Genomic DNA, 576716 nt, shown 5'->3' on the forward strand with positions numbered 1-576716 from the left:
TGCATGTGCCCTTTTGAATCACTATTTTTGCATCCTTTGGGTAAATACATAGTAGTGCAATTGCTGGGTCATAGGGTAGTTTTATTTTTAACGTTTTGGGGAACCTCCAAACTGTTTTCCAGAGTAGCTTCACCAGTTTGCATTCCCACCAACGGAGTAATTCCCCTTTCTACACATCCTCCCCAACATCTGTTGTTTCCTGAGTTGTTAATTTTAGCTGTACTGACCAGTGTGAGGTGGTATCTCATGGTGGTTTTGATTTGTATTTCCCTGATGATGAGTGAGAACCCAAATGTCCATTGACTGATGAATGGATAAAGAAGATGTGGTACACACACACACACACACACACAGACACAATGGAATATTACTCAGCCATCAAAAAGAATGAAATCTTGCCATTTGCAATGACGTGGTTGGAACTAGGGTGTATTATGCTAAGCGAAATAAGTCAGTCAGAGAAAGACAAATACCGTATGATTTCACTCATTTGTGGAAATAAGGATACAAAACAGATGAATATAGAGGAAAGGAAGGAAAAGTCAGACGAAAACAGAGAGAGAAACGAACCATAGGAGAGGAGACTTTTAACTATAGGGAACAAATGGCAGGTTGCTGGAGGTGAAGTGGGGGGATGGGGTAAATGGGTTATGGGCATTAAGAAGGGCCCTTGTTGTAATGAGCATGCGTGTTACATGCAACTGTTGAATCACTAAATTCTCTCCTGAAACTAATACTATATAATATGTTAACTAACTTGAATTTAAATAAAATCTTGAAAGAAAAAAATAGGAAAATATTTAATAAAATATTCTACATTCAATTAAATGGAATACACATAGTTTTTTGTTTTATTCTATTTTATTTTATTTTCATCATGATAAGTGTACTCTTTAATCCCCATCACCTATTTAACCCATCCCCCCACCCATCTTCCCTCTGGTAAATATCTATAATTTTCTATAGTTAAGAGTCTGTTTCTTGATTTCTCTCTCTTTCTTTTTTCCTTTGCTTCTTTGTTTCGTTTCTTAAATTCCACATATGAGTAAAATCATATGGTATTTGTCTTTCTCTGACTGATTTATTTCACTTAGCATTATACTTTAGCTCCACCCAGGTAGCTGCAAATGGCAAGATTTCATTCTTTTTTTATGACTGAATAATATTCCATTGTGTATATATACCACACCTCCTTTATCCATTCATCCATTGATGGACACTTGGGCTGCTTCCATAGTTTGGCTATTGTAAATACTCCTGCAAAAAACATGGGGTTACAAATATTCCTTTGAATTAGTGTTTTTGTATTTTGAGGTAAATACCCAGTAATTCAATTATTGAATCATAGGGTAGTTCTATTTTTAATTTTTTGAGGAACCCCCATACTGTTTTCCACAGTAGCTGAAGCACTTTGCATTCCCACTAATAGTGCAAGAGGGTTCCTTTTTTCCACATCTTAGCCAACATCTGTTGTTTCTTGTGTTGTTGATTTTAGCCATTCTGACATGTATGAGGTGATATCTCATTGTAGTTTTGACTTATATTTCCCTAATGATCAGTGATGTTGAACATCTTTTCATGTGTCTGTTGACCATCTGTATATCTTCATTGGAAAAATGTCTGTTCATGTCTACTGCACACCTTTTATTTGGATTATTTGGTTTTGTGGTGGTAAGTTTTGTAAGTTGCTATGACTGATGTCACAGAAATTACTACCTTTGCTCTCCTCAAGGATTTGCATGGTTCCAGGGCTCACATTTAGGTCTTTAATCCATTTTGAATTTATTTTGGTGTATGGTGAAAAAAGTGGTCCAGTTTCATTCTTTTGCATATAGTTGTCCAGTTTTCCCAACACCTTTTGTTGAAGAGACTGTCTTTTTTCCATTAGATATTTATTCCTGCTCTGTCAAAAATTAACTGACCATTTACTTGTGGCTTCATTTCTGAGTTTTCTATTCTGTTCCACCCATCTGTCTCTACTTCTGTGCCAGTACCATACTATTTGTTTTGTTTCTTTACTACAGCTTTGTATTATAACTTGAAGTCCAGAATTGTTATGCCTCCAACTTCACTTTCCTTTTTCTTTTTTTCAAGACTTACTTATTTTACAGAGAAAAAACACACACATCCAAGCGGGGGAGGGGCAGAGATAGAGGGAGAGAGAGAATCTCCAGCAGATTCCTCACTGAGCACAGAGCCTGAGGTAGGGCTCAATTTCATGTCCCTGAGATGATGACCTGAGCCAAAATCAAAAGTTGGACATTTAACCGACAGAGCCACCCAGGTTCCCCTGCTTTATTTTTTTCAAGATTGCTTTGGTTCTTCAGGGTCTCTTGTGGTTCCATACAAATTTTAGGATTGCTTGTTTTAGTTCTGTGAAAAATGCAGTTGGTACTTTGATAGGGATTGCATTAAATGTGTAGATTGCTTTGGGTAGCACAGACATTTTAACAATATTTGATCTTCCAGTCCATGAGCATGGAAAGTTTTCAATTTCTTTGTGTCTTTCTTTCATCTTTTTTTAATAGTATCTACTATAGTACCTATAGTACCTATAGATTGTTTCTTTTACTGTGCAGAAGCTTTTTATTTTGATGAAGTCCCAATAGTTTATTTTTGCTTTTCTTTCCCTTGCCTCAGGAGACATATCTAGAATGAAGTTGCTATGGCTGAAGTTGTTACTGTCTGTGTTCTCCTCTAAGATTTTAATGGTTTCCTGTCTCACATTTAGGTCTTCCATCCATTTTGAATTTGTTTTTGTGTATGGTGGAAGAAAGTGGTCCCATTTCATTCTTTTGCACATGGCTGTCCAGTTTTCCCATTTGTTGTAGAGACTGTCTTTTTCCCATTGGAAATTCTTTCTTGCTTTGTTGAAGAATAATTGACCATAGAGTTGTGAGTTTATTTCTGGGTTTTCTATTCTGTTCCAATGATCTATGTGTCTATTTTTGTGCCAGTACCATAATGTCCTGATCACTACAGCTTTGTAATATAACTTGAAGTCTGGAATTGTGATGTCTCCAGCTTTGCTTTTCTTTTTCAAGATCACTTTGGCTATTCAGGGTCTATGATGGCTCCATACAAATTTTAGGATTGTTTGTTCTATTCTGTGGAAAATGCTGGTGGCATTTTGATAGGGATTGCATTAAATGTGTATATTGCTTTGGGTAGTATAGACATTTTAAAATATTCTTTTCTTCCAATCTATGAGCATGGAATGTTTATCTATTTCTTTGTGTCCTCTTCAATTTCTTTCATCATGTTTTATAGTTTTCAGAGTACAGGTATTTTACCCTTTGTTTAGGTTTATTCCTAGGTATCTTATGGTTTTGGTGCATTTATAAATGGGATTGATTCCTTAATGGAAGACTGTGTTAATTAGCTAGATTGTGGCAAACATTTCACAATGTATACATGTATCAAAATGTCACATTGTACAACTTAAGTGTATATAATTTTTATTTATCATTCATACCTCAATAATGCTAGGGGTGTGGGGAAATAGAGACAGGGGAGGAGTTTCACAAATGACACTGAAGAATAAAAAAGAACCAGTATGAAAACAAGGAGAGGACAGTGCCCTAAAAGACAAAGGGTAGAAAAATCTCTTAAGGTCTACAGTACCCTGGAGCTAGCTTTCCTTTGATCTACATACCAAAAAAAGCAGCCTGTGGTTGTAGTAGCTTTTTTTAAAAGCCATGTCATAATTTTAGCTCATAACTGAGTTTTCTGTCAATTGCTGTTACAGAACCTGGACTGGATCGCCTGAAGGTAGAACCAAGTGGCACTTGGATATCTTGGAGGATAGGAGGTTTATTTAACGCTGGCAGGCTCAGAGGAGAGTGATCTCCAAAGGTCTGAGCCCCGAGCACAAACAAAAGGGGCAGTTTATACACTTCTACTTCCGCATACTTGGCACTTTTGGTGTGTGTGCGAAGTGGGGCAGGGAGAAGAACCCAGATTGGTGCGAGCGGGAAGCAGAGCAGGGAGAAGAACCCGGAAAGCCCTGGGGCAACAGCTGAGACTCTCTCGCTGGCTTGGTCAGTCATCTTAGGACACAAATTTTCCTTATCATTCCCCCCTTTGATGCCCCTTTTAATACCTTGTTTAGAGGGCATCATTTTCATCTTCTAAGGGGCGATAGTGAGTAAGGAGCAACTGGAGTCCAATTTTAGCAATTTGAGTAGTGATAAACCTAGTAAGGGCATTAAGAATACAAGGACCAAATGCTACTATGAGGAGAAGCAATAGGAAGGGGCAAACCAGGGGTGCAAACCAAGGGACCCATTGTGAGAGGGTATCCCACCAAGTTGTCCACTGGAGTGATTCCCACCAGTGATGTACTCATTCTTGTAATTGGGTCAGAGTTTCTTGGACCACCCCCAACTCATTAGCATAGAAACAACATTCCTCCTATAAGAAGAGGCAGAGCCCCCTGCCTTGCGCGGCCCTGAGTAAGTACAGCCTGCACTTGTTTTGGAGGACCACTGAGGCCAGTGAATCAAATTGGCGCTGCAGGGCCAGGGCCGACTGAGTGAGAACGGAAAAATCCACCATGAGTTGTTGAGTTAACCCCTGGTACTGAACCTGAGACATCCCGACGCCAGTGGCACTGAGGGCAACACCTGATGCGGCCAGCAGGCTCATGATAAGAAGGATGGCCACGGGGGAGCATCGAGGGCGGCTAGGAGGTCTCCATATGAGTGGGGCATTGTTCCCAGGGAGGACTGAAAGATCAGGTAAGAAACTGACAAGTATGCATGATTGATCACGCAGGGTGATGCTGATGTATACACCTTGATCACAAGCCAAAATGTTGTTAGGTGCATAGACCCAGCTGTGGCCGGTAATGGGAGAGGATGAGTTGTCATACAGCAGTACTAGAGCCAGAAAGGGATAATCTGAGGCCTCAGGTGCTGAGGTGGGAGGTGACATGGTAGATGGGTTGAGGATGACACCTAGGTATTGGACGGGACCGGACTTCATACAGATCCAGCCGACAGACACTAGGGGTGGATTTGAGTGGTTAAGCGCTTGGTGGGAGGCGCTGATCATACCTAACAGTTGCGCTATAGATGTTTGCTTCATGTGGATGGGGGACCCATGGATGTGCCAGGGAGAGTTATTTTCTGTCTGACTCTGGGGGTTAACTGTAAGGCTTGGAGTGAACATGGACTTAATCATAAATTTGGCCATGGGGTCAGTCCCCATAGGGTGATATTGGCCCAACAGGAGAATGATTCCTGTAGCCCATGATGTGGCATTGAGTTCTAAGACTGAGAGTGTGAGTGGTATACAGTGATTGTTAGGGCAAGAGGATGGGGTGGCATTGCGTGACAAGGAAATCCAGATGTCACTGTGCTGTTTGAGGTGCCACCACCTGGTGGACCATCATTTCATTCCCTGCCAAGTTGCCACCCATGACTCACAACCCCAGGTTTGCGAGCAGAACTGAGGGCAGGTGTTTGGCTGTTGAAGTGTAGGGCCCCCACAGATGTAGATATCTACCAGCCAGTTACCTGAGTGAGGGCCATGGTAGGAACACTGTCTATGAGATTCCCAGGAGGTATCAAGAAGCTGGCATCCATCAAAAGGGAGGTTAACCTTTGGTGTGTGCCCATCCCAGGTGGAAGAATTCAGTGGGGGTGCTGGTGCGGGATTGAGGGGGATAAGCTGAAAAGTCCATTTGCTAGTAATGGTGATACGAGAGTTTGCCACCCTTGCCTGGCTGGGCAAGCTAGAAGCAGTGAGAAGGAACAGCGCACCAGGTAGCAGAAGACCGGGACTGACTGGGGCCAGGAAAACCATGGTGAAATGCCCTCAGGAGTAGACAGCAGAGGGCCAGTAAAAGTGGGATCTATGATCTTAGGTAGAGGGAGCCATCGTGGCTAACCCGTCAGCAGATGAAACCCGTGGACAAGTAAGTGCAATAATACACCCTAGGGACACCCAATAAGCAATGACAATAGTAAGCCTCTGGGGGAAAGTCCAGTCAGGAGGGGCAACAGTGTAGAGTCCGACTCCCAATATGAGGGAAATCATGCCGACGACAGCCAGGGACCATGGTGAGCAAGTGTCCATTGGTTGTTGGGGTCTTGTCGAAGGTGCAGCTGGAGTGGGTTCGTGAAGTCTGGCTGGACTCTCCACTGTGCGGCTCCTTGTCTGAATGATGAGTTTTCTTCACTCTGGAGTGGTGGACCCATGGGGTGACACCTGAGACCTTTGAGGGTAGTAGGGGTGGTTAGAACAACAGTGTGGGGCCCTGCCCACTATGGTTTGAGGGGGTCTTTCTTCCAATCTTTGACCCAAACTGAGTCCCCTGTCTGGAAGGAGTGTACCTGAGACCCTAAGGAGATTGGGGCCCTCTCAAAGGTGTACTTTTGTAATTTATTCAGGGTGGCCCCCAGGGCCCGAAGCTGCCCTGTATCCCTTTATCTCCAACCTGATGCAAGTTTCCTGGAAGGCTTCCCAAGCACGGGGGAGGCCGTCCATATATAAATTCGAATGGGAAGAAACCTGATGTCCTGGCTGTGCAGCGAGCACACAAGAGAGCTAGGGGTAGCAGATCCCACCATGGGAGGTTAGTCTCCTGACAAAACTTTGCTAAGGTTCCCTTGAGGGTGCAATTCATTTGCTCTACTTTCCCTGAACTTTGGGGCCAGTAATCGGTGTGGAGTCTCCAGGTGATGTTGAGAGATTTGGTCAAGACCTGTACAATGTCTGCCACAAATGTGGGTCCACTGTCACTATGGATTGTTAATGGCAGGCCAAATGGGGGCATGATCTCCTTCAAGAGGACTTTAGCTACTTCCTAGGTCTGCTCTGTCCTAGTCAGGAAGGCTTCAACCTACCCAGAGTATGTGCATACTATTACTAGGAGATATCTGAACCCCCTGCTCAGTGGCACATCTGTGAAGTCTACCTCTAGATCTTTGAAGGGGGTTGCGCCCATCCTCTGGACACCTGGCAGGGGCCGTGGTGCAGACCGAGCATTATTTTTAGCACATGTTATGAATCTTTCACTCGTTGCTCAGCACAGTGCTGACAGCTGACTGATGTAGTAGTGCATCTTGAGAAGGGCCTCTAATGCAGTTTTTCCCAGATGAGTGAGTTGGTGGTATTCCTTGACTAGATGCCCTCCAGTTGCTGTTGGAACAAAGATGAGCCCATCTGGCATCATCCACCATCCCTTTTCAGTGAGGGTGTCTCCCTCAGCCATGGCCCATTCCTTTTCTTTTTTAGTGTAACTGGGTGGAGGGACTTCTTTTGGGGGTGTTAGGGCCATGGCGAGGGAAGGGGCTCTGTCCATGTCCTCACTGCCTGAGGTCTTGGCTTCCTCATCTACCAGATGATTTCCCTGCACTATAGGGTCGTCTCCTTTCTGGTGTCACTTACAGTGCAGGATTGCTACTCCTTTGGAAGCCAGATGGCTTCAAGGAGTCTCAGTATCTCCTCTTTGTTCTTGATAGCTTTTCCTGCTGTGGTTAGGAGGCCCCTTTCCTTGTAGATGGCTCCATGTACATGTACAGTAGTGAAGGCATACCGAGAGTCAGTACAGATGTTGTGTCGCTTACCTTCACCGAGGATGAGGGCTCGGACTAAGGCATATAATTCAGCCCCTTGAGCTGACCATCCAGCTGATAATGCCTTAGCTTCTAGGACTTCAGTGGTTGTGGTTATGGCATAACTTGCTTTCCAGGCACCCTCTTGTAGGTAACTGCTGCCATTGCTGAACAGCATGAGCTCTGGATTCTTTATGGCTTGATCCCGCAGATCTGGACAGCTCGCGTAGACTTCATCAGTCACCTCGGAGCAGTCATGGTCTGGTTCCCCCTCTTCCATGGGGAGAAAGTTTGCTGGATTTAATGTGCCTACTGTTTTGAGGGTGACCCGTGGGTTTTCACAGAGGAGCCCTTGTGTTGTGCTAGCCGAGAGTTGGAAAGGAAGTGGTGTCACTGTGCATTCATGAGGGACACAACTGCATGAGGGACCTTGATGTTAAGTTCTTGCCCCAGGGTAAGTTTGTCTGCCCCCTTGATGAGTAGGACTGTGGCTGCCAGTGCCCTGAGGCATGGTGGCCATCCCGCTGCCACAGGGTCCAACTTCTTTGATAGGTAAACAACTGGCTGTTTCCAAGGTCCAACAGTCTGGGTGAGTACCCTGAGCACTATTTTTTCCTTTTCATGCACAAAGAGATTGAAGGGTTTTTCTACATCTGATAGGCCCAGTTCTGGAGCCTGCCCCAGGGTGGTCTTTATCTCTGTGAAAGTGGCTTCTGCCTCCTCAGTCCAGGCAGGGGGTTCTCGATCTGGTCCCCCTAAGAGATCATAAAGGGGTCTTGCTATTGCTGAGAACCCAGGGATCAAGATGCAGCAGAATCCTGCAGCCCCCAGGAATTCTCATAGGCCCCTTTTTGTCTGGGGCTGTGGCAGGGAGATGATGACCCTTTTCCTCTCCAGCCCTAGTTCTCTTTTCCCTTGGGTCAGGAGGAAACCAAAGTATCAGACCTGTTGTTGGCAGATTTGTGCCTTCTGTATCCCGAGTCTGTCAGGAGCTGTAGGAGGGCCTTTGTGCCTTTGTGCAGTCTTCTTGTGTGTCACTGGCGAGGAGGAGGCCATCCACATACTGGAGGAGTGTGCATCATGTGGCCTTTCTTGGGAAGATGGTGAGGTCCGTGGCCAGTCCTTCCCCAAAGAGGGTTGGTGAGTTTTTAAACCCCTGTGGGAGGTGCATCCAACTCAGTTGCATCTGGCACCCTGTATCAGGTTCAGACCATTCAAAGGCAAATAGTGGCTGGCTCTGGGGAGCTAAGCAGAGGCAGAAGAAGACGTCCTTGAAATCTAGGCAAGTGAACCATCTGGCCAACCCTGGGATTTGGTCGAGGAGGGTGTATGGATTCGGGACCACTGGATGCAGAGAGATGCTCACCTTGTTGATGGCCCACTGGTCTTGAACTGGTCTGTATCCCCCTGCTGGCTTCTTGACTGGCAGGAGTGGTGTATTCCAGGCCGACTGGCACTCAACTAGAATACCTGCTTCTTTGAGTTTGGTCAGATGTTCTTGGATGCCAATCTTAGCTTCTTGTGGAAGGGGGTATTGCCTTTGCCTCTGAGGTTGGGGTCCTGGGGTCAGTTCAACAATGATAGGGGCCCAATTCCTGGCTAGTCCAGGTGGGTTGTTTTCAGCCCATACTGAAGGGAAGGTGATTCTGAAATCCGGCAGACTGCTTGGTTGGGCCTGGGCACATAATAGCCTCCATTCTTCTTCCCTTGGCATGGTAATTGCCATAATTAGAGACCCCGTCTCCTCTTGCCTTGGGTTTAATCGGAGGGTAGTGTGTCCAGTGGGCTCAAAGGTTATCTGAGCCCTAAGCTTGGAGAGTATATCTTGGCCCAGGAGAGAGATGGGGCAATTGAGCAAATAAAAGAATTCATGTCAGACCTTGTGGCCCCTGAGTTCACACTGGTGAGCCTGGCAAAAGTGCTGTTGTATCACCCACGTCCCAGTGGCCCCAAGGGAGGTCGCAGTCCTTTTGCTGAAAGGTGCCCCTGGGGAGGTGACAACAGAGTGCTTGGCCCCAGTATCAAACATAAAAGTCGCTGGTTGGCCCCCCACCTTCATTTTGACCATGGGCTCATGGAGCCAAGGAGGAAAGAACCTGGTCCCCCTCAGTCTGAGTCCATTCCTGCAAGGCCTATGAGGTCCTCCTCTTGGGGTTCTTCCTTATAGCAGCTGGGCTTTTGAGCCTTTCCCCGGTTGGGGCATTCATTTTTCCAATGCCCTTTTTCTTTATAGTAGGCACACTGATCCCTTGCCAAGGAGGTTCTGGGCTTCCCCCCTTTCGGTGGTTGGAGTCTCCCCATCTTTGTGTTGTCCTTTTCTTTCAGGGTGGTGGCAAGGAGACTGACTTTCTTTTTCATCTTTCTGTGGGCTTCCCCTTCGGCTGCAACCTCCCTGTTCACGTAGACCTTATTGGCAATCTCTATTAGTTGGGTGATGTTCATTCCAGCAAAACCCTCTATTTCTGAAGTTTTTTTTTCTGATGTCTGGGGCAGCCTGAGCCACGAAAGAGGTGTTTACCATCTGTTGACTTTCCTGTGCCTCGGGGTCAAATGGAGTGTATATCCTGTAGGCTTCACATAGTCTTTCATAGGAGTCCCTGGGGGACTCCCCTGGTTGTTGAGTGACCGAAGATACCTTAGTCATGTCCATGGGTTTCTTAGCTCCTGCCCAGATTTCCTGGAGGAGGGCCTCCTGGTACCGGTGGATGTGGGCCTGTCCCTCGGTTGTGGTGAAGTCCCATGCTGGGCCCTCTTCAGGTGTGGCCGTATTAGCCCAGGCAGCAGGGTCAATGACTCCCGCTGGTGCATGCTCTTCCAGGTACTGCCGTGCAACTTTAATTATTCTCCTCCTTTCCTCTGTGTTAAATAAGGTGTGGAGTAACTGTTGGCAGTCTTTCCAGGTTGGCTGATGAGTCTGGAAGAGGGATTCTATGAGGTCTACCATGGCCTGTGCTTTCTCAGAGTAGGATGGGGTGTTATGTTTCTAGTTGAGGAAATTGGTGGTGGAGAAGGGCTGATAATACATCATGGAATGGCCTGGTTGGACCGCCCCGTCTTCATTGTGCCTCTCGGGTTCCCGCATCTCTTGGACCAGCATTTGGAGGGCACTTGCACCCAGCCTGGGGCACAGCCTGGCTGCTGGTCCTGGAAAAAGTGGATCTTTTGGGCCTGGGGGCACCAGCGGATCCTCTGGACCTGGGGGCACCAGTGGATCCTCTAGGCCTGGGGGCACTGGTAAAACCAATGGCGGTGGAGTGTCTGGAGCTGAAGGGCCAGGTGTAGGTGGTCTTGGGGGTACATACGGTGGAGGCAGGGTCGGTTCATCCTCAGGATCTCTGGCTAGGATTTGTGGAGACTGGGGTTTTTGCTGATTTTCTTTAGGTCACTTGGATGGGGCAATTAGAGTTCAGGCCTGTCCCTGCCTATTGCAAGCGAATTGCACCCAGGGGGGAAGGGTCTGAGCAATTCCTAGCCAGGAGTCAATGTACAGAAACTGGTCAGGGTGTCCTGGTTCTCTTGTTACAACTCGCCATACTCGATGAATCATTGGGACATCCAATGTCCCTTCTGAAGGCCACCTGACATCAAAGGTGGGCCATTCCAATTCACATAGAGTTCTCAACTTGCCAGGGTTCATCCTGACTCCATAGTCTTCCAAAAACCCCTTCTTGAAATTTTTGATCATGGTCTCTAGAACAGAAGGTTTCCTCTGCCCTGACCCCATGGTGATGTCCCCATGTGCGGTGGCACAGAGACAGACAAAGGGGGGGTGCCTCCTGAGATGAGGAGACCAATCAGATGCCCATCTGGCCGTGTCCCAAAGGAGCTTAGGTGAGGCTTAGCCGTAGTAGTCTCAGCATTGTGACTTATGATCGGAAACTATTCTGATGCCACCCTAGACTGTATGCAGTTCACCATGGAATCACAGATGGGCCCACTCAGACTCCGTAGGTTTCTGGGGACCTTAAGGGTGCTCACCCGTGGAGTCACAGAATCAGTCTGCTTGAGCAAGCCAGGTCGGACTGCACTCACTCACATGTTCACACTCCAGAAGTTATTACATTCCTTCCCTGGGAATCCCTACTTGTGAGACCTCTAAGAGGTCTCTGGGAGAGGATCAGGCTCCCCTTCCACCCCAATTGGGGTGGGCCTGTCTGGGTACTGGGGCCCCAGGCCTTACCGGAATCCGACATCGGGACCAGGTCCTCACCTGCCAAGTCTCTTCGAGTCCAGCGGGAACAGCGGAGAGGGGCCAGCCTGAGGCGACCGGGGTGGGAGACTTTCAAAAATTAGGCAGGGTATGCCTCCTCCATTATGATCCCTCATTCTGTAACCACCCCGCTGTTGCCCCCAAACCTGTGGCAACAATGGGCCGGTGAGGTTGGGTTTCCCAGTCAGGAAACCAAATGTTATGGAACCTGGACTGGATTGCCCGAAGGAAGAACCAAGCGGCACTCAGAGATCTTGGAGGATAAGAGGTTTATTTAACGCCAGTGGGCCCAGAGGAGAGTGGTCTCCAAAGGTCTGAGCCCCAAGCACAAACAAAGGGGGCAATTTATACACTTCTGCTTCTGCATACTTAGCTCTTTTGGCACGTGCACAAAGTGGGACAGGGAGAAGGACCCGGATTGGTGCATTTGGGAAGCAAAACAGGGAGAAAAACCCGGAAGAGCCCTGAGGCAAGGACTGGGACTCTCTCGGTAGGCCATCTGAGGACACAGATTTTCCTTATCATTGCAACTCCAAGTCTTAGCCATAAGAATTGTAATCCAGTCAGATCTCCCTGTCCTAGACATTTGTAGTTGCAAAAGCAGGACCTATTTTGTTCATATTTAATGTCATTGTGTTTGTTTTGACATGTTATACTAGCCTATCCAAAACTTTTTTACATCTTGATTCTGACATTCAACATATTAGCACTTTCTCCCAGTTTTCTGTCAACTGCAATTTAATGATATCACTGTCTATATCTTCATCCATATCACTGATTAAAATGTTGTCTAGAAAAGGAACAAGTCCAGTGTAGAACTAGATATCTCCTTTAGGCTGTCATAAAACATCAATCAACCATTTTGGGGTTCAGATTATGGATCCTATGCTACTCCATCATTCAGCCCATGTTTCTTCATTCTGTCCACAAAGATGTCACAAAGAAAATTTACAGAAGCTAATATACACCATTACTAATGTATTCTCTTTGTCTAGAAGTCCAGTACCAATCCAAAGAAGAAATCAATTTCCTTTGGTAGGCTAGCTCCTACATGTTCACCTCTTCATTCCATGTAGCAAGCAAAGAACATTTATTCCATGCTCACTATATACTAGAAGCTGTATAGGTCCTTTACATATATTATTTCATCTAAAGTCCTCCCAACAATGCTGGAAGGTAGATACTATTACTCTTCCTATATAAAAAATGGTAAAACTAAGGCTCAGAAACAACAGCCACCTGGGTGGCTGTTGGTTAAGCATCTGCCTTTAGCTCAGGTCACAGTCCCGAAGTCCTGGGATCAAGCCCTGTGTCAGGCTCCCTACTGGGCAGGGAGTCTGCTTGTCTCTCTCCCTCTGCCTTTCCCCCTGGCTCATGCTCTCTCTCACTCTCTCTCACTCTCAAATAAATAAATAAAATCTTTAAAAAAGAAAGAAAGGAAGAAACATGGGATGACCTGTCTGAGATCACACTTCAAGCAAGTGGTCTAAGTAGAATTTGGACATTCGGATGCTAAAAGCTATGTTCTACTACACCAAAGTATCTGATATAAAACTGGCCCTTAATAAATGTTTGTTGAATCAATCACGATGGTCACACCAAACTCCCTTTATGCCACTGTCAGCTACTTCAAAGGACCATATGGCTTCCAGTTTAGGGTTACTCTTCATATGGCCTTTTGTGGCCATATGCACACTGCTCTCCTGCCTACCTTTTTGCTTCACCAGGTATTTGTCTCGAGCAGTACGGGCTTTTGCAGCCTAACACAGGCCAGTTCCAGTCTCCAGATAATCCTGTTGCTATAGTAAAGGATATTGTTTCAGAGACAACAGGCAAAAGCCACTGTTTAAAGCAAAGAAAAGAGTTAAATGATGGCTTGTGGGAGGAGTGCCCCAATCGTATTAGCCCAGTGCAAAGTAAGGTGAGGAGGAAGGAGTACAGGAATTATGATCTAGCCTAGGTTTTGTCATTGATGCATTGCATGACCTTGGGCAAGTCACTGCCCATTTTTCATTCTCACTGTTTACCATTGGTAGAACAAGGGGCTTGGGATAAATAAGGTTACTTTGAGAGCTGATATCTGTAAATCTATGACCTAAACATGCAAGCGCACACACACACACACACATACACACAGTGTTGAACAAGCCCTATCACTTGTGTGATTACCAGCCATTTACAGAACACATTTTCATAAGGGCCAAATTTAGTGCTTTCTCTCCGCTTGCCAAGGCTAAGTCATGTGATCATTTTTCTTGCAATCCACATCCACTCACAAGAAGAATGTTGTTTTTCATGATGTTACCTAAATTATATTTAAGTGAATGAGACTGGAAGTTAGGCATGAGGAGTCTGCTTAACTGTATTATTTTAGTATGTTAAGTTATCTTAGGTTCTCAAGTCTGACTGTGTTAAGAAAATCTGCCAGTGTTTGGGTTTTATCTCCTAGCACTGAGGGTGGTCTTAGAGTATCCTGGGCAATGAGGTGGATATTTTTTTAAATGTTCACATTCTTCCTATTAAGCTTTTGAGCCTATTAGTAAAGGCTCCAGCACTCACCTGGGTCTAAGATATCCTGGGTTGATATGACGAACCCAGGTAAAGTTCCCCAGACCCTCCAGATACCCCAGCTCCTCTAGCAAACCCCTCATCTTGCTCTTAACACTTCAAAATGCAACTGAAGAATACAAATACTTTAGTGCCATTCATAGAACTCCATTTCCCAGGGGAGCTGGATTCATGATCCTTACACTTATGGAGGAGCAAGCTTCATGTGCACTGGTGAGAACAATCAAGTGGGACTTAGGAAACCTGGCTTCTGGTCCAAATTCTGCCATCATGTATGTGGCCTTGAGAAATCCCTTTCTATTATTTGGGTTTTTACAATTCAACCTGGATGGCTCAGTTGGTTAAGCATCTGACTCTTGATCTCAGCTCAGGTTTTAATCTCATGGTCATGAGTTCAAGCCCTGTGTTGGGTTCCATGTTGGGTGTGGAAACCACTTTAAAAAATTCATCTGTAAAATCACATGATTGAACTATGTAATCTCTATGGACCCTTTTTGTCCTAATAATCATGATTTGTCCACACAAATACATCCATGTTAGAGCCCCAGAAGTTGGGTCTGTAAATCTAATTAACACCATGTTTAGTATCTCAGAGTCATACAACTCGAGGAGTACCATTCACATTGTGGTGGATATCACTCACCTGAGGCCCTGAGATCATCTGGCATTATATTTAAGAGAACCTGACAAATGCTTTCTGAGTATGTTTCCTGCCATGGCATATATGTCTTGGGCCATGCACGCTGGTTTGTTTATTTTCTCACTAACCCTTGGCACAGGAGCCGCCCACTCCAAAACCTCAGGTACCCACTTCACTGAGAAGGCATATATCTCTAGACATCTGCCTTGGTCTCCTCCCCCAAAATTCCATGAGGAGTGGCATCTCTGCTCAAAGGGAAGAAAGCTTGCATTATACGAAAGGAATAAAGAGGTTCAATTTGGTCAAAGATAGAACATCTGAAGAAAGCATCTTGGCCTGAATAAGATCAGCAGATCTTTTTCTCCCTACCATAAAAGCCCAGGTACATAGGGGAGAAGAAAGTCACAGAAAGGTAATATTAGGATGCTTTACGTTAAGGGGAAGATTTCAAAATTTTATTTGGGCCAAAACAAGAGTACGCTACCTATACCCAGTGAGGGTATGTATCAGAGGGTCATGAGGTATTAACCCAAGGGTATCTTTGGCAGAGGTGGGGAGTTTACACTTCTCCCAAGGATATGAACTGAAGAAGAGGAGCGCTATTAAAACATTAAATATGGTTATAAGTAGGACATGACCTATGTGCACATCTACATCCATTCACAAGAGGCTCCAGAGAACTATAGCTCTACTACATGCTCTGTACATGCACATGGACTTTAACCCTGCCAAACAGACTAAATGGCCTTTCCATCCATCTTTTATGCCCTTGAGCATTTTCCCTCACAGGATTCAGTTTCCCAGTATGTAAATGATGGAGCTGGAATGAAATCATAGTTTTCAAACTGTTCTGTGGAACCCTAGGCTTCAAACTCAAAGGCATGGCTTGAGCTCATGGCTCAACGGTTACCTCATAGATGAAAAAGTCAAGGAGAGGCCAAGAGAGCACAAATCCAAACCCCCTAACACATATTTCAACAGAGCAATTCGCCTTCTATCTGTGTTATAAATTGGCTTCCATGAAAGATTCTAGTTGAAAAAAAAATTGTTGCAATGTTAAAAATAGTTGGAAAGCTACTGACTTGCTTGCTTGCTAAATGCCCTATAAGCTCTAATGTTCTTTATGTCTATGAGGAAAGATTCATGAATTAAGAAGAACTTTTTCTTCTTGGGAGACTGGTACTCTGCTGGGAAGAAATAATACTAAAAATCTCAAGAAGTAGCAAACAGTCATCTTTTGCTGAGCTATGTAGATAGATCTCTGGTTAAGTTTTGCCTCCCAGTTGGGGCATGAGATAAAAATCTTCTGTACTTTAATTGCCTCCCTGTGGGTAAAATTCTAACTGAAGGAAAACTGATTTACCTCGAAAGGAGCTCTGGATGTATGAGTGTAAGGGGCCCCCTAGGTTTCAGGTGAAGCTCTGTTCAAGGAAATTAAATGGTGAGAAACATAACCCTCATCTGAACTTTCCAGAACAAATAGTTAATATGCCTACATTTATTTAGTTTATGGTTTTAAGGAAAATTTAGATATTTATCTTAAGAGGGAGAAACTGTACATTTTAGCACCATCTGCTGGTATTAAATTAGCTCTGGAAACCAAATACCAACTAGCTACCTTACTTAGAGGCTAAACAACTAGCACAAATTAGTCAAGGTGACTTACCTGTTTCAGTCATATAGCCACTTTGAATGATTTATGCGTAAAAGAGAGAGTTGTCATCAAAGTGTTTCATAGGAGCCCAGAACTACTGACTTCCCCCAAAAGATTGGCAGAAAACGTGACCACATGCCTAGTAGAATTTGAGGAGTCCCAGAAAGGTATTTCCTGCTCCCAATTTTTCCACTGCTAGTCAACCCTAGGATTGTCACAACTGTGTTATTTTAGATCCAAAGGCTCTTAGGTCACCTAAAGCCTCAAGTGAAAATATAATTCCTTCTAGAAAGAGATATATTGTAAGCTGCTAGCACTGACACTTCATAAGGAATTAATTGGGTATTCATTGGTAGTCACTTTCAAGAGGGCTATGATTAGGACTTGCTCCTGGACAGTTTCAGTTTATAACTATTGCCCTAATATGATTATTAATAGAACTCTCACTCTCAAATGTGTCCCAGTTTGGGAAATAAACTATATGTTCATCTCAGCCATAACATTTGTTATCACACTGTACATTTGGGTTTACCAAGTCCAACACTGTCAAGGCTGATTAGTTCTTTCTAGGCATTATGCCTACAATTCAGAAGACTCTCAGTAAGTATACAGTGTTGCCTATGTGTGGCTTTATGAGCAAACTTTTATGCAGGCTGGGGTTGGTAGATATAACATAGAACACAGATAATAATACTTGTGGTTTACTACTTGTTAAATTGAAAAGTTTAAATACTAGCTAATCACTCATTACTAACAGTTTTATAAGTTTAAAGGCTACAGTGAAGACTGAAGTAAAAAAAAAAAAAACTACTGGTATCAACTAGCTTACATCTCAACACTTACAACACATTACTGCATACTAAAAGCAGCAGGGTAACATTTTAAAATATCACTCAATAGGTTTTCCCTTCTTGGTCATTAATTGTGTAGGCCTAGACCAGGGTTTCTCAGCCTAAGCATTCTTGACAATGTAGGGGGTTGTCCAGTACATTGTAGGATGTTTAGCAGCATCCCTAGCCTCTACCCACTAGACACCTGCAACACCAACCTCCAGCTGTGACAAACAAAAATGTTTCCAGATTTTGTCAAATGTTCTCTAGAAAACAAAATCAACCCCAGTTGAGTACCATTGACCAAACCTTCTGTGGTTAAACCTAGATCCCAGAGATTATGACTTTTTATAAAGGAGAAAGACAGAAGGCCTATAACAAAAGTCATTGCTCAGCTTTAAGTTTCTAACTAGGCTTTTGAAAGTCCATATGAAGACATCAATCTTGAAACTCAGCCTTTTCAGGAAAAGAAAGGCTATTCTCACAGTCGTAAAGGCTGAGCTATTAAATTTCAATAACCAAAATTGGAGGACTCTTCATAAATTAAATCATAGAATAAGAATGCAAGTTATATTATATGGGAACTTCCCACCCCACAGGAAAAAGAGAAGCCTTCTGGAACTAGAGAAGAAAGGATGGGGTAAGAGGGAAAGCAAAGAATTGTGATTTGATTCTCTTGGTTTGACCCATTAGATTGAAATTTCCATGTGGAATTGCAGGGGAAGAACCCCAGGTAAGATTGGGGAATAAAGTGCTCAACATCACTCAGCATCAGGGAAATACAAATCAAAACCTCAATGAAATACCACCTCACACCAGTCAGAATGGCTAAAATTAACAAGTCAGGAAACCACAGATATTGGCGAGGATGCTGAGAAAGGGGAACCCTCCTACACTGTTGGTGGGAATGGAAGCTGGTGCAGCCACTCTGGAAAACTGTATGGAGGTTCCTCAAAAAGTTGAAAATAGAGCTACCCTGTGACCCAGCAATTACACTACTGGGTATTTACCCCAAGGATAAAAATGTAGTGATCCAAAGGGACACATGCACCCCAATGATTATAGCAGCAATGTCCATAATAGCCAAACTATAGAAAGAGCCTAGATGTCCATCAACAGATGAATGGATAAAGAAGAGATGGTATATATATACAATGGAATATTATGCAGTCATCAAAAAATGAAATCTTGCCATTGGCAATGATGTGGATGGAACTAGAGGGTATTATGCTAAGTGAAATAAGTCAATCAGAGAAAGACAAGTATCATATGATCTCACTGATATGAGGAATTTGAGAAACAAGACAGAGGATCATAGGGCAAGGGAGGGAAAAATGAAACAAGATGAAACCAGAGAGGGAGATAAACCATAAGAGACTCTTAATCTCAGGAAACAAACTGAGGGCTGCTGGAGTGGAGGGGGGTGAGAAGGATGGGGGGTCTGGGTGATGGACATTGGGGAGGGTAGGTACTATGGTGAGTGCTGTGAATTGTGTAAGACAGATGAATCACACACCTGTACCCCTGAAACAAATAATACATTATATGTTAATTAAAAAATTAAAAAAAATCTAAGCCTTGTGCCCTGCTTCCCCAGCCATAGCCTCAGGAGACTATAAGATGCACAGGGAAGCCCCTAAGCCCCTGGTTCTTTGCACAATATGGTGCGAAAGCAATGGAGTAGTTAAGACTAAAAGAAGAAGCAAGGAAAGTGGGCTTGAGGACATTCTTGCATAAGCTTACACACTTCTGCAAGATGTAGGGAAAGAAGCAGAGGGTTCCTAAGCCCCCATTAGGAGAAAGGGAACATAGAAATACTAAAAGAAGCATTAATGAGCCAGAAGAGGAGGTACCAAAGTATAGGGATCTAGAGAAGGGCCTGGCAATATCTATGGTCCTCAGCAGTAAGTGTACGCACAAGGCCCAAAAGACCAGGTGGTCTGATATAATAATAATTATAATAATTATAAATCACTGTATGAATGGTGTTGGGGAAACTGGACAGAAACATGCAAAAGAATGAAACAGGACCACTTTTTTACACCATACACAAAAATAAATTCAAAATGGATGAAAGACCTAAATGTGAGACAGGTAATCATCAAAATCCTAGAGAGGAACACAGGCAGCAACCTCTTTGACATCAGCCATAGCAACTTCTTACTAGATAGTCTCCTGAGGCAAGGGAAACAAAAGCAAAAATAAACTATTGGGACTTCATCAAAATAAAAATCCTCTGGGGCGCCTGGGTGGCTCGGTTGGTTGGGCGACTGCCTTCGGCTCAGGTCATGATCCTGGAGTCCCAGGATCAAGTCCCGCATCGGGCTCCCTGCTCAGCAGGGAGTCTGCTTCTCCCTCTCCCGCTCCGCCCTCTTGTGCTCTTTCTCTCTCTCACTCTCTCTCTCTCTCAAATAAATAAATAAAATCTTTTTAAAAAATAAATAAATAAATAAATAAATAAATAAATAAATAAATAAATAAAATTTAAAAATCCTCTGTATTAAGGAGGGCATGTATTACATGGAGCACTGGGTGTTATACACAAACAATGAATCATGGAACACTACATCAAAAACAAAATGATGTACTATATGGTGACTAACATAATATAATAAAAAAAATTTTTTTAAAGAAAATAGAATCTTTTCTAGCGAGCAAAATAATAAAAAGCCTCTGCACAGCAAAGGAAATAATAATGATTAAAAAAAAAAACCTAAAAGCAACCTGTGGAATGAGAGAAGATATTTGAAAGTGACATATCTGATAGAGGGTTAGTATCCAAAATATATAAAGAACTGATACTACTCAACACCCAAAAAACAAATAATCCAGTTTAAAAATGGGCAGAAGACACAAATAGACATTTTTCCAAAGAAGACTTACAGATGGCTAACAGACACATGAAAAGATACTCAACATCACTGATCATCAGGTAAATACAAATCAAAACTAAAATGAGATATCGCCTCACACCTGTCAGAATGATGAAAATCAACAACATAAGAAACGACAGGTTTTGGTGAGGATGTGGAAGGATGTGAAGGAAGGCACTGTTGGTGGGAATGCAAACTGGTGCAGCCACTGTGGAAAACAGTATGGAAGTTCCTCGAAAAAGTTTAAAATGGAACTACCCTATGTTCCAGCAATTGCAGTGCTAGGTATTTGCCCACAGAATACAAAAATACTAATTCAAAGGTATACATGCACCCTGATGTTTATAGCAGCATTATCTACATTTGCCAAATTATGGAAACAGCCCAAGTGTCCATTGACTGATGAATGGGTAAAGAAGATATGGTATATATATATATAGAGAGAGAGAGAGAGAGAATGGAATATTACTCAGCCATCAAAAAGAATGAAATATTGCCATTTGCAACAATATGGATGGAGCTAGAGAATATTAGTCTAAGTGAAATAAGTCAGTCAGAGAAAGACATACCATATTTCACTCATCTGTGGAATTTAAGAAACAAAATAAATGAACATAAAGAGGGAAAATAGAGGCAAACAAGAAACAGAATCAACTATAGAGAACAAACTGAGGGTTACTGGAGGAGAGGTGGGCAGGGGGATGGGTTACATAGGTGATGGGTATTAAGGAGTGCACTTGTGATGAGCATAGGATGTCATATGTAAGTGATGAATTACTAAATTCTACACCTGAAACTAATATTATACTGTATGTTAGCTAACTGGAATTTAAATAAAACTTGGATTAAAAATCACTGTATGAGTCTGAGCTGGGTTCAGAGCAAAGTTGAACTCTGTAATATAAAGGAAAAAATGTTAAATTTTTGCACCATATGCTTTGTGACTATTCAATTTCTATTGCTCCATATTCTTAGAAATTGTAAGAGAGAAAGTGGGGACCTTCTTAGTATGCTCCCATTTAGATTTCAGAACCTTCAAAATACTTGTCCTGCATCTTTTTTGCACAGAGGGAAAAAAAGCTTTCAGTGCCTTATGAGTCTTCTCTGCTGTGACCCTGTTTCAGTTGGATAAAGAAAATTTCCCCCACATTACAATGCCATATGTTTGCATAGGCTGTATGCTCCAGAATGTCTTTGAATGAAGCCCCATGATTTTGCATCCTTGTCAGGAGATCTCTCCACCTGTTTCCTCTCCTATCTAATTTCTCTGCTCTTTGGAGCACATGGCTGTGTAAAAGTTAATCTGCCTTAGGCTGCTCAAAATTTTCTCTTAAAGATCCTAGCAGTTTATCAGATTTCTGCTACAAACTTCTTGCAGAAGCCATGCCTTTCTTCTTCCCATTTCATACAATGAACAACAAACACATGCTTGAGTATGCACAGAACATTACTGGCCAGGTAGGAACTTTGTAACACCCTTAGGGAGCCTGGACTTGAGCTGAACAATCTTTCTATCTGCCAAGCCAAATAAATTCCCACAATGTTATCTTGCGAGGCAGAGGCTCTGAGGGGAACCAGTTGTGCTAGAAGTAAGGGAAGAAGAAAAGGGCAGGGGGTGGGGGTTAAATGTGGGGAAAACTCAAACACTGCAAGTTGAGGGCCCCTTGGTACATCCCTTAATGATCTCTTCGCAGTCACCAGAATCTACATAGCCCCATCAGCCTCTGGCTTTATTTAGATTGTATGCCCTGCCTGGAATGTCTTCCTTCCTCCTTTCTATCTAATAAATCCTTCAAGGCCCAGCTCAAGCATTAGGTTTTCTAGGAAGCCTGCCCTGCCTCCTTTAGCCTCACAGATCTCACCCTTCCCTGAACTTCTACACCACTTATTGTCACCTTGCACTTAGCATAGATTGTCTTCTAACATATCCTGTACTACCATCTTTGTCAGTTTTTTTAATCTTTCCTGAAAACTCCTTGAGAGAAAGGATAGTGTACAATTATTTTTCATATTCTCCACAGCAGGCCCACAGTAAATAATATGTAATAAAGACATGCTCCCCAACTAATCAAACAAGGGCCTCGGCATAGGAGCAAAATGTCAGGTGGCCATACTTCCTTATAAAAGCTTCATTTTTATACCCCTAACAGAGGATTTTGCACATGGTAAGGTCCTAATAAAGACTAATTTTTTTTTCCTTTTTTAATTTTTTTTATTTGAGTCTGTTGATACACAATGTTACATTAGTTTCAGGTGTACAACTCCGTGATTCCATAACTCTATAGGTTATGCTATCTCACCCTCTGTCACCATACAGTGCTATTACAATATCATTGACTATATTTCTTGTGCTGTGTCTTTTATCCCTGTGACTTATTCATTCCATAACTGAAAGCCTGTATCTCCCACTCCTCTTCACCCATTTTGCCCATCCTTCCACCCCCTTCCTCTCTGGTAACCATTAGTTTGTTCCCTGTATTTACAGATCTGATTCTGCTTTTTGTTTGTTTATTCATTTGTTTTGTTTTTTAGATTCCACATATGAGTGAAATCATATGGTATTTCTCTTTCTCAGTCTGACTTATTTCACCTAAGCATAATACCCTCTAGGTCCATCCATGTTGTCTCAAATGGCACAATCTCATCCTTTTTTGACTGAGTCATATTCCATTCTCTGTGTGTGTGTGTCTGTGTGTGTGTGTGTGTGTGTGTGCCACATCCTCTTCATCCATTCATCTATCTATGGATTCTTGAGCTGCTTCCATATCTTGGCTATTGTAAATAATGCTGCAATAAACATAGGGGTGCATATATCTTTTCAAATTAGTGTTTTCATTCTCATTGAGTAAATACCCAGGAGTGGAATTATTGGGTCATATGATATTTCTTTTTTTTTTTAAAGATTTTATTTATTTGATAGAGAGAGACACAGTGAGAGAAGGAACACAAGCAGGGGGAGTGAGAGAGGGAGAAGCAGGCTTCCCGCCGAGCAGGGAGCCCGATGCGGGGCTCGATCCCAGGACTCCGGGATCATGACCTGAGCTGAAGGCAGACACTTAACGACTGAGCCACCCAGGCGCCCCTCATATGATATTTCTACTTTTAAATTTGAGGAACCCTCCATACTGCTTTCCAGTATTTACCAATTCACATTCCTACCAACAGGGTACAAGGGTTCCTTTTCCTCCATATCCTCACCAACACTTATTTCTTGTCTTTTTTATTTTAGCCACAGGTGTGAGGTAATATCTCATTGTGGTTTTGATTTGCATTTCCCTGATGATGAGTAATGTTGAACATCTTTTCTTGTGTCCATTGGCCACCTGGATGTCTTCTTTAGAAAATTTTCCATTCAGCTCCTCTGCCCATTTTAAAATCAGATTGTTATTTTGGTGATGAGTTGTAGACGTTCTTTATATATTGCGGATATTAACCCCTTATCAGATATACCATTTACAAATATCTTCTCCCATTCAGTAGGTTGGCCTTTTGTTTTGTTGATGGTTTCCTTCACTGTGAAAAATCTTTTATTTTGATGTAGTCCCAATAGTTTATTTTTGCTTTTGTTTCCCTTATTTTAAGGGACATATCTAGAAAAATGTTGCTATAGTCAATGTTAGAGAAATTACTCTCTGTGTTCTCCTCTAGGATTTTTGATTTCAGGCCCCACACTTAGGGCTTCAATCAATTTTAAGTTTATTTTTAAGACTTAATTTTTTAAAGTTCTAAGAGAGGCCTGGCCTGACAAGAAGCTGCCTTCAGGGTCTGAGATGCTGTCCACATTATATAACAAAAGCTAATATTGTTTGAGAATATGTGGTAGGCACTATTATAAGTGCTTTATGTGAATCACATCATTTTAATCATCTCAGACTTAAGGGACAGATTATAATGCTGATTTTACAGATGAGGAAACTGAAGCACAATAAAGTTAAGTAACTAAACCAAAGTCACACAGCTAGTAAGTAGGAGAGCTGTGATAAAAACCCATTATGTCTACAAAAAACAAGCTGATGGTTGCCAGAATGGGGTGAGTGGGCAAAATGGGTGAAGGAGAATGGGAGATACAGGCTTCCAGTTATATAATGAATAAGTCACAGGGATAAAAGGCAAAGCATAAGAAATATAGTCAATGATATTATAATAGCATTGTACGGTGATAGATGGGAGCTATACTTGTGGTGAGTATAGCATAACCTATAGAGTTGCAGAATCATGAAGTCCTACACCTGAAACTAATGTAACATTGTGTGTCAACTATATGCAAATGACATTTTTTAAAGATTTATTTACTTATTTTAGAGAAACAGCACAGGGGGTAGCGGCAGAGAGAGATGGGGAGAGAATCTTAAGCAGACTCCATGCTAAGTGCAGAGCCTGACGCAAGGCTCAATCCCACAACCCTGAGATCAATCATGACCTGAGCTGAAACCAAGAGTTGGATGCTTAACCGATGGCACCACCCAGGTGCCCCTCAAATAAATTAAAAAAAAAAATTAAGTCTGACACCAGGGTGTGTTCTTTGAACCACTATGTTATAGTGCTGCCCTTACTTAAAAACAGAAAGATGGGATCTACAAATAATTATAACCAGAACTTTAAATGATGGTATCTAAAGGATGTAGGTTTAAAAAAAAAAAAAAAGGTTGACAAAAAACAAACAACGTTGTCATAAACACACCGTCAGTACCATACTGGCAAGTGTACATATGATACTGCCACATCTGGGCAAACATGTTGATACTAAGGAAAGTTGGAATTATCACCAGCTACATAGGAGAAAGGTTTTCAACAAGGAAGTTTCTTTAAAGTGGGGAGGGAGATTTAAAGAGATTTAAGTCAAATGGCTAATGAACTACAAAACAAATTAACAGACAGATGTTTTCAGAGTTCAAAAATGGAGATATCCTTTAGAAAGAGACATGTGTGAATGAGATGAGGGGTACTGAAAAGGGATGGTGATGCACCTTCAGGCTAGCTATAGCAAACAGCCATTACCACCTCTGGGTCTGAAGGTTGAAGGGAAGGCAGAAGTTTAACTAGAGTCCTGAGAGAATATCTGCATTGGAGAGGGTTACCAACAGGAGTTGTAGCCTTCTGTAGAAGCCATAGCTGACCCATATCACCTGGCTGGGAAAAAGCTGTGGAGATCAATGTCCTGACCTTCCTCGCCTCCCATCTCCAGAATGCCTACCAAGGCTTCCTATTAGCCAAACCCAGCCAGGCACCAGAGAGTAAGAGAGGGAGTTGATACACTCCATATGGGGCAGTCAGCTGGGGCACAGATCAGGATAGAGAAGGGTTGGGGGTACATCTAGAGCAGCAGAGTATATCCAGCCCATAAGCCATTGGAATTCTAATACATACTTTCATTTATTTATTAATTTTGTGAGGACCGAGGTTTTTATATTAGTTCTTTCTTTCCAGAAGCCTAGTATATATCTCCATATTTGTTTTATGTTCTTCATTAAATTTTGTAAATTTCTGCACATAGATCCTTCACCTTTCTTGGAAAATTTATTCTTACATATTTATAATTTTCATTGTCTGTTGGATAAGATTAACTTTCCATCCTATTAATAAGTGGCTCTCAGTGATATAAAGAAAAGGGAGACATCTTTAAAAACAACATTTCTTAGTTTCTAAAGAATGTAAAGTTTTGGTTCCTTCAAAGTATTTAATTACTCTTATCTGTACGTGTTCAGGTCCTAGCTGCATATTTACGGCAAGGCCGGTTTTAGCCAATGATCCATAACCTGTAACTCAAATTTATTGAAGCAATTATTTATTGCTTGCAAAAAAACACCTCAAAACTTAGTAGCAAAAAACAACCATTTTATTATGCTCACAAATGTTGGGAATCAGGAGTTTGGGCTGGACTAAGCTGGGTGCTTCTACTACTGGACTCTCTTGGGTCATTCATATGGCTGTAACTACCTGATAGTTCAGCTAGGGCTGGATGGTCTAGATGGCCTCACCCCTATGTGTGGCAGTTGGTGCTGTCAGCTGGGCCTCTCAGTGTCGTTTCTCATCCTCAAGATGGTCAGCCTGGTCTTTTTCATATGGTGGCAGGAGAAATCCCAGGAACAAGAGAAGGCAGCTACAAATCACAAGGGTTTTCCGAGCTTCTGTTTATGTCACATTTGCTACTATTCCAATAGCCAAAGCAAGTTACTTGGCCAAGCATCAGTGTGGGAGGGAACCATAAAAGTGCATAGATCCTGGGAGGCATGATTCATTAGGGACAATTACTTTAACAATCTACCACAGCTGTTATTCAGAAGTTAGCCAGACACACCAGTAGCTAGCACAATCGTCTGCTTATTTTCCCATCCTGTCTGGGTTCCTCATGAAAAACTATTCAAATGTCTTCCAAAAACAATGCATGGTAGAAATCCCAAGAGGGAGACCTTGAGGCTATAGTCTGGTCTACCTCTGACCTGCTTGTGCCACCAAATGCCAACAAAAGGAAAAATGAACCTTAATTACATATTGCAAGTTAAAGAAGCCAGTCTGGAAAGGCTATATACTGTATGATTCCAATTATATGACATTCTGGAAAAGGCAAAACTATGGAGACAATAAAAAGTTCAGTAATTGCCAGGGATTGAAAATGGAGGTAGAGATGAATAGGTGGATCACAAGAGTCTTAGAGCAGTGAAACTATTTGGTATGATATTATAATGTTAAATACAAGACATTGTGCATTTGTCAAAAACCTTAAATCTCTAGGGGCACCTGCGTAGCTCAGTCGGTTAAGTGTCTGCCTCAGGCTCAGGTCATGATCCTGGAATCCCAGGATCGAGCCCCACTTTGGGCTCCCTGCTCACTGGAGAGCCTGCTTCTCCCTCTCCCTCGGCCCCTCCCCCCGCTTGTGCTCTCTCTCTCACTCTATCTCAAATAAATAAATAAAATCTTTTTAAAAACCCATAAAACTCTATAACACAAAGTGTGAACCTTAATGTAAACTATGCATTTCAACTAATAAAATGTGTCAACATTGGTTCCTCAATTGTAACTAAGGTGCCACCCTAATGTAATGTAATTTTCAGCCTGTAAAAAGAAGAAAATCCTGCCATTTGTGACAACCTGGAAGACATTATACTAAGTGAAATAGGCTAGACACAGAAAGACAAATATCGGGCACCTAGGTGGCTCAGTTGGTTAAATGACTGCCTTCGGCTCAGGTCATGATCCTGGAGTCCCAGGATCGAGTCCCACGTCGGGCTCCCTGCTCAGCAGGGAGTCTGCTTCTCCCTCTGACCCTCCCCCCTCTCATGCTCTCTCTATCTCATTCTCTGTCTCAAATAAATAAAATCTTAAAAAAAAAAGACAAATATCACATGATTTCATTTACATGTAGAATCTTAAAAAATAAATCAAAATTATAGTGACAGAGTAGAATGGTGGTTACCAAAGGTTGAAGGTGGGAGAAAGGGGAGATATTGATCAAAGGGTACAAACTTTAGATATAAGATTAATAAATTCTGGAGACCTAATATACAACATGCTGATTATAGTTAGTAATAATGCATTGTACACTTGAAATTTGCTAAGAGAACAAATTTTTTATACAAAAAAATCATAACTAGGGGAGGCGATGGATACGTTAAGTAGTCTGATTGTGATCATCATTTCACAGTATATACATATATCAAAACATCACATTGCATATCTTAAATATATGCAATTTTTATTTGTTAAAAATAAACAAGAGCGCCTGGGTGGTTCAGTCAGTTAAGCATCTGCCTTTGGCTCAGGTCATGATCCCAGGATCCCGGAATTGAGCCCTACATGGGCTCCCTGCTTGGTGGGGAGCCTGCTTCTCCCTCTCCCTCTGCCACTCCCCCTGCTTGTGCTTGCTCTCTCTCTCTGTCAAATAAATGAATAAAATATTTAAATAAATAGATAGATAATAGATAAATAAATATTAAAAATAAGAAGAAGAGAAACTGTGAGGGGAAGAAGGTTTGAGAACTCCATACTATTTGTTCAATTTTTCTGTAAACCTAAAACTGCTCTAAAAAATAACCTATTGATTAAGGGGGAAAAAAGTGTAAAAAAAGAGAAAGGGAACTGTGGTAGACATATTGGTAGCTCCCAATGAATAACTCCTCCCAGTGTTTATGCCCTTGTGTAGTTCCCTCCCCCACTGACTCTGGGCTTGACCTTGTGACCTGTTTTGGCCAGTGAAATATTAGCAAGCATGATACAAATAGAGGCTTATTTTCTAGGAATGCTCCTTCTTGGAGCCCAGCTGCCATGCTCTAAGAAAGCCTGGGTTAGATCCTGCTGGAGAGGGGAAAAGGCTACTTAGGCCCTGAAAGACAAGATATCGTGCAGAGAGAAAACACATGGAGGAGAACCAAGGCACCCCAGCTCAGCCACCAGCTGAACTCAGACACAGACTGATCCCAACAAATATCCCTGAAACAAAAGAACCCATCAGCCAAACCCACAATGTCATGAGAAATAATAAATTGTTTTGCTTCAGGCCACTAAGCTTTGGGGTAGTTTGTTGTGCAGCAATAGATAATTGAAACAGGAAGCTTTCCTTTTAAAAAAAAAAAACTCTTGAAAAACAGCTATTGATAGCATTTACAAAATAATAGTATGGTGGGATGTGAGCACAGCTTTGTATTTTAGTTTCTTCCCTGTGTAAAACAAACTTTTCAGAATAAGAAACAAAGCAAGATATTGGCCTTGTTAGCACACAGTAGATATTAGAAGTCCCTTATTTTTCATAGTAATTCCTTACATTTATATAAATGATTTGTAGATAGCAAGGTATTTTCCTATGAACCCCATATTGTAATGGTGAAAACATGGAGGCCAGAATGAGAATTTGGGAATTGGTGCAATATTAGGCCATAACTTATTCCTAAGCAAGAATAATATGATGAAAATCATATTTGAGAATAATTCTTCTAGTATCCATACATGGGATCATTTAGAGCAAAGAATCTTGAAGTCCATGAAACAAGCCATGTTGTAAGGCAGGTGGAAAATATCAAGGGAAATGATAATAAGAATCTTAGAGGGACGCCTGGGTAGCTCAGTTGGTTAAGCATCTGCCTTTGGCTCGGGTCATGATCCCAGAGTCCTGGGAACCAGCCCCATGTTGGGCTCCCTGCTCAGCGGGGAGCCTGCTTCTCCCTCTCCCTCTGCTGCTCCCCCTGCTTGTGCGCTCTCTCTCTCTCTCACTCTCTCAAATAAATAAATAAAATTTTAAAAAAAGAATCTTAGAGATGTAGCTGATAAAGGATCCACAAGATTTACAATCTAATTAGATATGGTGAAAAAGAAAAGTCAAAATGGGCTTTGTATTGGTTTTCTATTGCTGCTCTGCCGAATTACAACACGCATTTATTATTTTTCAGTTCTGTAGGTAGAAGTCTGATATGGGTCTCACTGGGCTAAAATCAAGGTGTCAGCAAAGCTGTACTCCTTTTTGGAGATTCTAAGTGAGAATTATCTTCCTTACACTTTCCAGCTTCTAGAGGCCACCCACATTCCTTGCTTCATGACCCTCTTCCCCCATCTTCACAGCCAGAAGTATTGCATCTGTCTGAGACTTTCATTCCTAGTCACATCTGCCTGTGACTCTCCCTCTGCCTCCTTCTTCCACTTTTAAGGACCCTTGTGATTATACTGGGCTCACCTGGATAATCCAGGAGACTCTCCCCATTTCAAGGTCAGTTGATTAGCAACCCTAATTCCTTAATTCCTACAACCTTAATTCTCCTTTGTCAAGTAAGCTAATATAGTTACAGGTTCTGAGATTAGGACATGGACATCTTTTGGGGTTTGGGAGTACTATTCTGCCTGCCACAAGCTTCAGGAGTTAGAACTTAGGAGCTCAAAAGGATGGTAGTGCCACTGATGATGATGGAGAAAATGAAAGGAATTCATTTGGATGGGAAGACAACAAAGGTTTGCCAAGTGAGATGAAGTGTCCAAATGGCAATGATCCCCACAACCATTGATCTTGAGGATCTAGACCCCAGGAAACTCATCATGACTAGGGACAAGAACTTAGAGAGCTTTACACTTGGAGGTGAAGTCTTAAAGCCTTTGAGCCACTGATCTCACATAGTCATTTTAGAAAGGGAATAACACAAGGATAAGAAGCTGAAAAAGGAAGTGCCCACATCACCTCTTATCTAGACCCAACATGGGCAAACATCCATTCTTTGGAGAACTGAAAGAAACCAAAGGAAGGCCTAGAGGGCCCTGAAGATGGTGCAACAAAATTCCAAAGGGGACCATTTAGCTGGTCCTTTCAACCACATCTGTGGCCCAGATGTTCCATGTAACCAGAGCACGTGCCCACACCAAAAAGCCAACATTATATGCTCCATGAGGTCTGTGGCCAATGTAAAAGTGTGGAGGAACCTGTCCACATGGCAAACCAAGTTTGTTATTTGTGTCACATCAAAGCCAGAGCCTCAATGAATTACTGCCCTCTGAGGTCATTTAATTATGATTAAGTGAACTAAGAACCAGTGTAAATGGCATTTTATACTCCAGTGAATTAAGGTATGAGATGTAGCCGAAGTGAATAAGATTTATGGCCCAAACTCATGCAACCTTACAGTAATTTCATGACACTTTTACTATGAGGCAAGCGATGCCAGCTCTTGAAATAATTAAAAGTACATACCAACTCTAAGGCTGGGCTTCAGGCATTTATGGGAAACCAGGAGACAGAATGAGGAGCAGGTTTATTTGTGCCTAATTTACTCTGGATAGCAGCAGCTGTTTCTTTTACTTGCAGCAAAAGTCTTAATTAGGGTGGGAAGACTGACCCTGAGCAGGCCATGCTGGCTCCAGGAGGTCAGACCATACCACACATCTCCAGGAGCCAGTTCCTCCCCAAAAGAATTATTCCCTCCCCAAATGAGAAATGCTTCATATACAAGTAGCTTTTCAAATTCCTGCACTCATATGCCACTGTCCTCTGCAGATCCCTTTGTGCCCTCAAGATAACCATTCATAGATGCAAGGAATCACTGTCCACAGACCCCAAGGGAACTGGCAGAATGGGATATGGGTCAGCCAGAACGTGCCTCATTTACCTTTGTCACTTTGTTCCCCCACTGCCAGCTTTCGCTTGCCTTCTGGTACTTCTACTTCTTCAGATTTATGCACCAATTGGCATCTTCGTGGATTCAGATTTTGCCCTCCATCTCAGGGATTCTGATCTCATCTCTCCCATTCAATGTGGGAGGTCCCATGAACCAAACCCAGAGCCAATAAGGGAAGACCTCCATTACCTTCAGCTTCTCATATTTCCAAGTTAAGAAACTTCAAGTATGAGGATGAATCTTTGCCATTATAATCAGTTAAGTTCAAATATAGGACAGAATCTTTTCCTGGCAGCTCCTGACACTCATAACAGTGCCTGATTATATCAGGCATAAAGAAAACAAGGAGATGAAGAGAGTGTTGTTAACCTCTAATCACTGAATAAAACAATATATTTTTATTTATCAGGTCAGATGAGTTGAAGAGTTTGACTATTGCAATATTATCCTAACTAATCTCCCCATCTTTAATCTTGCCCCACTCTAAACGTGTCTCTCTCTCTAAACTGAATAATTTTTCTAAGCAACAAATCAGTTTAAGTCACTTTATAAAACCTTTCAGTGGACCCTCATTGCCTATTGGGCAAAGTCTACACTCCATATCATGGTCAACAGCAGAACTTCCCAACCAGTGTGCCCTAAATGGATTACAGATATACCCAGATATTGATCCCCTCAGCTCTATGGAGAAACCTGGGGTAGATGATCCCCAGAAACTTTGACCTTAGGAAGAGAAGTTTTTTGACTTACAAAGTTGGAAAGAGGGCTTTCAAAATTTTGGTGCTTCCCTCCCTCTCTAACCACTTATTTAGTTCCTAAATGCACACACACACACACATTCTTTTTCTTGACACATGAATGTATATATATGCTTAACATCTAGATTATATAGAACATTATAAAGCATCAGAATCACCAAGGGAACAAATTAAAATGCAGATTCACAGACTCCACTACAGATATACAGTAAGTCTGGAAATCTGAGTTTTAAAAAACAGTCTAATTCTGATGCAGATGGTTTGTAGACCACACCATCAGAATTACAGCCTACTCCAGCTATACTGGATCATACCATAATTCTTCAAATGCACATCCTCTCTCCCTGGTCTTTGCCCAAGCAGTTCTCTGTGCCTGGGATGCCTGTCCCCCATCTGATCACCTAGCTAATCCTTATTTATGCTTTAGGCCTATGCTTAGACCTTATTTCCACTGGATAGTTTTCCCAGACTCCAGAGACCATGTTAGGTTTCCCTCCTATTTTCTCTCTGAGGCTCCATACTTCTCTTGTGGGACTTAAATGATTATCTGCCATAGAGGCAGAGATCATGTCAATCTTGTTTACTATTTTATCCCTAACACACTCTAGTATATGATCTAGTTCACTATAGGCATGCAGTAAACATTTAAACTAATGCCTTAGCTTGAATAAAGGTCCCAAAGGAAATCTAACTTCAATCAGCCATTTGAGATCTAGGTGTGATGATAACCTCTGTCATCTTCAAAATAGAGCAAGCCACCAATCTAGCTCTAGATGCAGAGAACCAGGAACGTAACTCTTCCCTGTTTCCCAGTTTGTATAAACATTCTTCGTGCTTTGTAGTAAAACTGGAAAAGTGCTGCTGCCCCGCCCCCAATTTTGTCCTCTGTGGATGGCATCCTTTATCACTTCTAAGGCCCAAAGGTACACCAAAAGACCTTCTTTGTCATCTCTGACATAGTTTCTCATTTATCAGCATCTTGACAATGACTTTTATTACCCAGTATCACTCAGAATTTTTTTTCCTTCTGGCTTCTTTTCTGAATGGTTTTCTCCTATCCAAACAAGAGATGACATTTCACTTTCTTCTAAACCAGAGGGTTGTAAAGCATTCCTCAAGCCCTTTCATTCTCTTTGTTAATAGGGGTACCAGTTTTAGGGCAACCTGGTTTGTCCAGGACATTCCCACTTTTAACATTGAAACTCCCCTATCTCCGTATTTTCCCCATACCCCAGCCCCTGGCAACCACTGTTCTACTCTCTGGTTCTATGAGTTCAACTTTTTGTAATTCCACGTATAAGCGATATCATACAGTATTTGTCTTTCTGTGTCTGGCTTATTTCAGTCAGCATAATGTCCTCCAGGTTCATTTATGTTGTTACAAATGGAAGGATTTCTTTCTCATGGCTGAATAATATTCCATTGTATAAATATAACACATTTTCTTTATCTATTCATCCAATGATGGATACTTAGATTATTGGTCAACAACAAAAACTTTCCAGGTGCCTGGATGGCTTAGTCAGTTAAGCTTCTGCCTTCAGCTCAGGTCATGATCCCAGGGTCCTGGAATTGAGCCCTGCTCAGCAGGGAGCCTGCTTCTCCCTTCCTCTGCTACTCCCCCTGCTTGTACTCTCTGGCTCTATCTCTCTGCCAAATAAATAAATAAAATCTTTAAAAAAAAAAAACAAAGACAAAAACTTTCAGTTAAATGAGTAAGTTTGGGGAATCTAATGTACAGCATGGAGGTTATGGTTAATAATGCTATATTGTATACTTGAAATTTATGGAGAGTAGATCTTACATGTTTTCATCACAGACATAAAAGAAATGGTAACTGTGAGGTGATGGATGTATTAATTAACTTGATTTAGTAATCATTTCACAGCATATACATATATTAAATCATCATGTTGTATACCTTTAAAAATCACATTTTATAACCTAAATACATACAATTTTTATTTGGCAATCATACTTCACTAAAGCTGGAAAAAATAGTCTTTTAGAAAATAAAAAAGGAAAGAAAGATCCCCCTTTCAGGAAACCCCTTAGTTCTGGGCAAACCAGGATGGTTGGTCAACCTAAATTTGCATTTACAACAGTAACTGACTCCCCCAGCCCTCAGATAAGTAAATGTGGGCTACTCAACCTTGGAACAAATAGGGATCCTCCAGTTGAGATTTCCAAGAACTGTGCTGGGGCCATCATTTCCACACCCATTATCAATGCTATTCCATCTCCACTGGATCTGGGATGTACTGCTTTTAAATCTAAGTAGTCAGTCTCTCTTATACACACACCACCTGAAAGACTCCCTAACTCTCACAAGTATACAATTCACACAGTAAAAAGCAATGTTTGATTTACCTGTTCTGGGCCTGTTCTCACTGCTTTAAATCTAGGCTTCATTGCCCTCCATGACTTCTGGGCAGAGATTTTTTTTTTTTGTAATTTTAAAAATTGAAATAAAATTTGCCATTTTAAAGTGTTTGGGTAGGGGGCTCCTGAGTGGCTCAGTCATTAAGAGTCTGCCTTTGGCTCAGGTCATGATCCCAGGGTCCTGGGATCGAGCCCCACATTGGGCTCCCTGCTCCGCGGGAAGCCTGCTTCTCCCTCTCCCACCCCCCTGCTTGTGTTCCTGCTCTTGCAATCTATCAAATAAATAAATAAAATCTTTTTTAAAAAGTGTTTGGGTGGGTTTTTTAGTATATTTACAATGTTATGCAAACATCATCCCTCTAATTCCAGAACATTTCCAACACCCCCCAAATATACCCCTTTATCTTTAAGGTCAGAGATCTTTAAGGTCCCCTCCACTATTGAATACACCTGTTCTTCAAATGTGATGATGATAAAAACAATAGATTCTGCATTTCAATTTTTTATCTAATAAACAGAAATGAGATATACCAATCCAATATGTCTGGTCCCCTTTGCAACCAAAGACATCACATTTGAGGATAACATAATAAAAATAACAATTCCCTACATCACATAATATAATAATAATAAATGCTTCCATTTATATGCTACCATACAGCTTAAAAGGGGTTCTCATATTCTCTCTCTCATTTGATAATATATACATAACTCTCAGACTCATGGAGCCAATCTTTATTTTGATACACAGCTGACTAGCCTTTAATAAGGTTCTAACTCCTGAAGTTAGTTTTATTTGCCTACTCAAATTCCAACCAAGCAGAGAGGCAACTGAGGATGACATCCAAAAGGCAGTTATGGCCCAAACTGAAGGCCCAACTTAACACATCCACCCTGAGGACAAAGTGAACAGACACTTCAGAAAACAGATATCATTGGAAGAGCTTCACCTTCCCCAAACATGCATTTCTCCTCTTTAGAGGTCACCCAGACTAAAAGAGTCATTTGTATTTCCCCCTTGATCCTAGGATTTCCTTAATCTCTCCTAGAGGTGCTAATTAGGAAAAGCCAGAGGACCATGTGGTAGTAATGACATTAACCTTTCATATCTACACCAGGCTCTATGGTTTATAAGGCCTTTTCACATTTATTAGATCTATTTAATCCTCTCAACAATCTTGTGAGGTAGATAAGCATTATCCCCCTTAACATAAAAGGCAACTGAGACCCAGAGGGGTAACCAGACATGTTTTTTGTCCTACAGTTAGTAGGTGAAAGAGTCAAGAGTCAAAGACAGGTGCCTTGAGGGGCACCTGGGTGGCTCAGTTGGTTAAGCGACTGCCTTCGGCTCAGGTCATGATCCTGGAGTCCCTGGATCGAGTCCCGCATCGGGCTCCCTGCTCGGCAGGGAGTCTGCTTCTCCCTCTGACCCTCCCCCCTCTCATGTACTCGCTCTCTCTCATTCTCTCTCTCTCAAATAAATAAATAAAATCTTTAAAAAAAAAAAAGACAGGTGCCTTGATGAGGCCACATGTTATATATTCAACTCCCATCTGGGAGACTTGACTAGAGGGTTAGCCTTCTGGTACATTCTTGTCATGGTTAGCTGTGGGCTGTCCCTGGGCCCCAGGGAGTTATATCTCTTTAAGCTCCCAGCCCATAATTCCAAGGCTCCCAGTACCTACCTAATACCTCATATTGCCTACCTAATCCTTACCTCCACCCTCCCAAATCAGATCTTTCCCAGCAAGTTTTTCATAGACATAATGGGAGAATTAAAGTAGTAAAATTACTAAATACATCCTAAGTAGCACTTTTGGCCTCCCACTCTACCTTTGAATATACCTGCCATTCTATCCAGGGTCTTAATCATACTTCTTTCTGCTTGTTTATAAAGGGTAAGGGAGTCTCTCCAAGTTCCAAAGTCCTTATAAGAGGAGGCAGTCAGACTTGAAACCAATAACTGGTTCTGTTGCTTAGTTTATGACCAGACGCCTGGCTCTAACTCTGGCTCTTGGCTGGCCTCTGTGAACAGAAAGAAGAAAACTCGTTTTTCATCCTCTGTTTCCAAAGTCTGATCTAACTATCTGCATGCAAATTCCATGATGGAGTTAGGCGCTTTATGTGGCAGCAGGTGGAAAGTGTTTCATTCCTGATGGGAATTCCTGGGCCCAAGGAATTTCCTTCTCACAGCAGCTCACAGTCCCCTGCTCTCTGATTGCCCCACCATCTCCTAAGCAAAGCAAACAGAATCCCAGCTCAGTTTGGCCCAGCAACATCTTTCCTTCTCACAGCAGCTCACAGTCCCCTGCTCTCTGATTGCCCCACCATCTCCTAAGCAAAGCAAACAGAATCCCAGCTCAGTTTGGCCCAGCAACATCTCCCTTAAGTGCTAACTGCTTACTTGAATTAGGAACCAGGACCTCCAAGAATAGAGTTTAGTTGTGTGGGGAATTGGCAAGCGCCCGAGGCTGAAAACGAGCAGCCCAGTACTCCTAAGCCTACCTATCTCAAATCATTTCACAGAGTTTTCTCATCTAGAAGGCAAAGATAATAGTGGCTTCCCAGCCTGCCTCCATAAGGGTTTGCACAGAAAATGAAAAGCCGTATCCAAAAATAAATGACAAAGTATAGAATAAACTTGTTCAGCCCACTATCCCTCAGTCCCAGCCCTAAGGCACAGTTAGTCCTTGGTTAGTGGATAAGAGTGTTCAAAGGACAGCAAAGCAGTTAAAACACACACTGCCTTTCCAGGCCCCATCCTCTACTCTTTTCTCTGAGTCTGAAGGTTATCTAAATTGAGGCTGATGGGGGTGGCATGTAAAGAATGTGTGTGTGTAGGGGGGGTGCTTCCACAGCAGGCACAAGAAGGGTCTGGGCATGAGTCTACATATGTATGAGCAAGCATTGAAGTAAGGGTACTAGGGATGCCAAGAGGCATAATGGTTAATGTGCCCAAAGTATGTGAATCACACCCATGTACAAAGAACATCAGTGCCTACCCTCACCCAGCTCTCTTTTCTACCTGCTATTAATTCAATCCTGCAACAAGACCAACCTTTGCTGGGCTTATGCAAGGAGATGATCCCTTCTTTTCATTATGATCCCAACTTAGCTCCTATCTAAAGTTGGAAGAGAGCCGAGGATGAACTCCTAGACCCAATTACTTTGAGAAATGGGGCAAAAAATAGCAGAGAACTAAGGCCTGAGAGGTAAGGTTGCCAGAGCTAGTACTCAGATTTGAAAGTTTTGCAGGCCAATGACAAGATGTAGGAAGCAGTCAGATTCTTACATGAACAGCAATGTCAAGCAGAGAACTTTCAAGGAGAGGGATAGCTGAGTTTTCTGTCCTCCCTATTATTCTATCAAAGTCACCTTTGACCCCTTGGTCTCATTCTTGTCTTTTTCTGAGCCTAACCCACTTTGTACTTTGTCCTATCCTGTTTCTAATAGGCTATGATAAACTTGACTGAAGAAGTATAGAACAACTGCAGATACTTGCCCTCTCACCCCCCCCCCCACTGGGATCTGCCTACTACTTAACATATTTTCTAGTCATCTCATGTTCATTCTCCAAAGCAACAGTTTCAATTCTTGCCCACTTTCCTTAATGCACTGGCCTCCTCCCACTCTTTCTTAGCAGATGATCTTACCTCCTTCTATACCTACAAGATAGTCTTATCAGGCCCAAAAACCTTCCACTCTACCTTAAATATCTCAAACGCTATACCTAGCTCTCATTCCTCTCCCTCCTGTCTTTGAAGAAATTAACCAGTGCCTCAATCCATGCTTTCAATTCAGTTCCCACCAGTCCCCATCCAGAGCTCTACTCCCTCTTGGGTTGATTTAAATGTGTGCACTTTTTCTCCTCAGCAAGACCCTGTGACAGAGACTGTTACACTATTCCATAGCTTCCATGGCAAAACTTATAAAGAGCAACTGACCTGAGAAAGGAATCTGATTTCAAGTATTCAATACACTATAAATCCTTAGAAAATCAGCTTCTGAGAAGCAGTTTAGCATAGTTGTTAAGAGCACATGCTTTAGAGCCAGACTACTTGAATTAAAATTTAGCTCCACCATTGTTAGCTCTGTGATGTTGGATAATTCACTTTTTTCAAATTTCCAAACATATACAAAAGTTGAAGGAATTTTACAATGAACACCCATAAACCTACCACTAGATTCTACCATTAAAATTTTACTGTACTTGTTTTATCATATATATATACACACATACTTATTATCCATCCCTCTATCCATGCATCAGGCCATCCATTTGTTGTTGTATCTCATAGCACATTGCATACATCAGTACACTTCCCCCTAAACACTTCAGCATGCATGTTATTAACTAGAGTTTAGAATTATTTGCATTTAACTTCTCTGTGTCTCAGTTTCCTCATCTATAGAAGAGGGAAATGATAGTACCTACCTCAGAAGATTTGGGCAAGAGTTAATACATGTAAACACTTAGGGTTGCCTGGGTGGCTCAGTCAGTTAAGTGGCTGCCTTTGGCTCAGATCATGATCTCAGGGTCCTAGGATCAAGCCCTGCATCAGGCTCCCTGTTCAGCAAGGAGTCTGCTTCTCCTTCTCCCTCAGCCCCTCTCCATGCTTGTGTGCACTCATGCTCTCTCTCGCAAATAGACAAAATCTTTTTTAAAATACATGTAAACACTTAGAATAGTGCCTACATATAGAAAATAGTCCAAAAAACTCATCATTATTATTAGTACTATAGCAAATCCCACCCACTCCATTGCATCCCTTCCTTCCTCTCCTATCCCTCCTAACACACAAATTCATGAATTGTCTCCTAGGTTTTCTGAGGTCCCCACATCAATAGGAGTTTGTTCTTTCTCCCAAAAGAGACAATTTTCTCCAACCTTCACATCCCTTGACACCCAGTCACCCTAACGTGAAATTATAGAGCTTCCTTCATGGTCAGGTGACTCCTTTCTCATCTGTCTTTGTTGCACCATAATTTGGAGTACTTGGAGAGAGAACACTTGCAATGGGCTGAAAAGGTCTCTGTCAAAGGAAGTAACTTTCTTCTATACCACACTGCCCTTCTGTTTAAAATCACAGTCCAATCTACTTGAAAATCACAGGTGGGGGAAAAACTGACTGGAATATTTGCCCTGTAAGCCAAATAAGTAACGTAGGATAGCAAAGAGAGGGTGGCATATCCTTCCCCTCTCCAAGAGGAGCCAAGTTGCTGAAAAGATTTGCCTAACACTCCCTGTTATTATACATTACAAAGTAGGGGAAGCCCTAACCCAAACACAATCCACCCATAGCCTTGGACAATTTTCTTTCTGGGCCGCATCGCCATACTTCTTGACCAAGTTGTATATAGTAAGCAGAATTCTAAGATGTGCCCCCAAGATTTCCAGCCCCAGATGTATATATCTTCTCCCATTTATTCAAACACTAATTTAGGTGTTGTTGTGAAGGGATTTTGCAGATGTGATTAAAGTTCCTAATGAATTGACTTTATTTTAAAATTATTCTAGGTGGACCTGACCTAATCAAGTGTACACTTAAAATAAGTTAGAGATACTTAAGTCAGCAGAGGTTCTCCTATTGGCCTTGGAGAGGCAAACAAACCATGTTGTGAACTGCCTGTGGAGGGGGCCACATGGTAAGGATCTGAGGTTAAGAGTTGAGAGTGGTCCCCAGCCAACAGCGAGAAAGAAAATGAAGACCTCAGTCCTACAACCACAAGGAAATATATTCTGCCAAAAAATCAGTGAGCTTAGAAGAGGACTCAAGCCTCAGATGGAAGTGTAGCCTTGTGGAAACCTTGATTTTAGCCTGGTGAGACCCTGAGCAGAGAACCAGCTAATCTGTACTGTGACCCTGACCCATAGAAACTGAGAGATAATAAGTTTGTTTTGTTTTAAGTCACCGAATTTGTGGCAATTTGTTACACAGCAATAGAAATCTAATAGTGTGGGAAATCTCTCTTTTCCCTTAGTTCAATGAAGATAAGGTTGGGATTTGTCAAAAAGAGTTTTTACCAGGAAACCAAGGGAATGAGGAAAAAAACACGAACACAGAGCCAGCTAATTTTACTTAACATTGAATTCTAATCCTAAAGTAACTCAAGAAGTTCCACAGGTTGACCTGACACAGCTAATGGGATATCCCATCCCCATTCCTTCTTCATGGACAATTCACTTTTTTCAAATTTCCAAACATATTTGGATATTCCAAACACTTTAGCACCATCTGGGGTGAGAGAATCAATGCTAAAGCAAGCCACTAAGACATAGAACCCTAGGTTCTGGACTAGGCCCTGTTTTACCTCCAAAGCCTTCCTAACCTTCTAGAACAGAAAGGTCCCTTCCTTTCTTGTCCCAGAGATTAATCTTTGGGGTTGCATACCTTTTTGAACCAACCTTTCAGTCACTTCTCTAGCCAGTCAGAGAGATTTTCAGAACTCTGGCCACCGGAAATCCTACCTTCTCGCCTGGCCTAACCTGCCCTGTGGTCTTTGGACCACTAACTGAAGTTTGTAGATTTGTGCTCTTTAATTAGTAAAATGGAAAAAAAAAAAAACTGCTGATTGACGCTTCATGGATCTTCCTCTTTCTTCCCTGCTTATAAGAGCAAATGTGCCTCCAGAAGCTGTTTATTCTCTTAGAACAAGGTGACATTCTTCAACTCCAGTCTCCAAAAAAATTCATGATTTTGTCCCTCCAGGGGACATTTGATGTCTGGAGACATTTTAAATTGTCACAACTGGGTGAGAGTCTGCGACTGGGTAAGAGGATGTATTGGCATCTAGTAGGTAGATGCCAGGGATGCTACTAGACAACCTACAATGCACAAGACAGCATACACACACACACACACACACACATACACACAAAGAACTATGTGGCCCAAAATGTCAAGAGTGTCAAGGTTGAGCAAGTTTGACATAGGGTGTAGGAAATTGGCTGAAGATGAGGGACTATGCTTCTTTTAGCTATATATAGGGAATGAAATAGAAAATAAGGCAATGGAGGAATGCCAGGGCCCAGACATCACAATGTCTACCCCTGCCATAGAGATCTTTTGGTTAAGAGCCCTAAGAGCAATGCTCCAACTCTCCCCCGTCTGGAACTTTTGAAAGGGAACTTTACAACCACAGTTCCCATCACAATTCTAGAAGCACTATCCACACTACTATGAGTGAGAGTAACTTACGCTCACAAAGGAGAGAAGACTCAGCAGAAAGGAAGACAGAGAAAAAAAGCAGAGAAACAGAAACAGGGACATGGGCAGCATGCAAAAAAAAGAAGAATATGCACAGGAAATAGCCAAGTATCCATTTGGATACCCACAAAATAAATCATGTAACTGGGAAAAGTTAATCTCAAAGGCAAATATTTCTGAGATAGGGGGAAGCTGAAGAACATCAAAGCTGAAAGCTTTGGAACCCTGGCCCTACTAACCCATGAGCCAGAGGTTGGCCTTAACCTATGGTGAGTTGCAGAAGTCATTTTGGTCTGTCCCAGGGTCCAACTGAGGCACAGGGAAATCTGGCACCCTATCCAGGGTCCTGGTCATTAGGAAAAATACTCTAAGCTGAGCAAACTGCCAGCAGAGACCTAGAAAAGATCTTAAAATACGATACTGGAGAATCAGCAGGTATAATTGATTAAGACAGATGAAAGAAACTAAGTCTGGACTAGAGCAAACCTGAGGAGGGCACTAGCAATATGCATGTATTTGAACCATATAAACACAGCTAAAGGAAATAGTTGGGATAGCGGTAGGGGGATCATGGGCAAGAGGCTACTGAATCTCAGGGGAAACAAGAAACCAAAAAGATAATGCAGGACACACAAAAACCCCATCTCTATCTGCAGATCAAGTGTGTTTGGGCTGGCCCTGGACACCAATAACAACTTTTGCTTGGTTGGTGGAGAGGGTAATCATATTTTTTGTATCAGCCCCTACCACTCAAACTTCCTTTACCCAAAGTTGTGTCTTCCATATAGTCAACTTTCAAGGCAATATAGCGTCCTAGGGAAAGACAGATCCCTTCCAAATAAGGTGGGCAGAAAAGGCTTCACAAAGGTTTATTGGCTGACTCCATTTGTTGAACAAATCTTTACTAAGAACCAAAATTGTGCAGAAGATTGTGCTAGGGATCTTGAGAATACAAAGGAAATGCTGGACAAGGTCCCTGCCCTCCAATAGCATATAACGTCCTCCAGAAAAACATCAACAGAGCCATCAACGTTAGTTGTGTCACTGTTTCACTGTTTATCACTGATAAAGGCAGGCGGTACAAGCAAAGCCGTCCTAGGGTGCCCAGACAGTGGACTACAGAAAGACTCCTGAGATCTAATGTCCAAAAAGACTTCTGAGAAGAGCAAGGCCTTGAATGATAGGTAAGATTTAGCATGGCTTTACCAAAAAAGGAAGGTCTATCCAGGGGAATAGAACAACCAAGAGGATAGTTTGAGTGTAAAAAAAAAAAAAAAAATCTCATCAAGGAATAGGGGTGGGAGGACTTTCCCTGATGACCCTGAAAACATTGTACGTAGGTGACCACAGCATAGGTTCCTTACTGTTCTGCCTACACATGAGGTCAGCTTTCAAACACTCCTTTACTAAGGTGAATATGGCCTTCCCTGACTTGGCCCTAGGTCTCTTGCGACTTCCTTTCCACAATGGCCCGACCGGCTGGCTCTTCAATATGCCCTCTGATAGATGGATTACGCTCCATCACCTACCATCTGGGATTGCTAGATAAATATCTGTCTGGCCATGTTACGTCAGGATGCCTAGAAAGGCCTGAGTGACTTAATTTCAAAAAACCTGATGTAGAGATGTGCTCCAGGCCTTCTTCCTGGGGTATGTTAGCATTTATAAACCCCAAAAGGAGTTGTAGCCACATCTGAGAGCCCACATGGAGCCTCCAGTGGAAAGAAAGATGAAAACCCCATCCCCCTTCTAAATTTATATGGTATCTGCAGCCACCAGGTTATAGGAGCTGCTTTTGACTGTTTTCACTGTAAACAAAATGAAAGGATATGAAACTACTTAAGGGAAGATGCTATTTTACTTTGACATCTGAAATGCATCCTACTCTCAAAGGAAAATCCTCTCATTATACACGGAGTACAGTCAACTATAGGACAAGAGTTACTATAATGGAAAAAGGGAAGAGACCAATGGTCTCTCTTACCACAGTCTGCAACTTCCCTCCGTAATGACCTGCCTGGCTCCCTGCCCAGGTATTCCTCTGTGCCACATAGCTACAGGCACTTTGTTCACTCAGTCATTCATTCACTTCTTCAACAATTTTTACTAGATACTAGCTCCTAATATAGATACTAGCTCTATATTAGGCCCTGTATCAGTACTGGAGATCTAATCAAATGAAATAATCCTAGTCTCTGTCCTCCTGAAGCTTAAATGTTAGTGGAGAAGACAAACATTTAAAAATCACATGAATACCCACCATTTGCATTGACATGGATGGACCTGGAGGGGATTATGCTAAGTGAAATAAGTCAAGCAGAGAAAGACAATTATCATTATGGTTTCACTCATATGTGGAACATAAGGAATAGAGTGGAGGACCACAGGGGAAGGGAGGGAAAACTGAAGGGGGAGAAATCAGAGAGGGAGACAAACCATGAGAGACTCTGGACTCCGGGAAACAAAATGAGGGTTTCAGAGGGGAGGGGAGTGGGGGGATGGGATAGCTGGGTGATGGGTATTGAGGAGAACACATGTTGTGATGAGCACTGGGTGTTATACACAACTAATGAATCATTGAACACTACATCAAAAACTAATGATGTACTATACTGTATAGTATATATATAGTATATATATATATATGTGTACTATATATATATGATGTACTATACTGTATAGTACTATACTATACAAAACATAATAAAAAAATAAAAATAAATAAAAATAAAAATTACAGGAATAAATGTGTACCTACAACCTGTGACCAATGCTATGAAGGAAAAAACAAAGTACAGTTGATTCTCATTATTTGCAGTAGTGTAACTACTAAAGATCTTGAATCATTACTCCTAGGAAAATACAAGGTTAAGTTCCTGTGAGTCTCTGGGTCACAATATTTTCATCAACCAATCAATACATAAACTTGTTTTATGTGTGCCTCTGTTCAAAGGCACTTTATTTAATATATATTATTGATTCATTAATATTGAACTCACAGCCAACAGCATTATAACTCAGGCCTGAGTGAAGCTTATCTAACACACAAATTTTCTTTGTAAGACACATCACAGTCTTGTGCTTAGGAATGCTAGATAGCACTTCATCACTACACATGAGGGCCATTTTAAACAACAAAATACCAACAAAAAGAACAATAAAATTCAAAAAATGTGGCACTAAGTCGATCACAAAAAGGACTCTTGTTTATAGTATACGAGCTGAAATAAGAAAGCAGAGTATTACCCTGTTCAACCTCAGCAGAAACACATGCCTTAGATAACTCAAAGTTTTCCATTCTGTGCCTGTCATGAATAGCCAAAGAACCATGAGTAAATTTTAAACTTTTTATTCAACTAATTTAAACTAAAAAAAAAAAAAAACAGTTCACCTATTTCTCCCACCCCCAACCCCATCTCTTGAAACCACCATTCCCCCAACCTCTACCTCATGAAACCACCATTCAGTTCTCTGTATCTATGAGCTTGTTTTGTTTGAGGTGTGTGTGTGTGTGTGTGTGTGTGTGTTTTAGATTCCACATGTAAGAGAGATCATAAGGTATTTGTCTTTCTCTGTCTGACTTATTTCACTTTGCATAAAGCCCTCAAGATCCACCCATGTTGTTACAAATGGCAAGATTTCATTCTTAATGGCTGAATAATATTCCACTGTATACATACACCACAGTTTCTTTATCCATTCATCTATTGATGGCAACTTAGGTGGTTTCCATATCTCAGCTAATGTGCAGTGAACATGGGAGTGCATATATCTTTTTTTGAATTAGTGTTTAAGTTTTTATTTTAATTTCAGTTAGGCAACATACTGTGTTATACTAGTTTCAGGTGTACAATATAGTGATTCAACAGTTCCAAACATCACTTAGTGCTCATCATGACAAGTGCACTCCTTAATCTCCACCACCTATTTAATCCATCCCCCTGCTTGCCTCCCCTCTGACTGAATTAGTGTTTGCGATTTCTTCAAATAAATACCCAGAAGTGGGAATGCTGGATCATACGGTACTTACATTTTTAATTTTTTGAGGAACCTCCAAATTGTTTTCCATGGTGATTGTACATAATTACATTCCCACCAACAATGCACAAGCGTTCCCTTTTCTCCACGCCCTTGCCAATACTTGTTATTTTTTGTCATTTTGACAATAGCCATTCTAAGAGGTGTGAGGTGATATTTCACTGTGGTTTTGATTTGCATTTCCCTGATGATTAATGATGTCGACATCTTTTCATTTGCCTATTGGCCATCTGTATGTCTTCCTTGGAAAAAAAAATGTCTATTCAGATCTTCCGACCATTTTTTAAATCAGATTTTTCTTGCTTTTGGGTTGTATGAGTTCTTTATACACTTTAGATATTAGCCTCTTTCAGTTATATGGTTTGCAATTATATTCTCCCATTCAGTAGGTTACCTGCTCATTTTGTTGATGGTTTCCTTTACTGTGCAGAAGCTTTTTAGTTTGATGTAGTCCTACTTGTTTATTTTTGCTTTTGTTGCTTTTGCTTTTGGTATCAGATTCAAAGAATCATCACCAAGACCTATGTCAAGGAGTTTACTGCCAGGTGCCTGGGTGGCTCAGTTGATTAAGCGACTGCCTTCGGCTCAGGTCATGATGCTGGAATCCCAGAATTGAGTCCCAAACTGGGGTCCCTGCTCAGCAGGGAGTCTGCTTCTCCCTCTAACTGTCTCCCCTGTCGTGCTCATTCTTTCCCTCTCAAATAAATAAATAAAATCTTTTTTTTTTTAAGGTGCTCACTGCCTGTTTCCTTCTAGGAGTTTTATAGATTTAGGCCTTACGTTTATGTCTTTAATCCATTTTGAGTTAATTTTTGTATATGATATAAGATAGTGGACCAGTTTCATTCTTCTGCATGTAGCCGTCCAATTTTCCCAGCACCATTTATTGAAGAGGTCCTCTTTTCCCCATTATTTATTCTTGCCTTCTTTGTTGTAAATTAATTGAACATATATATGTGGGTTTATTTCTACACTCTCTATTTTGTTCTATTATTATTATAGCTTATTAATATAGTTTGAAATCAGGGGGGATGTGGTGCCTCCAGCTTTGTTCTTCCTTCTCAAGACTGCTTTGTCTATTTGAGATCTTTTAATGGTTCCATACAAATTTTAAGATTTTTTAATATTTCTGTGAAAAATACCATTAGAATTTTGATAGGAATTGCACTGAATCTGTAGATTGCTTTGGATAGTATGGACAATTTAACAATATTAATTCTTCCAGTGCATAAGCATAAAATATCTTCCCATTTATTTGTGTCTTCTTCAATTTCTTTCATCCATGTCTTATAGTTTCCAATATGCAGGTCTTTCACCTCCTTGGTTAAATTTATTCCTAGATATTTTATTACTTTGATGCAATTATAAATGAGATTGTTTTAATTTCTCCTTCTGATAGTTTGTTATTAAAGACACACAACAGATTTTTGTGTATTGGTTTTGTATCCTACAACTTTACTCAGTGAGTTTATTAGTTCTAACAGTTGTTTGATGGAGTCTCTAGGGTTTTCTATATATATCATGTCATCTGTAAATAGTGACAGTTTTACTTCTTCCTTTCCAATTTGGATGCCTTTTATTTCTTTTTCTTACCTAATTGCTGTGCCTAGAACTTCCAATATTATGTTGAATAAAGCGGTAAGAGTGGACATTCTTGTTTCTGATCTTGGAGAAAAAGCTACCAGCTTTTCACTGTTAGCTGTGGTTTGTACATGGCCCTTATTATTTTGAAATGCATTCACTCTATACCCACTTTTTTGAGAATTTTTATCATAAAAGGATTATTTTGTCAAATACTTTTTCTATATCTATTAAGATAATCATATTGTTTTTATCCTTCATTTTGTTAATGTGCTGTATCACACTGGGTGATCTATGGATGTTGAACAATCCTTGCATCCCTGGAATAAATCCCACTTCATCATGGTGACTGGTTTTGGTATCAAGGTAATGCTGGCCTTGTAAAATGTGTTTAGAAGAGATCCTCCCTCTTCTATTTTTTGGAAGACTTTGGAAAAGATTGGTATTAATTATTTGAATGTTTATTAGAATTGACCAATGAAGTCATCTGGTCCTGAACTTTTATGTGTTGGGAGAATTTTGACTATTTATTTAATCTCTTTATGAGTAAGTGGTCTGTTCACATTTTTTATTTCATCATGATTCAGTCTCTGTAGGTTGTATGTTTCTGGGAATTTATACATTTCTTCTATATTCTCCAATTTGTTGGCATATAATTATTCATAGTAATCTCATGATACTTTGTATCTCTCTGGTACCAGTTGTAACATCTCCTTCATTTCTGATTTTATTTATATAAGTCCTCTCTTTTTCTCTTGGTGAGTCAAGCTAAAGGTTTGTCAATTTGTTTACCTTTTCAAAGAACCAGCTCTTAATTTCATTGAATTTTCTTTTTTTTAATTGACACTGAATTTTTTTTATTTAAATTCAATTAGCCAAGGTATAGCACATCATTAGTTTTTGATATAAGGTTCAATGATTCAGGAAAAGATGTCAGAGGAGTAGGAGACCCTATTCCAACTGCTCCCCAGAACTGAGCTGGATATCTACCAGACCACTCTGAACACCCATAAAATCAGCCTGAGATGTAAGAAGGTAGATCTGGATCTCTACAAACAGAATATCGCAGGCAGTTGGTTTCAAGATATGAAGCAGGGAGCTGTGATTCTGCGGGCAGATATCATAAGATAAACGCAGGAGGAGGGAGCCGTAAGGATCCAACACAGCTGGTGAGCAACAGCCTCCCAGGCTGGGGACAGGGCACAAACTCACAGACCAGTAGTGGCTGGGAAAGGACTTTAGGGCAGCCCCAAGGACTAAAACCCAGAGCAGTGGGGCGGCCCATGTGAACTGGGGGCAGCTGGCAGTTTTAGAAACACAAAAGGCAGAGGTGTACCCCATCCTGGAGGTGAGGACTGGGAGCGCTGATGAGGGGCTCACAACCCAGGATGCTGCAGTTTATAGCAGCACAGACAGAAACGGAGACAGTGTGGCCTGGAGAGCTCACTGAAGAACAAACTGCAGTCTCTCTGCTCTGAGGCAGAGGGTTGGAAATTATCTCTTCTGCTCTGACTCTTGGAAGAGGCACGGAAAGCCAAAAGGTAAAGCAGCCAGAGAACAAAAGCCCGAAAAAACTGGTTTTCACTGAGCCCATCCCCTGCCACAGGGGGCAGGGCAACTCTGCCTAAACAGGGTTGCCTGAGTGACAGTGCAGCAGGCCCCTCCCCCAGAAGACAGGCTGGTAGAACAAGAGGTGGGCAACCCTAAGATCCCAACAAAACAGGTGCATCTTGCATGGGTTGTGGTCAATAATTTGGACTCTATGCATTCCCTCAACCACCCCTCAACAGAATGACTAAGGGGAGGAACCACCAAAAGAGGAAAGACTCAGAGACTGTGACTTCTGCCACAATTTACAAATGGATACAGACATAACCAAGATGTCGGAAATGGACTTCAGGGTAACAGTTATAAAGACGATAGCTAGAATGGAGGAATCGATTAATGACAACATAGAGTCTCTAAGGGCAGAAATGAAAGCTGAACTGGCAAAACTTAAAAATGCTATCAATGAGATCCAATCTAATCTAGATAATCTAATAGCTAGGGTAAGCAAGGCAGAAAAAATGAATAAGTGATCTAAAGACCAACCGATAAAAAAGAAGGAAAAAGAGGAGGCCTGGGAAAAACAGCATATAATCCATGAAAACAGAATTAGAGAAATAAATGACACCATGAAACCTTCCAGTGTCAGAATTATTGGGATCCCTGAAGGGGTGGAGAGAGAGGACTAGAAGGTATATTTGAGCAAATCATAGCTGAGAACTTCCCTAATCTGGAGAAGGAAACAAACATTCATGTCCTAGAGGCAGGGAGGACCCCTCCCAAGATCAAGGAAAACAGATCAACTCCCCGGCATGTAATAGTAAAACTCGCAAATCTTAGAACCAAGGAAAACATCTTAAGGACAGTTAGGGGGAAGAGATTCCTTACGTACAGAGGGAGGAACATCAGAATAATGTCAGACCTACCCACAGAGATCTGGCAAGCCAGAAAGGCCTGGCAAGACAATATTCAGGGTACAAGACAAGAAGAACATGCAGCTAAGAATACTTTATCCAGCAAGGCTGTCATTTAGAATGGATGGAGAGATGCAGAGCTTCCACGACCAGCAGAAACTGAAAGAATATGTGACCACTAAGCCTGCCCTGCAAGAAATATTAAGGGGGGGGGGGCTCCTGGGTGGCTCAGTTGTTAAGCTCTGCATTCGGCTCAAGTCATGGTCCCAGGGTCCTGGGATCGAGCCCCGCATCAGGCTCCCTGCTCAGCGGGAAGTCTGCTTCTCCCTCTCCCACTCTCCCTGCTTGTGTTTCTGCTCTCGCTAACTCTCTCTCTCTCTCTGTAAAATAAATAAATAAAATCTTAAAAAAAAAAAAGAAATAGTTAGGGGGTTCTATAAAAGGAGAAAGACCCCAAGAGTGACACAGAACAGAAATTAGAGACAAATTATAGAAACAAGGTCTTCACAGGCAACATGATGACAATAAATTCATATCTTTCAATAATCACTCTCAACGTGAACAGCCTAAATACTCCCATAAAATGGCACAGGGCTGCAGATTGGATACAAAGACAGGACCCATCCACATGCTGTCTACAAGAGACTCATTTTGAACCTAAAGATACATCCAGACTGAAAGTGAAGGGATGGAGATCCATCTTCCATGCCAGCGGACCTCCAAAGAAAGCTGGGGTAGCAATTCTTATATCAGACAAATGAGATTTTAAACTAAAGTCTATAATTAGAGACACAGAAGGACACTGTATCATTCTTAAATGGTCTATCCAACAAGAAGATCTAACAATTGTAAATATCTATGCCCCCAACATGGGAGCAGCCCTCTACATAAGCCAACTGTTAACCAAAATAAAGTCATATTGATAACAATACATTAATTGAAGGAGACCTCAGTACTCCACTCTCAGCAATAGACAGATCATCTAAGCAGAAAATCAACAAAGAAACAAGAGCTTTGAAGGACACACTGGACAAGATGGACCTCATAGATATTTACAGAACATTCCACCCTAAAACAACAGAACACTCATTCCTCTCGAGTGCACATGGAACTTTCTCCAGAATAGACCACATACTGGGTCACAAATCAGGTCTCAAATGATACCAAAAGACTGAAAGTATTCCCTGCATATTCTCAGACCATAATGCTTTAAAACTGGAACTCAATCACAAGAAAAAATTTGGAGGAAATTCAAACACTTGGAAGCTAAACACCACTCTGCTCAAGAATGTTTGGGTCAGGGACACCTGGGTGGCTCAGTCATTAAGCATCTGCCTTCCGCTCAGGTCATGATCCCAGGGTCCTGGGATCGAGTCCCACATCAGGCTCCCTGCTCCACAGGGAGCCTGCTTCTCCCTCTGCCTCTGCCTCTCCCTCCCTCTCTCTCTCTCTCTCTCATGAATAAATAAATAAAATCTTTTTTAAAAAAAGAATATTTGGGTCAACCAGGAAATCGAAGAAGAACTTAAACATTTCATGGAAACCAATGAGAATGAAAACACATTGGTCCAAAACCTATGGGATACTGCAAAGGCAGTCCTAAGAGGGACATACATAGCCATCCAAGCCTCACTCAAAAAAATAGAAAAATCCCGAATTCACCAACTAACTCTACACCTTAAAGAACTAGAGAAAAAGCAACAAACAATGACTAAGCCACACATTAGAAGAGAAAAAATTAAGATTAGAGCAGAGATCAATGAATTAGAAACCAGAAACACAGTAGATCAGATCATGAAACTAGAAGCTGGTTCTTTGATAGAATTAATAAGATAGATAAACCACTGGCCAGACTTACCCAAAAGAAAAGAGAAAGGACCCAAATTAATAAAATTATGAATGAAAGGGGAGAGATCACAACTAACACCAAGGAAATAGAAACAATTATTAGAAATTATTATCAACAAGTCTATGCCAATAAATTAAGCAACCTGGAAGAAATGGATGCCTTCCTGGAAACCTATAGACTCCCAAGACTGAAACAGTAAGAAATTGACAGCCTGAGTAGGCCAATAACCAGTAACGAGATTGAAGCAGTGATCAAAAACCTCCCAAAAAACAAGAGTCCAGGGCCTGATGGATTCTCTGGGGAATTCTACCAAACATTCAAAGAAAAAATAATACCTATTCTACTGAAGCTGTTTCAAAAAATAGAAACAGAAGGAAAACTTCCAGACTCATTCTATGAAGCCAGCATTACCTTCATCCCCAAACCAGGCAAAGACCCCATCAAAAAGGAGAATTTCAGACCGATATCATTGATGAATATGGATTCCAAAATTCTCAAAAAAAAAATCCTAGCTAATAGGATCCAACAATACATTAAAAGGATCATCCACCACGACCAAGTGGGACTTATCCCCGGGATGCAAGGGTGGTTCAACATTCGCAAATCAGTCAGTGTGATAGAACACGTTAATAAGATGAGAGAGAAAAACCATATGGTCCTCTCAATTGATGCAGAAAAAGCATTTGACAAAATACAACATCCTTTCCTGATTAAAACTCTTCAGAGTATAGGGATAGAGGGAACATTCCTCAAGTTCATAAAATCCATCTATGAAAAAAACCACAGCAAATATCATCTTTAATGGGGAAAAGCTGAGAGCCTTTCCCTTAAGATCAGGAACACGTCAAAGATGCCCACTCTCACCACTGTTGTTCAACATAGTACTAGAAGTCCTAGCAACAGCAATCACACAACAAAAAGAAATAAAAGGTATTCAAATTGGCAAAGAGGAAGTCAAACTCTCTCTCTTCACAGATGACATGATATGTTATGTGGAAAATCCAAAAGACTCCACCCCCAAATTACTAGAACTCATCCAGCAATTCAGTAATGTGGCAGGATACAAAATCAATGCACAGCAATCAGTTGCTTTCTTATACACTAACAATGCAAGTGTAGAAAGAGAAATTAGAGAAACTATTCCATTTACAATAGCACCAAAAACCATAAGATACCTCAGAATAAACCTAACCAAAGAGGTAAAGGCTCTATACTCTAAGAACTACAGAATACTCATGAAAGAAATTGAAGAAGTCACAAAAAGATGGAAAACCATTCCATGCTCATGGATCAGAAGAATAAACATTGTTAAAATGTCTATGCTACCCAGAGCAATCTATACCCTCAACGCCATCCCAATCAAAATTCCAATGACTTTTTCAAAGTGCTGGAACAAACCATCCTAAAATTTGTATGGAATCAGAAAAGACCCTGAATCACGAAGGAAATGTGGAAAAAGAAAAACAAAGCTGGGGGCATCACACTGTCGGATTTCAAGCTATATTACAGAGCTGTGATCACCAAGACAGCATGGTACCGGCACAAAAACAGACATATAGACCAATGGAACAGAATAAAGAACCCAGATATGGACCCTCAACTCTATGGTCAAATAATCTTTGACAAAGCAGGAAAAAGCATGCAATGGAAAAAAGACAGTGTCTTCAATAAATGGTGCTGGGAAAGATGGACAGCCACATGCAGAAGAATGAAACTCGAGCATTCTCTAACACCATACACAAAGATAAACTCAAAATGGATGAAAGACCTCAATGTGAGACAGGAGCCCATCAAAATCCTAGAGGAGAACACAAGCAGTAACCTCTTTGATGTCAGCCACAGCAACTTCTTTGAAGATACATCTCCAAAGGGTAGTGAAACAAAAGCAAATATGAACTTTTGGGACTTCATCAAGATAAAAAGCTTCTGCACACCAAAGGAAACAGTCAACCAAACAAAGAGGCAGCCCAGATAATGGGAGAAGATATTTGCAAATGACACTACAGACAAAGCCCTGATTTCCAAGCTCTATAAAGAACTTCTCAAGCTCAACACCCAAAAAACAAATAATCAAGTCAAAAAATGGGCAGAAGACATGAACAGACACTTCTCCAAAGAAGACATATAAATGGCTAACAGACACATGCAAACATGTTCATCAACATTAGCCATCAAGGAAATTCAAATCAAAACCACATTGAGATACCACCTTACACCAGTTAGAATGGCAAAAATTGACAAGGCAAGAAACAACAAATGTTGGAGAGGTTGTGGAGAAAGGGGAACCCTCTTACACTGTTGGTGGGAATGCAAGTTGGTACAGCCACTTTGGAAAACAATGAATCAGCAATTGCACTACTGGGTATTTACCTATAAACCAGCAATTGCACTACTGGGTATTTAACCCAAAGACACAGATGTAGTGAAAAGAAGGACCATATGCACCCCAATGTTCATAGCAACAATGTCCACAATAGCCAAACTGTGGAAAGAGCCGAGATGCCCTTCAACAGGTGAATGGATAAAAAAGATGTGGTCCAGATATACAATGGAATATTACTGAGCCAGCAGAAAGGATGAATACTCAACTTTTACATCAACATGAATGGGACTAGAGGAGTTTATGCTAAGTGAAATAAGTCAAGCAGAGAAAGTCAATTATCATATGGTTTCAATTACTTGTGGAACATAAGGAATAGCATGGAGGACATTCAGAGAAGGAAAGGAAAGATGAAGGGTGGGAAATAGGAGGGAGAGACGAACCATGAGAGACTATGGACTCCGAGAAACAAACTGAGGGTTTTAGAGGGGAGGGGGGAGGGGGATGGGCTAGCCTGATGATGGGTATTAAGGAGGGCACGTACTGCATGGAGCACTGGGTGTTTTACAAAAACAATGAATCATGGATCACTACATCAAAAACTAATGATGTATTGTATGGTGATTAACATAACATAATAATATTAAATTAAATTTAAAAAAATGTTCAGTGATTCATTAGCTGGGTGATAAAGTCATTGAATTTTCTATTGGTTGGTTTTTTGTTTTGTTTAGTCTCTATGTTATTTATTTCCGCTCTGATCTTTGTTATTTCCTTCCTCCTACTAACTTTGAACTTCTCTTGTTCTTCTTTTTCTAGTTCCTTGAGGTGTAAAATACTTGGGGTTTTTTTTTTTTTTCAGACTTTTCTTGTTTCTTGAAGTAGGCTTCCATTCCTATGAACTTCCCTCAGGACTGCTTTTGCTACATCCTATAAATTTTGGTATGTTACATCCATTTTTCATTTGTCTCAAGGTATTTTTTTATTTTTTTAATTTTTTCTTTGACCTATGGTTGTTCAGTAGCATTTTGTTTAATCTCCACATATTTAGGAATTTTCCAGGTTTTTTTCATATAATTAATTTCTAGTTTCATACCACTGTGGTTGGAAAAGATGCCTCATATGATTTCAATCCTCAAATTTATTAATGCTTGTTTTATGGTCTAACATATAATCTGTCTTGGAAAATGTCCCATGTGCACTTCAGGGGAATGTGTATTCTGTTGCTTTTGGATGGAATGATCTATAAATATCTGTTAAGTTCATCTGGTTTAACATGTTGTTTAAGGCTGATGTTTCCTTATTGATATTCTGTCTGGGTGATCTGTCCATTGATGTAAGTGGGATATTAAAGAGCCCTACTATTATTGTATTGCTCTCTATTTTTCCCTTTATATCTATTAATATTTGCTTTATATATTTAGGTGCTCTTTTGTATCATAAATACCTGCAAATGTTATATCCTCTTGTTGGATTGATCCCTTTATAATTATGTAACACTTTCCTTTGTCCTATTATAGTTTTTGTTTTAAAGTCCCCTTTTTCTGATGTAAGTATAGCTATTCCAGCTTTCTTTTGGTTTCTATTTGCATGGGGTATTTTCTTCCATCACTTCACTTTCAGTGTCTGTGTGTCCTTATATCTAAAGTGAGTCTCTTGTAGGCAGCTTATAGATGACGTTTATTTTTATCCATTCAGCCACTCTACGTCTTTTAATCAGAGAATTTAGTCCATTTACATTTAAAATAATTACTGATAGGAACATGCCTATTGCCATTTTGTTAATTAGTTTCTAGCTGTTTTGTAGTTTTTCTCTGTTCCTTTCTTTTTTACTTTCTCTCTTCCTTTGTGGTTTTAATGACTTTCTTTAGTGGTATGCTTATAATCCCCTTTCTTTAAATTTTGTGTATCTTCTATAGGTTTTTGCTTTGTGGTTACCATGTGGCTTATATATAATAACATATCCATAACAGTCTATTTTAAGTTAATAACAACTTACATTTGATCCCATTCTAAAGCTCATCATTTTTTACTCTCCCCCCCACAATGTTTTATGTTTTTGATGTCACATTTTACATCTTTTTATCTTGTGTGTCCCTTAACTAATATGTTGTTATCACAGTTATTTTTACTACTTTTGTCTTTTAATCTTCATATTAGCTTTATAAGTAATCCACTACTTTTATTATGTAATTACTTCTTCAGTGAGATTTATTCTTTCATACATATTGTCTTTTCAGCTTAAAGAAGTCCCTTTAACATTTCTTGTAAGGCCAGTTTAGTGGTGGTGAACTCCTTTAACTTTTGCTTGTCTGGAAAATGTTTTATCTCTCCTTCAGTTCTGAATAATAACTTTGCCAGGTAAGGTATCTTTAGTTAAAAGGTTGTTGTTGTTGTTTTCCCCCAGCACTTTTTTTTTTAAGTAAGCTCTATGCCCAACATGGGACTTGAACTCACTACCCCGAGATCAAGAGTTGCATGCTCTACTGACTGAGCCAGCCAGGCATCCCTCTTTCAGTACTTTGAATATATTGTGTCACTCCCTTATGGCTTGCAAAGTTTGTGCTGAAAATCTGCTGAGAGTTTTATGGGTGGTTCCCTGTACATAACAAGTTGTTTTTCTTTTGTTGCTTTTAAGATTATTTCCTTCTCTTTAAGTTTTGACATTTTAATTATGTCTTCATGTGGGTCTCTTTGAGTTCATCTTATGTGGAACTCTCTGGGCTTCCAGGATGGATGTCTATTCCCTTCCCCAAGTTAGAGAAATTTTCAACCATTATTTCTGCAAATAAGATTTCTTCCCCTTTCTCTCTCTCTTCTCCTTCTAGGACCCTAATAATGAGAATGTTAGTCTGTTTGATGTTGTCCCATAAGCCCCTTAAGTTATCTTCACTTTTTTCATTCTTTTTTTTCTACTCTGATTGGGTGAGTTCTACTGCCTTGTCTTTATGTTGAATGATTTTTTTTCTTTGTTTCTTCTAATCTGCTGCTGAAGCCCTCTAGTGTATTTTCAGTTCAGTTAATTTTATTCTTCAGCTTTGAGACTTCTGTTTGGTACCTTCTTATATTTTCCATCTCTTTGTTGAAATTCTAACTGTATTCATCCATTCTTCTCCCCAGTTCAGTGATCATCTTTATGACCATTACTTTGAACTCTTTATCATGTAAATTACTTATTTCCATTTCATTAATATTCTTTCCTGTGGTTTTATCTTGTTTTCTCATTTGAAACATATTCTTTTGTTTCTTCATTTTGCTTGACTCTCTGTTGGTTTCTCTATAGCAAATGAAACAACCACCTTTCCCAGTTTTGAAGGAGTAACCTTGTATAAGAGATGAACCTTTTCTTTCAGCCCTATCCCAGCTCTTGATCTGTGCTTGTCCAAGCAGCCTATTATGTTTTTAATAGCTCTCAGTAGTTGAGGATGAGCCAAGACCTGTCAGTGTCCTAAGGGAGAGGACCTCAGCACCTAGATTCAGACTGACAGGAAGCCTGACCCTTAGGCAGCAGCTTTTAAACATTTGCAAGTATATGCTGTCCTGAGGTGCTACAAGTGTAAGACCTTCTGTCCACCAGACTAGGCAATTTTGAGGTCTCCCTGGGTGGCAATCAGGAAACTTGGAGATCCAGGTGAGGGTATAAGCTTGATTCTGGGAGATACCAGCAAGCCAGAGCAAGGCAGAAGAACAGTGCCAAGATGGCTTCCACAGCCTGCATTCCTTGAGAGCTGCTCTATAGGTCACTAAATGTATGCCTGAAGATTCCCCCTCAGTCTGAAGCTCCAGGACAAGCAAAGTGGCCTTCTTCTCAGAAAGACTGGGGGTGTGCCTCAGTCTGCTCTCTGTGCAGTGCCTTGGGGGTGGTTACAGTCCTGTGGGACCCACAGACATTAGCCCCACTGGCCACCAAAGCCAAGCAATGTATAGGTGTCCCCTGGCAGCAGTCACAAAAACTGGGGCACTAGAGAGGGGTATGATTTCCTTTCTGAATGGCATTGATTATTACAGTCCAATGTGACTAGGAACACAAGCTCCCCTAGCCACCAGAGCCAGGTAATCAAGAGGTATCTCCTGGGAAGCAGCCACAAAAATCAAGGCACCAGACATGTGTAAAGAGAGCATGGCAAAGGGAGAGTACAAAGATGGTACACACCAGTCTCCATTCCTTGGAGAGTATTCTAGCAGACTCCTAGATGTTTGTGTTAAATTACATGCCTACCCCTCAGGTCAGTTTTAATATAAGCAGGTGAGCCTCCTTCACTTTAAGTCTGGGCACAATCTGTTGCCTCTGAGCTGGGCCCTGGGGCAAGTGAATCTGACTGTACAAACTTCAAGAAACATTTCTCAGATAGCTACCATCTTGTAGGTCTTGGTACACAAGCCCCATTGGTAAGGAGGGCACGTGATGTGATGAGCACTGGGTGTTATATGCAACTCATGAATCATTGAACACTAGATCTGAAACTAATGATATACTATATGTTGGCTAATTGAATTTAAATAAAAATAAATTAATTAATTAAATTAAAATTTTAAAAATTAAAATTAAAAAAACAAAATTAAATGTTTGGGGGGTTCATCTCTCAAGTGCACACCTTAAAAGGTGAGGGGCCCAATATGCAATTTGAGCCCTTTACTCCTCAGGGAGAAGTTCTGGGTTTTGAGTTCCCTCCCAGTTGTGCGTTGTTCTGCTAAGGGTGGGATTTATGGCAAGGTTGTGTCCCAGCATCTCCTACCCACTTTGATATGGTTTTCTTCTCATTTGCCCGATGTGTAGTCATCACTCAGCCAGACATTAGGATTTTCGAGAGCAAATTGTTCCATATGTAGCTATCAACTCAGTGTGTCCATGGGAGGTGAGTTCAGGATCTTCCTACACAGCAATCTTGAACCAGAACCCTGCCATGAGTACTGATTTTGAGGTTACAAACAAATTGTATTGAGTAGGCAAATTTCCAAATAAAGAACCTACAAATAATGAAGATCGACTATACTATGAGAGAGAATAATGGGGGAGAAGGGACATCTAAACCTACCTTGGCACATTTGAGCTAAGCTGGATTAGAGGGAAAGGTGAAAAAGAAGACTCCAGCATAGGAAAGAGCATGTGCACAGTCTCTAAGGCAGAGATAAGTTATGTGTGCTCTAGGGACAAAAACACCAGTATGGTTTGCGTGTAATGAACAGGGGGAAAAATGTTAGGTGATAAAGCTGGAGAGAAAGGTAGGAGCTCGTAAAAGACAAAATGCACTGGATAATTAAGGAGATGATTTTTTAAGATTATTTATTTATTTATTTGAGAGAGAGAGAGAGCACGAGTGGGCTGGGCAGAGGGAGAGGAAGAAGCAGACCCCCCCAATGAGCAGGGAGCCCAACGCGGGACTCCATCCCAGGATCCTGGGATCATGACCTGAGTCAAAGGCAGACGCTTAACTAACTGAGCCACCCAGGCTTCCCTAAGATGATTTTATTCATGCTATTACAATAGGGAACATGTTCTTTAATGAGAAACATTTCCAAAAAATGAAGGAAACACAAGGTTTTTATAAAACAAAGAAGTCCCTGAGGAAGGGTGGAGGTGGGTCTTAAAAGGATGGAAGATTTCTTATTCATCATTGCTTTCCAGGAGCACAGGGCTCAGATAAAATTCAACATCATCAGTTCCCCATTTTGTTCAAGATAAATATTATTCATCCCTGAACAACTCAGAGGCAACCACAAACCTCTTAAGTGGGGTACAGCAGAGTCTGAGAAATAGTCTGTCAAAGACTTTTGTTGGCATTGTTCTGCAAAACCATTAAACCATCTGTTGAGAAGTGGTGGCAAAGATTAGCTGCTTTAGGGTCCTAAGATTAGGCATTCTGAAAGAGGGATGTATAAAGTAAAATAGAAAAATATTAATATAAAAAGTTATATAAAAGTAAAGAGGCAGGAGCTGAACCCTGAGGGTAACCAGCTTGGTAGATTCCAAGAAGTCAGTGAGGGAAATTCTTGGTTATGTAGCACCACTTGAGTTTTTTGAAACTAAGATGCTACTACTCTTGGTGATGTTGCCCACTGTCTTGGTTACTTCTCGTAGAACAACATACATAACCCCAACATTTCACTCAACTTCCTAGTGGTCCAGGCAGCAGCTTGTCTAAGGAGAAAACTGATTGATGCATGGTCTGCTGCAGTGATGTGTTCTTCCAAGTTTGTATCAAGTCATTAAGCTTTAGCTTTCACAACTGTTTTGGAAGCTAGAGAAAAGGGCAAGCTACAAGGCAAGCTACAGTACGGATAGGAGTCTAGGCCATCAGGTTTTAGTTCTCCATGCAAGTCAAGAGGAGGGAGAAAAATTGGAAAGTTAATTTGCAGGGTTATAGTAAGACACTGAAGGAAACTGGAAGACGTGAAAATATGGTAAGGATTAGCAGTTTGGGCAAAGTAACAGGATCTAGTCCAATTTGCAGATAGGTATAAAAATTGCTTTTCCATAGTTGGGGAGGAAGTCCATTAAATCTCCACCAGACAAGACAGAGTTTATATACCCATCAGTTGCTTGCACTTTACAAAGAGATGCAAAGTAGCTCAAAGACAATGAACAGGACTATAAAGATGTTCTATAGTTTTCTATTGAAACATAAAATTTATCTCTACCATCTCCCCCTTTGGATGAAAGAGAATCTCAAAGAAGAATCATTCTTGATCACACAAATAGGCTGGTCTCATTAGATTTGACCTAATTATTTACATAGCTGCAGCAAGAATAAAAATAAATAATTATAGGCCTTCTTAAGTTTACTTTGCTGGAAGTTTTCATATAGAATCTCAGATTAGATTTTTGAAAGCTCCTGAGGCTGGGAAGCCAAATCAAGAACTCACCATCAGATTTCACCTTACTACCTATAAATCCGGACAATCTCTGCTCTTTTCAAGTTTCCCAAGATATCCTAGGGTCCCTGACCTGCCTAGAAGCAACTTTCCTTACTCACCTGGAAGACTGGGAACCCTGTAAACCAGGTACCAGGCAAGTTTTCCCAAGAGGGCTGTGTAAGCATTGGCTCCATAAAGTCAATCTAATTCCTGAAAAGCATCTGGTCGGATCTGATTCAATAAGCATCATTTTCAAATATGACATCTGGCAAGGCCTTAGCTGCATAACCAGTGTTTCCAATTATGTCCTGTTAACAAGGACAACAAATTCTTTTTTTCCAAATTTTTATTTAAATTCCAGTTAGTTAACATACAGTGTAATATCAGTTTCAGGTATAGAATTTAGTAATTCATCACTTACATACAACACCTAGTGCTCATCATAACAAGTGCCCTCCTAAATACCCATCACTTATTTAACCCATCCTCCTTGCTCACCTCCCCTTCAGTAACCCTCAGTTTGTTCTCTATAGTTAAGAGCCTGTTTCCTGGTTTGCCTCTCTTTTTTCCCCCCTGTTTTGTCATCTGTTTTGTTTCTTAAATTCTACATATGAATGAAATCATATGGAATGTGTCTTCTCTGACTGACTTATTTCACTTAGCATAATACTCTGTAGCTCCAACCACATCATTGCAAATGGCAAGATTTCATTTTTTGATGGCTGAGTAATATTTCACTGTGTGTGTGTGTGCACGTGTGTGTGTATAACATCTTCTTTATCCATCAGCCAGTGGACATCTGGGCTGTTTCCATAATTTTGACTATTGTTGATAATGCTACTGTAAACATCAGGGCTCATGGGGGTGCCTGGGTGATGCAGTCAGTTAAGTGGCTGGCTCTTGGTTTTGGCTGGGGTCATGATCTCAGGGTCATGAGATCAAGCCCCATGTGGAGCTCCATGCTCAGCATGTAGTCTGCTTGAGATGCTCTCTCCCCTCCCTCTTCCCCTCCCACTCGTGCTGTCTCTCTAAAACAAACAAATAAATATTATAAGAAACATCGAGGTTCATGTATCCCTTCAAATCAGTATTTTGTATTCTTTGGGTAAATACCTAGTACTGCAATTACTGGATCATAGGGTGGTTCTATTTTTCACTTTTTTTTTGAAAGATTTTATTTATTTATTCATGAGAGACAGAGAGAGAGAGAGGCAGAGGGAGAAGCAGGCTCCCAAGGAGCAGAGAGCCAGATGCGGGACTCGATCCCAGGACCCTGGGATCATGACCTGAGCCGAAGGCAGACGCTTAACCATCTGAGCCACCCATGCACCCTATTTTTCACTTTTTGAGGAACCTCCATACTGTTTTCCAGAGTGGCTGCTGGTGCATTCCCACCAACAGTGTCAGAGGATTTCCCCTTTCTCCACATCCTCGTCAACACCTATTCTTTCCTGTGTTGTTAATTTTAGCCATTCTGACCGGTGTGAGGTGATATCTTTGATTTGTATTTCCCTGATAATGAGTGATGTTGAGCATCTTTTCATATGTCTGTTAGCCATCTCTTTGTCTTCTTTGTAAAAATGTGAGAAAGACAACAAATTCTTATTGAACCTATATAAATAATCATATTGCCATGAAAATTAAAATACTCAATAAAAGTTTCAGAATTCTGGAGTGATTAAACAGGAAGAATAAGATATCATTTATAAATATTTCCTTTCTATTTATGAAAGCATAGTCTACTAAGTTGTCATGAGTTATAGATAACTTAAGACAAAAGAGAACAGGGTTCCTTACATACCAAGAAAATAAAACATTAAAACATTAGCAATACTCCAAACAAAACCCACAATCATCCTTCATCAGTTCATTCAGGTCTATATAATTAGTCCTTTTTCTATATAGTTTTGGCCTAGTGATCTCATGGACCCATCTGTTTCTTAATTAGAGTTCTGAAAATCCAAACTTGGGTCATTGGTATAGTCTCAAAGTTGTCTAAATGATGCCATCAGAACCCTATACCCAACAGTACTTGACATAGTCCTTTTCAAAGGAACTTTGAGCCCTTTTTTGGAAGATTGAGCACTCTGGCCTATAGCTAATTGCAATGCTTTCAAGGGAGCATCAAATCAAAACATAAAAAACTATCTGTAGATGATGAAAGACAATAGCTATGATTAACTTACTATTGATCATTTTCAAAAGTGAGAGATCTGATGAGAGTTCATTACATAAATAAAGTAACTGTCAAAATAAGACAATAAAGTCAATTCAAAATAAAGTTTTAAACAAAATATCTACAAACATAATAATTAACCTATTTTAAAGAAGAGTAAATATTACATCTAATTTATAAGAATGGATTAACATAATCTTTCCAAAGGAAAAAACCTTACGTATAACATAATAATCCTAATATAACATGTCATGAACATGTTAAGCAATCATTAGACTATATCAAGAATATATCAAGAATATCAACTAAAGGGGAGCCTGGGTGGCTCAGTCAGTTAAGCGTCCGACTCTTGGTTTCAGCTCAGGTCATGATCTCAGGGTTGTGAGATGGAGCTCCGCATTGGGCTTCTCGCTCAGTGGGGAGTCTGCTGGAGATTCTCTCTCCCTTTCTCACTGCCCTTCCCCCTCCCTCCCTCTCTCTCTCTCTCTCAAGTAAATAAATCTTTTTTAAAAAGTGAATATCAACTAAAGAGCTTCTACAAGTTTAAAGTAGGTCCTGAACAGTGTATATTAATCAAACTCCATATGAAAGTGATGTGAATACCCCAATTAAAAACCCCCGGCTTACATTTGTAACAACATGGATGGACCTAGAGGGCATTATGCTAAGTGAAATAAGTCAGACAGAGAAAGACAAATACCATATCATTTCACTTATATGTGGAATCCAAAAAACAAAACAAATGAACAAACAAACAGAAGCAGAAGCAGATCCATAAATACAGAGAACAAACTGGTGGTTGCCCGAGGGGAGGAGGTGGGGGGTTGGCCAAAATGGGTGAAGGGGAATGGGAGGTACAGGCTTCCAGTTATGGAATGAATAAGTCACAGAGATGAAAGGCACAGCATAGAAAATATAGTCTATGGTATTGTAGTAGCGTCGTATGGTGACAGATGGTAGCTACATTTGTGACAAGCATAGCACAACATACAGAGTTGTCAAATCATTATGTTGTACACCTGAAACTAATGTAACATTGTGTTTCAACTATAGTTCAATTAAAAAAAAAAAAACCACTAAAGGGGTGCCTAGATGGCTCAATCGGTTCAGAGTCCAGCTGTTGGTTTCTGCTCACGTCATGATCTCATGGGTAGTGGGATCGAGCCCTGAGTTGGGCTCCATGTTCAGCACAGAGTCTGCTTGTCCCTCTCCCTCTCCTCCTCCTCTCTCTCATAAATAAATAAAACGTTTTAAAACCCCACTGGCTTAGAAGAAGCTAGATTCAAACTAAATAAGCAAAGTTGTGACCAAGGTAACATTTAAAAAAATAACTGAAATCATGACATTATGACTGATAATACTATCTTTGAGTTCTATTATCTGGCAAAGCAACACTAGGACTCTGACAAAAAGAAACATTTCATGGACAGTGAGGGCATTGACAATTCTCTGGGAACTTCCCATACAGAAAATAATTTATGAAATATTTATATCAATAACATTTTACCTATACCACTTTAACCTAAGAAAGGCTGAGAATCTCCCCTCCTCTAATCACTCTACTCATGCAACTCTTCAAGAGTAATATATCAAACAAACCCAATTATCTCTAGCAGTTCTATTTTTACAAGGTAAAAGAACAAATTCTTTTTTTGTTTTTAATTTTCCACAAGCCCTCTGGGAAATCTGAAAGACAGTTGTAAGTGCAAAAGATATTTAGGAAGAAGAGAAGCCAAAATATCAAAATTTGTCAAGATATTTGAACACTTGATTAAGATAGGATCATGGATTACTGAAAAACAATACTTGACTGTCTATTTGACCAATTTAACAATACAAGATTTGAAAAGTACAGATAAGAGATAACATGATTATAAAGAATCATAGCTCTTTTCTAAGTAAGAAGACTTTCTTTTCTTAAATAATCAAGGATGTAAAGTCAACATAAACCATAGAAGGTTATTCTAGCAAGACACTGAAACTTTGTCTTCTAAGCAAATGACACAGAAAGTAAAGAATAACCTTTTACAAGCTCTTATTAAGAGCAGACCAATAATCCAAGAAAAATTTGTCATTTTAACAGAGAAAAAAAATCCAATTCTAGTTTTGCATCAGTATAATAGTTGATACTAAAGCTTTTTGAAAATCTTATAAATAAGCACATCAAGCCTTAACCAGCTTTGAACACAACAAATTAAACTCTCTTTCCACAAGCCTTCTACAACTTTCTATATCTGTATACAACCTTTAGAGTACAACTTTTTAAAATGGTAAAAATGAACACATTGATTAACAGACCTAACTATATATATAGCCTCTGTAGCACATAAAAATGAGATGCAAAGTATATAAACAAAATTATGCTTAATAATTAATGTTTCAGTATTCTATCTTGGAAATTATCTAAGACATATAATGAATATCCATTAATCAACTCAGTTTAGTATCACTCAAAGGTTTTAAGTTACCTAAATATTTTGGAAATTATCTTCAAGCTGACATGCTATAAAACATAATTATTCTTGAAATTAATGATTTTATGTGGTTAAACACAAATTTACATTTTTCATAATCTTAAACATTTAGTAGAAGTATTGCTAGCTCATTTGATCAGTAAACTTGTATAAATTTAGGAAGAACATACCCAAGTAGAATGAAAATGTATGCTTATAGTATATTCAACACTGATAAATCAAAAAAAGCATGGTTGTTTTATTAAATGAAAATATTAAACTACTGTCATTTGCTAGATTTTTCTAAATTATGTGAACTTGAATTCTTAAAATATTTGAATTGGTTTCCATAAGAACACTTTTGTTTAGCACATTATAAGTATCTAATACAATGCAATTTTCTTAATTTCTGGGAATTTTAAGAACATTCAATTTATACAAGCACTTATTTATTTCTAAGCCAATCAGAATAGAGCTCCTTTTAAAAGATTTTATAATCTAATTTGGTAATACCATCCAAAGGTAGAAAAATATTACATACTCACACAATGAAAGATAGAGGTCTTTCTGAATTATATATAAACATACAGACAGACACAGATAGAAAGACAGCTGTAGCTTTAATTCTAAAATTTAAGTATGAGTCAAATGTAAACACAGAATTTAAAAACTCACGATCCATATCAAAGAGCTGTTCTCTTCCTGATGGGCATGGAATTCTTAATTGATCTGAGCTCAAAATAGACAGAAAAGACTGATCAGATACTGTCTTCTTTCACCCAACAGAGACAAGATGTCCACAAACCATGACTCTATTTAACAGAGATCACTGAATGGTCAGATCATGAAACCAAAAGAAGCCAGCACCAGAAATCAAGCAAGTACTCAAAAATAATCAAATCCTTACAGTTCTAGCAGTGGACAAGAGTCTGGAACATAGAATCTGGAGCTGGACTCACTGTTGGGTCCACAGATCACAGGTCAGAAGAGGAACACAAAGGGTTTTGAGAGGCCTTGTTACCTCGGTGTAATAAATATGGATCTGAAGGTGAGGTCTGATCCTGAGTAGAGAACAAGATGGAGTCACTCATGTCAAGCAGTGACTTATGTCAAGCAGTGATGTAAGCAGCCAAGGGCATTGGAACTAAGACCAAATATTGCCAAAACCAGCACAGGCTGATAACGCCCTGAACGGACAAGCTGCAGAACCAGGGGGGTTCTGAAAAGGCCCAAGACTGATTAAACTCCTTTAAAAAGCGAGAATTTTTGCAGCAAACTGTCAGACTCTCCAGATGCTGACCCTTTCACATCTGACCACATCAAAAAGTCAAATGCCACCAAAGACTCTGCCCGATTGATCTCTGGACATAACAGAGATTCTCCACTGCTTAAACATAATAAGCAGCACCTGCCGAAAGCTGACCTAGACTGGACCAAAGCCTCATCTCAACTGCACACACAAGGACTAACTGACTTTGCATTAGGGTTGTTCACACCTTACCCCTCGTTGTGTCTTGTTTGTTGTGTGACTTTGTTTTGTGCTTTGCTTTGTGTACTGTATATGAAGCCAGGTTAAATGCATAATGAAATGTCATTGAGTTTGGAATTCTGAACCTGCTTTATAATTATGTTAACCTTGCTTTATGATTGAATAAAGCCGACATTATGGAAAGACACAACTCGTGTGTGTGCCTTCATAGCATGCTTGCAACAATGCCAAAACCATGAAGGACAAAATTCAACACACAATTAAGGACATGATTTTATTCAGGCTATTGCAATAGGGAGAGTGTTCATGAATAAGAAATGTATCAAAGAAGAGGGAGAAAACTTGGAGTGGGTTATATCTGAGTCATTCAGAAAGGGTGGAGATCTTATAATGATCCAAGATGGTCTTAGGGTAAGGATTTTTTTAGAAGCACAGGGCTCAAGATAAAGTTCAACATTGTCAGGCCAAACCATGCAGCATCTTGTTGACCATTGTAAAGCTGTTTGCCTTTATCCTAAGAACAATAGGAAGTCATTGAGGGTTTAAGTAGAACTATGGCAGGGTCACTTGACCTCAGACCATCTGGCTCTATCCTCCTCTGCCCTCCTTTAGAATATCCCTTCCCTCAATGCTTCCTGCCCAGGTCTTCACAGGATAGGTTCTCTATTGCTGTGATCCCTCTGCCTGACAGGATGCCCAATGGTGACCCCAGGCTGCCTCTTTCAGGCTTTTGGATTATTTCAGGCCCTACTATTCATCTCGTCTTCCATCCCTTGCAGCAGACTCTCCCCATAAGACCTATCCAACAATGATGAGTGTTAAAAGTCCAGGGATCACAAATTGGTCTATAGGAGCCAGATAGGTAGTCTAAATGAGAGAAGCACACAAGTAAGAAAATGGGGGAGTGTGGAAAACTAGAAAGTGCAGATCCTGCCCAAATGTAGCAGACACTACTCAATATAATTGTTATCAAGTAGGCACCTTACCCAGTGTTATATGATCCTATTATTTTCAGTTTCTAAATTTTTAAATGTGGGCAACCAATTCAAAATGTTTTAAAACACTGTTCAAGTCACATAAAATGTAAATGCTGGATTTAGCCTTCAAGATTCCCACTTGGCAACTTCTACTCTCATCCCCAAAGAGATTCTGCCCCTCTCAGCCTGCTCCCCACCCCATCAGCCAACAGATGTCCAAGCCCCTGTTCTGGTGCCCTTGGCCCAACAAAGAATTAACTTACAATCCCACTGCACTGAAAGTAAATCACCTGTCAATCACCTCTTGGCTCATGAACACATTTAGTATCCACATTTACATATTAAGCCAGCCCCATTAAGAGAAATAGATTCATCTGAGTCTGAGTTACAGAGAAAGGGTGGAATTCCAATACACATATGAGTGGAGGCTTCATCATTGCTCCTGGCAGGGTTTGAGGTGTAGGGCAACCTAGTGGCCACTAACCCCACAAAGGCTGGGAAACAAGATATTTTCCAACTGAAGGGAAGTGAGGTTCAGCTCTTTCCCTCTTCATTCCTCCTCTGGAGAAGTGGGCAAGAGGCAGAGGAGTAGAAATGGCAGACAAGCCCTATGATACCAGCCACAAGACAACCAGCCTCTGGCAAATTCAGGTCCTCTGGTCCAGCCTCTCCTGGATCACTTTCCCAAAATTTATGCAAGGTCTCCACATTCTGAGTAGAAAACTCTGAGACCCAGAGTGGCAACATATCATGCCCTCAGTATTTCAGATCTCAACACAATCAAGAATGATGCTTCGGGCGCCTGGGTGGCTCAGTTGGTTAAGCGACTGCCTTCAGCTCAGGTCATGATCCTGGAGTCCTGGGATCGAGTCCCACATCGGGCTCCCTGCTCGGCAGGGAGTCTGCTTCTCCCTCTCCCACTCCCCCTGCTTGTGTTCCCTCTCTCGCTGTGTCTTTCTCTGTCAAATAAATAAATAAAATCTTTAAAAAAAAAAAAAAGAATGATGCTTCAAGAAGCTTAGGTGTGGTTTACATGTAAAGCAGGAAGGAAGAAAAATTTCTTTTCATAGCCAAATCTTGCACTATAGAATACTGAAAAGAACAAAAGGACAAATTCATAGAATATGCATATAGGGCATGCACACTCAAAATACACACTCATGCCCACAGGCCATACAGGGACATCCTTACTCCAGCCCTGCCCATACCTGCAAACTCAAACTACCCTCAACCAGTAAACCCCTCACCTTCCCCTACTGGTCCTCAATACACATGAAATTGTTGGCATTGATATTTTAGGCACAAAATCTATTTCTGTTCAACATTAATAGCACCAGAGGAACTTTTAACTAAGAATTACATCTCTTTCCAAAGGAGTTTAACCCCGGACCCCAGCGAAGACCCCAGGCTATTCTGTGAGCATGTGAAAAGCCTCAGGAGCTGATTAGGGGGATTAGCAGAAATAATCTTTCCAGACTAATGGCTTTTCTGGAGCCCAGGTCTGATCTCCAAGCCTGGTACAGAGCTCATCAGGCCTCTTGAGTCAGTGTGACTCAAAACTCAGGGGAGGCACAGGTAAATCGCTAGAGATTGGTTCTGTGTGCTCTTGGAGGCCTCACAAGAGAGAATCCCCTGGGGCACCTAGGTGGCTCAGTCGGTTAAGCGCCTGCCTTTGGCTCAGGTCATGATCCTGGGGTCCTGGGATCAAGCCCTGCATAGGGCTCCCTGCTCAGCGGGGAGTCTGCTTATCCCTCTCCGTCTGTCCCCCCACCACCACCACCACCGCCCCGCTCATGAGCCCTTGTACTCTCCAGCTCGCACTCTCTCTCAAATAAATAAAATCTTAAAAAGAAAGAGAGAATCCCCCAGTGTGGCCCTAGAGGCCTCAGGCATTTTCTGCATGGGAAAACAGTGTAAACTGCAGCAGCAAGCCCTTTGTAGACAAAAAGTAGGTGGCTCCCTACCAGGGCAGTTTGAGAAATGGCTTAAAAGGCCCCCTAACAACAACAAAACCCAGCCCTCCCTTGCCCAAGCACCTGGAATCTACCATTACTCATTCCTCCTGAAGCAGGAAAAGCTCCCTGTTGAAATGTAAATATATCATACAATTAACACCCATTAACACATTAGCATTGATTTCTTTTCCAGATTTGGTGATTAAACAGCCTAGAGAACGGAAAATAGAGTCCTAAAGGGATGGTAAATAGGTTTAGATAAAGGTCAACAAGGCTAAGGGGTGGGAAGGGCCAAGAAAGAAGCCTGAAAGTGCTTGGGCCCCATAATAACCCTGGTAAGTTGTGGGGTTTTTTTAAGTTTTTATTTAAATTCCAGTTAGTTAACATACAGTGTAATATTAGTTTCAGGTGTACAATATAGCGATTCAACACTTCCACACAACACCCAGTGCTCATCACAATAACTGGTAAAAACCAGTTCCACCTAGGATGAAAGAACTCCTCAGGCATCTCTTGCACGATAAGTTATTCTTTTTAAAAGTTTTAATTTTAATTCTAGTTAGTTAACGTACAATGTTATGCTAGTTTCAAGTGTGAAATATACTGATTCAACAATTCCATATATTACCTGATGCTCATGACAAGTGCACTCTTCAATCTCCATCACCTATTTCACCCATCCCCCCCACCTCACCTCTAATAACCATCAGTTTGTTCTCCATAGGTTAGAAGCTGTTTCTTGGTTTGCCTCTGTCTCTCTCTTTCTCTCTCTCTCTCACCCTGGTAAGTTGTTTATCCACCTTCCTCTTATAGGCTTAAAGAGGTTAACTGACTTGCCCAAAGCTAATCAATGGCTAAATTCAACAGTACATCAGCTAATCATTTGAGTTGAGCTCCAAAACATTTTCTGCACATTTGCTCTACTCAGACAATATGCTCTTTGTCCAGGATACAGAGATGTCGAGACAGTGTCCTCATTCTCAAGGAGCTCAGTCTACTATAGATGACAGTCAAGAGGTAGTGACACAGCCTAACAGTATGATAAGGGAAATTGTAGGTACTGTGGAAACACAGAGAAGGGGCACCTGACCCATATAGGGATATGGGGGTACAACAAAGTTGAGGAAGGCTTCCTGCAAGAACTAAGACTTGAACTCAAATACTTTCATTCCAAACCCCATACTCTCTCCATACCTCTGATGATAAGTATCATGATGCTTGGACACTTTGGTTTTCCCAGTCCACAGATAAGGTATAGCATGCTCCAAGACCCCAGGCCACCACTCCCAAGTTCTAAATCAGATCCTTACAGCTGTGGCTGTCAGGTAAGCCAGGTTTCCAGGTCCTGCCCTCATAGTCAGGGCCTCTATAGGCTTCCCACAACATTCACTGTTCTTACCCTTTAACTTGCAGGCCAGTGGGAAAGCGGAAGACCTGAGGAGTCTGGGATATGGTTGAAGTTCAGGTTCTGCCTCATTGAAAAGCAATCATTTACTCCTCTTTGGGGTGAACAAATTGAAAACAAAAGTATTAAGTGTTTACTATATGCCAGACACTATGCTAAACTTTTTATAGACATTATCTCATTTCATCCTCCAACAGCCTTATGCAGTAGGTACTATTAACACCTCCAATTTACAGATGAGGAAATGGAGAGTTGGAGAAATCAATTGACTTGGCAGAGACTGGGATTCTAACTCAGGCTTGTGTAATGTAGTCCACTACACTATTGTTCCTGGATTGTTGTAAATTTCCCCTTCCCTGCTTCCCAGCTACTTTCTCTATTCATTCATTCATTGGTGTTTATTAACCACCTACTACCTTTAAGGTACTATACTTGAATATGCTGTAATTGAGATTTTAAGATACGTAAACGAAGGAATTTACCTTCCAGGATTTCACAGAACATAAACTTGCTGAAATTTAGAACTGAAAGGTCACATTCATCCTATAATGAGGAAAGAGAAGCCCGGAGGGGACAAGTGAGTCATCCAAAGTCACGCAGCTAGTTAGTGGCTGAGCCAGGACCAAGATGGGGCTCCCTAAATTACTGGCTCTCAAACTTTGCATATCAGAAGAATCTTCTTTCAAACAAAGATTCCAGAGCCCCATCCCAAACTACACATTCTGAATCTGTGGAGGTAATACCTGGGAATCTGCATTTAACAACGAGCTGCACATGTTCCTTAGGACACACAAAGAAACTGTATACTGTGTCCAGATGCATTATCTGTATCACTGAGTGAGTACAATCAAGTTCATTTTACCCTGAAGTGAGAAAGATCTAGACCTGATCAAAAGCAGGAAAGTATTGTGGATACAATCCACTTGGAGAGGTAAGACCAATGCAAAGAAAACATTTGGGAAGGAACACATAACAATACAGAAAGCATTAGCAAAATACATAGCAAAGACAATAAGGCTATAACAGCCAGAGAAGGAAAACATCTCTGTGGGCTGAAGTGATCAGGGAGGCCTTTCTGGAGGAAGTGGGACATGAGTCCAGCATTGCAGGATAAGAAAGATTGGGTGGACAGGGAAAAATACATTCCAGAGAGGGGAAATACTTTGAGCAAAGGTACAAAGTGAAGATACGCAGGGTGTGTTCAGGAGACAGAGAAGAGGTCTGCCTAATTCTGCCAGATTCTGGGGATATACGGTAGGAGATCAAACACAGCCAGCCCCTGCTCTCATGGAACATACATGGGACAGGGGGATGGAGAGGGAGCAATAAACAACCAAATAACCAAATGGCAATTTGAAGTAGTGATAGGTGTTGTGATGACAATAAACAGTGATTTGGCTGGGGTTGGAAGGAGCTATCTAACTAGCGAAGTGAAGGACAGCTTCTGAAGAGGTGCCATTTTTGCCACTAAATGAGGGTAGATGTAGGATAGCAGTGGAGAATGACAGGAAAGACAGTTGTTGAGACCATAATTGGGGACTCTCCACCCTAGTTTATCTGTTTTCCTCTAAACTCAGGTGAAAGACACATAAGGCAGCGTTGAGCCTGTGTTTTTGTTTTTGTTTTTGTTTTTGTTTTATTTAATCAAGATAGGGTGGGGTCTATCTCCCCAGGCCTCCAGTGGTACAATCACCTGTGACTTGGCTCTGGAAGCCATGAAGAAGCAGCCTTTTGGCCAGCCTGGCAAAGCCAATACCAGGCCCCAGTCCTGAGTGGCTACCACCAGCCACCAGGCTTCAGGAGGCGTTAGGCTCATCAGAGCCCATCTCTTCCCCTCCCCTGTGGATTGGGCAGACTGTAGCAAGCAGAAGCAATTGGGTTCTTTTATATCAAGACAGCAAAACACCAAAAAAGGCAGTTGAGAGAACTCTACTCTTTACTATCCAAGCCAAATATGAGCCTTCCTGACACCCTATAACTGTATGCCTTGCAGTAAGTGGAAAATAAACTCCAAGCAGCCAGTTAAAAAAAAAAAAAAAGATAAGGTGGGCTCTAGAAAAAGGCAAAATGTGTTTCTGGGTCACTGGGTAAAGTCAATTTGGGGGCCTAGCCTGACAGAATGGGTTCATCTAAGGGCACACTTTGCCCTAACATTGATGTCTTTCACTAAGTCGAGGCCGTCACACCTCTCCCTTTTCCCCTCAGATACCCAGCAGTTCCCAAACTGGTTCAGCTTTCTCAACTCTGTGGGAACCATGGGCTCTGGAGCCACGACCTGACCCACAAAAATTGCCCAGTGCCCACGGGCTCAGCCTAAAATGGCCCAAACACATAAGCAGACAGTTATCTCTCTCTTTTTTTGAGGCCTGAGTCTGTTGTTCTAGAGCCAGGGCCTGAGATCCATGCTAGGAAAATGGTTCATTTAAGTTAAGTGATCTTCCTTTTACCCCTCCCTTGCCTTCCCCCACAGTCACAAAACCCCAGCAGCAATAGCCATGACCTGTGTCTATGAAGAGTCCATGGAAAAAACAACAGGTTGATGATTTGTCTGCAGTGCCCCAACATCCCCTATCTATGCCCTTCTCTCCCCTTCAGGACAATCTCTCCCTGGCCAAATGTCCAGGACCCTCATGGTCTCTCCTTTAAAGCATCCCACCTCCTTCTCTCGGGAAACAAGAGTAAAAGTCCATTAATATTAAGACCAAAGTAAATAATGAGGCTTAAGGAGCATTTGATGCTGGGGCACTGCAGACAAAGCATCAACCTGTTGTTTTTTCCATGGACTCTTCATAGACACAGGTCATGGCTATTACTACAGGGGTTTTGTGTCTGTGGGGGAAGGAGCATTTGAATGTTTTTCACATGGAAGCCTCAAGTTTAATGCTGCCTGGGATAATCTCAATAAACTTTAAAGTAGAAACATAAAAAATAAAAACTAGTGATTCTTTTTCATTAATGTAGGCAAGTTTCCATATTTCTCTGGCTTGAAGGCAAATGTAGTTTGCAGCATAAAAGGGCTGCTTTGTTTGCATTTATCGTTTACCAAAAAATATATTTCACTTAGCACAAAACAAACAAGTAGAGAAAAAAATTAAGAGAATTTAGTAAATTGTATTTCTAGTCTTAATAAAGGGGGGAGGGGAGTATTCATAGTCCTCCACTACTTATTTTTATAATACCTATATTATACTTTGGCAATTATATGAACTAATAATACATATGACAAGCAATAGCATAAATATTGATATTAACTATGAAGTTTCTCCAAGATATGGCCCCACTTTCAAGTTGTTCACCATCATCTAACTTGAGTGATAGAAGCAGGAAATAATAATGTGCTAAATGGTGTGTTACAAATGATAAGAACAATAAAGACCAGAAAGGCGAGAGAGCAGTGTAACTCAAAAGGGTCTTGGGGCTTAAATAATATTTAGATAAATGTAGAATAGATAAGATGTAACACTCTTGGGGACTGGCCATTGGGGATAATACATCACACTGGTGATTGCCAAAATAGTAAAAACCAAAAACAGTGGAAACTGATACTAAAAATGGTGTTGGTCATATACAGTACAGCCAAGGCATCTTAAAGAACTATTTCAAGGGGAGGAGAATATAAACCAGAAAACTCAAAGGAATCACATTAAGTACTGACTTTCAGAAATGGAGTGATCTAGGGGTACCTGGGTGGCTCAGTTGTTAAGCGCCTGCCTTCGGCTCAGGTCATGGTCCCAGGGTCCTCGGACCGAGCCCCACATCGGGCTCCCTGCTCCGCGGGGAGCCTGCTTCTCCCTCTCCCACTCCCCCTGCTTGTGTTCCCTCTCTCACTGTCTCTCTCTCTCTGTCAAATAAATAATCTTAAAAAAAAAAAAAAAGAAAAGAAATGAAGTGAAGTGACCTAAAAAAAAAAAAAAAAAGACAAGTTAGTCCTGGAACCACCAAAAACTGTGTCAAAGGAGCCACTGCCCCCTAAAAGATCCTGAATGTGTACTTTCTTTGCTTCTCTTCCTCTATTCACAACTTAACAAGATCTCCTTATAACTCTGATCAGCAAGGCCATCTACAAGACAAATCCACAGTAGACACTAGCATGGCAGTTAACACTAAATACCTTCCCTAATAATTTTTTATACTTACACAGAAAACAGTAGCTGCCATGCTAAAAATATAATCACTGTGTACCAGGCATTGCATTAAGTGCTTGACCAACATTATCACATATCATCAACACAATCACATTTAATCCTAATTCATTTGATTATTGATTTCCTCATTTAAAAATAAATTGCAGGCATCAGCATATTTCAGCCATAAACATTTCAGCATGTATACCGTTAATGAGAGGTCAACATTATTTTCAGTTGTTTTTCTTTGGAGATAAACAATTCAATTTCCCTACAAGTACACCAGATTCTTTACTAAAACTAAATTTTGTTACTTGTGGTCCATTTAGGCAGTGGTACCATCTTTTCATATTGCTTAATTTGAGAAATTGGGACTTTAACTCCAGGTGGCTGTACATTCAGTGTAGGAAGGTACAGAAAAGTCACTCAGACTCCATTTGACCACTATTAAGCAGCACTGTGACCTTGAGCAAATTATTTAACCTGAAGTCTCCATTTTTTGACACGTAAAATTAAATAATGATGATTTCTTCAGAGGTTTGAAGGCTAGATGATATCATATATGTAGAATGCCTAGTTCAGGGCCTGGTATATCCTAAGTGCTTGATAAGTGCTAATTTTGTCACCCATTCAACCAGAGTTTCCTTGATGAGTACATTATGCATACAGAGCCTTGCAAAGTTTCCAGAAGAAAGAGAAAACAGATGCTTTGACCTCAGGCAAACTAGTGTGCTAGCAGCCCCCAGCCCTTGGTTTTCATAGGCTCCATAAGGGTGAGAGCCCCGGGGAGAGGGGGGGGCTGGAGGGGGTGTGTGTCTATTCTTAGTCTCTGAATAGACCTACTTTTGGTGTATTCTTTACTCTAAAAATGCATGTGATTCATTTTTAGTGATAATTATGCATGTTGAAAGCATAGTATGCCCTTTAAGGATAGGTATTTCCATTCCAAATATTTTGAATGAAATTTTCTGGATTTTTATAAAGAAAACTGGGCTGTACATTTGAATAAATAAGGGTTTCTGTGAAATTTTTTAAAAATCCACACACTCCAAGGGCAGGCAGAATAATCTATGGTAGAAAAAAATAATCACAATGGTTGTCTATGGGGTGAGTTGGGGATTGACTGAGAAGGAATATTTTGGGTGATGGTAATGATCTGTATTTTGATAGGGGTTTGGGTTTCACAGATGTAAACATTTGCCAAAACTCATTGACTTGTACACTTAAAATCTTTGTATCTAATTATATTTCAGTTTATCTTAAAAGAGTATTTGAATTTTGACACAATGAAATTGTAGATATCAGTTAATAGATGTGGAATTTTTTTTTAATTAGGTACTTTGCGTGCAATCCCAAAAAAATGATGTTAAAAAGGCAGTTGCCTATTCTGGAAATATGGAGTTAAACTCTGGTTCCCTAAGGCAGAAGCTAAAAGAAAGACAATGCAGGGGCAAGAAAGAGCCAAAACACAGATTTGTCATAACTGCAGGATGAGTTTATTTGTTTTTAACCATAATAATGATTAATATTATGGCAACACCCTGCATTGCGGGTATAAAAACACAATCCTCTCCCAAAATATGACTCAGCCTCTGTGCTCCCAGATACACTGAAATTCCTTGGAAGGCAGCTGTAGGCCTTCATAGAGGCTCCTGTTCTTACTTCTTTCACAGTTAGACAAACCAAAGCAGACCCACACCCCTGCTGCTAGGTGCCCAGTCATAAGGAAAGGAGGACTGGGCTCACAAATCGCCACACAGTACAGCCAAGTTATGTCCTGTTCAGACCAACAGTTCCCTCACCCCCAACCGCCACCTGGGAAATGGCCTGCTTCTAGGCCAAACTCCCTGTTTAACAGCAATCCAAACACTTCATCCTGGACTTTTGAGCAAAATGTCAGAGTGATAACTTTGTTTTTATTCCTATAAAATTCCTACACTTTCAGAACCTTACCCCTGCCCTCTTCTTGCTTAGGGACTCTTTGTGATTTTATATTTTGCACTAAGAAGTGAAAAATAACTCAGTCCTTCTACTCAGACCATACCCTTAGGTGTGGCTTTTCACTTAACTAACTGCTTCCTGGGAGGAAGAGAGGTAGGAAGGAAGGGGGTGGGGCAAGGTCTAAGAAGATCTTGGAAGCCCTAGTATTCTAATTAGCATCACTTTTGAGTGCAGGCTGCAAAGGTTTTCCTTTCCATTTATCATACTTATTGAAAGGGAAGCTAAGGCCCCAAAGAGAGCAGGAACTTGCCCAAGGTCACACCAAAAGTATAGAGTAGAGCTTGGGAACAGGAGCCAGGTCCTTTGCCTCCAGCCAAGTGCTCCATCCAAAAAGATGTGTGATTCTCCCTAGTGAGTCAAGGAAAAATGCGGAGAAACAGGGTTATCAGAGGAGAGGGTTGCAGTTCATGTGCTTTCATTCAGCCTCCCAAAATGAACAGGAAGGAGAGACACAAACAGAACCTAAATGTATGAATTGGAAATCCCTGAATTGTAGAGAAGGGCAGCAAAATGAGTCTCCTCTTTTAAAAGATGCTTCTCGGGCACCTGGGTGGCTCAGTCGGTTAAGTCTGCCTTCAGCTCAGGTCACGATCCCTGGGTCTTGGGATCGAGTCCCGCAATGGGCTCCTGTTCAGCAGGGAGTCTGCTTCTCTCTCTGCCCCTCCCCCTTGCTCGTTTTCTCTCTCTCTCTCTCTCTCCTTCTCGCAAAAATAAATAAATAAAATCTTTTTTTAAAAAAAAGATGCTTCTCCAGCATCAGGCCACTCCAACTCTCCAGATGTCCTTCACTATCCTGGAGAGAGAGAAGGAGAGGAGATGAAAGGAGGAATTGAGAAGGAAAGGAAAAAGTGAGGGAGAAAAGAAAGGAAAGAAGCTGGGAAAAGATTTGGAAGAAAAAAGGATGGCTGAATGAATGTTTGAAAAAGAACAACATGCAATCCCAGGAAGCTTTGGGGCCCTAAGTTATAGTACAAATTGATTCTCTTTCTCTTCTCCCCACCCCTCATTCTGCACTATCTTTGGCGCACACACACACACACACACACACACTCATTAGTCTCCCCTGGGCCAGCCCCTTTTTCTTCCCCAGACATGTTGGCTCAGGCTCAGGAGCCTTGGGCTTCAACTATTGTGAAGGAATTGCTGGGCCTGCCCAGCCTACTTGCTGCTTGACCTATATATTTCACAGATGTTAGTTCCCTCTGCCATTCCCCAAGGGGCCTGAGCAAAGATAGTTTAGCAGGAAAATATCTATTCCAAATGGTCTTATTATATTCAAGAGGAAAAATGTCACATTTCTTAACCCCCATTTACCACCAAAACAAAAAGGCCTCTTCTTGATGCCCCTAGAGACTACCCCCTTAAGGCAGGTCTACCTAGACAGTTGAACTGAGATGATATATACACCTCTATTACCTGACTGCTACCTTTGACTTATAGCAGTGGGTCTCACTGGCCCCAGAGGAGAAGGGGGCCCAAACCAACAGTAAAAGTGTTGAATCAAGATAAGAACCCCCCCTTCAGAATCCAAATGAATAACACCTCATTCATCCAGAGGTCACTTCTCTAGAAATCTCATATATCTGGAACAAAGAAGAAAATAAAAGGAAAGGGGGGGGAAAAAAGTCTCAAGGAAGTCAGAATAGATGTCACTGTCTATACAGTAAAGTTTGCAGGGTTTACTCAAAAGAATCTTTCTGGAGCCAATTTACTTTAGACTAAACCCTTACAAGTGTATTTATTGTTTTCATAGCCACAACAAATGAGGAACAGCAAATTATGAAGAGGCAAAAATACAGAAATTCTGGAAAGCAGAAGAGACAGTTGAATGTAGATATAGATCGTAAATCAAAGTCTTAAGGTTTTGTCCTCTTAATAATACACTAGTACTGACTCCTGATGTCAAACATGGAGCAACTTGCTGAGCAATGAGAAACCTGGCAAATCTTAGTGGCCAATCTTGCCTAAATAGCCCCATTAGTGCATTGTTATCTCTGGACTATCCTTTCAGCCTGACCATTTGCTTACGGGTGACAAGTTCTGATGGCAACAGCTCAGCTAAGTTTCCTTAAAAACAACAACAACAACAAAAACTCCTTAAGCCCAACTAAGGTAAACCATTGTCAAAAATGATGGAGCCAAGAACTTCTGGGGAAGATGGTGGAGTAAGAGGACCCTAAGCTCACCTTGTCCAACAGATACAGCTAGATAATACTCACATCAGTGTAAATAACCCAGAAAACAACCTGAAGACTGGCAGAACAAACTCTCCACAGCTAAATGTAGAGAAGAGGCCACATATAAGAGAGCATGAAGGGTAAAGACAAGGTTGGGAGTTAAATGAACCCATGGGTCTGTCCACAGGAGACCACTTCTCCAGGAAAAAAAACAGACCCTCATCCTGGGGAGCCCCTTCCAAGAAGATGAATCCCCATATTTGGCTTTGGAAACTAGAGGGTCCAAATTTCGTGAGTTCTTAAAACCAGTGGGACTTAAAGCCTAGAATTTTAAAAATCAGTGGAATCAGCTCTGGGAGAGCTCCGAGGGCAAGAGGAAGCTGAGTCCCCACCCTTAAAGAGACCGCACAACAGCCCCACAGAGATACAGCACAGAAGTAGCAGTTTGAAAAAAAAAAAAAAAAAGCCTGGGGCATATGGGAGCGAGAGTAGTTATTCAACTCAGAGCATGTCCCAGAAGGACAGAGATCACTGGGAGACTCTTCCAGGAACAAAGGAGCTGGCAGGTGCCATTTCCCTTCACCACCCCCAGCATAAACACATGGACACCTGTGGGAACAAGTGTGGCACAGACACTCATGACCTAACTTGCTAACCACCACCCTGCCCCCCTCAACACATTGCAGATCCATCCCATCCAATATGTTCATAGCTGGAGCCCAACCACAGTGGTGCTATAGGCCTGACAGTGTGCAAGGAGCCCCATGCTGAAGTAATTCTTGCCCTGGGGAGAAGGAAAGATAACCACACACACCAGTCAGACTGCCCCAGAAAATAGGCTGGGGGCAGACAGCTGGTCTCAACTGCAGGCCCTGCCCACTAATGAAAGCCTCTCAGGGGACAACACAGGGAATGCACCCAGCAGTTTGGTGCTACAGCATCTCTGACAAATGCCCGGCCAGACTCAACTCAAGCCCAAGGCATCCCCAGACTGGGCCACTAACATCACAGGGACCAAACACTGCCCACAACAAGCAGAGAGAGCCACTGCAGATTTTGAGACTGAAGGAAAAAGTGGCTCACGACAGCAGGGTGCACACAACACACATAGGAGGCACCCATGAAGCACCAGGTCTGGAGAACAGGGGACACTGCACTGAAGAGCACTATAGGGCCTCTTCTTCATAAGGCCATTACTCTCAAGTACAGGAGACATAAATTACTTTACTTTCCTAACACATAGAAACAGACACAGAGAGACAAAATGAGAAGGGAGAGGAATGTGTCCCAAATGAAAGAACATGACAAAATCACAGCAAGATACCGAAGTGACATGGAGATAAATAACATGCCTGAGAGATAATTTAAAGTAATGGTTGTAAAGATACTCACTGAACTTGAAAAAAGAGTGGAGGACATCAGTGAGACCCTTAACAAAGAGATAAAAAAGAACCAATCACAGAAGAACACAATAAATGAAATTAAAAATACACTAGATGGAATAAATAGTAGGCTAGATGAAGCAGAAGATTGAGATACCTGGAGGACAGAGTAATGAGAAGTAATCAAGCTGAGCAAGCAAGAGAAAAAAATATGCAAAATGAGAATAGATTTAGGGAACCCAGTGACACCATCAAGCATAAGAACATTTTCATTATAAGGATCCCAGAAAGAGGGAGAGAGAAAAGGGAGCAAAAAAAATTCTATTTGAAGAAATAATAACTGAAAACTTCCCAAATTTGGGGAAGGAAACAGATATCCAGCTCCAGGAAACACAGAGATCCCCCAACAAAATCAACCAAAGGAGGTCCACATTAAGACACATGGTAATTAAAATGGCAGTAAGTAGTGATAAAGAAAAAAAATTTAAAGCAGCAAGACAAGACAGTTACACACAAGGGAAACCCCATAAGGCTCTCAGTGACTTTTTCAGCAGAAACTCTGCAGGGCAAAAGAGAGTGGCATGGTATATTCAAAGTTCTGAACAGGAAAAATCTGCAGCCAAGAGTACCCTATTCAGCAAGGTTATCATTCAGAATAGGAGAGATTAAAAAGTTTCTCAAATAAAAACTAAAGGAGTTCATGACCACTACATGAAAGGGGCTCTGGAAAATAGTACAGAGGTTCCTCAGAAAGTTAAAAATAGAACTACCCTATGACCCAGCAATTGCACTACTAGGTATTTATCCAAAGGATACAAACATAGTGATTCAAAAAGGCCCTTGTATCCCAATGTTTATAGCAGCAATGTCTACAATAGCCAAAATATGGAAAGAGCCCAGATGTCCATCAACTGATGAATGGATTAAGATGTGGTATATATATACAATGGAGTATTAGTCATCAAAGAGAATGAAATCTTGCCATTTGTAACAACATGGATAGAACTAGATGGTATTATGCTAAGTGAAATAAGTCAGAGAAAGACAAATACCATATGATTTCACTCATATGTGGAATTTAAGAAACAAAACAGATAAACATAGGGGAAGGGAAGGAAAAATAAAATAAGATGAAAACAGAGAGGGAGGCAAACCATAAGAGACTCTTAATTCTAGGAGACAAACTGAGGGTTGCTGGAGGGGAAATGGGTGGGGGGATGGGGTAATTGAGGGATGGGCATTAACGAGGCCACTTGATGTAATGAGCACTGGGTGTTATATGCAACTGATGAATCACTAAAATTTACCCCTGAAACTAATAATGCACTATATGTTACCTAAATTAAATTTAAATTAAAAAAAATAAAATAAAATTGCCTGGGAAAACCCAGGCATAAATATTTAAAGCAGAACAAAACAGAAAACACTCTCACCAAACAAAAGTCCAGGACCAGATGGCTTCACAGATGAATCCTACCAAACATTTAAAGAAGAGTTAATACTTATTCTTCTCAAACTATTTCAAAAAATAGAAGAGGAAGGAAATCTTCCAAATTCATTCCATGAGGTGGCATTATCCTGACACCAAAACCAGGAAAAGACACTACAAAAAAAGAGAACTACAGGACAATATCTCTTATGAACATGCATGCATAATTCCTCAACAAAATACTAGCAAAGCCAATCTAACAATATATTAAAATAATCATTCCCCACACTCAAGTGGGATTTATTCACAGGATACAAGGGTGGTACAACATTTGCAAATCAACCAACACGATACATCACATTAATAAGAGAAAGGATAAGAACCATTTCAGTAGATGCAGAAAAAGCATTTGACAAAGTACAACATCCATTCATGATGAAAACCCTCAACAAAGTAGGTTTAGGGGGAACATACCTCAACATAAAAAAGGCCATATATGAAAAACCAACAGTTAATATTATACACAGTGGTGAGAAACTGAGAGCATTTCCCCTTAGGTCAGGAATAAGATAAGGATGTCCATTCTCACCATTTTTATTCAACATAGTACTGGAAGTCCTAAGCACAGCAATCAGATAAGAAAAAGGAATCAAAGGCATCCAAATTGGTAAGGAAGAAGTAAAATTTTCACTATTTGCAGATGACATAATACTATATAGAGAAAACCATAAATTCTACAAAAAAAAAAAAACCTGATAAATGAATTCAGTAAGGTCACAGGATACAGAATTGAGGTACAGAAATTTGTCACATTTCCATACACTAATAATAAAGCAGCAGAAAGAGAAATTGAGAAAATAATGCCATTTACATTTATAACAAAAATAATAAAATATTTAGGAATAAACTTAAAGATTAATTAACTATATAATAGTGGGTTTATTTCTGGGCTTTCTATACTGTTCAGCAGGGAGCTTGCTTCTCCCTCTCCTGCTTCCCCTGCTTGTGCTCTCTCTCTGACAAATAAGTAAATAAATAATTAAAAAAAAGAATCAGTCATACAGAGAAAGGGGAACCCTCTTGCACTGTTGGTGGGAATGCAAACTGGTGCAGCCACTGTGGCAAACAGAATGGAGATTCCTCAAAAAATTAAAAAGAGAACTACCCTATGACCCAGTAATCATGCAACTGGGTATCTACCAAAAAATCCAAAAACACTAATTCAAAGGGATACATGCACTCCTATGTTTATAGCAGCATTACTTAAAATAGCCAAATCATGGAAGCACCCTAAGCGTCCACTGATAAATGGATAAAGAAGATGTTGTATATATATACAATGGAATATTATTCAGCCATAAAGCTGAAAGAAATCTTGTCATTTGCAACAACATGGATGGAGCTAGAGGATATAATGCTAAGTGAAATAAGTCCGTCAGAAGAATATAAATACCGTATGATTTCACTCATATGTGGAATTTAAGAAACAAAACAAATGAGCAAAGGAAAAGAGAGAGAAACAAACCAAAAAACAGACTCTTAACTGTAGAGAACAAATTGATGGTTACCAGATGGGAAGTGGGTGAAATAGGTGATGGGGATTAAGGAGTGCACTTGTCATGATGAGCACGGGGTGATGTATGGAATTTTTGAATCAGTATATTGTACACCTGAAACTAATATAGCAGTGTATGTTAACTATACTGCAATTAAAATTTTAAAAAAGAGAAATCTACATTTGAAATCCTTGAAATCATGCAGTGTTAATAAGCCTTTCACAGCCTTAGCTAAGCCATACATCTTTAAAAATCTAAAATCTCTGAACAATGATTTGATAGAATAAAAACTCTCTGCATATTTAAGTGCCAGACATGTTACACGCATTATCTCTTTTAATTCATAAAAAAAAAACAAAACAAAACCCTTCAAGGAAAATAAAGCTCAGAGAAGTTACTGTGACTCATCTGGTGTTCTATGGCCTCTGAGTGACACACCTGGTGTTCGAACCCCATTTATCTGACTCTGCTCCATACCAGGCTGCCTCTCATCCTTTGAAAACATGATGGGTAGATAAAAGGGGAAAAGTCAACGAAGGAGCATGTATTCATAAAACAATCCTCTACTGCTGCAAAAATACTCTAACCCACGCCCCCACCTCTCAAAAACCACTGTAATAAGCAGTCATGGAAATGAAAAAGAATCACAAGACCCACTAATGTAGAACCACAAGGGTCCATGGCATACATAACACTGTGCAACTAACTAGTTACAGTTAGTAACAGTGTTACTAACTCAGTGACACCCTCATGGAAAATTTTATATATGTATATACACACATATATAAACCACATTTTAGTCTCACAATCACCTAAGGGGTAGGTTCAATTATGGTTTCAATTTTATAGTGGAAGAAACAGAATTGGAGAGAATTAAATGCCTTGTCTAAGTTCACACAGCCAGTGCTAGAGCCAGGAGTCAAACTCAGTTCTGATTCTACACCCAGTACACTCCACTGCATATCAGTTCTTTACCTGATATTTCATGCCTTCTACAAATTCACTGTTGGACTCAGAGACTAAGCCTGAGACTCACCTGTTATGGTATGTATCTAATTCCAAGGCTGTCAGCCCCCAGAACGGCCCAGCTCCAAACTGCTGGTGGAGGGCAAGTCATCCTGCCCCACACAAGCAGCCAGCTGGCCCCAGTTATGGTTTAGGCAGCTAAGCAATTCCTACTGGGACTTTCTCTCTCAATCTTACTATTTTTTTCCAGGTTCGGTCAGTAGGTTAAGCACCCTCTGCTTTGGAAATCTTCAAGGCCCTTGAAAAAAGACAAAGCGTTTTGTATCTGCAGAAGAGGAGACAGACCCCTGTCACATTTAGAGAACCCAGGAGTATTGGTCTCACCCTTGAGCCATCTGGGCCTTCCTTGCTTGCCTTCCCCAGCTCTCAGCTCTTCCTTCCCTAATACCACCATAAACCATTCGCTAACCCACACTGGGCTCAGGAGAAAGTCAGAATTTTACAAATAGCTTCATGTTATGGTCGTTGCTTTGAACTACCTAACCCCTTGGGTAAACTATGAAATTACAAAATTTAGCTTTTAAAGCAGTTGTTTTATGGCCAGCCAAGTCATGATACTGTCATCTCATCTCATACCGGGGTGACCTCATCCTCCATTATGGGCCTGAGATGCTAATCAAGAAAGGCCTGGATCTGGGGAGGTCCAGACAGTGAAAGCAATACCACGATAGAACAATTTTGTGCTCCTTTCTTTGGGCAGTGGGGAGGACCGAGGGTGCAGGAAATGAGGAAACAAACACCTCTGGACACTGCTGCAGGCATTTTGAGTGGTAATACGGTTATGTGAGCTTGTCTGGGTGACACTGTGATGACCTGTCCAGCTCCATGCCCCTTCTAACGCCACCTAACCCCCACTGATTGGTTTTTTTCCCCTCCATTTCAAGACTTGGACTCTGGGATTTATTCTATTCTGAATCAGGAGAAAATATAAGACATCTCCATCCACACCTCACCAGCTGAGGCTCAAGTAAGTAGTGTCTGGCCCTGCTCGGATCTCATAATTCCAGTTCCAGTAATTGGGCTCTTGTCCCTTCCCTAACGTCTAGGTTCCTGCCTTATACCCATTTCCTGTGATTGAGCTCCTATCTTATTCCCTCAATATCTGAGACCCTGTAGTTCCCTAGGAATCCAAATTCTTCTAGCACTGAGGGGAGAGGGGGCTTCCTTGCCAGTTCCTCCAATCCCTACCCAACCTGGGTCCTTTCTCACAATTGGAGTACTTTAAAAAAAAATTTTTAGGTAAACTCTACACCCAATGTGGGGCTCGACCTGATGACCCTGAGATCAAGAGTCACATGCTTTACAGACTGAGCCAGCTAGGTGCCCCTGGAGTACTTTAAAATTTACATATTTCAGTTTTAGATGTTATCATTTGATTCCCTGGTAGGAAAGAATAACAAATCAACACTCAGTTATGGTAAGTGAATAAGCCCTAGAGATCTACTGTACAGTATAGTACTTATGGTTAATAATATCATATTGTATACTTAAAATTTGGCTAAGAAAGTAGATCTTATGTTAAGTGTTCTTATCACCAAAAATAATAGTAATAATAATTAAAAAAAACAAACAGGATGAGATGAAACTTTTGCAGGTGATGGATATGTTTATGGCATAGATTGTGGTGATGGTTTCATGGGTATATATTTATCCCCAAACACATCAAGTTGTGTATATTAAATATGTACAGCTTTTTATATGTCATTATGCTTCAATAAAGTAGTTCAAAAAACCGTCACTTATTCATCTCTGCTTGTTATCTCTCCCATCACCTCCTTATTTTTGTGAGTCATATTAACATTTCTACTTTGTTTAGATTTCTAACCTATTGGTAATGAGTCCTTGCCACCCTCAACTGTACTTCCTTGACACCGGCTCACTACCTAGACCCTTATCTAAAGTCTGCTGCTAGGCTCCCTGGTCCTGACCGCCAACCCACAACCTAGTCGTCCCTGGGCTTGTTGTTAAAACCTCCCCTTGACACTGACTCTGCTCCTCTTGGGTGTGTCTCTCCTTAAGTTATGCTCTGAGGCAGTTCTGGTATCACCATCTCCAGTTACCAGCGGGTCATGGGTAGGTCCCTTCATTCTGGCTCACACACTCTGCTCTGAGGTGACATGGACAGATGCTTTGAACCCCCTTGTGCTCTAGGCTGTCCTGAACCATATGCACTGTGCAGGTACTATCCAGACTCCCTTGAAAGGAACCTTTACCAGTAAATTAAAGAAAACCAGAGGATATCCATCAATAGATGAATGGATAAAGAAGTGGTGTGTGTGTGTGTGCGTGTGCATGTGGAATATTACTCAGCCATCAGAAATAATGAAATCTTGCCCTTTGTGACAACATGTATGTATCTAGAGGGTATTATGCTAAGTGAAAGAAGTCAGACCAGAAAAAGACAAATACCATATGATTTCACTTTTGTGGAATCAAAAAAAAAAAAAAACCAAATGAACAAACAAAAGACAGAAACAGGCTCATAAATACAGAGAACAAACTCGTGTTTGCTGGAGGGGAAGGAGCAGGGGGATGAAATAAGTGAAGGGGAGTAAGAGGTACAAACTTCCAGTTATAAAATAAATAAGTCACAGGGATAAAAAGCACAGCATAGAGAATATAGTCAATAATATTGTAGTAATTTTGTATGTTGACAGATGGTAACTACACTTATCATGGTGAACATTTTGTAATGTATATAATTATTGAATCACTATGTTATATACCTGAAACTAATATAATATTGTATGTCTACTATACTTCAATTAAAAAAACCAGAAGAAATAACATGCACCCAAAAGACCAGAAATCTAATGGCTTACAGAATAAACCTACATCTAATCACAGATTGGATTGAATGACAGTGTATGAGGTCATTTGGATATTTTTTATGCTCCACTCTCTCTCCCAAATCCCTTTCTGAGGGTCATTTTGTTTTGTTCCAAAGATTTCTGACTCCTTGCAGAAGAGTGATTCAGCCCTAGTCACAGCCTCCTGTATTAAGAAAAAGAAAGAAAGGAAAAAAAAAAGGCAGTGGACTGGCAAGTAGCTAAAACTCATGCCCAGGGAGGAAATGACTCTACTTCAGCTGTCCATGCCTCCTGCCACTGAGCAAGACTCTAGCCTAGGCCTAAGCAGGCCACAATCCTGACAGCCTCCAGACCTTTACTCATGCCCTCCTCCTACCTATAATACCACTCTTCCTCCACTCCATTTATCTGAACCATGCTCATTCTTCAAAACCCCTCGCTAGCTCTATTACCTCTTCCAGGAACCACATCTGTGTCCTGCTTCTTAACCTCTACAGCACTTAAAATCTACACCACACAATTTAGTATTTAACTCATCAAACTCTTAACCTCTGTTGCTTCATGTAGGCTAGTTTATGCTCCACAATAGTACCCTAAGTATCCTTCTTGACCTCCCTCAGGACACTTTGCATAAGCCTGAGCCTGTAGTTGGGGCTCAGCAAAGACACACTGGAGATGCTTGGTCTAGAAACAAAATCAGGGTTTTCCATTATTTTTGCACAACTGGCTAGAAAACAGAGTGCTCAGATGCAGCCATAAAAAAAAAAAAGGCCAGCATCCTGGGGAGCAGCTATCAAAGACACCAAAAGTATTCCCAGGTCATTAGACCACAGAGTGTCAGAGCTCAAAGGAATCTTTACTCTCAAACTTTTAAACTGGGGCATGCACTCCTCTGGGGGGTCCATGGCAGTGTGCCAGGGGGTCCACAAAGCCACAGGATAAACATGGAATGCTTCCTTAGAGTGTCCATTTTACTAGAGTATAAGAAATTTAAGGGGCGCCCGGGTGGCTCAGTCGTTAAGTGTCTGCCTTCAGCTCAGGTCATGTCCCAGAGTCCTGGGATCGAGCCCCGCATCGGGCTCCCGGCTCAGTGGGAGGCCTGCTTCTCCCTCTCCCACTCCCCCTGCTTGTGTTCCCTCTCTCTGTCTCTCTCTGTCAAATAAATAAATAAAATCTTTAAAAAAAAAGAAATTTAAAATACTTCTATATTAAAACAAATATGGCTATATCGTGTAGGAAAATGCAAACTTTGCATACATTTTTAGGATAAAACATAAGACCTCAAAGATACTTGGAGCTTGCAGTAGGCTGCTTTGGGTTACCCCGTTCAACCCCTCTCCCCTACCCATGCTGGGGATTTCATTTTTCCTCTCCTCTGTCATTAGGGTTACTTCAGTTAAAAAAACAAACTGAGGGTTGCTGGAGAGGAGGGAGGGGAGGGGACGGGGTGGCTGGGTGATGGACATTGGGGAGGGTATGTGTTGTGGGGAGCGCTGTGTGTTCTGTAAGACTGATGAATCACAGACCTGTACCCCTGAAACAAATAATACTTTATTTGTTTAAAATAAATAAATAAATAAAAAGTTTGGGGAGGCTGATCTAGTCCAGCCCCCTCTTTCCACAGTTAGGAAAACTGAGGTCCGCAGATGAGAAATAATTTAGCCAAAGTCCCAGACAGTAGTTCAGCAAGAGCTAGGACCACAATCACCCCCATCAGAATGTACATTTCTTCCTGGTGACTTGCTCCAGTAACTCTTGGCCATGAACTACACTTGCTACTCCTTGCTAACTCTGTTCTTGCCCCTTGTAGCCTACAGCAATTTTTTTCTTTCCCTGGGTTATACAACCTATCCTTAGGGAAGCCTGTGGCACCAGCAGTTCCGAGAGCAGACCAGAACATTTAGTCTCTTTCTATAGCTTCAAACACAGCGAATAAAATGCCGAATATCCAGAAATCAGAGTGTAACTGATGAGATTTAGACCCCTCACAGAAAGGGAATGAAGTCCCCAGTTTTAGGGAGAGAGAAGCAAAGCAGAGAGGCAGTCCTCCTAATTGGAGGCCATAGCCAGGAAGCAAAGAGCTGATCTTAAGACCCTGCTTTTTCCCTTCCTTTATGTGTGAAGGAGATGCTAAAAGGCTACCTGGGCAAGGTTCCAAGGAAACTGGGACCTCAGAGAAGCCCCCCAGCTGGCTTCTCTATCTCCTGAGGTAAATGTGTCATCAGGCTGTGGGACTAAATCATCTCAGGTTAAAAAAAAAAAAAAGGAAGTGACTTTGGATTCAAATGAGTTTAGCTTCACAACCCTCATATATATTCTTTGGGCAAATAAGCAGGAGCTCTGTAGATTCACATACTTTCATCCACCTATTCACACCTTAAACACACAACTCTTGGGCGCCTGGGTGGCTCAGATGGTTAAGCATCTGCCTTCGGCTCAGGTCATGATCTCAGGGTCCTGGGATCGAGTCCCGCATCGGGCTCCCTGCTCCTTGGGAGCCTGCTTCTCCCTCTCCCTCTGCCTCTCTCTCTCTCTCTCTCTGTCTCTCATGAATAAATAAATAAAATCTTTAAAAATTAAAAAAAAAAACACACAACTCTTGCTATTACACAGACATAAGCAAATTCTTCTGCACAGTGTCACAAATACAAATATAAGCATGCATTTGTGTTGGGAAAACCAATACAATCATAGTCTCGGCCCACACTTCTCCCCCAACACTCAGCTCCGAACCTACACATCCACCATTGATACTCATATTCACAGTCACACACTCCAGGTTGAGAATTGACCCAGGTTTCCAGGGTTAGAGCCACATTCCACAGTGTCCCATTCCTCTCAAAGAACTAACAGATCATTTCACAAAGACGTCATCACCTGCCAACTAATGGCAAGTTACAGCCAGAATAAATGGTTCATTACCTATCCCCATTGCAAGTAGGCCCAAAGGAGACTTGAGACTTGAGTCTCACTGCAGGAGACTGACCAGACAGGTAAGATGGGGGCTTGTTCCAGCCAAAGAGACCACCTTTCCTCTTTGCGCCCTTGAGTTGGAGTGGGGAAATCGGAATGTAGTCTGACTTTTTGCAGACTTCTCAAACTCAGCTATAAACCCCCCTAGAGGAAAAAAAAGACTGGTCTTTTTACCTGGATTTTTTTTGTCCAGAAGAAGATTGGGTAACATCTCTTTTGAACCAGGTCCCAACACTTTTTCAGAGTAGTGTGGTGACCAACAGGATGGACTCTGAGGCCACTTTCCAGGGTCTGAATTTCAGCCCCAGCACCTATAATCTGTATCACCTTGAGCAAGTTACTTAATCTTTCTAGCCCTCAGTTTTGCCATCCGTTAGAAATCGGAGTAATAATAGCATCTACCTGGTGGTGGTGTGAAGTGATTTAAATGTAAGGCACTTAGATAATGCCAGGCACTTAGAATGTTCAGTATATGGAATTTACAAAAGAGCAATTTCCTGTTTTTCTCAGACCGCCACTCTGTCATTACCTGCCTGCCCACAGACAGGTGACAGTTTGGTCACCTCATTTCTGAGACAAGCCTCTAAAGCCCAGAGAGAACAAGACTGGCCCAATATCACAGAGAAGGAGTAATAGAATTGAAACTGATTGCTTTGGGATGACTCGGCCAGTGTTCTCATCTCTCCCTTAGGAAAAAATGAGCATGGCTTGAGGAAACCTGGGGAGGAAATCGGACTGGGGCCAGGCAGGATGTAAATACTACTAAGAACAATGACCACTTAACATGTGCCAGGCACAGGTTTAAGTACATTCTGTGTATTATTTCATTTAAACCTCACAGCAACCCTAGGAGGTCATGACTATCGTCATCGTCATCATCATCCAGAAAGAGGAAACTGAGGCTTCAACACCTAGAATGGCTTCAAGTTGGGATTTGAACCCAGGCAGTCTGACACCAGAGATGAAGTGTGCAACTGCTACACTATATACTTTTCCACAAGGAAAGCAGAAAGAAAGGAAAGGTAGGAACAAAGGATAAAGGAGCAATATAAGTTCTTTTTGAAGTAAATAGACCGAGGCGGTGTAATGCTAGGGTCAGGTCCTAACTTAAAATCAACAGTTTAAGTCCAACCTCTGCTACCAATTATTGAATATCTTTGTGCCTCAGCTTCCTCAGCTGTGAAATGGGAACAAAACTGTTTCTCAGAGTTGCGATAAGGCTTAGGAAGATAATGCACGTAAAGCACCTAGGGCAATGCTTAACCCAAGGTGAGCGCCCAGTAAATAGGAGCCATTGATGGTATTAACTACACCCCCTTCAGGATTTGCCTAGCAATACAGCTCCCCATGCCCCTTCTCGAGGAAACTAAGTTAGAAAGGAGAAAACATTTATAAGCTGTAGGGAAAATTAAGAACTAGGCTGAGCAACAATTCCAGACATCTTTCCCACCTCCTGGGTGTGTAGGGGGCAGTGAGTGGTGGGGGTGGGAAGTGAGTACCAGCATTATTAGCTTCACTGTCTCCTTCCTCAAGGAACAGATCCCAGCGGGCTGCCCCCAGTTTCTGGTCACTTACAGCCCGAGTCAGAACTCTCTTGTTTCTTAAGGAGGTTTTTTTTTTTTTTTTCCTATGTCTTTTTCACATAGGTTGCTTTATTTTTCATATCAACCCTATGAGATATTGGGAAAGAAGGATGGAATCTCAGATGTGTTGAGTGTCTTTTATGTACCAGACAGAATGCTGGACACTTTCCATCGGTGACTTCATTACATCCTCACAACACCACTGTGAAGTCATCTTCACTTTAAAAGTGTTGTCCTCAATCCAGTGTGGGTTGCTTCTTTTTTCATGTACATTTTCCTCTCATCCCATATATCCAACACAACCCTGGCCAGAGGTTGTGTCCTGCTGAGGGTTTTCTATTAAACAAAATATTCTGATATCTCACTGTCCTCAACACACTGATCTTTGCATAATCCCAAGACCCATAAATTGACAGTAATTTGCCCCCAGTGGATCTGAGATGAAATTACGACTCTGCTTATTAACTATATGATTCTGTGTTAGTCACCTAACCTCCCCTCTAAAATAGGGATATGGCACTTCCTAATCCATAATGTTGTGAAAATTAAATAACTCTCATAAAAGTGCTGTCAATTGGACCACTTCATGGAAACATTGTTTATAATAGAATCATCAGGGGGCACCTGGCTGGTTCAGTCAATTAAGTGTCCACCCTTGGTTTTGGCTCAGGTCTTGATCTCTCTGGGTTGTGAGATGGAGCCCACCTCAGCTCTGCATTCAGCACGGAGTTGTTGGCTTGGGATTCTCTCTCCCTCTCCCGCTGCCCCTCCCCCCACTCACTCTTCCCTCTCTCTTTCAAATCCATAAATAAGCAAAATCTTTAAAATAGAATCATCAGTCAGCTTAATCTCAGAAAAGCCCCAGAGGGGCGATAGAATGCTTATATCCCTGACCTTTGATCAGGTAGGACACCAGATCTGCAACTGTGGTTGGTGACTTTAGGAATGTTGGGGGACAAAGAATGCAGAAATTCCCTGATGTAATTGTTGAGGAAATGGCCTTTCACCTTTATATCATCACAGAGACATCTAAATCCTTTACAATCACATACTTCTCAAAGCAGTTTCATCTACATTGTTTCATGTGACATTAAAACTCCCAAGAATTAGTCTTTATCATTTAAATTGTCCCATTTGCTTTGTTACTCTTTTCCCCTTCCTGGAAGTGGCCCATCAAAATTTGCAAGACCCTTCCCATCTTCCCTTCATGGTCCATCCATTACAAAGGCCACACTTTGGCCCAGAATCTAGCCCTAAAGCCCCAGATCAGTCTTCTTTCTGCCTTCTGAATTCACACAGCACTGTGCACCTTATACTAGCTGGTATTCTAGACGTTTAAAGATTTTATTTATTCGAGAGAGAGACAGAGGGAGCACAAGCGGGGGGAGGGGCAGAGGGAGAGGGACAAGCAGATTCCCAGCTGAGTGCGAAGGGGGGGCTCCATCCCAGGACCCCGAGATCATGACCTGCGCTGAAGGCAGCCGCTTCACTGACTGAGCCACCCAGGCCCTCTAGTCTTTTATGTACTTGTCTTAACCTCCGCCCCTCTGCCCTACCTTCTCACTAAATTCACCTCTTCAAAGGGAAGAATGAAGAACGAAGGAATGATTTCCTCGTTTTATGTCAGTCCCACTTTCAAAAGCTTTTTATTATGAAAGAGTTCACGTGTGTATGTTTTTATATCAAGTAGAGGGAATTTAAATTGAACATCCATGTACCCATCACCCAGCCTCAACAATGAGTAACCTATGAACACTATCATTGCAACTATACCTCCACTCCCTCTGCCGTCTCACACTGGATTACAGTAAATCCCAGATAGCCTGTCCTTTCATCCATAAATACTCCAATAGGGACGCCATCGTTTGCATTTCTGTGTCCCTTACAATGGGAAGAGCATTTTCATCTGTGTCCCCGACTACTGGGAGCACATCAGAAGATGATTTCTGAGCACCTACTGTGTGCCGGATCTTGTGCTTGGCTCAGGAGGTTCTGTCTTAGGCTAAGGAGGCACACCAGAACCAAGCCACGATGTTCCAAACCGAGAATTGCTACAGTTCCGCAGAGTGAGCCTGCGGTGCACGTGGGTGCCCAGGAGCAGAAATCAAATTGCCCTAACTGAAGAGCTAAATCGGTTTTCTTCTCAGGGAGACCCTGAGTTCAAACTGGCCGTGAGACACGGGTTCTCCAGCAGGAGGCGCTGCAAAGGCGGGAGCGCGGCGGAGGTGGAGGTGCTCGCTCTGCTCAGCTTCTCCTGCGGGAGACCGTAACACAGCCAGAGCCCACTGCGGGTGCAAACCGCAGGCGACAACGCAGGTGAATAGGCGAGCGGGTCGCTGAGCGCCAGGGCCTGAGAGGGGCCCCAGGGTTCAGGTGTGGGGCAGAGGCGTGGGGGAGCTGGGCAGGCTGGGCACCTGCTCCCCAGGTCTTCTTGACGCTACGGGTTGCCCTTGACTGCCGCTAGTTCCTGCTCCAACTGCGGCTCTTCCTGATAGAATATCTCGGAGCAGGACACAGGACACAGCAAGGAAACACCTGTTTCCAACAAGAAAAGAGGTGGGGGGAAGCCCCCACCAGCCTTCCAATGGCCTCTCATCGGGTTTGCTCTCAAGAGCCTTGTAAAAGCGCGCCCAGAAAGCCAGTGGAGATCGGTTTTCAAAAAGATCACTTTCTATTTCTTACTCCCCCATACTTTTCCTAAGCTGTAAACGTCCCTTAAAAAAAAAAAAAAAAAAAAAAAAAAAGGCTTCTTTCCTCCGTGGGGTTTCCCGCTCCTCCCAGACCCCTTAAAGACCCCGCCTTGGTGCCGGCAGGGACCGCTACCACCCCCATTCCCAAATTTTGCAACTTCATTCGCCTCCGGATTTTTCACTTCCTCAGCCCCCACCGACCTACAGGTGGGGAGTGGGACTGGAGATGGGCAACAGAACAAAGAAACCAAGGAGCCCCAGTCCCGGGCCAGCTGGGGAACCAGAAGGGCTCAGGAACGCGTGAACCCCCACCCCTGGTCTCAAGCCACTTTCCGAACGCGAGGAGCCTGACGACGCGTGGGAGGTGGGAACTGCCCCCGCGCAGCCAACAGACCTCCACTCAACAGGCCTGAGTGGACGTGGGCGCCAACAGTCTCCACGCACTGGGCTCCGTTATTTCATCAGCAGTTTCAGAAAAACCTGCCAAAAGCAGTTATGCCTCACTGCAATGTGTAGCTTTTTCCTGCCATTTTTTTCATAATAAAAGAGGGAGTGAAGCTCGCTCGCTCTCTCCTCCCTCACCCCCTCCCTTCCAAAAAGAGCCAAATGGATACAAGGGGGGGGGGGACCCACACACCAATCTCCGAGGGGATGCCAGTGAGGTGTGGCTTGTATTTAAATATCCAATATGTCAATGTAAGGGGAGTGGGTACGTATATAAAGTGCCGTTTGCATCTGATAGCTCGACGAAGCCAGCTATGAGAGGCCTAGGGAGATGGACGCGTAAGGGAAGCGCCACTTTGACTGAGAGCAAGGTCAGGAGCTCGTTGCCCCGCCGCTGAGAAGTTCCTTGGACGCGAACAGACGTCGACTGCAGCTAGGCAGAGCGCGGAGCGAGCGAGGGAGCGAACAAGCGCCGCGGAGTCGCCTGCGCTCGCTGAGGGGAGAGGTAGTTGGCGCCCCGCGGCCCCAGCTCGGCCCCGCGCACCCCGCCATGGCGGAGGTGGGGGGGGTCTTCGCCTCCTTGGACTGGGATCTGCACGGCTTCTCCTCGTCTCTGGGGACCGTGCCCTTAGCTGACTCCCCGGGTTTCCTGAACGAGCGCCTAGGCCAGATCGAGGGGAAGCTGCAGCGCGGCTCGCCCACAGACTTCGCCCACCTGAAGGGGATCCTGCGGCGCCGCCAGCTCTACTGCCGCACCGGCTTCCACCTGGAGATCTTCCCCAACGGCACAGTGCACGGCACCCGCCACGACCACAGCCGTTTCGGTGAGGACGCGGCCGGGAGGGACGGGAAGCAAGCGGACGGCTCGCTGGGGAGCCAACGGCGCGGGGCTCCGGCTCCGGGCCCGCGCGGGCCGCCCCCAGCTCCGTGCCGTCCGGGCCCGTCGAGGCGGGAGACGGCCAGGGACGCGGGGCAGGCGGGATCGGATGGCGCAAACTTGAGCCTCGCGGCGTCAGGGCGCCTGGCACCCTCAGACGCTCTCGGGAGGAGGCGGGGGCGCCTTGAGGTGCGGCCTCGCATTCCCCCACTCCACCCTTCTTCCCTCCCCCGTAGCCGGGGGAGCATTCTGACACCCGACGCCGCGCTTAGGATGAAAAGCAGGTGGAGCTGGAGAAGGGTAGGAGCGCCCGCCACCCGCCGAGGAGGCCAGGGACCGTGGCTGTGGCGCGGCGTCTCGAGGGCAGCGGGGTTGTCGCGGCCGATTGTCTGCCGCAGAAGCCTTCCTGGGCTGTGGATGTGGTGGGCGCGCGGTCCGCGCCGGAATCGCTTTTGGCAGACGGGGACTCGGCAGCCGGCAGCCGTGGCACCTGCCTGCGTCTGGCTTGCTCTGCCCGGGGAGGAGGCCAGTCCGGGCAGCAAGGCGCGAGCTGGGTCTTGGAGAAACTGGGGCAGCCTCCCGCTGTCCACTCTGGAAGGGCACAGCCCTGGGTCTGCTTTTGCCTGGACATACGTCTGGACTCCTTGCCTCACAGGGAGGAAACGGTCCTGGGCCCACTCCCAGCCCCAGAAACAGGTGTCTCCTGGGCCCAGGACAGGAAATGTACAGGCTCCGAACAGGATTTTCTCTGCTCAACACCCGGCGGATTGTTGAAAGGGCACAGCTGCCTGTCTCACGTACAAAACATAATTAGTATAAACCTTGATGTGGGATGGAGATCATTAGGTTTCTAAACAAATGTGTTCATTCCTCAGTAATTTGGCCACTTTTATTTTCAATTTCCTATTCTCTACTAAACCATAATTCAGGTGCTGTGACAGCTACCTTTACTTGGGAACCCCATCCCCCAATGCCCTCCACTTCTTCCCAAGAACCCTGCGGCCCAAGGACACCTTCTATCCCTAAGCCAGTAAGAGGCTCTGCCAACCCGCCGGCATGATACCCGTTGCCTTCTTTATCCCACCCTCCCCCCCCTTCCCTCCCCCCCCCCAACCTCCCCATCCGCCTATTCCCCTGCCTTGCTAGAGCTGCATCTGGAGTGCACAGTAAAAGGCAGGGCGGGGGCAGGGGTGGGGGTCCCAGAGGCCAGTGCCTGGGCAAGGCCAAGTCTAGCAAACAACTTAAGGTCAGGGCTGGTCTTCCTTGCTGGGAGCAAGCAGGAACCCTAATGAGGTCTATGCCATCTTGGAAAAAGGCCCTCACAGATCTGGAGGACGTGGGTTGTGTGTGGGGTGGGAGTAATGGAGGGGTGCAGGTGTCTGTATGAATTTGCAGCGGGTCCTCCAAAGGGTGATAGGTGCGGTCAGGGAGGAGGGAGTATTAACTTGGCTCCTTCCCCTTCCATCACTCGTGACTTTGCAGTTCCCTTTTGTTCCTCTTCGGAAGGAATGGGACTCCCACCCCGGCCTCAGAACCTCCCAAAGTCTCCCAGAAATGGCCTGAAGATATTGGAGTAGCTCATTCCTGGTATATAAAAAGAAAAATCGCGAAATGAGGGAGAAATGTAGGGTGGGAGCAACAGAGGTGGAGGAACTATGAGCTTGGCTTCCAGCAGCTAGCGTTTGTCTGACTCCGTGCCTGAGCTGAGCCCAATAACCTACAAGGTCAACATAAATTAGTAATAGGCTCTTGGGATAAGTGGTCTTTAATTACCTCCCTAAGGACACATCTTGATTTCCTTTCATCTCTCAGGCCTGCTAAGGGTAAGTTTAAGGAGAAACCAAAGGAAATAAAACTGGCAGGAGGAAGGGATGTTTTCATTGCTGCTTCACTGACTGCTTCATTTTTGGTTTTGCCTTTTAAAATAACACTGCCTGAGACCACCTCTGCACCACCTTTTCCCTTTCCTCCTTCCCTGGCTTCCTGGCAGTTCCATGTATTTCCTGTAAAGGAAATGATAACTAGTCAAAGCTGTCTCTTTGTAACCTGCCCTGCCAACTTTCAAACACACATTTACTCTTTCTCAGTTTAGCTTTTGGCAAAGAAAGAGGTGGCGTTTGAGTTTGCTAACTCTCCTCCCTCCACATTTGAGTTAATCAGCCAGGGTATTCAATAAATCGAAACTTTAACATTCCATAAGTGCCTTAGCAGTCAACATTCCAGCAGGGTAAAGTAGGCCAGACTTAAGATATAAAATATTATAGATTTCTGCTTGGGGGGAGGAGGTAGTCTCCAAAGGCCATGTAAAGTAAATAGCTATTTGTTGTAATTGGAGAGCAGGGCCCCCAAGGATTACCCTGGAATCCATGTGTTCAGAACGAGTCAGGCTGAGCCCAAGAGCAGCCACGACTCCAAATAATAACCTGTTGGCATAGCCTACACTCCCCCCCCTCCCCCACTCCATTCTTCAATCAGTGGTTGGGAGTATTTCAATCTCTGCTTGGCTGGTGGCATTTACATGAGGTTCACGGGGTACTGACATTCCTGAGGGGGCACCTGTGGACTGGCAGAGCAGAGCCTGGGAGCCAGACTGGAGGAGAGGCCTCCCACCAGGTGTGAAGGGGCAGGCTAATGCAGCTGCTTTGGTTTTTGAGCAGTCTGCTCCTTAGTTGTCAGGATGCCAGAGCAGCACTGTCTTGGCCCCGAAGGCCCTGAAAGGATGATTGAGGGGGCTCAGGCAAATCATGGAGCCAGACTGATTCAAGGACACGTTAGCCAACGGTCTAGCGAGGTTCTGGAGCAGTGGAGCTCAGGACAGATCTGTTTTGACTGAGGCCATGGGGGGAAAGATGGAAGAAGAGTCTGGAAATTGTCAAGCGGAGGCCAGAGCCTGAGATGGACAGGTCAAGATGAGGCAGAGTAGAGGGAGGTCCTGGACCTCGAAGGGGGCGAGAGTACTGAAGACAAACATTGTCTGCTTGATACTTGGCCTCCACACTTCGCTGTTAATACCCCTCTCCAACTGTAACTGGGAAAATGTGAAAACAGCTTGTTTTCTCTCTCCCTTCATGCTGGCTGGGATTCAGGAGGTTTAGGAGTATCTGTTCCATCATCATGTGCCCCTGGGTTCCCACAGTTTGAATCCAGCTAATAGGAAAGTTGGCAAAGGAAAATGATGCCCCAAGACAGCTGGGCAGGGATGATTCCAGCTGTTGGAGACCCTTGTTACTGGACACAACCCAAGTGGCTTCCTGTATGATCTGTCCTTTGGCATCGGGGTTAACAGAGAGTTGGAGAAAAACTGTGGTGACTCAAATGGCCACACCTCTTGTGTTTCATGATTTGTTCTCACACCAGGTCTTGGCCAGTGAGATCACAAGCTGCCCTCTGCTACTTCATGAGCTCAGGGTGGTCAGAGACATGAGATACTTAGAGAATGAGGGAACTAAGATTTGAAGCTCAGAAGCAGTTTAAGCAGAGGAAAGAATTAACAAAGAGGAAAGAGTTAGCAAACTCGAAGGCTCCAGCAGGTTGGTGTCCCTCAAAGTTTAGCACACAGAACCGAACCGTGACCTGGTTTCTTGTTTGCCTGCCATCCTGGCCACTCTCCTTTGAACACACTCCTGTTTTTCCGTAGACCTCTTTAAACACAGTAGAACTAAAACCAGTGCTCAGGGTGCTCTAAGGCGGGACAGAGTGGGGCCGTCTCTTCCCTTTTGCCGGTTGCTAGGCCTCTGTCAGTGCAGCCTTCGGTCACATTAGCTTTTCTTTGTTTGTTTCACATTAGCTTTTCGATAAACTTTAATTTTTACATGACTAGTTCTACATCAGCTTTTTAATATCATGAATCACTCATACTGAGCTTACCTTGTTCAGTCAAATCTCTTGGTCATTGTCGTGTATGTGTTGCTAAGCCACATCTCCACATTCCAGAGGTGCGCTGACTTGTATTTAAAGCAAATGCATGGAAACACAAAAGAATATTACGTGTTTTCAAGAAAATATACATGGTTGCCTGAAGTGGGGAGGAGGATGAGAGCAGAATACAGAAATAAAAAGAAATGGATGAATAAAAAGCCCTTGCACAGACCAATTATGATACTAGGCCATAAGACAAGGAGCACGATTAACTCAACTGTCTGCACTTGAGGCTCACCATCCCCCAACAAAAACCCAAGCACAACACATCTTGAGTAATCCGTCTGGGGACCAAAGTGCAGGACTTTACATTTATTCTAATTAAAGCTTATTTTGTTGGAGTCAGCTCATTTTCCCATCCTCTTGAAATCTCTTTGGATTTTGATTGTGGTGTCACCTCCTCGGCTGTACATCTTCTGGAACTAGGGTAAGTGGTTCCTCTATGTCCTCTTACAAGTCATTTATTAAAATGTTAAACGAGGCAGAACCCAAATCGGACAACTTGCGCAATGCAACTAATGGGTTTGATCCATCACATCCCTTCCTGCTTAATCCCTACTTGACACCAGCCCTTCTCCTCCTACCATCATGTGTCAGTCTCTTTTCCCAAAATGCCTTCCTTGTACTGTAGAAGTTAAGAGCAACCTGACTGAGAATAAAACTTGAAGGATTTCAATGTCGGAGGCCATACGATGGCAACAGACCTTTGCATTCTTCAAAGAGATCCAAGTGGGTCGTGGAAACATGTGCCCTAAAGCTGCCACATCTGCACACCCATCCACCAGCCCAAATCACTGGGGCTTTTCAGGAGACTTCCCACTGGAGCTTTGAGTCCAATTTCAAAATTAACCACTTCATTTCTTAAGTAATCTTTAAGGAATCAGTTCCACTCCCTATGTAGATTACATAGAATACGATTACTCTTAAGAATTGCATTTTGGGGGGTAAGAAAAGCAGCCAGATGTGAGCTCATTTCATACCTTTGGATGCCTCTGTGAGTCAGTCATATCAAGCTTTGGTCTGTACGTTGGAAGACATGGTTAGAGACAGGAATATCAAAGAGGAATCTACTTGACCGCTATATCTGTATCCATAGAATAAAAGATGTGCTATCTTAGGACAAAACTGTAGTCTTCAGCACCACCAGGTTTTAAGTTCTGGGTCTTTTTTCCCCTCTTAGAAGTTGATTTTTTTTTTCTCCTGCTGCTGCTGGGTAAATGAAAACATTTCCAACTCCTCACCTCTATCCTTGTCAGCTAGAGGGATGTTTCTGAATGTCTTCCAAACTTTCCCCTTAAAGTTGCAACATCTCAAATCAGTATCAAGTCGAGTACTACCTGTCAACTCCTTGCCATGGATAAACTTAAAATTCTAAAGAGACAAGGGGAAAAACGACAGGCTTGTCAGCCTGGGTCTGCACTGGCTAAGAGCATATTTTAGGAGAAAGCTCTCACCAGGCCATGTTTTTTGCCTACTGCCATAGGCAGGACACACAGACTTAGTGAGTAGACTGTGTGGCCTTTGTTAGAGTCAGCTGCAGGCAGTTGACAGCCTCATGTGGCTTTGAGGACATGGGAGCTAAGAGGGTGCAAAACAAATTCAGCCTAGAGGACAAGAGGGTAATGCTGTGTGCTCTAGGGAGGAGGGAAGTGACTTTGCGAAGATACAGAAATCTAGCCACATTCTTCCATTTAGAAAGCTACCCTCCCATTTCTTGAAATGGTGGTATTTAACAGCAATGGTACCTTGTAATCATGGAGCTTTCGTAGCCAAAGCCTGCTCGTGGTCTCTTCCTCATAATATCTCTAAGAGTGTTGAGTAACAGATTGTTTCGCCCCTCTTACATGGGGAAAAACCGAGGCCCGGGGAGACTCAGTACATTTTCTGAGGTTCCATTCTTGCTGCAAAAGATGGTTTCATGAGGTAACTCACCAAAGGCATACAGGGCTGGCCTCCAGTTGAGGATAAATGACTAGTAGCTCATGTCACCTGAACAGCTCCCTCTTAGCTTGACATCAGTAATAGAAATGGCATTCACTTTTTTGCTCTAGGAATCCTGGAGTTTATCAGCCTGGCAGTGGGGTTGATCAGCATCCGGGGAGTGGACTCTGGCCTGTACTTAGGAATGAATGAGCGAGGAGAACTATATGGGTCGGTAAGTTGAAGGTTTTCTTTTCATCAGAGGTATTTGGACTACGTAAGGCAAAAACATAAAAACATTTATCTCACACTTGAAATACTTCTATCAACTGCGAAGGATTAGTGTCTTCTAGGTGCTTCTTGGCTGCCCAGGAGCTTGCTATATAATAACACTTTCACTCATCCAGTTCCCATCAAAACATCAGCTTTTCTATGGTACCTTTGCTTTCACCTCTTCCATTAGAGGCCCAGCCAGCCTGGTGATAACAGTAAATTGTGCTGGTTTGTCAACAGAGGGTAAGGGTTGGGGGCATTTGCACTCCCGAGGAGCACCTATGAATTTTACTGGGCACCTAGAAGAGTAGCAGACGAGCTGGCACAAAAATAGGCAGTGGAAGGGCTGGCCTTCAGATAGAGATTCTGAGACTGAAAACACAGTCCCTGATTTCCAGACTGCTTCAGCTGAATCCCAGAGGCCAAATGAAACAAACAAATGAAGAGTGAGGGCTCCAGGGTCTGGTGACAGCCCTAAGTCCCCAGCTAGGACTGGGTTGGCCGCAGTACACGTTCTCTATTCTGGAACCTAGCCCAGAGCTGGGGAATGGTGAGTGACTTCGCTGACCTTAACCCTTTCGGGGGAGCCCAACTCCTGGGTTTGCCTTTTGAGTCACAGAGCATGCTTTCTGGCTGCCTGCACCCCATGAACTCAGAGCACATTTTTCCCTGACACCTAAGAGATAGGCCTGTCCCCAGCACTCCATATCGGCAACCCCAGCAAGCAGTATGCCAGCTGGATCAAGTGTGAGAAGGCACAGAGGCAAGAGACCTGCCTCAGGAGCTGCTAGCTTGAAGTAGCCAGATTGGAGGCACTTTTCAAGGAGATCTTTTCTGAGCTTTCCAACTGACAGGCCTGAGACCCTTCATTAGGAGAGATCATAACTCACCTCCCATGGAGCTTTATATAGATCCAAGGCCTTTGCCTGTTAGGTGACATGGTTGACTGTAATCTCAATGGATTTGACATTATTTGCCCGAAGTAGGGAGAAAACTCAGGGGCCAGAGGAGCATTGGGAGGCCATAGCAGAAATTTTCAGGCTCAGAGAGCCAGGTGAGGCCATCTCCTTTGGTCTCCTGCCTTTGGGAAAGATCTCACCTAAAACATTTCTGTGTGGTTCATGAAAGAGGATGAAGGCCATACAGACAGGACTGTTTTGTGCTATTTGGAAAGAAGATGCCTCAGGAATACTGGGAAATAGGACTGAAATTTTCTAACATCAATGTGTTATTGCTATTTCTGCAAGCTGGGATGGGAGAAATAGTCATATAATAGGCTCTGCTTTATTTTCTCATCTTCACAGAAGAAACTCACACGTGAATGTGTGTTCCGGGAACAATTTGAAGAAAACTGGTACAACACCTATGCTTCCACCTTGTACAAACACTTGGACTCGGAGAGACAGTATTATGTGGCCTTGAATAAAGATGGCTCACCCCGGGAGGGATACAGGACTAAACGACACCAGAAATTTACTCACTTTTTGCCCAGGCCAGTAGATCCTTCTAAGTTGCCCTCCATGTCCAGAGACCTCTTCCGCTATAGGTAATGGACCCCTAGTGTGACCTCTGTGACCCCTGTACTCTAGGGCCACAATCGTCTCTGCAAGCACTATACTCATAGCTTTTCAATCCTCTTTCCTATCAATTTAGATAACAGAGGACCACTTCCTGTTCAACTCAACCCAGCTGTTCCTTTGTTCAAAGTGTATATCAAGGTTGGGTTATTTGGGGGAGGGAGATGGGTGGAGGGGGTGGGCTGGAGGGAATCCTGTATATACTTTTTTCTTTACTCATGTTCTTTCCCCTGAGGTGGCACAAGAAAGAAATGGGGCCCCTGCCAAGGGCCAGGGATATCTTGCCCCACAATCTACCCAAAAACTTTGACATTGGGTAAATGAAAAGCCAAGGAATCTCCATAGATGCCACATGCAGAGCTTTGGAAAAGTCTCATTAAAATCCTTGGGTCTATGACCTGGTGCAGGCCATCCCTGCATTGGCTCTAGAGATTTCCCACCTGTCCTGACATGCAGTTTTCCTGCCACTGGAAGTGGGAGATGGGGTAGGTTGTAAGAAAATGATATTAAAATGTAAGCATGGATACTGTGCATAAGAACAAACTATTTATGAAATGTATATGCTATTTATTTTATATATTTATTTATTTCAAAATAATTTTATTTTTAATGAGAGATGCTATGACTGGATTTTCATCAGAAAGAATAAGGTCCTACTGAAACGGGATAAATGAGTTATTAAAGGCTTTTATTGGCAATAAAATTTTATATTGTAACCATTGTCTAATTCCATTGAGTTGTACATTTAGTAGGATTAGAAGGTTGGTTAGCTTCTCTCTCTCCAACCTATTAGAATCTCCTGATGTCAGCATCACACTGCCTAGCCTAGATGACCCATCACCAACAACACTAGCATTATTTAGGGGCCTTATCTGAGGTCCTTTCTGGTTCTTTGACTTCATTTTGGGGGGGAGTTGCTTTTTCTTTATGATGTTCAGTTAGCCACCACATAGAACATCATTAGTTTTTGATGTAGTGTTCAGTGATTCATTAGTTGCATATAACACCCTGTGCTCATTACAACACATGCCCTTCTTAATACCCATCACCCGGCTACCTCATCCCCCCACTCCACCCTCCCCTCTGAAACCCTCAGATTGTTTCTCGGAGTCCATAGTCTCTCATGGTTCGTCTCCCCCTCTGATTCCCCCCTTCATTTTTCCCTTCCTTCTCCTAATGTCCTCCATGCTATTCCTTATGTTCCACAAATAAGTGAAACCATATGATAATTGACTTTCTCTGCTTGACTTATTTCACTCAGCATAATCCCTTCCAGTTCCATCCATGTCGATGCAAATGGTGGGTATTCATCCTTTCTGATGACTAATATTCCATTATATATATGAACCACATCTTCTTGACCCATTAATCTGTTGAAGGGCATCTCGGCTCCTTCCACAGTTTGGCTATTGTGGACATTGCTGCTATGACTTTAAACTTAGTGAGGAATCAAAGCTTCAGGAAGCCCTGGACCAATGGCTCTTACAGAAGCTCCTATTTGTGCTTAGGACAAGGCATAGAAGAACCCTCCTTTGGGATTTGATTAGGGATCAAAGCCTGATGGTCTTACGAAGATAGGAAGATGAAGGGATTCAAAATAAACAACAATCAGTAGGGGCACCTATTTTTTGAACCAGTCAACTTCCCTTCTGGAAGCATTCTCCCACTCCCTCTCCAACCCCTGATCCCCATCCCCTGCCAGTGCTTCTCCTAGAGAGTTCTGGGAAGCTGTTAACACACTTCCCTAAAGAAATAGTTCTCGGGGTGCCTGGGTGACTCAGTCGGTTAAGCATCTGCCTTCGGCTCCAGTCATGGTCTCAGGGTCCTGGGATCGAGCCCCGCATCGGGCTCCCTGCTCGGCGGGGAGCCTGCTTCTCCCTCTCCTTCTGCTGTTCCCTCTGCTTGTACTCTCTCTCTCTGTGTGTGAAATAGATAAATAAAACATCTTAAAAAAAAAAAAGTAGTTCTCAAAGTGTATGGTCTCTTGACCAGCAGCAGCAGCTGGGAACTTGTTAGAAATGTAGATTATTGGGGTGCCTGGGTGGCTCAGTTGGTTAAGCGACTGCCTTCGGCTCAGGTCATGATCCTGGAGTCCCAGGATCGAGTCCTGCCTCGGGCTCCCTGCTCGGCAGGGAGTCTGCTTCTCCCTCTGACGCTCCCCCCTCTCATGTGCTCTCTCTCATTCTCTCTCTCTCAAAATAAATAAATAAAATCTTTAAAAAAAGAAAAAAGAAATGTAGATTATCATGCCCCAACCTAAACCTGCCAAATCAGAAACTCTGGGAGGTGGGGCCCAACATGTTTACAAGCTTCCCAGAGGATTCCTGTGCAGGATAAATTTCGAAACCTAGTGCCCTAAAGGAATAGTTTTCAAAAAGAATTATTTTTGCAGATGAATGGCTTATAAATAAAGTTTTAGGATAACTTTGGTCCATAAAACAAAAATAGAGTTGCTCTAGTTCAGGTGGAGATGGCATTCCTGGAACTCCCTCTTCTCCAGAGGAGCCCCTGAGATATCTTGGTTTAAAATCCCTAGCCTCTTTACTGATATTTACTTAGATAAGAGCATAAGGTTATTTGAGTTTTCAAAGCATATGCTTTCAGGAAAAAACAGCCAAGGGAATAAAAGTCTCACTGAGTACTCAGACACCATACAGGACTGGTGGAAAAAGGTTTTAGGTTTAGGCTAGTTCCTTCTGATGCTCCTCAGTCACATCATGTAGGCATCCACTGTTTTTCTAACTGACTGTAGGGATGAAACAAATAGCTGAGGTAGCAGCTCACTTAAAAATCAAAATCAAAAAGTCTAAAAGCTCATCCAAATCTAAGTACCCAACAGAGAAACCACACGTAAGGGAATATATACACGAGATAGCAAATAAGATTATATGATAAAAAGTGCTAGGTTGCACAATTATGTATGATCATAGATTAGAGTGCTCACCAGTGGATCCACCAAGATGAAGATCTCACAGGGCTAGGGTGAGTAGGGACAGCTTCCTAAAAGGGGTAATGCCAGCTGTGAAGAGCCAACAGAATTTGGAGAGGCAAAGAGGCTGATGGCAAGGTCCGTGTTAAGCTGCAGGCTGAGACATGACATCTAGAGGTCTCTAGGATAAGTGCAAACATCAGGTGTGTGATATTTTTATCACATTTTTAATAAGCATCACATTTATTTTAAACTGAAATTTTACCTGTATTATCTATGGTCAGCTACCTGTAACTTTTTTTTTTAAGATTTTATTTATTTATTTGACAGAGAGAGACACAGTGAGAGCAGGATCACAAGCAGGGGGAGAGGGAGAGGGAGAAACAGGCTTCCCGCGGAGCAGGGAGCCCGATGTGGGGCTCGATCCCAGGACCCTGGGATCATGACCTGAGCCGAAGGCAGACGCTTAACGACTGAGCCACCCAGGCGCCCCTACCTGTAACTTTTGATACCCAGCCACAACTTCTGAGGATTTGTGAGATAAAGGAAATCTGTTTTAACCAATAGGAAGCTGGCACTTCCCTGTGAGTAAGGCCAGCGTTACTCTAGTAAGGCACTTGACATGACCCTGGCAAGGCCACAGCATGACACTCCAGGGCAAGATCTACAAGGAAAATGCCACTATAATGAAAAAGGGAAAGGCTCCAAGTCTTAGGGTTAGGCCTTACCTTTCTCTTCTCAGTGGAAGTACAGGGAAAAAGACTAGAATGGTGTAGGGCCCCAGGGTCCAGGAGTTCATAGGGGAAGCACTCTTGGTATTGAACTTTAGGAATAACAGTGAATGGGGCACATGGCCAGAAAATGTCAGTGGGCAACTGTTCTCATTTTCAAAAAGATGGGAAAGGTAAATTCTGGAAATGGAAATGTAAGATAGATGATCTAGCACCACTAGATCAGTTGACAGCTGATTGACACCACAGCTCTAAAGTGCAAAAGTAATTCTTTTGTGCCAACCTAGAGGGGATTTTGGAGTAGTAAACTCTAGACCTTTGGTTTTGGATGAAAATATGCTCCGAGACCATTTCTAATTCATCTTTGCATCCCCTCCCAGTGTTTAGGGTATTCCTGGAACAAAACAAACACTTAGGAAATGTTTGTTTGAATAGACATATGGTTGGTTGAAAGAACGAATGAGCAAATGAATGAATGGACAAAGACATAGACACCGTTTGTAAATATGTGTATGATACAAATACTGGGCTAGAGAGAGCAAATACATTATATAACAGAATCATCTGAACTGATGTTAGGTTCCAAGTATACTTAAATAGGCACTATGAAAAACTACAGTGTGTCTCAGGAAAGACAGTGAATTTCCTGTCACTGGAAGTGTTTAAGCAGAAGTTAAACAATCTCTTGACAAGGATATGGTATCATTTAGAAGGGTTGAGGTGAATACTAGATTAAAATGGCAGAATGTGGCATTAGTTTACTAATTCTATATTCTGTGGGACCCCCAGATTTCTCTTGAACACCAATAATGTTCTAAGAAAGAATATATAAGACCTAGCTATGAGTGCTACCCAACTGCTATTCCAGGCAAAAAACAAAACAAAACAAAACAAAACCCACACTTGGGGTTCACAAGGTCCTTAAAGATCCATGGAAGTTTCCCTGAGACTGAACTCCCAAAATAGTATGCCAATTTTTATGTATATGTACATTTAACCTTTCATTGGTTCTCAAAGATTCTCCCAAAATGTTAGGAACAACTACTCTAGGAGTTTCCACAGCCTCAAAGCATCTGGTATAAGAACTGGTGGCCCCATGGCCACTGTGATCCTATGCAAAAACCTTGACAGAGGCTTTAGGTTTTTTATTTCAAAGATGTAGATTTTATGTGTGAAAGCTTTGACTCCTATCCTCTAAGAGATAGCTTCAAGTTTGGTGACAGAGAGGTGGAAGTGAGGGGAAGAAAGAGCTGGGGTGGCTTAACTGTTCCCATGGTTCTGAAAAAAGCTCAACCCAGGGCCAGCCCCTACAACATTCCCAATAGCAACCAGACTCTCCTTCCCCTCCCTACACATCTCTCTTTCAACCCCACTGCCACAGCCGAATGTTGCTCATGCTCAAAAAACAAGCAGAGACTGAACCCACCAGGCCCAGACTCAAGGAGCTTATCAAAGCCACCAAAGCAGAGACTTCTTCCCAAAAGGAATTTAATCAAAGTCTTGAAATAATAAAAGAACTTGAATTTATCTATCTTCAAGCCACTGCAGTGCTCAGCCACCAAATCCTTGGCTGCATAGTCAGAAATCCATCAGGTTCAGGGTTCTAGTGGGACCATAGGTCCCATGGGCTTAGTCCAAGTTGCCTGGAGTACAGACCTAACCTTCCTCCTGCTAAAAAGGCCGGCCCTTGGGAACTGCTTTCCTTCTCTCTGGACTAGTTGGAGCTACACTGCTTTTCCCCAGGACTTCAAGAATAGGGATCTTTTGAGGAGGAATGTGGGAGGTTAGGGAGAAGGGGACCAGAGAGAAGAGATCCTCTCCTTTGGAACGACATGTTCCCCGTTTGTCATTTAATTCCCTTGCTCTACAGAAGAATCAGAACATAATTTAGTTTATCATTCCTAGAGCTCCCTCTGTTCTCAAGAGAAAATGGAAGACCTTTTTAATAGGTCTTTCTACACCAGGGCTCTGGTGGCAATTGCAGAGATAAGCAATTATCTCCTTAATCCTCAATAGTCTCTCTCCACCCCTTCATCCCAGCACAGGCTGTTTCCCCTCTGCATCTGTTTCCAATTCCCAGACAAGGTATGGGATCAGCCCTGTTCTTTATCACTGGCAATGAGGCAAAAGACACAGATAACATGTTCTTCAGATCCTGGAGTCAGATCAACCTGGTTTTACATCCACATTCCTTTACTTCCTAACTCTTTGACCCCAAATTCATCGTTCATTCATGTAACAGATATTTATTGAGCACTTATTATGTCTTTAAAGATATAGAACAAGACAAGCATTCCTCTCCTCATGACATAGTCTAGTCAGAAAGACAGGTTCCAGAAAGCAAGGTGGTACATGAGACAGTCATGCCATTCAAATGCTGGCCTCTTAGTAAGAACATATAATGGGAGCACCTACTTGGAAACTCCATCTTTGAATGAACCTGGTATGAAGTAAACCAACAGAATCTCTCAGCCCTCACCTAACTTCTGCTTTAGTTATATTTTAGCAGTGCATTCTAGGGTCCCAGGATCTTCCATTCTCTAGGCTCCCATAACCACACCATGAACAGTGTCACCCAAGTCCCACATATCCAGAACCCCTTATCTTCATTTCTCTTCCTTATAGTTGTGTCCTCTGAGCCCCCGCCCAGTCTCCTTTAACGTTCCACACACTAAATCCCTGTTGGCAGATGCATGCTTACTTTGTTGGTTTCTAATTTTCCCTTATCTCACCAGTTGCAAATGCTCTAAGTTTCTAAAACCCATAACACCATCCTAACCTCACCTAACACTGTATCCAATAGATTTCCCCAGGCATCCCCTATTGTACTATTATACCACACCTAATAGGTCCCACAACTCTCCTGCAGTATAAACCCAGAGTATAGCCTCCTCAATATAAAATCTGAATATACTCATATATCTAGCTAATTACAGAGTAACTTAGCCCCCACCCAAAGCCCCATCCATCTCTAGTTTAAAGTGCCTACTTTCTCTGCTTCTGCTCTGGAGTCCCAACATCGCTTAGGAAAATTACGAAAATTGGGTCATTAAATGGCTCCACTACAAATACAGCCTTGTCAACCTCAAATGGACCAGCCTTCTTCTGCTTGACAATCCTTTTACTCATTTAGTTTTGATTCTGTCTGGCATTCACCGTAGCTCATCATAAAAATCCTTAACACTTAAACACCTTTATATTGGCTCAGTGTTAACCAAACTCTGCTCAGCAACTGGTGTAATTATCTAAAAATACAGACTCCTGGGCTCTATTGGGACTTCCTAAATCAGAATTTCCAAAGATAGGCTTGATTATCTATATCAATGGTTCTCAAACTTTTTATTCTGAGGAATCCTTAAACACTTAGAAATTATTGAGGACCTCCAAGAGCTTTTGTTTATGTGGGTTATAGCTATTGGTATTTAACATATTAGAAACTCAAAATTTTTTTAATTTCAAAATTTTTATTATCTAATAATTCATTTATAATAATAAACCCATTAACATCAATATAAATCACATTTTAATGAAAAATAACCTTATTCTAAAAAATTTAGTGAATGATATTGTTTTCCAAACATCTTTGATATCTCCCTTAATAGAAGACAGCTGGATTCTTATATCTGCTTCTGCGTTCAATCTATTGCTATATGTTCTTTTGACTGAAGTATAAGAAGAAAATTTGGCTTCTCCTAGATCTGTAATTAGAAAAGGAGGGAACCCACAAACCACCCCCCAGAGTCCTTAGACCAAACTTTGAGACTCACTGATCTGTATATTTAAGAAGTCCCCAAGTAATTCTTGTCATGAGAATAGGTGGTAAACATTACATTAGTTCATGTGAGACAATATAAATCTCCATTTGTCTCCAGCTCTCAGCTCCAGGATGTTCTGGATCAGGCACTCTCTGGTCTCTGTAGATGAAACCTCCCTCAATGTTACTAAGACCCAAGCCATCTAATTGTGGCTTCCCATCAATCATTCTTTGGTATTTTTGGTTTTGTTTTTTTCTTTTAAAGAAAACATTTTTTGAATCTTTTATTGTGATATAATATATATAACAAAATTTGCCATTTTAACCATTTTTTAAAGATTTATGTATTTATTTTAGAGAGAGAGTGCATGTGAGCAGGAGGGGCAGAGGGAGAGGGAGAATTTCAAGCAGACTCCACGCTTAGCATGGAGCCTGATGCAAGGCTTGATATCATGACCCTGAGATCACAACCTGAGCTGAAACCAAGCGTCAGACGCTCAACTGACTATGCCACCCAGGTGCCTCACCATTTTAACCATTTTTACATGTACAATTCATTTAGCATTAATTACATTCACAATGTTATGCAACCATCACCACTATCTATTTCCAAAACTTTTCATCACCCCAAACAAAAACTCTGAAACCATTAAAGACAAACTTCCTATTACCTCCTCTTCTCAGTCCCTGGTAACGCTTAATCTACTTTGTCTCTATGGATTTTCCTTTTCTGAACATTTCATATAAATGCAATCATACAATATGTGGTCTTTTGTGACTGGCTTCTTTCATGTAGCATAATGTTTTGAAGGTTCATCCATATTGTAGCATGTGTCAATACTGCATTTCTTTTTATTGCTGAATAGTATTTCATTGTATGGATATACCATATTTTGTTTATCCATTCATCAGTTGATGGACATTTGGGTTGTTTTCACTTTGAGGCCATTATGAATAATGCTGCTATTAACATTTGTATACAAGTCTGTGTGAACACATGTTTTCATTTCTTTTGGATATATACCTAGGAGTAGAATTGCTGGGTTACATGGTACCTCTATGGTCAACCATTTAAGAAGCTACCAAACATTTTTTTCAAAGAGATTGTATCATTTTACATTCCCACCAGAAATATATGAGGGTTCCAACTTATGCACATCCTCATGATCACTTGTTATTTTCCAACTTTTTATGGTAGCCATCCTAGTGGGTGTGAAGTGTATCTCACTATAGCTTTGATTTGCATTTTCCTGATGACTAATGATGTTGAGCACCTTTTCATGTGCTTAGTGGCTGTTTGTGTATCTTCCTTGGAGAAATGTCTGTTCCAATTCATTGCCCATAATTGGGTTATATGTCTTTTTATTATTGAATTATAAGATTCCTTTATATGGTCTGGACACAATTATATGGTGTGAGGTAGAGTTCAACTTCATATTTTTGCATGTTGTATGCCCAGATGTTTTGGCATTACACCATTTGCTAAAAAAAAAACTATACTTTCCCCCATTGAATAGTCTTGGCACTCTTACTGATAATCATTTGACCATAGATGTATGGTTTACTTCTGCATCCTCAGCTCTAAACATTGATCTATATGTCTATCTTCATGATGGTACCACACAATCATGATTACTGTAGATTTGTAGTAAGTTTTGAATCAGGATGTGGGAGTCTCCAACTTTGTTCTTTTTCAAGACTGTTTTAGCTATTTTGGATCACTTTCAATTCTATATGAATTTTAGGATTAATTTGTCAATTTATACAAAGAAGCCTTCCAGGTTCTGATGGAGATTGCATTGAATCTTTTAGATCAATTTAGGGAGAATTACCATTTTAATAATATTAAGTCTTCCTGTCCCTGAACATAGGATGTCTTTCCATTTATTTAAGCCTCCTTTAATTTCTTTCTAGCAAGCTTTAGATTCATTTTTCCTTTCCTCCTTTTTCAGAGAGTGTTCCTCTTTCTCTGAAAACTATGTCCTTTCTTTGCACGTTTGATTCCAAGTCCTCCACACAGCCTTGTCTTTGCAACATGTCCAAATTTCTCTAATTCTTGAAGAACTTCCTAAACATACAAGTAAATGATGAAACTATTAAGGAAAGTATCAGGAAGTTTGTAAACTCCTAAATATAAACAATAATTAATAAAATTAAAAGGTAAAAAAACCCTAGGGAAGCACTTACCACAGACTACAAAAAGTTATTACCTTTAGGGGTGCCTGGGTGGCACAGTCAGTTAAGCATCTGACTCTTGGTTTTGGCTCAGTTTGTGATCTCAGGGTCATGAGATGGAGCTGCACGTAGGGCTCTGCACTCTGCACGGAGTCTGCTTGAGACTCTCTTTTCCTCTCCCCCTGCTCCGCATCCCCACCATTCTCTCTCCTTAAATAAATGAATAAATCTTTAAATATACTGATTATAAGATCCTCACAAATATATAATAAAAACACCAAGCCCCAATAGAATATGGCCCAAGAACATAGGTAATTCACAAAATAAGATATATAACTTGCAAAAAACATAAGCAATATACTTCAACCTCAAAAATAATTAATGAAATATAAAACAATGAAATATATTTTTCTTATCATATTGACAAAGTTTTTAAAAATATGATAATACTCAAAACCACAGTAAGAGTAGAGAACTAGGCCCAATCATATACTGCTATTGGGAGAATACTGATGTTGTAACCTGATAATATAAATCAAGAAATTTTAAAATGTCCATGACTTTTGATCCTGTAAATACACTTCTAATAATTCAATCAAAGACTTATACACAAAGATGCTCATTGCAACATTATGTATAAAGGCAAAAAACCCTGACTTTCCAACAATAGAAGAAAGACTATAAGTTATGGTACCTCACTATGATTATGCAATCCATTTAAAATGAGGTTGATAATGTCACTACTCATCAGGGAAATGCAAATCAAAACCACAATGAGATATCACAGTAAGCTATCACCTTACACCTGTCAGAATGACTAAAATCAAAACCACAAGAAACAACAAGTGTTGGTGAGAATGTGGAAAAAAAGGAACCCGCATGCACTATTGGTGGGAATGCAAACTGATGCAGCCACTATGGAAAACAGTATGGAGGTTCCTTTAAAAATTAAAAATGGAACTACCATATGATCCAGTAGTTGCACTACTGAGTATTTAGCCAAATAATATGAAAACACTAATTAAAAAGGATATATGCACCCCTATGTTTATTACAGCATTATTTATGATAGCCAAATTGTGGAAGCAGCCCAAGTGTTCATCAGTAGATGAATGGATAAAAAATATATGGTGTATATCTACAATGGAATATTATTCAGCCATAAAAAAGAATGAAATCTTGCCATTTGCAACAACATGGATGGATCCAGAAAATATAATGCTAAGCAAAATCAGTCAGTCACAGTAAGACAAATACCATATGATTTCACACATACCTGGAATCCAAGAAACAAAATAAATGAACAAAGAAAAAAAAGAGAAAAACAAGAAACAAACTCTTAACTATAGAGAACAAACTGATGGTTACCAGAGTGGAGGTGCATAGGGGAATGTGTAAAACAGGTGAAGGGGATTAAGAGTACACTTATCTTGATGAGCACTGAGTAATATATAGAATTGTTCAATCACTATATTGTATAACTGAAGTTATTTAACATTGTATGTTAACTATACTGGGAAAGAAAGAAGAAAGAAAGAAAAAAAGAAAGAAAGGAGAGAGGGAGAGAAGGAAGGAAGGAAGGAAGGATGGAAGGAAAAGGAAAGGAAAGGAAAGGAAAGAGGGAAGGAAGGGAGGGAGGAAGAAGATGTGGAATAGGGAAGATGGTGGAATAAGAGGACTCTAAGTTCACTGTGTCCCACATTTACAACTAGATATCCCTCACATCCATGTAAATAACCCAGAGAGTGATCTGAAGACTTGCAGAACAAACTCCACAACTAAATGTAAAGAAGTTGCATCTGAGAGGCTAGGAAAGGCAGAGTGTTCAGGAGTTGCCCACAGGAGGGAGGGAGCTGTGGGTGCAGAGAGGGGAAAGAAATGGTTCCTCTCACCAGGGAACCCACATGGGAGACAAATCTCCATAATATCTGGCTTTAAAAATCAGAGGAGTTGAATTTTGTGAGTTTGTATAACCAGCAGGACTTGGAGCCTAGAGCTTTAAAAATCAGCTGACTGGGGCGCCTGGGTGGCTCAGTTGGTTAAGCGACTGCCTTCGGCTCAGGTCATGATCCTGGAGTCCCGGGATCGAGTCCCGCGTCGGGCTCCCTGCCCTGCAGGGAGTCTGCTTCTCCCTCTCCCGCTCCTCCCTCTTGTGCTCTCTCTCTCTCTCACTCTCTCTCTCAAATAAATAAATAAAAATCTTAAAAAAAAAAAAATCAGCTGACTTAGCACTGTGAAAGCCTGGAGGGTGAGATAGCTGGGTCCCCACCCTTAAAGAGAATGATGGGCATTAAGGAGGGCACGTGATGTAATGAGCACTGGGTGTTATGCGCAACTGATAAAGTATTGAATACTACATCTGAAACTGATGATGTACTATAAGTTGGCTGACTGAATTTAAATTTAAAAAAGTGTTCTTTCATAGAAAAAATTTTAAAAAAGAGACAGCTGCCCTCAGAGAGGCAACAAAGAAATGGCAGTTTTCACAACACCTGGGACAAAAGGGAGGAAGATCTGTTTATACTGATTTCAGAGTGTATTGGGAGACTTCTCCAGGAGCAAAGGGGATGGCAGGCACCATTTTCATCCCCCACGCCCCAGATAAACACAGAACCACCAGTTGGAGGCAGCACTACACAGACACTTGCTATCTAACCTGCTAGCAGTGCACCCCACCCATGCATTCTCCCAAGGACTCACCCACTCCAAGGCTGCTGGCTTCAGCCCTGGGATAACCACAAATTTTGCTAACACCACGACCCTGCTCCCAGCCCTCCTGTGGTCATGTCACCTCACAGTCAGCCTGCCTGGGTCCCACTAACACCACAGAGAGCAAGCACAACTACAACAGTCAGAGAACCAGTGCAGACATCTAGATGGAAAGAAAAAGTGACTCAGACACAACAGCAGGATGCCAACAACACATATAGGAGACTCACCTGAAATGCCAGTATCTGGTGAACGGGGGACACCACACTGCAGGGCATGACAGAACTCTTCCTCTTAAAGCCACTACTTTTAAGAATAGAAGACCCAGCTGACTTTCCTAACACAGAAACAGACACAGAGAGGTAGACAAAATGAGGAGACAGGAGAAATACGTCCCAAATGAAAGAACAGGACAAAATCACAGCAGTACATCTAAGCAAATAAGAAATAATATGCCTCATAGAGATTTTAAAGTAATGATCATAAAGATGCTCATTGGACTTCAGAAAAGGGTGGAGGACATCAGTGAGACCCTTGGGAAAAAAAGATTTAAAATAACATTATAGGTGAAGAACTTAATAAATGAAATTAAAAATACAATATATGGAATACATAGTAGGCTATAGGAAGCAGAGGAATGTATCAGTGACCTGGATGATAGAGTAATGGAAAGCAATAAGATGAACAGGTGAGAGACAAATATGGCATAATGAGAATAGACTTAGAGAACTCAGTGACACCATCAAGTGTAACAACATTCATATTATTACAGGGATCCCAGAAGGAGAACAGAGAGAAAGGGGGGGTAGAAAATGTATTTGAAGAAATAATAGCTGGGGGATGGGTTAAAGAGGTGATGGGGTTTAAGGAGTGCACTTGTTGTGATGAGAACAGTATGATGTATGGAAGTGTTGAATTACTATATTGTACACGTGAAACTAAATAACACTGTATGTTAACTGGAATTAAAATAAAAACTTTAAAAATTAAAAAAATGTAAAAAAAAAAAAAAAGAACAGCTGAAAATGTTCCAAATCTGGGGAGGGAAACAGATCCAGATTCAGGAGCCACACAGATACCCCAACAAATTGAACCTAAGGAGGTCCATACCAAGACACATAGTAATTAAAATGGCAAAAAATAGTGATAGAGAATTTTAACGGTTACAACAGAAAAGAAGACAGTTACATACAAAGGAAACCACATAAGCCTGTCAGCTGATTTTTCAGCAGAAACTTTGCAGTCCAGACAAGCATGGCACAATATATTCAAATTGCTGAAAGGGAAAAATCTGCAGCCAAGAATATTCTGTCCAACAAGGCTAGCATTCAGAATAGAAAGAAAGATAGTTTCCCAGATAAACAAAAATTAAAAGAATTCATGATCACAAAACCAGCCCTACAAGAAATGTTAAAGGGGACTCTGAGTGGAAAACAAATATCATAAGTAAGAGTAAGAAAAATAGGAAGCACAATGGCAAAAAAATTAAGTATATCTGTAAAAACCAATAAAAAAACACAAAATAAAAGGATGTAAAATACAATACCAAATATCTAAAACATGGAAGGAGGAGTAAAGAATGAATTCAAAATTAAGTGACCATCAGCTTAGTATAGACTGCTATATGCACAAGATGTTCTATATAAACTAAATGGTAACCACAAGTCAAGAAACATAATAGAGGGGTGCCTGGGTGGCTCAGTCAGTTAAGTGTCTGATGCTTGGTTTGGGCTCAGGTTCTGATATCTTGGGTCATGAGATCCAGCCCATATCAGGCTCCATGTTCAGTGCAAGTTTGCTTGGATATTCTCTCCTCTGCCCCTTCCCCCACTCACTCTCTTTCTCTCTCAAGTAAATAAATAAAATCTTAAAAAAAACAATAGATATGCAAAAACTAAAGAGTAAGGAATCCAAGTATTTTGCTAAAGAAAGCCAACTAATCATGAGAGAAGAGAGTAAGAGAAAAAAGGAACAGAGAGGAACTAAAAAAACCCATAAAAATGGGGCACCTAGGTAGCTCAGTCAGTCAAGCATCTGCCTTTGTCTCAGGTCATGATCTCAGGGTCCTGGGATCGAGCCCCACATCGGGCTGCCTGTTCAGTGAGCAGTCTGCTTCTCCTTTTCCCTCCACCCTTCCCCACCCCCCTGTTTATGCTCTTTCTCTCTCTTTCTGTCTCTCTCTCTCAAATAAATAAATAAAGTCTTTAAAAAACAACCATAAAACAAGTAACAAAAGGCAATAAATACATATCAGTAATTACTTTGAATGTAAACGGACTAAATGCTCCAATCAAAAAACATAGGGTGACAGAATGGATAAAAAACAAGACCCACCTATATGCTGCCTACAAGAGACTCATTTCAGACCTAAAAACATGCAGATTGAAAGTGAGGGGATGGTGGGCACCTGGGTGGCTTGGTCGGTTGAACATCTGCCTTCAGCTCAGGTCATGATCCCAGTGTCCTGGGATCAAGTCCCACGTTGGGCTCCCTGCTCATTGGGGAGCCTGCTTCTCCCTCTCCTTCTGCTACTCCCCCCTGCTCATGCTCATTCTCTCTCTCTCTCTCAAAAATAAATAAATAAAAATACTTAAAAAAAAAAGAAAGTGAGGGGATGGAGAAACATTTATCATGTAAATGAATATGAAAAGAAAGCTGAAGTGGCAATACTTATATCAGACAAAATAGACTTTAAAACAAAGGTTGTAACAAGAGACAAAGATGGACACTATATATACATAAGCAGAACAATCCAACAAGAAGATATAACAGTTGTAAATATTTATGCACCCAACATGGGAGCACCCAAATACATAAAGCAATTAATAACAAACATAAAGGGAGGCGCCTGGGTGGCTCAGTTGGTTAAGTGTCTGCCTTGGGCTCAGGTCATGAAACTGGGGTCTTGGGATCAAGCCCTGCGTTGGGCTCCCTGATCAGCAGGGAGCATGCTTCTCCCTCTCCCTCTGTCACTCCCCCTGCTTGTGCTCTCTCTCTGTCAAATAAATAAATAAATAAAATCTTTAAAAAAAAAAACATAAAGGAAGTAATCAGCAGTAATACAATAATAGTAGGGGACTTTAACTCCCCACTTACATTATTGGATAGATCATCCAAATGGAAAACCAACAAGGAAACAGTGGCTTTGAATGGCACATTGGACCACATGACTCTAACAGATATATTCAGAACATTCTATCCTAAAACAGCAGAATACACATTCCTTTCAAGTGCACATGGCACATTCTCCAGAATAGATCACATATTAGGCCACAAAACAAGTCTCAATAAATTAAAAAAGATTGAAGTAATATCACGCATCTCTCCCAACCAACAATGCTATGAAACTAGAAATCAACCACAAGAAAAAACCTGAAAAGGACACAAACATATGGAGGCTAAATAACATGCTACTTAACAATGAATGGGTCAACAAAGAAACCAAAGAGGAAATCAAATAATACATGGAGACAAAGGAAAATGAAACACAATGGTCGAAAGTCTTTGGGATACAACAAAAGCTGTTCTCAAGAGGGAAGTTTGTAACAATACAGGCCTACCTCAAGAAACAATAAAAATCCCAAATATACAACCTGGCCTTACATCTAAAGGAACGAGGAAAAGAACAAACAATACCTAAAACCAGTAGAAGGAAGGAAATAATAAAGATTACAGCAGAAATAAACAAAATAGGAACTAAAAAACAATAGAACAGAGCAATGAAACAAGGAGCTGGTTCTTTCAAAAGATCAACAAAATCGATAAACCTTTAGCCAGGCTCATCAGAGAGAGAGAGGGAGAGGACTCAAATAAATAAAAATAAAATCAGAAATGAAAGAGGAGAAATAACAACCAGAACCATAGAAATACAAAAGATTGTAAGAAAAATTATATGCCATCAAATTGGACAACCTAAAAGAACTGAATAACTTCCTAGAAACATATAACATATAACATCCCAAAATTGAATCAGAAAGAAATAGAAAATTTAACAGATCAATTACCAGCAATGACATTGAATCAGTAATAAAAAAATTCCCAGCAAACAAAAATCCAGGACCAAATGGCTTCTCAGGTTAAGTTTACCAAACATTTAAAGAAGAGTTAATACCTATTCTTCTCAAAGTATTCCAAAAAGTAGAAGAGGACAGAAAACTTCCAAATTCCTTCTATGAAGCCAGCATTACACTGATACCAAAGCCAGATAAAGACACTACAAAAAAAGAGAACTAAAGGCCAATATCTCTGATGAATATACATGCAAAAATCCTCAACAAAATATTAACAAACCAAATCCAGTGATACAATTACAATCAAGTGGGATTTATCTCCAGGATGCAAGGATTGTTCAATATTCATAAGTCAATCAATGTGATACATCACATCAATAAAAGAAGGGATAAAAACCATATGATCATTTCAATACATGCAGAAAAGACATTCGACAAAGTACAACATCCATTTATGATAAAAACTCTGAACAAAGTAGGATTAGAGGAATCATACCTCAACATAATAAAGGCCATATAGGAAAAGCTCACAGCTAACGTCATACTCAATGGTGAAAAACTGAAAGCATTTCTGCTAAGGTCAGGAACAAAACAGGGATGCCCATTCTCACCACCTTTATTCAACATAGTACTGGAAGGCCTAGCGTCAGCAATCAGACAACAAAAGAAATAAAAAAGCATCCAAATTGGTAAGGAAGAAGTAAAACTTTCACTATTTGCAGACAACATGATACTTTATATAGAAAACCCTAAAGACTCCACCAAAACACTACTAGAACTGATAAATGAATTCAGTAAGGTCACAGGATACAAAATGAAAACTAATGTTCAGAAATCCGTGGCATTTTTTTATATTAATAATGAAGAAACAGAAAAAGAAATTAAGAAATCTATACCATTTACAATTGCACCAAAGACAATAAAGTACCTAGGAATAAACTTAACCAAGGAGGTGAAAGACCTGTATTCTGAAAACTATAAAACATTGATGAAAGAAATTGAAAATAACACAAAAAAAGTGGGAAGACATTCCATGCTCATGGAGTAGAGGAACAAATATTGTTAAAATGTCCATACTACACAAAGCATTCTATAAATTTAATGCAATCCATATCAAAATACCAACATTTTTCACCAAATTAGAACAAACAATCCTAAAATTTGTATGGGAACACAGAAGACCACAAATATCCAAAACAGTCTTGGGAAAAAGAAAAACAAAGCTGCAGGCATCAAAATTCCAGGCTTCAAGTTATACTACAAAGCTCTAGTAATGAAAACAGTATGGTACTGGCACAAAAATAAGCACATAGATTAATCGAATAGAATGGAAAGCCTAGAAATAAACTCATATTTATATGGTCAATTAATCTTTGACAAAGAAAGCAAGGATATGCAATGGGAAAAAGACAGTCTCTTCAACAAATGGTGTTGGGAAAACTGGACAGCTATATGCAAAAGAATGAAACTGGACCACTGGGTTACACCATACAGAAAGATATATGTGAGACCTGAAACTATAAAAATCCTACAAGTGAGCACAAGCAGTAATTTATCTGACATTGGATCTACCAACATTTTTCTAGATATGTCTCCTGAGGCAAGGGAAATGAAAGCAAAAAGAAACTATTGGGACTACACCAAAATAAAAAGCTTCTGCACAACAAAGGAAACAATAAACAAAACCAAAATACAACCTAGTGAATGGGAGAAGATATTTGCAAATGACATATTTGATAAGGGTTAGTATCCAAAATATATTAAGAACCATACAACTCAACACCAAAAAAAACACAAATAATCTAATTAAAAATGGGCAGAAGACATGAACAGACATTTCTCCAAAGAAAACATACAGATGGCCAACAGACACATGAAAAGATGTTCAACATCAGTCAGCATCAGGGAAATGCAAATCAAAACCACAATGAGATATCACTTCATACCTGTCAGAAAGGCTCAAATAAAAAATACAAGAAACAACACGTGTTGCTAAGGATGGAGAAAAAGAAACACTCGTGCACTATTGGTGGGAATGCAAACCAGTGCAGCCACTGTGTAAAACAGTATTGAGGATCCTCAAAAAATTAATAGGAATTAATTCAGGAATCACACTACTGGGTATTTATCCCTCAAAATCAAAAACACTAATTTAAAGGGATACATGCACCCTTATGTTTATAGTAGCATTATTTACAATAGCCAAATTTTGGAAATGGCACAAGTGTCTATCCATAGGTGAATGGATAAAGAAGTGGTATTTATACACAATGGAATATTACTCAGCCAAAAAAAAAAAAAAGAAATCTTGCCATTTGTGATAATATGGATGGAGGTAGAGAGTATAATGCTAAGTGAAATAGTCACAGAAAGACAAATATGAATTGATTTCTCTCATATTTAAGAAACAAAACCTAATAGCAAAGTAAAAGAGAGAGAGAGAGAGAGAAACCAAGAAACAGACTCTTAACTATAGAGAACAAACTGATGGTTATCAGAGGGGAGGTGGGGGGGGATGGGTGAAATAGGTGATGGGAATTAAAGAGTAAGTACATTTATCATGATGAGCACTGAGTAATGTATAGAGTTTTTGAATCACTGCATTGTATACCTGAAACTAATATAACTGTATGTTAACTATATTGGCATTAAAATAAAAACTTAAGGGGCGCCTGGGTGGCTCAATCCGTTAAGTGTCTGCTTTCAGCTCAGATCATGATCCCAGGGTCCTGGGATCAAGCTCTGCATCAGGCTTCCTGCTCAGCGGGGAGCCTGCTTCTCCCTCTCCCAATCCCCCTGTTTGTGAGCTCTCTATCTCTCAAATAAATAAATAAAATCTTTTAAAATTTTTTTAAAAAGTTAAAAATAAAAATTAAAAAAAGAAATAATATGTATATACAATGGAGTATTATTCAGCCATGAATAAAGAATTAAATCGTGTCATTTGCAACAACATGGATAGATCTAGAGGGTATAATGCTAAGTGAAATAAGTTAGTCAGAGAAAGGAATATTTCATACGATTTCTCTCATATGTGGAATTTAAGAAACCAAACAAATGAACAAAGGAAAAAAGAGACTGCCCTGCATCAGCCTCCCTGCTCAGTGGGGAGTCTGCTTCTCCCCCTCCCTCTCCCTCTGCCCCTCCCCACCACTTGTGATTCCTCTCTCTCTTTCCCTCAAATAAATAAATAAAATCTTTATTTAAAAAAAAGGGGGAAAAAAGAGACAAACCAAGAAACAGATTCTTTTTTTTTTTTAAAGATTTTATTTATTTATTTGACAGAGAGAGACACAGGGAGAGAGGGAACACAAGCAGGGGGAGTGGAGAGGGAGAAGCAGGCTTCCCGCCGAGCAGGGAGCCCGATGCAGGGCTCGATCCCAGGACCCTGGGATCATGACCTGAGCCGAAGGCAGATGCTTAACGACTGAGCCACCCAGGTACCCCCAAGAAACAGATTCTTAACTATAGAGAACAAATTGATGGTTACCAGAGGGGAGGTGGGTGGAGGGATGGGTGAAATAGGTTAAGGGGATTATGAGCATATTTATTGTGATCAGCACTGAATAAAGTATAGAATTGTTGAATCACTATATTGTACACTTGAAACTAATATAACACTATATGTTAACTATATTGGAATTAAAATTTAAAAAAATAAAAATAAAAAATGGGAGATTGATGCCCAAAGAGGGTAATATATTTAAGGGTACATACCTAATTAGTGGCAGAATCAAAACTGGCTCCAGAATTTACCAAACTTCCATCCTAGACTCTTCATATCACATCATTTTGTCTTTACCAGTACCACAAATTACCACCTGATCATATACTGCTCCAGTGTGCTGTCTTCATATCAAGAACACCAGCCCTATATTCTCAAACAGGTTGCAAGAAGTGCCACTTAAAAAAATAGAAGGGGCTTTGCAGGTGGCCGACTTGGATTTGAAACCCGGATGTTCCGTGTTCTGTGTGTGACCCTTTGGCAAGTCTCAGTTTTCTCATTTATAAAATGGAGCATAATACAAGACTAAATGACACAATGAGTTTGTAAATAACATAGGATAGTGGCTGGCACACAGAAGATAATTCATAAATAGGAGATATAAATACAGAAACTTCTTAATGCCAGAATCCAGACCATAGCAAGTTCTCTATAACTTCTTTATCATACCATTCACACTGCCAGGAACTCAGTAGGTGTTAACAACTATTCATTGACTTGACTTGAGGAGAAGCTTACAGTATAATAGAAGTTCCAAAAGCAGAGAGAAATCCTATTGCCCTGCAGCCTGCTGTCTTTTGCCCTGGAGTTTTTTTGCCCCCATGTACAGCGGTTGGCTGCACAGTAATGACTCAAACCCTGCAGCCAACTGACAGAGAAAACAACCACTAGTTCCTCCCACACTACTCTTCAAGGCACATCTGGGGAGCGGGGCACAGAAATCCGAGGCTAAAGAGGCCAAGCCCCCTTGCAGTTTTGATGACTTTTAGGAATTTAGTGAAGAATGTATCATTACATTCCCTGTTACATGAGCTGCCATATGGTGGGGAGCAACCTAAGGAAATGTAACATGATCAGATTTGCATTTTAATATCACTCTGGATTCAGCGTGAAAGATGGATTGGATGAAGGTGGGAAGACCAATAAAAAGCCCACTGTGGTTAACCAGTCAGGAAGAGCTCAGGATTGGGTAAATGGAGGTCGAAAGTGTAGGAGAGAGGGGGAGATGGATACAGTCAGATCTCTAAGGAGGGGGGAGGAGTTTGGCCCCATAGCACAGGCTGAGGAATTCATTTCTTACTGGAAGGGAGACACTGACTCTGAAACACAAGAGAAGGGAAAGGTGTGTTTGTGAAGGGGACTGGGAGGGAAAAGAGGTTGAGAGGTTCTGACCTGATGCTTTTGTCATTCTCAGTGAACTAGGAGGCAAGGCTGATTAAGGACACTTAGAAGGGTTTCTAAGGCAGCTGAGTTTAGAGATCATTATTTTGTTGTGACTCTAGTCCTCGGAGTTGTGGGATTTTCTCTGAGAAAAAGTCATAGGCTTTGGTGATTAGGATATCATGAGTTCCTGTCAAGAAAGTATCTTCTGTGGCAGAGTTGGAGCAGAAGGCATACTGTTGGGCCTGAGGAGTAAAGGGCAGGGTGAGGGGAATTGCAGGCAGCAAGTATAGACCACACTTTCAAAAGGTTTAGCAGAAAAGAGAAAGGGGAGATAGGGCTATGGCTTGAGGGAAAAGCAGAGAAAGGACTCTGCATTTGTTTTTAGGGTAGGATTGACTTTGAGGCCTAAAAAAGATGCTTTGTATGTACTCTAATGGAGGTAACATATAGTAGTGTTTTAGAGCACGTGCTCTAGAGTCATTAGTGCCTAGGCTCAAATTCTGGCTTTGCCACTTACCTTAAAATTAAATAAGTCACTTAAATCTCTCTGTGCCTCAGTTTTCCCAATGGCAAAATGGGGGAAATTAGAGTAACTACATCAGAATTTTTGCAAGTAATAAATAATATTTGTGAAACAGAATGATAACTGGCGTGTAGTAAGTGCTTGATGAGCGTTAGGTATTATTATCAGGATTCAAGCAAAAAGTACATGCAGGATCTGATTGGATTTGTTTTGATTTTGATGAGCTTTTTTCCTTACTGTTGTAGAAGTAATATATATGTCTTTTTAAAAAGTAGCTTTTGCAAAATTATACATTTTTTTCCAAAGAAAAATCAGAAAATACAGATCAGCAAAAAGAAGAAAACAAAAGCAGCCGTGTTTTCGTTCCCTATCATCTTTAACATTCTGGGGAATATCATTCAAGACTTTTTTCTATTCATTCAGTAATAGCTTTCAAATTGTGTTTTGGTCTCTGTGGCAGCTAGGGTTAAATTACCCTAATACACACCCAGGGAACTTCCCCACCCCTGGTTCTGGGGAACCCAACACATGAGAGACCTACCAGGAGGCCCTGTATCTCCCGGAGAGGAGAAGGAAGCTCAGATACCTTCTCTGAGGCTCTGGTTCTAGAAACGCCCACTTTTCAGTTCCCCTATGCAGAATACAGATACCCTATCTCTGACTGTCCTAGATCCATTATCCCCTTGCTCCTTGAAGTGTGGTCCCTGGACCAGCTGCATCAACATCACCCAGAAGCTTGCTGGAAATGCAAATTCTTAGGCCCCATCCCAGATCTACTCTATCAGAATCTAAAGTTTAATGAGTTTCCCAGGTGACTTGCATATACATTAAACTTGAGAAGCACTGAACTAGCCCATGTCCTTCCAATTCTAGGGATGAAGATTTCCCTAAATGTTCTTAATCACTAGAAACTTCAAGAACTTTCCCATCAAAAGTTTTACCTTTCATTAGGTCATTCTGTTTTGTGGAACAGGCTGAGCTTTGGAGGTGAACAATAGGTCCTATGCCTTCCCAGGATTCCAGTGTATCCCAATCAAACATTAAACATCTTTATGATAAAACTCAGTAGACAGAGGATGGAGCCAGGGAAAAGACTGAATAATTCTGGTCCTAATGGAGCATCTGATTTCTTCTGGATAAACAGTGTCAAACAATTTCCTCTCTTCTGAGAGGAAATTATGTTGTTTGGACAATGTGGACCATGCAATCAGGGAACAAGTTCCCACTAGCAGGTATAACAAGAAAGCTTCTGTGGGATGTTTCTGCCCCTGGGTTCTACACACATCCTGTCAGAAATGAGAAACTTCTATCAAGGATCACTTACCTACTGATATAAATTAAATAGGTAATAAATGAAGGGACCCCTGAGTATAAAGCATTTTTTTCAGTGCAATAAGCTGTATTACTTCTTCTTAAAAACTATGAACAGAAAATGTAAAACTTTATTCCATAAACATAAGGGAAAATTACAAGGTGTACTTCAGTCCTTTGTTATGGCCAATTAAGAAATAGGGACAGAAGTAAGGAAGAGAGAAGAGAAAATGAAGGGAAGGAGGAAGACATAGGGACCCAAAGTAAAAGAGAACAGACATACATATATATACATTTGGGCATACAGAAACAGACTTTGATGCTGTTGACATTGCCATAATGTTCTCAGGTAAGATATGACTGCCAAGACATTCACACATAAATTCATCAAACAAATTTTCTCACACTTTTTCTGTGTCAGGTGCCAAGGATATTAAAGTGAATATGGGTCCCTGCCCTTAAGCTCACATATCTAGCAGGAGACCAAGACATTGATCAAGTATTCACACAAATAACCCTTGTATTAGTTTCCTATTACTGTTGTAGCAAATAACCATGAACTTGATGGTTTACAACAACACCCATTTATCATCCTTCGGTTCTGTAGGTAGAAGTCTGATATGGGTCTCACTGGGCTAAAATCAAGGTGTCAGTGGAGCTGTACTCCTTTTTAGAGGCTCTAGGTGAGAATTACTTACATATTCTCTCTGCCTCCCTCTTCCAGTTTTAAGGACCCTTGTAATTACATTGGGCTCGCCTGGATAATCCAGGCGACTCCCCATTTCAAGGTCAGCTGATTAGCAACCTTAATTCCCACAACTTTAATTCTCTTTTGTCATGTAACCTAACACATTCACAGGTTCTGAGATTAGGACATGGACATCTTTGGGGCTCCATTATTCTGCCTACCACACCATTTATCTACAAATTGTGCATTACAGATGCTATTGCCTTAAACAGGGCTATAAACTCCCGTGCACAAGTACAGAAGCATGGCATTTTCTGGAATTATACTATTCTGAATTCTATTCTTTGCTGCCTACATACATTTGTTTGCTGTTTCCTTTGAGATGCCATCCTCCTCAATCCCTACATATCCAAATTCTAGCTATCTTTTAAGACTTTGCTCAAATGGTACTTAGACTTTATCGGGTGGAAAAACGAAAAATAAACTTTGTTCAGAACATTTCTACCTTTTAATATTCTCAATTGGTGTCTAATTGAACTTGTGATAGCACTTTCAAAATGAGTTGTGATATCTTAAAACTTACCTTACAGTATTCACACTGGATTTTTCAGACACTTCTGTTTGGATCACAGAATGAAATGAAAGGAGAAAGCCAAGCCCTCCAGGCACCAGTGAAGAGGGACAGAAGGAAGTGCCTTGAACACCAGTGAAGAGGGACAGAAGGAAGTGCCTTGAAAACACCACACCAGGAGGAATATTCTATTTAAGACCTTGCTTACAGTAAAATCAGACAAATGAGAGCTGATATGCAAAAGAACAAAATGATAAGTTACTCTAAGTGGTTTGCTAAAGGCTGAGATTAAATCATGGTTCTAGGAAGGGTTGCAAGCTTGTTCAATGGCAAAAACATAGAATGTGATACACGTTGTTGAATATCGCCTCTTCCAGTTAGTTGTGAGACACTGGGTGAATAATTTAATTATTTTAAACCTGTTTCCTCATCTGTAAAACAGGAATTACAGAAGTGACTAATGATAGTGCCTGACATATAGTAAGCGTTCAATAAAACTTTATTGCTTTGTGAGTGAAGATTCAGAGAGGTAAAGTAACTTGTCTAAATTTATGCAGATAGAACCAGGCCCCCAAATTCTAGTATATTAAAATCGTTTTGCTGGGGTTTTTTTTCAGTTCTTTGGAAATATGAAAAACTATTCATGGTCCTTATAGCACATCTCTGTAACTCAAGAGTAGTTGCCACTATCCTGAGATCATTACACTAAAACAGAGCTTTCTATCTTGTTCCTTGTGAATACAGCAGCATTTCTCATTTGAAATAGAAGATTTATTTTTTAGATTTTATTTATTTGAGAGAGAGGGAGAGAGCACAAGGAGGGGGAAGCCACAGAGGCAGAGGGAGAAACAGACTCCCCGCTGAGCAGGGAGCCCAATGCGGGACTTGATCCCAGGACCCTGAGATCATGACCTGAGCTGAAGGCAGCCACTTAACGGCTGAGCCACCCAGGCGCCCCTGAAATAGAAGATTTTAAAGTACTTGGTACATTAACCTGCCTCCTTTGAGGAAGGCTGAATGATTCCATCCTTGGCACTGAAGGACACTAAGATCTGGAAAGTAGAAGAGTGCTTCTAGATCTTATTGGTCTAAACTTTGCTGACTGTGGTGAAAGAACTGTTTAAACAAATTAAATATCCCTCTGAAACAAAGTCCTGAAGCCAACACCCTGGATACCAAATTAAAAGCTTGGGGTATATGTCAGGGGTCTTCCCATTTTCCCTTTCATTTTGGTTCACGTATTCCTCTACTTCCCATAAACATTTCCCATTCTAAAGCTTATTTCAATACGAGGTATTCTGAAAATTTACTTAATGTGGTCTGGCAGACTGAAGAAAATGAACTGGAATTCAAGTGTAACAGCAGGCATCTGAATGGAATGGAATGAGAAGTGGAAGAGAAGCTAGAAGACATTGGTACCCTTGAACTTCTTTCCCTTTCTGGGCCTTTGTTTTCCAGATTGTTAAGGGAGATGGCTGGGCTACAGGGTATCTAAGACCCCAACTATCTCTAGCATTCTATGATTCTATGAGTGCCCCCCTCGGAAGTATTAGAATATAAAGGGGTGCATGTATTTGATAGGGTGGGGGGAGATCATTTGAAGAAGTAAAGCAGGAAAAATTGCAGGCAGGCACTTCATTTGAGCCTACACATCCAGTAGTGTGTGCAAGTTAAGGGAAGAGAGGGTGGGAAAACTTGTTAACAAAAGGTTTACTTTACTAAGGATAGTATTCAAGCAAGCCTGCATCACTAAAGGCTCCATGCTGTATAGTTGAAAGCCTACCAAGAACTGGGAATGAACTAACAAGACCTCAGGTGATTTATATTAACCAGTTTCTTTTTTCTTAAGTTTGGTTTTGTTTCCACTAAAATGTATTCAGCGGGCTAGACATAGTCTTCTACCTGCTTTGCTACTGGCACGTAAGGACAAGCAGCTACAGAAAAAAAAAAATTATTACTATTTCACTCTTCTATTAGTTTTTTGGTTTTTTTTAAGATTTTATTTATTTGACAGAGAGAGACAGCGAGAGAGGGAACACATGCAGGGAGAGTGGGAGAGGGAGAAGCAGGCTTCCCGCGGAGCAGGGAGCCTGATGCGGGGCTTGATCCCAGGACCCTGGGATCATGACCTGAGCCGAAGGCAGACGCTTAACCGACTGAGCCACCCAGGCGCCCCTTCTATTAGTTTTTGTCACAAGATTTTTTAATAAAATCTACATCTCAAAAAGTATGCCGTATGTGTTGTGACATAAGACTCAATATAAACAAATATTGTCTTACTATAAACTTCATCCAGACCAGACAAGTTAAACATTGGCCTAATTTGGGCTTTATAGCTATGAATAGAATGGGAAGTTATCATTAAAAGCTGACTTTACAGAAGCTGACTTATATTTACCTTGATGTTTTGTCAATGTATATAAACCAATCAGGCAACAAGGATATAAGAATCATTCTTAAATATGGTTTTTCATTTTCTGAGTGCCAGAGGCAGTAAGAAATCAGCTCTGGGAGTGCCTCTGGGCAAAAGATAAAGAAGGTTACAGCTGTGGAAGTGGTAATTAGAGCCCATTACAACTCGACTTATCTGCTTTGTCATTAAAATGCCTGCCAGACCTCTCATTTTTCTAAACAGAGGAAAAGAAAAGGTATACCTTAGTCTGTGAGAGCGTTAACCAAAGGCAAGGGATTTCTAATTCTGTTCACAAACTTACCGTGTAACCTAAGACAAACCCATTGCCTTTTGGCTTCAAATTGTGCTTTGCTCACAGTTAAACCCTAACTCTTGAAGCTGAAAGGGACCTCAGGAAATCACCTGGTCCAGGCTCCTGCCTTCAGGAAAGTTATTATAGTCCTATTTTCCAAATGAGATATAAAGACCCAAGTAACTTAATGTTTTCTGCCTCCTGAGTGCAATGGATTTTATTTTCTTACTTTTATCTTAACTGTCACGCGGAGAATGTAATTATTCTCACTTTTTTCACAGATATGTTGTATACAGGTTAACACGTAATAACCACAAGGCACGTTGTATACAGGTTAACACGTAATAACCACAAGGCACTTCGAAAATGCCAAAGGAAACTTATATTAACAGATACTAGCACTTGGAATGGATGGGTCTTAAGAAAAACTAAAAGGAATGGATTTAGCCCTTTGAAGAATTAGCTTGAGGAAATAGAATTACACTCAGTTTAGTTAAATGGACCAAACTCACTTTCTGTATATACGTGTAAGGGTATAATCAGGAGTAATGAAAAATTAAGAACAGGAATGCCACTAACGGTTTTATCATTAGGCTTGAGAGGGTAATCAAAAAGAGTAAGTGAAATTCTGCACATAAAACCAGAAGTCCTGAAGAAAGTTGACTCCTTGGGTGAGGGGTAGGAAGTAACAGTTTTTTTCTTGCAATTTAAGAAGTTCAGTGTGATTTTTTTCCTTAAAGTTGTCTATAGTCTTGTCACTGAATGCCTGGATTCATTATCTTCCTGTCTCCCGTCTTTCTTCACTTTGCATCCTAAGCCAAATTATCTCTGCCCAAATCACCATCTTTATTGCTACTTTGAACACATCAACCACCTCACAAACCCTTGTTATCCTCTGTACTGAAATTATTCAGGATTTCAAGATCCTTCATTAATCCATTCCAATCTAGTCTCTTTCCCTATCCCTATCTTTATTCCTTTTAATACTACACTTCCTCTTCATGTACCTGAAACAAATTCCATCCTTGCATCTGATGTCATCTCTTCACCTTTCTTGAAAACTAACATGTATTTGATGTGAGGACTATACGGAGAGGGCGGAGTCTATAAACAGGTAGAAGTCTCTGATCTGATATGATTAACTAAAGGAGACTGGAGCCAAATTCCCTCCCTTATGTTTCTACCAGGGAGAAAGTGAGGACAGAATGAATGGTGAGGTGAATTTGGAGGAGTGCTGCAGGGTAGAAATTGCTTGGAATATGTGGTAGTTCTGAGTATTAAAGAGGGCCTGCCATATTTTAGGATTTGTCTCTTCCATTCCTTCAATTACAGCTTGATCTTCATTATCTTTAATTAAGGCCTCGATTTATACGCTGTCTTCCTTGGTGAACGTATGTAGTGGTCACTATCAGAAAGATCTCTCAAGTGAGGAGAGGAAGGGCGATTGCCTTAGTTAGCCAAGTAGGCACAATGGTGACAGGAAGGTTACTCCACAGAGAGAGTGGCAGTATATATTGTAAAGGAATTTTATGGTGGTACATACTCTGGGGAGTAAAACTCTTAGGTTGGGAGGGTGGGGCCATTCCATTATTGTATCCAACATGAGTAATGTGGGCAGAGTTTGGTTACCTAGCAGATATTGAGCTTAGAAACAATATATATTTTGGATTTTAAATTTTTATTCACCTCCATATAACAGCATATATAAAATGTTGCACAGACAAAAAGCATTTCTGAAATTTGGTAACTCCTTTGGGATTGGCACAGATTACAGACTTGAAAAAAAAATCCATGGTGGAGGAATTTTCATCTCTAAGGGTAGATTTGATGTGGAGATAGCTAAAAGTCACTTGAGACTAAGTCTGGTGAAGTAAGATGGGAATAATCTGAACATAATTTTTAGTGAAATGAGCATGTAAAAGAATGACCTAATTTACTGTTAGAATAAGTATCTATACCTTCACAACATGCCACCCTCAAAGGAAATAATGGTACTGAGATAGGTAAGTAATTATCTTAAAGTTTTGTTTGGGGCACAGATGTTAAGTATCTGATTTTGTGATAGAGGGAAAATGGGCATAGCTAAGGGAAGACTACAAAATATTCAGCTTCTTTGGAGGCCAGGTAATAAGGCTTCCATTAACCTGCTATGGCTTCAGGAGGGTAAGCAGCTTTTCTATCAAGTGTGGATTGGTAGTCCTGCTTGATTTAAATGAGTGATGCAGCTGTTGGGAAGCAGGAAATGGTGCTGGATTACAAAGAGACAACCAAAACTAACACAAACACACATAGGCTTCCTGGTATGTAAATTATTTTTGAGGTTAGAGATCTCCTTTTACAGAATTTAGTATATAACAGATTCAAAAACCAAACTTTTTGACCTCCCAATATTAAATAACTAAATGTGCAAAAGAATCACCATTAAATAGGACATCAAAAGCTATACATTTTCTATGAAACAATATGTGCACAGATCTTCAAAGCTGTGAAAATGCAATAAAGAGCACAACACATTTTGGTCACTTTATTAAATGACATTAAATAGTTTAAGTTTCAACTACTAAACAGCACTTTGAATGGTGAAAACACAGATAGTATTATTGTCATACTTGAATGCTTTTCTTTAAAAACACAATTCCAGTCCTTATATATATTACAAAACAGCCTTAAAGGAAGAAGTGACATCTTTTCTACAGTACTTAAGATACTCAATACGGAACTGAAAAGCAGTCTAACAGAAACAAAGGCAAGTCTTCACAGCTGTATGATTTCAGCAGCCAAAGCTGGATGATGGACTGAAACAGTACTATACAACTGGGACAAAACATATACAATATCACAATACTAAGCAAAAACGCTTTACACCCAAAGAAATAAAACAGGTTACAAAATATGGAGAATTTAGCAGGCAAAACTGTATTACAAGCAACATTTTAAATCGTCATTTTTTAAGCCATTGCAACTATTTAAAACATCTAAAACAAATATAAAAATGAGCCTTTTAGTATCTTATTGATGTGATTTTTTTCTTTAAATATTTGTTAAAGCTTGATGTTATACTCAAAGTACATATTATGTAGCTAAAATGTCAAGTGAGAAGAGTGTATGCAAAGTGGTCCAAGTTTTATTTCAAACTCTCTTAGTTCCAATTAATCCTTTCTATGTATTATTCCTTAAGTCATAGTTTCATCCATGGTGAAAAAGGTTTAGAAGGTTGCCTAAAATTTTTACATCCATGTCTTTGCACAAGTAATCAGACCACGTTGAAAATTCCCAGGTCTAGTAAATCAGGTTTAAGGTATTCTGGACTTACAGAAATACCAACTGACAACAGTTGGCCAGAGTGTACTGCCTTCAAATACTTATCTCATAAATCTTGTCTTTTTCATTTCTTCTGGAGTAAACACACATCCCCCCCCACCCTAATTAAGTAAATCTGATTATATGGCTGGCACAATATCCAAATATATGGAATTTGTTAGTGGTAACTCACCATGGTAAAGTGGGGGGGGGATGAAATGGAACCACCTAACCTCACAAATTCCGTATCACAAACCTAGTGCTCTTAGATGTTTACCACTAGTTCTTTCAAGATAAAAATGGAAATCTCTTAATCATCCAAATAACTCAAAACAGTTCTAGCTAATGTTAAACTCATTCTAATCCAGTGATACCTAGAGCAATTCCTCCACCCAACTTTCTTTTTTTATGAAATTCCTTAGCTATTTCCACTACCTGTTACAACACCATCTCAAAAATGGTTTTGCCATGTTGAGTTGACTCCCATAGTCTAACAATCTTTTTCTTCAAGAAATTCAAGCAACCAAATTGTACATGAATAAACTTACAGGTCATGTTTATAGGCCTGGATTAAAAAAACAATGCAATGATTTTCTAGTAAAACTTCAAAAAAGGGTATTAGATGAATTAACTTTGATCAGAAAATTGCCTCACAGATCTAAACTAAAAACAAAATCGAACTTTGAAATGTGATTTATTTAAAATAACAGGGAAGTTGGGGGAAAAGAACATGATGATGACAGAAAAGAGGAAGAGCAGAGAAGCCAGTGATCCTTATCTTTCAGAGGAATTATTTCACAATACTGACAGTACTGGGAATTATTAAAGCACATTCCTCATGTGAACTTAAAAAGTCAGCAATGGTTCTGCCATTTTGATATTGTTTATAAAACAGGGTGTGACCCTACAACCACACCATCATCCTTAACCTCCTAAAATGCTAGAACTTGATTTTGTTAGTCCACATCCCACTGCCAGCAACAGGATGAAGCACTAGCACTGGCACCAAGCAGTTAAGAGATGTGCTTTATATCAGTGCCAGGAGAGAGAAAACTCATGTGTGGAAGATAATCCACAACCCTGAAATTTTACCAGTAATTATTTCAGCACATATAACTGAAAATAAAAAATGGCAGAAAGACTAAAGAAGAAAAAGGAATTCTCTTCTTAGGCTATACTTAAGGCTGTTTATACAATGCTAAGATAACTGCAAGACTCCTCCAAGTTTTAGAGCAGTAGTATTTGAGAATATTGCACACAATTCTGTGTCGAAGATAACCCTTAGTTTCTAACTTTCAGTCACGGAGATGATACAGCAGGAGCCCAGTTGCAGACTTCAGTCAAAAGAACATTAAAACCATTTCCATCATTTTAATAAAGAAATGGATTAAGTACAAAAGTATTTCGGAACTTGAGGAATCAACTCTAAGAACTCAGCTGTGTGTTTTTATATGTAAAGAACGAATATATAAATCTGTATTCTTTCCTAAATTCATTAATTTTATGACAATTTTATGGTTGCTAAAAGCAGGCATAAAAATTTAGAGAGGAAATCTGTGGAGTTGTTACTGTTATGGAAGGACTTGTTTTCACTGAAAACAATTTGAAATATCTTCTGTACTCAATGTGTGTAAGAAGATTCTAGGCAACATCACTGACAAAAGTCAGGAAAAAATGGTATGCCCTATTAAAAAAATTAAAACTAATATGGAAGATTGGCATTTAAGGGGACCAAACTATTTATACAGTTGAGTTCTGTTAAGTCATTGATTCCTAAAAAAATAAAAGATCTTTCTATGATTTTAACAATCCTTTAAGCTTTTAGTGCAAAATCACATTGATTTCCCTTGGGAAGGTCCTGGATTTTTGCTTCTCATTGGGGGTGGTGCACGCTGTAAGGGTGGTGGCTGCATACCACCAGCTACTGACTGATACATTCCTCTCATATCAATTTGCTGGTAGTTAGAAGGATTCATGATTAAATTTGGAGGCTTTGGCATCATGAGGTGACCCAGTGTTGCTTGCTGATAAGTCATTTGTTGTTGTTGCTGCTGATTGTACTGCTGCTGGAGCCTTCGGTTCATAAGTATTCGCTGAACGCAGCTGATTAACTAAAGAGAGAAAAGGGAGCTGTTACAAGTGCATGACCTGTCTCAAAGAGGTAAGTATCAAGTTTTAAGTTAAAATCAATTTGTTAAGGGTGTACCATACCAAAAGGAAAACACATTATTGTTATCACCATTACTAATTTGAGGCATTCACAGGACCATTACTGTAGAAACCACTTAGTAACACCATTTAGGGCTAAATTCTCTTAATGACTTGACTATTGTATTGCAAGCAGCATTTAGTTTAGTTGCCATAGTAACCTGTCCCGCACAATGATTAGTTTCAAGTATTAGTTACAGCACTTTTTGTCAAATCTCATTTCTTCTTCATTCTTTTAAACATTTCACATAATGACAAACATTTGTAGTGACAAACACCAAAGGGAAAAAACACTTGTAGTGGGAATAATTCCTACCTGGAGTGTCTTAAATTTCCTAAGAGAATTTAAAATCAATAATTCTACAGTGCTAAGTAAAATTCATGCCACAGAAACTGATTCCCTGGAGTCAAGAGTTGAAATTTCCCAGTGAAAGGCAGATGGCTGGCAAACAACTATGATGGGAAAAATGGAATATGCTAGTCTTTTAAAGAATTATGTAATTAAGTAGGAACCTGTGACATATATAATCTATAGCTCCACTTTTTTTTACTCTCAAATTAAATATATTAAAAAGTATACTTAATTGTTTAAAAATGGTAAATACGGTAAAAGTCTGGCAAAAATTCCTTTTTAGATGTCCAGAATACACAAAAAAATAAAATTATGTGGACGAGATATGTTTTCTGACAAAATTTCTTCCAGGAAAAATGACCAGTCATCCATCCATATGAAGGAAAGATGATTATTGACACAGATGTCACACAAACCCATTATTATAAATTCAAGAAAATTGGACATAACTTAGAGATAGTCAAACTCTTACCATCTGTTGTTTTGTCAATACATCATTGTAGATTGCTTCTCTTCGTTTAACATCAAGCTCCTGGCTGGCTTGTCTACTTAATGCTAACGCCTGTACTTGGGCCTCTGAGAGATTCATGTTTTCCTTCCACTAAAAGAAAAAGGTTCCATTTACCTCTTATTGCAATAGAATTGAGGACAAATAATTAAGGTACTCAAAAATATTCAGGATTTTAAAAAGGTTTCCCCCCCCCCTTTCCTTTATTCTTTTCTAAAGAAAACAAGGATGTAAAAGCAGGGTACTGCGTTAACCACTGTCGTACAAGGTTTGGCTATCTCTGGAATGAAACTACTTGGATTTAATTTGTGTAACTGATAAAATATGTTTAAGTAAACAACACATACATTTCTCTGACTGACTGATTTCCCAATCATTTGGGATATTACCCATTTCTCTTTTGGGCCAACATTTAAGCAAAAATGCTGAATTACAGCTTAGCACTATTATCCAGTTTACTAGTATTTTACTATTGCAAATCAAGTTAGAAGAATTATGTGGTTTTCCCCACAGAAGGAGTGAGGCAAACAACAATTACAAATAAAAACAAAAGGGCTAGAGGGGGAACACGACAGAAATATCAAGTTGGAGTAAGATAACTGCCTATTAACTTACTACAGCTGAAATTATATCTTCAAGAGGCTGAATCCTCACTGCTGTCACACTGTTTGTTGCTTCCACAACTTTTTCTCTTCCTTGATTAATGAGGTCCTAGAAGAATGCAAGAAATGTTATATAGGACATATAAAACACACATGGTTATAAAGTATAGGGATCCTTCCTTTTGCCAATTTATAGCACTTGGTTTTAAAACTCTTCAAATAATTGAAAAGCAGCAAAATGCAGCATCAATAACGTGGGTAAAACTTATCAGTGAGGGTCTTGTTAGGAAGATAAAAGTTTGGGTTTGCACCAATAGTTTATCAATTTAAATGACTCCATAAGTACATTTTCAAAAGGAAACCACAGATTCAATTAAGTTACTACATAATTGGTATAATAAAACCTAATCTTTCTTATTTAATTCATAATTGATTCTAGTTTCAAATAACTTACTTCATAATACTGGACATTAGCATATATTTAATGCTGCACCTACATTGCATCAGAATATAAATGTATTTATCCTATTTTCAAACATTAAGCAAGTTAATTTGTTTATTCAAAATATTTTATAACTAAGAAAGTGCTATTTCCCTAGCCAGTCAACTGCCCTATTGTTCCTTAATTAAAATAATTCAAAGAACATTAATTCAAGGCCGAATTCTCTTGTGCTCTGAACAAACCATATTTTCCTATACTATGATGGTTCAAAAAGGTCAACAAATAAAAGAAAAATTTCTTGGTCTATTCAGAGGTAATCTTTTGGAGAATGTGATATTCCTGCATAGGGAACCCTCAACAACAGGGTATTTGAAATTGCCTTTAATTCAAGTTAAACTACTTTTGTACTTCACAACTTACCTCCAGCTGTTGATTACTCATTGCTGACAGGGCTCCCAAATTGAAAGGAATATAAGGAGTTTGAGAGTTGAAAGTGACAGGGGGTAAATTGGTCCCAGTTGGTATGTTGAAACGCATGGTCAGTCCCTAAAAACAAAAAATTATGCACTTTCCACATTGTGATTTAAAACTTGAAATTCTACATCACCTACTGGTTTAGAAAAGAATCCACATTCTCAGATCTAAGAAATTATTAACACTCTTCCACACACAAACAAAACATCCTTTTCACCCGAAACCAAGATCTTATTACATGGAAAGCTTTAACCCCTAAAGGTGTATTCTTTTTTCTGAAAATTCGCACAGAATGGGGCAACTCAGAGAATTCTAATGAGACTCCTAACATCACATTAACGTTAAAGAAGCTTGGTACAATGAGTTAAGAGTTTAAAAAGAATTCAGGTATTAGGATAAAGTTTCCCATGCTTAGGCACATTTTTGCTCAAGTGGGTTGGTGTTTAAAACAGACATGGAACTATTTTAAAGTTGCTGTTGGAGACTGACATTAAAGTCCAATAATGGAATATTTTTGTGTTCTGACATTCAGTCAAAATTTTGATTTCATGGTACACAAGTCAAAGAAACATTTCCTCCTACCTCCAAACTCTAAGCTCCTGTATGTCTGTTACTAGAGTGAGGGTGTTGACGGGAGTTAAGTGATGCTAAATATACAGCTTCCCACTAATATCTCAATTCAGCAAGTGCTAAGCAGAACTGGGCTTACTACTCTTTAAGTGGAAACTATTTTCTTCTTTCCCTTCTTCCCACTCTACCACCAAAGGTAACCAAAGCCTATAAACAGACTCGTATTTCGGACTCTGTTCCTAAAGACTCCCTATTATTATTACCTGTTCCAAATGTGACCCTTTTCTTACTCACTGCTCTTTCAAATGACTAACACAAAAACCAAAACCAAAAAGCATTCTGAATGAACTACTACCTTCTTCTCTGCTTCATACTCAGCCCAAGCTGCTTTTCTTTCTTCTTCAGTCAACTCTTCTTCTTCTTTGTGGTCCAAAAGAGAATCATGTTCATGATATCCTACAATGTGTTCTTTATGTATTTGAAGAAGTTCTGCAAGTATGGTGTCCTGTTTAGAGGGGTTGAAATAACAGAGAATTATTTTTTTCTCTCTGGATCCTATCTCCATAGTTCTTTGGTCTATTGTCAGACTAGAAACTAGACACTGGCTGCTACACATAATTCTGATATATATGATATAAATTACTTAGAAAACAGTCACAATACATGCAACACCAGCCTCTTCTGTAAGAACTTCCTATATAACAATGTTTATATAAGCATGTTTTAGGCGTTCACAATGTTTTAAATGTGGGGTTTTTTTTTGAGGTTTTTTCCTCTTTTTTTCTAATTTTTCATGTACATTTTGTTTTGTATTTGTTCTGAATTGATTATAAATGCTAATATAAGTCTGCTTAAATCAGAGATTGCATTGGATGCTTGTGCTAAAAATCATGGCTACTACTGTTTATACATATTTATCTTTCTTTCTTTCACAATCACTTTGGCCACCAGCCACTATACTAATGAAAAGCAAATCTAAATTAATCTAAACAGCTACAGGACAGTTTCACTAGAACATACAGTCCTTATATTTCAATTGTAGAAAGGTCAATTATAAATTACATTGTAAAGATGCATGGGTCAAATTTAAACTGATATATACTATCATTTTATTGTCACAGTGGGTTTTTTTTTAAGTCACAGTGTCTTAAGTGAGTCTTTTAAGGTTAAAAAAAATTTAAAAGCTAAAAATTGGGATCATTTATATACTTAGTAAGAACAACCAAACTCCTGCTCTGTGTAATTATGATTATGAGAGAGAGACAAAGAAAGATTGGGAGTAGGGGGTTAAAGTGAACCATAGATATGTTACTTGCTAATAAAAAATTAAAATACAAGTTGTTTATTAAGAAATCACAGATGAAAACCTGGATATATAAAAGGCAAATTAACTCACTTTATAAAAGGATTTTTCATAGCCTCTAACAGCAAGTTCTCTTAGAACACACTTTCTAAATTGAGTGTGAATCTAGTGAAGGAACATAAATAACAGAGCAAAGGAAAGGTTGCAGGGGTATAAGTACATTAAATTTAAATTTAATCTACATCTAGTAATGCTTAATGCCTTCCTAAGTTTTAGCATAGACAAATCCCACACTTGAAAATAATTCTGTCTTTACATCTTCATCCACCCCCAGAGTATTACAACACATGGTAGGAACTCAAATGTCTGTTAAATAACTCAAGATGAAAAATTCAAATCATGAGGCCCTATGATTTTTTCTGTACAATAGGAAATGCTGACACTAATTCCAAATAATCAGAATATTTGGTATCATTTAAACAACTTTTTATTTTGCTACCCTAATAAATATTTGAAATAATTATTTCATCATTCCATGAGATAAAAGGAATTGATTTCATTAATGAATACAACTGTAATTGAGATTTTATACTTCATTCTGACATGATACGTTATTTCTTTTGTTGAAAACCGAAAACATTAGAGGCCACACATAGGGGAGGGCTCAAGAAAGCCTAATGGTGGAATACATAAATGCTAACAGGTTTCGTTCTTTTGAAACACTAGCTAAACATTTCTCTTCTATACCAGTGTAGAAATCTGTCATCAAAGCTGACTTCCCATGCCTATGCCATATAAAAGAGGTTTATCATCAGTAGACAGATCTCCAAAGTTCACAGTTACTGACCAGGTAGGCAGGGAGATAGGCCAATATGAATTAAATTCTATTAAAAGATAATGCTTCTTCAGATGTATGTCTCCCATGCGCACCCCCCAAACTATGACTCAAGAGAGAGGTATATAATAAAACCAGATACACTGACTTATATTTTTAGCAAGTGATCATGCCAAATACAATTAGAAAAGTCAGCTATTCTACAGAATACCAAATAAATTACAAGGTAGAAATGTTCTATGGATAGTCCCTAATTTAACTTCTGCCTAGCAATAAGTGATGTTCTTAACCATAGTCAAAAATAATTTCATTTCTCTAAGAAAGCAACCTAAGGTGGGGGGTGGGAGGGACGGGGCGGCTGGGTGATAGACACTGGGGAGGGTATGTGCTATGGTGAGCGCTGTGAATTGTGTAAGACTGTTGAATCACAGACCTGTACCTCTGAAGCAAATAATACATTATATGTTTAAAAAAAGAAGAAGAAGAAGATAGTAGGAAGGGAAAAATGAAGGGGGGAAAACGGAGGGGGAGACAAACCATGAGAGACTATGGACTCTGAGAAACAAACTGAGGGTTCTAGAGGGCGGGGGGGGATGGGGGATGGGTTAGCCTGGTGATGGGTATTAAAGAGGGCACGTATTAAATGAAGCACTGGGTGTTATACGCAAACAATGAATCATGGAACACTACATCTAAAACTAATGATGTAATGTATGGTGATTAACATAATAAAATAAGGGGCGCCTGGGTGGCTCAGTTGGTTGGGCGACTGCCTTCGGCTCGGGTCATGATCCTGGAGTCCCGGGATCGAGTCCCGCATCGGGCTCCCTGCTCGGCGGGGAGTCTGCTTCTCCCTCTGACCCTCCTCCCTCTCATGCTCTCTGTCTCTCATTCTCTCTCTCTCAAATAAATAAATAAAAATAAAATCTTTAAAAAAAAAACATAATAAAATAAAATTAAAAAGAAAAAAAAAAAGAAAGCAACCTAAGGGAAAGACCAAGAGAATTGTGTGCTAGGAACTGATTTACTTTCAGCTGTGCCACTGATTCTCTCTGTAACAATGAATAATAATTTAGTCTAGCTATAACTGTCAGTTGAACAAAATGAAATCCTATCCATTCACATGTATAACAGGATGATATGAGAATAAGCAGAAATAGATGAAACACCCAAATCTTTGGAAATAAATCTTATGTCAATTAAGTGCAGTGTTTACTTCTCAATTATAAACACCAGAGTTCATATATTAATTACTCTTTTATGGTCAGAGAGAAAGCCTTTCCAGAGATTGCATGTATGCAATGTGCATGTGCAGGCACGCACACACACTCTCATTTATACCCTTTAAAATATGTCTGAACTATCAGGGAGTTTTATCAAGTCAGTCCTTATCATCCTATAATTTCAAAGTCCAAACTCATCACCTTGGAATTGGTAGAAACCCATGCCCAGAGAGGCAAAGTAACCTGTTCCAATCACACAGCTCAGACTAGCTGGGACTAGAAGCTGAATTTTCTGACTTCTTTCCAGTGATCATTCTATCACACTATAAAGAATGTTTTCTTGAGGCATAGTTCCTCCATCTCCCAGATCTGTTCTCAAATAAAAAACACTACCCTGAAGGATTTTGAGGTGGGAGAAACCTAAGTATGTCTATTTTTCCCCTCACTTTTAACACTTTTGTACTTTTTGAAGTTTTTTTAAAAATATGCTAATTTTTTAATAAAGGAAAATATAAAAACTGAAGCAAACACAATTCTCAGACACAAACCTGTAAAAAACCAGTTCATGCTTAGCCTAAACCTGACATGAACTATTTTACCATTTTCATCTTCAGGAGATATTCATTTTAGGAAACACCACTTCCAAAACATTTTAATGTCTTCTCCCCACCAATTTCAGATTTAAGATCTATCCTCTTAAGTTAAACATGATTGCTTTATTAAGGTCAGATTATGGTAGAGGCTCAGCCTCTATCCATGCAATAACTTTCCTTTGACCCACAGTCAACTAAAATGCCAACAAGTCAGAGGAAAAGTGCATGTGACTTTATTTTGTATCATTAAAAATTTTTGGACCCTTTTCCTAAAACATTAGCTCCCTCCTAACATCAAACCGAATAACCATTCAAATTGTTTCTACTGGCTACAGACGCTCCCTTCTTTTCAAAGAACTTTAAAAAAAAATTAAGGAAACAATGCTAATTTCCTATTATAAAACCTAGAGATAACTAATGGCACAATCTGTCATATATTTCTGCACACATTTACACTTTACACTCACACTCACACATGCTTTTACATAAAAATGGGATTGTACTATAGTCAAACTGTGGAAAGAGCTGAGATGCCCTTCAACAGATGAATGGATAAGGAAGATGTGGTCCATATATACACTGGAATATTCCTCAGCCATCCGAAAGGATGAATACCCAACTTTTACATCAACATGGATGGGACTGGAGGAGATTATGCTAAGTGAAATAAGTCAAGCAGAGAAAGTCAATTATCATACGGTTTCACTTATTTGTAGAACATAAGGAATAGCATGGAGGTCATTAGGAGAAGGAAGGGAAAAATGAAGGGGGGAAATCGGAGGGAGAGACGAATCATGAGAGACTATGGACTCCGAGAAACAAACTGAAGGTTTTAGAGGGGAGGTGGGTGGGGGGATGGGTTAGCCAGGTGATGGGTATTATGGAGGGCACATACTGCATGGAGCACTGCGTGTTATACGAAAATAATGAATCTTGGATCACTACATCAAAAAACTAATGATGTATGGTGACTGACAATAAAATAAAATTAAAAATTTTTTTAAATGGGATTGTACTATAGTTTTGAAACCACTTTTCTGAATTAGTATCTTTCCATGGACATCATTTTACATCAAATACAAATTATCATTTTTAATGGCTGTAAGGTGCTTACAAATTATACAGATAAATCTTATAATCTATTTAATTATTCTTCTATTTAAGGGTTTATTAATACTTAGGCCACTTCCAGTTCTTCATTATTACTAAATCTGCAACAAAACAGGTTAACGGACAAATTTTAGTGTATTTCAACTACTTGTTCATACAATAACTATGCCAATAATATTCAAGGACTTAAGTATGTTTACCACAATCTTCATTTTAACAAAGAAAAGACACTATATGTGTTAACTGACTTTTATAGGAACAAGATTCATTTACATAGTTCAGAAGCTGGAGGGCAAAAATCTTTCTTTCCTCTAGAGTGCTGTGTGAGACACAAATAAAAGAAAGAAGATACAGAATTTCTGATATATACTGTTTCTACATCCTTGTAAATTAATTGTAGCATACTGTTAATACAAGAAACAGATGATGAGATTAAGACAGCAAAAAAAACGTGTAACAGGATTCTCAGAATATTTCTTTGGGAAAAACAGTTTTGCAAAGTCTAGAGCAAATTATATAAGTTAATAAAGAAAAATTTCATCTCAATATACAACACAATCGGTGGAAAGGTTTTTTGTTTCTTCTCTTTGAAGCATGCATTTATTAGTTGCTATAGCAACACTATTATTGAAAACAATACTGGAACAGAATCTATAATCACTAGGCCAACAGTCGTGAAAATGAGGTTTAAATTATATCCAAATGTGTACCTTTTCTTTGTCTAAACTTTATTTTTCCTTCAGTAAGTGAAAAAGCTTACAAGCTGGGGAAAAGCATGGTCTATATTCTAGTTAAGAGCTACATTAGTTTAAGCTTTAAAAATGACTAGTTTAATTAATGAAACAAAATTAATGGTAAATTAAAAGTTTAAGTTCATTTACTTATAAGTTTAAAGTATTTGGCAAGCTGACAAAAATTCCCATCTAGTCAATCCTGAAATTCAACCCTGAAAATAAAATTTTTAAAAACAATCAAGTCTTTGCCTGAGGGTAGGGGTGCGGGTTTGCCATGTTTCAAAATATTTTGCTTGCCATCACTTTGAATTTGAATTCTATAATCTCTGGAAATAAAATGCCACTGGAATACTTAAGTGCCACAGGACCCACTCAAAAAGCTATGAAAAAATTCCTTTTATTACTTCAATAAGTCTAGATTTTTAGTAAAGAGACTTAATATTCCTGGTGAAAAAAAAAAAAGTTTTTACTTTCAAATTTGAAGGCTGTTTTTTCCCAAACCACACTGGAAAAAAAATAAAAGCAACATACTTGATAAGTAACTAGAGAGATACTGAATAAAGTTCACATACCACCTCATATCAGATTTTTAGATCAAGAGCACATACTTTTGCCAAAGAGCATTTATAAACATATCTAGATTCCCAAATTATAGGTAAAAGTAAGATAGTGGAAACTACAAAACTTGTCACTTTCACGGAAGGAAAAGGCAGGCCTACCACACTGACTTTGGTGGAAGGTAAGAGCCAAAGTCTCCTTTGATCAGAAGAATGTTTTCTACTCAATTTAACATTCAAGGAACTAGAAAGTATACTTAGCATTTAACCTTTAAAAATTTGTTATCCATTATAATTACTACATAAGCCACATATCATTCACTGTTGAGGTAAAGACTGTCAGTCAAGATTTTATATGACTAATGACTTTCTAGAGGTTGCAGCTTTCCAAGTAGAGCCTGAATTGGAACTGGATTCTCATGCTATACAATGTGGAGTTCATATTATCTCTTTATTTCATAAACACTGTTAACATCCTCTAACTCAACTATAGGTATGCTAATAAAAAGGATATAAACAGAAGACATATGAAATAGGAATGAAAGCAGATATTTAGCAGTTCAAATTACATTTTAAAGAAAGAAAACATTAAAAAGGTAAAGTAATAAGAACAAAATACATAAATAAGGCCATCTAGTGATTCTTATATTGACCAAATCTCTCATGCAATTTATATTCCTTTAAGGGTCCAAAGTAATGAATATGATGTAAAAATCTTGGTCATGAAAACATCAGTAACTGAAGAGACAGAAGGAGGCATTCACCTACTTAATTCACCCAGAAGTATCACAGCCTACATTTTCCACTATTCCTAAAATGTTACAAGACATTTCAATCAGCTAACCTAACCATTCAAGTAACATACTTTAGGATATTAACATACAGATACTGTGGCACTCAAGTACCTTATATTAATTCAGGATCACTGATCATTCCAACATGTTAGTTATGTCCTTCTGAACTCCCCTAAATGAAAATGGAAAACAGTGAAAGGACATATAGCCTTGCTTTCCAGGTTTCTCTCTACAACAGACAATTTCATGACCAGACTGTTTGAAATATAAACACCAATATAATTTTGCTGATCTGATAAAAAGACCTGTGTCAGCCTTTTGAATTTCAGAGGAAAATTTAATGGCAAGACTTAGTTTAAATTTCATTATATATATATATATATATATATATATATATATATATATATATATATATATATATAATGTAAATTGGGAGACTTTATGTATAGTGGTTAAGATCACAGGCTCTAGAGTACTGCTATCCAACAGAACTCTGGGCAATGATGGAAATGTTCTGTCTGTGCTGTCCAATGGGAGCTACATGTGACTTCTAAGCACCTGAAATGTTACTAGTGCGACTGAGGAACTAAAAGTTTAATTTAATACATTTAAATGCAAATGTAAATAACCACATGTAGCCAGCTCTTGTATTGGACAGTGCAGACCTACAGTCTTACTGGGTTTAAATCCTAGTTCTAACACTTATTGGCCCTATGTCCTTGAGTGAGTCATCTCTCTGAATCTCAGTCTCCTGGTCTGTAAAATCAGCCTAATAAGTATCTACTTCACAAGATCTACTGTGGAGATTAAATATTACACATGAAGTGCTTAAGCACTGTGCCAGGTTTATGATGACCTTTGCATTGCTAAATCTGATGGTCAATTCTCAGACCTGATCCTGTTGATCCCCCAGCAACATCTAATAGAATTTAATCCTTCTCTTGACCAAAATATTTTCTTCTCTTGGTCAGCTAACTGGAAGAATTCTACTGGTGTTCTTTACTACTTTCTCTTACTTCCAACACCTTTTCTAAAAGTCTAAAGCACCCCCCCCACTTTAAAAAACAATGTATTACTGTACAGAGAGAGAGAGTTTTACACTTTAACCAAGTTTTTCTAATGAAAAATTCAGATGTTTGATAGGAAAGATTGTTGGGTATCAGAATTGTCCTAGAAAATCCTAGATATATGGTTGTCATAGAAGGACCAGTGAGTTATTACCTGTTCTGTGAATGTATATATGTTAAAAAAATTTTTTGCTGATGTTTAAAGGATACCTCTCATTGCCTAAAATGAGAGCATGATAAGCCAGAGCATTTTATTTATGTTAAAGTCAAGTCAATTTGTGCTCTTATTTTACTAGAGATTGAGGCAGAGAGAGCAAGTGATTTGTTAGTAAATTTTTTTGTTTATGTAAAGATAAACGGCCTTGTTTGACTTTTTTCTTTCTCTTTTTGAATTCTAACTTTGCCATTTAAAGTTCGGTGATCTCTTGGAACCAATTCCCTTACTACAAAGAGATAATACCATCAGTAACTCATGGAGTTATTGTAAGAATTAAATAAGAGAGTGTATTTAAAGGAACATAGCACAAGCACTCAGTATGTATTACTCCTTTTGCTTCACACTTTGCCTTATCCTGTATTTTTAAAAAATATTAATGTCTTTTTATACATTATCTATAAAACATTCTTGCCAGAAATATCTGCCATGAATTTAATCAAGCCTTTGGGTCTAATTTCCAGTTTATAGAATATGTAAGAGATGGAAGTTCAAACACACCACCAGGAAATAAATCAAGAATGGAGAGAGGATGAGTGCACTAAATTAAAAGGAATAGAAAAATGAAATACAACAATCAAATACAGTGTGTGTACCTTGAACGGAACCTGATTTGAACAAAGAAGCTATAAAAGACATTTTCAAGACAACTGGAGTAATTTGAATACAGGTATGGTATTAGATGATGTTGGGAAATTAAGTTATTAATTTTATGGAATAGTGGTTATAGAAGGAATGTCTATTTTTTGAAATGTCTTTATATTTTAGAGATTTATACTGAAATATTTACAAGTGAAGTATAATCTTATAATTTAAATATATACATATAATTTGGGGCACCTGGGTGGCTCAGCTGATTAAGCATTTGACTCTTGATTTTGGCTGAGGTCATGATCTCAGGGTCATGAGATCGTGCCCTACATCGGGCTCTACACTCAGCAAGGAGCCTGCTTAAGATTCACTCTCTCTCCCTCTGCCCCTCTCCCCACCCCACTCACACTCTCTCTCTAAAAAATAAATACATAATTTATAAAAATAGAACTTAAAATATTTCAGAAAAATAGAGGAGGCAAATGTGGCAAAATATTAGCAATTACTAAAACTAGGTGATGGGCGTATGAGTATCCATTATATTTTTCTAGTTTGAAAATTTTCAAAATAGGAAAAAATTTTAAATTAACCATTTTTTCCTTATTTTCTTAGCAATAATGGAGACAGATAACACTAGACAATGTGACAGAATTCTGAGACAGCACAAAGTCTGAAAGATGTGTCAATATCCTTTTTACCCCTAGTTAGCTCTATATTTAACCTATCAAAAACAGTTTTCTAAAGCTGGGATCTGAATTCAAGTCACCTCTCCATAGTTTTTTTTTTAAAGCTAAACTGAATGCATAATTGCATGCTAACACTGTTCTAAGAACTTTACACAGAGTATCTAATTTTCATAGTAACTCTATGAAGTACATACTGTTATTATCACCATATAACTGATGAGATTTCTAAGACCATGAATCAGCATGGGCTGCTGGCTCCCCCCCACCACAATCAACCCACAGAAACTACAGAAAGGAAAAAGAAACATAAATTCCAGGAACTTACAGGCAAACACACATGCAAACACACACACACACACACCATCCCTAGGGTGACAACAAACTGGCACCATATGCCATTTGAAGCAGAGTTACTGAAAAAATGTACCAATAATTCAAAATAAGCATTTCAGGAAATAAGGAAAGGTATTGCAAATATGAAATTCAAACAAAAATTATCTAAAAAGAGCCAAAATGAAATATTAGAGATAAGAAATAATCACTAAAATAAATAACTCAATGGATAATATAAAAAGCAGAAGAGATATAGCTAAAAAATAGTGAGCTAGGAGATCAGAATGAGGCAAAATAAAAGCTATAAGATATGGAAGCTAAAAGCAGAAGGTCAGGCATTTACTAATAACAGTCTCAGAAGGAGATGAAAAAAATGAAGAAGATGAGATTTTTGAAGAACAACAGACATAAGTATCTTGGAATTATAGATCAAGAAACTGAGGCACAGAGAAGTCAAATAACTTGACGAAGGTCAAGATTCAAATCCAGGTGGTCTTTCTCAAGGGCTCTTATTCTTAGTAACTATGCTGTACTGACTTGGGGCTAGAGATAAGTTCAGCATCCAAGATACTTAAAGAGGACTAGGATCAGCTTTGCCACCCTAGGATTTTGCAGTAACTAAAGGATAAAATCTATATTCTCCAGTATTACACACCTTGGTAACACTGAAAATGCTTTTTCATAAACCCATAGTACTGATCAAGAAGTATGAGGATGTGAAGAAAAGGGGATACTTGTGCACTGTTGGTGGGAATAGAAATTGATACAACCATTATGGAAAATAGCCTGAAGGTTCCTCAAAAAAATTACAAATAAAACTACCATATGATCTAGTAATTTCACTTCTGGGTATTAATCAGAAGGAAAGAAAAACACTCAAAAAGATACCTGAACCCCACATTCATCACAGCATTATTTACAAGAGTCAAGACATGGAAACAACCTAAGTCCACTGATGGATGAATGGATAAAGAAAATGTGGTACATATGGACAATGGAGTATTATTTGGCCATAAAAAATAAGGAAATCCTGTCAATGCAATAACATGGAGGGACCTTGAGGGCATCATGCTAAGTGAAATAAGTCAGACTGAGAAAGACGAATACCTATGATCTCACTTACATGTGGAATCTAAAAAGCTGAATTCATAGAAACAGAGTAGAGTGGTGGTTACCAGGAGCTGCAACTGTGTGTGAAATGGGGAGATGTTTGTCAAAGGGTAAGATGAATAAATTCTGGTGATGTAATGTATAGCATGGCAACTATAGTTAATAATACTGTAGTGTATATTTCAAAGTTACTAAGAGAATTGATCTTAAAAGTTCTTATCACAAGAAAAAAAATTTGTTTAACTATGTGTGGTGATGGATGTTAACTAGACTTACTGTGGTGATCATTTAGCAATATATACATATACTGAATCATCATTTTGTACACCTAAAACTATTCTATGTCAATTATATATCAATGAAAAAGAAAGTGGGAAATTAAAAAAAGGAGTTGTGAAGTCATATCAAAGGAGAGTGCCTCAGTTTACTTTTTCCACAAGTTTAATCACGTAACAAATTAACGTCAGCACAGTAGAGTGTAGTGGTTGAAGGGTATGGGGTCTGGTTATGGCACTGAGATCAAATGCAGGTGTCACCACTTCTCTGTTATAATTTCATCATCTATAAGATAAAAACAAACTGTACCGGCTTTGTAAGGTGGCTATAAGAATTAAAAAACAGTAACAATAAATAAATGATTCAATACGAGTAAAGCCCTTAGTACAGTGTCTGGCATAAAAAGCACTCAAAAAATGTTAGCTACTGTTTATCTTATTCTTAATTCAAAGGTTTAGCTGATAATAACTATAAAGGCAAATCATACTACTACATACCTGATAGCTATAAAACAGTGGTGGACCTTGTTAAAAATACAGACTCCCAGGGCCCACTCCCAGAAACGGATTCAGTAGGTCTAAGAAGCAGCCAGGAATCTGCATTTTTATCAAGCTGCCAGGTGATTCTGATGCTATTCAGAATCTATTCTGATGCTATTACTCTTAGTCTAAGAACTACACACAAGAAAAAACACTATTTTATTTTATTTTCATTTTATTATGTTATGTTAGTCACCATACATCATTAGTTTTTGATGTCGTATTTTAAAGGCGTGTCAACCACTGCCTTACAACCGTCAGCTTGCAATTACAGGACAAAAACTCATTTGTTCACTTGTCACATTTTAAACAAATACTTGCTATGTGCTAGCTATTATGCCAGGTGCTAGGAATATAGTGATGAAGATTCACTGACACAATTCCTACCCTCACAAGCCAGTAGTAGGAAGCTTATAATCTAGAAAGAACAGACATATCATTTAATTTGTCTACAGAGCCAAAAAAAGTTCCTGCTTTTGAATTCCTAATGAATTTTGAATTCCTAATAAATGAATTAAAATTCGTTTAATCAGTGAGCATTTACTAAATATAAACCTATTTTAAATTTCAGAATTTCCATAATCTTGAGTAGCAGATCTTTCTAGTGTTTCAAAAGGAGACACTTCCTGAAGTCTACCTCACACATCCTCCCCAACAGAATCTTGAATTCCACCCCCAACTCTGCCAGTAAGGTGGCCTCATAGATGTTGATGTTTCCATTAGCAGTGATTTGCAAGGCATCCTGTCAGGGTTAGGGAGGCTGCTATTCAGGGGCATCACTGGCACCAAAGTCCATTTAATCCATATGTTTTCCCTAAAATACTTGGTAACCTTGGCTCCTTAATAATTTTTGTGTTATAAGGTGATATAATCAAAATAAGATACAAAGCAGCACTTTAGGGGTGCCTGGTTGGCTCTAAGCGTCTGCCTTCGGCTCAGGTCATGATCCCAGGGTCCCGGGATCAAGACCCTCATTGGGCTCCCTGCTCGGCGGGAAGCCTGCTTCTCCCTCTCCCACTCCCCCTGCTTGTGGTTCCCTCTCTCGCTGTGTCTCTCTCTCTCAAATAAATAAATAAAATCTTTAAAAACAAACAAACAAACAAACAAAGCAGCACTTTAAATAAAGCATGGACAGGGGGGCCTGAGTGCTTCAGTTGGTTCAGCTCAGGTCATGATCCCAGGGTCCTGGGATTGAGCCGCATGATGGCTCCCTGCTCAGCGGGGATCTTGCTTCTCCCTCTGTTCCTCCCTCCCCCCCCCCCCCCGCTTGTGCTCTCTCTCACTCACTCTCTCTCAAATAAATAAAAAATCTTGGAAGGAAGGAAGGACGAAGGAAGGAAGGAAAGCAAGCAAGCAAGCATGGTCAGTCTATTGTTTTTCTGGTTTGTGGAGGGACACTAGAAGCACCTCTTCACTTTAAAACTACAGAGGTATCAGCTGGCTATAAGGTAGACAATTCTTCTAAAGTCATATGTATTATTTAAGAAAAAATCCCTGAATGTTAGAAAGGGTAGTAGTTTATAGTCAAATGCATGCTAACATCATTAAAAGTGATTATCAATATCTAGTATTATTCACTCTTGATTATAATTGATCTCTCAAAGAATTCAAGCCTCAAATACCTGTCTCTTCTGCAGTCTAGCTGAGATTACTGCCTGCCTCTGGACCCTAAATGTTTTTAGTCTTCTACTAATCTGTCATATGTCAAGCTTAATCTCCTAAGGATCAGGACTTCCCGGCTTCTCTGAAATTCTAAAAATTTATGTCTATACTGGTTTCAGAGAGATGAACCAAGTATAATGGCAATATTAGTAACAATTATGGAAACAAAAAGAGCAGCTAATATTTGAGCACTTACTATGTGTTAGGCAGTGGCTTTATGTGGATTATCTCCTCTGTGAGAAAGGTACTACTATCTTACGTTCTTGAGGGAAGTGAAGCTTGGAAAGCTTATGTGGCTTGCCTAAGATTACATCCTAAAAAGAGCAGTTGGCAGGTGACTGGAAAAAGGAACAGGCTTAAACCATTTGCTCTTTTTACTAGGTATCAACCATCCTGGAAAACACTGGATATAATTATAACCTACAAAGAAGTTGTAAAATTAAAACAGTTTCTCTAGAGTACATTATGATTTCTGGTGCTCTATTCTTATTCAGGTGAATAATCATTTTTATGCCAGTGAATACAAAGAAACAATACTAGAACTTGTTTTATTAAATAATAAACATGTAACTTGTAATAAAAGAGGCAGAGAAGTAGGAAACAATGACATCAAACCTCATATATGCTTCAATTATGAGCATGGCTCCTTATAGGTACATGTCAACAAAAACTGGGTTCATGTGCCACCATGTGGTTAATATGCTATAGGTTACTGACACTTGCCCTATAATTAAATGGGTCCTTTTGAACTTTTATTCCTAAAAATAAATGTGTGAAAGTTCCCTAAATAAGTTGATTAGCTATTTTAGACTTCACATCAATTTTTTTAGTGAGTATATTTCTCTCTAATGTTAAAAAAGACTAAGATAAAACCCCTGCATTAACACTGCACAATAACATCTCTGTTCAGTAAACTATGCTCTGAGGTATTAAAACTTTAATAAAGGGTGAAGACAAAGGGAGAAAACTGTACACAAGATCAGGGTGGAGGAAGCAGACCTAAAGTCTCACTTTGGATACTTTAGTTTAAATCTCCATTTTGTTCTCTCTATAATTACCAACACGCAGTACACCTTTAAAAAGACAGGCAGTACAGTGCTAGAAAAGGGAAGTACAAAAAAACTTTTATGCCAGGTTTACTGACTTTTGTTTTCTTAATAAAGGGTACAGAGCTTAGGCTGTATACTCACTTAAGCATATTAGGAAACATGACCCTGACCAAGATTTGCATCTCTGCTATCTGTGTAATTCATAAGTTTTTTAATTATGTTCAGTTAGCCAGCATATAGTACATGATAATTTTTGTTGTAGTGTTCAATAATTCATTATTCATAAGTTTACTACCAGAAAAAGATATTTGGTCTAACATAGTCTACATAAACGTTAACAGAAGCAAGTTATTACTTTAATAGTTAAAAAATAAACAGTTAAGAATCAGTCAACAAATCTTTATCACTAGAAACTTATGTTAAAATGTTAAGTTTAGATAATGTTGGAAGTTTCAAAATGGCTGAAAACATTATTACCCTGAACAACTAAAGAGCTGCACCAACACTTTGTAGACATGATTCAGGAGACCCTAAAATCAATATATTTAAAAAATAGGTTCACAGGACCACAAAGCTGTTATATTTCAAAAAAAGAAAAGCAGTACCAACAACAGCAAGAAACCAATGAGGGGATTTAACAAAATATAATTCATGGGGTGGAGTGGAGAACAGGGCTGACTAAAATAGCTAATTCAGTATAGAACTGAAGACATGAATTAAAAACTCCAATTCTCTTCCTTTCACACACCTGCTGTGACAGACAGATCACTCTTCATTTCAATTTTACTACTTGCAATAATAAGTCTGACACTGCCTTTCAATGATAATATGGATCATTAAGGAACAATAAAAAGTCCAGTTAAATATCACTATAAAGGCGACTCGGATTTCAAAAAAGGCCATATAAAAGTGCCAGCATTATATAATTCACTATGGATGAAAGAAAAGGAGCAAAGGATATAGTTCTTGCCTTTAAAGAGCTGCAAAGATAAAAAGACAAGAAAAACAGTCAAGTGGTTAATAAACTTAAAAAGTCTGAGATATTAAATCTAATTTTAAAAAATTAAAAAAAGAAAAGTAAACAAGAACAGAAATATAGGAGGAGGAGCTATATAATAATTAAAGAGGAAGTGATAAGGCAGAAAAAGATATAATAATCACATACCAAGTAAATTGAAAATAAGCACTTCAAGAAATATCAAAGGGCAATGAAAATTAAAAGGCATGCAATTTAATCATTATTTAGATAATAACAATTTGAAGGGGAAATGAAAATATATCATTTTTAGCAGTCTTTCATCTTGAACATGATGTATAAAAAAGAAAGGTGCTTGCAACTGTACTATAATAATAGGAACCAACTCTGAAATGTCTTTAATAAGAGCAGGTTCAAATACTAAGAAATCCCTCACTATGAATATCAAAAACACCCACTTGTACCTATTTCAGAGAAGACCAATTTTCAAATTATTAAAGGAAATCAAAACCAAACAGTAATGGGCAAAGTTAAGTGAAATTCTAAATATAAGCCTAGGGAACAAAGTTAACATTTACTGAGTACCTACACTGTGCTTGGTACCTCTCTATCCCCACTGCTGCCACCTTACTTCAGGCCTGCAATACCTCTCTCATCTGGACTGTAAAATGCTATTAAAAATAGCATCCTAATCATGGAACACTACATTAAAAACTAATGATGTACTGTATGGTGACTAACATAACAAAATAAAATAAAATTGAAAAAAAAATAAAAATAGCCTCCTAACAAGTATCTTTACATCTACTTTCCTTTCTCCAATCCATCCTGAACACTGATACCCTAAGTGATTTTCTAAAATGAAAATTTGATTTTGGTGGTTTTCTTAAAATCATTACAATAGATCCAACAGCCTATAACACATTGTCCAAATTCTAACTTCTATGATCTGATTCCCGTCTGTCTCTCCAGTCTTTTATCTCTTCCCCATGCCTACCCTCCCTTACTCTACCACTATCTCCTTTTACTCTATTATTTTTAAACTACTTGAGGCTCCTAAAATTTGCCATGCTGTTTGATGCATATGTTTTTTTCCTACTCTTCCTCTTCAAGGGCCTTCACCTTTTGCCCTCATAGCAATGCAAACAGCTACTCACTTCTATTTTCAACATCAGTTCAAGTCCTCCTAACGTCAATTTCCCATCTCCAGCTTTTCCAAGAAAGAACTGAATATTCCTTCCTTGATGTCTATACAGATTTATATTATGGGACCCGTTAGCTTTTATTACATTTACTTGCTTACAGTACATTGATTAGACTCCTTAGGAGCAGGAACCTAGTCATATTTACCAATGTATCCTTAGTAACCAGCATAATAATTGGTACTTTGCAGGTATCTGAATAGCTTTTAATGAGTAAATAATCTTCATTATTTAGGTAAATTTTTCACTGCCTACCTACTGAAAGCTACAGTCTAGCATCAGTTATTGAGTTCTCTCATTTATTTTCTTGAAGTGTTTGATTCACTCCATAACCATCACCCTATTATATGTCCTCATCCTGCATTTTACTAACAGGCTAATTTTCCAAAAGCCTACATTCATCATATAACAGGTCCATTCATGAACTTACAGTGAATACTATTTTAAATCCAAATGCTCCATTTACCTTTTATGGCTCTCCATAAGCTGGCCCCACCTTATCCACACTTCACCTATCCAATTTCAACTCTTTATCTGGCCAATTTCTTTATCATACCTTGAGTCTGGTACATAAATCATTATCTTTCCCTTTGCCCAAATTGTTTCATCCTGCATTCAAACCTCATTCTTTCCTAATCCAACCAAATACTAACCACCTTTTATTGGCCAGTCTGATTTTTTTCCACTAAAACTGTACCTGAATGCTCCATTCTCCATTTTTTAACCATATACTATATGGACAACACATTCAGTACCAGTCATATCAGCACTTCATTTTTTTTTAATTTTATTTTGTTTTATTATATTACTCACCATGCATCATTAGTTTTTGATGTAGTGATTCTTTTTCTTAAAATAATGTTATTTTTCTCTCCCCAAGTAGACTACCACCTCCTTCAGGTAAATCTCATACAATATCCTATTGTATTTCCTTTTAGATCCCTGACAGTTCTTAGTTACTGTGATAGTTAGAAAGGCACTGTGGTATAGTACACGGTTTTATTTTTTAAATATTTTTATTTATTTGTCAGAGCGAGAGAGAGAGAGAGAGAGAGAGAGAGCATGCACACAAGCAGGGAGAGCAGCAGGCAGAGGGAGAAGCAGGCTCCCTGCTGAGCAGGGAGCCTGATGTGGGGCTCGATCCCAAGACCCTGGGATCATGACCTGAGCTAAATGCAGACGCTCAACCGACTGAGTCCACTGAAGCGTCCCTAGTACACTGTTATAAAAACCTTTTTAAAAAAGCACTAATATCTAAGTTATGGGAATAAAAAGCAGACAGTAAGGGGAAAAAAAAGGACTAACATCCTTTTATTTTTATATTTATTTTATTATTTTCCTTTTGGGAAGAGCTGTGGGAGAGTTGAAGCACTTTGTGTTAATTTGGTATTCAATATTCCTTTTCCTTTTTGTTCTTGGGCAAAGGGTTATAGCACCAAAAGCAAAATACAGTAAGTAAAGTCTATAAATGAAAAAGCATGACACCTTTAACAACTCAGCATACCAAGTTATAAAACAGATGGTTTCTTTCCAGACATCCTATAACAATTAAATAGCATTTCTTTCCTACTGGATTTTTAAAATCTTCTTTAAAGTACAGACAAGGTCTTGTTGTTCTTAGTATACCCTCACAGTACACCTCAAAGTCAGCAAATAATCGATAAATGTTTATCAAAGTAAACAAATAATTCCTAAAATCAGAAATTTACCATATAACGAATAACTTCAAAGCAACTGCCCCCTTTTAATGTGGAATGTTTGCTTCCTATCAGAAATATTACTAAGCATGATGTATTTCTTATAAAAATTGAAGCTTAAAGTTAAGTATAATTTTAGGAAAGATGCTAATTAGATAAAAATCATTCTCAAACTGAAAAGGGAAACTTCACTATCTTTAAAATTATAAACAAACATATGTCGAAGTCCTTTAAAGAATACTTCTTGCCATACAGAATTAAGTAACTAATAAGAAAGCTGTGGGGGATACAAGAATTAAATCAAGGCAAGTGAACACTATGCAGTTGTTTTTAAAAAAGCAGAAGTATATGTACCAATATGGAAAGATGTTCAAGAAACATCTAGGTAAAAAGAACAAGTTGCAGAAGAGTACATATGATATGATTCCATTTGTGTTTGTATGTTTCTAAAGGTATACAAATTTACATACAGAAAATTTTCCAAAGTATTCAAGATCCTATTCACATTCTATAATAACGTAAGAAAGTCAAATCACTATCAATTTAATATTTCATAACATTAAAATGAAACAATATTCTTTAAAGAAGTGTTTTAAATGTAACATAAAAACAGTAGATTTAAACCCCCATGTGGCCCTAAGCCATTATCAAAGGGATTTGATAGAGGTTGTCGCAAAAGCTCTTTTTTCTTAGATGCTCTATCAGTAAACTTTAAATGGAAGAATAGTTCACTGATTAGAAAAACAAAATATTTTTTATATAGACAAAAGACATTTTTAAAAAATTTCCAAATGTTTACTGTTCATGTTACTTGAATTGACATGTACATTAAAAGTTAACTGGAGAAATCACTGATTTATGTTAACATTAGATATTTATTACTATTACTTTTTGCTTTAATTAAATGTGTCCAACCATATGAAGAACTAAAATACTTAGGAGGTTTGGGGTTTTTTTGTTTTGTTTTGTTTGTTTTTGTTTTTTAAACAAATGACTAAAGTGACTTTGGTAGAGTGACACCATAACTAGGTGGCTGCTTTTCCAATTCTCTTAACAGCTACATAGAACATTAAGTGCTTGAATTTGAAGCCAAGACAACAGGAAAAGCAACCCCCCAACAATTCTCCCTAAAATGCCTTTTTAGATTAACTAGAATGGGTTTAAATATATTTAGATCATTATATTAGACCAGAGAACATATGGCTTTCTCTTATGTTTAAAAAGGTCAAAATTATATCTACTATCATAATAAATTTCTATACTAATCTAAATAATGTCTTTTTTAAAATCCAAGAACAGTGGACCAGAAGACAGATATAGATAATACTCCTGGCTCTGCCACTTATTAGCTGGACATTATGAGCAAGTCATTGAATATCTCTGACCCTAGGTTTCCCTACTTATATAAAATATGAGGGCTTGACAAGATTACCTCTAAGCATCCTTTTCCAAGTGTGAAAGTCTTACTTGCTTTGGGACAGTGAAAAATATCAAGAGACACTTCTACTTGCTGATTCTTAACTGTTATATGACAGCAAAGAATGTTAAGGAAGAGATACTTAAATTTCATATAGAAATATTAAAATTATGTATGCCCTCTACTGGAGATTATTAAAAGAGAAACATACTGTTTCCTTTAAGGTTTCTACTCAGAAAGTTTTTTCTACAGGGCTGAACTTTTTACTTGGCATAAAATACGTATTTCAGATTACACTATCTTTTTGTGGTGTTATGTGGAGACCTGACCAAGCGCCCTCTCATTGAAATACGATTTTATTCTCTTTGGAAAATTCTGAAATACAGCCTTAGTCAAATGACTAACTTTCACCGTAATAGTAAAATATCTTTGGTCCATGGTAGGTTTTTTTTAAAGCTAATAATCTAAAGATATTTACCTTTGGCAGCATGGGAGTATCCCTCTTCTTCTTTTTTTCTGAATTAGGGTCATCTAATAAGTCTGGCTCAAAAGTATAAAGTTCCGTAAGCTCATTCATGGTAAAATGACGCTCAACCTGCTGCTGATCAACAACTCGAAAAGACAGTGACTGCTTAGTTACTTGCCGATCATAAATCTTATCTTCCATGGTTCCCTTTGTAAAAAGAAGGAACAATATATAAATAAATTTTGTACACATGAAACTTAATCAAGGAGAAATATAATTATTGGTTAATATAAAATAGCAAAACTTCATAGTAATATACTGCCATAAAGCAAGTTTTATTAGCAATGCTGCTTAATTCATGAGAGATTTCATCTGTTCACCATAGTTTACCTTGAGAAAAAAGAAAAGTACATTACTGATAATCATCCTGTATTATCTGACCAATATACATTCAGGTTTTGCTTTATATATTTCTGTACTTAGTGGAAGCAGAAGAGTAGTTAGACACCAAGGTGAACAGAAATAAAGAAGTATATGAAATAAGATTTTAGAGGGTTATAAAAATAATAATTCAAGAAAGCAGTTTAATTCCTTCTCAGTGGAATATAATAAGCTCTCAATAATCACTATAAACACCCTTTCTATCAAGTCTTACTTTCTATAATTTCAGGACAGAAAATTAACAAATAAAATGCCATAATTATTACATATATATCCTTTTAAGCCAGAATGTAAAAGAGCTTTTAATTTAAATGACAGGAAAGGGATTACACTGCAGTTTGCCAATTATATTAAGTACTAAAGAAGATCAAATGAGCAAGGATCGATTTACCAATAAAACTCAGTCTCTGGTTCAGAAGCCCAGATTTGGAGGCAGGTGGAGAGAATCGCATCTGTTCCCAAAACAGATGTACCAGTAAAAAGGCAACTTGATTCTATAAACCTGTATTACCTTATATTGCATCCACCTCTTTGATTTTACTCATTTTTCTTAAATTTCAGTTTGTTTTTTAATATCTGAGTTTATATTTAAAGGAAATGACTTTAATATTCTTTTCCTAGAAAGTATTAAATATCCTTTGTAATGATTTTTTGTCATTATAAGTTAATTTTTCCTTCCTGTTTCCCCATATTTTTCAAATTAAGAGAGTATCTGGTAGCGACTAAAAACAATGATCATTTGACCTCTACATCTATAAGCAAATTAGATTAACTTATTTGCTTTTCTATGTATGCTAAGTAAAAGAACTATAAATGTTTAACTTTCCTGAACAAGCAAGAAAATTCTAAATCTGTTTACCCATGCAAATCCACCTCAATCTGAGAAAGTTGACATTATAGACATGGATGAACTACAAAACAGAAAATCATGAGAGGCCAAAATTGACTTCTGCTGCTTTATGATAGTATTAGGGTTGAAGTTTTCAATTTCATTTGCTTTTCTATAATGCATATATGTTTGGCACTCCAAAAACATTATCAATTTCACCCAACCTTTCACTATGAAAAAGAGAATATAAACTGTAAACCTACCTGAGCTAAGAACCTATATACATACACAGGTTTAGTTTGTCCAAAGCGATAAACTCGGAATATACTCTGGATGTCATAAGATGGATTCCAAGAAGCATCAAATATAATCACTCGATTAGCAGCTACCAGATTAATTCCAAGAGATCCTGCTTTGGTGGAAATGATAAATAATCGTCCTCTGAAAATAAAAACATGCATAAATGCTTTAGTAATAAGTGCTTCAGAGATATTTTCATTATGATATGACTTTTAAATACTAAGGCATTTTTTGAACAATCAGGAGTTCAAAGAATTCATTTCTCACTTACTGAAGAAAACAAGACATGTCTAAGGAGTCAGGTTGATGATTTATATGTGCAGGAAGAATCTTACTGCTGCAAAATGAAAGAGTCTGATTTAGGAATAAAGATATATATGGAAAGCACATGTTTACAAAGTATTCAAGGTATATACAGATTCTCAATAAATGTAGAAAATCCATGTATAACGCAAAAGTCCATACTGTGTTCAGTACTGTTATGAGCAAGTACTAAGTACATCAAAATGAAGGATAGTGCTCAAGGGCCTAAGTGCAGTAGGGGTGAGTGATAGGCAATTATAATATAGTGTAATAAACATAAGGAGAGAAGTTAGACAGATGCAAGGTACTAAAGTAGCTAAAATCAAATCAAGAAGACAGAGGGCTCCAGGAAGGATGTGTTAAAAAAAAAAAAAAAAAAGAAAGAAAAAAAACCAAAAACCATAAGATACCTAGGAATAAAACTAACCAAAGAGGTAAAAGATCTGTACTCTAAAAACTATTGAATGCTTATGAAAGAAATTGAAGAGGACACAAAGAAATGGAAAAACATTCCATACTCATGGATAGGAAGAACAAATACTGTTAAAATGTCTATACTATGCAAAGCAATCTACATGTTTAGTGCAATCCTTATCAAAATCCCACAGGCATTTTCCAGAGCTAGAACAAACAATCCTAAAATTTGTATGGAACCACAAAAGACCCCGAATAGCCAAGGCATTTTTGAAAAAGAAAAGTAAAGCTGGCGGCATCGTAATTCCAGACTTCAAGGTATATGACAAAGCTGTAGTGATCAAGACAGTATGCTACTAGCACAAAAACAGACACATTCATCAATGGAACAGAATAGAGAGCCCAGAAATGGACCCTCAACTCTATGGTCAACTCATCTTTGACAAAGCAGGAAAAGAATATCCAGTGGAAAAAAGACAGTCTCTTCAACAAATGGTGTTGGGAAAACTGGATAGCCACATGGAGAAGAATGAAAATGGACCATTTCCTTACACCACACACAGAAATAGACTCAAAATGGTTGAAAGACCTAAATGTGAGACAGGAGTCCATCAAAATCCTAAAGGAGAACACAGGCAGCAACCTCTTCGACCTCAGCTGCAGCAACTTATTCCTAGAAACATTGCCAAAGGCAAGGGAAGCAAGGGCAAAAATGAACTATTGGGACTTCATCAAGATAAAAAGCTTTTGTAAAGCAAAGGAAACAGTCAACAAAACCAAAAGACAACAGACAGAATGGGAGAAGATATTTGCAAATGACATATCAGATAAAGGGCTAGTATTCAAAATCTACAAAGAACTTATCAAACTCAATACCCAAAAAACAAATAATCCAGTTAAGAAATGGGCAGAAGATATGCAAAGACATTTTACCAAAGAAGACATACAAATAGCTAACAGACACATGAAAAGATGATCAACATCACTCATCATCAGGGAAATACAAATCAAAACCACAATGAGATACTACCTCACACGGGTCAGAATGACTAAAATTAACACAGGAAACGACAGATGTTGGGGAGGATGCAGAGAAAGGGGAACCCTCTTACACTGCTGGTGGGAATGCAAACTGGTGCAGCCACTCTGGAAAAAACAGTATGGGGGGGTTCCTCAAAAAGTTAAAAACAGAACTACCCTATGACCCAGCAATTGCACTACTAGGTATTTAGCCAAAGGATATAAAAATACTGATTCAAAGGGGCACATGCACCCCATTGTTTATAACAGCAATGTCCACAATAGCCAAAATATGGAAAGAGCCCAGATGTCCAATGACTGATGAATGGATAAAAAAGATGTGGGGTGTGTGTGTACACACACACACACACACACACACAGTGGAATATTACTCAGCCATCAAAAAGAATGAAATCTTGCCATTTGCAATGATGTGGATGGAACTAGAGTGTATTATGCTAAGCAAAATAAGTCAGTCAGAGAAAGACAAATACCATATGATTTCACTCATTTTTGGAACTAAAGAAACAAAGCAGATGAACATAGGGGAAGGGGAAAAACAGAGAGGGAAGCAAACCATAAGAGACTCTTAACTATAGAAAACAAAGTGAGGGCTGCTGGAGGGGACATGGGTAGGGGAGGGGTTAAATGGGTGATGGGTATTAAGGAGGGCACTTATGATGAGCACTGGGTGTTATATATAAGTGATGAATTACTAATTTCTACTCCTGAAACCAAAATTACACTATATGTTAACAGAATTTATTTTATTATATTAATCACCATACATTACATCATTAGTTTTTGATGTAGTGTTCATTGATTCCTTGTTTGCGTATAACACCCAGTGCTCCATTCAGAATTTAAATAAAAACCTAAAAAGTAAATTAAAAAAGGAAAGAAACTGATAGATTACATGCTGTGTTTTAACACAAGAATTTGTATTTCTGAGAACTTGGGAATGAATTAGTTGACAGGTTCATAGAAAACTAAGCAAATGTTAAAAAATAAACCATTAATTGAACAAAAATGAACCTTGTGCATAAAAAAGGGAAAAGTAATCACAGTATTGTAAATGGTTTATGTGTGAATATTTACGTAGTCACAATAAAGCAAACACTCCAAACTGAGTTGGGCAAATACTACAAAAACATGCCGGGGAAATATATTAGGAAAAGTGTGTGTGTGCATGTAGGTAAATTCCCACCTTAGATTTTAGAAAGTGAATATCAGAAAAATTGCCAAGAGTTGAAATCTGTTACCTGGAGCAAGTCAGGTACCATGTATACGAAGGGGTTGGTCAAGGGACTGGTTTTGATCTCAAGCCTTATAGAACCGTTTTTAAAAAATATGTAAATATATTACTTCGATATAAATAAAACTAATTTAGAAAGATTTTATGTAACATTTTTTGAAAATATAAACAAATTTAAAGAAAAAAAAACTACTCAGTTCCATTCCCCAGAAACAACTTCCTTTCAAATTATGGTATATTTCCTAAGGTTTCTTTTTCTAAGCATATATATTTTTGGTTTTCCATAGATATGATATCTCTGTATATAGTTTATATTATGAGCATTTCCTCAAATTTCTTGGTAAACATCATGCTTGGTAGCTAAATCATATTCCATTGGATTACTATATAATTTGTTTACTGTTGGCCAACTTAAGAGTGAGAAAATCCCTGGAATATAGTAAACTCTCAAAATTCTCTATAAAATGCCTTTATACACCAAGCCTTATTTTCTGTAATTTCATGAAGGGAAATAACTAAAATACCATACTGATTACATATATAGTATTATAAACTAAAATGCAAAGAAGCTCAAAATTTAAATAACAGGAAAGAGCTTACAATTAAGAAAAATCCTGTAGAAAATAAAAACAGGTACTAAATCCATGTTTTATATTGATTTGGAGCTACCACATATCTAAGAATATAGGCTATAGAAATTAACAGAAATGCAAGAAAATACATTCATTCACACTGTTATTGATAAGAGCATAAGGTTGAAAATAAAGAATATGTACAACACAGAGGACTAGATTACACTCTGCCTATTCAATGAGTTACATTACCAATAAAAACCTATAATAGTATGTGAAAAAAGCAGTATATAGAACATTATTAAGTATAACTGCAACTGCACTAAAAACCAAAACATATACATTCATACAATGTTAACAGTTCTTTTTGGTCAATGGAATTATGATACTTATTTTCTTCTTTATATTTCTCTGTAATACTACAGAGAACTGTGCTTTGTTTAATTAGTGGACATATTTAAGGGATTATGGACAGCTAGGGCTCCAAAATTATTCCAGTTATTTACATCTATTCCACACCAGTGAAAGGATCAAGCATATAGAATGGCATTAACTATGTAGGTTAAACACACACACACACACACACACACACACCAGGAAACCTTGTAGAGAACGTCAAAATACTTTGGTATCTATCCAGTAATGAAGAGTTGAATGCATCCCAAGTACTGAACTAGACTGCTAATACAAAAGATGAAAAAATACCCATTCACTGCACTAAAGGAGTGCAACTACGAGACAAAAAGCATATAAAACATATGCAGTCTAATTTACAATAATGGAGGTATTGATTTACATGGTATTGATGTGATCAATGACATATTCTAGTTTTTAAAAGCACATAAGTGGGAAGCAAAACTGTTTAATTTTGTGCCCAAAAGAAAAATAAAGAAACAAAGTCAAGTAAATGAGTATTAAGAATTATTTTACAAATATTTAACCTTTAATATTATTCAGTACAGAATATGTAAATCCATACTGAGATAAGCTAATCAGAATATTTTTAGATTTTCCTAATACTATTAAAATATACACTCAAACACAATTAAAATATGAACTATTTGAATAATGCTGCTATAAAACTTCTGGGTATGTGTTTTTAAAGACATGTAAGCATTTCTGTTAGGTATATACCCAAGAGTAGAACTGCTGGGTCAGAGGGTATGTATATAGCACTGTTAACGCTGAACAAATAGTTCCCCAAAGTGGTCATTCCAATTTACCTTCCCACCAGCAGTGTGTGAGAGTTCCAACTGCTCCAGATCCTTGATAACTCATGGTATTACCTGTCATTATTGTAACCTTTAAAAAAATTAGCTTAAGGTTCACAAGAATTTTTAACAGTAGTATAGAGAGTTCCCATGTACCCTTCATCCAGCTCTCCCTAATGGCACTAACTTACATAACTAGAGTACATTGTCAAAACCAGGAAATTGATGTTGGTACAATACTGTGAACACAGGCTTATTTGATTTCACCAGTTTTTATAAATGCTTTTCTGTTTGGTGTATAGCTGTATGAAATTTATCATGTTTGTAGACTCATGCAACCATTACCACAAGCAGGGCACAAAACTCTACCATCACCACAAAAAAACCTCTTTTGTGTTATCCCCTAGTATTCACACCTTCCCCCCACCAACCCTAATCTCTGGCAACCACTTATCTGTTCTCCATCACTATAATTCTGTCACATTAAGAATGCCATATGAAAGGAATTATATAGTATGTAACCTTTCAAAAGTGGCATTCTTCATTCAGTATAATGCCCTTGAGATTCATCCAAGTCCTATGGATCAGTATCAATAGTTCATTCCTTTTTATTGCTGAGCACTATTCCCATATATAGATATAACATAATTTGTTTATCCATTCACATGTTATAAGACACCTGGGTTATTTCCAGTTTTTGACTATTACAAATAAAGCTGCTGCGAACACCTGTGTATAGGTTTCTATGTGAAAATAAGTTTTCATTTCTCTGGCATAAATTTTCAAAAATGTGATTGCAGGGTTGTATAGTAAGAATATGTTTAATTGTTTCATTAAAAAAAACAAGAACAAAAAATCTCCAAGTTGTTCTACAAGAGTGGCTGTGCCATTTTATATTCTCACCAGCACTGTGGGAGAGATCCAGTTTCTCTGCATCCTTACCAGCATTTGGTAGTGTCACTATTTTTTATTTTAGCCATTCTAATAGACATGTTCTATCCTGTTGTGGTTTCAGTTTACATTTCCCTATTGGCTAGTGATGAACATCTTTTCAAGTGCTTATTTGCCATGCATAGATCCTCTTAAATGAAATGTCAGTTTAAGTCCTTGGTCCATTTTCTAACTGAAAATTGTTATTTGCTGTCTTACTGTTAAAGAATTTTTATATATTCTGAATGAGTCCTTTATTAGATATGCTATTTGCAAATATTTTCTCCAAATCTGTAGTTTGTCTTTTCCTTTTCTTAACAGGGTCGTTCATAGACAAAAGTTTTTAATTTCGATTGTACAATTACTGACTTTTTTCTTTAATGGATTATATCCCTTTGGTGTCATGACTAAAAACTCTTTGCCTACATTAGCTCCTGAAGATTTTCTTCTATGCTTTCTTAACAAGTATAATGTTTCACATTCAGATTTATGACCCATTTTTACTTAATTTTTGAATAGGGGTGAGGGTTAGGTCAAGGTTCGTTTCAGTCTATGAATAGCCAATTGTTTGAATTCCATTTGTTGAAGAGACTATCCTCCCTTCACTGAAACACTTTTGCACCTTTGTCAAAAACATTTTTAACTTGCATTTCTCTGATGTTTAAAAAGGTGAGCACCCTTCCATATGTTTACTGGCCATATGCATACCATCTTTTGTAAAGTTCTTTTGAAGTTCTTTTCTCATCTTTCTATGGAACTGTCTGGTTTATCCTACTTATTTTTAAGAATTCTTTGTATTTTCTGGGTAAAAGTCCTTTTTGAATCTATGTATTGAGAACAGCTCCTCTTAGATATTTGCAAATGACATATCCAATAAGGGGTTAATATCCAAAATATATAAAGAACTTCTACAACTCAACACCAAAAAACCGAAATAATTCTATTAATAAGTGGGCAGGGGATTTGAATAGACATTTTTCCAAATAAGACATACAGATGACCAATAGACACATGAAAAGATGCTCAACATCATTAACCATCAGGGAAATGCAAATCAAAACCACAATGAGATATCATCTCACACCTGTCAGAATGGCTAAAATGAAAAACACAAGAAATAACAAGTGTTAGTGAGGATGTAGAGGAAAAAGAACCTGTGTGCATTGTTGGTGGGGATGCACACTGGTACAGCCACTGTGGAAAACAGTATGGAGGCTCCTCAAAAAATTAAACATAGGATTACCATACGATCCAGTAATTCCACTACTGGGTATTTACCCAAAGAAAATGAAAACGCTACTGCAAAAAGATATATGCACCCCTATGTTCATTTACAGCAGCATTATTTACAATAGACAAGACATGAAAGCAACCCAAATGTCCACTGATAAATGAATGGATAAAGAAGATGTGGTGTGTGTGTTTGTGTGTGTATATTACACAAATATATATATACACAATGGAATATTACTCAGCCATAAAAAGAACAAGATCATGTCATTTCAGACAACATGGACGGACCTAGAGAGTTTACTGCTAAGTAAAATAAGTCAGACAGAGAAAGACAAATACCGTATGATTTCACTCATGTGGAATTTAAGAAAAAAAATGAACAAACAAAAAACCAGACTCTTAAATACAGAGAACAAACTGATGGTTGCCAAAGGGGAAGTGGGTGGGGGAGGGGTGAAATAGATAAAGGGGATCAAGAGTATGCTTTTTTTTTTTTTAAGATTTATTTATTTATTTGAGAGAGCGAGAATGAGAGAGAGAGAGAGAGTACATGAAGGGGGGAGGGTCAGAGGGAGAAGCAGGCTCCTCGCTGAGCAGGGAGCCCGATGCGGGACTTGATCCTGGGACTCCGAGATCATGACCTGAGCTGAAGGCAGTCACTTAACCAACTGAGCCACCCAGGCACCCAAGAGTATGCTTATTTTGATGAGCACTGACTAATGCATAAAATTACTTAATTATATTCTATACCTGAAACTAATCTAACAGTGTATGTTAATTATACTTCAATAAAAAAATGAAAACAAACCCAGAAACCAAAAAAAAAAAAGGTATGTCTGTATAAGCATAGAAACTTTAACTGTAGTTATATCTGGGCTATTGAACTGAATAACATTTATTGTCTTTGTGTTTTTCCATATTATTTTTAAAAATGAGAAAACAGATTCTCCTACTTTGTGGCTTGCATTTTCATTTTTTTTTAAAAAAAAGATTTTATTTATTTATTTGAGAGAGAGAGAGAGCAGGGGGAGGAGCAGAGGGAGAGGGACAGACTCCACGCTGAGCGTGGAGCCTGACTCAGGGCTCAATTCCATGACCCTGAGATCATGACCTGAGCTGAAATTAAAGAGTCAGACGTTTAACTGACTGAGTCACCCAGGCGCCCCTTGCCTTTTCATTTTTAATATGAAATTCCTTTGATGACTAGAAATTCTTAATTTTAATGAAGTTCAACTTATCTATATTTCCTTTTATGGTTTAGTACTTTGTGTGTCCTGTTTATGAAAGTTTTCTTTCTTTTTATTTTAGAGAGAGAGAGAACACGCATGTAAGAGGGGGAAGGGGCAGAGGGAGAGAGAAAGAGAATCTCAAGCAGACTCCCCACTGAGCAAGGAGGCCAACGCAGGGCTCGAACTCATGACCCTGAGATCATGACCTGAGCCAAAATCAAGAGTTGGACACTTAACTGACTGGGCTATCCAGGTGCCCCTATGAGTTTTCCTAACGCAAGATCAGGGAAATATTCTTTGCTGTTTCCTTCTAAAACTTTTGTTTTAGCTTCCACACTTAAATCTACAAACCACTTGGAATTAGTTATCAGGGAAGTACAAATTAAGACTATTAAGTCTTGGGGCACCTGGGTGGCTCAGTCAGTTAAGTGGCTGCCTTTGGCTCAGGTCATGCTCTCAGGGTCCTGGGATCAAACCCCATGTCGGGCTCCCTGCTCAGTGGGGAGCCTACTTCTCCCTCTCCCTCTCCCTCTGCCACTCCCCCTGCTTGTGCTCTCTTGCTCTCCCTCTCAAATAAATAAATAAAATCTTAAAAAAAAAAAAAGACTATTAAGTCTTACCAGTACATATGTATCATAACAGCTTAAAAAAAAAGACACTGTCAAGTGATGATGACAGAGAACAACTGAAACACCTATGTGCTACTGGGGGGAGTGCAAATTGGTACAACTATTCTGGAAAAATGTTTTGGCAATATAAGCTAAAGCTGAAGATACATGTTATCTATTACTCAGCAATCTCACTTCTGGGCATATACCCAACAGAAACACACATACATGTTTGCCAAATGACAGAACAATCTTTAAAAAGTTGAATCTTTGGACTTCCACCTCTGGAAAGATGGGAGTAGACATACTGTTCCCTATTCCTTACAATAAGTAAAGCTAAAGACCTTGGACATTATATATAAAACAATCATAAGAAGTTTCTGAAAAGTGAGGAGGAGGAGACAGACTGGCTAGGGACCTTAGGTCCTAAGGAACAACATGGCACTGAGTTCCACTGGCTTTCTTTTGGTCTCATACATCCCAGAATGAGTGCTAAAGAACCCAGCAACCTGGAAATGCCAGTGGATGCTGCCAAAAAAATCTCTAAGAAAATCCTGCTCTCTCTAGCCAAAGGACCAAAAAAGGGGCACCCTAGAAAGACAGAAAACTTTAAAATAAACACCACTCAATTCTAGTCAAACAGTAAAATGTGGTGCACCTCCACCCTTGTCACTAAAGGCTAAGTGGGGAGTTCAGACTGCTACCCTCACCTAGTTGTAACAAGGCATTGCCAGAGTGGTGTCAGAGAAGTCTGAGTTAACACAGTCCTCCCCTCAACGCAGCAGTGTCAGTAAAGACCATGTAGGGAACCCAGACATCCACCTTCATCCAGCAGTCACAAGAAAAATCCTCTCCCTCCCTATTAGGGTAGTATCCAAGGAGGTCTAGTGGAGAGTCAGGAATTATACCACAACCCAAACAGTAATGAGCTACCCCTGTAGTGTCAGTGGAGGCCAATGGGGGAGAGGTTGTAAATAGGCGATCCTAATCCTCCCAGCCAGGACAGGATCAGCAGAAGCCTACTGGGGAGACTGAAATCCCACTCTCAACTGACAGTAAATGAGGTGGGGCACCTCATCTTCCATCAGAACATGTGTCAAAAGAGGCCTGCTATGACAGATGATTTAAGTAAGATCCACAGTCTCGACATTTTAGTTAAAATAGATCTCTGTCATAGTAAGAACCAGTAAAATCTCAACTTCAACGAGAAAAGACAATCAGCAGACACCAACACTGAGATGACATAAATGTTAGAACTGTCTGACAAGGATGGAAAAAGTAGCTACATTTATAAAAATGCTTCATTAAGCAATTGTTAACACACCTGAGACAAATGGAAAAAAAACAGAAAGCCTCAGCAGAGAAATATATGACATAAAGAAGAACCAAACAGAAACTTCAGAACTGAAAAATACAATAAAAAACTCAATAGATGGACTAAACAGTAGAATATAAAGAACAGAGATTCAGGAACTTTGAAAACAGAGCAATAGAAATGACCCAATCTAAACAATAGGTAGAAATCAAATTTTAAAAAGCCAGAAAGACCAAACATAGGCTCAGGGACCTATAGGAATATAATAAAAGATCTAACATTCATGTCTGTGGGAGTCTTAAAAGGAGAGGATAGGAAAAAAAAGAAGGGGTTATAATAGTATTTGAAAGAAATAATGGCTGAAAAATTACCAAAATTTAGCAAGAAACACAAACTTACAGATTCAAGAAGTTGAATGAACCACAAACAGGGAAAACCCAAAGAAATTAATGCCAAGACACACCATAGTCAAACTTCTGAAACTAAGATTTAAAAAATCTTGAAAGCAGCAAGAAACAGGACCTACTGACAGGAAAGAAAAATGATCTGAAAAACAGAAGGTTTTGTAAAAATTAAAATATATTTAACATAAAATATTGTATAAAATTAAGGTATACAACATGTTAGTTTCATACATTTATATATTGTAATATGATTGCCAATGTAGCAAAAATTAGCACCTCCATCATGTTAAATAATTATCATTTCTTTTTACTGGTTGGAATAATTTCTAGTCTCTTAGGAAGTTTAATGATTATAATAAAATATTGTAGTCTACATTCACTTACTGGTTTAGCCACTATGAAAAAACAATATGGAGTTTCCTCAAAATACTAAAAATAGATCTACCATATGAGCCAGCAATTCAACTTCTGGATATATATACAAAAGAAATGAAAGTAAGATGTCAAAGAGATACATGCACTCCCATGTTTACTACAGCATTATCTACAATAACCAAGATATGAAAACAACCCAAGGGCCCATGAACAGATGAATGGATAAAAAAGATGTGATATATATATACAATGGGATAGTATTCAGCCATGAGAAAAAAGGACATCCTGCCATATGTGGCAACATGAATGTACCTTGAGCACATTATGCTAAGTGAGAAAGACAAATACTGCATGGTATCACTTATATGTGAAATTCAAAAAGTCAAACTCAGTAATAACAGCAGGTTTTTCATAAGAAATTATGAAATCCTGAAGAAAATGGTACAACATTTTTCAAGTGCTGAAAGAAGAGAACTGCCAACCCATAATTCTATACCCATCTAAAATACTCTTCAAAAATGAAGAGGAAATCAAGAAATTCTCATATGAAGGTACTCAGAAAATTTGTTGCCAGCAGACCTGCCCCAAAAGAATGACTAAAGGAATTTCTCTAAAAAAGAATAGAAACTATAAAAGAAGAAATACTGAAACATTTGGAAGAAACAATAAAAAGTACCCAAAAAATGAGTGAATAAGGAAGATTTTCCTTCTAATTTTTCTAAATTGTGTTTAATAATTGAAGAAAAATTATTACACTGTCTGGTAATCCATTTATGTAGAGAAAACCCTTAAGACAATTATCAATGGGGAAGAGAAAGGGATGTAAGAGCGTAAGGTTTCCACACTTCAATTAAAATGGTAAAATGATGACATTAGTTGACTATGATAAATTATGTCCATGTAATGTAACACTTACAGCAACCACTATGAAAGTTATAGAAAGATACACTAAAAAATACTATAGATGAATAAAGTAACCCACAGGAAGGGTAGAATAAGAAATCAGAAAAAAAGAAAGAGAACAAATTGAACAAAAAATAAAATAGCAGCCTGAAGCCCTATATTAAATGTAAATAGTTGTACACCTGAAATTAACATAATGTTATATGTCAATTATACTTCAATTAAAAAATTTAAATGGTCTCTATACACCATTTAAAAGAGACCAACAGAATGGGTAAAAAAACATGACCCAACCATATGTTGTCTACAAGAAGCTCACTTCAAATATAATGAAATACGTGGGTTGAAAGTAAAAGGATGAAAAAGGATACATCATACAAATGACAATCAAAATAAAGTAGGAGTGGCTATATTAGTAAGAGATAAAGTAGGTTTCAGAGCAAAGAAAAACAACAAGGGATAGAGAGGAACACAGCAACCCTAAATGTGTATACACCAAACAACAAACCTGAAAATGTAAGCAGCAGAACTGAAAGGAGAAACAGACAAATACACAATTACAGTTGGAGGCTTCAACCCTCCTCTCTCAAAGATCGATAACTAGACAAAAATCAGCAAAGAAGAACATAACCCCATCAAAGAAGATATGATCTACATTTATAGAACACAATACCCAACAACAGCAAAATACACATTCTTTTCAAGGGCTAATATAAAATACACCAAGATATACCATATCTTCAGCCAGATAACAAAACATAACAAATTTAAAGGAACTGAAATCATACAGAACATGTTCTCTGTACAGAACTGAATCAAACTATAATAACAGCAAAATAATGCAAATCTCCAAATATTTGGAAATGAAACAACATACTTTCTAGCCATGAGTCAAAAAGGAAGTCTCCAAGGAAAAAAAATAACACTAAATTGAATGGAAATGAAAATACAACATGTCAAAATTTATATGACCCAGCTAAAGCAGTGGTGAGAGGGAAATTTACAGCACTGAATACTTACATTAGAAAAAAGGAAAAGTCTTAAATTAGTAATCCAACGTTCTACCTCAAGAAAAAATGAGCAAAATAAAGTCAAAGCAAGATGAAACTGAAAAATAGAAAAAAATAGAGAAAATAAAACACTGGTTCTTTGAAAACCCAATAAAATTGACAAACCTCTAGCAAAATTTTGTCAAACAAGCAAATACATAAATTACCAATCGCAACAATGAAAGAAAGGCTATCACTACAGATCCTGATATGCTATGAACAATTCTATACATAAATTTGAAATTTAGCTGAAATGAACCAATTCCTCAAAAAGCAAAAACTACCACAACTCATTCAATAAGAAATAATTTGAATGATCCTATAACTATTAAGGAAACTGAATTAGTGATTTAAAAGTTCCCCCAAAATATTCAAAGCTAGAAAGTTTCACTGGAAAATTCTACCAAAAATTTAAGATTAATCAACACAAATTCTACATCTCTTTTAGAAAATACAAGAACACTTCAACTCATTTTATGAGGTTAATACTATCCTGATGCCAAAATCAGATAAAGACAATACAAAAAAAAAAAATGGATACAGACCAATATCTCATAAATATCCCCCAACAAAGTATTAGCAAATAAAACCCTTAGTATACAAAAAGAATTATACACCATGACCAAATGGGGTTTATTCCAGGGATGCAAGGCTGGTTCAATATTTGAAAATCAATCTACATAATATAGCATGTAACAGGCTAAAGAAGAAAACTTATTAAAATTAAATGAGACAGGAAAAGCATCTGACAAAATTAAATACCCATTCAAATAAAAACTCTCCACAAACTAGGAACAGAAGGGAACTTCCTCAAATTTATAAAGAATACCTAAAAAATTATATAGCTAACAGTATAGTTAACCAACATTGAATGCTCTTAATATCAAGAAGTATGCAAGAATGTTCACTCTCATCATTGCTATTTAACATATTACTGAAGTTGTAGCCAGTGCAATATGGAAAGAAAAGGAAATAAACAGCATACAGATCAGAAAGGTAGAAATAGTAAAACTATCCTTACTTGCAGATGACATAATGGTCTAGTAGAAAATCTCAGAGAATCTATTAAACAAACTCCTAGAATAAGTAAGTGAGTTCAGCAAGATCACAGGTAATAAGATCAAAACAAAAGTCAACTGCATCTCTTCATACTAGCAATGAACATGCAAAAGCCAAAATTATATCATATACAGTCATTCAGAAAAATAAAATATCTAGGTGTAAACCTAACAAAACAAATACAGGACTTATTGTTGAAAACTATCAACACTGATGAAAGAAATAAAAGATCCATATAAATAGAAAAAATATGTTCACAGGAGGCTCAATATAGTAAAACTATCAGTTCTCCCCAATGCTAAGACATTTAATGCAATTACTATTACAAGCCTTGCAAGACATTTGTAGATATATGAAGATTCTAAAATTTATATATGAAGGCAAAGATATTAGACTAGCTAAAACAATTTGGAAAAAGTAGAATAAAGTAGGAGATATCACTCAACCTGTCATTAAAGCTTACTCTAACAGCTACAATATTCAAGACTATGTGGCAATGACAAAAGAACAGACATACAGATCAATGGAACAGAACAGTGAACCAAGAAATAGACTGATTTTTTATAGAAGTGCAAAAGCAATTTGGTGGAGGAAGGATGGCTTTTTTAACAAATGATGCTAGAGCAAATGGGTATCTGTAGGCAAAACACGAGAAAAAGAAAAAAGTGAACTTGACCCAAATCTCACAATTTATAGAAAAATTACCTCAAAATGCACCTCAGACTTAAATATAAAATATAAATTGTAAAATGTAAAACTATAAAACTAGAGCAAAAGAGGAAATCTGTATGAACTAGCACTTGTGGAAGAATTCACAGACTTGACACCAAAAACATAATATATAAAATTAACAAACTAGACTTGATCAAAACTAAAAACTTTTGCTCTGTGAACAACCTTGTGAAGGGGATGAAAAGACATGCTGTAGACTGGCAGAAAATACTGGCAAACCACATACCTGACAAATGACTCATATCTAAATCACATAAAAAATTTCCAAAACTTAACAAAATGGGCAAAAGACCAACATTTCACTAAAGAGGATATAAAGATAGCAGATAAATATATGAAAAGACTGCTCAACATAACCAGCCATCAGGGAAATGCAAATTTAAGACACAATGATTTACCACTACATACCCATCAGAACAGCCAAAATAAAAAACAGTGCTAACACCAAATCCTGGTGAGGATGCAGAAAAACTTGATCTTTCGCACTTTATTGGTGGCATTGTAAAGAAGTACAGCCACTCTGGAAAACAACTTGGCAGTTTATTAAAAAACCAGCCACTTACCATGCAACCTAGCTATCATACTCCTGGGCATTTATACTAGAGAAATGAAATTATAGGTCTACACTAAACCTGTACACAACATTCACAGCAGCTTTTTTTTTTTTAAGATTTATTTATTTGAGAGAGAGAGAGAGCAAGCAGGCAGGGGGAGGGACAGAAAGAAAGGAAGACAAGCAGAGTCCCTGCTGAGTGGGGAGCCCAATGCGGGACTTGATCCTAGGCCCCTGAGATCATGTCCTGAGTTGAAATCAAGAGCTGGCCGCTTAACCGACTGAACTACCCAGGTGTCCCAGATTTAAAATTATTTTTTAAAAACTCTCTGTGCAAACAAAAAATGTTTCCTACCTCACATTAGTTTCATCATTAAATTCTTCAGCCCATTTTTTCCTTGACTGTGCAGTAGTAGAACCATCTAAACGGTAATAGTCAATGTTTCGCAGCCACTTCCCTTCACCTGAAAATTTAACAAGAAAAGAGAGATTTGATATATATTGTTCTGCTAGTAATAACAGATTTTCTTCCCTGCTCACCATTTAAAATCTGGTTATATATATTTTATTTGCATAGTAAAATATAAATTTTTTTAATCAAGGTGTAATTCACTATATTAACAAATAAATTCACCACAGATTTATTTCCAATAGATATTGAATAGCAAAGGTACTTTAAAAAAGTATTTCATCACTGGGAGCCGCACACGGAGAGGGTCTGAGCCCGCAAGGCAGAGGTGCCACCACGAGACAACTTGCACTGATATGTTGTTGATTTGTTTGCATTGAACTCATGGCCAGCAGTGCTGTAAGTCATTCCTGAACCCAGCCTGTCCGCTGCTGTTCTCTGTAAGGTGCATTGCAGCCTCCTGGTACTTAGGAAACTGGACAACACTTAAACGCCAGCCTGAAGGCCACTTGAAACCGAAAGATTGCCACCAAAAAGCTCAAAAATGTGAAGACCATAACACTAAATAGGCTGTGGAACAGAAGCTTATTTACCGGATCAGAACTGAAACAAGAAAGAAGGAAGGTATCATCTTGTCCCACCTTGACTGGAAGTGTGTTTCTCAGGCAACTCGAGTTTTTTGCCACTCAGCACGTGTTGGCGAATAACTGCTGAAGTATGGCAAGTACTGATTTTGGAGTTACAAATAAATTTAGCAGAAAGGCAAATTCACAAATGTGGGATCCACAAATAACAAGAAAAAAGAAAGTATTTCATCTACATGTGAATTTCTTAAAAGATTTCCTTGATTAGAAACCTTTAAAACCGTAAAAAGAATATGATTAAACTGCATTATGTTCATGAAGCTTGCTTTTAATTAAATCTGTAAATGGCCAGGTTTCCTCCCTTATTAACAAGTTGATACTGATCGACTTTTGGACAGTGAGGTGAATATTTACCCAAGACTTACATTAAAACTAAAATACCAAATTAAGTACTTATGATATTTTTATATTTTATTATACATAATTTCCATTCCAGTTCTTTTAATTGTAAACATACTACTACTATTTCCCCTCCAGAGTCACATCCTAGAATCTTAACATAAAAACAAGAAGTTGACAAAACTGAGATTTAGATCTTTCAGCAAAGTTTTTATTTAAATTTAGTACTTCGTTTAAAAGGTGCTTTTCAACATGTTTATTACTTACCCGTATCTTTACTTATACTGAAAACTTGTAATTTCCTTGCTGGAAATTTGGCAATTGGTAAGAAAGTCTATTTATTTATTTGTGATTTTTATTTCTTTCAATTGGAAAAAAAAAGGCATACACAGCTAAGGAAAAAAGAATTTGAGATAGATGGTTGGATAAAAAAGAGGCTGGAGTCACATTTCCATTAATTGTTTACCTAACAGGGTAATTATTAAAGTTAATATGCTAATCATAAATAAATTAAATATGGTATTAATATTTTTAAAGTATTTCAACATACTCACCTTTCTCTGATAATACAAATGAATAATCTGTACTATGAATCCAACACTTAAAAAGTGATAAAGTCAGCACAGGTTAGTCACCAAAATTATAGATTTTTTAAAAAATCCCAGGTTCACCATTTATTAGCATTTTCATTCAGAAAATGTGAAAATGTGTTTATCTTTAAAAATGGAGCTAGCTGAGCACCTATTGTATAGGGCTACTGTTTTTTAAATGAGCTGATATAAGGAAAAAAATCCCTTAGAACAGTGCCTGTCACACAGTAATTAAGCTCACTGAGTACTTAATATTATCATCCAAGATCCCACATCAAATTATATCTGTCTCTACTAGGGCACATTTATATGTGATCATCCCTATAACATGATTTCCTGTAATACCTTTGAACCTAGTTCAGTGTCCAGTACACAGCAGTAGTAGTAGTAATAGTGATACAAAGGACAAACTGAACTAATAGTTAAAACAAATGTTTGCTGAAGATAATTTATTAAATTAAATATAAACTAACAACCATATGGAAAAATATTCAATCTTGCCAGTGGTCAAAAAAGTACAAATTAAAACAATGACAATTGTTTTTACCCATTAAAGATGGGGAAAATGTAATTATAGTACTACAGGTATATAGTAAAATAGGCATTTTCCATTTATTCATGATAGTAGAATAAATTGATGTAACTTTTCTGGTACTTTGTCTTTCAGATAATGAAGCACTGCCAGAACACTAATAAATTGAACTAATTGAATTGAACTAATAAAACTAATAATAGATAACAGAAAAATCCATTTAAGCCAACATTATACTTAACCATACTCAAATCAAGGAATACATATATACACTACCCATATATAGGTTAAAGACATATCGATAAGGAGGGGCCTTAGAAACAAAGAAGGGGGTAGCGATAAGGATTAAAAAGTGCCAGTGTATACCTAGCACTTAAACGTAATGGGAACATAAAAAATGCATCACCAGAGCATGATTCTCTATGGAAAATAACTAAAGAATATCCAGGTAAGGGCAATGTATTACCCTGCCAGTTCAGCAAACATTTACTATGGACCTACTACATGTCCAGTTCTGTGAGGGACATCAGTAAAGCCTTGCCCGATCAATTTACATATTGTCCCCCAAAACTGCCTATCACCTTTAAAGTATTTCATTATTTCTCCATTGCATTTTTAAACTATACATTTCCTGTTTGTTTCTTATTGGTCTTCCCTAACAAAAATGTAGTCTCTAGGAGGTTAGGGACATATTTTTTTTGTTAGCTTCTTTATCCTTAGCATCTAGATTGTGCCTTGCACGTGGTAAGTACCCTATACTTACAAAATGAAATAAACCCTGGAATACTTTATGGGTTCTGTAAACAGCTAATTTGAGGTGTGCTAATGAGGCAGTGGCTTAGTGGTGACTCTTAACCCCAGTTAGGGAAGGAGGAGTGATCTCTTCACTTCTTTAGCAACCCAGGCCCAATGTACTAATATTCCATGTAAGATTTTGCTTGGGAAAAAAGGAATTCTACTCTTTTTTACTAGGTAAATGTCTTAGTAAACCAATGACATAGTATATGGTATGGTATCAAATAAAGAGCAAATGTTCCTTTTCAATTACTACAGTGACCTAAGCAACCAATGCACCTGTCTAAAAATAAAGATACCACCTGCCTACAGCTTGCACAGGAGGTTATTAGGGTTTTATTTCCTACCTAAAAAATTATTATATTTAAAATGAGTACAATAAGAGAAAATACTACCAATATTATCAACAGGATTAGAAAATTAAAATTAAAAACAATAGCACTATATTCCAAGAGTACTCCAGGTACCATCAGACAAAAAAAGAAAAGATCACAATACATTTTTTCACAGAACTAGAACAAAGAATCCTAAAATTTGTATAGAACCACAAAATATGCCAAATAGTCTAAGCAATCTTGAGAAAGAAGAATAAAGCTGGAGGTATCATGCTCCCTGGTCTCAAACTATACTACAAAGATATAGTCATCAAAACAGTATGGTACTAGAGCAAAAGCAGATACATAAAACAATGGAATAAGATAGAGAGCCCATAAATAAACCCATCCATATATGGTAAATTAATCTATGCCAAAGGAGGCAAGAATATGCAATGGGGGGAAAAAAGCCTCTTCAATAAATGATGTAGGGAAAACTAAACAGCTACATGCAAAAGAATGAAACTGGACCACTATCTTACACCATATACAAAAATAAATTGAAAATGGTTTAAAGACTTGAATGTAAGACCTGAAACAATAAAACTCCCAGAAGAAAACATAGGCAATAAGCTCACTGACATCCATTTTAGCAATATTTTTTTTTTTGGACCAGTCTTCTCAAGCAAGGGCAATGAAAGCTAAAATAAACAAATGGGATTATATCAAATTAGAAAGTTTTTGCAGTGAAGAAAACCTTCAACAAAACAAAATGGCAATTTACTGAATGGGAGAAGATATTTGCAAATCATAAACCCAATAAGGGGTTCAATTCCAAAACATATAAAGAACTTACACAACTTAATATCAAAAAACCCAAATAAAATGATTTAAAAATGGGCAGAAGACTTGAATAGACATTTTTTCAAAGACAACATAAAGATGGCCAATAGGCACATGAAAAGATACACAACATCACTAGGCATCAGCAAAGTGCAAATTAAAACCACAATAAGGTATCACTCCACACTGCTTAGATTAGCTATTATCAAAAAGACAAAAAATAACAAGTGTCAGCAAGGATGTTGAAAAAAGGGAACCTTTATACACTGTTGGTGGGAATGTAAAATTGATGCAGCCACTATGGAGGTTCCTCAAAAAATTAGAATAGAACTACCCCATGATCCAATATTCCACTTTGGGGTATTTTTCCAAAGAAAACGGAAACACCAAATCAAAGAGATATATTAACCCCTATTTTCACTGCAGCATTATTTACAATAGCTAAGATATGGAAGCAACCTAATAAAATAAAATAACACACACACACACACACACACACACACAGAGGAATATTACTCAGCCATAAACAAGGATGAGATCTTGCCACCTGGCAACAACATGGATGGACCTAGAAGGTATTATGCTAAGCAAAATAAGTAAGACAGAGAAAGACAAATACTATATGATTTTACTCATATGTGGAATCTAACAAACAGAAAGACAGAAAGAGACTCATAGTTACAGGAAACAAGCTGTTAGTTACCAGAGTGGGGAGGAGTTGGGGAATGAGCAAAAAATGTGAACAGAATTAAGAGATACAAACTTCCAGCTATTAAATAAAGTCATGGCATGTAATGTACAGCATAAAGAATATGGCCAATAGTATTGTAATAACTTTGTGCAGTAAACACATGGTAACTAGACTTATCATGGAGGTCATCTCATAATGTATAAAAATATCAAATCACTATGATGTACACTTGAAACGAATAGGGTACTGTGTGTCAGATATACTTCAAATTTTAAAAAGGCCACAATTATAGCCTCCTTTTTGAAAGTATTTCTTCATCAAAAATAGGTTTATATCTCAATAGCTGTTAAAAGAAAAACAGGATTCTGATCATTCAAATAACTACATAATTATCCACAGAAAAGATATAAATAATAAAGATTCCCTTTTATTAGAAAGGAAACCTAAATGTAGTCTTTATATTGTTGCTAACAAGGTAACTGTCAACTTTAATATTTATGTATTTATTTTTAAAGTTTTATTTAAGTAATCTCTACACCCAATGTGGGGCTCAAACCCACAACCCCAAGATCAAGAGTTGCATGTTCTTCCAACTGAGCCAGCCAGGCACCCCTCAACTTCAATATTTAGATAAAGAAATATGAGTACTGTAAATAGTATTTATAACATACACTGTATTATTATTCTCAAATAGAAAAATAGTATACCCTAAAATCATCATTTTACATGGAAATTTAACCAGAAGAAATTTTTAAAAATCTACTCTCATCAAGGCACCTACAGTAGACTACCTGTAATAGTGAAAAATTGAATATAATAATCCTGATATATAATAATGGAGAAATAAGTAAATTACGATTTTACTGGACAGATGATTATAGAGCTGAAAGTGACAGAACATCATATGTGGAGTGACATCAAAATGTTTATGAAATCAGTGAAAAAAACAAAATTTAATTTATGGGGAGAGGGACTTCTGGTATGACAACATAAGGAGCTTCTTAGACTTGCTCCCCAGCAAAAGTGAAAATTTTAAAATGGTGGTGATGGTTGCATGGTAATATGGGTGTACTTAATGCCATAGAACTATACACTTAAAAATGACCAAAATGGGGACGCCTGGGTGGCTCAGTCGGTTAAGCGTCTGCCTTCAGCTCAGGTCATGATCCCAGAGTCCTGGGATCGAGTCCCGCATCGGGCTCCCTGCTCCGCGGGGAGCCTGCTTCTCCCTCTGCCTCTGCCTCTCTCTCTCTCTCTCATGAATAAATAAATAAAATCTTAAAAAAAAAAAAATGACCAAAATGGTAAAAACCTGTTTCCCTTCCTATCTCTCCCCTCCCAATTTGGCTTTTTTCCCCCAATTAATTGACTGATTAGGGGAAATATGGTTAAGGAGTTGTCTGAGATAGTTTGAGGCAGAGAGATTAGAACAACTTCTTAAATCACAGAAATACTGCCCCTCAATTTCCTGGACATTTAATTTTTTTGTCTTTAACATCTGTATTCACCATTAGACTATTAGCTCCTCAAGAAAGGGACTACAACTGTGTTTCCTAGTCGTTGGCAGAACAGCTGGTAGGTACTCATCAAATTTTTTTAAATTCAATGTCCATTAACTTTATATATAAATCTGTCTTATAGAGTAAACAAATCATTACGGAGTTTTAAGTTTCTTGTCCCGTATCTCTTATCAGTTTTTTAAAATTTGTATTTTTAATAAAAGACAGATAAATCAGAAAGATTTGGTGCAAAACAAAACAAAACAAACTCCTGTTTTACCCAACCTCCACTAGCAGCTGGCTATGTAACTTCTTATATTGTACTAAGAAAAAAAAACAAAAACAAAAAACAACCACATACCATAAAATTTACCATCTTAACCATTTTAAGTGTATAATTCAGTTGTGTTAACAGATCTCCAGAACTTTTTATACTTGCAAACTGAAACTCTATATCCACTAAACCACAACTCCCCATTCTCTCCTTCCCCACAGTAAGCACCGATCTACTTTGTCTCTGTGTATCTGACTACCTTAGATATGTGAAGTAAATGAAATCACACAGTATTCACCTTTTTTTGTGGTTTATTTCACTTTTGTGCTGGTTTATTTCTTCAGGGTTGTAGCATGTGACGAGATTTCCTTCCTTCTAAGAGCTGAAAAATACTCCACTGTGTATATACCACATTCTGTTTATCCATTCACCCACCAACATACACTCGGATTATTTCTACCTTTTCATTATTGTGAATAATGTGGCTATGAATATGAGTGTACAAATATCTCTTTCAAGGGGCGCCTGGGTGGCTCAGTCGTTAAGCATCTGCCTTCGGCTCAGGTCATGATCCCAGGGTCCTGGGATCGAGCCCCGCATCGGGCTCCCTGCTCAGCGGGAAGCCTGCTCCTCCCTCTCCCACTCCCCCTGCTTGTGTTCCCTCTCTTGCTGTGTCTCTCTCTGTCAAATAAATAAAGTTTTTTAAAAAAAAAATCTCTTTCAAGACTACGCTTTCAATTCTTTTGAGTATTTACCCAGAAGTAGTGTTGTTGGATCATATAATTCTAGTTTTAATTTTCTGAGGAACTGCCATACTGATTTACACAGTAGTTGTATCATTTTACATTCCCACCAAGAGTGCACCAATGTTCCAATTTCTCCACATCATCACCAACCTGTTATTTACGGATTTGTTTGACAGTAGCCATTCTAATAGTGTGAGGTTATATTTCACTGTGGTTTTGATTTGTGTTTCTCTAAAGATTAATGATGTTGGGCATATTTTCATGTGCTTGTAGGTCATTTGTATATTATCTTCAGAGATATGTCTATTTGAATCTTCTAGCCATTTTCTGAATCAGGTTATCTGTTTGTTGTTGAATTATAGTAGTTCTTTATGTATTCTGAATATTAACCCCTTACAAGATAGATGATTTGCAAATGTTTTCTCCTATTCTGTAGGTTGCTTTTTCACTCTGACAAAATGTTAAATTTTATGTTATATATATATATTTCATAATATTGCTGCTGATGATGATAAAAACTACCCACAAGAAAAACCCAGGTCCAGATGGTTTCAGTGCTAAATTTTGGCAAACATTTAAAGAACTCATACCAATTCTTCCCAAACTCTTTCAAAAACCAGGAAAAGGAATACTTCTTGACTCATTAAATGAGGCCAGTATTAGCCTCCTATCAAAACCAGACAAAGATATTAAAAGAAAGCAAACTGAAAATTAGTTATATCTTATGTGTAAGGATGCACAAATCCTCAACAAAATACTAGTGAACAGAATCCAGCAACATATAAAGAGAATTATACACCATAACCTGCATCCCAGGAATAAATCCCACCTGGTCATGATGGATAATCTTTTTAATGTACTGTTGGATCCCTATTGCCTAGGATCTTGTTGAGAATTTTGGCATCCATATTAATCAGGGATATTGGTCTGTAATTCTCCTTTTTGATGGTGTCTTTGCCTGGTTTTGGGATCAAGGTAATGCTGCCCTCATAGAATGAGTTTGGAAGTATTCCTTCCATTTCTATTTTTTAAAATAGCTTCAGAAGAATAGGTATTACTTCTTCTTTAAATGTTTGGGAGAATTCCCCTGGGAACCCATCAGGCCCTGGACTCTTGTTTTTTGGGAGGTTTTTGATCATTGCTTCAATTCTGTTACTGGTTATTGGCATTTAACCCAAAAATACAGATGTACTGAAAAGAAGGGGCACATGCACCCTAATGTTCATAGCAGCAATGCCCATAATAGCCAAACTGTAGAAGGAGCTGAGATGCCCTTCAGCAGACGAATGGATAAAGAAGATGTGGTCCATATACACAATGGAATATTAGCCATCAGAAAGGATGAATACCCACCAATTGCATCAACATGGATGGAACTGAAGGGGATTATGCTAAGTGAAGTAAGTCAAGCAGAGAAAGACAATTATCATATGGTTTCACTTATATGTGGAACATAAGGAATAGCATGGAGAACATTAGAAGGAAGGGAAAAATGAAGGAGGGGAAATCAGAGGGAGAGATGAACCATGAGAGACTATGGACTCTGGGAAACAAACTGAGGGTTTCAGAGGGGAGGGCGGTAGGGGATGGGTTAGCCCAGTGATTGGTATTAAGGAGGGCACGTACAGCAATGAGCACTGGGTGTTATATGCAAACAATGAATTATGGAACACTACACCACAAACTAATGAAGTAGTGTATAGTGACTAACAAAATAAATAAATAAATAAACAAATATCCACTTAAAAACTATTAGGACTAATAAATGAGTTAATATACAAAACTCAATTTTTTTAAACATTTGCAAGGAATAATCCAAAAATATAATTAAGAAAATTCTATTACAATACCATCAAAAAGAATAAAATAAGAATAAATTTAACACATGACATTTAAAATGTATACACTAAAAACCACAAAATACTGGTGAAAGAAAATTAAAGACCTAAACAAATGCTAAAACGTTCTATGTTCATGGATCAGAAGACTTAATATTGTTAAGATGGCAATACTTCCTAAAATGAAATACAGATTCAAGGTAATCCCTATCAGAATCTTAATCAGAATCCCTATGCTGATTTCTCTGTAGAAATTTACAAGGTGATTCTAAAATTCATATGGAATTGCCAGGGACCCAGAATAGCCAAAATAATGTTGAAGAGAAACAAAGTAGGAGGACTCACTTTCACCAAAACTTATACAGATAGTGACTCCTCTGATGGATCTAGGTAAACTGAAAACCTTCTGGAAAGGATTCACCATTCTACATGCTATTAAAAACATTTGTGATTCATGGGAAGAGTTCAAAATATCAACATTAACAGGAGTTTGGAAGAAGTTGAATCCAACCCTCATGGATGACTTTGAGAGGAGGACATAACTGCAGATGTGGTTGAAATAGCAAGAGAACTAGAATTAGAAGTGAAGCCTGAAGATAGGACTGAATTGCTACAATGTCATTATAAAACTTGAACAGATGAGGAGTTGCCTCTTACAGGTGAGCAAAGAAAGTGGTTTCCTCAGGTGGAATCTACTCCTGGTGAAGATGCTGTGAAGATTACTGAAATGCCAACACCATGGCAAAATCCTCCACCAGAAAAAAATTACAACTTGCTGAAAACTCAGATGATGGTTGGTGTCTTTTAGCAATAAAGTATTTTTTAATTAAAGTATATACTTTTTTTTAGATATAATGCTATTGCACACTTAACAGACTACAGAATAGTGTAAATATAACTTTTGTATGCACTTTTATATGCACTGGGAAACCAAAAAAAACTAATTTGACTCCCTTTATTGAAGTATTCACATTATTGCAGTGGTCTGGAACCAAACCCGCAATAACTCTGAGGTATACCTGTAATAAAACAAAACAAAACAAAACAAAACAAAACAGAAGGTAAGTATTGGTGAAGATGTGGAGAAACTGGAACCCTTTTATACGGCTTGTGGAAATGTAAAATAGTGCAGCCAGTATGGAAAACAGTCTGGTGGTTCCTCAATAAGTTAAAATTACCATATGACCCAATAATTCCATTCCTAAGTATATATCCAAAAGAAGTGAAAACAGATGTTTAAATAAAAACTTGCATATAAATATTTATCACAGCACTAGTCAGAACAGTCAGAAAATGAAAACAACCCAGATATCTGTGAATGAATAAATGGATAATCAAAATGTGGGTATTATCCATACAATGGAATATTATTAGATCTTTATGGCCTAATGAATGAAGTACTGACACATGCTACAACATGGAAGAACTTTGAAAACATACTACGTGAAAGAAGCCAGTCACAAAAGACCACATATTATATGAATCCATTTATATGAAAGTTTCAGAATAGGTCAATCTGTAGAAACAGAAAGTAGTTTCATTAGTGATTGCTTAAGATCTGAAGAGGTGGAAGGCAGGGGTAGGAGGGTAATAGCTAAAGGGTACAGGGTTTCTTTGGTGGTGATTAAAAAGGCTGAAAATTGTGGTGACAGTTGCAGAACTCTATGAAAATACTAAAAACCACTGAATTGTTCACTTAAAATGGATGAACTGCATTATATGTGAATTATCTCAATAAAGCTCTTTATAAGAACAAAAACTCTTGGGGCACCTGGGTGGGTCAGTCGTTAAGCATCTGCCTTCAGCTCAGGTCACAATCCCAGGGTCCTGAGATCGAGCCCCACATCGGGCTCCCTGCTCCACAGGAAGCCTGCTTCACCCTCTCCCTCTCCCCCTGCTTGTGTTCCTGCTCTCACTATCTCCCTTAGATAAATTTTTTAAAAAATCTTAAAAAAAAAAGAACAAAAAATCTTATTTCATGTTGCAATTGCAACAATAAAGACCATATATATATAGATAAGGACAAGAAGAATGTACAGAAAAAATAGATATATTAAAGTTGTGTGTCTGGGGAGTATTTTTTCTTTTATTGTTAAAATGTTTGTATAATACGTTTAAATGAAGGTTCCAAAAATTATGATATAGAAATGTTTGTAACTCACCTTTATAAATAAGAGGTTTATCTTTATCTTCTGTCTTTTCCCTACTGGCCAATTCAAGAAAATCTTCAATCAAGTCCAGAGATATGAGAGACTGGCTGAAAACAAGGCTAAAAAAATGGATTAGTGTTAATGGATTAGAAGGGTCACATAGTAAAAATATCACTTCTTCCCAAATTGACTTACAAATTCAACACAATTCTAATCAAAACCACAGTAGGAATTTTGAGAAATTAACGAGCTGATTCTATAAAGTTTATATGAGAATGCTGAACACACAGAGTAGCCAAAACAACTTTGAAAGAGAAAAAGTTGGAGACCTAACTCTACATGATTTCAACACTTAAAAAGCTAGAGTAATCAGAATGGTGTAGTACTGATTAAGGGACAAGCACATATTGATGGTACAGAATACAGAGTTCAGATGTAGAGCCACACAATATATAGTTAGCTAAATGGCTTTTCACAAGGGGGCAAAGGCAATTCAGTGGAAAAAAGATAATCTTTTCAACAATGGTCTTGGCAAAATTCAACATCCATATGCAAAAAAAAAAAAAAAAAAGAACTTTGGCTTAAACCTCACACTTTATAGAAAAAATAATTCAAAATGGAATATAAATCTGATTTCAAAATGTAAAACTGTAGAATGTTTAGAAAAACGCAAGAAGAAAATCCTCATAACTTGGGGTTAGACAATTCTGAGACATAACACCAAAAGTATGATCTATGGGAAAAAAAAGTTGATGAAGTGGATTTCATCAAAATTAAAAACTTCTGGTGTACAAAAGAAACTATTTAAAGAATATGAGAAAAAATGTTAACTATTAAAAGAATTTGAGTAGGGCGCCTGGGTGGCTCAGTTGGTTAAGCGACTGCCTTCCGCTCAGGTCATGATCCTGGAGTCCCGGGATCGAGTCCCACATCGGGCTCCCTGCTCAGTGAGGGTCTGCTTCTCCCTCTGACCCTCTTCCCTCTCGTGCTCTCTGTCTCTCATTCTCTCTCTCTCAAATAAATAAATAAAATATTAAAAAAAAGAATTTGAGTAATTTTAGACTTGTACATATTCTAAAACACTTTGTTGTTCATTTCAAATATGTCTGCAGATTCCTGATTCTCCATCCCAGTAGTTCCCTAACTCCTGTTTTGAGCCATGAAAACTATTTGTTCACATAAAGTCTTAAGTGTTATTAAAATGTTCACATAAAGTCTTACGTGGTATTAAAATGAAACTAAAAATAATTTCAGGTGTACAGTATACTGATTCAACACTTCCATACAACACCTGGTACTCATCACAAGTGCACTCTTTAATCCCCATCATCTATTTAACATGAAACTAACATTATTCATTACACTGTATGTTAACTAACTGGAATTTAAATAAAAACTTTAATATATATATATAAAATAGTAAATAAGTAAATAAATAAATAAAGGGCACCTGGGTAGCTCAGTTGGTTAAGTGTCTGACTCTGATTTTGGCTCAGGTCACGACCTCAGGGTCATGAGATACAGCCCCAGGTCGGGCTCTACGCTCAGCTGGGAGTCTGCTTGAGATTCCCTCTCCCTCTGCCCCACCTCCCACCCCCCCCCCACTTATGCTCTCTCTCTCTCTCAAATAAAAAAATCTTTTTAAACAGGAACCCTGGGTGGCTCAGTCGGTTAAGCGTCTTCCTTCGGCTCAGGTCATGATCCCAGGGTCCTGGGATTGAGTCCCACATCGGGCTCCTTGCTCAGCAAGGAGCCTGCTTCTCCCTCTGCCTGCCTCTGTCTCTCTCTCTCTCTGATAAATAAATAAAAAATCTTAAAAAAAAATATTAAAATTTTTTTTTAAACAAATAAAACAAACAAAGCAGGGTGCTTTAGGCCTTGGGGGAGAAGATAAAAGTGTCCCTGGCCCCTCAGCTTCTGCTCTAGCCTTCTCTTTTCACCAACTTTCATGGGTTCTGAAAAACAGTTTGAAAACCACTGGTCTCATCTATCCCATTGGTGAGAAGTGGACACAATTATACACAGGAAATGAAAAAAATCTAGAAAGAGAATAAAGGATAAAGGAGGGCTCGTTCTCTCCCTTATATATGCAAACAAAGTAGGTCAGTATACAAGGAACTAGACACCTGTCCAAGCATATTGTTTGGTTTTATTTGATTCTGAAAGCTGTACTCTAGGAGAGAGATACTTTTATGACTCCAGAAGATCCTTCAACACTCATTGCTCGAAGTCTTCAGATTTAGTAGAACTGAAAAAAACAACTCAAGTTATGAAACAGCTGTTGGGAGTTTTTAACATGTGCTTTGGCTATTGTATGACTTCCTAAACTCTGCACTATGGGGGTCTACCGTCTCCCAGTTGGTATTCCTAGAATACTGGTAAGGAAATGAATGTATTCCTAGTACTCAGTGTAAATGACCAACAGTCTTGATCCCTCAATAGACTGATTATTTTTCCTAGAATCAAACACTTTATTTAATCAATTCTTTTTGAGCTACAAATTCAGGTTTTTGGCAGTTCCTATAACTGGGAAATTTAAATTCTTAGAAATACTTATTATTTATTTAATTGGAATTAATCTGAGATTTGGGGTACTGTTCTGGAAAAAGGTTGACTTGAGTCCACATTAAGGCTGGTTCTGGGAACCACTGAGCTCAGAAAAATCTATGAAAAAGATGTTATTAGAACTAAGTGGCTACATACTAATGGTTATCTCTTAACTTCTTCTAGTTGCAGATAACATGAACAACTACGCCCTGACTGGTAATAATTTTCATCCTTGTATAAACTATTTTGGCTTTATCCATTTTATTAATGACCCATATGAAAATACAGAAGCAATACAAATCAAATTCATACAAATCAAAAAATCTGGAAATTACAATTCAATCAAAATTTAATACTTAAATGACAGAAAGTAAGTCAGAAGGGCTGGGCTGAAACTAGTAGTGTACTGGAATTAGCTGTAACTTGCTTGAAACAGGAAAGTGGATTGTTAGCATTTTTTCCCACGACTGTTAGTAGCTTAAGATTGGCCACAGTGGGAGTATTTTACCAAGGATATCAGCAAATGTTACAAATTAGGGCTCTATGTGCTTCTTTGCTTTCTCTGTTATCATTTTTTGAAGAGTCAGTTGTCAAACATTTATCAACACACCATTGGCTAAAAATCACTAAAATTCATTTTTCTCTTGCCCTATGAAATATCAAGTTTTCACATGGGTCAAAAGATCAACTGCACAAATAGAGAATAGATGAATCTGATTTGACACCAGTTCTTCTTAAAAAAAAAAAAAAAAAAAAGAGTCTCAGTTGACCGTATGTTTAATATGAACCAACAGTGTTATTTAGATGTTAGAAAACCTCTCTATCGGATTGCATGAATGGAAGTACAGGGTCCTGAATAAACAAGAACCAGCTTCATTGTAACTCTCTGTTAATCAAAACTCAGCTGAAGTATTTTGTTTACTATGACCATATTTTGAGATGGGTGCTAAAAAACTGAAGTATGTTCAAGACCATATGGTCAGGATTGAAATTATGCCATACGAAGAACAGATCAATGAACTCAGAAGAAAAGCTAAAAGTGACAAGAGAGATAAACCCACCATTTTTTGAAGAGGAGACAACTGAAACAGTAGTACTGATGTCTGCAACCTACATTGAAAGGCATCAGGAAAATAAGATGGATAGATAAACAGATATGTAATAAAGAAAGTACAGGCGCCTGGGTGGCTCAGTTGGTTAAGCGACTGCCTTCGGCTCAGGTCATGATCCTGGAGTCCCTGGATCGAGTCCCGCATCGGGCTCCCTGCTCGGCAGGGAGTCTGCTTCTCCCTCTGACCCTCCCCCCTCTCATGTACTCGCTCTCTCTCATTCTCTCTCTCTCAAATAAATAAATAAAATCTTTAAAAAAAAAAAAAGAAAGTACAATAAAATATAGAATATAGTATAGATTCTAGGTGACAGGTATATGGGTATTCACTATAAAATTCTTTCTGCTTTTTTTTTATGTTTGAAAATTTCCACAAGGAAATGTTGGACAAATAAAAAATAGTGGTAATCACAGTTATGGAAATGAATAGTTTTATAGTCCTAACACTGATAATGTCTATCAGTTGGACTCAGAACTTAAAAAAATCACTATATGAGTCTAAAAAAAGGCAGTAGGTATGTTCAATTTTAAACCATAAGGAAAACAGCTATAGGGATAAAGTATAAACTAAAGATAAGGATATGATTTCTAAAAATGTGAAGTATTCAACTGTAGGTATCCCTCTGAAATTGCAAATGTTCTATCATGGGAGAGGTTAGGAGAACATCTATGATGAATATGGTAGAGGAGCTTCTTGCACTGGTGAGGAAATTAAAGGACCACTAAAATCCCTTCCACACTCTTAAATTTTTGTATGGTATCCAAAAAAAATTAATTTTAAACTACCTAAGTTGATAGCAGAAAAAAAGCATGAGCACATCACAGCAATAATCTCTCCTGAACTTTTAGGAACTCTGAATTCAAATACCCACTTTCTACTTGCATCTCTCATGGATATCTAATAGGCCTCTCAAACTTAACATGGCCAGAGCAGAACTCTTTACTACCTCTAATAAACTTAGTTCTTCCCTACTGTTCTCCATTTTAGTAAGTAACACCAGGATCCACCAGCCACTGAATCTGGAAGCCTGAGAGTCATCTCTGACTACTCTCACATTCTTACTGCCCTGCATTAATGTACCAAATCCTGTTGTTTCTATTCCAAAACATATCCTTTACCTCCAATACTACCAACTCCATTCCAGGCCAACATCATCCCTTATCTGAACCACTTGTTTCTGTATTTAAAAAGTGGCAATATACAACAAAAATAAATTTTAGTGAGTACTTACTAAGTGCAAGGCATAATGGTTAACAAAAAATAATGAAACAGTCTGTCTTCAAACTCACTATCCAGTGAAAAACATACAAGAATATTAGAATGTGTAAATAGTAGAAGTATATTAAAAGATGGTATAGTAATTATATTAATAGTGGATCTACCTCTTCCCAGGAAAGTTAAAGGAACTAAGTTTGAAACTTCTTTAAGATAAAACGTTTAATTTAAGTCTTATATTAAACTGTTACTAAAAGAGTCACAAAGGGGCGCCTGGGTCGCTCAGTTGTTAAGCGCCTGCCTTCGGCTCAGGTCGTGATCCCGGGCTACTGGGATCGGGCCCCGCATCGGGCTCCCCGCTCAGCGGGAAGCCTGCTTCTCCCTCTCCCACTCCCCCTGCTTGTAGTCCCTCTCTTGCTGTGTCTCTCTCTGTTGAATGGATAAAATCTTTAAAATAAATAAATAAATAAAATAAAAAAATAGAAGAATCACAGAGGGCGGCTGGGTGGCTCAGCTGGTTAAGCGACTGCCTTCGGCTCAGGTCATGATCCCGGGGTCCTGGGATCGAGTCCCACATTGGGCTCCCCCTGCTCTGCGGGGAGCTTGCTTCTCCCTCTGCCTCTGCCTGCCACTCCCCCCTGTTTGTGCTCACATTCTCTCTCTCTCTCCCCATCAAATAAATAAATAAAATCTTAAAAAAAAAAAACCTACAGATATATTTTAAAAATATTTCATGAACACATGTTGGGACCTTGTAACAACCTAAAAAGTAAGTCTGGTTCAAAACTTTAAAAGTATGTTTTTTTCGAACAGTAATTTGAAGGATGAGAACAAGAACAAAAACAAAGGAGATATGATAGAGAATAGTCAAACAGGTGAAATAAAGTCAGAGGTATCCACTAGATTTGGGGATTAAAAGGTCACTAATTGACTTTAGGGGGAAAAAGTCTCAATAAAGTAGGAACCACACTGCATGGATTGAAAAATAATTTTTAAAGATGGTGAAATATAGATATCCACTAGAGACCTGGCTCAAAGAAATAAGTTCAAGGTGCAACAGCCAGAAAGGGAAAACAGCACTGAAGAAGTAACCAGACTATGTACTCAGAACTAGTGGCTTAGAAGGAAGAGAGTTATCAATCACTACACTACTAAAGAAATTACATCTTCAGAAAGGAAGAAAACAAAGCAGATTTCTTTCAAATAAATTGTTTAAACAATAGAAAGGTTATAAAAAGGTTCATTTATATAATAAAAATAGAAGAAACTTACACTTTATCACCAATTTCCTCTGCCATTCGAAGAATTTCAAAGAGAAGTACCATTTTTCCAGAATGTTCTAAAACCTCAGCATCAGCATCTGTAACAAAATCTTTGTACCAGTCTGGAGCTGGGCTGCTTGGATTAGAAGAGGAAGTAGCTTTACCTAAATAAAATAAATGAAACATAAGTAAGTAGGCAAATAAGAAAAGAAACTCAAAGATCCAGAGAGAAGGATTAAGAGACCAAGAGAAATAGGAGGAAGGGGGGAAAGGGGAGGGAAGAGAAGGGAGGAGGGGAGAAGGGGGAAGAAGGGGAAGGAGGGCACCCTCTTTCAAGAAGAGAAAAAAAGACCACCCCAGGAAAGGGAGAGCTTTACTGTGCAGAAAAGACACAAGGTGGGCAGTGTAGTAGAGGGGACAAACCCAACTCTAGGAGGAGAGAAAGACAGGGAGTGGGACACATACAAACAGGCACAAATGAATGCAAAGGAAGAAAAACATTGAGGGGAGGAGGCATGCACACCAAGTAAGAGAGTAAGCAAGAGAAAGACCCTGAGAAAGTACAACTATGAGAAACAGTGCCTAGGAGCAGGGGGCTCGAAAAACAGAGACCCTAAGAGACAAAGCCCGCCCCTGCTCCAGGCACTGAGAGTGTGTAACTCCCAACACAAACTCCAAGAGATAGGGACTAGGACAGAAAAAGACCTAGAGAACCAAAGAGAGACAGACAGAGGTAGGGAGGAGAAGAGGGAGGGAAGAGAAATAGACTGATTCAGAGATCAAGAGAGAAAAGATCTTAGGGGCAAGAAATATTTCACAGTCATAACAGAATTCTGGAAAACAAAAAGTGATTGATCCCAGAATGACCATATCATATTAAATCGCTTTGTTATTTTCTCCACAAACTCTGAAAAGAAAGTAACACAAAATAATGTATTAAATATCTAAACATAAACAGTTCAATTCAAAATTAGGAACATAAGGTTTACCTGTTTTTGTACCTTCCCTCAATTGCTTTTTAATGTATTTTAAATTTTTCCATATTTTTGTTATATATATTTTACAAAAGTATACATATTCACAAAAGTATACAGAATATGGTGAATAGCCATGTTCCCACATCCCACCTTCATTAAATTTTACCACTTGCTAAATCTGCTTCTGATGCAATTGACACCTAATATGTGACCATACCCAATCTCATTATCTTCTTTCCCTCCCATCTTTCTGAGAGATATCTAAAATCCTAAATTCTAATAATCTCTCGGTTTAGAGGGTATTAAGCTATGTGAAATAAGTCAGACTGAGAAAGATAAATACCATATGATTCCACTCATAAATGGAATTTTAAAAAATGAATAAACAAATGAAAAGCAGGATCAGACCTATAAATAGAAAAAACTGATGGTTGCCAGAGGGGAGGGAGTGGGGGTTTGGGAAAAATGGGTGAAGGGGAGAGGGAGATACAGGCCTCCAGTTATGGAATGAGTAAGTCATGGAAATCTAAAAACAATACAAAGCAAAACAAATGAATAAACAAACAAAAAGCAGAATCAGACCTATAAATACAGAGAACAAACTAAGTCATGGGAATAAAAGGCACATGATATTGTCAATAAAAGTCAATGATATTGTAACAGCAATGTAATAGGACAGATGGTAGCTACACTTGTGGTGAATATAGTATAATGCATAAACTTGTCCAATAACTAGGTTGTACACTTGGAACTAATGTAATATTGTGTCAATTATACTAAAAAAATGTAAAAGAACAAAATAAAATTTATTATGTATCAAAATAAATAAAATAAAATCCTAAATTCTGTATTTACTATTTCTGTGTATGTTTTATATTTTTACTACACATGTATCCTTAAACTGTACATTACCATTCATGTTTTCAAACTGTATGTAAGCAGGCTGTATCTTTCTATGACTTACTTTTTCATTAAGTGTAGTTTTTCATTTTTCACTCAAAGTGAGACTTATTCAATCACTCTAACTGCTATGTAGAATTCTGCACAAATATACCATCATTTATTAGCTCTCCTCATAGACATTATAAACATCTCATTAGTCTCACAGATATTTAGATTATTTCTAATTTTTGGCTACTGTCAAATGAACACTCAATTTTGTTATATTTTTCTAGAATATTGTCCACTTCATCTAAGTTTTAAATTTTCTGGCATAAACTTACACTGTTGATTTTTAAAATTATCACTTTAAACATAATACAGTCTTTATCAAATATTTCTATTATTGGAGGCCCTTAAGAATCTAATTATGCTGTTTGTTTTGTGTGTTAACTTTTGCCAGGCTGACTGCTAACTTATTTTGTTGCTAACTTTTTCTAAAGTTAATTGTTTCCTCAGGTATTCTATCATTTTTATTTTCATTTCACTTTCAGTGTAGCTGTAATATGTGAGAATCCTGGGTAGAGATCATACATCTCCACACTTACTCTGCATCTGTTTCTGCCAGGTGCTCCAGGGGATCAACAATCCAGGATTACTTTTGAGGTACTGCAGCTTGAGATCTTTATTTATTTATTATTTAATTCTTAAAGATTTATTTATTTATTTGAGAAAGAGAGAGAGGACGCGAGCATGGGGGAGAGGGGTAAAGGGAGAGAAGAAAGAGAATCTCCAGCAGACTCCCTGCTGAAGGAAGAGCCCGACCCGGGGCTTGTTCCCACAACCCTGAGATCATGACCTGAGATGAAATCAAGAGTTGGTCATTCAGTTGCCTGAGCCACCCAGGAGCCCCATCAGCTTGAGATTTTTAGACTAAGTAACATAAATTCAAATCATAACCTATGTAAGCCCATGATTATGAATCCAAGGAAACTATTTTTCTCAACCCAGAGACCAGGGTGAAACAGATAAGCTTCCCTGACATCTCCCTGGATGGATGGGCAAATTTTTCTTCTACCCTATTCTTCAATGGTCTACGTACCCTTTGAAGAGATTCAGCTTTAATCTGGGTTCAAAGAACTCTCCACCTTATACAGGGCTCAAGGCCTTGTATCCTATCCCTGGGTAGGTGAAAACCAAAGTTGCTAGTCTGAAGACTAGCATATCCCTAAGGCTTTCACAGCATACCTTCTTGAAATTACTGTTTAAATTATCAGTTCCCGGGCACCTGGGTGGCTGTCATTAAGCGTCTGTCTTCAGCTCAGGTCATGGTCCCAGGGTCCTGGGATTAAGCCCATCATCGGGCTCCCTGCTCAGCGGGAAGCCTGCTTCTCCCTCCCCCGCTCCCCCTGCTTGTGTTCCCTCTCTCGCTGTGTCTCTCTCTGTCAAATAAATAAATAAAACTAACTAAATAAATAAATAAATGATCAGTTCCTTCTTTGTGTCTGGGTCCTGGTGATTTCCATTACTTATAGAGAGCTCATTATGTATTGATATTCAAACCACAATTAACTACTGCCTAAACATGTCACATATTTGCAAGAATCCATACCTTTCCTTGAATGCCTTATATTATTTTCTCCCCTTCTTTACTTGGCAAACTTCTTTTTATGCTTCACTATCCTTTAAGAATCAACTGAAATTTCACCTTAGAAAGCTTCCTTTGCAAGGCTGGCCCTAGGCTGTTGTCTGCGCACTTGAATGGTACATAGCTCCTTGTACTATTATAAAACTTTCCCTGATAAGAATGGCTCACTGTGCCTAGATTGTACAATGGGGTTTGTTCTGAACCCCCGTTTCCTTTCTGGGAGTCTGAGATTTGGTAAGAGCCAGACAGACAGTGTGTTTAAAGCACATAAAACGGGCGCCTGGGTGGCTCAGTTGGTTAAGCGACTGCCTTCGGCTCAGGTCATGATCCTGGAGTCCCAGGATCGAGTCCCGCATCAGGCTCCCTGCTCGGCAGGGAGTCTGCTTCTCCCTCTCCCGCTCCCCCCTCTTGTGCTCTTTCTCTCTCTCACTCTCTCTCTCAAATAAATAAATAAAATCTTTAAAAAAAAGAAAAATAAATAAAGCACATAAAACTTAGATACTTAGTCTCTAATGAGCTTCTTTGGTAGATGACACTTTATATATATTATCACAACTTATTTCTGGAGAAATTAGTACATCTTAGGTGACTCCATTGGGAGAAGACTCTTAGAAGGTTATGCCTGGTTTCCTCTGGACTCTGCCCCATCTGCTTTTTCCCTTTGCTGATTTTGCTTTCTACCCTTTCACTGTAATAAATCATAGACCTGAATATGACTACATGCTGTCTTGTGAATCACTGAACCTGAGGATGGTCTTGGGGCAACTGATAAACAGCTTATGAAGCCAATGTTAACTAAACTCCTCTCTACAACTGACAAATAACAAATGCATTTAGGGAATTCTGCAGTTCCACAGATTGCACATAACTTCAGTAATGGTTACCCAAATATACTAGAGGTAATTTAAGTAAAGTGAAAATGTTAGCAATAAAAAAATGCTAGCATAAAGTTAGTAAAAATGTGGCAGCTAGGTAAGAAATCCCAAAGCTTAGGATAGGTGATAATTTCTGTGCAAAAGATTCCATTCTAATTTTGATCCTATTGGATATAATGAAAATACTTTACAGTAATGTCTAAAAAAATAAAAACTGATTCAGAAAATAAGGGTTTATAACTCCAGTTAATAAATACCCTGAATATGTAATTAAAACTTACAAACTGGTATTTTATGTTGGATATTCTTATTTCAACATCCACATGGATTAACTATTACTTCTGTTATAACTTTGTCCTTATATATCTGATAAGAAACAGTAAATTAATCAATCAAAGCCACTCCTTAATATCCACTCTGGATATCACAAAATGCTTACAAGGTAACGCAAAAAGAAATACAAACAAATAAAAATCAACAACTTTACCCCTAATTTTTGAAGCACATTTTTCTAAATATATATTAACCACCATATTTGCATCAAGATACACTGCAGTTTTATAAAGAAAAGTAGCAATATCATTAAAGTATTATGTATCTATGTAGTACTAGTAGTAGAATGTTAAGCTCCATGAGTGCATTTTGTTGACTGATAGAACCCAAGCTTCTATAGCAGTGCCTGGACCAATTTGTCATTTGGAACCCACAGCCTGCCCTATCCGCTTTTAAGTTCATGACATGCCCCAATTCTTTCTAAACATTTTCACCTTGTGAAATATATGAAAAACAATAATGTTTACCTAACATACCTAACATACCAGGAGAAAACGAAAGAGGCCACTCATTTCTGGAGGTGACCCAGCTACCTCAGACCCCACTTGTACTTCTACGAGATGAAGGGATCAAGACCTCAGCACTTTTATTTAACCCATTTACAGCACAGAATGAGACATACTGGTTTGCATACTCTCCCTGTTCTCCTAACCAAAAGTTATGAAAAAAAATTTCAACAAGAACGTTTTAAGAAAACCATTCCCAGGAACACATAAATTTTAAGCTATTTATTTCCAATTCTGAGATGACTGAGGAGAAATTTAAGTGAAAAGTCAGACCGGGAGAGCAGGGAGAGAGATAACAGAAGCTTCCTATTAAACTAGAACCATTCCTTTACTATTCTTAGAAAAATACTCTTTAAATCTAATTGGAAGATTAACACTGATAGTAAACTGCCTTTATGGGACAAGAGTAGAGAAGAACAAGGAGGATAGTTTGGTAGTTTAATTTTTACTATCCCCCTGATTTCTAAGATAAGTAAACCGAGGTCTGTGGTTAGGCTGCCATCTGCTTATTCCAATAAGGTAGTGAGGAGAAAAAAGTTTTATTTTGTTCTATTTTTTGAAAGTTTTATTTTAATTCCAGTTAGTTAACATACAGTGTACTATCAATTTCAGGTGTACAATATACTGATTCAACTCTTTCATACAAGACCCAATGCTCATCATAAGTGCACTCCTCGATCCCCAACACATTTTTTAACCCATTCCCCCATCCATCTTCCCTCTGGTAAACATCACTTTGTTCTCTATAGTTAAGAGTCTATTTCTTAGTTTGCATCTCTCTCTTTTTATCCCTTTACTGTTACAATTTTGTTTTTTGTTTTTGTTTTTGTTTGTTTTGTTTTATTGAAATTTTATTATGTTAGTCACCATACAATACATCATTAGTTTTTGATGTGGTGATCCACGATCCATTGTTTTCGTATAACACCCAGTGCTCCATGCAGTACGTGCCCTCCTTAATACCCATCACCGGGCTAACCAATCCCCCCTCCCCCCTCTCCTCTAAAACCCTGTTTGTTTCTCAGAGTCCATACTCTCTCATGGTTCATCTCCCCCTCCAATTCCCACCCCCCCATTTTTCCCTTCCTTGTCCTAATGTCCTCCATGTTATTTCTTATGTTCCACAAATAATGAAACCATATGATAATTGACTTTCTCTGCTTGACTTATTTCACTTAGCATAATCTCCTCCAGTCCCATCCATGTTGATGTAAAAGTTGGGTATTCATCCTTTCTGATGGCTGAGTCATATTCCATTGTATATATGGACCACATCTTCTTTATCCATTCATCTGTTGAAGGGCATCTCGGCTCTTTCCACAGTTTGGCTATTGCGGACATTGCTGCTATGAACATTGGGGTGCATATGGCCCTTCTTTTCACTACATCTGTGTCTTTTGGGTAAATACCCAGGACTGCAATTGCTGGGTCATAGGGTAGCTCTATTTTTAAATGTTTGAGGAACCTCCACACTGTTTTCCAAAGTGGCTATACCAATTTGCATTCCTACCAACAGTGTAAGAGGGTTCCCCTTTCTCCACAACCTCTCCAACATTTGTTGTTTCTTGCCCTATCCATTTTTGCCATTCTGACTGGTATAAGGTGGTATCTCAATGTGGTTTTGATTTGGATTTCCCTGATGGCTAATGATGATGAACATTTTTTCATGTGTCTCTGAGCCATTTGTATGTCTTCTTCAGAGAAGTGTTTTTTCATATCTTCTGCCCACTTTTTCACTTGATTGTTTTTTGGGTGTTGAGTTTGAGAAGTTCTTTTTTTTTTTTTTTTAAGATTTTATTTATTTATTTATTTGAGAGAGAGAGAGAGAGAGAAACAGCATGAGAGGGGATAGGGTCAGAGGGAGAAGCAGGCTCCCTGCTGAGCCGGGAGCCCGATGTGGGACTCGATCCCAGGACTCCGGGATCATGACCTGAGCCGAAGGCAGTCGCTTAACCAACTGAGCCACCCAGGCGCCCGAGAAGTTCTTTATAGATCTTGGATACCAGCCCTTTATCTGTAGTGTCATTTGCAAAAATCTTTTCCCGTTCTGTGGGTTCCCTCTTTGTTTTGTTGACTGTTTCCTTTGCTGTGCAGAAGCTTTTTATCTTGATGAAGTCCCAAAAGTTCATTTTTGCTTTTGTTTCACTAGCTTTTGGAGATGTATCTTGAAAGAAGTTGCTGTGGCTGATGTCAAAGAGGTTACTGCCTATGTTCTCCTCGAGGATTTTGATGGATTCCTGTCTCACATTGAGGTCTTTCATCCACTTTGAGTTGATCTTTGTGAATGGTGTTAGAGAATGGTCGAGTTTCATTCTTCTGCATGTGGCTGTCCAATTTTCCCAGCACCATTTATTGAATAGACTGTCTTTTTTCCATTGCATGTTTTCTCCTGCTTTGTCAAAGATTATTTGACCATAGAGTTGAGGGTCCATATCTGGGCTCTCTCTTCTGTTCCATTGGTCTGTAGGTCTGTTTTTGTGCCAGTACCATGCTGTCTAGTGATCACTGCTTTGTAGTATAGCTTGAAATCGGGCAACGTGATGCCCCCAGCTTTGTTTTTCTTTTTCAACATCTCCTTGGCGATTCGGGGTCTTTTCTGATTCCATACAAATTTTAGGATTGTTTGTTCCAGCACTTTGAAAAATGTCACTGGAATTTTATATGGATGGAATTGAAGGTATAGATTGCTCAGGTTAGCAAAGAGATTTTAACAATGTTTATTCTTCTGATCCATGAGCATGGAATGTTTTTCCATCTTTTTGTGTCTTCTTCAATTTTTTTCATGAGTGTTCTGTAGTTCCTAGAGTATAGATCCTTTACCTCTTTAGTTAGGTTTATTCCGAGGTATCTTATGGTTTTTGGTGCTATTGTAAATGGAATCATTTAATTTCTCTTTCTAGAGTTGCGTTGTTAGTGTATAAGAAAGCAACTGATTTCTGTGCATTGATTTTGTATCCTGCCACATTACTGAATTGCTGGATGAGTTCTAGTAATTTGGGGGTGGAGTCTTTGGGTTTTCCACATAAAGTATCATGTTGTCTGCGAAAAGAGAGAGTTTGACTTCTTCTTTGCCAATTTGAATACCTTTTATTTCTTTTTGTTGTCTGATTGCTGTTGCTAGGATTTCTAGTACTATGTTGAACAATAGTGGCGAGAGTGGGCATACTTGACGTGTTCCTGATCTTAAGGGAAAGGCTCTCAGCTTTTCCCCATTGAGGATGATAGGCACTGTGGGTTTTTCATAGATGGATCTTATGAACTTGAGGAATGTTCCCTCTATCCCTATACTCTGAAGAGTCTGAATCAGGAAAGGATGTTGTATTTTGTCAAATGCTTTTTCTGCATCAATTGAGAGGACCATACAGTTCTTCTCTCTCCTCTTATTAATGTGTTCTATCACACTGATTGATTTGGGAATGTTGAACCACCCTTGCATCCCGGGGATAAATCCCACTTAGTCGTGGTGGATGATCCTTTTAAAGTATGGTTGGATGCTATTAGCTAGGATTTTGTTGAGGATTTTGGAATCCATATCATCAGGGAAATTCGTCTGAAATTCTCCTTTTTGATGGGGTTTTTGCCTGTTTTGGGGATTAAGGTAACACTGGCCTCATAGAATGAGTTTGGAAGTTTTCCTTCTGTTTCTATTTTTTGAAACAGCTTCAGGAGAGTAGGTATTATTTCTTCTTTGAATGTTTGGTAGAATTCCCCAGGGAATCCATCAGGCCCTGGGCTCTTGTTTTTTGGGAGGTTTTGGATCACTGCTTCAATCTCGTTACTGGTTCTTGCCCTATTCAGGTTGTCAATTTCTTCCTGTTTCAGTCTTGGCAGCTTCTAGGTTTCCAGGAAGGCCTCCATTTTATCCAGATTGCTCAGTTTATTGGCATAGAGTTGTTGATAATAATTTCTAATAATTGTTTCTATTTCCTTGGTGTTAGTCGTAATCTCTCCCCTTTCAGTCATAATTTTATTAATTTGCGTCCTTTCTCTTTTCTTTTGGATAAGTCTGGCCAGTGGTTTATCGATCTTATTAATTCTTTCAAAGAACCAACTTTTAGTTTCGTTGATCTGATCTACTATGTTTCTGGTTTCTAATTCATTGATCCCTGCTCTAATTTTAGTTATTTCTCTTCTACTGCATGGCTTAGGCATCGTTTGTTGCTTTTCCTCTAGTTCTTTTAGGTGTAGAGTTAGTTGGTGAATTCGGGATTTTTCTATTTTTTTGAGTGAGGCTTGGATGGCTATGTATTTCCCCCTTAGGACCGCCTTTGCAGTATCCCATAGGTTTTGGACCGATGTGTTTTCGTTCTCATTGATTTCCATGAATTGTTTAAGTTCTTCTTTGATTTCCTGGTTGACCCCAACATTTTTGAGCAGAGTGGTCTTTAGGTTCCAAGTGTTTGAATTTCTGCCAAATTTTTTCTTGTGATTGAGTTCCAGTTTTAGAGCATTGTGGTCTGAGAATATGCAGGGAATAACCTCAATTTTTGGTATCGGTTGAGACCTGATTTGTGACCCAGTATATGGTCTATTCTGGAGAAAGTTCCATGTGTGCTTGAGAAGAATGAGTATTCTGTTGCTTTAGGGTGGAATGTTCTGTAAATATCTATGAGGTCCACCTGGTCCAGTGTATTATTCAAAGCTCTTGTTTCTTTGTTGATTTTCTGCTTAGATGAACTGTCCATTGCTTAGAGTGGAGTATTGAGGTCTCCTACAATTAACATATTGTTATCAATATGACTCTTTATTTTGGTTAACAGTTGGCTTATGTAGAGAGCTGCTCCCATGTTGGGGGCATAGATATTTACAATTGTTAGATCTTCTTGTTGGATAGACCATTTAAGAATGATATAGTGTCCTTCTGTCTCTTATTACAGACTTTTGTTTTAAATCTAATTTGTCTGATATAAGAATTGCTACCCCAGCTTTCTTTGGAGGTCTGCTGGCATGGGAGATGGATCTCCATCCCTTCACTTTCAGTATGGATGTATCTTTAGGTTCAAAATGAGTCTCTTGTAGACAGCATATGGATGGGTCCTGTCTTTTTATCCAATCTGCAACCCTGTGCCGTTTTATGGGAGCGTTTAGGCCATTCACGTTGAGAGTGATTATTGAAAGATATGAATTAATTGTCATGTTGCCTGTGAAGACGTTGTTTTTATAGATTGTCCCTGTAAATTTCTGTTGTAGATCACTTTTGGGGTCTTTCTCCTTTTATAGAACCCTCCTTAATATTTCTTGCAGGGTCAGCTTAGTGGTCACATATTCTTTCATTTTCTGCCTGTCGTGGAAGCTCTGCATCTCTCCATCCATTGTAAATGAAAGCCTTGGCAGATAAAGTATTCTTGGCTGCATGTTCTTCTCGTTTAGTACCCTGAATATGTCTTGCCAGGCCTTTCTGGCTTGCCAGGTCTCTGTGGATAGGTCTGATGTTATTCTGATGTTCCTCCCTCTGTACCTAAGGAATCTCTTCCGCCTAACTGCCCTTAGGATGGTTTCCTTGGGTCTAAGATTTGCAAGTTTTACTATTACATGCCGGGGTGTTGGCCTGTTTTCCTTGATCTTGGGAGGGGTCCTCTCTGCCTCTAGGACTCGAATGTTTGTTTCATTCCCCAGATTAGGGAAGTTCTCAGCTACAATTTGCTCAAATACATCTTCTAGTCCTGTCTCTCTCTCCACTCCCTCCAGGATTCCAATTATTCTGACACTGAAACGCTTCATGGTGTCAGTTATTTCTCTGATTCTATTTTCATGGATTCTGAGTTGTTTTTCCCTGGCCTCCTCTTTTCCCTTTTTATCTATTAAATTGTTTTCCAGGTCACTGATTCGTTCTTCTGCCTCACTTACCCTAGCCGTTAAGATTATCTAGATTAGATTGGATCTCATTGATAGCATTTTCAAGTTCTGCCAATTCAGCTTTCATTTCTGCCCTTAGAGACCCTATGTTGCCATTAATTGATTTTTCCATTCTAGCCATTGTCTTCACAATTGTTAGCCTGAATTCCATCTCCGACATCTTGGTTATATCTGCATCCATTTGTAAATATGCAGCATAAGTCATAATCTGTGAGTCTTTTCTATTTTGGGGGCTCCTCCTCCTAGTCATTCTGTGGATTGGTGTTTGAGGGAATGTATAGAGTCCAAATTATTGACCAGAACCCCAGCAAGATGCACCTGTTTTCTTGGGACCTTAGGGTTGCTGGCCTCTTATTTTCCCAGCCTGTCTTCTGCGGGAGGGGCCTGCCACGCTGTTACTCAGGCAACCCTGTTTGGGCGGAGTTGCCCTGCGCCCCTGTGGCGGGGGATGGGCTCAGTGGGAATCAGTTTTGCCGGCTTTTGTTCTCTGGTGGCTTTCCCTGGCGGCTTTCTGCATCTCTTCCGCGAGTCAGTGCAGAAGAGACCGTTTCCAACCCTCTGCCTCAGAGCAGAGAGAGCGCAGTCTGTTCTTCAGTGAGCTCTCCAGGCCACACTGTCTCCGTTTCTGTCCATGCTGCTATGAACTGCAGCGTTCTGGGTTGTGCGCCCCTCCGCAGCGCTCCCACTCCTGCCTCCAGATTGGAGCACGTCTCTGCCCTTTGTACTTCTAAAACCGCCAGCCGCTTCCAGTTTTCGTGCGCGTGACCCCGCCGCTCCAGGTTTCCATCCCGGGGGCTGCCCTAAAGTCCTTTCCCCGCCGCTACCAGTCTGCAAGTCTGTGGCCCTTCCACAGCGTGCGAGTCTGTCACTCTCCAGCGGTGTAGGATCCCCACAGTCAGGCACCATCCTGCTGCCCTTACAAATTTGTTTCTTAAATTCCACATATATGTGAAATCACAGGGTATTTATCATTCTTAGAGTGACTTACTTTGCTTAGCATAATACTCTCTAGTTCTATCCATGTTGTTTCAAAGGTCAAGATTTCATTCTTTTTGATGGTTGAGTAATATTCCATTTTAATTATATATCACCTCTTCTTCATCCATTTGTCTACAGATGGACACAAGGGCTTATTCCTTAATTTGGGTATTGTTGATAATTGCTGTTTTACACATGGGGCGCATATATCCTTTTGAATTAATTTTTTTGTATTTTATGGGTAAATACCCAGTACTGAAATTATGGGATCGTAGAGTAGTTCTATTTTTAACTTTCTGTGGAATCTTCATACTGTTTTCCAGAGTGGCTGCACTAGTTTGCATTCCCACCAAGAGTGCAAAAGTGTTCCTTTTTTTCCATATCCTCACCAGCATCTGTTGTTTCTACTGTTGATCATTTTAGCCATTCTGACAGGTATGAGGTGATATCTCATTGTAGTTTTGATTTGCATTTCCCTGATGATACGTGGTCTCTATTGGCCATCTGTGTATCTTCTTTGGAAAAATGGCTATTCATGTCGGCTGTGCATTTTTACTTAGATTGTTCATTTCTTGGGTGTTGATGTTTAGAGGTTCTTTATATATTCCAGATATTAACCCTCTATCAGATATGTAATTTGCAAATATTGTCTCCCATTCTGAAGGCTGCCTTTTAGTTTTGTTGGGTGTTTCCTTCACCGTGCAGAAGCTGTTTATTTTGATGAAGTCCCAATAGTTTATTTCTGCTTTTACTTCCCCTGCCTCAGGAGACATATCTAGAAACAACTTGCTAGAGCCAATGTCAGAGGTATTACTGCCTGTGTTCTCTTCTAGGATTTTTTATGGTTTCAGGCCTCACAGTTATGTCTTTTAATCCATTTTGAATTTCTATTTGTGTGTGGTATAATAAAGTGGCCCCATTTCATTCCTTTGCATGTTGCTGTCCAGTTTTCCCAACACCACTTGTTGAAGAAACACTGTTTCTCCCATTAGATACTCTCTTTTTTTTTTTTTTTTTAAGATTTTATTTATGGGCACCTGGGTGGCTCAGTTGGTTAAGCGACTGCCTTCGGCTCAGGTCATGATCCCGGAGTCCTGGGATCGAGTCCCACATCGTGCTCCCGGCTCAGCAGGGAGCCTGCTTCTCCCTCTGACCCTATCCCCTCTCATGCTGTTTCTCTCTTTCTCTCAAATAAATAAATAAATAAAATCTTTAAAAAAAAAAGATTTTATTTATTTATTTGACAGAGAGACAGTGAGAAAGGGAACACAAGCAGGGGGGTTGGGAGAGGGAGAAGCAGGCTTCCCGCAGAGCAGGGAGCCCCACACAGGGCTCAATCCCAGGACCCTGGGATCATGACCTGAGCCGAAGGCAGATGCTTAATGACTGGGCCACGCAGGCGCCCCTCTCCCATTAGATACTCTTTCCTACTTTGTCAAAGACTAATTGTCCATAGAGTTGTAGGTTCATTTCTGGGCTTTTGATTCTGTTCCATTAATCTTTGTGAGTATTTTTACACCACACCATACTATTTTGATTAATATGGCTGTATAGTAGAACTTGAAGACTGAAATTGTGATACCTCCAGCTTTTGTTTCTTTTTCAAGGTTGCTTTGGCTACTTGAGGTACTGGTGGTCCCACAGAAATTTTAGGATTGTTTGTTCTCGCTCTGTGACAAATGCTCTTGGTATTTTGATAGGGATAGCATTAAATATGTAAATTGCTTTAGGTAGCATAGACATTTTGACAATGTTTTCCTCCAATCCATGAGTATGGAATGTCATTCTGTTTGTGTCCTCTTCAATTTCTTTCATCAGTGTTTTATACTTTTTAGAGTACAGATCTTTCACCTTCTTGGTTGAGTTTATTCCTACCTATCTTCTTACTTTTGGTAAAATTATAAATGAGACTGACTCCTTAATTTTTGTTTATGCTGCTTCATTATTGGTGTATAGAAATCCAACAGATTTCTCTACATTCATTTTGTATCCTGCCACTTCATTGGATTCATGTATCAGTTCTAGCAGCTTTTTGGTGGAGTCTTTGGGTTTTCTATATAGAGTGTCTTGTCATCTGCAAATAAAAGTTTTACTTCTTCCTTGCCAATTTGGGTGTCTTTTCTTTCTTTTTGTTGTCTGATTGCTGTGAGTAGGATTTCCAGTACTATGTTAAGTAACAGTGGTGAGAATGGACATCCCTGTCTTGCTCCTGACCACAGAGGAAAAGCTCTCAGTTTTCCCCCACTGGGCATGATACTACTGTGGGTTTTTCATATATGGCCTTTCTGGTGATGAGGTATGCTCCCTCTAAACCTACATTGTTGAGGGTTTTTATCATGAATGGATGCTATACTATGTCAAAGCTTTTTCTGAATCTACTAAAATGATTGTATGGTTTTTATCCTTTATTAATGTAGTATAATGTAGTTGATTGATCTGTGAATGCTGAACCACCCCCCTTGCAACCCAGTAATAAGTCCCACTTGATCACTGTGAATGATTTTTTTAAAATGTATTGTTGAATTTGGTTGCTAGAATGTTATTGAGAATTTTGCATCTATGTGCATCTATAGTATTAGCCTAGAGTTCTATTTTTTAGGGGACTCTTTATCTGGTTTTGCGATCAGGGTAATGCTGTCTTCATAAAAGGGTTTAATGTCACCTACTATTATTGTATTATTATCAATGAATTCCTTTACATTTGTTATTGTTTTACATATTTGGGTGCTCCCAAGTTGGTGGCATAAATATTTACAATTCTTAAGATCTTGTTGGATAGACCCCTTTATTATGATATAATATGCTTCTTCATCTCCTATTAGAGTCTTTGGTTAAAACCCAGTTTGTCTGATAGAAGTATGGCTACTCCGACTTTCTTTTGACATCCATTTGCAAGATAAATGTTTCTCCATCACCTTACTTTCAATTTGAAGGTGTCTTTAGGTCTAAAATGGGTCTCTTGTAGGCAGCATATAGATGGGTCTTATTTTTTTGTAACCATTCTGACATCCTATGACTTTTGATTGGAGCATTTAGTCCATTTACATTCAGAATGATTATTGACAAGAGTATGTATTTAGTGCCATTGTATTACTTGTTTTGTTGTTGTTTCTGGAGATTTTCTCTGTTCCTTTCTGGACTTTGTCATTTTTGGTCTTTCTTTCCCACTCAAAGAGTCCCCTTTAATATTTCTTGCAGGGCTCATTTACCGGTCATGAACTCCTTTAGTTTCTGTTTGTCTGGGGAAACTCTATCTCTCCTATTTATTCTGAATCACAGCCTTGCTGGATAAAGTATTCTTGGTTGCATATTTTTCCCTTTCAGCACTTTGAATATATCAGGCCATTCTCTTCTGGCTTGCCAAATTTCTGTTGAGAAATCTCCAGCAAGCCTTACGGCTTTTCCCTTGTAAGTTAAGGACTTCTTTTGTCCTGTTTTAAGATATTTTTCTTTATCACTATATTTTACAAATTTAATTAGAGTATGTCTTGGTGTTGGCCTGCTTTTGTTGATTTTGATGGGAGTTTTCTGTGCCTCCTGGATCTGGATGTGTGTTTCTGAGCAAGGACGTTCTCAGCTATTATTCTTCCAAGTACACTTTCTGCCCCCTATTCTCTTGAAAAGAGAAATGTTTATTAAGGAAGCATGAAATTAGTTCAGGTGCAGACCTAAAACCAGCCAAGCTTGTTTGAACCCAGGGTCATTCACCAAGCTGGCCTCCATATCTCTCTTTTCTTCACAGTCAATTGCTTTGCTATATGACTCTCAAATGACAATTATTTTTTTTAAGATTTTTTTTTAATTTATTCATTTGAGACACAGAAATATATAGAGAGAGAGAGAGAAAGAGAGAGAGAGCATGAGCAGAGGGAGAGGGAGAAGTAGGCTCCCCGCTGAGCCAGGAGCCCAACGTGGGGCTCGATCACAGGACCCTGGGATCATGACCCAAGCCGAAGGCAGACGCTTAACCACCTGAGCCACCCAGGCGCCCCTCAAATGACAAATATTTAGAGCTATTTATACTGTTCTATCTTTAGATATTTTATTTAAAATATTCAGACATTTGGTCCCAACTTTGGAGTTCCTAGACACCCAGTCAGGCTGCACCAAGAATATATGGAGCCTCAACACTAATCCTTCAAATGTAGATATGGGTCAAGACAACTTCAGCCAATAAAAAATTCAGACTTTCACTTATGTGTACACTCATGCACAAGAAAAGGAGAGAAAGAGAAAACAAAAGAGGTGATAGAGGAGAACACAGGCAGAAACCTCTTTGACCTCAGCCATAGCAACTTCTTACTAGACACGTCACCAAAGGCAAGGGAAACAAAAGCAAAAATGAACTACTGGGACTTCATCAAGATAAAAAGTTCCTGCACAGTGAAGGAAATAATCAACAAAACTATAAGGCAGCCTACGGAATGGGAGAAGGTATTTGCAAACAACGTATCTGTTAAAGGGTTAATATGCAAAATCTATAAACAACTTATCAAACTCAACACCCAAAAAACAAATAATCCAGTTAATAAATGGGCAGAAGGCATGAATAGACACTTTTCCAAAAAAGACATACAGATGGCTAACAGACACATGAAAAAATGCTCAACATCACATCATCAGGGAAATACAAATCAAAACCATGATGAGATACCATCTCACACTTATCAGGATGGTTAAAATTAACAACAGAAGAACAACAGGTGTTGGTGAGGATACAGAGAAAGGAGAACCCTCTTGCACTGTTGGTGGGAATGCAAACTGCTGCAGCCACTCTGAACAGTACGGAGGTTCCTCAAAATGTTAAAAATAGAACTACCCTATGATCCAGCAATTGCACTAATAGGTATTTACCCAAAAGATACAAAAATACAGATTTGAAGGGATACATGTACCCTGATGCTTATAGTAGCACTATCAACAATAGCCAAACTATGGGGAGAGCCCAGATGTCCATCAACATAAGAATGGATAAAGAAGATGTGGTATATATATACAATGGAATATTACTCAGCCATAATATAGAATAGAATCTTGACATTTGCAAAGACATGGATGGAGCTAGAATGCATTATGCTAAGTGACATAAGCCAGTCAGAGAAAGACAAATACCATATGATCTCACTCATAGGTGGAATTTAAGAAAGAAAACAGATGAACATACGGGAAGGGAGAAAAGAAAAAAGGAGAGAGGGAAACAAGCCATAAGAGACTCTTTTTAAAAATTTTTATTTAAATTCAATTTAGTTAACATATAGTTATTATTAGTTTCAGGGATATAATTTAGTGATTCATCAGTTACATGTAACACCAAGTACTCATTACATCAAGTGCCCTCCTCTTTAATGCCCATCCCCCCAGTTACCCCATCCCCCACCCAACCCTCCAGCCATAAGACTCTTTTAAGTATAGAGAACAAACTGAGGGTTGACAGAAGGAGATGGGTGGGGGATGAGCTAGATGGGTGATGGGTATTGAGGAGGGCACTTATTTTGATGAGCACCGGGTGTTGTATGTAAGTGATGATTCACTAAATTCTACTCCAGAAACCAATATTGCACTGTATGTTAACTACCTAAAATTTAAATTAAAAAAATAGAAATAAATTAATTTTAAAAAGAAGTGATAAACTGTATATGAAAAAGGGAAAACTTAAAGTATGCAACAATTATAGATTATGAAGAATTACAAAGGAAAAAGGCTAAAACATTAACACTAGTTTCATTGTATAAAGTTAATTACAATGATACTCTCTTACATGAAATGTTTCCAGTTATTTATATGTAGTTAATTGAAAATACCATCATGGCTCTGAAATTGGATGTATCTAGGTCTAAATCCAACTTCTACTGATCATTTATAAAAATAAAGATATCAACAGCATTGTAAATCTGCTCAAGAATTAAGTCAGCTAACACACGGAGTGAAAATATAGCATTTAGTTTATATACATGTAAATAAACATTAGTTTTTCTTTCTTCTTTAAATATCAGAGAGAGCACAATGGCTTGCTTTTAATTAAACATTCACCAGATATTTGTCATTATGTGACCTGATTATCCAAGATGCTTACTAAAAGCATCTAGGAAAGATATTCCTTTGAGAGAAATAGTAAGGATAAATTAATTATTGAAAAAAAGCATGGACATGATAATTTCTAAATCAGTGTTCCATTATAAAGGCAACATTCATTAGACTCACTTTCTTCCAGCTTTAATGAAACTGAGGGATTGCTTCCTGTTTCATCCACATTTCCTTCACCACCTCCTCGAGATCTTGAATTCCAGACTTTAATCACTTCAACATCATTGTCACTGCCACTTCCACTTGAGCTACTATCTTTCTTCCCTTTCTTCCCCTTCGTTTTCTTCTTTCTATAAAAGGAACAAATTCAAACTGTTAGGAAAGCACAGAAAAGATATAAATGCCAATTATGAGAGAACAATCAGCAATTAGGGATTTTAACTGTGTCAACACAGGACACAAAAATTATTCAATTTACTTTGTATAATCATCGGAGCTTAAACTCATGGAGGTTTCATCGGAATCTGAAGCTATAAATTCATCCATACTGTCTTCATCAAAGTATCCCTAGAGGAAAAAAAAATGATGAATGTTTTAATAGTTTACTTCAACTTATATTGAAAATTATAATGATGTTTACTTTACCTGAGGATAAGTTAATTGTCATGGGATAAAAAAAGACCTGAAAGAACTACCATAGATTAAAAAAGGAAAGGAGGCATAACAGATATGATGACTAAATGCAATGCAAAACCTTGGATTGAATCATGGAAAAGAAAAAGGACATAAGTACAAAAACTGGTGAAATCCAATTAAAGTCTATTGTATGGGTTAGCCCAGTGATGGGTATTAAGGAGGGCACGTACTGCATGGAGCACTGGGTGTTATACGAAAACAATGAATCATGGATCACTACATCAAAAACTAATGATGTATGGTGACTAACATAATAAAATTAAATTAAATTAAAAAAAATAGTCTATTGTTTAGTTAATACTATTGACCCAATGTTACTTTTTAAATTTTTATCATTTTACCATGGTTATACAGATGTTAAGAATAACATTTAATACTCCTTCCATAATCATAATGCATTCTAACATATTGAAATTAACTAGAAATAAAATGGGTTGAAATACTGTACTACAAAGCAAAGGAAAATTCCAATATACAGTAAGTCTATATAGATCAACCTTTTTCCTGAAGTTATTCTGCTTCCAACAGATAGGTCTTAATCGATTTTAGGTTACCTGATTTACCTTATTTTCTTTGCTAATGTAGTCCAGCTGCAAACACCAAGGATGAGTCCAGATTCTACTTAACATCTGAAAATCTTGGAAAAGTTTTGCACCTGCCTTTCCTCTTCCACCTTCATTGCTATTACCTACACCTGATCAAAAAAAAGTAGTTAATGTTAAGACATAAGAATTCTCTATGTCAGGAGAGGTGGGTGGAGGGATGGGTTAAATAGGTGATGGGGATTAAGGAGTACACTTGGGATGAGTACCAGGAGTTGTATGAAGTACTGAATCACCAAATTGTACATCTAAAACTAATTACACTGTATGTTAACTAACTGGATTTTAAATAAAAACTTAGGGAAAAAAAGAATTCTCTATGTCAACCAGCATGCTTTTCTAAATTAGGGATTTTAACTTTATTTTGTGCCATGGACTCTCGTGGCAGTATAGAGAAGTTTATAGACATCTTTCTTTGAATAATGTTTTGAAACATAAAATAGGAAAACAAAAGAAACCCATTATATATAAATTATCAAAATACTAAACATAGTTGTGATACAGGAATATGTGTACTTTGTTAATGCATTAAATAACAAAATATAGCAGCAAGTCTAAGAATTTTCTGAAATTCTGAAGTTCTGGTAAAGGTAAATAATTTTGAGATATCAGTAACAATAACAGAAATATTTGATTTCTATTGGTAACAAAGTCATAGTTATCACTACTACTACTATGGTTTATTGCCCACATTATAATTGGAAAAAATGCTAGTTTTCATCAGAGGTTAGTAAAAATTAATGTGATTTTTTCTTATTCAGGTTCACATACCCCCCATAATTCCATCTGTGGACCCTGGATTACAAACTCCTCTTTTAAAACTGATGGTTAGCAGAGGGGAGGTGGGTGGGGGGATGGGTTAAAGAGGTGATGGGAATTAGGGAGTGCATTTGCCATGATGAGCACAGGGTGATGTACGGAAGTGTTGAATCATTATATTGTACACCTGAAACTAAATTTACACTGTATGTTAACTAACTGGAATTTTAAATTTTATTCTATTGGAGGAGGGGGACAGAGAGAGTCTTAAGCAGCCTCTGCACTGAGCGAGGAGCCCAAGGCAGGGCTTGAAATCATGACTTGGGCCGAAACCAAGACTTGGACACTTAACCAACTGGGCCACCTACGCGCCTCTAACTGGAATTCAAATGAAAACTTAAAAGCTCTTGTTTTAGATAAAGCCTCTCTGTATCCCATCTTTTAGAAACTCTTTCCAACGCTTCTTACACAAAAAAATGTACTCCTAAAAACTGTTTTTCATGTTGAAAACATTAATTTCTTCTGCTCAGTAATTTCAACAAAATTAAGTTTTTTCTATAAAAGCGAAATGAAAATGAAATGAATAGACATTTCATTTATATGACACTTATCAAGGAGGTAAGATGCAAAACAAAACTGGTTAAACAAAAAAAGCAGCATTTAAGCAATAACATATTTTTCTGTCCACAGTTTTAAAAGATGTAAATTCACCAATAACTAATAAGTCTTGCCTCCACTCATGGCAAGAGAAAATTTAATGATATGAAACACTAATAAAAATGCATGAAAATCTGGTAGTGATTATTTTGCCTTTTAAGAGGTATTTCCACTGTGTATAATAGGAATCATTGCTGTGAAAATGAAGAATCTAATTTCTTGACATACAACTGCTCATAGCATTCCTTTATAATTTTTTATTTCTGCAAATCAGTAGTGATGTTCTTTCATATTCCTGATTTTAGTTGTGTCTCCTCTATTACTTTTCAAGTACAGCTAAAAAGGTATCAATCGATCTTTTCAAAAAAGCAAATTTCAGTTTCAATGATTTTCTCTGTTTTTTCCTCCTTTATATTTATTTCTGTTTCAGTCTTTATTCTTTCTTTCTACTTGCTTTGGGTTTAGTCTGCCCTAACTTTAGTTCCTTAAACGTAAGAGGTAAGATTATAAATTTGAGATCTTTCTTCTTTTTAAATTATAGGCATTTACTGTTATAATTTTCCCTCTTTAAGCATGCTTTATCTGCATCCCATATTTTAGTACCTTGTGTTCTTGTTTTCATCCACGTCTAAATATTTTTTAATTGTCCTTGTGATTTCTTCTTTTATCTACTGGCTATTTGGGAGTCTGTTATTTATATACAATTGTGAATGTTCTAACTTTCCTTCTGTTACTGGTTTGTAATTTCATTCCCATGTGGTTAAAGAAAACATTTTGTGTGATTTTATCCTCTTATGTTAATTGAAACTTGTTTTATAATCTAAAATATGGTCTATCTTGGAGAATATTCCACATGCACTTGAGAGGAATATGTATTCTGCTGCAGCTTGATGGAGTGTTCTTTTAGAGGTCTGTTAAGTCTGGTTGGTTTATAGTGTTTTCCAAGTCTTCTATTTCCTTGTTGATCTTCTACCCAGCTGTTCTATCACTGAACACCTTATGAGTTAAAATTAATGTAAAGGAGGGGCACCCGGATGGTTCAGTTGGTTAAGTGTCTGACTCTTGATTTCAGCTCAGGTCATGATCTCAGGGTCTTAAGATCAAGCCCTGCATCAGGCTCCATGCTGGGCATGGAATCTGCTCAAGATTCTCTTTCCCTCTCCCTCTGCTCTCCTCCCCCCACCACTCATGTTCTCTTTCTTAAAAAAAATTAATATAAAAAGAGATTTTTTTTTAAAAAGGTAATCTATACTTTATCATTTTATACTCCAAGAAAGACTAAAAGCCAATTCTTGTTTTGTGGGGGCAAAAACTACTCTTGCATATATCATAAATATCTTCTATTATAGAAAAACTTCATAAGACTTTTAGGCCTAACTGGCTAAGATAGGAAAAGCAAGGACATTTTTAAAGGGAAAAAAATTCTACCTGAAAAGGGAAAAGTTTCTTCTACCTACACCATTGATTTATATTAGAGTTGATATTCTCTGTGGAAATGGGAACCACATAAAAAGGATATGTTAATAACCTAGCCAAATAAATATCCACAGAAAAATGTTCTCTACTCAAGAGTATTGATAATTATTACTGAATTATTCTATCTTTTCAAAAAAAAAATGTTTTTGACTCCAAATCACTTTATTGGGAAAATATACCAAAAAAGGTTAGGTGAATACATGATTAATTAATCATGACAATCTGTTATTGAACCTTATTTACACCTACAGTTTTTACATGAGATGTTATCATGGGGTCTGTAGTAAACTCAATAATGGTCTCCCAAATATATCTACATTCCAACCCTATATACATCTGCCAAATATATCTACATTCCAATCCACCCATGGAAAAAGAAGATGTGCAGATGCAATCAAAAAAAGGACCTGAAATTGAAGAAGACCATCCTAGTTTATCCAGGAGGATCCAATGCAACCACAATAATCCCTGTAAGAGGGATCCAGAAGTGAGAGTAGAAGGTGATGTGATGACATATGCACAAATGGAGTGACACACGTTCAATATGGAGAATACAGACAGCCACCAGAAGCTGAAAAAGACAAGGAAATATTTTCCCTCCCTAGAGCAGCCAAAAGGAACCAGCCCTGCTGACTTAAGCCCAGTAACACTAACCTTGGACCCTCAACCCCCAGAACAGTAAGAGAATAAACTTGTGTTGTTCTAAGCCATCAAATTTGTGGTAATTTCCTACAGCAGCAAGAGGAAGTCAACACAGCATCCTAGTGAAATGTTTATCAAACTTGGCGCACATCAGAATCACCTGGGCAATGTGTTATACACACACTTGGATCCCATTCCTATAAATTCTGATTTCCTAGATATGTGATGAGGCACAGAAATATAAACTTTCTAAGAAGGTTCTCAGGTGCTTGTGCTGCAAACTAGGGTACAAGTCATAAAGAAGAATGGTTGGGAAAACTCACTGCTTCAATTAGTTTGCTAGGGCTGCCATAGCAAATCACCACAAACCCAAAATCTTAAGACCACAGAAATATACTCCTTCACAGTTTGGGAGATCAGAAGTCCAAAATCTGTCCTACTGAGCCAAAATCAAAGTGTCCACAGGGCCATCTACACTCCCTCTGGAAGCTCCAGGAGAGAATTTATTCCTTGCCTCCTCAGGCACAGGGTGGCTGCTGGCATTCCCTGACTTGCAGCCACATCAATCTCTGCCTCTGTGGTCACAATTCCTCCTCTTCTGTGTATATCAAATCTCCCTCAGACTCTCTCCTGCAAAGATACCTGCAAATGGAATTAGGAGCCATCTGGACAATCCAGGACAATCTCCTCATCTCAAGATCCTTAGTTTAGTCGCCTCTAAAAAAATCCCCTTTTCTTATAAGGTAACACAGGTTCCAGGACCTAGGTAAGATCTGACATCTCCAGGTGGCCATTGTTCAGCCTACCACGCTGCCTTAAGTGCCTTTCAAGGTTATTCAAGACAGTAGAGCTAAAGCAAACTTTCCAAAAATATAATACTAAAAGCTTTTTATATTCAATTTCCCTTCTGACCCCTTACAAATTAGAATTACACTATTAAAATAAACCAGTCTCACCGGAGTATTCTGATGATCAATACAGCTATAATAAACAGGGAATTGGAGATGATAATAAAACACCATGGGCTATATCAATAAATTTTATAGAGTTTCCCCAAGTCCTGAAAATTATTTCAAAGAATTTTCCACATAAATGATTTAAAAGGGTTGATCTAAAGAACCGTGGGAGTAGTTTAGCCACTAAGAATTTGGAAACACCTTCTAGGACTTCCACACCGTTTTATCACAAAATCCTTACTAATCAAATAATTCCTTTGTACTATTTCAGAAATCTGTTTTCCTTTCCTCCAATGCTCCTTCGGTTAACTTGCAGGACTCAAGGCCACTTTTAAACATAACAAAGACTTCGGAAAGCTTAAAATCCAAGCAATAACACAACTACTAGGAGGTGCCCAGAAGAATTCTACTTATAATGAACAGTAAGTGAAAAAGAGTACCTCAATGATATTAGTTATTGCACTGCCTCAATACATCAATGCAGGTCCCATAAAGCTGACTTTAAGCAGATGGCTCAGTTTTGATAATCTAAACATATGCTGTTGTATCTGTTCAAGTCTAAATCTAAATCTTGTAGTCATACCACCTTCTGATTAGTCACACACTATAGGAATCTCACATAAAAATTACCACCCTTGAACTAGCATGCAAAGACCACTGAAATTGGTTAACATTCTCTGGAGTATGCTTATTTGATTTATGCAGAAAGTAAAAGAAACAAAGGAATAATATTTTAAGTACCGGAGAGGCCCCAGTTCATATCATCAAATAGCCCCTCATTTGCCCAAATTCCCACTAACTTAAAAGTTAAGAGTGCTTCAAGCGCAAATTGTAATATCAAGGGATCTGAGACTAAAAATATCACCAGACCCCAGGCAGAAACAACAGCAAATCCTTTCTGGAGTAATCAAATGTTAGCCTAGGCCTCAAAGAATTACCACATATTAATACTCCAAAGGATATTAGGAACTTGTGGTCAAAAGTACTTAAACACACATGGAAACAAGGCAGCATGCCTGAAAAATTGACAGAAATTAGAGAGATGAAACAAATCTATAAAGATTTCAAAAACTGTAATAATCAGACATAGACTATAACTGTTTACTATGTTTAAAGAAATGTTAATCTAGAAAGTACATGCAAGACACAGGAAATCATAAAGAATGAGCAATTAGCTGGAAGATAACTAAATAAAACTTCTGTAGATAAAAAAGTAAGCCACTGAGTTTTTTTTAAGTTTTATTCAGATATAGTTCACAATTTACCATTTACAATTCACTAGTGTATTCACAGAGCTGAGCAACCATCACCAAAATCTAGTTTTTAAAACATTTTTATCACCCCCAAAAGAGACCCTATACCCCTAGCCATCATCCCCCAATTTATTTATTTCTCCTACACCCCTAGGAAACCACTAATCTACTTTGTCTCTACAGATCTGCCTACTCTGGACACTTCATGTAAATGGAATCATACAACATCTGGTCATTTGTGACTAGCTTCTTTCACTTAGCATATGTTTTCAAGGTTGATCTGCGTTGTAGCATGTATCAGCATTTTCTTCCTTTTCGTTGCTTAATAATGTTCTATGATATGCATATATCAAATCTGTTTAACCATTCACCAGTTGATGGGCATATAGGTTGTTTCTAGCTTTAAACTATTATGAACAATGATGCTACGAACATTGGTGTACAAATCTTTGGGTGTACAAGTGTTTTCCTTTCTATTGAGTATACACCCAGAAGTATAATTGCTGGGTTATATGGTAACTCTATATTGAACCTTTGATTGCCAAATTGAGCTCCACATAAATTACACCATTTGACATTTGAAACCAGCAAAACACAGGGTTCCAATTCCTCCACATCCTCACCACTTACTATTTTTCTATTTCTTGGATTATAGCCATCCTAGTGAGTAACAAAAGGTATCCCACTGTGGTTTTGAGTTACATTTCCAATTATGCTGAGCATCATTTAGAGCAGTGGTTCTCATGCTGCAGGTACATCAAAATCACCTGTAGGGCTTATAAAAATGCAGGTCCCTGAGCCCTACTCCAGATCCACTTAATCAATGTCTAAAGGGTGGCACTTGGACGCATGCATATGAATGTTCTCTATTTATGAGTACAATTCAGTGGCACTGAGTACAATCACAATGTTGTGCAACCATCAACACTCCATTCCTAAAACTTTATCATGGTCCTAGAAAGAAACTCTGTACATATTAAAAATAACTCTGTATTTTCCTCTCCCCCAAACCTACTTTCTGCCTCTATGAATCTTACTCTAGGTACCTCTAAGTGGAATGAAACAGTATTTGTCATTTTGCATCTGGCTTATTTCACTTATCATGATAGCTTTGGGATTCATTAATATTGTAAAGTGTCAGCATTTCCTTTCTTTTTAAGACTAAATAATATCCCATGGTATGTATGTATGTATGTGTATGTGTGTATGTATGTATGTGTATGTATGTATAGATCATATTTATATATAATATAACATTTATATATGATTTATACATGATAAATATATTTATATATATCATTATATATATATCAAATTGCCTTTCTCTATTCATCTGTCAATGGACACTGGGATTGCTTCCACCTTTTTGGCTATTAAGAACACTACTGCTGTGTAAACATGAGTGTGCAAGTATCTATTTAAGTTCCTGCTTTCAATTATTTGGTGTATATACCTAGAAGTGGAATTGCTGGATCATATACTGGATCATTATAGAAATAATTCTATGTTTAACTCTTTGAGGAATGGCTGCACTGCTTTTCCCATAGCAGCTACACCATTTTACACTGTCACCAGCAATGCACCAGGGTTATAGTTTCTCCACTTTCTTAACAATACCTGTTCTTTCTCTCTCTCTCTCTTTTTTTTTTGGTAATACGCATCTTATCAGGTATTAAGTGATATCTTGTGTTTTGCTATTGGCATTTCTATAATAACCAGTGATGATGTAGAACATCTTTTCATGTGCTTATTGGCGATTTGTATATATTCTTTGGAGAAATGTCTACTGAAGTCCTTCACTCATTTTCCAATTGTGTTGAGTTTTATTGTCGTTGAGTTATAGGAGTTCTTTATATATTCTGGTTATTAATCCCTTCTCAGATACAGGATTTCAAAAAATTTTCTCCCATTCTGTGGGTTGTCTTTTAATGTGCTCCATTTCTGCATGCCTTAAAACACTGTATGGATTTTAATACTGACTTATGCTTAAAATCAGGCTAACATTTACTGATTAAAAAATTAAGTAACAAACTGATGATTACCAGGGGGGAGGGAGAGGGGGGATGTCTAAAATAGTTTATGGAGATTAAGGAGTGCACATGTGATGAGCTCCGGATGTTGTATGGAAGTGTTGAATCACTATACTGTACACTATAGTGTATTGAAAATAATATTACCCTATACAGTAACTAACTGGAATTTAAATAAAAACTTTAAAAAATTAAGTATCCACATTTTAAAACATGAAGTGTTTACTGAAGGCAGAGGCTTACATGTAAATATAAACTGATAACCGATGGTAAAAGGAATACTGCAGGATTATACTGAAAAGGGGGAACAAAGGAAAATTAAGGACTATAATTTCTTTAAAATTCATGAAAACTCAGTTTCTTATTACTTTAATTCTATAAATATTAAAATATTACAAATTATTACTATTAACATTAACACAAAACTGTTCCTAGTATAAAAAGCAAAATTTAAGTGAACTTCTTAAAACCAAATAGTATCTAGAAAGAGTCACATATAAAAACAAAAGAAATTTTGGAACGTGTGACAGAAAAACACCAAACATTTTAAGTTTAAGTGAAATACGTGCGTGAAATTTCAGGAGAAATACTGTGATGGTTGGTAGTGAGAATCAAGATAGAGTAGCCTTTAATATAACCCATTTGGCCTTTCATGTAGGTTTTTTTTCAAAGGGAATATTAACTCAGGTTAATGCTACTTTAAGGAAAATAAAACATCACATTTAGTTGGGTGGAACCCCAAACATTTTCACAAATGAAAGATTCATGACATCAGATGATAATTTAACAAACACACTTTTCAGAAAGAGTTAAGAGGCAGAGTAATAGGGGGACCTATGCTTGCCCCCTCCAATGAACACAGCTAGATAAATATCAAATCATTCTGAACACCCAGGAAATCAATCTGAGGACTGACAGAAGAAACTGCACAACTAGAGGGAGAAAAGAGGCCAGCCACATCATGGAAGTTAGGAGGTGAGGAGACGTAATTTGCAGAAGAAAAGAACTGCTGGTGAGGCAGAGGAGAGGAAGACCAGATCAGGAAAAGAGAGAAGGAGACAGAGAGAGAGACAGAGAGACAGAGAGACAAGAAAAACACTTCCCCTACACCACTGATGGGCAAAGTGAGGGGGCTAATTATCACAAGTATTTACAAGCAGTGGAGCACAAAGTCTGGTTTTAGAAGTCCATGCCATGGGGCGCCTGGGTGGCTCAGTCGTTAAGCATCTGCCTTTGGCTCAGGTCATAATCCCAGGGTCCTGGGATGGAGCCCTGCATCAGGCTCCCTGCTCCGCGGGAAGCCTGCTTCTCCCTCTCCCACTCCCCCTGCTTGTGTTCCCTCTCTCGCTGTGTCTCTCTCTGTCAAATAAATAAATAAAATCTTTTTAAAAATTTAAAAAATAGGGGTGCCTGGGTGGCTCAGTCGTTCAGCGTCTGCCTTCAGCTCAGGCCATGATACCCGGGTCCTGGGATCGAACCCGACATCGGGCTCCCTGCTCCACAGGGAGTCTGCTTCTCCCTCTCCCACTCCCCCGCTTGTGTTCCTTCTCTTGCTGTGTCTCTCTCTGTCAAATAAATAAAATCTTTAAAAAAAATTTTTTTTTTAATTAAAAAAAAGGAAGTCCAATGTCATCACTGGGATTGAACCTGGCTGGCGAAGAGGTGCTCCTGTGGAGAAGAAAGGCAGAGGCTGGGGAGCAGACAGCATGATCTGAGGATCCCCTGGGTTGCACTAGGAGAGACAATTCCCTTTCATGGAGAGCATTTGGGAGAATGGCACTGCCTTTGTGGGAACGAAAGAGCAGGCAGGTGCCATTGAGCTGCCCCATTCTTTAGCATAGGAGACACCTGCTTAGGGCAGCTAACCTGCACACCAGCTTCTTGTGCTTTATGGTAAACTCCAAGCCCCTGTGCATTCCTGCAACTACCCTCCTGGACCAAACCAGCACCAGCCACAGTGTGACAAGACCCTCCCCCAGAGGATCAGTGCAGGTCCATGCATCACAGGGTACCTAAAATTTGGAGTTCTGAAACCCAGTCTGTATGCCTCTGATAAAACACAGGAGCATGGCACCACCAGGTGGGCAGACGCTCAGATAGAGAGAGGGTGAAGACATATATCTGAAGAATACATGGGACAAATGAGGGGAGACTGTTCGCTCTTCTATGAGGGCTTTCTGAACATTGGCAGGTGCAAACTTCCCTCTCTGGGGATGAAAGAGATGGCTGACATTTTTACCCCTGCCCGTAAGAACAGACAGACTGCAGTGAGAAATACAGTGCCCACAGTGGAGGCTTGAGCTACTTACACCAAACCCCAGCCCCCTGGACTCTGCAGGTGCTTTTTTCTTTCTTTCTTTTTTTTGCTAGGACAAGTATAGCTAATACTCAGAGCAGGAGCGCCACACCCCTCCCACCAGAAGACCAGCACAAACCTCCAAGTCTACTAGCCACAGAAAGCTGCAAAGCTTCAGCTCTAGGGGAAATAGGATCAGCCTGTTTTAACAAGTGGACCAAAAACACCTACTTAAAACTCACCACACACTGGAAAAGGAGCAAACACTCCACGCTGTAGGCAAGGAGAAATTCTGCAGAGGACTGACCTGAAGGAAAGAGCAGCGAAAACACAACAGCAGAGTGCACACAGCACACACCAGAAACACTTTCTGAAGCACCAGGCCCTGGACAGTATATGACCTCTTCTTAATACAACCAATACTCTCAGGAGCAGAAAATGTAACAGGCTTTCATAAGACACAGGAGAAGACAAAGACCTAGACAAAATAACAAGATGGAGGAATTCGTCCCAAAACAAAGAACAAGAAGAGGTCACAGGCAGGGATCTAATCAAACCAGATATAAGTAATATGCCTGAACCAGAATTTAAAACAACAATTATGAGGACACTACCTGGGCTTGAGAAAAGCAAGGAAGACACTAGGGAGTCCCCCGGCGCAGAAATAAAGACCTACGAACTAGTCATGCCAAAATAAAAACTACTATAACCAAGATGCAAAACCGACTGGATGTAATGACCACAAAGATGGAAGAAGAATAATGAGTAAGTGATATTGAAGATAAAATTATGAAAATAATGAAGCTGAAGAGGGAAAGAAAAATGTTAGATCACGAATGTACAGTAGAGAAATGAGCAACTCCATAAAGCATAACATTTGTATCATAGGAATCCCATAAGTAGAGTGGGTAAAGGGAGCAGAAGGTTTCTTTGAGGAAACTATAGCTGAAAACTTCCCTGATCTGGGGAAGGAAACAGACATCCAAATCCAGGAGGCACAGAGAACTCCCATCAAAATCAACAAAAGCAGGGCAACACCAAGAGATATCATAGTAAAATTTGCAGAATAAAATACAGAGATACAGACAGAATCCTAAAAACAGCAATGGAAAATAAATCCCTGGAATGTCTGGGTGGCTACTCTTGATTTCGGTTCAGTTCATGATCTCAATAGGGATCGAGCCCCGTGTGTGGCTCTGCACTTCAGCAGAGAGTCTGCTTGAGATTCTCTCTCTCCCTCTCCCTCCGCCCCTCCTACCCCTGCTCCTTCTCTCGCAAATAAATAAATCTTTAAAGAAAAAGAAATCCCTAATGTACAAGGGAAGACGAATAAGGTTAGCAGCACATCTAACCACAGAAACTTCACAGGCCAGAAGAGAGTGGCATGATACATTCAACATGCTGAATAGGAAATATATGCAACCAAGAATAACCGATACAGCAAGGCTGTCATTCAGAATAGAAGGTGAGATAAAGGGTTTCCCAGACAAACAAAAATTAAAGAAGTTTGTGACCACTAAACCAGCCCTTCAAGAAATATTAAAGGGGACACTTTGAGTGGGAAAGAAAGACCAAAAGCAACAAAGACTACAAAGGAACAGAGAAAATCTCCAGAAATATCAATGTTACATTTAATACAATGGCACCACATTCATATCTATCAAATCACTGTGAATGTAAATGGACTAAATGCTCCAATCAAAAGACATAGGGTGTCAAAATGGATTTAAAAAAAAAAAAAAAGACCCATCTATATGCTGCCTACAAGAGATTCATTTTAGACCTAAAGACACCTGCAGATTGAAAGTGAGGGGACAGAAAAATCCTTACCATGCAAATGTATGTCAAATGAAAGCCAGAGTAGCAATAATTATACAAGACAAACTAGATTTTAAACCAAAGACTGTAATAAGAGATGAAGAAGGGCACTATATGGTGATAAAGGGGTCTATCCAATAAGGAGATGTAACAATTGTAAATATTTATGCCCCCAACTTGGGAGAACCCAAATATAAAAATCAATAACAAGGAAAATCATTTATAACAATAGAATAATAGTAGGGGACTTTAAAACCCCACTAACAGCAATGGACAGATCATCTAAGCAGAAAATCAACAAGGAAACAATGGCTTTGAATGACATACTAGACCAAATGGACTTAACAGATGAATTCAGAACATTTCATCCTAAAGCAGAAGAATACACATTCTTTTCCAGTGCACATGGAACACTCTCCAAAAGAGAATACATACTGGGTCACAAATCAGGCCTCAACAAGTACAGATTTAGATCATACCATACGTATTTTCTGACCACAATACTATGAAACTTGAAGTCAACCACAAGAAAAACTTTGGAAAGAACATAAATACATGGAAGTTAAAGAACACACTACTAAAGAATGAATGGGTTAACCAGGAAATTAAAGGAGAAATAAAGGAATACATGGAAGCAAATGAAAATGAAAACATGACGGTCCAAAACCTTTGGGATGCAGCAAGAACAGTCATAAAAGGGAAGTATACAGCAATACAGGCCTACCCCAAGAAGTAAGAAAAGTCTCAAATATAAAACCTAACCTTACACCTAAAAGAGCTAGAAAAGAAATAGCAAATAAAGCCTAAAGCCAGCAGAAGAAGGGAAATGGTAAATACTAGAGCAAAAATAATTGATATAGAAACAAAAAAGAACAGCAGAACAGATGAATGAAACCAGGAGCTCTTTGAAAATTTTAATAAAATTGATAAACCCCTAGCCAGACTTATCAAAAAGAAAACAGAAAGGACCAAAATAAAATCACAAGTGAGAGAGGAGAAACCACAACCACCACTACAAAAATACAGTTGTAAGAAAATACTATGAAAAATTATATGCCAGCAGATTGGGCAATCTGGAAGAAATGGATAAATTCCTAGGAGCATATAAACTTCCAAAACCAAAACAGAAGAAATAGAAAACTTGAACAGACCAAGAGACAGCAAAGAAATTCAGTCAGTAATCAAAAAACAAACAAACAAACAAAACTCCGAAAAAAGAGAAGTCCAGGATCAGATGGCTTCCCAAGGGAATTCTACCAAACATTTAAAGAAGAATTAATACCTGTTCTTCTCAAACTAATCCAAAAATAGAAATGGAAGGAAAAACTTCCAAAATCATTCTAGGAGGCCAGCATTACCTTGCTTCCAAAACCAGATATAGACACCACTAAAAAAAAACAAGTACAAGCCAATATCCCTGATGAACATGGATGCAAAAATTCTGAACAGAATACTAGCAAATGGAATCCAACACATATACTGAAAGAATCATTCACCATGATCAAGAGGAATTCATTCCTGGGCTACAAGGGTGATTCAATATTCACAAATCAATCAACGTGATACACCACATTAATAAAAGAAAGAATAGGAACCATATGATCCTCTCAATGGAGGCACAAAAAGCATTTGACAAAATACAGCATCCATTCCTGATAAAAACCCTCAACAAAATAGGGATAGAGAGAACATACCTCAACATCATAAAGGCCATGTAGGAAAGACCCAGAGGTCATATTATCCTCAACTGGGAAATACTGAGAGCTTTTCCTCCAGGTCAGGAACAAGAGAGGGATGTGCACGCTATTATTATTTAACATATTACTGGAAGTCCTATTCTCCCAATGAGACAACAAAAAGAAATAAAAGGCATCCAAAATGGCAAGAAGTCAAACTTTCACTATTCAAAGATGACATATTCTATATAGAAAACCCAAAAGACTCCACCAAAAAATTGGTACAATTAATACATGAATTCAGCAAAGTCACAGGATACAAAATCAACATACAGAAATCTTTGCACTTCTATACACCAATATGAAGCAGCAGAAAGAGAAATCAAGAAATCAATCCCAGTTACAACTGCAGCAAAAACCATAAGATATCTAGGAATAAACCTAAGCAAGATAAACCTAAGCAAAGAGATAAAAGATTTGTACTCTGAAAACTATACAACACTTATGAAAAAAAAAAAGAAGACACAAAGGAATGGAAAAACATTCCATTCTCATGGATTAGAAGAACAAACATTGTTAAAATGTCCATACTACCCAAAGCAATCTACACCTTCAATGCAATCCCTATCACAATACCACTAGCATTTTTCATAGAGCTAGAAGAAACAATCCTAAAATTTATATGGAACCACAAAAGACCCTAAATAGTCACAGCAATCCTGAAAAAGAAAAGCAAAGCTGGAGGCATCACAATTCTGGACTTCAAGCTATATGACAAAGCTGTAGTCCATCAAGACAGTACGGTACTGGCATCAAAAAGGACACAAAGATCAATGGAACAGAACAGAAAACCTACAAATGGACCCACAACTATATGTTCAAGTAATCTTAGACAAAGCAGAAAAGAATATCCAATGGAAAAAAGACAGTCTCTTCAACAAAAGGTACTGGGAAAATTGGACAGCTACACGCAGAAGAATGTAAGTAGACCAGTTTTTTTCCCACCGTACACAAAAATAAACTCAAAATGGATGAAAGACCTAAATATGAGACAGGAAACTATCACAATCCTGGAGAAGAACACAGGCAGCAACCTCTCTGACCTTGGCTGTAGCAACTTCTTACTAGACACGTCTCTGGAGACAAGGAAAACAAAAGCAAAAATGAACTATTGGGACTTCGTCAAAATAAAAAGCTTCTTGGGGCATGTGGGTGGTCAGTCAGTTAAGCAACCAACTCCTGGGTTTTGGCTCAGGTCATGATCTCAGGGTCATGACATCAAGCCCCATGTCAGGCTCCATGCTCAGCGTGGAGTCTGCTTGGGATTCTCTCTCTTCCTCCCCCCCGGCTCCTCCCCCTGCTAACGTTCTATTTAAAATAAATAAATAAATTTTAAAAAAAGATAAAAAGCTTCAGTACAGCAAAGGAAACAATCAACAAAACTAAAAGGCAACCTCTGGTATGGGAGAAAATATTTGCACATGACATATCTGATAAAGGGTTAGTATCCAAAATCTATAAAGAACTTAACAAACTCAACAACCCCCCAAAAATGATCGAGTTAAGAAATGGGCAAAAGACATTAGTAGACATTTTTTCCAAGGAAGATATACAGATGGCTAACAGACACATAAAAAGATGTTCAACATCACTCATCACCAGGAAATACAAATCAAAACCACAATGAAATTCCACCTCACACCTCTCAGAATGGCTAAAATTAACAATGCAGGAAATAACAGGTGTTGGCAAGGATGCAGAGAAAGGGGAACGCTCTTAAACTGTTGGTGGGAATGTAAACTGGTGCAGCCACTCTGAGAAACAGTATGGAGGTTCTTTAAAATGTTAAAAGTAGAACTGCCCTATAACGCAGCAATTAAATTACTATGTATTTACCCAAAAGATACAGAAATACTGACTTGAAGGGGCACATGCACCCGGATCTTTACAGCAGCATTATCAACAGTAGCCAAATTTTGGAAAGAGCCCAAACATCTATCAACTGATGAATGGATAAAGAAGATGTAGTGTACATACACGATAGATATTACTCAGCCATAACAAAGAATGAAATCTTACCATCTGCAAGGATGTGGATCAAGCTAGAGTGTATTGTGCTCAGTGAAATAAGTTAGAGAAAGACAAATACTATGATTTCACTCATATGTGGAACTTAAGAAACAAAATAGATGAACATAGGGGAAGGGAAAGAAAAAATAGAGGGAGGCAAACCATAAGAGACTCTTGACTACAGAAAAGAAACTGAGGGTTGCTGGAGGGGAGGTAGGCAGGGGATGAGCTAAATGTGTGATGGGTATTAAGGAAAGCACTTGTTTTTTTTGCTTGTTTGTTTGCTTAAGGAGAGCACTTGTGATGAGCACTGGGTGTTATATGTATGTGATGAATCACTAAATTCTACTCCTGAATATATTCCACTATATTTTAACTAACTAGAATTTAAATAAAAACTTAAAAAAACAATTATACTTTACAGAGTTTAGAAGCTTTTAACAGTTAGTACTTTAGATACTGCCTATCATTTAAAATCACAACGAATGAGGCCCTCTTAGTGCTTAAATATTGCATTGCCTTCAAAAGTATACACTTTAAGATCTATATATGAGCTATTAACATTTTGCTACTGGTTATTAAAGACAAGTGATTCTCTAATATTTGAAAACACTGCAGCTGGCATTTTCTCTAAGATAAAACAAAATTTTAAATGAAAAAAAAATTAAATGACCAAATTTAGTACCCTTAATTACTCAGATATTAATAAAGATAGCTCTGGACATCCCTTTTCTTCTTTAACTACACTGTAGCTCTCTTATTGGGATGACCACCTTTGGTTACTTAATTATGTCTCCAATTTTTGTCATCCAAAACACAATGGTACAATAAATCTAAAAGTTTCTGGCTGATATAAAAATGAAAATGTGTGCCTTATTACAAGTGATTTTCTTCTAAAAGTCTGTAAAAATCTGTTTATAATATAGCAAAAAAGCAGTTCTGTAAAATACTAACATTCAAATTGTTTTCCCCAAAGCAAAATCATTCTTGAGAACCATCATCATTATTCCATTCTCTAAAATGCACTGCTGTTATAAGGTATATCACTGTAACTAGTGATATGAAATGAGGTATCATTTTAGGGTGCATGTACACACTTCCACCCCCTATTATTTTTTATAATTTATTTTATCCACAATGGCATCACTTCTCGGCCTTCTGGCTAAGATCAAGTGTATTTTATCCACAATGGCTAATGGGTATTTTCTAACCTGTATCCTCTAAATAAACCTGACATATCACTTGGGGAAAGTACCAGAATAAGGTGACTAACAAGTAAGAAATCTCACTCCAGACCAAAAAGAGGCTAGGTTTTGCTCTGTGAACAGTGACAACCTTGGGCATACAGTCACAGACACACATACAGACACATGAATTTATTGATGATAAAAAGTAACTATTCATTGTATTTTTTAAAAGCCCACAGAAAAGAATAAGAAACATTCTAAAAGATCCTCATAATGAATCCACCGAAAAAAAACCAATTTCTGTTAGCATTTTGGTGTATTTTAGGTATCTGTGTACATTTTTACTATAAGGTTGGGAGCATAATATATGTCCTGCCTTGCATTTTGCTTCTTTTCCTTCAACCTTTGTCAATTTGATGAGAAATGATTTCATGGATTTGGTTTATATGCCTTTTATTATTGTGGTTCAATTTTTTAAGTAACACACTGGAATTTTATATATTTTCTTTTACGGATTTATTTACACTAATAATTTTTCTGAAATAAAAGCTCTTTACAAACTAAGGGCATTATTCCAATATACTGTATATGTTTTTTCACCAGTTTGTTCCTAGTTTAGCTTGACAATTTAGTGGTTTTTAAATTAGAACTATTTTGTGCTTTTACAAAATGAACACATCCATTTTATTCAAATGCACAAATGAAAAAGAACTTACATGGTAAAATTACTAAAACAACACTCATCAGAAAAAGAATGTCTTTTGAAGATAAAAACACTAAGTGCATCTGTTACCTGTTAAGTGATCTAAGTAGTACTGATAGAGCTTGCACTGAATAGGAGTCATTCTCACAGCTAACACATATTCATGTTTTGGAGGCAAGAACTTTGTTAATGCCGTATAATCTTTCCTCTGTAATTAACAAGAAAGAGAACGAAATTAGTTAACCTAAATACATGACAGGAATTGACTGCTCTAAGAATCATCATTGCTTGCAACTAAAAGATACACATAAATAAATAGGTACCAAACATACAAGAAAACATTTTCTTAAACATATTTAGCCTCTTTAATCACATAATCATCATTATATGATTGCAGTTAATATATATCATATGACTACATAATATGATGCACTGGTAAACGGATACTGCAATACACCAGGCAGGTTTTAAATTGAAGTGGTCATATTACCAAATGGTCTTCTCTATACAGAAAAACAAAAAAGAAAAAAAGTATATAGGGGATACAGTAAGCAGTGTTAGGAAAAAAAGACTTGCTTTAATCATACACTAAAAGCAATGAATCAATGTCTGATGCAGTCTGGTTTGTCCTTTGGGTAAGATATGCCATTACGCCGGAGGATAACACATAGCTTTAGGGAAACTGTTTACCCAGTTGAGAAAGCAAGCCATGTATAAGCACTCTTGATACCATTTAATTAAAGAAACAAGAAAGAAAGAACACTAATGTGCTAGGTACAAATGACTACCTAAACCAGGAAAATACTGTCTAGGTAGTAGCAGCAATACAGAAACTGAGGACTTGCTAGTACCTGTGGCTAACCTGAACAAAAAGGATGACTGCCTTATATGATGGCAGAATATCCAGCCAGAAGGACAGCCCATTTGTTTATTTGTTACATCTTTGTGGCTACAATTAGTATCCAGTGTCTAAAGAAAAAGTGCAGATTTTGAGATCTACTAACTGCTTACTCATTAATACAGATTCACTAAATATCTGTATATAAACACTATTAACCCATTCAGGTTAGTGTATGACTTCAAAGTAATAAAACTGTTTCTTCAGGATTACATTAAAAATGGCTCCTCCACAATTCATAATTGCCTTTCCTACAACAATTTCAAATAAGTGAGGTTCAGGCCACTCTACTATAAAATTAGGGTGGACATAGGAATTTCTTAATCATAACAGCTATGTTCCTTTTACATACTCCCTATCTTAAAGATGAGAAATCTAAACATTAGCATAGTAAAATATGAAGCTATACACTTGGCAAATGAATTAATCAATTATGCTATAAATGGAACTCTTTTTTAAAGTTCAAAGTTTCAAAAACTTTTGAAGACAATGCAAGAAGATTTACTATAAAACTATATACTAAAAAGGGGGAAAGAAAACACAAAATAATTAAATTCAGAAAACATTTGGGATTATAACAGTAACAATATTTTATTATATGGAATGTATTTGTACCTGAACACATCCAGCTAACATCTCATAGAGAATGTGAGCACGCTTCTTCATCACTCTGACATCTACCATGGTAGAATCTGCACACTGACCATTTTGGATTGGATTTATAAATCGATTTCTGAACTCTTTAATGGATCCCAGCAAATTTTCCTTGATAAAGTTAACCATGCAATGATCTAAGAGAGAAGACATTAGTTCACTAATAACAATAATGGCTAAAAGGAACTCAGACAAATTCTCTGATAAAATGTTCGTGTCAAAAACACATGCCATGGAAGCATTAGAATTAGCTACAAAGAAAGAACAGCAAACTGAGCATAGACTAAACACTGGTTTTAAGTCTGATCTGGAACTGGATTACCTAACCCAGATGAGAAATTCAAATAAAAACCATTCCTAAATTCTAGACATGAACGTTTAAAAACAACATCTAAGAACATTTTATTCTAATTCACTATTCTCTATAACAGATATGGAGTATAAAACAAGTATTCTATAATTCTAACCATGATTTTATGGTCAGCAAGGGTATCTTGTGAAAAATACATAGATACTGAATCGAAATAATAAAATCAGATAATAAACCACTATATCAAACTTTATATTAACTGATCTAGTTCCAGAAGCCCTTAAGAGAGTTATCAGCTGCCCTATACTACATAGGACCACAATGTGAAATAGCATTTTTTCCACTGTTTCAATATAATTTTATTAGTAGTTATTACATCAAAATTGATATTTATAGGAGCCAACGGACTGTCTTAGAAAATTCTAAGGAGGGGCGCCTGGGTGGCTCAGTTGGTTAAGCGACTGCCTTCGGCTCAGGTCATGATCCTGGAGTCCCTGGATCGAGTCCCGCATCGGGCTCCCTGCTCGGCAGGGAGTCTGCTTCTCCCTCTCCTGCTCCCCCCTCTTGTGCTCTCTCTCTCTCTTACTCTCTCTCTCTCAAATAAATAAATAAAATCTTTAAAAAAAAAAGAAAATTCTAAGGAATATGTATTTGGATTTTAACAGTAAGATAGAACATATTCTCATTATAGGACAGTCCTTAAAAAGTCATGAATAATAATGAGAATTAAATGCAGTTCAATCAAGAACTCGAAATGAACTCTACATGCAGTGTCACCGAAATCAAAGTTCCATGGGAGTATACTACTATGGATGTGAATTTCATTGGCAAACACCATAGGTTTGCTTTCTTCACTGGATCATAATACTCTTCTAACTAATATTTTATTGTTTTTGCAATGTGAAGTAGCATTTCTACAAATGGAGTAACAGAAAAAGGGGAAACTACAACAGATAAAAATAAAGATAAAATATAGGTTACAGTGAAATAATAACCAGTTCTACAAATAATAAAAAACAGCTAAGTTACCATACACTAAATGAATGGAAATAATAAAAATAACAAAAAAACTATTACATTGGATTATAATAGGAAATTTCTATTTATTTGCTGAATAACTCATGTTCCCTCTTAAGTATCACCACATATATGAAAATGAGAAAAAAATCACAAGTTATATGGATTCTCATCTGTCCTCAGTCTCAACAAATTCTATGCTGATATAGAGATTCAACACAACTCTCCTTATCCCATCTTCACATTCCTAAAACATTCACACGTGCCATTTCTTTTCAATTTCCTATAGTAACTCCCCCCAAATTAGATATATTTCATTTACAATATCTCCTGAATTTGTAAAGCAATCATTAAGACTTCTGATAATTTTTTTAAATTTCAAATTCTATGTTTATATTTAAACACTCAAAATAGCACACCTGTTGACTGTGGTTTACCATTCATATTTACAAAGCATTCCACTTGAAATGTATGGTATTCTTTCACAGCAGACTAAGATGGACCTACGCAGATCATAGTCAGACACTATATTAGACAGAAGAAAGGCAAATGGCAAAGTGGCAAAAATGTATCTGAGGCAATGCCAACTCTACAGCATAATTGCAGATATTAACTCACACTCAATTAGGTTATTTTGAAGTGGTGTTCCTGTTAAAATAATCCTCCTCCTTGAGCGTATAGAATTCATAGCTTTTGAAACAGCAGATGCTTCATTTTTTAGAATATGACCTTCATCACAAACAACAAAGTCAGGGCCTATAAAAATGTTTGGAAAAACAATATTTAATTAGTATATAATAAAATTCAAAATGTAATTACAAATCGAATATGTAATCCATTTAAGCAAATAAGTTAACTCTTTAAAGTGCTGCTCTTGGGGCGCCTGGGTGGCTCAGTTGGTTAAGCGACTGCCTTCGGCTCAGGTCATGATCCTGGAGTCCCTGGATCGAGTCCCGCATCGGGCTCCCTGCTCGGCAGGGAGTCTGCTTCTCCCTCTGACCCTCCCCCCTCTCATGTGCTCTCTCTCTCTCATTCTCTCTGCCTCAGATAAATAAATAAAAAAATCTTAAAAAAAAAAAAAAAAAAAAAAAAAAGTGCTGCTCTTGTGGGAAGATAAAACAATATCCTCATAGTAATAGTCGTATTTTGGGCTCCCGGGTGGCTCAGTCATTAAGCGCCTGCCTTTGGCTCGGGTCATGATCCTGGGGTCCTGGGATTGAGCCCCATGTCAGGCTCCCTGCTTGGCAGGTGGCCTGCTTCTCCCTCTCGCACTCCCCCTGCTTGTGTTCCCTCTTTTGCGGTCTCTCTGTCAAATAAATACATAAAATCTTAAAAAAAAAAAAAAAGTCATATTTTATCTGCTGCTGTATTTACTGTATTTTGTAATGTGGCACTAACTAGTATTAATTATATCCCAACAGTAGAGTATTAAACTAATACTATAGATGGTACTTAAGATTCTCTCAATAAGAAACAAAAATAAACAAAAATAAAAAAAATCAAAAGAGTAAAAAGATCCCTCCCAACAGATTTAAGGTATTCGAAAAATAAAATCTTTTATAATTGGAAAACAGTATCTAAAGATATATTTCAGCACTAGTGTATCAAGTGAACACAACTGCCTAACACTACTAGCAATTTATATATACATGAAAAGACAAATTTCAAAAATTACCTTTTAAGGAATACTACATAAATCACAATAGAGGGGCGCCTGGATGGCTCAGTCAGTTAAGTGTCTGCCTTAGGCTCAGGTCATGATCTCAGGGTCCTGGGATTGGGGAGCCCTGTATCAGGCTCCCTGCTCAGCAGGAAGTCAGTCTGCTTCTCCCTCTCCCTCTGCCCCTACCACTCGTGTTCTAATAAATAAAATCTTTTAAAAAATTAAAATAAAAATAAATCACAATAGACTCTGCAGTATCTCCCATTTAACATATTCCAAATAATGAACACTCTTTGCAGGGAGAAAGTTTAACTGATAACGGACAGCTAAATTGATTGTTATATGGCTACAGGGCTACAAGCTATAAAAGATCTTACAGCTGAAAGTGACTCTTTCAAAAGAAACATATACACTTTATTAAAATAACATATTATTGTTTTCTAAAGTATGGTTTATATACAATTTGCTTGCTGGTTAATATACATACATTCTACTTAAATATTGATTTTAACAATAACAGCTATCAAATTACTCCCTATCTGTTGGCAGTAGAGAAAATTTATCTTCTACATGATTTCAAAAGTAAATGCTTCAGTATGATTGATCAAATAATGTAACTGTTAATCAGTATTCAGATGGGGCTACACAAATATTAAGACTTTTTAAAATTACTTATATACTTTCTTAAAAACTAAAATCTATACCTAGCTTTGTATTAAAAGACTACATACTGTTTTTTTTAATCCTAAAAAGTTTTCTGAGGAGAAAAATTGCCTTTTACATGTGACTTAAATGATTTTCACCACCATATTCACTGTTCATGAGGGTATGGTAAAACAGGTACTCTCATACAATCTTTGTGAGAGTCTAAATTACTATTAGATATCTTGGAAGACAACTTTACAATATCTATTAAAATGTAAAATGTATGCACCCTTTGACCCATATTTCAATTTCTGGGAATTTATCCTAAAGGTATTACTTCCCCAAGTACCCAAAGATACATAAAATAGTCCCTTAAGCATTGCTTGTTTTGGTGAAAAATTGAAAACAACCTAAAAGCTTTTCAAAGGGCATTAATAAAACTATAATGGAATATTGCAGAACTAAAATTAATGATACAGATCTCTATGTACTAATCTGGAAATATACGCCAAATACATTATTAAATAAAAAGAAGCAAGTTGCACAATCTATATTATAATACTATTTGTATTTAAACAACCACCTCTGGGGCACCTGGGTGGCTCAGTCAGTTAAGCATCTGCCTTCGGCTCGGGTCATGATCCTAGGGTCCTGGGATTAAGCCCCACATCGGCCTCCATGGTCAGCAGGGAGCCTGCTTCTCCCTCTCCCTCTGCCTGCATTCCCCCTGCTTGTATTCTCTGTCAAATAAATGATTAAAATCTTAAAAAAAAGCCACCTCAAACAGGGTGGTTTTATCTATGTATACATATATGTAGTAAAGGATTAACCATGCCCAAAGAAAGGTTAGGCCTTTGCCCTCAGCACCTGGGAGGTAACCTCTAAACTTGGAATGTCCTGCGGGAGAAGATGGTCTTTGTTTACCTGGATGGCTTGGGACACACACCAGATAGTCTAACGAGGTCATTTATGGGGGCAGTGGTGCCTTTGGGCCATATGGCATCTTCTTGAACTTTGGAGGGACTAAAGACTAAGATCAGTCACATGGGTGGTCACACATGTCTATGTGACCAAGTCCAAACTCTGAACACCAAGGTTTGTAAAAGTGTACTTGCTTAGCAACACTCCATACTTACTGTTATGTATCACTGCTGGAAGAAATAACTACTGTCTGCATAATTCCACTGACAGATCAGCCCTGGAACTCTCCTGGACCCTGCCGCCCTATGTGCCTTTTCCTGTTGCTGATTTTAATTTGTATCCTTTCACTGTAATAACCCATAACCACGAGTATAACAGCTTTTCTGAGTTGTATTGAGTCCTAGTAAATTACTGAACCTGAGAGTAGTCTTGGACTTCTAAACACTGCAATATAAAATACATGCTTGAAAAAAAAAACCCACACAATCTGATTAAAAAGTGGAGAGAGGATCTGATTAGAGAATTTTCCAAAGAAGACATGCAAATGGGCAACAGGTACATGAAAAAGACCTCAACATCACTAATCATCAGGAAAATGCAAATCAAAACCACAATGAGGCATCACCTCACACCTGTTAGAATGGCTATTCTCAAAAGAACAAGAGATAACAAGTGCTGGTGAGGATGTGGAGAGAAGGAAACCCTTGTGCACCATTGGTAAGAATGTAAATTGGTGCAGGCACTATGAAGGTTCCTCAAAAATTGAAAAGTAGAACTACAACATGAACCAGCATTTCTACTTCTGGGTATATATCCAAGGAAACAAAATCATTATCTCAAAGAAGTATCTGAACTACCATGCTCACTGCAGCATTATTTGCGAGAGCCAAGACAGGGAAACAACCTAAGTGTCCACTGACAGATGAATGGATAAAGAAAATGTGGGGTATATATCTATATACAATGGTATATTATTCAGCCATAAAAAAGAAAATGCAGCCATTTGTGACAACATGAATGAAACTTGAGGGCATTATGTCAAGTGAAATAAATCAGACAAAAAAGGCAATAACTCTATGATCTCACTTACATGGAATCTAAAAACAAAACAAAACAAAACAAACTCAAAGATACAGAAAATAAATTGGTAGTTGCCAGAGGCAGGTGATAAGAATGAGTGAAATGGGTAAAGATGGTCAAAAGTTATAACCTTCCAATTACAAGATAAATAAGCCCTGGGAATATAATATACAGCATGATAATCATAAATAACAATACTGTATTATATACTTAAAAGTTGCTGAGAGAGTAAATATTAAAAGTTCTCATCACAAGAAAAAAATTTTAGCTATGTGGTTGATGGGATGTTAACTAGAATCATTATGGTGATCATTTTGCAATATATACATATATTGAATCATTATGTTGTATACCTGAAACTACTATAAGGCTATAGGTCAATCATATCTCAAAAAGTACATGCTTGTTTGCATAAACACAAAAAAATTTCTGGAAGGATATACAGGAAACAACAGTGAAACAGGAGGAAGGGAACTTTTACTTTTTAATATACACCTTTTCCTTCTGTTTATATTTTGCTCAAAACATGTATTGCTTTTATAATTTAACTTAAAAAGAACTATTTATTAGTGTGACAATGAAAGGAAAGGGGACCCTATCCTTAGTAAAGATATCTGAGGGAATAAAAGTAGGAAGAAAGAATAAAAGTAAATATATTCATGAATAATCCTGAGTCAACAAAAAAGCTACAATATGTTATTCATATTCTATTTACTAAGATAGGAATGTATATAACATGCTAACATTAAAATCTTTAATGTTTAAAAGAAATAAGTTTTAATAATCTTGGAAATGTATTTTCTGGAAAACCTCATTCCAATGAGGTGGTAGGATTTGAAAATAGCTATTGTAGAAATCATTCTAGACAAAGTACAGGGAGAATGTAGTCATAAGGCTCTGGAGAGTGGAAGAAAAGGGATTTAGCAAGAGGCTTAGACAAAAGTTCTCCTGTTCAAAAATAAAGCCTGACTGAAATAGTTCAATACACCATGGAAATTTGTCATTATTTTATATAATTACATAGGTCTATTTTATTCTTTAAATCAAACAGTACCTTAAATTAATATTCTGTGTGTGCATAAAGGATTGAAGTACTGGTAACATGCTACAACACAAATAAAACTTGAAAGCCTTACCCTAAGTGAAAAAAGTTAGATATTTTATGATTTTACTTTTACAAAATGTCCAGAAATATTTTTATGAAATGTCCAGAAAAGGCAAATCCACTGAGACAAAAAGTACATTGGTAGTTTCCCGTGGATAGGGCATTTGGGAATGACTGCTAATGAGTACAGAATTTCTTTCTGAGGTGATGAAAATGCTGTGGAGTTCAAGGGAATAGTTGTGAGAGTTACATAACATGTGAATACATTAAATGCCACTGAATTGTAAACTTTAAAATGGTTAAATGGATTTTATGTTATGTGTATTTTTACCGCAATAAACTCTAGTCATTAAATTAAAATGTGGGATAATGCAGATTAATATTCAAGCTACCACAATGAATAAATGTTTAGCATGACTTAAAGTAAGTAACTGTGGTATGAATTTAAAAAGGCAAGTATAGTAATGAGGTTATAAACAGACTATTCGTTTGTCAAAGCCCAATAAACTCCACATTACAAAGAATAAACTTTAATGTATCTAAATAATAAAACAAAGGAACTGACCTAAGTGACTTTAGAAAATATTTTAACTATAAATTATAAAGCCATAGACAAAAATAATCATATAAACACTGTACTATATATAGTTGGTAAACTTGTTTCTCACAGAGGTACAGGTTAACAATTCCGAAATTACTTTGCATGTATAATGAGTCTGGACAAATAAATAAATGGATGGTGGATAGGTGGAGCCAGGATTCTCATAGTTGGAAAAGTAACAGATTAACAAAGAAGGTGAAAATGAACACTGATACTGGATTAGACTCGAAGACACCATTACGAAATCAAGTTTATGCACTCACACACAAAGGGATAGATTTGTGTGTAGATGCAGATTTGTACACATATCACCTGCTGAGAGGACCTAGAAGCAAAGATACTCCAATAGCAACAAACATTCCCAAGCACCCAGATCTTGGTTTGTAAACACCATTTTTCAATAAAAGGCACCATGGCACACTACTAAAATGGTTAATTCTGGGGCAGGAGGCAGAGACAATTAACATAAGCCCGGAGTACCTTACAGTACCAGAAAGTAATGAAGTGCTTAAAACAACAACAAAAAGTATGACATATTAAAGGGATACAGGAACCAATCTACAAACCTGAAAGAGCTCTCGATGCCCAAATTGGAACAATTTGAACAACAAAATAAATAACATAGGATTAGTTTATAATCTAACATATAAAATAGTAATAGTCTGTACTGATACAAATCAATGATTGATTATATAAATAAGTAGAAAGGACAAATCTTTCTTGAAGAAAAACTCCAAATTTTATGTGCAGATAATGGCCACTAAGGGAGACAGAGCTTAATTTCTGCCTTCCCCCAACTTGGGTAAGCTAGACTTTGTGACTGACTTCCAAAGAACAGAGTAGAGATAAGTGAAAATGGTAGATCCAGTAATGTCATGTCGATCTAATGTACCCTGGATATGATGTGATGAGAAAGGTATTTCACCTCTGGTAAATTTTTTAAAAAACCTATAACCCCAGTCTAATTACAAGAAGAACAACAAACACACACTAGTGAACATTCTATAGACTACTTGCACAACATTCAAGACTGACAAGATAATGAAAAATAAAGACTGAGAAGTTGTCATAGACCAGACAAGACTGTGGAGACATGACAATTAAATGCAGTGTAATACACCCTAGATCAGATCCTGGAACAGAATGTGGACAAGAAAAATGGTGAAATTCAAATACAGTTTGGAGTTTAGTTACTAACATATGCCAACAATGTATCAATTTCTTAGTTTTTTTGTTGTTGTTTGTTTGTTTTTTAAGATTTTACTTGCGAGAGAGAGAATGAGAGACAGAGAGCATGAGAGGGAGGAGGGTCAGAGGGAGAAGCAGACTCCCCGCTGAGCAGGGAGCCCGATGTGGGACTCGATCCTGGGACTCCAGGATCATGACCTGAGTCGAAGGCAGTCGCTCAACCAACTGAGCCACCCAGGCGCCCAATTTCTTAGTTTTGACAAATCTACCATGGCAATGTAAAATGTTAACAGTGGGAAATCTGGGTGCATGGAATATGGGAGTTGTTTTTTTGTTGTTTTTTATTTTTACTATCCTTTCAAATTTTCTGTAAAAAATTATTCCAAAGTAAAACATTTTTAAAATGTCACTAAATGATTTACATGGAAATAACAAATGTTATTCTTCATGTCAAGCTTTAATTTTTTAAAAATGTATTTCCTCATGAACAAATCACAATGTTAAGCACCTGAAACTGTTGTTTTACCTATTCCAAAGCAATCTTCTTAAAAATCTGTTGCAGTACTATTCACTAGCTTAAAGTTCTCTGACGATAAAACCACAGAACTTTCAGACAAATAATTGATAAACTTATTGAGCCTTAGATTTACAATGGCAATGTTACTTTGGTACACGTTAATTAAATCATTATCTTAAAAAAGAGGCAAAACAGTACAAACATTCAGTTATAAGATGAATAAGGTCTGAGAATCTAATTTATAACATGGTAAGTATAGCTGATAACACTGTACTGTATAATTAAAATTTGCTAAAAGAGTAAAACTTAAATTCTCTCACCAAAAAAATGGAGGTAGTAACTATGTGAGGTCATAGATGTGTAACTCAAAGGGGTGAATCCTTCTGTTAGGCAGGAAGCTAGGCCTAAGCAACAGGAGGATGGAACCAGATGTCCTGATAGAGAGCCCCCAACTGAGGACCACCCAGGGACCACTCCATTCCACCCATCTAGCAGTCAGTTTGCAGTTACAACATCCCGACAGAGTTAGAGTTAAATTTGTTGTGCTTGTTGCACTTGTGCAGAAAGCAGTCACTTGTCCTCATTTGACCGATGTCTCTAAAATAGAAATAATGTTGTGGTTTCCTACCCCATTAAGGCATTTCAAATATATTTTGGGAAAGGACATGGATAGTCGGCTCATCATTATATAATCCGGGCCTGTCACTCAAATGTTTTGACCCTAGGACCCACCCAAAAGAAAAAATTGATATAAGCCCCCACCCAGGAGTTTTCTGGGCCTTTGTCTCTTGAGTAGCCGACCCCTCCTTTGGTATACTTTAATAAAACTTTGCTCTGCTTTTCTTTCATTTTCCTCTCCTGTAATTCTTTAATGTGGGCAGTGAAAATAACTGAGGCTTCTTTCCTTTTCATTCTCTCAGTAACACTTCCAAAATGTATTCATTTATCAAAATCATACATTGTACACTTTAAATATTTTACAACTCAGTCCATTATATCTGAATAAACCTGAAAACAATAAATAAAATTTAATAAAAAGGAGGCAAATTGATGGATTCTAAAGAATACTGTTATTTTGACAGTGAAAAAGTGAAAATTAGACTTTCTTAACATACATCTAAAGCCTCAATAAGTGCTTCAAAGTAACTAGATAAGATAAAGTTTAAAAAAAATACAAATAATTAAAAATTAATTAGTTTTGTGAATAATACAACTTGCTGCTTTTCCAAGTGCCAAATAAGAATTAAATATTTGGATCTTGCATTATGAGAATTACTGTCATAAGGCTAGACAGTATTGTAAATATTAACCTTCCATAGTGATAACACTTTAACACACAGGAAAAAAAAAACATGCAGCAATTCTTCTAATGACATAAAATTAGGAAAGAAATTTAACTGTTTCCAGAGTATGGAGAGAGGTGTTGTTACCATCTAATATTCAGACAGTTGGAAGAAAATGCAATTGTGACTTAGGTACCTGATGCATTTTTAGTTGTTTACAAGATCTCCCTAAAAACCTCAAACACTTCCAGACTCAGCAACTGAATTCTGAAAATTTGGCAACATTAAGAGTGCTTTCACCTTAATAAAATTATACTAAGAAACAGAAAGAAGGAAAAAACCAGAAGGACAAATGAAAGAAAAACCAGATACTGAGTAGTTGCTTGTTAAACAGAACATCAGCATATTTTTTATTCAACTTGCTTATTTATCTCAGTGTCTGTTAATATATTACCTGGATCAACCAAAGCTTTGTTAAAGATTTCCTTAAGTTTCCTACTCTTCACATTCCTTCCTTGAGCAAGATTTCTGTACATCTCATAGCCTATGATCATAACACCACCATCTTCTTGCCACCTCTGCAGCATGTAGCTTCTCTCCTGAGGACGTTTCACAGTTGCTAATTCAGAGACCTTTTGTGGGAAAATAAAGATTCTTAAAGGTAGCTATTAGGAATGTAGGAATACTGCATATTCCCATGGAAATATGCATAATTGGTAATTAAAAATCTTTTTCTTTTACTATATGAATTTCATGTAGTTATTTTAATAAAAGAAAATATTTAAATTATAATACCTCAAGCTTCTCATCATCTTTTAATCCCTCCTGCCACTTCTCAAATTCATTCATCCAATTCAAAGCGGTATTAAGAGGACAAACCACTAAAGCTGTGCTGAAATCCAATTTGTCACACAAAAGAACCGTATGAAGAAAACTTACCACCTACAAGAAAACAAATTAAGTTACCATCTTCAACTAAAATATCGGCAAGAAAGTTAAAATAAAACAATCTTACAATTTACTAGTTTTGTTTTCTTTTACCTTTAAACAATAAAGCAACCAACCAAAGGTCACAATTCCCATACCAGGCAAAGTACGGGGAAAGAGATATAATATATAAAAAGACGGAGTTTGATTACATGATGTATAAGGTTCTTCCAACTCTAAAGCTCCATGATCCTATGATCAATAATAATATGAATATAAGAAATAACCATACCAAAACTACGACTAAGTCCCTAGTCTCTGCACAATGTCCCTCCCCACAAACTCAGAAACTGCTATTGCCAATTTAGAAGAGAACAGTGTTATACGGTATTTTTCCATTCTAAAGTGTTCTGAATTGGTATCTTGGGAAGATGAAGGTGGAGTACAAGGACCCTAGGCTCGCCTCATCCCACAATTAAAATAACTATCAAATCATCATAAATATCCCAGAAATTAACTTAAAGAAACTGGCAGAACAAACGCCACAAGTGAAGGTAGAGAAGAGGCCACATCAAAGAAGGTAGAAAGTACAGAGATGTGGTTTGGGACAGAAATGGTTCAAGGCCACTATGGTGGGGAGGGAAATGTGGTCATGGAGAAGGACAAAAGACAGCCTACCACACAGGGGAGCACAGAGGGAAAATGAATCCCCAAAGCAACTGGCTTGAAATGTGAGGAGGCTGAATTTGGTGAGTTCTTGCAACCAGTGGGGCTTGAAGTCCAGAGTTTTAAAGGTCAGCAGGCATGACTGAGATACAGCCCAGAGGACAATGTGCTGCTCTTGGAGAGAAGGCAAACAGTGCACGGACATACACCATAGAAACAGCAAAATGAAGAGTACCTGGGGCACACAGTGGGAGGGTATTCGCTCATCTCAGACCACATCCCAGGGAAACAGCATTCACAAAGAGACCCCTCCAGGAACAAAGAAACCTGGCAACATCATCTTCCCAACCCTCCCCTCAGCATAAGCACAAGGTCACCTGTGGGAAGCAGAAGAGCACTGACACTTGTTACCTAACTTGCTTAGACTAAGCCCAACTGCCAACATTCCAGCAGAAGCACCCCTCTGGGTCATGCTTCCCTTAGTCCCGGGGCAGAAGGCCCTCTCCCCCAGAAGACCAACCCAAATCCCTGTACACACCATGTCTCCCGACCTGGGAGTTTTCAGGATCTCAGTTCAGTAGTCGTTGCAACACTTCTCATTTCACAAGCAGACCTCAGCACACCTAGTTAAAAGATGCCACATTCCAGCAAGAAATCAAACACTGCCCACAACAGACAAAGAGAGCCTCTGCAGACGGCTGCTGTGAAGGATAAAGTGGCCGGAACAAAACAACAAAGCACACGCAGCACCCACTGGAGACACTCGTACAAACACCAGACACTAGGACACAGGGGACACTATATGGCACATCACTCAAGACCTTTTCTTCATAAGGCCATTACTCTAAAGAACAGGAGACTGAGCTCACTTTTCTAACACACAGAAACACACACAGAGACACAGACAAAATGAGAAGACAGAGAAATTTATCCCAAATGAAAGAACACAACAAGGCCACAACCACAGATCGAAGTGAAACAGATATAAGTAATATGCCTGATAAATAATTTAAAGGAATGATCATAAGGATACCTACTGGACTTGTGAAAAGAGAGGAAGACATGAGTGAGACCCTTAACAGAGAGGTAAGAAATAACACAGCAGAGATAAAAGGCTCAATAAACGAAATGAGGGGTGCCTTGGTGGATCAGTAAGTTAAGTGAATCTCCCGGGGTCCTGGAATGGAGCCCCGTGCTGGGCTCCTTGCTCAGTGGGGAGCTGGCTTCTCCCTCCACCTCCCCCCATGCTGTCTATCCTGCTCACTCTCAAATAAATAAATAAAATCTAAAAAAGGCGGGGTGGGGCTCAATAAATGTAATGAAAAACAGGTTAGATGGAATGAACAGCAGGCTGGAAGAAGTGCAGAAACAAATTAATGACCTAGAAGACAGAGTAATGTAAAGTAATCAAGCTAAACAAAAGAGAGAAAAAAAATATTATGCAAAATGAGAAGAGACATAGGGAAATGACTCCATCAAACACAGTAACATTTTGTATTACAGGAATCCCAAAGGAAGATGACAGAGGGGCGCCTGGGTGGCTCAGTCGTTAAGTGTCTGCCTTCAGCTCGGGTCATGATCCTGGCATCCTGGGATCGAGCCCTGCGTCAGGCTCCCCGCTCCACAGGAAGCCTGCTTCTCCCTCTCCCACTCCCCCTGCTTGTGTTCCCTCTCTCGCTGTGTCTCTCTCTGTCAAATAAATAAATAAAATCTTAAAAAAAAAAAAAGATGACAGAGAAAAGAGGGCAGAAAATTTATTTGAAAAGATAATAGCTGAAAACTTCCCTAATTTGGGAAAGGAAGCAGATATCCAAATCCAGGAAGCACAGAGAACTCCCAACAAAGTCAACAAAAGCAGACACATACCAAGACATACTGTAATTAAATTGACAAAATATAGTGGAAAAAAATTTTAAAGCACTAAGACAAAAGAAAAAGTAACATAAAACCCATAAGGCTACCAGCAGCCTTAAAAGTTGAAACTTTGCAGGCAAGGAGAAAGTGGCATGATATATTCAAAGTGCTGAATGGGAAAAATGTGTGACCAAGAATACTCTATCTCTGCAGAAAGAGTATCATTCAAAATAGAAGGAGAAATAAAGAGTTTACCATACATAGAAAAACTAATGTAGCAAGAAATATTAAAGGTGACTCAGTTGAAAGGAGAGACCAAAAGGATTAAAAATAAATGTTTCTGTAAAAAATCAATAAAGGAACAAATAAAAGGATGTAAAATATGACACCATATACTGAAAACATGTGGAAGAGAGGAGTAAAGAATGGGCTTGAACTTAAACGACCATCAACTTAATACAGACTGCTATATGCAGAAGTTATATAAAACCTTAATGGTAACCATATATCAAAAACCACTAATAAACATGCAAAGAATAAAGAGAAAGAAATCCAAATATATCACTAAAGAAAATCAGCAAAACATGGGAGAAAAAGACAAGAAAGAATCGAAGAAAATCTTCAGAAACAACCACAAAATGAATAATAAAATGACACTAAATACATAACTATCAATAATTACTTTGAATGTAACTGGACTAAGTGCTCCCAAAAAAGACATAGGGTGACAGAATGGGTAAAAAAAAAACAAAAAGACCCATCCATATGCTACCTATAACAAACCCATCTGAGACCTAAATGAACCTGATGATTAAAAGTGAAGGAATGGAGAAAACATCTATCACACAAATGGATGTCAAAAAAAAAAAAAAAAAAGCCAGAATAGCAATACTATATTAGACAAAACAGACTTTAAAACAAAGATGGAGCAAGGGACAAAGTAGGACACTATATAATCATAAAGGGAAAAATTTAAAAAGATGTAACAACCGTGAATATTTATGCACCCAACATGGGAGCACCCAAATACCTAAAACAATAAATAACAAACATAAAGGAATTGATAATAATACAATAATAGTGGGGATAGGGGTGTCTGGGTGGCTCAGGCAGTTAAGCGTCTACCTTTGGCCCAGGTTATAATCTCAGGGTCCTGGGATCAAGCTCCACATCAGGCTCCCTGCTCAACAGGGAGCCTGCTTCTCCCTCTCCCTCTACTGCTCCCCCCCGCTTGTGCTCTCTCTCAATAAATATCTTAAAAAAAGAAAAAATAATAGTGGAGATATTAACACCCCGCTTACATCAATGGACAGATCATCTAAACAGAAAACCAACAAGGAAACATTGCCTCTGAATGACACATTGGAACAGATGAATTTAACAGATCCAGGCAGAACATTCCATCGTGAAACAGCAGAATACACATTCTTTTCAAGAGCACGAAACATTCTCCAGAATATGACATATTAGTCCAAAAAACAAGCCTCAACAAACAAAAGAAAACAGAATTCATACCATAAACCTTTTCTGACCAAAATGCTATTAAACTAGAAGTCAACCACAAGAAAAAATCTAGAAAATAACAAATACTTGGAAATTATATAACATACTATTAAACAATTAATGGGTCAATCGGGAAATAAAAGAAGAAATAAAAAACTACATGAAAAACAAATGAAAATGAAAACACAATGACCAAAAACCCCTGAGATGGAACAAAATAGAAGCAAGATGAATCTGAAATAAACAACCTATCCTTACACCTAAAGACGCTAGAAAAAGAGCAACAAACAAAACTAAAACAAGCAAAAGGAAGGCGATAATAAAAATTACAGCAGAAATAAGTGATTCAGAAAATAAAAAAAAAAAACAATAGAAAAGATCAATGAAACAAGGAGCTGGTTCCTTAAAAAAAAAGCAAGAAAATATATAAACCTCTAGCTAGACTGAGAAGTAAAAAAAGAGAAAGTACTCAAGTAAATAAAATTATAAATGAGAGAGGAGAAATAACAAATGACATTATAAAAATACAATTATAAGAGAATATTATGGGGCGCCTGGGTGGCTCAGTTGGTTAAGCGACTGCCTTCGGCTCAGGTCATGATCCTGGAGTCCCTGGATCGAGTCCCGCATCGGGCTCCCTGCTCGGCAGGGAGCCTGCTTCTCCCTCTGACCCTCCCCCCTCTCATGTGCTCTCTCTCTCTCTCATTTTGTCTCAAATAAATAAATAAAATCTTAAAAAAAAAAAGAGAGAATATTATGAAAAACTACATACTAAAAAAAATGGACAACCCAGAATGGATAAATTCCTAGAAAAATATAAACTGACAAAACTGAAAAAGGAAGATATAGAAAATTCAATCACAACCATAACCAGCAAAGAAATTGAATCAGTAATCAAAAAAACCCTAACAAACTAAAGAGCAGGAAAAAAGGACTTCATAGGTGAATTCTACCAAACATTTAAAGAGTTAATACCTATTCTTCTTGAACTACTAAAAAATACAGAAAAGGAATAAAAACTTCCAAATTCACTCTATGAGGCCAGCATTACCCTGATTCCAAAAACAAAGAAATCACTAAAAAGGAGAACTACAGGCTAATATCCCTGGTAAACACTGATGTAAAAATGCTCAACAAAATGCTAGCGAAACAAATCCAACAATGCATTTGAAAAATCATACACCATGATCAATTGCAATTTATTCCTGGGCTGCAAGGGTCGGTCAATACTGGCAAATCAATCAATGTCATACACCACAACAATAAAAGAAAGGATAAATACCATATAATCATTTCAACAGAAGCAGAAAAAAGATTTGACAAACTACAATATTCATTCATGATAAAAACCTCAACAAAGTAGATTTAGAGGAACCATACCTGAACATATGAAAGACTCCACCAAAAAACTGCTAGAACTGATAAACTCAGGGAAGTCACAGGACACAAAATCAACAAACAGAAATCTGTTGCATTTCTATACACCAATGATGAAGAGGCAGAAACAGAAATTAAGAAAACAATACCATTTACAATTGCACCAAAAGTATTAAGATACCTAGGAATAAACTTAACCAGAGGTGAAACACCTGTACTCTGAAAAGTAAAAATACCGATGAAAGAAACTGAAGATGAAGAAATGTAAAGACATTCCATGTTCATGGATTGGAAGAACAAATATTGTTAAAATGTCTATACTACCCAAAGCAACCTACACATTTAACACAATCCCTATCAAAATACCACCAGCATTTTTCACAGAGCTAGAACAAACAATCCTAAAATCTGTATGGACCACAAGGATCCCCAATAGCCAAAGTAATCTTTTCTGAAAAAGAAAAGCAAAACATAAGTGCACCTGGGTGGCTCAGTCGGTTGAGCATCCGACTCATGGTTTCAGCTTGGGTCATGATCTCAAGGTCTTGGGATAGAGCTCCAAGACAGGCTCCACACTCAACAGGGAGTCTGCTTGGGATTCTCTCCCCACCTCTCCCTATACCCCTCCCCCGCTCATGCACACTCTTACTCTTTCTAAAATAAATAAATAAACATTAAAAAAAAAAAAAAGAAAAGCATTATAATTCCAGACATGAAGGTTATACTATAAAGCTGTAGTAATCGAAATAGTATGGTACTGGCACAAAAATACACACATAAAGCAATTGAACAGAATAGAAAACCCAGAAATAAACCCACAATTATATGGTGAATTAATCTTTGACAAACCAGGAAAGACTATCCAATGAGAAAAACACAGTCTCTTGAAGAAATGGTGTTGAGAAAACTGGACAGTGACATGCAAAAGAAAGAAATTGGACCACTTTCCTACACCACACAAAAAGATAAATTCAAAATGGATGAAAGACCTAAATTTGAGACCTAAACCCATAAAAATATTCAAAGAGAGCACAAGCAGTAGGTTCTCTGACATCAGCTGTAGGAACATGTTAAGAGATATGGCTCTGAGGCAAGGGAAACAAAAGCAAAAATAAACTATTGGGCTTCAACAAAATGGAAAGCTTCTGCAGAGCAAAGGAAACAATCAACCAAACTAAAAGGTAACCTTCAGAATCAGAGAAGTATTTGCAAAGGACATATCTGATAAAGGGTTATGTATCCAAAATATATAAAGAACCTTTAAAACTCAACACCAAAAAAAAATAATAATCATCCAGTTGAAAAATGTACACAAGACATGAACACTTTTCCAAAGAAGATAAACAGATGGCCAACAGACACAGAAAAGATAAACATCACTCATCAACAAGGAAATGCAATCAAAACAATGAAATATAACCTTACCCCTGTCAGAATGGCTAACGTCAAAAACACAAGACAAAGAAGTGTTGACAAAAATGTGGGAAAAAAGGAACCATCTTGCACTGTTGGTGGGAAAACAGAATGGAGATTCCTCAAAAAGTTAAAAATAGAACTGCCCTACAATCCAGCAATCACACTACTGGGTATTTACCCAAGGAATAGAAAAACATGAATTCAGAGGCATACATGTACACCTATGTTTAAAAAAGCATGATTTACAATAGCCAAATATGGAAGCTGCCCAAGTGTCCATCCATAGATGAATGGATAAAGATGTGAGATATACACACACACACAGAGGAATATTATTTAGCCATAAGTAAGAATGAAATCTTCCGATTTGCTACAACATGGACAGAGCTAGAGAGCAAAATGCTAACTGTAATAAGTCAGTCAGAGTAACAAAAATACCATAGGATTTCACTCATATGTGAAATTTAAGAAACAAAAAAAAAATGAACAAAGAAAAAAAAAGAGAGACAAATCAAGAAACAGATCCTTAATTATAGAGAACAAACTGATGGTAACCAGAGGGGAGGGTGGTAAGGGGGTAGAATTAGTAGATGATGGGGACGAAGGGGTGCACTTGTCATAATGAGCCCTGGGTGATGTATGGAATTAGTGAATAACTATATTGTATACCTCAAACTAACATAACACTGTACATTAACTGAATGGAATTAAAAACTTAAAAGCCAATGCAGGGGTAGTTCAATACCCACAAATCCATCAATGTGATATGCCACATTAATAAAAGAAAGCGTAAGAACCATATCATCCTCTCAACAGATTCAGAAAAGGCACGGCAAAATACAGCATCCTTTCTTGATAAAAATCCTCAAAAAAGGAGGGAAAGATTGGAACCTACCTCAACATCATAAAGGCCATCCATGAAAGACTCACAGCTAATATCATCCTCAATGGGGACAAACTGAAGAGTTTCCCACTAAGGATAGGAACATAACAGGGATTCCACTCTCACCACTATTGTTCAACATAGTACTGGAAGTGCTAGCCTCAGCAATCAGACAACAAAAAGAAATAAAAGGCATCCAAATCAACAAGGAAGAAGGAAAACTTTCAGTCTTTGCAGACAACACAATACTCTGTAGAAAACCCAAAAGACTCCAACAAAAAATTGATAGAACTGATACACAAATTCAGCAGCGTCAGTATATAAAATCAATTTACAGAATGCTCCTGCATGTCTATACACCAATAATTAAGCAGCAAAAAGAGAAATCAAGGAACTGATCCCATTTACGATTGCACCAAAAAAATATAAGACATCTATGAATAGCCTAACCTCTTGTAAGAGCTTTGCACTCTGAAAACTACAGAACACTTACGAAAGAAATTGAAGTGGACACAAAGAAATAGAAAAAACATTCCATTCTCATGGATAGGAAGAACAAATAGTCGAAATGTTTATACTACCGAAAGCAATCTACACATTTAATGCAATCCCTATCAAATTACCATTAGCATTTTTCACAGAGCTAGAACAAACAATCCTAAAATGTGTATGGAACCACAAGAGACCCCAAATAGCCAAAGCAATCTTGAAAAGGAAAAGCAAAGCTGGAGGCATCACGATTTCAGACTTCAGGCTGTATTACAAAGCTGTAATCATCAAGACAGTATGGTACTGGCCCAAAAACAGACACATAAAGGAATGGAACAGAAGAGAAAACCCAGAAATGGACCCACAACTATATGGTCAACTAATCTCTGACAAAGCAAAAAGGAATATCCACTGGAAAAAAGACAGTCTCTTCAACAAATGGTGCTGGGAAAAATGGACAGCAACCTGCAAAAGAATGAAACTGGACAACTTTTTTCCACCATACACAAAAATAAATTTCCAATGGATGAAAGACCTAAATGTGAGACAGGAAACCATCACAGTCTTAGAGGAGAAAACAGGCAGCAACCTCTTTGACCTCAGCCATAGCAACGTCTTACCAGACACATCTACAGAGGTAAGGGAAACAAAAGCAAAAATGAACTACTGTGACTTCATCAAGATAAAAAGCTTCTGCACAGTGAAGGAAACAACAAAATTAAAAGGCAACCTACCAAATGGGAGAAGACACTTGCAAATGATATATCGGATAAAGGTCTAGCATCCAATATCTATAAAAAACTTACCAACCTGAACACCCAAAAAATAAATAATCCAGTTAAGAAATGGTGAGAAGACATGAACGGAGATTTCTCCACAGAAGACATGAAAAAACGCTCATCATTTATCATCAGGGAAATACAAATCAAAACCACAATGAGATACCACCTCACACGGGTGAGAATGGAGAAAATTAACAATCAGGAAACAACAGATGTTGGCGAGGATGCAGAGAAAAGGGAATGCTCTTACACTGTTGGTGGGAATGCAAGGTGGTGCAACCACTCTGGAAAAGAGTACAGAGGTTCCTCAAAAAGTTAAAAATAGAACTACCCTACGACCCAGCAATTGTACTACTAGGTATTTATCCAATGGATAACAAAACTACTGTTCAAAGGGGCACATGCACCCCTATGTTTATAGCAACACTATCAACAATAGCCAAATTATGGAAAGAGCCCAAATGTCCATTAACCGATGAATGGATAATTAAGATATGGTAAATATATACAATAGAATATTACTCTGCCATCAAAAGAATGAAATGTGGCCACACTAGCAAGGACATGGATGGAACTAGAGTGAAATAAGCCAGTCAGAGAAAGACAAATACCAAATGACTTCACTCATATGTGGAATTTAAAAAGCAAAATAGATGAACATAGTGGAAGGGAAGGAAAAGAAACAGGATAAAGCCTGAGAGGCAGGCAAACCATAATAGAGTTACCTACAGAGGGTTGTTGGAAGGGAGGTGGGGTGGGGTTGGAAGATGGGCTAAATAGGTGATGGGCATTAAGGAGGGCACTCATTGTGATGAGCACTGGGTGTTATATTTAAGTGATGAATCACTAAATTCTACTCCTGAAACCAATACTACACTGTAAGTAACTTAAATTTCAATAAAATCTGAGAACAAAAAAAGAACCTTAAAAGCCAAGAAAATTGGTTAAAAAATAAAAAATAAAGTGTTCTTTGACTCACTCAATCTGTAATTATCTCATGGCTTAATATTACATATATATTCAAAAATATATAATATTACATACATATTCACTAATGTCATCTCTGCTACAAGTCCTGCCAATCAGAAATTCAGTATTTTAATAATGAAAAATATTTTACATTCTCATTACTGTAGGATCACAGACTATTAAAAATTGTAAGGAAGTTCATTTCCACCTCAGAATCTTTGCAGTTTTTACTGCCTATGCCTTGTAACCCCATTCCTTCACTTCATTAGGATCTCTGCTCATACATCACCTCCTTAAAGTTGCATTCCCTCTCTATTCTCTCTGAACACTTACTACCTGAAAGTACATATTTCTTATTTGATTAAAATCTCTCAACTGCACTACAATATAAGCTTCCTGAGAGAGGTATCTTGTTATTCTTGTTTACTGGCTGCTATATCTCCAGACCCTGTAACTCTGCCTGGGACACAGAATAGAATCCAATATATATTCTTGAAATCATGAATGCACAAGAACAGGATACCTTCATGTTCTTACCTGTAACGTCTTACCAAGGCCCATGCAGTGTGCTAGAATGCATCCTGAACCTGGAGATTTCTTTGTTTTTTTTACAGATTCACAGCAGCAATCCCACATAAACTGAACACCTAAAAATGATAGCTTCATTAAATTAAATTTAAAGATCCAAGTTAAAAATCTTCCTTCATACACACATCAAAAACAACTAAAACTTCTAAGAAACAGAATTTTAAAATGAGATAAAGAATCTCATAATTATATATGAAATGCCCCCACCCTCAATAAGGTTAATTAGAAAAAAAAAAGATAGTAAACTGAAGCATACAACAGGGTGACTTTCCTTCATTCATCTATTCTAGCACAGCAAACCTTCATTCCCTGGGACAATCTGAAGAAACATATGCATACTCTAATATAGAAATGTTATCTAAAATTTTATCTAATTTATAGATTCCTATCACATATTCTTTAAGGTTTATTGAGTTGATTAGGAAAACTACCCAGGAGATAATTTATCATTTCTCCTTTTATTTAATAGTAAAGACTAAACAAGAAAGGGGGCTCACTACCCAAGAAGCAGAATTGTAGAACTTCCCTTATGAATTCATTCACATACACACTCAAAACTGACTTACTGTTTCCACTTTAACAAAACAGAGAACACGGATAATTTGGTATCTTTCAAAATACCAATGTCAGAATATTATTAACAAACATACCTGAAAAAATGTTGAAATAGCATTTCCTAAAGAAGGCTTTTAGCTAACAGTGGTATCTCTCCCTACCCTGCAGCTGCCCTTAACCCAACCATTGCAGACTATATGAAACCCACTTGCTATATATACCCATTTATATGTGGCACTTATTTCCCATCCTATAACAATTATTTTTTTGGCAATCATTCAATTGTTTCTCCTCATTTATTTATGAGCTCCATAGGGGGCTGGGTTCACATTTGTTTTCCTCACCAATGTGCCTCTAGTGCTTAGCAGAATGTGAGGCACACAGGAGACACCAAATATTGGTAAAATGTAATTAAAAATGCTTTAATCATGGGGCACCTGGCTGACTTGGTTAGGCATCCGACTCTTGATTTAGGCTCTGGTCTTGATCTCAGGGTCATGAGTTCAAGCCCCACATTGAGCTCCATGCTGGGCAAGGAGCCTACTTAAAAAAAATGCTTTAATCATATAATTGTTTCTTACCATCTACTTGATGTGGTTTCAATTTGATAACCATATTTCTATGAACCTGCACTAAAGGTTCTTTGGTTTCTTCATCTTCATCTAAAACCAACTTGGTTGTTATTGGACATTTGGTGGGTGAAGCATCTTCAATTTCTATCACCTACAAGAAAGGGAATTACAGTTAGCTAACTCATAGCAATCTTTCAAGCAATGGTGGAGTATTAGTATTACTAAGGGAAATTTTCCAAAATATAGACCCATCTACTTACACACCACACATCCAATATTTTGGTTCAATTAAGATCAGGACAGATCACAGGTTAACACGTTTTCCAAAATTAATACTTGTACAAGACTTTGAACCACTGTGGAAATATCAGTAATTAAGCTCATCAGTTCTCACCCAATGTATCTCAACACATATGACAGGTAGAGCTGTGAGAAAACCAGTGCTCTAAAATAAACTATAATAGCACCCTACAAATTTTAATAGACCCATGGCTCCCAAACAAGGATGGTTCTATTTTTCTAGAAGACATCTGAAAATGTGCAAAGGCACTTAAGGTTGTCACAAAGACTGGTCAGGACTGGTATTTAATGTAGGCAGAGGGGAAAGTAAATACAGATGTTCAATAACGTAAAAGTCCTAAACAAGAACTGTTCCACCCAAAATGCGAAACGACTCCCACTGCAAAACAGCATAAATATGTGTTGTGAAAGGGTTAGAAACATTGGTTTGAGAACCACAGGCTCAAAAAACATTACAAAAACATAAAATATCCTCTAATGCAAAATGGAAACAATTATCTCAAGTTTCCTATTTAAGAAAAAACTTATATATACAAATGAATACATGTATGTGTATGGATTTTTTGCTGTCTTATCCCAATATCTATCCATTACATACTACACCCAAGAACTGCATAAGGTAGGTACAAATATTCCCATTTTACAAATAAAAAGTGAAGGACACAGAAGTTAAATAACTTACACAAAGTCATACAACTCTTAAGTATTACAGCACTAAGATACCCAGAGGGTCAGACACTAGAGTCCTTGCTCTTAACCACTACACAGTACTACTTTAATAAAGGAAATGCTTATATAAACAAACATTTTTTTTTTAAGATTTTATTTCTTTACTTGAGAGAGAAACACAGCGAAAGAGGGAACACAAGCAAGGGGAGTGGGAGAGGGAGAAGCAGGCTTCCCGCTGAGCAGGGAGCCCGATGCGGGGCTCGATCCCAGGACCCTGGGATCATGACGCGAGCCGAAGGCAGACGCCCAACAACTGAGCCACCCAGGCGCCCCTAAACAAACACTTCTATGATTCCATGAAAACCAATAAAGATTCATGATTTTGTTTTTTATAAGATTCATGATTTTAAAAATACAGACATCATGATATTTAAGGAATACATTTACCCAGTACTTCCTTATTTAGAACTGTAACTATGGATTACTTAATATTCACCATGGAGATTTTCAAATGTAAAAAAAAAATAGAATAGCATAATAAACCCTGTTCCCCATTATCCAGCTTCAAATATTATCAACTTCTGGTCAGTTTTTTTTTCACCGACAGCCTCCTACTCATTCTCCAACTCCAAAGATCCCACAAATGATTTTGAAGCAAACGTGAGAAAGCACGGAATTTCATCTGTAAATGTTTTTAAATGTCTCTTTAAAAGGATACTCTCTTTTTTAAACCGTAACTACATTATCATTTTTTTTTTAATTTTAAGATTTTATTTATTTGACAGAGAGGAACACAGCGAAAGAGGGAACACAAGCAGGGGGAGTGGGAGAGGGAGAAGCAGGCTTCCCGCCAAGCAGAGAGCCTGATGTGGGGCTCGATCCCAGGACCCTGGGATCATGACCTGAGCCGAAGGCAGACGCTTAATGACTGAGCCACCCAGACACCCCTACATTATCATTACTGAAAGTAAAAAAATTATGAGTCACAAATCTGTGATAAATTACCTGAATAGATACTGCACTTACATAGAAGTGTAAATGATAGACAAATCAAGATTAATACTAGGTGACACCATGGTGGAGTATAAATACCATGGGCCATTTAGATCCAAACTCCCATTTTAACAAGTTACTTAAACCCTCCTAGCTTCAGTTTTTTCACCTACAAACTGGGAAGGATTATAAACAGCCTTCATGGGGTTGTTATGGAGATTAAATAAGACAATGTATGCAAAGTAACTGACATAGACTAAATATTCACTAAATTTTTATTGTATGCTAGCTTGGATGTGTACAAGCTTCATATTAACGGGGCAAATCCATTAATCAAAATGGAAAATTTCCTGAATGTCTTGTCCTTTTTGCAAAATGTAGCAGGAAGAATCATAAAAATGGTCCCTAAGATCCCATCCTCTGGTGCAAATATCCTGTACCGTCCGATGCCATTGAGGGTGGTTGAGATCTGTAATTATGATGGGTTTGACTTAATCAAAAAGAGGATTCTCCTAGGTGGGCCAGACCTAATCAAAATGAGCCCTTCAAAAGTGTAAGAAATGTTCTTTTACTAGTCTTGAAGCCATGTTGCAGAGAAATGTCTAGGACCTAAGGATCTCAGTGCTACAACTACAAAAAATTGAATTCTGACCAAAAGGGAGATTAAAAGGGACAGAAAGTCTTATATGAAAATCTGAGCCCTGGCTAAAACCTTAATGTCTACTCAGTGAGACACTGAGTAGGTAACCCAGTAGAGCCAAACTTAGTTAAGCCACTCTGAAATTCCTGATTTATAGGACTGTGACATAATAATATTGTCTTAAGAGGCTGTTTTTGATAATATTCTAACACATCACTAGAAAAATAATATACATTGCTGTAATTAAGACTTTGGAACCGTTATGTTCATTAGTAATTTGCATGATATTTTTGTTATTAAGTGCTGTCTTTGGATTGAGAATTAGTGAATCTTCATCCTAAATGTAGGAGGAGATAATTTACCTTTTTTATCATTTCATTTTTTTTTCGCCATCATAACTGTACTTTTTTTTTTTTAAGATTTTATTTATTTATTTGAGACAGAGAGAATGAGAGACAGAGAGCATGAGAGGGGGGAGGGTCAGAGGCAGAAGCAGGCTCCCTGCCGAGCAGGGAGCCCGATGTGGGACTCGATCCTGGGACTCCAGGATCATGACCTGAGCCGAAGGCAGTCGCTTAACCAACTGAGCCACCCAGGCGCCCCCATAACTGTACTCTTTATTCCTCGTCCCATATTTCCCCCACACCCCTGCCCACCTCCCCTCTGGAAACCATCAGTTTGTTCTCTATAATTAAGAGTCTGTTTCTTGGTCTGTCTCTCTTTTTTTCCTTTACTCATTTGTTTTGTTTCTTAAATTTGGACAAAGCAGTGAGATCATATGGTATTTGTCTTTCTCTAGCTGACTTATTTTGATCAGCATTATACTCGATATCTCTAGCCACATCATTGCAAATGGCAGGATTTCATTCTTTTTATGGCTAAATAATATTCCATGCATATATGTAACACTTTTTCTTATCCATTCATCTATCGATGGACACTTGAGCTGCTTCCATAGTTTGGCTACTGCAAATAATGCTGCAACAAACACAGTGGTGCATGTATCCCTCTGAATTAGTGCTTTTATATTTTGGGGGTAAATACCCAGTAGTGTGATTCCTGGATCATAGGGTAGTACTATTTTTAATTTTTTGAGGAACTTCCATACTGTTTCCCAAAATGGCTTCACCAATTTCCATTCCCATCAACAGTGCAAGGCAGTTCATTTTCTCCACAGCCTTGCCAACACTTTGTTTCTTGGGTTTTTCATTTTAGCCATTCTGACAGGTGTGAGGTGGTATTTCAATGTAGCTTTGATGTACATTTTCCGGATGATCAGTGATGTTGGGAATATAATAATGTAAAGTTGTTGAATCACTACACTGTACACCTGAAATAACTAAAATACTGTGTGTTAACTATACTTAAATAAAAAACCAAATAAAAATACAAAAGGGATTTAACAATAGTATGAGCATACAGAATAATTAACAAACATGAAGGTGACAACTGAAATTACAACGTACAGAGCAGAAAGAAAAAAGAATAATGAAAAATGAAAGACTAAGGGACTTGTGGGACACGATCAAGTGCACCAACATATACATTATGAGAGTCAAAGACGACAATGAGAAAGGGGCTAAAAGATTATTTGAGGAAATACTGGCCCAAAACTCCACAAGAGTAATGACCAGAACCTACAAATCCAAGGAATGCAACAAATCAGAACTGAGATAAACTAAAAGAGACCGAGACTCAACACATTATAATCAAAGCTTTGAAAGCCAAAGACAAAGAGAATTTTTTTTTTTTAAAGATTTTATTTATTTATTTGAGACAGAGAGAATGAGATACAGAGAGCATGAGAGGGAAGAGGGTCAGAGGGAGAAGCAGACTCCCTGCCGAGCAGGGAGCCCGATGTGGGACTCGATCCAGGGACTCCAGGATCATGACCTGAGCCGAAGGCAGTCACTCAACCAACTGAGCCACCCAGGCACCCGACAAAGAGAATCTTGAAAATAGCTAGAGAGAACCTGTGAGATACAGGGATCATCAATAACATTATCGGCTGACTTCTCGTCAGAAAATTAGAGGCCAGACGGTAGTGTGATAACACTTTTTTAAGGTTTACTTATTTATTTATTTTTTTTAAAAAAATTCCTACTCAACTTTCTTTCTTTTTTTTTTTTTTTAAAGATTCTGTTTCTTTGACAGAGAGACACAGCAAGAGAGGGAATACTTATTTATTTTTTAGAGTGAGTGAGAGTGAGCAAGTACAAGGAGGAGGGGCAGAAGGAGGGAAAGTCTTAAACAAACTGCATGTAGAGCACGGAGACCAATATGGGACGTGATTTCAAGACCCAGATACCATGACCTGAACTGAAACCAAGAGTCAGATGTTTAACCAACTGTGCCACACAAGCACCCGGACAATATATTTTAAAGTGTTCAAATAAAGTAACTGTCAGCTGAAAACTTCATAGCAAACAAAATATCCTTCAAAAAAGAAGGAGAAATTGAAACATTCCTAAACTGAGGGAGTTCATTACAACTAGACAAGAAATGCTAAAGGAAGGTGTTCAGGATAAAATGAAAGGATGCTACACAGTAACTCAAAGATGTATGAATAAATAAATACCTATGGAAAAGATATATACGGGGCAAATATAAAACCCACTATTATTATAATTTTGGTTTATGACTCTAGGTTTGCTCTCTATGCATGTAAAAGACAAAAGCATTAAAATGTAATTAAAAATATATGTTATTGGGCATAAAGTGTATAGAAATATAATTTCTGACATGAATAATATACAGGGGGAATGAAGCTTTAGAAACCTACAGTTTTGGCTTTCAACAAAAACTCTGGCATCCCAGGATATAAAATATAGATTATGGAGGGGGGAAGATGGCGGAGGAGTAGGGGACCCTATTTCAACTGGTCCCCGGAACTGAGCTGGATATCTACCAGACGACTCTGAACACGCACGAAACCAGCCTGAAATGTAAGAAGATCTGGATCTCTACAAACAGAATATCACAGGCAGTTGATTTTGAGGTACGAAGCGGAGAGCCGGGATTCGGTGGGCAGATATCGCAGGATAAACGGCAGCGGGAGGGTGCCTGGCTGAGGGGATCCTACACCGCTGGTGAGTGACAGCCTCGCACGCTGTGGACGGGGCACAGACTCCCAGACCGGTAGCGGCGGGAAAGGACTTTAGGGCAGCCCCCAGGGTGGAAAACCAGACCAGCAGGGTCGTGCACACGTGACCCGCAGCCCCCCGGAAAGAAACCCAGAGGGACGGTCGTGCGCACGCGAACTGCAGCCTCTGAGACAGAAACCGGTGTGCTGGGGTTAGGCCGGGGAACTACAACCCCCGGGGTGGAAACCTCAAGCGGCGGAGTCGCGTGCGCGTGAACTGGGAGCGGGTGGCAGTTTTAGAAGCACAAGGGGCAGAGACGTGCCCCGACCTGGAGGCAGGACTGGGGACGCTGCGGAGGGGCACACAACCCAGGACGCTGCAGTTTATACCAGCACGGACAGAAACGGAGACAGTGTGGCCTGGAGAGCTCACTGAAGAACAGACCGTGGTTTCTCTGCTCTGAGGCAGAGGGTTGGAAACGATCTCTTCTGCTCTGACTCATGGAAGAGACACGGAAAGCCGCCAGGGAAAGGCGCCAGAGAACAAAAGCCCCAAAGACTGATTCCCACTGAGCCCATCCCCCGCCACAGGGGCGCAGGGCAACTCCACCCAAACAGGGATGCCTGAGTAACAGCGCGGCAGACCCTTCGGGAAGAAGACAGGCTGGGAAAACAAGAGGCCAGCAACCCTAAGGTCCCAGAAAACAGGTGCATCTTGCTTGGGTTCTGGTCAATAATTTGGACTCTATACATCCCCTCAAACACCCATCAACAGAATGACTAGGAGGAGGAGCCCCCAAAACAAAAAAGACTCAGAGATTATGACTTATGCTGCATATTTATAAATGAATGCAGATATAACCAAGATGTCGGAGATGGAATACAGGCTAGCAATTGTGAAGACAATGGCTAGAATGGAAAAATCAATTAATGGCAACACAGAGTCTCTAAGGGCAGAAATAAAAGGTGAACTAGCAGAACTTAAAAATGCTGTCACTGAGATCCAATCCAATCTAGATAATCTAACAGCTAGGGTAAGTGAGGCAGAAGAGAGAATAAGCGACCTGTAAGACAATATAATAGATAGAAAGGGAAAAGAGGAGGCCAGGGAAAAACTCAGAATCCATGAAAACAGAATCAGAGAAATAAGTGACACCATGAAGCGTTCCAATGTCAGAATAATTGGAATCCGGAGGCAGTGGATAGAGAGAGGACTAGAAGATGTATTTGAGCAAATCGTAGCTGAGAACTTCCCTAATCTGGGGAATGAAACAAACATTCGAGTCCTAGAGGCAGAGAGGACCCCTCCTAAGATCAAGGAAAATGGGCCAACACCCCGGCATGTAATAACAAAACTTGCAAATCTTAGACCCAAGGAAACCATCTTAAGGGCAGTTAGGGGGAAGAGATTCCTTAGGTACAGATGGAGGAACATCAGAATAACATCAAACCTATCCAGAGACCTGGCAAGCCAGAAAGGCCTGGCAAGACATATTCAGGGTACTAAATGAGAAGAACATGCAGCCAAGAATACTTTATCTGCCAAGGCTTTCATTTACAATGGATGGAGAGATGCAGAGCTTCCACGACTGGCAGAAAATGAAAGAGTATGTGACCACTAAGTCAACCCTGCAAGAAATATTAAGTGGGGTTCTATAAAAGGAGAAAGACCCCAAGAGTGAGATACAACAGAAATTTACAGGGACAATCTATAAAAACATGTCTTCACAGGCAACATAATGACATTTAATTCACATCTTTCAATAATCACTCTCAACGTGAATGGCCTAAACGCTCCCATAAAACGGCACAGGGTTGCAGATTGGATAAAAAGACAGGACCCATCCATATGCTGTCTACAAGAGACTCATTTTGAACCTAAAGATACATCCAGACTGAAAGTGAAGGGATGGAGATCCATCTCCCATGCCAGCGGACCTCCAAAGAAAGCTGGGGTAGCAATTCTTATATCAGACAAATTAGATTTAAAACAAAAGTCTGTAATAAGAGACAGAAGGACACTATATCATTCTTAAAGGGTCTATCCAACAAGAAGATCTAACAATTGTAAATGTCTATGCCCCCAACATGGGAGCAGCCATCTACATAAGCCAACTGTTAACGAAAATAAAGAGTCATATTGATAACAATACGTTAAGTGTAGGAGACCACAATACTGCACTCTCAACAATGGACAGATCATCTAAGCAGAAAATGAACAAGGAAACAAGACCTTCGAATGAAACATTGGACCAGATGGACCTCAGAGATATTTACAGAATATTCCACCCTAAAACAACAGAATACTCATTCTTCTCAAGCGCACATGGAACTTTCTCCAGAATAGACCAAATACAGGGTCACAAATCTGGTCTCAACCGATACCAAAAGACTGAGGTTATTCCCTGCATATTCTCAGACCACAGTGCTCTAAAACTGGAACTCAATCACAAGACAAAATTTGGCAGAAATTCAAACACTTGGAAGCTAAAGACCACTCTGCTCAAGAATGTTTGGGTCAACCAGGAGATCAAAGAAGAACTTAAACAATTCATGGGAATCAATGAGAATGAAAACACATCGGTCCAAAACCTATGGGATACTGTAAAGGAGGTCCTAAGGGGGAAATACATAACCATCCAAGCCTCACTCAAAAAAATAGGAAAATCCCGAATTCACCAACTAACTCTACACCTTAAAGAACTAAAGGAAAAGCAATAAACGATGCCGAAGCCATGCATTAGAAGAGAAATAACTAAAATTAGAGCAGGGATCAATGAATTAGAAACCAGAAACATAGTACATCAGATCAACGAAACTAAAAGTTGGTTCTTTGAAAGAATTAATAAGATCGATAAACCACTGGCCAGACTTATCCAAAAGAAAAGAGAGAGGACCCAAATTAATAAAATTATGAATGAAAGGGGAGAGATCACGACTAACACCAAGGAAATAGAAACAATTATTAGAAATTATTATCAACAACTATATGCCCATAATCTGAGCAATCGGGATGAAATGCAGGCCTTCCTGGAAACCTATAAGCTGCCAAGACTGAAACAGGAAGAAACTGACAACCTGAATAGGGCAAGAACCAGTAACGAGATTGAAGCACTGATCAAAAACCTCCCAAAAAACAAGAGTCCAGGGCATGATGAATTCCCTGGGGAATGCTACCAAACATTCAAAGAAGAAATAATACCTATTCTCTTGAAGCTGTTTCAAAAAATAGAAACAGAAAAAAAAAAAAAAAATAGAAACAGAAGGAAAACTTCCAAACTCATTCTATGAGGCCAACATTACATTAATCCCCAAACCAGGCAAAGACCACATCAAAAAGGAGAATTTCAGACTGATATCCCTGATGAATATGGATCCCAAAATCCTTAACAAAATCCTACCTAATACGATCCAACAAAACATTAAAGGATCATCCATCACGACCAAGTGGGATTTATCCCCGGGATGCAAGGGTGGTTCAACATTCGCAAATCAATCGTGATAGAACACATTAATAAGAGGAGAGAGAAGAACCATATGGTCCTCTCAATTGATGTAGAAAAAGCATTTGACAAAATACAACATCCTTTCCTGATTAAAACTCTCCAGAGTAGGGGCGCCTGGGTGGCTCAGTCAGTTAATCAGCTGCCATCGGCTCAGGTCATAATCCTGGGTCCTGGGATCGAGCCCCACGTCCGGCTACCTGCTCAGTGGGGAGCCTGCTTCTCCCTCTCCCTCTGCCTGCCGCTCTGCCTACTTGTGCTCTCTCTCTCTGTCAAATAAATAAATAAAAATCTTTAAAAAAAGAAAAAAAGAAAAACTCTTCCAGAGTATAGGGATAGAGGGAACATTCCTCAAGCTCATGAAATCCATCTATGAAAAACACACAGTGCATATCATCCTCAATGGGGAAAAGCTGAGAGCCTTTCCCTTAAGATCAGGAACACGTCAAGGGTGCCCACTCTCACCACCGTTGTTCAACATAGTACTATAAGTCCTAGCAACAGCAATCAGACAACAAAAAGAAATATTTTCCAATATTCAAATTGGCAAAGAAGAAGTCAAACTCTCTCTTTTCACAGACGACATGACACTTTACATGGAAAACCCAAAAGACTCCATCCCCAAATTACCAGAACTCATCCAGCAATTCAGTAATGTGGCAGGATACAAAATCAATGCACAGGGCGCCTGGGTGGCTCAGTTGGTTAAGCGACTGCCTTCAGCTCAGATCATGATCCTGGAGACCCTGGATCGAGTCCCGCATCGGGCTCCCTGTCAACAGGGAGTCTGCTTCTCCCTCTGACCCTCCCCCCTCTCATGTGCTCTCTCTCTTTCATTCTCTCTGTCTCAAATAAATAAAATCTTTAAAAAAAAAAAATCAATGCACAGAAATCAGTTGCTTTCTTATACACTAACAATGCAACTGTAGAAAGAGAAATTAAAGAAACGATTCCATTTACAATAGCACCAAAAACCATAAGATACCTCAAAATAAACCTAACCAAAGAGGTAAAGGATCTAGACTCTAGGAACTACAAAACACTCATGAAAGAAATTGAAGAAGACACAAAAAGATGGAAAAATATTCCATGCTCATGGATCGGAAGAATAAACATTGTTAAAATGTCTATGCTACCCAGAGCAATCTATACCTTCAATGCCATCTCGATCAAAATTCCAATGACATTTTTCAAAGTGCTGGAACAAACAATCCTAAAATTTGTATGGAATCAGAAAAGATCCCGAATCGCCAAGGAGATGTTGAAAACGAAAAATAAAGCTGGGGGCATTTGCGCGATTTCAAGCTCTATTACAAAGCTGTGATCACCAAGACAGCATGGTACTGGCACAAAAACAGACATATAGACCAATGGAACAGAATAGAGAACCCAGATATGGACCCTCAACTCTGTGGTCAAATAATCTTTGACAAAGCAGGAGAAAACATGCAATGGAAAAAAGACAGTCTCTTCAATAAATGGTGCTGGGAAAACTGGACAGCCACATGCAGAAAAATGAAACTCGACCATTCTCTAACACCATTCACAAAGATCAACTCAAAGTGGATGAAAGACCTCAATATGAGACAGGAATCCATCAAAATCCTCGAGGAGAACATAGGCAGTAACCTCTTTGACATCAGCCACAGCAACTTCTTTCAAGATACATCTCCAAAAGCTAGTGAAACAAAAGCAAAAATGAACTTTTGGGACTTCATCAAGATAAAAAGCTTCTGCACAGCAAAGGAAACAGTCAACAAAACAAAGAGGCATCCCACAGAATGGGAGAAGATATTTGCAAATGACACTACAGATAAAGGGCTGGTATCCAAAATCTATAAAGAACTTCTCAAACTCAACACCCAAAAAACAAATAATCAAGTCAAAAAGTGGGCAGAAGAGATGAACAGACAGTTCCCCGAAGAAGACATACAAATGGCTAACAGACACATGAAAAAATGTTCACCATCATTAGCCATCAGGGAAATCCAAATCAAAACCACACTGAGATACCACCTTACACCAGTTAGAATGGCAAAAATGGACAAGGAAAGAAACAACAAATGTTGGGAGAGGTTGTGGAGAAAGGGGAACCTCTTACACTGTTGGTGGGAATGTAAGTTGGTACAGCCACTTTGGAAAACAGTGTGGAGGTGCCTCAAAAATTTAAAAATAGAGCTACCCTATGACCCAGCAATTGCACTCCTGGGTTTTTACCCCAAAGACACAGATGTAGTGAAAAGAAGGGCCATATGCACCCCCATGTTCATAGCAGCAATGTCCGCAATAGCCAAACTGTGGAAAGAGCCGAGATGCCCTTCAACAGATGAACAGATAAAGAAGATGTGGTCCATATATACAATGGAATATGACTCAGCCATCAGAAAAGATGAATACCCAACTTTTATATCAACATGGATGGGACGGGAGGAGATTATGCTAAATGAAATAAGTCAAGCAGAGAAAGTCAATTATCATATGGTTTCATTATTTGTGGAACATAAGGAATAACATGGAGGACATTAGGAGAAGGACGGGAAAAATGGGGGGATGTGAATTGGAGGGGGAGATGAACCATGAGAGACTATGGACTCTGAGAAACAAACAGGGTTTTAGAGGAGAGGGGGGAGGGGGCATTGGTTGGCCCGGTGATGGGTATTAAGGAGGGCACGTATTGCATGGAGCACTGGGTGTTATACGAAAACAATGGATCATGGATCACCACATCAAAAACTAATGATGTATTGTATGGTGACTAACATAATAAAATTTAAAAAAAAAAGAAACCTACAGTTTTGTATATGATTCAATTAAGTTCATATCAAATCAAACTACATCATTATAACATTAGTATATTTTATACCATTATAACGACAAAAAAAATATCTAATGATTATGCACAAAACTGAGATGCGAATTAAAATGCGTCCTCGTTCAAAAAAGTCAACTAAACAAAAAAAGAAGCAAGGGGGCCTGGGTGGCTCAGTTGTTAGGTGTCTGCCTTCGGCGCAGGTCTTGGGATCGAGCCCATATCGGGCTCCTCCCGTGCTTGTGTTCCCTCTCTCACTGTCTTTCTCTGTCAAATAAGTAAATAAAATCTTAAAAAAAAAAAAAAAGGCAGCAATGGAGAAAATGATGAAAAAAAGCAGTAAGACAAACAAAAAGTATCAAAATGGCAAAAGTAAATTCTTACTCATCAGTACTTACTTAAAACACAAATGGATTAAACCCTCAATTAAAAGGCAAGGATTGAGAGGGAGGAGCAAGATGGCGGAGGACTAGGAGACCTAAATTTCGTCTGGTCCCAGGAATTCAGCTAGATAGGGATCAAACCATTCTGAACACCTATGAACTCAAGAGGAGACCGAAGAAAAGCATAGCAGCAACTCTCTGAACAGAAAAGCGAACCCTTTATGGAAGGTAGGATGTGCGGAGAAGTGACTCCAAGACGATATGCAGGAAGATAGACGGCGCGGGGGAGGGAGCCTCCGTCAGCCGCTACTATCAAGTGACAGAGCAGTGGAGCACAAAATCGGAACTTTTAGAAGTCGGCTCCGCTGAGGGACGTCGCTACAGTGGCTAAGCGGAGGATGGAACCCTCGCTGAGACAGTGTGGTCTCAGGACCCTTGGGGTCACAGAAAGACCAGGGGTGCCTGAGTATGGCAAAGCTCCCAGATATTGGATCAGGGAAGCTGGCTGCAGAGACAGAGCTGAGGAGTGGGCTCTCAGCTTAGGGATGCTGTAAACTGTGATCCGTGGCACAGTCGGGCCACTAATCTTCCAGCAGGGACCCAACAAGTGGCAGATCCAGGGAGACTCCCCTTCCTCCCCAGGGAGGAGCGGCACAGGAGCGCACCGCAGGAATCTGCGGGGTTTGGAGACTCCACATGGTCTCGAGTGCCAGAGATAGAAATGCCCAGTCACAGTCAGTCACAGGCCGGGGGAGCACGGAATGCGGCCTGAGACCGGGGATACAGGAGTGATTGAATGCTTTTCTCTGGGGGCACACTGAGGAGTGGGGCCCCGAGTTCTCGGCTCCTCTGGGATGGAGATTGGGAGGCTGCCATTTTCACTGTCATCCTAAAAAGCTGTACGGAAAGCTTGCAGGGAACAAAAGCTCCCAAGAGCAAACCCGAGCAGATGACTTAGCCCAGCCCCCAGCAAGGGCGGTGCAATTCTGCCTCCACCAAAGACATCTGAGAACCACGGCGACAGGCCCCTCCCCCAGATCAGCAAGAACAGCCAGCCACCACCAAGTTTACCTAACAATGAGAACAGCAGAACTCCACCACTAAGGGAATACTGCACATAGAATTCATGGCTTTTTCCCCCATGATTCTATAGTCTTTCAAAGGTAATTTTTTTAATATTCTTTTTTGGAATTTTTCTTTTTCCCTTTTTCAACCAACATCTCATCAATCCCTTTTTTAAAAATCTTTTTTATTTTTCATTTTTACACTGATATTCTATCATTTCATTGTAGTTAACCTTATTTTTGGTATATATATAAGCTGTTTTCTCTTTCACATTTTGGGATATACATTCTTCTAACAGACCAAAATATACCCTAAATCTCTAGTGTATGGCTATGTTCTAGTCTCCTGCCTGATCACATTCTCTCCCTTTTTTGTGTTTTAAATTTCTCTTCTTTCTTTTTTCAACCAAGGTCTTATCAATTCCTTTAATTAAATCTTTTATACTTTTCATCTTTACAGTCATATTCCATCCCATCGCATTTACCCTTATTTTTGTACATATGTAAGTTTTCTTTCTTTAAAATTTTGGGAGGCAGTTTCTTCTAACAGACCAAAATACACCCAAATTCTAGTGTGTGGCACTGATCTATTCACCAGCCTGAATAGATTTGATCATATATTTTTTTTTCTCTTTTCTTTCTTTCTCTTTCTTTTCCCCAGGTTTCAGGTCTCTTATGATTTGTTTAGTGTATATTTTTCTAGGGTCATTCTTACCCTCTTAGCATTTTTTTCTCTCATTCACCTATTCTCCTGTGGACAAAATGACAATAAGGAAAAACTCACCTCAAAAAAAAAGAAAAAGAGGCAGTACCGACTACCAGGGACCTAATCAATACGCACATTAGTAAGATGTCGGAACTAGAGTTCAGAATGACAATTATAAACATAATAGCTGGGCTTGAAAAAGGCACGGAAGATACTAGAGAAACCCTTTCTGGAGAAATAAATGAACTAAAATCTAACCAAGTCGAAATCAAAAACGCTATTAATGAGGTGCAATCAGAACCAGAGGCTATAACTGCTACAACAAATGAAGCACAAGAGAGAATTAGTGATATAAAAAATCAAATGATGGAGAATAAAGAAGCTGAGAAAAAGAGAGATAGAACAACTACTGGATCAAGAGGGCAGAATTCGAGAGATAAGCGATACCATAAGACAAAACAACATTAGAATAATTGGGATCCCAGAAGAAGAAGAAAGAGAGAGAGGGGCAGAAGGTATATTGGAGCAAATTATAGGAGAGAACTTCCCTAATTTGGGGAAGGAAACAGGCATCAAACTCTAGGAAGCACAGAGAACCCCCCTAAAAATCAATAAAAATAGGTCAACACCCCGACATCTAGTAGTAAAACTAACGAGTCTCAGAGACAAAGAGAAAATCCTGAAAGCAGCTCGGGAGAAGGGATTGGGAACCTACAATGGTAGAAACATTGTATTGGCGACAGACCTATCCAGAGAGACCTGGCAGGCCAGAAAGGACTGGCATGATATAGTCAGAGCACTAAATGAGAAAAATATGCAGCCAAGAATACTATATCCAGCTAGACTGTCATTGAAAATAGAAGGAGAGATAAAAAGCTTCCAGGACAAACAAAAACTAAAGGAATTTGCAAACACAAAACCAGCCCTACTACAAGAAATCTTGAAAGGGGTCCTCTAAGCAAAGAGAGAGCCTAAAAGCAACATACACCAGAAAGGAACACAGACAATATACAGTAACAGTCACCTTACAGGAAATACAATGGCACTAAATTCATATCTTTCAAAAGTTACCCTGAATGTAAATGGGCTAAATGCACCAATCAAAAGACAAAGGCTATCAGATCAGATAAAGAAACAAGACCTGTCGATATGCTATCTGCAACACTCATGTTAGACCCAAAGACACCCCCAGATTGAAAGGGAGGGGGTGGAAAACCATTTACCATGCTAATGAACACCAAAAGAAAGCTGGGGTGGCAATCCTTATATCACACAAATTAGATTTTAAACCAAAGACTGTAGTAAGAGATAAGGAAGGACACTATATCGTACTTAAAGGGTCTATCCAACAAAAAGATCTAACAATTGTAAATAACTATGCCCCTAACATGGGAGCAGCCAATTATATAAGGCAATTAATAACAAAATCAAAGAAACACGTCGACAAAAATACAATAATAGTGGGGGACTTTAACACCCCCCTCACTGAAATGGACAGATCATCTAAACAAAAGATCAACAAGGAAATAAAGACTTTAAATGACACACTGGACCAAATGGACTTCACAGACCTATTCAGAACATTCCATCCCAAAGCAACGGAATACACATTCTTCTCTAGTCCCCATGGAACATTCTCCAGAATAGATCACATCCTTGGTCATAAATCAGGTCTCAACCAGTACCAAAAGATTGGGATCATTCCCTGCCTATTTTCAGACCACAATGCTTTGAAACTAGAACTCAATCACAAGAGGAAAGTCAGAAAGAACTCAAATACATGGAGGCGAAAGAGCATCCTACTGAAGAATGAATGAGTCAACCAGGAAATTAAAGAAGAATTTAAAAAAATCATGGAAACAAATGAAAATGAAAACACAACTATTCAAAATCTTTGGGATGCAGCAAAGGCAGTCCTAAGAGGAAAGTATATAGCAATACAACCCTTTCTCAAGAAACAAGAAAGGTCTCAAATACACAACCCAACCCTACACCTAAAGGAGCTGGAGAAAGAACAGCAAATAAAGCCTAAACCCAGCAGGAGAAGAGAAATAAGAAAGATCAGAGCAGAAATCAATGAAATAGAAACCAAAAGAACAGTAGAACAGATCAACAAAACAAGGAGCTGGTTCTTTGAAAGAATTAACAAGACTGATAAACGCCAGGCCAGCCTTATCAAAAAGAAAAGAGAAAGGACCCAAATCAACAAAATCATGAATGAAAGAGGAAAGATCACAACCAACACCAAAGAAATACAAACAATTATAAGAACATATTATGAGCAACTATATGCCAGCAAATTAAATAACCTGAAAGAAATGGAGGCATTCCTAGAGATGTATCAACTACCAAAACTGAACCAGGAAGAAATAGAAAACCTGAACAGACCCATAACCAGTAAGGGAATGGAAGCAGTCATCAAAAATCTCCCAAAAAACAAAAGCCCAGGGCCAGATGGCTTCCCAGGGGTATTCACGAAACAATTAAGAAGAATTAATACCTATTCTTCTGAAACTGTTCCAAAAAATAGAAATGGAAGGAAAATTTCAAGCTCGTTTTATGAGGCCACCATTACCTTGATCCCCAAACCAAAGACCCCATCAAAAAGGAGAATTACAGACCAACATCCTTGATGAACACGGATGCAAAAATTCTCACCAAAATACTAGCCAATAGGATCCAACAGTCCATTAAAAGGATTATTCACCACGACAAAGTGGGATTTATCCCTGGGCTGCATGGCTGGTTCAACATCCACAAATCAGCGTTGGTGGTATAGTGGTGAGCATAGCTGCCTTCCAACATCCACAAATCAATCAATGTGATACAATACATTAATAAAAGAAAGAACAAGAACCATATTATCCTCTCAAGAGATGCAGAAAAAGCATTTAACAAAATACAGCATCCTTTCTTGATCAAAACTCTACAGAGTATAGGCACAGAGGGTACATACCTCAAGGTCATAAAAGCCATCTATGAAAAACCCACAGCGAATATCACTCTCAATGGGGAAAAATGGAGAGCTTTCCCCCTAAGGTCAGGAACACGGCAGGAATGTCCACTATCACCACTGCTATTCAACATAGTATTAGAAGTCCTAGCCACAGCAATCAGAAAACAAAAAGAAATAAAAAGCATCCGAATCAGCAAAGAAGAAGTCAAACTCTCACTCTTTGCAGATGATATGATACTTTATGTGGAAAACCCAAAAGACTCCACCCCAAAACTGCTAGAGCTCATACAGGAAGTCAGTAAAGTGGCAAGATATAAAATCAGTGCACAGAAATCAGTGGCATTCCTATACACCAACAACAAGACAGAAGAAAGAGGAATTAAGGAGTCGATCCCATTTACAATTGCACCCACAACCATAAGATACCTAGGAATAAATCTAACCAAAGAGGCAAAGGATCTGTACTCAGAAAACTATAAAACTATAAAATACTCATGAAGAAATTGAGGAAGACACAAAGAAATGGAAAAACGTTCCATGCTCATGGATTGGAAGAACAAATATTGTGAAGATGTCAATGCTACCTAGAGCAATCTACACATTCAATGCAATCCCCATCAAAATACTATCCACTTTTTTCAAAGAAATGGAATAACCCTAAAATTTGTATGGAACCAGAAAAGACCTCGAATACCAGAGGAATGTTGAAAAAGAAAAGCAAAGCCGGCGGCATCACAATTCCAGACTTCAAGCTCTATTACAAAGCTGTTATCATCAATACGGTATGGTACTGGCACAAAAACAGACACATTCATCAATGGAACAGAATACAGCCCAGAAATGGACCCTCAACTCTATGGTCAACTAATCTTCGACAAAGCAGGAAAGAATGTCCAGTGAAAAAAGACAGTCTCTTCAACAAATGGTGTTGGGAAAATTGGACAGCCATATGCAGAAGAATGAAACTGGACCATTTCCTTACACCACTCACAAAAATAGACTCAAAATGGTTGGAGGACCTAAATGTGAGACAGGAGTCCATCAACATCCTAAAGGAGAACACAGGCACCTCTTCGACCTCAGCCGCAGCAACTTCTTCCTAGAAACATTGCCAAAGACAAGGGTAGCAAGGGCAAAAATGAACTATTGGGATCTCATCAAGATAAAAAGCTTTTGCACAGCAAAAGAAACCGTCAACAAAACCAAAAGACAACTGACAGAATGGAGAAGATATTTGCAAATGACATATCAGATAAAGGGCTAGTATCCAAAATCTATAAAGAACTTCTTAAACTCAACACCCAAAGAACAAATGATCCAATCAAGCAATGGGCAAGACATGAACAGACATTTCTCCAAAGAAGACATCCAAACGGCCAACAGACACATGAAAAAGTGCTCAACATCGCTCGGCATCAGGGAAATCCAAATCAAAACCTCAATGAGATATCACCTCACACCAGTCAGAATGGCTGAAATTAACAAGTCAGGAAACGACAGATGTTGGCGGGGATGCGGAGAAAGGGGAACCCTCCTACACTGTTGGTGGGAATGCAAGCTGGTGCAGCCCCTCTGGAAAACAGTAAGGAGGTTCTTCAAAAAGTTGAAAATAGAGCTACCATACGATCAAGCAATTGCACTACTGGGTATTTACCCCAAAGATACAAATGTAGGGATCTGAAGGGGTACGTGCACCCCAATGTTTATAGCAGCAATAGCCACAATAGCCAAGATGTCCATCGACAGATGAATGGATAAAGAAGATTTGGTATATATATACAATGGAATATTATGCAGCCATCAAAAGGAATGAGATCTTGCCATTTGCAACGACATGGATGGAACTGGAGGGTCTTATGCTGAGCGAAATAAGTCAATCAGAGAAAGACATGTATCATATGACCTCACTGATAGGAGGAATTCTTAATCTCAGGAAACAAACTGAGGGTTGCTGGAGTGGTCAGGGGTGGGAGGGATGCTGTGGCTGCGTGACAGACACTGGGGAGGGTATGTGCTATGGTGAGCGCTGTGAAGTGTGCAAGAGTGTTGAATCACAGATCTGTGCCTCTGAAGCAAATAATACATTGTATGTTTAAAAAAGAAGAAGAAGAAGAAGATAGCAGGAGGGGAAGAATGAAGGGGGGCAAATCGGAGGGGGAGACGAACCATAAGAGACTATGGACTCTGAGCAACAAACTGAGGGTTCTAGAGGGGAGGGGGGTGGGAGGATGGGTTAGCCTGGTGATGGGTATTAAAGAGGGCACGTTCTGCATGGAACACACTGGGTGTTATATGCAGACAAAGAATCATGGAAGACTACATCAAAAACTAATGATATAATGTATAGTGATTAACATAACATAATAAAATTAAATTTAAAAAAGGCATAGATTGAGAAAAAGGATTAAAAGGTGATGTAAATACTGGTTATCTACAAAAGACCCAACTTAAATTAAAAGACACAAATAAGATGTAAATGAAAGAATGACAAAAGATATTTCATGAACACCATACCTAAAAAAGCAGGGGTGACTACACAGACAGCAGATAATTGAACCTTAAGTCAAGAAAATATATTGGCAAAAGATATTGTACATTGATAAAAGAGTCAATTAATCAAGAAGATATAACACTAATAAATATAAATGCACCAACAACAGAGCCCCAAGATATTGAAACAAACACTGACAGAATAAAAGGAGTTCTATAATAACAGTTTGGAGACATCAACACCCAACTTTCAATAAAGCAAAAAAGAAGCCAAAAAAGATCAATAAGAAAATAGAAAATGTGAACAACACTATAAAACAATTTACCATAACAGATATATAGGTAACATTCACTCAACAGCAGGACATGAATTTTCACAAGTATATGTGTAACATTCTAAAAGACAAACCACATGTTGTGGCACAGAACAAGCCTTAAAAATTATAAAGGACTGAAATCATAAAAAGTATCTTTTCTACTCAAAATTGAAAGAAGCTGGAAATCAGTAACAGAAGGAAAACTGGAAAAAATGCAAATATGTCAAAATTAACCAAGACACACTTAAAAAAAACAATGGGTCAAATAAGAAATCTAAGGAGAAATTAGAAAAAACCTTCAGAAAAAGGAAAACAAAACCACAGAAAGCTAAAAGTAAAGGAATTCAGCAAAAGCAGTGCTAAAAGGGGAATAATGGCACTAAACACATACATTAAAAGAAAATAATATCACAAATCAAGAACTCCTCTAAAGAAGTAGAAAAAGAAGAGCAAACTAAACCTAACCTATTGAATGGTAGGAAATAATAAAGATTAGAACAGACATAAATAAAACAGACACTAGGAAAAAAAGAAAATCAATATAATCAATAGTTGGTTCTTCAAAAAGTAAAATATTCATAAACCTTAGACTAAGACAAAAAGAGTGGACTGAAATTACTATAACCTGAAATAAAAGTGGGGACATTACAAGCACAATTTTATGGAAAAAATAATTATGAAAAATACCATGAATGACTGTACAGCAATAAAATAAATAACCTAGATGAAATGGAAAAATTTCTAGAAACACAATCTACCAGAGAGACTCATGAGGGAAAATAAAAACTGCACAGACCACTAAACAAATAAGAACACTGAATCAGTAATCAAAACTTCCAACAAAGAACACAACTAGATAGTTTCCCTGATGAATTCTACCAAACATTTCAAAAATAATATCAATCTTCTCAAATTCTTCAAGGAAACTGAAGAGGAGGGAACACTTTGCAATTCACTCAATGAATCCAGTAATAACCTGATTTGAAACCCAGACTGATCACCTATAAGAAAACTACAGATTCTATATGAATACAGATTCAAAAATCCACAAAAAATTCTGGCAAACCAAATTCAACAGCACATTAACATAATTGTCCAATGTGACAAAAGGAAAAAATCTTCGTAACATAGGATTTGCCAATGATATCTTCAGTATGACACCAAAAGCACAAGCAATGAAAGGAAAATTAGATAAACTGGACTTCATCAAATTTTTTAACTTTTGTGCAAAGGACACATCAATACAGTTAAAGGTAATCCACAAATGGGAGAAATATTTGCAAATCACATATATGATAAGGAATTAATATACAGAAAATATAAAGAACACATGCACCACTGCACAACTGTTTTCTGGGACAAGCTGGCCCCACCTACAGTGCAGCGACCCTACCAAAGAGGACTAGCGTGGGAACACACCCTGCGGGTCTTTGAAGTGTGAGGTTTTGAAACACAGCTATGTCTGAGATAAAACACGAGAGTCCTGCACCACCTTGCAGGCTGACAGCTCAGTCACGAAAAAAGCGAAGGTGGGAATCTGAAAGAAGCTGGGGACAAAAAGGGGTGACTCTTTGGTCATCTACAAGGGTTTCATGAAGAGTGGTGGGCGTAAATTTCCCACTCCTCAGATGAGAAAAGGGAAAGAAGCTATTTTACTCCACACCCACCAGCAATAATGACCTGAGCTAAACAGTGCCACCAAATGGCAAACGGAGCTGCTACACCAAGCCCCGCCCCACTGCACCCTGGAGGTGGAAGAAACATGTTCAACATCATTAGTCATATAGAAAATGCAAATCAAAACCATAAGACATCACTTCACATCCATTACCCCCCCAAATAAACCCCCAGAAAATAAGAGAAAAGAAATAAGGAAAGAAAGAAAGAAAAGAAAATTGTTAGTGAAAATGTGGAGAAATTAAAACCTGTATGTATTGCTGGTGGCAACATAGAATGGTGCAGGTGTTGTGGAAAGTGGTATGGCAATTCCTCAAAAAATTACATCCAGAATTATGTTATGTTCAGCAATTCCACTTCTGTGTATATACGCAATGGAATGGAAAGCAGGAACTTGAAGAGATATATCTGTATACCCATGTTTATAACAGCACTATTCACAACAGGCAAAAGGTGGAAGAAACCCAAGTACCCACTGACATATAATCGGATAAATATAATATGATATATATATACCATATATTATTCATCCTTAGAAAGTAATGAAATTCTGATAGCTAATATAAAATGGAGTAAATTTTTTTTTTAAAGATTTTATTTATTTGACAGAGAGATTGACAGCAAGAGAGGGAACACAAGCAGGGGGGAGTGGGAGAGGGAGAAGCAGGCTTCCCGCTGAGCGGGGAGCCCGATGCGGGGCTCGATCCCAGGATCCTGGGATCATGACCTGAGCCGAAGATAGACGCCCAACAACTGAGCCACCAAGGCGCCCCTAAAATGGAGTAATCTTGAAAACATTATGCCATATGAAATAAGCTGGACAGAAAGGGACAAATATTGTATGATTCCATTTATATGAGGTACCTAGAACAGACAAATACTTAGAGACAGAAAATAAAAGAGAGGTTAAAAGGGGCTGGGAAGAACGGGGTTTATTTTTAGATGTGTAGAGTATTCTGTTTAAGATAATGGTAAATTCATGAAAACAAATGGTGGTGATGATTGCATAACACTGTGAATGCACTTCTTTGAACTGTGCACTTAAAACACTTATATTGTAAATAATTTTGGTGCGGGGGTGGAGGTGGGACAGGCAGAAAAAGAGAGAAAGAGAGGGAGAGAGAGAATCTTAAGAAGGCTCCACACCCAGCACGAAGCCCAATGTGAGGCTCAATCTCACAACACTGAGATCATGTCCTGAGCCGAAGTCAAGAGTCGGACACTTAACCGACTGAGCCACCTAGGCTCCTAATAATTTTTTTAGAAAAGGAGCCAAAGAAGCACAACAGAAGTCATTCTAATATGTAACAGGATACTCCAATTTAGTGAAAAATGTTCCAACAACCTAACCGTCCCTCAAAAGAGGATGTGGAGATGGAAAGGACTGACAGTACTATATCCATTCAACAGGTAAGTTGTACCACAGTTAAGGACAGACACAACATGTAAAACTTTCAAAACATTAAGGAAAAGGAAAAAAGGCAAGTTGAAGAAAACCACAAAAATATATAAGATAGATCTGTGCATTCCATGGTATGTTGAAAACAAATGTACACTTAAGATTAGTACATTTCACTGAATGTAAATTTTACATAAAAAGGAAAGCTTGTAAATCTTTACAAATTCCAGCTCACAATATGCATGCTAGGGGCGCCTGGGTGGCTCAATTGGGTTAAGTGTCCAACTCTTATCTCGGCTCAGGTCTTGATCTCATGGTTGTGAGTTCGAGCCCCACATTGGGCTCCATGCTGGGTGTGGAGCCTACTTAAAAAAATGGTTTTTTTTAATTTTTAAAAAAGATATGCATGCTAAAGCATTTGGGTTAAGTGAAATGATTCTACAATGGACACTAAAATGCATAAGAAATGTAGTAACTGATAGATTAGTAGATAAACAGAAATGTAATAAACCAAGTATACTAAAACATTAATGGAAGACTCAAGGAGGTGAGCTTATGGGAAATCACTGTGAAATTCTGTTCACCTTGCTGTATGTTGGAACTTTTCAAAATAAAACATTGGAAAAGAGAGATGGAGTAGATGTATTATTACCACATAAAGTAGGTAAGATTTCGGATGAAGGAAAATTACAGAGATAAAAGGGTACATTACTTATTGATAATGGATCGTGCTCACTTCGGCAGCACATATACTTATTGATAATGGATCAATGCACTAGAAAGACAACAATCCTACAAGTACATGTACCTAACAACAGAGCTTCAACACACAAGAAGGAAAAACTGAGAACTGCAAGGAGAAAACAACAAATCAACAATTATACTTGGAGACCTCAACATTGCTCTCTCAATATTAGAACATCGTAAAACATATGAGACCTGTTGAGATACCACCTTACACCAGTTAGAATGGCAAAAATGGACAGGGAAAGAAACAACAAATGTTGGAGAGGTTGTGGAAAAAGGGGAACCCTCTTACACTGTTGGTGGGAATGTAAGTTGGTATAGCCACTTTGGAAAACAGTGTGGAGGTGCCTCAAAAATTTAAAAAAAGAGCTACCCTATGACCCAGCAATTGCACTCCTGGGTATTTACCCCAAAGACACAGATGTAGTGAAAAGAAGGGCCATATGCACCCCAATGTTCATAGCAGCAATGTCCGCAATAGCCAAACTGTGGAAAGAGCCGAGATGCCCTTCAACAGATGAATGGATAAAGAAGATGTGGTCCATATATACAATGGAATATGACTCAGCCATCAGAAAGGATGAATACCCAACTTTTACATCAACATGGATGGGACCGGAGGAGATTATGCTAAGTGAAATAAGTCAAGCAGAGAAAGTCAATTATCATATGGTTTCTTATTTGTGGAACATAAGGAATAGCAGGGAGGACATTAGGAGAAGGACGGGAAAATGGGGGGGGGATTGGAGGGAGAGATGAACCATGAGAGATTATGGACTCTGAGAAACAAACAGGGTTTTAGAGGGGAGGGGGGAGGGGGGATTGGTTAGCCCAGTGATGGGTATTAAGGAGGGCATGTACTGCATGGAGCACTGGGTGTTATATGAAAACAATGGATCATGGATCACCACATCAAAAACCAATGATGTATTGTATGGTGACTAACATAACCTAATAAAATTAAAAAATAAATTAATTAAAAAATTTAAAAAAACACATTATGAGACCTGAAATATAATCAACCAGCACAATTAATTAAAATTTATAGAATACTGCAGCTAGAAACAACAGAATATATAAAAGGAAAAAAATTAAAAAATAAACAGCATTTCTAGGTTTTAAATTAGAGAAGACTCTGAACACAGTAAAAGTGAAACAAAAAAAATCAAAATTCATATAGCACAGTGCTTAACACAGTAAAGAAATTTATACCATTAAATACATATATTTTCTAAAAAGCAAGATCTAAAATCTACCTTAATTAGCTAGAAAAAGAAGAGTAAATGAAACCCAAAGAAGATGGATAAGATAAAGACTGGAAATCAATGAAATGGAAAAAAGTGAAACTAGAGTAATTAATGAAACCTAAAGCTGGTATTTTTGAAAATGAGAGTAAAATTGCTAAACCTCTAAAGAGACTAAACAGGAAAAAAGATAAGACACAAATTATCAACAACAGAAATGAAAGATGAGATGTCATAACAAAGCCTACAAAAAAACACGAAAAAAAACAGAATATCATGAACAAATTTACACCAATAAATTTGGCTATTGAAATGAAATGAGCAAATTCGTTTAAGACAAAATTTACCAAAACAGATCTAAGGAGAAACAGTCTAAATAGCTGTACATTTATTAAAGAAACTGAAGCTGTTAAAAAAAAAAAAACACCCAGAAAACTACACACCCATGATTCACTGGAGAATTCTATGAAACTTTTTTTTTTTTTAAGATTTTATTTATTTGACAGAGAGAGACACAGCGAGAGGGAACACAAGCAGGGGGAGTGGGACAGGGAGAAGCAGGCTTCCTGCAGAGCAGGGAGCCCGATGTGAGGCTCCATCCCAGGACCCTGGGATCATGACCTGAGCCGAAGGCAGACGCTTAACAACTGAGCGACCCAGGTGCCCCTCTATGAAGCTTTTAAGAATGAAATAATATCTATCCTACAAATATTCGTTAAGAAGACAGAGGAGGTGGGAACACTTCCCTACTCACTTTATATGAGAACAGTATTACTGTGATAGCAAAACCAGAAACATATATATAAGAAATCTTCAAAGGAACATGCATACCTAACACTGAGGTAAAAACACTGTTGAAATATTAGCAAAAGAAATACAACAACAGAGGCCCCTGGTTGGTGCAATCATGTAGGCACCTGGCTCTTGGTTTCGGCTGGGGTTGTGATCTCACGGTCATGGGATCTAGCCCTGCGTTGGGCTCTGCACTCGGTGCAGAGTCTGCTTGAGAATCTCTCCCTCTCCCTCTGCCCTTCCTGCTCATGCTCATTCTCTCTCTCTCTCAAATAAATAAATCTTTTTTAAAAAAAAGAAATACAACAATATATAAAAAGTGTAATGTACCATGACCAAGCAAGGCTTATTCTAGGAATGCAAGACTGATTTTCTAGATTTTTACCAAAAGAGATACATTAAAAAGCATTTGAAGAAAGTAAGCATCTACCACCACACCTGGCAGGTGGTCTTGGCCAGTACCAACCCCCTCCCCACCCACCCTACCACATTTGATAGGTGGCCTCAGCTGGGACTGGTGTACCTCCAAAGTGGCACCTGAGGTTGATGGCTCCTGGGGGTAATGGTGGCTAACCCTGCCTACCAGCATACCTGCAAGAGTCTCAGCCCAGCCACAATAGGAAGATGCAGGCAGCCACACAAGAGACAGCCCTGGTTCTGGTGGACTAATGGGGACTGCATTTCTGCATCCCAGAGGATGTCTTCTACATAAAGCCACTCCTTCAAGACCAAGAGCAGTAGCTATTCTAATACATAAAAACAAACACAAAGAAACAAAAAGAGAAGACAGAAGAATGTGTTCCAAACAAAACAAGACAAAACCTCAGAAAAAAGAACTAAACAAACAGAGATAAGCAATCTACCTGATAAAAAGTTCAAAGTAATGGTCATCAAGATGTTCATCAAACTCAGGAAAAGAATAGATAAACAAAGTGAGAACGTCAATAGAAAATATTTAAAAAGAACCAATCAGAGCAAAAGAATACAATATTATTGTATATTTGATGAAAAAAATTGAAGATGATACAAATATATGAAAAGATGTACCATGCTCACGGACTGGAAGAATTAATATTGTTAAAATGTCCATACTACCCAAAGTGATCTACAAACTCAATGCAGTATCTATCAAAATACCAACAGCATTTTCTACAGAACTAAAACAAAGAATCCTAAAATTTGTATGTAATCACAAAAGACCCCAGATAGCCAAAGCAATCTTGAGAAAAAAGAACAAAGCTAGAGGTATTTGGAAGTAGCACCAGATTTCAAACTATACTACAAAGCTTATAGCTACAAAGCTTATAGCTACAAAGCTAATGAAAACAGTATGGTACTAGCACAAAAAACCAGACACATACATCAGTGGAACAGAAGTGAGAACCCAGAAATAAACCCACACTTATACAGTCAATTAATCTACCATGAAGAATGTAAGAATATACAATGGGAAAAAGATGCAGTCTTCAATAAATGTTATTGGGAAAACTGGATAGCTACATGAGAAAGAACGAACTAAAACACTTTCTTATACCCTGCACAAAAACAGACTCAAAATAAAGTCCTAAATGTAAAACCTCAAACCCTAAGACTCCTAAAAGAAACCACAGGCAGCAAACCGTAGGACATAAGTCTTAGCAATACCTTTTTGAATTTATATCCTCAAGGAAGGGCAACAAAATGTAAAAATAAGTAACGGGGACTACCTCAAACTAAAAAATTTATGCACAGCAAAGGAAGACATCAACAAAATGATTAGGCAACCTAATAAAGGGGAGAAGATATTTGTAAATGATATACCTGATAAGGGATTAATATCTAAAATATATAAAGAACTCACACAACTCAACATACACACACACAAAAACAATCCGATTACAAAATGGGCAGAGAACCTGAACAGACATTTTTCGAAGAAGACAAACAAATGACCAGGAGACACATGAAAAAAATGCTCAACATCACTCATCATAAGGGAAATGCAAATCAAAGCAACAATGAGATATCACCTCACACAAATCAGAATGGCTAGTATCAAAAAGACAGGAAATAGTAAGTGTTGATGAAGATGTGGGAAAAAGGGAAGCCTCGTTCACTACTGATACAGGAATAAAAATTGGTACAACTACTATGGGAAACAGTATGGAGGTTCCTCAAAATGATCAAATAGAGCGACCATACAATCCCGCTATTCCACTCTGGGTATTTATCCAAAGAAACTGAAAACACTAATTCAAAAAAAGATATATGCACCTCTATGGTAAGTGCAGCATTATTTACAATAGCCAAGATATGGAAACAACCTAAGTGCCCATCAATAGATTAATGTATAAAGAAGATGTGTTGTGTGTGTGTGTGTGTGTGTGTATTACTCAGCTATAAGAAAAGAATAAAATCTTACCATTTGCGACAATATGGATGGACTTAGAGGGCATTATGCAAAGTGAAATAATTTAGAGAAAGATAAATACCATATTATTTCACTTATATGCAGAATCTATAACAAAATAAAATAAAAACACACTGAAATACAGAGAACAAACTGGTGGTTGCCAGAGGGGAGGGAGGTAGAGTGGATGAGTGAAGTAAAAGCAATCAAGAGGTACAAACTTCCAATTATACAATAAATAAGTCACAGGGAACTAAAGTACTGTGAATACTAAAGTATAGGGAATATAATCAATAATATTGTAACAAAACATTGCTGACAGATGGCAACTAGAATTACAGTGCTGATCATTTCATAATGTATATGCTGAATCACTATGTTGTCCACCTAAAACTAATATAATATTGTATGTCAACTATACTTCAATTAAAAAAGAGAAATTAAGGGACATCTAAATGTCTTGACTCTTGATTTCAGCTAAGATCATGATCTCAGGGTCATGAGATCGAGCCCTGTGCTGGGCTCTGCACTGAGCATAGAACCTGCTTAAGATTCTCTTCCTCAACCTCTGCCCCTCCCCCCTACTTGTACACACACTCCCTCTTTCTCCCTCTCTAAAAAAAAGAGTAAGAGTGAAATTACATCCATTTAATATTTTAAAACAGAAATTAACAATAGGTTTGAAAGAAATTAGTGAAATGGTTATGTATGTAAGGATATGATTGTAAAGGTAGAAAATTGTCAAGAATCTACAAAAAAGCTACTTGAACTAGTTAAGAGAATTTAGCTAAATCACAGAATACAAAGTCATTAAATCACTTGAAATTTCATTTATCATGACATCAGAAAACATGAACTACTTACAGATAAATTTAGCAAAATATATGCTAGATTTGTATAATGAAAAGTACGAAACACTGCTAAGAGAAATCAAAGGAAAACTACATAAATGGAGAGACATACTATATTCATGTAACAGGAGAAAAACACTGCTAAGATGTCACTGATAAAAAGATCCAACATAATCCCAATAAAAGTTCCAGAAGGACTCTTATGAAAAGTGGCAACATGATACTAAAATTTATATGGAAATGCAAGTAACAGTTAATAGCCAAAACAATTCTGAAAAAGTAGAACAAAGATGTAGGAGTCACAGTATCTGATTTCAAGATTTACTATAAAATACAAGGTTACAGTAATCAAAACAGTATGGTATTAGTTTAAGGATAGACATATAGATCAACTGATTCACAAATATGTGATAAGTTGATTTTTTACAAAGATGCAAAGTAATTCCATGAAGAAATAAGTCTTACAACACATGACAGAGGAATAACTGACTATATTGGAATAAAATATGAATCTTCACCCATAGCTCACATATCATTAACATGCTAAAATTAACATGAAAGAAATCACAAACTCTAACTTAAAAATAAAAAGAACATGGGGCGCCTGGGTGGCTCAGTCATTAAGCATCTGCCTTCAGCTCAGGTCACAATCCCACGGTCCTGGGATCCAGCCCCGCATCAGGCTCCCTGCTCTGCAGGGAGCCTGCTTCTCCCTCTCCCACTCCCCCTGCTTGTGTCCCCTCTCTCTTGCTGTGTCTCTCTCTAATAAATAAATAAAATCTAAGAAAAAAAAATAAAAATACATAATTTTGAGAAGAAATCAGAGAGGAAAATATTTGCAACCTTGGGGTAAACCAAGATTTTTTAAATAGGACACACACATGCACACCAAAAAAAAAAAGCAAACATTAAAAAACTGATGAGTAACACTTTATCAAAATTCAAATCTTCTGCTTTTTTGAAAGACACCATTAAAGAAATGAAAAGAGAAGTCACAAAGGAAGAAAATATACAAAATACATAAACCTTAAAAATGACTTGTATAAAAAATAAAGAACTATCTTAACTAAATAAAAAGACAAAACTCCCCACACACAAAAAAGAGGAAAACATTTGAATAAACACATCACGAGGATATATAAATGGCCATTAAACCCATGAAAAGATGTTTAATCTCATTAGTCATCAGAGAAATGCAAATTAAAATAACAATGAAGTAACACTACACATCTATTAAAATGGCTGAAATGTTAAAAACTGCTAATAACTATTATTGGTAAGGACATGGAGAAACTGGAATTCTCATATATTGCTGATGGTAATTCAAAATGTTATAGCCACACTAGAAAACAATTTGGCAGTTTACTATAAAGCTAATCATCAAGTAATCTACATAGGCTCATACATATTACAGAAATTATGTCAATAATTAATAATCTTCCAAAACAGAAAGCATCGCTGGTGGGTTTAGGGGTGAATTCAACAAACATTTAAGGAAGGCATTATACCAATGCTCTACAATCTATTTTAGAAGATAAAGCAGAGGGAACACTTCCTAATTCAATATATCAGGCCAACATTACCCTAATACCAAGACATGATATAAACTACAAACCAATATATCTCATAATCATAAATGCTTAAAATCCTCAACAAACTGTTAGCAAATAAAATCCAAAAATGTATTAAAAGAATTATACACCATAACCAAGTAGGATTTATCCCAGATATGGAACACTGGTTCAACATTCAAAAATCAACATAATCCATCATATCAACAGGCTTTAAAGATCACATGATCATAACAATAGATGCAGCAAAAGCATCTGACAAAGATCCAGCACGCACTCATGATAAAAATTCTCAGTAAATGAGAAATAGAGAACTTACACAACTTGATAAGTACCTACAAAAAAATCAATAGCTAACATAATGCTTAATGGTGAGAAACTATAAGCTTTCACACTAAGGTCAGGTAAAGGCAAGGATATCCCTTCTCACCACTCCTTTTGAACATCATACCAGAAATTTTAGCTAATGCAATAAAACAAGAAAAGCAATTAAAAGGTACACAGAGGGGCGCCTGGGTGGGGCTCAGTCGTTAAGCATCTGCCTTCGGCTCAGGTCATGATCCTGGAGTCCCGGGATGGAGTCCCGCATCGGGCTCCCTGCTTGGCGGGAAGCCTGCTTCTCCCTCTCCCACTCCCCCTGCTTGTGTTCTCTCTCTTGCTGTGTCTCTCTCTGTCAAATAAATAAATACAATCTTTAAAAAAAAAAAAAAAGATACACAGATTGGGAAGAAAAAAATAAAACTGTCTTTGTTCACAGATGAAATGATCTCATATAAAGAAAATCCAAAACAACTACTGAAAAAATCCAGGAACTAAGTGATTAGAGCAAGGTTGCAGGATATAAGGTTAATATATGAAAGATACTGCTTTCCTATACACTAGCAATGAAGAAATGGAACACTGGTTCCATTTGGCCCATATGGCATGGTCCGCATACCATATGGCCCAGTAATACCACTTCTAGATATTTTTCCAAGGGAAACGAAAGCATCTTTCTACACAAAGACCTGTACAGAAATACTTGTAACAAACTGATTCATAAGCCAAAAATAACCCAAATGTCCATCAATAAGTAAATAACCTGTAGCCCATCCATACAGTGGAATAGTACTCAACAATACAAACAACAAAGTACTTGGAACACATAAACATGGATGAATCTCAAAACTGTTAAACTGAAAATTACATAAAAGAACATACTATGTGATTTCATTGACATGAAACTTTTAAAAAGACAAATATAATCTATAGTGAGAAAAGTAGATCACAGATTCCCTACAGCTAGGTATATAGGGTTCAGGACTGACCAAGAAGTACTGATTAAAGTTTTCTACATCTTAATTGTGGTAATGGCTACTGGGAAATACACTTTTGATAAAATCCTTTCATTGTGAACTTAGTATAGGAAATACATCATACGTAATTGGTGGCTATACAAAACTATATTAAATTTTTTTGGAAATGGGGCGCCTGGGTGGCTCAGTCAGTTAAGCACCTGCCTTTGGCTCAGGTCATGATCTCATGGTCCTAGGATCAAGCCCCACATCGGGCTCCCAGCTCAGCAAGGAACCTGCTTCTCCTTCTCCCTCTTCCTCTGCCTGCCACTCCCCCTACTTGTACGCTCTCTCTGTCAAATAAATAAATAAGATCTTATAAATTAATTAATTAATTTCTTGGGACAGTTTACTTAAGCAAAACCATTGCAAGTGGCTCAGAATGGTGGAATGAACATATTTCTTTACTAAAATGATATGAAAGAACAAAAAAGTTATAATCCCACAGGTGAAAAAGAAGAAAAAGGAAGATCCTGACAGAAGTGAAATGTCAACAAAACTGTGAAAGCTAGAAGGCATATGGACAAATGTCAAATGACATAAAAAAATAAAGAAGGTTGAAACTTAAGTTACCATGGAGGAGAAAAACAAGAATCACATATTTGATATTCCTCAGAAGATTAAGGACAAGGAGGCATCAGTTAACACAAACAGTTCGGGAGAAGTGTGGAGTGAAAGCAGGAAAATTGGTTGAAAGGCTAAATAAGGAAGAGTCACAGACCTACCAGATTGCCAAATTAGTCCATTATTAAAGTAAGGTGACTAACCCACTTGAAAAACTCTGGGAAGTACAGTGCATGGGAAAATAAGTATCTAGGAAATAAGAGATCCAAAACAAGAAATGGGTGAGGAAATTCCCAGAAGAGTGAAAGTAGATGAAACAGACCAGATTAGAAGGGGGGGGAAAGGCTCCATTAGTGTCATTTCAAAGAAAAAAACTAAACTGATCATTCACCTGATGTGTTAAAGTTACTGAGGAATTTTAGGGTTTTGCTAAATACACAGGAAATTAAGTAGTCAAAAGTACGCAGAAAATAAGACAAAAAAATCCAAAACATTATTAACTCTAGGAAAAGCAAACAAAAAGGACAAAGGAATGTAATCATCATATACTATGTGTATATACACATGTATATGTGTATGTATGAGAAATATATGCAATATACACTACATAGCCCTTTTGTGAATATTTACATAGTTATAGTCATGCAAACAATGAAAATTATTCCACCAGAACTGTGGTATAACCATACTGAGAGAATGGGAGGAGGAAACTCTGTCTTTGGCAGGCAGTATATGAGAACTAAATCCACAACTATCATATAATAATGGTAATGTCTAAAACTGAAAAATAAAGAAATAGCATTATAAGCATATTAAACAGAAACATACAAGTAAAAGCAAAGAACAGCTAGAAGAATTGAGTCATTACCTTTGAGTAGAGTCTGGGTAAAACAGAAGACTATTGATTTTTCAATGTAGCCTTACGCTAATACTTGATTTTTAAAAAAGCACACAGATTCAATTTAGTAAAAAAAGTTAATTAGAAAATAAACATTATAAAACAATGAAAAGTACAGGGAACACGTTAATATATATTCAAATTATATGAAATGAAAGGGAGAGGAAAATACAGCATATACCACATATAGTGACTGCATTTATGTGAAACACATGTGTGTATACTGATAGGGATCAGAAGAAAATGATAATATAGAATTTTAATGTCTATTTATCAAATGCTACTATTCAGATTTTTTAAATAAAATTTAAATAACATCACAAAAAGACAACTACTCTTAGAAGTACCTCTAAGTGAGATGCAAGAAGCTATATATTACCACCCGTGAGTATTTTTGCCAAAAAAGAACTGAATCTAAATCTGATCAGACCTCTATATCCAAGAGTTTATAGGACATACGGGAACCAGTGAAAATACACCACAGAAATGTGACCAGCAAAGCTCAAATATAGGAAATTCTACACAAATTATCTAGCTTTTTAAACACATGTACTATAAGAAAGAAAAAAATGGAAAAAGGAAAACTTCATATTTAAAATAAAAATAGACTTATGAGGTATAACATCCAAATGAAACATAACATGAAGTAAGACTTTCTTAATATCCTAATTCATACCAACTATTTTTAAAAACCACTAACATTTGGACACCTGGGTGGCTCAGTTGGTTATACATCCAACTCTTGGTTTTAGCTCAGGTCATGATCTTGGGGTCATGAAATTGAGCCCCGCATCAGGCTCTGCACTCAGTGGGGAATCTGCTTGGGATTCTCTCTCCCACTCTCCCTCTGCCCCTGCCCCGCACTCACACTCTCTCTCGCTCTCTCTCTCTCTCAAATAAATAAATCTTTAAAAACCACTAATATGTTTCTGAGGAAATTGAAGGGATTTGGAATATTAACTAGATATAACACTATGGAATTAATGATCATTTTTAAGTGTTAATAATGGTACTGTAATAATGTCTAAGGGTCCTTCCTTATCTTTTGACAATATATTCTGAACTATATATATACACAATGAGATGATTTCTGAGACTTCTCCAAAATAATCTGAAGAGAATAGATGAAACAAGATTGGCCATGTGTTGGTAACTGTTGAAGCTGAGTATCTGGTACATGGAAATTTATAATACTATTCCCTCTGCCTATACATATGCTTGAAAACTATTACAATAAAAAAAAGCTTATTTAAAAAATTAACATCGGGGCACCTGGGTGGCTCAGTCGTTAAGCGTCTGCCTTCGGCTCAGGTCATGATCCCAGGGTCCTGGGATTGAGCCCCACATCGGGCTCCCTGCTCGGTGGGAAGCCTGCTTCTCCCTCTCCCACTCCCCCTGCTTGTGTTCCCTCTCTCACTGTGTCTCTCTGTCAAATAAATAAATAAAATCTTAAAAAAAAATAAAAAATAAATAAATAAAAAATTAACATCTTTGGGATGCCTGGGTGGCTCAGCCAGTTGGGTGGCTCAGCCGGTTGGGTGGCTCAGCCGGTTAAGTGGCTGCCTTTGGCTCAGGTCAGGATCATAAGGTCCTGGGTTCAAGTCTCCTATCAGGCTCCTTGCTCAATAGGGAGCCTGCTTCTCCCTCTACCTACCGCCTGCTTCTCCCTCTGCCTGCCACTTCCCCTCTTTGTGCTTGCTCACTCTCTCTCTCTGAGTTAAAAAAAAATAAAAAGAAATAAAAAGATTAACCAAAAAAAATTAAAATCTTTTATGAATTTAAGCAATAATATTTAAACATTTTTCTACCCCAGATAAAACAATCACTTTGGTGAACATTCAAGAATCTCAAGTCATTTCATGTCTCTAATTATATTAATATAGCCTAATGAAGATTTTTAAGTTTCATAAAATAGGGGTGCGTGGGTTGCCCAGTCGGTTAAACATCCGACTCTTGATTTTAGCTCAGGTCATGATCTCAGGGTCGTGGGATCAAACCCCACGTTGGGGAGTGGCGCCTGGGTGGCTCAGTTGTTAAGCTTCTGCCTTCAGCTCAGGTCATGATCCCAGAGCCCTGGAATCGAGCCCCGTCTGGCTCCTGGCTCAGCAGGGAGCCTGCTTCTCCCTCTGCCTCTCCCCCTGCTCATGCTCTCTCTCTCTCTATCTCTCTATCTCTGTGTCTCGAATGAATAAATAAAATCTTTAAAAAAAAAAAAAACCCACATTGGGCTCTGCGCTCAGTGTAGTCTGCTTGTCCCTCTCCATTTGCTCCTCCCCCATTTGCACACTCGCTATCTCTAAAATAAATAAATAAATAAATAAATAAATAAATAAATAAATAAATAATAAAATCTTAAAAAATAAAAGTGGCATAACATACTGCTAATAGGGAAAAGCAAGTATAACTAAAAATCTGTGGTGATTACAACATTCTGTTCTTAATATACTGAGTAATGTGTGTGTGTGAATCTATTAAAGTCATATTTTTTGAAATCATAAATAATAACTGGTTTACCTCTCTCAATTTTTCTCGCTCACGTTCCCTCTCAGCAATACGTTTTCGCCTCTCTTCCTCTTCCTTAAGAGCATTTTGTGTCTCAGTTCTTAGTTTATCATCTTTAAGAATCTTTCTAATTTTCTTTCTGCCTTTTCCAGGAGACTTGGAATCATCATTTTCATCTTCTTCTTCTTCCTCTTCCTCTTCCTCTTCTTCTTTATCTGCTTCAGAATTACTCTATGGAATTTAAATAATCAGAGGTAAATACACAAAGTTATCTAATTTACCCATTTCTTATTCCAATAATTAATATACTAAGGAAAAGTGAAAGAGAACATACTGAAAAGCTTTAGAATTATATTTTGCAATAAAAAAGAGCATTAAAAAACAACCCAGAAAAGGGGGCAAAGGAATGCAACAGACATTTCTCCAAAGACGATACAGAAATATCCAATAATCATGTGAAAAGATGTTCAACATTACTTGTCATTAGGGAAATTGAAATCAAAACCATAAATGAGATACTATTTTGCACATATTAGGATGGCTATTAGAAAAAGAAAAAAAAAACAGAAAATAACAAGTTTTGGTGAGAATGCAGAAAAACTAGAAGCCTGGTGCACTGGGAAAACAATGTGATGGTCCCTCAAAAAGTTAAACATAGAATTATCAGATGATCCACCAATTCCATATTTCAGATTATAACCAAAAGATTTAAAAGCAGGGACTAAAATATTTCTACACCCACATTCACAACACCATTACTCAAAATAGCCTAAGATGGAAACAACCCAAATGTCCATCAACAAATGAATGGATAAACACAATGTGATATATACATACAATAGAGTATTATTTAGCATTAAAAAGAAAGGAAATTGTGATATAGTCTACAACACAGATGAACCCTGAAAACACTGTCAGTGAAATAAACCAGACACAAAAGGACAAATACTGTATGACTCCACTTAATATGAGGTACCTAAAATTGGCAAATTCACGAACACAGAAATTAGATGAGGTTACAAGGGGCTGGGTACAGAGTCTCCAATTTTGAGTTTAATTGAGACCACTGAAATGTACACTTAGAAATGGTTAAAAGGATCATTTAAAAAAAAGACCCCCTTCCCCCCCCGCCAAGGAGAACATGAATTAATCATGTTACAGATTCATTCTGTACTCACAGGGTGAAACATATTACAGAGAACTTCTACTTTACATAATCCTGCTTATATATAGGAAACGAATTTGCTAACAATCACTTCTGGAAGAAATTTACTCACACATGAGTCATTATTCAGGATAAAATGTTTTATGTCTTCAGAAAATAGAACACTACTCATCAACTTTATATCCCCAAGAGTGTAAACTAATGAAAAAGAGCAACTTAAAATTTCCATCAGATTTAGTTAAGAAACAGAAAAAAAATCAACAATGTGTCATACTATTTCTGCATACTTATACGTTCAATAAGTCAATCCTTCCACAAAGGTGTTAAAATGTAAATAAATCAGAATTAAACTAACAAATGGAATGCAGAAAAGGAGGTAACATATTTACTACACTCTACTGTAGTTATAATTCAAGTATATAATAAATGTCATCACCTTGTTTTCACTCGATGAGTCTTCTTGAACCTTAATGCGTCGCCTTTTCTTTTTCTGTTTATAACTCCGCTGATTTTCTTCCAACTCTGCTTTCTTTGCAGACCTAAAAAACATTTAAAATGCAAAATGAAATACTTCATGATGAATTTCCTTAAACTAATTGCATACTATTCTACAGCTAATTTCCCTTTGCGTACATTCCTTAAAAAGACAAGGAAAACAAAAAGCAAAAACTCTTCACTAGATAACCCTTAATTTTAATCCAATGATCCATATTTTAAGTTATTCAGGGGGGAGGTTTGGCATAAGTAATAAGATGGATGAGAGCACCTGGGTGGCTCACTCGGTTAAGAATCCAACTCTTGATTTCAGCTCAGGTCATAATCTCAGGGTCATAGGATCCAGCCCCACGTGAAGTCTGCTTTAAATTCTCTCCCTCCCTCTCCCTCTGCCCTTCCCCTGACTCACTTAGTCTCTAAAATAAATTAATTTTTTAAAAAAGATGGATGGAGGGCCTTTAGAAATATTAATAGCCAATATACAAATGAAAAATATTCACCATCTCTTAGGGAAAAAAGGCAGATTATAAGGGCTAGAGACTGTTTTCTTCATATGAGTACACATACATTAAAAAAAGAAAACAGGGGCGCCTGGGTGGCTCAGTTGGTTAAGCGACTGCCTTCAGCTCAGGTCATGATCCTGGAGTCCCTGGATCGAGTCCTGCATTGGGCTCCCTGCTCGGCAGGGAGTCTGCTTCTCTCTCTGACCCTCCCGACCCTACCCCCTCTCATGCTCTCTCTCTCTCTCAGTCTCTCTCTCTCAAATAAATAAAATCTTTAAAAAAAAAAAAAAAAAAAAAACCAGTAACAACTTTTGGCAAAAAAAGGACTTCTGGGCTTAGAAACTGGTGTACAAAGTTACGTATATAAAGACAGTACATACAGGTCATAAATAGCAGACATACAGATTAATGGTGCTGAGACAACTAGCTATCTACGTACATGCAAAGGAATGAAGTTGGACCCCTATCTTACATCATATATAAAAATTAACTCAAAATGGATCAAAATCCCCCTAATATACATGTTCTACCTAACAGACTACTCACTATTTCACTGTTGAAAAAGTAAAAAAACAGTTATTTACCTATTATGCTGGGGGGAGGAAAAAATGACCTCTATTAAGACAGTCTGAAAATATGTATGACAGGAGAGAGTTAAGATGGCAGAATAGAAGGACCCTAGGCTTGCCTCACCCCTCAAACACAGGTAAATAATTATCAAATCACTCTGAATACCAAGGAAGAGACCTGAAGACTGATAGAACAAACAGCACAATTAGAGGGAGAGAAGAGGGCACATTTGGGAAGGTAGTAAGTGTGGAGAGGTGGTTTAGGGGAGAAATTTATCATGGTTGCTGCAGAGGGGAAGGAGCCCTGGTGGCAGAGAAAGACGAGAGAGAGCAGAGCACACAGGGATGCACACAAGAGGAATACTTCCCCAAAGCCACGGGCTGAGAAAACGAAAGGGGCTGATTTTCATGAGTTTTTGCAACCAGAGGGGCTCAAAGACTAGAGTTTTAAAGGTCCCTGGGGTAGAGACCTGAGGGCGCTGCCCTACTCCTAGACAGAAGGCAGGCAAGGAAGCAACTTGCAGGCAGATGACATGATCTGAGGATCACCTAAAGTGCAATGGGAGAGACCGTTCCCTCCTCTTGGAGTGCATTTATGAGAGTTGGCATTGCACGTACAGGGAGAAAAGAACCAGAAGACGCCATCAGCCCTACACTGCACACCTCAGCATAGATAGGTGCAGACACACCTGCTGAGGGCAGCTAACCTGTACACTGGATGTTTGGCCTGATTTGCTCTAAATCCAATGACCGTGCACTCTGGAGTGACTGCCCTTCTGGGTCAAACCTGCATCAGTCCAGGCATGGCAAGACTCTCCCACAGAAGACCAGTGCAGATCCCCACCACACCAGGTCTCTAAGTTTGAAATTTAAAAAGTCAGCAGGCTTAGCTAGGATAGATCCCAAAGTGCACTGCATTGCTCCAGGCAGGCAAGCAACCTGGAGACAGTGTGAAAACAATTATCTGAAAAACACCTAGGATGCACAAGGGGAAATTACTCTTCTGGGAGTGCATTACTGAGAGCAGCAAGCACAGACTCCCCTCTACAAGGAAAAAAGACCTGGTTGACATCATTTCCCTCCCCCACCCCTCAGCATAAACCAACTTTAGGAAATAGTACAGCACCAATAGAAGTACCTAATCTGCTTATACCAATTCTCACACCCCTGAGCTACACTGTTACTGCTTTTCTCAGGCAAGTATCACCAAGAACCAGGGCAGGAGACCCCATCCCCAGAAGACCAGCACAAACCCAGGCACGCAAGACATCTACCTAACCACAGACTGCTGCAAAGCTTCCATTCTAGTGGAAATAGCATCAGGTCTCTTTTAGAAAGCAGACCAAAGCACAGCTAGTTAAAACTTGCCACACTCTGGCCACGCTCCAAACACCAGGCAAGGAGAACCTCTACAGACAACTAAACCGAGGGACAGAGTAGCCAAAATCCAGCAGCAGAGTGCACGCAGCACACACCAGAGACACTTCCTGAAGCGCCAGGCCCTGGACAGTATATGACCTCTTCTTCAAAAAGCCATTACTCTCAGGAGCAGGAAACATAACAGGCTTCTCTAACATACAGAAGACAGAAACCTAGACAAAATGCCAAGAGACGGAGAAATTCATCCCCAAAGAAAAAACAAGAAAAGTTCATGGACAGAGATCTAATGGAAACAGATATAAAGTAATATGCCTAATGGATAATTTTAAAGCAACAATCATAAAGATAGTCACTGGACTTCAGAAAAACATGGAAGACATCAGGGAGACAGTTCCCGCAGAAATAATAAAGGTAAAAAGACAATTAGGCAAAAATGAAAAACGTAGTAACTGAGATTCCAAACAGACTGGATGTAATTACCACAATGATGGAAGAAAGAGATGTAGAAACAAGTTATATAGAAAACAGAATTATGGAAAATAATGAAACTGAACAAAAGAGAGGAAGAATAATGATGGATCACGAGAGTAGACTTGGGGAATGCAGTGGCTCCATCAAATGTAATAACATTCGTATCATGCGTGTCCCAGAAGAAGAGAAATTAAAGGGGGCAGAAGGTGTATTTTTGAGAAAATAATAGCTGAAAACTTCCCTAATTTGGGGAAGGAAACAGACATACAGATCCAGGAGGCACAGAGAACTCCCATCAACATCAACAAAAGCAGGATAACAAGATATATTGAAGTTATATTTGTAAAATATAGTGACAAAGAGAAACTCCTAAAAGCAGGAAGACAAAAGAAATCTTGAACTCACAAGACCCAAAAGGATAGCAGCAGATCTATCCACAGAAATTTGACAGGCCAGAAGTCAGTGGGCGTGATATATAAAACGTGCTGAATGGGAAAAATATGCAAACAAGAATACTCTATCCACGAAGGCTATCATTTAGAAAAGGAGACATAGAGAGTATCCTAGACAAACAAAAACTAAAGAAGTTCATGCCCACTAAAACAGCTCGGAAAGAAATATTAAAGGGGACTTTTTGAGTGGGAAAGAAAGACCAAAAGCGACAAAGACTAGAAAGGAACAGAGAAAATCTTCAGAAACAACAACAAAACAAGTAATACAAAGGCATGAAATCCATATCTATCAATAATCACCCTGAATGTAAATGGACTAAATGCTCCAATCAAAAGACAAAGGATGTCAGAATGGATAAAAAAAAAAAAAAAAAAAAAAAAACAAGACCCATCTATATGCTGCCTAAAAGAGTCATTTCAGACCTTAAGACAACTGCAAATTGAAAATGAGGGGATGGAAAAACACTTATCTTCCAAATGGATGTCAAAGAAAGCCAGAGAAACAATACTTATATCAAGGAAACTAGACTTTAAACCAAGACTGTAACAAGAGATAAAGAAGGGCATTATATCATAATTAAGGGGTCTATCCATCAGGCATAATTAAGAAGATCTAACAATTATAAATATCTATGTCCCCAACTTGGGAGCACCCAAATATATAAGTCAATTAATAACAAAAATAAAGAAACTCACTGATAATAATACAATAATACTAGGGGACGTTAACACCCCACTTACATCAATGGACAGATCATCTAAGCAGAAAATCAACAAGGAAACAATGGCTTTGAATGACACACGGAACCAGATGGACTTAACAGATATATTCAGAACATTTCATCCTGAAGCAGCAGAATACACATTCAAGTGTACATGGGACATTTTACAGAATAGATCACATACTAAATCACAAATCAGGACTCAACAAGTACAGAAAGACTGAGATCACTCAATGCAACTTCTCTGACCACAAGGCTATGAAACTTAAAGTCGACCACAAGAAAAAATTTAGAAAGACCACAAATACAAGGTTAAAGAACTAAAAAATGAATGGGTCAACCAGGAAATTAAAAAAGAAAAAAAATACACGGAAACAAATGAAAATGAAAACACAACAGTCAAAATCTACTGGGATGCAACCAGTCATAAGATGGAAGTATATAGCAATACAGGCCTACCTCAAGAAGCAAGAAAATTCTCAAATAAACAACCTAACTTCACACCTAAAGGATATAGAAAAAGAACAACAAATGAAGCCTAAAGCCAGAAGAGAAATAATAAAGAGCAGAAATAAATGACAAAGAAACAATAAAAGAAAAAATAGCTGAAAACATTAATAAAACCAGATGGTGGTTCTTTGAAAAAACTAATAATACTGATAAACCCAGAGCCAGACTTACCAAAAAGAGAAATGATCCAAATAAAATCACAAGTGAGAGAAAGAAATAACCAAAGCCACAGAAATACAATTATAAGAGAGTATTATGAAAAATTATATGCCAACAAATTAGGCAATCTGGAAGAAACCGATAAATTCCTAGAAACATAGAAACTACCAAAACTGAAACAAGAAGAAATAGAAAACTTGAACAGACCAATAATCAGCAAAGAAACTGAATCAGTACTCAAAAATCTCCCAACAAACAAAAGTCCAGGGCCAGATGGCTTCACAGGGGAATTCTACCAAACGTTTAAAGAAGAGTTAATGCCTATTCTTCTGAAAATATTCCAAAACATAGAAATGGAAGAAAAACTACCAAATTTATTCTATGAGACCAGTATTATTCTGATACCAAAACCAGACAAAAACGCCACTAAAATAGAAAACTACATGTAGGCCAATAATCCTGATGAACATGGATGTGAAAATTCTCAAAAAACTACTAGCAAATCTAATCCAAAAGTATACTAAAAGACTCACTGACCATGATCAAGTAGGATTTATTCATGGGCTGCAGGGGTGGTTCAATATTTGCAAATCAATCAACATCCATTCATGATAAAAACCTTCAACAAAGTGAGGATACAGGGAACACACCTCAACATCATAAGGGCCATATATGAAAAACCCACATCTAATATCATCCTCAGTGGGGAAAAAAACTGAGAACCTCTTCTCTATGGTCAGGAACAAGACAGGGATGTTCCACTCAGATCAATGGAACAGAATAGAAAACCCAGAAATGGACCCACAACTATATGGTCAACTAATATTCAACAAAGCACAAAAGGATATCCAATGGATAAAAGAGTCTCTTTAACAAATGGTATTGGGAAAACTGGACAGCCACATGCGGAAGAATGAAACTGGATCACTGTTACTTTAACATTGTACTGAAGTCCTAGCCTCAGCAATCAGACAACAAAAAGAATGAAGAGGTATCAAAATCAGCAAGGAAGAAGTCAAAATTTCAATATCTGCAGATGATATGATACTCTATATAGAAAACCTAAAAGACTCCACCAAAAAACTGCTAAAACTGATACACAAATTAGGTAAAGTCACAGGATACAAAATCAGCAAAATGCATCTTTGCATTTCCATACACCAATAATAAAGCAGCAAAAGGAGAAATAAAGGAATCAATCCCATTTACAATCGCACCAAAAATAGTAAGATACCTAGGAATAAACGTAATCAAAGAAGTAAAAGACATGTATTCTGATAACTATAAAACACTGATGAAAGAAATTGAAGATGCCAAAAAGAAATGAAAAAACATCCCATGCTCATGGACTGAAAGAACAAATATTGTTAAAATGTCTATACTACACAAAGCAACCTACAAATTTAATGTAATCCCTATCAAAATACCACTAGCATTTTTCACAGAGCTAGAACAATTCTAAAATTTGTATGGAACCACAAAGACCCTGAATAGCCAAAGCAATCCTGAAAAAGAAAAGCAAAGCTGGGGGCATCATTCCAGACATCAAACTCTATTACAAAGCTGTAGTCATCAAGACAGTGGGGTACTAGCCCAAAAAAGAGACACACAGATCAATGGAACAGAATAGAAAACCCAGAAATGGACCCACAACTATATGGTCAACTAATATTCAACAAAGCACAAAAGGATATCCAATGGAAGAAAGAGTCTCTTTAACAAATGGTATTGGGAAAACTGGACAGCCACATGCAGAAGAATGAAACTGGATCACTTTCTTACACCATACACAAAAATAAATTCCAAATGAATGAAAGACCTAAATGTGAGACAGGAAAGGAGAACACAGGCAGTAACCCTGCCATCGGCCTTAGCAACTTACTAGATAGGTCTCCTGAGGCAAGGGAAACAAAAGCAAAAATGAACTACTGGGACTTCATCAAGATAAAAAATTTTTTGCACAGCGAAAGAAACCATCAACAATACTAAAAAGCAACCTTTGGATTGTGAGAAGATATTTGCAAATGACATCTGATAAAGGGTTAGTAACCAAAATACATAAAAAACTTATAAAACTCAACACCCAAAACACAAATAATCCAGTTCAAAAATGGGCAGAAGACATGAATTGGTACTTTTCCAAAAAAGACATACAAATGGTCATCAGACACATGAAAAGATACTCAACATCATTCATTATCAGAAAAACACAAATCAAAACTACAATGTGATATCAACTCACACCAGTCAGAATGGCCAACATTAACAACACAGGAAACATCAGATGTTCGCGAAGATATGGAAGAAAGGCAAACCCTCTTACGCTGTTGGTGGGAATGCAAACTGGTGCAGCCACTCTGGAGAACAGTAAGGAGATTTCTCAAAAAGTAAAAATAGAACTACCCTATGATCCAGTATATGCACTACTAGGTTTTTACCCAAAGGATTAAAAATACTGATTCAAAGGGATACCTGCACCCTGTAGTTATTGCAGCATTATCAATAATAGCCAAATTCTGTAAAAACCCCAAACATCCCCCATCTGACAAATGGATAAAGAAGATTTGGTATATATGTATGTATGTGTGTGTGTGTGTGTGTATATATATATATATATATATGTGTGTGTGTGTGTATACCTATAATGAAATATTACTCAGTCATCAAAAATAATGAAATCCTGCCATTTGCAATGACATGTTTGCAGCTAGAGAGTATTATGCTAAGCAAAATAAGTTAGAGAAAGACAAATACCATATGATTTCACTCATGTAGAATTTAAGAAACAAAACAGATGAACATAGGGAGAAAAAAGAGGCAAACCAGAAAACCAACTATTGACTGTAGAGAATAGACTGATGGTTACTGGAGGGGAGCTGGGCAGGAGGATTGGTTAAATGGGTGATGGGAATTAAGGAAGGCACTTGTTATGATGAGCACTGGGTGTTATATATAAGTGATGAATCACTAAATTCTACATCTGAAACTAATGTTACACTGTAGGTTAACTGGAATTTAAATAAAAACTTGAGGAAAAAAGAAAAAAAAGATGAAAATATGTGTGACAAAAGTCTTAAAATTGTACAACTTGGACTTAACAATGCCACTTTTAGTAATTTACTCTAAGAGAAGTAATCAAACGAGTGTGTCAATATACCCACATGCATATATGTGTGTATATATATAACAATGTGTAATAAAAATATTTCTACATCTCTATTGTTTGTGTATACACATTTTTTAAAGATTTATTTATTTTGGGGGGGTGGGGCAGAGGGAGACAGAGAGAGAGTCCCAAGTAGATTCTGCCCTGAGTGCAGAGCGTGATGTGGAGATTGATCTCACAACCCTGAGATCAGTACCTGAGCCAAAACCAAGAGTCAGATGCTTAACCAACTGCACCACCCAGGTGCCCCTACAAATATTTTTATGAGAATAGTATTTATACTAGAAAATAATGAGAACTATCTAAACATAGAAACCTAGAAGCTTATTTCAATAAAATTTCATAAAGGTTATAGGGGATAAAAAGATCAAAGTCTACATATAATAGGTAAAACTATAAAATTTGTCAGTGAAAAGAATGATAAATCTATATGACCTTGGATTAGGCAATGGATTCTGATATGGGTATTGTATCCAGAATATATAAAGCACTGTTATGAATCAACAATAAAAAGACAACACAATTAAAAATTGGGAAAAGAATTTAGACAGATGTTTCTCCAAAGAAGATATACAAATGGCTAGTAAGCACATGCAAAAAATGCTCAACATTGTTAATCATTTGGGAAAAGTAAATCAACATCACAATGAGATGCCACCACACACCCACCAGGTTGGCTATAATCAAAACAAAACAAAACAAAAATAATAAATGTTTGTGAAGATGTGCAGAAATCAGAACTCTGGTGCATTGCTGGTGGAAATGTACAATGATGAGCCACTGTACAAAACAGTCTGACAGTTACCTTAGAAAGTTGAGCGTAGTGTTACCATATGACCCTACAATTCCACTCATAGATATAGATATATTCCTATGAATGAATATGAAAATATGACTATACAAAAATCATATACAAATGTTCACAGCAGCATTATTCATAAAAGAGCCAAAAAATGGAAACAACCCAAATGTCTATCAACAGATGAAAAATGGATAAATAAAATGTGGTATTATCTATACAATGGAATATTATTCAGCAATTAAAAGTAACAAAATAGCCAGGTAACCACAGCAAGATGGCAGGCTAGGAAGCTCCAGGCTCTTGTTCTCCCACAGAAACACAGAATAAACAACATATAGTAAAAAGTAACTTTATGAGAATTCCACAAACGAGTTAAGAAACTTTAGTAACCAAGTGAACACCTAACCAAAAGTCACACTTAAAATGGCTGGATATTTTGTAGTGTTTCTGCTCATACTTGTACTCCCTTTCCTGCTCAGCTCAAGGAAGTCACCAGGAAGCTGCCCAATTCTCAGCTCCTCTACCAAGAAGGAAGGTAAAGAGTGAAACTTGCTCACAACGTGCTGCATTTTCTACGGGCTGCCCAAGGGACAGGATTCTGTCTCCCTTAACTCAGAGCACACAAAAGCACATGAAAAGAGGCTCAACATCACTAACCATTAGGGAAAATACAAATAAAAACCACAATGAGATACCACCTCACAGTCTTTAGGATGGTGAGATCACCATCCACCCCATAAAAAACAGAAAAGAACAAATATTGGTGAGGATGTAGAAAGCGTAGAATATGTGCTGTTGGTAAGAATATAAAATGATACAGCCATTATGAAAAACAATGTGGCAATTCCTCAGTTAAACACAGAATTACCATATATGATCCAGCAATTCCACTTCTGGGTATAAAACCAAAAGAACTGAAAGCAGGGACTGAAGAGATATTTGTACACCCATGTTCACAGAAGTATTATTCACAATAGCAAAGGGTACAAGTAAGCCAAGTGTTCAACGATGGACGAAGAGATAAAATGTGGCATATGCACAAAGTGGAACATTATTTTACCTTAAAAAGGAAGGATACTGTGATACATGCTGCAACATGGATGACACTTGAGGATACTGTACTAAGTGAAATAAGCCAGCCACAATAAGACAACAAATACTACATGATTCCACTTACATAACATACCTACAGGAGCCAAATTCATAGAGACTGAACACAAGGTAGAATGGTAGTTTCTTGAGGATGTTGGGGAAGGGGAAGTTATTGTTTAATGTGTAAAGAGTTTGTTTTGCAAGACTAAAAGTTATAGAGATTGGCTGCAGAATGATGTGAGTGTACTTAACACTACTGAACTGTACACTTAATGGATAAGATGGTGAAGTTTAGGTTACATGTATTTTATGATAATCTAAAAATATTTTAAGAAGATAAAAGTACTAATACAAGATACACATGAAGTTTGAAAACATTATGCTAACTGAAAGAATCATTAAAAAAATACCATATGAAACCGGATTGGGAAAAGATGGCAGAGGAGTACGGGACCCTATTCCAACTGGTCCCTGGAATTGATCTGGATATCTACCAGTCCACTCTGAGCAACCATGAAAACAGCCTGAGACGTAAGAAGATCTGGATTTCTACAAACAGAAGATCCCACAAATACAAGTTGGTTTCCAGGTAAGAAGTGTGGAGCCATGATTCCGCGGGCAGATATCAGAGGATAAACGGCAGCGGGAGGGAGCCTGGCCATGGGGATCCTACACCGCCGGTGAGCAACAGCCTCCCATGCTAGGGACCGGGCACAGACTCGCAGACCGGTAGTGGCGGGGAAAGGACTTTAGATGGAAACCGGAGTGGTGGGGTTGCACGTGTGAACTGGGAGCGGCTGGCAGTTTAGGAAACACAAAGGGCAGAGATGTGCCCCAACATGGAGGCAGGACTGGGAGCGCTGCAGAGGGGCGCACAACCCAGGAAGCTGCAGCTTATAGCAGCACAGACAGAAACAGAGATAGTGTGGCCTGGAGAGCTCACTGAAGAACAGACTGCGATCTCTCTGCTCTGAGGTAGAGAGTTGGAAACAGTCTCTTCTGCTCTAATTCTCGGAAGAGACGTGGAAAGCCACCAGAGAACGAAAGCCCCAAAATACCCGCTCCCACTAAGCCCATCCCCCACCACAGGGGGGCAGGACAACTCTGCACAAACAGGGTTGCCTGAGTACCAGCATGGCAGGCCCCTCCCCCAGAAGACAGGGTGGGAGAACAAGAGGCCAGCAACCCTAAGGTCCCTAGAAAACAGGTGCATCTTGCTTGGGTTATGATCAATAATTTAGACTTTATACATTCCCTCAACCACCCATCAACAGAATGACTAGGAGGAGGAACCTCCAAAATAGGAAAGACTCAGAGATTATGACTTATGCCGCAAATTTACAAATGGATGCAGATATAACCAAGATGTCGGAGATGGAATTCAGGCTAGCAATTGTGAAGACAATGGCTAGAATGGAGAAATCAATTAAGGGCAACATAGAGTCTCTAAGGGCAGAAATGAAAGCTGAATTGGCAGAACTTGAAAATGCTATCAATGAGGGCGCCTGGGTGGCTCAGTTGGTTAAGCGACTGCCTTCGGCTCAGGTCATGATCCTGGAGTCCCTGGATCGAGTCCCGCATCAGGCTCCCTGCTCGGCAGGGAGTCTGCTTCTCCCTCTGACCCTCCCCCCTCTCATGTGCTCTCTCTCATTCTCTCTCTCTCAAATAAATAAATAAAATCTTAAAAAAAAAAAAAAGAAAATGCTATCAATGAGATCCAATCTAATCTAGATAATCTAATGGCTAGGGTAAGTGAGGCAGAAGAACGAATCAGTGACCTGGAAAACAATTTAATAGATAAAAAGGGAAAAGAGGAGGCCAGGGAAAAACAACTCAGAATCCATGAAAATAGAATCAGAGAAATAACTGACACCATGAAGCGTTCCAATGTCAGAATTATTGGAATCCCAGAGGGGGTGGAGAGAGAGAGAGAGGACTAGAAGACATATCTGAGCAAATTGTAGCTGGGAACTTCCCTAATCTGGGGAATGAAACAAACATTCGTGTCCTAGAGGCAGAGAGGACCCCTCCCAAGATCAAGGAAAACAGGTCAACACCCCAGCAGGTAATAGTAAAACTCGCAAATCTTAGAACCAAGGAAACCATCTTAAGGGCAGTTAGGGAGAAGAGATTCCTTAGGTACAGAGGGAGGAACATAAGAATAACGTCAGACCTATCCACAGAGACCTGGCAAGGCAGAAAGGGCTAGCAAGAAATATTCAGGGTACTAAATGAGAAGAACATGCAGCCAAGAATACTTTATCTGGCAAGGCTGTCATTAAGAATGGATGGAGAGATGCAGAGCTTCCAAGACCGGCAGAAAATGAAAGAATATGTGACCACTAAGCCAGCCCTGCAAGAAATATTAAGGGGGATTCTATAAAAGGAGAAAGACCCCAAGAGTGATATACAACAGAAAGTTACAGGGACAATCTATAAAAACAATGTCTTCACAGGCAACATGATGACAATTAATTCATATCTTCCAATCATCACTCTCAATATGAACGGCCTAAACGCTCCCATAAAATGGCACAGGGTTGCAGATTGGATAAAAAGACAGGACTCATCCATATGCTGTCTACAAGAGACTCATTTTGAACCTAAAGATACATCCAGACTGAAAGTGAAGGGATGGAGATCCATCTTCCATGCCAGCGGACCTCAAAAGAGGGCTGGGGTAGCAATTCTTATATCAAACAAATTAGATTTTAAAATAAAGACTGTAGTTAGAGACAAAGAAGGACACTGTATCATCCAACAAGATCTAACAATTGTAAATATCTATGCCCCCAACATGGGAGCAGCCATCTACATAAGCCAACTGTTAACCAAAATAAAGAGTCATATTGATAACAATACGTTAACTGTAGGAGACCTCAATACTCCACTCTCAGCAATGGACAGATCATCTAAGCAGAAAATCAACAAGGAAACAAGACCTATTCGCTGCATATTCTCAGACCATAATGCTTTAAAACTGGAACTCAATCACAAGAAAAAATTTGGAACAAATTCAAACACTTGGAAGCTAAAGACCACTCTGCTCAAGAATGTTTGGGTCAACCAGGAAATCAAAGAAGAACTTAAACAATTCATGGAAACCAATGAGAACGAAAACACATCAGTCCAAAACCTATGGGATACTGCAAAGGTGGTCCTAAGGCAGAAATATATAGCAATCCTAGCCTCACTCAAAAAAATGGAAAAATCCCGAATTCATCAACTAACTCTACACCTTAAAGAACTAGAGAAAAAGCAACAAACGATGCCTAAGCCACGCATTAGAAGAGAAATAATTAAGATTAGAGCAGAGATCAATGAATTAGAACCCAGAAACACAGGAGATCAGATCAACCAAACTAGAAGCTGGTTCTATGAAAGAATTAATAAGATTGATAAACCACTGGCCAGACTTACCCAAAATAAAAGAGAAAGGACACAAATTAATAAAATGAGGAATGAAAGGGGAGAGATCACGACTAACACCAAGGAAATAGAAACAATTATTAGAAATTAGTATCAACAACTCTATGCCCATAAACTGAGCAATCTGGATGAAATGGAGGCCTTCCTGGAAACCTATAAGCTGCCAAGACTGAAACAGGAAGAAATTGACAACCTGAATAGGCCAATGACCAGTAATGAGATTGAAGCAGTGATCAAAAACCTCCCAAAAAACAAGAGTCCAAGGCCTGATGGATTCCCTGGGGAACTCTACCAAACACTCAAAGAAGAAATAATACTTATTCCACTGAAGCTGTTTCAAAACACAGAAACAGAAGGAAAGCTTCCAGGCTCATTCCATGAGGCCAGCATTACCTTAATCCCCAAACCAGGTAAAGACCCCATCAAAAAGAATCTCAGACCGATATCCCTGATGAATATGGATTCCAAAATCCTCAACAAAATCCTAGCTAATAGGATCCAACAATACATTAAAAGGATCATCCACCACGACCAAGTGGGATTTATCCCCACGATGCAAGGGTAGTTCAACATTTGCAAATCAATAAATGTGACAGAACACATTAATAAGAGGAGATAGAAGAACCATAGGTCCTCTCAACTGATGCAGAAAAAGCATTTGACAAAATACAACATCCTTTCTTGATTAAACCTCTTCAGAGTACAGGGATAGAGGGAACATTCCTCAAGTTCATAAAATCCATCTATGAAAAACCCACAGTGCATATCATCCTCAATGGGGAAAAGCTGAGAACCTTTCCCTTAAGATCAGGAACACAACAAGGATGCCCACTCTAGCCACTATTGTTCAACATAGGACTAGAAGTCCTAGCATCAGCAATTAGACAACAGAAAGAAATAAAAGGTATTCAAATTGGCAAAGAAGAAGTCAAACTCTCTCTTTTCACAGATGACATGATACTTTATGTGGAAAACCCAAAAGACTCCACCCCCAAATTACTAGAACTCATACAGCAATTCAGTAATGTGGCAGAACACAAAATCAATGCACAGCAATCAGCTGCTTTCTTATACACTAACAATGCCACTGTAGAAAGAGAAATTAGAGAAACTATTCCATTTACAGTAACACCAAAAACCATAAGATACCTCGGAATAAACTTATCCAAAGAGGTAAAGGATCTATACTCTAGAGACTACAGAACATTCATGAAAGAAATTGAGGAAGACACAAAAAGATGGAAAAATATTCCATGCTCATGCATCGGAAGAATAAACATTGTTAAAATGTCTATGCTACCCAGAGCAATCTATACCTTCAATGCCATCCCGATCTAAATTCCAATGACATTTTTCAAAGTGCTGGAACGAACAATCCTAAAATTTGTATGGAATCAGAAAGACCCCGAATCGCCAAGGAGATGTTGAAAAAGAAAAACAAAGCTGGGGGCATCACGTTGCCCGATTTCAAGCTATTATATTACAAAGCAGTGATCATCAAGACAGCATGGTACTGGCACAAAAACAGACATATAGACCAATGGAACAGAAGAGAGAGCCCAGATATGGACCCTCAACTCTATGGTCAAAAAATCTTTGACAAAGCAGGAAAAAACATGCAATGGAAAAAAGACAGCCTCATCGGGCGCCTGGGTGGCTCAGCTGGTTGGGCAACTGCCCTCTGACCCTCCTCCCTCTCTTGCTCTCTGTCTCTCATTCTCTCTCTCTCAAATAAATAAAAATAAAATATTTAAAAAAAAAGTCTCTTCAATAAATGGTGCTGGGAAAATTGGACAGCCACATGCAGAAAAATGAAACTCGACCATTCTCTAACACCATTCACAAAGATAAACATAAAATGGATTAAGACCTCAATGTGAGACAGGAATCCATCAAAATCCTAGAGGAGAACACAGGCAGTAACCTCTATGACATCCGCCACAGCAACTTCTTTCAAGATACATCTCCAAAAGCTAGTGAAACAAAAGCAAAAATGAACTTTTGGGACTTCATCAAGATAAAAAGCTTCTGCACAGCAAAGGAAACAGTCAACAAAACAAAGAGGCCACCCACAGAATGGGAGAAGAGATTTGCAAAGGACACTACAGATAAAGGGCTGGTTTATAAAGGGTTGGTATCCAAGATCTATAAAGAACTTCTCAAACTCAACACCCAAAAAACAAATAAGTGAAAAAATGGGCAGAAGATACAAAAAGACACTTCTCTGAAGAAGACATACAAATGGCTAACAGACACATGAAAAAATGTTCATCATCATTAGCCATCAGGGAAATTCAAATCAAAACCACACTGAGATATCATCTTACATCAGTTAGAATGGCAAAAATTGACAAGGTAAGAAACAACACATGTTGGAGAGGTTGTGGAGAAAGGGGAACCCTCTTACACTGTTGGTGGGAATGCAAGTTGGTACAGCCACTTTGGAAAACAGTGCAGAGGTGCCTCAAAAAATTCAAAATAAACGTACCCTCTGACCCAGCAATTGCACTCCTGGGTATTTACCCCAAAGACACAGATGTAGTGAAAAGAAGGGCCATATGCACCCCAATGTTCATAGCAGCAATGTCCGCAATAGCCAAACTGTGGAAAGAGCCGAGATGCCCTTCAACAGATGAATGGATAAAGAAGATGTGGTCCATATATACAATGGAACATGACTCAGCCATCAGAAAGGATGAATACCCAACTTTTACATCAACATGGATGGGACTGGAGGAGATTATGCTAAGTGAAATAAGTCAAGCAGAGAAAGTCAATTATCATATGGTTTCACTTATTTGTGGAACATAAGGAATAGCATGGAGGACATTAGGAGAAGGAAGGGAAAATGGGGGGTGGGATTTGGAGGGAGAGATGAACCATGAGAGACTATGGACTCTGAGAAACAAACAGGGTTTTAGAGGGGAGGGGGGAGGGGGGATTGGTTGGCCCGGTGATGGGTATTAAGGAGGGCACGTACTGCATGGAGCACTGGGTGTTATACGAAAACAATGGATCATGGATCACCACATCAAAAATTAATGATGTACTGTATGGTGACTAACATAACATAATAAAATAAAATAAATAAATAAATAAAATTTAAAAAATACTATATGAAACCAATCATATAAAATGTCCAGAATAGGCAAATCCACATACAAAGTAGATTAGCTTTTGCCAGGGAATGGAGGGCAGGAAGAATGGTACAGGGTTTCTTTCTGTGGTGGTGAAAATGTTCTCAAACTAGATTGTTATTTCCCCAATGTATATGTTGCTATATTCCAGGCAGAACCTGGTAAGTGCTAATCTAAAAAGATCTCAAATGTTTTAAAATTTACAAGTATTAACACACATACCACATCCACACAAACACAAACAGCCCATTTGATAAATTATAAAAAGATACTACTCTAGGGGAACTACACTTGATCTTAGCCAAAACACCAAGATGCAATATTCTGGAGGAAACAAAAAAATTCTTAGAATGGTTAGTATTAGCTAAAATACTACACTAAGAAGTAAGCAGAATTTTAAATAACTACTAATCTAGATCAGTAGCTATGTGTATTAAGAGAACAAACAAACCTTAATTACTATAATACTAGTATACTACTAGGACCAATAATTAACATTCAGGAACATTTACTATTTGCCAAGTAGGCATATTATAAACCCATTCAATGTCCATAATAATCAATAAGGTAAGTACTATTGTAATCCCCATTTTAAAGACAAGGAAACTGAAGCACAGAATATTCATACAAAGAGCAAATAGTAAAGCCAGGAGGTAGTTTGTCTACATAGCCTCTTATTTACTACACTATAGCATCCCCCCATAACAACCAAAAAGTACAGTGAAGAGTGTTTTTGCACACTGAAAGCCCACCTGGTTTATAACACATAATTCAACCATATATGTTTATATGTATTCTTACTTTTCACAATTAGTATCAAATCAAAATATTAAATATTTTACTTTATTGGTAACAGCAACCTTTCTACAAATAACTTGAAGCATGGTTATTCATATTAATTCTTACAATTTTTGAAAAAGTGATATAATATTTACCTTGTTCTGGGCCGTTGTTCATCTTCGGATTCACTAACTTCTTCACTAACTCCTGATTCCTGGAAATCAGAATCTTCAGAATCTTCACTGCTCACTTGAATAAAAAAAAATATTAAGTTATTAAATACTTCCCAACAGAAATGCAATTCACCAAATTTGTCAATACATTCACATTAAAACATGGACCACTGTGAGACTATCTATAGTATATACATTCGTGGATATTACACATCATACAGATTAGATCAGTTAATAACTCAAATAGTATTTATAAAAATAATTCAAATGTATTCCAACTATGGTTATAAAATTATGGTTCTATATTGAAATATAAGTATTAATTGTGTATGAATTAACAAAATGAGAATTTAACTATCAATAAAATAAATTCATTATTACCAAAGGTGAGTAAAAAGAATTCTGGTTATTCAAAACAAGCTGAAGTAGGCTGACCAAGATGGAGTAAGGGCAAATAAAGACTCTTCTGCCATTTATGACAACTAGAAACTATGAACAGAATACATAAAGAAGTGGCCTAAGCACTATGAAAAGGAAATAATAGTCAGCAGATTGGGAACTGAAATAAAAACCTGAATAATGATCCCTATAAAATTGGGGTTAGGGCATTGACTGTGAGTGTCATTGGTTTTTTTTCCCCTCCTTTCTTCCTGGTTTCAACAAGAAGGCAGGCTGAATTCCAAAACCATGCAGAGGGTGCTGACGGTCAAACTGGGAGAACCCCATTTCTAGCCACAGCACTGAGAAAAGGGACCTGGGCCCTGCAAATCATGAAAATAAAGGGAATCCCCAATTTTATTTTTCTCTCAAAACTTTTTTTCTGTACCAAAAGTGCCACTATGACACAGGTATCTAAAACCCCAGGACAATACCCATCTTTCTGGCCAGAGGAAGCCAGCCAGGGAAAATACAAGATAAGCCTGAAATATCTTGTGGTACCAGAAAGTAAAGCAGTGCTCAAAACATTATGGGGGTATATTAAAAGGACATGTGATCCAACTTGAAGGAGCTTCCAATAGCCAAAGCTGAAACAATCTGAGCGACAAAATGAACAACTGGATTACAACTCTCAGAATAAAATATCTATAAATCCATATTAACATAAGTAATGGGATAAATAAATAATGCAAACAGCCCTTTTTTACGATTACTATTGTATAAGTAATGAAAGAATTAGAAAATCACAGCTAGATAAACATCACAGTAATTGCTTCAGGCAAGATGAATGTTAGAATTAGTGGCTGAAGTATGATAAGTAACAGGGTATTTGAATAGTCTCTCTCCACAAGGTATTAATTCAACGTGAATAGAAAAAGAGATATTTCTGCAGTGGAAAAACCCAGCAGACCCCAAATGAACAAAGCAATCAATATTAATATTACCAGTAATAACTGTCATATAACCTTGGTGTATGATATACTGAGAAAGATTAAATATCACTTTTGTGGTACTCTTGTCAAAATGCAATAATAACCTCAATCCAATCATAAGAAAACATTAGACAAATACATATAGATGGCCAGTCTAGAAAATAACTGATCAATACTCTTCAAAAGTGTCAAGATCATGAAAGAAAAGGAGAAACTGTCACAGATTGGAATAGATTAAGGAGACATCACAACTAAAAGCAATGTGGCATCCTACATTGGATTCTGGAGCAGAAAAGACATTAGTGGAAAAACTAATAATAAGCAAATAAGATCTATAGTTTACTTCAGAGGTCAGAAAACATTTTATGTGAGAAGTCTGATGGTAAATATTTTCAGTTTTGTAGGCTATATGGTCTCTGTTGCAACTACTTATCTCTACTCAACTCTGCCACTATAAACACATGAGAACAGTGAGTAAGTATAATGCGGTTCAGGTATAGCCTTCAGGTATAGTTAGCCAACCCCTAGTTTAACTAATTAGCATTGTATCAATGTTAATTTCCTGGTTTTAGTTATATAGTAAGTTTAAAGAGTTAAATAGTAAGTTTAAAGAGTTATATAGTAAGTTTAAAGAGTTAAATTAGGGAAGCTGGGTAGAAGGTATATAGGAACTCTGTACTATTTTTACATTTCTTTAAACCTAAAATTTCAAAAAAAAAATTGCTGAATGGGAAGAATCAGAGAGGGAGACAAAACATGAGAGACTCTGGACTCCGGGAAACAAACTGAGGGTGGTTACAGAAGGGAGGGGGGTGGGAGTGGGGTAACCAGATGATGGGTATTAAGGAGGGTATGTGATGTGATGAGCACTGGGTGTTATACATGACTAATGAATCACTGAACACTACATCAAAAATAAATGATGTACTAAATGTTGGCTAACTGAACATAATAAAAAAAAAATTGTTAAAGATCATGACCTGAGATCAGAATCTAATGTCTGTTCTATCCAAAAAAAATAAATAAATAAAAATAAAAAAAAACAGGCTAACGTAAGTAAAGAATTGCTATTGGGGGAGACGGGAATAAGGAGTTACTGTTTAGAGAGTGTCAGTTTGGGATGACGTAACAGTTGTGAAGACAGAGTGTTGATTGTTGTACAACAATATGAATATACCTAATGTCACTAAATTGTACAATTAAAAATGGTTAAAATGGTTAAAATTTTATGTTGTATTATACCACAATAAAAATAAATAATAATAATAATAATAATAATAGTAATAATAATAAAAGAACTAAGCAACTCAGAACGTGGGGGAGCACACAGGTCCACATGCACATACATACAAATCCTTTGATTGAGTAGAATTCTAGGGGCGCCTGGGTGGTTCAGTCGGTTAAGCGTATGCCTTCAGCTCAGTTCATGATCCTAAGGTCCTGGGTTCGAGCCCTGCATTGAGCTCCCTGTTCAGCGGGGAGTCTGTCTCTCCCTCTCCATCTGCCTCTCCCCCAACTCATGCTCTCTCTCACACGCTCTCTCTCTCACAAAAATAAATAAAATCTTTTTTTAAAAAAAGTAAAAATCTAAACCTATTATTAATTTTTCATCACTTTATTTTGAAAATTTTCAAACCTACCAAAAATTTGAGAGAATTACTGAATGAACATCTACATCCCTTCTCCCTTCTACATCCCTACAATTTACTTACTGTTAAGTTTATCACATTTGCTTGCTCGCTCTCTATACACGCACACTTTTTTATACTGAACCATTTGAATTTAAGTGCAGATATCATGACACTTTACCCTTAAACATAAGGATACTGTCCTATATAACTAAGTAACATTACCACACTTAGAAAAATAATATCAGGGGCACTTGGGTGGCTCAGTCGGTTAGGTATCTGCCTTCGGCTCAGGTCATGATCCTGGAGTCCCAGGATCGAGCCCCACATCGCATCAGGCTCCCTGCTCAGCAGAGTCTGCTTCTCCCTCTGCCCCTCACCCCATTCTAGTGCTCTCTCTCACTCTCTCAAATAAATAAAATCGTTAAAAAAAACACATCAATTTAATATCATCTAATATAAAGGCAATAATTACATTTTTAAAATTATCACCAAAATAATTATTATAACCTTTTACAAATTCAGGTGGAAACTGTAAGTTCACATGTTGTCCTTGATTTACTAAGTCAGCTACTCTCTTGATTTCTCCCCACTGCCTAACTTAAGTTTCCAGACAACACAGGCATATCAGGAGTTTGCAAAACTTGGAAAATCATGCAACTTTAAATGTAGTATCAATCACTATGATCATAATCCATATTAGAAACATAAATATGATGGGATTTTGGTTTACTCCCTCTTTCACAAACAAATGAAAAAACACTTGGGTAGGGCGCCTGGGTGGCTCCGTCGTTAAGCATCCGCCTTCGGCTCACGTCATGATCCCAGGGTGCTGGGCTGGAGTCCCACATTAGGCTCCCTGCTCGGCGTGAAGCCTGCTTCTTCCTCTCCCACTCCCCCTGCTTGTGTTCCTGCTCTCGCTATCTCTGTTTCTGTCAAATAAATAAATAAAATCTTAAGGAAAAAAAAAGACACTTGGGTAATAAATTACCCACAGAAGAGGCCAGTGGACACAGGTCAGGTCACAAAAAACTTACATTTTAATAAAATATTTCAAATATAACTCTGCCTACTAAAGGACTCTATATTCTGAACTGAGCCCTCAGAGGCAAAATCAGTATTTCCCCTTTTGTTGAAGATGCACAGGAATCATGTTAAGTTATGTAACCTGCTTAAATTGCTCAGTTCTTTATAGAATCTGAAAGACAAGCTTGTAGTCATGCTGCAAGGAAATCTGTAAATTAAGCATTCACAAAATGATGTATTATTAGTTATTTATTGATAGGAAAATGTCCTTGACATATTAAGTATATGGGCAATGGGGGGAAGCCATCCTCTTCCTCTTTAATGAATAACTGCTGCTCAACAGCCCTTTAAATATTCAGGATTCCAAGATTCTTTCCTTAGCCCTTCATCTGCACATTACAGGCTCTACTAGGCCATCTCATTACTTTTGTCATATTATACATATACCATGAAAACTCCAAACACCTGACAGTCATCCCAGACTTCTCTCTTTCACATCAGTTAACAAGAGCTAACAATTCAGTCTCTATATGACCAAAGTCAATTCTCCTCTTCAACAACCGCACCTGGTATCAACTATAGCAGTATCCTCCAAACAGATGCAAATCTAAGCTCTGAGTATCACAGAATAACAGGCAACTAATCTGGTCATATTACATTCTTGGTTAAAATCTCAATGGAAACAATGAGTGGTTGGGCTGAGGCTGTGATTCATGAGTACTAGTAATGAATGTCCTGTGCCATACATGTTCATCAAGATGTCTGCTTATAAAATGTGTCCTTGTCTGTATGTATAGTATACACCAAAGTTGTTTTAAAAAGTGGTGGTATTCCTCTGTGAATATACTAAAAACAGTTAAATTGTACACTGTAAACAGGCAAACTGTATGGTTTGTGAATTATATCTCAATACAGCTACAATTCAAAAAAATAAAAAATAGAAATACTTTTTAAAATTAAAAAATAAAGGGAACTTTCTACGGCTCTCCAGCCTACAGAGCCTACTGTACTTCTCAGCCACTTTCAAAAATGTTTTCCTATTCCTAGTGGCAAAAAAGAGTTTATTTGCCCTCCAGGAGTTTGGCAGTAAAGTTTTCAGAATCTGCCCCAAGAAACCAAAGTTTCTCTGAACATTTTGTTAGCCAAAATGTTCAAGAAAATTTCACATTTAATTTTTCCATATACTTGTGATTACTTAAAGAATGCTCTCCCCCAATGTTCAAGTAAAATGGGCACACCAAAGAGGTGTGCAATGTTTAGTCTACAGCCTCATGTACCCATGGGTCCACTGCCAAGTACTCCAGTTTGAGAAACAAAAGCTTACAAGTGTCTCCCACACTTGGTGTCTGTCTTCCCCCAGCTTCATTTCCTGTTGTTACTTTCCCTATTCCCTCCTATAGTCCAGCTATACCATGTTAACTGTATCCTGTCCACCATGTGCCAAACATTTTGCAGAGGCTTCTAAAGCTTTTCCCCCGTTTATATTATAAATCTTCACATCTACCTGCTCCTCAATTACAACTTGGTCTGCTGAGTGAAACTCTTCATCTTTGTGAAGTCGTCTCTGGGGATAACTGCCATCCCCCAAGAAGCTAAAGAAATCTTCCTTTGTGCCACACTATACAATACCTCTGTTATAGAAGACATCCCTCACAGTGCTATAATTTCATATAATATTAATGTCAATAATTCTTACAAAACTACTGACGCCAATCCTGGCTACATATCAGAATCATGTCAGAGGTGCTTTATAAAACACATGGATACCTAGGTCTCACCACCACCAATTATGCTGTAATTGGCTTGGGATGGAGTCCTGTCATATGTATATTTCAAAATCCCCCAAATAATCCACATGTGTAGCCAGGCTGAAAACCACCATACAAGACAATGATTTTGTTATTCATTTTTGTATTCTCAGTGTTTACCATGATGCTGGAAATAGGTAAGCACTCAATGCAGAAGGATTCAGACTTTTAATATAATGAAAATTTAATCTGACTACATACAAGCTTTGCATATAATAAATCCACCCAAATTAATTGCATCTTCTATCCTTCCTTAGGAAAGCATTATTTCTTCCTGCAGTTATAAGCAATCGTATAGTCTACATAGCCCTTAAGTATATCTTATTTATTGTCATATTTATCTTTTTAATCTAAGTGTGTATGACTACTAAAGGTTAAAAATATTCTTTGTGTCATCTCTCAAGTTTCTCGGTTCTCTTCCCACTCTAAATTCTTTATTTCACTCTCATGTAAGAGAACAACTGTTACCAGTGTGCTGATATTCATTTAATATAGCTGGTCCAGGTATATTTAAATTTCATTACTATAATTAGTTTATAAAACCAATATCTTCCCTGGGCACCTGGGTGGCTCAGTCAGTTAAGTGTCTGACTTTTGATTTCAGCTCAGGTCATGATCGCAGGGTTGAGAGATCAAGCCCCACGTCGGGCTCCACACTGAGCATGGCGCCTGCTTGGGATTTTCTCTCTCCTTCTCCCTCTCCCGTCCTCCTCTTTCTCTCTCCCTCCCTCTCTTTTTTTAAAAGATTTACTTATTTGAGAGAGAGAGAGAAAGCACAGGAGGGGGGAGGGTCAGAGGGAGAAGCAGACACCCTGCTGGGCAGGGAGCCTGATGCGGGACTTGATCCTGGGACTCCAGGATCATGATCTGAGCCAAAGACAGATGCTTAACTGACTGAGCCACCCAGGCACCCCCTCCCTCTCTTAAAACCCAGTATATTCCTTACATTCAGAATTAAAATGTCTTACCTTTCCTTCTATTTCTGCCTTTGGCTTCTTTGTGTTCTTTAGGCTTCATCTTTTTTTCTTCTCCAGATTCTCCATCACTCACAGTGAGTTTGTGCCTCAAAAGCCTATGTCTGTATCTTGGCTTCTTAGATTCTTCAGAATCTGAATCTGATTCAGAATTGACTTGATTTTTTGCTTCTAAATGGAGAAAATGAATCAGTAAAGCCTTCAGACTTTTTTTCCTTTAAAATGTTTTATAAAACTATTTTGTTTGTTGAAAATTATCAAGATTTAATGAAAAAGATCAGAGCTTGCACTTACTTTGATATCACTGGTAATACCAGGCAACCTCATACATCAGACTTGATCTATTACTATGATTAAATACTGATTAAATATCACCAATAGATTTTTTAAATCTAAATATCACTTGTAGATTTTTTAAAAGGTAAAAAATATTTTGCTTTAGAAATCATCTGTTTATTGGCAATAACTGACAAAACGTGCACAATTATTACCAGATACTCAAAAGGAGTCAAAGTAGTAGTAAAGTTTTAAATATCTTAATAAACTCCAAATACATGTATTATGAAATTTCATGGTCAGATAGTCCTCAAAGACTGAACTGATCAAACAATCAAGTTATGACATCCTACACTTCTCTTTGAAGCTCACCCTCATCTCCTGGGTTTTCTTCATTGTGTTTTCCAGTTCTTTTTTTCCCTTCTTCTGGCTCATCATCTGAAGATCCATCCTCATCAGAGGAAAGATTGGCTTTAATTTCTTCTAAAAGCATCTTCTTGGCAATTCTTGAGTAAAAAGACAGTAAAAAAAAACTATATATTTGGTGGTGAAGTGTAACAAATTTTTTAAAAACTTCTATCAAAATAGAAATAAATGTGCAAAAAGATTTTATACTGTCAATAAGACTACCAAAACCATGTTTTCACCTAAGCTACCAACCAAAACTTTTGAAAATGCTCTTAGCACTGATTTTTTTTTCCAATTCTAAATACTTCTGCAATTTATTTCAAAATCTGAGGGACATTTCTACTATTTTGACCAATTGCAATTTCATGCTGCATAATCTTCCAATCCTATATTTGCTCTGCTGCCATCATCCAACAACTACAATATCAGATAGGCCCACATAATAAATCAACTTATTCAGACAAATGGCATTCCAAGACAAAACTCCACATGAGAAGACTATTCAAAGCAAAACATATTCTTAGAAAATCAAGGTTGAGGCACTTTCTTATCAAACAGTGCCTCAAACTAGTGAATAATATTTCTGGCACTTAAATTTCAATTTAATTCATAAATTCTGTAAATGAAACGAAAGCATATACCATATACTAAGTAATGAAGCAATCAGAAATCCCTAATAATATTCAAACTAGGGCAGATAAGAGAAGGGACATGAGTGCTATTAATTATACACATGGTAAAAGAACACAAAATACCATAAATGAATCTTCACTTTCCAAAAAAGTAGACAGTGCAGTAGCCTCACTCATACCAAAATTTCTCAAGATGTTCCTCAAAGACCAATTTGTTAATGGAAAAATCAACTACTAAAAGCATGAGAAGATACTTCTTTAATGCCATCTTATGTTAAAATAAAATATAATCCTAATAAATTTCCATGTTTACGCTAAAGGAAAACATCTGAAAATGTAAAATAAAAGCAATCACGCAGCTTTTGTATAAGAGGAGGTGTTTTGCACCTGGAGTGTCTTTGTGATATAAATTTATAAATGACAGTAACAAAGGAATACCTTATAGAAAGGTTCAAAACGAAGGCAGCATGATTCTCAGTTTCCCATGAACTAATACTAACTCTTATGGGATAAACATCCACTCTGCAATCAAGATTAACTCTCTAGCTCAGTCAAAAACTTACAGCTGGAATTATGGAACTTCTGTTATTTTTGGATTTGAAACCCTTCTTTAGATTTCTTAACATACACTCACATTTCAATCAAGATTCACTCAATGGTAGAAGATGTTAATGCCTTGGTAATTTTATTTGAAAGGCAGACTGTTCAATACTAGTTTTATACAAAGATATATAGGCAAAGGCACCAAAACAGACTGAAGCAAAATAGGTGATCACTTCATTAATACTTATATTTAAGCCTTTGGTGCTTCCTTCCCTAAACAGACAGATTAGAAATATTTAGACAACACAGAGAGTTACCAAGTGCTAAAGGAAACCACAGATGAGTTTGCTTTTTTGAGGGTTTTTTATCTGATTTGTGTTTCAATAAAGTGAAGATTAGATCACTCCAATTTAAATCCTACTGGAGTTGAGCTATAAAGTGTTGTTATTACATTTCTAGATCAGTGGTTTGCTGACTTGGATTGTACACAGTAAACTTTTTTAAGTGGAGAATAATATAGGATTGTCAACTTCTCATTTTGCCAAGAATAAAAATTTAAAGCCAAAACTGTTTATTTTCACCATTTTATAAAAATAGACTATTTCAACACACCCTCCACAAATTAGGAAACAGTTTCAGAATGAAGGGTGGTTCTTTAAATTTAATAAAAGTATCTGCCTAGAAAAACTCTCTAAAATCATCTTTAATACACACTACATTTGTCATTTCCCATGGACAAGGAGAAACTTTCTTGAACCAATTTGGGTAAAACCACTGTTTTGGAATGTGTGTGTGTGTATACACACACACACATATAAATGTAAAGTGTTGAATAACAGATTGCAAATAGAAAAACATAGTTCACTTGCAGTTACAAGATCTTATATAACCATTTAGGTAGTACAATAATAACCAATAAAAACACAAGTACTAATTTAGTTACACTAAAGGTTACTTCAATCACCTGATTTCAGTTTGTATTTACAAGTTCAAAAAAAGTCTAAAATTCTACGTTATCTGTAAAGACTTGGTTAATTTTAAGAAACCATAAAATTTGTCTTCTTTCAAACTCTAGACTCCTAAGAATATGTCTACTAAATGGAAGGTCATAATATGTAAACCTACCTAACTCATACTCAAGTTCTAGACTGTCATGAAAAAACTGAGAAATATGATACACATGAGAAAATAAGATACAATTTTATATCAACTGTGAAATTACATAATAAATCATGGAAAATTATACGAGATCCATACACTGAAAAATTACATGATTTATCAATCAACAACCTTCATTAAGAACATAATATATAGAACAATCACAATCACTTTAGAAGTAGGAAAAAAATTACAAAATTCAGAGAATGGTCATTTTTCTCCAAACTGAAAAGTTACATACAGAGTGATGGAGATTCCCTTAGCTTTACCTCCCTAAGATGGTTTAGATTTACCCTCTAACACCTTTTGACCAATGGAAAACCTAATGTATAGCCATGTATATTAAGCCCTAAAAAGAATAAAGTTAAATCATTTTGCATGACTGATGGCTCAAGTCCACTATGTCAAAGACACGCTGTATCATAAACCTAGCCTACCACATAACCTACACCTCAAAGTTAGAACTTAATTTGAAGGACCTAAGGGCTGAGGCTGACCTTCAACCTGAGTAGTCAGCAAACATGTTGAGGTGAGATGTGTCCCATCTACAAAGCCTGCTGTGAGATGCTTTAAGGGAAACTCCACTACCTTAACTCTTGAGTCACGGGCCACAGAGACTTCAAGGACATCATCACTCGAGAACCAGCTGAGGCTGGCAAAGCATCATTTTGGAGGCCTCGGCTGGACCCGTGCTGGTATGCATGTGATGGATGTATAGTCATGATCCCTAGTTGATTTCTGTTTGCTCTGAAGTTTCCTTTCTTGAGGCTTTCCAGGACGTTTCTGAGAAAATCATCCAGGCAACAAGGTACTGCCCCCCTGGAATCTCAATGCTCAATATTACATCTTGGGGCAGGTGTAGCATCCAAAGCAGTCACGACTCTATCAGAAGCATTAGAGACACAGGCTGTGCCACTCTGTGGCAGAAAACCTGGGCAGAGCTGGAAGTAATGGAGCCACTCCTCCATTTTCCTGAAAGGGAGGGAAGGGAGAGGGGGAGAAAGCAAAACAATATGGGAGGAAGGGTAAAAACCCACAAAAAAACAATGATCGGAAATGGTGCATGAGAGAATAATAGAACCCCAAAACCCAAACAAGCTAAGGCATCTAAAGCACATAATATCAAGATAATGTCTTATTACCCCTTACAACTTCATCTACTAAAAGGAAGCAAAAATAAAATAAGGAATCAGCCCAACAATACAAAGACAAACACCCAAGCAGGAAAAAGAGAGAGAGAGAGAGGGAGGGGGGGGGAGAGAGAGAGAGAGAAAGCCAAGAAAGCCTTTAGTTATTCTGATCCTATCTAGAAAGGAAATGCATAATGTTCCTTGTGTAAGCACTCAAACAGGGAAAGAAAGTAAACTACCTCTTGCTGGTACATAAATCAATAATTCAAAACATTAAATTTCTAAAATAGGAGCAATCAAGAGAGGGATCTGTTGCACCATGGAGGTTTTAGAGAAACAGCCATTACAAAAGCAACACAAAATTTTACAGCTAGAAAAAGGGACCTTAGAGTCCCAATACTGTCATTTTACAGATGAAGAAACAGGCTTAGCAAGGGAAAATGTTGTGGCCAAAGAAACAAAGCTAGTTAGTGGCAAAGCGAGAAGTAGCACCTAAGATCCTGAATCCCAATATTCTCTAATTTTACTATGCCAGTGCTATAGTCTCTACTCATTCACTACTACTATGCTTATGAGTACTTGGTGAATCTACTATAGTCACATTCTTAAAGATAACTGTATTTTATTGATTTCCAAATATGCATTTAGAAATGGAAGAATTGACGCTTCAATTTTTAAAATTTTTTTTAAGAAGTTACATCTTTAGTCCAGTATGCTCCATCTCTAAAATGCACTTGACAGACCACCTCAGATATATCCCTATAATCTACTGTTTTATCTTTTAGGAGGTTCTGAAAACAGGTTTGAAGAAAATTGCTAAATAAAAAATACAATTTTAGAAGGCCAAAAACTATGGTGCATCCATGCACAAAGATGACAAATTTTTTTAAAAACTGCTTACATTTTGTGTAGATAGACAATAGAATTAGTTTAAACAGAGAATTCTTTTTCTTTTAAACAGAGAATCCGGAATAATATTATAGGTTTAAATGCATACCCTTTAGAGACACAAAACAAGTATATATGTATATGCTAGGCTAAAATATCATACCGTATTCAAAATGTTGATATGTAAAATAACTCAAATGACTACAGCCAAAGAATATTAAAAACTTTTTGTGAAAACAAGATGGTGAACCCATATTCTTCTAATAAAGTGTGAGGCATTAACAAATGTTATATACTTCAGGGTTAGGAATAAAAACAAATATTTCAAACTGGTTGACGGACACTAAGGAGGGCATGTGATGTAATGAGCACTGGGTATTTATTATATAAGACTGAAGAATCACAGGCCTGTACCTCTAAAACCAATAATACATTATATGTTAACTAAATGAATTTAAATTTTAAAAATGTTTTAAAAAAACCTAAAAATATTTCATAGAATTACTATTTAATTCCTCATCTTCAAAATCTGTATTAGTATTTTTTTAACTCCTTAGTTCAAAAGTAGTATTCTTGATATGAACCTTCTATAAAAAATGACTAAGGCATTATGATCTGTACCCAAAAATGGTGGAGTTTATGAGATAATGATGATGTAAGTGAATAATCAAAAAGCTAAACAATGGTTTCAAACACTTGTTAGTCATATGTCCTACAATGTTTGCAGTTAATGAAAAACAGCACTGTTTTCTTTTTAGTGAGGGTACCAGGAAAATTAGTATCAAGTAACTTTTTAAAAAAAATCTTAGAAGTAGAAATAAGGCTTATGAAATACCCACAGTTTATTAACAATTTATATATAAGCTATAATGTTTAAATAAACTCAAATTACAAAATGTGCATTCTCTGATTTTATACAAAATCCAAAGCAGTTTTAGAGGAAATTTTAACAAGAAAAATTTTATTAACATTGATATAAATTTAGAAAATTTGATCATATTAAAGAACTAGTTTAATATTTTCTTATACTTGAAAGATAAAAACAGGATTGACTCATTTTTATTTATAAACTTCAAGGCTAAAGACGAAGGAGACATATTAAGTCAGAAAAATGAATCAATTTTTGCTAACACTAGAAAATACAAACTCCCTTTATGGGGGTGGGGGGGCTATTTTCCATTCTCTAAAAGTCCCAATATCACCAAAGAACAGAGAACAGGAAAGGAAGGCTAGATATAATGTTTAAACCTTAAGCAGAGAGATCACCACTACTGATCATATTTATTTCCTTGCTGAAAATTCTAGCAAAAGAAAGAGATCTTATGGCAACTGCAACCAGTTTAGTTATCTACAAATGGATCCTATATACAGACTAGACACCTATATATATACTTAAATGACTTACAATACTTACCTGCACTATAAAAACAAAGTAAACTGAAAAAGAGTTACCTTAAAATTGCCAGGAATTAAAAACCCTTGCTCAAAGATAAAAACAAGTAAAATGCTTCAGGTTTTTCAAAACAATAAAGGAGAACCAAAGCAATTTTGGTAACCAAACAGGACCATCATGGAAAAAAAAAAAAAAAAAAAAAAACGTTTCACAGAGAAAAAATTATTCCAGATTTAGCAAATTCGTATAAAGAATAAAGACAGGTGTAGAAGATGAACATTCTGAAAAGTGCTTAAAATGGAAACCAAATGAAAAGTCTTGCTGAAGGGACTTGAGATATACTCAACCCATTAAACATTGCTGAAATCAGGTAAACAATCATTAAATATCTTCATTAGCATGAACAACATCGAGGAACAATTAATTACTTCTGAAAATATGCTGAATTAATAGTACAGAACCTTAATCAACAGAATACCCCCACCAAGCTAGTAGGGAAAAAACAGTCATTTGTATATTTACCAGTTGAAAAGTAAAGTATTACCAAATAACAAAATAATTGGAAATTTTTAAGGCTACAGTGTAGTCCCACTGTAATTAAGTAGAACTTCTATTAACAATGGGCAATTCTTTTAAGCAATCTCCACATCAAATTTTGCTTCTATGTAATAAGTATTTAGCCCCACTGAGAAAGAAATTATGAGAAAACTATGGAGTATTATTAGACCCAATTAAGCATTCTTCAAATATAAGGTAAATATTTGCATGTGTGTTCCAGGGGAGGGTATCCATATAAAAAAATCTCAGCTTTTAGTCAAAATTGGAATAAAGAAAGAATACTTAGAAAAAATCTATAAATAAAGAACATACTGAAAAGAATTCTTTTTTGGAGAGAATGGACTCCTCACTGATTTAGTAATGCAACCTCTAAAGACAAGCCTGGTTTAATGATCCTCAACACTAACACTGTTAAACTTGAACAAACTAACATCTTACCACTCAGGCTAATTCACAGTGTAGGTATTCAAATATAGGATATTAGAAAATGTTTGGTCAAAATATCCCTTTTACAGAATCATACTGTATTTTCGATGCCAGATAACTGTAGAAATGCAACCATAATAAAAAAATTACATAAATATTTTTTCAATGAAAGAACCAATTTAAAACACAATAGGTATCTGAAAGGCAACATTAACATAATGGCAAATTCAAACAGCTGACTTTAAAATTACATGTGTAATTTAAATAACCTGACAAACTATTTCATATTATTCTCCCTTTCAAAAAGTACATTAAGTCTAAGCTAGAAAATTCTAAGTAAATTCCCAATTACACAAAATTCAAACTATAAAGTTAGTCTATTTACATTTTTTTCTAAAAAGTTCAACCAAAAAAAGTTAAACTGTCAACCTATATTTTTTCACTGTTTATTAAATAAATGCAATTAAACAGAAATTAATTTATAAATTAGACCACTCTATCTCACAACAGCATACATTTACTTTCAAATATGAATGATGCTACATAACAGTATGCTAAAATACCAAATTTATATATTCACACATACTAAACTATTTAGGACATGGCTAAGTTTTTTAAATGACCTCAAAAACTATTATAGCTTTAAAAACAGAAAAGACAGAAACAGTAGTGAAATCCATTGTAAAACTTTCCCATAAATATATATAAGTACATATGTTTAGGGAATTATAAAGTATTTACTTCCTCAATATCAGAAATATCAAAACTTCTTTGGCTACAAACTACCCTCCATACCTTGATTTTAACAAATTCTTTCAACTTTCATGAAAAGATGCATTATAATTAAAATTAAATGCTTGAACAAGAAAAAAGTTTTATAGAAATTTATTGCATCCAAATACTTAAGCATTGGCATTAATACACTATTTACCCCTCCATAAACGTCAACACTGAAAATGTATTAACAACATTGCTAAAAAGTTAAAAGCATAAGAAAGGTATACACAATTTATACACAATTACACAATTGTGTACAAATTTACACAGAATTACAATACGCTATGTACTAAAATACAACCTACTCAAAAATGTGAAATTGGTAAATATAACTCCAAGACTTAATCATGATCCGCAAATAAATTTTTAAAAGTTGCTTAGTGCATATTCAAATATGCTCAAATACATTATCTATGCTAAAATAGTTCCAGAAGGTATTTGTATGCCCATCGTGGGTATTAGATACCTCTTTGGTATGTTGAAAATGAAACAAGTTATTAATGATATATTTTATAAAGGCACATTGAAATAAGTATAAAGAAAAACATGTTCAAGATAAAATTCTTCTCAAAAGTACTGAACAGGGTTGTATTTTGTAATCACAAATACAAGATGGAATTAAATAGACTTTCCAATAAAATACTTGCCAGTTACAGAGAGATATAATCAAGCAACTTAAAAGATGAAAATGATATTCATATTTTGACAAGTTCTAACGCAAATATAAAATTATCATACCTCAATGACACTCTCATTTGGTGGCTAAATATGAGATTAAGGTTCATCACGTATATAGTTAAATTAGAATATAGCATGTATTAAACATTATTAGCCTTTTAATAACATTTGAGTCCTCATGGTTTACAGGAAAACAAATTAGTAGTCTAAATAAATAAAAAGGAATTAAAGCATTTTAAAAGAGATTTTTTTTAAATGCTTTCAGAATCGTGCTATGATCATGTACTATAAAAATTGCTGATGAATAAAATGTATGCCTTTACCAATCTTCTGGACCCCACCCCATCTCATAAAATAATGGATACATATATTTCTTAATAAAAAAACATAAGTAGGTAAGCAGCATCTGAATCATTGTGCCCATGATTAATCTCTATTTAAAAGTACAAAATAAAATTGTTCATTTACCTTAATAAAAACATTCTATTAGAAGAATGCTGATATTAGAAACAGAAAACCCTATCAGCATCAACAAGATATAGAAAACAGAGCTAGAATAACAGCCGGCCCACAGCATTTATTAACTCAGTTAATTTCCCACAAAATTATGACACAAAAATTACATGCATATTTTCATGTTTTCTTAATATTGTAACTTACTAGTAGGAATAAATGGATGGTTAATATAGTGTTCTTTAGTAAAACCATCAAGTCTATCATTGATAATCGGTGTTGGAAGTAATTAGGGAAAATTTCATCCAACCCTTTCATTTTAGGAATCAGAAATTTTTGGCAGAGTAGTTAAGTCACTTGCGCACAATCACACAGACAGCTAAAGAAGTTTTACAACTAGAAATCAGATATTCTTATCCCCATTATTCTAAAATTCCACCTACTACACCACACGATCTTGTTTAAGATTATGAGTGTGGGATATACTATATTTCAGGAAGGGTTTAAAAGATAGGTAAAAAAAAAAAATTAGGGTTATATTCTTTAATACATTTTCATTATTCTTCATTGTTGGGATATGGGTGTGTCTTTGTATTTTTTTCTTCTCCCAGCCATCCCTTAGGTTAAGTGAATCTGTAAAGGCTACACTGTTTACTTCTAACCTACTGTTTAAGTCTTATTAAAGTTAATACTATCATACTATCTATTTTATTTGAAAAATGGTTAAAATCCAAATCAGTCTGGACACCTTGTAAATTGATACTTATTTTGAAAAGAATTTCTTAATCTTACATATCAGAGCAATCTCCTTTTCTTCACTTTGAATGGGTCTTAATAAATAGGACCACATTAGATGGCAATTAAAAACAATAATCAGATATTGAGGAGAGAGATGTCTGTTGTCACCAATTTATTGATATGATTTATCTTCATCAATAAAATAATCTGAAATTAAAATATTCTCAAAAAATTATCACAGTTTACATGGGAACGTAAAATTGACAGTGCTGTATTTATAACACACCCTATGCTAGGTGTGTTAATATTTATATTTACTTTCTCTTAAGGTTTCTGAGTTTTAGCCCATTTTCTGGCCTTTCTTTCAAACTTGCAGGAAGACTGTGAGCGAGTCTTTCTAAGGCAGGCACTCCTGGTTTTTACAACCGGCTTGCGGTTCCGTTGCTGCTGTTTGTGCCCACGCCTAGGGTGTGTTATAATCTTTTTTAAGTCCTTACAGATGGAATCATACCTATTCTCAGGATCATTGTCGTCATCATCATCATCCACTGTGACAGGCACTGATTTAGATAAGGCTTCATCTCCTTGAGGGGAAAAAAGTGTACTTAAAATTAGCTTTAAATTATCTATATAAGTAAAATCATGTAAAATAAAACTGAAAGCCAAAAACATCAAAACAATTAGTGGGTTCTAAACTGTACTCTGGATCCAAAACATGAGTAAAAGAAATTTATAGGGAAAGCACAATGGGGAATTTATGAAGTGCCAGCAGTAAAACAATAGTTGGATTTTATATATTTCAAAGTTCCTTCCCAGAATACAACAGTTTTAAAGCTAATCCTTCCTAGTAACAAGTCTTTATCAATTTGGCATCACAGTACCAAAACTTTTCTTGCTGAAATAAGCTTTGTAGTGATCCATTTTAAGTTTAAAGTTAACAGACGTCTAATTTATTCTGTTTTAAACTGAAGAATAGCAAAATTGCTATTAATATTTCGGTAGTAGCAAGTAAAATAATACTTAAATCTGTATTGTAGTCATGATCAGAATTACCAAGAGATATATTCAAGTATAGTAAAACTGATTTCCTTATAAAAAGCTACACTGCTATCCTTTGATTAAAAATCTAAAGAGGTTAGGATTTGTGCACTTCACTGTATGTAAATTTTACCTCAAAAACAAACTTATATATTAACCTCTAATTAATACTATATAGGCTGAAGTAATTAGGGAGTAGTATGCTGATGTTTACCATTTATTTTGAAATGCAAAGATTTCAAGGGCATTACATTGAGTGAAAAAAGCCAATCTCTAAAGGTTACACACCTCATGATTCCACCCCAAAATAACAAAATTAGAGATGAAAATGAAATTAACACTTGCCAGGGGTTAAGAATGGGGATAAGCAAGGGGATGTGTATAAGGGGTAGCACAAGGGACCCTTGTGGTAATGGAATAGTTCAGTATCTTGGTTGTAGTAGTGGTTATACAAAGCTACACATGTGATAACAATTGCATAGAACTATACTTACATATACATACACTCACAAATCAGTGCATGAAAAACTAGTGAAACTGCAATAAATCTTCAGTTTCCTGGTTTTGATATTGTATTATAGTTATACAAGATGTCACCACTGGGGGAAACTGAATTAAGGGTATTGTTCAAGATCTCCCTGTATGATTTTTGTTTTTTATTTTTTTTGCAATATCCTGTGAATTTATAATTAATTCAAAATGAACAATTAAAAAGGGAAAAAAATTAGGTACATTGATGGATAAATAGAAGGATATATAAACAGGTATGTGATAAAGCAAACACAGTACAATGTTAATGACAGAAACTTTCCTGTATATTTAAAACTGCTTTGAGGGCACCTGGGTTGCTCAATCAGTTAAGTGTCTGACTCGATTTCGGCTCAGGTCATGATCTCAGAGTCATGAGATCAGGCTCTGTGCTGAGCAAGGAACCTCCTTGAGATTCTCTCTCTTCTCCCTCCCCCTCCCCCAGCTCAAGCGCTCTCTCCTTCTCTAAATAAATGAATCTTAAAAAAAAAATAAAATAAAATTGCTTTATAATAAAATATAGGGAGAAAATGAAGGAAAAAAAATCATAAAGAACACAGATAACCATAGGTTCAGGATAGAAATATGCTAAATAAAAAAAAATAAAAGAAAATAAAAGAAATATGCTAAATACAGAAAGGCAAAAACAAATCTTAGAATATCCTACCAAACTCACAATAAATACCTCAAGCAGACCAATCTTCAAATGAAATATTACTAGAATACTACTGTCATTCCTCTATTACACTTTTCAAAATCTGGCACATCCTTCAAAGTGGAGTTCAAATGTTACCTGTTCTTCTAAGTCTTCCTCTAATATTTAGATTAAATGGCCCACTTGCTATTTATTATGCAGCCCCATTTTAGTTTTATATGTTTCTTCTGGTATTTTTTTAAATAATGACTTATCTATGTCTATCTTGTTCACTGGACTGCAATCTCCTAGGACCACGTTCTTCATTTTAGTTGCTCATGCCATTCCCAAGTCCAAATTTTTCTAGTAAACTATTGTACCTCATAATAGGATACTCAACTATGGCTGAATAAACTGGAATTATCTAAATATAAGGGAGCAGGGGAGCCTTTTTAAAAGTTCAAAAATAATGTTCCCTTAATTAAGTTGGACACATTAAGAAAATATACTATGTTTCTATATGCATACAAAGTATTAAGGAATGCCACTTATCGGGACGCCTGGGTGGCTCAGTCAGTTAAGCGTCTGCCTTCGGCTCAGGTCATGATTGCAGGGTCCTGGGATTGAGTCCCGCGTCAGGCTCCCTTGCTCAGCTAGGAGCCTGTTTCTCCCTCTGCCTGCCACCCCCACTGCTTGTGTGCTCTCTCTCTGACAAATAAATAAAATCTTCAAAAAAATAAAAGGAATGCCACTTATCATTGGCTCACACCCAAACTTATCTTGAAACAGTACTTTTCATAGTGCTTATTTTCAACACCCTTCATAATCTTTTCTGCTTAAGCATTTTTACAAAGGCCAATTTTTAGATGTGTTAATTCCCAAGCAAAATCATCTTCTTTTTTTCATCTAAAGTAATCAGTTCCAAGAAATATCCAGGGTAAAGAAAATCCAAACAACATGGCTTATTCCACTAAATAGTTGAGAGACTGGCATCTGCAGAAAAGCTCAATTCTCAAGGCTTCTGTGGATACATACATGAAAAAAGGATCACCTCCTAATCAGCACGATGATCCTTCAGAACAAAGTTATATGGAACACAATGATCAAAATGGAACACAGTGATCTAGACCAGTGCTCAGGTAAGGAATTATTGGGAAATGCACCCTACAAATATTTGCCATACGTTGCCATCTCTTCTTAAGATCTAATGAATACATATTACACTATGTATTAATAATACCAAACATGAGAGGTATATCATACAAACCTCTCATATGTGTCAAATCAAGTTAGATTTGGGGAAATGAAAATCAGCAATTGAAATCAAACATGTTGATTTCACTAGGGAAGCTGTTTAATCATGGAAACCAGTTTTCCAAAGTTTAATTCAATAGCCTACAATTTGCCAATGAGAATACTCCATGTAACTACTCACGATTTATTATTCTTATACTCTAATCCTTAATAAGAGTTTTCCCAACTAACCTGATAACAAAACACTGAATACAAACAATCTCTTACACTACCATACAGTTGAGCCTTGAACAACACGGCTTTGAACTGCAGAGCTCCACTTATACATGGATTTTTTTTTTTTACACTATAATTACTTTCTCTTCCTTATGATTTTCTTGTTATTTCCTTTTCTCTAGCTTATACTTTACTGTAAGAATATAGTATATAGTATATAAAATATACAAAATATGTGTTAATCAACTATTTACGTCATTTGTAAGGCTTCCAGTCAAGAGTAGGCTATTAAGAATTAAGTATTGGAGGGGCGCCTGGGTGGCTCAGGCGTTAAGCGTCTGTCTCTGGCTCAGGTCATGATCCCAGGGTCCTGGGATGGAGTCCCGCATCAGGCTCCCTGCTCAGCGGGAAGCCTGCTTCTCCCTCTCCCACTTCCCCCCTGCTTGTGTTCCCTCTCTCGCTGTCTCTCTCTGTCAAATACATAAATAAAATCTTTAAAAAAAAAAAAAAGAAGTATTTGAGAAGTCAAAAGCTAAACATGGGTTTTTGACTGAACAGGGGGTGAGCATCCCTACCCCCTGCATTCTTCAAAGGTCAACCGAAATTCTGAAATCAAGGCTCTCAAAACTAAGTTTTACAAGCTGTTGCCAAAGTTCATTTGGCTGCAAAACCTAATCTAAACTGTTTATTCCTTTAAGTATGAATGTTCACACATTTTGTGCAGAAATACTAATTTGTTTAATTATGGGAGTGTTGCCTCACATGTGATTGGGACTATTACATAATATATGCTAACTACTCGATATTATCTTTCTAAAAGTCAAAAAGTTGAAAATTCTGAAACACTGAGGCCAACAATTTTGCAGACAGTAGTTAAAAGCCATACAGGCATCTGATACAGCAATGCATTAAACTGAATATGCCATGAAAATCACACTTGGTTTTCAAAACAACTCATCAGATAAGCACTCCATACAAGGAATGTGAAGTTTTATTAAAAAGCAATATTCAAGGATGCGTGGGTGACTCAGTTGGTTAAGTGTCTGCCTTCAGCTCAGGTCATGATCCCAGGATCCTGGGATGGAGCTCTGTGTCCGGCTCCCTGCTCAGCAGGGAGTCTGCTTCTCTTTTTCCCTCTGCCCCCTCCCCCCGATTCTCTCTCTCTCAAATAAAATCTTTTAAAAAAATAAAAAAATAAAAATAAATAAAAATCTTAAAAAACAATTCAAGTTAATTATACAAAACCTAATTGGGATAAATGGAAACTCCTAACCTAAGGACTGAAAGAAAAAATTTAAACATTCTGCCTGTGCTGGGAACACATTTATACCTAAAATCTCTTTTATAAAAATTTAAAAATAAAGTTCAGGTGGATTTCTGGTGAAGATGGCAGAGCAGGAGGATCCCAGGCTCACCTCATCCTATGGTCACATCTACGTAACAGCCACATCAGCGCAAATAAAAAAGAAAATGACCTGAAGACGGGCAAAACAGACTTTCCACAGCTAAATGTAGAGACGAGGCCACAATAAAGAGGGTAGAAAGGGCGAAGATGCAGTGTGAGCCAAAGTGACCTGTGGATCTGTCAGAAGAAAGGAAGGATGCCACGGGTGCATACAGGGAAAAAGAGCAGACCCTAAGCTATGCACCCCAGGCATGGTAGACCCACACACCAGGGAGACAAATCTCAGTAACATTTGGCTCTGAAAACCAGAGGGACCTAACTTCCCAAGAACTTACAACTTCTGGGGCTTCACACATTACATTTTAAAAATCAGCAGGCTCAACTCTGGAAGAACCAGGGAACAAGAGGAAATTGAGTCCCCATCCTTAAGAGACAACACAACAAACAACCCCACTGAGATACAGCATACAAACAGCAGTTTGAAAAGGGCCTGGGGTATATGAGAAGGTGGTTTCTTTATTAACCTCAGAGCATGTGCTGGAAGGGCAGAGATCATTGGGAGACTTCTGCAAGACCAAAAAGCTGGCTGGTGTCATTTCCCTCCCCATTCCTGCAGGAACCAGCACGGCACCAACACTCTCCACATAACTTGCTAAAAGCATGTCCCACCCCACTATGTCTTCTGTAGACTTGCCCCCTCCACACCAGCCTGGACTCTGGAAAGTTTTCTCAGGTGGCTGCCAGATACCTTCCACAAGTGGCATTGACCTTGCTGGCACCACACATACCCTGCCCCCACGTTCTTCTACAGACAGCTCCCACCAACATACCCTTGGCAGGAGACCATCCAAAGAAGTGACACAAATCTGGCAGTGTGCTTACAGCCCCAAGAGTGGCCAGCACCACTCCAAAATGACTCTGCCCTGAAGCAGAGGGAACAATAAGCATACACATGAGTCCACATGTGGCCCCAGCAGCAGGTTGAGGGCAGAAATCCAGTCTAATGGCAGGCTCAGGCTACCAACAAAAACTTCTCAGGAGACAACATGGGGAGAATACCCTGCAGTTCCAAGCTACCGCATTTCTGACAAATGGCTGGTGTGACTCAACTCAAGCCCAAGGCAAGCACCAGACTGACCCATAACAACACAGGGACCAAACCCTGCCCACAAGAGGCAAACAGAGCCATTGCAGATGCCTGGAATGAAGGCAAATGAGGCTCAGCCATAAAACTAGGGTACAACAACACACACAGGAGACATTCTGAAGTGTCAGGTTCTGGTGAACGAGGGACACGGCACTGTAGGGCACTATAGGACCTGTTCTTCATAAGACCACTACTTACAAAAGCACGTGGCTAACATGTAGAAAAAGACACAGAGAATTGGACAAAATGAGGAGAAAAAGGAATATGTCCCAAATGAAAGAACATGACAAAATCACAGCAAGAGAGCTAAACAAAACAGAGATAAGTAATATGCCTAAAGGAGAATTTAAAGTAATGGTCATAAAGATACGCACTGGAATCGAGAAAAGAGTGGAGAACCTCACTGAGATACTCAACAAAGAGGTAGAAAACATAAACAAGAACCAATCAGAGATGAAGGACTCAATAACTAAAATTGAATATACACTAGAGGGAATAAATAGTAGAATAGAGGAAGTAGAAGAATGGACCAGTGACCTACAAGACAGAGTAATGGAAAGCAATCAAGGTGAACAGAAGGGAGAAAGAAAATAATAAAAAATGAAAATAGACTTAAGGAACTCAGTAACACAATCATGCATGGTAACTGGCACATTATAAGGACCCCAAAAAGACACGAGAAAGAAAAAGGGGCAGAAAATTTACTTGAAGAAATAATAGCTCAAAACTTCCCGAATCTGGGGAGGGAAACATACATCCAGATTCAGGAGGCACAATAAAATCAACCCAAGAAGGTCCACACCAAGACACATAGTAATTAAAATAGGAAAATGTAGTGATAAAGAGGGAATTTTAAAAGGAACAGGAAAAAGGAAAACAGATACATGCAAGGGAAACTCCATAAAGATAGGAGCAGATTTTTCAGAAGAAACTTTGCAGGCCAGAAGAGACTGGCATGATATATTCAAAGTGCTGAAGGAAAACAAAACTGCAACCAAAAATACTCTCTCCACCAAGACAATCATTCAGAATAGAAAGAAAGAGTTCCCAAACAAATAAAGTTAAAGGAATTCGTCACAACTAAACCAGCCATACAAGAAATATTAAAGGGGGGACGCCTGGGTGGCTCAGTCGGTTAAGCGGCTGCCTTTGGCTCAGGTCATGATCCCAGAGTCCTGGGATCGAGTCCCGCCCCGCATCCCTGCTTGGCGGAGAGCCTGCTTCTCCCTATCCCTCTGTCTGCCACTCTGCCTACTTGTGCTATCTCTGTTAAATAAATAAATAAAAATCTTAAAAAGAAAGAAATATTAAAGGGGATTCTCTGAGTGTAAAGGTAAGACCATAATTAGGAGTAAAGAAAAGTAGGTAGCACTAAAGCAATAAAATTAAGTATATCAATAAAAATCAGTTAAGGGATTCACAAAATAAAAGGAAATAAAGTAGGACACCATATATCTAAAACATGGGGGAGAGGGACAAAAATTTAGTACATTCAAACTTAAGCAACTATTAACTTAATATAGACTGCTACATGCAGAAGATGTTTTATATAAAACTAATGACAACCACAAATCCAAAACTGATAATGCAAAAAAGTAAAGAGAAAGGAATGCAAGCATATCACTAATAAAGCCAGCAATGAGAGAAGAGAGCAAGAGAAGAAAGGAACAGAGAAAAACTACAAAAACAAACATAAAACAAGTAGCAAAATGGCAATACATGCCTACCAATAATTACTCTGAATGTAAATGGACTAAATGATCCAATCAAAAAACATGGAGTGAACAGATAAGAAAGCAAAACCAATCTATATGAACAACAAGAAACTCACTTCTGACATAAAGACATAAAGTGAAGGGATTCAAAAACATGTATCATGCAAATAGATGTAAAAAGAAAGACAGGTAGCAATACATGTAACGGAAAAAAAACAGACCTTAAAAAGACTGTAACAAGAGACAAAGAAGGATACCATATAACCATAAAGAGTACAACCTAAAAAGAAGGTATAACAACCATAAATGTTTAAGAACCCAACATGAGAGCACCCAAAAACATAAAACAGCTAATAACAAAGTAATCAACAGTAACATAATAACAGCAGAGGACTTTTAACTCCCTGCTTACATCATTCAAACAGAAATCAACATGAAAACAGTAGCTTTGAAGGACATATTGGACCAGATGGATCTAACAGATATATTCAGAACATTCCATCCTAAAAAAGAACATAATTCTTTGCATGTGCACACGGAATATTCTCCAGACTAGATCACATGTGAGGTCACGAAACAAACTTTAACAAATTCAAGAAGATCAAAGTCATACCATGCATCTTTTCCAACCACAATGCTATGAAACTAGTAATCAGCCACAAGAAAAAATCTGGAAGAACACAAATACGTGGAGGTTAAATACACACTACTAAACAATGAATGTGTCAATCAAGATATCAAAGAGATAATCAAAAAATGCAAGGAGACAAATGAAAACGAAACACAATGCTCCAAAATCTTTGGCATGCAGCAAAAGCTACTCTAAGAGGGAAATTTATAACACTACAGGCCTACCTTAAGAAGAGAAAACCCACAAACAACATAACCTTACACCTAAACAAGCTACAAAAAGAAGAACAAATGAAACCCAAAACCTGTGGGAGAAAAAAATAATAAAGTTCAGAGCATAAATAAACAAAATACAAACTAAAAAACAAAACAAAAAAACAATGGATCAATGAAACCAGAAACTGGTTCTTTGAAAAGATCAACAAAACTGATAAACCTTCATCCAGACACATCAAAAAAATGAGAGAGGACTCAAACAAAATAAAAAATGAAAGAGGAGAAATAACAGTGGACACCATAGAAATAAAAAGGGTTGTAAGAGAAGATTATGAAAAATTATATGCTAACAAATTGAACAAAACAGAACAAATGGATAAATTTCTAGAAACATTTAACCTCCCAAAACTCCATTGCAAAGAAATTTAACATTTGAACAGGTTGACTGCCAAAAGTGAAATTAAATCAGTAATCAAAAAACTCCTGAACCACATGCCTTCACAGGTGAAGTCTACTAAATATTTTAAGAAGTTAATACCCAATTCTTCTCAAATTATTCAAAAAAATGGAAGACAAATGAAAGCTTCCAAATTCATTCTACGAGGCATTACCCTGATACAAAAACCAGATAAAGACATCCCTAAAAAAGAGAACTACAGGCCAGTATCTCTGAAAAACATAGATGCAAAAATCCTCCATAAAATACTAGCAAACAGAATCCAACAATACATTTAAAAAATCATTCACAGGTGCCTGGGTGGCTCAGTCGTTAAGCGTCTGCCTTCGGCTCAGGTCATGATCCCAGGGTCCTGGGATCGAGCCCCACATCGGGCTCCCTGCTCCACAGGAAGCCTGCTTCTCCCTCTCCCACTCCCCCTGCTTGTGTTCCCTCTCTCACTGTGTCTCTCTCTGTCAAATAAATAAAATCTTTTAAAAAAAATCATTCACATGATCAGGTAGGATTTATTCCTGGGCTGCAAGGGTGGTTCAATGTTTGCAAATCAACCAATGTGATACCTCATAACAATAAGAGAAAGGATAATAAACATATGATCATTTCAACAGATGTAAAAAAAGCATGTGACAAAGTATAAAATCCATTCATGATCAAAACTCTCAAAGTATGTTTAGAAGGAACATACCACAACACGATAATGGCCATTTATGAAAAACGCACAGCTAACATCGTACTCCATGTTCACCATGGAGTTCACTGAGAGCTTTTCCCCTAACATCAGAAATAAGACAAGGATGTCCACTCAAACCACTTTTATTCAACATAGTACTGGAAGTCCTAACCACAGCCATCAGAAAACAAAAACAAATAAAAGGCATCCAAATTGGTAAGGAAGAACTAAAACTTTCATTACTTGCAGATGGCATGATACCATATATAGAAAACCCTAAAGACTCCACCAAAAAACTACTAGGACAGATGAATTCAGTAAGGTCACATGATACAAAATCAATGTACAGAAAACCACTGCATCTCTATACACTAATAATGATGTACAAATGCCACTAATAATGAATTACAAATTAAGAAAACTGTCCCACTGACAATTGTACCAAAAATAATAAAATACCTAGGAATAAAGTTAACCAAGAACATGAAAGAACTGTACTTTGAAAACAATAAAACACTGATGAAAGAAACTGAAGATGACACAAATGGAAAGATATTCCATGCTCATGGACTGGGAGAACAAATACTGTTAAAACATCCCTACTACCCAGAGCAATCAACAGATTTAATGAAATCCCTATCAAAATACCAACAGCATTTTTCACAGACCTGGAACAAATAATCTTAACATTTGTATGGAACCACTAAACACTCTGAAAGCCAAAGCAATCTCAAAAAAGAAGAGCAAAACTTGAAGTATCACAATCCCAGATTTCAAGATACACTACGAAGCTATAGTAATGAAAACAGTATGGTACTGGCACAATTAACAGACACACAGATCAACAGAACAGGATAGAAAGCCCAGAATTAAATTCAACATTATATGGTCAATCAATTTCCAACAAAATTAATTTTTCAACAGAGGCAAGAATATGCAATAGGAAAAAGACAGTCTCTTCAACAAATGGTGTTGAGAAAACTGGACAGCAACATGCAAAAGAATGAAACTGGACCACTTTCTTATACCATATACAAAAATAAACTCAAAATGGATTAAAGACCTAAATGTGAAACCTGAAACCATAAAAATCCTAGGAGAGAGCATAGGCAGTAATTTCTATGACATCTACCATAGCAACATTTTTATAGATACATCTTCTGAGGCAAGGGAAACAAAAGCAAAAATAAACTATTGGGACTACATCAAAATAAAATGCTTCTGCACAGCAAAGGAAACAATCACAAAACTAAAAGACAACCTATAGAATGGGAAAAGATTCTTGCAAACAATATATCCAATAAAGGGTTAGTATCCAAAATATATAAAGAACTTATACAACTCAACACCAAAAACCCCCAGAAATAATCCAATTAAAAATGGGCAAAAGACATAAACAGGCATTATTCCAAAGAAGACATAAGGCTGGCCAACAGACACATGAAAAGACGCTCAACATCACTCATCATCAGGGAAATGCAAATCAAAACCACAATGAGATACCACCTCACACCTATCAGAATGGCTAAAATCAAAAACTCAAGAAACAACAGGTGTTGGTAAGGATGTAGAGAAAAAGGAATCTGTTGGTGAAAATGCAAACTGGTACAGCCACTGTGGAACACAGTACGAACATTCCTCAAAAATTAAAAAGAAAATTACTATATGATCCAGTAATTCCACTAGTATATATCCAAAGAAGAGAAAAACACTAATTTATGAAGATATAAGCACCCCTCAAGTTTATCGCAGCATTATTTACAATAGCCAAATTATAGAAGCAACTCAAGTGTCCAACAATAGATGGATAAAGATGTGGTGTACACACACACACACACACACACAGTGGAATATTACTCAGCCATAAAAAAAAGAATGAAATCTTACTGTTTGCAACAACATGGGTGGATCATGAGAGTATAATGCTAAATAAAATAAGTCAAAATAAATGAACAAAGAAAAAAGACAAACATAAAATAACAGACTCTTAACTATAGGGAACAAACTGATGGTTACCAAAGGGGAAGGAGGGGATGGGTGAAATAGGTGAAGGGGATTAAGAGTACACTTATCGTGATGAGCACTGAGTAATGTATAGTTGCTGAGCCACTATACTGTACACCTGAAACTAATATAACACTGTATGTTACACATACTGGAATTTAAAGGAATAAAATAAATAAATACATAAGCAAGCAAGCTGGAGTTGGATATAAATAAATTTTTAGAATGAATGAATGAATGAATATATGAATGAGTAAGTTTAACATGTCCCTGGTTAACTGACAGGTTTACTAACTTAAAAAAGACAATGCAAGTGACATATGCACATGTATTATACAACTGATTTTTAAGAACTACAACAGTGATAAAAATTATTTTTATAACTCTTTTGGGGGGCATCACTGACCCACTAATTGTCCTAGTTCTCTATCTCCTCAGGGTAAGGTAATTCATCTACTTTTTGGATTTTTCTTTTATTTTGTTATTATTATAGACAGAAACATCTGTTCATGTGATTAGAAAAAACTGACAAGCATCAGCAGTGGGTTTAATGATGTAAATTTAAAGTTTTCAGAGAATTTCACTGGACACAAAGTTAATCTGTCCAATTTAAAAAGTCATATGCAGGGATGCCTGGCTGGCTCAGTTGGAAGAACATGCAACTCTTGATCTTGGGGTTGTGAGTTCGAGCCCCACACTGATTACATAAAAAGTCATATGCATGGCAAGGCAGTTTAAACTCCCACACACTATGTTATACTAGCACCAAGCACACATCTCCATTACGTGAATATATACCTACTGAACTACTGGCACAGGTCTTATTTTCCTTCATAAACTACGGTTTATTACTCCAGAAAAAGCACTAAACATTGGTAAAGAAATTCTGTTATCTATCCAACAAACCTGGTATATCTGATACAGAATACTAATGATAGTGAAACACCTTCCAATGATGGCATAAAAATAAATGAAGGCTTTTTAGTAAATCTTTAAATTTTGAAGAGCCTTTTCCTAAACAGTAACCTTGCATTTGATTGGCTTCAGGGAAAATTAAACAATGTAGTTATTCAAGAGGGTAAAAGCATAAATTATGAATTTATTTATTTTTGCTTACCTGAAGATTGGCAAAATCCAGTATGTGAAGACAGCACTAAATTTTCGGTCACAGGCTTAATTTTCTGCTCATCACTGCTCCCCTCGCCTACAGAATTCTGATCATCATCTCCTATATCAGAAGAAGATGACGATGTAATGTCAGCTTGCTTCCTTTTAGTGCTTGTTCTTAGGGAGTTTCTCATTTTCTCCTTGACACTGACTGTCTTCTTTTTAGCTGAAGTTCTCTGTTTCTTCAGCTTTTTATTGTCTTCAGAACTTTCCTCACCATCAGAAGATGATGAGCCACTATGTACTTCCTTGGTATTTCTCTTTGAATTTAAATTTCTTCTTTCCCTCAGTTCTATTCTTTTCAGTCTCTTGTCAGAAGAATCACAACCGTCTTCTTTCATGGAATATTTCTCAGTATCAGATGATGAACAATCTTGTCTCTTCCTTGAACTCTTTTCAGGCAAGTTGCATCTTTTCTTCACTCTACTGGATGCCCCATTCTTACTCCTTTTATCTTCTGAAGAATCACAACTATCTCTTTTTCCCTGTAATTTCTCAGCATTATCGGACACGTCATCCTTCTTTTTAGAAGTTTTATCTTTTATTTTTTTACTTTTCTTTTCTCCGTAAGTTGTGTCATTCTTATTTTGTTTTATGCCTTTAGGAAAACGAGAAATCTCTTCTCCCTCAGGTAATTTCTCAGTGCTATCAGATGATGATTCATACTGTTGTTCCATCTTAATTATATTTTTCTTCAAGTCTGTAGTTTTCTTTTCTTTTACTTCAGTTCCCTTTTTGCTCTGCTTTTTATCATCTTCAGAGGATTCATCACTCTGCTCTCTCTTTGGGAAATTCTCAGCAATGTCAGATAAGCCAGTCTGTACTTTCTTACATGATTTGGTTTTCAAATGCTTACTCTTTTCTTTAGTTTCAGCAACCTTTTTGTCTTCTGGAGAATTAAAACTCTCCTCTTTCCCTGAAGGCAGCTTATCAGCACCATCAGAAGAAACACCTGACTGCTGCTTCTTAGAGATTCGATCTCTTAAGTCCATGTTGGTCCTGTCTTTATCGACTGTGCCTTCTGCTGAAGAGAAATTCTCTCTCTCTTGTTTCCTTTCAGCATCATCAGATGACCCTTCTTGTGCAGTCTTCAAATTTTTCTGCCCTTGATTATCCATTCCTTTTTTTCTGTGTTTTTCATCTTCAGAAGAATCATAATCTTCTTTATTTGGAACTCTTTTTTTGGTTGTTCTGGCAGCCCCAATTTTACTCATGCTCTTTATCTCTTTTTCTAATTCTGAGTCATAATTGGAAGACTCAGACTGGTTTTGTCGTTTCTTTTTAGAAATTATAGACCTTTTAGCTGATTTGCCTTTTTTAATATCATAATCTGAGCCAGAAGTAGAACTTTTTCGTTTCCTTTTTCCTTTATCATCTTTCCCTGTTTGAGTCTTTAAATCATATAAAGTCTTCTCATGATTTGTATGAGTTTCATTAATATCAGTATCTGAAGAAGAACTGTGATTCATCCTGGACACCTCTTTGAGGATTGCTAACATTTCATCAGAATCTGAATTCTGATCCACAGTCTCTGACTGCTTAGATTTAGGCAATTTATTAGGTTTAGGATTATCTATAGCACTGTCAGAAGAATTCCGTTTATCCTTTTTTCTCATTGGAACTGATACTTTTTGTTTCTCCTTAACTGTTTCATTACTTTCTTCATCTGAATTAGATGTTGCAGGATTGGTTTCTGTCTGTCGCCTCAAGGGAGTAGTCTTTACACGTGGAGATCTTCGAAGATCAGATTCTTCTGAAAGTAATGGAACTTCACTTTCAAACAAATGCTCATTATCATTGTTTTCCTCTCCAAGTCCACAGTTCTCTGGCTTGGGGTTCAGACCAGAGCTTTTATAGCCATCTTTATCTTGTGGTACTTCCTGACAATCAGCACCTTTAATTGGAGAATTAGAAAGGGAAACAGGGGTAAGTTTAACATATAATTCTTTTGTTACTTTAGCTGTAGTTTTTGACTTAATACCTCCTCTGTTGTCTTTTGAAGTAATATTTAATTTTACAGAAGAACTCTCCAGTTCTTGCTCAGTTCCACTATTGCCATCTCCCTGATTATCTACTGAACTCTGAACTTCCATAGCTGTCTCAAGATTCTCAAAAATGTCTTCTGGAACTGAGGAAGGAACAGAAACAATATCCATGTCTAAATCTTCAGAAGTGTTAGCAGGTTCATATTGAGGTTCTTCTTTTTTATCAGATTTCTTATGTTCACCACTGGCACTTTTATTTGCTCTTTGTTCCTGTACTGTAATACTCTGATCCATGTGCTCACTATCCAGCTGCTTTCTTGCCAGTTTAGCTTCTGATTTTGAAATATCTTTTCTTTCTAAAGCACAGGGTTTTTCTCCTTTTCGTACTTTTGTTTCAGACTTAGCATCTATGACCTTATGCTCTTTGGTATTTTTCTCTTTGTTTACAGCATCCAAAGCTTGAATCTCTGAATTCAAATCTTCTTCTAATGCAAGATGAGCTTTCTTGATATCAGCTAACACAGATTTAAAAGCCTTAAGCTGGCGTAACTTTGTAGCAGAACTGGTTTCTGAATTATCTGCTGCCTGCTTCAAAAACTTAACATAACTGGAGTTCATGTTAGTTGTGGTCTCAATCAGTTTTTTTGCCTTCTTAATCATCTCTTTGGGCACAATTAGTGCTGAATAAGAGTAGGTTACCGAACCAGAACATGAATCATCTAATTTCTTTTCTTCTCCATTACAATTGGAAATATTTTTCTTTGGAGAAAATCTGGGTGTATGGTCATATACTTTATTACTCTTTTCATTGTCAACTTTTATCTTCTTCTTATTTTGTTGCAACAACTGTTCTAAATTTTCAAATACACTATTACATGCAGTGACCAAGTCCAACAAAGGTTCTGGATGACAAATGTAGCAATACCACTGGTTGTTTTCATCCATTATCGTAGAGAGCTCCTTTCGACCAAGGTTGCGCAGAATGCATTTCTTGCAGAAGGCATTATGGCAAAAGTCACAACAAATCAAGTTCCCACCTTCTGCACACCACCTGAAATTATTAAAAGATGAAAATATTATTACAAAATGAAACTCACTCTAAATTTTTTCATTATTAAAGCAATTTAAATTTTCCTGCCAGGAATTTTAATAATTTGGGTCATCTGCTTATTCTTTACTAGAAACTTAAAACAGACATAAACCTAAGGTTTTATGGAAAAGGGTAACCTTCCATTAAAGAGATCAATGATGATACTACAAAAAAAAATGGATCTAATAACATACTATGTAAGAATTTCCCCCAAAAAAGTAGACAATACAGAATGTTAGTTCATCTTGATTTATTACCTACCTACATTGTTCATCCATTCCATCAGAGTCACGGCTAATATCATCACTCATGTAATATTTAAAGCAATTCTATTAAAAGAAAAGGGGAAGGGGAAATTTTATATTCAAAATGGATAACATTCATAAAGGACAAAAAGTTTATTTTTAAGTCATTAAAAAAAAGTAAAGGGAATGTGTGTGTGTTGTGTGTGTTTTACAGAATCAAAGCAAAACCACTGCACTACCCAATACTAGTATTTTCCAGACATAGAAATACCTCAATAAATTAATTCCTTGAAATAGATTTTCCTATCATCAAGTACCACTATTCCTTATATAAAGTTTATAAAAGATTTTGGTAAAGCAAGTTTCTAATTTCATACAATGAGCTACTAAATCTCTACATAAAGATGTATTAGATGTTGCTGCTACTTAATGTATTTAATAGCCTTCATATATAAACAGCTGCTATGTGTACAGCTAAGCAACATTATCCTACATTAAGCTACATTCTCTTTAAATCTCAAAACATTATGCAAGATAGGAAGTATTACATCCAATTTGAGAGAAAAGGCTAATACGTAAGTAAATCTCCTCAAGCCATACAATTAGGTAACAGGCAAAGTAGGTATTCAAATCCAAGTCTGAATGACTCTAAATTCATTTTCATTAAGCCTGGAGAAAGGGAAGGTTTTATGCCCAGTGATGAAAAGTACTGATTACCAAAATGGGCTAGGCTCAACAGGCCAGCCCTTGAAAAAAACCAATTACATATATTAGAAAAGAGAAAGGAAATGCACATTACAAATCCAGCAATATGAAATTCAGCTATCCCATTTTAAAACTAGAAGCTACAACATGTCCCCCTAAATAGGCTCCCGGTTGAACTGAATTCAAGGAATGAAGGGACACAAATTGCTAAAAGAAAAAGTAAATTTAGTCCACTTAAGTAGATCTGTATCAAAAACTCACACAATAAAAGACCTAAAGGGGCACCTGGGTGTCTCAGTCAGTTAAGCGTCTACTTTCAGCTCAGGTCGTGATCTCAGGGTCCTGGGATCAAGCCCCACATCTGGCTCTCTGCTCAGTGGGGAGTCTGCCTCTCCCTCTTCCTCTCTCTCTCTGATCCTCCTCCTCGATTGTGCTCTCTCTCTCAAATAAATAAATAAAATCTTAAAAAAAAAAAAGGCCTAGAAGTGGAACTCTGAGGAAAATCTAGTCTGCCCCTGCACTTCAAGGAGGCATTTTGTTGGGGAACAAACTAACCCAGAATTAATCTTAGCATTAATGAGTTAGGGAAATCATAACCTTGATATTATATTTAAAATTAACTCCAAGGTATTACTAATAAAAGAGTATACACAGACTGTTAAAACTATCTTCAACACATATAAAGCATTTTTAATTCTATCATCACCAACTTAATGTCAAAACCCTGCCCCACGTGGAGAGTTTAGATTTGGGTAATTAGAATACATAAGATGGAAGGTTATAAAACATATACATCTGCACACATGTAAACTCTTCAGATTTGCCAACACACCATGCTCTGCTTCACTTACCAGCCTCTGAATACCATGTTGCCTCTGCTTAGAATATGCTGAGCCAATCCCACTTCACCAGGCTAATTCCTATTTATAGCTCAGATACCAGCTTATATCATCTCCATTATAAAGCCCCCCTACCTAACTCCAAAGTACACAGGCTTCCTGTGTGTTCCCACAGTACACAGTACTTCCCCTATCATGGCACTTACTGGCCTTTTTTTAATAGCTGTCCTCCCCGTTACAATATAAGCCCTCCAAAGACAAGAGACCACGTCCATCTTCTTCATCACTATGCACCAAAAGTCTGACACTGTAAACCAAATGTCTAACACACAGTAAACATTTAAATATTTCTAGAATGAATTATAAAAAGACCATTACATACCTTACAAATAAGTACTTGCAGTGAAGGATGTCTGTAAATGGAATCTTTTTGAAAATGATTGACCTGTTGTCCACAAGCTGTGCAGCTCACAATCCCATGAAGCCCATCTTCTAGGAGAAAGGAGTGACCATTATTCAGACATACACACACACGTAAGAAAAGATATTTACTTTAGTCAGCATTTTACAATTTTCATATTATAAATTAAATACTTCATAATTCTTAGAAAAGTGACATTTTGGACACAAAAGGCTAACAATTTTATGGACTTACTAAAAACATGACAACCTTGGCAAATGCCAGAACTACAAATCCTAATCTGTTTCCTTTTACAGATGCAAACCCTATTTCTCACAACAACTGGATAAAACATGAAGAGACTCCATAAGAGAAGTTCTAAAAATAGGGGTCAAGAGCTCGTTTTCATTTTGCTATTGTTTGCAAATAAATTATCAGTTCTTAAAGAATGGGGAAGCAAGTGACATATGTGGAACAGTCTTTTGCATCCTTATACTTAAAAGTTAGGAACGCCATTAATTTTTTATCCTCAAAATGAAAATGTCTGCACAGACTCTTCCAATATAGTATGTGAAAACCTGATAATTTTAAATTACCAATTTCTTACCTCAGATTTACTTCAATACTATCCATAATCCCCATTAACCTGTCTTCTATTTCACTATCTACTCCATATCAGCACTACTATTTCCAATTAAGGACAAATAAGACTTGCAGGTATATCTATCTATCTTGGCAGCAAAACCTGAGAATGACTCGGAGGAGGGGGAAGGAAGAGCCCCACTCCACAGTGTTTGCAGGAAAACAGGCTGAAGATAACCCAATGCAACAAAAAGGAAACCTCTGCTGCCTCAATCTCATCCTTAGTTCTGCTTACAGCAGTGCTTTACAATCTGAGCTGACATCAGAATCATCTGAAGAAACTTTTTAAAATCAGAGGCTGCCATTCCCACCCCTAAACCACTGAATGAGAATCTCCTAGACATTTTTTTTTTAGTTTTACAGATGATTCCGATGTGCAACCAAGATCTTGATATAAGATGACAGATTATGATTCCAAACAGGCCAATGAAAATGCCTGCATTCACAAATAAAAAGGAGATAACTAAAAGAATAAACTATATCTCTAAATAAAGACAAAACAATACACACATTTCCCACCTCTCAATTTTCTATTTTGTTTTTTTCTTACTCTTTATAGATCCAAATCACCATGAACCCAAATATTATCACAAATATTCTTATTCACAGAAGTTAAAAAAGTTTAACCCAATTTTAAGGGTGCCATCATACTTTTCCAGACAATGTAGAGAATTTGAAGACTCACTATATAAGTTGCTAATATTTTATATCATACTGTCCTACATTAGTGATTGATCTCAAGTACTCATATATTCTGTATTTGTTTTAACAGAAACAAATACATGGTGTGCTTCATTTCAAATAATGATTGCATTAAGATATACTAATAAAAGCTAGAATATGAATGCTCATCCAATGTTAACATAATAAATATTAAGCATCTTCTATATGCTTTTGCACATATATCACTCAAAAATTAAACAAAACTAGGGCACCTGCGTGGCTCAGTTGGTTAAGCGACTGCCTTTAGCTCAGGTCATGATCCCAGAGTCCCGGAATCAAGTCCCGTATCAGGCTCCCTGCTTGGCAGGGAGTCTGCTTCTCCCTCTGACCGTACCCCCTCTTGTGCTCTCTAATAAATAAATAAAATAAATCTTAAAAAAAATTAAACAAAACTAGGTGATCCTTTGGAGAATTTCTCCCACATGTGCACAAAGAATCGTATATACGATATTCATTGCAGCACTAAGTAGGAAATCAGAAAACTCTGAAAACAAAAACTTGGAAATAACTTCCATTTGGGAAATGGACAGTGGTTTATTCATATAACAAAATTCTATAGAGCAGTGGAAAATAAAAAACTAGATGTACATTCACTGAGATGGACACACTTCAAAAGCAATGCTGAATGTGAAATGTTGCAAAAGGATATACACAGGATACCACTTTATATATTTTAAGTGAAAAATAAATGCTTTATGAAAAAACATGTATAGGAAAAATATAAAAACATATATGAAAATAATACACACACACATGCACAGAAACTTCAAAATAATCATTAGAGGGGTAGGAGGAGGAGGAAATGGAGGAGTAAAACTGAACCAATTATTTTATTTAAGTGAGATGTAAAGCCAATACTGAATAATGGTGAAATATTACTTTATGTACTTGTTTCTACATGTATATCCTTTACATTTTTATTTTTAGCTATGAAATATCTTAATGATCATAATACAGTGTATAAATGGAAAAGAAGCATTTTCATTTCTGAGTTCAACACATTTTAATAGATTTAAAAAGAACAAATTTCTGTGAAACATTAACGATAAAAACTGAAGATGACACAAAGAAATGGAGACATTCCATGCTAATGGATTGGAAGAACAAATATTGTTAAAATGTCTAAAATTACTCAAGGCAATCTACACATTTAATGCAATCCCTATCAAAATACCATGGTATAGCATTTTTCACAGAGCTAGAACAAACAATCCTAAAATTTGCATGGAACTACAAAAGACCCCAAATAGCGAAAGCAACCTTGAAAATGAAAAGCAAAGCTGAAGGTATTACAATTCCAGACTTAAATTATTTGCAAAGCTGTAGTAATCAAAACAGTATGGTACTGGTACAAAAATAGACATACACATCAATGGAACAGAATAGAAAACCCAGAAATAAGCCCATAATTATATGGTCAACCTTTGACAAAGCAAGAAAAGACTATCCAGTGGGAAAAAGACAGTCTCTTCAACAAACGGTGTTGGGAAAACTTGATAGCTACATGCAAAAGAATGAAACTAGACCACTTTCTTTCACCACACACAAAAATAAAACTCAAAATGGATTAGACACCTAAATGTGAGACCTGAAACTATAAAAATCTTAGAAGAGGGACACCTGGTTGGCTCCATCAGTGGAACATGCAACTCACAATCTCAAGGTTGTGAGGTTGAGCCCCATGCTGGGTGTAGAGATTACTTATAAATAAAACCTTTAATAAAAAAAAATCCTAACTGGGTGTTAAACACAACTAATGAATCACAGAACATTACATCAAAAGCTAAGGGTGTACTATATGTTGGTTAACTGAATTTAAATTTTTAAAAAATCCTAGAAGAAAGCACAGGCAGTAATGTCCCTGACATCAGCCATCACAACACTTTTCTAGATATGTCTCTTGAGGCAAGGGAAATAAAAGAAAAATAAACTCTTGGGACTACATCAAAATAAAAGGCTTCTGCACAGTGAAGGAAACAATCAACAAAACTAAAAGGTAACCTACAGAATGGGAGAAGATATTTGCAAATGACATCTGATAAAGGGTTGTATTCAAAATATATAACGAACTTATAAAACCCAACACCCAAAAAATGAATAATCCAATTAAAAAATGGGCAGACATTTCTCCATAGAAGACATCCAAGTGGCCAACAGACACATGAAAAGATGCTCAACATCACTCATTATCAGGGAAATGCAAATTATAAATACAATGAGATATCACCTCACACCTGTCAGAATTAGGCTAAAATCAAAAACACAAGAAAAACAAGTATTGACAAAGATGTGGAGAAAAAGGAACCCTCTTGCACTGTTGGTGGGAATGTCAACTGGTGCAGCCACTCTGGAAAATAATATGGAAGTTCCTCAAAAAGTTAAAAATAGAACTATCCTAGGATCCAGTAATTGTACTACTGGGTATTTATCCCCAAAATACAAAAACACTAATTCAAAGGGACACATGCACATATTTATAGAAGCATTATTTACAATAGCCAAATTATGTAAACAGCCCAAGTATCCATTGATAGATGAATGGATAAAGAAGATATGGTATATATACACAATGGAATATTATTCAGCCATAAAAAAGAATGAAATCTCGCCATTTGCAACGACACGACTAGAACTACAGAGTATAATGCTAAGGAAAATAAGTCAGAGAAAAACAAATACCATGTAATTTCACTCATATGTGGAATTTAAGGGACAAAAAAACAAGCAAAAGAAAAAAAGAGACAGAGATAAACCAAGAAACAGACTCTTAACTATAGCGAACAAAACTGATGGTTACCAGAGGGGAGGTGGGTATGGGGATGGGTAAAACAAGCAATGGAGATTAAGAAGTACACTTGTCATGATAAGCACTGTGTGATGTATGGAATTGTTGAATCACTATATTGTACACTTAAAACTAATATTAACACAGTATGCTAACTATACTGGAATTTAAAATAAAATTATTGTGCCAGATAGAAAAATTAGGTGTAAAGTATACTTTCTAACAAACTGGGGAAAAGGTTGTCAATAGGCTATGGTGTTTTTTAAAGTGGCTCCTGAAATGGTGGTATCTTTAATTTTGTTTCAAATCAATGTAAGATTACTTTATACACAGTTTACCTTCTTGATAGTTTCCTAAACTAGGCTTCAATTATAGAACTAACTTTCCCAGGAAGTTTGATTATTAACTAGCAATTCAGTACCTCAGATCACTAGTTTATTCATACATGCATATATAAGTAAACAGTTAAATTTCCTGTGTGATTTCTGACAGTTTAAAGATGTAGCAAATCATTAAGACAAAAATTACCATGAGAGATTTAGGTGCTATTATATGGCTATAAACATACATATTTCATTAAGCATAATATAAACATTCTTACACAGAACACTCAATAAAATGTTCCAAATATATCAGCTCAGACCAAATACCAGCAGCATAGTGAAGTGGCACTAAGAACACATTCCCCAACAACTGTAGTTCTTTTTCATTCTCCTTTTGGCCCTTATACACATTCTAGACACTGACTGCACCAGAGTCCCTCCCCAAAGACACCATTTAGATATTAATTTTGATACAATGCAGTACACTTAGTTATCTGTTCTCCAGACTCTTGCTACTGATCCCTACGGTCACCTTCTACTTGCTGATTCTCTTGTTTTAAGAAAACTATTCAGCTTTGGTGAGCTCTGTTGCTGCAATGGCAGTTACCCCACTATGAACTACATTCTCCATAAATCTTCCGTATGCTTGAAAGGAGCAGATCACCCCCTTGTGGACAACAGACTAAACAGCATTTCTTTGATTTTCTCCAACAACCTAATGAGTTATTTAATCCGAAAATATATATAACAAATACAGATATATTTTACTAATTCCATCAAGATAATCATATAGCACTGAAATAAAAATCGGCACAAATTTCATCAATATTAAGTACTATGCTATAATTTCACAAGTAACATAAATATTAAACAGACATGCTTCCATCACACTTCTACTTGGATATTTGGTGTCTTGTTCTATTTTTTAGAGATTCGTTCCCTTTATGGTCATGGATTATGGCTCTGTAAATCTGCCCAAAAAATATACAGGCACTATTTAAAAATCACACACAAGCAAATGGGAAACATACTCCATTGTCATAAATTTCTAAATGAATCCTCCTTATGCTAACTTTTTACAGATGATTAGCCAACATGGTGTGTGTATAAGTGGGGGTAGACAGACAAAGGAAGAGACGGCTCAGACAGGTGGAAGGAAGGTTACTAGCTCTAGCTCCCTTCTCCTTCCTACTCATCTCTACATTATTATCCTTACAGCAGTAGATCTCCAACTTTAATATACAAAAGAACAAAATGGGGCTCATTCTTGACATCATCCCCAGAAATTCTAATTTGTTAGTGGAGTTAAGGGACTTGCATTTTTAACAAGCACCCCAAATAATACTAAGGCACAGGTAACTCTGTGATACAATACATTATATATATATAAAGCTACCCAAGGCCACAGGCAAGGTTTTGTCCAAATCTGAAATTCTTTCGGGGTGAGAGGGAACACATGGTATTTTGGCATATAGGCATTACAGAACTAATATTCAAGAAGGGAATGCTAAGCTTCTTGAAATAACTTTATAGCCACTGAAGGCAAAGGTATTTTGATAAATGTTTAACCTTTTCTGCTTCAGAGCTCAGAGAGAAACAGAAGTTATTTTTAAGTAGTGCTTTTAATAAACAATGGGCAGAAAAGTGGAGGTATTTTTAATAAGCACATCAGATTTTCCAATATGGTCATAAACAGCAATTTAAACTCATGTTTTCATTTTCACTTGTATTTACCTCCGCGTTTTTTGAGATTTTCAGTTTTCATTTTACTTCTGCTTCTAAATTCAGGCCCTTTAAAATCATCTTTGTCTTCATTCAGCACTGGCTCTGGTTGTACAATCACTGTACCTAGAATGATTTCATTTAAAAAACCATTACACATATTAAATGTGCAAATGAAGTACAAGACTTCAGTTCAGATAAAGCCAACATTGCTGGTACATAATTTTGTTTCTTTCAAGCTTTCAATACTTGTATAAGGACCTCTTCAAGAGTAAATAAAACAGGGAAATAGTAAAAGGGCCAGGTGTCAGCAGTAAGATTACTTGTTGGAATATAATTAATAAAAGTAGGGTGCGGGTATTACGAACTGATTATAACAGAAATGTGTGAATAAAGTAGAAAGCCTCAGCCCAGTTCTGAATTTTTATACTGCCTATCACAAAAACTGTTTTGAGTATAAACACCCATGCTAAGCTCGAATAAAGTTTATAAAATAGAAGGACCAGAAGGAAAATTTTAAGAAGACATCCTATTCTTCTCATAATCCAAATCACAAACTCAGAAAAAATTTGTAAGGTTTTTTTATATTGTTTTGGGGGAGGACAGTGGGAGGCAATGTGAGAAGTTAATTCTGCTATTACTGCTATACCTATTCTGAGGCATTTCCCAACTAGTGTGTCAAACATTTAGCACCCTGAAAAGTCCTTAAAGAGTCTTAAAACAGAAGATTCCCTTAAGATATTTAAGTTCAACTGCTCTAACAATAAACTGTAGAATGAGATCGATTATTGGTCTCTATGGAAATATTTTAGAAAGAATGTACTTTCTTAAAGAACATGTGAACTGAGAAGACAGGTTGTTAATTTAAGTTTTCATTATAATCTCTCAAGAGCAAATAAAGCAGGAGCATAGTAAAAAGGGTCCCAGGTCTCACATTTACCTATGTTGCTGGGCTTAGTAATTGGGCATTATTGGCAACATTTAAGAAAGTAAAACCTGGTAAGTTGTCAGGGACGGTCTCCCTGAAACATGGGCCTATGTTATTCAGCAAGCAGATTTTGGCAAAGTATAGCATCTAGTTATATGTATTTCTGAGTCTCTGAAAAAAAAGGAGGGGAAAGCAGGCATAGAGGATTGAGTTTTTACAAACTGGCAAATTTAAATAATCTACACACAAAAAAAACTTTGTTTACAGCAACCATTTCACATATATACCCTCAGAGAAGCCAAAGCATTTGAAAAAAGCTCAAGATTTATAATTAATGAAAAAACAAAATTATTTCTGAAGATTCTTCTCTAAATGGAAGGAAAGCAGTAGAGTGGAGAAAGCACTCACTAGCTTTGGGTTCAAGCAGACCTAAGTTTCTCAATTTAAAGCCTGAAGAAGTTCCTCGAGCTCTGAATTTGTTCCTTTATTTCTACAAGTAGAAACAGTAACTACCTTACAGTATTGGTTTGAGGATTAAATGAGTTAGTTCTGTAAGAGTCTGGTACCTATATATACTCAATATAGTATTATAATAATAATCATCATCACCCAAATTCTACCTTATGAAATGGGTCTATTTTTGGTTTGGTGGGAGAGAATTATGATTAATTCAGGTTAGAAACATCCCATACTAACTTTTTTCCACAGTATCATTAAAAGAAAGATTTGAATTCCTATTTCTTAGCTCACCCAGTGACCATCATAAGGACTCCCAGTGACAACCACTGAGAATGTTACAATCTAAAGTGAGTCACTGCCTATGGGACTCACACTCCCTCAGGAGTTGTTTCTGCCCTCGGCCACCAACCATTACATAAAATAGTCACAGATGATTTGCAAAGCCAAGTAAATGGTAGGCCCATCAATTTTCCTTCTTTCTGCTTTCTCTCATTCATTCCTTTTCCTCATTTCATATTTCACCTACTGTAACTCCTAATTTGTCCTAGTCAAGCAATGTCTTAGGCTCCTTCCCACCATTTTTTTAAACTTCCATAATCAAAAAATGTTTCACAAAAATATAAATGTAGACAGAGAACAAAGTTTAGTAAACACTGCTATAAATGATCTGTGAGGATAAATTTGAAAAATCTGCTAAGATACTTCCACATATTATTAATAAAGAAAAAATCTAAACTCTTGACTCTGAAACACCATGAAATTACCAAGACCTTTGTCATTACTCTTATCATATAATCATACTGCTCTCAGACTTGGACTATGAAATGTCCAAGATTTTCATTTGGCTTTTCTCCCCCAATCTAATTAATGAGGTTTTAAGGTTAGAACTGCAACAGTTGAAAGGCATGTGACAAGGCGTTTTAAAGAGATAATTACAAGAAATACATCTAAATCTATCTTTGATAATTAACTTCAGCTTTTAGTCTTAGAGAACTTAAGAATGCAGTAAGATTAACCAGATTTTTAAATGTTTTTTAAAGTTTTAAGAATATTCATATGTTTTCCTATAAAGCAAGCATGTTTAAATTTGCTGAACCAAAACTTCATATAAACGTTTAAACTAACTTCCACATTCAAATACAATTTACAAACTAAAATCCCTTTTCTAAAACCCAATAGAAAGAGAAAATAGGTTTTGTTCTTTTTCAAAGCTGACTGCAAATATTCTGTTTTCAACCTCAGTAACACACATTTTCATTACCATTCTAATACATTTCCAGACAACCACTATTATAATGCTAGTTTTGTGCCTTTACACACAGCTAACAGTAATCAAGTTCCAATTTTATAATGACATTTAAAAATACATTTCAACTTTAACTTCATATGAAAAATTAATACACATTACCTTTTGGCAAGCTTTGCATAGTAATATCATTTTCTGAATTTTCATTAGAAGCATCTTCATTTACAGTTTCATCCAAAGGTTTTTCATCATCAGATTCAACATACTTTGTTACAATTGAAGGTTTCCTATGAAAGAATTAAGTCCATAGAATTATGGACATTTCTGACAATTGGAATAATAACCAAAGAACATGTTTAGATTGAACGGTGGCTCTTAACCAGAGATACACATCAGATTCACCTACGAAAGCACACATCTCTGTACCGTATTACTGAAAATTATGATTCAGTAGGTCTGGGGTAGGACCAGGATATGTTCACTCTGAAAAAGCTACCGGGGGTGGATCATAAAGGGATCTCCTCTTTAAGAATCACCACTTTAGAGAATAAGTTAAAATAAACTGTGTTTATTAAGAGACATTCCCACTGGTAAGAAACAACAAATGCCCAGGGCACCTGGCTGGCTCAGTCGATAAAGCATCTGACTCTTGATCTCAGGCTGTGAGTTCAAGCCCCATGTTGGGCGTGCAGCCTTCTTAACACACACACACACAAATGCCCAATAACTGCAAACTTCTAATAAAATCTATACTCTCTATTACGCCTTACAGTATGATTAGAAGTAGTTTCAGTCCTTGTATGTACAATTCGTTTTGACAATTTAACACAGAAAAGTATTTTTACCACTTTTTGATCTCATTATAACTTCCTCATAAGTATAACGGCTACCCCTCCCCATCATTCTGGACAATTTGATATAATCCTAAAAAACCTGTATTGCTTCATGAGGCATTCATTTCATTTTCCTTCTGTCCTTTTTTTGAGCACATATATGATCTAAAAGAAATGATCTATATATTGCAAGGGCCACTAAGGCATAATAAATCCTTCTTGGAAAATTCCAGTAAAATTCAATAATTGTTGAAATTAATTGATGGATACAAGAGAATTCATTATACTATACTGTCCAGTTTTTAATGTGTATGTTTGTATAAAACAGTTTATTCACTTAGAACAAGGGTGCCTGAAGTTTAGAAAAGATTATTATTCTTAGAAAAAGAAAATAATCTGAAAATGTTTTCCCTTCAATATCAACCAACCTTTTTGATCGTGATGATCCTGATGATCTGGATTTTTCTGAAGAGCTAGCTCCCTAAATGTGAGAAATAAACAAAAAAGTGAATACAACTTTCAAGGAACATCCCTAAAATTAACTATTTCCCTATACCAAGATCTCTGATACAGTAAAATAATGGGATATTACTTTTATGTCTAAAATATTTTTTAAAAGGAACTTCAAAAACTAATTTGCATTTATTCTCAGGCTTCCTTGATTTAAGATTAATTTCCTGTTTTTTTTTAATTAAATTATTTCTACTGAATTGTGTGGTGTAGGTGAGGATGCACTACTCTATCATGATCTTGACCCAAGTCAACAAAGACGAAACAAAGGTACAGAAGTAATCAGATCCCAGTGGATGTAGGGAGTTTTGAGGATCTAAAAAATGTGTCATTTTCTCTATCCTAACATATGGCACAAAGTACCTTCTACAATTTGCTTTGAGATACTAAATTTATCCTCATTTTGCCAATATAATCAATATATTTTTTGGATTGAAATTTCTATACTAGATGGAAAGAATCCCAAAACTATAGCATAGGCTTGGGTATCATGAGTGAAGGATATCAGGATGGGTTCCTATAATAATGCTTAAGATACTCTAAATATCCAGTTTTGAGAGATGTCAGAACCATGGAGTCATGCCCATAACAACCACCTTGAGCACTACTATTGCAATATAATAATGTTCAACTACCTATCTGTTAGCAAACCTTCAGTTGTCTGGCTTTAGGTATATTGCTAAAGTGAACCACACAGTAATAAAAACAATGAACACCTTCTAAAAATAAACAACTACCCAAAATGAAGTATCATAATATGTAACAGTAAACTTAAACACATGCATGTATTAAAGAGAAGCAATCTGGGGTGCCTGGGTGGCGCAGTCGGTTGAGTGTCCAACTCCTGGTTTCAGCTCAGGTCATGATTTCAGGGTCATGAGATCAAGCCCCGTGTTGGGTTCCATGCTTAGTGTGGAGTCTGCTTGAGTTTCTCTCTCCCTCTGCCCCTCCCCACTATGCTTGCTCTAAAATAAATAAATAAATCTTTAAAAAAAAAAAAAACAGAAGCAATCTGATAACATATACTCTAGTTGGTTATTAGCAATTAATAAGTATCTTTTAAATGCTTCAAATTAGTCTTACCTCTTCCTTGCTGTTTTCCATCATATCTGAGTTATTTCCAGAACCACTGACTTTTTCTTAAAAGAGAAGAAATAAAAACTTTATCTATCTCTTCAAAGCATTATCAGACAGAACACCAAAACTACAACTCCATGAACCCATTTTTCAGTCTATGAAGTACAACAGTACTGGTAATACATTACTCACATTAAAATATTCCTAGAAGAATTTTCTCACTAGAATCACTCCCTTGACACACTAACCCCTTTTTCAAAAGCACTAAGTTTCTAGGGATGCCTGGGTGGCTCAGTCGGTTAAGCATCTGCCTTCAGCTCAGGTCATGATCCCAGGGTCCTGAGAACGAGTCCAGCATCGGGCTCCTTGCTCAGCGAGAAGCCTGCTTCTCCCTCTGCCTGCCACTCCCCCGTGCTTGTGCTCTCTGACAAATAAAATCCTTAAAAATAAATAAATAAAAATAAATAAAAGCACTAAGTTTCTAAAAATAGCATTTTGGTATCAAAACATTTCCTACTGAAATTTTCTAAGGTATTTTCTCCTAAAAGAAAATTTAACCTCCATCTTTTACTAACAATACAATCATACTATTAATAAATTTTATTTCCCTTCACCTAAGACACTGGAAAAATAACAGCAAACTAAACCTAAAGAAAGCAGAGGGAAAGAAAAAATAAAGATTAGAGCTAAATTTAATGAAACAGAATAGAAAAATAAAGAAAAATCACTGAAACCAAAAGTTCTTTGGAAAGATGAATGAAATTGACCAACCTTAAGCTAGACTGACCAAGAAAAAAAGAGCAAAACTCAAATTACCAGAATCAGAAATTAAGAAGGGGACATTACTACCTACCTTAAAGAAATAAACAGATTATAAAGGAATACTATGAACAACTGTATGCCAAAATATTAGATAACAAAATATGGACAAATTCCTAAACACACACAAACTAACAAAACTGGCTAAAAAAAATATATACAATGTGATAGACCTATAACTGAAGAGACTGAATTAGTAATCAAAAAACTACCCACAAAAAAAAAAAGCAAAGGTCTAGAAGGCTTCACCACTGAAATGTACCACACATTCAAAAACGTCTTCACAAACTCTTCCAATATAAAAAGTAGGGATACTTCCTAATTAATGTTTATGAGACCAGTATCATACCAAAACCAGTAAAGGTACCAAAAAATGAGAAATCTACAGAACACTATCACAAATATAGACAGAATACTCCTCAACAAAATACTAGCAAACTTCAACAGAAGACAAGTCTTTCTCCCACAGACTGGGAGAAAATATCTGCCTAAAGACCTATCTGATAAAGGACTATTATCTAAAAGATACAAAGGGGGCACCTGGGTGGCTCAGTCACTTAAACATCTGCCTTCGGCTCAGGTCATGGTCCCAGAGTCCTGGGATCAAACCCTGCATGAGGAGACTGCTTCTCCTTCTCCCTCTGCCTGCTGCTCCCCTACTTGTGCTCTCTCTGTCAAATAAATAAATAAAATATTTAAAAATAATAATAATAAAAATAAAAGATACAAATAACTCAATAATAATAAACAACATGATTAGAAATGGGTAAAAAGGGGCGCCTAGGTGGTTCAGTCATTAAGCCTCTGCCTTTGGCTCAGGTCAAGGTCCCAGGGTCCTGGGATCGAGCCCCATGTCAGGTTCCCTGCTTGGTGGGAAGCCTGCTTCTCCTTCTCCCACTCCCCCTGCTTGTGTTCCCTCTCTCACTGTGTCTCTCTCCATCAAATAAATAAGATCCTTAAAAAAATAAAAATTAAATTAAAAAAAAGAAAAAAATGGGCAAAAGATCTGAAAATATCTTACCAAAGATACACAGGTGACAAATAAGCATATGAAAAAATGCTCCACATCATATGTCATGATACAACTGGAAATTAAAACAATCAGATAATACTACGCAATCAATGGATAAATGCAGAACACTGACACCACCAAATGCTGGTGAAGATGTGAAGCAACAGAAAGAAGTCTCATTCAATTGCTGTTGGGAATGGAAAACGGTACAACCACTTTGGAAGACATTTGGGCAGTTTCTTTCTTTTTTTTTTTAAGATTTTATTTATTTTTTGACAGAGAGAGAGAGACAGTGAGAGAGAGAACACAAGCAGGGAGAGTGGGAGAGGGAGAAGCAGGCTTCCTGCTGAGCAGGGAGCCCAATGAGGGGCTCGATCCCAGGACCCTGGGATCATGACCTGAGCCGAAGGTAGACGCTTAATGACTGAGCCACCCAGGCGCCCCTGGGCAGTTTCTTACAAAATTAACGATCCTCTTACCATATGATCCAGCAATCACACTCCTTGATAATTATCCAAATAAGATGAAAACTAAATCCACTCAAAAACCTGCACACAGATGCTTATAAACACTGTGAACCTAAAACTGCTCCAGGGTGCCTGGGTGGCTCACTTGGTTAACCGTCTGCCTTCGGCTCAAGTCATGATCCCAGAGTCCTGGGATCAAGTCCCGCATTGGGCTCCCTTCTCAGCAGGAAGTCTGATTCTCTGCCCTGCCCCTGGTTCATGCATTCTCTTTCTCTCTCTCTCTCTCTCTCTCTCTCTCTCTCTCTCTCGCTCTCTCATTCTCTCTCTTAAATAAATAAATAAAATCTTAGGAAAACAATTAAATAAAACAGCTCTAAAAAGTAAAATCTATTTTAAAAGACCCTAAAAAAATGGAATATCCTCAACTATCTACAAAATACCCACAGGTTAACATTATACTAAATGGTGAAAGACTGAATGCTTTCCTAAGATCAGAAACAAGAAAGGAAATCCACTCTTGCCACTTCTATTCAGTATTGTAATGAAGATTCTAGCCAGAGCAAGTAATCAAGAGAAAGAAATAAAAGGCATCAAGATTGAAAAGAAAGAAGTAAAACTATCTCTCTTTGGAGATGACATTATCTTATATATAGAAAATCTATGGAATCCACCACAAAACTATTAGAACTAGTAAAAGAGTACAGAAAGATTGAAAAATACAAGAACAATATACAAAAATCAATTGTATTTCTATTCACTTGTAATGAATGACCTGAAAATAAAGAAAACAATCCAACAGTAAGATGGCAATAGTCCCCAAACTGATCTACCAATACAATGCAATCCCTGTCAGAATCCCAGCTGACTTTTTTCTAGAAACTGACAAGCTCATTCTAAAATTTGTATAGAATTAAACAGGAATAGCCAAAATAGCCTTCAAAATAAAGAACAAAATAGGAAGATTCACACTTCACAATTTCAAAACTTACTATAAAACAATTATAATTAACATAGTGTAGCACTGACAGAAGGATAGACATATAGATGAGTCAAAAAAAGACTGAAAGTCCAGAAATAAAACCACCTATCTGCGGTTGACTGGTTTTCTTCCCAACCCCCCCCAATTGATTTTCAATAAGGATGCCAAGACCATTCAGTGGGGAAATAGTGTTTTCAACAAATGATGTTAACATAACTATGTATCCACATGCAAAAAGTGAACTTGGAGCCTCACACCACACACAAAAGAATTCCAAATGCACCAAAGACCTAAAGAGTTAGAACTATAAAACTCTTAGAAGAAAATATAGGGGTAAATCGTTGTGACCTCAGATTTAGTACTATGAATTCTTAGATATGACACCAAAAACATGAGCAATAAAAAGAAAATTAGACTAACTATACTTTATCAAAATTAAAAGCTTTTGTGCTTCAAAGGACACCATCAAGAAGATGAAAGACAACCAACAAAATGGGAGAAAATATTTGCAAATCATATATCTGATCCAAGTTCCCACTAACAGACAAATGACTAAATATGCCATATACACACAATGGAATGCTACTCAGCCTTAAAAAGGAAGGACATTTTGATACATGCCACAACACTGATGAACCTTGAAGGCATTATGCTAAGTAAAATAAGCCAGACACAAGAGGACAAAAACTGTATTAGCCCTCCCACTTATATGAGGATCCTAAAATAGTCAAGATTATAGAGACAGAATGTAGAATGGTGGTTGCCAGAGGCTAGGGAAGAGAGGATTGGAAAGTTAGTCCTTAATGGGTGCGGAGTTTGATTTGAAGATGAAAAGTTCTGGAGATAGGTGGTAGTGATGTTTGCACAACCATGTGAATGTACTTAATGCCAGAGAACTGCACACTTAAAAATGGTTAATGATAAATTTTATCATAATAAAAAGTTCAGAAGATATAAAGAATGCTAAAAATCAATAACAAAAACAAAAACCCAATTAAAAATTGGGCAAAGGGTCTGAATAGACAATTCTCCAAGGAAAATACATACAAATTACCAACAAGCACATAAAAAGATGCTCAGTATCATTAGCCATTAGGTAAATGAAAATCAAATCCAAAATGAGACACTACTTCACATGCACTACGAAGGCTAAAATCAAAAAGTCAGATAATAATTGTTGGCATGGATGCAGAGAAATCAGAATCCTCATACACTGCTGGTAGGAATGTAAAAAGGTGCAGCCACTTTGGAAAACATTTTGGCACTGCCTCAAAGGATTTAACATAGTTACCATATAACCTAGCAATTCTACTCCTAAGTGTATACCCAAGAAAAATGAAAATACACTGCCATACACAAACTTGTTCACAAATGTTTATAGCAGAATTATTCATAATAGCCAAAAAGTATAAACAAGACAAGTATCCATGAACAGATCAAATGTCATATAAAAGAATGTTATTTAATATTATGCAGCCATCCAAAGGAATGAGATCTTGCCATTTGCAACGACGTGGATGGAACTGGAGGGTATTATGTTGAGTGAAATAAGTCAAACAGAGAAAGACATGTATCATATGATCTCACTGATATGAGGAATTCTTAATCGCAGGAAACAAACTGAGGGTTGCTGGAGTGGGGGGTGGGGTGGGAGGGATGGGGTGACTGGGTGATAGACACTGGGGAGGGTATGTGCTCTGGTAAGCGCTGTGAATTGTACAAGACTGTTGAATCTCAGATCTGTACCTCTGAAACAAATAATGCAATATATGTTAAGAAAAAAAAAAGAAGAAGAAGAAGGTAGCGGGAGGGGAAGAATGAAGCGGGGGAAATCGGAGGGGTGGACGAACCATGAGAGACGATGGACTCTGAAAAACAAACTGAGGGTTCTGGAGGGGAGGGGGGTGGGAGGATGGGTTAGCCTGGTGGTGGGTATTGAGGAGGGTACGTTCTGCATGGAGCACTGGGTGCTATGCACAAACAATGAATCATGGAACACTTCATCTAGAACTAATGATGTAATGTATGGGGATTAACATAAGAATAAAAAAAAATAATAATAAAAAAAAATAACACTGCCCTTTGTAAAGAAATACTTAAGACACACGTGAAGTGTGTGCAAATACTTGTGTGTGTATTCACACTCAGAGTCTAGAACAGTCTTGAGGATGAGTGGTGCTCTGAGTGCAAGGTGGAGGACAGTAGCAAATCTTTGGGAGGGAGGCAGTGGGCCCTCAGTCTAGAGGGCATCTGAAAAGGCACCTGAAAAGGCTTGGTGCACGCTGATCTCCCGCTGCTGTTCTTCCAGTCCTCCCACCTGCCTCGGGGCTCTAGCTGGGCCTGAGCACCCCCCCACCCCCACCCCCGTTTCTCCTGTTTAATTTTCGGATTTGTTCTCTCTCAACACAAATGTATACTCAACTCTCCCTTCAGTTGTTTATGAGTCTTATCGTTTCTTCACTTTATAAATAATTTTAAATAAAAAAAAAAAGAATGTTATTTGGCCATAAAAAGGAATGAAGTATTAAAACATGCTACAACACAGATAAACCTTGAACACATTACACTAAGTGAAAGAAGCCAGTCACACAGGACCACATATTATACAATGCCACTCGTAAGAAAAGTCCAAAATACAGAAATCCATAAAGCCAAGAAAGTAGATTAGTGAGGCTGCTTGGTAGATTATTAGTAAGGGGGTGGGAATGTTTCTTTTGACGTGATAAAAAGGTTATAAAATTAACTATGGTGATGGTTACACATATCTGTGAAATACAAAAACTACTAAATTGTATACTTTAAATGAGTGAATTTTATGCTATACAAATTATATCCCAATTACAATGTTAAAAGTGGGGCGCCTGGGTGGCTCAGTTGGTTAAGCGACTGCCTTCGGCTCAGGTCATGATCCTGGAGTCCCGGGATCGAGTCCCGCATCGGGCTCCCTGCTTGGCAGGGAGTCTGCTTCTCCCTCTGACCCTCCTCCCTCTCATGCTCTCTGTCTCTCATTCTCTCTCTCTCAAATAAATAAATAAAATCTTTAAAAAAAAAAAAAAAACAATGTTAAAAGTGTTACTATTAGTCATTAGGGAAATGCCAATTAAAACCACAAGATATCACTAAGTATCTATCAGAATACATAAAATTAAAAAGGAAATAGTGGTAACACCAAATGCTGGTGTAGATGCAGAGAAACTGAGTCACTCATACATTGCTTTGGGAATATAAAATGGTGTGGCCCCTCTGGAACTCAGTTTACAATTTAGGAGTATCTTAAAATAAACAAGCAACCATCATATGACCCACCAACTGCACTCCCAGGCATTTATCCCAGAGAAATGAAAACGTAGTTCACACAAATGTTCATCAGCAGTTGTATTTGTAATAGCTCAAATATGGAATCAGCCCAGATGTCCCTTAACAGGTGAATGGTTAAACAAACTGTGGTATATCCATACCATGGAACACTACTACACTGCAATTAAAAAGGAAATAACTACTGGTATATGCTAAAACTCAGATGAATCTCTAGGGAATTATGCTAAGTGAAAAAACCAAATCCCCAATACATGCATTCATACGATTCCATTTATGTAACATGTTTAAAATGACAGAATTTTAGAAATGGAGGATAGATTAGTGATTGCCAGGTTGTTAGGCCTGGGTAGGAGTCAGGCTAAGGAAGTAAGCATGATTATGAAAGGGCAGGATGAGTAAACTGTGAGGATGGATATATGACTATAAGGGTGGAGATATGAATCAACCCAAATAATAAAATTGTATAAAACTCAATAAACCCACACAAGTACAAGGAAAATCTAGGAAATTTGAACTAGATCAGTGGATATCAATAACCTGACTATAATAATATATTATAGTTTTAGAAAATGTTTCCATTATGGGAAAAATAGACAAAGTGTATGTAAGACCTCTCTATTAGTTGTTACAACTGCATGTGAATCTATAATTATCTGAATATAAATGTCACTGTAAAAAACTGTCAAAAAGGGGCGCCTGGGTGGCTCAGTCGTTAAGCGCCTGCCTTCGGCTCAGGTCATGATCCCAGGGTCCTGGGATCGAGTCCCACATCGGGCTCCCTGCCCGGAGGGGAGTCTCCTCCCTCTCCCACTCCCCCTGCTTGTGTTCCTGCTCTCGCTATCTCTCTCTGTCAAATAAATAAAATCTTTTAAAAAAAAAAAAACCTGTCAAAAAATTAGGAATAGAGAGAAATATCCTCAACTTGGTAGAGTATTTACAAAAACCATTTATACAGAAACCATCATACTTAATGGTGAAAGACTGAATGCTTTACCACCAAGATCATAAACACCAAGTGAATGTCTGCCATCACCATTCTTCTTCAAGATAATAATGGAAAATACAAAAACCCCTACCCAGCATAATGACGCAAGAAACAGAATTAAAATGCACACAGACGAAACAAAGAAATAAAACTGTCCCTATTTTCAGGGGCGCCTGGGTGGCTCAGTCGTTAAGCGTCTGCCTTCGGCTCAGGTCATGGTCCCAGGGTCCTGGGATCGAGCTCCACATTGGGCTCCCTGCTCCGCGGGAAGCCTGCTTCTCCCTCTCCCACTCCCCCTGCTTGTGTTCCCTTTCTCACTGTGCCTCTGTCAAATAAATAAAATCTTTAAAAAAAAAAAAAAAAAAAAAAACTGTCCCTATTTTCAGACAAGATTATGTAGAAAATTCCAAGGAATCTACAAGGCAAAAAAAAAATAAAACAAACAAAAACCCTCCCTACAGCAAGTTCACAGGATTCAAGGACAACATAAAAAGAGAATAAAATTCCTACATACCTGCAATGAACAAATAAAATCTAAATTACAAATAACAACAGAATTTAAAATAGCACCCCAAATACCTGAAATACTTATGTAAAAATCTAACAAAATATGTGCAAGATTAGTATACAGATAACTATAAAGTGCTGGGCCCACTGAGAATTTCTATTGACTTTTTTCCTGAGCATGGGTTACACATTCTTATTCTTTGCATGTGTTTGATTGATAACTATACAGTTTTACTGGGGAAAGGCTTTGAAGAGCAAGTACTCCACACACTTTCTTTTCTGATGTTTCCTATTCTCAGATGGATAAATTCTCTTAGTCTGTCATCAAATTCACTGACACTTATACTGCTACCTTTAATCTCCTGTCAAGTACAATGATTTGTTATTCAAAATTGTATTTTTTAGTTCTAGAACTTCAAAATAGGTTTTTACAGTTTCTATGTCTATGCTAAGATTTCCTATCTCTCTGTTAATCATAAATTCATTTGCCTTTTTGTGCTTGAGCTTAGCTGTAATTGCTGCTTTAATGTTCTTCTCTGCTAATCTCAACGCTTGAGTCATCTGTAGATTGGTCTCTATTGACTGTCTTTCCTTTTGAGCATGGGTCACATTTCTTCTTGCTTCATCTATCTAGTATTTTGGATTGGTACTAGTCATTTGGAAAGATAAAGTGAAGACACTGCAACCCATTATGTTCCTCCAAAGAGTTGATATTTCTGTTATGAGGAGGTAGTTAACTTAGCTGAAATCTAACCCCAAACTGTTTACCCTGTACTGGAAGCAACTAAAACTTTTCTACTGTTCTTTTTACCCCTAACTGAGCTGCCTGGAATCTGGGCTACACTTGAACAATTCAATCGCAGGTATGGTTGGAGTTTTTGCAACTTTTGGAGTTCCCAATTTGTAGCTCCCTTCTGAATGGAATCCTCCCCCTTCATTTTACAAAAGCTGCTAGTGTCCCCCTAAATTTCTTCATACCTCATCCAATATGAATACAGATTTCTATCCAAGTCTTAACTGCCCCTGACTGAGCTAACTGGAACTTTCCTTAAGGAAAAAAGGCTTAACAATTGGGAATTCACTAACAGTATTTCCTTCTTCCATGTGTTCACTCCCCTCCCATTTGTGTTTGCTTTTTGTCACTTTCTAGTTCCTTCACATAATTATTTTCAGTATTTTGACCAGAGCTTATAACTGGTATCTGCGGGAAATAATATGCTTGTGCAAATGAAGCTAGTTTGCCACCACCAGAGGCAGAATTCCCCAACTACCTACTAAACACAGAACTCTGACAATATAATGTCATTCTAAAGACAAAGAGAATTTAAAACAAATACTTAATGCTGGTTAGGTTTCTCTGTTGTGATGGTATGGTTAGCAAATTTGCAACTAGGTGGATAATATGAGGACTAAGCAAATGAGTACAAAAATTGAGGATAGCAGGGCCAGATTTCTCTGTCAGAGAAAGAAGTTAAAATACAAAGAGGAAGACTACAATAAAATCTGTAGTAACAAATTAGAATTAAAAGTATCAGGGCGCCTGGGTGGCTCAGTCGTTCAGTGTCTGCCTTCGGCTCGGGTCATGATCCCAAGGTCCTGGAATCGAGCCCCACATCGGGCTCCCTGCTCCACGGGAGGCCTGCTTCTCCCTCTCCCACTTCCTCTGCTTGTGTTCCCTCTCTAGCTGTGCCTCTCTGTCAAATAAATAAATAAAATCTTTCAAAAAAATTAAAAAAAAGAAAAGTATCAATACCAACTTTAGGAGAGGATGATAAAGTGGAAGGGTCCTAAGCTCCCATCCATCCATGCAAACACCTCCATCAGTGTAAATAACAGAAAACAACCCAAAGACTGGCAAAACAGATTCTCCACAGCAATCATAGAGAAGAGGCCACATCAAAAATGGTAGAGAGGGCACAGACATGGTTAAGAACAAAACTGACCCAAGAGACTGTCTGCAAGCGGAAGGGAAACCACAAGCACAGAGAAGGGAGAAAAGCAGACCCCACACCAGGCTCCCTAGGCATGAGGGGCCTGCACTGGAAAGATGTGTCCCCATAACATTTGGCTTTGAAAATGAGAGAAACTCAACACTGAAAATTTTCATAATCAGTTCAACACTTTGAACTTTAAAAATCAGCAGGTTGGGCTCTGGGAAAACCACAGGGCAAGAGGAAACTGAGTCCCTGCCCTTAAAGAGCCAGCATGAGAAACAACCCCAGTGAGGGGCGCCTGGGTGGCTCAGTTGGTTAAGCGACTGCCTTCGGCTCAGGTCATGATCCTGGAGTCCCAGGATCGAGTCCCGCATCGGGCTCCCTGCTTGGCAGGGAGTCTGCTTCTCCCTCTGACCCTCCCCCCTCTCATGCTCTCTCTCTCTCTCTCTCATTCTCTCTCTCAAATAAATAAATAAAATCTTTAAAAAAAAAAGAAACAACCCCAGTGAGATACCACATAGAAGCAGCAATTTGAAAACCACCAGGGTATACGGTAAGGAAACTGATGTATTTACTAATCTCAGAACCTGCACAGGAAGGGAAGGGAACTTCAGGAGACTACTCCAAGAACAAAAGAGTAGGCAGGTGCCACTTTACCTCCCCAACCCCAAGTCCAGATACCAGGGCACTTTTGGGAACCAGTGAACACTCTCCATCTAGCTTGCAAACAGCACACCATGCCCTCCATAAGAGTTCTCCAAAGTATCTCCAGGTTCCCTCCAGAGCAGATTAGTGCATACCTTGCAAATTATCATGGGCTCTGCCTACACCCCCACCTCTCCTTCCAATCTGCCCCACTGAACCCAACAACAGCAAAGGTCCACTTAAAGAGGAACCAAAAAACTGGCATTGTGCAAGCAGACCTGAAAGTGGCCAGAACCAATACAAAGTGACTCATGACCTGGGGAAACATAAAAATAAGCACACAGACCAGTTCAACTGCAGCCCTGCAGAAGGCTGAGGGCAGACAAACGGTACGATGGCAGGCCCCACTAACTTATACAAGTCTCAGGGGACAACACACAGAGAGTACCCTGCAGTTAAGAGTGCACCCTGCAAATGTCTCATATAAGTGAACTCAAGAACGAGCCATCCCCAGACTGCCCTATTAACAATGCAGGGACCAAACTCTGCCCATAATAGGCAAAGGGAGCCATTGGATCCAACTGCACTGAAGAAAACTGTGGCTCAGCCACAATGGTACGGTGCACACAACACATACAGGAGACACCCCTGAAGTGCAAGGTTCTGGTGAACAGGGAACCTTGCACTGCAGAGAACTACAGGACATCTTCCTCATAGGACCACTACTTACAAGTGTAGAAGACACAGATGACTTTCTTAACACATATAAATAGACACAGAGAGTGAGACAAAATAAGGAGAAAGAAGAATATGCATCAAATTAAAGAACAATAAATGACAGGAAGAGAAGCAAGCAAAACAGACATCAGCAATATGCCTGAGAGAAAATTCAACATAATGGTCCTAGAGATACTCACTAGAACTGAGAAGAGTGGGGGATCTCACTGAGAACCTCAACAAAGAGGTATAAAATATAAAAAAAGAACCAAGTAGAGATGAAGAATACTATAAATGAAATTAAAAATATACTAGAAGGAATAAGTAGTAGACTAGAGGGAGCACAAAAACATATCGGTGACCTTGAAGACAGAGTACTGGAAGGTAATCAAGCTACACAAGAGAAAGAACAGAATAAAAAATGAGAACAGATTAAAGGAACACAGCAACACCATCAAGCATAGGAACATATATATATTAGGGATCCTAGAAAGAGAAGAAAGACAAAATGAGGCAGAAAGTTTATTTGCAGAAATAAGACCTGAAAAATTACCAAATCTAGAGAAGGAAACAGAAACCCAGATCTACAATGAGGTACAAAGAGTCTCCCCAAAAAAAATCAATCCAAGGAGGTCCACACCAAGACACATAATAATTAAAATGGCAAAAAATAGTAATAAAGAGAGGATATTAAAATTACAGAACATTTTATCCTAAAGCAGCAGAATACACATTCTTTTTAAGTGCACATGGACATTCTCCAGAATAGATCACATACTGGGTTACAAATCAGCCCTAAAAAAGTACAAAAAGATGGAGATCAGACCATGCATATTTTCAGAGTACAACACTATAAATCTTGAAGTCCACCACAAGACAAAATTTGGAAAGACCACAAATACATGGAGGTTAAAGAACATCCTACTAAAGAATAAAAGGGTTAACCAGGAGACCAAAGAAGAAATTTCAAAAATACACGGAAACAAATGAAAATGAAAACACAACAGTCAAAAACCTTTGGGATGCAGCAAAGGCAGTCCTAAGAGGGAAGTACAGTGAAATACAGGCCTACCTCAAGAAGCAAGAAAAGGCTCAAATAAAAACCTAAACTTACACCTAGAAAAGGAATAGCAAATAAAGCCTAAAGCCAGCAGAAGAAGGGAAATAATAAAGATTAGAGCAGAAATAAAGGATAAACAACAACAACAAAAACCAGCAGAACAGACCAACGAAACTGTGAGCTCATTCCCTGAAAGAATTAATAAAATTGATGAACCACTAGACAGACTTAGAGAGAGAGAAAAGACCCAAATAAATGAAATGACAAATGGAAGAGGAGAAATGACAACTGCCACAGAAATACATACAATTTTAAAAGAATACTATGAAAAATTACTTGCCAATTGGGCAAACTGGAAGAAATGGATAAATTCCTAGAAACATACAAATTACCAAACTGAAACAGGAATAGAAAATTTAAACAGACTGAGTACCAGCAAAGAAATTGAATCAGTAATTAAAAATCTCCCAACAGGGGTGCCTGGGTGGCTCAGTTAGTTAAGCATCTGCCTCTGGCTCAGGTCATGATCCCAGGGTCCTGAGATCAGGCCCCACGACAGACTTCCTGCTCAGCAGGGAGTTTACTTCTCCCTTTGCCCCTCCCCACAACTCGTTTTCTCTCTCATTCTCTCAAATAAAAAAATAAATAAATCTTAAAAAAAAAAAAAAAGACATGATTAAAAAAAATCTCCCAACAAACAAAAGTTCAGGGCCAAATGGCTTCCCAGGGTAATTTTAACAGACATTTTTTTTTTTTTTAAGATTTTATTTATTTATTTGAGAGAGAGACAGACAGAGATAGTGACAGAGATTGCGAGAAGAGAGCATGAACAGAAGGAGAGTGAGAAGCAGGCTTCTCGCTGAGCAGGGAGCCCAACGTGGGGCTCGATCCCAGGACCCCAGGATCATGACCTGAGCCCAAGGCAGACGCTTAACCAACCGAGCCACCCAGGTGCCCCTTAACAGACATTTAAATAAGAGTTAATGCCTAGTCTTCTCAAAATGCTCAAAAAGTAGAAAGGGAAGGAAAACATCCAAGATCCTCCTACAAATCCAGGATTACTTTGATTCCAAAACCACACATAGACCCCACTACAAAGGAGAATTACAGGACAACATCCCTGATGAACAAGGATGCAAAAATTCTTAACAAGAAACTAGCAAATCGAATCAAACAGTACATTAAAAGGATTATTCACCATGATCAAGTGGGATTTATTCCTGGGCTGCAGGGGTGGTTCAATATATGCAAATCAATCAATGTGATGAACCACATTAATAAAAGAAAGGATAAGAATCATATGATCCTCTCAACAGATGCAGAAAAAGCATTTCACAAAATACAGCATCCATTCTTGCTCAACAAAGAAGGTATATATAGAACATATCTCAACATCATAAAGGCCATATACGAAAGACCCACAGCTGATATCTTCAATGCAGAAAAAAAGGACAGCTTTTCCGCTACAGTCAGGAACAAGACAGGGATATCCACTCTCATCATTACTATTTAACATACTACTGGAAGTCTTAGTCTCAGCAATCAAACAAAAAGAAAGAAAAACATCCAAATCAGCAAGAAAGAAGTCAAACTTTCACTATTTGTAGATGACATGATACTCTATGTAGAAAATCAGAAAGATTCCACAAAAAAAAAAAGCTAGAATACATGAATTCAGCAAAATCAATGTACAGAAATTGGTTGCATTTCTATACACCAATAATGAAGCAGGAGAAAAAAAAAAATCAAGGAATCGTTCCCATTTACAACTGTACCAAAACCCATAAGATACCTAGAAATAAACCTAACCAAAGAGGTAAAAGATCTGTACTCTCTAAACTATAAAACACTGATGAAAGAAACTAAAGAGGAAAGAAAGAAATGGAAAAACACTCCATGCTCAAGGATTGGAAGAACATACATTGTTAAAATATATTTATTACCTAAAGCAATCTACACATTTAATGTACTCCTTATCAAAATACCACCAGCAGTTTTCACAGAGCTAGAAAAAACAATCCTAAAATTCGTGTGGAACCAGAAAAGACCCCGAATAGCCAAAATAATGTTCAAAAAGAAATCCAAAGCTGCTGGCAACACAATTCCAGATGTCAAGCTGTATTACAAAGCTGCAGCGATCAAGACAGTATGGTACTGGCACAAAAACAGACACATAGATCAATGGAACAGAACAGAGAGCCCAGAAATGGACCCTCAACCTATGGTCAACTAATCTTGGACAAAGCAGGAAAGAATATCCAATGGACAAAAGACAGGCTCTTCAACAAAAGGTGTTGGGAAAACTGGACAGCAACATGCAGAAGAATAAAACTGGGCCACTTTCCTACACAATATACACAAATAAATTCAAAATGGATGAAAAACCTAAATGTGAGACAGAAAACCAACAAAATCCTAGTGGAGAACACAAGCAGAAACCTCTTTGACCTTGGCTGTAGCAACTTCTTACTAGACATGTTGCCTAGGGGCAAAGGAAACAAAAGCCAACAATGAACTATTGGGACTTCATCAAAATAAAAAACTTCTGCACAGCAAAGGAAACAATCAACAAAATTAAAAGGCAGCCTATGGAATGAGAGAAGATATTTGCAAATGACATATCTGATAAAGGGTCATTATCCAAAATCTATAAAGAACTTATAAAAGTCATCACCCAAATGAAAAAAAATAACCCAGTTAAGAAATGGGCAGAAGGCATGAATAGACATTTTCTCAAAGAAGACATCCAGATAGATGGCTAACAGACACAAGAAAAGATGCTCAATATCACTCATCATCAGGGAAAATACAAATCAAAACCATGATGAGATACCACCTCACACCTGTCAGAATGGCTAAAATTAACAATACAGGAAACAATAGATGGTGGTGAAGATGCAGAGAAAGGGTAACACTCTTACACTGTTGGTGGGAATGCAAACAGGAATAGCCACTCTGGAAAACAGTATGAAGGTTCCTCAAAAAGAGAAAACAGACCTACCCTATGACCCAAAAATTGCACTACTAGGTATTTACCGAAAGGATAAAAAATTATTCGAAAGGGCACATGTACCCCAACGTTTACAGCAGCATTATCAACAATAGCCAAACTACGGGAGAGCCCAAAGGTTGATCCACTGATGAATGGATAAAGATGTGGTATATATACAATGGAATATTACTCAGCCCTCAAAAAGAATGAAATCTTGCCCATTTCACTGACATGGATGGATCTAAGTATGTTATGCTAAGTGAAATAAGTCAGAGAAAGACAAATACTATATGATTTCACTCATAAATGGAATTTAAAAAACAAAACAGATGAACATATGGGCAGGGGGAAAAATGGGAGAGGAAAATAAACCATGGAGACTCTTAATGATAGAGAACAAACTGAGGGTTGATGAAGGGAGGTGGGTGGGGGATGGGCTAAATAGGTCATGGGTATTTAGGAGGGTACTTGTTGTAATGAGCACTGGGTGTTACACGTAAGTGATGAATCACTAAATTCTACTCCTGAAACCAATATTACACTATATGGTAACCAGAATTTAAATAAAAATTTGAAAAAATTAGTATTCTACCAACGCTATCATTCACAGGACAGATAAAGAGCTCCCAGATAAACAAAACTTAAAGTAATTCATAACTACTAAACCAGCCTTACAAGAAATGTAAGAGGGATAACCTGAGTGGGAAGGTTACACCATAAGGAGTAAGAAGAATAGGAAGCACAAAAGCAGTAAAATTAAGTATACCTAAGAAATAAAAGAATTAACAAAATACAAGGATGAAAAATATGAAAACACGGTGGGGGAGGAGTAAAACTTTAGTACATTCAGAATGGGTTTGAACTTAATCAACCTCAGCTTAATAGAGACTGCTAAATGCAGAAGATGATATATATAAGCATAATGGTAACCACAAGTCAAAAACTGGTAAGAGATACGCAAAACATAAAGAGAAAGGAATCCAAGCACATCACTAATGAATGGGAGCAAACAATGAGAACAGAGCAAGAGAAGTGAGACAGAAGTACTACAAAAACAACCATAAAATAGATAACAAAATGGCAATAAATACACACCTATTAATAATTACTTTGAATGTATATGGACTAAATAAATACTCCAATCAAAAGACATAGGGTGAAGGAAGGGATAATAAAGAAAGATCCATCTATGTGCTACCTACAAAAGACTCATTTCAGACCTAAAGACACATGCATATTGAAAGTGAAGGGATGGAAAAACATTTATCATGTGAAAGGAAGTGAAAAGAAAGATGGGGTAGCAATATTTATATAGGACAAAATAGACTTTAAAACATTGTCTGTAACGAGACAAAAAAGGAGACTACATAATCATAAAGGGAACAATCCAAAAAGAAAATGTAACAATTGCATATATATATGAACCCAACATGGGAGCACACACAAAAACAAAGCAGCTAGTAACAAGCATAAAGGAAGTAATTGATAGTAACTCAGTAACAGTAGGGGACTTAACTTACATCAATAGATCATCCAAACAAAAAATCAAAAAGTAAACAGTGGCTTTGAAGGACATATTGGAACACATGAATCCAATAGATATATTCAGAACATTCCATCCTAAAACAGCAGAATACACATTCTTTTCACATGCACATGGAATATTCTGCACAACAGATCGTATGTTAGGCCACAAAGCAAGTCTCCAAAAATTCAAAAAGATGGAAGTCATACCATGCATCTTTTCCAACACTAGCACTATGAAACTAAAATCAACCAGAAGAAAAAATCTGGAGAGCACATAAACACATGAAGATTAAATAACATGCTAATAAACAATAAATGGGACAACCAAGAAATCAAAGAGGAAATAAAACTAAATGTAAACAAGTGAAAACAAAAATACAATGGTCCAAAATCTTTCAGATGCAGCCAAAGCTGTTCCAAGAAGGAAGTTTATAGCAAAACAGGCAAAGTATGAAAAACCTCAAATAAATAACTTAAACTTATACCTAAAGGAACTAGAAAAAGAATAACAAATGAAACCCAAAAACAGCAGACGGAAGTAATAAAAATAAGAGCAGAAATAGGGGCACCTGGGTGGCTCACCCAGTTGACGGTCCAACTCCTGGTTTAGGCTCAGGTCATGATATTCCCAGTTGGGAGATGAAGATCTACATCAGGCTCCCCACTCAGTCGGGGGTCTGCTTCCCCTCTGCCCTTCCCCCTATTCACACGCATGCGCTCTCTCTCTCAAATAAGTAAATCTTTTAAAAAAAAAAATAAGAGCAGAAATAAACAAAATAGAAATAAAATTGAAATCTTATCCAGACTCATCAAAAACAGAACTCAAAACTGGAAATAAGAGGAGAAATAACAACCAACAACACAGAAATACAAACGATTATAAGAAAATATTATGAAAAAGTATATGCCAACAAACTGGAAAACCTATAAGAAATGGATAAATTCCTAGAAACATAACCTCCCAAAACTGAATCAGTAAGAAACAGATGATCTGAGCAGACTATTACCAGCAGTAAGATTGAATCTGTATTCAAAAACAACCAACAAAAATCCATGACCAGATGGTTTCACAGGTGAATTCTACCAAACATTTAAAGAGTTAATACCTCTTCTTCTCAAACTGTGCCAAAAAATAGAAGAGGAAAGAAAGCTTTCAAATTCATTCAATCAGGCCAGTGTAACCCTGATACCAAAACCAGATAAAGACTCCACTAAAAAAAAAGAGAACCACATGGCAATATCCCTGAACAGAGATGCAAAATTCCTCAGCAAAATATAAGCAAAGTGAATCCAACAATACATTAAAGAATCATTTACCAAGATCAGGCAGAATTTATTCCTGGGATGCAAGGTGAGTCAATATTCACAAATCAGCCAATGAGATACATCTCATTCAATACAGAAAGGATAAAAACCATATGATAATTTCAAAAGATGCAGAAAAAGGATTTGACAAAGTATGACGTCCTTTCATGACAAAAACACTCATAGTAGGTTTAGTGGGAACATACCTCAAAATAATAAAGGCCATTTATAAAAAACCCACAGCTACCATCATCCTTAATGCGGAAAGAACTGGGAGTTTTTCCCCTAAGGTGAGGAACAAAACATGGGATGTCCACCCTCACCACTCTTATACAATATAGTACTGCAAATCTTAGCCACAGGAATCAGAAAATAAAAAGAAATGAAAAGCATCCAAATTGGTAAGGAAGAACACAAACTTTTACTATTTGCAGATGACATGATACTATATAGAGGAAACCCTCAAGACTCCAACAAAAAACTAGTAGAACTGATACACAAATTCAGTAAAGTTGCAGGATACAAAAGCAATCTATAGAAATCTGTTGAATTTTTATGTACTAATAATGAAGTACTAGAAAAAAAAATTGAGAAAATAATCCCATTTATAATTTTACCAAAACCATGAAGATACCTAGGAAGAAACCTAACCAAAGAAGCCAAAGATCTGCACTCTGAAAATTAAAGAACACTTGTGAAAGAAATTGAACAGGACACAAAGAAATGGAAAACATTCCAAGCTCATGGATTGGAAGAACATATATTGTTAAAATGTCTATACTAACCAAAGCAATCTACACATTTAATGCAATCCCTATCAAAATACCAACAGCATTTTTCACAGAACTAGAACAAACAATCCTAAAATTTGTATAGAATCACAGAAGTCCCCAAATAACCAAAGCAATCTTGAAAAGGAAGAACAAAACTGAAGGTATCACAATCCCAGATTTCAAGATATACTACAAAGCTGTAGTGATCAAAACAGTATGGTACTGGCACAATAAAAGACACATAGATCAATGGAATAAAATAGCCTAGAAATAAATCCAAGATTATATGGTTGATTAATTTTCAACAAAGGAGGCAAGAATATGCAATGGGAAAAAGTCTCTTCAACAAATACTGGGAAAACTGGACAGCAACATGCAAATAAAAATTTGAGAAGAATGAAACTGGACCACTTTCTGACACCATACACAAACATAAACTCAAAATGCATTAAAGACCTAAATGTGAGACCTGAAACCATAAAAATCCTAGAAGAAAGCACAGACAGTAATTCCTCTGACATCCACCATAGCAACATTTTTCTAGATGTGTCTTCTGAGGCAAGGGAAACAAAAGCAAAAATAAACTACATCAAAATACAATGCTTCTGCACAGCAAAGGAAACAATCAACAAAACTAAAAGATAACCTACTGAGTGGGAAAAGATATTTGCAAATGACATACCCAATATGGGTTAGTATCCAAAATATATAAAGAACTTACACAACTCAACACCAAAAAACCCCAGATAATCCAATTTTAAAATGGGCAAAAGACATCAACAGACATTTTTCCAAAGAATACATACAGATGGCCAACATGAAAAGATGCTCAACATCACTCGTCAAGGAAATGCAAATCAAAACCACACCTGTCAGAATGGATGAAATTTAAAGCACAAGAAACCACAAGTGTTGGCAAGGATGTGAAGAAAAAGGAACTCTTGTGCACTGTTGCTGGGAATGCAAACTGTATAGCCACTGTTGAAAACCATATAGAGGTTCCTCAAAAAATTAAAAATATTATTATCATATGATCCAGTAATTCCACTACTGGATATTTATCCCAAAAATACAAAAACACTAATTTGAAAAGATATGTGCACACCTATGTTTACTGAAGTATTATTTACAATAGCCAATATATGGAAGCAACCCAAGTGTCCATCAATAGATGAATAAAGACAATGTGGTATGTATATACAATGGAATATTACTCAGCCATAAAAAAGAATGAAATCTTACCATTTGCAATAACATGGATAGATCTAAAGGATATAGTGCTAAGCAGAATAAGCCAGTCAGATAAAGACAGATACATGATTTTACTCATACGTGGAATTTAAGAAACAAAACAAAGAAAAAAGTAACAAACAAAAGAGAACAAACTGGTGGTTACCAGAGGGCAGATGGGTAGGTGAAGCAAGTAAAGGGGACTAAGAGTACTCTTAATGTATGGAATTGTTGAATCACTATATTGTACACCTGAAAATAATATAAAACTGTAAGGTTAGTTATACTGGAATTTAAAAATAAATTAATTAAAAAATAAAAGTATCAATATCAACTCATGAAAATATTAACACATATATCCATTTTCTCTGTGAAAGGGCATGTAACCAAAGATATCCTGGTGGCAATGAGAACACTGTACAACCAGATCTTGGTTTCTAAATACAGTATCTCACTAAAAGGAAGTGGAACTCCTTGGAGAAATAACTGATATCTGGGCCAGGTAAAGGACAGTGCAAAATACACATTCAACATCTTGTGAGGGCAGAAAGTAATGAAGTGCTCTAGGATGATGATTTGTAAAAAGGTCACCAGGAGCCATATAGAAGGGGCTCCCACTTGCCACCAGTGATACAAAAGAACACTGAAATAAATAGAGATATTAATGAATAAAGAAAGAATATGAGTATATACAAATTAAACAAATGAAGAGAGAATAGAATGTAAAGCCCTCCCGTATACTTACAGTAATACATCAACTAAAAGACGTAAGTAATAATAGATTATTCAGCATTTGGAACCCATCAATGTAATATATCATTTAGCCAAGAATCATGAATGGATACTGCAGTATGCAGATTTTCTACATATGGCCCCCAAGATTTCATGCTCCCTAATCTCCAGAACCTATCAATGTGAGGAAATGCTACTTCCATGACTTTACTATATAAAATAGCACCATTGACCTTAAAAATTGGAGGAAGGGGTGAAAGGGATTTGGCTAGTGTAATCACATGAGTCCTTAACAGTAGGTAAATTGCTCCAGATGATGGCTGAAGAAGAAAGCAAAAGAGATTCAAAACATGAGAAAGACTCAACGTGCTGGCTTTGAATATGGAGGGGGCCATGTGAGAAGAAAAACAAACAGCCTTAAGCTAAGAGAGAGGATCCTGACCAACAGCCAGCAAGAAATGGGAACCTTAGGCCTATAACCACAAGGACTTGAATTCTGCGAACAACCTAAATGAGCACAGAAATGGATTTTTCCACAGAGCTTTCAGAAAGGAACACAGTCTCAAAGATACTTTCACTTTAGCCTTGTGATACCCTGAGGAGAGCCCAGAAAGGCTCACTGGACTCCTGACCTACAGAACTGTGAAATAATACATCTAGATTATTATAAGATGCCATGTTTGTGGTTATGTGCAATAGAAAACACATAAGTTAACTTTTGATAATGAAAAAGAATACCTAAATAGTTTCACAGTAATACCCTACAAATTACTTATTAGTTACAAAGGAATAAATCATAAGTTTATAGTGGATTAATCTAGCATAACAACCACAGTCAAGTAAGCTAACATCACTAATAAAAGAAAAAATTACAGGGGTGCATGGGTGGCTTAGTCGGTTAAGCGTCTGTCTTTGGTTCAGGTCATCCATCATCCCAGGGTCCTGGGATTGAGCCCCAAGTCGGGCTCTCTACTAAATGAGGAGCCTGCTTCTCCCTCACCCTCTGCCTGCCCCCTGCTTGTGCGCTTATGTATGCTCTCTGTCAAATAAATAAAATCTTAAAAAAAAATAAAGCTTTAAAAAAAAAAGAAAATTACATCATGTGCCTTGTGGTATGATGTAATGACAAGAACACAATACCACATATTAACCCCAATAAAAATAAATAACCTGAATCTAATTATAACTAATCACACAAATTCATATCAACGGTCACTATAGACCTGTACGTTTCAAAAATATCATGGCTCCAACAGACAAAGAAATGGTTTTAGATTTAAAAGGACTAAAGAGGGGCACCTGGGTAGCTCAGTCAGTTAAGCATCCAACTCTTGGTTTCAGCTCAGGTCATGATCTCATGGGTGGTGAGATCGAGCCAAGCCCATAATCTATCAGCACAGAGTCTGATTGAGACTCTTTCCCCCTTCCTCTCCCTCCCACTCTGCTCTCGAGTGCGCACTCTCTCAAATAAATAAACAAATAAAATCTTTTTAAAAATAAAATAAAAAGACTAAAGAGACAAGACAACCATATGCTATCTATATATGTTATCTTCAAGTGGATACTTGACTTGGGAGGAAAAATTTACCTATAAAAAAACTGTTCTGGTAATTTTTGATTAAGAATAAAGACTATGGGATGAAAGACCTCAGTGTGAGACAGGAGTCCATCAAAATCCTAGAGGAGAACATAGGCAGTAACCCTTTTGACATCGGCCACAGCAACTTCTTTCAAGATACATCTCCAAAAGCTAGTGAAACAAAAGCAAAAATGAACTTTTGGGACTTCATCAAGATAAAAAGCTTCTGCACAGCGAAGGAAACAGTCAACAAAACAAAGAGGCCACCCACAGAATGGGAGAAGATATTTGCAAATGACACTACAGATAAAGGGCTGGTATCCAAGATCTATAAAGAACTTCTCAAATTCAGCATGCAAAGAACAAATAATCAAGTCAAAAAGTGTGCAGAAGAGATGAACAGACACTTCTCTGAAGAAGACATACGAATGGCTAACAGACACATGAAAAAATGTTCATCATCATTAGCCATCAGGGAAATCCAAATCAAAACCACACTGAGATACCACCTTACACCAGTTAGAATGGCAAAAACGGACAGGGAAAGAAACAACAAATGTTGGAGAGGTTGTGGTTAAAGGGGAACCCTATTACACTGTTGGTGGGAATGCAAGTTGGTACAGCCACTTTGGAAAACAGTGTGGAGGTTCCTCAAACATTTAAAAATAGAGCTACCCTATGACCCAGCAATTGCACTCCTGGGTATTTACCCCAAAGACACAGATGTAGTGAAAAGAAGGGCCATATGCACCCCAATGTTCATAGCAGCAATGTCCGCAATAGCCAAACTGTGGAAAGAGCCGAGATGCCTTCAACAGATGAATGGATAAAGAAGATGTGGTCCATATATACAATGGAATATGACTCAGCCATCAGAAAAGATGAATACCCAACTTTTACATCAACATGGATGGGACTGGAGGAGATTATGCTAAGTGAAATAAGTCAAGCAGAGAAAGTCAATTATATGGTTTCACTTATTTGTGGAACATAAGGAATAACATGGAGGACATTAGGAGAAGGAAGGGAAAAATGGGCGGGGGGAATTGGAGGGAGAGATGAACCATGAGCAACCATGGACCTGAGAAACAAACAGGGTTTGGGGGGGGGGATTGGTTAGCCCGGTGATGGGTATTAAGGAGGGCACATACTGCATGGAGCACTGGGTGTTATATGAAAACAATGGATCGTGGATCACTACATCAAAAACTAATGATGTATTGTATGGTGACTAACATAACATAATAAAATTAAAAAAAAAAAAAAGAATAGGGGCGCCTGGGTGGCTCAGATGGTTAAGCATCTGCCTTCGGCTCAGGTCATGATCTCAGGGTCCTGGGATCGAGTCCCGCATCGGGCTCCCTGCTCCTTGGGAGCCTGCTTCTCCCTCTGCCTCTCTCTCTGTCTCTAATGAATAAATAAATAAAATCTTTTAAAAAAAAATAAAAAAAAATAAAAGAATAAAGACTATGGATTAGATAACACTATATATTTAGTTTCACCCACCTACTTACCCTTCCCATTATCCAATACTTCCTATATTTTGGTGCTGCCATTTCAGATTATTTTCCTTCTGATTTAAGAAAACCCTTTACTATTTCATCTATTGTAGGTCTACTGACATGATGGAGTTCTCACTTTTTGTCTATATTAATTTCACCTTCACTTTTGAAAGATGCTTTCACGGACTATACACTTCCAAGATGGCAATTATTTTCATTTGGTACTTTAAAGAAATCATTTCATTATCATGTAGTTTCTATCATTCATGTTGCTAACTGTGCTATCATTGTTATTGCTGTTCCTTTGAAAGCAGTGATATTTTTCCTCTGCTTGTAAGTTTTTCTCTTGGTTTTTTGTCCTTTAGGAGTTTAATTATGATATATCTAGCTATAGTTTTCTTCGTATTTATCCCGCTTGAGGTTCACAGAGTTTCATGAATCTATGGCCTGATGCCTTTCGTCACTTCCAGAAAATGCTCAGCTAGGTTTCTGACCCATTCTATCTTTTCTCCCCTTATGGGATTCTAATTACATATATGGTTGAACTTCTCACGGTGGTCTACCACTCTTACACTTTGTGTACATACTGTATTTGTGGTGCACATGCACTTGTGTGTGTGTGTATCTGTGTGTATTCAGCTCTCATATATGTAGCTACCCTTGAAAACCTCAAAAGTGATCATCACATGATACAGGACACTTTTTAAAAAGAGAAAAGGAGGTAGAAAGGAGGTACTGAGTTTTTATTTTTTTTTATTTTATTTTATTTTTTTTTAAAGATTTTATTTATTTATTTGACAGAGAGAGAGAGACAGCGAGAGCAGGAACACAAGCAGGGGGAGCGAGAGAGGGAGAAGCAGGCTTCCCGCCGAGCAGGGAGCCCGATGTGGGGACTCGATCCTAGGACCCTGGGATCATGACCTGAGCCGAAGGCAGACGCTTAACGACTGAGCCACCCAGGTGCCCAGTACTGAGTTTTTATTTAAAAAATTCACCAATTCTACTCAGTTATCAAACGACGTAAAAAATTAACTCATAATACTCAAATAACTAAAATAATACATTTCTACACTGCTCCCACCTCTTCTAATACTACCTATTTTTCATAGTGAACATTTATCACCCATACTGTACGATATCTCCATTAACGCATAAAACCATAGTGCATCCTTCTCTAAGCACCTATAACCATACAACTTACATTACTTATCTAAATTAAAATCTCCAATATCAGATATTAGCTAAACACTAGATTCAGAAGGGCTAATAAAGCCTTCAATAGCTGCTCCCTCCCAAACTAAATGGAAAATAGACTAGAAGATATTGTACATTATTTCTCAATTTACCTGTGCTTTGGTTCATCACAAGTCTTGGAGGAGAACTTGTTTCTTCAGATTCTTCTGATGAGTGTGCCAGGAAGTCATGAAGCTTCTGCACCAATGTATTCAACTTGCTTTCACTATCAAAACAAAAATTTAAAGAACTTCTTTAATTAGCCTGTCACCTATTTAATCAAATGTAAACTTCTTTTTTTTTTTTTAAAGATTTTATTTATTTATTTGAGACAGAGAGAATGAGAGAGAGAGAGCACATGAGGGGGGAGGGTCAGAAGGAGAAGCAGGCTCCCCGTCGAGCAGGGAGCCCGATGCGGGACTCGATCCAGGGACTCCAGGATCATGACCTGAGCCGAAGGCAGTCGCTTAACCAACTGAGCCACCCAGGCGCCCCAAATGTAAACTTCTAACAAACTGAAAACATACCTATACTGTAAGTGGTCTGAAAGAATGCATATTCAAAATAAAGGTAAAAGAAAACGAATTTTCGTTATTTCATTGAGGATTTGAAAACATGAGTAAAATGCTGAGTGATTTTGCTTTACATCATTTAAAATAACAATTGACTAATATATCAAATATATTTACTAAACACTCTCTGGAAGGCGTCTGTATTTTTTTAATCACTCTATCTTCTGCTTGTCACAGAATAATTGTATAAATGACAAAAAGATGAAGAAAATCTAAAACAGGACTTAGAAGAGCTCAGAGATTCCCAGGGAAATATTTATATAACTAAATTGTTACAGCATATCCTGCTAAGTTATATAATAGGTACATCTGTAATCCAACAGATTTATAAAAGCTAAAACCTTAAAAGAATGCACCAAATAAGCATATATACCATTTCTAATACAGGATTTCCTAAACTTAAACAAGGGAAAATAGATAAAACTGACTTGATTGAAATTCAAAACTTTTGTGTATCAAAGATACCATCAAGAAAGTGAAGAGATGAACCATTCAACTAAAGAAAACTATTTTCAAATTATATATCTGAAAAGGTATTAATATCCTTTTGCATAATATATATCCTTCAAATAAGATGATATATCTCTTTAAAGGATTTATAACCTTTTAATACAGAATTTTTATAATTTAACAATAAAAAGAGAAAGGTCCCAATTTAAAAATGGGCAAAGGACATGGATGCCTAGGTGGCTCAGTCAGTTAGGCGACTGCCTTCAGCTCAGGTCACGATCCTGGAGTCCCAGAATAGAATCCCCTGTCAGGCTCCCTGATCAGCCGGGAGTCTGCTTCTCCCTCTGACCTTCCACCCTCTCATGCTCTCTCTTTCTTTCATTCTCTCTCAAATAAATAAAATCTAAAAATAAAATGGGCAAAGGACATAGATATACACTTCTCCATAGAAGATATACAAAGCGCCAGTAAAACATGAAAAATGTTCAAGATTATTAGTCATTAGAAAAATGCAAATCAAAACCACAAGATACTATTTTACACTCATTAGGGTGGATATAATTTTTTAAATGAAAAATAAGGGTTGGCAAGGGTGTAGAGAAACTGGAATCCACATATATTGCTGATGTAGATGTAAAATGATGCAGTCATTGTGAAAAAGTTTAGTAGTAACTCAAAAACTTAAAGAGTTACCAAATAACTCAGTAATTCCATACCTAGATATATATCCAAAACAATGAAATCATATATCCACACAAATACTGTACACAAATGTCCATAGCAGCAATATTCGTAACAGCTAAAAAAGTAGAAAGTACCCAAATGTCTACCAACTGTTAAATAAACAATGGAATATTAGGTCCCGATAAAAAGGAATAAAATATACACCCATGCTAAAACATGGATGACACTTGGAAACATTATGCTAAAAAAGGCAAATGCAAAATGCCACATATTGGATGATTCCCTGTATATATATATGAAATGTCCAGAACAGGCAATTCTATAGAGACATTAAGATCAGTGATTGCCAGGGGACGGCGGAAGTGGGGTATTGGGAGATATGGGCTACTTTTTCGGGCAATGAAAATGTTCTGAATTACAAAGTATGACAGTTGCACAATATTGTACATTTTCTAAAAAAAAAACTGACTTATAAACTAAATTGATTTAAACAGTGAATTTTATGTAAATTTTCTCAATAAAAAATGCAAACAGAATTCAAGAACATACCTATGTATTTACATAAAAAAAAACTTGTGCATACACTTCCAAAGATATCCATAACCAAAATGTAAAAGGCAAATAATTTGAAAATAAGGAGATAAAAACATCCTCATATTTTTTAAAAATACTCAAGTCTTAGTAGATAAATGAAGAAAAGAAACAATTTTTGAAAAGGGAATACAACTGGGTAACAAAAAATTGGGAGAAAAAGCACTGCAACCTCACTAAGAATTAACAGAATGCAAATTAAAACACTGAATCGGGTAACAGCTGTGTTGGTGCTTCCTGGGCCAGGCACCATCCCCATTCAAGCAGTGCACTGGGCCCACCCCAAGGGCAATAGTCCCCTCTGCACCATTTTCCTATGTTTGGCTAGAGAGAACCCAGGATATTAAGGGAAGGAAAAAGAAATGAGATATAACAGACATTACTATGTGGAATTTTGGTGGCTTTGTTTCGATGAAGAGGGTTTTTGTTTTTTTGTTTGTTTGCTTTTTTAACAAAATTCTGCAACAAACTTGCCTCTACAATAAAGGTACCAAGACTTGGTATAATTTCTACTTTTTACCATAACCTTGCTTTCAAAAACACTTAGATGTATGAAAAATTGTCAAGTTACTCAGAGTCCTTAATCTTAAATTAGAAAATGGAACCAGAGAAAAAGATGCTACATGTCTACCAATGGCACACAAAACTCCTTGTAACCAAAATTCAAAAATAAGAATGAATGATGTCATTCTACATCTTGTCCCATCAACAGATTACAAAGAGCAAAAAAGTTGTTCTTTAGAAAAGAGCATATAGCAAACTGGTAGAATAACGATTTTCTCACTCATTCCTAGAATTCACAGAAATTCAACCACAAAGCCAGTGATCACATGAATTCATGCTGTAGCTGGCCAAGGTCAGGACTATGGATAAATCAGCATACCCTTTAATATTAGTATCACCAAATGCAAAAATTAAAACGATTGGATACAATCAGTAGAAATCTTTCCTTCTGTGAAGGATAGCACTTTTAGACATAAACATGTTTGTATTATAAATTATGAGACCAGGTAGAAGCCAAGTGGTAAAAGAAAAAAAAAATGATACTTAAAAAATTTTGCCCATTGATTTGACAAATCTTCTCTTGTTGAGGGTGGATGGGATTTTTAGAAATAGCCAAATGTCATTTAGAATCAAATGTGGTGAGTTATCAAGTTGGGTAAAATTAGTTTTTGCCAAAATCTGAAGTATTCCTGAAGATTTATTTTCTTGCATGCCTTCTAAATGGGTTACAAGAGGAGAGTTCTCAAAATGTCCTAAGGAATGACATCACTGATATCAGCATGGCCTCCTACAGTGAATACTTAGAAGGGAAATACTCATCTGCATATAAAAGCTCTGATGTCAGTTTTTTAAATCTGCCTCATTTTTAGAATCGCACTTTCAGAGATGATCCTTGTAATTGTGTAAGTGTCATTTGTGGAAATGGTATTTTAAACACACCAAAAATCAACTATTTAAAAAGGCAACATTTACCAATCCTTTTGTGAAGTGAACAATCTTCCTAAGGCAAAACCACACACATTAACTTACCAGTTTTATAATTGTGAACTACTGCAAATGATATGTTTTATTAGATCTAGACATGGTTGTCACTCTCTTCCCCTCTCTACCAAAATATGAAGCTGACTCAACCAGTACTATATACATTACTTAACTGTACACGCTAAATAAGTCCTTAAAACCATCCTTTAAAAGTGGTTAAAAATCTCCACTAAACCAACCTTTAAAAGTGGTTAAAAATCTCCACTGAGGAACAATGTGTTCAGCCTTCATGCTTACAGTCACACAATTTCAACAGTGGCTTGATGCAGATGACTACTGAAATCTGACCTGCCTATATGCAAGTGGATCAAGAAAAATTTAATTCTTCCTGTAAAATAACCATATCATGAATGACTAGATTTTAGACAAATTTTGAGTCCTAATGTCAATATTTTTAACTACGGGCTGTGTTCTTTCCCTTGAATGTTTACTGCTTTATTTTTTTTCCAGGAGGAACTGTGGGATACCAAATATTTTATGTGTATTCTTTTATACTATTATTTTGGAGATGTTTATGCATAGAGGGACTAACCACTTTTTAAACTGAATTTTTTATTATGAGATAAATGTAGATTCACATGCAGTTTTAAGAAAGATTCTGTGTATTCATTACCCACTTTCCTTCAATGATAATGTCTTACAAAACTATTTTTCACTTTCAACTCATTCATCTACCTGTGTTTAAGACACAACAATGTCTTAAACAGACACACAGTCTCTGAAATTTGGTTATATGATCATGAGTATGATCACATTGACCAAAATGGCTTTTTTACTGGAAAAATGAACAGTAATTTAAAATTTTTGTTCACATCATGATTGTTGAAAATAGCACTGATAAAAATATTATTATCCAAACGGGAGTTACATTATCTCTATTCACAAGATGGCATCTTCTATGTAGAAAACCTTAAATAGATCACAAAATATTTCTGAGACAGCTAATAAACAAACTCAGTAAAGTTAGTGGATACAAAATCAACACACAAAAACCAGTTGCATTTCTATCACTAACAATGAACAGTCCAAAATGGAAATTAAGAAAACAATTCCAACTACAATAGCATTGAAAACAATTAAATATTTTAGAATTAATTTAACCAAGGAGGCAAAAGATTTATGCACTGAAAACTGCAAAACAGCACTGCTTTCACTGCTGAAAAAAATTAAACACAAATAAATGGAAAGATACCCTGTGTTGATGGATTAGAAAAAGTTAATATTGTTAAAATAACAATACTCCACAAACCACCTAGAGATTCATTTCAACTCCTATCGAAATCCCAACAGCATTTTTTGCAAAAATAGAAAAACCCATCTTAAAATTCATGGAGAAGCTCATGGAATCCCAAAAAACCATAACAATCATGAAAAATAAGAAAGTTAGAGAACTCACACTTAATCCCAAAAAACCATAACAATCATGAAAAAGAAGAAAGAGAACTCACACTTCTTGATTTCAAAACTAACACCAGAGCTAAAATAATAGAAACAGTGTGGTATCGACATAAGGACAAACATATAGACCAATGGAATAGAAAACCCAAAACTAAACCCTTTTGTAGATATGGTCAATGATTTTTTAACAAGGCAGCAAGATCAATCGAGAAAGGGCAGCTCTTTCAACAAATAGTGCTGGGAAAACTGGATATCCACATGCCAAAGAATGAAGCTGGACCCTTGCCTGACATCACATATAAAAATTAATACAAAATGCATCAAAGAACTAAACATAGTAGCTAAAACTATTAAATTACTGGAAGAAAACATAGGAAAAAATCGTCATGACATTGTATTTCCTGATTTCTTGACTACAACACCAAAAGTACAATGCAACAAAAGAAAAAAAAAACGATTTCATCAAAATGGATACCTTCTGTGCATCAAAATGAGTACCTTCTGTGCATCAAAGGACACCATCAAGAGAGTGAAAAGACAACCCAGAGAATATGAGAAAATATTTCCAAATCATATATATACTGGTATCCAGAATACATAAGAAAATCCTAGAACTCAACAACAAAATTTAAAAATAGGCAAATGACTTAAATAGAAAATTTTCAAGAAGATGTACAAATATCCAGTGAGCACACAAAAACAGGCTCTACATTACTAATCATTAGGAAAAATCAAATCAAAACCAAAATGAGATACAATTTTGCACCCATTTATATTACAAAAAAAAGGAAAATAACAAGTCATGATGAGGATGTGGAGAAACTGGAACCCTGAATGTACTGCTGGTAGCAATATCGAATGGTTCAAGCACTGGAGAAAAACAGTATGGTAATACTTCAAAAAGTTAAACATGGAACTGCCATATGACCCAGCAATTCCACCTCCAAGTATATATCTAAAAGAAATTAAAGGAGGAACTTACACAACAACATTCATACCAGCATTACTTATAAGAGCCAAAAGGTACAAATAACCAAATTCCATCAAAGATATATAAATGGAACAATAAAACACAACAGACACGTGAAATAAAAGGAATTATATTCCCCCAAAAGGAATCAAATTCTTACACATGCTATAAAATAAATATATTTTGAAAACCTTATATTAAATAAATAAGCCAGACACAGCAATAGGACAAATATTGTATAATTCCACATAGTTGAGGGTCCTAAAATAGTTAAATTCATAGAGACAGAAAGCACATTACAGGACTGGAACGGGGATGTAATACACAGTTACTATTTAATGGGTATAGTTTTGTGTTGGAAATGATGAAAAAGTTCTGGAAATAGAGAGTGATAATGATAGTACAAGAATGACAATGTATGTACCTAAAGGCAATTAATTATACACTTAAAAATAGTTAAAATGGTAAATATCTTTAAAAACGTAGGATATATCAGACAAATATAAAGTTATGAAAAAGTTTGTGTTGAACATGGCCACTAAAAATATGAACAAAGAATAGACAAACTTCAGCACTGCTTCCACTAGAGAAAATTTGGGAATAACACAATTATTCACAAAAAAAACAGAATAGACTGTATGTTCATATAACACAATACTATAAGCAGTTAAATGACTGAAATAAAGCCACATGAATCAATATAGACTAAAAACAGTTCAAATGGGACTTCAGATTCATCTACAAAATTCTAGGAATATAAAAATCTGAAGGAAATACCATTAAACTTCAATAGCCATTTATTTTAATAATAAAACAACTTATCTTCACATCAGCCCACAAAACAAGCCCTAACAAATTAAAAGAGATGGAACTCATCCCATGTGTATTTTCTAATCACAACACTATGAAACTAGAAGTCAACCACAAGAAAAAATCTGGAAATACCACAAATACATGGAGGTTAAATAACATGCTACTAAACAATGAATGGGTCAACCAAGAAATCAAAGAAGAAATAAAACAGGACATGGAAACAAAGGAAAATGAAAATACACTGGTCCAAAAGCGCTGCGAGGAAGCAAAAGTGGTTCAAAGAGGAAAGCTTACAACAATATAGGTATATCTCAAGATGCTAGAAATTTTTCACATAAACAACCTAACCTTACACCTAAAGGAGCTAGTAAAAGAAAAACAAAACCTAAAACCAGCAGAAGGAAATAAAGATTAGAGCAGAAATAAATGATACAGAAAATTTAAAAAAAAGAACAGATCAATGAAACCAGGAGCTGGTTCTTTTAAAAGAACAACAAAATTGATAAAGCTCTAGCCAGAGTTATCAAGGAAAAAAGAGAAAGGACTCAAAGTAAAAAAAAAATCATAAATGAGAGAAAAGAAGTAACAAGCAATACCAGAGAAATACAATTATTAGAGATTATGAAAAATTATAATGCTAACAAATTAGACAACCTACAAGAAATCAATAAATTCCTAGAAACATATAAATTACCAAAACTGAAACCGGAAGAAATAGAAACTTTGAATAGACCAATAACTGGCAAATAAACTGAATCAGTAATTAAAAAACTCCCAACAAACACAAGTCCAGGACCACGTGGCTTCACAGGCAAATTCTACCAAACAATTAAGAGTTAATACCTATTTTTTTTTTTAACGGTGAAACGGGGAAAGAGTCCCCCATTTATTTTTTTTTATTTTATTATCTTATGTTAGTCACCATATAATACATCATTAGATTTTGATGTGGTGATCCACGATCTATTGTTTTCCTATAACACCCAGTGCTCCATGCAGTACGTGCCCACCTTAATACCCATCACTGGGCTAACCAATCCCCCCTCCCCCCTCCCCTCTAAAACCCTCTTTCTCTCTCAGAGTCCGCAGTCTCTCATGGTTCATCTCTCCCTCCGATTTCTCCCCCTTCATTTTTCCCTTCCTTCTCCTAATGGCCTCCATGCTATTCCTTATATTCCACAAATAAGTGAAACCTTATGATAATTGACTTAATCTGCTTGACTTATTTCACTTAGCATAATATTCTCCAGTCCCATCCATGTTGATGTAAAAGGTGGGTATTCATCCTTTCTGATGACTGAGTCATATTCCACTGTATATATGGACCACATCTTCTTTATCCATTCATCTGCTGAAGGGCATCTCAGCTTTCAACAGTCTGGCTAAGGCAGACATTGCTGCTATGAACATTGGGATGCATATGGCCCTTCTTTTCACTACATCTGTGTCTTTGGGGTAAATACCCAGGAGTGCAATTGCTGGGTCATAAGGTAGCTCTGTTTTTAATTTTTTTGAGAAACCTCCACGCTGTTTTCCAAAGTGGCTGTACCAACTTGCATTCCCAACAACAGTGTAAGAGGGTTCCCCTTTAACCACAACCTCTCCAACATTTGTTGTTTCTTTCCCTGTCCATTTTTGCCATTCTAACTGGTGTAAGGTGGTATCTCAATGTGGTTTTGAGTTGAATTTCCCTGATGGCTGATGATGATGAACATTTTTTCATGTGTCTGTTAGCCATTTGTATGTCTTCTTCAGAGAAGTGTCTTTTTGTATCTTCTGCCCATTTTTGGACTTATTTGTTTTTTTGGTGTTGAGTTTGAGAAGTTCTTTATAGATCTTGGATACCAGCCCTTTATCTGTAGTGTCCTTTACAAATATCTTCTCCCATTCTGTGGGTGGCCTCTTTGTTTTGTTGACTTTGTTTCCTTTGCTGTGCAGAAGCTTTTTATCTTGATGAAGTCCCAAAAGTTCATTTTTGCTTTTGTTTCACTAGCTTTTGGAGATGTATCTTTTTTTTTTTTTTAAGATTTTATTTATTTATTTGAGAGAGAGAGAGCATGAGAGGGAGGAGGGTCGGGAGGGTCAGAAGCAGACTCCCTGCCGAGCAGGGAGCCTGATGCGGGACTCGATCCAGGGACTCCAGGATCATGACCTGAGCCGAAGGCGGTTGCTTAACCAACTGAGCCACCCAGGCGCCCGGAGATGTATCTTGAAAGAAGTTACTGTGGTCGATGTCAAAGAGGTTACTGCCTATGTTCTCCTCTAGGATTTTGATGGATTCCTGTCTCACATTGAGGTCTTTCATCCATTTTATCTTTGTATATGGTGTTAGAGAATGGTCCAGTTTCATTCTTCTACATGTGGCTGTCCAATTTTCCCAGCACCATTTACTGAAGAGACTGTCTTTTTTCCATTGCATGTTTTTTCCTGCTTTGTCGAAGATTATTTGACCACAGAGTTGAGGGTCCATATCTGGGTTCTCTATTCTGTTCCATTGGTCTGTAGGTCTGTTTTTGTGCCAGTACCATGCTGTCTAGGTGATCACTGCTTTGTAATATAGCTTGAAATCGGGCAACGTGATGCCCCCAGCTTTTTCTTTTTCAGCATTTCCTTGGTGATTCAGGGTCTTTTCTGATTCCATACAAATTTTAGGATTGTTTGATCCAGCACATTGAAAAATGTCATTGGAATTTTGATTGGGATGGCATTGAAGGTATAGATTGCTCTGGGTAGCACAGACATTTTAACAATGTTTATTCTTCCGATCCATGAGCATGGAATATTTTTCCATCTTTTTGTGTCTTCTTCAATTTCTTTCATGAGTGTTCTGTAGATCCTAGAGTATAGATCCTTTACCTCTTTGGTTAGGTTTATTCCGAGGTAGCTTATGGTTTTTGGTGCTATTGTAAATGGAATCGTTTCTCTAATTTCTCTTTCTACAGTTGCATTGTTAGTGTATAAGAAAGCAACTGATTTCTGCGCATTGATTTTATGTCCTGCCACATTACTGAATTGCTGGATGAGTTCTAGTAATTTGGGGGTGGAGTCTTCTGCGTTTTCCACATAAAGCATCACGTTATCTGCAAAGAGAGTTTGACTTCTTCTTTGCCAATTTGAATACCTTTTATTTCCTTCTGTTGTCTAACTGCTGTTGCTAGGACTTCTAGTACTATGTTGAACAACAGTGGCGAGAGTGGGCATCCTTGACGTGTTCCTGATCTTAAGGGAAAGGCTCTCATCTTTTCCCCAATGAGGATGATATTCGCTGTGGGTTTTTCATAGATGGATTTTATGAACTTGAGGAATGCTCCCTCTATCCCTAAACTCTGAAGAGTTTGAATCAGGAAAGGATGTTGTATTTTGTAAAATGCTTTTTCTGCATCAATTGAGAGGACCATATGGTTCTTCTCCCTCCTCTTATTGTGATCTAACACACTGATTGACTTTCAAATGTTGAACCACCCTTCCATCCCAGGGATAAATCCTACTTGGTCATGGTGGATGATCCTTTAAATGTATTGTTGGATCCTACTAGCTAGGATTTTGTTGAGGATTTTGGAATCCATACTCATCAGGGATACTGGCCTGAAATTCTCCTTTTTGATGGGGTCTTTGCCTGGTTTGGGGATTAAGGTAATGCTGGCCTCATAGAGTGAGTTTGGAAGTTTTCCTTCTGTTTCTATTTTTTTAAACACCTTCAGTACAAAGGGTATTGTTTCTTCTTTGAATGTTTGGTAGAATTCACCAGGGAATCCATCAGGCCCTGGACTCTTGTTTTTTGGGAGGTTTTTGATCACTGCTTCAATCTCGTTACTGGTACTTGGCCTATTCAGGTTGTCCTGCTTCAGTCTTGGCAGCTTATAGATTTCCAAGAAGGCATCCATTTCATCCAGATTGCTCAGTTTACTGGCATATAGTTCTCGATAATAATTCCTAGGGTTTTTTTTAAGATTTTCTTTATTTGACAGAGACAGACATAGTGAGAGAGGGAAACACAAGCAGGAGGAGTGGGAGAGGGAGAAGCAGGCTCTCCACAGAGCAAGGAGCCCGATGCGGGGCTTGATCCCAGGACCCTGGGATCATGACCTGAGCCGAAGGCAGACGCTTAACGACTGAGCCACCCAGGCGCCCCTCTAATAAGTGTTTCTATTTCCTTGGTGTTAGTCATGTGATCTCTCCACTTTCATTCATAATTTTATTAATTTGGATCCTTTCTCTTTTCTTTTGGATAAGTCTGACCAGAGGTTTATCGATCTTACTAATTCTTTCAAAGAACCAACTTCTAGTTTCGTTGCTCTGATCTACTGTGTTTCTGGTTTCTGATTCATTGATCTCTGCTCTTCATTATTTCTCTTCTAATGCGTGGCTTAGGCATCGTTTGTTGCTTTTCCTCTAGTTCTTTAAGGTGTAGAGTTAGTTGGTGAATTCGGGATTTTTCTATTTTTTAGAGTGAGGCTTGGATGGCTATGTATTTCCCCCTTAGGACCGCCTTTGCAGTATCCCATAGGTTTTGGACTGATGTGTTTTCATTCTCATTGGTCTCCATGAATTGTTTAAGTTCTTCTTTGATTTCCTGGTTGACCCAAACATTCTTGAGCACAGTGGTCTTTAGCTTCCAGTGTTTGAATTTCTGCCAAATTTTTTCCTGTGATTGAGTTCCAATTTTAAAGCATTGTGGTCTGAGAATATGCAGGAAATAATCTCAATCTTTTGTTATCAGTTGAGACCTGATTTGTGACCCAGTATGTGGTCTATTCTGGAGAAAGTTCCATGTGCGCTCAATAAGAACGAGTATTCTGTTGTTTTAGGGTAGAATGTTCTGTATATATCTATGAGGTCCATCTGGCCTAGTGTATCATTCAAAGCTCTTGTTTCCTTGTTGATTTTCTGCTTAGATGATCTGTCCATTGCTGAGAGTGGAGTATTGAGGTCTCCTACAATTAACATATTGTTATCAATATGACTCTTTATTTTGGTTAGCAGTTGGCTTATGTGGATGGCTTCTCCCATGTTGGGGGCACAGATATTTACAATTGTTAGATCTTGTTGGATAGACCCTTTAAGAATGATATAGTGTCCTTCTGTGTCTCTAACTACAGTCTTCAGTTTAAAATCTAATTTGTCTGATATAAGAATTGCTACCCCAGCTTTCTTTGGAGGTCCGCTGGCATGGAAGATGGATCTCCATCCCTTCACTTTCAGTCTGGATGTATCTTTAGGTTCAAAATAAGTCTCTTGTAGAGAGCATATGGATGGGTCCTGTCTTTTTATCCAATCTGTAACCCTGTGCCGTTTTATGGGAGCGTTTAGACCGTTCACGTTGAGAGTGATTATTGAAAGATATGAATTAATTGTCATCATGTTGCCTGTGAAGATGTTGTTTTTATACTGTCCCTGTAAATTTCTGTTGTATATCACTTTTGGGGTCTTTCTCCTTTTATAGAACCCCCCTTAATATTTCTGGCAGGGCCAGCTTAGTGATTACATATTCTTTCAGTTTCTGCCAGTCTTGGAAGCTCTGCATCTCTCCATCCATTCTAAATGAAAGCCTTGCCACATAAAGTATTCTTGGCTGCATGTTCTTCTCGTTTAGTACCCTGAATATGTCTTGCCAGGCCTTTCTGGCTTGCCAGGTCTCTGTGGCTAGGTCTGACACTATTCTGATGTTCCTCCCTCTGTACATAAGGAATCTCTTCCCCCTAACTGCCCTTAAGATGGTTTCCTTGGTTCTAAGATTTGCGAGTTTTACTATTACATGCTGGGGTGTTGGCCTGTTTTCCTTGATATTGGGAAGGGTCCTCTCTGCCTCTAGGACACGAATGTTTGTTTCATTCCCCAGATTAGGGAAGTTCTCAGCTACGATTTGCTCAAATACATCTTCTAGTCCTCTCTCTCTCTCCACTCCCTCCAGGATTCCAATTATTCTGACACTGGAATGCTTCATGGTGTCACTTATTTCTCGGATTCTATTTTCATGGATTCTGAGTTGTTTTTCCCTGGCCTCCTCTTTTCCCTTTTTAGCTATTAAATTGTCTTCCAGGTCTCTTATTTGTTCTTCTGCCTCACTTATCCTAGCTGTTAGATTATCTAGATCAGATTGGATCTCACTGATAGCATTTTTACGTTCTGCCAATTCAGTTTTCATTTCTGCCCTTAGAGACTCTATGTTGCCATTAATTGATTTCTCCATTCTAGCCATTGTCTTCACAATTGCTAGCCTGAATTCCATCTCCAACATCTTGGTTATATCTGCATCCATTTGTAAATCTGCTGCATAAGTCATAATCTCTGAGTATTTCTATTTTGGGGATTCCTCCTCCTAAGTCATTCTGTTGATCGGTGGTTGAGGGAATGTATAGATCCAAATTACTGACCAGAACCCAAGCAAGATGCATCTGTTTTCTAGGGACCTTAGGGTTGCTGGCCTGTTTTCCCAGCCTGTCTTCTGCAGGAGGGGCCTGCCACGCTGTTACTCAGGCAACCCTGTTTGGGCGGAGTTGCCCTGCCCCCCTGTGGCGGGGGATGGGCTCAGTGGGAATCAGTTAATTGGGGCTCTTGTTCTCTAGCGGCTTTCCGTGGCGGCTTTCCATGTCTCTTCCGAGAGTCAGAGCAGAAGAGACCATTTCCAACCCTCTGCCTCAGAACAGAGAGATCGCAGTCTGTTCTTCAGTGAGCTCTCCAGGCCACACTGTCTCCGTTTCTGTCCATGCTGCTATAAACTGCAGCGTCCTGGGTTGTGCGCCCCTTTGCAGCGCTCCTAGTCCTGCCTCCAGGTCACGGCACGTCTCTGCCCATGTGCTTCTAAAACCGCCAGCTGCTCCCAGTTCACAGGCATGACCCCACCGCTCTGCGTTTCTGCCCTAGGGCTGCCCTAACGTCCTTTCCCCGTGGCTACCGGTCTGCGAGTCTGTGGCCCATTCCCAGCGCGCGAGGCTATCGCTCACTGGCGGTGCAGGATCCCAACGGCCAGGCTCCCTCCCGCTGCCGTTTATCCTCCATTATCTGCCTGTGGAATCACGGCTCCCTGCTTTGTACCTTGAAACCAACCACCTGCGATATTCTGTTTGTAGAGATCCAGATCTATTTTCTTACATCTCAGGCTGATTTCGTGGGTCCTCAGAGTGGTCTGGTAGATATCCAGCTCAATTCCGGGGACCAGTTGAAATAGGGTCCCCTACTCCTCCACCATCTTTTCTTCTAATACCTATTTTTCTCAAACTATTTCAAAAAAGAGAAAAGGAAGGAAAACTTCTACACTCATTCTATGAGGCCAGCATTATGCTAATACCAAAATCAGAAAAACACACAACTTAAAAAGAAAACTGAAGTCCTATATCCCTGATCAATATAGATGTAAAAATTCTCAGCAAAATACTATCAAGCCAAATCCAACAGTACATTAAAAAAATCATTCACCATGATCAAGTGGGATCATTCCTAGGTTTCAAGAGTGGTTCAATATTCACAAATCAATCAACGTGATTTATCACATCAATAAAGAGAAGGATAAAAACCATATGATGATTTCAGTCTATGTAGAAAAAGCATCTGACAAAGTATAACATCCATTTATGATAAAAACTCTCAATAAAGTAGGTTTAGAGGGAATGTACTTCAACATAATAAGGGCCACATATGAAAAACCCACAGCTAATATCAGTTTCCCCAATGGGGAAAAACAGAGCTTTGCCCCTAAGGTCAGGAACTAGACAGGGATGTCCACTCTCACCACTTTTTTCAACATAGTACTGGAAGTCCTAGCCTCAGCAATCAGACAAGAAAAAGAAATAAAGGGCATCCAAATTGGTAAGGAGGAAGTAAAATTCTCACTATTTGCAGATGACATGATACTCTATATAGGAAACCCAAAAGACTCCACCAAAAAATTGTTAGAACTGATACATGAATTCAGTAAAGTTGCAGGATATAAAACCAACATACAGAAATCTGATGCATTTCTATACACCAATAATGAAGTGTTAGAAAGAAAAATTAACAATCTCATTTACAGTTGCCCCCAAAATAAAGATACCTAGGAACTAACAACAAAGTGAAGGACTTATACTCTAAAACTATATAACACTGATGAAACAAACTGAAGAGGACACAAAGAAATGAAAAGACATTCCACACTCATGGACTGGATTAAAAGATATTGTTAAAATGTCTATACTACCCAAAGAAAACTACATATTTAATGCAATCCCTACCAAAATACCAACAACACTGAGTTTTAAAAACAAATCTTTATTTTTTCAAAGTAAGCTCTGCCCAACATGGGGCTTGAACTCACAGCCCAAAGATGAAAAGTCCCATGCTCTACTGACTGACCTAACCAAGCATCCCAATAGCATTTTTCACAGAACTAGAACAAAAAAATCTTAAAATTTGTATGGAACCACAAAGGACCCTGAATAGCCAAAGTAATCTTAAAAAAGAAAAATAAAGCTGGAGGTATGACAATTCAGGATATCAAGTTATATTACAAAGCTGTAGTTCTCAAAAAGTATGGTACTGGCACAAAAACAGAAACATAAAACAGAATAGAAAACTCAGAAATAAACCCACAACTATATGGTCGATTATCTTCGACAAAGCAGGAAGGAATATCCAATGGCAAAAGGACAGTCTCTTCAACAAATGCTGTTGTGAAAACTTGACAGGTACATGCAAAAGGATAAAACTGGACCACTTTCTTACACCATACACAAAAAATAATTTCAAAATGGATAAAAGACCTAAATGGGAGACAGGAATCCATTAAAATCCCGGAAGAAAGCACAGGTAGTAAGGTCCCTGATATCGGCTGTAGCAACATTTTTCTAGATAGGTCTCCTGAGGCAAGGGAAACAAAGCAAAAGTAAACTACTGAGCTTCATCAAAATTAAAAGCTCCTGCACAGCAAAGGAAACCATCAACAAAACTAAAAGGCAACCTAAGGAATGGGAGAACACATTTGCAAATGACATATCTGATAAAGGGTTAGTATCCAAAATATATAAAGAATACAACACCCAAAACCAAATAATCCAATTTAAAAATTACCAGAAAACATGAATAGACATTTCTCCAAAGAAGACAGCCGGATGGCCAAAAGACAAAAAAAGGATGCTCAACATCACTCATCATCAGGGAAATGCAAATCAAAACTATAATGAGATCACCTCACACCTGTCAAAATGGCTAAATTCAAAAACAGAAGAAACAAGTGGTGGCAAGGATGTGCAGAAAAAGGAACCCTCATGCATTGTTGGTGGGAATGCAAACTGGTGCAGACACTCTAGAAAACAGTAAGGAGGTTCCTCAAAAAGTTAAAAGTAGATCTACCTATGATCCAGCAATCACACTACTGGGTATTTACCCAAAGAATATAAAAACACTAATTCAAAGGGATACATGTATCCCTATGTTTATAGAAGCATTATTTACAATAGCCAAGATACGGCAGCAGTCCAAGTAGCCATCAACTGATGATTGGAGGTTGGGATTGGGGGTATAGGGGTTGGGATTAGAAGGTGTCAAGCAAAGCACATTTCCCAAGACCAAGTGCCTTGCTTCCTGCACCAGACCCTGTTACCCATGCCCACCATGGCTACAATTCAGCAGCTGATAGGAAGATGGTTTTAAGGAATGTATGAAGGGAGCGCCTGGGTGGCTCAGTGGTTAAGCGACTGCCTTCAGCTCAGGTCATGATTCTGGAGTCCTGGGATCGAGTCCCGCATCGGGCTCCCTGCTCAGCGGGGGGTCTGCTTCTCCCTCTGACCCTTCCCCTCTCATGCTGTCTCCCATTCTCTCTCTCAGATAAATAAATAAAATCTTTAAAAAAAAAAAAAAAAGGAATGTATGAAGGAAGAGTAAAGGCTTTCATGGATATATGAAGGAAGTACAAATGGGAGTGGCACTGTGAAAAATAGGTACAATGGCCAAGCCAGATTGTGTCACACTTCTGGTAGCAAAACTATCACCATAAAAACTGAGAGCACTTTAAAAGTTTTCTTGTAAACTGGGAACGAGGTTTGTGGAAACTTCAGCTGATGGCAGAAAAACTCAGAATGCCTTCAACTTTACAAATAGTATATTGGCTTGGGCGCCTGGGTGGCTCAGTCGGTTAAGCGACAGCCTTCGGCTCAGGTCACGATCCTGGAGTCCCAGGATCGAGTCCCGCATCGGGCTCCCTGCTCAGCAGGGAGTCTGCCTCTCCCTCTGACCCTCCCCCCTCTCATGTGCTCTCTCACTCTCTCATTCTCTCTCTCAAATAAATATCTTTAAAAAAAAAAAAAAAAAAAAATAGTATATTGGCTTAACACCAGGAATGGAATTAGAAGGAAAGCACAATAAGAAAATGGAAGATTAGGATATTAATAATGGAATGTAATACAATGAACAATGTCACCGGGATACATGAAAAGTATAATAAAAATCCCACCATCACCTTAGAGAGTAATAAGCTGTTAAAATAAACAAGCTCAGTTCAATGAGCAAATGCATCTTTTTTGAATTCATTACTATGTTCAATTATCTCTATCACAAACATTTTACATGCAACTATCCAAGAACTGACTTTATTAGGATCATCCCTTCGGTTAGTAGATAAATATGTGCTAAAAAAATAAAGCAATGTAAAACACATTACTTTGCTCTGACCCCCTTACAGTAACTTTTGAAAAAATTGTGAACATTTTCATCTAAAAAGTAAATAAAATACATTAAGAAATGAATATGAAACTACAACTTTATTAAATGCTACAAAGTGTTAAATATGGGGGGGGCTGCCTATGAAATATTTAAGGGAGAAATGACTGCTCATTGTAGGACAAGGTGCTATGAAATAGACTCTCTCAAATGTCCAGTGGCAATACAAGGATTTGGAAAAGAACTTGGCAAAAAGCCTTTGATCCTACCTTGAATAATTCTGCCTATATTTAATCTAGACAAAGAAAATAAATCTAAATAAATAATTTTAATAACAAATGATAATGATCTATGAATTATTTACAACAGCAAAAAATCTATAAATAATATGTTTAATACTGAGTAAACAGGTATGCATAAGTTATACAATATCTTACCAGTCATTAAAAACAATTCAAAAAATGGGGCACCTGGGTGACTCAGTCCATTAAGCACTGGACTCTCGATTTCTTCTCAAGTCATGATCTTACGATGGTGAGATCAAGCTCCAGTGTGCTCCAGGGCTCCACGCTCAACAGGGAGTCTGCTAGAGATTCTCTCTTTCCCTCTGCCCCTCCACTAGCCTGCTCGCTCGCTCTCTCTCTCTCTCAAAATAAATTTTTTTAAAAAATTCAGAAAAGTGGGCGACTGGGTGGCTCAGTCGTTAAGCGTCTGCCTTCGGCTCAGATCATGATCCCAGGATCCTGGGATCGAGTCCCACATCGGGCTCCCTGCCTGGCGGGAAGCCTGCTTCTCCCTCTCCCACTCCCCCTGCTTGTGTTCCTGCTCTCGCTCTCTCTCTGTCAAATAAATAAATAAATAAATAAATAAATAAATAAATAAATAAATAAATAAAATCTTTAAAAAAAAAATTCAGAAAAGTTCAATTACAATATAGAAAATAGTTCATGCAACAATGCTAACCAAAAAATAGCAGGCTATAAATTGTACATGAAATATGATTGGAACTATGTCTTAAAAATACATAGGGCGTGGGGATGGGAACAAAGGCAGCACTGGCATAATGCAGGAACACAGGGAGCCAGGCCAGCGGGGCCACAAGGCCCTGTACTTCAGCGGGAGCATCCATGGTAGATGCAAGGACCAGGCACTGTAGGGGCGGATCGTGTCTCAGCTGAGATGCTTCAAGGGGGCGCTCACAGAGCACATGGTAGCCACCGAGCTGGGCGAGCTCAGGTAAGAGGCTGCTGGGGGTGACAGGCTCATCCATGAGGGGGACCACCACCAGATGTGGTGGTGGAAGAAGTGACCCAGCCACTGTTGGGTATAGGCTATGAGCTGGGCCAGACTGTGGCTCTCAATAAGCAAATCCTGGGCCTATTCCGTCCACAGTCTGGCCGACTGCTTTCAGCCATGATCTGGAGAATGGCGGACAGCTCCAGGTTCCAGGTGTTGGACTATGAAGAGGGACAGGTGGAGGCCATGCTGGATCAATACTTTGAGGCTGACCCTTCCCAGCAGGTGGCTGCCTCCCCTGACACAACCACTTGACTTAACGCCACTCTACTACATTTTTCTGATCCCAGACTCTGCCTTGGTACCCTTCCTGCCTCTTAGCCCCAGTACCAAACAAATTAAAATGTATGTTTAAAAAAATACATAAAAATTTTAAAATATACTCAAAAATGTTAATAGTGGGTATTATCTAGATGATAAGATTACATTCTTTTACCTTTTTGTGATAAAATAAATTCACCGATTTCATGCTGGAAAAGTTATAATTTATAAATGAAGATTGGATATATATAATTCAAACTAAGTTAAAAATATAATTTCCTGAGATTTTTCAAGACAATCTACTTCAAGAAATTACTCATATGTGCATGTGTTTCTAGTTTTAAAATTATGTTTACATGGATTATAAAATACACAGTTCATTTATTTGTTAGTATCCCTAACTTCACTTCTAAAAAGTGATAATTGACTTTTCACTAATCCAACAGATTCTTTCCACATCTCCTTTATTTATTACATGTTTACTAGTTACTAAAGTGTTGAAAATCTCCTAACTTATGGCCTTATTCAAGTGAAATTATAAGAAATTCTTTCAAAAGCCACCAAATATTGGGGTGTCTGCGTGGTTCAGTCAGTTGTGTGTCCAACTCTTTATTGCAGCTCAGATCATGATCTCAGGGTCATGAGATCAAGCCCTGCATGGGGCTCCCCGCTCAGCGGGGAATCTGCTAGAGATCTCTCTCTCTCCCCCCCCACCCCCCCAATTCATGCTCATGCTCTAAATAAATAAATCTTTTTTTAAAAAAAGCTATCAAGGGGCGCCTGGGTGGCTCAGTCATTAAGCATCTGCCTTCGGCTCAGGTCATGATCCCAGGGTCCTGGGATCCAGCCCTGCATTGGGCTCCCTGCTCCATGGGAAGCCTGCTTCTCCCTCTCCCACTCCCCCTGCTTGTGTTCCCTCTCTCGCTGTGCATCTCTCTCTGTCAAATAAATATCTTTAAAAAAATAAAATGAAATGAAAAAACAAATCATCTTTAAAAAAGCTATCAAATATTAAATATATAAGCATATGAAATAAAGTCTAATTGTCTATAAAATTGTTATGCTTTGAGTTTATTCCCAAATGTGATATAGTCCCATGCAGGTTTCTACTAGGCCACTGGATATCAACTACTGAAGAGCAGCTGTTATGGTAAATGGTGGAATTTTTCTTAGCGGGTCCTATGTCTTGGGTTTCCTTATATAACCTTACCAAATTTAGTATGTACATTTTATACACATTGGCCTGATTTAAACTGCATGAGAACTTTATTACTCAAGAAACTGAGGCTCAGAAAGGCACTTACTTGCTGAATGCAATGAGGGAGTTAAATAATTTTCACCTACAACTACTTAGTTGAAAATCAGGAACTCTATCTCCAAAGCCTACCCTATACTGAATCCCTTAGGATTTATGATATGCCACTTCACTTTCTTAGAGAGAACACACTCGCATGATGGGGTGGGGGGATCAGAGGGAGAGAGAATCTTAAGCAGGCTTCACGCCCAGTGCTTATGCAGGGCTCAATCTCACCACCCTGAGATCATGACCTGAGCTGAAATCAAGAGTCAGATGCTTAACTAACTGAGCCACCCAGGTGCCCCACTTCACTTTTATGGAACATCTACATTAGTACTTGTTTTCACTAACCAAAGGAAATTCAGAGGATTTTCACTTTTATGAAAGAAGACAAAATTGAGAAGAGCATTTAGCATTTGGTTTACAGCAGGCTGTTACAGAGGCAGTGCACATGCGCATTGAGCAGCAATAGTGGCACTGCCAAGCTCCTTCCCCAGGGAACTACACCCAGCTTCTCACCTTTGTAACTACATCTGTCAGCATTTGTCCTTTATCTCGATTCATTTTGTGATTCCATTAGCAAGATGTGTACTAAGGTATCAGAAAAGCCTAAAAGAGGTTATTCAGGTCTGGGAATGCTCAAAATTTTTTCCATGTAAACTAATGGTAACTGCTTCTTCACCGCAAGCTATTTCAGCTTATGAAAGGTTTCATAAGAATGCTCTATGTTGAGCATAGCACGGGAAACCTATAGTGTTACTTAAAAGTGGACTTAAACAAGATACTAATGTATTCTGCAAACTAAAGGCAACCAATAAAAAAAAAAGTAAGAAGTATAATTTAAAAGAGGAAAGTAAATGAAATTATATAAAATGTTCAATTAAAACCGAAGATGAAAAGGGGGAAGATAAAAAAGGAAACAAGCAGGGCACCTGGGTGGCTCAGTCGTTAAGCGTCTGCCTTCAGCTCAGGTCATGATCCCAGGGTCCTGGGATCGAGCCCCGCATCGGGCTCCCTTTTCCACGGGAAGCCTGCTTTCCCTCTCCCACTCCCCCTGCTTGTGTTCCCTCTCTCGATGTGTCTCTCTCTGTTAAATAAATAAACAAAATCTTTAAAAAAAAAAAAAGCAAACAAGTGCAAACATGATCTTGATGCAACTATATATCAAATTTCACTTTAAATGTGAATAATCTAAATACGACAACTAAGAGAGTGTGTCATATTATCACTGTAGATATACTCAGGTGTCGGAGTGGATTAAAAAACAAGACCCAATTATATGTTGTCTTCAAGAAACACACTTTAAATATAAAGACACTGATTACAAGTAAAGGGATGCCACGGAAAATTGGGAGTTGTTGTTTAATGGGAATAGAGTTTTAGTTTTTCTTTCTTTTTTTTGAGTTTCAGTTTTTCAAGATGAAAATGCTCTGGAGATTGGTTATACAACAATGGAAATGTACCTAACACTACTGAAATATACACTTAAAAAAAGGTTAAGGTGGTAAATTTTATGTTACATATTTTACCACAATTTTTTTTAAAGGGGTATCTATTCAAGTCCCTTGTCTATTTTTTAATTCAGTTGTTTTTTTGTTGCCGAGTTGTAAGAGTACTTTATGTATTCTGGATATTAAACACTTATCAGATATATGATTTGCAAATATTTTCTCCCATTCTGTGCTTATCTTTTCACTCTCTTGATAGCATCCTTTGATGCACGAAGTTCTTCATTTTCTTGAAGTTCAAATTATCTATTCTTTGTTGCCTGAGTTTTTACATCTCATTTAAGAGATCATTGCCAAATCCAAGGTCATGAAGATTAGCCCCTATGTTTTCCCCTAAGAGCTGTAATAGTTTCAACTCTTAAATTTAGGTATTTGCTCCATGTTGAGCTATATATGGTAGGAGTTAAGAGTCCAACCTTCATTCTCTTGCACGTGGATGTATAGCTGACTCAACACCATTTATTTAAGAAATTACCAATATGGGTACAAAGTTTTTGTTTGGAATGATAAAAGAGTTTGGGTATATATGGTTATTACATATTGTAAATGTATTTAATACCACTAAATTGCACATTTTAGAATAGTTAAAATGATAAATATTATATATACTTAAATGTTATATATACTTTACCAAGATAAAAAATAATTGCAAGATACCACTTCACACCCACCAGAATGGGTATAATCAAAAACATGGACAACAGGAGGTGTTGCTGATGATGTTAAAAGTTGGAACCTTTTTTTTTTTTTTTTAAGGAGAGAGGAGAGATTGAGCATGAGCGGGGAGTGGGGGAGTGGGGGGAGCAGAGGGAGAGACAGAGCGAGAATGTCAAGCAGGCTCCACACCCAGTAGAGAATCCCATGCAGGGCTTGATCTCACAACCCCAAGATCATAACTTGAGCCAAAATCAAGAGTCAGACACTCAACTGACTGAGCCACCTACAAACCCCGAAAACTGGAACCTTCATACACAGCTGATATATATGTGAATGATACAGCCACTTTGAAAAACAGTTGGTTAAACACAGTGTTTTTTGTTTTTTAAAGATTTTATTTGACAGAGAGAGAGACAGTGAGAGCAGGAACACAAGCAGGGGGAGCGGGAGAGGGAGAAGCAGGCTTCCCACAGAGCAAGGAGCCCGATGTGGGGCTCAATCCCAGGACCCTGAGATCATGACCTGAGCGGAATGCAGATGCTTAACAACTGAGCCACCCAGGAGCCCCCAAAACAGTGTTACCATATGACACAGCAATTCTCCTAGGTATAACAAAGAGAAATAAGAATACATGCTCACACAAAAATTTATACATGAATATTCACAGCAGCATGATGAATAATAATCAAAAAGTACAAACAAACAAAATATCCATCGAATGATGAATGGAATATTATTCAGTGATAAAAAGGAATAAAGTTCTGAGTCATTCTACAACACGGATGTACTGTGAAAACATGCTAAATGAATGTAGCCAGTCACAAAATACCACATGCTGTGGGATTCGTTTTATATGAAATGTTCAGAATACACAAGTCCATAACGGTAGGAAGTAAAATAGTGGTTGTTAGGATCTGGGGTAGGGGATGTGAGGGGAAATGAGGAATGACCACTAATTGGTATGGAGTTTCTTACTGGAGTGATGAATATTGTAGTGATGGCTACATAGGTTTATGAATATACTAAAACCACTGAACTGTACTCTTTAAAGGGATAAACTGTATGGTATGTGATTTATATCAATAAAGTTATTTTTAAAAAGTGACTTGGGGACACCTGTCTGGCTAGTCAGAAGAGCAGGCAACTCTTGTCAGAGTCATGAGTTCGAGCCCCACATTGGGCAGAGATTACTTAAATATACTTTAAAAAAAAAAATGATTTTGTCATTAACTGAATTGTTAATAGATCTTTTGACAGTAACTGCACTGGAATTTTGATCTTTCTTTTTTTTTAAGATTTTATTTATTTACTTGACATAGCGAGAGAGAGCACAAGCAGGAAGAGCAGCAGAGGGAGAAGCAGGCTCCCTGCTGAGCAAGGAGCCCAATGCAGGACTCAATCCCAGGACCCTGGATTCATGACCTGAGCCGAAGGCAGACGCTTAACCAACTGAGCAACCCAGGCATCCCTGAATTTTGATCTTTCATACAATTTCTCCTCCAAACAAGAAGTAGAATGTGTCAACTATAATCAAATTTAAAAAATGTTTTTCAATTAGGAAAAAATGGACTCAAACTAAAAGATTTAACATGAGGGCACCTGGGTGGCTCAGTCGTTAAGCATCTGCCTTCAGCTCAGGTCATGGTCCCAGGGTCCTGGAATCGAGCCCTGCATCGGGCTCCCTGCTCAGCGGGAAGCCTGCTTCTCCCTCTCCCACTCCCCCTGCTTGTGTTCCCTCTCTCGCTGTGTGTCTGTCATATAAATAAATAATCTTAAAAAAATTTTTTAAAAATCACTGAGGCCTCTCAGCCATCTAAAAACATGAAAATTAAGTATACCAGATGACAAGTCACATTCAGCATGAGCACCATAGAATAATCATCGTAGAAGATAAATTTTATTTTTCTGAGGACAGAATCCAAAATTTACAACAAAAAACAAGGCATTACTAAAATCTAAACCTTCTCAAGTCCTAAAATAAGATACATTAAAAGGCAGTCCCTCGGGGTGCCTGGGTGGCTCAGTCATTAAGCGACTGCCTTCGGCTCAGGTCATGATCCCAGGGTCCTGGGATAGAGCCCTGCATAGGGCTCCCTGCTTGGCAGGAAGCCTGCTTCTCCCTCTCCCACTCCCCCTGCTTGTGTTCCTGCTCTCACTATCTCTCTCTGCCAAATAAATAAATAAAATCTTAAAAAACATAAAAGGCAGTCCCTCACAAATAAGTATCCTGAATACAAAGAGCCACTGAAAATCTCCTGCATATCATTGAACATTTCCCTAAAAACAAAAAGGGGGCAATCTCCTTTTTCACAAAAACTTGGATCAAATTCATTTGAGTTAATAAACAGAATAGTGGTTCCAAATTTTGTAGAAGCCATCTTAAGACTGATAAGTCTTTTTAAGCCTTTTATAAGACCTTATAAGTAAACTGAAGCATTCAAAAGGAGTTCATCAGAAGCAAACTATGTAATCCATGCCTAAAAATTAAAGTTATATGAAGATTAGCATTACGAGAGGACTCAACTAAAAAGAAACAAGAGAAAATCAGTATATTCTGCACTCTGATAAAAGAGTGGAAAATAATACAATAAACCTATCCATCCCTAATCCTACCTCAACACAACTAAAGTTCCTACTCTGTATCATACTGATATTTGAGAATCTTGTCCAACATGTGTAACCTAACTCCATGACAGTTTTACCACCAAAAGCTAAAAATAATTGTTTCTCTGGTTAAACTTCCTCATTCAGTTCTTTTCAGCTGATGGCTCCAATCCTGGAGAATTTAAATCAATACCAGAATGCAAATGTTGTATGTTCTTTAACTATTAAATGGTTATTCCTATCATTTCACAATGACTAAATAAAAGATATTCAGAAATGGCCAAAATCCTGAGTTTCTAATTTTCAGGTCTAGCCTTAACATCTGAAAAAGTCATATAAGTCTGTTTATTTCAATGAGCTGAAGCCTCAGTGGAAAGATAAGTTGTAATCTAAGAGTAATAACATAAGTGAATAGAACTGAAAGATAGAACTTCCTAATTGTTCATGCTTTTTTGAAAATCCTCTAAAGCATCTGTATAGCATTAAAATGTCAAAGCAGGGGCGCCTGGGTGGCTCAGTCGTTAAGCATCTGCCTTCAGCTAGGTCATGATCCCAGGGTCCTGGGATCAAGCCCCACATTGGGCTCCCTGCTCAGCAGGAAGCCTGCTTCTCCCTCTCCCACTCCCCCTGCTTGTGTTCCCTCTCTCGCTGTGTCTCTCTCTTTCAAATAAATAAATAAAATCTTTAAAAAAAAAATAAAATGTCAAAGCAAAAGGAATTCAGGTCATCTTCACAAATATCTCCTGCCTGAAAAACTTCCATTTAAACTCTTCTCACAGTTATAAAATGATAAGTCATGAAGATGTAATGTACGACATAAGGAATATAATAATATTATAATAACTTTATATGGTGACATAACTAGACTTATCAAATGGCTCTCAGTTGGTTGAACACGTGATTCTTTTTTTTTATTTTATTTATTTATTTATTTATTTATTTTTTATTTGAGAGAGTGAGAGAGAGAGAGAGCACAAGAGGGGGGGAGGGGGAGAGAGAGAAGCAGACTCCCCGCCGAGCAGGGAGCCCGATGCGGGACTCGATCCCAGGACTCCAGGATCATGACCCGAGCCGAAGGCAGTAGCTTAACCAACTGAGCCACCCAGGCACCCTGAACATGTGATTCTTGATAGTGAGTTCAAGCCCCATGTTGGGCACAGTGCTTACTTAAAATAAAGAGGAAAAGATGTAATTATTTTATATAGAATAAAGAGAAAATAAAGATCACGTGAGGGTGGGTAATATGTGATAACTATTTGAAAAGCTTAGATTTACTTTGTTCCATTTGAGGCACATCTATCTAAATTCAATATACTCTATTCACTTTAACGTAAAAAGTAAGTACAAGTATTACTGCTTTTATTTTGTAAGAAAAGCATACAAAATTCTTTTTAGAAAAGAAAGCTTTGGAAGGTTTTTATCAAGATGAAGAACATTTTAGCTCAAAAGGAATGAATTTAGATTTAAGTAAGTGAAAATACTGCCCTCCAAGGGCACTTGTTGTGATGAGCACTGGGTGTTGTATATAAGTGATGAATCACTGAATTCTATACCAGAAACCAATAGTACAATGCATGTTGACTAACTGGAATTTAAATTTAAAAAAATCGTAGGTAAAAAAAAAAAAAAAAAAAAAAGACTACCCTCAAGGGAAGTCGAAATGCAATTTTACTTTGCCCACTGTAAAAATTAATAATAATAAATTTTTAAAAATCCTATCTTCCTCTAGAACTTGATTTAGAATGAATCTATATCCCTATATATTGTAGTGCAAAGAGTACTAGAACTCAGTTTAAATAAGACTCATTTCTCTTTTGGTGAAGAGGAAATGGGAGAAAAACAAAATCTAGGTTTTCTGAAATAAGACAAAGTCATATATTCCTATATAGCTAAATGTTCAATGGTTTAAGCCCATCTATAAGCCATTAGGGTTATCATTTAATTTGTGGATCACTATTCAATTCTGAAGAAGTTCTAAAAAGCAAATCTCTCCAGATAAAAATAAAGTTTATTTCCCAAGCAACAAAAAAAATGAATCAGATAAAATCTTGCTGAATGCAAGCGCTAATTAAAAGTTTTGACAAATGCTAATTAAGGCTTGAAATATACTAACTTTTTCACACAAGCAATAAAATCATCATGCTAGAGGCAAAAGGTATATAAACAGATGAATTAGATAATCTTTGAAACTACAGTTTTTAGTTTATCTTTAGAATATTCCAGGAGAAGAAGAAGGTAGCAGGAGGGGAAGAATGAAGGGGGGGAAATCGGAGGGGTAGACGAACCATGAGAGACGATGGACTCTGAAAAACAAACTGAGGGTTCTAGAGGGGAGGGGGGTGGGAGGATGAGTTAGCCTGGTGATGGGTATTGAGGAGGGCACATTCTGCATGGAGCACTGGGTGTTATGCACAAACAATGAATCATGGAACACTACATCTAAAACTAATGATGTAATGTATGGGGATTAACATAAGAATAAAAAATTTAAAAAAAAAAGGTTAAAAAAAAAAAGAATGTTCCAGGAGATAGATACACCTGGGGGGGGGGGTATGAAAAATCAGAATCAACTTATATGGTAACTTCTGTATTTTTTGTTATGTACATCAGAGCTATTCATAGCTCTTTCATGAAATTTTGTCTCCAGCTATTAAATGCATCCACTTTGAAAAACAGGGAGGAGGGAAAGCAACTCGGTTTTGTTAAGGGCTTACACTATGCTAGACATCTCATAAAAATTTTCATTTAAGTACTGTCTCTATTGCATAGATGAAAAACAACTCAGATATTGGGGAACTTTCCAAAGGTTACAAAGCAAGAGAACTGAATTTGAACCCAAATCTATCACTATATCATATAATTCCAAATGAAAGTAAGTTCAGACTAAAAGCAAACTGAGCTTGGGCCATCTGGCTGACTCAGTTGGGAGAGCATGCAACTCCTGATCTTGGGGTTGTGAGTTTGAACCCAACGTTGGAGGGTAGACTATACTTAAAATAAAAAATTTAAAAAAGCCTTCAAAACAAAGTAAAAGCAAGTTAAGCTCAAACTGCCTGAATTTTATTCCAAAGGATTGGGGATGAATCCATTTTCCACTATTTCCTTTTCCCAAGACTAGAAAACATCAAATGCAAATAGAGCTCTTAATGAAGTTAAATGAGAATCACTAAATAATTTGAGACATTCTTTGAAACATTCCTCTAATACTGGCCAAATAATGGGCACACTATACTATAGTTTGGTTCCATTTGTATCTTAAAGAAAGCCCGATATTTAACAGAAAAAAGTATTAACTTCTCTTTTAAAATGAAAATAATTACAGCCCAGGGCGCCTGGGTGGCTCAGTTGTTGGGCGTCTGCCTTTGGCTCAGGTCATGATCCCAGGGTCCTGGGATCGAGCCCCACATCAGGCTCCCTGCTCGGCAGGAAGCCTGCTTATCCCTCTCCCACTCCCCCTGCTTGTGTTCCTTCTCTCGCTATCTCTCTGTGAAATAAATAAATAAAATCTTTAAAAAAAAAAAAAAGAAAAGAAAAGAATTACAGCTCATTTACTCACATCTCTTCTCTATAATACTCTAGGTATGGAACTTTTAGCTTATTGTTGCTAAGGACTCTTCTCCACATCCTCCTTCTTAATAAATTCAGTATAGAAAGTGCAATATAAAGAAAAGTATGAAGAAAAAAATAGAATGTCCTCACTGAATTATTTTAAAACAAATTCCAGACATCATATTATTGTATGGAAGACTAAATTTATGTTTTTATATAAATTCTAGTTACTTAACATATAATGTAGTATTAGTTTCAGGTGTACAATTTAGTGATACAACACCTGGTGCTCATCGCAGTAAGTGCACTCTTTAATGTACATCACCTACTTCACCCATCCCCCACCCACCTGCTCTCTAGTAAGCATCAGTTTGTTCTTTGTAGGTAAGAGTCTGATTCTTGGTGGTTTTTTATTTTAATTCTATGATCATTTGTTTCTTAAATTCCACATATGAGTGAAATTATATGGTATTTGTCTTTCTCTTTTTTGCTTACAGAAATACTGTCTTCTCCATCCCCACTGTTGCAAAAGGCAAAATTTTACTCTTTTTTATGGCTGAGTAATATTCCATTGTGTGTGTGTATGTGTGTAAGTGTATGTGTGCGTGTGTACACACGCACGCACTCTCCTTGTGAGTGCCTCTGTGCCCTCCTCTCTGTCTTGCCTTTCTCTGTGACCACAGCTCCCTCCCCTTTGCAGAAACCACGATCCATTTCTCCCCCAAACCATGTCTCCCCCCAAACCATGTCTCCGTACTTTCTACCTTCTTCAATGTGACTTCTTCTCTCCCTTTAGTTGTGGAGTTTGTTATGTCAGTCTTCAGGTTGATTTCTGGGTTATTTAGAATGATTTAATGGTTATCTAGTTGTGTACATGGGATGAGACAAGCCTAGGGTCCTCCTAGTCCTCCACCATCTTCTCTCAATTTTTTATAATATTAAAGATATAACTAATCCTGGCTCAACCTTAAACCATAATCTTGTAAAAAGGTACTGATCCTGGATTTTATGGACATTTCTAAATCTGAAGGGTACCTCCAAATTCCCATATTCCCTGCATTTAGGAAAGTATTAAGAGTTACCAAGACGTGACTTGAATTCCATAAATCTGATCCAAACTTCTGGACTTTTGCCCACTCTGATCAAAGAAGGTAACAGAAGTGAACTGTTTTATGGCCAACTTCTAACTTATTCCACATTTTTCACTGTAATAAAATCACACAGGTAATAAAGAGAAGGAGACCCAAGTTCTGACACATAGAAGACACATGATGGAAAAGTCAAATAAGGAATGTTTCACAAAAGAAAGGTAAGTAAAAATTATTGAAATTTTATGAAAGACCAGAGGTTTACTCTTCTCACTTTTTCCTCATACTCCAGAAGGCATCAGGACTATTCCTAGCAAATGGAATCTTCTCTGACCTCTAAAGGTCTTACTGTTAAACTGGTTATTGAACTTTAAAAAGGGTCAAAACTATGGACTATGCAAATCCAAAGGAGAAACTACACATTGCAACAAACTACTTTGCGATTAGAAAAAGAAACTTTTCAGGACACCTAGGTGGCTCAGTCAGTTAAGCATGTGCCTTTGGCTCAGGTCTTGATCCCAGAGTCCTGGGATCGAGTCCTGCATCAGGCTCCTTGCTCAGTGCGGAGCTTGCTTCTCCCTCTGCCTGCCTCTCCCCCTGCTGTGCTCTCTCTCTGACAAATAAATAAAATCTTTTAAAAACTCAAAGTGGGGCGCCTGGGTGGCTCAGTCGTTAAGCGCCTGCCTTCGGCTCAGGTCAGGGTCCCAGGGTCCTGGGATCGAGCCCCACGGCAGGCTCCCTCTCCCACTCCCCCTGCTTGTGTTTCCGCTCTCACTGTGTCTCTATCAAATAAATAAATAAAATCTTAAAAAAAAAATCAAAAAAGAAAAAAAGAAAGAAACTTTTCGGGCTGCCTGGGTGGCTCAGTCGTTTAAGCACCTTATCTGCTCCAACTCAGGTCATGATCCCAGGGTCCTGGGATTGAGCCCCAAGTTGCGCTCTCTACTAAGCAGGGAGTCTGCTTCTCCCTCTCCCTCAGCCTACTGTTCCCCCTGCTTGTGCTCTCTCTCTGTCAAACCTCTCGCTCTCTGTCAAATAAATAAAATCTTAAAAAAAAAAAAACCTTTTCTGATCAAAACTATTTAACTAACTGCACATTCCTGGAAAGCTCCCTTAGCCCTTCTGAGGGCTTTTTGTAGTGATTTCGGTTAATAATTACCTCATCTTATGGGCGCCTGGGTGGCTCAGTTGGTTAAGCAACTGCTTTCGGCTCAGGTCATGATCCTGGAGTCCCTGGATCCAGTCCCGCATCGGGCTCCCTGCTCGGCAGGGAGCCTGCTTCTCCCTCTGACCCACCCCCCTCTCGTGTGCTCTATCTCTCTCATTCTCTCTGTCTCAAATAAATAAATAAAATCTTTAAAAAAATAATAATAATAATTACCTCATCTTAATTTAAATATTAAGGAACCAACCTGAAGCATGTGAACTAGTATACAGGAAATCAAGAATATTCCAAATAATTCAGTGTCACAAGAGAATTGTGGCTAATTTACTTCCTTGAGACTGTGGCAGTGATTAAAAAATGTAAAAATCACTTTAAAACATAGCAAGTGTCCTTTATTTTCTTGAACAGAGATCTGACACACATCATATAAAAATATTCTTACTTTATTGTTAGAAAATACATAGAAACATCCTAATGGACTATTAAAAATATAGTATTACACCAAGAACCCTGAACTGGAAGTGAAATAATCTTCGTCATAGTTCTAGAACTAACTAGATTTTTACTAGATGACTATTAAAATACCTTCCAGTTATTAAATTTGCCAAAAGGGATCACCAATCCATCCTCATCTTTGATTTTAAGAGTCAATCAGCAGGGCACCTGGGTGGCTCAGTCGGTTGAGCATCCGACTCTTGATCTCAGCTCTCAGCTCAGGTCTTGATCTCAGGGTCATGAGTTCAAGCCCTGCATTTGGCTCCACGCTGTGGAGCCTACTTAAAAAATAAATAAATAAATCAGCTGAGAGGTGCCTAGCTGGCTCAGTCAGTAGAGCATGCAACTCTTGATCTTGAGGTCATGAGTTTGAGGTCCATGCTGGGCAAAGAGATTACTTTACAAAAGAAAGAAAAAAAAAGAGTAAATCCGCTCCATGTCCACTCCTGGAAATAATAACCAACCAGCAATTCCCTCTCCCTCTGCAATGTAAAGATCACAACATCCCTCCATTTTAATTCATACCCTCCTCAGACTTAAGGAAAACTCTAGCTCACTTGAGACTCAACCCCAAATCATATTTCTGAAATGCTACTGCCTTCCTCTTTTTTTTTTTTAAAAGATTTTATTTATTTATTTATTTGAGAGAGAGAGAAACAGCATGAGAGGGGATAGGGTCAGAGGGAGAAGCAGGCTCCCCGCCGAGCCGGGAGCCCGATGTGGGACTCGATCCCAGGACCCTGGGATCATGACCCGAGCCAAAGGCAGTCGCTTAACCAACTGAGCCACCCAGGCGCCCCTTCCTCTCTTAATCTAGGTTATCTCGTAGGATTGTTATATAACCCAACACAGGGATAGAATTTTAGAGCTAAAAACATTTTAAAATGAGGGACTGGACTAGATAAAAAGGAAAAAATTGAAACCCAGGGTCATATAGTTATCAGAAGACCCAGAACTAAAAGTTACAGAAAGCATGGTCTTAGTCCAGTGCTTTCTCAATATTTCATTCTATTAGTAACACTATGTTCCATGACGTGAAAATACCTTGACTTATTTTACACTACCCAAAGGTTCAAAGTCATTTCATTCCCTTACAAACTATTTAAGTATAAACAGAAATCAAGCTAGCTATCATCACTAAATGGGAGGTATGTCATATAATAAATCTACTGTGCCAATCATCCTGCTGTTTATCTTTGTTAACTTAGCATCCTGTCAAAACCAGGAAACTGAACAATCCTCACAAAGATCTAGCGTAAAAGTAAGGACAGAACTTCCTCCCTCTGGCATGTTTCCTAATTTTTAGAAAAACACACACAAATAACAAAGATTTATTATCTATCATTATACAAATAAACGTTAGTTTTAACAATAACTTTAATAAAACAAACTTATGAATAAAAGGAAATGTTTTGAACTCATTTTTAAAATTGATCACGCCTAGGCCACACTACTCAAAACTAAGGAAATATGAACCATATCCATGCTTCCTTAGAAGGATATCATTAAATATAAATAGTATCCACAAATAGAAAAAATTGTTCTTCAGCAATTTTTCTGAAAAACTGAGATACGTTTATTTTAACTCCTATCTCTTGTTTACCTATAGATATAGTCCTAGCCATTTCTTAGAAGGCAAAACACTATATATACCATTATCATAATAGCACTCAAAACCATGACAACCTCACTTCTGAAATCATTATTACATAAAAATTTTCAGGGGCCCCTGGGTGGCTCAGTCGGTTAAGCATCCGACTCTTGGTTTCGACTCAGGTCATGATCTCAGGATAGTGGGATCAAACCCCACGTTGAATTCTGCAGTCAGAAAGGAGTTTGCTTGACATTCTCTCTCTCTCCCTCTGCTCCTACCCTGCTCACACTCTCTCTATAAAATAAAATCTTTAAAGATTTTTTCAGAGCTATGTTTTAGAGAAAGGAATAGCAAATTAAATATAACACCAGAAATAAAACAAGTGAGAAAAATCTCAAATATTAAAGATTAAGCTGAACAGTATAAATAGTATATTCTTAGATTACAACTATGACTATTTAAAAAGAACATTTACAGTGACATAAATATTACTTCTGGTTTTCACTGAATGCTATTATCTCTTCCCACTACAATCTTTCTTTTATGTTGGAAAACCTAAGCCAAGAAAGTTATATTTAAGTTTCAAGACCATAACAATTTATTTTTTTAAAGATCTTATTTATTTGAGAGAGACAGAGATAGCAGAGAGAGCACCAGCGGGGAGGAGAGGGAGAAGCAGGCTCCTTGCTGAGCAGGGAACCTGACACAGGCCGGGACCATGACCTGAGCCAAAGGCAGAAGCCCAACCAACTGAACCACCCAGGTGTGACCGTAACAATTTAAATAAAGGAAAACCAGGAAAAACACTTCCAGCAAATATAAAAGACTAGCATCTGGGGGTGCCTGGGTGACTCAGTCGGTTAAGTGTCCGACTCTTGATTTCAGCTCAGCTCTTGATCTCAGGTTGTTTAAGATTGAGCCCCACATCAGGCTCCACCCTGGGCATGGAGCCTGCTTAAGATTCTCTCTCTCCCTCTCCCTTCTGCTCCTCCCCACTCATGTTCTCTCTCAAAAAAAAAAAAAATCTGTATTCTATTAAACATATTTTAAAAATCTTGTCATTGGGGACGCCTGGGTGCCTCAGTCGGTTAAACATCTGCCTTCAGCTCAGGTCATGATCCCAGGGTCCTGGGATCGAGCCCCACATTGGGCTACCTGCTCAGCGGGAAGCCTGCTTCTCCCTCTACCACTCCCTCTGCTTGTGTTCCCTCTTTCCCCTGTGTCTCTCTCTGCCAAATAAATAAAATCTTTTTTTTTTTAAGATTTTATTTATTTATTTGAGAGAGAGAGAGAATGAGAGACAGAGAGCATGAGAGGGAGGAGGGTCAGAGGGAGAAGCAGACTCCCTGCCGAGCAGGGAGCCCGATGCGGGACTCGATCCCAGGACTCCAGGATCATGACCTGAGCCGAAGGCAGTTGCTTAGCCAACTGAGCCACCCAGGCGCCCTAAATAAATAAAATCTTTAAAAAAAAGATGTAATCAGTAAAACGTGTTAAACTACCTTTAACCTCTTTATAGCAAAGTACCACTTTATACCCTATAACTGAAATAGCAATAATGTCCACTGTCCAAGGTACAGTGAAATGGGTAATCACACATTCTGTTAACAGTGTAAATAATTGCAAACCCTTTAGAAAGCAACTGGTAAATGATCAAAGAATCATAAACATTCATAACATTATACTCACTAATCCCTCTCTTAGGAATATAATCTAAGGTGATCTTTTAAAAAGCATTTTAAGTATAAAGTTGTTGTCACATTATAAAAATTAGAATTTTAGAATTTTAATCAGTAAGAGGAGATGCAACTAAATGGATTAAAAATAACTATGAAAGAGGGGCAACCTGGGTGGCTCAGTCAGTTGAGCATCCAACTCTTGATTTTGGCTCAGGTCATGATCTCAGTGTCATGAGATCAAGCCCCACATCGGTGTCAGCACTCAGTCTACTTGTCCCTCTCCCTCCCCCTCTGCCATTCCCTTCCTCAGGCATGCGCACACTCTCGCTCTCAAATACATAAACAAATAAATCTTTTTTTAAAATTTTTTAAAAAATTAACTATGAAAGAAACAGAAAGCAAAATAGAAATTACCAGGGAACTGGGGGAGGAAGGAATGGGGAATTACTGTTTAATGGGTAAACAGTTTTTCTTTGGGATGATCAAAAAGTTCTGCAAGGGGCGCCTGGGTGGCTCAGTCGTTAAGCATCTGCCTTCGGCTCAGGTCATGATCCCAGGGTCCTGGGATCGAGCCCCACATCGGGCTCCTTGCTCGGCGGGAAGCCTGCTTCTATCTCTCCCGCTCCCCCTGCTTGTGTTCCTGCTCTCGCTATCTCTCTGTCAAATAAATAAATAAAATCTTAAAAAAAAAAAAAAGTTCTGCAAATTGGGGTGGGGGGAGGGGTTAGCCTGGTGATGGGTATTAAAGAGGGCACGTATTGAATGGAGCACTGGGTGTTATGTGCAAACAATGAATCGTGAACACTACATCAAAAACTAATGATGTAAGGGCGCCTGGGTGGCTCAGATGGTTAAGCGTCTGCCTTCGGCTCAGGTCATGATCCCAGCGTCCTGGGATCGAGTCCCGCATCGGGCTCCCTGCTCCTTGGGAGCCTGCTTCTCCCTCTGCCTCTCTCTCTCTCTCTCTGTCTCTCATGAATAAATAAATAAAATCTAAAAAAATAAAAAAATTTAAAAAAAATTAAAAATTAAAAAAAACTAATGATGTAATGTATGGGGATTAACATAACAATAAAAATTTTAAAAAAAACTAATGATGTAATGTATGGTGATTAACATAATAAAATAAAATTTAAAAAATACACAAAAATAAAAAAAAATTTTTTTTAAAGTTCTGCAAATTGATTGTGGTAAAAGTTACACAACACAGTTAATATACTTAATGCCATAAAACTGTACATTTAAAAATGGTTAAATGGTAAATTTTATGAATTGTAGATCTAAAAATGATTAAATGGTAAATTTTATTCTGTATACTATAATAAAAAGAAAAAATAACTACAAAAAAGGATTTTAAGTAAAAAACTGATTCCCAAATTTAATCACAACTATTTATAACTATGTGAACATTATATATGCACATGTACAAGGAATTAAAAGAACCTTTGTGGGGGAGATGAGACAAACCACTGGCTGTAAGGCAGCAGTTCCCAATGGGGGCAGTTTTGCCCCTGGGTACATATGACAATGTCTGGAAACAATTTTGGTTGTATGGGATTATCGCTGGCTTCTAGTGGATAAAGGACAAAGGATACTGCTAAACATCTTATGATACACACAAGAATCCCCTCACAACAAATAATTATCTAGTCCAAAATGTCAACAGTGATTCTATTCAGAAATCTTGGTTTAAAGTAATACGATTCAAAGAGTCTTCCATATTTAATGTGTCTATATTTTTTAAAGGTTATATGGTAAATATAAAAATGCATTAAAGGCTCAGAGTTTTGGGCTCTTTTTCTTTCCCCTATGAACTTCCATCACAATCCATAATTTTTACCCCAAAGAGAGAGAGAGGTAGGGAACCAAAGGACAAAAATGGAGAAAACAGCAAATTGTCACACATGGATTATTTTTCTGCAAACTGTTCCTCAATGGATTACAACAAACAGAACAAATCTGGGACTGATAGGCTTTAACACAATTTCCATGGTCCTGTCCATATGGTGGTTTTTTATTCTCTATTATATTTTATTACTTCTCATTCATTTCATTATAGCTGTTTATTTTCAAATTTGAGACCTATTACTGTCTTACACCATTATTTCTCCATGATAACTTTAAAAAATATTATTCCTCAAACACAGCTTTGTAAATGCAAACTAATAAATGTTGAAGAAATGAAATCAATCACCAATTTTTAAAAAAAATCTCAGTAATAAATGAATGCTAAAATTAGTAAGTGAAAGTTTACTGAAGAACAAGATATTTACAAGGTATCTCCCCAAGAATCATTTGTTAAAAATGGAAAAAAAATTAACTTCACATAGAAAAATCTGGTGGGGGGCGCCTAGGTGGCTCAGTCATTAAGCGTCTGCCTTCGGCTCAGGTCATGATGGGCCCCGCATAGGGCTCCCGGCTCAGCGGGAAGCCTGCTTCTCCCTCTCACACTCCCCTTGCTTGTGTTCCCTCTCTCGCGGTCTCTCTCTCTCTGTCAAATAAATAAATAAAATCTTTAAAAAAAGAGAGAAAGAAAAATCTGGTGGATACCACTTTAACCAAGTGACCAAAATTATTATCACCAGTAATGGGACCAAATGACATCATGTGTCTCCTGCTAAGAGGCACTTAAAAAGAACACACCATCACTCCTGTTGTTTTTCTGCCCAAAATCCATAATCTAATCATAAAGAAGCATCATACAAACCCAAATTGAGGAGTATTCTATTTTTTTTTTAAAGATTTATTTATTTATTTGACAGAGAGAGAGAGACAGCTAGAGAGGGAACACAAGCAGGGGGAGTGGGAGAGGGAGAAGCAGGCTTCCCGCCGGGCAGGGAGCCCGATGCGGGCGAGGGGTATTCTAAAAAAAGAACTAGACTGTACTCTTCAAAAAAGTCAAGGGTGCCTGGGTGGTTCAGTTGGTTAAGTGTCTGACTCTTGATTTCGGCTCAGGTCATGATCTCAGGGTTGTGAGATCAAGCCCCATGCTGGGCTCCTTGCTGGGCATGGAGCCTGCTTGAGATTCTCTCTGTCCCTCCCTCCCTCAAAAAAAAAAAAAAAATCAAGGTTAGAAGAAAAACACCGTACAATTTCACTCATATGTGGAATTTAAGAAACAAAACAAACAAGCACGGGGAGGGGGGGGGGCGGAGAGAGAAGCAAACCAAGAAACAAACTCAACTACAGAGAACAAACTGATGATTACCAGAGGAGGTGTGTGGGGCTATGGGTTAAGGAGCTGATAGGGAGGGGCGCCTGGGTGGTACAGCTGGTTGAGCATCGAATTCTTGGTTTCATTTTTGTTGTTTTCTTTTTTTTCAACTCTTGGTTTCAGCGTGAGTCGTGATCTCAAGGTCATGAGATGAGCCCCACATCAGGCTCAGTGCTCAGCACAGTCTGCTTGAGATTCTCTCTCCCTCTCCCCCTCCCACTCGTGCGCTCTCTCTCTCTCTCTCTGTCTCTCTCTAAAATAAATAAATAAATCTTTAAAAAATAAAATAGTTAATAGGGATTAAGAAGTGTACTTGTGATAAGCACTGGGTGTTGTACAGAAGTGTTTAATCACTATATATTATACACCTGAAACTAATATTACACTTATGTTAACTAACTGGAATTTAAATTAAAACTTAAAACACCTGTCAAGGTCAAGAAGACAATGAGAGGTAGAACTTCCAAGTTAAAGAATATAACCAGAGAATATACAAATGATAATGTAGTTGAAACAAAATGTTAACAATAGTGACTCTAGAAAAAGGGTAAACAGGAGTTTTGTACTCATAACACTTCTTTTTTTTTTTTCTTTTAAAGATTTTATTTATTTGACAGAGAGAGAAGGAACACAAGCAGGGGGAGTGGGAGAGGGAGAAGCAGGCTCCCCACTGAGCAGGGAGCCCGACGTGGGACTCAATCCCAGGACCCCGGGACCATGACCCCAGCCGAAGGCAGATGCTCAAGGACTGAGCCACCCAGGCGCCCGTACTCATAACACTTCTTAAATTTGAAATAATATCAAGATAAAAGTTACAAAAAATTTTGTAGCATTTTAACTCTTCAAGTATCTTCCTTTTCTAAGGACATGGAACTATTATAGGAGACCAGTTTCACTTAATCTGACTCCATGTCTAATCTGAGAAAACAGAACAGTTTAAAATATATCACTGATAATTTGCTAGACAAAAACATACAACTTTGTATATCTGGCCACTTCAATCCTCTATTTAAATACCAAGAATCATCATCGAGGATGATAACATTTAAGAATTTGACAAATACAGGATGAAAACAGTCCACACGAAGGATGGTATGATTTAAGAGTAATATTGGACATCTAGTTTTAGTTTTATATAAATCTCCACCCCTTCCTATTTTCATACTTCACAGACTAGAGCTATTTTCTTGAGTGTAATATTTACCATGTAATTTTAATCATTTCACTTTATCATTGTTCATGAAAAGAAGTTTGTATTACTCTAAAGACATATTATTTGATTTTCTAGGATATAAAAAGGCATAAAATGAAGAACTAGCATAGAAAGCCTTTTCAAATCTAACCCAAATAACCTTCCTTTTTTCACCTCTACCTCCCATATCCTCTCCAATCACAATGTCTCACTGTTCTCAAGGCACAAAAGGGCCCCTCTATCAAGTCCCTAGACATGACCTTTGCACCACCTAGAACATCTCCCCTCCTTGTCAACACTACCACCTTGCCTTAAGTCCCAACTCAAAACTGCCATCCCTCTCTTTGGAAAATATTGCCATTAACTCTCCAAAGGAATTTTTTGCTGTTCTTCCACATTTCTTGGTTCATATCTTTGTAACTGTACTTAACCACATCACAGTGTATTTCAGTCATTTATTCCTCCACTTAGCTCAATATTAATTATCTATGAATTCCAATCATCTAGAACTGTGGTTATCAAACAGGAGGACTGCGCCACTCCCACACCCTCACCACCCACAGGGACCATCTGACAGTGTCTTTAAACATTTTCAGTTGTCAAAACTGGTGGTGGTGGGGGTTGTTACTATTATCTACTGCGCAGAGGCCGGGGATACAATGCATACACAGAACAGCCTCCCACAGCAAAGAATTATCTGGACCAAATGTCTATAATGCCAAGACTGAAAAGCCCTGACCTAAAACAATCCCTGGCTCATGTTAGACCTTAAAAATGTTTACGAAAATAGAATAAAACACTAATCAAAGAATTTGGAAACATAAGAAGGGATATATAATATGGAACAGTACAAGCTCAAGAATTGCCAAGACAGTACAAAGAAGAGCAATGTGGGCATTCATGCCCTAGCAGATTTCATAAAAAGCTATAGTTATTAAGAATATGTGGCACTGGCATAGGGATTACAACAAACACACCAGGAATGACATCATATACAATGGTGGAGCAAGTAATTCCAAAATTCTGTCCCTCCACTAAGGCAACAATTACACTAGTAAAAAATTTCTGAATCAACATTTTTGGAAATCTAGAATCTAATAAAAAACCTACAACTAACAGGGAACAGTTAATAGAAAAAGTTGCTGAACATCAGTATGAGAGCACTGTGGTGTTTTAACTTTATGCACCTACCATGTCCCACTCCCAGTTAGATGGCAGCCATGAAGATAGTGGTCCACATTCCCAGTGAACTTGCAGATGCCAAAGGTAGTGATGTGGATCCTATTCTTAAAAAATTGTGGTTGTGTGTTTTGACCTGTTTGGCCATTATCTAACAGACTGGGATGAGGGTTGTCTTTCTTGCACCCACCTCAGAATTTTCTCAGGAGGAGCAAGTTCCCAAAACAAACAGGATTTGTCCAAAGTTTTTAAAGGCAAATATACTATCCACAGCCACCAGGGCAAGGGGTAACAAGTGGGCCAGGCACTTGACAGACATAAAAGGATGGGAAGAAAGAAGCCAGATAGAGATACAGGAAAAAATAAGAGCTCCAAAAAGCTCCAGCACATACCAAGGAATTTGGAAGGCCACACCTATGCCCAAGACTGTACACATGCTCAGAAAAGACAATAGACCATAAACTTTCACCTTTAGCTGACCTTTAGCCTCCACCCAATCAGGAAGTGAGAGTCACAAAAGAGTTTTAAATGGACTGGCAAAGCACTGAGAAGTACCCCCAACACTGAGCCAATCTGCAAAGAGAGAGAGTTGTTTTGGTTTGGTTTGGGTTTTTGTTTGTTTTTGAACTTTTTTTTTTTTTTTTTGCTTGTATGTATTTAAGGAAAGTTTTGTCAAACCACTAACTAACCAATAAGCTACCAGAACAAACACTTCAGTATCCAGACATAACTAATATAGCCTTTGTGAAAATAGGTAAGAAAGTTCACTAAGCAGGAGCGCCTGGGTGGCTCAGTCGGTTAAACGCCTGTCTTCAGCTCAGGTCATGATCCCAGAGTCCTGGCATCAAACCCCACATGGGGCTCCCTGCTCAGCCAGGAGCCTGCTTCTGTCTCCCTCTTCCCTTCCCCACTGCTTGTGCTCTCTCTGTCTCTCTCAAATAAATAAATAAAATCTTAAAAAAAAAAGTTCACTAAGCAAAAACCACAACAAGAAGCAACAACAAACCCTGGGGAGGGGGAAAAATGTTTTCCAGAATTGCCATATTACAATATTCAAATTATCTGTTTTCAACAAAAACGTAGAAGCATGTCAAGAAATAAGAACATATGGCCCATTCCCAGGGAAAAAAGAAGAAATTAACAGAACTGTCCCTGAGGAGGCCCAGATGTTGGAATTAATAGGCAAGGACTTTAAATAAACTTTTAAATACAAAGAGCTAAAGAAACCAGCATGTCTTACCGAAGTAAAAATACACAAATTATAAAAAGGAACCAAATAAAGTTTTGGAGTTGAAAAATACAATAGCAGACATGAAAAATTCACGACAAAGGTTCAACAGATCTGACCAAGGATAAGAAAGAATACATGAATTTAAAGTTAGCACCAACTCAGAGTACCCAGTATGAAAAGCAGAAAGAAAACAGAATGAGGAAAAATGAACAGAGCATCAGAAACTTGTGAGATACTATCAAGCATAACACATGCATAATGACAGTCACAGAAGAGAAGAAAAAGGAGCCGTAAGAATATTTAAGTAATAGTCAAAGCAGCCCAAATTCATGAAATACATGAACCTACATATCCAAGGTCAATGAATTCTGAGAAGGATAAAGAGTTCCACAGTGAGACAAAATATAATTAAACTGTCAAAGCCAAAGAAAATCTAGAAATCAATGAGTACAACTGACAAGTACAATGGATCCTCATTAACAGTTGAACACCATGGAAACCAATAAAGTGAGATGACATATTTAAAGTGTTGCAAAAAGGGGCGCCTGGGTAGCGCAGTTGGTTAAGCATCTAACTCTTGGTTTCAGCTCAGGTTATGATCTCAGGGCCCTGAGATCAAGTCCTGGTGGAGTCTGTTTAAGACTCTCCCTTCTCCCTTTGCCCCTCCCCCTGTGCTCTCTCTCTTAAATACATTTTTAAAAATTGAGTATTAAACTGCTGCAAAAAAAAAAAAAAACAACAAGAATTCTGTATCCCTGAAAAATGAATAAATAGGCTAAAAAATCAAAAGCTGAGGAAAATGCACTGCTAGTATACTTGCCCTACAAGAAATGCTAAAGGGAGCAATCAGGCTGAAATGAAACAACACCACAGTGTAACCTGGAGCTGTATTATAAAATAAAGAACAATGGTAAAAGCAACCACATTAGGTAAATACCAATGCCACTTTTTTCTTTCTTTTCTTTTTTTGATTTGTAACTATTCAATCTCTTGAGTTAATAATCAAAAACATCCCGGGCGCCTGGGTGTCTCAGTCGTTAAGCGTCTGCCTTCAGCTCAGGTCATGATCCCAGGGTCCTGGGATCAAGCCCCACATCCGGCTCCCTGCTCGGCGGGAAGCCTGCTTCTCCCTCCCCCACTCCCCCTGCTTATGTTCCCTCTCTCGCTGTGTCTCTCTCTGTCAAATAAATAAATAAAATCTTTAAAAAAAAATAAAAAAAATAATCAAAAACATCCCAAAAAAGAAAAACCCAGAATCAGTGGCTTCACCAGTAAATTCTACCAAACATTTAATGAATAATTATCATCTCTCAAATTCTTCCCAAAAACAGAAGAGAAGGGAACATTTAACTCATTCTACAAGGCCAGCATTACCCTGATACCACAAAGACATCACAAAAAAAGAAAAATACAGGCCAATATCTCTTATGAATACTGACGCAAAAATCCTAAACAAAATACTAGCTACTGGGGCGCCTGGGTGTCTCAGTCGTTAAGCGTCTGTCTTCAGCTCAGGTCATGATCCTGGGGTCCTGGGATCGAGCCCCACATCGGGCTCCCTGCTCTGCAGGAAGCCTGCTTCTCCCTCCCCCACTCCCCCTGCTTGTGTTCCCTCTCTCGCTGTGTCTCTGTCAAATAAATAAAATCTTTAAAAAAAAAAAATACTAGCTACTGATACAAAATCCTAAACAGAATGCTAGCAAGTAGAATTCAGTAACACATTAAAGAATTATACACCATGACCAAGTGGGATTTATCCCAGGAATGCAAAGTGTGGCAAAAATAAATCAATGTAAAATACCACATAAATAGAAAAAGGGGGAAAATCACATAATCATCCAAGTTGACACAGAAAAATCATCTGACAAAATTCAACACCCTTTCACAATAAAAACACTCCGAGAACTAGGAAGAGAAAGGAACTTCCTCAATTGGATAAAGAGTATTAATGAAAAACTCACAGCTAACATCATACTTAATAGTGAAAAGACTAAAAACTTACAACCTAAGATCAGAAACAAGACAAGTATGGTTGTTTTTGCCATTTCTATTCAACAGAAATTTAAAAAGAAAACAACAATCCAAACAGCAAAGGATAAAGTAGTTTGTAGAGGACATGATCTCACATATAGAAAATCCTAAACAATCCATAAAAAAGTAGAGATAATAAATGAATTCAGCACAGTTGCAGGATATAAGATCAACAAGCAGAGAGTAGTTATATTCCTATACACTAGCAATAAACAATCCAAAGAGAATATTGAGAAAACACTTCCATTTACAAAAGCATCAAAAAGAATATATAGGAATGAATTTAATCAAAGAGGTTCAAAACTTGTACAATGAACACTACAAAACACTGCTTAAAAGAAATTAATTCAAGGGGAGCCTGGCTGGCTCAGTCAGAAGAGCTTGCAACTCTTGATTTCAGGTTCATGAGTTCAAGCCCCACATAGGGTGTAAAGATTACTACAAAAAATAAATGAAAAAAAGAAAATAAACAATTCCTATTAAATGGAGTGACATCTCATGTTCCAAAAGATCTAATATTGTTGAGAGCAATACTCCCCAAAATATACAGATTCAATGTAATCTCTATTAAAACTGCCCCAGCCACTATTGCAAAAATTGAAAAGTCAATCCTAAAATTCATATGCAAATTCAAGGAACCCCAAATAGCTAAACCAATCTTGAAAGAGGACAAAGTTGGAATACTCTCACTTCCCAATTTCAAAACTTGCTACAAAGCTCAAGTAATCAAACAGTGTGCTACTGGCATAAGGTTAGACAAATAGAACAAAAAAAAACAAATATATCCATACATCTATGGTCAACTGATATTAGACAATGACGCCAAGACCACTAAATGGAAAAAGAACAGTCTCTTCAGCAAATGGTGCTAGGAGAACTGGATATCCATATGCAAAAGAATGAAGTTGGACCCCTATCTCACACCATATACAAAAATTAATTCCAGGGGCGCCTGGCTGGCTCAGTCAGTAGAGCATGTGACTCGATCTCAGGGTTGTGAATTCAAGCCCCACAATGGGTGTAGAAATTACTTAAAAATAAAATCTTGGGGCACCTGGGTGGCTCAGTCGATTAAACATCCAACTCTTGATTTTGGCTCAGGTCATGATCTCAGGGTTGTGAGATCAAGCCCCACGCAGGGCTCCACACTGGGCGTGGAGCCTGTGTAAGATTCTCTCTCTCCTTATACCTCTGCCCCTCCCTGCTCCCTCTCTAAAATACATAAATACATAAATAAAATTTTTAAAATCTTTTTAAAAAACTAATTCAAATTGGATCAAAGACCTACATATGAACTAAACTATAAATTCTTAGAAGAAAATAGGGATGCCTGTGTGACTCAGTTAAGCATCTGCCTTCAGCTCAGGTCATGATCCCAGGGTCCTGGGATCAAGTCCCGCATCGGGCTCCTTGCTCAGTGGGAAGCCTGCTTCTCCCTCTGCCCGCCGCTCCCCCCTGCTTGTGCTCTCTCTCTCTGACAAATAAAAATCTTTTAGGGGCGCCTGGGTGGCTCAGTTGGTTAAGCGACTGCCTTCAGCTCAGGTCATGATCCTGGAGTCCCTGGATCGAGTCCCGCATCGGGCTCCCTGCTCGGCAGGGAGTCTGCTTCTCCCTCTCCCACTCCCCGTTTGTGTTCCCTCTCTCGCTGTGTCTTTCTCTGTCAAATAAATTAAAAAATCTTAAAAAAAAAAATCTTTTAAAAAGAAAAAGAAGAAAATAGAGGGATAAATCTTCATGACTTTAGATTTGGCAATAATTTCTTGGATGGCACCAAACACTCATACAACAAAAGAAAAACAGATAACTTGGGACTTCATCCAAACTGAAAACTTTCATGCATCAAAGAACACTACCAAAAGAGTGAAAAGACAACCCACAGAATGGGAAAGATATTCACAAATCATATATTTGATAAGGGATTAATAACCAGAATTTATTTTAAGTAGGTTCCAAACGCAGCATGGAGCCCCTTCCGGGACTTGAACTCACAATCCTGAGATCAAGACCTGAGGTAAGATCAAGAGTTAGACACTTAACTGACTGAGGCACCCCAATATCCAGAATTTTTAAATGACTCCTACAACAACAACAACAAAAATTTTAAATTGGGCAAAAGACTTCAATAGACATTTTTCCAAAGATATACCAACAGCCAATAAACACATGAAAAGAGGCTTTATATCACAAGTCATTAGGGAAATGCAAATAAAAACTACAATAACACTTCACACCTGTTAGTATAGCTATTATTAAAAAAAAACAAAATACTGAAGTATAAATAATATACAGTGTTATCTTAATTTCAGGTACACACATACTCAACACTTCTACACATTACTCAGTGCTCACCATGATAAGTGTAGTCACTATCTGTACCAAACATTATTACAATCTTATTGACTATATTCTCTATGCTGTACTGTGCATCTCCATGACTTATTTATTTTATAACTGGAAGTTTGTACCTCTTAATCCTCTTTATTTCATTTTAGTTTCTTGTCAATTCATTTGTTTTATATTTTGAGTATAATTGACATAGTCAACTAAATTTTTTAAGTTAATTTAATTCTAAAATAAACTGTATAAGCTCATTTTTCTAAAAGACAAAACAAAACAAAAAGCACTGTTGACCAAGAATGCAGAGAAATTCTTACCCTTATACAATGCAAGTGGGAATGTAAAACAGCACAGCCACCATGGAAAACAGTTTAGTGGTTCATCAAAAAATTAAAGCTAGAATTCCACTTCTAGGTACATACCCAAAAGAACTGAAAATAGAGACTTGGACAGACATTTGTTCACCAATGTTTACAGAAGCACTATGCACAACAGCCAAGATAAAAACACAAATGTCCATCAACAGATGAATGGATAAACTAAATATGTATGGTACATACATAATGAATGGAATATTATTTAGCCTTAAAAAGGAATGAAATTCTAGGGGGGCCTGGGTGGCTCAGTCGCTGGGCCTCTGCCTTTGGCTCAGGTCATGATCCCAGAGTCCTGGGATCAAACCCCGCGTCAGGCTCCCTGCTCTGCAGGAGGCCTGCTTCTCCCTCTCCCACTCCCCTGCTTGTGTTCCCTCTCTCACTGTCTCTCTCTCTCTCTCTCTCTGTCAAATAAATAAATAAAATCTTAAAAAAAAAAAAGTAATGAAATTCTGATACATGCTACAAAATGGGTGAACCTTGAGGACATTATGCTAAATAATGAAATAAGCCAAACACAAAAGGACAAATATTGTGCAATTCCATTTATAAAGAAGTATCTAGAATAGTTAAAATCAGAGACAGAAAGTGAAAAGGTAGTTACCAGGGGATTAGGGGAGAGGGGAATGAAACTTACTGTTTAATGGGTACAGTTTCAGTTTGAGATGACAAAAAAGTTCTGGAGTTGGACAGAGGTAACGGATGCACAATGATGCAGAATATTGGGAGATACAGGGATTCTTTGGGAGGTCAAGGAAATGTTCCAGAATTTGACAGCAATGATGGTTGCACAACACTGAATATATTTAATGTACTTAATGCCACTGAATTATACACTTTAAAGTGGTTAAAATGCTAAATTTTATATTTTATTGCAACTAAAAAATAACAAAAGAAATATACAAACAACAAGGTTGGTAACAGTAATATTTGTCCATTACCATTCTCCCTTCCAGCACAAGAAAAATGTCTTAAAATCTGTTTCGAAAGTTCATAGGTATGCATGTATAAGCTATCTCCGTATCTGCCATATTTGTTATCAGGGAAATATATCTCTGTGATTTATTAATTATCTTCTTGTCTTGTGTTATTTATTTTTAGTCTAAAAGCACTTAAGAGCAGAGCTTAAATTTTTCTGGTTTAATTAGGCTCAGTACCAACAGTACCTACTTGGGCAAATAAACACTATTCAGAATTGGTATGAAAATGTCAACCTTGGGCACCTGGGTGGCTCAGTTGGTTAAGCGACTGCCTTCAGCTCAGGTCATGATCCTGGAGTCCCAGGATCAAGTCCCACATCGGGCTCCCTGCTCAGCAGGGGGTCTGCTTCTCCCTCTGCCCTCTTCCCTCTTGTGCTCTCTGTCTCTCATTCTCTCTCTCTCAAATAAATAAATAAAATCTTTAAAAAAAAAAAAAGAAAATGTCAACCTTTCCCGGGTGCCTGGGTAGCTCAGTCGGTTAAGCGGCTACCTTCAGCTCAGGTCATGATTGCAGGGTCCTGGGATTGAGCCCTGCATCAGGTTCCCTACTCAGCAAGGAACCTGCTTCTCCCTCTGCCTCTATCTGCTACTTCCCCTGCTTGTGTTCTATCTCTGTCAAATAAATCTTTAAAAAAAAAATGTCAACCTTTCCAAAACATTTAAGAAACCATGAAGGGGGCACCTGGGTGGCTCATTCGGTTAAGTGTTTGACTTCAGTCACAATCGCAGGATCCTAGAATCAAACCCCACATCAGGGCCCATGCTCAGCAGGGAGTCAGCTTCTCCCTCCCCCTCTCCCTCTGTCCCTCCCCCTACTTGTGCTCTCTCTCTCTCTTTCTCAAATAAATATTTTTTAAAAAATGAAGACTTCCTGAAACCAATACTATACTGTATGTTAACTAGAATTTAAATAAAAATTTGAAAAGAAAGAAAAAGACACAATGGAGGACTAAAAACATTCCAGTCTATTTTTTTAAATATAAAAGTATACAGGCTCTAATGGAGGTAAGAAATTACAAATTTGTAATAAAGCAGCAATATTTGAATAAGGTCAGCATTCTGCCTTATTATGTTTAAATAGCGGTCTCTGTGTAATACTCTAAATAAAAATTACATTGCAATAAAGGTCACCATGTTCATGTGGGCCTAATTACTAAAACCTTCAAGAAATGTTTCATCTCACCTCATACACTGATTTCTGCTTTAGTAAATACAGCTCATTCCAATGATACACCACACCCCACCCCACCCAAAGACAGTCTGCAAATGGAGACAAGAGGCAAACAATGTGGCAACAGCAAGAAAGCAAAGCAAAAAGTTTTATTCCTGTTTTAAGGAGTTATAAGAAAAGGGTCTTTAGGTGAGAACTGTGGTTCTATTTCTCTGCAGAAAAATAAATACAAATTTAAGACATTTAGATTTTGGAGACAAAAAAAAGCACCTGTTTCCACAATTCATCCTTCAAGTTAGGCAGGTAACCCTAGCTCCCATCCAGAATAATCAGGTTATTGTTTAGAATTCAGATGTCAGAGACAAATCATGGAATACACTAGTAAGTGGGTGGCAATATTCAGGAACACAAGTCATTTAAATTTTTTTAATATCTACTGGAATGGGGATGAAGGAGGAAGAAGTTCCCAAAAGTCATCCTTTCCTGACTTTAAATTCCATTTTTTATCCAAGTTCATTCTACCCGATTCAAGTACTAAACTACTGTGTTCTAATACCATATATGTCATTAGTACTCAGCTGGTACTTAGCATCTGCTACTATACTTTTAGGGGGAATGGGAATTGAACATATAGGTCTATATACTCCTAAATATATTCCTTGTCTAAAGGACTGTTCTATCTTCTCAGTATTTCCAATGATTGGCATAGAGTAAACTCAAATGTAACCCCATGCTCAAAATATTCAAAGGCTCCCCATGCTGGGGCACCTGAGTCATTCAGTCGTTAAGCGCCTGCCTTCGGCTCAGGTCATGATCCCAGGGTCCTGGGATTGAGCCCCGCATCGGGCTCCCTGCTCAGTGGGAAGCCTGCTCCTCCCTCTCCCACTCCCCCTGCTTGTGTTCCCTCTCTCGCTGTGTCTCTGTCAGATAAATAAATAAAATCTTTAAAAAAAAAGCTTCCTATGTTTATAAAGTCTGAAATTCCTAAGCATAGCATTCGAAGCTCTCTGCAAGATAATTCACACATGACTTTCCAATCATACCACAACTCAGCTCAAAGAAGGTTCCCTTCCCCTCTTCTGAATTTTGTTTTACTTCTCTTATAATAAGCAACACACTCTGCTTAGAGTTCCTTGTTTAAAACTCAGAGTACTCTCTACTGGAGTGTAAGCTCCTCAAAGGAGGAAACTGGTCAGGGTTCATCTTTTTCCCATGTGGGAAATAACATATTGCCTTGTACAAAGGAATAATAAATGCTTATTAAAATGAAGATAATGTCTGCTCAGGCATTCCTTAAAAGAAGAGTGATTTGTTGAGTATTAAAAAAAACAACCCTGGGAAAAAAACCCCACAAAACAACCCTGAAGTCATTTAGTACCCTCCAATATCTTCTCTTCAGTGTCTAAACTGAGATATTCAGTAAGCTGTGTTGGATGCATGATAGTCAGCCTTTGAAAGAAATGTATTATTTCATATACTTAACAAGTAACAGGTGCAGTCACTTTAACATGAAACATTCACTCTTTTTTTTAGTGCTTCTATTTATTTTTTTATTTATATATATATATATTTTAAAGATTTTATTTATTTGACAGACACAGCTAGAGAGGGAACACAAGCAGGGGGAGTGGGAAAGGGAGAAGCAGGCTCCCGGCTGAGCAGGTAGCCCGATGCGGGGCTCGATCCCAGGACTCTGGGATTATGACCTGAGCTGAAGGTAGATGCTTAACGACTGAGCCACCCAGGCACCCCGAAACATTCACTCTTGATTCTCTACTTTTAGCAGACACTTAGAATACACTATGAAAATTCATAAATAGGGTGTTTTGTGGTTTTGAATGTTGGGGATACATATATGAAGAAGGGGAAAAGGGGAAAAGCAAAAAAAAAAAAAAACCCACCAATAAGAGGTGGGCAAATTCTTCCCAACTCTATAGAAATTAACCAAACCTAGCTTCAAATACCTAAATTAAATGGCAGAGAATGAGCTGATTGATAATCTTAGTATTAAAAGAAAATACATTTTAAAATATAGTAAAAGCAAAGATATCATATGCCTCCTGATAAAATGTGCTGAGAAAGGGGCGCCTGGGTGGCTCAGTCATTAAGCATCTGCCTTTGGCTCCAGTCATGATCCTGGGGTCCTGGGATCAAGAGCCCCGCATCAGGCTCCCTGCTCAGGGGGAAGCCTGCTTCTCCCTTTCCCACTCCCTTCGCTTGTGTTCCCTCTCTCGCTGTCTCTCTCTCTCTCTCTCTGTCAAATAAATAAAATCTTTAAAAAAATAAAAATTAAAAATAAAATAAATTAAAATGTGCTGAGAAAGACACAACATCACTTCATAGTATTTCTAGCAAAATACGTGATCACAAGGAAATATCAGACAAACCCAAATTAACTATCCTGTTCTTCAAAAATATGTAAGGGGGAAAAAAAAGCACGGTACAGTGCTCAAGAGTAAAGAAGATTAAAGAGACATGACAATGAATTGCAATGCATGCTCCAAAACTGGATGCTAGACCAGAAAAATTTTTTTTTCTTTCACTATAAAGGACATTATGAAGCAACTGGCAAAACATGAATAAGGTCTGTAGATTAGGAACAGTATTGTATGGGGGCGCCTGGCTGGCTCAGTCAGTGGAGCATGCGACTCTTGATCTCAGGGTTGTGAGTTAAAGCCCCACACTGAGTGTAGAGATTGCTTAAAAATAAAATCCTAAGGGGGCGCCTGGGTGGCTCAGTCCTTAAGCATCTGCCTTTGGCTCAGGTCATGATCTCAGGGTTCTGGGATCAAGCCCCCCATTGGGCTCCCTGCTCAGCGGGAAGCCTGCTTCTCCCTCTCCCACTCCCCCTGCTTGTGTTCCCTCTCTCACTGTGTCTCTGTCAAACAAACAAACAAACAAATAAATAAAAAATAAAATAAAATCTTAGGGTGCCTGAGTGGCTCAGTCTGTTAAGCATCTGCCTTCAGCTCAGGTCATGATATCGGGGTCCTGGGATCCCGCTTCAGGCTCCCTGCTCAATGGGGAGGCTGCTTCTCCCTCTCCCTCTGCCCCTGACCCCCTCTCGTGCGTACATGTGTGCACGCACTCTCTCTCTCAAATAAATAAAATCTTTTAAAAAAATCTTTTAATTAAAGAAACAGTGGGGCGCCTGGGTGGCTCAGTCGGTTAAGCAGCTGCCTTCGGCTCAGGTCATGATCCCAGGGTCCTGGGATGGAGCCCCACATCAGGCTCTCTGCTCTGCAGGGAGTCTGCTTCTCCCTCTGCCTCTGCTGCTCCCCCTGCTTGTGCTCTCTCCCTCCCTCTCTCTCTCAAATAAACAAATAAAATCTTAAAAAAAAGAAATAGTATCAATGTTAATTTCTAATTTTGCTAACTATACTCAGGCTACATAAGAGAATATTCCTATTTTGGGGAAATACATATTGAAGTATTCAGGGGTAAAGGAGCATCATGTCTGCAATTTACTCTCAAATGGCTCAAAAATAATGCAGACAGAATGATAAAGCAAATGTAAAAAATTACTATTTGCTGAATCTGGGTGGAGGGCCTATGACAACCTGCATACTATTTTTGCAAATTAAGTCTGAATTTGTATTTTTTAACTTTTTATTTTGAAATATAGTAAAAAGCAGATGATTATTCTTTATTTCCTTGAAGGTAGATCAGATTCATCTCCCAAGGGTACAGTTATTAAAAACATCTTTAAAAATCATTCAATAAAATATTGCATGAGATCAATGAGACATTGACAAGAAAGTTGTTCTAAGTAAATGTCTTTGATCTCTGGGTATTTTTAAAATGTTATCTATAAAAACACCAAATGTCTTTTATGGGAGTAGGACTAAGTTACTAGCCAAAATGTGTATTAATACAGATTTTTTTGAAGTATAACATAAGCTCCATGGGGACAAAGCTTTAATTTGTCTTGTTCACCTAAGCAGTACTTTGAACAGCTCTTGGCACATGGCAATAGTAATGAGTAATAACTAGTATTTGAGTAGTATGTCCCAGACACTAATCTGTGTCCTTTAACTCATTTAATCTTCACATAGTCCAAGAAATATTTGGTGAATGAATTAGTACTTTTTGCAGCATGACAATTACAGTCAGTTCTGAAATCACATGAGTTCCTAAAAATCACCAGGTTATGCAAAATTGTGCAATGAACACCAAAGGATTCATAGGGAAAATGGGGTTAGAACTACAACACTCAAAAAACTTCATCAGTGACACATTTTTTAAAAAGACAGAAACCTAATAAAAATGATAGCACAATTTTACAGTTTATACATGAGGTGATTAAAAAATACACAAACACAACAATAAATACAGCACTTTACCTTGAAAAAGACCTGAAGTTTGCTTGTGGAAGTACATCAGAAGGGCTGCAGCTCATGAATTACTGTGAAATGATATGGAAGGAGGGTTATCTGAAATCGGATGGAAAACTGTAACAACAGACGTGGATGGGAGTGGCTTACAACGCAAGGGGTGCACTGAGCTAGCCAACAGATGTTTGAGGTGTGAGGTGTGTGCATGTATATGCATGATTTAATGCAGTTAGTTCAGCTGGGTGTAGCTTCCTGTTTTCACCCAGGGAAAACTTTCTATAAAGGACCAGATAGTAAATATTTTAGGCTTTGTGGGCAGTTAGGTCTTTGTTACAACTACTCAACTCTGAGATTGTGGTACAAAAGCAGCCACAGACAATACAGACAAATGGGCTTGGGTGTGTTCCAGCAGAACTTTATTTACAAAAACAGGCCACTGGTTGGTGGTCATAATTTGCTGATCCCTGACCTTGCAGACAAAATCCTGCATAAGAAAATGCAAATTTTGTCTTATGCTCAAATTGTTCCCTGATGTATCAATCTTGTTGGGACAAATATGCATATTCAAAACAAGCATTATAGCAGAGCTAGGTTTGGAATGCTATCATATAAATCAAAAAACAGTTAAGATAATTCAAATAAGCAAAATAACAAATCTAGTATTACATGAAAATAAATTACTTTGATTTTGGACTTTATAAATCAGTGATTATCCAAAAGTCAACTGACCACTTCAAATGACCAAAATAAAAACTAAGGATAGATTTTGAACAATCATAGTCAATCAAAATCCGTGCATTAAATTCTACACAATCTTTAAGAAAAGTGGAAAATATTTGTGACAGTTCTTCTGAACTGAAATTATCAGGCTCATTTACAAAGGGCACATATGGCTTTTTCAAGATCATCAAGCCACAAAAGTTAACATACAAACTGCACTAGAAGATGAATAAGTTCTGGACATCTAATACATAGCATGGTGACTATAGTTAACTATACTCTATTACATGAAAGTCGGTAGAGAGTAGATTTTAAAATGTTCTCACCATAAGAACAAAAAAATGGTTATGTGAGGTGAGGGATGTGTTAACTAACCTTATCATGGTAAACATTTCAAAATATATACATATATCAAATCATCACGTTGTACATCTTAAACTTACACAGTGTAGTATGTCAACTATATATCAATAAAGCTGGGGAAAAAAACATACTAATTGCACAATAGTTATACAATATTTGTCCAGGAACTGAGTTAAAAATTCTAAGTTGACCTGCTTCCCAAGAGAAAACACTAATATATACCACAATCCTTTGCTCAAGCTACTATATCTCACATCTGGACTCTCCTCCAGTTTTCTTTGTCAAAACCGTACCTATCCTCCAAGGGCCTTCCCTGGACCCCATCAGAAATACCTTCCTACTCTGAATTTAGTTTTTACCTACTGCAGCATTTACTACTTTATATCCTGCTTCAAAATTATTTGTGTACATGTCTATAATTTCCTCTGCCATACGGAAAATAAGACTAATCTTTAGCCATACTAATCCTGATGCATGGGCAGCCCTTTTTCACAGTCAGCCCTCAATTGCTAACTCATCTTCAAGACCCAATATAGATACCACCTCCTCTGTAAAACTTTCCTAGACGTCCCCCAAATTAGGCTTTCCTTCATTTCTGGTACCCAGTAAAACCAATATACCTCTATTTTAGCACTGTTTCATACCTGCTTATGTACTTAATATCTCCCTCACTAGGTTAAGAATGCCTTAGGGAGGTGAGAATTTTGTATTAAACTTTGCATACCATAGCACAGTGCCTGACCCCTAGTTGATACTCAAGTATTTGATCAACTAATAAAGCATTCTCCTAAAATATGAAGTGCAGGATATAAACACATGAACACCACTGCCATACCAATAATTTCTTAAACAATATTGTATATAACAGTCAACAAGAAAGCTGGACTATAGATACCAAGAATGGCTACCTCAAGCCAAAACTGAAAGACAAAGTCTCAAGAAACAGGATCTCAAAATAGTGACTATAGCACACAATTCACAGAACCTTTTCCCAGGGCAAAAAGCACAATTGGCCAGAATAAAGGTCTTTTCGTAAGTATCATCCCTAAACATAAAAGGGCAGAAATCGGGACGCCTGTGTGGCTCAGTCGGTTAAGCATCTGCCTTTGGCTCAGGTCATGATCCCAGGGTCCTGGGATCGAGCCCCGCACAGGGCTCCATGCTCAGCGGGGAGCCTGCTTCTCCCTCTGCCTGCTGCTCCCCCTGCTTGTGCTCTCTCTGTCTCTGTCTCTCTGACAAATAAATAAATAAAACCTTTAAAAAAAAGGCAGAAATGGGAGAAATGGGGCACCTGAGTGGCACAGTAGGTTGAGCATCCGACTCCTGGTTTTAGCTCAGGTTGTGATCTCAGGGTCGTGAGATGGAGCCCCACATTGGGCCCTGTGCTCAGCACGGAGTCTGCTTGAAACTCTCTCTCCCTCTCCCTCTCCCCACTGCACTCTCTCACTCTCTAAAATAAATAAATAAATAAACAAATAAATAAATAAATAAATCTTTAAATAACAAAGGGTAGAAATATAATATCCTGGATATAATAATCTTTCAAAATGGAACATATCCTGAGCCACAATATTAACAAACTACTCAACAAAAAATGTTTCCTTTCCAATGTTTGCACAAATACGTGTACATTGATGACAGATGATATCATCAACAAAACACCTGTATCCTAACCATGTAAGTTTAAAAAAAAAAAAAAAAAAGATATGCATACATGGCTAAAGAAACTTCCCTTCAGCACTACCTTTCTTCCTACCCCCAAAGTAAAACCAAAAAATGATCAACATTCACATAAGCAGAATTATTTTTTTATTTTTTTAAAACTCTACGCCCAATGTGGGGCTCAAACTCACAGCCCTAAGATCAAGAGTCACCTACTCTATCGACTGAGCCAACCAGATGCCCCCATTTTTTTTTAATAACCTTATAGAACATCAAGTACAGGTTCATTTTGCAAATGACAAAGCAGAAGCCTGGAAAGGATAAATCGGTCCAAGGTCCTACAATCAGTTAAGCAACAGAGCTATACCTAGAAAACCCTGGTTTGGCTCAGAGTTCAGTGTTCATTCCTCTTACACCAGCAGTTCTCACACTTTTAATCTCAGGACCTCTTTACACTCTTAAAACAGTTAAGAATTAGCAAACATCACAAAGAGCTTCAGTTTATTGCCTTTTAAGAACCACTGTTATAACCATGTTACTTCCTCCAGAACTGCAGGCTTTATCAGTACCTATTAAACTTACTCCCATTTTACAGATGGAGAAACGGAGGATGATACCTTGCATGTCAGCTATCAAGCCAATCACAAGACAAACATTAGCATACAGGTACAGAGAAATCCTACTTAGATGCTCCTTTTATTGTCCTACTATATTCAACATTCCTAAGAGAAGATCTAAACATCATTTTCCAGTGGCTTAAACCATTTGAACAGCTTTTGCCAAAGTGCAAGAGAACATTCAAGTTCTGGAGGAAAGGACTTCATGTAAACCTAAGATTTGTCTGATATAATCCATAAATTTATTCAGACTCCAAGAGTGAAACAGACACATACACACAATTTCTTACAGAAAAAATTATTTCACACACCTGTATCTATAATTTCTTTAAGTACTACATGTATCTTATCTCTAGAAATATAATATATAACTGAAAGCTTATGGTCAACTATACCAAGGGTTGCCAATGAGAACTGGTATGATCAAAATTAAAGTCACAAAGGTCTTTCTTTTCACCCAATTAGCAACATAAACAACTGGTATTTAAAAGCTTTCAAAACCCTTTATAAAAATTGCAGGTACTCCCCCTCCACAGCCTGGCTTAATACTTTCCACTCGGTGGGAATGCAAATATTTCACAGATAACATTTTTCAAAATTAGGTTAGTAGGCAATGATTGTGACTTACTACCCTAACAGATACTTTCTAAGACACTTTCTCAGCATCTCTCCATTTAGATAACTTCTGCCTTTTAAAATTTAAGACCATGGAGCACCTGACTGTCTCAGTCGACAAGAGCACATGACTCTTGATCTCAGGGTTATCAGTTTAAGCCCTACACCGGGCACAGAGCTTACTTAAAAACAAATAAATAAATTAAAAAATAAAATTTAAGACCAATAACAAGTTATACTGCTGTCAGTTTTCAAGTAATCAGCTGCCATAATGATTAGAATGACAAGTCGGGGAGCCTGGGTAGCTCAGCAGTTAAGTGTCTGCCTTCGGCTCAGGTCATGATCTTGGGGTCCTGGGATCAAGCCCTGCGTCAGGCTCCCTGCTTTAGTGGGGAGCCTACATCTCCCTCTCCCTCTGTTCCTCCCCCCTGCTCGTGCTCTCTCTATCGCAAATAAATAAGTAAAATCTTAAAAAAAGAATGACAAGTCCCATCAAATCTCTGACCTTTATACAAAAAAAGTTTATCTGTCAATCATAATGATATTTCAAGAAACAAGCCAATCTTATTTAAAATAAAATACAAAACAAAACAAAATCTTTTAAAGACTGAGCCACTCATTTTTCAGTGTATGATTTAGCCAGGTCATCAGTTTATTTCCCCCCCTTCTTGCCTCTTGGCTATTTTTTCACCACAGAATCATAGAAAATATCTTTTATAAACATTAGTAAAAATCAGAACTATTCTTTGTTCCTATTTTTAAGTGCTCAAAGTTCTGATACAAAAAAATCTGTAACTATTGTGTAAAATAAAATTAATGATAATGTATAGAATTGCTCTATTATTTCTACCTCACATTAGGAGAGAATCAAGAGTGATTCAGTATTGTGGGTTCTACTCATTCAAGCATTACCTGTCAGATTATCCTTGACTATGATTATGACTTGAGATGAATGACACTTCAGCCTGAGACAGTTCTGAACACCCACTTGGTGCTCCTTCACAGTAAATAATTAGGGAGCATCATACATTTTTAAATTAACATTTATATATGTGGTTCTTTACAAGGGGTTTTTCATGCAGCTTAAGTCTCTCCTGGAATTAAGTGTTTCAGTTTTTCTCATCATCTCATCTGTACATAAAAGGCAAAATACTGTAAAAGCTACAAGCTCTAAGACCTACAACAAATAACCACAATGGTAGCTAACACAAACTTCTTCCACTGTAATACTTGGGCTAAATTAAAATGATCATAATCACATTAGACATGGCAGCTCAAGGAGGCATTAGTGCCTTGTGGTTAAGAACATAAGTTCTGGAGTCAAAACTGGGTTCAATTCCAGCTCTACCAGTTACAAGCTCTATAGCTCTAGTCAAGCTCTTTGATCTCCCTATGCCTCAGTTTCCTCCTCAGCTGTAAAATGAGGAACACTAAGTACCTACCCCATAGGGCTGTTTTGAGAATTAAGATTATACAGGTGAAAGTCAACAATAAGCACTTTTCAAGACCAATACAAAAAAACTGACCTTGGCATAAAATGAATGAAGTCTCCTTTTTGTGAGACTTTCAGTAAAATCTAGAGGTTATATTTACCTGTAAGGTACACCCTTCATGTAAATGAACATGAGCATCTAATAACCAGCCAACAAGTTGTACTGGGTACCTCTTACATGCCCAATACCCTATAAATAAAGGTTTATTGTAGCTGGACCAATTAACATAAATTCAGAAACCGAGACTACAATCTTTACATAGCTAGGGATCTATAATCTAAGAACTAAAGTGTTTTTTTTTCCCTCAAGGAAAGGAAATGATCGATCTACTGCTTATTAATGTAGAAAAATAGGCATAATAGGTATCACAGGCTCATTCCCAAACTCTACATGCTAGGTAAAGTGCTCTAAAAGCGTCAACCATCATTAATACTTACTCAAAGGCACATTTTGCCAACTACCAATGCAATTCTGATCCATGCTCCCTGTAGTTTTATTTTGCCACTAGGCGCCAAGGATACATTTCAGAGCAGAAAAATTACTTAATTCACAAGGGATGAAAAGTCAGATGTCAAACAGCCTGAAAAGCAAGCCAGCCACCTGTGTAAAAGTAGTATACATTTCATATTAACAACCCATATTTTTAGACACTATCAAGAGGCAAATCAGAAGCACAAGAGAATAACAACCTCAACCTGATAAACGTGCTTGATTGGGAAGAGGAGGCCTACCAGGCACAGCTTCCCTTGCAATAAATCTTACTTCCCATCGACCCACATTAACCTGCTCCTCATCCCTCACGGAATAAATTTTTTAAAAGTAGGGTCTAATTACTTTTGCTCGAAATTTGCCCAGAAAGTGGAGAAACATTTGAGGTCTGCCTTACCAACCCATTAAAGCTTGACTTCACAAGAAGTATACTGCGTTAGTACCCCCTTGCCTAGGGATAAATCCAAGGATACCCTTCAGGATCTGGAGTAGAGAAGGAATGTAAAAACCGAGCAAGACCCACCCGTTCACCCCCAAAAAAAGAGCTTGTCCCCAGGGGCTGCAGAAAAATAAAATCCGCAAAGCTGGGGTATTTCCCGTCTCCTGCTATCCAAACGCCACTAACTCGTCCCAGGATCTCACATCCTCCCGCCCGCCCCTCCCCCTCTACCGCCCCCCCCCCCACCTCCTCTCCTTACCCACGCAGCTTCCAGGCCCAAAAATTAGGAAGAACGACCGGGATACCAAAAACGCCTCCGACTTCGGGGGTCTCAATTCCACAGGCACCAAAGAATAAACTAGACGAGGCCAACTAAGCTTCACCGGTTAGGGGAGGTTGGAGGAAGCGCCCAACACGCCAGGCCGCGCCCCCCCCCACCCCCACCGCCACCGCCACCCCCACCCCGGGCTGGAGCCTACCGCCGAAACTCCGAAACCCTTCTCACCGAAAGAGAAAACGATGTCTCTTTCCGCTAAGCAACACAGAGGCCTAACCCACCAAGCCAAAGCTTTCCCAAACACCCTACTCAAAAGGCGCATAGACCCAGACCGTTAGGACCCGTGAGACGGGGCTGTATTTTACCTCATGGGCTCAGCAGTCATGTTTTCGCTTCAACGCCGTGTAGCTTCAACGACCGTAGGGCGCCGCTTTGCGCTCTCCGGCACGGGGTTACGACAGAAATGCAATGGACTCTTAGTCGTCACTATAGCTGGTGCAGGATCCTCCCCACAGCTCAAAGGCCGCTACCACTGCCCCCGCCGCAGGAGCCGCGGAAACAAAGCGACGCCGCCGCCGCCGCCATTTTGTTGGGCCGAGGCTCAGGCAGAAGAATTGGCGCGTCCTCCCTCTTCCTCTTTCCGTTACCGATTGGCTACCTCCTCCACAGCTCAAACTCTTATTGGTTACTGAAATTCACCTTCTTTGGGGGCCTGTTGCTAAGGCGGTCTACGTCATTTGATCCCCTCCACCTTTTCATTGGGGCTCCAATTCAGTCCCAATGACCTGAAAGTGCTAGTGACGTATTTTGACTTTATTCTGAAAATGCTTTTCGATCCATCCTCTTTTCCTTGACATATTGACAAAACAATAACAGCAATTTACATTTATTGAGTGTTTACTATATACCCGGCACTATACTAATCCTTTATCCGGATTATCTCATGTAATCCCTATTCTCTTTGAGGCAGACGGACGCTTGTTAACTACATTTTCCAGATGAGGAAACCAAAACACAAAGTCTCGTAGTAGTGGAGCCAAGATTCAGACCAGACACCACACTCTTTTTTTTTTTTTTAAAGATTTTATTTATTTATTTGACAGAGAGAGAGAAAGAGCGAGAGCAGGAACACAAGCAGGGGGAGTGGGAGAGGGAGGAGCAGGCTTCCCACTGAGTAGGGAGCCTGATGCGGGGCTCGATCCCAGGATCCTGGGATCATGACCTGAGCCGAAGGCAGACGCTTAACGACTGAGCCACCCAGGCGCCCCAGACACCACACTCTTAAACACTAATCTATATGACCATCCTGTATGTCTTCTTTCCCATATTCCAGGTTACGATCAAGTTCTTTACTTTTCTAGATGTTTTATATAGACTGTTCAGCATGCCAGCATGCTTACAAATATATATATAAGACCAACTTGAAATCTTCATGTAATTCTTTCAATACTGAATAAACTCTAAACTGCCACCTGAAACACACACACACACACACACAGGATGTGATGTGAAGTTTAGCTCACAAACCAACCAATCAAGGTCTATTTCCTTCTCATTACAGAGGTTCGGCTGGATGATCTCTAAAAGCCTTTCCAGCTTTTATGTTCTCTAATTGTCCACTGGTAATCTCTGCAAGTCACAAATTAGATCTGTAAAGTCAAATAGTTTCTAATTTCCAAATTTATTCTGACATACATGTTTTAGTTCATTTTATTTGCTTTTTCTGAAATAATTACTCCTGTTGTATTTAGGTGCTGCTTTCTACTGGAATTTCAAACGGTGAGCCTTTGTTGAATGGAACACTTTGATAACCTGATAAACACAGGCAAATTTTTTTTAAGATTTTTATTTATTTGATAGAGACACAGCGAGAGAGGGAACACAAGCAGGGGGAGTGGGAGAGGGAGAAGCAGGCTTCCCGCTGAGCGGCGAGCCTGATGCGAGGCCTGATCCCAGGACCCTGGGATCATGACCTGAGCTGAAGGCAGACGCTCAACGACTGAGCCACCCAGGCGCCCCATATCAGTTAAATTTTTAAATGCATATTCCTGTAATCCAGGAATTTAACTTGTAGGAACTTATCCAACAGTTATATCCTATGTGGGAAAAATGAGATATCCGCGAGACTACAGTTAAATGAATTATGTTATCCATACAACAGAATACCATAGAGCTCCTTAAAATAAAAACATTTTCAAAAATCAGCTGTTTCTAAAAATGACTAATCTAAAAAGTAAAGTAAGATAATCCCGTTCACTCAAGGCGCCTGGGTGGCTCACTCATTAAGCATCTGCCTTCAGCTCCGGTCGTGATCCCAGCGTCCTGGGATCGAGCCCCGCGTCGGGCCCCCTGCTCGGCAGGAGGCCTGCTTCTCCCTCTCCCACTCCCCCTGCTTGTGTTCCCTCTCTTGCTGTTATCTCTCTCTGTCAAATAAATAAATAAAAAATCTTTTTAAAAATCCCATTTACTATAGCATCAGAAAGGATAAAATACTTAGAAATAAACTTAACCAAGTAGGTGAAAGACTTGTTCTCTGAAATCTACAAAACACTGCTAACAGAAATCAAAGAAAATACAAATGAGTGGAAAGACATCTCATTCCCATGTATTGCTGGAAAACTTAATGTTAAAATGTTTCTACTAGCCAAAAGGACCTACAGATTCAATAAAACCCCTATCAAAATCCCAATGGTACTTTCTGAAGAATTAGACAAAAAAAATCCTAAAATTCACATGGAAGTTCAAGGGACCATGAATAACCAGCACAATCTTGAAAAAGGGGAACAAAGTTGGGGAACACATATTTCCTGATTTCAAAACATACTATAAAGCAACAGTAATCAAGACAGTGTGCTATTGTAAAGATATATGTATATTCCAATATAACAGAAAAAAAGAGCCCAGAAATAAACCCTTGCAGATAAGGCCAAATGATTTTCGACAAGGTTGCCAAGACAACACAATGAGGAAAGGACAGTCTTTTCAACAAATGGGGCTGGGAAAATTGGATATCCACTTTCAAAAGAGTGAAGTTGGACCCTTAACTCACAGCATGAACAAAAATTACCTAAAATATATTAAAGAGCTGGGGCGCCTGGGTGGCTCAGTCGTTAAGCGTCTGCCTTCGGCTCAGGTCATGATCCCAGGGTCCTGGGATCAAGCCCCGCATCGGGCTCCCTGCTCAGCGGGAAGCCTCTTCTCCCTCCTCCGCTCCCCCTGCTTGTGTTCCCTCTCTCGCTGTGTCTCTCTCTGTCAAATAAATAAATAAAATCTTTAAATATATATATATATATATTAAAGAGCTAAACCTACAAAATTCCTAGAAGAAAACATAAAGGAAACACTTCAGGACATTGGATTTGGCAATAATTTCTTGGATGAGACACCAAAAGCATAGGCAACAAAAGTAAAACAGACAAATGAGACTATATCAAATTTAAAAATTTCTGCACTTCAAATGAGACTATAAACAGAGTGAAAAGGCAGCCTATGGAATGGAAGAAAATATTTGCAAATTATATATCTGAATAAGGAGTTAATATCAGAAAATGTAAGGAACATCTATAACTCAACAAGAACAAACAAATACCTTCATTAAAAAACGGGCAAAGTCAGTGACCACTCACAATGTGAATGATACAAATCATTAAAATATTACCTTCAGTTACAGAAATACAGCATTTACATTGAATATTTTTTAAATCCCATTTTGTCTTTTTAAAGATTTTTTTATTTATGAGAAAGAGAGGCATGTGTGATGGGGGGAGGGCCAGAGGCAGAGAATCTCAAACAGACTCCCAGCTGAGCGCAGAGCCCCCCCAATGCAGGGCTCAACCCCATGACCCATGAGATCATAACCTGAGCCAAAAACAAGAGTTGGACGATTAACCGACTGAGTCACCCAGGCACCCCCTAAAATTCCATTTTTTTTTTTTAAGATTTTATTTATTTATTCGTAAGAGACAGAGAGAGAGAGAGGCAGAGGGAGAAGCAGGCTCCCCGCTGAGGAGGGAACGCGATGCAGGACTCGATCCCGGGACCCTGGGATCATGACCTGAGCCGAAGGCAGACGCTTAACCATCTGAGCCACCCAGGTGCCCTTAAAATTCCATTTTAAAGAAAAGGTGTTAGTAGGGCAAAAAGCCCTGGATGATGCATCCAAAGACATGAAGATTAATTATCTTCAGGTGATATGTCTGAGTGATTTTTTTTTCCCTGTTTTCTATTTTTCCATTTTCTCTGAATTTCCCACAATAAGAATATATTATAAAGTTGATGGGAGAAAGTTAAATAATTGTATTTGTTGTAAGCAACAAAACAACTATCCATTTTCTGCTAGCAAATATGAATTCAAGTAGCAATTATTCCAACATAAACCTTAGCTCAATATTATTTTATTTTATTTTTTAAAAGATTTTATTTATTTATTTGAGAGAGAAAGAGGGGGAGAGAGCACAAGCAGGGGGTTGGGGAGAGGGAGAAGCAGGCTCCCCGCTGAGCAGGGAGTCAGATGTGGGGCTCAATCCCAGGACCCTGGGATCATGACCTGAACCGAAGGCAGACATTTAACCGACTGACCCACCCATCTATCAAAAACCCGGAAGGTTTTTGATTACTGACTCAATCTTACTTTTTATAGGTATGTTCAGATTTTCTTTTTTTTAAGATTTATTTATTTGAGGGAGAGAGAGAGACACACACATGCAGAGAGGGGAGGGGCAGAGGGAGAGAGAGTCTTAAGCAGACTCCATAGGTGGAGCCCAACGTGAGGCTTGATCTCAGGACCCTGAGATCACGACCTGTCTTGGTGGTGCAGTCTGTTAAGCATCCAACAGTTAGGGTTAGAGTTGGATGCTTAACAGACTGCACCACCAAGACACTCCTAGATTTTCTATTTCTTTTCAAGGCTGCTTTGGTAGTGTGTCTGTTTTCAGAAGTTTGTCCATTTCATTTAGATTATGTAGTTACTTGGCATACGATTATTCATAATATCCCATTATAATCCTTTTTACTTCTGTGATGTTAGTAGTAATATCCTCAGTTTTATTTCTAATTTTAGCAATTTAAGTCTTCTCTCATTTTCTTAGTGTAACTAAACATGCGTCAATTATGTTGATCTTTTCAAAAAACCAACATTTGAGTTTGTTAATTTTCTCTATTGTTTTTGAATTCTTTTTTTCCCTATTCTCTATTTTGTGTGTCTTCATTCTAATTTAATCTTTAGTATTCCTTCTGCTAGATTTTCGTGTAACTACTTCTATATATTTTCTATATTTAGGTTATTATATTATATATCTATAATATATCTATAATTTCTTATTCTCTAGTTACTTAAGTTATAAAATTATTATTGATTTGAGCTCTTTCTTCTTTTTAATTTTGAAATTTACAGATATAACTTTCCCTCTGAGCAATAATTTCAGTACATCCCATGTTTTTGTACTTTATGTTCTTGTTTTCATTCATCTCAAATTATTTTCTAACTTCCCTTGTGATTTCTTCTTTGACCCATAATTGTTTAATTAGAGTATGCTGTTTAATTTCCACATACTTATGAATTTTCCAAATGTCCTTCTTTTATTGATTTCTTGTTTTGTCCCATTGTAGTCAGAGAAGATATTGTTGGGTGGAGTGTTCTGTATAAGTCTGTCATTATAGTTGGTTTATAGTGTTGTTCAAGCCCTCTATTTCCTTAGAGATCTTCCTTCTTGTTTTATTAATCATTGAAAGTGGAATACTGAAGTTTCCAACTATTATTGTAGAACTGTCTGTTTCTTCCTTCAATTCTATCAATATATGTTTATAATTATTACATTCTTTTAAGGAATTGATACTTTATCAGTACATAATGGCTTTCTTGTCACTTACAACAATTTTTGACCTAAAGTCAGATATTAGGACAGCTACCCCAGCTCTCTTTGGTTACTATTTGCATGGAATAAGGTTTTCTATCTGTTCTTTTATTCTTGACCTATTTGTGTCTTTGAATTTACAGTGTGTCTCTTGTAGACAGCCTATAGTTGGATTGTGAGCTTTTTTTTTTTTTTAAGATTTTATTTATTTATTTGAGAGAGAGAATGAGAGAGAGAGAACACATGAGAGGGGATAGGGTCAGAGGACGAAGCAGACTCCCTGCCGAGCAGGGAGCCCAATGCGGGACTCGATCCAGGGACTCCAGGATCATGACCTGAGCCGAAGGCAGTCGCTTAACCAACTGAGCCACCCAGGCGCCCAATTGTGAGCTTTTTTAAACCCATTTTGCTATTCTCTGCCTTCTAAGTGGAGAAATTAATACATTTATATTTAAATAATTATTGATAAGGAAGAGCTTACTTCTGCTATTTTGCTATTTATTTTCTATATGTCATATATACTTTCTTCTTCATTTCCTCTATTACTACTCACTTTTGTGTTTAATTGATTTTTTTTGGACTGTATCATTTTGATTCCCTTCTCGTTTCCTTTTCTGTATATTTTCACATCATTTTCTTGGTGGCTATCCTGAGAACTACAATAAATATCCTAAACTTGCAACAGTGTAGTGTGAGTTAATGCCAACTTAACTTCAATAGTATATAAAACAGTGACTCTATACAGCTCCATCTATCCCCTTTTATGTTGTTATCATCGAATATATCTTTATGCATTGTGTGCTTTTAACATACATTTATAATTATTGCTTTATGTATATTATTTTAAATCATATGGGAAAATAAAAAGGAGATGTGAACCAAAAATGCAATAATACTGGCTTTTATATTTCCCCATGTAGTTACATTTATTAGTGATCTTTATTTCTTCATATGGTTTTGAGTACTGTATAGTGTACTTTAATTTCAACCTAAAGAACTTCCTTTAGTATTTCTTGTTGGGCAGAGCTACTAGAAACAAATGCTCTCTACTTTTGTTTATCTGGGAATGTCTTAATTTTTCCCTCATTTTTGAAAGATTGTTTTGCCAGATCTAAAATTCTTGGTTCAGGGGCCCCTGGGTGGCTCAGCTGGTTAAAGCAACTGCGTTTGGCTCAGGTCATGTTCCCGGGGTCCTGGGCTCAAGCCCCGCATCGGGCTCCCTGCTCAGTGGAGAGCCTGCTTCTCCCTCTCCCTCTGCCGGCAGCTCCCCCTGCTTGTGCTCTCTCTCTCCGTGTCAAATAAATAAAATATTAAAAATAAAATAAAATTCTTGGTTCATATAATTTTTTCATTTAGTACTTTATATATGTCATCCCACTACTTTTTGACCTCCTTGGTTTCTAATGAGAAATTGCCTGTTGATCTTATTGAGGATCTCTTATAAGTGACAAATCAGTTTTCTCTTGGCACTTTGAAGATATTCTGTCTATCTGCCTGCCTCTCTTGGTATGGATCTCTTTGTGTTATTTTATTATTTATTTTTTATTTTATTTATGTGTGTTTATTTTATTATTGTCTTATTTGGAGTTTGGTGAGCTTGTTAGAGCTCCAAGCTTTACTTGGAGTTTGGTGAGCTTATGTAGATTCATGTCTTCCATCAAATTTGGTACATTTTCAGCCATTATTTCTGCATATATTCTTTCTGCCTTTTCTCTCTGTCCTCTTCTTCTGGGACTCTTATTATGTGTATATTGGTGTGCTTGATGCTGTCACACATGTCTCTTAGATTCTGTTAATTTTCTTTCGTCTTTTTTTTCTTTGTGCTTCTCCAACTGGATAACTGTAATTGGTTTATCTTCCTGATTACTATTTCTTTCTTCTGCCTGCTCAAATGTGTTTTGTTTTGTTTTGTTTTTAAGATTTTTATTATTTACTTGACAGAGAGAGAGAGACAGAGAAAGCAGGAACACAAGCAGGGGGAGTGGGAGAGGGAGAAGCAGGCTTCCCGCCGAGCAGGAAGCCCGATGCGGGACTCCATCCCGGGACTCCAGGATCATGACCTGAGCCGAAGGCAGACGCTTAACGACTGAGCCACCCAGGCGCCCCTCGAATGTGTTTTTGAAGTAGTAAATTTTTGTCATTACTGTATCTTTCAGCTCAAGTATTTCTATTTGGTTCCTTTTTGTGATATCTGTTTCTTTATTTTTTTCCCCAAGACTAATGTGTTTTATTTTACCAGCTTTACTGAGATCTAATTGGCATATAACATTGTATACGTGTAAAACATACAATACGATGATCTGATACACATTGTGAAATATTTACCACAATTAGGTTAGTTAACACATCATCCTTTACTCACGTAATAACTATTTTGTTGTTGTTATGATCTATCTCTATATTGATATTCTCTGTTTGGTGAGACACTGCTCACTTGATTTTCTTTAGTTCTTTGAACATGGTTTCCTTTAGCTCTCTGAACATAATTTAAATAGGTGATTTAAAGTCTTTTTCTAGTAAGTAAAATATATAGGCTTCCTGAGGTATAATTTCTGTTAATTTTATTTTTTCCCTGTGAACGGGCCATATTTTTTTATTTCTTTGTATGTTTCATATTTTTTTTTTTTCTGAAAACAACATTTTGAATATCATAATGTGGTAACTTTGGAAACCAGATTCTCTTCCTTTCCCAGGGACTGTTGTTGCTCATTGTAGGTTGTAGTTTTTGCTTAGTGAGCCTTCTAAACTAATTTTGTGTAAGTAGTGTGTGTGACCCAATTGTGCCACTGGAGCATGCTTAGCCAGTCTGTTTACAACTCTGCCCTAGCCTTCAATTCCTGCTCCTACTGAGCATAAAGATCAGCCAAGGGTGAAAGCTGAGAGAATTCTTAAGTCTTTTCTGAGTATGTATCTTGTTTGGGGTATATAAAACTTTTTTCTTTCTCAAAGTAAGTGTCTTCTCAGCTTTTCTTCCTAGATTTTTAGTGGATCTATTGTTTGTCACAACTGCAACGTTTTGCCCCAAGCAGCAGTTGCTTGCTCATCTGTCTTTCAATATTTTCAAGGAACACCCTGTTCCTAGTTCTTTTTCTGCTCTGAGAGACTTCTGAATGAGGCAAAACTAAGGAAAGCCCCTTGTGCCATTCTTTTTGGGAACCCACAGACAGGTCAAAATAGATCAACACAATGTTTTGGGAACAAAGTCTGCTCTGCTCTCTCTGGGCCCAGCTACCTACACTGAGAAAACAGACGGCTGAGTTCAAGACTCTGCTACACTGAAGTGGGAAAATAGGGCAAGGCTAAAACAGCATGAAGCTCTCCTACCATGCCTAAGTTGCCTTTTCCTGATTCAGCATTCACTTCGTTGTTTTCAACCTTTGACTATTTTCCAGAGTTTGGGAAACGTTGATACTGACAGTGTTTGCTCATTTTTTGTGTTTCTATGGAGGGATGGGTCCTCCAAGGTGTTTGCCATTTTCTGTTTTGGTTATTTTTGGCCCTTCACAATTCCATATAAAATTTAAAATCAGCATTTCAATCTTCACACCCTAAAAAAATCTGCAGAAATTTTTATTGGAATTGATATGAAAATTGGGGGCTTTATAATATTGAATTCTGACATCTATGAAGAGGGCATATCCTTTATTTGGGTGTTAATTTCTTGAAATAATGTTTTTACTTTTCAGTACATGTCTTGCACATCTTTTATTACATTATTCCCTTTTTTCATGTCGTAATTTTATTTTTTAATTAATTAATTAATTAATTAATTAAATTTAATTAATATACAGTGCAATACTGGATTATGGAGTAGAATTCAGTGCAGGGGCACCTGGGTGGCTCAGTTGGTTAAGTGTCAGACTCTTGATTTCAGCTCAGGTCATGATCTCAGCGTCTCCAGAGTGGCTGCACCAGCTTGCATTCCCACCAATAGTGTAAGAGAGTTTCCATTTCTCCACATCCTCACCAACATGTGTTGTCTCTTGTGTTGTTAATGTTAGCTATTCTGATGGGTGTGAGGTGGTATCTCACTGTGGTTCCGATTTGGATTTCCCTGATGCCGAGTGTTATTGAGCATTTTTTCATGTGTCTGTTGGCCATTTGTATGTCTTCTTTGGGAAAATGTCTATTCATGTCTTCTGCCCATTTTTTGACTTGATTATTTATTTTTTGGGCATTGAGTTTCACATGTCCTTTATAGATCTTGGATACTAACCCTTTATCATATATGTCATTTGAAAATATTGTCTCCCATTCTGTAGGCTGCCTTTTAGTTTTGTTGATTTGTGCAGAAACTTTTGTCTTAATGTATTCCCACTAGTTCATGTTTGCTTTCATTTCCCTTGCCTCCAGAGACATGTCTAGTAAGAAGTTGCTACAGCTGAGGTCAAAGAGGTTTCTGCCTGTGTTCTCCACTAGGATTTTGATGGTTTCCTGTCTCACATTTAGGTCTTTCATCCATTTTGAATTTATTTTTGTGTATGATGTAAGAAAGTGGTCCAGTTTCATTCGTCTGCATGTGGCTGTCCAGTATTCCCTACACCATTTGAAGAGACTGTCTTTTTTTTTCCATTGGATATTCTTTCCTGCTTTGTCAAAGATTAGTTGACCATAGAGTTGAGGGTCCATTTCTGGGCTCTCTGTTCTGTTCCATTGATCTATGTGTCTGTTTTTGTGACAGTAGGATACTGTCATGATGACTACAGCTTTGTCATGTAGCTTGAAATATGGAATCGTGATGCTTCCAGTTTTGTTTTTCTTTTTCAGAATTGCTTTGGTTATTTGGGGTCTTTTGTGGTCCCATACAAATTTGAGGATAGTGTGTTCTAGCTCTGTGCAGGTGGTATTTTGGTAGAGATTGCATTAAATGTGTAGATTGCTTTGGTTAGTACATTTTGACAGTGTTCTTCCAACCTGTGAGCATGGAATATTTTTCCATTTCTTTGTGTTCTCTTCAATTTCTTTCATGAATGTTCTATAGTTTTCAGAGGACAGATCTTTTACCTCTTTGGTTAGGTTTATTCCTAGGTATCTCATTATTTTTGGTGCAATTATAAATGGGAACAGTTCCTTGATTTCTTTTTCTGCTCCTTCATTATTGGTGTATAGAAATGCAACAGATTTCTACACATTGATTTTATATCCTCCAACTTTCCTGAATTCATGTTACTTCAAGCAATTTTTTGGTGGAGTCTGTCTAGTTTTATACATAGAATATCATGTCATCTGCAAAAAGTGAAAGTTTGGCTCCTTCCTTGCCAATTTGGATGCACTTTCTTTCTTTTTGTTGTCTGATTACTGAGGAAAGGACTTCCAGTACTATGTTAAATAGTAATGGTGAGAGTGGACATCCTTGTCTTGTTCCTGACCATAGGGGAAAGGCTCTCAGTTTTTTACCACTGAAGATAATATTAGCTGTGTGTCTTTCGTATATGGCCTTTATGATGTTGAGTTTTGTTCCATCTATCCTTACTTTGATGAGGGATTTTATCAAGAAAGGATGCTGTATTTTGTCAAATGATTTTTTTGCATTTATTGAGAAGATCATATGGTCCTTATGCTTTTATTTTTTAATGTGGTGTATCACCTTGATTGATTTGCAGATATTGAACTACCTCTACAGCCCAGGAACAAATCCCACTTGATTGTGGTGAATAATTTTTTAAATGTACTTTTGAATTTGATTTGCTAGTATTTTATTTTATTTTATTAAGATTTATTTATTTATTTTAGAGAGAGGGAGAGAGCGGGAGCAGGGGGCAGGGCATAGGGAGAAGGAGAAAGAGAAGCATACTCCCCACTGAGTGTGGAGCCCCACATGGGGCTCAGTCTCATGACCCTGAGATCATTTTGGCTCATGACCTGAGCCAAAATCAAGAGTCAGATGCTCACCCAACTGAGCCACCCAGGTGCCTCTTGCTTTGATAGTATTTTATTGAGAATTTTTGCATCTGTGTTCATCAGGCATATGGGCCTCTAATTCTCCTTTTTGGTGGGGTCTTTGGTTTTGGAATCAAGGTAATGCTGGCTTCATAGAATGAGTTTTCAAGTTTTCCTTCCATTTCTATTTTTTGGAACAGTTTGAGAAGAATCAGTATTAACTCTTCTTTAAATGTCTGGTAGAATTCCACTGGGCCAACTGGCCCAGGAACTTTGTTTGTTGGGAGTATTTTGATTACTGATTCAGTTTTTTGCTGGTTATAGGTCTGTTCAAATTTCTATGCCTTCCTGTTTCAGTTTTGGTAGTTTGTAAATTTCTAGGAATTTGTCTGTTCCTTCTAGGTTGCCCGGTTTGTTGGCATATAACTTTCAAAATGTTCTGTTATAATTGTTTGTATTTCTGTGGTGTTGGTCGTGATCTCTCCTCAGAATTCGTGATTTTATCTAATTGGGTCCTGCCTTCTTTCTTTTTTATAAGTCTGGCTAGGGGTTTATCAATTTTATTAATTCCTTTGAAGAACTAGCTCTTATTTTTTAAGAATTTATTTATTTATTTATTTATTTGAGAGAGAGAGCACAGGGAGTGGGTGGTAGAGGATGAGGGAGAGGGAGAGAATTTCAGAGACACTCCCAGCTGAGTGTAGAACCCAACATGGAGCTCGATCTCACAACTCTAAGATCATGACCTGAGCCAAAATCAACAGCTGGATGCTTAACCAACTGAGCCAGCCACCCAGGTGCCCCATGAACCAGCTCTTAGTTTTGTTAATCTGTTCTACCAGGGTTTTTTTGTTTGTTTCTGTATCATTTACTTCTGCTCTAATCATTATTATTTCCCATCTTCTGCTGGCTTTAGGTTTTATTTGCTGTTTTTTTTCTAACTCCTTTAGGTGTAAGGTTAGTTTGTGTATTTGAGATTTTCCTTACTTCTTGAGGTAGGCCTGTATTGCTATATACATCCCTCTTAGGACTGCCTTTGCTCCATCCCAAAGGTTTTGGACTGTCCTGTTTTCAATTTTATTTGCTTCCATGTATTTTTAAAAATTTCTTCCTTAGGGGTGCCTGGGTTGTTCAGTTAGTTAAGTGGCTGCCTTCGGCTCAGGTCATGATCCTGGAGTCCTGGGATCGAGCCCTGCATTGGGCTCCCTGCTCAGTAGGGAGTCTGCTTCCCCCTCTGCTCCTCACCCCGCTCTCATCCTCTCTCTCACTCTCTCTCCCAAATAAATAAATAAAATCTTTAAAAAATTCTTCTTTAATATACTGATTAACCTGTTAATTTTTTTTAAAGATTTTTTTTTTTTTGAGAGAGAGAGAATGAGAGAGAGCACATGAGAGGGGGGAGGGTCAGAGGGAGAAGCAGACTCCCTGCTGAGCAGGGAGCCCAATGCGGGACTCGATCCCAGGACCCTGGGATCATGACCCAAGCCAAAGGCAGTCGCTTAACCAACTGAGCCACCCAGGCGCCCGTAACCTGTTGATTTTTTAGTAGGATGTTATATAACCTCCATGTATTTGAGGTCTTTCTAAATTTTTCTTGTGATTGATTTCAGGGTTCATAGTGTTGTGGTCTGAAAATATGCATGGTATGATCTCAACCTTTTTGTACCAGTTGAGGCCTGATTTATAACCCAGTACGTGATCTATTCTTGAGAATGTGCCATGTGCACTTGAAAAGAATATGTATTCTGCTGCTTTAGGATGGAATGTTGTGAATATATCTGTTAAGTTCATCTGGTCCAGTGTGGCATTCAAAGGCATTGTTTCCTTGTTAATTTTCTGCTTAGATGATGTGTCCATTGCTGTTAGTGGGATGTTAAAGTCCCCTACTATTATTGTATTACTATGCAAGAGTTTCTTTATGTTTGTTATTAATTGATTTATATATTAGGGGGCTCCCAAGTTGGGGCCATAAATATTTACAATTGTTATAGATCTTTTTTTTAAAAAAAAAAAGATTTTATTTATTCATCAGAGACAGAGAGGCAGAGGGAGAAGCAGGCTCCCCGCTGAGCAGGGAGCCCGATGCGGGACTCGATCCCAGCACCCCGGGATCATGACCTGAGCCGAAGGCAGACGCTTAACCATCTGAGCCACCCAGGAGCCCCTGTTATAGATCTTCTTGATGGATAGACCCCTTCATTATGATATAATGCCCTACTTTATCTCTTGTAACACTCTTTGTTTTAAAATCTAGTTATTCTGATATAAGTATAGCTACTCTGACTTTATTTTTACACCCATTAGCATGGATAGATGGTTCTCCATCCCCTCACTTTCCATCTGCAGGTGTCTTTAGGTCTAAAGTGAGTCTCTTATAAGCAGCATATAGATGGGTTGTGGTTTTTTATCCATTCTGATACCCTGTATCTTTTGATTGGAGCATTTAGTCCATTTACATTCAGAGTGATTATTGAAAGGTATGAATTTAATGCCATTGTGTTACCTGTAGAGTTGGTGTTTCTGGTGATGTTCTCTGTTCCTTTCTAGTCTTTGTTGCTTTTGGGTTTTTTTTCCTTCACTCATGGAGTCCCCAGGGTGCCTGGGTTGCACAGTTGGTTAAGTGTCCTACTCTTCATTTCAGCTCAGGTCATGATCTCAGGGTCATGAGATCGAGCCCTGTGTTGGGGTCTGTACTCAGTGGGGAGTCTGCTTGGGATTCTCTTTCTCCCTCTGCCCTTCCCCCCATTCTCTCTCTCTCCCTCAAATAAATAAGATCAAAAAAAAAAAAAAAAAAGAGTCCCCTCTGAAAATTTCTTCCAAGGATGATTTAGTGGTCACAAACTCTAGTTTTTGTTTGTCTGGGCAACTCTTTATCTTTCCTTCTATCCTAAATGGCAGCCTTGCTGGATAATTAATTCTTGGCTGCATATTTTCCCCATTCAGCATGTTGAATATTTCCTGCCACTGCTCTCTGGTCTGCCATATTTCTGTAGACACATCTGCTGCAAACCTGATCTGTCTTCCTTTGTAGGTTAAGGACTTTTTTTCCCTTGCTGCTTTCAGGATTCTTTTCTTGTCTGTGTATTTTGTGAATTTGACAATTATGTGCCTTGGCAATGGTTAGGTTTTGTTGAATGTAATGGGAATTCTCTGTGTTTCTTGGATTTTGATGTCTCTGTCCTTCCCCGGATTAGGGAAGTTTTCAGCTATAATTTATTCAAATAAACCTTCTGCCCCTTTTTCTCTCTCTTCATCTTCTGTGACTCCTATGATAAAAATGCTATTCCATTTCAATAAGTCGCTAAGTTCCCTAAGTCTACCTTCGTGATCCATTACCTTTTCCCCTCTTCTTTTCAGCTTATTTTCCATAATTTTATCTTCTGTATCACTGATTCACTCCTCTGTTTTGTCCATCCTCATTTTTATGGTCTCCATTTGGGTTTGCGTCTTGGTTATAGCATTTTTAATTTTGGCTGGACTAGATTTTAGATCTTTTATCTCGGCAGTAAGGGATTCTCTAGTGTCTTTTATGCTTTTTCAACCCCAGATTGTATCCTTATAATCGTTGTTTTAAATTCTAGTTCAGACATTTTTCTTATATCTGTATTGGTTAAAGCCCTGTCCATGAGTTCTACTTCCTGTTCTTTCTGTTGGGGTGAATTTCTCCATCTCATCATTCTGTCTAGAAAACAAAAGAAGAAAGAAAACAAAACAAAAAACACCAGGAAAAAAAAAAACAAACAACCACAACTAGATCCTGGGTGTGCTTTGGTCTGCTTGTTAAAAGAATGTAGATCCCAAAATAAAAAATAAAATAAAATAAAAATAAAAAATATATAAATGCATATAAATAACTTAAAAATAATAAAAAAGGAATTGAAAAAATAAGAAAAGAAATGAAAACATAAGAGAAAAAGAAAGAATAAATGTAAAAAGGATGCTAGATCCCATTTCTTCTAGAGCTGAAGCTTTGCAGCACTCTATGACTTGGTGGGAGTGTTGTTTGCGCTGGTCTTCTGGCATAAGAGCCTGCTGTGCTGATTCTTAGACTTTTTTCAGTGGAAATGTGCCTCTAGGGCACAGGCGGGCGGGGCTTGTTGTAAGCGTCTCCAGCCTCCACCAGGTGGCGCTGTTCTGCTCCCCAAAGGGTTTCAGTGCTGATGGGAGGGATGAATATGCCACCACCCTGCTCTCTAGCCCCAGCACCGAAATTTCATGCCACCCCACTTTTCAGTGAGCCCACACAGGAGAGCATTCAATCACCCTTCTCGTGTCCCTCGTTTCCATCTGAACCCTGCATTCACCCTTCCTGTGACCAAGGTTTTTTATCTCAGGCACACAACTGAGTTTCAAAACTCCAAACTTTGGGGACTCCCATGACATAGACCCAAGCATTTCCTCTGGTGGAAGGTCTTGCCGCCCTTTTGCTATTTTCCAGCCAATCCTAAGAAAGCAGTTGAACAACTACACAATGGTTCACAGTTTAGGGCAAAACAGAGCAGAAAACCAGTACCAAGACCTGGTGCTCTCAGCTGGCTTCCCGCTCCTCTGCCTGGAAATAGTGCAGCACATTGGCGCCCCTGTTCTTGCAACTCAGGGGATCCTCAGACCCTGCTGTCACGCCTGGGATTCTGCCCCGCTTTGCCACCTGAGCACCTTTAAGCTAGGCATGTTCCCGATGGCAACAGACTTCTAATTCAGATTTGGTGCTCTTCTGCTTATAATACCTTGCAGTGGCCTCCATAAGCAGGCTCCCTCCCCGCCCCCATACCCACAACTCTATCTCCCCCAGGTCAATTCTCTGCACCTCCTACCTTCCAAAAGGTGGTCGCTTTTGTACCTGTTGATTTGCAGCTTTTGTTCTCTCAGACCTCTGATTGATTTCTTGGGTGTTCAGAATGATTTGATAACTATCTAGCTGTGTTCGAGGGATGAGACAAGCTTAGGGTCCTCCTCCTCCTCCACTATCTTAACTCCTCTGGCCATTTATTCCTAATAATATCTTAATCTGAATTAATATTTGACAGAACTAGCTACCTAATCACTATTAAGGAATTCTATCTTCCTTTCTTCTGCTGAGCTGTTGGGCCTTGAACCTATTGTGTATACTACAGCAAAATGGTAATCCGATACTTTTGTATTTGTTTTTTATATTACCAAGACATTGGTGTTTTATAAAAACCTGAGATAAAACAGTCATCTACATGTTGTCCTCAGATGTTACACCTGAAAATGGGCCAGAAAGAAAGATTCAGTGTTCTTTATTCTTCTGGCTTGCATCTTTCCAAATAGCATGCTTAAGAAAGAAAAGCTCAGGGCGCCTGGGTGGTGCAGTCGGTTAAGGTCCTGACTCTTGTTTTGGGCTCAGGTTGTGATCTCAGGGTGGTGCTATCAAGCCCTGCATTGGGCTTCATGCTCAGCAGGGAGGCTGTTTAAGACTCTCTTCTCCCTCTCCTTCTGCCCATCACTCCCCCCCCCGCTCTCTCTAATAAATAAAATCTTTTTAAAGAAAGAAAATCTTGATTAAAAGAAGTAAAGAGAGGTCAGCCTTATGAGAGTGAATTTGACATTTAAGAGGGCAAAAGAGGGAGGAAAGAGGAAATCTAACCATGGAGAAAGAGAGGTTGGGTTTTAAGGGGCCCTGGAATTGGTCCTAGAACCCTCCCTCCCTCTTTTTCCTTTTTGCCTCAGATTTCCCTACTATCCTCTCCGTTTCCCTAAAGTTTCTCCACCTCAGTTCTAAGAAGACTCCATAAGAATTAGAGGCCCAAACTGTAAGAGAAATACAAATGACTAATAGATACAAGAAAAGATGTTTGGAGTTACTAATAACTTGGGAACGGGCAATTAAAACGAGGTATGTTGAAAGAATTTTGAAACAAGAAAAGGGATAAGGGCGGTAAGAATATCTTTAAAGTATGCATTTTGTTCATTTAGAAGTTTTCAAGTACCATGTAACTCTGGGCATGACTCAAGGTGTAAATGACTCTGACTTCAGATTTTAAGTACTGAAGTGATATGATACTATATTTGCAGGAATATTTTGGCATTTAGGTGGGGGCAGGGACCAAAACAAAAGAATATTTTGGCATTTTAGGACCTTAAAAATCTATCTTGTGGACTAATCATCTTTTAAAATTTCAATTTGTCTCAGAAACCTCTCCCTTTGCCTCCCATCCCAACCCCAAGAAAGTAATGAAACCTTTCTCTGTACCCATAACACATATTCTCCCACCAGCACATAGGACTGCATTTGTTTACATGTTTATTTCCATCACAAGATTGTAAACAACTCAAGAGCAAAGACCTTTTTTTCTTTATTCAATCTGAAAATTTACTGAGCATGTACTAGGCAGGCATTTTAGAAAATGAGCATACAAAGATGAATAAGACAGTACTCCTGCTCTCAAAGAAATTACAGTTTAGGGGAGAAAACAGGTAATTACAAGATAGTAACAGAGATCAGCATGCACTATATAAAAGAGGAGTATAGAACCCAAAGTGGGAGGTCAGGAAAACTTCCCAGAAATTATGTGTGAGATGTGTTTGAGGGGGGAAAAAACATTTTATTAATTTTATTTGAAGGTCACAAAAAGAACTTCAGACCTGAAGTTCTCCAGCTGCAACTGCTGGCCGCAGAGCCATGGCCAGGCGTCATAAACTGGAAGGCTCAAACCAAATGGATCATTTCTGAGTCTGGATATTCGGTGATGCCCACACAGCTCAATGAGTTTCTTCCAGCTGTAAGTCATTATTTACAAAGCACTTATTGGAATATACTAATCATCACTGCCTGTGCAGGCAAGGTTTATCTGAATGTCCTTAAATTGTCCCCCAAAAGAGCCTGAAGACCATGCTTCAACATTTTAACCATAAGTCAGACTTTATCCGACTGTACTCGTATTTTCAGGACAATGATGAAATACAAAATGGTGTCAGTGAGTAAATGCCAATATGGGGTTGGGGCCAAGGCACTAGTGTTTTAGTTTTGAAGTGTGGTAAAATATGCATACGATTTGCCATCTTTACCATTTTTTTTTTGTACAGTAAGCTCTAGGCCCAATGTGGGGCTTGAACTCAAGAGTTGCATGTTCTACTGACTGAGCCAGCCAGGTGCCCCTAAATTCTACTTTCACAGATTAAAGGGAGTTCACTGAAATTCCTCCCTTCTGAAGCCTACATCAGCCATTCTAGGGAAATGCCTCTCTCATTAGGACTCTTTTCTCAGGATCTAGACGTCAGGAAACAATCAAGGTAGACTATGATTTCCATGTCTCCAGGGAGTCATTTACATCTCTCACTGAAACCCAATCCAAAGGAAATTCGCAGCAAAACTGGAAACCTGTAGGCCTTTCCTTGGAATAACCTCCAGTGAACTGCGTCACCCATCTAAGGCAGATTTTCTTCAGCAGTTAAAATGAAGGGATTGATTAAATGGTATCTTAAGGTTCCTTTGGCTTTGATTTTCTACAATAGTAGCATACTGCTACATACAGTTGATTTCATTCTTGCTTATACTTGGGCATTTAAATCAAGATCTGATATTAACATTTTAGTTTCAAGTATATCCTTTCTAAAAAATATTTCAATGCATATTAAACAACTTGCAGTTATAATGGCCTCCACAAGCATTTCACAGCTTCTTCAGAAATCTGATTACAAAACCTCCTACATTTCAACTGATTTAATTCAATACCAAACCTGAATATCACAAATCATATGTATTCAAATTTAAATATATCTTTAATATTTTGCACCTAAAACAGTGGTGCTGGAAGGAACACTGAAGTAATTTAGTCCAAATGCAATCACCTTAGAATAAAAAAATAGGTCCTGAGAGAACCTATTTCAAGTGACTTGCCTATGGTCACATAACTAGACAGAGAATAAGAACTAAAAGCTGTTTAAAAGCCGGATCTCTCTACTTCCTGTCCAGTGTTCCCATCCCATGTTTGCAAATGTACTATTGTCCAGTCTCATATAACTTGATATCATCTGTCTGGGTAACTGTTTCAAATAAATTATTTAGTACAAAAAGCTAATTACCTAGTCACAATGTTCACCAACTGGGACAAAACTAGATCAACCATTGAAGACAGCCATTCATCTACTTATCTTGGCTGTTTTGACTAACATATTGGGTGAGAACATTAATGAAAGATAACATATGGAATCCTGGAAGAATGTATCTCAATTTAGAAATACTTAAGGAAATTGGCCTATCAAATTTACTGTCATTAGGACAATAAGAAATTTAATTATATTCTCAAAATTAAATAACCTAGAGGCACCTGGATGGCTCAGTCTGTTAAGTGACTGACTCTTGATTTCAGCTCAGGTCATGATCTAAGGGTTGTGAGATAGAGCCCTGCATCAGGCTCTACACTTAGCAGGGAATCTGCTTGAGATTCTCTCTCTCTCCCTCTGCCCCTCCCCCTGCTCGTGAGCATGCTCTCTCTCTCTCTCAAATAATCTTTTCTAAAAAATGAAATAACCTAATATTACAATCCTAATTTAGTGTTTTAAATTAACCCCTCTTCACATGTTAATAAAAAAACTTAAGAGTTTAGATTGTAAAAGTTTATTGATATGGTCAAAAAGCAAACAGCCAGACATTTGGTTATCTTTGCTACTACAATGTGTCATTTTGAATAGTATTTTTAAAATGCGTAAGAAATATTTAAAACATTACTAGAAAAGTAAATTAAGAGTCTACTTAAGGCACTTCAGATGAAAGCGAATTTCAAAACTTCCACAAAAGTAACTAAGTTTAGTAAATCTGCTTTCTACAGATTTTAGCCAGAATGCAACTCTTCTCCTTGCACAAGAAGAATGTGCTCTTAAGGGAGACAAAACAAATACAAAAAAGTGTCATTCTTTCAATGCTCATGGCACATTATCTGAAGCTATACAGATTACATGGCAGTAGTATTACCCTGGTCAGTCTGTACAAATCAGGGCATCTTCATACAAATCTCGTAAGAATCACAGCATAAACTTATTTGGCCTGAGACAATTACAAGAACAGCAGTAAGGAATCCAGAATCACACAATTTATAGGGAAGTAATTAACAAAAAGTGGATCCACTAAAGAGTAAAAGGTCAACTATATGCCCTGACCTGCCAAATCTTGGAACAAAAACAAAAAATCCACATAAAACATTTCTTCTTAGGCAATTATATTCATCTCTTCTGCAAATCTCTATTATATAAGACTTCTAGACCACATGGGAAAGTTATTAGATGGTAAATAGTAGTAGGCAAAGTATTATTTTAATGTAATACTTCTAAGATTTTTTAAAAATTTTTTCACAGTCATTATTATATTTCCATAATAGTGAAATTTCAGGATACTCTTCATAACTATGGGGGAGGTTATGGCTAGATCTAATGATAACCATCAACTTTCATTCTTCACAAAAATTTGGTTAGCATATATGGTTATTTCCACTCACAGAAAAAAAAGACAAAATTCAAATAAAACCTCTTCAAATGTTTACTGTTTCTCCACTTAAAGTGAAAGAATGAAGGCTAAAATAATAGCAAAAACATAACAACTTTCAAGAAACAATTTACTTTCTATTCATAAGCAACAACTCAATATATCAGGATATGCTTTTCCCAATCTAGGGGAGTTCTTTTCCTAAATACAAGGGTTAATGAAATATGTTGTAACTGTAATACAGAAATCGACTTAACTAGATGAACCTATTTTTTTTCTGTGGGGTACAAATGAAGTGACAATCTCTAATTTGTAGAAACAATTTAGACCATTTTTAAGTTACACTGATTTTAGCACTAAGCTACATTTTTATTAGAGAGGAACCTACCTTAAATAAATTAAGGAGACAGGATGAACTTGAAATCTTTCCAAACAAAAGTAGTTAACACCACACTCATGCAGAAATCATAATCCTGTATTTAGACTTTTTAATGTCTACAGCGACCAAGAAGCATAGCTAGCACTGTATTTCAGTAGGAAACATGAAAGGAGGGGGAGGACCGGCTAATCTTTTCTAAAGGCTAGACGTGTCAGAAGATCACATAGTACATAACGATTTCTCTGACCAAAAGGAAAGATATACAAAGTATACACATACATGCAAAGATGGAACAGCTAAGAATGCATTCCTGATGCATCTGTCTGTAATAGGCTTATGTAGGAACACCTGGTCAGGACTTTTTTTCCCCTACCTTTGGATAAGATAATATAAAATCAGATGGCCAATAGTTAACTAAAGCAGTTCTGAACCTTGTTTTAATTAAAATGTAGTTATAAAATTTTTATAATGTACTTAATTCTACTAAATTAACTAGTTCATCAGGAAGGGAAGGTTAAGACGAGAACTGTATCCAAATACTTCATGATTTCGACAAGAAATTGCTTGTTAAGGCACTACAAATCTTCTTTGGTTAAATGATTAACTATTTAAATCACTTGAAAAAAAGAGGTAATACAAAATACACAAATTTCATTCTTCTTTTCAAACACACACACTCTTTTCATTTTTCAATTTCCATTACTCCAGTGTCTACATATCTCTGGGATCCTTTTTAACTCATCAGAAAGCTGAAACAAAAATATTAAGAATCTATTAGTCTCTGAAAAAACAACAAGCCTTACTTCTAATAAATATCTTGACTTTAGACAAAAGACCATTTGGGTGGATGTATAATAAACTTTTAGTATTAATAACAAAAAGTGATAAACACCAAGATATCAAGATAGTCTTAGGAGAGAAGGAAATAGACATAAACTTGTTAAAAAATCTCATGAAGAGAGACACTGATTAATAATTCGATCAACCATGGTGATGAAATAAGCAATAGAAATCCCAGCAAGATTACCCTTGCATCCCAGTTAATATTCTATAGAGGAGAAATTATTTTAAAATATAAATACACAGAAGAATAAATCAAGAATCAAAGTTCTGGTAGGTTTTGTTCTTAAATTAATTTACATTTGCCAGCCCAAGTGTCCATCAACTGATGAATGGATAAAGAAGATGTGGCATGCATACACAATAGAATATTATTCAGCCATAAAAAAGAAGGAATTCTTGCCATTTGCAATGACATGGATGAGCCAGAGAGTATTCTGCTAAGTGAAATAAGTCAGTTGGAGAAAGACAAATACCATATGATTTCACTCATATGTGGAATTTAAGAAATAAAACAAGCAAAAGGAAAAAAAAGAGAGATAGACCAAGAAAAAGACTTAACTATAGAGAACAAACTGAGGGTTACCAGAATGGAGGTGAGTGGGGGGATGGGTTAAATAGGTGACAGGAATTAAGGAGTGTACTTGTAATGAGCACTGGGTACTGTATGGAGGTGTTGAATCACTAAATTGTACACCTGAAACTAGTATTACACCATATGTTAACTAACTAGAATTTAAGTAAAAACTTAAAAAGAAATAAAATTAAGTTTGGAAGAAAAAAAATGCAAAAAGATTAATTTATGTTGTTCATTGATCAAAAGGCATCCAGGAATGTCACAATATAATGAATCAACCAGGGAGTTATTCAAAACTGTCTATTCAAGGGACGTCTCCATGGCTCATTTGGTTAAGCGTCCAATTTCGGCTCAGGTCATCATCTCAGGATTATGAGATCCAGCCCCGTGTCAGGCTCTGCACTGGGCATGGAGCCTGCTTGAGATTCTCTCTCTCCCTCTGCCCCTCCCGTTGTGTGCATGTTCTCTCTCTCTCTAAATAAGTAAATGAAATGTTTAAAAAACTTATCTACTAAAAATGCATTAAAGGTAATATGAAGAATGAACTTGTCTCTCAAAAATATCACTTGATATAGTTTATCTTTAGTTGTTCACAATCCTTTATACAACAAGACAATGTTGTATTAAAAGAACATGAGGGTGCCTGGGTGGCTCAGTAGGTTAAGCGGCTGCCTGAGGCTCAGGTCATGATCCCAGGGTCCTGGGATCAAGTCCCGCATCGGGCTCCCCGCTCTGCGGGGAGCCTGCTTCTCCCTCTCCCTCTGCCTACTTGTGTTCTCTCTCTACCTCTCTGTCAAATAAATAAATAAAATCTTTAAAAAAAAAAAAAAGAACATGAATTATGGTACCTGGCACTCATATTATAAAACTAATTCACAACATCCCCCATTATGTAGGTACCTTTCTCAAGGCTATTAACAGAATAAAATCAAGAATTTAGGACCAGGACAGTAATTTCTTCCCTGAGCCTTAGAGATCTCTATGAACATTTCAAGACATTTAGATCTTCTTAAACACTCTTTCCTATACTCTCTATAAACTGGATTCTAATCAAATGTTCTGTTTATGCCATCTAAAGAGCCCTGAAAAGTAGAGGTGTGAGAAGTTTTAAAAAACATTAAAAAATAATTTGCTCAAGAGAAAGTAGAGTATGCAGACAAGGTATAAATATTCTAATCATTAAGTGTTTTTTAGATTTCTAGATTAAATTAGGTGATGTCAGAATAACCCTCAAAGATGTTCGTGAGAAATCACAGACTATTGTCCACTATATCATAATTATCTTAAGTTAACTTTTACATGCAACATACCTAAGTTAAAGTCTATGTCTGCTTTAGAAGCTAGAATAGTTTGGAGGTAAAGCAAAAAAAAAATATTATAAAGCAACATCAACTCTAATCATTGTAAGTATAGGTAATCACTATATAATAGTATAAAATAATCATACCTATATGGATATCCATGATATTTAGATCTGAAAATAGACAGCATCCAACTGAAGAACAATACAACAAGTCCAATACCAGCCACACACATTACTGCAGAAAAACAAAAGTGTAAAATGAGCATGTTAAGTATAATAAAGAACTAGGGCATAAATTTTAGTCACATTTCCAAGAGTGAAAAGCAAGGGACATAATTTAGTGGTAAACCTCAAGTTTCCAAAAATTTTCATGCCCATTCTTAAATCTTTAGGATTCTGCCTTCCCAATTAATTTGACCCATTACAATATAATAGAGTAGTTCCATTTATACACCTGTGCAATTTAATTGTATGAAATAATAAATTCCTTTAAAGTCATCACAGTCAAGAATTTAGTGTTAGAGGGGTGCAAAGGTGGCTCAGCAGGTTAAGCATCTGACTTTTGATTTCAGCACAGGTCATGATCTCAGGATTGTGAGATAGAGCCTCGAGTCAGGCTCCATGCTCAGCAGAGCCTGCTTCTTTCCCTCTCCCTCTGCCCCTCCCTCCACTCATGTGAGCATGCTCATGCTAATAAATCTTTAAACAAAAAAAGAATTTAGTGTTAGAAAATTCTACTACTGACAAGAAAATCACTCACTTATTAAATTTCTTCTAAAGCCTTAAACGTGGCCTTATTGTATTGATATTGTTTTAAAGACATCTAACAACATCATTGTGACACCCTCACTTGAAAGTACTTTATTCATTTACAGGTAACTACACTGCCTATGTAAGGAACTCATTCAACATGGATTCCTCCTTTGAATAATGAGGTGAAAATACCACGAATCCTAGTTCTAAATTCATAGCTCTCTCCATTAATCTCATATGCTCTGGTTTAGCATAGCAGTTAACAATCTTACCTCTGGATGCTGACCCCACAATGCTCAGCCATGATTCTCATAACTTGAGGCTCTTCAAGTCCTCAGACTAAGACTGGCTAAGAAGCATAGAGGTGGGGATATGGGAAAGCATGTGTGCTATGGCAGTGGAAGTTCTAAAGAAACATACTTACTGGCCGACTAAAAACAACTTGTAGTCTTGTTATACTTAGGGAACAATTCTTTTTCCTTCTTAAAATTTCACATAATATAATTAGGGGCTAAAATGTAAATGTTAAATATATCTTTTAATGAGTATTAACACATGACCATTGTAGAAGTCTTTCTTATCTAATTAAATACACACATGCACACACCTATGTGTGTATATATATAGTATCAGTGTATTTATGTTTGTATTCTACTTTTTTCACATAATATATCTAAAAGTCTTTAGGGCAGTTTCTGGTACATAATAAATGTTTAAGTATTTGTTATTATTATTTGTGATTATTTTAATATATGTCACCAAGATGTTTTATAATTTAAATTCATACTACCAGTGTAGTACCCAGAGGGCCTTTTCCCAATAATGAATACTGAAATAGGCAAGTTTTTAAAAGTCAGGTAATGAAAGGATGTATAATGACTGGATAAAAAAATTGATACATTAGCTCTATTTTTGCAATATGCAAAAATTCATTTCAATTCAGCAAAATAAGAATCCCCAAATTTGAAATCCAATCTCATCATCTTTTTTCAAATGAAAAAGTAGACTATACTTAGCTAGGTTAATTCGTGACATTTACCTTTTTAGCCATACAAGGAAAACTCTGACTTAAACGTATTTTATGTAAGTAAAATAAAATTACATTGTTAGCATTTACTTGCAACAAATACCAATGTGTGAATATTTTAATATATAAAAAGTCCATACAAACCAAGAGAAAAAGTGCTAAGAATAATAGATAAATGGCAAAAGACAAAAAGACTTTTTATAGAAGGGAAAACACAACAGCTGATAAACATTTAGAAAAATATTCAACTTCATTAATAACCAAAGAAGTACAAAATACTGTAACATTTGCCCCTTATCTGATTAGCAAGTACACACACACACACACACTTTTAATGAGCTTAGCTAATGCTGACAAAGTTACTGTGAAACAAGCGTTTTTTTTTTTTTTTTTTTTTTTTAAACAAGCATTCTTAAATACCACTAGTAGGAATCTAAACTATCATAATATCTGAGGAAACAATTTAGCATCATCAGTTTAAAACATCAAGGGGATTAAAAATACTAATACAGAGGACTATACAGTCATTCTACTTTTAGGAATCTACCTTAGGGAATTAACATGAAATGAGAATAAAGCTTAATATACTACAATAGTCACTAAGGAAATATTTATTATAATAGAAGTTAGAAAAAAACCTTAAATGTTTAACAGAATCAGAATGGTTAAATTACAGCATAGGGTACAAATTTAAAATTATGTGTAGGAAAATATTAGTGAATTATTTAACTCCAGTTAAAAGAGGGGGGTACAAGATTCAAAATTTTATACAGTTTTAAATATGTTTTTACAAATGGAAGAAACTATATTAAAACATTAAAATTTTTAGCTTCTCAGTGATGGAATAATGGGTAACTCTCCCCCCAAATGTTTCACACTCTGATTTCCTCCATTTTTTACAATAAGTATATGTTACTTTTAAAATAATAAAGTAGTAAAATAATATAACTAAGAGGGGGAAGTGATGAAGAGGATATTTTTTTTCCTGTGTTAAACACAGAACTGTTATATAACATTGTATGTCAACTATAATTCAATAATAAAAAATAAAAATCAAATTAAAAAGGTAGTATTAAGGAGGGCACGTATTGCATGGAACACTGGGTGTTATGCACAAACAATGAATCATGGAACACTACATCAAAAACTAATGATGTACTGTATGGTGACTAACATAACAACAAAAAATATATATATATATTCTAAAAAAAGAAGGTAGAATTGTTACATTTTGGCATAATATATAACTTACTTTTTCGCTTTCCAATATCCATGTCAGATGTAGCAGCTTCACATAACAGCACCATCCCTAAGGTAACCCCACCATCTTAGAAAAATTGTTTAAGGAGAAATTCATACAGACACAAAAGACATACCACTTTAATATTCCTACTCTTTCATGAAGAAAATTACAATGAATATATAGATCTCCAACTTTCAATTTAAAAAAAACTGTTACTAAAGTAAGGAATCCTTATGAATGTATTAAACTAAACATCACTGGAGGGGCGCCTGGGTGGCTCAGTTGGTTAAGCGTCTGCCTTCGGCTCAGGCCATGATCCCAGGGTCCTGGGATCGAGCGCCGCATCGGGCTCCCTGCTCAGCGGGGAGCCTGCTTCTCCCCCTCCCTCTGCTGCTCCCCCTGCTTGTACTCTCTCTCTGTCAAACCTCTCTCTCTGTCAAATAAATAAATATTTTTTAAAAATAAATAAATAAAAATAAACGTCACTGGACTGTTCTCTCTTTTTTTTTAAAGATTTTATTTATTTTTATTTGAGAGAGAGAGAGAATGAGAGAGAGGGAGTACATGAGAGGGGGGAGGGTCAGAGGGAGAAGCAGACTCCCCACTGAGCAGGGAGCCTGATGCGGGACTTGATCCAGGGACTCCAGGATCATGACCTGAGCCGAAGGCAGTCGCTTAACCAACTGAGCCACCCAGGCGCCCCTGGACTGTTCTCTTTAAAATACTTAATTTTATGTTAGGTGAATTTCACTTTAATAAAAAAGATGGGTGATTAAAAATATAAAATAGGGAATCTTGTATCTATGCAGCATGACAATTATTTACTATGAAGGTATAATAAAAATATTAAAGTTGGAAAATTACTTCATCTGTACAAATGAAAAATCAGTATCTTAAACAAATGTCCACCCCACTATAACTTACAGATGAAGTATGAGTTTTCCTGACATGTATTTTGAAATAACCTTCCTGGACATGCTTGCAACTATTGCTCCAACCTTGTATATATTTTATTTTGTTTTGTTTTTTGGGGGCTTGAACTCACAACCCTGAGATCAAGACCTGAGCTGAGATCAAGAGTCGGACGCTTAACCGACTGAGCCACCCAGGTGCTCTGATATATTTTAAGACATTAAATAGCCTTTTTGCATATTTAACCACCCTCCAAAAATGAATACACTTGAACTGTGCACCATTTGAAGAGAACAGCAACTCATTTTTATTTGAAAAATAACTTCTCAAAAATTCTCCAAAATTTCAACAATCAACCTCTAAAGCGCAAATTACTACTCAACTACCTAAGTTTGTCCTATTCTAATAAAAAAAGAGAATCCTATATGTCATCACCTCACTTTTATTCACCTTACTATGGAAACTACATAAATACAAAAATATACCTACTCATGCAAATAGGATACACGTGGCATGGTTGAATGCTAAAATAAGCAAAGTTGAATTTTAAAGCAAATACCATATGTTTTGGTAGAAAAGAGGGGCACCTGGGTGGCTCAGTCATTAAGTGTCTGCCTTCTGCTCAGGTCATGATCACAGGGTCCTGGGATCGAGCCCCACATCGGGCTCCCTGCTCTGCAGGAAGCCTGCTTCTCCCTGTCCCACTCCCCCTGCTTGTGTTCCCTCTCTCGCTATGTCTCTGTCAAATAAATAAAATCTTTAAAAAAAAAAGAGATTTACCCTGCAGTTTGGTGAACATAAACAACAGTTAAAAATGCCCAAATCAATTATGCATACACACATGCACATTGTAGGCTACCACACGTGGGTATGATTAAGCAGAAAGCGAAAAACAGGTGTTCGGATAAGGCCTGAATTTGTAATTGGCCCTATAGTTTGTCTATTCATCCCTTCACTACCATCTTGTACTGTTGTCAATAGCCTCTTTTTAGGGATGATGCCCATTCATCATGCTTTTAGTTGCTTAGACAAGTTGTTTTCTCCAATGACAACTTTTTCTAACCGAGGTTCTTTATATCCAGATACATGTAAAGATTGATCATTTCTATAGGCTTTTGTCACAGGGTACTTTTTAAAAAGATTTTATTTAGTTATTTGAGGGAGAGATAACGAGAGCATGAGCAGGGGTGGGAGAGAGGGAGAAGCAGGCTCCCTACTCAGCAGGGAGCTCAATGTGGGGCTTGATCAGAGGACCAAGAAATCATGACCTGAACTGAAGGCAGATGATTAACCGACTGAGCCACCCAAGTGTCCCACCAAATTATTTTTATATCCAAGTAAACATTCTTTGCAACATTCAACAATAGAAGAATAATTGAATTATGATATACCCATTATATAAACATTAAGAATGATCACTATTTTTCCTTTTCCTTGCCCATATTTTCTTATTTATCTGTAAATCTCATGCAACTTTTGTAACTATAAAGGTCATACAACCATATAGAAAATGCTTATGTTAGGAAACCAAACTGCACACAATGTCTGTAACTACAAAAAAAGGAGCTTCCCCCCAAAAAGACACAACTAAGCAAAGAATGCAAGAGGATATGCAAAAATAAACCTAGATTTTAATATTAGGGTTTCAGAACATGGGTGAAAATTTTCTAATCTGTTTTATTTTTTTAATTTAAATATATTTAAAGTATAATTCCATCTGTGTAAAGTTAAAAAATAAGTAAAATTAATCCATATTGTTAGGAGTCAGGAGAGTAGTTAATTTTGGGTAGGAAGGTAGCAATCAGGAGGGGGTGATGAGATTGGGGATGCTTTGGGATATGAGTGAAGTTTTATTTCATCAACTGGGTGGTTACACAGTTGTGTTCATTTTGTGAAAATTTATCAAACTGTACACTGCACTTATGAATTGTGAACATTTCTGCATGAATATAGTAATTCACATAAAAAGTTTAAAATACAAGTTTAAAAGCTGCTTAGTGGACCAAGCAACTCATATAGTTTGCTTTATTAATCATGTATTAAATTATACAATATTAAAATAATGATAAATATGTGGATATTTTCTAAACTCGTAACTACTAGTTAGTAGTAGTCTCATTCTATTGTTCTTATTAACAGGGTAACTTTTTTTTTTAACATGGTAACTTTTGAGTTTTGAGTTTTTAGGCTTTGTGACCACTAAAAAAAAAAGGATTTTTAGTCTTCCCTAAAGTTTCCTACCCCTAACAAAGTTAAATAGCTTTATTCATTGTCTCACACCTAGTGATACAGCATTTAGGGCCTTTCTTATAACCTGTAAACCTTTGTTTATCCCAATACTATAAACTCCTTAGACAAATCATACATTCACAGCAACTAGCAAAATAATTGCTCAGAAAGTATCACCCAAATCTTCCTAACCACTACCAAAGAAGCAAAAACAAAATAAGGGAAAAAATATCACCCCGAAAAAAATTCCCATTTTGTATCCAATTAACCAAATTTACAAGATATGCTTTATTTCCAAAAATAAACTACTGGGACTTCATCAAGAAAAAAAGCTTCTGCACAGTGAAAGAAACAATCAACAAAATTAAAAGGCAACCTACGGGGGTGGCTGGGTGGCTCAGTCAGTTAAGCATCCAACTCTTGATTTCTGTTCAGGTCATGATCTCAAAGTTGTGGGATCAAGCCCCACATCAGGCTCTGCACTCAGCAGGGAGTCTGCTTGTCTTCCTCTTTCTCTCTCTTTGTCTCTCCCTCTCTCCCCCTCCCTCCCCTTCACTCATACTCTCTCTCTAAAAATAAATAAATAACTCTTTTTTTAAAAAGGGCAACTTATGGAGTGGAGAAGATACTTGCAAATGACATATCTGATAAAGGGTTAGCATCCAAAATATATAAATAACTTATAAAACACAACACCCCCCAAAAAACAGTCCAGTTAAAAAATGGGCAGAAGACATGAACAGACATTTTTCCAGAGAAGACACAGATGGCCAGCAGACATATGAAAAGATGCTCAACATCACTCATCATCAGGGAAATGTACATTAAAGCTACAACGAGATATCACCTCACACCAGTCAGAATGGCTACCATTAACAACACGGGAAACAACAGATGTTGGCGAGGATGTGGAGTAAAGGGAACCCTCCTACACTGTTGGTGGGAATGCAAACTGGTGCAGCCACTCTGGAAAACAGTATGGAAGGTCCTCAAAAAATTAAAAATAGAACTACCCTACGGTGCAGCAATTGCACTACTAGGTATTTACCCAAAGGATACAAAAATATTTATTCGAAAGGATACATGTACCCCAATGTTTATAGCAACAATAGCCAAATTACACAAAGAGCCCAAATGTCCACTGACTAATGAATGAATAAAGAAGTATTAGTATATATACAATGGAATATTATTCAGCCATAAAAAAGAATGAAACCTTGCCATTTGCAATGATGTGGATGGAGCTAAAGACTATTATGCCAAGCAAAATAAGTCAGTCAGAGAAAGACAAATACCATATGATTTCACTCATGTGCAGAATTTAAGAAACAAAAATGGCAGCAGAGGAGGGGAAGAGAGGTAAACCAAGAAACAGACTCTTCACTATAGAGAACAAACTGATGGTTACCAGAGGGGAGGTGGGTGAGGGGATGGGTGAAATAGGTGATGGGGATTAAGCAGGGTACTTGTGATAAGCACTGGGTGTTGTATTTAAGTGTTGAATCACTAAATTCTACACCTGAAACTAAATTTACATTGTATGTTAACTAACTGGAATCTAAATTAAAACTTGGAAAGGAAAAAAATGCAGTATTTCAATAGGCTTGCAATCTGCTCCAAATGTATGTGAAGCCTTAAGTAATGTTTAACCTTTAGGCAGAAAGAAAAAGTAAGAATATTCCAATATCCTAAACGTTTTATATAATTATATTCACAAAGTTAGGACAAAGCTTAGGAGAGAAGAATTTTGGTAGTCCTCCAGTGTTAAGGAGACCATGATTAAGGTTCAGGTTCTACCAGAAAGAATGACAAGGTTCATACATCAGGCTCTCAGTTGAAAGCCATGGATGGAGAAGATGGAGAAAATGGGAGAAAAACAATCCTGAAGAGACAGTAGCCCAAACATTTTCTAAAATGAATTAAGGGTACTGACCCACAGATTTAGGAAGTCCTGCAATCCAGAAAACAGGAGCAATATAAATAAAAACATATAGATAGATAAATTAAAATGCAGCACCAAGGACTTATTTTAAAAAGAGGATACTAAACAGAAGAACGATGTGTGTTTCAGCTACAAACTGGGCTTGGCTGCTTCCGTGGATATAATTCTGGGGGGAGGAAAAAAGACAAAATTAAGTATTTAAATATACATTAACTTTTGGTATTCTAATCCTAAAATGGGCTATTTTTGAGCCCTATGAAATTATTAATTCACCTGATGTATATAAGCATTGGGTCTGTGGCATTCATCAATAAACTGGACAAAAATAAACACTATTTCTGTGTTATTTATTATTCATTTGTCTTTTCATTGTACTTATACTATGTTCTCAACAACAGAATATATGAGAAACCTAATATTTCAGTGTACAAGACCATGAGGTACAATAATGTAAACTCCATGAAGACAAAGATTGTTTTTCTTGTTATCACTGTATCTAATAATACTTCGCACAGTGGCTAGAAACAGGAGATGTGCAAGTACTTGAGCATTTCAACTCTATTTAGTTGAAAGCTGACTTTCATTCTTAGCCAGCTTAGTCAGAAGGACTCACCAAATGTGATAAGGATAAAGAACTTTCCACTTTTAAGAGCACGTTTCAGAAATTGAAGCTCATCATCCAAGACAGATTGAAAAGTCAAAACTAAACCTAGTTCCTTCACATCTCGGCAATGGTGTCACAAGATAATAATTATTAAGGTTAACTTTGGTATATAATGGAAAGAAATTCTGAACTTCCCTTACCACATGTCCTGTGTGCGGATTTTTATGAGCATATGGTGGTCCTCTTATATGGTTCCACATCTGACCAGATGTCATAGCAAGCACAAAACACTAGGAAACAAAAATTAAGGAAATACTCATATCATGGTGCAGCTGCTCCTATACTGATCAGATTAACAGGTTTATGAAAAAGCATGTCTGCTCAAGTAATACATGAACAAATTTTTTTAGATGAATAATTTTTGACTAAGGCTTGTATTTCATGAGAATCAATAATACTCCAAAAGGAAACCCCTATTTTAAAACTATAAATAAGCTGAAAGATGTTTAAAAATTGAAAACTGAAGAGCCTTTTATGAGAATATTTTCAAAAGAATTGCATATTTTCTTAGGGGTGACATTCTATCATTTAGGTTGGACAAAAAAGGAGTACAAGTTCCTCCAAACTCGGACCATGCTAATAAGATATTGGAGGAAACAAACTGATTTTAAGGCATGAAATAAAAATATATAAAATCCCTCTCACAGGTAGGAAATAAAACAAAATGCTACCTAACAATACAATATTGTATGCAAACAATTTTTTAAAAAGTTTTGAGGTGGTTTATTTTCTGAGGTTGTTACCCTTCTAGATATATTTATTACATTCAAAGTATTTAAAAATCATTGTTTTTTTACTACTTATCTAAATACAGAATTATTTAAATTATCATAGTTCTTTTTTTTTTTTTAAAAGATTTTTATTTATTTATTTGACAGAGAGACACAGCGAGAGAGGGAACACAAGCAGGGGGAGTGGGAGAGGGAGAAGCAGGCCTCCCGCCAAGCAGGGAGCCCGATGTGGGACTGGATCCCAGGACCCTGGGATCATGACCTGAGCTGAAGGCAGTCGCTCAACCAACTGAGCCACCCAGGCGCCCAAATTATCATAGTTCTTTAAATAATTATCTCCTAAATAGTTTACTGTATCAGTATTTGAAACACTTTTGTCTTCATTTACACAAGACAGTACTCCTGAGAAATGTGTAAATTCTATTGAAAAAAATCAAATATAGGGATGCTGTTATTTAAAATACATCTTATTAGTCTTTTATTTTAAGCTTATAAAAATTTTTAATTTATATATATTTGACATACAATATTGTATATATGCAAACAATTTTTGTTCTAAAATTCACTTACCAAAGCTGCAAAAGCCCATCCAGTTTTATTAAAGAGAAATTCCATATTGCTTCGTCGAAGATACACAAGTCCACCAATAACAGCTAAAAGCAATCCCAACATAAGAGGACCAGCATAATTTGGGGGTCTAATTACTCTAATCTAATGGAAAGGAAAGAAAAATGTTTTAAGCATGGAATTTACTTGTTAATTATATAGGTCAAACTAATTCAAAATGAAAGCAATCAAAATTAGTGTGGTTATTGTTGTGATGAGCACCGGGTGTTATATGGAAATGTTAAATCATTATATTTTACACCTGAAACTAGTATTTCACTGTATGTTAACTGGAATTTAAACAAAAATTTCAAAAAATTAGTGTGGTTATATTTTCAGGAAAAATCATACTTCTTTTCATCCTAATCAAAATAGTCTACAATGTATCCCAAAATGGGATGGGATAGGTACAATATTCTGTTTAACTACAACATAACATCTTTTAGATTAAGAATTATTTGCAAAGTATCACTAGATAGTCCATGGACTTAATAAATAAGGTCAAAAGAGTGGTTTCCATGCTGAATCCAATAAGGTAATAGAAAATGTTTTATAATTTCACTCTTTCATCAGGATGATTCTATTAAATGCTATTTATGAAGGGGCTGCCAGACCATTACCACCTCAGTGATATGGGGATGAGACCAATTAGGACCTCCCACTAAGACTGGAAGTGGATAATGGAAAAGTAACTTTCTACAAGGTAGGGAAACTTACATTGACGTCAGTTCTGTCAGCAATCCACCGGGCAATCTGTTCAGCTGAAAAACCACGCACCTGCAACTCATATGTATCACCTCGCTTGGGTTTCCCTTTTGCAGGAAAGTTGATGAAAGTTGGAGCTGAATTCATGTTTAGCTGAATAAAAAGAAGTCCATGAAAATATAAGTTATCAAGAAAATAATCTTGGGCGCCTGGGTGGCTCAGTCGTTAAGCGTCTGCCTTCGGCTCAGGTCATGATCCCAGGGTCCTGGGATCGAGTCCCACATCAGGCTCCCTGCTCCGCGGGAGGCCTGCTTCTCCCTCTCCCACTCCCCCTGCTTGTGTTCCCTCTCTCGCTATCTCTCTCTCTGTCAAATAAATAAATAAAATCTTAAAAAAAAAAAGATTTAAAAAGAAAATAATCTTAACAGCAAATACGACCTTGAAATTTAGGCATTTTACAAAGACGAGGAAGCCCAGATTTAGGTAGGTCAAGTGATTTGCCTAAGGAAAATGAAAAATGGTGGAGTTAGGATTCAAACCCAAGACTGCCTGTGACCTTAATTAGTACACTTTACTGACCAAATATTAATTCCTGGCTAAGAAACGTACACTCTACTCCTTTAGAATGGAAAATCTCCCATATCACAAACATTTTAATCTGTTCAGAAATTATGTAAAAAAAAATACATTTGCAAGAACTAAAACTGCCTTTTGTAGCTGAAGTAAGCTCCAAATAGAGTACATTCTCAATCGGGAGTAAACAAGATAGCGCTCTAAAATTGCAGTGAAAACCAATACAAGGGGCGCCTGGGTGGCTCAGTCATTGAGCATCTGCCTTCGCCTCAGGTCATGATCCCAGGGTCCTGGGATCGAGCCCCGCATGGGGCTCCCTGCTAAGCGGGAAGCCTGCTTCTCCCTCTCCCACTCCCCCCGCTTGTGTTCCCTCTCTCGCTGTCTCTGTCAAATAAATAAATAAAATCTTAAAAAAAAAAAAGAATACAAAATAGTCATATGCAGAAATAGTTAATTCTAAAAGTTTCATAAATGTTTACTGATAAGCATCACATTCTCTATGTGACCATGGTATGCTTAAAGAAGACAACATTGGAATTATTTAGGTAAAGAAACCATAACTGACTCATCTGCATTATATCTTTCCCGATATAACTGTATTTGTAGGAAAGAAAAAGTCTAAGTCCAGGGAAAAGATGCTGACCAACAGATGCAAACATTCAGGTCCCCTCAACAGGTAACCCTATAAGGGAGATTAGCTTGTATAAGACATTTATAATTTAAGGACATCAGACAATAAAACAATCCAACTCCCTTGCTTTGATTCTATACTCACAATAGAACCCTCTAACAGTAATTTTTTAGACTTTCCCATAAGGAAGGAGGGTATAGTGATTAATGGATATGATTATTTTGGTCTCCTTGGCAGTATAATATGGCAAATTAATGAATTAATAGCTGAGTCCTTTAGTTACCAACGTCCACAGATTTTTTTTTTAATTTTATTTTGTTATGTTACATTAGTCACCATACAATACATCATTAGTTTTGGATGTGGTGATCCACGATTCATTGACAGATTTTTAGTTTGGTGAGTGTGCACAAGGTCTCCAGAACTAGATAAATTCCGGCTACATTGTTAAAAATTCAATTTCTGGGGGCGCCTGGGTGGCTCAGTCGTCAAGCGTCTGCCTTCGGCTCAGGTCGTGATCCCAGGGTCCTGGGATCGAGCCCCACATCAGGCTCCCTGCTCAGCGGGAAGCCTACTTCTCCCTCTCCCACTCCCCCTGCTTGTGTTCCCTCTTTCACTGTGTCTCTTTCTGTCAAATAAATAAATAAAATCTTTAAAAAAAAAAAAATCAATTTCTGAGTCTGAAAAGCTAAGAACCAGACCCTGGACCGTGTTCACTCCACCAAACTGCTACCCAAATTTTAGGTCAAAATCTTTTTTTTTTATTTGTATGTATGTATGTGTATATGTAATCTCTACACCCAATGTGGGAGTGCTCGAACTCACGATCTTGAGATCAAAAGTCTCATGTTCTTCCAACTGAGCCAGCCAGGTGCCCTTAGGACAAAATCTTCAATATTTAACTATACCACTTTTGGATTTTTTAAAAAATGTGTAAAAATCTAGGTAATATATGAATCCATTTCCCTTATGAAATAAAAAAAGTTACAGGATTATAAGGACCAACTGCAGTCAATTCTAGCAGCCACTATTATTTCTAGACCGTTCTGAATTTATTCATATACATGTGTGTATACTAACAGAAAACACAATATTGCTTTGCGTCTGCTTTAACACAAATGGTATCATATTAACTATAATATTCTACAAATTGCTTTTTATATGCAGCCATGTGTGAGGGATCTATCCGTGATAGTGTGTGTGTGTTTGTGTGTGTGTGTGTGTGTGTGTATTAACCTCACTCTTATAGATTACCAAGTAACTATGCTATTGCTGGACTTTAGTTTTTTCCAAATAAATATAATGTTGCAATGAACAGCCACATATATATCTTCCTGTATATCTGGTGAGAGTTTTTCTCCAAAAAATGGACTTGTTAGGTCATAGGGTAGAAATGTTTTAAATTAAAATGGATAGAGTCAACTTGCTTTCCAAAGTGGCTGTACCAATTTATACTTCTACCCATCAATTAGGAAGGTATCTATTTCTCTATATTTTTACCAGAAGTTCATATAATGGGCAAATATTGTACATCACCATTCTTGTAACTTGTATTTTCATAATTACTAGTGTAACAACTTTATACCAAATCAGCCCTTTAAAAATATTTTGTAGACTAAAGATACAATCAACAGAGTGAAAAGGCAATCTATGGAATGGGAGAAAATATCTCCAAATCATATATCTGATAAAGGGTTAATATCCACAATATAACAACAACAACAACAACAAAAAACCCCAACAACAACCAAAAAACCCTAAACAGACTAAAAACTGGGCAGGGATGTGAATAGATGTTTCTCAAAAAGAGATAAACTGGGCAACAAGCACATGAAAAGATGCTCTACATCACTAATCATTAGGAAAATACAAATCAAAACTGTAATGAAATACTACCTTATTCCTATTAGAATGGCTACTATCAAACAAAACAAAACAAAACAACTTTACATGAGGATGTAAAGAAACTGGTACCCCTGTGTGTACAGTTGGTGGGAGTATGAAATGGTGCAGCCACTACGGAAAACAAGATGGAGGTTCCTTAAAAAACTAAAAATAGAACTATTACATGATCTAGGAATTTCAACTCTGGGTGTATATACCTAAAATGATTGAAAGCAGGGTCTCCAAGAGATATTTGTACACTTACGTTCACAGTAGCATTACTCACAATAGCCAAAAGATGGAAGCAACTCAAGTGTCTATCAATAGATGAATGGATAAATAAAATGTGCTATATACATACAATGGAACATTATTCAGCCTCAAAAAAGAAAAAAAAATTCTGACACATGCTACAACATGGATAAACTTTGAGGACATAATACAAATGTCACAAAAAGACCAATATTGTATAATTATATTTATTTTTTTAATATTTTATTATTTATTTGACAGAGAGAGAGCAAGAGAGAGCACAAACGGGGAGCAGCAGGCAGAGGGAGAGGAAGAGGCAGGCTCCCCACTGAGCAGGGAGCCCGATGTGGGGCTCGATCCCAGGACCCTAGGATCACAACCTGAGGTGAAGACAGACTCTTAACAGACTGAGTCACCCAGGCGCCCCATACAATTACATTTATATGAGGTACTTACAGTAGTCAAATTCATAGAGACTGAAAGTAGAATAGTAGTTGCCAGGTGCTGTGAGAAGGGGGAATGGGGAATTATTTAATGTGTAATGAGTTTCAGTTTTCCAAAATGAAAAGAGTTCTGGAGATTGGTTGCACAACAATATGAGTGTACTCAACACTAGTGAATTTTATATTTAAGGTTGGCAAAGATAGCACATTACGTGTTATATATATTTTCCCACATATACTGTGGCATATGACACTACTATTTGGAGAAAGATTTTAATTTCTTTTTTTTTAAAGATTTATTTGTGAGAGAGAGAGAGAGAAAGAGAGAGAGGGAGAGAATGCACACACGCATGCACAAGCACGGGGAGCGGCAGGCAGAGGGAGAAGCAGGCTCCCCGCTGAGCAAGGAGCCTGATGCAGGACTTGATCCCAGGACCCTGGGATCATGACCTGAGCCAAAGGCAGACGCTTAACCAACTGAGCCACCCAGGCGTCCCAAGATTTGAATTTCTTCCACAAATGGACATACTACCATCCTTATACAACTAACTCTAAACATAGTTCTAAAATGGGAATCAATTATGAAAACCTATTTGATGTAGAAGAAAACTAGTTTTGTATTTTTATAAATCACTAACAGAAATTCTTTGTGTATATTGTTAAAATAAGTGGAATTAGTTTTTAATTTCTAAAACAATCCCAACTTGAATAACAGACAATGAGAAAGCAATTTCTTTTCTTTTTTTTTAAAAAAGATTTTATTTATTTATTTGAGAGAGAGAGAGAGCACATGGGGGGGGGAGGGTCAGAGGGAGAAGCAGACTCCCTGCTGAGCAGGGAGCCCGATGCCGGACTCGATCCCGGGACTCCAGGATCATGACCCGAGCTGAAGGCAGTCGCCCAACCAACTGAGCCACCCAGGTGCCCGAGAAAGCAATTTCTTAAACTCTAGAAATTGTTTCCTGTGGTCTAATAAAGGCTAAATGCACTAATCTTTTGGGTTGTAGCATGTTTTATAAATGTACTGGTTTTGATTTATGGGGCTGTGACTGGAATATGACTGGCACAATGACATACTGTAAAATGGGAACATTAAGCTGTTTGATATTTACTGAACACCCATTATGTACTCAACACTGACAGCTACAGGATGTTGACTCTGCTCTTAATTAAGTGACTATATTCTAAGAGGAACCGTCAAATAACTATAGGGCTAATTCTACTATAAGGTAGAATGTGGATACATGTATAATAGAAATATAAGAAAATAGTATGGCAACACAAGAAAAGGGATGATTCACATTTCATCTAGAGGATCTGAAAAGGCTGCAAGGGAGTATCTGAAATGAGGCTTAAAGGTATGTAGAATTTTAAGAGAGGAGAGAAAGGGAGTAAGGATACTTCATGTTGTAGGAAACAAGCAACGATGCTGAAATAAGAGTGTATGATGTAATATAAATATTAGAAAGGTGGTTACGTGTCTGTAGTAAAGAGTGAATGAATGGAAAACTAAGGAATTTTGGCTTTAGTCTATATGCCACTATTTTCTTTCTTTTTTTTTTTATATGCCACTATTTTCAAAAGTATGTTCCATAGAATATAAGCAAAATCCTCCATTAAATAGTCCAATAATTTGGGAAATTCTGCATATCACAGCCCACTACTGGATTTGAAAGATAACATATACCAGCATGTTAAAGTCTATGAGAAGTCCTGTGTTGGGAGACAATTCTCCATAGGTTTCTTGTGTTTCTGCACATGCTGCATGCCGAGGAATTGACTACCTTTGTTCTGGATGATTTTCTCAAGGGTGTTTGTATAGTCTTAGAAGATAGAAATATACCTCCTCCAAACCAAAGGGCATGCATGCTTACAACCCTTTATAGAAGGATTTCCCAAAGCTTGGAGATACTCTCCCATAATGCAAACCATTGGCCTTCATTGCATCGTCCTATGGAAAGTGGGGCTTAGGGAAATGGTGCAAGAAAGTGCTGATACTCTGTATACCGTTGTTGCTGTGAATAATAGTCCTTTAACTCCGACCCAGGAGTATCATTTCTTCTGCCAGTATCTATGAAACCATAGCAGGCTAACTCATTAGCTTATAAGTAGAATAAAGCCCTCAGATCCTTCATAGATCATGATACTCTGATGTAAAAAATAAAATTTAATTTTGTTTACCCTCAAGGTTCCCAAATTTAATTTTCCCCAATTATTCTTATTAATACTCTATAGAGAGATGCCTGGGTGGTTCAGTTGGTTAAGCATCCGACTCTTGATTTCAGCTCAGGTCATAATCTCATGGTCCTGGGATTGAGCCCTGTGTCAGGCTCTGCACTCAGTGGGGAGTCTGCTGGAGATTCTCTCCCTCTCCCTCTGCCCCCTCCCCCAACTCACATGCACGTTCTCTCTCCCTCTCTTAAATGAATAAATAAAGCTTAAAAAAATACTCTCCAAAAAACCCCCTGGAAACTGTTATAGAGGTAATAGGGAGAGTGTATTATATGGATGGTGGTAAGTGAACCAGTTGAAAGGCTACTGTATTAGTTCAAATGAAAGAAGATGCTATCCTGTCCCCTAAGGGGGGAGAAAAAGCTGAGAAACTCTTGTGAAGTTCATAGTCCAGGGGTATAGTCTCACTAAAAGACTGAGACCTAATCATAGGACCATAGAACGTACCCCCTTCCCACCACATTACTAAAGGCCAATTTACAGAAGTTCATTTTAACCAGTACATCATGTCTGGCTATGAAAAAAAAATTACAAGGCATACTAAAAGTAAAAAAAAAACATGATTTGAAGACACAGAGCAAGTATCAAAACTAGATATGACAAGGATGTTGGAATTATCAGACAGGGAATTTTTTTTTTTAAAGATTTATTTATTTATTTGAGAGAGTGAGAATGAGAGAGAGAGCGAGTACATGAGACGGGGGAGGGTTAGAGGGAGAAGCAGGCTCCTCGCTGAGCAGGGAGCCCGATGTGGGACTCGATCCAGGGACTCCAAGATCATGACCTGAGCCGAAGGCAGTTGCTTAACCATCTGAGCCACCCAGGTGCCCCCAGACAGGGAATTTTTTAAATCTATAGTTAATATGCTAATGGCTCTAATGGATAAATTATACAGCATGCAAATACAAATGGGCACTGTAAAAAGAGAGATGGAAATCCTAAAAAAGAACCAAAAAGACGGGCGCCTGGGTGGCTCAGTTGGTTAAGCGACTGCCTTCAGCTCAGGTCATGATCCTGGAGTCCCAGGATCAAGTCCCACATCGGGCTCCCTGCTCAGCAGGGGGTCTGCTTCTCCCTCTGACCCTCCCCCCTCTCATGCTCTCTCTCTCTTTCTCTCTCATTCTCTCTCTCAAATAAATAAATAAAATCTTTAAAAAAAAAAAAAAGAACCAAAAAGAAATGCTGGAATGAAAAACACTGTAACAGAAATAAAAATGCCTTTGATGGGCTTATTAGTACACTAGACATGGCTGAGGAAAAAAATCTCTGAGCTAGAGGATATATTAACAGAATCCTCAAAAACTGAAAAGCAGAGAATAAAGACTAAAAAGAACAGAACAGAATATCCAAGGACTATAGGTCAACTACTATAAAAGATGTAACATACACATAATGGGAATACCAGAAGGAAAAGAGAGAAAGGAATAGAAGAAATATTTAAAACAGTAATGATTGAGAATTCCCCAAATTAACATCTGACTCCACACCATAGATTCAGGAAGCTCCAAGAACATCAAGCAGAATAAATGCCAAAAAAAGATACTCAGGCATATCATCTTTGAACTATAGAAAGTCATAGATTTAAAAAAAAAAAAAACAAAAAACCCTGAAAGAAGCCAGAGGAATAAAACATCTTACTCAGAGAGGAAGAGAGGTAAGAATTACTTCCAACTTCTCTTTAGAAACCATGCAAGCAAGAAGAGAGTGAAATATTTAAAGTGTGAAGAGAAAAAAACCCACCAACTTAAAATTCTGCACCCTGAGAAATTATCTTCAAAAGTGAAGGAGAAATAGACTGTCTCAGACAGGGGCGCCTGGGTGGCTCAGTCGTTAAGCGTCTGCCTTCAGCTCAGGTCATGATCCCAGGGTCCTGGGATCAAGCCCCGCATCAGGCTCCCTGCTCGGCGGGAAGCCTGCTTCTCCCTCCCCACTCCCCCTGCTTGTGTTCCCTCTCTCGCTGTGTCTTTCTCTGTCAAATAAATAAATAAAAATCTTAAAAAAAAAAAAAGACTGTCTCAGACAAACAAAAACTAGGGGAATTTCATGCAAGAAATGTTAAAAGAAGTTCATTAGAGACAAGGAAAATAAGAAAGGTCGGAAACTTAGATCCACATAAAGTAAGGGAGAGCACTGAAGAAGAAATAAGTGAAAATAAAATAAATGCTTTTCTTTTTCTTTTTAAGATTTTATTTTTGGGGCGCCTGGGTGGCTCAGTTGTTAAGCTTCTGCCTTCGGCTCAGGTCATGATCCCAGGGTCCTGGGATAGAGCCCCACATCAGGCTCCCTGCTCCACGGGAAGCCTGCTTCTCCCTCTCCCACTCCCCCAGCTTGTGTTCCCTCTTTCGCTGTGTCTCTCTCTGTCAAATAAATAAATAAAAAACCTAAAAAGGGGTGCCTGGGTGGCTCAGCTGGTTAAGCGACTGCCTTCGGCTCAGGTCATGATCCTGGAGTCCCGGGATCGAGTCCCACATCGGGCTCCCTGCTCGGCAGGGAGTCTGCTTCTCCCTCTGACCCTCCCCCCCTCTCATGTGCTCTCTCTCTCTCTCATTCTCTCTCGCAAATAAATCAATAAAATCTTTAAAAAAAAGATTTTATTTTTAAGTAATCTCTATACCCAATGTGGAGCTTGAACTCATAATCCTGAGATCAAGAGCTGCATGCTCCACTGACTGAGTCAGCCAGGTGCCCCTATTTTTCTTATTCTAAATTTACCTAAGAGATAACAGTTTATTCAAAATAATACTAACAATGTATTCAATTGTGTATGCATTTATGTATGTTTAAATATAAATGAAATAAATGACAGAAATGATACAAGGGATGGGAGACAGAAGTTAGGAATATTTTTTTAAGTTACTCACACAACGCATGAAGTGGTATAGTGTTATTTGAAAGTGGACTTGGGGGGTGTGCCTGGGTGGCTCAGTTGGTTAAGTGTCCAACTCTTGATTTGGGCTCAGGTCATGATCTCAGGGTTGTGAGAACAAGCCCGGTCTTGGGCTCCATGCTCGGGAGAGAGTCTGCTTGGGATTCTCTCTCTCCCTCTCCCTTTGCCCCTCCCCCAGCTCTCTCTCTAAAATTAAGTAAGTAAATCTTTAAAAAAAAAGAGGATAAAGCAGAGGGAATACACACAGTTCAATCTACGAGGCCAGCACTATCCTCATACCCAAAACAGACAAAGACATAAGAAAACTATAGATTGAGGTCTCTCATGAACACAGATGCAAAAATTCTAAACAAAATATTAGCAAATTAAATCATTAATGTACAAAAATAATTATATACCACAACCAATGAGGATTTATTCCAAGCATGCAAGGGTGGTTCAATATTAAAACTCAATTAATGCAAAGAAACAACAAGTGTTGGTGAGGAAGTGGAGAAAAAGGAACCCTCCTGCACTGTTATTGGGAGTACAAACTGGTGCAGCCACTGTGGAAAACAGTATGGATATTCCTCAAAAAGTTAAAAATAGAACTACCCTATCATCCAGTAATTGCACTACTGGGTATTTACCCAAAAAATACAAAAACACTAATTCAAATGGATACATGCACCCCTACGTCTATAGCAGCACTATTTACAATAACCAAGATACAGAAACAGCCTAAGTATCCATCAATAGACAAATGGATAAAGAAGGTGTAGTACATGTATGTGGTATATGTATGCATTGGAATATAATTCAGCCATAAAAAAGTATGAAATCTTGTCATTTGCAATGACATGGATGGAGCTAGAGAGCATAATGCTAAGTGAAATAAGTCAGCCAGAGAAGGATATGATTCAGTCATATGTGGAATCTGAAAAACAAAACAAATAAGCAGAGGAAAAAAGAGAGAGACAGACCAAGAAACAGACTCTTAACAGTAGAGAACAAACTGATGGTTGCCAAAGGGGAGGTGGGTGGGGGGATGGGTGAAACAGGTGATGGGGATTAAGGAGTACACTTGTGGTGAGCATTGTATGATGTATGGAATTGCTGAATCACTATACTGTACACCTGAAACTAATATAACACTGTATGTTAACTGTATTAGAATTAAAATAAAATTTAAAAATCAATTAATGCAATCTATCATAACAATAGGCTAAAAAAAGAATCACATTATCTTATCAATAGATACAGGAAAAGCATTTGACAAAATCCAAATCTATCCATGATCAAATTTCTCAGTAAACTAGGATTAGAGGGGAGCTTCCTCAACTTGATAAAGAATGTCTACAAAAATCCTACAGCTAACATTATACTTAATGATGAGAAACTCCAAGGTTTCCTACTAAGATCAGGTACAAGAATGGCCTTTGTCACCAATCCTTTTCAATATCATCCTAGAAGTTCTAGCTAATGCAATAAGATAAAAAGGAAATAAAAGGCATATACATTGGGAAGGAAGGGAAAAAAAGCTGTCTTTGTTCATGGATGACATGATTATCTATGTAAAAGATCCAAAAGAATCAACCAAAATAACTCCTGTAACTAAGAAGCCATTATGCCAAGGTGACAGGATACAAATTCAATATACAAAAGTCAATTGCTTTCATACATACCAGCACTGAACAAGAGAAATTTGAAATAAAAAACAATACCACTGACATTAGCATCCCCCCCCAATGAAATATTTAAGTATAAATTTAACAAAATAAGTACAAGATCAATATGAGGAAAACTAACAAAACTCCAATGAAAGATATCAAAGAATTGGCGAGGGACGCCTGGGTGGCTCAGTCAGTTAAGTGGCTGCCTTGGGCTCAGGTCATGACCCCATGGTCCTGGGATCGAGTCCTGCACTGGGCTCCTTGCTCACCGGGGAGCCTGCTTCTCCCTCTGCCTACTCTGCCTGCCACTCCCCCTGCTTGTGCTCTCTCTCTCTCTCTCTGACAAATAAATAAAATATTAAAAAAAGAAGAACTAGTGAAATGGAGAGATAGTTCATGTTCAAGGATAGGAAGACTCAATACTGTCATGATGTCTTCCCAGCTTCATCTATAGTTTCAATGCAGCCCAGTCAAAATCCCAGCAAGTAATTTTATGGATATTGACAAAGTCATTCTAATGTTTACACGGAGAGGAAAAAGACTCAGAAAAACCAACATAATACTGAAGGAGAGCAAAACTGGATAATTGTCACTACCCAGGTTCAAGCTATGGTAATCAAGAGTGTGGTATTGGCCAAAAAACAGACAAATATATCAACGGCACAAACAGAAAACCCAGAAATAACCCACATAAATATAGTCAATTGATCATTGACAAAAGAGAAAAGGCAATTAATGGAGAAAGGGGGGCGCCTTGGTGGCTCAGTCAGTTAAGCATTGGACTCTTGGTTTTGGCTCAGGTCATAATCTCATGGGTCATGAGATTGAGCCCCACGTCAGGTTCCACACTCAGTGGGGAGACTGCTTGAAGATTCCCTCCCTCTGCCCTTCTCCCCACTTGCTCACTCTCTCTCTTCTCTAAAAATAAATAAATTAAAAAATAAAAATAAATGAAGAAAGTCTTTTCAAAAAATGGTGTTAAAACAACTGGACACCCATGAGCTAAAATAAATAAATAAATAACCCACCTAATCTAGACACAGACCTTAAACTTTTCACAAAAATTAATTCAAAATGGATCACAGACCTAAATGTAAAAGGAAAAAATATAAAACTCCTAGAAGGAAACATAGGAGAAAACCTAGATGACCATGGATATAGTGACTTTTAGATACAATACCAAAGACTTGATCCATGATAGAAATAACTGGTAAGTAGTACTTCCTTAAAATCAAAAACTTCTGCTTGGTGAAAAACAAAGTCAAGAGAGTGAGATGACAAGCCACAGACAAAGAGAAAAAATGTGCAATACACACATCTGATAAATGACTGTTCTCTAAGATATGCAAATAACTCTTAAAATTCAACAGTAAGAGAACAAATGAGCTGATTAAAAAATGGGCCAAAGACCTAACAAACATCTCATTAAAGAAGATGTACGAATGGTAAATAAGCTTTTGAAAATGTTCCCTAGGAAGGAAACAATTAATAAAACTAAGAGGCAGCCTATGGAGTAAGAGAAGATACTTGCAAATAACATTATCTGATAAAGGGTTAGTATCCAAAATTGATAAAGAACTTCTCAAACTCAACACCCCAAAAAACAAATAATCCAGTTAAGAAATGAACAGACATTTTCCCACAGAAGACATCCAGATGAAAAGATGTTGAACATCACTCATCATCAGGGAAATACAAATCAAAACCACGATGAGATACCACCTTATACCTGTCAGAATGGCTAATATTAACATCACAAGAAAAACAGGTGTTGGCAAGGATGTGGAGAAAGGGGAACTCTCTTACACTGTTGGTGGGAATGCAAACTGGTGCAGCCACTCTGAAAAACAGCATGGGGGTTCCTCAAAAACTTAAAAATAGAACTACCCTATGACCCAGCAATTGCACTACCGGATTTACCCAAAGGATACAAAAATACAGATTTGAAGGGGTATTTAAAAGATTTAAATACATACTGATGTTTACAGCAACATTATCAACATAGCAAAACATGCAAAGAACCCAAATGTCCATCAACTGATGAATGGATAAATAAGACGTGGTATATACACGATGGAATATTACTCAGCCATCAAAAAGCATGAAATCTTGTCATTTGCAATAATGTGGATGGAGCTAGGAGTGTATTATGCTAAACAAAATAAGTCAGTCAGAGAAAGACAAATACCATATGATTTCACTCCTATATGGAGTTTAAGAAACAAAACACATGAACATATGGGAAGGGGGAAAAAATGAAACAAACCATAAGAGACTCTTAATGACAGAAAATAAACTGAGAGTTGATGGAGGGAGGAGGGTGGGGGATGGGCTGGATGGGTGATGGGCATTAAGGAGGGCACTTGTTATGAGGAGCATTAGGTGTTGTATATAAGTGATGAATCACTGAATTCTACTCCTGAAACCAATATTTTACTGTATGTTAACTAGAAATTAAAAATTTGAAAAAAAAGTCTTCTTTACCTATTTAAAGAAAAAAAAGAGAAGATGCTCTACATGATGTGTCATCAGGGAAATGCAAATTAAAACAATAGTAAGATACCACTACATGACTATTACAATGGCCAAAATGCAGAATACTGACAACACCAAATACTGATGAATATGTGAAGTAATGGAGACCCTCATTTATTGCTCTTGGAAATGAAAAATGATACAGCCAGGTTGCAAGATTATTTGGCAGGTTCTTACAAAACTAAACATAATCTTACCTTATGATCCAGCAATCACACTCCTTGATATTTACCCAAAGGAGCTGGAAACTTATGTCTGCACAAATCCATAAACATGGATGTTTATGAGGAGTTGTATTCATAATTGCTAAAATGTGGAGGCAATCAAGATGTCTTTCAATACATGAAATGTATAAAGAAACTCTGGTACATCCAGACAATAGAATATTATTCAGCACTACAGAGAAATGAGCTATCAAGTCATGAAAAGACATGGAGAAACTTTAAGTACTATTAGTCAGTGAAAGAAGTCAACCTGAAAATTCTACATACTGTATGATTCTAACTATATGACATTCTGGAAAGGGCAAAACACGGAAATGGTAAAAAATTCAGTGGTTACCAAGGGTTGGGGGAGGGATGAATTGGCAGAGTATGGAGGATTATTAGGACAGTGAAAATACTCTTTATGATACCATACTGATGGATACTTATCATCACATATTTGTCTAAGCCAAGAGAATATACAAGAACAAGAGTGAATACTGATATAAACTATATACTTTTGGTCATTATGATGTGTCAATACAAGTTCATCAACTGTAACAAATGTACTACTCTGGTGGGGAATGTTGATAACGGGAGAGGCTACCCATGTGTCGGGGCAAGGGGTATAAGGGAAATCTCCATATCTGCCCCACAATTCTTCCGTGAACCTTAAGCTGCTCTTAAAAAATCTTAATTTTAAAAAATACAGGTGCAAGGGACACCTGGATGGCTCAGTCAGTTAAGCGTCTGCCTTTGGCTCAGGTTGTGATCACAGGGTCCTGGGATGGAGCCCTGCATCAGGTTCCCTGCTCAGCGGGGAGCCTGCTTCTCCCTCTCCCTCTGCCTGCCACTCCCCCTGCTTGTGCTCTCTCTCTCTCTGTCAAATAAATAAAATCTTTTAAAAAAGCTGTAAAAAAAAAAATACAGGTGCAAGAAGTCATGACTGATAGAGCCAATGGGTATGGGATGCAGAACACAGGAAAAGGGTTAAGCTTTGAACAAGAAGGAGATTTTCCACTAAGTCAGGAAACAAGAGGGCAGACAGGTACCTAGTTCTACTAAGAACTACAATGTGGCATAATGGTGGGATTCACACTGTGATTTAAAAATTTGCTTGACTAATGATGTATTGTATGGTGACATAACATAATAAAATTAAAAAATAAAATAAAAAGTTACTTGATAAACTGTAGAGTTAAAACTGGTTAAAATGGTAACATTTGTATTATACGTGGTTTAAAATAATAAAAAAAAATATAAAACCTACTTGATTACTACCCATCTTCTATATTCTAATAGGTTAGCATCCACCATTACATTTCATAGCTAGCTCAAGTTCAGCTTTTATTTCACTAACTACTCTAGATCTCATATAAGATAAGTCCTATTTAAAACTTCTTGTTGCCTGGGTAGCTCAGTCGCTAAGCGTCTGCCTTCGGCTCAGGTCATGATCCCAGGGTCCTGGGATCGAGCCCCACATCGGGCTCCCTGCTCTGTGGGAAGCCTACTTCTCCCTCTCCCACTCCCCCTGCTTGTATTCCCTCTCTCGCTGTCTCTCTCTCTGTCAAATAAATAAATAAAATCTTTAAAAAAGAAAAAGAAAAAGAAAAAAACTTCATGTGGCCAGAAGGAGTTAAGATGACAGAGGAGTAGGGGACCCTAATTTCATCTGGTTCCTGGAATTCAGCTCAATAGTTAACAAATCATTCTGAACACCAGAGAAATCAACCAGAGATCTGAGAAAAGAATTGCTGTAATTCTACAAATAGGAAAGAGACCACTTTTTGCAAGGTAGATGAGGAAATGTGAACCCAGGGCAATATATTGGAAGATAAAACCAAAGCGAGGAGGGAGCTGCCTTAATCCAGCTACCAGAAAGTATTACAAGCAGTGGAAGGCAAAATCGGAACTTTAAGAAGTTTGCTCCAGTGGGAAACATCCCTGCCTTAAAGGTGCTCAAGTGGTGAAGCGGGACAGAATCCCAGATGGGAAAGGGTGGTCTCAGGATTCCCGGGGTCACAAAAAGAATGGGGGTGCCTGACTGCGACAGAGTTCCCAGGCATCAGAGCAAGGAAGCCGGCTGCAAACAGCAAGCTTAGGAGCCAGCTTTCTTTTCTTTTCTTTTTTTTATTTTAAGATTTTATTTATTTGAGAGAGAGAGAGACTGCACAAGCAGAGGGAGCTGCAGGCAGAGGGAGAAGCAGGCTCCCCACTCAGCAAGGAGCCCGATGCAGCACTCGATCCCAGGACCCTGGGATCATGACCTGAGCCGAAGGCAGATGCCTAAGGGATTGAGCCACCCAGGTGTCCCAAGGAGGCGGCTTTCTGCTCGATGTTGCCATAAACCATGAACCACTGCAGAACCACTGCACGGTCGGGTAACTGCTCTCCAGGAGAGGGCCCAGCAAAAGGCAGAAGCATGCCAAGGTGCCCCTCCTTCCCCTGGGAGGAATGGCACGGGTCTGCACCATAGGAGTCTGTAAAGTTTGGAGACTCAAAACAGGGTCATGTACCTGAGAGAAAAACACTCAGTCATAGGCTGAGTGAATACAGAGTTCAGACGGAAACCAGGGAAACAAGAGTGATTGACTGATTTTCTGTGAGGGCTCACTGAAAAATGGGAGGTGCGAACGTTCAACTCCAGGCTAGAGATCGGGGTGCTGCAATTTTTATCCCCCCATTGGTGATGAAAGCCTGCAGGGAGCAAAACATAGTGCAATCTGGGAGCCGCTTACACTGAAACAGGCCTCCTCGCAAGGGAGGGACAATTCCACCACAGCAAGAACACCTGAGAATCAGTGCAACAGGCCCCTCCCCCAGAAGACCAACAGGAACAACCAGCTAACACCAAGGTTACCGATCACAGAGAATTGCAAAACTTCAGCTCTAGAGAAAACAGTATATAGCATTTGTGGGTTTTTTTTTTTTAATTCTTTAGTCTTTCAGTTCTATTATTGTTTCCAGCTATTTCCTTATTTAATCAATTCTTTTTTAAGTCTTTTTTAACTTTTATGTTTATATTTACATTACGTATACATATATATTTTATTTTGGTTTCCTTTCATTGTATTTTATTTTTGTATATATATGTTTTTCTTACTTTCCTAATTTGGGATCTAGTTTTTTGTTTTGTTTTTTTTTTAAATAAACAAACCACAATAAATCCAGGATCTAATTTACTGTTTTGTTCTGTTTTACTTCGTTTCATTTTTTGTTTTGTTTCTCTTTACTTCTGATTTGTTTTGTTTGTATTTTTCTGGTGTTGTTTTTGCTATTTTTGTCTTTTCTCTCTCTTTCATCTAATCTTTTCTGGACATAATGAAGACAGAGAAACTCACCCCAAAAGAAAGAACAGGAGGCAGTACTCACTATCAGGGATTTAATCAATATGGATATAAGTAAGATGTCAGAACTAGAATTCAGAACGATTATAATGATACTAGTTGGGCTTGAAAAAAGAGTAGGAGAATCCCTCACTGGAGAAATAAAAGAACTAGAATCTAATCAGGCCAAAATTAAAAATGCTATTCCTGAGATGCAGTCAAAAATGGAGGCTCTAACTGCTAAGGATAAACAAGGCAGAAGAGTCAGTGATATAGAAGACAAAATGATGGAAAATACGGAACCTGAGAAAAAGAGAAAAAACAACTACTGGATCACAAAGGGAGGATTCGAGAAATCAGCGATACCATAAAGCGAAGTAACAGGGGTCCCAGAAGAGGGGAGAGAGGAAGAGGGAGGGAGCGAGGGAGGGGGGGAGGGGTAGGGGTAGGGGCAGAGGGAGAGAGGGGGAGAGAGAGAGAGAGGCACGGAGAGAGAGGGGGGCAGAAAGTTTATTTGAACAAATTATAGCTGAGAACTTCCCTAATCTGGGGAAGGAAACAAGCATTCAAGTCCAGGAGGCACAGAGAACACCCCTCAAAAATCAATAAAAATAGATCAATGCAGGGGCGCCTGGGTGGCTCAGTCGTTAAACATCTGCCTTCGGCTCAGGTCATGATCCCCGGGTCCTGGGATCGAGTCCCACATCGGGCTCCCTGTGCCGCAGGAAGCCTGCTTCTCCCTCTCCCACTCCCCCTGCTTGTGTTCCCTCTCTGTGTCTCTTTCTGTCAAATAAATAAATAAAATAAAATAAAAAATAGATCAATACCTCAACATATAATTGTGAAGCTTGCAAATTTCAGAGATAAAGAGAAAATCCGGAAAGCAGCTCTGGACAAGAGGTCCTTAACCTAGAAGGGTAGACACATAAGGCCAAGAGCAGACCTGTCCAAAGAGACCTGGAAGGCCAGAAATGACTGGCATGACATATTCAATGTGCTAAATGAGAAAAACATGCAGCCAAGTATACTTTAGCCAGCAAGGTTATCATTCAGAATAGAAGGACAGATAGAGTTTCCAGGACAAACAAAAACTAAAGGAATTTGTGAACACTACATCAGCACTGCAAAAAATATTAAAGGGGATGGTTGAGCAAAGAGAGATCCCAAAAGTAACAGAGTCCAAAAGGAATCAGATACAATCTACAAAACAGCGACTTTACAGGTAATACAATGGTACTAAATTCATATTTTTCAATAATTACTCTGAATGTAAATGGACTAAGTGCTCTAATCAAAAGACACAGGGTATCAGATTGGATAAGACCGTGAGGTGCCTGGGTGGCTCAGTCAGTTAAGCATCTGCCTTTGGCTCAGGTCATGATCCCAGGGTCCTGGGATTGAGCCCCACATGAGGCTCCTTGCTCAGTGGGGAGTCTGCTTCTCCCTCTCCCTCTGCCTGCCACTCCCCTGCTTGTGCTCTCTCTCTCTGGCAAATAAATAAATAAAATCTTAAAAAAAAAAAACAAGACCCATCAATATGCTGTCTACAAGAGACTCATTTTAGACCCAAAGACACCTCCAGATTGAAAGTGAGGGGGTGTTGGACCATTTATCATGCTAATGGACATCAAAAGAAAGCTGGAGTACCAATCCTTTTATCAGACAAACTAGATTTTATTTTTTAAAATATTTTATTTATTTATTTGACAGAGAGATACAGCCAGAGAGGGAACACAAGCAGGGGGAGTGGGACAGGGAGAAGCAGGCTTCCCACAGAGCAGGGAGCCCAAGCAGGGCTCGATCCCAGGACCCTGGGATCATGACCTGAGCCGAAGGCAGATGCTTAATGACTGAGCCACCCAGGTGCCCCTGGACAAACTAGCTTTTAAACCAAAGACTGTAATAAGAGATAAAGAAGAAAACTATATCATAATAAAAGGGTCTATCCAAAAAAAAGATATAACAATTGTACATATTTATCCTAACTCGCCAGCAGCCAATTATATAAACCAATTAATAACAAAATTAAAGAAGCACACTGATAATAATACAGTAATAGTAGGGAACTTTTACACGCAACTTACAGCAGTAGACAGATCATCTATGCAGAAGATGAACAAGGAAACAAGGGCTCTGAATGACACACTGAACCAGATGGACTTCACATATATATTCAGAACATTCCATCCTAAAGCAACAGAATACATATTCTTCTCAAGTGCACAAGGAACATTCTCCAGAAGAGATGACATACAGGGTCACAAATCAGGTCTCAACCGGTACAAAAAGACTGAGATTATTTCATGCATATTTTCAGACAACAATGCTTTAAAACTTGAACTCAATCACAATAGAAAATGTAGAAGGAACGCAAATACATGGAGGTTAAAGAGCATACTACTAAAGAATAAATAGGTCAACCAGGAAATTAAAGAAGAATTTAAAAAACACACGGAAACCAACAAAAATGCAAACACCACAGTTCAGAACCTTTGGGATGCAGCAAGGGCAGTCCTAGGAGGGAAGTATATAGCAATATAGGCCTTTCTCAAGAAACAAGGAAAGTCTCAACTACACAACCTAACCTTACATCAAAAGGAGCTGGAAAAAGAACAGCAAATAAAGCCTAAATCCAGCAGCAGGAGAAGAGAAATAATAAAGATTAGAGCAGAAATCAATGAAACAGAAATTAAAAGAAAAGAACAGACCAAGGAACTAGGAGCTGGTTCTTTGAAAGAATTATTAAGATTGATAAACCCGGGGCGCCTGGGTGGCTCAGTCGTTGGGCGTCTGCCTTCGGCTCAGGTCATGATCCCAGGGTCCTGGGATCGAGCCCCACATCAGGCTCTTTGCTCAACGGGAAGCCTGATTCTCCCTCTCCCACTCCCTCTGCTTGTGTTCCCTCTCTTGCTGTGTCTCTCTCTGTCAAATAAATAAAATCTTTAAAAAAAAAAAGATTGATAAACCCTTAGCGAGACTTATCAAAAAGAAAAGGGAAAGACCCAAATAGATAAAATCATAAATGAAAAAGGAGACATCACAACCAACACTAAGGAAATACAAACAATTATAAGAACATATTATGAGCAACTATATGCCAACAGATTAGGCAAGCTGGAAGAAATCGATGCATTCCCAGAAACATATAAACTACCAAAACTGAAACAGGAAGAAATAGAAACCCTGAACAGACCCATAACTAGCAAAGAAATTGAAGCAGTAATCAAAAACCTCCCAACAAACAAGAGTCCAGGGCCAGATGGCCTCCCAGCAGAATTCCACCAAACATTTTTTTTTAAAGATTTTATTTATTTATTTGACAGAGAGAGACACAGCGAGAGAGGGAACACAAGCAGGGGGAGTGGGAGAGGGAGAAGCAGGCTTCCCGCTGAGCGGCGAGCCTGATGCGAGGCCTGATCCCAGGACCCTGGGACCATGACCTGAGCCGAAGGCAGACACTTAATGACTGAGCCACCCAGGCGCCCCTCCACCAAACATTTAAAGAATTAATACCTATTCTTTTGAAGCTGTTTCAAAAAGCAGAAAGGGAAGGAAAACTTCCAAACTTATTCAATGAGAGCAGTATTACTTTAATCTCAAAAGCAAAGACCCCATCAGAAAGGAGAATTACAGACGAATATCCCTGATGAACATGGATGCAAAAATTCTCAACAAGATACTAACTAATGGGATCCAATAGTCCACTAAAAGGATTATTCATCACGCCCAAGTGGGATTTATTCCTGGTGTATAAGGTTGGTTCAACATCCACAAGTCAATGTGATACAAAACAGTAATAAAAGAAAGGACAAGAACCATACAATCTTCTCAATAGATACAAAAAAGCATTTGAGAAAATTCAGCACCCTTTCATGATAAAAACTTTCTGCATTGTAGGACTAGAGGGAACATACCTTAATAATATTAAAAGCCATATACAAAAAACCCACAGCAAATATCATCCTGAAAAACTGAGAGCTTTTCCCCTAAGGTCAGGAACATGTCAGGGATGTCCATTACCACCACTGTTGTTCAACAAAGTACTAGAAGTCCTAGCCTCAACAGACAACAAAAAGAAATAAAAGGCATCCAAACCACCAAAGAAGTCAAACTTTCACTCTTCACACATGACATGATACTCTATGTTAAAAACCCAAAAGACTCCATGCAAAAATTGCTAGAACTCATACAGGAATTCAACAAAGTGGTAGGATACAACATCAATGCACAGAAGTCTGCTGTGTTTCTACACACTAACAATGAGGCAAAAGAAAGAGAAATCAAGGACTTGATCCCATTTACAACTGTACCAAAAACCGTAAGATTTCTAGGAGTAAACCTAACCAAGGAGCTAAAGGATCTGTACTCTCTAAACTATAGAACACTCATGACACAAATTGAGGAAGACAAAAAGAAATGGCAAAACATTCCATGCTCATGGATTGGAAGTACAAATAATGTTAAAATGTCTGTGACACCCAGAGCAATCTAAACATTCAATGTAATCCCTATCAAAATACAATCAACATTTTTCACAGAGCTGGAAGAAATAATCCTATAATTTGTATGGAACCAGAAAAGACCCCAAATAGCCACAATAATGTTGAAAAAGAAAAACAAAGCCGGTAGCATCACAATTCCAGAGTTCAAACTGTTACAAAGCTGTAATCATAAGACAGTATTGGGTGCCTGGGTGGCTCAGCCAGTTAAGCATCTGCCTTTGGCTCAGGTCATGATCCCAGAGTCCTGGGATCGAGTCCACATCAGGCTCCATGCTCAGCAGGGAGTCTGCTTCCCCCTTCACTTATGCTGCTCATGCTTGGTCTCTCTCTCTCTCTCTCTCAAATAAATAAAATTGTTTAAAAAAATCATCAAGACAGTATGGTACTGGCACAAAAACAGACACATAGATCAATGGAACAGAACAGAGAACCCAGAAATGGACCCTCAACTCTATGGTCAACTAATCTTTGACAAAGCAGGAAAGAATATCCAGTGGAAAAAAGTCTCTTCAACAAATGGTGTTGGGAAAATTGGATAGCCACATGTAGAGGAATGAAACTGGACCACTTGCTTATACCATACACAAAAATAGACTCAAAATGGATGAAAGACCTAAATGTGAGACAGGAATCCATCAAAATCCTAAAGGAGAACACAGGCAGCAACCTCTGTGACCTGGCCACAGCAACTTCTTGCTAGACATGTCTCCAAAGGCAAGGGAAACAAAAAGCAAAAATGAACTATTAGGACTTCATCAATATAAAAAGCTTTTGCACAGCAAAGGAAACAGAAAAAGTAAACGACAACCTACAGAATGGGAGAAGATATTTGCAAATGTCTTATCAGATAAAGGGCTAGTATCCAAAAACTATAAAGAACTTCTCAAACTCAACACCCCAAAAAACAAATAATCCAGTCAAGAAACGGGCAGAAGACATGAACAGGCATTTCTGCAAAGAAGACATCCAAATGGCCAACAGACACATGAAAAAATGCTCAACATCACTCAGCATCAGGGAAATTCAATTCAAAACCACAATGAGATACCACCTCACACCAGTTAGAATGGCTAGAATTAACAACTCAGGAAACAACAGATGTTGGTGGGGATGTGGAGAAAGGAGACCCCTCTTATACTGTTGGTGGGAATGCAAAGTGGTACAGCCATTCTGGGAAACAGTATGCAGGTTCCTCAAAAAGTTAAAAATAGAGCTACCCTTTGACCCAGCAGTTACACTACTAGGTATTTATCCAAAGGATACAAACATAGTGGTCAAGGGGCACATGCACCCCAATGTTTATAGCAGCAATGTTTACAATAGCCAAAATATGGAAAGAGCCCAGATATTCATCAGCAGATGAATGGATAAAGAAGATGTGGTATACAGTGTGATAGTACTCAGACAACAAGAATGAAATCTTACTATTTGCAACAACATCAATGCAACTAGAGGATATTATGCTAAGTTAAATAAGTCAGTCAGAGAAAGACAAATATATGATTTCATTCATATGTGGAATTTAAGAAATAAAACAGATAAACATAGCGGAAGGGAGGGAAAAATAAAATAAGACAAAATCAGAGACAGAGACAAACCATATGAGACTCTTGACTCCAGGAAGCAAACTGAGGGTTGCTGGGGCAAGGGGGAAGGGGGGGCAACTGGGTGATGGGCATTGAGGAAGGCACTTGATGTAATGAGTACTGGGTGTTATATGTAACTGATGAGTAACTAAATTTTACCTCTGAAGCTAATAAAACAAACAAACAAAACTTCTTGTGGCCGGGAGAAGATGGCAGAGTGAGAGGATCCTAAGCTCACCTTGTCCCATGGACACAATGAGTCAGCACCTACATGTATTGCACACTAACTCTGAAAATAACCTGAAGACTGGAGAACAGATCTTACACAGCTAGTCATAGATAGAAGACTACATCAAAAAGGGTAGGAGGCATGGAGATGTGGTTAGAAACCAAACCCCCAGTGCAACTAACCACAAAGAGGAGGAAGAGCAGAAATCAATGAAACAGAAATCAAAAGAAAAGTAGAACAGATCAAGGAACTAGGAGCACAGAGGAGCAAGGCAGTCAATCAGATCCCACAAAGTGCTTCCCTGGCCCTGGGGGCCCACACCGGGAAGATGAGTCCCTATAACATCTTGCTCTGAAAATCAGTGGGTCTGAACTCTGGGAGAGCAAGGAAATAGGAAAATGAGTCCCTGTCCTCAAAGAGTCAGCACACTAAATAACTCAGTCTGAAATATAAATATAAGCAGTAGTTTGAAAAGCACCTGGGGTATACGTGATGGAATTTTATTCACTAATTTTAGGATATGTGCTGGAGGGGCAGGGATCTACAGATTTCTGTGGGAACAAAAGTGCTGGCAGGCACGATTTATATTGCCCTCCCCAGCCTACAGGGTCACACACTTGTGGGAGCCAGTTTAAACACTTTCAACCTACCCTGTTACTGTCACATGCCCAGCCCTGGTGTTCCCCTGTAGACCTGTCCCACTCAACCCACTCACCTTGGCAGGTATCCCTCCAAAGTGGCTCCTGCCCCACCACACCTGGCAGGCAGCCTCAGCTGGAACCTCCAAAGTGACTCCTGCCCTGGGACGGGGAGGAAATAACCACACACAACAGCATCCCTGCAATTCCTAGAGCTGAGCCTCTTAGATGACTATGCAAAGAGCCAGCCCTGCCCTTCCCTGCATCTGCAGCTATCACAGAACCTAGCTGTAGACAACCAGGGTTGGGGCCAGACCCACCCAACAGCAAGCCCGTGAGTGCTGCAGCAGGGCCTCTGAACAGTGTGGGAAGAAAACCCTGCCTGGTGCAGCTGCAGTAAGTGAAGGAGGTCACTGAAGCCAGATTGGCTGAGGGCCAGCCCTGCCCACCAGCATGCCCACAGTCATCATAGCTCATCCACAACAGGAGGGCACATGCAGCTCACACAGGAAGCACCTGGTTCTGGTGAACAGGGGTGGTTGTGCTGCAGGGCACCATGAGGCCTCTTCTACACAAGGCCACTACTTTCAAGACTAGGAGATGTAGTTGACCTACCTAATACACATTAACAAACACAGAGAAATAGACAAAACAAGGAGACAGAGGAATGTGTCCCAAATAAAAGAACAAGGCAAAATCACAGAAAAAGAGTGAAACAAAGAGGACATAAGCAGTATGCCCAATAAAGAATTCAAAGTAATGGTCGTAAATGTATTCACTGGACTTGAGAAAAGAGTGGATGAACTCAGTGAGAACTTCAACACAGAGATAAAAAAATATAAAAAAAAAGAACCAGACATAAGCGACTGCCTTCAGCTCAGGTCATGATCCTGGAGTCACGGGATCGAGTCTGCTTCTCCCTCTGACCCTCCCCCTCTCATGCTCTCTCCTTCTCACTCTCAAATAAATAAATAAAATCTTAAAAAAAAAAAAAAGAACCAGACAGAGCTGAAAAACACAATAACTGAATTAAAAAATACATTAGAGGGAATCAACAGCAGATTGGGAGACACAGAAGAATGGATCAGCAATCTGGAAGACAGGGTAATAGAAAGGAACAAAACTGAACAGGAAGAAAGATAAAAGAGTAATTAAGAAAGAGAACAGCTTAAGGGACCTCTATGACATCATCAAGTGTAATAACATTTGCATTATAAGGATACCAGAAGGAGAAGAAAGAGAGAAGGGGCAGAAAAAATTATTTGAAGAAATAATAGCTGAAAACTTCTCTAATATGGGGAAGGACTAGGAAGCACATCCAGGACTAGGAAGCACATCCAGGTCTAGGAAGCACAGAAAGTCCAAAACAAGATGAACCCAAGTAGATCTACACAAAGACACATAATAATTAAAATGACAGAAATCGGGGTGCCTGGGTGGCTCAGTCATTAAGCGTCTGCCTTTGGCTCAGGTCACAATCCCAGGGTCCTGGGATCGAGCCCTGCATCAGGTTCCCTGCTCAGCGGAAGGCCTGCTTCTCCCTCTCCCATGCCCCTGCTTGTGTTCCCTCTCTCTCGCTGTTTTTCTCTCTGTCAAATAAATAAATATCTTTTAAAAAAATAAAAAATAAAGTGACAGAAATTAATAATAAAGAATTTTAAAAGCAGCAAAAGAAACAAAAACAGTTACATACTAGGGAAACCCAATAAGGCTACTAGCTGATTTTTCATCAGAGACTTTGCAGGCCAGAAGGGAGTGGCATGATATATTCAAAGTGCTGAAAGAAAAAAAACCTACAACCAAAAATACTCTACTGGGCAAGTTTATCAACAGAACTAAAGAACAGATAAAGAGTTTCTGAGATAAAAAGAAGTTAAAGAGGGCGCCTGGGTGGCTCAGTTGCTTAAGCCTGCCTTCGGCTCAGGTCATGATCCTGGAGTCCCTGGATCCAGTCCCGCATCGGGCTCCCTGCTCAGCAGGGAGTCTGCTTCTCCCTCTGACCCTCCCCCCTCTCATATGCTGTCTCTCTCATTCTCTCTTTCTCAAATAAATAAATAAAAATCTTTAAAAAAAAAAAAAGAAGTTAAAGAGGTCCATCATGACTAACCCAAACTTACGATGAATGATGAGGGAATTCTTTAAGTGGAAAAAGGCCATAACTAGAAGTAAGAAAAGTATAAAATGAGGAAATTTCAATGGTGAAAGCAAAAATATAGTAAAGGCAGTAGATTACTCACTTATAAAGCCAGCATGGAAGTTAAAACACAAAAGAAGTAAAATCAATTATATCTACAAAAATTACTCAAGGGTTACACAAAAACTTAAAAAAATGTAAAACAGGACATCATAACCCAAGCATTACACTAGACAAATCCATCAAACCACAAGGGAAGAGAAGAAAATAAGGAAAGGAGAATATAAAGACAACCAGAAAAAATTAACAAATGGCAATAAGTACATACCTATCAATAATTACTTTAACTGGACTAAATGCTCTAATCAAAAAATATATGGTAACTGAATGGATTAAAAAAAAAACAAGAACAATCTATGTGCTGCCTACAAGATACTCATTTCAGACCTAAAGACACACACAGACTGAAAGTAAAGGAGTGGAAAAGATATTCCATGAAAATGGAAGCAGGAAAAAAATCCAGGTATACTTAATTCAGAGAAAATAGACTTAAAACAGAAGACTGTAAAAAGACATTACATAATGATAAAAAGATCAACCTAACAAGAGAATATAACAATTATAAATATGCACCCAACATAGGAGCACCTAAATAAATGAAACAAACATTAACAGATATAAAGGGAGAAACTGACAGTAATGCAATAATAGTAGGGGATGTTAACATCCCACTGACATCAATGGATAGACCACTCAGACAGGGGGCATCTGGGTGGCTCAATCGTTAGGCGTCTGCCTTCCGCTCTGGCCATGATCCCAGAGTCCTGGTACCGAGCCCCGCATCGGGCTCCCTGCTTGGCTGGAGGCCTGCTTCTCCCTCTCCCACTCCCCCTGCTTGTGTTCCCTCTCTCTCTCTCTCTCTGTCAAATAAATAAATAAATAAATCTTTAAAAAATTAAGATCACTCAGACAGATAATCAATAAAAAAACAGTAGCTTTGAATGACACATTAGACCAGATGGACTTAACAGACATATATAGAACATTTTATCTAAAAAAACCCCAGCAGAATACACATTCTTTTCAAGTGCACATGGAATATTCTCCTAAACAGATAATAAATTAGGCTAGACACGAGTCTCAAAATTTAAGACTATTGGAATCATATCAAGCATCTTTTCTTGTTTTTAATTTAAATTCAATTTGCCAACATATAGTACATCATTAGTCTTGATATAACGTTCAATGATTCATTAGTTGTGTCTAACACCCAGTGCTCATCACATCACGTGCCCTCCTCAATGCCCATCACCCAGTTACGCCATCCCCCCACCCACCTCCCTTTCCGCAACCCTCAGTTTGTTTCCCAGAGTCAAGAGTCTCTCAGGGTTTGTCTCCTTCTCTGATTTCTTCCCAGTTTTCCCTCCCTTCCCCTATTGTCCTCTGCACTATTTCTTATATTCCACATATGAGTGAAACTATAATGATAACTGTCTTTCTCTGATTGACTTATTTCACTTAGCATCATACCCTCCAGTTCCATCCATGTTGATGTAAATGGTAGGTATTCACCCTTTCTGATGGCTGAGTAATATTCCATTGTATATATTCAAGCATCTTTTCAATCACAATGGTATGAAAGTAGAAATCAATTACAAGAAAAAACTAGGAAAAAACACAAAGACATGGAACCTAAAAAAATATGCCACCAAACAACTAATGAGTTAACAAAAAAGTTGAAAAGGAAACTGAAGAATATATGGAGACAAATGAAAATCAAAAAATAACAGTCCAAAATCTTTGGGACACAGTAAAAGCAATTCCAAGTGGGAAATTTATGGCAATAAAGACCTACCGAAAGAAATAAAAAAAAGAAAAATCAATCTAACCTTCACTTAAAGGAACTAGAAAAAGAAGAGCCACAAAAGCCCAAAGTTAGTAGAAGAAAGTAAATAATTAAGATTAGAGCAGAAATAAAGATATAATAAAGACTAAAAAAAAGACAATAGAAAAGATCAATGAAACCAAGAGCTGGTTTTCTGAAAAGATGAAAAAAATTGATAAACCTTTATCAGACTCATCAACACAAGAAGAGAGGATGCAAATATATAAAATCAGAAATGAAAGAGGAGAAATAAAAACCAAAACCACAGAAATACAAAGGATTATGAAAGAATATTATTGAAAATTATAGGCTGTCCAAAGACAACCAAAGAAAAAACTGATAAATTTGTAGAAATGTACAATCTTCCAAAGTGCATCAGGAAAAAATAGAAAATTAGTAATGAAATTAAAATGGTCATCAAAAAAAAACCCTCCCAACAGTGGCGTCTGGGTGGCTCAGTCGGTTAAAGCGACTGCCTTCTGCTCAGGTCATGATCCCACAGTACTGGGATTGAGCCCCATGTCGGGCTCCCTGCTCAGCTGGGAGTCTGCTTCTCCCTCTCCCTCTGCCCACCCCCTTGCTTGTGCATGCATGCTCACTTTCTCTCTCTCAAATAAAAAAATAAAATCTTAAAAAAATTCCCTCCTAACAAAGAGAAATCCAGGACCAGATGGCTTAACAGGTGAATTTTACACCAAACATTTAAAAAAGCATTAATACCTATTCTTAAAATATTCCAAAAAATAGAAGAGGAAGGAAATCTTCCAAATTTACTTACTCTATAAGGCCAGCATTACCCTGAACGAAAACCAGATTAAAGACACTACAATAAAGAAAACTACAGTCCAGTATCTCTGATAAACACAGACACAAAAATCTTCAACAAAATATTACCAAACTGAATTCAACAATGCATTAAAAGGATCATTCACCACAATCAACTGGAATTTATTCTAGGGATGCAAGGATGATTCCATATTCACAAATCAACGTAATACATCATATTAACAAGAGGATGGATTAAAAACTATGTAATAATCTCGGGGTGCCTGGGTGGCTCAGTCGTTAAGCATCTGCCTTCGGCTCAGGTCATGATCCCAGGGTCCTGGGATCAGGCCCTGCATCGGGCTCCCTGCTCAGTGGGAAGCCTGCTTCTCCCTCTCCCACTCCCTCTGCTTGTGTCCCCTCTCTCACTATGTCTGTCTCTGTCAAATAAAGAAAATCTTAAAAAAACAAAAACAAAACAACTATGTGATAATCTCAACAGATGCAGAAAAAGCATCTGAAATATACATCTGTTCACGACGGAAACTCTCAGCAAAGTGGCTTTAGAGGGAACATACCTCCACATAATAAAGGCCATATATGAAAAACCCACAGCAAACATAGTCAATGGTGAAATTAACTAAAAGTTTTTCCTCTAAGATCAGCAACAAGTTAGGGATATCCACTCTTGTCACTTTCATTCAACACAGTACTGGAAGTCCCAGCCACAGCAATGAGACATGAAGAAGAAATAAAAGATATCCAGGGCACCTGGGTGGCTCGGTCAATTAAGTGTCTGCCTTTGGCTTGGGTCATGATTTCAGGGTCCTGGGATTGAGTCCAGAGAGTCTGCTTCTCCCTCTGCCCCTCCTCCCCCCACTCATGTGTGCTCTCTCTTCCGCAAAAAAAAAATAAAATCTTAAAAAAAAAGAAATAAAATATATCCAAATTGGTAAGAAGTAAAACTGTTACTATTTTCAGAGGACATGATACTATATATAGAAAAACTTAAAGACCCCACCAACAATATATCAGTACTAGTAATGAATTCAGTGATGTTGTAGAATACAAAATATACAGAAATCTGTTGCATTTCTATACACTAATAGCTAAGTAGCAGAAAGAAAAATTAAGAAAACAATCCCATTTACAATTATACCAAAAAGAATAAAATACCTAGGAATAAATACAACCAAGGAGGTGAAAGACCTTTACTCTGAAAACTATAACACACTGGTGAAAGAAATTGAAGACAACACAAATGGAAAAATATACCATGCTCAATGACTGGAAGAGTATTGTTAAAATGTCCATACTACCCAAAGCAATCTACAGATTCAATGCAATCCCTATCAAAATACCAACAGCATTTACCACAGAACTAGAACAAATACCCCTAAAATTTGTATGGAACCACAAAAGACCCCAAATAGCCAAAGCAATCTTGAGAAAGAAGAACAAAGCTGGATATATCACAATCCCAGATTTCAAGATATACTACAAGGTTAGGTAATCAAAACATTATGGTACATATACATATATAGACACATAGATCAATGGAAGAGAATAGAGAGCCCAAAAATAAACCCAGGCTTATATGGTCAATGAGTCTATGACAAAGGAGGCTAGAATATACAAAGGGGAAAAGACAGTCTCTTCAATAAATCGTGCTGGTAAAACTAGACAGCTACATGAAAATGAAACTAGACCACTTTCTTACATCATATACGAAAATAAACTTAAAATGGATTAAAGACCTAAATGTGAGACATGAAACCATGTATCTAAAGGAAAACATACACACTAATTTCTTGGACATTGGCCATAGAAACATATTTATGTATATATCTCCTCAGGCAAGGGAAATTAAATAAAAAATAAATTATTGGACTATACCAAAATAAAAAGCTTTTGCATAGTGAAAGAAACCAACAAAATGAAAAGGCAACCTACTGAATAGAAGATATCTGCAAATGACATATACAGTAAGGGGTTAATATCCAAACTATATAAAGAACTTACATAACTCAACACCAAAAAGAACCAAACAATCCAATTTAAAAATGGGCAGAGACGGGGCGCCTGGGTGGCTCAGTCGTTAAGCGTCTGCCTTCAGCTCAGGTCATGATCCCAGGGCCCTGGGATCGAGTCCCACATCGGGATCCCTGCTCAGCAGGAAGCCTGCTTCTCCCTCTCCCACTCCCCCTGCTTGTGTTCCTGTTCTCGCTATCTCTGTCAAATAAATAAAATCTTAAAAAAAATAAAAATAAATAAATAAAAATGGGCAGAGAACCTGAATAGACATTTTTCCAAAGAAGACATACAGATGGCCAACAGATACATGAAAAGATGCTCAACATCACTAATCATCAGGGACATGCAAATCAAATCCATAATGAGATATCACCTCACACCTGTCAGGATGGCTCAAATAAAAAAGACAAGAAATAACAAGTGTTGGTGAAGATGTGGATAAAAGAGAACCCTTGTGCACTGTTGGTGGAAATGTAAATTGGTGCAACCAGTATGGAAAACGGTATGAAGCTTCCTCAAAACATTAAAAATGGAAATATCACATGATCCAGGAATTGCACTATTGAGTATTTACCTAAAGAAAATGAAAACACTAGCTAGAAAGGATATATGCATTCCTATTTATTGCAGAGACATCTATAATAGCCAAAATATAGAAGCAACCCACATGTCCATCGATAGATTAATGGATAGAAAAGATATGACATGTATGCATGTATGTACACACACACACACACACACATATTACTCAGTCATAAAAAAGAATGAAATTTTGCCATTTATGACAACATGGATGGACCTAGAGGGTATTATGCTAAGCGAAATAAGTCAGACAGAGAAAGACAAATACCATATGATATCACTTATATGTGGAATCTAAAAAACACACCCACAAACAAACAGACTCAGAAATACAGAGAACAAACGTGGTTAGTTGCCAGAGGGAAGGGCGGATGCGCAAAATAGGTGAAGGGGATTGAGAGGAACAAACTTCTGGTTATAAAGTAAGTCACAGAAATGTAAAGTATAGCACAGTGTATACAGTCAATAATATTGTAATAACCTTTTGTGGTAATGGATGGTGACTACCCTTATCATGTTGAGCACTAAGTAATGTATGGAACTGTCAAATCACTATGTTGTACACCTGAAAGCAATATAACATTATATACCCAGTATACTTAGATAACAATGAATATATAAATAAAACTTCTTGTGGCTATTGAAAAAGATATATTCCACTTTATCTATAGTTAACTTATCCTTACTTAATAAAATAAGCCAAAGATCTTACCATCTGAAATACATCAGAGCCTTCATCAAAATCCACCATAGCAAAAAATATCCTGTTGGTAAATGCACTGGAGTATCGCCAGGAGTTTGCCAGGATCTGGAATTCTTCATCAGCTTGCCTGGATACAATCAGATTTGTGAAGATAACATATAAAACACTTTTAAAAGCAATCTAATTTATCAGCAGTAAAACAGAGCCAAAGAGGGGCGCCTGGGTGGCTCAGTTGGTTAAGCGACTGCCTTCGGCTCAGGTCATGATCCTGGAGTCCCGGGATCGAGTCCCGCATCAGGCTCCCTGCTCAGCGGGGAGTCTGCTTCTCCCTCTGACCCTCCTCCCTCTCATGCTCTCTATCATTCTCTCTCTCATTCAATAAATAAATAAATAAAAATCTTAAAAAAAAAAAAAAAACAGAAACGAAGCAATAGCAGTTTTTCCAATTGGGGAAATATTTTGAGAGATATAGAGACAGAGACAGAGAGGGAGAGGGAGAGAGAGAGAAACAAACACCAGTCAGGTTCTGCTGACAGGGTTAGGACAAACCTTGGAAAATATTGCCATTGTTTTGGCATAAGAGAAGCCTTATCCTAAGTGTTGGGGATTTCAACAGAAAGTAGTTACTTGACTAAGCTTCACACTTTGTGCTTGTTTCTTATCTCAAAGCTCTTTAAGTAGTCATTGGTAAAATCCAGCTAACTGTACAATTTTTTTTAAAGATTTTATTTATTTATTTGAGAGAGAGAATGAGATAGAGAGAGCATGAGAAGGGGGAGGGTCAGAGGGAGAAGCAGACTCCCTGCTGAGCAGAGAGCCCAATGTGGGACTCGATCCCGGGACTCCAGGATCATGACCTGAGCCGAAGGCAGTCGCTTAACCAACTGAGCCACCCAGGTGCCCCAACAATTTTTAATACCCTAAATTTAAGTGTTCAAAGACAAGGTTTAAGTATTTCCAGAGAAAGTAGACTATAATAGTAACCCATTTTATAAATCTAACATATAACATGCTATTATTTAGTAAATAAAAATACAGTCAGATGAATTATTAGGGTGAAAGATAAAAAGAATCTAGGGAATTGAGATTAATTGAAACCTCAAGTCATGTTTGACTTTTTCCTTATTGCCCGTATGCTTTCAGTTTCCAAGATGTGATAATTCTTCATTTGTGATTATCTTTTAACTCCAACCCTTCCCATTTATTTATTTTTTAAGATTTTTATTTATTTATTTGACAAAGAGAGACACAGCGAGAGAGGGAACACAAGCAGGGGGAGTGGGAGAGGGAGAAGCAGGCTCTCCGCTGAGCAAGGAGCCCGATGCGGGGCTCGATCCCAGGACCCTGGGATCATGACCTGAGCCGAAGGCAGACGCTTAACCGACTGAGCCACCCAGGCGCCCTACCTTCCCATTTATTTTTATTGCTATCAGCTAAAGGCAGATGTTTAATATCTGACATTAGAATATTAAAATACTGACTCTAGTTTCTCCTCTTCCAATCATTCTTATGCTGCAATATACATCAGTCTTCTTAAATTACTACTTTTTTGAAACTCCTACTCTTCTCCGAAGCCATTGTTGTTTTTCTCCTACCTTCAGAACAGTCTCCACGCTTTTTCACTGGTTATTCAAGGTTCTTTATCATCCAGTTCCAATAAGGCATCTAACTTTTACGTAGCCTTACTACTAATCAATATAAAACAGGATCTCTTAATTCCAGCATTTTATTTACCACCATCTCTGTGCCCTTACACACATCTTTACTTCTAACCAAAATATCCCACTTCTATCTAAATCTGATCCATCTGTATAGCCCTAATACAAATCCTTTCTTCTCCATTAGACCAACCCTAATCTTCCTGTTATATGTCCTCCCTGAAATTTTATAGTATTTATTATGCACATAACCCATTTGGTACTTAGTTATAAATTGCCTTATATTGCCAGCTAAATTTTCACATGTGGAACTCATTTCCCTAGCCATATAAGGTAGGGCATCTTATACTTCTCATCCTGATAGCACCAAATATATAGTATTATACACATTGCTGTTAATTTTTATTTTTTGAATGAGTTTAGGAAAATGCGAGCTAATTTTAAATTCGGTCTTATAGAAAGTAAGATACTAATAAAAACTTAGGTTAATAATAAATGTCATTAATTTGCATTTAATACAGAATTATGAAGGAGTTTGTATTTGTTCCCTAACATTTTTGTATACTCCTGATTGCTGAAATGACTAAATTGTGATTCTAGATTTTAAGTTTATGCATAATTAATACCTACTAACCAGCATATGTACTCAAAAATAAGTACTCTGGGATCAAATACCTTGACTATCTCCTACCTCTGAGGGGAAAATCCTTTAAGAAAAGTTAGCAAGTCTTGGGGTAACGTAATGCATATTCTTAAAAAAAACTGTCTAATCCTTCACATGGACCCACAGGCTGTCAGAACTTGGGAAGCCTTCAAGATTTTACTAAATTGGTTCTTCACCAGGTAGCTCTGTCATTTTATTTAACGTGAATTCCCAGATCACACATATTGATCTAAAAATATAAGTTAAAAAAATACCAAAAAGCAAAAGCTATTCTATTTTTTAGTACCCACTACTTTAAATTTTGTTTTAAAGAAATATAGTCCTGGGACACCTGGGTGGCTTAGTTGGTTAAGCATCTGCCTTCAGCTCAGGTCACGATCCCAGAGTCCTGGGATCGAGTCCCATATTGGGCTCCTTGCTCAATGGGGAGCCTGCTTCTCCCCCTGCCTGCTGCTTCTCCCTCTGCCTGCCGCTTCCTCTGCTTGTGCTCGCTCTTGCGCTGTCTCTGACGAATAAATAAAATCTTAAAAAAATAAAATAAAGAAATATAGTCCTTTTGTTTAAAGAAATATCAATCTTTGTTCCTAAGATTACTCAAACAGTAAAATAAAATCAATAAACCATTGTTTGATGAAAGTTTAAGTGAGATTAGTCTCCATTTCCAAGGTTTTCAATCACTACAAAATAATCTAGAAAAAAGAAAACATCTCTAAATCATACATCTTTATTTTCTAAAAATGTTCTCCTGTAATTCCAAATTTGGATGTAGCTACCATTATTGCATTAACAATTATCTCTAGCTTTGCATAGACCAGTTAAAAGATTTTGGAACCTATTTCTTCATAAATGAGAGAATACTTGCTTTACTTACCTTCTGGGGTTGTTGTATAAAATAAGAGTATGAAACTGAAAGCACTTACAAATAATAAAATACTACATCAATCCTATTGGCATACATTTATATAAATTGATACCAATTTATATGATGATTATTCAGTTTTTAAGTTATTCCTATCATGGCTACCACAATACTTTATCCTTGCTCTTTGTTCCCCCGACTAATGTGGAAACCAAGAAATGACTCTAAGAAAGGGCAGCATGTGTTACTACAGACATCCTAAGTAAGGTATATACAATAATTGTTTATGTGCCCACTGAACTAATTTGGTTCTTCTGGGATTGAGAAACAGTTAAAATCTAATGTTACTTAATTTTTAAGTGTAATTGAAAGTTCATACTTGCACACGACACACTGTCTGTGAAGTTGGAGAGCAGTGAACATGACAATAACGGAGTAGTTTCTTGGTGGGGCTTTAACAAGGCGACGGAACTTGTCTCCATTCATTCTTATTACAGGTCTTTTATTGGTCCATTCCATCAGTTGACTAACCTTTTCTGATAACACCATCTAAAAAAAAAAAAAAGGAAGGAACGTGGTGTTAATGCTCTTAGCATGGCATTTGAAGTTCCTTTTAACTAGGCAACTTACCTAAAACCAAGACTAACACGTAGAGAGGTACACAGAAAATGTGAGAAACCTAAAAATAAAATCTGATAATTGGGCCTGATAATGATAATTATTCTTAAAATTCTATTATTCCATGATGAGATTTAATCATATACTGCCCTGTTGATGTGAATTATTTATTTATACTAATAAATAAAATATAAAATCATAAAACCTTTCATTTGCCAAAGATTCCAAAGAATGTTGAGTTAAACCAGTTAGTTTTGTACACGATTTTGCTTCTTAAAACCAAAACAAAATAAAAACAAAACACACCTATAAAGAAACTGGAGTAGTTGAAACAATCTTTTTTTTTTTTTTTTAAAGATTTTATTTATTTGACAGAGAGAGCACAAGCAGGGGAGTGGCAGGCAGAGGGAGAGGGAGAAGAAGGCTCCCCGCTGAGCAGGGAACCCGATGTGGGACTCGATCCCAGGACCCTGGGATCAAGACCTGAGCCGAAGGCAGACGCTTAACGACTGAGCCACCCAGGCGTCCCAGTTGAAACAATCTTGAAAACACTTGAAAACAAAGAATAAAATGGGAGGATCACTCCTGATTTTAAGGTTTACTATATAGCTATAATAAGCAAGGCAGAGTGGTACTGATGACAGAATAGACTCAGATCAATGGCACAGAAACAGATCTACATTAAGTATAGCCAACTGATTTTTCACAAAGGTGCAAAAACTCAGTAAAGCAAGGCTAGGTTTTCAACAAATAGTGCTGGAGCAATGGGACATCCATAGTCAAAAATAGGAATCTTGAACTAAACTTCATACTTCATACAAAACTTAAACTGGATCACATAAACATAAAAATGAAAACTATGAAAATTTTAGAAAAAAAGAAAAAAGGGGCACATGGCTCGCTCAGTCAGTGGAACATGTGACTCTTGATCTTGGGGTTGTGAGTTCAAGCCCCACACTAGGCATACAGCTTACTTAAAAAATTTTTTGTTTAGGAAAAAGATTAGGAGAGAACATTTAGGATCCTGGGGTAGGGAAAGAGTTCTTAGACCTGAAGCCAAAAAGCATGATTCATAAAAAAGAAAATAAAAAGATAACCTCACCAAAATTAAATTTTTTTTCTCTAGAAAAAACCATCTTAAGAGGAGGAAAAGAGAAGCTACAGAGTGGGAGAAAATATTTTCAAACCACATATCTGACAAAAGATAAGTAGTTATATTTTTAAAAACTATCAAAACTTGGGGTGCCTGGGTGGTTCAGTTGGTTAGGCATCTGACTTTTGATTTCAGCTCAGGTCATGATCTCACGGTCATGGGATCGAGCCCCATGTTGGGCTCTGTGCTCAGTGGGGAGTCTGCTTGAGATTCTCTCCCTCTTCCTCTGTCCCTGTTCATATGCACGTGCTTGCTCTAGTAAATAAGTAAATAAAATCTTTTTTTTTTAATAATAAACTGCTACTTGATGTTCCTGGAATGACTGAGGAATGTGATATATTTTAGATAACTCAAATATAACATCTTAATAATTGAGATACTTTTAAAACATTCCAGTAGTTAATATACAGTGCTATATTAGTTTCAGGTGTACAATACAGTGATTCAACAATTCTTTTTTTGTGTGTGATTCAACAATTCTATACATTACTCAGTGCTCATCAAATTAAGTGTACTCTTAATCCCCTTCACCTATTTTTTTTTCAGATTTGTAAAATCCTGTATTTTTTTTTTATTTTTTATTTTTTCCCCTTCACCTATTTCACCCATCCCCCCAACCACCTCCCCTTTGGCAACCACCTGGTTTGTTCTCTATAGTTAAGAGTCTGCTTTTTGGTTTGTCTTTTTTTCCTTCGTTTGTTTTGCTTATTAAATTCCACATATGAATGAAATCATATGGTATTTGCCTTTCTCTGACTTACTTCACATAGCATTATACTCTCCAGTTCCATCCATGTTGTTGCAAGTGGCAAGATTTCATTCTTATGGCTGAATAATATTCTATTGTATATATATATCCATATTTATCCATTCTTCTATCAATAGACACTTGGGATGCTTCCATAATTTGGCTATTGTAAATAATGCTGTGATAAACATAGGGGTGCATATATCCTTCTGAATTAGTGTTTTTGTATTCTTTGTGTAAATACCCAGTAGTGCGATTACTGGATCATATGGTAATTCTATTTTTAATTTTTTGAGGAACCACCATACTGCCACAGTGGCTGCACCAGTTTGCATTTCCATCAACAGTGCACGAGGGTTCCTTTTTTTCCATATCCTCGCCAACACCTTTTGTTTCTTGTGTTTTTCATTTTAGCCATTCTGACAGGTGTGAGGTGACATCTCATTTATGTTTTGATGTGCATTTCCCTGATGATCAGTGATACTGAGCATCTTTCCATGGAGAGATGTCTATTTTTAATTGGATTATTTGTGTTTTTCTGGTGTTGAGTTATAGAAATTCTTTATATATTCTGGATACTAACCCTTTATTGGATATGTAATTTGCAAATCTCTTCTCCCACTCCATAGGTTGCCTTTAGTTTGCTGATTGTTTCCTTCGCTGGGCAGCAGCTTTTTATCTTAATGAATTCTGAATAGTTTATTTTTGCTTTTGTTTCCCTTGCCTCAGGAGACGTATTTAGAAAAATGTTGCCAAATGTCAGACACATTTTCTAGACATATCTAGGAAAAAAGGCCAATGTCAGAGACTTTACTGTCTGTGCTCTTCTAGGGTTTAATAGTTTCAGGTCTTACATTTAGGTCCTTAATCCATTTTGAGTTTATTTTTGTATGCTATGTAAGAATATGGTCCAGTTTTTCCAACACCATTTGCTGAAGAAACTGTCTTTTTCCCATTGCACATTCTTGCATCCTTTGATGAAGATTAACTGACCATGTAATTGTGGGTTTGTTTCTGGGGTTCCTATACTGTTCCATTGATCAATGTGTCTATTTTTGTGCCAGTGCCATACTGTTTTGATTGTAGCTTTGCAGTACAACTCGAAGCCTGGAATTGTGATACCCCCAGCTTTATTCTTCAAGATTGCTTTTTCTATTCAGGGTCTTTTGTGGCTCCATACAAATTTTAAGATTGTTTATTCTAGTTCTGTGTTAAATGCTGTTAGTACTTTGATGGGGATTACATTAGATCTACAGATTGCTTTGGGTAGCATGGACATTTTAACATTATTTGTTCTTTCTTTCTTTCTTTTTTTTTTTTTAAAGATTTTATTTATTTGCGAGAGAGAATGAGAGACAGCATGAGAGGGAGGTGGGTCAGAGGGAGAAGCAGACTCCCTGCTGAGCAGGGAGCCCGATGTGGGACTCGATCCAGGGACTCCAGGATCATGACCTGAGCTGAAGGCAGTCGCTTAACCAACTGAGCCACCCAGGCGCCCCATTATTTGTTCTTTCAATCCATGAGCATGTAATATCTTTCCAACTGTTTATGTCATCTCCAATTTCATTCATCAATGTTTTATAGTTTTTAGAGTACAGGTCCTAGCCACTTCTTTCACTAGTCCTCTGTCTTCTCTAGTATATGGTTTTATAAAGGAATTTCTCTTTTCTTCACATTTGAGTTGAAAGCTTTCTTGATTGGAGTAAATCTCTAGTACTGAAGAACCTTCTTCCTTAGGGTACCTTTCATTCTTTGTCAAGAGCCCATTGTTTGAGTACTAAAAGCTATGGCTCAGAAATAAAAATTTTGTTTTTCTACAGCATCTTCACTAAGTCACACTATGCACTCCCCAGATATCCCTTTATCTTCCAAAGACAACCTTCAAAAGTAAAGGATTAAAATGTTGCCCATACCCTTTGCGTCCTTCTATTATTTAGTACTTTAAAGTTAAGAACCACAAAGGACTACAGTAGGGAAAAGTAAGAGGTTTATCAAATGAATTATTCAGCAACTAAAAAAAGCAATTGATTTGGAAACAACTATTGCAAATACTTTTTCCACTAACAGCTTTACTAAACATTTATGAAAATATACCCATCCAGTTTTTAATTTGCATTAGATATATTAATTCAAAACAAAATATAGGGCGCCTGGGTGGCTCAGTTGGTTAAGCGACTGCCTTCGGCTCAGGTCATGATCCTGGAGTCCCGGGATCGAGTCCCTCATCGGGCTCCCTGCTTGGCGGGGAGTCTGCTTCTCCCTCTGACCCTCCTCCCTCTCATGCTCTCTGTCTCTCATTCTCTCTCTCTCAAATAAATAAATAAAATCTTTAAAACAACAACAACAACAACAACAACAAAAAAAACAAAATATAGGCTTGCTATGGAAAAACATTAACTGTATAAGGAAGGACTTTTATAATAAATTTCCCCCCTTTCTGGACATTATTTTTCGACTCAAATAAAACAAAACAAAAAAAAGCAATTATTCACAATTAAAATACTTACCAGCAAAGTAAGCTTGAACTCTCTGTGCTCTTAAAACATTTTAATTAGTATGACCACAAAATAATCCCAACAGGAAGTCAATTAATATCTCTAATCTTGTTAGCAATAATCAAGTATGATGAACATTTTAGGCCTATAAAGAATTAAGAGGGCCAAGAAAAGGCAGTGACACAATAGTTTAATTTCACTCTACCTGCTTGCATAATATTTATCTAAATTAGCTCTAGTAAACTAGATTAAGTCTTAACAACTACAAATTCTCCTACTGCCCCTGAACATCTCTCATGAAAAATAGCATACAGGAATCCATTATCATTTAAAGCTAAAATCTGATCCTGCCATTAAGATTTCTTCTGAATTTCAGAAGTAATAAAGCTAAACATCACCAGTATGAATTCCTCTAAAATGCACCTCCTTCCCCTTTCCCCAAACTTATTTGACTGTATCTGTGTTCTACACCATCAGGGTTTATTTATAAAAATTCTTGGTATTTTTAGCTTTCTTAATCATCCACTTGTTTTCAGACATTAGTAAAATAAGAGTCCTGGTTAAGCAATACATTTCCAACTCCATCCTTAAATTAAGAGTGACACTGAACAGATCTGGAAACACATCTGGCAGATAACGACTGAAGGAGACAGACAGAGAGCAGAGAGCATTTTTAATCCTTAAATGTCATCTGCTCCATTCTCAGTGTACCTACTTTCTGGACAGGGATAAAATACATTCTCTCCCCTCTCCTTGATGTTTTAGTTTTAGGGGGTACTTCATTTGTTTTGCAACTGCTCCTGGGCCTTTGATTCTTAGTAATAAGGTATTTTCTAAAGAATCACAGAGACTTTTTTGTACATGTGACAATTTCATTTGTCAGTTTTCAAAGCAAGGTCAGAAAATGTAGAAGTTTTTCCAACAATAACCTGCCTTGTCAAAATATGCAGTAATTCTACTTTCTGAATATCCGTAAGAACATCACAAAAAAGATCAACCAAAAAATATTTTACTACCACAGAGGAACACAATCTTATTTTCTAATATTCATCTAATGTCTTCTACATGCAAGGGGTGGCATTAGACACTTTACAGCCCTCATTTAATTTTCACAATATGCAAACAGGCATTTTTGCATTCTACTGATAAAATGAAACTCAGCAACTGGCTAAGGATCATTAGGGTTGCATTAACATATATGCTCTTTAAAATTTTACAAAATTTTTTTGAAAACTGAGAAAAGGGTGGAAATTTATCATCCTAGCATTATTATGATCATTTTTTTAAAGATTTATTTATTTATTTAATTGAGAGAGAGAGAGAGAGAGAGAGCGTGAGGGGGAACACAAGTAGGGGGAGTGGGCGAGGGAGAAGCAGGCTTCCAGCTGAGCAGAGAGCCCGATGCGGGGCTCGATCCCAGGACCCTGGGATCATGACCTGAGCCGAAGGCAGTCGCTTAACCAACTGAGCCACCCAGGTGCCCCTATTATGATCATTTTTATTAGGTTTCAGTATGCTATGTGCATTCACTGTTTTCCATATTTCATTTTATTTCTCTATTACAGATTCCCAGAAGTAGACCAAGATATATAGATCATTTTATCAAAGGCCATGCTTTTTCATTTTTATCATGCTGCCTTCCTAAAACGACACCAGATGCAAGGACAAACAACTTCCCTTCTACCACAGGGGATATAATTCATCATAAAAATAAAACAAGTCATTTCAAAAGAAGTCTTTGTGACCTAGCAAAGAGCTTTGAGTTTGGAGTGGGAGCAGGGGCGGAATCCCAGCTCAGTCTCTAGAGCTGTCTTCTTTGGGCAAGTCCCCAATAATCTCTCTTGTTCAACATCAGTCCCCTCTTCCCTCATCTTTCTAAAGGGGTTAATACTTACTCTGCAGGGTTATTGTGAGGATTATAGATAAAACCATTGTGCCTGGCATGTAGAAGGCATTGAATAAATATTAGAGAATAAGTCAATGTTCCCGTGAAAACACTATTGTAGGTATAAATAATCAGGTAAGTAGAATAGCATTACATTCCGGGGCGCCTGGGTGGCTCAGTTGGTTGGGCGACTGCCTTCGGCTCAGGTCATGATCCTGGAGTCCCTGGATCGAGTCCCGCATCGGGCTCCCTGCTTGGCAGGGAGTCTGCTTCTCCCGCTGACCCTCCCCCCTCTCATGTGCTCTCTCTCATTCTCTCTCTCTCAAATAAATAAATAAAATCTTAAAAAAAAAAAAAAAGAATAGCATTACATTTAACAATAGACAACCAGGACGAACTGGAGTGATTTTTAATTATAGTATTTTAAGAAAAGTGTCTAATTTTTTTTATTTATTTGTCAGAGAGAGAGAGAGAGGGTGCACAAGCCAGGGGTTGGGGGGAGAGGAAGAGGGAGAAGTAGGCTCCCTGCTGAGCAGGGAGCCTGATGCAGGACTAGATCCCAGGACCCCGAGATCATGACCTGAGCTGAAGGCAGACGCTTAACCAACTGAGCCACCCAAGCATCCCGAAAAGTGTCTTTTTAAAAGGAATACTTAAAGATTATAAGCCCAGGCATCAACCTATTTAAAGCCACATCTACTATGGTGGATAGACCTGGGAATTAAAAAAAAAAAATGTTTTCAAAAATTGACCAAAAGAAGTATTCTACAACAGAACACCTATATTTTAAAATTGTCTCTAAGTAGTATCACAGTAATCTTTTTTTAAAGATTTATTTTTATTTATTTTTTAAGATTTTATTTATTTGAGAGAAAGAGCGAGCAAGAGAGAGAGCAGGAGCTGGGGTAAGGTACAGAGGGGAGGGGAGAAGCAGACGCTCCTGCTGAGCAGGGAGCCCGACGTGGTATTTGATCCCAGGACCCTGGGATCATGACCTGAGCCAAAGGCAGACGCTCAACTGACTGGGCAACCCAGGTGCCCCTTAAAGATTTATTTTTATTTGAGAAAGAGAGAAATGTGTGTGCAAGCAGGGTGGGGGAATGGGGGAGAGGCAAAGGGGGAGGGAGAGAGAGGATCCTGAAACAGATTCCCTGCTGAGCAGGGAGCCCGAAGCGGTGTTTGATCCCAGGACCCTGACATCATGACCTGAGTACTAGAAGCAGCACAAAATGTACAGGAACTAGCATAAAACTGACTGACCTCGAGTTTTAGTCCTTGTTCTCCAACAAGTAACTGTGTAAGCTTAGGACTCAGTTTTCTTCATCCATAAAATCAGGGAGCATAAATAATATAAATAATTGTGAGTAATCCTGAAAGCTCTAAGAGCATATGGCTCTAAGTCATAAATGTTTCAAAACACAATGTTAAAATTTCTTTGCTTGGATTGCTTAATGGTAAGGAAAGAATACTCTATCTCCTCTACTTGCCACAGTCAGTAAATTCCACAAAGACAGAATCTTAGTTTTGTTCACTTATGCATACCAAGCTTCTACAACAGTGCTTGGCATGTTTGATATTTGTAAATGATTGAAAATGGTTTAAGAGCCTCCAACCCAGCAAATTGCTTTGAATCAATTATTTGGACAATGTCATAAACCTGGCTTAGTTTAGCTTTTCAGTTTAATTCTCACATTCCTGAAGCGAAAATGCTACAAACGTATAGCTCTCAGACGTCTATAAGGGAGTTACATCTACTGACAGCAGAAAGATTCAAGAAATTCTACCCCCGGACCTAGAGTCAAACTTCCCCTACCACCTGATGGGGCCCCTACTCAAAGTAGTGTCAAAACTCTCAGCTATGTACACGCACAGGCCTATAGAAGCCAGGTTGTCATCTACCCCACCCCTCTCAGGCTCTACATCCCTAGAAGACAAGGAGTTACAGTTTCTTCTCTCGCGAACCTCCTAATTCTTAAAAATGGTGAAACTGGAGCCACCAAAAGACACAGAACCAATGGTGAAAGGGGATGGGAAGGAGTACAGACCCTCTCAAGCCCCATTCTTTGGGAAAAGCCCGTGTTGCTGCCAACAGCGTCCTCACCTCCTTCTTTCTTTGGGCAGAGGCTGAGGGAACCCCGTAACTGAGCAGCAGCGCCACCGCCATGTTCGCGGAGACACAGCAAAACCACCAACGCGCTGCCATGTTCGCTTCTCTCTCTCTCTCTCTCTCTCTCGAAGCGAAACTTTCCTCGGGCTGGGTCTGAGCGCGGGGCGTGAGAACAGGCAAACCAGCCCCCTGTCCCGCCTCATTGGTCCAGCTCAGCCCTTCTGGGCGACCCTTCACATTACGTCACGACGCTCTACCGCTAGACGCACGCTAAAAGACGGTTCACTTCTAATTGGTCTCCGTTAGCCAATAGAAAAAGGATAATCTGGTGGTTTTTCATTGGTCCGCTAAGGATGATTAACTGCCCCTTTCATTTACGCAAAGATGAGGCGTGTAATGCGTCTGTACAGGCGCATGCGCAGTTGTGAAGCGTTGCAGTTTTTGTTTTTTCCTAGTCCAAAATGGCTTCAGGCTGTTAAGATGGAATGTTTTCCCCATTCATTTAGAAGTACCTTGGAATCCTCCTTGTTTGTGTAATATTCTAGAAAATTCGGACCTAGCCACGTGATTGTTAGCTATCTTATTCCCTCATTCTGCCTCTAAAGTTTTTCAAATCAAGATGAAAAAAGTAAAAGCAGGAAAACAGATACAGACTTATTATCACTGAAGACTTTAAAAAAAAAAAAAAGAACAACACTGTGAAATATTTATTTTTGTTTTGCAGTATTAAGCATGATTAAAACCGGGGCAGAAAACTACTAAGTATGTTGGGTGAGAAAGAGGTGAGCTAGGTGTTCCAGTATTTGCTTTTCCTAATTAAGACAATGAGTACATAAGACAGCATCATTAACTCAAGGATGTAGCTGAAGGCTGAGATGTGATACCCTCTATGCTCTCCTGGCCTCCAAAGGCACTGAAGACTTTTTAAAAGTAAATGAGCTAGAGCTTGTTGAATACCTTCTGTGTCCCAGGAACTGTGCCATGTGTGGTGCACAGAGCGGACATCAAAAGTGATTTTTTTAAAGTTGTTTTTTTCATGACATTTTTAAAGTTAAACTTATTAATTTATTACTTTAAGACAAGGACTTAAATTTCTGGTTATAGACAGCAAATACTGACTTCTTATTTTGTTTGGAAGATGAGCATGAAGCCAAGGTTGTAAGGAAGCATTTCTGTCTTTTTAGTTTTTGTGTCATAGTCCATATTCTTTAAACATCATTTCCCCTATGTAAAACATAATAAAAATCCTACATAGCTGAAGAAGTTTCCATTTATTTGGTCCAGGTTTGTTTATCATAGTGGGTTGTAAAACTGGGATAATTTAACTAGAGAAGAATAATATACTCAAGAGGAAAAATACCAACAAAATAAAATCATTTGTCTATAATTTGGATTTATTTCCATGATGTGAAACATCATATGACTACTCTTTTAGGCCTCGCTGGGAAACACATGCACACACACGCACAGAGAAAAAGAATTTCATTATGTTGCAGAGATAAGGATATGTGTATGGAAGGGAAAATAGCTGGTTCTGAAGTGAAAATATGTGATCTGGAGATATGAAAAACATTTTAAGACATTTACAGACACTCATAATAAGAATAATACAAAATAAAAGTATATGGGGACATGCTGTTTGATTCTATTTATATGACATTCTGGAAAAGACAAACTCAAAGGGACAGAGAATAGATCAGTGGCTATCTGGGGCTGGATGTGGGGAGAGAGGAGCCACACAAAGGAAATTTTTGTGGTGATGTAATTGTTACGTCCTTTATTGTTGGGGTGGTTATACTAGGCACTTGTCAAAACTCACAGACTGGTACACCAAAAAAGAATGAATTTTACTGCATGCAAATTGAATGAATAAAAATTAAGGTAAATTTTTAAAGAACACAGAAATCTCACCTATCATGTTGGCAAAAATTCAATACATGCCATCATCAAGGCTGTGGGGAAACATGCACCCTTATACAATGCTGGTGGAAATGCAAAATGGCATATCTATGGAGGTTAAGCTGAAAATATCCAGCAAAACTACATATGCATTTATCCTCTGATAATCACTTAGCCATAAAAAGAATGAAATCTTGCCACTTGTGACAACATGGATGGGCCTAGAGGGTATATACTAAGTAAAAGAAGTCAGATAAAGACAAATACCATATGATTTCACTTATATGTGAAATCCCACTTCTAGGAATCTAATCCAAAAAATAAGAATATATGTGCACAAAATTATTCATTTTAGCACTATTTATAATTTAAATATTCTCAAAAATACCCAAATGTTCAAATACAGGAGACTGATTGAATATACTACGGTACATTGTTCATTTACAAACTGGACACTGTATATGCAGGGCAAGGAGAGACTGAGGCAGACCACTCTAAGTTGATAGTTTTTTCTAAATTTTTATTTATTTTCTATTTTTAAAGATTTTATTTATTTATTTGAGAGAGTGAGAGAGTGCATGCATGAGCATGAGCAGGGTAGGGGCAGAGGGAGAGGGAGAGAGAGAAGCAGATTCCCCACTGAGTGCGGAGTCTGACCTGGGGCTCAATCCCGGGACCCCGAGATCATGACCTGAGCCAGTGTCAGATGCTTAACCGACTAAACCACTCAGGAGCCCCTAAAATTTTTATTTTTCTTCTTAAAGTATAGTTGACATACAATGTTACATTAGTTCCAAGCGTACGACATAGTGATTTTACAATTCTATACATTATGCACTGCTCACCACCATGAGTGTAGTCACCATCTGTCACCATACCACATTATAAAAATATTATGGACTAAATTCCCTATGCTGTCCTTATCTCCATGACTTATTTATTTTACAACTGGAAAGTTGTACCTTTTAATCCACTCCACCTATTTCACCCATCCTCCCTCCCTCTGGCAACCACCAGCTTGTATTTATGAGCCTGTTTCTGTTTTTTGTTTAATTTATTTTGTTTTTTTTTTTTTAGATTCCACATATAAGTGAAATCATATGGTATTTGTCTTTATCTGACTTCTTTTACTTAGTATATACCCTCTAGGCCCATCCATGTTGTCACAAGTGGCAAGATTTCATTCTTTTTATGGCTAAGTGATATTCCACTGTGTATAACACACTTTACCCATTTATCTATCTATGGACACTTAGGTTTTGTTTTTAATAAACAAGGGAACTCATGAGGCTTGTTCTGGGGAGCTGCAAAATGACTAGAGATTCCCACCTGCCCACCAGAATCTCAAAAGTTTATATAGAGGCCTTAACTGGGTTCAGTCACGTATGCTGTCCAGGTGGTCTCAACAATAACTTACTTTCTCAAGGCTATGTGGTTGGAATAGCTCCCACTTGGGAAAATTAGGAAGAATGTACATTCCCAAAATGGGGTTTGGGTGAGGAGTATATGATTGCCTGGGTCCAGCTTGCAGGTCAACTGGCAGTCGAGTCCTCTTTAACACCTCCTCCAACATTTGTAAATACCATGGAGTATTTCACAGCTATAAAAAAAAAAAGAATGAGGAAGAGTTGTGTAAATGATATGGGTTTTCTTTTTTTTTTTTTTAAAGATTTTATTTATTTGCGAGAGAGAATGAGAGACAGCACAAGAAGGAAGAGGGTCAGAGGGAGAAGCAGACCCCCTGCTCAGCAGGGAGCCCGATGCCGGACTCGATCCAAGGACTCCAGGATCATGACCTGAGCCGAAGGCAGTCGCTTAACCAACTGAGCCACCCAGGCGCCCAATGATATGGGTTTTCAAGATCGATTGTTAAGTGAAAAAAAACGAAGTACAAAAGAATATACATATTATGCTACTGTGTAAAATAGAAGAGGAAATAGGAAAATATACACATATTTGCCCATTTTACGTTTGTTGGAGGAGGTAATAAAGAGGACTTGGCTGCCAGTTGACCTGCAAAAGGAAACACAGAAAAAGTTAAACCAGAAACTAACGAAATTGGTTATCTACAGGAGGTGGAGGAAATGGAGTGGAACAGTTATGGTGGGGAATGACACTTCCCTAAGTATACAAGTTTTTATAGTTTTTACTTTTGTAATAATGTAAACATTTCTAAAATAATCCAAATATAAAACCAAATCATTTGGTTTTTCAAGATAAAAAAATTCTAAAGATGAATAAGATGAATAGTGGTGATGACTGTACAAAAATGTAGATGTACTTAATGCTACTAAATTGTACACTTAATAATTATTAATGGTAAATACTATGTTATGTACAATTTTTAAAATAAATTAGAGGAGTACCTGGCTGGCTTAGTTTGTAGAGCATGCAACTTTTGATCTCAGGGTTGTGAGTTTGAGCCCCACATTGGGTGTAGAGCTTACTTAAAAAAATAAGTAGATAAAAATTTAAAAAATAAAATTAGAAAAAATTTAAATCATATCAGTAAGAATGTGGTAAAACTTAAATTGAATACAAACAGAAAAAGGGAGCTTGACACTATTTCAAATGAAAAACAACCACACTAAAGAAAAAAAAACTAATCTGAACAATTTATGAACACACCGCTTTGATTATATCCCATTAGTCTAAAGAAAAAAAACTACAAGCAAATCTTAAATTCTGCTAAGTAGGTTTGTTTTTCATAGTAATATGAGTATAGCAATCCTGAAAATTTATTTTGTTTAATACAATAAGCATAAACACTGATATTAGAGCCAGGATTCTCACTCTGGAAGAAGGGAGATACAAATATGAAATGAGGGAAAGTAGAAAAGAGCTTTTGGACTGGAATTGGAGGTGTTAGTATAAATTTATCATTCATAACATATATTCCTAGCTCTATTTGCTGAAAGGACTAGAAGCAATGACACTCCAATATCAATGAGCATACCTGGTACTGAATATATGTTGCTAAATGCCATCTCTAAAAGAAATTAGAGCTTCTTAGAGGATTGGCTAGTTCCAGTGCTGGGCAGGGAAAGTACAAGATGAACCTTGAACATCTTGTGTCAGAAAAAAAAAAAAAAAAAAAAAAACACGTGCTCAAAAAGAAAAAAAAAATGAAGTTATGTCAAAAAATACATATAAGACACCTTGAAGGGAATCCTACTGATCACATCTGGGACTCTTGATTACTAAAATAAATCATGATAGTAATGGATTATAACTACTGAATCCACAAATCCATATTGATAATGAACAAATAAATTGGAGAGGAGATAAAATTCCTCCCTTACAGTAGAACACCCACTATTAAATATAGAAGGAATGATAGAATTAGGGGCGCCTGGGTGGCTCAGTTGGTTAAGCGTCTGCCTTCGGCTCAGGTCATGATCCCAGCGGCCTGAGATCGAGCCCCGCATTGGGCTCCCTGCTCGGCAGGAAGCCTGCTTCTCCCTCTCCCGCTGCCCCTGCTTGTGTTCCCTCTCTCGCTGTCTCTCTCTCTCTGTCAAATAAATAAATTCTTAAAAAAAAGAGAAGGAATGATAGAATTAGAAAATCACCATATGAAACTTTCATACTAATAATTTGGGCAAAAATCATCAATGGATACAAAAACTAGTGGGTGAAATTTTGATGAAGAACAGGATATTCACATAAGTCGGTGTATTTTTCACGTTACTTATTTTATTACGAAGGGAAAAAACAGTAACTTTAGTTTAGGAACTTGGAAGCCACTCTTTGGACCAAAGGATTAAAGTTGGCAATAATGAGACAATAATGGGACATTGTGTGCTTCCTGACAAGATACCCTAAATAGACACATCTGTTATGTAGTATTCCTGCCAGAAGTGCATAAACTGAATTTAATTATGAGAAAATATCAAGCACACACAATTTGTGGGAACTTTTATAAAATAACTGGCCTATACTCTTCAGGCCATGATCTTATGTTGTGGCCTATACTCTTCAAAAATGTTACAGAGCACAGACTGGTGGAGTCAGAAGGTCCATTACCGGTTCTTCCACTTACACTTATCACGTATTTACCCACATATTACGAAATTTTTTGCTATTCTTGCAACTTTTCTCTAAATTTGAAATCATTTCAAAATTAAAAGTTAAACAAATTAGTATACAGTAATAGGAGACAAAAAATTAGAGAAGTGAAGGAAGTTCGGGGGGCTCAAAAGAACTGCTAGCCTCTGAAACACCAACTTGAAGCTAGTGCCTTTGATGATTCAATCTAAGATCAGTGTATCGGCTCCTAAACCTGGCTCCAAGGGGCGGGTGGGACGGGGAGAGTTTCTCTCATTCTTCACTAAATACCAGCACACCCCATTTACAAAGCGTGAAACTACATTTCCCAAAAAGCCTTTATCTTTCCTGTCTGTAGAGAGGATTACAATATCTATGGGGGTGTGGTTTTTTACAGGTCTCGCGAGATTTCATTAACTCATTAAAGAGCCCAGCCGAAAGCCATTTTGTTTTTCAGGGCTCTTTGCAAGGAGACTTGGAACGAAGTCGTAGCAAAGCAGCAGCTGCAGTTGCACCGTTCTGTCTTCAGCTTCAGAATGTTTCCCGTAGCCAGAAGCGCTCTAAGTCGTCTCCGAGGTAAGCAAAACTGTGAGCAAATTATTTCCAACCGCCTTTTACCTATTTGTCCTAGTGGTCTCTCGTGCCCTTTGCCTCCACCTGCATCCCGATTTCTAATCCTGAATGCGCAGTCTCCCGCCTCGCCCCAAGTAATTGGGAAGCCGTCCTTAGCATTTACTTAATCACCCAGTGTTTCTGTTTTGGTTCCCAGCTCACTTTCTGTTACCAGAGTCATAGCATAGCCTTGTTTTTTGTTTTTGCTTTTTAAACTCACTTACCTATGATTTCAGGGAAGGAGGTTCTTGGTGGACACTACTCATTCTTTCTAATTTCGTAAATTTTAGCTTTGAGTACATTTACCCCCAAAGAACTTCCTCTCCAATTCCTGTAACTGTAACGGAAGGAAACTGGAAATCTAGCTCTTTCTCTGGTTTCATTGCAAGGAGACAACCCAAGTGGTGGCCCTGCAGCTTTTATGTTGTTTGTTGGTTTTTTAAATGAATATTAGCTTATTCGAAAACAATTGTAATTTTTTCTTATCTAAAAGTTTGGCAGGTACAAGGGAATTTGGAGACCAGCCTTATGTATTGAGAATGCACTAGATTGGAAAGAGAAAATTCATTTCCGTACTTGATTTGCAGTGAAGGTGACCTTGAGTAATGTGAGCAGTTGTTTTACATTGAAAGTGACCTTAAGCAATTACCATTTAGTTTCTTTAGCCATCTTTTTATTTCCAGTTTACAGTCATTAGTGGTATTACTAGATTGTGTTCTAAACACTCAAGCAGCTTTGACAGTCACCAAAAAAATAGTTGCCCAACTGGTTTTTTAATATTCCAAAAGCCACGTCTGTTATCTCTTTCACTTTGGGCAAATGATTTTTCTCTGAACCTCATTTTCCTGCTTTGTAAAACAGGGGGTTAGCAAATAATTACTACCTCAAACAATTGTTGAGGATTATATGAGATGACCAGTAGGTGGTAACTAAACCATTTCTTGTTACAGAAGAGAAGTCTAAAGAAATCCACTTGGGTTACCTGAATTTTGAGGTCATGAGATGTTGCAGAATTGTTTGGTAATTTTAATTTATTTGCCCTTTGAGCAGGTAGGGCCTTGTACCCTAGGAAAGGGAATTTTTTGTGTTTTTTTTCCAATGTGGAATTCACACTCTCACTTTTTAACTGCTCTAGAGCAGAATATATTGTGAAATGTTTGTAAATTTGCTCATTCCAAGTGTGTCTAAAGGTGAAAAGAAAACCTGGAAGGCAATTAAGAAATCATTAATGGTCAAATAACTAGCCGGAAATAACCCATTGTATCACATAGAAGCCATTATATTCTTTTTTTTTTTTAATTTTTTATTTATTTGAGAGAGAGAGAGAGAGAGAGAGAGAGAGAAACAGCATGAGAGGGGATAGGGTCAGAGGGAGAAGCAGGCTCCCCGCTGAGCCGGGAGCCCGATGTGGGACTCGATCCCAGGACTCCGGGATCATGACCTGAGCCGGAAGGCAGTCGCTTAACCAACTGAGCCACCCAGGCGCCCAGAAGCCATTATATTCTTAAATGCCAGTGAATGGGCAGTGTTGCTGTTTCTTTTGTTTGTTTGTTTTTTAAATACGCTTTCCATTACAGGGGCGCCTGGGTGGCTCAGTCCGTTAAGCTTTCAGCTAGGGTTGTTGTGATCTCAAGGGTCTTGGGATCGTCTGTTTCTCTCCCTACTCTTTCTCTCAGTTAAATCTTAAAAAGACACATGCTTTCCATTACATAAGTACCATTTGAGGCTCTAAAACAATAAGGATTGGGGCGCCTGGTTGGGTCAGTGGGTTAAGCATGTGCTTTCGGCTCAGGTCATAATCTCAGGGTCCTGGGATCAAGCCCCGCGTCTGGTTCCCTGTTCCTTCCTCAGTGGGTAGTCTGCTTCTCCCTCTGCCGCACCCCCCCCACACACCTTCTCTCTCTCTCTCTCTCAAATAAAATCTTAAAATAAAACAGTAAGGATCTGTTACTTAGGAAAGAAAAAAAAATCTGGAAATATGTATTTTGCAGTCTTGGCTCTTTGCCAAGCTCTCCTAAGAGCCTCTAGAGGCAGTTTGAAAACTCATTCTACTAAAGTAATAGGAAAGCAAAGTTTTAATGTTATTCTGCTCAGAAACCTTTGCCTCTACCAAAAAAGTGGCCCTCCATTATCCTTTCTAGTTTTATCCCTATTGCTTGTCTGTACACCTCGTCTTCAAACATAATTTGTTTTCTAGAACATGGGGCTTTTTTTCCCTCTGCTTTTTTTCAGATTTCCCTTTCCTACATCTACATAACCAAATCCTACCTGCTGTTCAGAGTACTTAGCTGCTAATCTACTTTTTTTGTATTACAGCGATTTGTGTATACATGTCTCATATCCACCTTTAGATTGGAGGTTACTTGAAGACAGGGTCTGTGTCTTACACATTTTCATGTACCGTATTTCTTTTAGCATAGTGTTGTATTCGTTAGTAATTATTTATTTTTTAAAAGATTTTATTTATTTGAGAGAGAGAGTGTGAGAGAGAGAGAGAGAGAGAGAGAGAGAGGAGGGGCAGAGGGAGAAGCAGATTCCCCGCTGAGCAGGGAGCCCGACCCGGGACTGAGTCCCAGGACCCTAGGACCATGACCTGAGCTGAAGGCAGACACTTAACCGACCGAGCCACCCAGGCGCCCTCATTAATAATTTTCAAAAAAAAAAAAAAAAAAAATCAACATTACTCTAGTTTTTGGAGGGTTTTTTTTTTGTAATTTTAAGGTCATAAACATTTGGTATGCTTTAATTTGAAATTCATTTTGAGTTTACCCTTTTATGTTGTAAGTTGCTGAGCACTGCAGAGTAAACTAGTGAAAATTTAAGTCCTAGATATTCAAATAAATGAATAGGAGCCAAGTTCCAGAGGTTTGTAGTGAATGTTACTGGCATCACCCGTTCTGTTTTATCCCCCAAGATTTTATTATGAAAACTTTTAAGACAGAGAAAATTTGGAAGAATTGTATGATAAACACACATACTGCACTGCATAGATACAATTAACATTTTGATATATTTGTTTTCTCACATATCTATACATGTGTCAAATTATATTATTTTTGATGCATTTAAAGTATACTGCTTTGCTTTTTGCTACAATATGTTTTAACATTGTATTGAACCGCAAAGTACTATAAAGTTAACATCCGTTGCTTTCCTGATTAGCAATATCAATTACATGTTCTTTTTTCCTTATAATTGATAGATATGCTTCTGTATTCCTTTTTTTTCTTTAGTTCAAAGCATTCCACAAACAATGGCAAGGCAGAGCCACCAGAAAAGGACGCCTGATTTCCATGACAAATATGGTAATGCCGTACTAGCTAGTGGAGCCACTTTCTGTATTGCTGTATGGGCATATGTAAGTACTATTGACTGATAATTTTCTGTATTAGATGTCTTCCATTCCTATTTATTTTATGTATTCAAAATGTTTTCACAGAGTAGTATACATTTCTAGTTAGGAGGGACTTCAGAGATTTTCTGATGTAATTCTGTATACCCAACATGGGGTTTGAACTCCCAACCCTGAAATCAGAAGTTACACGTTCCACCAACTGAGCCAGCCAGGTGCACTCCCCATCATTTTCTTGCAACAAGAAATTATCCCATTTCCATGTATCAACCATTAGATACTAGAAACCAAAGAAACTAGAAAAATTAGATACTAGTTTCCTGGATCTTCTCTTTCAGATTAAACATCCTTAGTTCTGTTAATCACTTTTTGTTACATGGTTTCCAGGGTTTTCACCATCTTGGGTCACCTTCCTTCATTTAATCAATTTCTCTTCTAAAACTCTGCTCCAGAATGGAGTACAACATTTCTGATGGTTGAGATGTACAGTGACTTGCTTTCATTATTTTAGTTTTTTACTTCTTACATTTAACAATCTTCTTACTAGTTGATGTACTTATTGGTTAAAAGGATAAATATGTAAGTTGTTCTTAAAAGATACCAATTAACCTTGCCTTAATAAACAAAAATATTTATTAGTGGGGCTTTTCATTCTTGTTTTAACCTTCCTTAAATATACTGTCAAAATAGGTGTGTGTACTTAATTAGAAGAGTAATTAGATGTTGAACAAATGTGTGTTCAGGGGCACTTTTGGAGGTGGTGTTCCTTGATGAAAGGATATTATAAAAGTGCTCTTTGGCAGTATTTAGGTAGTTGTGGTTGAGTGAAGCAGTGTTTGAGGAGGTACTAGAGAAATGTGGGGTAAAAATTTGAATTAATGAAAATTGCTCATACTAGCCACATTTCAGTTGCTCAATAGCCATATGTGGCTATTGTGCTAGACAGTGAAGATCTAGACATTTCTTGCATCTCAGGAAGTTCTGTTGAACAGTACTGGTCTAGAGAATTAGGACAGCAATTAGCTTTGGCCTACATGGAGGTGGCACTATATCCCAGCTGGATTTCTGTGTGTTTTTAACCTGTAGAGTAGAATGCCTTTGTCACTTTTAAGAAATAGTCTCCAAGGGAGAGTGGACTCTGGTTTAAACGTTTATAACTAATAGCATTTTAATTCTTACAGACAGCAACACAAATTGGAATAGAATGGAACCTGTCCCCTGTTGGCAGAGTCACCCCAAAGGAATGGAGAGATCAGTAATCATCCCAGTTGGTGTAATACTGAATTGTTTCAAAACCAACTCATAATTGATGCCAAGTAAAAGCACTGTGCACCCATTAAAATATGGCATGGTTGAAGAAATAAAGTACATTTGAAACCTTTGTTGTCGGTTTATTTCTTTTGTAATGAAACCAAGCTTGATCACTTTTCATTTATTTAATCTTAGTGTTACTATTTAAGTGAGATGCTTTACAATTTCCTAAATTTTTCTTTTTTAAAGATTTTATTTATTTATTTGACAGAGAGAGACAGCGAGAGAGGGAACACAAGCAGGGGGAGTGGGAGAGGGAGAAGCAGGCTTCCCGCGGAGCAGGGAGCCCGATGCGGGGCTTGATCCCAGTGGGATCAAGACCTGAGCCGAAGGCAGATGCTTAACGACTGAGCCACCCAGGTGCCCCTTAAATAATTTTTCTTTCTGAGGTAGTATGAAAGTAAAATTGGGCTGTCACCTGGAAGTCAACTTTATAGTAGGCTAAAGTTACAGTTCATGAATAACTGATCACAGAGTTATTCTAGGTCATCTTTGAGTGTCCAGATACTGATTATGCCTACTACATTTCATCTCTAATTTATGTTTATATTTGGAATTGGTATTAAGTTGTTTTTACTCCTGCCAAGAGAACTTGGGGTGTCACCAGACCCAAGGGAAGAGTGGTCCTATCAAATGAACTCTTAGGATGTCTGAAGATTAGCTAGCTCCTTGGCTCCTTTGGCATATTAATCTTAGAGCTTTGGGTCTTTCATTATATTTATTTAGGATGTATTAACGAAAGGATCTGTCAAAAATAGTTTATTTTGGGCGCCTGGGTGGCTCGGTTGGTTGAGCGACTGCCTGCCTTCGGCTCAGGTCATGATCCTGGAGTCCCGGGATCGAGTCCCGCATCGGGCTCCCTGCTCGGCGGGGAGTCTGCTTCTCCCTCTGACCCTCCCCCCTCTCATGCTCTCTCTCTCTATCTCATTCTCTCTCAAATAAATAAATAAAATCTTTAAAAAAAAAGACAAAACTTTTTTGTTTGAGACAGAGCGTGAGAGGGAGGAGGGTCAGAGGGAGAAGCAGACTCCCCGCCGAGCAGGGAGCCCGATGCGGGACTCGATCCCGGGACTCCAGGATCATGACCTGAGCCGAAGGCAGGCAGTCGCTCAACCAACCGAGCCACCCAGGCGCCCAAAAAAAAAAAAAAAAAAGTTTATTTTCACTTATCCAGCTATTGGTGGTGACCTCTGTTGTTGACTTTCTGTAATTATACCAACTTTTTGATGCATGTATTATCCTGAATTCAGTATGACTTTGGATTTTATATGTAAGATGCTAACTGAAGAAAACATCTACACCATGTACTTCAGTACTTCCTTGGCTAAAGGTGTAAAAAGCCTCATTTGTTGATAGTGCTCAAATAAGCAGAAAATGAAATTTCAGTGGAGTAATCTATATTAGCTAAATTAGAGATTCCAAAATTCACTTACCTATACAGTAAGTTTTCAGGTAAATGGCTTTTAGGACTCTCCAAATTTACCTGATACAGATAAGGATTTATGCATAACCAAACATTTGAAAAATTTTTACTTACTACATGAAATACTAGAAGAATGCTCTCATGGCAGTATGTCTTGTTTTCTCATTAAATGCATCAAAGCCAGTAAGTAATTTCATTGAGTAGGAAAAGTAAGTTGAATGTCCCTGCAAAATAAGTCTGTTGCAAGATTAGTAACTACATGATAGTGCCCGTATTTGATAAAATTTGAATGAACACTTTGATCATACTTAGAAAGCATGTTAAAATACGAGTGAAGTGTACAAATGCATGTAACCCTGAGATGCGATTAAGCAAAATAAACACTTGTCCTTAAGGAAGTTTCAATGTTCCATTAGATTATTTACCTTTTTATTTTTGAATTGGCATTACTAACGACTACAGGTAATTTTCAGTATGATTTGTACCACTTCTGTCAGGTGGTAATTGTCAGCTATTATAGGCAAAAAAATATGACCTTTAAAGATGTCTATTTGTCCATTTGCCAGCATATATATTGCTTTGTGTGATAAAACCTTGTGGTGGTAGTTGGCATTTTTTTTTTTTAAAGATTTTATTTATTTATTTGAGAGAGAGAGTGAGTGAGAGAGAAAGAGCACAAGAGGGGGGAGCGGGAGAGGGAGAAGCAGACTCCCCGCTGAGCAGGGAGCCCGATATGGGACTCGATCCCGGGACTCCAGGATCATGACCTGAGCCGAAGGCAGTCGCCCAACCAACTGAGCCACCCAGGCACCCGGTAGTTGGCATTTTTGAACAGGCTTTTAAAGCTTAATTTTGTAGTTACCTTGTCCTGATGAGTAATTCTAAAACTACCTCAGCCACTACCAGAAATGAAGCAGTAGTGTAAGTCTAAATTAGTTTCATCACAGTGTTCTGACCTTGCAGCTTTCCTAATGTACTGAGTCAAAGTTTTATCCTTTCACAAATGGCACTCAATTTATCCCAAAACACATCATTGAGTGTTTTAATATCTAGAGTGGGAAGGTTGTCAAATTAGTCTTCCTATCAAAAATACGTACATTTGAAGAATTTAGGTAAGTGACTTCAGAAGCATGCCAATCCTTGAAATGTTATTTGTTGGAGGGCTATGAAGTATTTTTTTTAAATTAGGGTGAGTGTCATAAATCCCATTCTTCATTTAAATGTAAGTTATGTTACTATGTGTTTTCTGTTCTTTTAAATTCATTAAATTGGGGTGCCTGGATGGCTCAGTCAGTTAGGCATCTGGCTCTTGGTTTCCACTTGGGTCATGATCTCAGGGTTGTGAGATCAAGCCCCAGGTCGTGCTCTGTGCTCAGTGGGAAGTCAGCTTGAGGATTCTCTCCCCTCTGCCCCTCCTCAGGCTCACTTGTGTGCTCACTCTCTCAAATATTTAAAAAAATAAATTCATTAAACTTACTTAGAACTAGGTACTATAGTAATTGTAGAGGCACAGATAATGAGTTCTCAACCTTGTGACTATTAACTTTATTGGAGATATTAATACCACTTTATAAGCATTTTGGGGGCACCTACTATGCTCAACACCAGAAAACCTGATTACATGAAGACATTCCCTTCTATTTGAAAGCTTAGGTAATAGAGTATATACAACTGTTGGTATGCTTGTGCATTGATAAGGGGGTTTAGGGATGATGCACTTAGAGATGTGAGGTGTTTTAGAGTGAGGGAAAGTTTCAATGACTAAGGATATATGTAATAGTCTTGCAGCTCATAATCTTTACATAAAAATTAACTGGGAAATTTGAAACTGACAAAGCTTTATGGTTTCTGACTTTCAGTGAATTTCTTTGAAAGCTTAACTGTGTATTGTAAGAAAATTGTTAAATGTAAGATGTAAAAAACTAAAATAAAGCAAGTCACTGTCAACTTGCTAATAATTGGGAGCCCACTTAAAAGCCATCTTAATTTCATGTGATGTGATTTTTAAAAAGATTTTATTTATTAGCACGCGCGCGCGTGCACAAGCAGGGAGAGGGGCAGAGGGATAGGGAGAGGCATGCTCCCTGTTGAGTAGGGAAGCCCAACGTGGGGCTGGATCCCAGGACCCTGAGATCATGACCTGAGCTGAAGGCACATTTTTCTTTTTTTAAAGATTTTATTTATTTATTTGAGAGAGAGAGAATGAGAGAGAGCATGAGAGGGAGGAGGGTCAGAGGGAGAAGCAGACTCCCTGCTGAGCAGGGAGCCCGATGCGGGACTCGATCCAGGGACTCCAGGATCATGACCTGAGCCGAAGGCAGTCGCTTAACCAACTGAGCCACCCAGGCGCCCTGAAGGCACATGTTTAACTGACTGAGCCACCCAAGTGTCCCCGTGTGATGTGATTTTTCAGATTTTAAATTTGGGGTTGAATTTGTGACTTAAGGTTGTGCACATTGATTGACAGTTACAACTTAATGGCTGGGAAGTTTAGTAGTCTTGAAGATACTTATGTGGATGGGAATAGATGGGGAAGGAATAATTCTTTCTGAAATAATTACAGGCCTAAAATTTAGATCTGTGGGCAATTTTATTTATTTATTTATTTTTTAAGATTTTATTTATTTGCGAGAGAGAGAATGAGAGACAGAGAGCATGAGAGGGAGGAGGGTCAGAGGGAGAAGCAGACTCCTGCCGAGCAGGGAGCCCGATGTGGGACTTGATCCTGGGACTCCAGGATCATGACCTGAGCCGAAGGCAGTCGCTTAACCAACTGAGCCACCCAGGCGCCCCTGTGGGCAATTTTAAAAGTTGCCTGTCAAGGCTTAATAGGAATTTGACAACAGATGTGATATAATTGGTTTACTTAACACTTAAATATGGTTAGTGTGTGCCACTTCCCTAAGCTTTTTACAAATATTTAATATTTATACTTTTTGTACTATTTTGAGTTTGGCAACATTATTAGACTTGAGGGGCGCCTGGGGCGTCTGCCTTAGTCCTGCCAGGTCAGGACTTCAGGGTCTTGGGATCCAGCCCTGCTCAGCAAGGAGTCGGCTTATCCTCCCTCTCCCTCTGCCCTTCCCCCTGCTCGTGCACGCGCGTTCTCTCTCTCTCAAATAAAATCTACTAAAAAAGACTTGATCCTGGGGCGCCTCGGTGACTCAGTCGTTAAGCGTCTGCCTTCGGCTCAGGTCATGATCCCAGGGTCCTAGGATTGAACCCCGCATGGGGCTCCCTGCTCAGCGGGAAGCCTGCTTCACCCTTTCCCACTCCCCCTGCTTGTGTTCCCTCTCTCGCTGTCTCTCTCAAGATTTTATTTATTTGACAGAGAGAGACACAGCGAAAGAGGGAACACAAGCAGAGGGAGTGGGAGAGGGAGAAACAGGCTTCCCGCCGAGCAGGAGTCCAACGTGGGGCTCGATTCCAGAACCCTGGGATCATGACCTGAGCCAAAGGCAGACGCTTAACGACTGAGCCACCCAGGAGCCCCGACTTGATACTTTTCTTATGGGAACTGGGTTCAAACGGTTCCAGCTGAAAATATAATTAATTTCCCCATACATCTCATGACAGATATTTAATGAAAGGAAATATGAAAAGACCACACCTCACTTTGAATTTAGTGAGATGGAGCTTGTTCCTCTTACTGTTAATATTCATTGTTTTAAAAAATCTTATGATTGGGGCACCTGGGTGGCTCAGTTGTCGGGCGTCTGCCTTGGGCTCAGGTCATGATCTCAGGGTCTTGGAATCGAGTCCCACATCGGGCTCCCTGCTCCGCAGGAAGCCTGCTTCTCCCTCTCACACTCCCCCTGCTTGTGTTCCCTCTCTCGCTATGTCTCTGTCAAATAAATAAATAAAATCTTAAAAAAAAAAAATATTAGGATCTTTCTATTTTTTTAAATGTGAAAATGGGGAAACAGGATTAAAAATACACTTCTCAGATGCTTTCTGTATCATTTATTGCATCGTATACATTTTATGCATCTCATTTCTTTCTAAACTCATGGTGGTAGATACTCTAATATTCTTTGCATCCTTGAAATCCTCTAGGTTTTTAAGATGATGGACAAGTGAATGGGTAAATGGGCAAGTAGTTCAAAGCTTTAGATTGGCGATATTAAGGTAGTGTGAGGTGAGATGCCCGCCCCAACTCCAACACACACATAAAGATTATGAATTCAAAAGCATGAATAAACAATTTTTTTGAGATAATTTTTGAATGGAGGGACGAGTGCAAGTTCATAGCTCTGGCATTTGCATCTGGAGTTAGGTTACACAGTAACAGAACCACGTTAATTTCATGCTGGGAAAGGCTGAACTATGCAGATGATTTACAAAGAGGTCTATGGTACTTCATGGTTCGAGGTTAGGAAACTACAGATGACACAGGTTTTGGTGGGATTTTGTTTTGTTTTTGGTGATGGGAGGAAGGACGGTTCTCTTAATGCGCCCAAGAGACTTCCACCCGAGGGTGCGTGTCAACCCAGGGGCAGCAGGGGGCGGGAGAAGCTCAACTCTGGGGCTCGCGTCCCTCTTCACGTGACGCGTCCCTCTCTTTGCATCTCAGGCCCTGCTTCCGGCCTGGGCGTCACCCGGAAGTGGGGGGAGTGAGGAAAGGACGGGTAAAGGCCGCAGGCCCAGGCGGCGGTGGGTGGAGGAAGAGAAGCCGTGGGAGTGCCGCCGCCGCCGCCGCCGCCGCCGCTGCCGCTGTCCTCGACGCCGCCGCCGCCCCCCCACGCCACCACTCCTGTGTCTTCTCCGTGTGTGTGAGATTGGAACCTGCGCGTGGATTTGCCGCTGCCACGGGCTGCGTAGCTCGTGAGGTTTAACCATAGGAAAGAAAAACCAGGTAAGTCCTATATAGGCTTCCTGTTGTCCCCTTCTACCGGAGATGTGTTCTGCACTGTCAGTCTCTACTACCGAGTGTAGCGGGGTCATTTTAATCAGGGGCAGTCTCCAAACTCTCACTTCTTCACAACTCTGGTATTTACCACACTTGTGTTTTACCTTCCCAGCAGGGGATAATGGAGGGGAGATTGAGCCTGACCCGTGTCACTTTTCTTGTACCCTTCTGGGAAAGTGTCCTGATCATCCAATGGCCTATGTTATCTAATTAGTTGAAGGTACAAGAAGGTCCGTGCCCGGTATTGGAAATCGTATGGACTGATGACCATTAATGAAATGATGTAAAAAAAAAGTTTTTGTTTTTTTGCTTCTTGCTTTCTCTTGGAGCATAAGCTAAACTGAGAGAACACTCTGGTCTCCATTTCATTTTGTTCATTCTGCCCCAGTCCCAGTAAAGTTTTTCTCTATCCCTGTGGTATCTGTATCTCTGACACTTTGCTGTAGACGTTGAGGTTTTCCTAAGCACCAACGACTCTTTCATTTCACAAGTTCGTATTTTTAGCATCTGATTTTTGTTTTATAGTCTGTTCATCTGCAGTAATATGGTTTTGTATTGAGTCTTAATGTGTGCAGGACATTGAATAGGGTGATACTGAGGTGTGGGGGTGGTAGGGGATATACACAAGAAACAGGACAGAGTCCCTGGCCTCAAATGAGTTTGCAATCAAGTTAGTTGAGTTCACTTATGAAGACAGTGGGTTCTAGCAGCCCCACTAATTGAATAGACTGGTTATCTCATCCTTTTTATTTATTAATTTTTAAAAAGATTTAATTTATTTATTTGAGAGAGAGGGAGATTGAGCAAACGTACAAGCAGGGAGAGGAGTAAAGGGAGAGGGACAAGCAGATTCAGTGCTGGGTGCAGAGCCAGCTGGAGGTGGGGCTCCATTTGCGACCCTGACTGAGATCCTGACCTGAGCCGAAATCAAGAGTCCACCGCTTAACCGACTGAGCCACCCAGGTGCCCCTCTCATCCTTTTTAAAGGATATTTTGAACTGAGATTTTATTTTTAAAACTTTCTTGTGTCGGGCGCCTGGGTGGCTCAGTTGGTTAAGCGACTGCCTTCGGCTCAGGTCATGATCCCGGAGTCCCTGGATCGAGTCCCGCATCGGGCTCCCTGCTCAGCGGGGAGCCTGCTTCTCCCTCCGACCCTCCCCCCTCTCATGTGCTCTGTGTCTCTCTCATTCTCTCTCTCAAATAAATAAATAAAATCTTTAAAAAAAAACCCAAAACTTTCTTGTGTCTACATTCATGATATGAGAGGGTGTTTTTTGACTAGAGGGTCTCACAATGTCGTAGGAAAGACAGATACACACCCTTTCAATCTCAGTAACATTATATATTAGAGAAAGTGTTATCAGAGTTCAGGGAAGGGAGCATTTGAGGTGGGCCTTGAAAATGGATAGGATTTAACTTTGCAGGAATGGAGGTAGGGGAGGGCAGCCCACATAGAGGAAAAAATATGAGCAAAGGCTTGGGGGCCTGGAAAGATGCAGGACAAGCAACAACACACTGTACATCAACATCCCTATTTCTAACACAGCCACAGCCTCTAAGATATTACTATTAAAGGAAAAAAAATACAGAATATAAAACTGGTAAGCTTACAACCATATCCAGCTACCCTCCAGCTGACAAAAAAGTTTATATATAGAAAAAATACATGAGATGACAACAACAGTGTTAATGTATGAGATTTAATTCTGATGTAAACTCAAATTTAAAAGAGAAAAAATAAAGCTTGCTATATATTTTTTAATTTAACCTTTTATTTTAATTCCAGTTAGTTAACATACAGTAGTATATTAGTTTCAGGTGTACAATATAGTGATCCAGCACTTCCATACATCATCAAGACAAGTGCACTCCTTAATCCCCCTTGTCTATTTACCCCATCCCCTCACCTCCTCCCCTCTGGTTAGGATCAGTTCTCTATAATTAAGAGTCTGTTTCTTGATTTGTCTCTCTCTTTTTTCCTTTTATTTTTTAAAAGATTTTATTTATTTATTTGACAGAGAGAGAGACAGCGAGAGAGGGAACACAAGCAGGGGGAGTGGGAGAGGGAGAAGCAGGCCTCCCGCTGAGCAGGGAGCCCGATGTGGGTCTCCATCACAGGACCCTGGATCATGACCTGAGCCAAAGGCAGACGCTTAACGACTGAGCCACCCAGTTGCCCCTATTTTTTTCCTTTTAAATCTTGCTATATTTGAATTCTGATTGATTATTATAACTTAAATGTAATTTGGAATCAATTTTTAAATTGCTGGGAATGAATAACATCATTGTCTGAAGCCAGAAGCTGTTACAGAATTTCCTCAAGGAATTTCTGCATTTCCTTTTCTCCTCCAAATTGATTTCTCTACTAGTCTTCTTAACCTGATAGAAACTATTCTTTTCCAGTCTTAGTCTTAGAAAGATCTTGATTCTTGGCCTCTAGGTAGGGTTAGATTAAACACTAATCCCTCCAAAGAATAGGTTAACATCTCTGATCTCTAATGCAGAAGGTTGTTTTTCTTTGAAAAATGCATGGAGAAGTAGTAGAATTTATTTGAAAATGGGAGGGAGTGATGAGCAAAAATAACCCCAACTAACACACTACAATCTTTACTTCTGTGAGGGCTTTAAGGCAACACATTCCTCATTATAGTTTCTTTTATCTATATATTTAAAAATACTTGACAAACTTTAATCAAGACTTTTGACACATCCCAGTGAGTGAAAATAATGTTTATTTGCCAGTTGGGAAATTAAATTGTGAGGAGAGATTTGTCTGAGGTGATACAGGCCCTGGAACAGGTGAGAATATTTGGGAATTTTGTCTTAAAATTCCCTCTACTCATCTTTGTTAAAGGTTTTACAGAGTTTTTTTTTTTTTTTTTTTAAGATTTTATTTATTTATTTGAGACAGAGAGAATGAGAGAGAGAGAGCACATGAGAGGGGGGAGGGTCAGAGGCAGAAGCAGGCTCCCTGCCGAGCAGGGAGCCCGATGCGGGACTCGATCCTGGGACTCCAGGATCATGACCTGAGCCGAAGGCAGTCGCTTAACCAACTGAGCCACCCAGGCGCCCCATTACAGAGTTTTGTTTTTAAACGGTGATCTTTCTTAGGACATAAATCAAATTGTGGATGGAGGGGGGAGGTGGGTGGGAGAGACAGGCAACAGGCCTATTTTGGTTCAATTTGCCATCCCAGCGATCATGATTTTTACTTATAAATCTCAGTCTTCAGGTTGATTTAATGTGATATAACTTGCTTACTTACTTGCTGAAGTAGTATGGCAAGAAAATTACCACAATACTTTTAGAATGTGTTTCATTAAAGTGAAAGGGTAGGATGTTTCTGGTTTCATAAATATGTTCCTAGTTTCTCCAGCACTGTTAGAAAATTGAAGTGATTTTCTTATCTTTGTGGGATTAAATGTGTGGGATATTGGTAGATTACACTAGTTTTCACAGATATTTCTTTCCTTGAAGGAAATGAGGATAAAATATCCCCATTTTGAGCCAGTTAGTTGCACTTTGTTTTATGTTTTCTGTCCACATTTAGAATTACACAGCTATGTTTTTTAAAACCTCTTTCTACTCTATAATTCTCTAGTGCAGAAGTTCAATTTTTCAGACCTATACTCAGGAGTACATTTTTGTAATTTAATAATTGAAATTAATGGATTATTTCACATTTTAGGGAAATTATTTTAATTTGGCCATTTAATCTTAGTTGATTTTGTTTTGTTTTAAAAATGTTTTGTGTTTTATGCTGTTGTAATTTATGGTGATCCTGCTTGTGCATTTGATATCCCAGCCAAAGATTGGGAGGGAATAATACTGGAATTACTTCCCTCCTCTACTCTGACCTGCAAGTTTGCAGGGCATTGTATATTTCTGGAATTATGAAGAAGATGGTTTTTGCTCTCTTGAGTGTTCACCTGAAGACCTGAAAAACTGTCATCAGAGATATAAGAACAGAATGAAAGAATTCCACAATGAAGAGCCCTTTGAAGAAAATTTGCAGGACTGTTTAGGATAAAATTGCAGCTGAATTCCAGTGTCATGAGGATATTTAAGAGCTGATCCTTGAGCTAACAAAAGGTTACAAAGAGCTTGGTTGTAAAGGAGTTCCAAGTGTTACCTCTTTTGTTGATCCTTGCACTTACAATGGTAAGAAAAAAAGGTATCTATTTTTTGGTGATAATAAGATTTTTTGCTCTAAGAATTCTAATTGAGTTATTAAATCAATCAATAATAATGCTATTAAGGGGTGCCTGGGTGGCTCACTTGGTTAAATGTCCAACTCTTTTTTTTTTTTTTTTTTTTTTACTCCCCAAGGAGCTGGGAGCCTGATGTGGGGCTTGATCCCAGGACCCTGGGATCATGACCTGAGCCGAAGTCAGTCGCTTCACCAACAGAGCCACCCAGGTGCCCCTAAACGTCCAACTCTTGATCTCAGCTCAGGTCTTGATCTCAGGGTTGTGAGTTCAAGCCTTGTGTTGGGCTCCATGCCCAGCATGGAGCCTATTAAAAAAAAAAAAAAAAGAAAGATTAACAACCTAACAGAAAAATGGAAAAATAGAAAAAAATAAAATAATAAGGCTATTAATATAAAGTATATTGTATTGATTATTAATAAATATATTATTAAAACATTACTATTAATATTAAATTATCTGTATACAACCAGTTTCGTTTTGGCCAGTAAATTCTTTTTCTCTTCCTATTACTATGCCATTTCTCCGTTATTTCTAAATATCAGTTTTTAGTTCAAACTTATAGCCACAATATCTTGGTATTAATTTTTTTAAGAAATTTTATTTATTTGTTAGAGAGATTGAGGGAACAAATGGGCGGATGGTCAGAGGGAGAAGTGGACTCCCTGTGAAGCAGGGAGCCTGACTTGGGAATCATCCTAGGACCCTGGGATCATGACCTGAGCCGAAGGCAGACGCTTAACTGACTGAGCCACCCAGGCACCCTTGGTATTCATTTCTAATCACACGTGTAAGTGGGTTTTTATGTATTAGCAATCAAATTGTCTCCAAGTATTGTCCATCTAAATCAAAGTGTTTTATCTGGCTCCTCTGTTTCTAGCTAGGTGCTAGTAGGATGAATTTTAGTAGCCTTAAATTCATTGTATGATGATGGAAAAAAGAATAATTTATTTAGTGCAGTATATTATTTGACCTTGAATTTAGGGTATGATTAGGATTGCGTAAGAGTGTGTCCACGGTGTTTATTACAAAAATAACCCACAATTGCCTGTTTCTTAACTTTAGGGGAAGTGTTAAGTCATGGGATCTTGAATCTTTTTTTCTTTTTTTTGGGTGCATGTAAATGAAGGAGACTAGAACTGATCCTTCCTCTGGTATGAAAAAATAAATCTGGTACTTTGTCTATAGTTTGCACTTTGGTAGGAGTTGACATATTCTTTCATAGGGCCAAATTTTATTTCTAGACCTAGCAAGTGGCTAAGCTGAGATTTAAAGCCAGTCAGTCTGGTTTTAGAACCTGTGTTACCTTACTTAAAGGAACTGTATTTTTTTTAAAGTACATAGGCATTTGAGCAAAATTAGCTCTATTGGAATTAAGTTCCTCGTTTGTCCTAAAGGGGAAAATACTCATTAATCTTCTTTGAAAGTATGAATGGGCAAATAGATTTGATGATTAAAAAATTAAAGTATTGGTAGCTCAAAATTTCCTTGGTACATTCAAACTAAATTCATAAGTAAGGACTCATAGTTTTGTTTTTAGCTGATTACATTATTTAAAGATATGCTAAAAGACCTAATGTTTAAAATGGTGTTAGTCTTATTTTGTTTGTATTTTCTAAGTCTCCCAGGAAGAGAAAAGAAATGATCTGTGTATTACTATCTTTTTTTGTAAAAGAAAGAATGTTTATTCAAAAAAAGAAAAAATGTTTATTCAATACATATATTTCAGACATTAGGTAAATACAAAACGACTTAACAGTACCTACCTTAGAGGATTATCAATGAGTTAATACATGTGATGAAGCCCTAAGACCAGTGCCTGGCAGATAGTGAACACACAATAAAATTTAGTTACCATTATTCTTTTAAAAATCATTTACTGTAAAAGTAATGTTAGCAACCCATATAATAACATTATAAATTATAGTTTTGCAGTACTATAAATTGGGTGGACTGTAGGAGGAATATACTAATCACTCAGTACCTGCAAGCAATATTTGGTTTCCAAATTACAGCACAGAAAATGGAAAACTCAGATTGGGAGGGCACAGTAGCCTACATTACACCTACAGTATGCTAACATCCCATCTCAAAACTCATTTTGACAGCTAGCAAGTCAGATCACCCTGATGTACCCACTCTTTCTGCTTCAGCACTGAGAAAACTCAGTCTGCTTGTATAATTAGTGAGCTGCAGACTCTGGGCCATTGAGCTTTTCTCGATTATTTCTCTAATTGCCAAATACTGAAACATACTTTTGAATGATTTCTGAAATATAAATATAGGCAGAGGGAAAGGCTTTATGTAGGTCTGACCTACTCTGCAAAATAGCTGCATTCTTACAAAGTTGTATGTAAGTCAAGTTTTTATAAATTACATCAGCATGCCAATGAATACATGTTTATTGTGTGCTTGTTGTATATCTAGTGTTTATGTGGGTTCTGTAAGATATGCAAAGAAGCATAAGGCATATGCTGCAATGTCTAACCAGAGAAATAAATCTAATACCAAACAGTTGCAGAGAAATTAGGTACTCAGCTATGATGCTGATTCCAAGGGTATTCAGAATTCAGAAAGAAAGTGGGTATGAGTATTTGACATGTTTTTCATGGAGGAGGTGGGTTCATTTACTAACTCAGCAATTATTTGAGTAGCTACCATTTGCAAGGTACTGGGGATATGATTGTGTATATAACAGATAGGGTCCTGCTTTTCTGGACTTTACAGATGAGTGAGGTGACAGGATTTAAATATGTGGAAGAGAGCATTCCAGGTGAGGGGATGAGTCTAAACAAAATCATAGAAAGAAATGGCAAGCATAGACTATATGGCAGTGAGGGTACTTGCCTGATTGTAGTAAAGATTTTATGTTGGGGTAGAATATTGAAAGGGATAGATGAGGGCCATCTTTTGAATGCTTTGAGTAGCTATTTAAGTCTGTGGAAAGTGGTGTGGGATTAAGCCCTTGACCTGTAGGATCTGACCCCATCTCCAGGTAGAGTAACTCAGAATTGAGTTAAATTGTAAGACATCTAGCTGGTGTCACACAGAATTGCTTGGTAGGGGAAAACTGCCACATATCTGGTGCCAGAAGTGTTGTGAGTGTGGTAGTAGTATGAGAGTTAAGGAGAAACATGAAAAGGAAGACTGGGTTTTTCTGATACAGCCATCTTTTGAATGTTTTGAGCAGCTATTTAATCTATGGTAAATTCCTTGGATACCGTGTTTTGGAGAGAGCATGCATGGGCTTTGGAGTCATAGGCCTCAATTTGATCCCATTTTCATTCTAATTTGTTCCCTGAGTTTAGAATTTTTTCTTCTTGAGAGAGTGAGAGAGAGAGAGCTCGCACGTGAGGGACAGGGCAGAGGGAGAGGGAGAGAGAAAGAATCTTAAGCAGGCTCGCATGCGGGACTCAGTCTCATGACCCTGAGATCATGACCTGAGCCAAAATCAAGAGTCCGACGCTTAACTGACTGAGTCACTCAGGTGCCCCCCGAGTTTAGAATTTTGTATTAAGTTTTCTTAGTGACACAACTATGTAAGCAATAAAATGATATTTACACAGAGCAGCTGGGATCAGTAACCCTAGTAGCACCAAGTAGCACTAGAGAGCAATGTGTACATGAAGTGCCAGTGGGAAGTCCAAGAAGTCAGAAGTAGAAGGAGGTTAGGCAAGGAAAGAGAAAGAAATGCATTCTGTGATGGTTGGTAGAATGCCATCAGAAATATCTTCAAGCAAAATAGAGTACATTTGCCTAGCCTTTGTTTTCAGTTGTTTTTTTATGAATAGTGTGTTTCCTTTGTTCAAATATGAGGAAAAGAAACTTAACTGCAGTTATTTGACTCGGCCACTTGAAGACTTCCAGTGGTCATTTTAGGTTTTGTTCTACATTTGAAGCATCTGGTCAGTTTCAGGTTATCTTCTATATTTGAAGCATCTGACTATACCATTGTGTCCTAGTTTTGTATTTTATTTACCTAATCACAACTTGGTCAAAAGCTTATATAGTGAGTTTTGTTTATAATCTGTGTTAGTATTCTCTCAAGGCATGAGTGGATTGCCAAATGAATACCTGTTATGACCTGCCTTTTGTTTCTTGTTACCTTTGGATTTAATGTAAGTACGATCATGTCCTAAGAAGGTTTAACAGTATTATTCTGGCACTTTCTAGAATTTTTTTTCCACTAGATAAGTAGAAATGATCACACAAGACCATTTTTGTCTCATCCCAATCCTTTATTAGGGTGATCTCCAACCTAATCATATGGAGGACCTCCTTTTGCTTGCTTTTTTTTTTTTTAAAGTAGGCTCCACGCCCAACGTGGGGCTTGAACTCACAACCTTGAGATCAAGAGTCATGTGCTCTACCGACTGAGCCAGCCAGGTGCCCCTGGAGGACCTTCTTTTAATCTGAGTCTTGAGATCAGGGCAGATACAGTCATTGTAGTTCCTGAGAAGTAGTTGCTGGCTGTACTGTTCTCGCTTTCACTCTGGGAATGTTAGCTGGGATAGCTGGGATGTGTGGCAGAAAGGGGATATAGCAGAGTGGAGAAAACATTATTGGAAACCATCTTGGAGCTCCATGAAGCAAGGTTTCCGGACCTGCCAGTAGATCCTGATCTGCAGGTTGGAGACTTCTACTTTATTTCATCTAGGGCTGTTGTCTTACACAACTCCAGAGGGCAGCAGTCACATTGTTAGTCTATAAATATTATAATTATATATATAAGTCTATAAATGTTATGATGTGCAGTTATACAATATGGCCATCCTGAAACCTACCCAAACCACTTCTGTTTCTAGCCCCTTTCTCTTCTCAGTACCTACACCATTCAGCAGCCATGGTAGTCCCAAGTTCATCACTTGAATCTCACTTCCCACTTAAGGCTCTTTTGTATTACAACAGATGAAATTTAGATCTTTGAGGATTTTAAGGAGTTCTATCAGTTTTCTTACTCTATTTAAGTGTACTCATCGGTAAAATGATGATGATACCTGCCCTAACTCATAGGTTGTTAAGAATATCAAGTGAAATAATATATGTGAAAGCACTTTATAAATTATAGAGAGCTATGCAAATGTAGGATAATATTCTTTCTTGATGTGTTGTCGTGTAGTGGAAAGAGTACTGACTTTGAGACAGGAATCTAGAATTTAAGTTCCAGTTCTGCTATTAACAAACTGTACTTTGGACAAATTATTTTGTGTTTCTGGACCTTTGTTTCTTTCTATAAAAGGAAACTAATAATGTCACTCCTCTCTACCTAGAAACCCAAGAGTTATTTTTTTCCTCACCCCACATTCAGTCAGTCACCAAGTCTGTTGTCTAGTTTTTTTTTGTTTTTTTTTTTTAAGTAAGCTCTACACTCAACGTGGGATTGAATTTACAATCCTGAGGTCAAGAGTCACATGCTGTACTAACTGAGCCAGCCAGGCACCCCTCTTGTCTAGTTCTTGATATTTCTCAGAATTTCTCCCTCCTCTCTATCTCCATTTAGTCCCTAATCATTTCCCTTCTGGGCTATACCCTTTAAAAAATTATGGTAGGGGCACCAGGGTGGCACAGTGGGTTAAGCGTCAGTCTCTTGGTTCCAGCTCAGGTCGTGTTCTCAGGGGTTGTGAGATCCAGCCCCACTTCGGGCTCCTCGGGCTCCTCCGCTCCTCGCTCAGTGGGGGTCTGCTTGTCCCTGTCCCTCTCCCTCTGCTTCTTCCCCCCACCCCTCAAAAATAAAAGCACAGACTCTGGATCAGACTTAATGGGCTCAGATTTCAATTGTGTCACTTACTAGCTGTGTGACCTTGGGACATTCCTTAACCTTTCTCTGTCTCAATTTCATCATCTGTAAAATGGAGATTAAAAATTAGTACCTATTCCATTAAGTTGTGAAGATTAAAATACTAAAAAATATTAGGTATTATTATATATTATTATTTACTGGCAAAAATTTTCATTATAAGCGTTGAATGAAAAGAAGCATGTCATAAAACATAGTACATAATTTTTATTAAAAATGTGTGTGTTTGGGGCACCTGGGTGGCTCAGTCGTTGGGCGTCTGCCTTCGGCTCAGGTCATGATCCCAGGGTCCTGGGATCGAGTCCCACATCGGGCTCCCTGCTCTGCGGGAAGCCTGCTTCTCCCTCTCCCACTCCCCCTGCTTGTGTTCCTGCTCTCGCTATGTCTCTGTCAAAAAAATAAATAAAATCTTTAAAAAAAAAAAAATGTGTATGTTTGGGCGCCTGGGTGGCTCAGTCGTTGAGCGTCTGCCTTCGGCTCAGGTCATGGTCCCGGGGTCCTGGGATCGAGTCCCACATCGGGCTCCCTGCTCGGCAGGAAGCCTGCTTCTCCCTCTCCCACTCCCCCTGCTTGTGTTCCTGCTCTCGCTATCTCTCTCTCTGTCAAATAAATAAATAAAATCTTTAAAAAAAAAAAAAAGTGTGTGTTTAGGGGCACCTGGGTGGCTCAGTTGTTAGGTGTCTGCCTTTGGCTAGGGTCATGATCCCAGGGTCCTGGGATCAAGCCCCACATTGGGTTCCCTGCTCAGCGGGAAGCCTGCTTCTCCCTCTCCCACTCCCGCTGCTTGTGTTCCCTCTCTCGCTGTGTCTCTCGCTTTCAGATAAATAAAATCTTTAAAAAATGTGTCTGTTTATACATATACACGCATAAAATAATCTCCTAAACTTACACACACACCCCTACCTCAAAATATTCATTTAGTTATCTCTTGGTAATGGACTGATGTGTTGTTTTTAAAAATTTTTTAAAAATATTTATTTATTTGAGAGAGAGAGAGTGAGAGAGAGAGAAAGAGAGTGAGCATGAGAGGGGTGAGGGGCAGAGGGAGAAGCAGACTCCTCACTGAGCAGGGAGCCCAATGTGATGTGGGGCTCAATCCTGGGACTCCAGGATCATGACCTGAGCGGAAGGCAGATGCTCAACCAACTGAGCCACCCAGGTGTCCCTGATTTGTTGCTTATTATTTTATTTGCTTATCTGTGTTTTCTATTTTTCTCTAGTAGATGTTTATTCCTTATATATTAAAGGAAAAAAAGGCACAAAGCATCTCTTCTGTGAAGTCTTCACTGAACTGCCTTCCTTCATCCTTTAGATCACCAGTATAACATGCATTGCTGAACTCCTTGAAGGCAGAGCCTATGTCATATTCATTCACCTTTGTATCCCCAGTCAGGCCTAGCACAGAATCTAGAAGATACTAGGAACTTGGCAATATTAGTAAACTGCGCATCAGAGAGATCAGTTTGCTGAAAGTCACACAGCTACTAAGGGGCAGAATTTGTTTTTTTTAAAGATTTTATTTATTTTGACAGAGAGCACAAGTAGGGGGAGAGTAGGCAGAGGGAGAGGGAGAAGCAGGCTCCCCGCTGAGCAGGGAGCCCGACGTGGGGCTTGATCCCAGGACTCTGGGATCACAAACAGAGCTGAAGGCAGCCGCTCAACCAACTGAGCCACCCAGGCGCCCCAATAAATCTGGGAGGAAGAGGAAGAGGAGGAGGAAGAGAAGCAGCACTCAGAGGGAGAGGGCTAAGGGGCAGAATTTGGATTCTAATCCAAGTCTGTCTGGTGCCAATGATGTTCTCTTTAATGTATACCAAATTAACGAACTGCTTAATGAATATAGTTGCTGTCTCTAATGAAATAATTTATGAAGCACTCCTTTGTAAACAGAAATGTGCTGTGTGAATGTAAAGATATGTTATTGTTTCTTTTGTGATATTCTATTCCCACCTGCACTCTCAGTTCTGACTGGGCAAACCTGCTTACCTGCTCCCACACACAATTTTTCCTCTCTCTATTCCACTGGCATTTTATTTCCTTTTGTCTTTTTATATTGTTCTTGCTCTACCCACTTTTTATGAACTTGGTTTAAATTATGATATGAAGCTTTTCAGGTTAATCCATCCATTTCCATCAAACTCATTATTGTGCATGCATGTTGAAGAGACTGATTTGCAAGTATCTGGCCAGGTATAATTTGTTTTACACCAAAGTATGGCAGTATCATCTTTGAAAATAGATACTTAAACTTTCCCTAATTTGATCTGTTTACCTTTCTTTGTGCTATGTCCAACTTTAATTTCCTGCATTCATAGCCATGCCTTTTTCAAAAGGAGGTATTGCTTTTAACTGAAAGATGTTAGTAAGTTTAGTCTGTATCTCACTTATTTCTGGTGTGTGTGTGTGTGTGTGTGTGTGTGTGTGTGTACATGAACACTTCATTAAAAGTAGAAAAAAAGTCAGGTAAGGCAGGAGAAGAGGCACTTTGATAATTTGTTTCAAAGACCCAAGAGAATATACTAAGCTGAAAATTAGAATTTCTTTATTTTTTTTTAAAGATTTTATTTATTTATTTGAGAGAGAGAGAATGAGAGAGAACACATGAGAGGGGATAGGGTCGGAGGGCAAAGCAGACTCCCTGCCGAGCAGGGAGCCCGATGCGGGACTCGATCCCGGGACTCCAGGATCATGACCTGAGCCGAAGGCAGTCGCTTAACCAACTGAGCCACCCAGGCGCCCTGAAAATTAGAATTTAGTTATAGCTTGACTTCCTACAGCTTTTTCGGAATTAAAAAATTGAACCCACTTTTTTTTTTTAAAGATTTTATTTATTTATTTGAGAGAGAGAGAATGAGAGACAGAGAGCATGAGAGGGAGGAGGGTCAGAGGGAGAAGCAGACTCCCTGCCGAGCAGGGAGCCCGATGCGGGACTCAATCCCGGGACTCCAGGATCATGACCTGAGCCGAAGGCAGTCGCTTAACCAACTGAGCCACCCAGGCGCCCCAAATTGAACCCACTTTAAAGCAAACTAACTGAAGGGAAGCATCCTCTTTGTGAAAATTGCATGTCTGAAATTGGGGAGGGGGAAGCTCCCTTGTAGGTAAAGCATGTTTTTTACTCTACCAAAACCAACTTTCTAAGGATCTCAGCCTATTTTTGAGCCTTAGTTTTGTAAGATGACAAAGTTCATCCTAGTGCTTTCTTTCTTTTTTTTTTTTTTAAAGATTTTATTTATTTATTTGACAGAGAGATAGAGAGAACAAGTAGGCAGAGAGGCAGGCAGAGGGAGAGGGAGAAGCAGGCTCCCTGCCGAGCGGGGAGCCCGATGCAGAGCTCGATCCCAGGACCCTGGGATCATGACCTGAGCTGAAGGCAGCCGCTTAACCAACTGAGCCACCCAGGCGCCCCTATCCTAGTGCTTTCTAAGAGAGCACAGAACCCCAGAACGGAGGAATGAATTCTGAAAAAAAACAAAAAAACAAAAAACTTCCTGCAAATCATAATGAATTTGTATCTTAAATTCCAAAAATAGTAAATGTTGGCTGTCTTTATTTCTGTTCAACAAATGTGCATTGAATTCAAATTAATCTTTTTTCCCAGCAATTCAGTGGATTTGATATAACTAATTCAGTGGATTTGATTAGCCATCAGTATTAGGGCTTCTGCTGCTTGTGATAACAAAGCACTTGAGGGGTACCTGGCTGGCTCAGGTTCATGAGTTCAAGCCCAATGTTGGGCGTGGAGCCTACTTAACAAACAAAAAAACAAGCAGTTGAAACTTCCCAGTTAAAAACTCTAAAGGTTATGGAATGATGTAGGCCTTCTCTGAATTCATTCTCATTCATCTATATAAAGAATACTTGGCTTCAACAGTTGGTTTTGACAATTTGGAATTGCTATTCCCTTTTTAAAAACTGAATTCCCCATACATTCCTAGTACATTTTTCATCCTTATCTGTTCTTTTTTTGGTAATTTTTAAAAAGATTTTATGTATTTATTTGACAGAGCACAAGCAGGGGGAGTGGCAGGCAAAGGGAGAGGGAGAAGCAGGCCCCCAGCTAAGCAGGGAGCCCAACCCCAGGACCCCCGAATCATGACCCGAGCCAAAGGCAAACGCTTAACCTACAGAGCCACCCAGGCACCCCAATCCTTATCTGTTCTGATGGTGATTGAACTTTGAACAGGAGAGGATGTTATCAGATTTTCACCTTCGTAACCGAAGTGTATAAAACAGGACATTAAAGGAATTGAGGGTGTGGGTGGGGATATAGATCTGGACTGTATTTACAGAGTGTCTGCTTACTTCATGCTGAAAATTGGATCTTGGTTTGATAAAAAGAAAATTTATGAAAAATATAGATGTTAGAAGTAGTCAAAGTATTCTGAAAAATAGATACATATATTAAGTTATTTTTAGGTTTTAGTCATAGCATACAAATATTTCATCTCTAAGAATTAAGACAAAATAGTTTTTCTATCAGTATTTTAACTGCTTTTTTTCTAAGTCTTGAAAAGATTGATTATATTCTTACCTGATAGGGAAGATACTTTTGCATAATCAGCAAGATGAGTCACTAAGATATACCACCTATACTGAATATTACAATTTCCTCCAATACAAGTCAAATGTTAGTGTGCATGGGGTTGGTGGTCTAAATCTACCTGATATCTTTTGGGTTTGGCTGATTTAATAGTATTAATGAAGCCAAAGTTACAGATCTCATCTCTGTGTGTACTTGTCTTCTGGTGTCATTAGCTATACCTGTAACTCTGCTGCACAGTTTTCTGAATGCAGTTTGTTAGTTAAGAGGGAGACTAGCCCAGGGAAGAGATAGGTCAGTAAAATAGCCATCATCAATTCCCATACTTTTTTTTTTTTTTTCCTCCTGATAGGAGGATCTGTAATATCTAAAGGTGTTTGTAATTTCAAACACATCATACATATTTTCACTTACCAGTGGAGGCTGCACTTAGAAATTTATTCCTTTGGACTTCTAGAATATTCTGCTCGTGTCTCTGTGGTTTCTACTCTAGATCCCTTTTGCCTTTATTCCAGACTATTTTGCCTTAAAAAATTTCATGGTCTAGGAGCACTTGGTGGCTCAGTCGATTATGTGTCTGCCTTCAGTTCAGGTCATGATCTCGGGATCCGGATCAAGACCATGTCAGACTCCCTGCTTAATGGGGAGTCTGCTTCTCCTTCTCCCTCTGCTCAACCCCTGCTCATGTGCTCTTGCTCTCTCTCTCTCAAACAAATAAATAAACTCTTTTAAACAAAACAAAACAAAAACAAAAGACTTCATGGTCTCAGAGAACCAAGGAAAGCCTTGGCTCACTATATACATTTGTAGAAAGTAATAGGGCTTTTTTTTCCATCTCCATAAAGTGATCTCAACAAATGTCTCTAGAGTTATAGATCTACAGTTTTGGACTTGAAACCAAACAACGTTTTGGGGTTTAATAGGCTCATCTATGTTGAGTAGAGAAGTTTTAAGTGAGCCTCTGGGGATCCCATGAAATTGAGCCTCCAGTGCAGTCCAGGGTCTTTTGTGATCTATAGTACCTTTTACTAAGCATCAGTGAGGAATGAGGGATTTCACAGAAGTGAATTTTCCAGATAACTGAAATCTACCCTTTAAATTTTAGTCATTCAGAGGTCTTAAATATGTCTTGGTCCAGTCCCTTATCAATGTATGGATCCTCCAAAGGTATCCTTGAAATACATTGACTTTTTCTAAAATAAAAATACTTTTTTTTCTTATTAGAAAATTAGTAAATAGGTTAATGCAAAAACAAATCTAGGCAATATTTAGATATCTCTCCTTCCTGGGTTTTGTTTTTTCTTTATAACATTTATCGCTACTTGATTTTATCTATTACTTTGTTGGCTTACTGTCCATCTCCCTCACGAGAATGTAAGCCCCATGAGAGTGTGCACTGTGTCTGTGTTCTTCATTGCTGTATCACCAGCATCTGGAATAGTACTTGAAACATAGTAGGAATTTAATAAATATTTGCTGACTAAATGAATGAAGAAAGTAAAAATTACCCTAATTCCATCATCCAGGTATTAGCCATTGTTAAGATTATGATATAAATTCTTCCAAAAGTGGGGCACCTGGGTGGCTCAGTCGGTTAAGCATCTCCCTTTGGCTCAGGTCATGATCCCAGGGTTCTGGGATTGAGCCCCGTATCAGGCTCCCTGTTCAGCAGGGAGTCTGCTTCTCCTCCCTCTGCCCCCCCCCCCCGCTCATGTTCTCTCCCTCCCTCCCTCCCTCTCTCTCTCTCTCAAATAAATAAATAAATAAATAAATAAATAAATAAATATCTTAAAAAACCAAATTCTTCCAAAAGTATTTTTCTCTCACATATATCTTCTGTATAATAATGTATAAAATATTCTTACAAAAGTAGGACTACAGTCTACAGTTAGCCTTTGTAGCCTCTATTTTTTTTACTTAACTCATCATGGATGTCTTTTGGTGTCATTAAGTATACAACTATGTGTTTTTAATAGATGTATGATAATTTATTTGACCAATTCCATATTGATATTTAGGTTGGTTCCAGTTTTTCAGTCATATGAACAATGTTGTGATGAGCATCTTAGCCAAACATTTTATACAGTTGTCTGTACTTTTCCCTTTTCTGGATATATTCTTAGAAGTGGAATTTCTGTGTTAAAAGGGCATGCATATTTTCAGGCTTTTGATAAATATTGCCAAATTGTTTTTTTGTTTTTAAAAGATTTTATTTATTTGACAGAGAGAGAGACAGTGAGAGAGGGAACACAAGCAGGGGAGTGGGAGAGGGAGAAGCAGGCTTCCCACTGAGCAGGGAGCCTGATGTGGGGCTCGAACCCAGGACCCTGGGATCATGACCTGAGCTGAAGGCAGACGTTTAACGACTGAGCCACCCAGGCGCCCCACCAAATTGTTTTTTAGAATCCCTGTAGGGTTTTAGTTTGTATTCCCATCGATGAAAACCTGGCATGAGTTCGTTCACTTGTTATTATTGTTGAGGACAGGCATCACTTACCCCATCACTGCCTCCATGGGGCAGACAAGTCTTTTCCAGAGCTGGAAATGTGAATATAAGTGTCCACTGGCATCTTGATTTCCTAATTGGAACTCACTGTGCATTTCTCCATAAGAATCAGTGCTAAAGTACTATTAATATATAATCTAGCTTCATTATTGCCAAGAAACTTCTGAAGACCAGTCTGTGAACCTAGCCGTCATGTATACTGTTCTTTCTATGAGAAAACACTATTCATCTTCAAAATCAACTGAGAAACAACGGTATAAGGAACCCATTTTTTTGTTAAAAATAGCTTTATTAAGGTATAATTTTACATGCCATAAAATTCACCTATTGTCTATGTATAGTTCAATTATATTTATACAGTTGTGCAATTAATACCATAATCCAGTATCAGGGTCAATTTTTGTTTTCTCAGTCCATCTTTTTTGTATGGCAAAGGAGAACTTACTCTTTGAAAGGCCTCTTCACTGAAAGTTGGTGGAGTTGAACTCTAAAATTACCTATAAAATTATTTTCTAGTCTAATGATCTGAGTCTATCTCTTCAATTTGACATATGCATCTTTCTAGCACAAAATGGATTTTATTTTTTTTCTTGTTTTTTTAGATTTTATTCATTTATTTGAGAGAAAGAGAGCGCATGCACAGGAGTGCACAAGAGCGGAGGGGGGCAGGGCAGAGGGAGAGGGAGAAGCAGACTCCCCGCTGAGCAGGGAGCTGGATGTGGGGCTTCATCCCAGGACCCTGGGATCATGACCTGAGCCGAAGGCAGACACTTAACGACTGAGCCACCCAGGCGCCCCCCCCCCCCAAGCTGGATATTAAAAGCAGCAGTAAGGTCCATTGCTACCTTTGGTAGCAAAATTTTAAGGGTGGGCAGGCATGATACAGCCTAGATTTTGTTTGGTGTCCCACAGTAAGATCACTATTCTTGGTCTTTTAGCATATAAAAAGGTTCCACAGAATAATGAGTGCAGTCACAGTTCCCAATGGAAATGTAGGTATTAAATGGAAGGAAATGTGAGTAGTTCTCTTATGCTCCTCAGTCCTGCTGGCAGTGAAGTACACAAGCTGGTGACGTCCTCCATTCTACCTAGGAAGCTGGCCACTACAGTCCACACGCTATGGCCACTGATTCTCTGTGAAGCGCCCAGAGAAGGGACCTTTGGTGTATTCACTTAGCTTTCTACAACAGAAAATCCTGCAGAGAAGCAGAGCAAGGACAGCTGGTCCCTTAGGTAGGCCAGGTGTAGCACAGTGGGCGCAAAGAACATGGCTTCATCATTGAGGAACGGGATCACTAGGAGGGTCCTGCTTCCATCTCCCAGAATGCCAGCCAGCTCCTGACTTTTCATTCATTCCCCGGAGTCCCAAACCCAGAGGAAGCCCCATGCTGGGACTGCTGCCGCCAAACACAGAAAACCCACTGTTTCCATGCTCTGTAAGTTGTATTCAAGGAACCCATTTTTAAATTGAATAAATAACACATACATACATATATACATAAATAATAACCCATTTTTAAATTCAATAAATACTTATTGAGGGCCTATTACATGTTTCAGAGAAATATGCTAGGCACTCACTGGATATTTCTTTTCTTGATGATGCACTGTTAAAGCACCTAGTCACTGCTTACTTTGGTCAGGGCAGGATAACCAGTTGCAGTTATAACTTGGGGAGGAAACATTGCTGGAATGTGTGTGTTTGTACCAGGTAGAGGACCAGGGGGAGGGGGATTCTATAGAACTTTGGGGCCCAGGATCAAAAGAATAGCTGCCCAGAAGAGGTAGAAGGAAAAAACAGCTAGGAAATGGTAAGGAAGTAGGAGAAAGGGAAAGAATTGGAAAGGTTTGTTTCAGATTAAGGGGAAGAAGGGATCCTGTTTGTGTGTCTTCTCAGGATGAGTGAGGATGGACATTCAAGTTGAATTGTGTTTGTTGCCAAAGTGCCATGTGTGAATACTAGTATTTGCAAATACCTGTACAAAGCTGATCACCAATGTTGTTTATACTTGAGAACAGTGCTATACTACTACTATAGTATGTGCAAAGAATCTCTTGAATCCACTGCCTATATCTGTTATCTTGGTTCAGGCTCTGATCTTTTGACTGAATTGTTCTTTCCAGACAAATCAAGTAGGGGAAAGAACATACTTTTTGGGAGTCTAAGAGGTGTGACTTAGAATCAGACTCTACTATTCATTAGCTTCTTGGCATTAGGTAAAGAAGCTCTCATTATCTCTCTGAACTTGAATTTCATATTCTCCAAAAGGAAGACAGTTTAACATGGTTGTTAGGATTAAAATATTTAAAAATCCCTGGCATATAATAGTAACTCATTAACTCTTAATTCCATTTCCCTTTTATTCTCGTTCCCTTTACCCCATATTTCCACCTACTATCAGCACCATCTTCCAATTTTTAAATCTTCATTTGAAAAAAAATCATAAAAGTAGTATGTGGGGTTACACATGGCCATCCAACCACCCATGTTTAGCTCTTGTCCTTCTCAAACTCCACTAATATGATAGTAAAGAAATTTTAAAAGGCTTAAACTCACGACAAAAAGAACAGGAGCAGAACATCAGCAGAGGAATGGTTTGAACACATCATTGGAAGATGGGAAACAGAAGAAGAGGGGAACTTGCATTGCCTGCAGAGGGGGATATCAATGGAAGTGAGGTCTTTTATCTCATATTATCCATGAGAGGCTCAGAACTCGAAAATGAGTATTTTTTCCTGAAAGGCGAGGAGGAGACCCATGGCTGAAAATAAGGGATATGTTTTAAAAATGGACAGAACAGGGTTGGACCCCTCAGGTCTTTTCCGTTTCCTGCTACACTAAGGCGATCCTTTTGCTTGCTTCCCCATCCCACCCTGGGGAGTAATGTGACTGTGGACAAGTTACTTAACCTGTTTCTACCTCAGTTTTCCCATCTGGAAGATGGGGGTAATTGTAGTATTTACCTCAAGACTGGTGTAAGGGTTAAATGAGTTAATACATGCAAAACACTGCTCATGGTAACCTCTTGATAAATGTTAGTTGAGGAAGGAGGTGGTGCCCAGGGACTTCCCTAGCTGCCAAAGGTAGCTCTAGAATTTAGAACATGCCTCGTGGGGATCAGCAGTCCTTAACACTTAGGGTGGAAGATGGTTCTGAACAGAGGCTTTGACCCTGCAGAAAGCACCTTTCCCCAGTTCCTCTCCTTTGTTCTCAATTCTGTCTTAGGAATGTTCTTGAGCTGTAAGACTGGCTTCAATTGGAGCATTGAGCTCTTATTATTCCTTTACTCAGCAAATGTTTATTGAGTGCCTGCTCTGTGCCAAGGACTACTCAGGCTGCTGGAATGACAATTAGGTCAATGACTATGTTAGCATTTATTGAGTGCTTACTGTGTGTTAAGTTTTGCTAAGTGCTTTATATATCTTAAGTCATTTAATTCTCATTACAACCCTGAGGAACGGATGTTGTTATCCCTGTTTTACAGATAAGGAAACTGAGGCACAGAACTTAAGTAACATGCCCAAGGACACATAGCAAGCAACAGAGATAGGAATCAAACCTAGGGACACCTAGGTGGCTCAGTCAGTTAAGCATCTGCCTTCGGCTTAGGTCATGATCTCAGGGTTCTGGGATCGAGTCCCACATCGGGCTCCTTGCTCAGCAGGGAGCCTGCTTCTCCCTCTGCCTGCAGCTGCCCCTGCTTTACTCTCTCTCTCTCTGACAAATAAATAAATAAAATCTTAAAAAAGGGAATCAAACCTAGTCTGGCTCTCAAGTCTGTGTTTTTAACCATTATGCCTCCCTACTCTTATGGACCTTCCATTTTGGAAGGGGAAGACAGATGGTAAATAATTAAGGTAAATAGATATTTAGTAGTGATAAATGGTATGGTAAAATGTAAAACAAGAAGATTGTGATATCAAGGGCCTGGCAAAGGGTAGCTTCTAATGGAAAGATCAATGTTTATGAGTACCAAGTAAGGGAAGTGACAGTTCTCTAAGAATTGATTACGTAGAGGGCACCTGGGTGGCTCAGATGGTTAAGTGTCTGCCTTCGATTCAGGTCATGATCTCAGGGTCCTGGGATCGTGTCCCCCATCAGGACTCCCTGCTCAGCGGGGAGTCTGCTTCTTCCTCTGCTTCTCTTTCTCCCCCTGCTCGTGCACTCACTCTTTCTCTCTCAAAGGAATAAACTCTTAAAAAAAAAAAAAGAAGAATTGATTGCTGTCTCTGCAGATTTGCAAAGTGCCCTTTGTATGATTTGATTCCTAATGCTATACCCACATTTTGATATTTCTGATAAAAAACAATAACAGTTCATGTGCACTGATGGCTTACTGTGTATGAAGAACTGTACTAAGCAATTTGCATAGATTGTTTCATTTTATCCTCACAGCAATATTGTAATAATTCTTATTTTTCAACTGTGGAAAACTGAAGCTTAAAAAGATAAAGTGACAGGTCCAGGGCTTTAAATTCAGCAAATGGCAGAGCCAGGATTCAAACCAAGGTAGACTGATTCCAGAGCCCTTGCTCTTAAATACTTACATTTTATAGATGAAATGATTTGTCCAAGGTAACGGTTTTTTATAAACAATAATAGCAAAAAACCCCACAATGATATCTAACTTTTATAGAGATTCAAAGTATTCTAAGCATTGCTAGGTTTTCACAGTATCAGTCAACTTACCTATATTTTGGAGCTTCAAGATGAGAAAAGCAACACATTTGAGTGAACAAGCTTCTAGTGCTATGATTTTATAACCCCAAATTAGCAATTTCATTCATATGAACTAAAATGCACGTTATTTCAGCACAAAGCCAGAGCCAGGGTTTGACATGAGGCCATTTGACTTTAGATTAGAGCTGTTATCCACTCCATTGCAAAGTAAAAGGTAACGTAGTTTATCTTTGTTCAATGTAATGTGGGAAACCAATCTAGTGAAATTACATTTAATAATCCCCATGGAATGTTTGTTAAATTATTTGTAGTTTCTTAAAACTTTAAAATTTTTAAAAATAAAAGCTGAAGAGAGAGTTTTTCTTCAGAGATTTGGAGGTAGTACAGGGGAATGGTCTGGAGTGAGAGCTCTGGGGTCAGATTGTCTGGTAGCTTTTGCTCATCTTCACTCTTTGATTTACTGACTCAAGCATGACCTTGAACAGGCAACTTTGCCCTCCAAGCCTCCGTTCTTTTTATTGTGAAAGAAGCATAGTAGGCTATCTGCCTTATAAGATGAGTATGAGGACTGAGAGCCTTTCTACAAAGTGCTGGGCATGGTCCGTTTTGTCTGGCTACCTCTCATCTTGGAAATGGATCCTCATTCATCTTCCATGGATTCAAAGTGAAGCTTTGGCTCCATTGCATTGGTTTCAGTACTGCTTGAAGTCTTCTAACAAATGTATGTGAGCTTTGGAATATAGACGTCCCTGACATACTGTTGCTCGGTGGCAGTTTTTTCTTTTTATTGTAAAATTATATTATTGTAACAAAATTTTACCATTTTAACCATTTCTAAGTGTACAGTTTAGTGGCATTAAGTACATTCATGTTGTTCTGCAACCATCATCACCATCTCTCTTTTTTTTTTTTTAAAGATTTTATTTATTTATTTGACAGAGAGAGACACAGCGAGAGAGGGAACACAAGCAGGGGGAGGGGGAGAGGGAGAAGCAGGCTTCCCGCGGAGCAGGGAGCCCGATGCAGGGCTCGATCCCAGGACCCTGAGATCATGACCCGAGCCGAAGGCAGACGCTTAACGACTGAGCCACCCAGGCACCCCACCATCTATCTCTTGAACTTTTCTTGTCTTACCAGACTGAAATGCTGTACCCATTAAACAATATTGGTGGCAGTTTTTGTTTATTTGTTCTAAGACTTTGTGACTGAGGCTGCTAATTAGGAGAAATGTTACTCTATACAAAGAAATACATGAACAAAGAAATGTGATTAGAAATCTATATTATCCCAAAAGCACAACCCATACATGAAGAAATGGTTATTTGGACTTTATTTATTAAAATTAAAAACTTTTGTCCTTTGAAAGAAAGTGAAAAGACAAGTCACAGATGGGGAGAAAATATTTACAAATAACATTTCTGACGAAAAGTTGTATCCAGAATAAAATTTAAAAACTCTCAAATTTCAAAATTCAACAATGAGAAAATAACCCAATAATAAAATGGGCAAAAGCTCTGACTAGACACTTCACCTAGGAGATATAAAAATAGCAAATACAGTAAATGCAAATCAGGCAGATGCAAATGAAAACCATTAGAGAAATGCAAATTAAAGCCACAGTGATGATTGTAACAGCAAGGCTGTTGTGCGTGGGAAGGAAAGAGTATATGGGAAATCTTACATTTTCCATTCAGTTTTGCTGTGAACCTAACAGTGCTTTAAAAAATATTTTAAAAAATCACAGTGAGATCCCACTATACACCGATTAGAATGTCAAAACAAAACAAAACTGCAATACCAAGTGTTAGCAAGGCAGAACAACTGGAACTTTCAGACATTGCTAGTGGGAATGAAAAATAATACAGTCACTTTAGAAGACAGTTTGCTAGTTTTTTTAAATGAAATTAAACATATATTTACCATATGATTCAGCAGTTCTTCTAGGTATCTATTCAAGAGCAATGAAACCTATGTTCACACAAAAACCTGTACGTGAGTATTTAGGGCAGCAGTATTCAATATTAATCACCAAAAACTGGAAGCAATCTAGTTATTTCAACTGATAGATAAACAGATTGTCTTATACCCATATTGTGAAATACTACTCCATGACGAAAGAGGAACTGCCTGTTGATTCATGCAATAGCATAGGTAAATCTTAAAATGCATTTAACTAAGTGAAAGAAGCCAGATTCAAAAGGCTATATAATGTGATTCCATTTATATGACAATCCGAAAAAGCAAAAGTATAAGGAAGAAAACAGATCAGTGGGTACCAGGATTTAGGGATATAGGGAAGTGTTGGTTATAAAGGGGTATCAAGAGGGTATTTTGGAAGTGGTTCTCACGTCCTCCTCACCCCCGACCTCTGTTGCCAACTCTCACCAAAGTAACAGGCATGTAGTGAGGGTTAAATATGTTCTGGTCTGTCAACTCTCATAAGTAGAAACTCTCATAATTATCCCCCCAAAATCTATATTATCAACTTTGTAGCATATAAAGTGCAATTCACCTAATGAAAGTAAATGCAACTTTATTAACTGTTATGTCATATGGAAAGTTACAGAAGTGCCTTTTTTGGTAAAAAAAAAAGGGGGGGTGGAATTCTATATTAAAATAAAAACTAAAAAATCTCACTTTACTGGAATTTGCTGGTCATACTGGATAAACTTTTACTACTGCTTGATCATTCAGTAGACTGTTTGGGTAAGTTAATGAGAAATTTTGTGAGCAAACTACCTACTTGAGCTCCTCAGACTGATACAAAAAAGCTTTTATCTTGCAGTACAGGCAGCCCAGGATGGAAGGTGCTAAAACAAGGTAAATGCTTTCCTTTTATAAGTATCTTAAAAGTTTAAATGTTATAGGGAACAAGATTTTTTTTTTTTTTAGAGAATGTTTTTATTTTTTTTCATGATTTTATTTAAATTCCAGTCAACAGAGTGTAATATTAGTTTCAGGTGTAGGATTTAGTGATTGATCACTTATATACAACACCCAGTGCTCATCACAAGTCCCCTCCTTAATATCCATCACCCACTTAACCCATGCCCCCCACTTACCTCCCCTCCAGTAACCCTCAGTTTGTTCTCTGTAGTTAAGAGTCTGTTTTCTGGTTTGCCTCTCTTTTCTTCCCCCCTATGTTTATCTGTTTTGTTTCTTAAATTCCACATATAAGTGAAATCCTATGGTATTTGTCTTTCTCTGACTTATTTTGCTTAGCATAATATTCTCTAGCTCCATCCATGTCACTGAAATTTTCAAAAGGTTTATTCATTTTTAGTTCCTTTTTAAAAAAGATTGAAACAAAAATTTAATCTCTACATCCAAAATGGGGCTCAAACTCACAACTCCGAGAACAAGAGTTGCAGGCTCTTCCGACTGAGCCAGCCAGGTGCCCCTGTTTTAATATCTTTTTAAAAAGTAAATTTAAATCTTCTCATAAACATCAGGTATCATACAACTCTTGTGCAACAGCCTGCTAGCACTAGACATATCCCAGGATTCTTACAGGATTGGGTTAACCAAAGTGGGATTTGAAGTTATTTAAGGAATATATATGGGCAGCAAGCTGAATCATCTATTTCCTAGGATTTATGGGTTTAACCACACATGGATTGTCAGTCACTCTGCTTCAGTAAACAGTATGTTCATTGCAGTGAACTTCATAAAGTACAGCAAAAAATCCTAACTACTACCAGAACTACTGCTCTCCAAGATAACTGTTTATTTGGTCTTCCAAACTTCTTCCTGTGCAAACATGCACACTTGTGTCTGTTTCTTTTTAAAACCAAAAAAGATTTTTGTTCAATGTATTATTGACTGTTGTTGTATATAAGACTATTTAACTTTAATAGCTATATAGTATTCCATTGGATACATGGGCCATCATTTATTTTACTAGTCCTTATTTTTTTTTAAGATTTTATTTATTTATTTGACAGAGAGAGAGAGAGGGAAAGCAGGAACACAAGCAGGGGGAGTGGGAGAGGGAGGAGTAGGGTCCCCGCTGAGCAGGAGTCCAATGTGGGGCTTGATCCCAGGACCCTGGGATCATGACCTCAGCTGAAGGCAGACGCTTAACGACTGAGCCACCCAGGCGCCCCACCAGTCCTTATTTTTTAGTCATTTAACTTGTATTCATATTTTTTTGTGATGAGTATTCTTATATTTATATCTTTAAATATCTTTCTATTTATTTCCTTAGGATATATTCCTCAAAGCAGTACTTCCAGATCAGAGTGGTACTTTTTCTAAGCTTATTTTTTATATCAAAGGTATATTCATAATGATAAAATGTTACAATACAAATAAGCATATAAAGTGAAAAGTGGAATTTTCTGACTTCCCAGCCCCCTTCCCTGAGGAACTGTTAGTGGATTCTTGTGTATTCTTCAAAAATTTTCAGTACATTTTCAAGCCTATGTAATACCTACTTTTTTTTCTCTTTACACACATGGGATCATACTATGTATGATCATAATATATATATATATACACACATAATATACATGTTACTGTATATACACACTATTTTGCAATTTCTATTTTTCATTTAACATATCTTGTACATCTTATATCAAGAAATATTGATCTACCTAATTTTATGAAATGGTTGTATGATATTCCATTGTGTGGATACGCTGTATTTTATTTAAATTAGTTCCTTTTTGATTAAAATTTAGGTTGTTTTCAGTTCTGTGCTATAATAATAAAGAGTGCTTCAGTGAATATCCTTATATATATATCTTTATGAACATATCTTTTATTTATTTATTTTTTTTATTTTTTGAACATATCTTTTAGATAAAATTCCTAGAAGTGGAGTTGCTAGGTCATAGGGCATGTACATTATACATTTTGGTATAATGGCCTCCAGAAAAGTTGTACAAATATATACTCCGTGCTAACAGTATATAAAAGTGGTTAATACTTTCTAAGACTTTTGATAACATACTGCCACATTTTCGTCCAGAAAGCTATCATTTCATGCTCCCACTAGCAGTGTAGGAGAATGTCTGTTTAACACTTACACCAGATGTTATTAAAATTCTTTTTAAGCTTTGTCAGTCTGTTATGTGAGAAATGATTATCTGTTTATTTTTATCTTCCATGACTAATGAGACTTTGTGACCATTTGTATTTTTTCATTTGTGAGTTGCCTGTTTATTTCCATTGTACATTTTTTCTTTTGGGTGTTCATCTTTTTGTGATAGATATGTAAGAGATATTTGTGTATTAAAGGTATTAATCACTTGCTTGTCCTATATATTGCTAGTCCATTTTTACATTTTGTTGTTTTATCTTTTATCTGTGTTTTTTTTCCCTGAGCAGGAGCTTTTAATTTTTGTGTCTTGCCTTTGGTATCATGCTTAGAAAAAGGCCTTCTCTCTCCAACATTATACTGATTTTTGCTTATCATTTCTTTCAGTACCTTTTGTATTTTACATTTAAATTTGCAATGCATCTAAAATTTAGTTTAAATATATAACATGGGTAACTAACTTTACTTTTTTCTAAAACAATTAACTAGTTGTCCCAGTGCTCTTTGTTAAGTGAGCCACTGTTTCTTCACCTACTTGAAATGCTGTCTTGGGGTGCCTGGCTAGCTCAGTCCATGGAGCATGTGACTTTTGATCTCGGGGTTGTGAGTTTGAGCCCCACGTTGGATATAGAGATTACTTAAAAATAAAATCCTAATAAAGAAATGCTGTCTCTGTTTTTTATATAGTGATATATAGAAAGTCATATTTTAGTGTATAAACATATACATATACACACTTTCCCCTTATCATTCTTTCACAATTTATATGTTCTTAGATGTTTATTCTTTCATATGAACCTTAGGATCATTGTGTCAGGTTTTATCTACCTCAAAATTCCACTGACTCTCTTAAATGTGTAGATTAATTTGGGTAGAATTAACTTGTTTTCATGGTATCTTCATACACATTTCTTATTAAATTTATTATTAAGTATTAACATTTTTTTTTTCAGGGAGATGTTGAAGTGTTATATGAATGGGATCTTTTACCATTGTATTTTCTAGGTGATTATTGTCAGTGAATGAGCAATTGATTTTGATACGTTTAACTGCCAACCTCATTATATTCTCTTAGACCTCTGTGTTAATTTAACCTTAATAAGCTCTATAATTAGAGTGAATATTTCAGGAAAACAATCATATTATCTTAAATACAAAAAATTTTCTATAAAACATATAAATTAATATAGACATATCTGCTTATTTTACTTGCTTTTTTCTTTTCTTTTTTTTTTTTAAAGATTTTATTTATTTATTTATTTGAGAGAGAGAGAGAGCAGGAGAGTGGGGAGGGTCTGAGGGAGAAGCAGACTCCCTGCCGAGCAGGGAGCCCGATGCGGGACTCGATCCCGGGACTCCAGGATCATGACCTGAGCCGAAGGCAGTCGCTTAACCAACTGAGCCACCCAGGCGCCCTACTTGCTTTTTTCATTAGATTCATATAACGACCCTATGATATAACTAATTAGCTATCCATTCCTATATTATTTAGGACTATGTCAAAGTATAGTCTCTGTCTTTCCTGCATTAGAATCCTCAAAGGTGTTAAAAATGCAGATTCCTGGACATCTCTGCTAATGAGTTAAGATCTTTGGGTATAGGGCTTGGGAAACTGGAGTTTTAAAAATCCCCCCCCCCAGGTAATTCTTAAGTACGTTGAAGTTTGGGAACCATTGGAGTGAAAACTGATGCTCTGGGAAGAATTAAGTGACTTACCCAAAATTCACATAGGTAATTTATTCTTGACCCCAGGTTTCCTGACTCCAGGTCGAGTGCTCACCACATGTCTGTTTCTGTCTCTCTCTGTGTGATTCCTAAAATAATAATAAAGCTTTCATTTATATCCTTAGTATATAATTCAGGAATAAATTCTTTTCACTTTTTTTCTGGTTGCCTTAAAAGTTCTGTTGAGTAGGTATGAGAACTAACATTACATGCTATATAAACTAAGTATAAAATATCTTTATGTTAGACACCTTAAATGTTATGAGAATAAATTACTATATTCCTCTGCTTATTAATTAAGTATATTGTATTAAGAGAATTTGTTTCTCTGGGAACAATGTCAGTTTATAAGCCTCAGGGTGGAAATGATGTGACAAGGTAGTAATCCAGGTCTTTTCAGCCTTTTGAGTAGAAAGAATGGTCAGAAAAGTGATTTATTTTACCATTTTTAGGCAGGTTGAAATGACTGTAATGTCTTGATTATTAAGGCAGTATGACCTCTGAAGTTATTTTGCCCAAGTCAGATTTATTGGTGGTGTTTGTTGTTGTTGAGTCTGAAAAAGAGATTCTCTCAACTCCAAACCACCGTATTATCTCCTAATATCAAAATCTTTGTTTAACATGCAACACTCTGAAATTGCTTATTCATAGGCTTTTAATGTAATTTATATGGGTCTTATTCCTAATTTGATAGACTTTCTATATTAGTAGTTTTAGAGGAGATTTAATTAATTTTGGTTGTGGAAATTTTATAAATTCCTTTGTCTCAAATTCATACCTGAAGTCAGATTATTAGGATAATGCTGTGTGTTTTCCTGGTTATTCCAAAGATTCTCAACCAGACAGTTTGAAAACTGGTTTGTTCATTTTCTCTTGAGGGTTTGTATAATTTCCTGATTACAGCTGGATTTTCCTAGGGTTTTAAAACTAATTGTAGTGAGATTTTTTTTTTTTAAAGATTTTATTTATTTATTTGAGAGAGAGAGAATGAGAGAGAGCGAGTACATGAGAGGGGGGAGGGTCAGAGGGAGAAGCAGACTCCCTGCCGAGCAGGGAGCCCGATGCGGGACTCGATCCAGGGACTCCAGGATCATGACCTGAGCCGAAGGCAGTCGCCCAACCAACTGAGCCACCCAGGCGCCCTGTAGTGAGACTTTTTTATTGCTGCTGTTTATTTTAAACTCCCCTTCTGTGTTTAAGGAAACTATATCTCAGTTTTTCTTTTTGCTTCTCTTTCCAATTTAAGATTACAGAATCATATTCTGCTCATTGTTTTCACGCCCAACACTAAAATAATTCCTTTTTCTGTAGGTTTTCTGTCAGCTTTCTCTTACTCCTCTTTTCCTCACTTCCTTTATTTTGTGCAATCTCTCTCTCTCTCTCTTTTTTTTTTTTTTTTGGTCATTCTTAACCTTTGCTTGTTTCTAAAAACAGGAACTGTATGTGACTTGCTTCCTCTTTTGTGTTTGGAAAAAAGCTGTCTGCAAATGTCTAAAGCTCTAGGAAAAAATTTATGCATCTTTTTCCAGCAAAGGAAATATGTTTGGCCAATTTCAGCCTTTTTTAAATTATTTTTTTTTCTGAATACTAAAGTAATACATGCTTATTTCCATGAAATTATAATACAGAAGTATATAAAGTAAAAAAAAAAAAGTCACCCCTCAAAGGGTAATTATTTTTAATAGTTTGTATCTTTCTAGACCTTTTTCTATTCATGGGTGTGCTTTCATGTCAGTATATACAGATTTAGCTCATTCTCTTTAACTGCTGTGTAGTATTCCACAGTATGAATGCATCACAATTTATCTATTTCTGTATTGACGGACATTTAGAGAGTCTCCAGGTTTTGACTATTTTAAGTATGCTTACCCTATAGCCTTCTACATTTGTATATTTTTGTACGTTAGATTCTTTTTTTTTTTTAAGATTCTATTTATTTATTTATTTGACGGAGAGATAGAGAGCACAAGCAAGCAGAGCAGCAGGCAAAGGGAGAGGGAGAAGCAGGCTTCCTGCTGAGCAGGGAGCCGGATGCGGGGCTCCATCCCAGGACCTGCGCCGAAGGCAGAGGCTTAACCAACTGAGCCTCCCAGGTGCCCCTGTAGGTTAGATTCTTTTAAGTAAAATTGCTGGGTCAGGGGTTATATACATGTCATATCTTGATAGGTATTGCAAAATTGCCCTCCAAAAAAGGCCATAATGATTTATGGTAGAATATTTTTCTGCACCCTTGACCATATTGAATAGATACATTGGTCTTTTAAATTTTTGCTAACATGATAAGCAAAAGTCATGATATCATTTTTTTAGTTTACATCTAATTGGCAGTTCTCAAATTTGTATTTTTTTTTTTAGATTTTATTTATTTATTCATGAGAGAGAGAGAGAGAGGCAGAGGCAGAGGGAGAAGCAGGCTCCCCGCGGAGCAGGAAGCCCGATGCGGGACTCGATCCCAGGACCCTGGGATCATGACCTGAGCTGAAGGCAGACGTTTAACCGACTGAGCCACCTAGGCGCCCCCTCAAATTTGTATTTTTAAGTAGTTTAAGCATCCTTTTTATAACAACTAAATTATATGTTAAATAAAAAGGTTTGTAAGCATTCACAAGTCTTCAGCAAGAAAAAAAAATGCGCACATTAAAAGAAAGTGGGTAATCTTTTTTCCCTCTTTTCATATATATGCTTGGAATAAAATAGCATAATGTACAAATTGATCATCTTTTCAGGTGCATATAAAGAAGACCCACCTGGTAGACTTTAGCATGTGTTGGGCTGATAAGCCAACTATCTCTTTCCTAGGCTGTTCTTACCTGTTACCTGCCTGAAGAGGCCATTGCTCAAGTCTACCAGTGAGAATGATTTAGCTTTATGGGCAATTATGTCATTCCTGATAGTTGGCTACTTATTTTTTACTTTATAAATCTTTTAAAATCTGTGTTTTAGATGACTGATTTAGCTTACCACTATTTAACATCAACCTGTCATGAGAACTCTTTATTTATTCTGTGTTTTATAGGTCAGAGTCCCTGTAGGCATATGCACTAAATTGTTCAGAATTACACAATAAAATCTCAGAGCTAAATGGTAGCGGAAGTCTAATTTGCCAAGCTATCTCGGTAGTCAGTACTGAAATGATAAGTTGTGAGTGACTAAGATATGTTATTGTCAATGAAACTTCAAAAACTGAGGAGGTTCTTTTCTCTTCAGTGATTATATTACAACACTGCCTTCAAATGAGAGATTTTATTTCCTGACTTCATCAATATATATAATATTCTGTATTTCTAAGAGTTACAAATTATATTTTTTCAGAAGTACAGATATAGATTTAATTCATACTTTTCCTATCTATCAAAGGTGTGATTAATACAAGTAAAATAAGATGGACTGGAGTTAGTCTTTTTTTTCTTTCAGTTTCATTGAAATATAATTGGCATGCAGCATTGTGTAAAATTAAGGTGTACAGAATAATGACTTGACTTACATATGTTGTGAAATGATTACCATGATAAGTTTAGTTAACATCTATCACCATGCATAGATAAAAAAAAAAAAAGAAAAATGAGTTTTTTTCCTTGTGGTAACTTTCAAATATACTATGCGTCAGTGTTAACTATAGTCATCATGTTGTACGTAACCAACATTTATTTATCTTATAATTGGAAGTTTGTAAATTTTGACCACTTTTATTGAATTCCCCCATCTCCTGCCACTGGTAACCACGACTCCCATCTTTTTTTGGTCAAGATACCCCATACAGTATTTGTCTTTCTCTGTCCGACTTACTTTAGTTAGCCTGTCAGTGAAGGATGCCCCCAAGATACCTCCATGTTGTTGCAGATGGCCAGAGTTCCTTCCCTTTTTTATGGCTAAATAATATTCAGCTGTGTGTGTGTAAATAATGCTTTAATGGGGGCAACTGGGTGGCTCAGTCGTTAAGTGTCTGCCTTTGGCTCAGGTCATGATTCCAGTGGGATCGAGCCCTGTGTTGGGCTTCCTCGTCTGCGGGAAGCCTGCTTCTCCCTCTCCCACTCCCCCTGCTTGTGTTCCCTCTCTCTCTGTGTCTCTGTCTGTCAAATAAATAAATAAAATCTTTTTTTTTTAAAGATTTTATTTATTTATTTGAGAGAGAGAGAATGAGAGAGAGCACAAGAGGGGGGAGGGTGAGAGGGAGAAGCAGACTCCCTGCTGAGCAGGGAGCCCGATGCGGGACTCAATCCTGGGACTCCAGGATCATGACCTGAGCCGAAGGCAGTCGCTTAACCAACTGAGCCACCCAGGCGCCCCTAAATAAATAAAATCTTTAAAAAATAATAATGCTTTCATGAACATTAGAGAGTTGCTATCCCTTTGACATAGTGCTTTCATTTACTCCCCCCCCTTTTTGAAGTTTTTATTTAAATTCTAGTTAGTTAACATAGTGTAATATTGGTTTCAGGAATAGAATTTAGTGATTGATCACTTATATATAACACCCAGTGCTCATCACAGGTGCCCTCCTTAATACCCATCTCCCATTTAGCCCTTCCCCCAACCACCTCCCCTCCAACAGCCCTCATTTTGTTCTCTATAGTTAAGAATTTCTTATGGTTTGCCTCCCTCTCTTTTTTTTCCCCTTTTCCTATGTTCATCTGTTTTGTTTCTTAAGTTCTTAAATCATATGGTATTTGTCTTTCCCGGACTGACTTATTTTGCTTAACATGATACACTCTGGCTCCATCCGTGTCAATGCAAATGGCAAGATTTCATTCTTTTTGATGGCTGAATAATATTCCAGTGTGTGTGTGTGTGTGTGTGTGTGTGTGTGTGTGTGTATCTCCCACCTCTTCTATATCTGTTCATCAAGTGATGGACATTTGGGCTCTTTCCAAAATTTGGCTATTGTTGATTATGCTGCTCTAAACATCTGGGTGCACATGTCCCTTTGAATTAGTATTTTCATATTCTTTGGGTAAATACCTAGTAGTACAATTGATGGGTAATAGGGTAGTTCTATTTTAACATTTTGAGGAACCAGTATATAAGATATTCATTGTACGTAGTAGTGCAATTACTGGATTGTACGATAGCTCTACTTTTAACTTATTTCATTTTTTTAAAAGATTTTATTTATTTATTTATTTGAGAGAGAGAGAGAGAGTGAGAAACAGCATGAGGGGAGAGGGTCAGAGGGAGAAGTAGGCTACCTGCTGAGCCGGGAGCCCGATACGGGACTCGATCCCAGGACTCCGGGATCATGACCTGAGCCGAAGGCAGTCACTTAACCAACTGAGCCACCCAGGCACCCTTAACTTTTTTTAAAAAGATTTTTTTATTTATTCATTTGACAGAGAGAGAGAGCAAGCGCACAGAAGCAAGGGGAGTGGCAAGCAGAGGGAGCATGAGTAGCAGGCTCCCCACTGAGCAGGGAGCCCAATGCAGGGCTTGATCCCAGGACCCTAGGATCATGACCTGAGCCAAAGGCAGACACTTAACTGACAGAGCCACCCAGGCGCCCCTCTATTTTTAACTTTTTGAGGAACCTCCATACTGTTTTCCAGAGTGGCTGCACCAGTTTTCATTCCCACCAACAGTGTAGGAGGGTTCCCCTTTCTGTGCATCCCCACCAACATTTGTTGTTTCCTGAGTTGTTAATTTTAGCCATTCTGACTGGTGTGAGGTGGTATCTCATTGAGGTTTTGATTTCGATTTCCCTGATGCCGAGTGATGTTGAGCACTTTTTCATGTGTCTGTTGGTCATTTGGATGTCTTCTTTGGAGAAATGTCTGTTCATGTCTTCTGCCCATTTTTTAATTGGATTATTTGATTTTTTGACTGTTGAGTTTGATAAGTTCTTTATAGATTTTGGATACTAACTCTTTATCAGATAGGTCATTTGGAAATATCCTCTCCCATTCTGTAGGTTGCCAATTTTTTATATTATTATTATTTTTTAAGTAGGCCCAATGCAGGGCTTGAACTTACGACCTTGAGATCAAGACCTGAGCTGAGATCAAGACCTGAGCTGAGATCAAGAGTTATATGTTTAACTGATTGAGCCACCCAGGTGCCCCCAGTATGTTGCCTTTTAGTTTTGTTGACTATTTCCTTCGTTGTGCAGAAGCTTTTTTCTTTTTTTTTAAGATTTTATTTATTTATTTGAGAGAGGGGGAGAGAGAGAAAGAAAGAGAGTGCTTGCATGAACAGGGGACAGGGGAGGAGCAGAGGGACAAACAGACTCCCTGCTGAGCAGAGAGCCCAATGTGGGGCTCCATCCCAGGACCCTGAGATCATGACCTGAGCCAAAGGCAGATGCTTAACCAACTGAGCCACCCAGGTGCCCCCCCGAAGCTTTTTATTTTGATGAAGCCCTAGTAGTTCATTTTTGCTTTTGTTTCTCTTGCCTCAGGAGATGTGTCTAGTAGGAAGTTACTATGGCCGATGTCAGAGAGGTTGCTGCCTGTGTTCTCTAGGATTTTGATGATTTTCTGTCTCACATTTAGGTCTTTCATCCATTTTGAATTTGTGTGTATGGTGTAAGAAAGTGGTCCAGTTTCATTCTTCTGCATGTTGTTGTCCAGTGTTCCCAATACCATTTGTTTGAAGAGACTTTTTCCCACTGGATATTCTTTCCTGCTTTGTCAAAGATTAGTTGACCATATAGTTGTGGGTCCATTTCTGGGTTTTTTGTTCTGTTCCATTGATCAATGTGTCTGTTTTTGTGCCAGTACCATACTGTTTTGATCACTACAGCATTATAATATAACTGGAAGTCTGGAATTGTGATGCCTCTAGCTTTGCTTTTCTTTTTCAAGATTGCTTTGGCTATTTGGGGTCTTTTGTGGTTCCATACACAATTTAGGATTGTTTCTTCTAGCTCTGTGAAAAATGCTGGTGATATTCTGATAGGGATTGCATTAAATATGTATATTGCTTTGGGTAGTATAGACATTTTAACAATGTTTATTCTTCCAATCCATGAACATGGAATGTTTTTCCATTTCTTTGTGTCCTTGTCCTCTTCAGTTTCTTTCCTAAGCGTTCTATAGTTTTCAGAGTACAGATCTTTTGCCTCCTTCGTTAGGTTTATTCCTAGGTATTTTAGGGGTTTTTGTGCAATTTTGTAAATGGGATTGATTCCCTGATTTCTCTTTTTGCTGCTTCATTATCAGTGTATAGAAATGTAAAAGATTTCTGTACATTGATTTTATATCCTGCGACTTTACTGAGTTGGTGTATCAGTTCTAGCAATTTTTTGGTGGAGTGCTTTGGATTTTCTGTATAGAGTATCATGTTGTCTGTGAATAGTGAAAATCTGACTTCTTCCTTGCTAATTTGGATGCCTTTTATTTCTTTTTGTTGTCTGGTTGCTGAGGTTAGGACTTACAATGCTACGTTAAAAGTGGTAAGAGTTGTCATCCCTGTCTTGTTCCTGGCTAGAGAGGAAAGGCTCTCAGTTTTTCCCCGTTGAGGATGGTATTAGCTGCGGGTCATTCGTATATGGCCTTTATGATATTGAGGCATGTTCCCTCTATCCCTCCTTTGTTGAGGGTTTTTATCAAGAATGGATGTTGTATTATGTCACGTGCTTTTTCTGCACCTATTGAGAGGATCATAGGATCATTCTTTTATTAATGTGGTATATCACATTGATTGATTTGTGAATATTGAACTACCCCTGCATCCCAGGAATAAATCTCATTTGATCATGGTGAATAATCCTTATAAGGATTTGCTAGTAGTTTGTTGAGAATTTTTGCATCCATGTTCATCAGGGATATTGGCCTCTAATTCTCCTTTTTAGTGGGATCTTTGTCTGGTTTTGGAATCAAGGTAATGCTGGCCTCATAGAAGGAGTTTAGAAGTTTTCCCTCCATTTCTTTTCCTTTTTTTTTGGAACATTTTGAGAAGAATAGGTAGCAATTCTTTTTTTTTTTTTTTTTAAGATTTTATTTATTTGACAGAGAGAGAGACAGCGAGAGAGGGAACACAAGCAGGGGGAGTGGGAGAGGGAGAGGGAGAAGCAGGCTTCCTGCTGAGCAGGGAGCCTGATGCGGGGCTCGATTCTAGGACCCTGAGATCATGACCTGAGCCGAAGACAGACGCTTAATGACTGAGCCACCCAGGCGCCCTGTAATTCTTTAAATCTGTGGTAGAGTTCCCCTGTGAAGCCATCTAGCTCTGAACTTTTGTTTGTGTGGAGATTTTTTTTTTTTTTAAGATTTTATTTATTTGCGAGAGAGAGAATGAGAGACAGAAAGCACAAGAGGGAGGAGGGTCAGAGGGAGAAGCAGACTCCCTGCTGAGCAGGGAGCCCGATATGGGACTTGATTCTGGGACTCTAGGATCATGACCTGAGCCGAAGGCAGTTGCTTAACCAACTGAGCCACCCAGGCGCCCCCTGCCTTTTTTTGTTGTTGTTGTTGTTAATCACCATACATTACATCATTAGTTTTTGATGTAGTGTTCCATGATTCATTGTTTGCGTGTAATACCCAGTGCTCCATGCAGTACGTGCCCTCTTTAATACCCATCACTAGGCTAACCCATCCCCCCACCCCCCTCCCCTCTGGAACCCTCAGTTTGTTTCTCAGAGTCCATAGTCTCATGGTTCATCTCCCCCTCCGATTTTACCCCCTTCATTCTTCCATACGACCCAGCAATTGCACTACTGGGTATTTACCCCAAAAATACAAATGTAGGGATCCAAAGGGGTACATGCACCCCGATGTTTATAGCAGCAATGTCCACAATAGCCAAACTGTGGAAAGAGCCAAGATGTCCATTGACAGATGAATGGATAAAGAAGAGGTGGTATATATATACAATTTAGTATTATGCAGCCATCAAAAGGAATGAAATCTTGCCATTTGCAACGACGTGGATGGAACTGGAGGTATTATGCTGAGCGAAATAAGTCAATCAGATAAAGACATGTATCATATGACCTCACTGATATGAGGAATTCTTAATCTCAGGAAACAAACTGAGGGTTGCTGGAGTGGTGGGGGTTGGGAGAGATGGGGTGGCTGGGTGATAGACATTGGGGAGGGTATGTGCTGTGGTGAGCACTGTGAATTGTGTAAGACTGTTGAATCACAGACCTGTGCCTTTGAAACAAATAATACATTATATGTTAAAAAGGGAAGAGCGGAGATTTTTTTTTCTTTAAAAAAAATTTATTTGAGAGAAAGAGAGAGAGAGAGCAGGAGGAGGGAGAGGGAGAGAGAATCTCAAGAGGATTCTGTGCTGAACAGGGAGCCTGATGTGGGGCTCAGTCTCACGACTGCATGATCATGACCTGAGCCGAAATCAAGAGTCGGATGCTCAACCAACTGAGCCACCCAGGCACCCTGTTTGTTGGGAGATTTTTGATTACTGATTCAGTTTCTTTGTTGGTTATCGATTGGTTCAAATTTTGTTTCTTCCTGTTTCAGTTTTGGTAGTTTATGTCTTTCTAGGAATTTATCCACTTCTTTCAGATTGCCCAATTTGTTGGCATATAATTTTTCATAATATTCTCTTACAGTTAGTATTTTTATGGTGTTAGTTGTGATCTCTCCTCTCTCATTTGTGATTTTATTTATTTGGGTTCTTTCTTTTTTCTTTTTGATAATTCTGGTTAGGAGGTTCTTAATTTTATTAA

The 576716-nt window shown here is 38.1% G+C and overlaps 4 protein-coding genes across 10 annotated transcripts; 2 read left to right on the top strand and 2 right to left on the bottom strand.

Moving 5' to 3' along the window:
* Positions 1-95593: 95593 nt before the first annotated feature.
* FGF16 (fibroblast growth factor 16) lies at positions 95594-104260 on the top strand. Its single transcript, XM_045879806.3, has 3 exons — positions 95594-96348; positions 102371-102474; positions 103817-104260. The coding sequence occupies exons 1-3, from the start codon at positions 96075-96077 to the stop codon at positions 104060-104062; spliced, it is 624 nt and encodes a 207-aa protein (XP_045735762.1). The 5' UTR covers positions 95594-96074; the 3' UTR covers positions 104063-104260.
* Positions 104261-133377: 29117 nt separating this feature from the next.
* ATRX (ATRX chromatin remodeler) lies at positions 133378-442703 on the bottom strand. Of its 7 annotated transcripts, none has more exons than XM_064574278.1 (36): positions 442455-442703; positions 435424-435485; positions 382637-382749; positions 357214-357269; positions 356049-356101; positions 354950-355074; positions 352167-352280; positions 345942-346048; positions 344032-344099; positions 340646-343731; positions 328126-328198; positions 318205-318338; positions 317551-317727; positions 310733-310826; positions 293347-293449; positions 291758-291976; positions 255875-256016; positions 254688-254797; positions 244080-244226; positions 243739-243916; positions 234900-235037; positions 232916-233091; positions 231493-231610; positions 213841-213971; positions 213060-213148; positions 212759-212931; positions 194516-194669; positions 188385-188491; positions 177064-177172; positions 161507-161684; positions 159986-160180; positions 139895-140044; positions 138916-139041; positions 138067-138162; positions 137416-137544; positions 133378-136494 (listed from the first exon to the last, which is right to left on the bottom strand). In XM_064574278.1, exons 2-36 carry the CDS (start codon positions 435477-435479, stop codon positions 136216-136218), a joined length of 7503 nt encoding a protein of 2500 aa, XP_064430348.1. In that variant the 5' UTR covers positions 435480-435485; positions 442455-442703; the 3' UTR covers positions 133378-136215. The 7 variants fall into 7 exon arrangements, with proteins under 7 accessions (XP_064430348.1, XP_064430347.1, XP_064430351.1 ...); XM_064574277.1 differs by having other exon boundaries at positions 345942-346051; XM_064574281.1 differs by lacking the exon at positions 435424-435485.
* Positions 442704-462386: 19683 nt separating this feature from the next.
* MAGT1 (magnesium transporter 1) lies at positions 462387-521196 on the bottom strand. The gene is made up of 10 exons (XM_045879817.3): positions 521032-521196; positions 512411-512580; positions 508860-508977; positions 477187-477327; positions 476434-476574; positions 475273-475362; positions 474571-474634; positions 469395-469469; positions 466507-466597; positions 462387-464391 (listed from the first exon to the last, which is right to left on the bottom strand). The coding sequence occupies exons 1-10, from the start codon at positions 521131-521133 to the stop codon at positions 464376-464378; spliced, it is 1008 nt and encodes a 335-aa protein (XP_045735773.1). The 5' UTR covers positions 521134-521196; the 3' UTR covers positions 462387-464375.
* A 6202-nt stretch (positions 521197-527398) lies between these two features.
* LOC123847934 (cytochrome c oxidase subunit 7B, mitochondrial) lies at positions 527399-532325 on the top strand. The gene is made up of 3 exons (XM_045879828.3): positions 527399-527556; positions 530826-530950; positions 532126-532325. Exons 1-3 carry the CDS (start codon positions 527517-527519, stop codon positions 532201-532203), a joined length of 243 nt encoding a protein of 80 aa, XP_045735784.1. The 5' UTR covers positions 527399-527516; the 3' UTR covers positions 532204-532325.
* The last annotated feature ends 44391 nt before the right edge of the window (positions 532326-576716 follow it).

This window comes from Mirounga angustirostris, unplaced genomic scaffold (assembly GCF_029215605.1).
Source record: "Mirounga angustirostris isolate CCGP_5_RB_7025 unplaced genomic scaffold, mMirAng1.0.hap1 SCAF_11, whole genome shotgun sequence".
In the NCBI taxonomy this organism is placed as follows: Eukaryota; Metazoa; Chordata; class Mammalia; order Carnivora; family Phocidae; genus Mirounga; species Mirounga angustirostris.

Excerpts from the sequence above, each read along its gene's own strand:
- FGF16 (XM_045879806.3), top strand. The coding sequence starts at position 96,075 with ATGGCGGAGGTGGGGGGGGTCTTCGCCTCCTTGGACTGGGATCTGCAC. Across the intron at positions 96,349-102,370 it reads CCACGACCACAGCCGTTTCG|GAATCCTGGAGTTTATCAGC; the intron begins GTGAGGACGCGG and ends TTTTTGCTCTAG. Across the intron at positions 102,475-103,816 it reads GAGGAGAACTATATGGGTCG|AAGAAACTCACACGTGAATG; the intron begins GTAAGTTGAAGG and ends TCATCTTCACAG.
- ATRX (XM_064574277.1), bottom strand. The coding sequence starts at position 435,479 with ATGAGCTGCAGCCCTTCTGATGTACTTCCACAAGCAAACTTCAGGTCT. Across the intron at positions 328,199-340,645 it reads TGGATTTTGCCAATCTTCAG|GAGATGAAGCCTTATCTAAA; the intron begins GTAAGCAAAAAT and ends TTTCCCCTCAAG. Across the intron at positions 293,450-310,732 it reads GAACAACGGCCCAGAACAAG|GTCTGCAAAGAAAGCAGAGT; the intron begins GTAAATATTATA and ends AATGTTTTTTAG.
- MAGT1 (XM_045879817.3), bottom strand. The coding sequence starts at position 521,133 with ATGGCAGCGCGTTGGTGGTTTTGCTGTGTCTCCGCGAACATGGCGGTG. Across the intron at positions 508,978-512,410 it reads AGACAGTGTGTCGTGTGCAA|GCAAGCTGATGAAGAATTCC; the intron begins GTATGAACTTTC and ends GATTGTATCCAG. Across the intron at positions 466,598-469,394 it reads GGATATTGGAAAGCGAAAAA|TAATGTGTGTGGCTGGTATT; the intron begins GTAAGTTATATA and ends GTTTTTCTGCAG.
- LOC123847934 (XM_045879828.3), top strand. The coding sequence starts at position 527,517 with ATGTTTCCCGTAGCCAGAAGCGCTCTAAGTCGTCTCCGAG. Across the intron at positions 527,557-530,825 it reads CGCTCTAAGTCGTCTCCGAG|TTCAAAGCATTCCACAAACA; the intron begins GTAAGCAAAACT and ends TTTTTTCTTTAG. Across the intron at positions 530,951-532,125 it reads GTATTGCTGTATGGGCATAT|ACAGCAACACAAATTGGAAT; the intron begins GTAAGTACTATT and ends TAATTCTTACAG.